Below are 456,154 nucleotides of genomic sequence, written 5' to 3'. Positions count from 1 at the left end.
TGCCTCATTAGAACAAAAGAAGCTTCTATTGCCCAGGAAATTCCAAGGGATTTGGGAGCTCTGTGTTAGACACCAGGGTCAAAGACCAAATATTAGAACAAAAGAGACTCCTAGCACCCCTGTCTATAAGAGTTTTAGAAATTGTCTCAGAAACTGGGGCCAGAGACCAAATGTATATTTCTTATTGTACCATAATATCACTAGAACAATGAAAGGCAGTAAGAAGAACAGAGGAACAAAGACAGGAGGCATGTACAAAATGATAATAAGGTGGAAAATGTAAATCTAACCATATCCATCATTCTATTAAATGTAGATGCTCAGACAGGGCAACAGTAATTGCGATAAAAATAGCTAACATGGACTGAGTGCTGACTATGTGCGGTACTATCCTGGGCACTTCACATGTCCACTCTTGTAATCTTCACAGTACCGCTATGGGGTATGTGCTATTCTTGTTTCTATTTTAGAAATGAGGAAACCAAAGAACACGAGGATTGAAGAACTTGCCAAGGGAATGCTTGGACAAGAAAATGAATTAGCTTCCCGGAATCCACGTGACTCAAACAATGTGAAGACCCTCAGCCCACCCTAATAAAGAAATGAGTCCTCCGTGCAGTTTTGGAAAACTCTGGAAAGGGCGAAGCAGTGTCAGCCACGGTCCTTCCATACTCTCCGTGAGCGAACCATGTGGTCTTCATAAGAACCCTTCCAGGCAGATGCATGTCATCTCTCTTTACAAGTGAAGAAACTGAGGCCCAGGGAAATTAACTTGCCCAAGGTGATGCCAAAAAACAAAAAAAAAATGAGGATTCAAACAGTAATCTAGCTGCAGCGCCTGTGTGAATATTATGTTGCCTCTCAGTAAGTCCTATACCCAGCCCCTCCCAATTCATCAGTTAAATCAGAGAAAATGGATAAAGGAAGCATGCAGGTAGCTCTAAAAGGGAAGAGAGTCCTGAAATGGAAACCTGGGGTGGGGGTGGACCAATTGTTCCTGCTTTACCTTCAGGATGAGGGAGAGGTTTTTAAGCTAACTATATAGTTTCAGATCACTCATTCTTCCATTCACTCATTCATTCATAAATAACCACTCTCAGGCGTCCTTATTCTCCCTCACAGGGAAGGAGTGGGGCCAGGCATTAGAAAATAGCAACTATGTTTAATGAGCATCTCAGTTAGTCCTCACCACCATCCTATGAATTAGGCGTCATTATTATTATTATTTTGAGATGGAGTCTCCCTCTGTCGCCCAGGCTGGAGTGCAGTGACCAGATCTCAGCTCACTGCAAGCTCCGCCTCCTGGGTTTACGCCATTCTCCTGCCTCAGCCTCCCGAGTGGCTGGCACTACAGGCGCCCGCCACCTCGCCCGGCTAGTTTTTTGTATTTTTTTTTTTTTACTTCTTTTTTTTTTTTAATTTTATTTTTTTTTATTATTATACTTTAAGTTCTAGGGTACATGTGCATAACGTGCATGTTTGTTACATATGTATACTTGTGTCATGTTGGTGTGCTGCACCCATCAACTCGTCAGCACCCATCAACTCATCATTTACATCAGGTATAACTCCCAATGCAATCCTTCCCCCCTCCCCCCTCCCCATGATAGGCCCCGGTGTGTGATGTTCCCCTTCCCAAGTCCAAGTGATCTCATTGTTCAGTTCCCACCTATGAGTGAAAACATGCGGTGTTTGGTTTTCTGTTCTTGTGATAGTTTGCTAAGAATGATGGTTTCCAGCTGCATCCATGTCCCTACAAAGGACACAAACTCATCCTTTTTTATGGCTGCATAGTATTCCATGGTGTATATGTGCCACATTTTCTTAATCCAGTCTGCCACTGATGGACATTTGGGTTGATTCCAAGTCTTTGCTATTGTGAATAGTGCCACAATAATTTCTCAAAAGAAGACATTCATACAGCCAACAGACACATGAAAAAATGCTCATCATCACTGGCCATCGGAGAAATGCAAATCAAAACCACAATGAGATACCATCTCACACCAGTTAGAATGGCAATCATTAAAAAGTCAGGAAACAACAGGTGCTGGAGAGGATGTGGAGAAATAGGAACACTTTTACACTGTTGGTGGGATTGTAAACTAGTTCAACCATTATGGAAAACAGTATGGCGATTCCTCAAGGATCTAGAACTAGATGTACCATATGACCCAGCCATCCCATTACTGGGTATATACCCAAGGGATTACAAATCATGCTGCTATAAAGACACATGCACACGTATGTTTATTGCGGCACTATTCACAATAGTTTTTTGTATTTTTTTAGTAGAGACGGGGTTTCACCATGTTAGTCAGGATGGTCTCGATCTCCTGACCTCGTGATCCGCCCATCTCGGCCTCCCAAAGTGCTGGGATTACAGGCTTGAGCCACCGCGCCTGGCCAGGCGTCATTATTTATCATCATATTGTTGATAAGGAAGTCGAAACTCTGAAAAATCAATTGCCAATGATCATAAAATTTGTAAAGGTGAAGCCAAGAATTGAGGCCAGGTCTGCCTGACCACAGTGTCCACACACTTCCTGATACACCTGAGGGTGTTGGGCAGAGGGAGTGAGGTGAGGAGAGGCCTTAGCATTCAGACTCGCTGTGTGTTACAGATTGTTTAACCACCTTGATTTTAGATGATCAGTGGCAAACTGCTAGCAAGAAGAGGAGCTTACAAAAAACAAACTTGTTGTCTTTAGTTTAATTCTTTATTTGAACATCAAATAGGTTGAGAAAATTGTTTACAGGTGCTCGAGCATCCCGCTGGATTCTTTTTCAAAGTGCAAAAGAGGTTTACAAGTGTGTTTCATTAAACAAAGCAAAGCTGCGACAAAACCGAGTCACGTCAGTAATAGTATGCATCAGCAAAAGGGCATATTAATCCATCAAACACAATTTGGCATTTGAGCCTTTTCCCATAAAACAAGAGCTCTACACTGAAGAGTATGAAGTGCACAAAAAGCATTGTTTATCACCTGTGAGAGAACAGAAACTGGCATAATGTCACTTATTAATTCAAGTCTCTATAACCAATGACCTCTCTGTGAATGCAAAGGGGTCTGTGTCTCAGGCACCTGCTCATGGGACAATATGTTGTTTCTAGGGTGCACAGCTCTAAACACACACACTGACGATGGGTTTGGAACATGGCAGCATTTACATATTTTAAAAGTTCAGGCACAATTGGATGCAAAAAAAGAATAGAAATTTTTCTTGAATCTCAAAAGACAGTGCAAAATTGAAGTGCCATAATAGAGGCAGCAATTACTTAGAAAACAATTTGAAATGACTAAAAACGAGGCCACACTTTAATTCAATTGGAAAGGAAATGCAGTTGGAAACAGAGCATAATAACGCTACTGAAAAGATGGATATTTGGGACCACAATTCATTTGCTCCAGTTGAGAGTAACTTTTCAGGGGATTAACCTGGGAATGGTGCAGAGTCATCTAGATCACGCTCCCAAGACCTGCACCAAACAGAATTATGGTTGCCTTTTGAGCTACTGTATGACTCTATTTGCCTTTCGCATAACTAGCTTCCCGAAGCAGATCTGCCTGTGAATTTTAGACATTACTATGGTGTTAGTGATCATTCCCAGTACCCACGGTCCATCTCATAATTGGAAAGTATGAATAGGAAAGGATTTGTAATCAGTGTCATGCAGGGGAAGGAGTACTCTAAGCCAATGGCCCAAATCAATGGCCATTTCAATGTATCAGGTTTCAAGGTGAGAACACCTTAATGTGATCAAAAGTAAATTATCAGTAAGTCCCTCATTTGTTCAGCCCCCAAAAAGCATGGGATATGGCGTGGTTAAACATATCTGCAAGGTTACTAGGGAAATCAAATCAAAGACTGCACTTCCTTAGGGGTTAGATTTTACAACCTACGTTGATAGGGTCTTCTCTTTGGATGACCTAGTCTCTCATAATTGCTGCATGATGGCATTACAGAATCATTACGGCAAGCTAGGCAATGGGGAAAAGAAACACAGACCACTAGCTATTCCATGGACTTTACTGCTGATGTTGTTCTTTCTTCTCTAGAACTGAAGCTGCCATTTTAGAAATGGCTATAAATGGAGCCAGTTGATGTGCGGTCTCCAGGGCAGAAGTGGACTACGGAACCCTGGTGCACACTCCAGGTGCCAGAATTAACAATTTTCCTCCAAATACTTTCAATACTTTTCTTCATATATTTGCCATTCCCCAAATTCCTGAATCTACTTCCCCACCATACCTGAGCCCCCAGATAAATCACATCTTTCAAATTTTAACTTGCCTCAGAGTGGGAGAAAGCAGAGGTAAGAGGTTTTTTTTGTCATGTCCCTACACCCAATACCAACATCAGCCAGAAAATATCTGCTGTCCATTAGTGGCACTTCAAGTAAGAATACAAAGAGATTTCCAAAGTTGCTGGAGACCCCTGGGCAAACATTTCAATCACTGATGTTCTCTGCCCATTTCAAATGTAGTAGTATCTTAACATGAATACAAACACATTGGATGAATAATGTAAAACCTTCCGCTGTATAATTGTTTGGCTTTAGCTGGTATTACATCATCTAGTCCTAGAAATTTTTTTTTGTTTTATTTTAATTTTTTTAAAAGAAAATCTAAGTATAAACATTAAAAAGAACCCACTGACCCATTAACTACTGTCCAAAAATATTACTACTGATATTTTGGTAAAAGCAAAATTAGCTGCCCTGAATAATTTTCCTTTTCAGGCATAATCTTTGCTACATAAGATTGTCTGTCATTCAATATCCAACAATAGGCATCTGGATTAGTGCTATTTTGTCTACTGTGGATACAAAAGTTGATATGAAATGTGATCTTCATTTAAATGAATAATCACCAGGCTTTAGGCATAAATGACTGTATACATGACAAGGTAGCTTGAAAAGTATACAAAAAAAAAAAAAAAACTAAATATTTTTCCTTGGTTTTTGCATGTTAACCCAGTCAAATTAAATCCAGAACAGAAGTACTACATTCAATTGTCTGATAAACAAGCAATGTAATTTCAAAAAAATATATATTATACTATATAAGGTGCTTCTTAAACAAACTAAGGTGCTTCTTAAACAAACAGCAACAAAAGAATTATGTTCTTCAACATATCCTTAACACAGATACATAAAATTGTCCCCAAATTTAAGTGCACATAAAAACTTTTTTTTTTTTTTTTATTCCCTCCCAGATTCTCAGTCCTTTGGTGATCACTTAACTGGACAATCAGAAATTAATGAAATCCACTTTTCCAAACAAGACATACCAAGGGAAGCCTGAGCAGCTCACCTGGGTCATTGGCTAACACAGACATCACCTCTCAGTAGGGTTTCAATTATAGACAATAAGGTCACCCAGAGGAAATCAAACATTCTTTTTTGTTAAGAAAAAGGAAGTAACCCATACTTGTGCTAGAGAAGCAAAGGCCCAGGGAAGGCTGCCCTGTGGCTGGAATGAGCCTTTCCTTTTTAGCCTATAAGTCAAAGGAAATTGAAGGAAATGAGCTGGCAGGAGTGGAGGCGGTGGGAGTGGGGGAGGAAGGGGGAGGATTTTCTTCCCCAAACCAAACCCTGATTTTGGATTAGCTCTAAACAACCAAGGGCATATGTAATCTGACCAGGCCCCAGTCGGCCTGAGTAGTGACAGCAACGGTCCCCACCCTCCTCTCGTGCCCCAGGGTGCTGGGCCAGTTGTAGGAACACAGCTGTCTACGGCAGCTGTGACAGCTGCTTCTTCCAGCCAGGGCCACGCTGGGAAATGAAGAAGAGCTGGACTACCCCAGGGATCCCAGGGCACCCCCAAAGGGCAATGCGGGGTCTGCAAGGAATGTTCCTAGGTAGCTGCAGCCTGTGGCAGGGCCACCCTGAGCAAGTCTGGCTGTGCCTCAGAACTGTATCCAGTTTCTGCCCTACTTTCCCTCTTGTTCTCTAGTAGCCACAATAATCCTGCACAAGCGCTGTTCAGCTCCATGCCCCAGGGCTAAATGCATCACTAGGGCCCCTGCTCCTTTCAACAACCCTTCACCCTCATCATGCATCACCACAGTGAACAGTTCACCCCTGTGTAAGGCACACACACGCCGGGAAGATCCAAGTACAGCACCCACCGAAACAGGTCCTGAAGCTGACCTAACTGCAAGTTCAGGGAGAGAGGGCTTTCTTTTGTAACACAAAAATAAAAACAAAAATCAAGAACTTATCCCTCATATAGGGAGACTTAACTAAGATCAACTTGCTGCTTTCCATAGGTCCATGGGAGGCACGAATGAACTGGAACCCATGACCGGAAAGCCAGAGGCAGAGCTCTCAGCACATCTGAAGCTGCAGTGTATCAAGTTAAAATAGTCTTGCCAACTAGAGGATCCACCTTCCTTGTGTGCCCCTTGTATTCCTATAGGGGAAATGAATTGACAGTCACCAGATACTCTGCTACAGTCATATAAAAGCTTTAAGGTATACCACTTTCATAAAAGGATGCATTGCCATAGGAATACAAGAGGGTGCTATAATAAACCCTTGACCTAGCTTTCTCCAAGTCCCCAATTAAAGGAGCCACTTTAAATTCTTTGCTGTGGCTTATTCTTAAAGCCATTTAAAAAGTGCTTATCAGAGGTGAAATGTTTACTCTCCAGGCCTGGGTCTCTACAAGTAGCTTAAATGCACAGAGTCGTCTGAGCCCCAACCCGTAGACTGAGTTCAGCTGTGAAGAGCTACAGGAATCCTCACGCTTAGTAACATAGCACAGGGGGAACGAGAGCTGTTACAAAGATTTCGCCCTGGAATCCCTTTGGCTGTTCCCAACAGAAGACAGAAGATGTGCCACTAAGAACTGAGCAAGCAAATGAATGGCCACTCATCTAGAAAGCCATTGGTGGTGGATGCATGCCGGAGTGTATGCAGGAGACAGAATTTGGCTAAAGTGGTGCATGATGAGGGTAAAATGCAGCAGGGATTATCTGAACCGTGGGGGAGCCGGGGAGCTCTCAGACTGTGGCGGGGAAACCCTCTGCGTCCCCCGTGATGTAATACTTTTGCAAGGAATGCGATGAAGTAGAGCCCGCGGTGGCCAAGTGGCTTTGGTCCGTCTCCTCCATGGGCGCCCCTCCACGGCTAGTGGGCGCATGTAGGCGGTGGGCGTCCAGCATCTCCAGCAGCAGGTCGTAGAGGGGCACCACATTCTTGCACTTCATGCTGTACAGATGCTCCATGCCTTTGTTACTGTGGGTGGGAAGACACAGAGAGGACCACTTTAGAGCCAGCCCGAGCCCCAGGAGTGCTGAAATCCCTAGAAGGGGAAGGAAGAGGAACTCCAAAGACACACGGCAGCCAATCTTTCTTGCTGTTTAAAGACCCACTTTAGGATGGGAGCTGGGAAAGCTGAGGGCTTTCAGAGGCCCTAATCTGGAACTCATGGCTGTGAGGTTTTCATTTTCCACCTCCTACGTGGGTGGTCCCACCCTCACACTCTCCCTGCAGCCACTTTCAGGGTATTTGCTATGCAGGTGACTTCCACGGCCCTCCGCGGCCTCAAATGAGATCCTATTCCCTTCCAATAGGATCTAAATGCATTCAAATAGGATCGCCAGTGCATCTAAAAAGAGAACAGGAGATATTCAGCCATGAAGGAGCCCGTATTTTAAATGCGTAAAGCAGTTCAAGACGCTCCACTGTTAAATCTCTCACGTCACTTCCCATTTAACTCAGAATACAATCTAAATGTCTTTCCATGCTCTACAAGGCCCAACTGGTCCAGCTTCCATCCACATCTCCAAGCTCTTCCTGCCTGTCTCCCCTAACCCACTCTCCCTAGCCACACTGATTTTTGTGCTGCCCTTAAAGGAACTAAGCTCCCCCCAAGACTTAGGGGACCCACACTTGCTGTTCCTACTTCCTGGGATGCACCTTCCTCCAGTCTTCAAATGCCGCCTGCTCGGAAAGGTCTACTGCTACCCAGTGGCAGCGGCCTCAAGCCTCTGCAGTCTCAGCCTTCCTCTTTCACACTGGTCTGTTTCTCTTAGCATACTTATCACTACCTGAAATTCTCCTTTTTATTTATTTGTGTTTATTCTCTCCGCCTCCAAACACACACATGCACACACTCACACACTCAGGGCGAATTCCTAGAGAAGCAGGCTTTATCCTGTCCCCTGCTAGGCCTAAAACAGTGCCCAGAGCTCAGTTCATGTTCAGGAAAACAAGGGGGGAAATGGGCAGAGGGAAATGTAGGCACATGGCATTCTCCTTTCCCTACTCTCCTCCTCTGCTCTCCTCCACCAGCCACAACTCTGCTGCCCCACCACACTACTGGTGGCGGGGGTAGGGAGGAGAACAACTATTATCTAGTTTGAAATTTCTTTTAAAAGAAATATGTATCATGAGTAGCAAGGCCAAGAGAATGTCTTAGAAAAATTTGCATTTTTAGTAGGGGAAAATTCAGCTCAAGTTGGAGACCTGCCATGAAAACACAACATCAAAGCTATTCAGGGCCTACAACATGGTCTAAATTACTTGTTTAAGTGTTACTTTTTTTTCCCTCCCCCTCATTTAAAATGCTATAAAAGTTAAATGCCCCCTGGATCTGCCACTGTGTTCCTCGTGCAACCTGATGATTCACATTTACAGTCAGATGAAATCTGATATTGAATTCTCTGAGTAGCAACATATGACTGGGGCCAAGCTTACTTAACAACATAGACTTCTGTGATTTAGATTGGCTGTAGTGAGGAACCAAAATATTATTATTATTACAATCGTGTGTGTGTGTGAGAGAGAGAGAGAGAGACAGGAGAGAGAGAGAGAAAGAGAAGCAACCTCTCTCCAGCTTTTCACACGATTCTAACAGAAACTACAGCACTTTCACCTTGCTGCTGCCCTCTGCCAGACGTGGCCAGTAAAATCAGCCAGGGTTGTATATTCAGTGCAAATTTACTTAGTATTAACTAATTAGGCTTGCTAATGCTGACAAGCAGTTAATGGATTTGAAAATTCAGCAATTCCTTTCAACAAATAGAAACACCCAACTGCAATGCATTGAATCTACAACATCACTGACATTCCCAGCTCAGAGTCAAAGCTAAGATGTTTTCCTCCAGGGTAAGGTTATTCTCTCAGCCAGGGATTTTGGCATCTAATCCACTCACGGCTTCCCTCTCTCTAATACTCATCAAAAGAAAAAGACAGGGAAGACTGGAAATGTATACTCTGAATGCAGTCACCTTCTCTACCTGACAGATGTGATTCCTCCGTCTGTTACACAGGGATCCTTGGGGAACCCTGAGAACAGAGACTGCAATCACCTTACCTACTGCAATTACCAAGTAGAAGCCGAATTCACAGGGCAGGGAAAAGCCTGCCATGAGTCATTTGTTCATTCATTCATTCCCTCATTTCTTCGTTCACTCACTCGGTAATAACGTTGTGGGCCTTTACCATATGTAAGTCTTCATATACGGCACTGTGAGGGATGCAAAGAAAATCAGATACATCTATTTTCCCAGGAGCTAATAATTTTTTAAGGTTGTCTCTGGAAAGGGTGGTGCCTGGGACTTTAATGAAGCAAACTTCTTGCCATTTGAATCATGGTCTCAGGATTTGAAGGTCCCTTAAAAATGATAGAATCCAACCTTCTTAAGACATCATAGGCCTTCCCTCACAGCCACTAAGAGAAGGAATCTCTTTCATTCCTAGGGGCCTGGTGTAAGCTCAAGGTCATGTAGGCTTCATCACCCATGAGTACCTGTCCTAGTGTCATCACTTTGAATCATCGCTGTGGTCCTGCTGGAGTCTGCAATACATAACCCGGCAGTCTCCCCATCTCTTCCCTGCAGATAAGGTCTGCTCATGAGAATGGTATCCACTAAGCTTTTGGCCAAATTGCAGGACGATGGAATGGAAATGAGGCCACTTTCACCTTTTGGCATAGAAAGACTCTATTTTCTCTGCTGATATCCTTCCTTAGCTCTTACAGAAAACATTTGTTGAGTACTTACTATGTGCTCTGCACCGTGCTAGGTGATATTGGGTAAGCAAGCCATGGCTCACAGAGTTGTCAATCTAAATGGGCAGAAAAATAGTAAAATGGGCAGTAACCATAGGGAAGAACAGAGTATAAGTTCCAACTAGGTCTTAAGGGTTAGGAGATGCTTCCTTCAAGGAGTGAGATCTGAGCTATGACAGGTTAGATTATTGCTCAGAAATATTCATGCCCCTGGCAACATGTCCATCTTTGACTCTGGACTCCTCACATGCTTGCTTGGCCAATGAAATGTCAGTGGACATGAGTGAAAGAAAATAGTAAAATGCACTTGCCCAAACAGGATCGCTTTCTCATGCCTCTGCAGTTGCTATGAGAACATGTCCCAGCTAACATGTGGGTACAAGGAGGATAGGAGACATGAGACACAGAGCAGAGTCACCCTGGCCTCAGGCAGCTGCCTCCCAGATGTGTGAGTGAGCCCAGCTGAGGTCAGGAGGGCTGCCCGCCAATCTGCAGCCTGAAGAAGAACCTCCCCCAGATGACTCATCCAACAGTCAGCTATTATGGCTAGAGCTCAGACATGAGGAAGTCCTCGTAAGCTAAGTAAGGGCTGAATCATAAGGAGTAATAAAAACAAAGTGAAATGGTTTATACTTTTATCTAAAAGCAATGAGAAGCCACTGAAGGGTTTTAAGCAGGAGGATGACATCAGATTTGCTTCTAGAATGATCACTCTGGACACATCATGGAGAATGATCTAGAAAGGATCTAGATTACAGGCAGGCATACATGTTCAGTGACTGGCCCAGAAGTCCAACAGAAAATGATGGTGGCTTAGACTAGGGTAATGGCAGTGGGGGTGACAAGAAGGGGTTCAACAGGTATGAAGGAATCAACATTGACTCTCTGTGAGGCATCTGGCCCCAGGGTCTCTCATTTAGGATATCCAGGTGTGCACAGGGACCATAACAGATGTGCCCAGTGTCTTCAGGGGATGTGTACACTCACAGGCTTCTCTTGATTGGCTCCCTCCTCCTATTTGCACACTGCACCCAATCTCTAAACCCCTGCCCCAAAGCACATGCTTTAAACGTAGCATAAGTATCGCTTCCTCTATGCCTTCTCTGACACTTGCCCTGTGACCCATGCAGATTTAAAACATCTCTCTCCTGTCCTCCCATAGCATTTATGCTTATTCTGTGCCAGGAACTCTCACAAGTGCGCTCTCCATATGCAGGCACCAGTCCTTCCTGGCCAGCTGTCACATAGGTTTGGGGGCGTGTTTTCTTTATGTCTCTCCTGTAGGAAGCCCACAGATGCCTCACCTCATGTGCCTGATGTGGGAGAGGATGAGGAGGAGCTGGGCCAGCCGCCGGTGCTGCTGCTGCAGGGTCAGGCCTGCCTTGGCCATCAGGTGGATCAAAGTGTCTGTGATCTTGTCCAGGACTCGGTGGATATGGTCCTTCTCTTCCAGAGACTTCAGGGTGCTGGACAGAAATGTGTACACTCCTGAATGTGCAGAGAGAGAGTGAGAGAGAGAAGCTCAAAGAGGATGAGGTCTAGGAGACCCAGAGTGTCCTTGGGATGTAATAACGAGCCAGTGGCCTTCCCCAGCACAGTAGTCTAGCATTGGGGATGCTCCAGACCCATTTGAAACCGAGTTACAATGTAAAATTCCTAAGGCATATGCAAGTTTCAGAGCACCAGCAAACCAGGGGGGGCCCCTTTATGTGAGCCATGACCCAGAAAGGGGCTGTTGGCCTTGGGGCCTGTCATGGTAACATGGGCCATCTTTTCTCAGACAGGTCTGACACCAACATGAATTGTCCATGTAATGTAATTGACCGTGTAATTGACAACCCTGTGAGCAGCCACTGTTGTTCCTTTTCACATCAAGAAACTAAAGGGCAGAGAAAGTCACTAAAGCCACTAACCTGCTAGGGAACTCGGATATAGGCGGCAGAGCTTAGATGAAACCCAATCTGCTGACTCCACAGGTGGTAATGATAAAGGAGACGCTCTCTCGGGAGATGTGTGAAACTCGTGGTGAGATTCAGAGACAGAGAGTGATGAGCGATTGGCTAAGTGATTGGAAGGTGATGTTTCCAAGTAGGATTTCTGTTTTAGATCAAGTCTGAAGCCTAAGCACTTTTAATCAAGTTTGCACTTTAGATCAAATTTGAAGTCTAAGCACTAAGCCTCAGCACAGAAGTTTAGGATGTGGATGGGTATAGGCCACCTTGAAAACCACTGGTTTTTTATGGCCACGTAAGTTTTTCCTCTCTTGCATATTTTCTGAAATAGATCCTGCTCTCTGGGCCCCACAGACAGATCCAGGACAGAAAGTGAGACCATCACGGCACCTGGTGTTTCTGGACAGCATTAGCCTCGAGCCAGAAAATAAGAGCCTATTTCTGAGATTGTATGTGAGGTTGTGAGACAAAAGTTCTTTCCTCTAGCATTGCTAAACTGGGAGGATGAGAATACAGGGCTCTGAATGGCCGTCTTCCCAGCACATGGAACTCCTGTCTGCAGAAAGGAAACTACTGACAACAAGCAGAGGTGATAGTGTGGGGGTGAAAGAGAGAAAGAAAGAGAGAGAGAGAGAGAGAGATCCAGGTAGTAGTCACAAGGTCTTAGTTTTTTCTTTTTCTTTTTTTTTTTTTTTTGAGACAGAGTCTCCACTTTGTCACCCAGGCTGGAGTGCAGTGGCACGATCTCGACTCACTGCAACCTCTGCCTCCAGGGTTTAAACAGTTCTCTGCCTCAGCCTCCCAAGTAGCTGGAATTACAGGTGCCCGCCACCACACCCAGCTAATTTTTGTATTTTTCGTAGAGACAGGGCTTCACCATCTTTGGCAGGCTGGTCTTGAACTCCTGACCTCGTGATCCACCCACCTTGGCCTCCCAAAGTGCTGGGATTGCAGGCGTGAGCCACTGCACCTGGCCAAGTTCTTAGTTCTTACATTTTTTTCACTTGACCTTTGAGCTTTCATATATCCTTCCTAACAGTGTATCAGTGAATCCCCTTTTAGCTTAAGATAGTCAGAGTTGGATTTTTGTCGCTTGTAACTGAAAAAATTCTATTACAAGAAGTTGAGACCTCAACCCAAGGACAGGAAGAAAATGAGTGACAGTGGACTGAGAAGTATTGAAAACAAGAGATGGGCAGGATGGAACAGGCTTTTTGGGGACTACAAGGATGCATTTTCTAACACTGCAGAAATAAGCTCCATCCTGCCTAATCACACCACTTTGCAGGGAGCAGATGACAGTGTTTTGGTTTTTTTTCCCAGATTATGTGTATTTATAGCAACACTTATCGGTCATCCCACTATTCAGCCCACTGACCATCTCACAAACATATTCCTTCTCCTCTCCTCTCCCCTTCCTCATCAGCACCTTCAAGAGCTAAAGGCTCCCAAGTTTATCCATCCCTGACTTTATGCGGAAAACATGGTGACAAGTTACTGCTCACGTAGCAGCTTGTAGGTTGGAAATGGGAGAAACATCTACACAGAGGAACTCATAGTAAACAGAGTTGTAATTGCCCAGAATGGAAAATGGCTAAGGTTTAAAACTAGCATAACAATAACAACAAAACCAGAATGGTCGGGATCTTGGTTTCCACGCAGTTGAATAGGATAATGTAGCTTTTGGTACCCTGGGGCACTTTGATCTAAAGCAAACAGCACAGAAGAAGTAAGCAGCAGAGAGACAGCAGGTTAAGAAGGAAATTGCTGAATTACTTCACTTATGTTCCATGTGGGCTGCTGGTAGAGAAAGAATGTGTCTATCAGAAAAATAGGCAAATGTCCCATGGCCGTGGTGTTGGCCTGGAGGCGGCAGATAACAGAGGGTGTGAGCTGGGGGATTAGGGCTAGGAGGGCCTCAGTTTACCTCCCCTTGTCTCCGCCTCTCACAGTCCTCTGTGACATCATACACAGTGCAGCCTCACATCCCCTAGAGCCCCTGCCTCCAGCTGGATATCCTAGGAACCCACCCAAGCCACAGAACTGAGTTAGACCAACTTGGATGATGTACTTTCTACCAATTTTCTTTTTTGTTCCCACCCAGGATGCCGGTCTCATTCTCCAATAATCCCTTTCTTGTTGAAGGAAACCACAGAATGGAGACTCAAACAGCTTGAATGTCCCTGCCTGGAAAGGTGACACGTGTGCATCACTTCTCTTGTTATTGTTTCCACGGCGAGAAAGCACGCTGTGCTGGGACCTCAGCAACCCCGAGAGCCAGCATTTCACCATGACCTTGTCAATGGAGGTCAAAGACACGGCACTCAGCCTCTGGGGAGTGACTTTTTTCTTGGGCTGCCAGTGTTCCATCCTCCTTAAGGTGCGTGTGGCTTCCTCATCCAGGACGCACTTATCGAGAACCTAGTATGTGCATGACTATGCTAAGGATTCCAAGCCTTACTTCCTTTCAAGTGTTAATGTTTTAAGAGCAGATATTGCCTGCAGAGAGAGAATGTTCTTAACACAGACTCTCAGGATGCAGGCCATTTGCAGAACAAGCCTGTTTTTCTAGTCCTGTTTTGGCATCAATACAGCTTATCATCTCATCCTTGTCAGCAGATGCTTCCTAGCTGTGCAAATATATTGAGAAATAAAAATAGGGTCCTGTTGAAATGCCAATAGTTGACAACAGAAGCCATCTTCTTTCTGGACTTCTCTGGCAAAATGTCGTCCATGTTTGCTGCCTGTTGCCCTTCAGGGGCCATTTGGGAGAAACAACAGAAATTCAGCTTCCCAGAATGCTTCATGTGCTTTGGCAACCACCGCCAATAAGCAAGAGCAAAACAGGGCTGCTGGTAGTTTCCATATCCCAGGTGGTCTCTCCCACCCTGCATGGCCACACCACTGTGCCCAGCAGCACAAAGCAACTGAGCAGACAGTGTGGACCCGCAGAAATATTCTTGCAACAAGGTAGGCTTTTGCAACTCTGGAGATTGCTCCAAATCCCAATGATGGAAACAAACAAACAAAATCTATATGTCATTATCCAGTCTTGAGATGCTGCCAGCAAATCTGAGCTTCTAGGCATCCTGAATCTTATAGCCAATAAGGAGATATCTAGGAAGAGTCTGGGGAAACTGAGTGGTACAAACGAAAGGGGAGCGAAGCCACGAGGATACCCCTATGTACAAGACATCGCAATTTAGTCTCTTGCTCTCTCCCTCACTCTCAATTCTGCTGTCCCTCACCTTCTCTCATTTTGCTAGGACATTCTCTCTTCCTTTTCCTCTTTCCATCTCCACCCCAGAGGAACCCCGTTCTCCATTTCTCAGCACTTTTCTAGATAACGGAGTCTTCCGAAAGCTGGAGGAGGTGTGTCGTACACTGCAGTACCCGTGCGGTGTGGCTGTGCCCAGAAGGAAGCTCTAGTACAACCAGGGGTCCCCTTGCCATGGCCTCCATGGAGATGGGGGGCACATCTAAATGTCCCTGGAGAAGTAAGAGACGCTGATGCCTATGGCTTACCAGATGCTTGAGGACAAACTCTTCAAGCCAGGCCAGATTTTCTTTCTGTTCCCAAAGGAAGGATGTGACAGCAGACCCTGAGAGAGTCCTTCATTCTATTGCAGCTTGATCAAAAACAGAATGACTCAAAGGAAAAAGTGAAGAAAATTCCTCAAGTCACAGTTTAAGTAGTCTGGACCAGAAAGCTGCCACTCAGCTTGGAGAAGGAGGAGCTTTCACACTCACAGAGAGGTCCTAGGGATGAGTCACACATCAGCCTTTCGGGTGCCCCGCTGGGGACTCATTCTACAACCAAATAGCGTGCTTGCTCAAAAGTGCCACCGAAGCTGACCGTCTGATAAACACGTTTGTTGTATGCTTCTCCTATGATTGTGGTTCATTTGTGGTTCTGGGAGTGGCACTGTCCCTAACAGGGTGTTTGGACAGCCTGAGGCTGCTGTTGCCACTTCTTGGAAGGGACTATACTGGATGTCCTACAATGTGCAAGACAGTCCCTAACAATGAAGGATTTGTTCCAGTTCCTATGCCTCTCAAATGCCCTACTGAACTAAATCTACTACAAATAAAAATCTAGAGTGGCTGGATGCAGTGGCTCATGCCTGTAACCCCAGCACTCTGGGAGGCCGAGGCAGGCGAATCACTTGAGGTGAGGGGTTCAAGACCAGCCCGGCCAACATGGTGAAATCCTTTCTCTACTAAAAATACAAAAGTTACTCACGCATGGTGTCAGGTGCCTGTAATCCCAACTACTCGGGAGGCTGAGGCAGGAGAATCGCTTGGACCCGGGAGGTGGAGGTTGCAGTGAGCCGAGATCGCACCACTGCACTCCAGCCTGGGTGACAGAGTGAGACTCCATCTCAAAAAAAAAAAAAAAAAAAAAAAACAAGTAGTGAAAAGTTTCGAAAAGCTTTCACATGGCTGTGCCCAAAAGTTCCAGTATATTAATTGGTTATAGAGAAGGAAGTTTAAATGGAATAAAATTTCCCCAAATTATTAAATAATTTATTCACTTTATTTAGTTTGGCAATTGAATATATTATGTCAGCTTTTCAACCATGCATTTAATTGAAATGATTTCAGCGCAGTTGAACAGGTACCACAAAAACAATACAAATGGATGTAAATATGTAGACAGGAGCTGTAAGACTCTACTAAATAAAATTAGAGCCAACAATTATAAAATAGTACACATCAATGAAATATTGTTATTGCCTCCTATATGTTTTAAAATAAATATGTAACATGATAAGAAATCCATTTTTGTGGGTACATATTAAAATCATTTTGAGGTTTGTATCTTTTTGTTTTACATTGACATCATCTCCAGAGTTTTTGTACACGCTTCCTGATAGCCTCTTACATGTTTTATTGTTCCTTTTTCCAATCCATCTTGTCTTCTCCACTGCTTATCCAAAGGATATAATCTCCAAGGCCTTGTTAAGTTCCAGAGACTGACTGAATATTTGCCTTGAATGTAGTGGGATATTAAGATAGGATAAATGTTTCTATCCACTTTGGCTCTTTTTCATCTTATAACAAAGGGAATCACTTTGACAATACACTTATAATAAAGCCAGACTCATTTGCAAAATTATTTCTTCATTTTTTATTCTTCTTTCACTTCCACAGTCTTTGAATTTTCTTGGCATGTGTTTTAGCCCATTTTCTGTTGTTTATAACAGAATACCTGAAACTGGGTAACTTACAAAGAAAAGGAATTCATTTCTTACAGTTGTGGAGGTTGGGAAGTCCTAGGCCAAGGGGACACCTTGGGTGAGGGCCTTCTTTCTGGTGGGGACTCTGCAGGATCCCGAGGTGGCTCCTATGGCAAGGGGGCTGAGTGTGCCAGTGCAGGTCTCTCTTCCTTCTCTTATAAAGCTACCAGTCCCACTTCTGGGATATTCCTTGATCCACCAGCGCGTTATTCGGTGAATGGTTTCAACCACTCATGAGTGTAGAACCTTCACGAACCAATCATCTCGTAAAGGTCCTACTTCTCAATACTGCCACATTGGGGATTAAATTTCAACATGAGTTTTGGAAGGGACGAATATTCAGACCACACAGTAGCATATTTTTACTAATCGATTTATTTTTTTTTTTTCTCCTTTTATCATACACAAATAGGTTGGTTAGTTTTTAGTTTTCTCAATCTGGTGTCCATCTCTTTTTCTGCTTTTTCATATGCCTGTACTTCTCGTATAAAAAGCCTCTGATCGTCTTCTCGTATCCAAATATTCATTATAAGTATATATAAGCATTTTATTACTGTATTATGTTTCCTACTTTAGTCAAGCTTGGGCATCTGCATTGAAATATATATCATTTTATTTTAGTATAGTTTAATATTATTTCTCCTTTATATGATGGTTATAAAATACACTAAATTTTTAATTATATGTACAGGTAAATTATTACCTAGTTGTTTCATTTAAGAGTAGTCAAAGGAATATGTATGTTTTATTAGACTGGTAGTTCGTTACTGGCAATTGAAGGAGATTTTTCTCTTAAGGTTTGTGAATCTCAAACTTGGCTGTCTCTCAGAATCTCCTGTGGAGTTTTACAAGATGCAGCTGTCAGGTTCCATCAAAACCTCATGATTGGAAGCTGAGGGTGGAGCCCTGATATCTGTGCTTTTAAAAAACTCTCCATTAACAGCCAGGATGACGAATCACGAGACTATCTTAGCTTCTTTGTATTGTGGCTACTGAAATGTAAAATCTTGAAAACATGGACTGAATCTTTGTTTTGTGAAAAGAGCCCTATCACGATGCTACGATGACTTTAAGAGGATGACTTATCCATGGATAGCCTTGCTCCTCCATGCCTGTTCTGCCTTTCTGCCTGGACTGGTTATAATGGAGATAACTCTTAGGATGACCTTGGAAGCCACCCATTCATGATGGCAGAGCCCTCAACAGCCTGACTCCCTGAGTGACCACATCAGAGAGGGTTATGATACTAACCTGTTCATGGACCCAGCATTGTTAAGTAAACAAGAAATAAACTTCTAGGTGTTTGAGCCATTATACATTTTGTAGCCTATTTGTTACAGTAGGTGTCCTACTCTGATGCAAGATGAGAAGTATTTTATGACTTACTGATGGGAAAGTGAATACATTTGTGAAAAGAGGAATAAAGCCAGAGGAATATTTTGTATGCCTCTTTTTGTTGCCATTTCCTACATTCTTAAGGCTTTAGGTTGCAAAGTTTACTTAGAAATCATTCTATTCCCTAATGCCAATACTGCCACACTTCGTTATGGAAACCACAGTCTAAATTCTAGAACCAGCTAGACATCCCCCATCATGCCATCCATTCATTCTGAATACTAACATACTTCATAGCAACCAATTTGTTCAAGGAACTAATGGGCAAGCCTAAGACACTTGAATGTCTAGTTTGTTATGATTTAAAGCCCTCAACATTACTAAAGACTTCAAAGAGATTGCTCTATGGCATAGAGGAACTAACTTCTCATTATGTGAATTGAATAAAGAGATTACTGCTTTGGGAAATATTTGTTCATAGATAGGAAACTTCCATCCTTCTACTGATGTGTAATGTTTACCTGAAAGGTGAAGAGCGTGCTCATAACCCAATCCTTGAGCAAATGTGTATTGTTAGACTAGTGTGTATAAGACCATACACTTATCGAAGTCCTCTCTAAGAGGTCTCAAAGGGAGATGACAGTGAAGATGAGTGTTTTTGCTGGAACCCAGCAAGGGAACATGGCAGTCCTGTTCATTTGGTATTGCTATATACCCACTTGGCACAGATACTACATAACCAACCATATGCTTCTGATTCAGTGACATTTTTCAACTTGTATAATTTTTTATTGAAATCTACTAGATGTTCTAGAAAGTAAATACTTGGTGTATCAACACATTCACAGTGAAACTGATGAACTGATTCAGTTGACATGAGAAAAAAAATCTTAAATGTGCACTTTTTAAAAAGAATTTAATATCTCACTTTTAAATATAAAGTCCTAGTTTTTAATTTTTATAAGAAACATTATATTTATTTAAATATTTAAGTATTAATTATTAATAATAAAATAAATATTAATTATTTAAATAAATAATTAATAATTAATAATAAATATTATAGCCTTTGTAATAAAATATTATAGCCTTATACCTTTTAGGACAAAGCCATTACGTATCTATATTTTCCGTAGGAGCCTTCTTTTCATTAGTTGTATCTGTAATGTATTTTTAAACAGCCAGGGTTCTGGATTTCGTACTCCACAGTCAGTTACTATCTTTCCAAGTTCAGAAAAGATGCCCTAAAGACACACTTGGAAAATGCACAGTCCATCTATTGCAGAGGAGTTTGCAGAAAGTTCCATGTGGAACTTCTAGTCCCACTGGGATGACCTGGTCTCAGAGGCTTTGAGGGTTTCCTTTTTTCCCAGAAAAGGCAGACCAAAACATCCTGGATATATTTGTTTCCCTGGATCCCACCCTTTCTTGCCTGGTATTTCAGTAATAACTAAGCCACAACGCAGAGCAGGAAGCCGCTCTTACACACTGGGGAAGATTGTGTTTTCCAAGGATGACCACACCAGTATCTCCTATCCACAAGTTTTTCTACAAGGTGTTCTTGGCACCCTTCCCATGGAGATATGGGATCTGGGCCCTCTCCCTTGAAACTGAGTGGACTCATGACTCACTTCTAATCAATAGAACGGGCTGGAAGTGACACATTACCACTTCTAAGTGCATGTCATAGAAGGCTATGAAACTTTTGTTTTGTCAGCTGGGACAGTTGCTTCTGGAGCCCTTGCCACTTTGTGAGAGGTCTAGTGTCCCATGCTGTGATATCAGACAGGTCTCCCATTTGACAGGTCCAGTTGATGTCCCAGCCAACAGCCAATATCAATTGCTAGCCTATGAATAAAGATACCTCAAGGTGGCTCCAGCCCGTAACTCTCAAATTACCCCTGGTTGACAACTCTCCCCATCTAAGACTTCAGACATTGTGAACATGAGACAAGCCATTCCCTCTGTGTCTTATCCAAATTTATGATCTATAGAGTCCAAACATTTTTTTTCTAGCTGTTAAATTTAGCAGTCAGCAGCAGTAACCAGAACATGCCTGGACACCTTTTTTTCTTTTTCTTTTTTATTTTTTCTAGAAAGAGAGACAGGGTCTTGCTCTGTCACCCAGGCTGGAGTGCAGTGGTGCGATCATGGCTCACTGCAGCCTCAAACTCCTGCCCTCAAGCAATCCTCCCGCCTCAGCCTCTGAAGTAACTGGGTCTATAGGCACACGCCACCATGCCCAGCTATACCTAGACATCTATGCCAGATGCTTCAGGAGGAAAGTGATCCAGAAGAGGAAGATAGGAGATTTCACTCCTGACCTGATACACTAAGAGGTGGAATAGAATTTCAATGCTTCCTGCCCCATGTTGTAAACTCTGCCTACCAATGCCCTGACCTAGCCCTCATCCATGCAGTGATAAGGGCTTCGGTGCATCCTATGAAGTGTGAAGTTAGTGGTTTTCATAGGAGAACTTTAGCCTAATCACCACCAAGGTGATTATCAAAACACATGGATCATCCCCTAACTGGTAACCCAAAAGATCTGTACTCCGGTTTCTCACCACGGAATAAATGACTTCGAGTTGTCAGTTGCACAGTCCTTGCCAAAGTCCTACTTGTGAGAAATAGGCTTTGTAGAACTTTGTCTGAAAAGGAATTTTTATGTTGAATAACTGGTCTATTTTTTTTTAATTAAAAGCCTGTGAACCTTATAATAAAATGTGTTCTTTTTGTTTTGGCCAGGCAAACGAAATTTACAGCCAAACTGTAAAGATATACTTCTGTGTGTGTGCATCATTTTCATGCTGCTGTTAAAGACATACCCAAGACTGGGAAGAAAAAGAGGTGTCATTGGACTTACAGTTCTAAGGCTAGGAATGCCTTAGAATCATGGCGGGAGGTGAAAGGCACTTTTTCTTTTTATTATACTTTAAGTTCTAGGGTACATGTGCACAATGTGCAGGTTTGTTACATAGGTACACATGTGCCATGCTGGTTTGCTGCACCCATCAACTTGTCATTTACATTAGGTATTTCTCCTAATGCTATCCCTCCCCCACTCCCCCAACCCCCTGACAAGCCCCAGTATGTGATATTCCTCGCCCTGTGTCCATGTGTTCTCACTGTTCAACGCCCACCTATGAGTGAGAACATGTGGTGTTTGGTTTCATGTCCTTGTGATAGTTTGCTTAGAATGATGGTTTCCAGCTTCATCCACATCCCTGCAAAGGACATGAACTCATCCTTTTTTATTGGCTGCATAGTATTCCATGGTGTATATGTGCCACATTTTCTTAATCCAGTCTATCATTGATGGACATTTGGGTTGGTTCCAAGTCTCTGCTATTGTAAATAGTGCTGCAATAAGCATACGTGTGCATGTGTCTTTATAGTAGCATGATTTATAATCCTTTGGGTATATACCCACTAATGAGATCGCTGGGTCAAATGGTATTTCTAGTTCTAGATCCTTGAGGAATTGCCACACTGTCTTCCACAATGGTTGAACTAATTTACACTCCCACCAACAGTGTAGAGGCATTCCTATTTCTCCACATCCTCTCCAGCATCTGTTGTTTGCTGACTTTTTAATGATTGCCATTCTAACTGGCATGAGATGGTATCTCATTGTGGTTTTGATTTGCATTTCTCTGATGACCAGTGATGATGAGTATTTTTTCATATGTCTGTTGGCTGCATAAATGTATTGAGAAGTGTCTGTTCATATCCTTTGCCCACTTTTTTGATGGATTTGTTTTTTTCCTGTAAATTTGTTTAAGTTTTTTGTAGATTCTACAAAGATATTACCCCTCTGTCAGATGGGTGGATTGCAAAAATTTTCTCCCATTCTGTAGGTTGCCTGTTCACTCTGATGATAGTTTCCTTTGCTGTGCAGAAGCTCTTTAGTTTAATTAGATCCAATTTGTCTATTTTGGCTTTTGTTGCCATTGCTTTTGGTGTTTTAGTCATGAAGTCTTTGCCCATGCCTATATCCAGAATGGTATTGTATAGGTTTTCTTCTATGTGTTAGGTCTTACATTTAAGCCTTTAGTCCTTCTTGAGTGAATTTTTGTATACAGTGTAAGGAAGGAATCCAGTTTCAGCTTTCTACATATGGCTAGCCAGTTTTCCCAGCACCATTTATTAAATAGGGAATCCTTTTCCCATTGCTTGTTTTTGTCAGGTTTGCCAAAGATCAGATGTGTGGTGTTATTTCTGAGGCCTCTGTTCTGTTCCATTGGTCTATATATCTGTTTTGGTACCAGTACCATGCTGTTTTCATTACTGTAGCCTTGTAGTATAGTTTGAAGTCAGGTAACATGATGCCTCCAGCTTTGTTCTTTTTGCTTAGGATTGTCTTGGCTTTGCAGGCTGTTTTTTGGTTTCATGTGAACTTTAGTTTTTTTCAAGTCTGTGGAGAAAGTCAGGGGTAGCTTGATGGGGATAGCATTGAATCTATAAATTACTTTGGGCAGTATGACCATTTTCACAATATTGATTCTTCCTATCCATGAGCATGGAATGTTTTTCCATTTGTTTGTGTCCTCTTTTATTTTGTTGAGCAGTGGTTTGTAGTTCTCCTTGAAGAGGTCCTTCACATCCCTTGTAAGTTGGATTCCTAGGTATTTTATTCTCTTTGTAGTAATTGTGAATGGGAGTTCACTCATGATTTGGCTCTCTGTTTGTCTATTATTGGTGTACAGGAATGCCTGTGATTTTTGCACATTGATTTTGTATCCTTAGACTTTGCTGAAGTTGCTTATCAACTTAAGGAGATTTTGGGCTGAGACGATGGGGTTTTCTAAATATACAATTGTGTCATCTGCAAACAGAGACAATTTGACTTCCTCTTTTCCTAATTGAATATCCTTTATTTCTTTCTCTTGCCTGATTGCCCTAGCCAGAACTTCCAACACTATGTTAAATCGGAGTGGTGAGAGAGGGCGTTCTTATCTTGTGCTGGTTTTCAAAGGGAATGTTTCCAATTTTTGCCCATTCAGTATGATATTGGCTGTGGGTTTGTCATAAATAGCTCTTACTGTTTTGAGTTACGTTCCATCAATACCTAGTTTATTGAGAGTTTTTAGCATGAAGGCTCTTGGATTTTGTCAAAGACCTTTTCTGCATCTATTGACATAATCATGTGTTTTGGTTCTGTTTATGTGATGGATTACGTTTATTTATTTGCATATGTTGAACCAGCCTTGCATCCCAGGGATGAAGCTGACTTGGTTTTGGTGGATAAGCTTTTTGATGTGCTGTTGGGTTTGGTTTGCCAGTATTTTATTGAGGATTTTCACATGGATGTTCCTTAGGGATATTAGCCTAAAATTCTCTTTTTTGTTGTGTGTCTGCCAGGTTTTGGTATCCGGATGATGCTGGCCTCATAAAATGAGTTGGGGAGGATTCCCTCTTTTTCTATTGATTGGAATAGTTTCAGAAGGAATGGTACCAGCTCCTCTTTGTACCTCTGGTAGAATTCGGCTGTGAATCTCTCTGGTCCTGGACATTTTTGGTTGGTAGGCTATTAATTATTGCCTCAATTTCAGAACCTGTTATTGGTCTATTCAGAGATTCAACTTCTTCCTGGTTGGGTCTTGGGAGGGTGTATGTGTCCAGGAATTTATCCATTTCTTCTAGATTTTCTAGTTTATTTGCATAGAGGAGTTTATAGTATTCTATGATGGTAGTTTGTATTTCTGTGGGATCGGTGGTGATATCCCCTTTATCATTTTTTATTGCGTCTATTTGATTCTTCTGTCTTTTCTTCTTTATTAGTCTTGCTAGCGGTCTATCAATTTTGTTGATCTTTTCAAAAAACCAGCTCCTTGATTCGTTGATTTTTTGAAGGGTTTTTTGTGTCTCTATTTCCTTCAGTTCTGCTCTGATCTTAGTTATTTCTTGCCTTCTGCTTGCTTTTGAATTTGTTTGCTCTTGCTTCTCTAGTTCTTTTAATTGTGATGTTAGGGTGTCAATTTTAGATCTTTCCTGCTTTCTCTTGTGAGCATTTAGTGCTATACGTTTCCCTCTACACACTGCTTTAAATGTGTCCCAGAAGTTCTGGTACATTGTGTCTTTGTTCTCATTGGTTTCAAAGAACATCTTTATTTCTGCCTTCATTTCATTATGTACCCAGTAGTCATTCAGGAGCAGGTTGCTCAGTTGCCGTGTAGTTGTGTGGATTTGAGTGAATTTCTTAATTCTGAGTTCTAATTTGATTGCCCTGTGGTTTGAGAGACAGTTTGTTGTGACTTCTGTTCTTTTACATTTGCTGACGACTGTTTTACTTTCAATTATGTAGTCAATTTTAAAATAAGTGTGATGTTGTCCTGAGAAGAATGTATATTCTGTTGATTAGGGTGTAGAGTTCTGTAGATGTCTATTAGGTCTACTTGGTCCAGAGCTGAGTTCAAGTCCTGGATATCCTTGTTAACCTTCTGTCTTGTTGATCTGTTTAATATTGACAGTGGGGTTTTGAAGTCTCCCATTATTATTATGTGGGAGTCTGTCTCTTTGTAGATCTCTAAGGACTTGCTGTATGAATCTGGGTGCTCCTGTACTGGGTGCATATATATTTAGGGTAGTTAGCTCTTCTTGTTGAATTGATTTCTTTACCATTATGTAGTGGCTGTCTTTGTCTCTTTTGATCTTTGTTGGTTTAAATGCTGTTTTATCAGAGACTAGGATTGCAACCCCTGCTTTTTTTTTTTTTTTCTTTTTGCTTTCCATTTGCTTGGCAGATCTTCCTTCATCCCTTTATTTTGATCCTATGTGCATGTGAGATGGGTCTCCCGAATACGGCGCACCAAAGGGTCTTGACTCTTTATCCAATTTGCCAGTCTGTGTCTTTTAATTGGAGCATTTAGCCCATTTACATTTAAGGTTAATATTGTTGTGTTTGAATCTGATCCTGTCATTATTATGTCAGCTGGTTATTTTGCCCATTAATTGATGCAGTTTCTTCATAGCATCGATGGTCTTTACAATTTGGCATGTTCTTGCAGTGGCTGGGTACCAGTTGTTCCTTTCCATGTTTAGTGCTTCCTTCAGAGCTCCTGTAAGGCAGGCCTGGTGGTGACAAAATCTCTCAGCATTTGCTTGTCTGTAAAGGGTTCTATTTCTCCTTCACTTATGACGCTTAGCTTGGCTGGATATAAGATTCTGGGTTGAAAATTCTTTTTTATAAGATTTTTTAAGAATGTTGAATATTGGCCCCCACTCTCTTCTGGCTTGTAGGGTTTCTGCTGAGAGATCCCCCTGTTAGTCTGATGGGCTTCCCTTTGTGGGTAACCTGACCCTTCTCTCTGGCTGCCCTTAACGTCTTTTTGCTTCATTTCAAACTTGTTTAATCTGAAAATTATGTGTCTTGGGGTTGCTCTTCTTGAGGAGTATCTTTGTGGTGTTCTCTGTATTTCCTGAATTTGAATGTTGGCCTGCCTTGCTAGGTTAGGGAAGTTATCCTGGATAATATCCTGAAGAGTGTTTTCTAACTTGGTTCCATTCTCCCCATCACTTTCCAGTACACCAATCAAACATGTATTTGGTTTCTTCACATAGTCCCATATTTCTTGGAGGCTTTGTTCATTTCTTTTCATTCCTTTTTTTCTCTCGTCTTGTCTTCTCACTTTATTTCATTAATTTGATTTTCAACCACTGATATCCTTTCTTCCACTTGATCAAATCAGCTATTGAAGTTTGTGCATATGTCACAAAGTTCTCATGCTGTGGTTTTCAGCTCCATCAAGTCATTTAAGGTCTTCTCTACACTGTTTATTCTAGTTAGACTTTCATCTAACCTTTTTTTCAAGGTTTTTAGCCTCCTTATGATGTGTTAGAACATGCTCCTTTAGCTTGGAGAAGTTCGTTATTACCGACCTTCTGAAGCCTACTTCTGTCAACTCACTAAAGTCATTCTCCATCCAGTTTTGTTCCCTTGCTGGTGAGGAGCTGCGATCCTTTGGAGGAGAAGAGGCACTCTGGTTTTTGGAATTTTCTGCTTTTCTGCTCTGGTTTCTCCCCATCTTTGTGGTTTTATCCACCTTTGATCTTTGATGTTGGTGACCTACAGATGGGGTTTTGGTGTGGATGTTCTTACTGTTGATGTTGATGCTCCTCCTTTCTGTTTATTAGTTTTCCTTCTAACAGTCAGGCCCCTCAGCTGCAGGTCTGTTGGAGTTTGCTGGAGGTCCACTCCAGACCCTGTTTGCCTGGGTATCACCCGTGGAGGCTGCAGAACAACAAATATTGCTGCCTGATCCTTCCTCTGGAAGCTTCGTCCCAGAGGGGCACCTGCCTGTTTGAGGTGTCTCCCAGGCTGCATGGGGGTCAGGGACCTGCTTGAGGAGGCAGTCTCTCAGTTCTCAAAGCTCGAGCACTGTGCTGAGAGAACTACTGCTCTTTTCAGAGCTGTCAGACAGGGATGTTTAAGTCTGCAGAAGCTGTCTGCTGCCTTTTGTTCTGCTATGTGCTGCCCCCAGAGGTGGAATCTAGAGAGGCAGTAGGCCTTGCTGAGCTGCGGTGGGCTCTGCCCAGTTCGAGCTTCCCCACTGCTTTGTTTACACGATGAGCTACTCAAACCTCAGCAATGACAGACGCCCCTTCCCCCATCAAGCAGTAGCATTGCAGGTTGATCTCAGACTGCTGCACTAGCAGTGAGCAAGGCTCCATGGGTGTGGGACCCACTGAGCCAAGCAAAGGAGGGTATCTCCTGGTCTTCCAGTTGCCAAGACTGTGGGGAAAAGTGCAGTATTTGGTCAGGAGTGTACTGTTTCTCCAGGTACAGTCTGTCATGGTTTCCCGTGGCTAAGAAAGGGAAATCCCCTGACCTCTTGCACTTTGTGGGTGAGGTGACACCCTGCCCTGCTTTGGCTCATCCTCTGTGGGCTGCACCACTTTCCAACCAGTCCCAGTGAGATGAACCAGGTGCCTCAGTTGGAAATGCAGAAATCACCTGCCCTCTGCTTCTATCTCACTGGGAGCTGCAGACTGGAGCTATTCCTATATGGCCATCTTGGAAGTGACAAAAAGATTGGTTTTTAAATGGAAAAAAATATGTTTTCCTGACAGAGTATAAAAGAGCATCTAACCCACTGCAAAGAGAGGTCTTATGAAATTCAAGGGGTGTACCACGGCTTTCTGTGAAAAGAAAGGCCGTCTTGGTCAAAGTAAACATAGGCACTTGCAGTCCATATTGTCAGAAGAAGGACAGCCTGCAGGTCCAGCAAGGATACTTCTTCCCTATGCTTGTGAAAGGCACTTCTTACATGGCAGCAGCAAGAGAAAATGAGGAAGATGCAAAAGTAGAAACTGATAAAACCATCAGATCTCATGAGACTTACTACCACAAGATAGGGAAAACTGGCCTCATGATTCAAATTGTTTCCCACCAGGTCCCTCTCACAACACTTAGGAATTATGAGAGTATAATTCAAGATGATATTTGGGTGGGGACACAGAGCCAAACCATAACATTCCACCCCTGGCCCCTCCAAATCTCATGTCCTCACATTTCAAAAGCAATCATGCCTTCCCAACAGTCCCCCAAAGTCTTCATTCATTTCAGAATTAATCAAAGTCCACAGTCCAAAGTCTCATCTGAGACAAGGCAAGTCCCTTCTGCCTATGAGCCTGTAAAATCAAAAGCAAGCTAGTTACTTCTTAGATACAATGGGGGTTTAGGCATTGGGTAAATACAGCGGTTCCAAACGGGAGGAACTGGCCAAAACAAAGGGGTTACAGGGCCCATGCAAGTCTAAAATCCACCAGGGCAGTCAAATTCTAAAGCTTCAAAATATCTCCTTTGACTGAATGTCTCACATCCAGGTCATGCTGATGCAAGAGGTAGGTTCCCATAGTCTTGGGCAGCTCCGAACCTGTGGCTTTATAGGGTATAGCCAACACCACCTCCAACCATGATGGCTTTCACAGGCTGGCATTGAGTGTCTGTGGCTTTTCCAGTCACATGGTGCAAGCTGTCAGTGGATCTACCATTCTGGGGTCTGGAGGACAGTGGTCCTCCTCTCACAACTCCACTAGGCAGTGCCCTAGTGGGGACTCTGTGTGGGGGTTCCAACCCCACATTTCCCTTCCTCATTGCCCTAGCAAAGGTTCTCCATGAGGGCCCCATCCCTGCAGCAAATGTTTGCCTGGGTATCCAGGCATTTCCATACATCTTCTGAAATCTAAGTGGAGGTTCCAAAACCTAAATTCTTGACCTCTGTGTACCCACAGGCTCAACACCACATGAAAACTGCCAAGGTTTTGGGCTTGCACCCTCTGAAACCATAGGCTGAGCTGTACCTTAGCCTCTTTTAGCAACAGCTGGAGTGGCTAAGATGCAGGACACCATGTTCCTAGGTGGCACACAGCATGGGGACCCTGGGACCAGCCAACAAAATTGTTTCTTTTCCTTGTAGGCTTCTGGGTCTGTGATGGGAGTGGCATCCATGAAGACCTATGACATGCTCTGGAGACATTTTCCCCACTGTCTTGGGGATTAACATTGGCTCCTTGTTACTTATGCAAATTTCTGCAGCCAGCTTGAATTTCTCCTCAAAAAAATGGGTTTTTCTTTTCTACTGCATCGTCAGTCTGCAAATTTTTTGAACTTTTATGCTGCTTCCCTTTTAAAACAGAATGCTTTTAACAACACCCAAGTCACCTTTTGAATGTTTTGCTGCTTAGAAATTTCTTTTGCCAGATACCCCAAATCATTTCTCTCAAGTTCAAAGTTCCACAAATCTCCAGGGGAGGGGCAAAATGCCATTAGTCTCTTTGCTAAGACATAACAAGAGTCACCTTTGCTCCACTTCCCAACAATTTCTTCATCTCCATCTGAGACCACCTCAGCCTGGACCTTATTGTTCGTATCATTATCAGCATTCTTCTCAAGGTCATTCAACAAGTCTCTAGGAGGTTCCAAACTTTCCCACATTTTCCTGTCTTCTTTTGAGCACTCCAAACTGCTCCAACCTCTCCTTGATATCCAGTTCCAAGATTGCTTCCACATTTTGGGGTATTTTTTTCAGCAACACCCCACTCCTGGAACCAATTTACTGTATTAGTCCATTTTCATGCTGCTGATAAAGACAGATCCGAGACTGGGAAGAAAAAGAGGTTTACTTGGATTTACAGTTCCCTATGGCTGGGGAGGGCTCCGAATCATGGTGGGAGGTAAAAGGCACTTTTTACATGGTGGTGGCAAGAGAAAAAATGAGGAAGATATAAAAGCGGAAACCCCTGATAAAACCATCAGATCTCATGAGACTTACTCACTACAGTGAGAACAGTCTGGAGGAAACCACTCCCATGATTCAAATTATCTTCCACTGGGTCCCTCCCACAATACATGGAAATTATGGGAGTACAATTCAAGATGAAATTTGGGTGGGGACACAGAGCCAAACCATATCAGTGTGCTAATCTGACTCCTGGATTTATTATTTTCTTCAGATTATCCTCAATTTATAATGATTGTGTCAAATATTGGTTTACCCCTTTACACTGCATAAAATTTGGTAAGGCATTTCAAATCTGCTGTGGAATAGTTAATATACAAATAAAACCATGAAAATGACACCCCTTCATTCCTTGACAAATCAATGAACAATGTTAATATGAACAGAAGTGTTTATAAAACATCACAAAACACCTATCTGACACTTAGACTAAAATGCAGAAAAAAATGACATACAATCTGAGCATATATGATTGGCCAATGTGTGCATGTCCATATCACCCTGAACTGAACCGCCTGCTTAATAGCCTGCAATGCTTTGCACTAGTCACTAATAAATGACGGTCATATCATCTTGGTTCCGGTCTGCAAATTTATGACATGAACCAGAAACCTTCAAATATATTTTCCCTCTGAGAGTTCTCTCTGATTATTGTGAAAAAGATACCTAGTGTTGAAAGTTCCTATTTTTGAGAGATGAGTGGGCATGTGAATGGTGCATATTCTTTAGGTGTATTGTTTCTATCTAAGTGAGCACTACGTGGATGAAAACTGTATTGAAAAAAATGTCACATGATTGTTTATAACAGGTTTATCTCATTTTTTTCTTAAGGAGAGGAAGGTTATATTACATTGCAAAAATAGAGCCACAGAATTCCAGAATCATAAATCTTAAAAGGGCCTTAAGATGATCATCAAGTTCAGTGCTATTTAAAACATTTTGAGAGTAAAAACCACATTTAAAACAAACAAAAAGGTGAACCTCATGTAAAGTCCTCAAATGCAATCTGGATGAAGTCAAACTTCTCTGATTAAAGCAAGAGAAATGTTGCGGGGTGGGGGCACCAGAGCCCATTCACTCCAACTTTCCCTCACTACCCTGTGCACCTATCCTCTGGTGACCCCATGGCTTCTTCCATAATATTTGGCTTCAGCAGAAGAAAGTGTAAAAACCACTGATCTCCAGAGAATGAGAAGACAAGCCACAGACTGGGAGAAAATATTTGCAAAAGACATACCTGCTAAATGACTGTTATCCAAAATATACAAAGAGCTTTTAAAACTCAACAATAAGAACACAAACAACCTGATTAAAAAATGGACCAAAGACTTTAACAGACACCTCACCACAGAAAATATGCAGATGGCAAATAAGCTTACTGAAAGATGCTCCGTGTGATATTATCTGAGAAATGCAAATTAAAACAAAATGAGATACCACAATACACCTGTCAGAATGGCCGAAATCCAGAATACTGACAACACCAAACACTGATGAGGATGTGGAGCAACAGGGACTCTCACTCATTGTTGGTGGAAATGGAAAATGGTACAGCCACTTGGGAAGATGGTTTGGCAGTTTCCTACAAAACTAAACATACTATACAATCCAGCAATTGTGCTCCTGAGTGTTTATTCAAAAGCATTAAAAACGTATATCTACACAATTACCTGCACATGGGTGTTTATAGCAACTTCATTCATAATTGCCAAAACTTGAATGCAACCAACACATCCTTCAGTAGGTGAATGTGTGTATAATAAAGTGTGTATAATCCAGACAATGGAGTAGTATTCAGTGATAAAAAGAAATGAGTTATCAAGCCATAAAAAGACATGGAGGAACCTTAAATGCATATCACTAAGTGAAAGAAGCCAATCTGAAAAGACTACAAACCTTATGATTCCAAGCATATGACATTCTGAAGAAGGCAAAACTACGGAGACAGTAAAAATATCAGTATTGCCAGGAGTGGGGTGGAGGGAGGAATGAGTAGGAGGAGCACGGAGGATTTTTAGGGCAATGAAATTATTCTGTATGATATTACAATGGTGCATACATGTGTCAAAAACCCTAAAATGCCCAACACCAATGCAAACTATGCACTTTGGGTGATAATGATGTATCAATGTAGGTTCATCGGCTGTAACCAATGTACCTCTCCGGTTGGGGATGCTGATAGTGAGGAAGACTGTGTATGTGTGGGGGCAGGGACTATATGGGAACTTTCTGTGCTTGCCATTCAGTTTCATTGCAAATCTAAATCTGTTATAAAAAATAAAGTCTTTAAAAACAAAGTAAAATTTAAAAATAAATAAATTTTAATGTAAAAAATGAAAAACACTGATTCAGTACAATTACTAGGAAATTATTGGGAAACTGAGGCAAAAGGAAGTGAAGGAAGTGGGGTTGCAGAGGTGACATCTGGAGGGGCTTGAGGCAGGGCCGCCAGCCTGGACTTGCCTGAGGTCGGCCAGTTGGTAAATAAGTGGTAGAGCTGGAACTAGAACCCAAATATCCCTCACTTCTGGCCCAGTGCTCAAAAGCTACACAAATAATTTCCTAACTTCAAGGTTTGTGAGAAACTAGAAATGACTGCCAATAGACTCGCCTCCAGAGATATTTGAGAAAACTAATAATTTTCCTGGAATGATTTAGAAACAATTCTGCATTTCAAAACAGGGTGCAGGATGGTGTGGAGAAAGGAAGAAGTGGCAGTGAACTGGCATCTTCTAAGAGTCTCTTTAATTAAGGATTTTCACCAAAATGTTGACAATGGTTACTTTTGTGTGGTGAAATTATGATTTCTTGGGAGATTATTTTGCTTGGTGGCTTTTCTGTATTTTCCAAGTTCTCTGCCTTGGTCATGCATTACTTTCGTAATTTGGTGGAGGAAAATGCTATTAAAAATACAAAATCAAAGTCCCTTTGATTCCTATTATTTCACGATCTTCGTCAACACCCGGACTGTTGAGAGGGAAAATATGGCTGATGAACAGATACTCCAAAGAAAAAGGAGTTTGCTGTACGGGTATGACTTATTACTATTTTCATAATATTTCTATCATCCTTAAGGCTGCTCCCATTTCTGAAACTCTTCAAGGCTGGTCGTTTTAGCAGGAAGTGGAGCTAACAAATTTGTAACCAAAGCGTCTGTGAATAACGTTCTTAGTTGGAAATACCTCTAGCGTGTCATCACTAGCCTGAGCTACACATGCAAGTACAAAAGATCAGCTTCAAAGATGAACAACACATCATCCTCAGAGGACTTGCAAGATGCTAAGAAAGCATGGCACTAAGATTTTTCTAGAAGGTGCTGAGTGTTTAGCTTTCACTGAATGTGAAGGCTACAATATCGAACTCAATGATTAATACTTGCTATTCCAGGAGAAAGGACAGAAGCGTTGCTTATCAAGATGAAAGTGAATTTTGCATTCTGGGTTTCATCCATCACTGTTGCTTCCAATTTTAAAGAATAAATAAATGTTCCCCTGCCAGTCCCCTCCTGACATTCATGCATAGCTGTCCTCAGAGCTAACTACCTGTTCCAACCTGGACCATGAAGCCCAAGTGTCTGCTTTCTGTTGCAGAGAATCTGGAGAGTAGACTGCACTTGGTCCTTCGGGCCTTAGTGGGATTAGACAGGGCACTGTCTGAACCAGCAGCTCCTTGATCACCAGAGAAAGGCACGGCTAGGTGATAGCACAGCCCCATGTTCAGTGCCGGGTCCAGCAGCTTCTTTCAAGCTCATTACTGACCAGGGACTGTCAATCATAGAAAGCAAAAGAAGTATTTGGAAGAGGTTATCCTTCCCTAGAAAAGTTTTTAAAGAGAGATACACTCACAACAAATCAACCCTCCTCTTTCTTAAAATATCACTTTAAAAAAAATCAGTGGCAAAGAGTCCAAAACAGAGGATAAGACATAAAATGCAAATGCTTGGGGAGCTTAGACTGCCTGAAATAAGCAGTTCATCAGCACTGTGTCCGTGCAAGTCACAAAATTTAAAATGAACATAGCAAGCAGCTATATAGATACTAAAATGAAGAAAATTCTCTGAGAGAAGATAATTTGTTTCACAAGGAGATGTTTATAATAGGATCTATGTAGAAATTCCTACTGTGGCTCTTTTAGAGCAGAGGGCAGTGGCTGAGCAGCGGGGAAGCTGTCTGCCCTCTGTAACTCTCCTCTGTCTCATGGCCCACATTGCATGATAAGGTTACACTCATGTGAATGCTTTCATACACTCTTGGTAAAAGAGAAATTGATAAAGTTTCCTGGGCTAGTAAGCAATATCTATCAAGAGCAGGCAGTATGTATCAAGAGCAGTAAAAATGTTTATACCCTTTTCACCAGCAAATCAATTTCTAGCAACATATACAAAGTAGCAATGAAAAGTGAGCAGAAAAGAATGCAAAACAAATGTTATTTATAATCCTGAAAGAGAAATCACTTATGTGTTTAACAGCATCAGATTTGTTGAATAAATCATGTTGTATCCTCATGACTGATTATATAGTTATTTAAAACCTTATTTTAAAAGAAAGTAGGGGTATATAATCCTAATTAGAATACATAAATATAAATATGAATATATGCATACACAGTATGGATGGAAAATAAAAGAGTACCTAATACAAATCGTTAGTTTAAGTAGGTATTGTTCTAAGAGCTAACTTGTATTAAAAATAGCCCTATGAGGTAGGCACTATTATAATCTCCATCTCATGGGCAAGCAAACAGAGGCACAATGGGTTTAAGCAACTTGTCCAAAGTCAGACAGCTAAGAAATAGCAGAAAGGGATTTGATCTTGGAATCAAAGTCCCTCGTTCTTAACCCTACACTCTTTGGCAGTAAGATAATCAGAACATCAACATGGTTGGCTAACGTCAGGTCGTTTTGTATTTCCTTAATTTATTATTTTCTTTCTATAAATTTGGTAAAAATCCAATTTAGTGAAAACTATTTTTATATCACAATTTTATATTTAAAAAGAACAATTTTCTTGTTATATCTGCCTTTATCATCAGATGATGAGGTCTCTGAGGTAGGAGCTGCCTTCCTAATTGTTACCACTATTGATATGAGCACAGGGTCACTATTATGGAGTTGTCCCTAGGTTCCAGGGAGCAGTCCCTATGCCTCACATAAACCACACCGTAGGAACTACTACTCTCTCTGTTTTACAGATGAAGCAAGTAAAGGTAACTTTGTATTTCTACCACTTAGCACAATGCCTGGAAAGTAGTAAACACTCAATAAATGGTGATCAGGCTAACAAACAACAGTTGACAAAGCCACAGACATCACTCAGTTCCATGGAATATTGCTGTCTTTCTTATATGCCAGAAGAAAAACACAACCTAAAAAGCACATCTAAAGTAAAAACTCAGAGGAAATGGAGCTGAATCCACCTCAATCAATTTCAATCTGCAAAAGCAGCCATGGGCCCTCTGGGAGAAAGTGCTGGAAGAGGTGGAAGCTGGTGGAGAGCTCAATGACCCCATGGGGCAGGCCATGCAGGGCAAGATGGAACTCAATGCAGGGAGTTTGCTTTTCCATCCTTCAGCCCAAGAGAAGCAGTTGGAGGGAGCAATGGGGCCATCAGTGGCAGATGCAGACGTACATATTCTCGCTTACTGCTGTGATTTTGGTCTAGACTCAAAACTTTACAGAACAGTTTGATGTTCCATTTCAATTTTTCAGGAAAGCATACATATTCTATTATGTATGAAAGCATACATATTCTGTTATGTATGCTTTGAATACCCATTGAACAATTCATAGTATCTTGCGGGGAAAGAAAAATTCATTAAAAAACAATTATTTTACTTTTGGGCTCAGGAAATAAGTGGAATTTTGTTGTTTCCTTAAGGTTTTCTTTAGTTCAAGTTTTAAAGTCTTTTAGACTATAGTTCAGTATGCTGGGAACAAGGACAGAGGGAGAGCATCTATGGCCTTTCCAAATATATGGCCTGATTGCAGCTCTAGTTCTTTGATTAGAGCAGGGAGGCCTTGACTTCAAAATTTTGGTAGGATATTAGACTGCTGAAGATTTTTTCCTTTGAAATAGAGAGTACAACAGAAATGATGATATTAACTTAGGTTTTTGCACTGTCTTATACATCACAACACTATCTCATACATCATAACTATAAGGTTGACAGTACTGCTTAGAAGTAGTTAGAGGTCCAGTGGCTTGATGAGACATTCACTAGTAGTTTAACGTTGTTGCCAGAAATTCCCTTGTGTCCTTCTGACTCCAGCTAATCCTACTCATCCTTGAAATCATCTTCATAAAATCAGTAAAACCAAATTACTAGGTTTTAAACAAAAACATAAGCTTTGAATAGAAACACAACTAAGCATTAACCAGCCTGCCCTATAGCCCAGAGGTCCTCAACCCCCTGGGTTGCAGACTGGTATCAGTCCGTGATCCATCAGGAACTGAGCCACACAGCAAGAGGTAAGTGGTGGGCAAGTCAGCATCACTACCGGAGCTCTGCTATCTGTCAGATCAGCAGTGGCATTAGATTCTCATAGGAGTGTGAACTGCCCATGTGAGGGATCTAGGCTGTGTGCCCCTCATGAGAATCCAGATGCCTGATGATCTGAGGTGGATCAGTTTCATCCTGAAGCTATCCCCCACCCCACCCCACCCCATCTGTGGAAAAATTTTCTTCCATGAAACTGGTCCCTGGTACCAAAAAGGTTGAGGACTGCTGCTATAGCTCACTTTCTTACAGCCACTCACCACTTCGAAGTCACGTAGCCCCATCACAAAGTCCTAACTTCTATAGATAACATCTTTGATGTTTAAAAAAAAAAAAAAAAAAAACCCTCAAGTTTGCCGTTTTGAGATATTTTTCAGATCCTGCATTCCAATGAGTTCACTGCTGCCAGCCAGAGTGAGGACTCCCTCAAAAGGAACTGACCCAGTGCAGGAACGGAGTTTCTATATCGTTATTATCTCCTCCCCTATGTCCTAACCAATCAGTTACCCCCAGCTCCTCAGCCTCCTTCTTGCCAGAACTGCCTTAAAAAGCCAAGTCCCAGGCTTTTTCGAGAGGTGGATTTGAGGTTTCCTTGACTCCTTATTTGGCGGCCACACAATTATTAAACTCTTTCTCTGCTGCAACTCCTGCTGTTTGCTGTATTGGTCTGTTACCGTGCAACATGCCATCAAGCCTTGTGGTCCGATAATGTCCTCGTCACTCAGCAAAGGATCAGTCCTTAGCTAAGGACTCCTTTGTTGGGTCTCTGCAGCACTCAATGCTTACTTTCATTACAACCCTGAACTCATAATATTAAAATAATTGTTTAACTATCTTTGCCTCCTACCCAATCCAGTCCAGGGAGGAAGTGGACCTTACTCATTTTTACACGGGCAGTGCCTGGCACAGTTCCAAGCATGATCAGTGGCTCCCCTGCAGTTTGCAGAATGGGTACTTTTCTAATATACTAGAGACTTATTTTATTTTATTGGAAATTCAATTATCTATGCCAGTAGTTTTCAAACTAGGTTCCACACGCTCCTGAGAATTAAAGATGGATTCTCATAGGTCTTTAAATTGTCTTTAAGAATTTTAAAATTGTATGCTTTTGTCTTAATGATATTCCAAAAGAGACGAAGACATTCATATCAGAGTGTTCTGCATCAGTTAAGACAATGGTTCTAAATCCTGGTCACAAATTTTAGTCTTGGGGGATGGTTTTAAACAAATGTTGATATTAAGGCACCACTCTGGGATAATTACATAGGAATCTCTGGGTGTGGGTGCTCATACAGAGATTTTTCACAGAGTTCCCCTCCCCCATGCCCCCATTTGAATTGTGTGGTCAGTCTTAAGACACACCAATCTAGATAATCCATGGAACCCTGAACTGTTTCCTAAGTAACACATTTTTCACAGGTGCTTATGAATGCCTTAGAATCTAGCAGTTATATTTTAAGTATCTCAAATAAATACAGAACAGAAGCAAACAAAATGCATAAATGATGTGTTGCTGCCAAATCCAAATGACGGACGTTGCAGCACACTGGGCGAGCAAAGGTTTTGGCACCGTTCTGAGTGCAAGCAAGTGCTGCGAGAGCCCAGTTGGGGCCACATGCTGTGCAGCCTCCAATGTCAGATGCAAAGAGGCCAGGAGTCTGCCCCAGGCATGTTGCAAACAGCAATTTAATTACACAAAACATTGTTAGTATCAGTTTTCCTTTTAGTCTATATTTAATTTATGAAGTTGTTTTGCTTTTATACTTACATAAGAGCTATAAACATTTGCAGTTTATATTTGGTGCAGTTGTCAATTTAAGTAGAAGATACAGTCATTCATATTTAAGCAACATTGGCATACTAAGAACATTTTAAGTCAGCACTGCGGGAATCAGGTGAGCATTTTTTCCTTTTGTCTTAAAATTTTTTTGAGATGGAGTTTTGCTCTTGTCACCCAGGCTGGAGCACAACGATCTTGGCTCACTGCAACCTCTGCCTCCCAGGTTCAGGTGATTTTCCTGCCTTAGTCTCCCGAGTAGCTGGTATTACAGGTGCCTACCACCATGCCCAGCTAACTTTTTGTATTTTCAGTAGAGATGGGGTTTCACTATGTTGGCCAGGCTGGTCTGGAACTCCTGACCTCAGGCGATGCACCTGCCTCAGCCTCCCAAAGCATTTTTTTCCTTTTAACTGGGTCCATACATTATTCAAACTTAATGCCAATTTACATAATGTCTGGACCCTAGAGAAGGTAGGACAAAATGGTCATCAAATCGAGTATCTGGGAGATGGCATTCCCCTTTGTTGGTTCTCTTGAGGACACAAAATGATAGGCAGCTTCTCCTCCTGAGGTTCTGAATGTGAATGGAAAATGGCTGCTAACATCCAGAACAGTGCAAGGATTTCCCGTCTTTCAACACCTGCTTTTTTCACCTCCCATGAATTCACGCTAAAACTCCCTACATTTGCCCCAGGCTGCAGGCATTTGGCTGGTTTTCCTGGGTTTCAGAAGCTCCAAGAGAGCTCTGCAGCAAGATGCAGGACCAAATCCACACCATTTGGGACCTGAGATGATTCTATTCACAAGAACATCTTCATCATAAGAATGCAATCTTTTAACCCATAAAGGCAGGAGTGAAATTCTCCCACAGAATTTCCACGCACGACTTGATGTATTACCTGCTAAGAAGAGCAGAGTAATTTATTTCATAGTGACAAAAACTAAGGCTTTGTATTTGGAGGGCATAACATAAAAAGCTCAGTTACACTCATGTGCATCTACTGTATGCTAGGCACAGTGCAAGATGCTTTACTAACTGGTCATTCTTTCAATTGTCACAACAATTCTGTGAGTTAAGTGTCATTATTTCTATTTTTTAATTAGGCTCAGGGAAGCAGCTCATCAAAGGACATCGGTCATCCCCCTTCTGCCAAGGAAGTGGCAGAGTTGCCTCTCTTGAATTCAGTCCTCTCTCATGACAAAGTCCATGCCATAGCATGTTGTCAGGAAACTAACAGGGGACATGAGGCTTGCTTAAGGCAACACCAAAAGTTAGTAGCAGAGAAAGGCTCCAAAGTTGAGTGGCTGCCTACAGAATACAGTCAGCCAGAGAAGAGACAATGAACCACTTAATACTATGAAGTGCCATTTCTCTCAAAATAATGACAATAGCCGGGCGCGGTGGCTCAAGCCTGTAATCCCAGCACTTTGGGAGGCCAAGGCGGGCGGATCACAAGGTCAGGAGATCGAGACCACAGTGAAACCCCGTCTCTACTAAAAATACAAAAAATTAGCCGGGCGCGGTGGCGGGCGCCTGTAGTCCTAGCTACTCAGGAGGCTGAGGCAGGAGAATGGCGTGAACCCAGGAGGCGGAGCTTGCAGTGAGCCGAGATCGCGCCACTGCACTCCAGCCTGGGCAACAGCGTGAGACTCCGTCTCAAAAAAAAAAAAAAAAAAAAAAATGACAATAAGCAAGCTCCCTGGAGAGGAAGCTTGGCATTACAAAGGACTCCAGAGAGAATAGAATCCAATCTCCAATGTGACAACAATGGGCATACCTGACAATGTGTCCATTTACAATTTCCAAGGGCTGTTCCTGTCAGAAACCTTCGACTGTTGAGAATTAATGATTTTCAATGTTTACAGTCAATGTGTTTAAAAAATGTTCTTTCATCTAAATACAGGGACTCTCTGAATCATTGTGTTATTTCTAAACTTAAAAACATAAACGCTCCGAGTAATTGTCTAATAATATAAAGTGAGTGCAAATAATCCAGATCTGGAGAGAGAAAATAATCTTTGTGATGAGAACTTGTTATAATTAACTATGAAACAAATACTTCCTTGACCAGAGAGTGGCTTCTGATCAAAGCAAACAGAATGGCATCGGCTTCAGCATCCTTCGTTTCACGAGGGCACCATCATGGCAAGACATGCCACGTTAACAAAGCATGACTAGAAGGCAGACAGCAGCTGGCACTGCTTCGTGTTTATGTTTAACATATATGTTCCTGTTTGACATTCCATAGTCCCATTTTTGCTAAACACTAAAGTATACATTTTAGAGATGTTGCCATAATTCTTTCTCCTATCTTGTTTTCCCTTAACTTTTCACGTGGGGTATTTAAATGTCTATGAATTTTGACCCGTATTCCCCTTTATTATTCCATCAATTGAAAGAGAAACGTTGTCTGAGGATCAGTTTTGGATGAACAGATGAGCAAGGCTACAGCACTTCAAGAGCATAAGACATACCCAGGGGAACAAGTGGCCCTGCTAACAGTGATGCAGAAGCTAGCAGCACACAGAGGGCACCTGGGTAACTGGAGGTTTGTGGAGTCGGGAGAGAAAAAGAGGAACTGCGGTTGAAGAGAGGACAGAGGGCTGGAATCACGGTCTGGCTGGTTCTCCAGGGAGAGAAATAGATAAAGTTACCAGGGCGAGATGTGCATGAGGCTCTTCAGAATTAAATATATAGAACTGTGGTCAAAGGGGTTCGGAAAAGAGGTAGAAATCATTATTAAATTGAATGTGAAGGCCAAACCAAATATTTATTAGAGAGTATTAGATTTTTACATATAAAGCTTTGACATATGAATTTTTCTGAGCCTTGAGGAACATTCACTGAAAGGGTGGTTTTCTGATAGAAGTGGGTTCTGAGGGGTTATGAGGTTAAGCAAAACCACAGCCCACTGATGAATGATGTGCCTGCCTCTGAGACGCCACAGCAGTTCACCAGAGAGTTTTCATCAAGGTCTCTCAACAGTAAGTTCCAATCACAATCAATTCTTTTCCACAAGATAAATGTTGCTCTCAATTTTCTCTAAATCTAATTACGTGGCATAATTAACAGTCTCAGGATAACAGCTATGGTGGTCTCTATTGTTGGTGTTACACTGGAGTCCCCACATTTTTGTATTGTAAGCCTTGCTAAAGGCCTTTAAGCTAAAACACTTCATTACACTGAAAAAAAAGGCATGAACCTACTCCATTTAAGCCAGAGATTCTCATCGGTGATGATGATAGCTGTTGTTGACTAAGGGCCTAATGTGGTCCATGAACTGCAACACACGCTTCATACACAATTTCCCCCTTATCCACAATAACCCAAGGAGATGGGTCTTGCTTTTTCCATTTAATAATTTGATATCATCTAGATCTGTGGAGCACTCTAGAGCATGATACATTTCAGAATGGTAAGAACAGATGGGAAAAATGAGGACTTTCCAGGTCCTCCTGGCCATGTCTAGCAAATAAGCATCTATTAAATGACTGAATGATGTAACATCTGTTGACAGTCCACAGGCTAAATAGACTGTGAGGAATCAAAAAAAATACAAATAGTTTATAGGGAGATTCGGAAATATGTGCATAAAGAGTGAGAGAAAAATCCAGGTTAACATAAAAAATGCAAAGAAAAAAATTCCACACAACAGTAACATTCTTTTTTGTGTATGTGGCACAAAGTCCATAGTAGGAACTCAATAAACATTGAATTATTTAATAAATGAATGAAATCAACCAACTAACCAAATGCTAGATTGTGTGGTAGTGACTCTAAGAATTGAAATAGTCTAGAGAGGAAATTTATTATGGACTGGAGTAGTGAGCTGGGCCTAGAAAAATGAGAAACATTTGAATGATATACAGGAGAACTGAATTCCCACTGGGTACAAGAGATACCGTGGGCAGGCCCAGACCCTGTACCATGGCCCGCTTTGCAGCTCCAGCTCCCATCCTTTCTCTACAGCTGCTGCTTTGTGGGCTTTTGCCTTGAGCCCATCGCTTCTGTTCCGATTTGCCCTACACTTGAGCTCTGCCCAGCTAGTTCTCAGAATGTCTTGAAGTTGGCATCTTTGGATTAACCAGGAATGCCTCTGTCCTTTGGTGTGGAGTGGAAAAATAAACAATGTGTGTCCTATGGATGATTCTGGGTTTTTGCAAGCAAAGTAATAAATTATTCTAAATGGGGCAGAAATGATGACGAATATCTCCCACTCCCAAGCAGCTGTGAAGATGGCTTCCCATGGAAATTTTGGCATTGGAGAGACCCTCTCCAAACTTCCAGAAAGACATTCCGAGCAGGTCCTCACAACAACCTTTCAATTCCCCTTGTGCCTCGGCCACAAAATCGGGGCCAATATAAACCCAGCCTACTCAGACCTTGGCGACTGGGGCTCAACACAAAACCTTGGGTTCCTCCATACACTGAGGTTTTGTTTCCCAGGCGTCAGAAAGGCATCTTCTAGCTCAGGTTTCCTGAACTGTTTCCAGCTTGGCTTCTGTCAGAGATTCCTGGAGTCAGAGCCACTTGGTAATTGGTCTCATGATAGGTAAAGCTGCCCCATATCAGAGCCATGAATTGGTTGGACTTTTAGAAAAATACTTATCTCCAGTTGTGGGGAAAAATTGTTGATTGTGGTATGACCACATGCTTCATATGACCCGTTGCTTTTTTTATTCGAAAAAGGCTCCTAATGCTACAGCATTGTGTGTCAGAGTCTTGCCCTCTTTGATGCTGTTTTTCAGGAACAATAGGAGACACAAGGAGCCCTGCTCAGCAGCAGATCCACTTTTCTGCGGCACAGCTCACTTTTATAGGGAAGAGAGTGGTTTCGCTTTGTACAGGGTTGAGAAACAGCTTCTGTTTGCTTACGGCTCTCCTGAGCCAGCAGTACCGTCCTTGATAGAAAAGAGGAGCTGCCAGCCGCTGTGTTATCTCATGAAAAAGACAACTGTAAACTATGTCAGCATACAGTGCCTTGTATTTCTACAACAGCGTTTCTGCCCTTCAAGAGCAAAGAAGTGCACAGAAGATCCTAAGAAATAAGTGAAGGAACAAGGACGGAGTATGAAACTTTAACTAGTCTGAGAAGGAGGCAGACAGGGGCCAAATCCTGCAGTGGGAAATACAGTCTTGAGGTTTGGGTGCCAGTCTTTAATAAAATACTTTCTTGTGAGGGCTGAAAGTTTTTCCCCCTGGGTTGTAAAAACCCTGGGTCTATGAATCCAATGTTTTGATGGCCAAAATCCTGATTTTTTTTGTATAATAGTTAAAAAAATTCACTCTGTCATAGGAGCAGAAACAAAACAATAATGCAGGAAAAGTCTATATGGATCTGGAGGAAATATTTTTTATTATCGAGATCAGAGCATCCATTATCTGGATCATACAACTCTGGCTAATTTTACTTCCTGTCTGGGGTACTTTTTCTTAGTAAAAGTGCGGGGTGGGGAGTCTTAACACTTAATAGGCCTGCCTTCCCTGAAGTTCCCAGATTGCCCACATGAAAGCTGTCAGCACGCGCCAGCCCTCCACCGAAGAAGGCACAGGTTCAGGACCTGGCACCATGTAGCCGAGTGGCACTGCTCCCAGAACTCTCATCCAATAAAGAGCCATTGTGGGATCTGGACCCTACAATGTACAGGACAAATGACCGAAATGAAAAGCACAATGCACTTGAGTGGAACCAGAAACTTGAATGGAGTGGTAATCACTTCCTTAGTGTGGATCACATCATTTATCATGGGACTTCATTCTGTAATTCAGTCCTTGCCTAGTGTAATAGTACAGATTTCCATTTATCAGTTGATAAGTGAGAATGATTACTGTGATAACCATTAAGCAACACAGGTTACTAGTGGTGGTGGGGAAGAGAAGTGGAAAATTGTCATGGGAGGTGGGAAGGGATCAGCACTCATCAGAAAGAGACAAAAACATCAGAAAAGAGAAGGAAGGGCTGATTCCATTAAGCAGCACCATTCCTAGCAGTGGTGGGGAAGAAAAATGAAAAATTGTTAGGGCAAGTGGGAAGGGATTGGCACTCATCAGAAAGAGACAAAAACACGTGCAAAGACAAGGAAGTGCTGATTCTCTATATATGTGATCAATACAAGCTGCAGTTGAGCTATTGAAGAATTTGAGACTATGTCTAATGGCATAAGAAACTAAGTCAGGCCCAGGGCTTCAAAATGGCTGTGATTTCTATGTGAGAATGAGGAATGAGGCACAAAGTGGAGTTAGAGCCAGGGGGAAAGGTGGAGCTTAAGGGGAGCTGCTGTACAGCTGATACCCAATGTGAGCTTTAGGTCCCAGAGGCTGTAGAGCTAGAGCTTAGATCCAAATACCAAGAGGCTGGGAGGAGTCAGTGCACTAAATCAGGCTGAACCATAGTTTCCATCTGGGTGACATAGAGTGACTCTTTCTTTATACAACAGCCAACCTCACTACATTAAAAAACAAAACAAACAAACAAAAAAAACCAGATGTTGCTCTTAGCTAAGCTTTCTCAAGTAAATAAATACGAAGGGGCAGTAGAATTAGACTTCATAGAGCAAATGGAAAATGCTCTGTCAGCTGGACAATTTATTGCATTCCACATTCTTCTGTTTTAGAAACAGGTTTTTCTATCTCTAAGCCAACTATATTTTTAGCTAATCAGTTTCAACCAGAAACATGGTCTGTCTCAAATAACCCTCTTTCTTTACTATCTGGAGCCTGGAATTGGTCACAATTTCTTGGCAGAGTTACTTGGTCTACTTATTTTCAGACATAATATAACTATCAACTAACATATGTCTATATACATGTACCATTTGAACAAAAACATCCTCATATCTGTGAAAGCATACAAAAATTTCAGCTCAAAGGCCATTTGATTTAATGCCAAATTACAATTTTTCATGCGTCTATTTGGCTAGCATGGTTCTACCTCTATAAGGAATCTGCAATGTTGGTAAGTTATTTTAAATGTGTGTCAGTAGTTTCTTTCTATTTATGACATTATGCCTTTGGAGTGGGTAGATTGTATCTGGTTGAAAAATACAAATAAATGTTTAATCCAGCATTGAGTTCTCTCATGTTATCAACTCACCAGAATTAAGCAAAATAATAGATTTGAGGCACACAAACTCCTCTCCCTGCAGATTCATCATGCGGAACCGAGATGATGTGGCCAGTAACATGTCGAAGATCTCCACCATGCCCTCTACACATTTTCCCTGGTTCCTGTGAAAACATAGCAAAAACAAATAAAAAGATTAAAAAATAGAAAATCTTCCACAAGACATGAAAGGGTTCACATTCATAAAAATCCACTGGTTCTAAATCTTTAACAAAAAACTATCAGCCATTGTCTTCATGGAGTATGGACATTCATTTGAATTCCAGAAGGCAAAACAAAAATATAATTTCCCATCAATAAAACATTCTCATTTCAACTTCTTAGAAGAGGTAGATAGTTCAGTCCTCAAGTCTGCCATGTTAAATATGGAATTCTTCAACCTATGGGTAATTGAAAATGATGAAGATTTGGATAAATGATTTATCTAATACACGTATATTGATCTGCTACTATATTCTAGACAATGTGGTAGTTCTGGGAATAAAAACACGGCCTCGGCTCAAGATGCTCATGGCCTTCAACTAATATAACAAGTCCTGATAGATGTGTTTCGTGGTACTTTTGAAGTACAAGAACAACTACAATAACTATGGGCTATGGTTGGGCTGAGTCCCTTGGTGTTGCAGGGGATGGTATGTAAGGATTCGCCTAGTAGGTGGCATTCGAGTGGACGCTTTAAGATAATGTAGGGTTTCATCAAGCAGAGGTGCGAATGCCTCCTTGGAAGAGGGTCCTAAACATGTGAGGAGGAGCATGAAAGAACATAGAGCAGTGTGTTGGAAGTCAGGAGGTGGCAGATTAATCTGGGAAAACAGAAAAATGTCAGATCATGACATTTTTAGAAGTCCAGGCTTTTAACCTTGGCATCAAGAATTTAACATTAGTAGTTGCAACTATTAAATAAGCAAACCAAAGGTTCATAACATGCAGTACTTAAAAACATGTGTCTATATCTTTTCCATAGGGTTGTTGAAGAATTTGAATGAGATACTACACACGAAAGGAATTCATTCATTTTTTTTTTTTTTAAATCACAGGTTGAATTTTGGCATGATGTGTTTGAGGGGGTTAGAAAGAAGTTAAAATATTTTATGCATGCACAGATATAGATTTGTGAAATATATAAACAATTAAAATAAATAAATTAAAACTAAACACATTGTTTAGCACCTTGTTTTGTTTCTAGTTAATAGATCTTGGAGTTCTCCATCAACTTTTTTTGACAGCTCAGTATGTTTTCACTGAACAGAATGCTAAACTTTCCTTAATCACTTCTTTCTTGGGTGACATTTCTTTCTTTTCAAGTATTTTGTCGTTAAAAACATTTCATTCAATGACTATCCTTGTGTTTATGTCTTTGGATACGTGTACAGATAGCTATAGAATAAATTCTTAGAAATAGAATTGCTAGATAAAAGGGCTTATGAATTTTAAATTTTGATAGTTCAAACATTGCTTTCAAATAGCTTATACAATAGACTGTTGATAAGAGAATATATTCGTATAGGCTTTCTCTAAACTGCCTGCTCTTGTCCTTTGCACATATTTTTCTGTTATATGTCATTGTCACATAGATTTTTAAGAGTTCTTTAAATACTATAGTAATAGGCCATTTGTCATATGTATTTTTAATTGTTTTTCTTAGGGTTTTTTTTTTTGTTTTTTCTTCTGTTTTTTTCTGGTATTTTCTTCTGCAAAACATTTAATAGAGAATTAAATTTACTGAATGTTTCATTTATGGCTCTAGAACATTACGTCTTGCTTTTAAAAGCAAAGACAAATAAAAAATTTACATATAAATATATATAACATAACATATAAAAATTATCTTATATTTCCTTCTAGTATACTTCCATGTTTTCATGTTTAAATTTTTGATCTTCTGGGGTTTATTCATTTGTATAACAATTTTATTGAAAGATAACCACATAACATATCATTTGCCCATTTAAAGAGTGTGAATCAATGAATTTCAGTATATTCACAATGTTGCGCAACCATTTTGGGGGATTTATTTTGGTGTAAGGTATGAGAAAAAGATCCAATTAATATTTTTTCAAGTAGCTCATTAGTTTTCCATCTTTTTCACAGATGTTCTTTTCTTTGACTTAAAAAATGTTGATTACTTCTGATATATTCATATACTTCTTACGAGTGACCTCTAAGATTAGCATTATTATTTCCATTTTCCAAATGAGGGGATTAGGACTCGAGATTGTTACGTCAAATCACATTGCTTACCAACCCAAAGAAAGAATTCCAACAAGAAGATCTTCTCTGTCTTTAATTCTTGCTCTACTTTAATTCATTCAACAAGATTTACTGAGAGCCTATTACATACTAGTCCTTATGCTCAACATTAGAGTACCGAGAAGAAAGCCATGGGCACTGTCAATAAAGAGATCTAGAATGGGAACAAGACAGACAAGGAGAAAGCCAGGTGCAAGACACAGGAAAAGGTCTAGAAAGAGAGCTTTTTGCATCTAACGTCAGTCTCCCCAGATTCAACCCATCTCAATATTGAAGCAATTGTCATCCTGTTCCCAAATAAAGTGAAATGAGGTTTTTTATGTAAAGTTCATGGAATGGAGTGTGGCACACAGTAAGGACCACCTTTAAGTATTACCTATAGATATACTGATAAATACATGGATATGTCAAGGGAGAGGCTGGCCTTTTAACTTGAAGGAGTCAGAAAAAACTGCCATGTGCATTTTGCTTTGACTATGAAAATCTGGATGCATGGAAGCTCCATAGAAGCAGAGCAGGAACTTCGAGAGGTATGCTGCCCAACGTGGGGCCGACAGAGTGCTCACACCAAAGGCTCCACTGGCATTGAGTGGGGAGAACATACTAGAAGTGGGTTCTTCTTGTCATGGAGTTGAATTTTTTTTAAAGTAGTTCATCTTCTTTCTAGTGAAAAAATAAACAAGGATAGGGGAAAATGTTTGGAGGATGAAGCTTTAAAAATAACAACTCATAGCCAAAATAGAGAAATGTTCCTTTCTCAGTATAAAGTCTCTGTTTACTTAACAGACTGCACACCGGCAGGGGAGGAAGTCTCAGTGTGGGAGGGAGCCTGTATTCACCTGCTGTGAGCAAAAGTTCAGTTCAGAAACTGAGAAAGTGGAGACTTAACAATTCTCCTTTCTTCTTGTCCTTTTTCAATCGTCTCCCATAGTTTCCCATGAAGAGCTCGTTCTTGACTCTTCCAGCAAGAGTGTATTTTTCTGAGCCTCTTCTCGTTGGATACCCTGTTATTCCTAACCAGCAATTATTACTTGTCAACAATATAACGCTTGCTCTACGGCACGCATTAGGAGCTGTAGACTGTACCCTCAGGGATGGTGTATACCCCAAACTCTCAATTCAGTTCTCACACGTGTGTGTGTGTGTGTGTGTATGTTCCTTTAGGGGATGTGGAGAGGGCATATGTTGACTATTAATCATAGACATATTATGATAGGAAGACCCCAGAGCCTACCTTCCATGCAAACACATGTGTTTCATGTTTTGGTGGTGTGCATCTGAACTGCGAGGACTTCTGGGAGGATATTCAAAGCAATGAAGCTGCACTTTTCTAAGCAGTGCTGTTTAGAGGCTACAAGAAGTTTATCTTGATATACTCTTACGAATAAAATCACTCTGTTTTTCAATGGGAGCAACTTAGTTGGTCTAAGCACTTTAGCGAATCCACTATTTGTATAATAAGTAAAAATTATGTACTTTGATGACTCTGATGATAGTTTTGTTAAATTATCCAAATGTTGCCTGAGTCTCAATGACTGGCCAATTATGTGGTAACTATGGGTCTCTCACTAGCATTTTTACAAGGTGAAAAGGCTTGCCACGTGAGCTAGTGAAAAAGTGATTTGTCAACCTACAATCTGGCACAAATCTATGTGGACTTTGAAAATGAGATAGATACTTGTCACCTGCCTGATGCAAAGAAACTCTTCAGTGTCTACTGAGGTCATTATGCATTGTGGTCAGGGCTTCATTTTCAAAGTCTAGCCAAAATACTCTATACTAACTTCAAGGAGCAAGTCAGACTAGAGCTCAGTTTCAGTGGGTATGGATGGATCGCTGGCATCAGAAATGGGGTGATTACTACAAATCTGGAGGTAACATGACTGTAAAAGACAAAATTAGTCTAAATCCATGAGGTGCTCCTGAGGCTGAGAAGCACGTGGGGTATGGAAAAACAAGATTTATTTTTAAAGGAAGCACACAGCTCCAGTTATAGATCAGGAGTAGTTTATCAAGCAGACCAGCCTATGACTCCCGCTGTGAGACGTGACAGCCTGCAGTGATGAACTTCTCTACGGATTATGTCAGTCTGGTTTTCAGAGCACCTCAAAATCCCCTTGTGGGGAGCCTTGTTCTGCTACTTATCCTCTTCAAATGTGGTCCATTTGCACTTAAGTAATGGGGGAAAGAACTAGACTTGACAGAGCATTTGCTCGTGGCATGTTCTGGAAGTTTCTTCTCTATAAAAATAAAAGCCTGTTTTTTCAGAAGCCCTAAGGCATCTCTTCCTCCACATGGAAAATAAAGAGCTCTAATCAGGGTGTGCAGACCAAACTCTCACTTGTATATCTTCAAAAATATGCCTTACAAAATGTAAGGTTACCCATTAGCATCTCTTCATATAAAAGGAAACTGATAAATGGAAACTGAGAAAACCCAGGGGATCAACATAAGACATTTAATTTAGCTGTCCTGAAAAAAAGTACAATATGGTTTTTAAAAGGTAACAAATTAAGATGCTATTCAAAATCAATAGTGGCAAGATTGGATGTATTTAAAGAGCTTCTTTGTCTTCAACAGTACAAAATCTCTCAGCATGTGCTCAAAATGCTGAGAATCCATAAATATTTATATGATCAAGAGGTTTACATATGCAGCTCTGAAGTATGGAAGAAAGTGATGAAGATGGAAACTGTAAGTGATATATCTTGAAAGATGCAAAATTTAAAATGAAAGTTGTTTAGACTCTTGAGTCCAGCTGCCTGGGTTCAAACCTTGATGCCACTATTTACTAACTTTGTGACCTTGAACCAATTACTTAAACTCTGTGTGTCTGAATGAGTATATAGACAGAAACACCACATTGTACTGTCAGTTGCAATTAAGCCATTGGGATTTGATGGTTGTTTGATACAGCAGTTAGCCCATGTAAATTAAAAAAGAAATTGGTACTGGAAGTGAATACTGCCATGAAAAATGTTTATTCCTAATGCCAGGTAGGAAGAAAACATAGCAAGCTAGGGAGCCCTGTTACAACATTGCAAACTATCTGCTCTGAAAGAACTTGGCAGGTAGACTACATGCCTGGGGAGGTGGTCAGAATGAGACCAATAGTGTGTAGTGGACACTCTGGCAGCCATTGGTAAGGTGTTGCAAGAAAGATGTGAGATTGGGCAAGAACTGAATGGTTCTCAAGCAAAAATGGAAGGGAATGGAGCAAGATCAAAGATAAATGGCCTTATAAGATTGGAAGAACCAACAGTTTTTGGCCATGAAATATTAAGAGATGAAATGTAAAAGGGTCTTGAGCATGGAAGACCAAGTAAAACTTCTTTGTTTACGAAGTGACTCCATCTTGTGGCAAAGGGTGACAGCAGAAGGGTATGTCCTCACCATCCCAACTAATTATTTCAAGTAGTCTCAAGCGAGTCACCATTAAGTCATGAGGGAAAAGCCGAAGCACTAAGAGGCAAATAAGAATATCAGGCTCGTTGGCGAGGACATGAGGAAAAGCAAACCCTGGCACATTGTTGTTGAATATGTAAATTACTAAAACCATTATGGAAGTACTACAGAGGACCCCGCCCAAAATTAGAAATATAATTATCATTTGATCCAATAATCCCACTACTGTGTATATATCCAAAGAAGATGAAATCAACATGTTGAAGAGATATCTGCACTCCCAAGTTCATTGTAGCATTATTCACAATAGCCAAGATATGGAATCAACCTGGGTGACCATCAACAGATGAGTAGAAAAAAGAAAATGTGGAATATATGTACAACGGAATGCTATTCACCCTTTAACAAGAAGGAAATCCTGTCATTTGCAACAACATGGATGAACTTGGAGGACATTATGTTAGACATTGCTCCCAAATGACCAAAGGGCTATAAGAAATGTAATTCTATAGCACCCTGCTTTACAGATTTGAATCATTTCCAACTGGCATGATTAGTAAAGGAACAAATAGTATGTAGCATTTAATGTGGGTCTCAAAACGTTGACTGAGTGAGAAGGAAAGAAATTTGAGGAATTTCCAGAAAGATTAAATGGTATCAGAAAGGCAAAGAGGTGGGAGAAGAGAAGCCCTGTTCAGGGAATCTTGAGTGATCTAGTTGGTAGAGTTCGCTATTTGTAAAGACAGAAACTGGCAAAGAGGGCTGAGTCAGACTGTGAAGAGTGGTTAATAAAAGGCTCCTGAGATGAAACGGGAGATAATGTGTAAGGGAAGACCATTAAGAGCTTACCAGTGGGTGAAACGATCATGTAAACACTTTTGTTGTGACTAATTTGGCATCAGTGCACAAAGGAGAGTGGGGGAGAGAGAAGAGTCTGGAAGAGACGGCAGGTAGGAGGAAGGGGAGAGAAGACATGAGACAGCACCCTGGTGATAAAGAGAAATCAGGGCTGTTCTGAAAATCCTTTGTTGATCTGAAGGAAAAATCAACAGATTTTGGTGAATGATCCTGGGTGTTGGCAATGAGGAAGGATTTAAAGACTCCTCTGGAACTGTATGTTAGGATGGATGAAAAGATGATAAAAGAAAGCGAGAAATTAGCAGAAAGAGGGAAATTCAGAGATTTGTCATTTGCTAGTAGAAGAAAACAACTTCCCTTAAAAATGATTGAGCTAAAATTTCACGAGACTAAGTCAAGACGACTACAGAAAATTGATAACGTGGGTCTGAAACTTGAGAGAGGGACAGTGCTAAATATATCAATTTGATGAGTTTTTTTTTTTTCCCCACTTACTAAGAGTGGGCATCTTTTCAAATAAATTTGTTAAAATATACCTCATCCTTTAAATGGGTGCCTGGTATTTCACTGTGTTCACATGTATTTAAGGACTCTTATTATAGGCATTTATATTATTTCTAATTTTCAGCTACAACAAACAATGTGCAATTATTCCTATACATATATTTTCTACACTTACAAAAGTATGCAGAAAAAAAATCCTTACACATACAATAGCAGAATCAAGGGGTATAAACATTTAACCATTTACTAAGTATTGCCAAAACGCCTTCCAAAAAGGTTATACCAATTTACACTGCCCACATGAAAGCATAAAATATCCAGAAATACAGATTTTGGAGATATCTGAATAGAAATCATTGAAACTGGAAAAGCGAGTGAGTTCACTAGGGAAGAAAGAGAGAGACAGAGACAGAGAGAAAGAAGGAGAGAGAAAGAGAGATGAGAGAAACAGATTGAGAGAGAGAAAGAGGGAGAGATTGAGAGAAAGAGAGGGTAAGAGAGAGAGGAAGAGAGATTAAGAGAAAGAGAATGGGAGAGAGACTGAGGAAGAGAAAGATTGAGAGAAGGGGAAAGAGAAAGAGAGATTGAGGGAGAGAAACATTGAAAGAGAGAGGGAGAGAGCAAAGGAGGAAGGGGTGAGAAACTGTCAGAGGGAGGCAATTTGGGAGCGACAGCATCTCCAGCATGAGAGGACGAGGTGAAATGGTCCAATCAAGAGGACAAATGGTTGAACGGTCAGAGGTGTGGCTGGACAGGAGCAACCAAGATGTTAAATGTCAGAAGGTCTAAAGGAATAGATGGTAGAATGAGACAGACTAAGGGAGGGACTGAGGGAGGGAGGGAAGGAGAGAGTAATGAAAACAGATGAATGCAGAATCAATATCATCACAGGACAGAAATACCTTTTTCTAACTCAAGGATATGAGAAGAAATAAATGTGAATGCAGAAATTCTGAGAGGTTAATTCTTTAGTAAACAAATGTGATATTATTTGCAGAGAATATGGGAAGGTAGCCTGAGGCTGGAGCCTCCAGGAACTCAGAAGCATCGGTGAAAGCTGCTAGGGCCCTGGATGGGCTAAGGCACAAACTCCTTAGCAATGCCCTTGGGTTTCCGGCCCTCGTCCAATCTCTTCAAGAGTCCATTTCTTACTGCCCACCTTGCAGTTTATACTGCAGGATACTTGTGAACAAAGGCAAGTTTTTCAGAACACCTGCCCGTGCTGTCTGCTTGGATCACCACTGCCCACCCCACCTCACCCACATCCTGCCCTTGGATGTGTCCTTCTCATCCTTCATGGCACAGACTGGGTCCAGGGAAACTTCTTTGCAGTTCCACTATGCTCTACTCTTCCCTCCTTTGGGTTATATGCTTTTTCTCTGTGCTGTGAGACTGTCCTTTATATCAGACTTTTTCTGTAAAAGACCACAGGACAACTATTTTAGGCTTTGTGGGGCCATTACAGTCTCTGTGGCATCTACTCAACTCTGATGTGTGTTTTTTTTTGTTTGTTTGTTTTTGTTTGTTTTGAGATGGAGTCTCGCTCTGATGTTTTCATGCAAAAGCAGCTGTGAACAAAATGTAACCAATGATTACGACTGTATTTATTTATTTATTTTGTAAATAAATAAAACTTTATTTACAAAAGCAGTAACAGGCCAAATTTGTCCTGTCGCCTACACTTGCCCCCCCGCCCGCCGCCTTCTATCACTGTTCTACATTCAGTGAGTTTATTGAGCACTGATAAAGTGTAGATGTGTGTTCCCTCCAAATCTCACATTGAAATTTGATGGCAGTGCTGGAGGTGGGGCCTGGTGGGAGGTGTTCGGGGTGGATCCCTCACAACTGGTTTGGTGCCATCTTTCCATAATGAGTGAGTTCTTCCTCTTTCAGTTCATGGGAGAGCAGGTTGTTTAAGGAGCCTGGCGTCTCTCTTGCTCTCTCCTTTGCCATGTGAAACGCCTGCTGTCTCTTTGCCTTCCACCATGAGTAAAAGCTTCCTCAGGCCTCACCAGAAGTAGATGCTGGCTCCACGCTTCTTGCACAGCTTGCAAAACCCTGAGCCAAATAAAACCTCTTTTCTTTATAAATTACCTGGTGTCAGGTATTCCTTTATAGCAGCACAAAATGGACTAACACAAGCCCCGACCACAGCCCCTACTAGTTGATAAGAATATAGTAATGACCAGGACAGCAATGTGTCTTTCTCAAAAGGAGCTTACAACATATGCGGGCAGAAGATACTTTTTAAAACACAAAATAAAAAAAAGAAACAAAGTTGTAATTAGGGTATGAAGGGAAATGCATGGTATTTTAATATGCTATGGTAGTGAAAACCAGGGACTCTCTGTGGAAGGGAAGTTTGAAATGGTGAGGGACATCCACATGGACCTTAGCGAATTGTGGACCTGGAGCTCAGAGAAACACTGGGGTCTGGAGAAGCAGCTTTGGGGGTTGACAAGGGAGCCTGCCTGAGTGCACAGAGGGAGAGGAGAGATGGCATCTTGGGGGAAGACAGCCTAAGAGAAAGATGAGCCTGTAAAAGACACACAGAGCAGGGGGAGGTAGAAGAAAGCACTGAGGAGGAGGGGTGTCCCAGGTCAAGAGGAGGCATCAATTGTGTTGATGTCTAAAGAAGTCAAGGAAGAGAAGCATGGATTTGAAGACCAGACTGAGATCGTATCCAGTTTTTTGTTTTTGTTTTTGTTTGTTTCTTTGTTTTTGTTTTGTTTTCAGCAGGGTTGGGCAGCCTGGGGATCAAAGTGAAGAAAGTAGACAGTGGATGTGGCTCAAGGTGGATGACTGACTCTCTAAGTATGGAGAAAACTTGAGGGCATAGAAATTCTAGAAGGTAGTCTTGCAGTGACTTATTATGGGGCTTAGGATGAAACCAGAGGAAAATGAAATCAGAAAACTGTTTATGATAAAAGAATAGAAAGTATTATAGTAAGTATCAAAGACCAAGTAGGCTCAGAAAGAACAAGGGGTGGGAGAAGTGGAGGTTACAGAAATTATAGTCCTAGAGAGGGAGCTTCTAATCTAAGATACTGCTGGTAGTAGAGTTCCTGGAGGTGGCATCTACTCTACTCTACATCTATTCTACTAATGTAGAGGTAAAACTAAATAATGGAAATGTAAAAGCTTAAGAACGCTGAGACCACAGTGCCTATCCTTATAACAAAGCACAATATTAAACAAACAGTTGACTAACAATTGACAAAAGGCCTATTTTGAAAAATTACCCAGGACTCATTTGTTTCTGACTCTTCAACGACCTCCCAACTTTGAGCTGTTTTCCTCTGCCGATGATTCTGAACAAATGCAATGATCTGAAGGTTACAAGAATGGGATTGATGATCTCACCAGAAGGACAGCATGTTTCTCTCATGCCCAACCTTCCTTCTGCCCACCTGTCAACATGCAAAGCCAATGGCCTTGGGCAAAACTCTACAATTATATGTTAGTGTTCTTTAACTGTTGCGAGCTATGGGTCAAGGCAAATGCGCTAAAAATATATCATGATAACCCGCAAAAATGTCATTCCTCTTAGAGAAGGCAGTGTTTAGATAGAAAATGAAAGAAAAAATGGAAGAAAATTAAAAAAAATAGGAGAAATTTTTAAGATATGGCCAGAGGATCATCATCTCAGAGTTATTCTGAAAAAATGGAGATAAAAACCAGGTTGGATGATTCATTTAGAGGGATTGTATTTCAAGTGGAAATGACTTTTGGTCCATTAACTTGAGAACGGTTGGTATGAGACTGAAAGCCAGTCTATCTTCCCTGAGAGTTTGAGGAATAAATGCACGGAGCAATTTAGCAGCAGTTTAGAAATGTAAAGTTCTTAGAAGGCATGTTCCCAGTCAAGCAGACCTTGCTGAAGAAGCTGGAAAGTATGATTGCAGGAAAAAAGTTTCAGTTCCCCGCTTTTCTTAGCTAAAATCCGTATTTCACTTTGTTGCTATTACTGTCTTTTTAAAATTTGGAACATAAAGGAATCTATGAAAGGAAGCCGACCAACAGTGGTGCCCAGTGGATAGACTTCCAGTGAAATGGGGGGACAAAAGCAAAAAGGATTCTTTTTGTGTAAAGAAGTCCATGCTTGTTGAACACAAAGAAAGGAGAGAGTATTTCTCTCAGGCAGTATCATCAGGGCTTTTTAAGATTGAGACAGAAAAGTCATTCTCCTTCAGAGACCTGCCTTGTGGAGGCATTAAATCCCTTACTACTACGGGGTGGAAGTGGCTGTTACACATCAGCAGGTCATCCATACACATCTATTTCCACTTCCAACCCCTCGCAGGATGAAGGCCCTCCCAGAGTCCTCTAATCACATCCCTGGCACAAAGCCAAGAGGAACCTCACTTTCTCTTCCTCCCTCTTTTTTTGCAGCCTCCACAGGTGAACCTCAGCTTTACAAGAGTCACCATGAGCCTGCCTCCAAATCCTGGTGACAGAGGACAGTTAATTGATACACCCTTTACTCACCCAGAAGAATTCACACCCTCTCCATTTATGCTGGTGCAAATGGTTATTGCGGAAATTACAGAGGAAATGTTAGATCGGCCTATGGAAAAGATGTGTCTGGACTTCAGTTTGAATCATGTAGTCATATTATGTCCAATTGTCTTTCTTAAGCTGTCTGTCACACAAGAGTAAGACTCCATGCTACCCCTTGCTATTTACTTTTTTCACATCAGGGAGCTGATAGCCAAAAGAGTTCTTAAGCCAAGGACTCTTTATATATTTTCTTTTATATATTTTCTAATAAATAGAACAAGCCTTAACATGTCCTCTTTTCATATACTTTTGGGTGCTAAAGTGGTAAGAAAGGAGGTTAGAGTTGGTTATTACAGATGCTTCTGTCAGAATGTGTAAAACACACTTCTGGGTTTGAATGGTTTGCCAAAGGGAGATGAAATTCTACACTTCTATAGATAATGATCCACTTAAGTTTGCTTGTTCAGTTTATACAGTTTAAGAGCTAAAGTAAGTCCCTAGAGGAAAATTCTCTAATGGTTGTGCCTACTCAAATATCCAGCTGAAAGGAGATTCGATCAATCTTTTAAAATGCCCACATCAAGTATATACCATTGGGAAGAATACCACAGTTATTCACTTTTTGTTTAAATGTTTTGGAATTACACAGACACAGTAATTACAAAGTTTGTCTCCGCTCTTCTTAGATGAACAGATTCTGTTAACTGAAATGAAGGCAAATGAATGAAGAGAGTTCCATGTTACATATCTGAGAGCAGAGTCTCTGTTTTTGATACACCGACCATTGTTTCTCTGTAAAAAAATACAATTAATACTTCATCTGCTCATTAACTCAGTTCTAGTTGAATACTATCTTTTAGTCCATTGTATATGGCAGACTTTATGTTAGGCACGAAGGACATAAAGATTCACTGATTCCTTCACGCAGTAAATATTGAGTTGGAATCTCCTATGTTCCAGGCACTGAGTTAAGTGCTGAAGGTTTAACAGTGAGCCACACAGACACAGTTTTGCCTTCCTGCAGGGGACAGTTTAGTCAGGAAGCAGATATTAAACACACATATACACTCACAATGATAAAATAAAATAAAGCTGTTAATTTGATAAATGCCGAGAAGAAAAAGAATGGGGCTTATGAGAGAGTACAACAAGGGGTGCAACTTAAACGAGGGGGCAGGAGGGTATCTGAGAAGCCCGCTGGGAGGGAGTGATTTTTTTTTTTTTTTTTTTTTTTTTTTGAGATGGAATCTCGCTCTGTCTCTAGACTGGAGTGCAGTGGCATGATCTCAGCTCACTGCAATATCCGCCTCCCCAGTTCAAGCGATTCCCCTGCCTCAGCCTCCCGAGTAATTGGTACCTCAGGCATATGCCATCATGCCTGGCTAATATTTTTTGTACTTTTAGTAGAGACAGGGTTTCACTATGTTGGCCAGGATGGTCTTGATCTCTTGACCACGTGATCCGCCCACCTCAGCCTCCCAAAGTGCTGGGATTATAGGTGTGAGCCACTGAGCCCAGCCGAGGGACTGACATTTAATCTCAAACTAAATAACTAGGAATTAGCCAGGAAAAAAGTTGAGGAGAGTGTGCCAAGAAGAGAGACATGCATGTGGGCCTTGGAAGCCAAAAATAATAATAATAATAATAACAACAACAATAATAATAATGCTTGAGGAGTCGGAGAAGCTGAAAGAAGGCTGACATCCTGGAACCCTGTGACCCCAGGCACAGTGGCCCTGGATGAGGCTGGAGAGCTGGGAGCACACAGTGGCCACAGGCCACAGCAAGAGGTCTTAATTCCCCCAGTCAAGTGACATCAGAGCAGTTTTCAGAGAGGAGTGACCAAGATTTGTGTTTCTCTTATTCTTTTCTTAAAATGTTTATAAATGTATAGGGTACAAATGCAGTGTTGTTACATGCATAGATTGCTTAGGGGTCAAATCAGGGCTTTCATGTATTCATGGATTTGTATTTTTCTCTGCCCTCAAGGAACTCACAGGGGAAATTTCCTTAAGTCTCTATAGCAGGATGAAAAGAAAATTCACATTTCTTAACCTGGCAAAGCCTTGTGCACACAAAACCAAAACAAAATGTGCCATACAATGTTTAGGGTCTATCATGGCCATTGAAATGCCTGAAGTAAAGACAATGCCTTTCTTTCCCTCTTCCTCTTATAAATAACCTTAATCCACTTACTATCCTTTCAGTGACACTTTTCCAATACAGAGTGTTGGAATTCCAATAACTAAACTAATGACCTAGGAATTTTCATGTTGACTTCTCACAGGAATTCCCATCATTCACTTGTTAGAACTGATCAAGTTCTTACTAGGTCCTAAACACTTTGCTACTTAGTGAAGGTCCCTTACTTTCCATGAGCTTTCAGTCAAGCAGAGGCAAATATGAGACAAGAGACATGGACAAGGTAATCTCCAATTGTAGTATGTTCTACTAGAAAATAGAGAGTAGCAAGTAGGGGGCAATTTTAGTTTCCTTGTGGTTAAGGGCGTAGCATTGAAATGAAGGCCTGAGTGACAAGATGCTTGGAGATACTCCAGACTTCATTTTTAAAAGAGAAAATTTTAAAGTGTTCTTCATGAGGGTAAGAGGTGGTTATTTTCATGGTTGGTTCCAAGGTTAGGAAAAAGTGTCCTAGTTTTGAAATCCAGTAAGGGAGACCAACAGATGCAAAGCATTGTGCCAAGCAATGCAAGAAACTTGCAATGAAAAAGTAGAATTAAAAGTGGCCTAAACACTCCCTTCCTCTTAGAATCACCAGCCTTTTCATGCTGAATTTGGAGTTGCAGCTGTTAGGAGAGTAATGCTACCCGTGGAAGCCAGTTCACAAACGAGGTCTGTGAGCAGAGTCAATGGAAGATGGCAGGACTTCTCAGCCCACATTCAAAACAATCAATCCTGTTTTATTAAATACACCCTTCTTTTAAGATTACAACTCACTGGCAGTTCTTTTGTCTCTTTCTTTCTTATTTTGTCTTCTTTTACTTGGACAGTCTTTACCTTGAGTTCACCATATAATTTCTACTTTCTAACATCATTTCATGCTTCTCAATCTCTTCTAACCTCACTCAATAAAATACGGTGAATATGTAACCACGAAGTTAAATACCAGTTTGTTTCTTGAAACTCTTACATATAAGTACTGATTTAGAAGTGCACTTTAATTTTTTTCTTTTGATTATGCTAAAATCTGAAAAGTGCAATGATTTGGCACTGTACAGCAATAGGTAGCATTCATTGTGTAACTAGTAACAGGCACTGGACCAGCAAGGAACAGGCTTTTGTTCCTGACCCCACTCTGTTAATATATGGTCTGCAACCTTGGAAAAATCACCTAACCTTTCCGTAATTCCATTTCCTCATATGCAAACAGAGAGGTTGGATCAAATCACTGGTTTTCAACCTATTTTTAGAAGTGGGATCCTCTTAATAAATGAAATTATATGTGATGCTGCAATTATAAAACAGAATCAATGTCCTCTGCTCTAGAAGAATTGGAAGGGTGTCCAAAGACCCACTCCCTTTGCCTTCTTTCAAGGCAACTCCTCAGCCGCTTCCACGAAAAGTCCCACAAGGCACAACTTGAAAACTACTGGCCTAAGTTTCAGATGTGATTCCAGTTCTAAAATAATGATTCAGTGACTTTTTAAGTGCAAATAGGACAATAAGAGCCTCCCAAATGAAATGCAGAATTAACATTTTGTAGACTTACTAACTTCAACAAGAAGGTAAAAGTGTTCACTCTTTTACTTTAATTACTAAGATCCGCTTCTGGTGACCAGACTTCTTAAAATACTGTTATTTTTTTCTTCATCTCAGCACCAACCTCATAGGTTAGGTGATTCAACTCCACCACCAACACTAAGAACAGTAATATAGTACCAATGAAAGCTAACCTTTATTGAGTTCTTACTCGGTGCTAACAAGCATAGTCTTGGTACTAGATATCTAATCACTACAACTCCATGAGAAAGGTACTGTTGTAATAGAAAAAAAAATTGAGGCCCAGAGAGATTACGTGACTATGCAAAATCACACTGTAATTGGTGGCAGACCTCCACACTTCTAATAGTGTGGAGAACACTGACAGTCTGGCTGCAGAGTCTCGTGTCTCCAGTCTCTGCTATGCCTGATTCCATGTTGCCCAACCCTCTAAGAGGCCTCTCTGGGACTCCCCTAACTCCAGTGGATATGAAGACAGTGTGGAGTACCATGCCCTGGTTGATTCTCACGTTGTTCCTACACTGAGCCTTTGAAAGTTGCTACAACTCTTTATTCCACAGGTTGCAAAGTCTTTTCAATGGCCAAGTGCATGGTACCAATCCTGGGATAAAGACTTGGCAGCTTGGTACCAGGTTCATCAATTAAAGACTCCACTGCTCTTGCATCTTCTTCCTATGCCCCTGTAGTGAGCCATTCATCTGCTCACAGTTAAGTATCCCTTCTGTTTCTCCATGTACCATTCCACACTGCCACTTCTTCTGAGATTAAGACGGGGTTAACATGCACCCACAGACAGCGCTTATTACCTCTACCTCTCTCACTTGGCAGTTATCTAATTTATACTGATATAAGCCTTACATGTTTATGTAACTGTTTTCCTTTCTTCCAATAGATTACATACTCTCAGATAACAGCACTGAGTCATGTTTTACCCTATATCCCTAAAGCCTAGGGCGATGGTTAATATTGAATGTCAACTTGATTGAATTGAAGGATGCAAAGTATTATTCCTGGGTGTGTCTGTGAGGGTGTTGTCAAAGGAGATTAACATTTGAGTCAATGGACTGGAAGATGGAGATCCATCCTCAATCTGGATGGGCACCATCTAATCAGCTGCCAGCATGGTTAGGACAAAAGCAGGCAGAGGAACATGGAAGGACTAGACTGGCTAAGTCTTCTGGCCTCCATCTTTCTCCTGTGCTGGATGCTTCCTGCCCTCGAACATTAGACTCCAAGTTCTTCAGTTTTTAGACTCATAGACCTACACCAGTGGTTTTCCAGGGGCTCTCAGGCCATCAGCCACAGACTGAAGGTTGCACTGTCAGCTTCCCTACTTTTGAGGTTTTTGCACTTGGACTGGCTTCCTTGCTCCTCAGCTTGCAGATGGCCTATTGTGGGACTTCACCTTGTGATAGTGTGAGTCAATTCTTAATAAACTGCCTTTTATATATACATCTCACTTATTAGTCCTGTCCCTCTAGAGAATCCTGACTAATACAGATTTTAGTACCAGGAGTGAAACAGAATTTTAAGGATGTATTTCTTTAGATGGTTTTGGGGTTTCTGGAGTTGCCTGCTTAATATGATTAGACCCCAAAATGCTAGGGACTCTACTTCTAAGAGTGTGGAGAACATTGATAGTCCTTGCCGTGAACTGCATACAGAGTTATGCAAAGTGAATGTATCTGATACTTCTGATTCACTGCTCATGAGAGGCAAGGAGTTTAGTGACTTTATGCCTAATACCTTTGACTATATGTGGAGAACCAAGGAATATAATGAAGCTAGTTGGTTGCTCCTAAGTTCACTAATCAAAGTGATGAAAAAAAATGATGAACTCAGGGATTCTATCTCCCAGCTCCAGAAGCACATTCTGAGCCTCAAATTTTCTAAGAGTGCCCTGAGTTCGAGTCTTATCTCCTGTATAGAAAGAGCTGAAATTGTGGAAAATCAGACACAAGCTCTTATCACGTGAGTGGCTGACCTGCAACAAAAGGTGCATGCACAGCCTCACCAGGTGTTTACTGTTAAAGTGAGGGCATTGATTGAAAAAGAATGGGATCCTGCAACTTGGAATGGGGATGTGTGGGAGGACCCTGATGAGGCTGGGGGCATTGAGCTTCTAAATTCTGATGACCTTTTTGCCAGAGGAAACAGGCAACAGAGGGAAGGCAACATCCCCTCCTCCACCTGTGCTGCCATCAGGCTTTTCACCTTTGTCTGAAGAGTTTAACCCTGCACTGCCTAAGGCATCAGTGATGACCTCCCTTGAGGCAGTTGCCAGGCAAGACAATGTTGATTCTCCTAAGGAACCACCCTCAACACCCCTGCTTCTAGTTCTATAACTAGACTAAAGTCCCGGCAGGCCCCTAGAGATGAGGTTCAGAGTGTGACCCACAAGGAGGTGTGCTACACTCCAAAAGAACTGCTTGAGTTTTCTAATTTATATAAGCAGAAATCTGGAGAACAGGCATGGGAATGGGTATTAAGGGTGTGGAATAATGGTGGAAGGAACATAAAGTTGGATCAGGCTGAATTTACTGATTTGGGCCCACTAAGCAGGAATTCTGCATTTAATATTGCAGCTCAGAGAGTTAAAAAGGGTTATAATAGTTTATTTGATTGGTTAGCTGAAATATGGATCAAAAGGTGGTCCACTGTGAGCAAGCTGGAAATGCCTGATCTCCCTTGGTTTAATGTAGAGGAAGGGATCCAAAGGCTTAGGGAGATTGGAATGGTGGAGTGGATTAGTCATTTTAGACCTACTCATCCCAGCTGGGAGAGTCCAGAAGATATACCTTTCGCCAATACTTTGTGAAATAGATTTGTGAGGGCAGCACCTGCATCCTTGAAGAGCTCTGTGATTGCTCTTCTCTGTATGCTAGATCCTATAGTGGGAACCACAGTCATTCAACTACAAAATTTAAATACAATGGGAATAACTGGATCCTGAGGTGGCACGGGCCAAGTGGTGGCACTCAACTATCAAAGGCAAGGTAGGTGCAATTACCATAATGGACAGCAGAGGCAAGGCAACCATCAGAATAGTCTGACTTGTGTAGAGCTCTGTCATTGGCTAAGTAATCCCAGTGTTCCTAAAAAGTGAAATTGACAAGAAGCCTACTGCATTCTTGCTTAATTTATATAAGCAGAAAACGTCCAGGACAAGTAGACAGAAGACCAATTTAAACTAAAAATTATAAAAACAGAGAATCATGGCCCCTCAATCAATTTCCAGACTTGAACCAGTTTATAGACCCAGAACCTCTTGAATAAAGGGGAGGCTGGGTCCCCTTGAATGAAAGGGAGGCTGGGTCCCCTTGAGGAAGGACCCCACTACATTACTGACAATTTATGCAGTGAATCTTTCTCTCATCCTTCCCCAAGGAGACCTCTGGTCTTTTACCAGAGTAACAGTGCATTGGGGAAAGGGAAATGATCAGATATTTCAGAGACAACTGGACACTGGCTCTAAGCTGACGTTGAGTCCAGGGGTCCCAAAACATCATGTGGTCCTCCAGTTAAAGTAGGGGCTTTTGGAGGTCAGGTAATTAATAGAATTTTAGCTCAGGTCCAACTTACAGTGGGTCCAGTGGGTCCCCAGACTCATCCTGTGGTCATTTCCCTAGTGCCAGAATACATAATTGGCATAGACATACTTAGCAGCTGGCAGAACCCCCATATTGGCTCCCTGACTGGTAGGGTGAGGGCTATTATGGTGGGAAAGGTCAAATGGAAGCCATTACAGCTGCCTCTACCTAGAAAAATAGTAAATCAAACACAATATTGCATCCCTGGAGGGATTGCAGAGGTTAGTGCCACCATCAAGGGCTTGAAAGAAGCGGGAGTGGTGATTCCCACCACATCCCCACTCAACTCTCCTGTTTGGCCTGCGCAGAAGACAGATGGATCTTGTAAAATGACAGTGGATTATTGTAAGCTTAACCGAGTGGTGATTCCAATTGCAGCTGCTGTACCAGATGTGGTTTCATTGCTTGAGTAAATTAACACATCTCCTGGTGCCTGGTGTGCAGTCATCGACTTGGCAAATGCCTTTTTCTCCATTCCTGTCCATAAGGCCCACTAGAAGCAATTTGCCTTCAGCTGGCAAGGCCAGCAATATACCTTTACTGTCCTACCTCAGGGCTATATCAATTCTCCGGCTTTGTGTCATAATCTTGTTGGAGAGATCTTGATCGTTTTTCCCTTCCACAAGATATCACACTGGTCCATTACATTGATGACATTATGCTGATTGGATCCAATGAGCAAGAAGTAGCAAACATACTGGATTTATTGGTGAGACATTTGTGTGCCAGAGGATGGGAAATAAAATCGACTAAAATTTAGGGAACTTCTACCTTAGTAAAACTTCTACGGGTCCAGTTGTTTGGGGCCTGTCAAGATATTCCTTCTAAGATGAAGGATAAGTTGCTGCCTTTGGCCCCTCCGACAACTAAGAAAGAGGCACAATGCCTAGTGGGCCTATTTGGATTCTGGAGGCAACACATTCCTCATCTGGGTGAGTTACTCCAGCCCATTTATCAAGTGACCTGAAAGGCTGCCAGTTTTGAGTGGGATCCAAAACAGGAGAAGGCTCTGCAACAGGTCCAGGCTGCTGTGCAAGCTGCTTTGCCATTTGGGCCATATGACCCAGGAGATCCAATGGTGCTTGAGATGTCAGTGGCAGAAAGGGATCTGTTTGGAGCCTTTGGCAGGCCCCCATAGGTCAATCACAGGGGAGACCTCTAAGAATTTGGAGCGAGGCCCTGCATCTCCTGCAGATAACTACTCTTCTTTTGAGAGACAACTCTTGGCCTGGGCCTGTTACTGTGCTTTGGTAGAAACTGAATGTTTGACTATGGGTCATCAAATCGCCAAGCAACCTGAACTGCCTATCATGAACTAGGTGCTTTCTGACCCATCTAGCCATAAAGTGGGTTGTGCACAGCAGCATTCCATCATCAAATGGAAGTGGTATATACGTGATCAGGCTCAAGCAGGTCCCAAGGGAACAAGTACTTTACATGAGGAAGTAGCTCAAATGCCCATGGTCCCCGCTCCTGCCTTCTCTCCCCCAGCCTGCACTGATGGCCTCATGAGGAGTTCCCTATGATCAACTGACTGACGAAGAGAAGATGAGCCTGGTTTACAGATGGCTCTGCATGATGCAGGCACCACCCAAAAGTGGACAGCTGCATCACTACAGCCCCTTTCTAGGACATCCCTGAAGGACAGTGTTGAAGGGAAATCTTCCCAATACACAGAACTTTGAGCAGTGCACCTGGCTGTGCACTTTGCTTGGAAGGAGAAATGTCCAGATGTGTGATTATATACTGATTCATGGGAGGTAGCCAATGGTTTGGCTGGATGGTCAGGGACTTGAAAGAAGCATGATTAGAAAATTGATGACAATGAAATTTGGGGAAGAGGTATGTGGTTGCATGGACCTCTCTGAGTGGTCAAAAACTGTGAAGATATTTGTATCTCATGTTAGTGCTCACCAAAGGATGACCTCAGTAGAGGAGGATTTTAATAATCAAGTGGATAGGATGACTCATTCTGTGGATACCACTCAGCCTCTTTCCCCAGCCACCACTATTATCGCCCAATAGGCCCATGAACAAAGTGGCTGTGGTGGCAGGGATGAAGGTTATGCATGGGCTCAGCAACATGGACTTCCATGTACCAAGGCTGACCTGGCTACAGCCACCACTGAGTGCCCAATTTGCCAGCAGCAGAGACAAACACTGAGGCCGCAATATGGCACCATTCCTTGGGGTGATCAGCCAGCTATTTGGTGACAGGTTGATTATATCGAACCTCTTCCATCATGGAAAGAACAGCGGTTTGTCCTCACTGGAACGGACATTCACTCTAGATATGGGTTCGCCTATCCTGTAGGCAATGCTTCTGCCAAGACTATCACCCATGGACTTATGGAATGCTTTATCCACTGTCATGGTATTCCACACAGCATTGCCTCTGACCAAGGCACTCACTTTACGGCTAAAGAAGTGCGGCAGTGGGCTCATGCTCTTGGAATTCACTGGTTTTACCATGTTCCCCATCATCCTGAAGCAGCTGGATTGACAGAACGGTGGAATGGCCTTTCGAAGTCACAATTACAATGCCACCTAGGTGACAATACTTTGCAGGGCTGGGGCAAAGTTCTCCAGCAAGGCCGTGTATGCTCCAAATCAGTGCCCAGTATACGGTGCTGTTTCTCCCGTAGCCAGGATTCATGGGTCCAGGAATAAAGGGGTGCAAATGGAAGTGGCACCACTCACCATCACCCCTAGTGACCCGCTAGTAAAGTTTTTGCTTCTTGTTCCACGGCATTATGTTCTGCTGGCCTAGAAGTCTCAGTTCCAGGGGACGAATGCTGCCACCAGGAGACACAACAATGATTTTATTAAACTGGAAATTAAGATTGCCATCTGGGGCTCCTCCTACCTCTAAGTCAACAGGCTAAGAAAGGAGTTACAGTATTGGCTGGGGGACTTACTCAGCCTATCAAGATGAAATCAGTCTACTACTCCATAATGAAGGTAAGGAAGAATATGTGTGGAACACAGGAAATTCCTTAGGGTGTCTCTTAGTATTACCATGCCCTGTGATTAAGGTCAATAAGAAACGACAACAACCCAATCCAGGCAGGTCTACAATTGGCCCAGACCCTTCAGGAATGAAGGTTTGGGTCACTCCACCAGGTAAAAAACCATGACCTGCTGAGGTACTTGCTAGAGGCAAAGGGAAAACAGAATGGGTTATAGAAGAAAGTAGTCATCAGTACCAGCTACGACCATGTGATGAGTTGCAGAAACCAGGTTACTCTAATTGTCATGAGTATTTCCTCCTTATTTTGTTAAGAACATGTTTCTGCATGTATACACTTGTACTAAGAAAATACCTTCATTGCCGGGCGCGGTGGCTCACGCCTGTAATCCCAGCACTTTGGGAGGCCGAGGCGGGCGGATCACAAGGTCAGGAGATCGAGACCACGGTGAAACCCCGTTTCTACTAAAAATACAAAAAATTAGCCGGGCGCGGTGGCGGGCGCCTGTAGTCCCAGCTACTCAGGAGGCTGAGGCAGGAGAATGGCGTGAACCTGGTAGGCGGAGCTTGCAGTGAGCCGAGATTGCGCCACTGCACTCCAGCCTGGGCAACAGAGAGAGACTCTGTCTAAAAAAAAAAAAAAAAAAAAAAAAAAAAGAAAATACCTTCATTTTACTTCCTTTCTTTCTCCTTTATCATGTGACATAAGATTTAGTGGCTCACACCTCGGAGGCTGAGGTGGGTGGATCACTTTGGGATCCACCACTTTGGGAGGCCGAGATGGGTGGATCACAAGGTCAGGAGTTCAAGACCAGCCTGGCCAAGATGGTGAAACCCCGTCTCTACTAAAAATACAAAAATTAGCCGGGTGTGGTGGTGGGTGCCTGTAATCCCAGCTACTCGGAAGGCTGAGGCAGAGAATTGCTTGAACTCGGGAGGCCGAGGTTGCAATAAGCCAAGATCGCACCACTGCACTCCAGCCTGGGTGACAGAGCAAGAATCCATCTTAAAAAAAAAAAAAAAATTATTGACTTCATATCAGCATTTAAGTGTTGTTAACTTTATGTAATAACATTTGGTTTGGGAATTGGTGCATTTCCGGTTGTATGGACGATAGTTGTATTATGTTCAGTGTAATTATGACATGATTGTCTTTATTTGGAGATTATGTATGATTTAAGGAGATGTGTATGGGTTCAAGTTGACAAGGTGTGGACTTGTGATGGTTATTATTGAGTGTCAACTTGATTGTATTGAAGGAGGCAAAGTACTGTTCTTGGGTGTATCTGTGAGGCTGCTGCCAAAGATTAACATTTGTGTCAGTGGACTGGAAGATGAGAGACCCATCCTCAATCTGGGCAGGCACCATGCCAGCATGGCTAGGATAAAAGCAGGCAGAGGAACATGGAAGGACTAGACTGGCTAAGTCTTCTGGCCTCCATCTTTCTCCCATGCTGGATGCTTCCTGCCCTCGAACATTGGACTCCAAGCCCTTCAGCTTTTGGACTCTTGGAACTAACTAGTGGTTTGCCAGGAGTTCTTGGGCCTTTGGCCACAGGCTGAAGGCTGTACTGTCAGCTTCCCTACTTTTGAGGTTTTGGGATTCATACTGGCTTCCTGGCTCCTCAGCTTGCAGAGGGCCTATTGTGGGACTTCACCTTGTGATGGTGTGAGTCAATTCTCCTTAATAAACTCCCTTTCATATATACATCTATCCTATTAGTCCTGTCCCTCTAGATGACCCTGACTAATACACCTAGGAAAGTGTTGATATTAATTATCAACAATAATTATTAATAGTGGAGTGAAAAAGCACTGAAATTAGAGTGAAGAGTCTTGATTCTGCCACTCTCTAGCCTTGTGATCGTAACCAGCTAAACTTAACCACTATAAACGTCATTTTTCCAGCAGAAAGATGTGCTTTGTAAGGTCTATCTTCATGTCCTTAAAAAGCTGTTCTAGGATAATTGAGAAAATGTGTAGGGTAACACATTATGAACCACAAGCATGACACATACTACCAAATTATCACCACTTAACACCTTTATTTTCTAGAAGGAATGCCTCTAAGGCTTTTTAAAAAACAATGCAATATAGGGAAGGGAAGGGTAATAGCTCATAAATGCTTAGTAGAAACTGAAATGAAAAATGCACCGAGCTTCATTAACAGCAAAGTGCAACATCATTCATGTGATTTCAGAGGCCTGGTGAACCCTTTCTACTCCATCCAGAGGATATTTTATCTTTGCAGGCATTTGTACTTGCATTTTCAAGAAATAAATAAGAGAATGATCTTGGTATCTTGTATGGCTAAATATGTTTTCCTCATCATTCTTACTATAAAGGGCAATGTCTTGGTTTTTGTTTTGTTATTTGTTTGTATCTCTCTCTTTTGCATGCTCACTCTCTCCCCCTCCCTTCCTTCATTAAATATTTCCCAGGCTTTAGGCCCGTCCATACAGGTGGAACTGATATCCTTAGTCCAACAGAACAACATGAAACTAAGTCGATGCTATTGCTCTAATTTACCAGAAGCTTCTTAAAGAAATAAACGTGAAGTAGGGACTGAAGTATAATCCTACCATCTCATCCACAATTGGCGCGCTGCAATACATTATCCTGGAAACAACTGGTAAACACAGTGAGCCCATATGTGGGCTTTTAGAAAAACATTGCTCTCTTTTCTTTTCCCACCCAGTGTATTCCCAAGGACTTAATGCTGCACTCTGACCTAGCCCTCAATGATGGTTAAAATTGATTCACAACCAAAGTAAACAGGTTTCCTCCCCACGGCTTGGAGAGCTCCAGTCTGCAGAAAGCTAATGAAGCCCTTGAAGCAGTATCTTGCCTTCCACCCACACTTTATTGAAATGTTTTTGAGTCTTATTGTGTTGTAATTACATACTATAGAAAACTCCACCAACCTCTATTTCAAGGATTGGGCCCATGACTCTCACTAAAACATTTCAATTCCATTTTCCAGAACATACCATTTCTAAATGCATCTGTGAGGGCCCTCCACAAGTATTTTCAGTCCACATTTCAGACCACTTGAAAGTGAGGCAGGTTCCTGACTTAGTTGATGGTGAGTAAAGGGAATGCCATTATGAGTGGTAGAGGTTGTTTTTTTTTTCTTGCCATATTCTCAGTGTAATATTTGAGTCTTACAAAAGAAGTTTGATAATATAAACTGCATATTTTTAAAAGCATAATAAAAATAAGTATTTTTCCAGCAACCCGTTTTTTTGTTTGTTTGTTTGTTTGTTTTTTTGAGATGAGTCTCACTCTGTCGCCCAGGCTGGAGTGCAGTGGTGCCCTCTCAGCTCACTGCAAGCTCCGCCTCCCAGGTTCACGCCATTCTCCTGCCTCAGCCTCCCCAGTAGCTGGGACTACAGGCGCCCGCCACCTCGCCCGGCTAGTTTTTTGTATTTTTAGTAGAGATGGGGTTTCACCGTGTTAGCCAGGATGGTCTCGATATCCTGACCTCGTGATCCGCCTGCCTCGGCCTCCCAAAGTGCTGGGATTACAGGCATGAGCCACCACGCCTGGCCCTGTTTTTTTATTTTTATTATTTATTTATTTATTTATTTTGAGACAGAGTCTTGCTCTATCGCCCAGGCTGGAGTGCAGTGGCCAGATCCCAGCTCACTGCAAGCTCCGCCTCCCGGGTTCACGCCATTCTCCTGCCTCAGCCTCCTGAGTAGCTGGGACTACAGGCGCCCGCCACCTCGCCCGGCTAGTTTTTTGTATTTTTTAGTAGAGACGGGGTTTCACCGTGTTAGCCAGGATGGTCTCGATCTCCTGACCTCGTGATCCGCCCGTCTCGGCCTCCCAAAGTGCTGGGATTACAGGCTTGAGCCACCGCGCCCGGCCTGGCCCTGTTTTTTTAATTAAAGTTGTTGATTTTAAAAAGGTTGACTTCATTAATATTTCTTTTGTGGTTAGTGCTTTTGGTGCCATATTTGAAGACCTAATTCCCGACCCTGAGATAGGTATTTTTCTATATTTTCCCATAAAAGTTTTAGTTTTGGCTCTCAATTAAGTCCTACATTCATCTGGAATTAATTGTTTTTACATAGAATAAAGAAGGATTAAGGTTTTTTTTCTATGTAGATATCAATTGTGTCAGCACCATTAACTTACTAGTTCCTTTGTTCTCTTGTAGTCTCAATGCTCGTTCTGATATTGGTCAGTTTTTCATAAATGTAGAGGTTGGTTTCTTAACTGTATTTTCCATTTATTTAGTCAATGTGCTTATTTCTATGCCAATGCCATACTGTATTAATTATTATAGCTTTATGACTTTAGAACTGAATTATAGTTTTTTTTTTTTTTTACCCCATCTCTCAACTTTAATTTTCATCTTCAAAGAGCATTTGATTATCTTTGGTACTTAGCCTTTTACATATACATTTTAAATGAGCTAAATATTTTGATTGGATATGCACTGAATTTATAGGCCAATTTGTCAAGAATTGATGTATTTTCAATAGTGAATCTCTCTAACCATAAACATGGTATAGGTTTCTTTTTAATGTTACATGATCTTACTGTCTTCCAATAGAGGTTCATACTTGTTTCTATAGAGGTCCTGCTATTTCTTTATTAAATTCATCCCAAAATGCATGATAGTTTTGATTGCTACTATAAAATGTATATAATTATAAATTAAATTATATAAAATTATATATGTATAATTATGTTTTGTATATAAATAGATTTGATCTTTGGTATATTGATTAACTACCCTTCTTGTAGACATTTGGTGGGATTGCGTATTAGCAAATTAACAGAGGAAGTTCTTATCTAAGAATGTTTTAAATAGGGTATATTAAATCTGACTAAATTGCTCATGGTTTAATAAAAACTGGAATTTTTAATTTTATGGGATGCAGCTGCTAAAAGAAGGGGAAGTAATCTCACAGGCTTTCTATCTCATGACTAACAAAATACAAAGTTGTGTAGCATCAAACCTAACATGGCTTCCTCTAAGCAAATTTTTGTCACGTGCATAGTTTGCAAACATCTATCACTCCAAAAATCAAAATACATGGCAGAAAAGAGGGAGAATCCTTCTGAAGTTCCATGTGATAGTTCAGAATCTTTCCAGTGATGGATGATGCTGTGTTTGTTTGTACCCATTTTTAGCTTGTATGCTTTGCTAGTCGTTAGTAAAAACTTGGTTAAGATCTACGATTCATGGGGGTCTGCTTTGACAATTCGGCTCTTTGTGGCACTTCTGTCCACAAAGCAGATGAAACTAGCCCAGTTATTTCAGAATGAATTAAAAAGACTGAAGAATATGGTCAATGCTTTGAAATAGTTAGTTGCATATTTCAGAAACAGAAAACTCAGAAATCATATGGTCAGGCAACAGAAAAAAAAAATACAAGAAAAGAAACATTTTAGAACTGAATTTCTAAAAAAGGAAAAACATTCAGAACATAGACTTAATTATACAGGACACACAGCAGACAGACTCCATGGACAGCACAGTGACAGAAATAAAGGATGTGAAGATAAAAAGTAAAACAAAAGAATGAAAGGATTTAAGAGAAAGTCATATAGAAGACAGGTAAAGGGTATCCTTTGTATGGATGAACAGGCCCCTAAAGAAGAAAATCAAAGCAATGCAGCCAAACAAATATTTAAAACTATAAATCAAGAGAATCAAGAAGTCTGATTCGAGTCTACATATTCAAAAGACATTCTATGGACTTAGGAAAACAAACCTAAAATGTTTAATGCTGTGACATACCTTAATAAAAGCATTGCAATTTAAGTTTATATTTAAAAGTTGGACATTCAGACAAAAAGTCCAAATCACTAATGAGGGAAAGGAAATCAGACTGGAATCCAGCTTCTTGACAGCAATATTTTATACTACAAAACAATGAAGCAATCACTTAAAAATACTTGAGAAAAAATATAAGCCAGAGATTTTGTATGCAGCCAAATTTCTCAGCATAAAGGTCAGAGAAAAATAATTATAAACATTTTTAAACCAAAGAAAGAAGAGTTCTCATGAGCTTTTCCTGAAAATAAACAGAAAAAAAGTTCCAGACAACCAAAAACGATTAGAGAATCATCAGCATATAATCTGAAGGTGGACATTAAATATATTTAATAACAGAGCTAATGTCAAAAAATGGGGTTAGGGACTAAAGAAATGAGCATATAAGTATTATAAGCTCTAACAATGTAAAAAAATATAAATAATAAAAATAAGATAAGAGGCTGGGCGCTGTGGTTTACACTCGTTAATTCCAGCACTTTGGGAAGCTGATGGGGGTGGATCACTTAGGTCAGGAGTTCGAGACCAGCTTGGCCAACATGGTGAAACTCTGTCTCTACTAAAAATACAAAATTAGCTGGGTGTGGTGGCTGGTGCCTGTAATCCCAGCTACTTGGGAGGCTGAGGCAGGAGAATTGCTTGAACCCAGGAGGCAGAGGTTGCAGTGAGCCAAGATCGTGCCACTGCACTCCAGCCTGGCAACAAGAGCGAAACTCCATCTCAAAAAAAAAAAAAAAAAAGAGAGAAAAGAATAGTCATGGAAGTTATTATTAGCTCACAATTGCCTCATAGGTATGTGCTGGAAGTAAATTGATATCATTTGATTCTGACAAACCAAGTAATAGAGGCTTAAGTATAATTAATATTACAAAGTTTAACACTGCATTATTACTAGTGACTAGGATTGAAGAGTGCTCAGGAATTGGTAAGTTACTAGCTAATTTTACTACTGCTCATAGTAGAAAATGAATGCTTTATAAAAGAAGAGTTGGCTAAGTATGCATAAACCTAACAACCAGAACAAAAATACAAAATACCTGAAAGCAAAAGAAATTCAATAAACCAATAGCAAATAAAGAAGACAATTTAATATATTATAAACATAAAATAGTAGAACAGATCTTGAATTAAACAGTGTTGGTATCAATAAATATGTATTTGTATAACTCATCTTTTAAAAGTATCCTTAGATTGATTAATAAGTAAAATCCAATTGTAGACTATGTAAAATAGAGACCTAAAGCAAAACTCTTCTTGTGTTTAAAATAAAGATAGAAGAAAGATATGTTAAGTAAGTGAAAATAAAAAGGAATCAAGAGTCATGATCTTGATATTAGATAGGGTAAAATTCAGTCCTCCCAAAATATTAAATAAACCAATAGCTTTTTATCACAAAAGCCATAAGGCATAATAAAGACAAAGCAAACATAAATATGTAGGTAGCAGAAATTAGTTTTCAATAAGCAAAAATTATAAGAAGATAAATAAACAGGGGCATAGCTAATATTTTACCTTCTATCTTTATAAGGGTAAATAAACTTTCATTTCAAGTACACATGGAACATTTTTAAAAGCTGAAATTATATTAGACTACAAAAATATTCAATAATAATTGTAATACAAGCAGTATTCTCTGATCCCAAGGCCAAAAGTATTTATAAACAGTAGAACAAGAAACAAACAAAAAATGCCCATCCAACCTGGAAATTAAACTGTCTATTAAACAACTATTGAATGACAGACAAAATAAAACGTGAAATTGCTGAATTTTTAGGGAATAATGATAATGAAAGTAAGATGTATTAGAATCTCTGGAGCCCAGCTAAAACAGTGCTTTGAGAAAATTCTGAGCATCAGTTACCTATATCATGAAACAAAAATAAATTCAGTATCAACTCAAAAAGCTAGAAAATGAACTAAAACATTAACCGACAGCAGAATGAAGGATTTAATAAAGCTAAAGGCATAACTTAATGAGTTAGAAAGCAGAAAACTAGTAGAACTAATAAAATAAACTCAAACTAGTTCTTTGAGGAAAAGAATCAAAATAGAGGAACCACTAGCTGACCTAAGTTTCTAAACGAAGCATAAATACACAAAATAAATTATAAGGTCAAAGTAACCATCAAACCAGAGAAAATTTTTAAACATCATCAGAAATCATTTTTCCAACTCAATAAGACAAATTAGAATACCCAGAAGAAATGGATAACCTTAACAGAAGATCTGCTATACAATATCTGACTCCAGAAGAAATAGAAAGTCTAAGGAGACCAATTACTACAGAAGAAATAAAGTTTCCAGAGAGCTCACCTATAAGAAGTCACCATGTCCAGGTGCTTCCAAAGGGGGAATTCCACCAATATTTTACATCTTAAAGATCAAATAATCCCAATGCTACTTACACCTTCCAGGACATAGAAAAAAAAAAAAGAAAGAAAAACTTTCAAACCATTTTTGTAATGAATGTTTAACACTGGTTTAAAAATAAAAACAAACAAACAAAATAAACAAACAAAAAAAAAACGTGATGAAGACTACACAAAGCACAAATTTGACACCAAACTTTCTTATGAATTTTGATGCAATAATGACAATAGCCTTCATTCCCATTAAAAGTACTTAGTAATTCAGAAATTCCTGTAAACTTTGTAACATGAATGAATATACAAGAATAAGAAAATGGTGCCTATGACTGCTACTATTTTTAGAAGATATTATAGGTGTCATCCAATGCCACCAGCTAAGAAAAAATCTTTTAGACACTTAGGGATAGAAAAGAAAAGGTACAACAATCTCTATTTGCAGACAATATGATTGTATACTAGGAAACCCCATGGACTTCCTAGTATATTTATATATGCATTTATATGTGTATAAACATACATATAATGTGTATATATGTATATATATACACATAGATGTATATTTATAGATACACATATAAATACATATATAAATACAAATAATACATGTATATATTATATAATATATTAAAATATATGTATAACTACTTATATCATATATATTTTATATACTTATATAATATATATCTATACAAAAAGGTATAATCATTTTTTAACACTGCACGTGGCATCCAATAGGCACAATTATAAACATTTGTGCAAAATATACATAAGGATACTTGAAAACACTTCTGAAAGACACAAAGAATATTTAACAAATGAAAAGGCACACTTTGGTCTTACATATGAAGACAGCATCATAAAGATGTCAGTACTTCCCAAGCCAATTTATATTTTATGTAATTTCAATAAAATTATCAATAAATTTCCTTATGGAATTAAACAAGTTAATTCTAAAGGTCACATAGAAAAAGAAACAAGGAAGAATCCGTGGTAAAACTCTGAAAAATCAAAGGGCAATACTTGGTGGGATAGTGTGGCCAGAATTAAAACAATGTGCACCTTCTATAAACAAAGCTACGTGATATTGATCCATTAACAGATAAACAAATCTTAGTAGAGAATTAACATATTAGAAAAAGACAAGACTATAGAGAAATTTAGTGTGTAATTAAGGATACATCTCAAATCACTTGAGAAATACTGACTTTTTAATAAATGGTGTTGAGACAACTGAATATCCATTTGAAAAAATATTTGAAAAATATACTTTTGAAAAAATATAAAAGCCATTCTTTATTGCATACTGCATATGAAGAGAAATTCCAAATGGACCCCTAATATGTAAGAGTAAAACTTACTAGAAGAAAACAAGTGAATGTAATTATAACTTGGGGACAGGGAAACTCTTTCTATGACCCCAATATACGTAACAGTATTCCAGTAAGATTTTATTTACAAAAATGTAAGGGAGCCATATTTGGTAAGCAGGCTAAAGTATGCCAACCCCTGCTATGAGGCTAACTTCCACTTGCAGAAACACTGAGGATAGAGGAACAAGTTAAATGACACCACAAGGAAGCAGTCAGATACATCTAGACAGCTACAAAACAACTGACCTAATCTCCACAGAAGCTGGAGAAAATAAATTAAGGGGAAATTTTTATAAATTCAAATAGACAGACATTAATGACCTAATGTCTAATATATGGAACTTGTTTGGACTCTGAATTGAATAAATCAACTATAAACAGGCATTTTTGATGTAGAAAAGAACTGGTTTTCAGATGGTATCAAGGAATTATTATAAGTTTATTTGGTATGAGAATGGCATTGTGATTATCAAGACATTTTTTTGTAAATGCATACTGATGTGTGATATTTAGGATTTGTCTTTAAAATGTTTTAGCCAAAAATAAAGAAAAAGGACAAAATGAGATTAATGAATTAAGCAATGGGGCAAAATTTTAATAACTACTGAATTTGGATTATGGGGAGATGAGATTTCTTTGTATTATTCTCTTATTATTTCAGTTTGAAAAATTCATATTTTGGTTTAAAAAGTTCCGTTTGATGCTGTTGCTATCAAAAACTAGAGCCCACTCTTTTCCTCACTGACAAATATCTCAAAGAGCTGGTTTACAATTCCTTTTTTCTAATATTCCACCCCCATTTTCTCTTTTATAAATTATACTTACATTTAACATATTATATGCATTCTATTCCTCCTTCATCTTTACTAAAAATGTTCCTTTTAGAAACAATGGGCTCCTTATGAGCAAATCTTTAGTCCTTTTCTTCTTACTCCTGTCCACCTCTCTGGTATTTGGCCTGATTCACCATCCTTTTTCTTTTTCTTTCTTTCTTTTCTTTTTTTTTTTTTGAGACAAATTTTCAGGTGCAATGGTGACAGCTCGGCTCACTGCAACCTCTGTCTCCCAGGTTCAAGTGATTCTCCTGCCTCAGTCTCCTGAGTAGCTGGGATTACAGGCATGCACCACCAAGCCTGGCTAATTCTGTATTTTTGAATTTGTAGTAGAGACAGCGTTTCTCCATGTTGGTCAGGCTGGTCTCGAATCCCTGACCTCAAGTGATTCATCAGCCTCGGCCTCCCAAAGTGCTGGGTTTACATGCCTGAGCCACCGCACCCGGCCCATCCTTTTTCTTTAGAAAGACACGCTTCCTTTGGAACAAGGAACTTTGTACCTCTACTTCTCAAAAACTGCCTTAACCCCAGGCTGGGACTCTTTTTCTACCTAAAACCCTGAAAAGCCAGTCTTTTAAGAGGTCTTTCCTCAGCCCTTTGGACACCTTTCTCTTATTATCTTGTCTAGTCATCACATTTGTTCCACACTTTTAACAATGGAGCTGGCTCTCAAATTTTTTATCTTCAGCTCTGATGTCTCTTCTGAGCTCCAACTTTCTGCCTGGAATAACATTCAGGATATCTTCCCTGCACTTTAAACCCAACATGTATAAGGAAAATCTCCTCGGAGTAGCTCAACATCTACCTCTCTCCTGTCTTCCTAATCTCCATCAATAGCATTGCCATCCTTTCAGTCGCCAATATTGCAAATCTGGAAATCTTCCTTTCCACACTCCAAGTCACACACACTCTGAATTAAGCACGCTCTCAGGTTCTGCTTTCCTCAGAGGCTAAGGTGGCTCAATCCACAGGCTCAACTGCACACAGCAGTGATGCTTGTCATGACCACACTTGGAGATACATAACCCTTTTCTCTCGGGGGTCCGAAGTAGAAATCTAGTTTCCAAAGTGCCTGAGTATCCTGAGCATGCAGTGTATTAGTCCGTTTTCATGCTGCTGATAAAGACATACATGAGACTGGGTAATTTACAAAGAAAAGAGGTTTAATGGACTTACAGTTCCATATGGCTGGGGAGGCCTCACAATCATGGCAGAAGATGAAGGAGGAGCAAAGGGATGTCCTGCGTGGCAGCAGGCAAGAGAGAATGAGAGCCAAGTGAACGGGAAAACCCCTTATAAAACCATCAGGTCTTGTGAGACTTATGCGCTACCAGGAGAACAGGATGGGAGAAATCACCCCCATGATTGAATCACCTCCCACCGGGTCCCTCCCACAACATGTGGGAAGTATGGGGGCTACAATTCAGGATGAGATTTGGGTGGGGACACAGCCAAACCATATCATGCGGTAAGCAGCCTTCCGGTAACATCTAATCATGTTTGTTGCATCCCCTTTTCCAATGAGAAAGTCATGATGGATCTTAGAATTGGCACCATTGGAGAATGGTAAATAAGGAAGCAGGTTAAGAAACTGAATCTCTGCTGTGGTGTAACAAAGACATGGACAATGTGTTTTCTATATCTCCTTTCTATTTGATAAAAGAACACACTGGGTATATTAGTCAGGGTTCTCTAGAGGGACAGAACTAATAGGATATATACAAAGGGGAGCTTATTAAGCATTAACTTACATGATCAGAAGGTCCCACAACAGACTGTCTGCAAGCTGAGCAGCAAGGAGAGCCAGTCTGAGTCCCAAAACTGAAGATCTTGGAGTCCAATGTTCAAGGGCAGGAAGCATCCAGCACGGGAGAAAGATGCAGGCTGGGAGGCTAGGCCAGTCTCCCCTTTCACGTTTTTCTGCCTGCCTTATATTCGCTGGCAGATAATTAGATCGAGCCCACCAGATTAACGGTGGGTGTGCCTTCCACAGCCCACTGACTCAAATGTTAATCTCCTTTGGCAACACCCTCACAGACACACCCAGGATTATTACTTTGTATCCTTCAGTCCAGTCAAGTTGACACTCAGTCTTAACCATCACACTGGGAAATAGCAAATAAGAATATTAAATGACTTAATGAAGGTCTCTAAAAGCATTAAAAGAAAAACTTCATCTCTCTTTTTACATTAGGAGCCCACAGGGAGAAATCAGTTATACCAGCGTACAGATTAGAACTTAATTCTAGATCATTAAAGGCACATACCATGACACTAAAAATAAAAATTGCAAATTTTAAAAGAAACAGATATTCACAGACTAACTCCATTTATTTGAAACCAAACCTCTATCCACTCATCAAATTAAGAACCGATGGGCCGGGTGCGGTGGCTCACACCTGTAATCCCAGCACTTTGGGAGGCCAAGGCAGGCAGATCACTTGTGGCCAGGAGTTCCAGACCAGCCTGGCCAACATGGCAAAACCCCGTCTCTACTAAAAATGCAAAAATTAGCCAGGTGTGATGGCGCATGCCTGTAATCCCAGCTACTCTGTAGGCTGAGGCACAAGAATTGCTTGAACCCAGGAGGCAGAAATTGCAGTGAGCCGGGATTATACCACTGCACTCCTGTCTAGGTGACAGAGCAAGATCCTGTCTCAAAAAACAAAAGAAAAAAAAAAGGAAAAAGGAAAAAATAAGAACTGTTGTCATAGGAAGGGATCCAAGCAGTACTAACACATTGGCATTGGTAATATTTCAAAGATGTACAAACTGAGCTCATCTACCTTGATAGACCCCTGCCAACATACTCTGATTTCCCCCTGCCAGTTCAAAAGGACCAACATATGGAATGATCTTGCTTTTAGAGTTGTGTATATTACAGTATGCTTCTAGGCAGGATAAATGTATAATGAGTCTAGTTATACTAAATACTCCGCATGGCAATGTCAAGAATGAATTCATATATGCATACATGTATAAACCAGGAATTGGTTTTCACTCAGAATCCATAGCCTTTAGAAGGTGATGGAGGAGGATACACTAGATGTGAATGATGAGAGAGGCTGGTGAGGGCCTGCTTAGAATGCCCTGCTTTTGAGAACATTCATTTGTTTATTCATATTACACTACCAGTCAATAGTAAACTCCTTGAGGGCAGGCGTGGCTCTTACACATCTTTTCTGTGTGTCCTCCAGTATCATACAGTGCCCTCTGGATATGCTGGGACTTAGTAAATACCTATTGAGCTGGGTTAAACTGAATCCTAACTAACACAAACCTGAAAGTGGCCAACCCTCCCCTTTAAAGCTGGATTTTAGGGGCACCCATTAAAACAAATGAGGATCTTTCTAATACCATCATGGAGAGGTGGCAGTAATAAATACAGATGTTGGAGTGGAATTACTTGACTGTCCCTGCATAGTATACGTAACTTAAATATTATAAGAATTTTTAAAACTGTCAAAAATATTATTTTGATTATACTTTAATAAATTCAGTTAATAATAAATGGTGAATAAAACATAATGTGGTGTATAAAAATGTTAAGAAGAGTCAAATTAACCTCCTACACAGGACTAATACTTTGGTTGGGCTCATGCCTTTCCCTCTGGAGTAACTTTACATTAAGTGGATCCTTACTGCTTACAGGCTTAAGTCTCTTAAGAATTTTGACTTGTGGCTTAGCACATTTTATAATATAGTGCTGCTTAATTGCTTTTGTTTTTAAGGAGAAACTTTACTTTGATTTTTTTTTACCTTTATTCCAACAGAACCCTTCCAGGCACTTTGAAGACTGATAATCTTGTTGATCAAAGTGACTTTTCCTGGAATTTCAATATGTGTGTGTATGTGTGTGCCTGTGTTTAACACCTTTTTTGAGATATAGTTCAGGTATTGGCCCATTTAAAGTGCGTAATTCAATTGATATCTAGTCGAATGGATATTTTGACTCATCTTCAATATGAAGTAGCAATCATAATGGCAGTTTGGCTCACTTCCCCTATCTTTTGGTCTCAGTTTTTCTCCTTTACAGCTTTACAGTTTCATATTGCCAGAATTGGGCAATAAACCAAAGACTTTTAATAGTCAGTCAAGTGGCATCTGCAGCTGAGCAATTAAAGGCTCAGAACCAGAAAGAATCAACGGATCCACGGTCAAAATATAAACTAGCAAAACTCTTTCTTATCTGCATTCTCACACATTGAATGAAATACAGTTTAGAAGACAACACTGAACAGGGTCCTATACATTAAAGCAGTTAAGTAAGTGTTGGCTTCCTTTTTTTTTTTTTTTTTCTTTTTTCACTCAATTCCATATGATAGAGTGAAAAACAAAAATACTGTGCACAAAGTTCTTGAGCTATGAATGGAACCAAGATGCATGCAAATCCTTCAAGGGCCCAGGGCCTAAGCAGTCCTGGAAAGCGATGGTGGAATCCAGTAAGGCTGACAGTATTCCTAAAACCATCTCCTGCCCAGGACTGACTTTACTGAAAGGATCACTCACCGCTCCTCCCACCTCCAAAACCTGCTCCTCCTACCCCCATAACCCACTCCCCCAGCTACTACAATGTGTGCAGTCCTCCTTTGAGTGTAGCACACATTTTTCAGAAGGGAGAATTTGAAGAGGGAACATAAAGGGAGGTCCTTCTCTTCATGCCCCAAAAACATATGTGGATGAATTCAACTCATTTCAGAACTTTTTTGTTTTATTTTTCCAAGTAAAAAATCTGCCAAGAGGGCGCCTGTAGTCCCAGCTACTCAGGAGGCTGAGGCAGGAGAATGGCGTGAACCCGGGAGGCGGAGCTTGCAGTGAGCTGAGATCTGGCCACTGCACTCCAGCCTGGGCGACAGAGCGAGACTCCGTCTCAAAAAAAAAAAAAAAAAAAAAAAAAAAAAATCTGCGAAGAATTTACCTTAAGTTTTACATGGAGAAAAAGATAGCTGACAAATATGTTACTGGAAGCATTTATTATATTTTGGGGGGCATATTTTTATTTGCATGTTTTTTTCTGAAATATTTACAATAAACAACCTAAAATGAAAACATTCTTGTTTGTAAAGAATGACTTTTTTTCTATTTAAAATGAGTTTATCATCAGAAAACAGTCTGCTATTTAGTAGAAGAGGCAAATGTTCTTTCTGATACAGCAACCTGTTTTTCTCTTAAGGAGGAGAATTTATTCCTATTTTATGCCTACAAGTAAAAGAACTTTCTGTTGTCCAATACTATTTCCTGCAGGCAGAGCCTCCTCATGCAGGAGTGATGGAAAGAACTAGAGCAACAACTCTCTGGCCAAAGGCTTAGTAGAGGGAATATTCTGCTTGTTGAATTGGTCCCTGCTTTTCAAATGGATGAATAGTTTTTTTCTCTGAGAGTAAATAGGAGTCAAAAGAGAGTGCTTTGGCTTCACTGAGAAATCCGCAAATATTTCTCAGAATTTGTTAGCATGGATGGCGCCAGTAAAACAGCTCCTTAGAAACTGAATCGTCTCACCAAACTGACAATTTGCATTGTTTCTTCTAACACCATTTACTAACATCTCTAACATCTCTTTGAAAGCAGAGACCCCACAAGGAATGAGTAGGATGAACACTTTTGCTCCTGTTTTCAGTCTATATTTTTCCATCATAAGCATTCAAGCAGGGCTAAATGAAGAGAGGCATTCCTAGTAGACACAGAGGACATATTTTGTGTTTTCTAGTGCCAAAACACACCAAAGGATTAGGTGCTAGAATGGAAAACAAGTTTTCTCCATTTCCTGATTACTTTCACAGGCATTCTTAGTATCTTTAACTTTCCTCTTGTAAAATATACACACACATGGACACACACACCCCAAGAGAAATCACTGGGTTCTTTATTTATACCTTATAATAACCTTTATTTCTTGGTTTTGACAGGAAGAGATGACTACATTAAGTGTTTGGAACTCAGTGCTGCAGGATACAGAGAAGAACTGGAAACTGTGAGTAGGCTAAGCATGGCAAGGATAAAATTGGCCTATAAGTATATGACTACTAGGAAAGTTACAAACTAACAGAATCAATGTATCATGGGTTGTCATCAGGAAGCCAATCAAGCAATCATACTTTTTAAATGGACACAAGACAGGAAATATATCCTCTGCTCACAAACGTGGGATGGCAGCAGGTTTTTTTTACTCCTATAATCACCAAATCCCATTTGCCAATACTAACATTTAAGCAATTACAAGGAAAGACTAGGGTAAATTCTAGCATCCTCATGGTATTGTAAGGGACTTACAAGATAGTCTTATAAATGCCTAGATTTGCAAAGATTTGAGAGAACAAGACATCATTACAACAACTGAAGATGAAATCCAGGCTCCAGTTAGCAACATTGGTAATCCATTGGTTGCAGGGCTCCTACTGACTTCAAGCTATCTTTCTCCCCTATTTCTACGCATATGAAAATAGCCTATGGAGGCAGTTGATCTTGCAGACCTTCCAGAGGTAGCATCACAATGACTGAGATATGAGAAAAATGATGAAATTACCATCATCTGCCTCTCAGCTGTCAATCACTTAGCTTTGAAAGTTACAAGTATCTACCATTTGTTACTAAAATGTTTACTATGTACAATGTGATGGGACAAGAGCAAAAGGAAGACCCATGTGTCATGTGCATCAGAGAGCTCTATTTTATTAAAGGGGTTAGGAACCTGTAGGGCAAAGACATAAATAGTGTTTTCAGCTGTCACTCAGAAGCTATCTTCTACATGTATAAAATCTCAGACGGGCTGTTGGTCACAATGTTTTACTGTTAATGCATCTATCAATGCCATCAAAAGTGGCTATCCTCAAACACCAAGATGGTAATTAAATAATATTGAAATTTAATAATATTTAGTGCATGTTAATGATTAGAAAAGTAGATAATTTTTAAAATTATAGATCATATTTTAATATCTTATGTTATTTGTAAATATTAATTATATTTAAATATAAATGTATATGTATTTATACACATTCCTTATCATTAACATATACCTAACGTATTAGTTTGTTCTCATGCTGCTAATAAAGCCATACTTGAGACTGGGTAATATATAAAAGAAAGAGGTTTAATTGACTCAGAGTTTCACATGGCTGGGGAGGCCTCATAATCATGGCAGAAGGCAAGGAGGAGCAAAGTCACATCTTACATGGCGGCAGGCAAAAGAGCTTGTGCAGGGGGACTCCCATTTATAAAACCATCAGATCTCATGAAACTTATTCACTACCACACTAACAGTATGGGGAAAACATGATTTAATTATCTCCACCTGGCCCCACCCTTGACACCTGGGGATTATTACAATTCAAGGTGAGATTTGGGTAGGAACACAACCAAATCATATCATCTAATTATTCTAACCTGTAGTGAGACCTTAAGGATTTTGCTTCATAAAGGGTTTGGTTATGGTAAAGATAAGTGTCTTTGCTTTTCCCCATTTCAAAGTTGCATAACAAGTCGGTGGCATATAAGCAGACATATAAGCACATGCCAAATGCACTTATAGATTAAGAAAATCTTTCCAAAACACATAGATATGTATTTCTGCAATGTTTTTAAAGGAATAAGCCAGAAATTGATGAGTAGCAATGCACAAGAAGTGAGTTGGATGGAAGTAACAGCTGCCATGACTATCAGAAGATGTAGATTATTTTGATTTGACCACAAGCCACCTGGGTGACCTTGACCTGTGCAATTAACAAACATTGGTATCGTGCAAGACTTTGTAAACTGGAGATCACATAAGATGAGCAAGATCTGGTTTTTGACCACAAGAAGTTTATGAGCTAGTAGGGAAGATAAGACATCCAATCATAACTAATATGGTGGAATGAAAATAATAAAGAGAAAAGAAAACCAACTACAATAGGAACTTGGAAAAGAAAGAAAAGTCTTTTATATATAAAGGCTGAAGAGGAGAAAGTTTGAAGGAAGATTTTATAAAAAGACGGCACGTGAAATGAGCCTTATAGGTAGATATGATTCTGATAAGGAACCGCAATGGTGGAGGGTCTCTAGGAAGCAATGGAAGAGAAATTCAAATGTGTGAAGTTCTGAATTCAGCCACCAGGTGTTTTTAGCCTGGACAAGAGCTCACTGGGTCACCTATAACTCTTCAGAAATTTGTGTTTGAGACACTGGTTATAGAGATTCATGATTATTAGGATAAGAAGTCTACACAGACAGTATTTTTTTTTTTCTTTTTTTCTTTTTTTTTTTTTTGAGATGGAGTTTCATCCAGGCTGGAGGGCAATGGCACAATTTCAGCTCACCACAACCTCCGCCTCCCAGGTTCAAGTGATTCTCCTGCCTCAGCCTCTCAAGCAGCTGGAATGACAGGCATGCACCACCATGACCGGCTAATTTTGTATTTTTAGTAGAGATGGGGTTTCTCTGTGTTAAGAATTGAGCCACTGAAAGGTGAGTCAGGAAGTATCATGATCACAGCTGTGCCTTAGAAAGCTGTGCCTTCTCCAGCAGCACTATGGGAAATGGACGGAAAGAAGGAGTAGCAGGACCAAGAAAGTGAGTCCGTGGTACAGAAGCAAGGAATCTGCAGCAGGGACAACCAGGACCTGTGCCATGCAGAGGAATGGGGATAGAGGGGAGGTCTGGATTTGGAAGCAGTTCATAGATAGTTAACTGGATAATTTGGTGAGGGAGAAGGTAGAATCCATGGGTAACTTAAAGCTTCTAGCTTTAGTGTCTAGGTGAGTGTTGATGTCACCAAGACAGAAAAGAAAAGAAAAGACAAAACAAACAGACTTGTTGCAGAAGATAGAGTGTTCAGTTTAGACTATAGTGTGTCTGAGGAGCCTATAGAACATTGAGTTGGGAAAGCATAGAGTGGTGATTCTCAACCAGGGACAATTTTACCTCTCCCACCCCTGACATAACAGAAGATAGTTAGAAATGATAGTTAGAAGATAGTTAGACATCGTTGGTTATTATAACTGGAGGAAGTGGATGTTGCTATTGGCAGCTAGCTGGTGAAGTCCAGGGATGCTGCTAAACATCCCAAAATGCACAATACAGCCTCTTGTATTAGTCTGTTCTCAAGCTGCTAATAAAGACATACCTGAGACTGGGTAATTTACAAAGAAAAAAGTTTAATGGACTCACAGTTCCTTGTGGCTGGGGAGGCCTCACAATCATGGTGGAAGGAGGAGCAAAGTCACATCTTACATGGCAACAGGCAAGAGAGAGAGCATGTGTAGGGGAACTCCCCTTTATAAAACCATCAGATATCATGAGAAATTCACTATCATGAGAACAGCAAGGGAAAGACCTTCCCTCATGTTTCAGTTACCTCCCACCAGGTCCCTCCCATGACACATGAAATTATGGGAGCTACAATTTGAGATTTGGATGAGAACACAGCCAAACAATATCAATGCCTCAACCAAGAAAGAATGAAAGAATGATCTGACCCAAAATGTCAATAGTAAAGAGATTGACAAATCCTGGTCTAGAGGGAATTAAAACTTCCAATCTGAAGTTTTAGAAAGTATGAATGAATAGAGATGAGAACTTTTAGTCAATCATACTTCTGTGAGAGATAGGAAAGAAAATTAGCTACCACTAGAGTGTAGAGAAAGGAAAGAGAAGGCTGTAGCTGATAAAATCCTAGGCCATATCACCTCATTGGGAATATGAGTGTGTTGGGTGCAGTAATGTCAAAAACCTTTACATATTCAAAATGCAATTATTTGATGACTGTCCTCAAGCAAGTGTGTACTTAAGAAGATAGATATGACCACCACATATTATATGCATCAAAACATCACTATATACCCTATGAATCTGCACAATTGTGTCAATGTTATAAAAATTGAATTAAATTTTAAAAAAGAAGATAGATACAGATGAGGATGGGAATCAAGGAGCAAATGAGTTATGAATGTCCAGAAACCTAAACATGGTAGACACACTCCGGGCAGTAGGCAGGGAAATATTATGTGTGGTCTAAGATTTTCATCTGCAAACTTGATATCACCTGGTTACAAAACCACACTGCTATAGGACAAAAAAACTAAGAGGATAGGAGAAAGAAGGAAAGAGGAAAGCAAAGGAAAAGAGAGGAGAAATGAGATAGGAAAAAATGGAAAGGAAAACAAGAAATGGAAAGATAGAACACGGTAAAGACATCTTCTAGAAGGCTGACAGAATACATTGTGAGTACAGTTCTAAGGAACAAGACTAGTGGCCATTCTTGATAATTTTGTGAAACTTTGATATCAAAATATATTCCACAGACAGCAAAATCTGCTTCTTGAACTGTATCACCACTGTTTTTCAAAAGCTATGTTAACACAAAATGACAAAACAATAACCAACACCTTGTACAATTCTCCAGTACTTAAATAAATTTTGCTGCAACTCTGCTCCAGGCGCTTGGCAGGTGTAGAAATATAGTGAAATGCTCTGAAGTAAAGGACCATGCAGAGATGCACTGTGGGCAGCCTGGCAGCCTTAGACTGCTCGGCACAGAGGCAAAATAGGATTGCAAGAAACAACAAAATGGTTCTTTCTCATCCAAAATGTTATGTAGCCCACAAAGACAAGATTTACCTGGAAAACAGAATGCTGTGGCAGCAGACCAAAGGAGGCATCACTGAACAGGAAAGAGTGGGAAGACCATGTGCCCAGGACAGGAGGTAATAGAGCATACCAGAGCCAGAAAGATCTTGAATTTCAACTCTGTCTCCACCATTGGCGAGCTTTCTCCTTTTTGCAAGTAGCAGGATGTCTCTGAGAGTTAGTTTCCTTTCTGGTAAAACATGGATGATGGCATTCCTGTCTCCTAGGAGTCCAGTGATGATTAAATGAGATGATGTATGTAAAGTGTTTAGCATAGCAGCTGGTGCAGGGTGGAGACTCTGTCAGTGGCAGATGCTATTGAGTAATATCTAAATTCTATTACTCTAAGCAATGACTGAAAAAAAAAAAAAAAAAAAAACAATGGGACCCACATTCCAAGGCAACCCCACAATGGTATGTTAAGGAAGGTAACATATTTGAAAATGAAAATGAATTTGTCAACCTGGACGTGACCTTCAGAACTCTGGTCAAATTTTTTCATTTTACTGATGGGAAAATTGGAGAAGAAAATGAACAGACTATTGTGGTTTGGATGTACAAGAAGCAAAAATAGATTTTAATTAAAGAGAGATTATTATAATTTTTATATGACACAAGTTGAAGATGGAGTTAGAAAATTACCATTCATAATGAGTGTGTGTGTGTGTGTGTGTGTGTATGTGTTAGAAATATTAGAGTTCTTCTGAGGTGATGTCTAGAAGAAAGTTATCCTTAGCTTTCTGTGAATTTGACTAGCCTTCTTCACCCCCAGTGCACCCATAATAAAGTTCTCTGAAGCTTCACAGAGAGATGAATAAAATAGTTTCATGAATGAACTATGATCATAAAGAACATGCTTCTCCTAAGCTACAGCCAGGTCACTTACCTGTCCAAGAGCAAGTTAGGAGCAAACAGGAGCTTCCCTGGGTGCTCCATGGAGCGCCAGACGAGACCAATCATCAGGATCTCTAGCCAGGCACATTCTAGAAGGTGGACCTGATCATGGAGGGTCAAATCCACAAAGCCTGAAAACAAGCAAGAAAAACCCTGCTGACTCAAATGAAAAAGACTCATTACTGGTGAAATTAATGCAACAGGGATTTGAACTGACAAGGTCTATTTTCTACTAGACAGAGTAAATGCAATACGAACATACTTTATAGTGAAGTCAAGTAATTATTTTTAAAATCTAGCTATCTCAGTGAGTTTCAATGTGGCATTAAGTTCTTAGTGCCATAGTGTCACATCTACATAAATGTACCAACTTGAGTAACACACTTAGCTTTCTATAAAGTTATACTCAATGTGAAAACTTGTGTGGATTCTACTTAGACTTATCATAGCACTCTGTGACTGTTCCTCATTTCTGTTTGAGTAGAAGATGCTAAGGTGCAAGAAATTTAAATTACTTGTCTTAGACCAAATAGGAATTGGAGCACAGGCAGAATGAAAGTCACCAAATTTCTATTTCTTTTCTACGTCCCTAAGTCACACTCATTTTTTGTAATATGTAAAAGAAAGACTCAGAAAACTCCACATTTAAATAAATCACTTGGGATAATGAGTCAGATGAAAAAAAAAAGGTGATACTATGATTACTTCAGGTAATAACCACCAAAATGTGTTCTTGTTTTCTAATGGTGAACTAGGAGATTAAAGCTTTTTCCAATCATTACTGATAGTATTGAGGTTACCTAATAATGTTAATGAGAAGGAGGAAGGAAGAAGGAAGGAGTAAAGGAAAAGGAAGAAGAGGAAGAGGAGGAGGAAGAAGAAGAAGGAGGAGGAGGAGGAGAAGAGGAAGAAGAAGAAGGAAGTTTGTTGAGCCCTTAGAAGCAATCCTAATGTTTCTTATACACAATTATTTATGAATGCAACAACCTGAAGAGGTAGGAACTGATATTCCCATTGTACAGATGAGAAGACAGATGCTCAGAGAGCTTATTTGTCTGTTGAAGCCAAAACCTGTGTCCTTGACCACAATGGACACTATCTCTTCTGAGCTACACTTAATTAGAGAATTTGGATCAAGTGACTAAATAAATCACATACCATGCACACTAAGATATGCAAGAGTGACAGGGACATTAAATAAATCAAGTATCCATAAAGTTTGCTGCCTTCCAAATCAGTCCCCTATTCTTTTGCCCTAAGATATCCCATCGTAGTCTATTTCCCTCCCTTCTCTCTTTGCCCTCAACCCTTCCTTCCCTCTTATCCATGGGAATGGCTCTAGGAATCCCGTTGAGTATGTGTGTGTGTGTTCTTTTCTTTTTCTCTCACGAATATTACACTTTTATTAGCTAGCTATACTTGTGTTGATAAAAAAGACAAAATTGAATTTTGTTTTCCTTTAACAATCAAGTATGAATGGTCTGCTTACAGGATGTTTCTTCTTGGGGTTCTTGGAGGTAACAAAAGCTCAGCATTAAACAGGTAGCTTATCGTTTCTTACATGCTTAAGTACCATCTTTCAGATAATTGTTATATACAAAGAGATAATGATCCACATAGGGAAACCAAAGCTAGAGACAGACCTCAGAGTCTATGGCCCCCTCTCTTACCATCATTTCATAATCAAAGCTCATCAATTCTATCTTGAGGTAGCTATAATTTTCTCCTTTTTCATTGCCACTTTTAACACACTAATTCAGCTCCTAACAGTCTCTTACCTTTTTGTCTGACTTCTTAACTCAGCATAATTAGTTTAAGACTTATCCATGTGGTTGCACGTATGATGAGGGGTTGATTCTTTTTATTGCCAAGTGGTATTCCATTGCATGGATATATCCCATAAATAAATACAATGTATGCTTTCATTGGACATTTGGGTTGTTTCTAGCTTTTGGCTATTACAAATAAAGCTACTACAAGCAATTTATATACAAGTTTTTGTATGTATATATGCTTTTATTCTCTTGATTAAATACATAAGAGTAGGATATCTGGATATAGTATGCCAGGTGGATGTTTTAACTTTTTAAGAAACTGTCAAACTGTTTTCAAAGTAGTTGTACCATTTACATTCTCACCAGCAATACATGAAAGCACGAGTTGGTCTACATCCTCACCAATGCTTGGTATGGTCAGTCTTTTTAGATTTTATACATTCTAATAGATGTACAGAGGCATCACTCAGGCATGGTGGTTTTATGTGCATTTTCCTAATGACTAATAATGTTGCACCTCTTCTCATGTGTTTTCTAACAGATCATTTTGCTACACTGTATTCAAATTAATCATGCATGTATCTGTAAATCCTGCTACAGCATATACTCATTGTAGGCACAAGATGCATGATTCCATCAAATATTGCTTTTTTAAAGTTTAAATTTATTGCACCTTCCACTACATCACTCAGCCATGCCAACGCTCATGACGGTGTAGCCTGTCTCAGAGCAGGTGTCTTTCCATTGAAAAGAGTGGATTCCACTCATGTAAAGAAGGACTTGGCATCAGGAAACATGAGAAAGTGGATGGCTTCGCTCATAAGAAAAAAGTAAAAGATGAAAAAGCAATGATTTGGTTTCAGATCCCCAGGAGGCTGGGGCAGGGAGGGAATAGGTATCTCCACAGTGTGCAGTGATTTACCTATGGGATGTTCTGGGTCAAAAGGAGCTGGCCTTGCTCTCGAGGAAACATCTCCTGATGCAGCAGTAAATGCTCCTCTTTCTCAAAACCCACGATCTAATCAGATAAGCCAAACCAGTTTTGGTTTAAGTCATCAGTACTTAAAATGAAAGCCCTCTGGGTTTCATTTCTTAATTTCATAATTCTTTAAGATTTCACCCCAATCTTTTAAGTCTCATAATAGTAATGTAAACTTATACTGTGAACTAAACTTACTTGCAGAAATGTTAACATTCAAAAGGGAGGCTTTTTCTCTCTTCTCATGACATTTGCTATATGTAGTATTGCCACCCATGATGAAACCTGCCCCAGATTATCTAACATCCTAAATAAACCTCAAAAAGAATCACACGGGATGAGATCTGGGGGTGTCTCATGAGTTAGAACTGCAGTTGACCATGTAACCAATCCATATGGAAAACCAAAGGCCCGCTTTCTGATGGCAACTTTACATGTTAAATGGAATTATAATTTTTAATTCCCACTTTACAATTCCAGTATTATTTAGGTCTGACAGTTTTAGTGGCCTTTTGGAAGCCAAAGAAGCTCCTCATAAGCACTTGTGCCACATACGTATGGTGATCATGGAATCTGTCTGAAGTATGTCTGTTGGTAATAGTTTTCAGTTGGAGGCCAGCAGGATTGCTCGATCCTTCTGTTGAAATGTTGTAGACCTCTCAAAAAGAGTCTATTTAATTATCTTTCCCAGCTGTGCATATTGCTTGCGGACAAGGGTTATTACATCTGTTGCACAGTGTGCTCTGCAAGTTCCTGGGTCAGGGTTGGGAGACAGTGTGCAAGAAAGGTTATCAACTAACCTTCTCAATGAATGTGAAGACTATGAAAGATTATTAGATGGAGTGTCTCTTTTCTTCCAATATACTGGTCTTGACTTTACCACACAACCTCTAACTACCTTTTCACCATTGAATAAATATACCATGAGATGCCTTCAGTTCATAGCCAACGGAGAAAAATAATGTAATAAATCCCAAGCAAAATTATATTGGGCCAACTATGGATAGACATTCAAGACCTTGGTTTATTTTCCTGATAAATAGGAAGAATGTTCTGATATGCAATTCCAAATGAACCTGCTATAATAACCTAGAGGCATTCAAAAAGTAAATCCCGTTCTCTCTTGAACACTAGAAATTGTTGCTAATAATAAAGTGGGAGTGTAGCAGCTGCTACGGGACATAAGGAGAGGTAACAGTGGTAGATATTCTCGCAAGTGGTAAGTGAGAGGTGACTCAGCCCCTCATCACTTGAGGACCTCCATCTTAATGACATGGGGGCAGGTGCCCTGTGGCCTTCACACAGGAGGGACAGAATGCATATTGAAAAAGTAGTAACAATAGTTTGATAAGACTAGGTGAAATCAGTTGCTCAGAAATCTCATTTAATAAAATAAAAATTTTTTAAAAGCAAACTCAGGTTTTAATCCCTAGTCTATATTCACAAGTCCCAGTAATAGTGAATCCAGAAAGGATATATTGAAAACAGAGAGAAATGCCTTAGAATCCTCACTCCTCACCCCCTGTATGGGAAGTAATCTAGCTAATAAAATTGAGGCATGTCTCTTTTATGGCAAAATTTATCCCTCCATCATAAACCAGCTCACTACTTCCAGCTTCATCACCAAGCACAGACATTCCTGCCTTCTGCCTTCCATTATACAGTAATAGTTTTTCCTCCAAGATATGTTAACTTTGTGTTGACTGTGAAAGGAGCTCATGGGATGTCCACCTCCCTGCCCCAGTCCTCACGAGATCCTGAGCCCTCTTCTCCACTCTGCTTTGCTAGGGACTTCTTACAAATTGCCTAATTTGCCTTGGTACGCCAAGAGATTCTTGAAGCCTCACCCTCCTTTACTGGGTGTGGCAAGGCTCCTAGAAACGATGTTGAAAAGTGTACAGAGATCTCCAAGCAAAATGACTAACATAATCTAAATCCTGGTAAAGTTCCACACTACCTTGGAGGAAAAGATAAATCAGGGTGGCTCTTCAGTAGAGACATGAAAAGAAGTAAGTGCTATAGTCATTATATTCCTGCTTCCGTGGGATACAGTCTATGAAGATTTAAAGCAGAAACACTACAAAAGAAAAAAGCAACATTTCCCTAAGGAGTGCTATTTACAAAAAGCTAGGTGGTTGGTTCCCTTCATAGATTCACTGGAGAAAATACTGGTTTCCTGACCTTCAAAAGAGATAATCATTTTCTCAGTCATATGATGACCCCAGTGTTCTCCAAAATGTCAGTCATGAAATTGCCTGTTGCATTTTTTTCTGTATTGGCTTTTTACTCAATAGAAGAAGAGTTGAATAATTCATCTCTTTCCTCTTCAATGCCAAAGACTCAGTGCAAGAGTACGGTATGGGAAAAAATAAATCATGGAAGGGAGACTGTGGCACAATGATGGCTATAAGCTAAATAAAACTTTGGATTTCTGGGAGAAAGCTTATAGAACATATAGTATCAGAAGAACTAGACTCCTATGTAAATACCAAGCAGTCTTCATGTCCTATATTTTGCAATTTATTCTCTTAAGAATAGTAACTTATTGCCACACCATGGATCATGGACCCTATCGTACCTATAGTACAGTTGAAATGACCTTCCTTTTCTCCAAAAAAAAAATGTTTGGACTCTTTTATATGCAGACTCATTAAAGCTAGGATTCCCATTCTGTAACACTTTAAGCTGTCTTCAATAACAGGACAAACATTTTAAAAATTTCAGAAAATGAGTTTAATCTATTTAAATAAAGAAAGTCACAAACAACTCTTACCAAATATGTACTACTGTTAGAAAATAAAATAAATGCAATATCCATCACCAAAATAAATTGTAATGGAATAAATAATCACTTGTTTTGAAATATTGTGAGTCTCAATGCTAGAAGAACATGAGCTTTCTCTTGAACCTGCCCTATATCACCATCACTGTGACTATTCTGGTTTTGCTCTGCTATAATAAGGGGGTGTGAGCAGCTCCCACCCTGACCCCCATCCCATATCATACCACCTGTCCAATGCTCTTATGCAGCTGCCATACTAAATAACCACCTTGCCAATACCAAGATGACTCTTTCTTTCTTGAAGCTACAATAGCCTTCGTCCTCTGGCCTGACGACTAGCTATTTCCAAATCACATCCCAACATGGGACTTTTTGATCATCTGAAGGGCACACTCCCACCCATCTCCCAACAGAATGAGGAGGGCAGAAGTAATGAAGTCATGAGCTGAAAAGTCAAGAAGACCTGACTTTCAATTCTTCTGTGGTCTACAGCCAACTAATTAATATCTCTGAAAGCATTTCCTGTCTGTAAAATGCAGATGGACTGACCTACCACTTAGGGTTACTGTAAAAATTAAGGGGTTAGCAGATGTCCCAGAATGCCACGGTAGTTACTCAATAAATATTAGTTCTATTCTCTACTTCATCCCAACAGGCTGCAATTTCTGCCCAATAGAAGAAAGCAATGCTTTTGCAAAACACCAAGAGAAATGTTTTGTTTTAAAATATTTTAGGTTTATAACTTCAAACTTAAATTGGGCAGTTTGTGCTTGCCCTCATTCATGATGTCATATTGTGTTTTCTGTTTATGTTTTTCTTTTCATTTATACATAAAAATAACCTAATAAAAAGGATAAAAAGGCTTCCTGGACCTCGAATAGCCCTAAAAAACAACACTTTTCATGATTTAAAAGGAGAGGGAACAAGAGCATGTGGATTGTATTTTGCCTAAAATACATGTGCAAAGAAATGAGAAAGGAAAGCACGTTTTGGGTTTTATTACACTCCAAGCATTTCAAGAGGTTTAGCATGTCCAGAATGCAGCTGTCTTCATACACCCCCAATTAGAAATAGTTGATGGTTTTCTACTGAGCACAGCAGCCCTCCACACTATGTTTGCTGCTGTCTATTTGCCTTGGGATAGACAGAACAAAACTTGCCTTGTAGTGACTACTTGCCTTAGGAAACAAAGTGGTGTTCTTCAGGCAAACGCTACGCAGTAAAAATCAGTGGGGGAAAAAAAAACCAAAAAACTGAATTCATTAGAGAAAAAAAATTGAAGAATTTAGTCCAGAAGTTTTACGATAAACAAAGGTACTGCTTCTTAAAATAAATGGTGTATGCCTCAAATAAATACCCCATATTAAGATGACCATTTCTTGAAAGAAGTATGGATGATGAAAGTCATGATATCTATGTAAATCTGCAAACTTGCCAACTTTGACTATGCAATCTGATAACAGCACCGTGTATTACTTTATGTAATGTAATGAAGACATTTCTGACATTACCCATTCCTTCAGAACAGTGCAACAGAACTTACATCTTACTCTGAGAAGTTTTTTTTTTTTTTACGTATACAGATTCAAAGATGATGTTTCTGTAGTATATCCCAACTAAAAGCTAATTGGATTGTTTGTGATAATTCTACTTCTTCCTCATTTTTATCTAAATGGAGGATAAAAACCAATAGAGGGCCTGCAGTATTTCCTGGACCTTTCTATTGTAATGCATACATGAGGTATAAACTACACGGTGAAGAAAGTCTCTCCTTTGCCAAGACCTTAAGTACAATGAGTGGCTAACTCATTGGAGACCAGTCGTTAAGAAAAGAAATCTAAAGACAAAACTGGTTTCAAGTCTGCTCAACCGTTGCTTGGTCTTTAACTCCAACCCAAGTAACCACACTCCTTATAATGCTCCTTTGAAAAATTATTGGTCTTAACCACAAAACTGTATTCTAACTTTACTTCAAAAATTCCTTAGCAGCTTTTCCCTGCTCTGGACATCAGCCCATGTGTACAGTTTAGTCATCCTGTGTGTTTGTGTGTGTAATATATTGTAGTTACATTCTACTCATCCACTAGTATTTGATTATTTTTACACATCAACATATAGGACAGAAAAGCAGTGTATGAACTTCTTCTCTATTTAGAAAGAAAAATGAAGCATAAGCTTCTCAAGAAATTAAGGTTTTAGAATTTTATATTGTAAAATTTTACACATCAACATATAGGACATAAAAGCAGTGTGTGAACTTCTTCTCTATTTAGAAATAAAAATGAAGCATAAGCCCCTCAAGAAATTAAGGTTTTAGAATTTTATATTGTAGCTTATACAGAATAACTATAATACAAAGAGAGAAATTATTCTTTACTTTAAATATAAATTTTATGAAATGTTTCCCATAACCTTTATTCATCAGTTTAGTTTACCACATACCTTTTAATGGCTAAATATATATATTTTTTCAAAAGCTGGATATATCTTAATTCTGATCATGATACATACAAACTTTTAAAATACCAGGTATATTCCTTTAAAAAGTTATGGGCCTCACTTTTTTGGAAGTTGATATGAGAAAATGTCACTTGTATCTTTGGCAAAGGGGAGTAAGAAGATATTAAGCAGTATCCCTCCTGTAAACATTCATTTCTTTGGCAAATTTCTCTCCAAATTTGGTAACAAGAAAAGGTCTTCCTCTCCTAAATAATTTACGCTCCTATTTGTTACCTAATAAGAATGATGAAACTACTTACAAGCTTCATGCAGCCCCACCATCAGGAAGCACAGGTGTTAATAAAATGTTCAAAAGCAATAACAATTGTACCTGTTTCATGGGAAAATGATCGCCTCACTCCTACTTGTTTCTGGATCTCATGCTTGACTGTATTATTGAATTACTAGGTACCTCACAGGAGACTTTGCAAAGTAGACAGATAAATAAATCATTAAAATATGTATATTTGTTTTCACACGCACACACGTAATTACCCTTTTTCCCCTCCATTTAACAACAAGTAAGTTATTTGATTACAGGTGAGGAAGTAGTTTGTCAGAAGAAAAGAATTAGTCTCACAGCTCTATCTGACTCCAGAAACAAAAATAAGTCAAGACTGTCAGACTTGAGGATGAGACTTGGGGATCACAAAAAAAAAGTCCCTTAGAGAAAACAAAGCAGATGGCAATCCTACCTTGTTACCAGCCCCATCTGTATTACACTCAGAGCCTTGGTTTACGAAGAGATGGTTGTCATGACAATAAGCATTTGAGAAGAGTTCTGGAGAAGCTGATGGATTTAAGAGTATCTTCCAGCTTCCCAATTTTCCAAACACACACAAAAAAACCCATCCCCACCCTCATCCCCAAATAAACAATTCTATTACTTCTCATATTTGCTACAATTATTCTATGTAGATATCATGAAATTTTGCACTCTCTCTTATCAAAATCTCCTGGGAGTGACAGAGCAGATCCTTACTCTGATACTGCACAGCTTGAAGGTAAACTAGTCTTTTATTTTTGTTCAGCAAAGGCAATTGTATTAACCACAGCTTCTTCTTTTTTTTTTTTTTCTTACACACTCAGAAAGAAATCAATTTCAGCCTAAATGAGAAAGAGGAAAATGGTAAAAGAAATTATTTTCCAGTTTCTGAGTAGATTGCAAACTAAAGAATGAAAAAAAATTAATAAACTATGAAGTAAAGTACTTAAGACTGCCCTTTTAAGTGCTTGTCAAATGGACAGGAAGGACAGCCTCTGTGGAGTGATTCTGAGTTACCTGACAAAGAGCACAGACTGGCTGCCTCCGAAAAGTCAACAAGCACTTGTACCTTGGAACATACATTCTTTCCATCAACCTAGAAGCAGACCTGCGAGCATTTCAAATACTATTGTCATCAGTCTGCATTTTCCAGATAACTGTATGCTCCTGGTAAACACTACAAATGTCATCAAAACAAAGACTAAAAGGAAAGTAGACAGTTTCTTTTTTAGAGCAAGTCTCCAAACCACATGGACAAGGATAGCTTCCTCCCATCTCCACTCAGCTCAAGACCCTCCATGAAGCCAAAATTGATGACAACACTGTCGTTTTAGTGAGATATTCCTCTCACACACACACACTCAATTTAAAATCTAGAGGAACACCTGTTGTTGCCAAGAACCCAGGGACTTATAGTTCTGGAATGGATTAAGAGCAAAAAAAGAGGCTTATATTTCCATTTTCTACTTAAGTTCAGAATGCCGAAATGGGAGTTTTATAAGGTAAAATTGCCATGAGGTCTCAGAAATGCTGAGCATCAAATCACATGACAATGCTTCAACTGGGAAGCCAGAGAAAAGCCCCACGGCTCCATGTACAGAAGGAGTGGGCCCAGCCAGTCAGGAGCCCTTTGGGGTCCAAGGGTCTCACAAGCACATGGGGTTTAATTTAGAAGAGACCTCTCCCTTCCTTCCAGTCTTTCTATAGTTCCCTATCTCCCACGTTCATTCCATTATTCTACACAAATTTCAGCAGCAAACAGAGAGAGCAACCAACCAAAGAAAGGAGAAAAATTTATTTCAGCCTCTTCCACCCCACCTTTGAAGTCGGTGATCACTGAACTTGTATATGCCATTCCAGAGAGAGGCCAAAAGGAGATTGGAAGCCAGAAACTATTTTTCTTTAACTCGTGGTGGATTCTTTTACAAGCACAGTGATCTTCCCAGGTCATTAAATAACCACTCTAAAAATAGAGTGGGTAGCTAGGTGCTACAGTTGGGATGTGGTTTGCCCCCACCAAAACTCATGCTGAAATTTAATTGCCTGTTACAATGTAACAGTGTACAGAGGTGAGGCCTTTAAGAAGTGATTCTGATGTTAAGATGTATTCATGTCTTTCTCATGAGAATAAATTAGTTCTCCAGGGAATGGATTAGTCTCGTCGTTACAAAGTGCATCAACCCCTTTTGTCCCCTCTCTTTCTCTTTGTGTGTGCCCATTTCTCCTTCCAATTCTCTGCTGTGTTCTGACACAGCATGGGGCCCTCATTAAAAGATGGCCAGATGTGGCTGTCTGATCTTGAACTTCCCAGCCTCTAGGATTGTGAGTCAAACAAATCCTTATAAGTTATACATTACCCGGTCTCAGGTGTTCTATTATAGCAACCGAAAATAGACTAAGACACCAGGCCACTCTATAAGAGAAACTCTCTAAATGCTAATTAGTTTGACAGTAAAAACTATCCTATTTCTTGCTAGCTCAACGTGGCCTCTAGCTTGGTACTGGGTCTCATCAACAATGTTGGCTCCCTAAGGATTACAACAGGAACTACAGCACTATCTCCTAATAAAGATAAAGAGTAACCGTACTAGTTTCCTAAGGTTGCCATAATCAAGCACTACAAATTGGGTGGCTCAAACCTGCCTTATATTTAGTAGTAAAAATGTATTCGGTCTTCAAGATTGCAAAGCCTCTTGTTCTAAGTATTTTAGGTCACAAATGAAAATAGTTTGGATTGGGGTTACTAAAAAAGACCAAAAAACAAACAAACAAACAAAAATAAACCCCTCCCACATACAAAACAATGGCACATACACCAAATTAAAGCAAAGTTTACAAATATTTAGCAAGGCAGAGAAGGAGGTATCTTTTCTTAGACACAAGGACATACAGGTGCCATCACTGAAATGACAGACTGTTGTTATTCCATCTCATGATGACAAGACTAGAGATTGTCCTAGAAGAGAATTTACTTATCTCAGGAAATCATTACCTGGGCTCTAATTTGCTAGAATTTTAAAAAGGCAGAATCACTCCTTTCCAGGAAAACCTAATTATATATCATATTTATATAAAGAGAAAAGTATCTGTTGACTACCTTCTTAGAGTTCCAAGTGTCTCAGCAGGACTGTTAAGTTTTTCTATATAGAATATGATATTATGAGGATGCAATGTGTGATAGAAAGGATAATGGGCTTTGTTAGGTTCAGCTTTGCCATTTATGAGTTAAGTGATTTGGGGTGAATTATTTAATTTCTGGTGCCTAGCAGAGTGCCTTCTCTTAGTGTATGCTCTATGGATATTTTTTGAATGAAAGAATGAATTGTTCTGGGTTTCAATTTCTTCATCTGCAAAATGAGAGTGGTAACACTATCCCTGCAGCATGTTATGGTGAAAACTAGAAAGAATATATAATTCCCTGGAAAACATGGGTGGTCAACAAATAAATGGTACCTATCATTGTATTATTTCCTTTTTCATTATAAAAAGTACCAAATATTATGCAGATAATAAGTTATCTACTTACCACCTAACCATGAGCTTCACATATAAAATTTATAGGTTGAAACACACACATAAGAGAGTTCTTAAATATTTTTATTCCATTTGGAAATCTGATATAGTCTACAGATGACTTCTCAGATTAAGGTTTTAAGTGCATAAAATAAACTATTTTTAAAAATCACAAAATGAAACAAGTTATACTGAAATCCAGTTCTTAAGAATGCCTGGGTATTTATGGACCCCAGGGTAAGAGCCCCTGATAGGATAAGGATCAAAGTCAATGACTTCCCAGATGATCAAAGGCTGCTGGAAGACTGTCTCATTACATCTTTTCAGAAGACTGTAGGAAACGTTCTGATTCATTACATAGTTTCTCTCGAACCCCAAACACAACAGACTAAATAAGAATTTCATGCATCCTACAGTGCAAACAGGAAACCCCTTTCCCGATCTCCTGCTTTTCTTGCAATGCTCTCATAAAATGATTGAAGAGTTAAGAAAGTATTATTAACTATTGGAAATGCTTGTTATATATAAGACAAACAGATTTTTTAAAAAAGGTTTTAGTACAGATCTAGTAAAACAACTGCTATTTAAGAGCAGGTACAAGAGTTGGCCTTAATGACTCACTTTCAATGATGACTCACTTCATAAGCTATTAAAGGAAGTCATTAATATCCTTAACTAACTAAAGTCTGTGAAAATGCATCAAGATTTGAAGATTAAATGTAAATGGCAAGCCTTGAAATAAATTAATTCTTTGATAAATTATAAAATGATTTTGAGATATCAAAAACATTTCATTTACTTTTAAGTATAGCAAAATCTGTTAGTATGAAGCTATACATGAAATAAACAGGTAAAACCTCCAAAATACATGTTTCTTGTCTTTCAAATCTCTTGTAAAGATTTGCCTGAGCTATGAAGCTTTCTCTGGCACCTGAACAGACATGGCCAGCTGAGGACTGGTCAGAAGAACCAGGACAGCCACTCAGACATTGAGGCTGATACCACCATTACGAGGGTGTTTGGAACAGATGATGTAACTCTGTTGGACTGTCCACTCAGCCCATTCATTTTGCACAACTTCTGTGGGTTCTGTCCATGACATCTTAAATACCAATAAAAGTCCAAATTTAAGACTAGGAATCCATGGCAAAAAACAAATCATTCCAATGGCATGTAGCTACATGAAAGGATGCTGTTTTGGACAGCCAATGGAGGGGAAGGATACCTAAACTTTGGAATGTAAGTTAAGAGGAAGAAAACAGATCCTAAACATAAATAATTGAAAGGCCACCAAACATATGAGAATTAACTCCAGTTGTTTAAGAAAACAACTGATATAGTGATATAGTCTCTATCTGGGGTCTGCAAGATCATACATGATTAATTAAATGCTTTCAGAAAAATGTAATTGGTTGAGTGAAAAAAGTTTCTGATCCTCTTCCTGAACCTTTCCCCAGTTCTAGAAGATACTCCTCCTCCAGTGCATGACTTCCTGAGTCATCTGTGTGCTGGACTCACTAGAAAGGAGGATGCATTTGTGCACTCGTCTTTACTTTTCCCAAAGAACCCAGCACGTTGCTTTTCACAAAATTAATATTCAAAAAGTATTCTGAGTGAATGTTTGCAAGAAGCTAAAAAAAGAACAGAAAAAAAAAAAAGAAATAATGCTGATTTTATTGGCAACTATAATATCCTCTTGGTATGGTCAGCTAGACTGCGCCTCATTATATTTGAAGATATGTGTAAATTGCATAATTACATGTAAATTTTACCTAACCATTGAATACCCCCACACTCCCACCCCGATTGGGATGCTTCAGAGAAATAATAAGGGTAAAGATTAAAAATTAAGAATAGTCCTAACTGCACTGAAAATCTAAAGCCATAACATATGAGAGCAAATAATTTTATTAATAAGCCCAAGAAAAATATTTAATTTGTTAAGTGGGATATGAAACCAATGAGCTGATGTGAAATTTTAAAACAGAGATAACAAGCAACATGAAAGATTAACCAAAAGCTAACGTACAGAGGAACAAAATGCCAAGAAGTAACAAGAAGAGCTGGGGTTTCCCTCATCACTTCTGAAAGCTTTGGTGACACCTCTAAGTGCTCTTTCCCTCCCCGTGGCTTTCCTGGGCTTGCTTTCGAATCTTTTCAGGATGGTAGCATCTTTAAAGATTTTCCATTCTCCATTACTGCTTTTCTTTTATTTCTGTTTTTTCTCTTCTGCCACTCCATCCAGTGGAGTTTTAGCAAAGTGAACATGATTTAAAGTTTGAACTCTATCAGAAATTTCAGATAACTTTTGTCCTGCTAAAAACACAGTCAATGTCAAGAAAGAGGTGAAAGTGGAACCACGATATGCTGAAAAATAACTTAGGTTCATGGATCTATCTGCCTTCGTCAATCATAGCTTTTCTGCACATTGCTTCTCAGGGCTTATTTTTCTCCCAATGCATCCATATTAACACTCATAATGTGTTATACTTGTCCATTTGAAGTACCTACAGCTACAATATTATCCTATGAGATACTTTGTATCTTCTGTCTCATTTTGCAACACTGGGGCTATGATCACAATTAAATGTTTATCAGAGTGTAGAAAGCATTCCAAGTTTCCTAAGGTTGCCACAAAAAGATTACAAGGGTTGGCTGGGTAATCCTAGCACTTTGGGAGGCTGAGGCGGGCGGATCACAAGGTCAGGAGATCGAGACCATCCCGGCTAACACGGTAAAACCCCGTCTCTACTAAAAACATAAAAAACTAGCTGGGCGTGGTGTAGTCCCAGCTACTCGGGAGGCTGAGGCAGGAGAATGGTGTGAACCCAGGAGGCGGAGCTTGCAGTGAGCCGAGATGCTGCCACTGCACTCCAGCCTGGGCAACAGAGCGAGACTCCATCTCAAAAAAAAAAAAAAAAAAAAAAAAAAAGATTACAAGGGTTGGGGTTTATAGTGACCTAATGTCTCAATTTCCATTTCTTGAAGGATCTACCATAGGGTCTTTCACTTATTTAGTAGTTGATTAGTAAATTTGGTGTTGATTGAATGGATTTAAAAATAAATAATTGTATTTTTGGAAAATTCAGAAGCCAGACATGTGCCAGTACCAACTTCCCACAAAGACTGATCAGATCCACTCCCATTAACTAGGTTTGCACACATCATCCAAAGCAATGAACGGTAAGATGCTCTTCACATTGTTTTTGTTTTGTGTTGCTTTGCGTTTTTGTTTTTGTTTTTGTTTTGGCCACGACTAGGAAGTCTACTTACATAGGGAGAGACAGTACCTGCTTTTTGGTGCTCATTGCCCCATTTTACTAGCTGGGATGAAGTAGTAGACTAACACCATTGGATGGTCTGGAACACATTTATCACTCAAATCTCTTTTGTTCTTAATAAATAGTGGATGGTCTCTACTTCTTTGAAATTACCCAAAAAATGGGATTCCCTGTACTTTAATCCAAGCATGGCACTTATGGATTTTCTCAGTCAAATCAATATATCAATAACAATTTCATTCCTCAAATAGTTACTGAAGACCTATTACATTCAATTTACTGTGTTAAGGATTGAAATTAGCATACTTTTACTTTTATTTTGTATATTGAGATGGACGAATCTCAAAGTTCTATTTTTACCCTGTACATGCATGCTTATCACTGTTTATTGCTAGAAAAGGAATGATATCTCAAGAGGCATATAACATGGTCTCATATTACTGGTATCAAAATAAGTCAGTGCAAGTCTTGGTACCCAATCCAGAGGCGCCATTTGCAAGCTAAGAAGAGCCCAGAGGAGAGGAGAATTGCTAGTGAATCAGTGGGGAGCCCACTAAGGCAGAGGGACTTTGGCACAGCCCAACAGACAGACAGAAATGAAGCTCTCAGGGCTCAAGAGGGGCTGCATTCCAGGCAGAAGAAGGATCATGGAAACCACACCAACAGGGACTTGCAGTCAGGGACAAACAGAACACATCTAGAGGACAGTGGGAAGTCCCCCTGGCTAAAGCACAGGGTGTATTGAGAGAAGGAAACCTTGCTCTCGATGGATCATAGGCAAACTGAGGAGGACTGTAACACCTTGCTGAGAAGTTGAATGTGATTCCTTGGTGACCACAGCAGGAGGTCCTGAAGTCCCTGTCCTTCGAGGCAAACAAGGAGGCTGTTCCATACAGACTATCAGGGAAAAAATGCACTGTTTATCAAAAGATATGAATGTTCTTGACAGGCAAAGCCCTCCTCAAATGAAATGGCAGTGCAGGGAGATGATATTCAGTGTGATGTAGCTGTAAGTACTTAAGAGTGTGGCCTGAACCCAGGACCTTGGATGAGATCCCAGCTCAGCTACTTCGTAGTGGAGACACTTTGAGAAAGATATGTAACTTCTCCGGGCCTTAGCTTCTTCATCTGAAAATGGAGCTTAACAAAAAAAGAGAGCACTTTCCTCATAGGGTTATCATGAAGAGGAAAGAAACCAGTAAGTATAAAGTGCTAGAACAGTGTCTGGTGCCTGGTCATTACTCATTAAGTGTTAGCGGCCTCTCTGGAGCAGTTGTTGTACTCATTGTGATTCAAGGTGATCCAATCAGTTGGTATAAATGCATTTTTAGGGCCCCACCTTCCTCTAAAATTCTTATCATTCTTGTGGAATAAATAAAATCAAGTAACAAAAATAATGATAACTCAAATGTTGAAGATTTGTAACTTCCAAAAAGTCTAACTAGAAAACAGAAATTAAGGACACGTTGTAGTTAGAATTTCAGTGTTGAATTTAAAAATACCTTTTTCAAACATCTGATGTATATCTTAAGTCATAATTTTACTTGAAGCAGGACTTCCCATATGGTATTTTTGCTAACCATTAGTTCTTGTCCCTACAAGAACTGTGTAGAATTTTCTTTTGTGTTTCATACTTTCTGTCATGTAAGTGCTCAGTAAATCTTGGATGGATGGATGGAAGGATGGATGGATGAATAGACAAATGGATAGAAGGATGGATGGATGAGTGGATGGACAGATAGACTGATGGACAGATGTATGGAAAGATGGATAGGAGAAGGAAGAAAGGCAAACAGGCAGGCAAGCATGCCAGATGTCAGTTGTTGTCCTGGAACAAGAAGTCAAAAGCCCTTTTATGGATTCAGGAGTTTTGGATCCAGGGCCACTACCCATGTTCCCAGGGGCTGCTTTTCATGCAGATTGTCAGCTTCCACAGGTAGCAAGGGGACTCATGACTTCACAGTGGCTGCTGAGTGTGTATTCCACATGGTCTCACCCTCCTTGTATCTTCCCTAAAACAGACTCCACAGCTGGGTTTAAGAAACACTAAAGACATGAGAAGGCATATGAAAGGCATTATGGTTTCCCCTTTGCATCTGGGAAAATGACATGATTTAATTATTATTTATAAAGATTGATTTATTAAGTCAAGATAAAATACCTGCCTTGGAAATTGATCTTTCCAATGATAATTTCTCAAATGAAAATACCCTAAGCACACATGTACAGGCTTGACTCTCTCCCTTGCTCATTCTTGCCCTCTTTATCAATGAGCATCTGTTTCTTGATATTTTTAAAATGAGATTTATAGGCACACTGCTAGCTAGCTGGAATGCGCTGTATTGCATTTTAGAGAAAAAGCAGCAAGGAAGACTCCTTACTTACTTTGATCCAGTTTCCTGGACTCACTTTTGATGAAGACACTCATTTGGGAGACTGCCCACTGTCACAGACGGAGCAACAAGTAGGACAGGGTTTGTCACCCACGGGTCCTAAGTCAGCAGCTGAGGAGCATATGAGGGCATCAGCTCACCCTTACAGTGTATCTGGAGGAATGTTTTACAATTTACTTCAGCAAGTTCTTAATGAGTATATATGTGCCTAGCATCGCTCATGCTCTGCGAGAGATACAAATGAGAGACCAGAGATTGTATTTGGACAGTTTACAGCAAATTTAGTAGAGGTTAGTTTTTTAAATGCCAAGCGTCAAGTCTTAAAGAGCCAGCATGAATGTCTTGCATATCATGTGGGCATAAAATACTCCCATCTTCAGGCTAGCAGGGACCTCAGAGTTGTATAGTGCTGTCCACTCATTTTATACATGAGGAAACTGAGGTCTAGAAAGGAGAAGGGATTTGGCATAAACCATATCCATAGAACGTCTAAAATTCAAACTGAGAACTCTCAAACTTTTTTCACCAACCTGGCTGCTCTGTGACCTTGGGCAACTTATTTACCATCTCTATAACTCAGTTTCCCCACTTAAAACTGGTGATAATATTAGTAACTATCTTCTAGGGTTGTTAGGAGAATTAGGCAAGTTACTATAGATAAAGCAAATAATGCCGGGCGTAGAGACTGTATTCTAGAAGTATTCATTGTTATCATTATCATGATTTTGCAGTTTAAAAAAAGAGAGAGAGAGAGAGATCCATGGTAGAATTCCTCGTACTGCTTCATCTAGAAAGAAAAACTAAGTACCTTATTAAGTGGCAGTGTGACTAATGGAAGACATCGGTGCAGATCCTGGCTTCTCCACTAAGTAGCCGTGTGGCCTTGGGCAAGACACTCAACCTTTCTGAACCTCAATTTCATTATCTGTGCAATGAGGACACTAACTAACACCCACTCTGCTTCCTGCCAGGTTGTTTAAAAGTTCTGTTGAGATATTGGATAATAAAGCAAGTTATAAATTGCCAGGTGCTGTACATGTCAGGAATAGTAGGGCAGAAAACTAGGATCAAAGCCAGAGAACTTGAAAAGAGTGGGATCTGCAAGGAACCAGAGCTGGAGCTGGTCCCAGGTTCTGGGAATATGGCATGGGCCCTCGTGCTTCTCTGGTCCTTTCCTTAGCTTGTCTCCTTTGTGGTTTGAGTTGTATAATTTGGTAAGAAAGCTGTGACTTTTTTTTTTTTTTTTTTTGAGATGGAGTCTCGCTCTGTCGGCCAGGCTGGAGTGCAGTGCCTGGATCTCAGCTCACTGCAAGCTCCGCCTCCCGGGTTTACATCATTCTCCTGCCTCAGCCTCCCGAGTAGCTGGGACTACAGGCGTCCACCACCTCGCCCGGCTAGTTTTTTGTATTTTTAGTAGAGACGGGGTTTCACCGTATTAGCCAGGATGGTCTCGATCTCCTGACCTCGTGATCCGCCCGCCTCGGCCTCCCAAAGTGCTGGGATTACAGGCTTGAGCCACCGCGCCCGGCCAAAGCTGTGACTTTTGAGAAGGGGATAGATAGGTCCTGTTCACTTGCTCTGGTCCAAGTCTGACCCAGAGAAGAGAAGTTAATATTAAGTAGATCAATACATCTAGCTCCACACCTTGCTGGCTGTAATGCAAAGGTGTTGGGTGTCCCATGGGACAGTAGGTCAGCAGCACTTTGGCAGCTGAATGTGGTTTTATTATCTCCACAGAGTTCAAGATGGTTTCTCTTTTATAGACTGGCAGTTGCCCAGGACAACTTTGTATTTTACGTATATATAAAAACCTTTAGATTACAGAAGAACCAGATGGCCTAATTTATAAATTAACCACTAAAACCACAACTCGTTTATTGTCATGAAGTATAGTTTACCAGAGAAAAAGATCCTTTTCCTCTTCATAATTTTATTTTTCAAACCTGTGAGTGGGGGAAGGTTGTCAGAGACTCCTCGTCTCCCTCATCAACATTTTGCAATTCAAGCCAAAATTATTGAAATTAGCGAGCTAGGTAGGCTTAACTAAACCAAAAAGCATGCTTCTGCACAGGCATTGTAAGTACTAGATAATATATGTTATAATAGACATATTTACAAAAAACTTGGCAGTCTCCGTTTCCTCAGGTTCAGACCCCTTTTTAATCTGCTTCTCCTATCTACCACTGGGGTAGGTAACTAAGACAGGTAACTAAGACACATGAGTCACACACAAAAAAAATCATTCTATTAATAGATAAGGGTGCCCAGTGGTCCACCACTGCTTATGGAAGCAAATCCACACACTTCAAGAAACATATCACTTTTCCATCCTTTCCCCACCTACCTTGCCAACCTCGTCTTCCAAATTCCAAGCGATAGTGTCTCTGTCCTCAAGAAAGTGTCTTGAGTGTCCCTAGAATATGACATCCTATTTCTTTCTGGTCCTATGTTTTCACTCACAAAAACATTCATTGTCTTCTATATATTGGGTACTATCAAAGACAGAGAGATATAAAAACGCATAAGAAAACATAAAAGAACCTTGAAAACATTATGCCAAGTGAAACAAGCCAGGCACAAAAGGAAAAATGTTGGATGATTCCATCTACATGAGTAGTCAAATGCGTAGAAAGAGAAAGTAGATGAGAGGTTTCCTGAGGCTGAGGGCAGGAGGAAATGGAGAGCTATTGTGTCATGGGTACAGAGTTTGCCTGGGATGATGAGAAAGTTCTGGAGATGAATGGTGATAATGGTTGTACAACAATGTGAATGTACTTAACACCACTGAGCTATACACTTCAAGAGGTTAAAATGGTAAATTGTATGTTACTTCTATATTACCACAATACATTTTTAGGGCATAACAAGAAAAATGAATAAGACACAATATCTGCCCTCAAAGAGCTCACTGTTGAGTTGGAATGAGCAGAAACCCTTAAATCAAAATGGCAGATGCAGTAATACAGAAACCTTCCCTGACACCAGGGAGACTCAGCCTGGTGTCGGGGAAGTTTCCTGGAAGAGGTGATGCCTGCTCATGTCAGTTAAAAAGATGGAAGGACAAGTCAACCAGGAGTATGGGGATGTCTGGGATGAGATCAGTGGCCGGATAAGATGAGGAAGAGGATCCCTTGAGAAGGCACTCCTGTCTGACTGATGGAGCAGCCTGGAGGGGAAGAAAGCTCAGGGTTTGTGTGGGGAACTACACTCAACTTAGCGCTGCAGAAACAAGGGGAGAGGCAGAGTCCCAGACGTGAAGCAGAACTACTTCTAAGCTTTCGCTCATGGAATCATTTCCACCACGATGTCGTTTCCCATCTGGCCCCTGCTCCTCATGCCATTGAGACCAATCTGAATCATCTCCCCCAAATCAGTGTGGGGGCCATTTTCTCTGTGAAATTTTCTCTTCCCAGTTAACTCATTATTATCTCTCCTTTCTCTAAACTCTCATTTCTCTGCCACCGTTTTGCTCCTAATCATATACTATTTCTGGGTCTAATTTTCCCTCAACTGTATGTGGAGCCCCTTGAGGGCTCAAAATGTATTTTTTTTTTCCTTGCGGCACTTAGCAGGTGAGATTAGAAATTCTTTATAATAAATTTTTTTTGGAGTCAAATTCTTCCTGAATTTCCAACTCCCAGTGTCTAAGAAAATAAAAATGAAATGCAAAACCAAATTCTACAGAAGAAATGTTTCTTCCTAAGAAGGAATTCATGTATGGTAAAGAAGTTCAGGAACATGAGGCTATTCAAGATCTTCAAATCTCAGAGTTACCCAAGTCAGGTCAGTATTTTCTCTGTCATCACAGAAAATCAAGAGTTATACATCCTGGAAATTAACTTACTATCATTATAGAGCCAAGTGAAATGGGCTTCTGGCTTAACATCCTCCTGTTAAACACCAGTCTCCTAAAGGATGTATTAGGCAAAAATTTAGTGCACTTAAGAAGTGTAGACCTGGATTTAGAAGGTATGGTTCCTAGACTTTCTCCTGGTGGTATTGTGTGGATTTGGGCAACTACATTCTTTCTTGTCATTTTTCTTTTTAGTATAGGAAACAAATTTATACATATGTTTATAGATAATCTCACCTATTCATATATGTATAATATGTGGCAGGTAAGCAAATTAAACTACAGAATTAAAAGTGGAAGGGAAAGGTGACCTAATTTTTCACTGACCTTTACTGATAATTATTCAAATACTTAAGTCGCAGGATGCTACATTGCCAAAGCTGAGAAGACGTCATTTCATTATCGTGTGGAGGATGGCTCTCACTGTCCACCAAAATTCAAGCTTCCCTTCCACAATGTACAGTAACCACTGGGAGGGGGCTTCTTATCCAGAGGCTACATTTCTCAGTCTCCCTTCTGCAACTATGGACCACCATGTCACTAGTTCTTCCCCATGGAATGGGAGCAAAAGAGATGTGTCAGGTCCAGGTCAAGGCAGTCAGGAGGGCTATATCCTCCACCTTCACTTTCCTCATCCTAAAGCTAGATGCAGAGGACTTCAAGGTTGCAAGGATTACACAGTCACAGAAGGAGGAAGACTGGTTCCCTGCATCACCATGTGGAATAGAGTCACCCATCAACAGGGAACACCAGCAATGGACTAAAAAATTTTTTTATGTACTGTGTTCAGCCAGTCAAATTTGAAGAATTTGGTAGGGTAGCTAACATTACTCTTTCTAACATAATATGCAGATATGTTTCTCTCCTTTCTCTTTGTACTACACACACACACACACACACACATTCATTCCACAAAGGGAATATCACTGAAAAAAATTAAACAAGCAAAAAATACTGTACTAGTTATGGCTAATCATAATTTCTACTACATTTCAGAAGATGTTTAAATTATTGAAGTTCAGTAAACATATTTATTAACATCATGTTATTATTTATTATAATTTACATTTATTAACATTACTAATCAACCACTCATCTAATACTCTACTGAGGACTCATGAAGTGTATTTATATCAAAACATTGGAAGTCTACATGTTTTGTAGATGTAGATGATAGATGATGCATTTTTGTACATGGAAAGAAACACAAATTGGAGGACAGAAAGCATGTCATGTCACAGAAACAGATATGCTAACACAGAAAAAAATGTACATCTACCCCCCCCTTAAGACATGTATACAAAGTATGGGTGAAAAACCAATTCTGATAGAAAGTTGATCCAATTACTAAGTGTCAGTGTCATACATTAACATAAAGGTATATTAAAACTCATATAGATACTGGGAAAATGCACAGAATAATCCCTTTACTTACTTGCCATGAGATCCCAATGATCTGAGGACAACAATGTCATAATATGTTAATCGATTGTAGATGGAAGGTAACAGGATTCAATGCTATTTAGACCCTAAGCCAGTCTACACATATTTCAATTGCAGAAAAATATTAGTGACCAAATCTGATTCTGTGTTTATTACTACATTTCCTTTCATTGCCCTGTATGAACCATTTAAACATGAAATGGTTTTAAATATAATGATTTTATAATACTTTTGAAGTTAACTTTTTAGGTTCAGAGGTAACTATAAATGCCATAACATAAACACTACAATTTTGGGGGGAATTATTGAGCAAGACAGCATAAGAAAACTGTAGTAATGAGACGTGAATGTGCGATATTCACAAAACATTTCTTAAACTTGTGCTGGATCATCTTGTTTTTGATTAAGACATGTTTTTGACATTTTTTTATCAACCAGACAATACTTACAAGAGAGAGAATATGTTGTTGATATTGGGTCTGCTTAACAGGCCTTAAATTTCATTTTTGAAGGCCTTAAGTGGTCAAGATCCAGATAAAACAGTAATCAAATAAAAATATTCCCACTTAATTTACATGGACTAAATAACTCTCTCCACATTGACTTAATACATGAAGGCATGCATTCTAATTCAAGAATCTCATCTTATGAATTTTTCTGGAGCTGAAGATCCAGCTAGGAGATGCATCAGAATATTCAGGAACACATAGATCATCTTTATAAAGGTATTATTCCCCATGCCACTGTGTAATCTTTTAAAAAGTGCCTTTATCATCCAAGTCCTCAGTTTTGTAAAAAGTATTGGTGTAATTCCTAACCAATGTGCCTGACTTTAATGTTTGGAAAATAAAATGAAAAAAAAGATATATTCATTGGAAACTCATATACAAATATATTTATATATACAAATATATACTTATATACAAATATAACTCCAATGCAAATATATCCTTCTTGGGGGGAAATTTTTAACATTTATTTTAAGTTCTGGAGTACATGTGCAGGTTTCTCACATGGGTAAACTTGTGTCATGGGGGTTTGTTGTATAGATTACTTCAACACCCAGATATTAAGCCTAGTACACATTAGTTATTAATATTTTTTCTGATCATCTCCCTCCTCCCACCCTCCACCTTCCGAAAGGCCTCAGTGCCTATTGTTTCCCTCTATCAGTCCACAAACATATTCTTTAAAGCAGGGGTCCCCAACCCTGGTTAGGAACTGGGCTGCCCAACAGGAGGTGAGCAGGGGCAAGTGAAATTTCATCTGTATTTACAGCCGCTCCCCATTGCTCGCATTACTGCCTGAGCTCCGCCTCCTGTCAGATCAGTGGCAGCATTAGATTCTCATAGGAGCACGAATCCTATTGTGAACTGTGCACACAAGGGATCTAGGTTGCGCGCTCCTTATGAGAATCTAATGCCTGATAATCTGTCAGTGTTTCCCATCACCCCCAGCTGGGACCATCTAGTTGCAGGAAAAGAAGCTCAGGGCTCCACTGATTCTACATTATGGTAAGCTGTATAATTATTTCATTACGTATTGCAATGTAATAATAATAAAGTGCACAATTCATGTAATGTACTTGAATCATCTGGAACTACCCCCCAGCGCCTACACTGGTCCATGGAAAAATTGTCTTCCACAAAACCAGTCCCTGGTGCCAAAAGGGTTGGGGACTGCTGCTTTAAAACTATCTTAAGTTTAGACTTTTAATTCCACTGAATCCTGAATTAAACCCAAACAACAGGCAAGGGAGGTCATTATTTACACTCTTTGTCTTACTGGGGGAAGGATATACATATATATAAAGTCCAAGTAACAAAGCAGTAGATGCTTAAAAGTTAAAAGATAGACATGGCATACTCTTTAACACTAATAATCCAAAAGCCTTCTAAAAATAATAACAGCATAAAAAAGGAAAAATTCTTACAAGTGCCATCAACCAGAGGGATATGACATCAATCACCCAAAGACTTCGGTGAGCCGGGTGCAGTGGCTTACATTTGTAATCCCAGCACTTTGGACCCAGGCTGCAGGATGAGAAATAATCTGTGAGGAAAGGTAAGTGATCTGCCTGGAAAAGACCCAGGTCTCAGAGGAGGAATCCTTCCCTGCAGGGGAGAGGGGTGGGGCAGCTGTTGTAACCAATCTTTCTAAAATAAAGTCTTCCATGCAAAATGGACCCCAGCAGATCACCTGAGGTCAGGAGTTCGAGATCAGCCTGACCAACATGGTGAAACCCTGTCTCTACTAAAAATACAAACATTATCTGGGTGTGGTGACACGTGCCTGTAGTCCCCACTACTCGGGAGGCTGAGGCAGGAGGATCACTTGAACCCGGGAGGTGGACGTTGCAGTGAGTCGAGACCGTGCCACTGCACTCCAGCCTGGGCGACAGAGCGAGATTCTGTCTCAAAAAAAAAAAAAAAAAAAAAAAAAAGACTTTGGTGAATTCCTGGAAGAGAAATGATTGCTGGGTGGGTGCAGTAGGAGGAGATGGAGCATCTCAACGAAACTCAGTCACAGCAAGCAGAGACCACAAGCCTGAGAGCCACTGTTCACAGTAAAGCCCATTTGGACCCAGGCTGCAGATGAGAAATAACCTGTGAGGAAATGTAAGTGATCCGCCTGGAAAAGACCCAAGTCTCAGAGAGGGAATCCTTCCCTGCAGAGGACATAGGTGGGGCAGCTGTCGTAACCAATTTTTCTAAAATAAAGACTGCCACGCAAAAATGGACCCATGGGCGCACACACGCACACACGCGCGCGCACACACACGCTCATACACACACGTGCACACACAGGCGTGCACACACACACGCTCACACACGTGCACACACATGCGCACACACGTTCACACACACATGCTCACACACGCGCGCGCGCACACACACACGCTCATATACATACTCCGTGGGCATACAACAAAAACTGAGAGGCAGAGAAAGAGGAAAGGAGAAGGGAGAGAGCAAATGATTCATATTCTTTAACTTTCATACCAAGATGTCAAGACATTCTGCGTGAAGTTGATAAAGCAAGAATTGGAGGCATCGGCAAATCATCAGAATTGTAAGAACTGGTCAAAAATTGTAAGAACTGGTCAAAAATGAAGACACAGAAGAGAATATGGGAGAAAGGGGACCTGACATTTTTTCATTTAATAGCCAACTGCACTTGAATTATTTTGCCTCATGCACATATCTAATGAGTTTTCAAAAATAGATCTAAAACGAGTTAGTCCACAAAATGTGCGTTATGCTCATTACATGTACAAACATGTACATTTCATTGCTCACTTTTATAATCTTACTAAGACAAATAAACTGCTTTCTCCATACCAAGGTACTCAGGGGATGCTCACAGGTGCAGGAGAACCAGAAGTTTAATTCAACATAAATGGTTATATTTGGGGAGGAGAAAAGTGAGAGCTTGTTTCTCCACTAAGTGATGGTGTGTTACCATACACCGAAAAAGAAAAGCAACAATGCCTTTATCTAACATTTTGACATTTTGCTCATCACAAATTTTTGCACTTAATTTTGATCTTTTTAAAATGTCATATTAAAATATTACCTCTTGAATTTGATTTTTCTTAAATTTTGTATCAAAACCAGTGCCTCATTCACCTCACAGACCTCACCCCAGTCCTGGTCCCGTTATGAGGATGAGGAAGGACCAGTTACATCCCTTCCGTACTATGCCTTCTCCACAGCAGCAGCACTGAGCCACTCACCGAGACCACACACATCAAAACACAACTGAAAATTAGGAAACGAAGAACCTTATCAACAGATTAACTGATTATGTCTAATGCCCGAGACAGTCATATACCCCACTTAAACAGCTACAACAATTGGGCCAGACACGGTGGCTCACGCCTGTAATCCCCGCCCTTTGGGAGGCTAAGGCAGATGGATCACCTGAGGTCAGGAGTTTGAGACCAGCCTGGACCAACATGGTGAAACTCTGTCTGTACTAAAAATACAAAAAATTAGTCAGTGATGGTGGTACACACCTGTAATCCCAGTTACTTGGGAGGCTGAGGCATGAGAATCGCTTGAACCCGGGAGGCAGTGGTTGCAGTGAGCCAAAAATGCACCACTGCACTCCAGCCTGGGGGACAGTGTGAGACACTGTCTCAAAACATAATTTTTTTAAAAAGTTATGACAATTGCCCTGTCCGACATAGTATAAGGCTGATACCTGACCTTACAACTTTTCACAAGATCCACTGACCTTGTCTATAGATCAGCCTTATTTTCTTTTTCTCTTTTTTTTTTTTTTTTTCTTGAGACGGAGTCTCACTCTGTTGCCCAGGCTAGAGTGCAGTGGCACAATCTCAGCTCACTATAATCTTCACCTCCTGGGTTCAAGTGATTCTCCTGCCTCAGCCTCCCAAGTAGCTGGGATTACAGGCACATGCCACCATGCCCAGCTAACTTTTTTTATTTTTAGTAGAGACGGGGTTTCACCATGTTGGCCAAGCTGGTCTCAAACTCCTGACCTCAGGTGATCCGCCCATCTCAGCCTCCCAAAGTGCTGGGATTACAGGCATAAGCCACCATGCCTGGCCAGATCAGGCTTATTTTCAAAGATTGGTGTCCCATGAAGTCCAGTAGCACAGCCATCTCACCAGCATGAAATCCCGCTGGAGTGCAATCCACTTGCAGGAAGCAGCACATACGTTATGCTGTGTGACACGTTTCATTTGTTTAGTACTCTGTGCGGGGGGACATTCATGCATACATTGATATGCTATTTCACTGCATATCAACTCCATGAAACAGGAATTGTTCTCTCCTATTTTAGTGATGATGAAATTAAGGATGAATGTGATTAAATTACTTGTGCAACATTAGAGAAAGGACTAGATCTTGAAATCAGGTTTCATGACCCCAGGATCAGTGCTGTTTCCTCCACAGTTGTCTCAAAATATCCAACTGTGGCAAACTAAAGTAGGGTAATATTTAGAATTCAAAGGAAAATTAAGTACTCTAAATATTTGTTAAAGCTGTCTGAGATTTCAGCATGAGTAGAGATTACGTTGTAAAAACAAGGGTCATAAAAGCATAGTCTGTCTATAAGAAATTGAAGCAGCTTATTTAAGAAAGAAAGGCATTTCTAACACTGAGACAAAAAGAATCATAGAAGCAATATGTACAAATAACAGCCCATCAGTGCTCAGATTACACAGCCCAGGGTGGACTGCAGGTAGTGGAGCTGGACTATCTACTCAGACACAGCTAGTGTATAATAATAGAGGGAAAAATCACTGTGTGTAAAAAGTTCTGCATTTGTACATACAAGTGCCTTTACTCTTGATTTTAGCCTAACTTTGAGTCCCAACATTGATTACCGAGTTAGTTGTTGCTAGTGTTTGGTTCTCCAGGAAATCCTGCTTACATTATTTCCACATAGTTGGGTTTAAATGGCCATCTTACCCTTTTATGAAAGTCTCTGATTTCAGCTTAAATCAGAGGTTACATCTCAGAAGGTTAAAAAGAATTAAGATTGATGGGGAAGCAGCCTTAACATTAACAGCTGATGAGACAACAGACGTATGGGTTAGATGACAGGAAAAGCCTCCGACAAATAGAAGGATGAGGAGATACTGAAAACACAACCAAGGATAACAACACAAATTTCCTTTACTGAATATTTTAAAAAGTAGACAATCATCTTGTAGCGAATTGTCTTGAGAATCTTTTGAGATGGGCCAGGCTGTTCTTGCCTGTGAGTTGTTCATTTGTGTGTGCACCTCATCTTCAGGGAGAGTTGGTGGAAACAAAGCAACAGGCAAAATCCATAGTCAACTGGATAGAAATCTGCAAATTGAGGAGTTTACTTGATCCTTACCAGGGACTTGAAATTTAAAAATAAGCGACCTGCTGAGGACTCTCTACAGGTCTTAACAGGCAGAGGAATCAAGTGCTCTGACTTTAAATTTTCTATTTGTCTCAAGGACACGACTAACATCCTGGAAAGGTGACAAATAGCAACCACTTCTGCCATTGCCCCAGGTATTCAAGTAAAAGAGCTAAAGACAGGAATGGCATTTGACAGAATCCTGGTTGACAGCTGAAATGCCAACAAGCAAATGACAATAGACCTCAGAAGCCATCAAAAACTTTCTGTATGGGCCATGTCTTCTTGGCCAATCATAGGCAATAAGATGAGATCTATTTTTTTTTAAAAAAAAAAAAAACCTTTCTTTCATTGGAAATAAATAGGCAAAGTAAATTTGTTTACAGCTCAAAAAAGTCCTATTCACAAGGTAACCTTGAAGGTGACAAGCTGGCAATCTAAGCTTCAGGAAGCCACAGCATTTGGCACACCCACGATCACACACATATCCATCCTTTCTGAAAAATGGGCCCATGAATATTTAGACAGTAAGCTACTGGAGCTCAGGAACTATGTCTAACCAGCAGCCAGACCCTGCATCTCCCAAAATTCATGTTCAATAAATTACTATTAAATAATCAAACAAGTCTACTGTTGCTCCTTCACGTGCTTTCAAAAGTTAGAATTGGAGCAGTCGCTCTCCTCCTCTCTACCTGGTGAATTTCTATTGGCTTTTCAAGACCCACTCCACTGATCCCATTCTTAACTTCCCGGAGCTCCCAGTTCATGTGTCTATTATAGCGCTCATTGCAGTGAACTGTCATTCTAAAGCTGTATTATCCAATATGACAGCCACTGGCCACCGGCGACTATTGCACACTGAAAATGTGGTCAGTGCAGCTCAGTAGCAGACTTTTTCCTTCACTGATGGTCATTAACTTACATTTTTAAATTGATAATTCAGTTATCAGAAACACTTTCAAGGATATCTGGAAGAACTTGGATATGTGAATTTACTTTTTCAACCCAAAAATATATGAAAGCTAAATAGAGATCAAATATCTCCAATGACAATTTAACATCAAAATTGAGATACACTGTCAGTATAAAATACAAATTGAAATTTAAAGATGATACAAAACAAAGAATGTGAAATAGGTGACTAATAATATATTCTATTGATGACATGTCAAAATGCTAATTTGTTTTATATAGGACTAAATGAATATATTATTAAATTAACGACCACACTGGCTAACATGGTGAAACCCCATCTCTACTAAAAATACAAAAAATTAGCCAGGCGTGGTGGTGGGCACCTGTAGTCCCAGCTACTCGGGAGGCTGAGGCAGGAGACAGGCTCGAACCTGGGAGGCGGAGCTTGCAGTGAGCCGAGATCACGCCACTGCACTCCAGCCTGGGCGACAGAGCGAGACTCCGTCTCAAAAAGAAAAGAAAAAAAAATTAACTTCGCCTGTTGCTTTTTACATTTTAATGTGGCTACTAGAAAATTTAAAATTACCTACATGACCTGAATTATACTTCTATTAGACAAGCACTGTTCTAGACATTCTATGAACACTTTCTAAAAGCTACTCACTGAAATAAGCATTTTGCATGTTAAACATACTTTATCAGTAAGGAAACGTAGGCGCCTTTAAAAAGTCATGGAATATACCCAGAAGCATATTAAAGTGAGCTTCGAGCCAGGTCGCCAGGGCTTCAGAGGCCCAGGTCTCATCCCTCTTTTTCCCTGGTGTTTAGGTGTGTCAGCCTGCCCTTTAGGCTGTGAGCTCCTTCAGCACAGACGCTTGCCTTAATCATTTTATATCTTCACCAACTTGCACACAGCAGGCAGCCAATATACATGTTTTTATTGAATGAATTAAACAGAGTGAATGAATAAAGTGAGATTGTCTATATAATTACATTGGTAACGTGTAAAGGAATCTGTGTGATCTTAAATTCAAGTTTAACACTACGTAGATGTTGATGAAATCGTAGGATGAAACGTAGGATGAAAATGAACCTTATTTGTCTAGACGCACAGCAGAACTCCTTAGCTTGATGTTTACATCTGACCCAAGAAATATGTCCCCTTTTGAGGAAAACATGTTTATGAACGTGAAGAGTTTAGCCTAATGACAGACAGACAAACTGCTGGAAGCCAGGGGGGACAAAGAACTATGTCTACCAATGGAGTAAGTTGTACTAAAAGATTGCACACATTTGAATTTCTAAAGTTCAATATAGTTCCAATTTGCTCAAATTACAGCAGCAATAATTTATGTAAACAGACAATCTTACAGTCTTAGGTTTAATTTCAAAACAGAGTTTTTAACAGGCATCCTACACGTATTTCTCAAATCCATTCTACTGAATGTGATAGGCCATCAAACAATGCCTTATGTTTAAACGTGGATTTGTTTTTTAAGGAGAAAAACTCAGCATCCATCAGAAGAAAAAGACTATAGCAACGTTAGCCTTGATATTTCCCTTGGGTTGAAAGTTTCCATAATACTATTCTCTCTATTGTCATTTACTCTAAGGACAAATTCAATTCAATTCCACAAAAATTTCCAAATATCTGCTGGGGCACCACTCGCCGTTCTAGATGCTCTTATTAAAAAGTGAATAAGACCATGAATGAGAAACTCCTCCAGATCTCTGGTTTTATCATTTGTTTCCTTTCTGATCCACCCTTGAAAATGAGTCATTACTTTAGAAATGGCAATATAGGGGGAAAATAAAGCAAGGTGGTAAAGAAGCAAGGCAAGATAGAATACCTCCAAACCTTAAAATGCAAGATGAACAAGACTAGGACCACTGCACAGATACAAATAGAAACTTCTCAGAATATCCTGCACAGGATATGAGATGAAACATAACCCTAGAGTTCTCGGTCTGGTCATTTTCTCTAATCACTGGAAAATAAAATTAGTCTCCTACTAAGATACCTGCAGCCATTTTAAAACTTCAGATGGGCCAGGCGCAGTGGCTCACGCCTGTAATCCCAGCACTTTGGGAGGCCAAGACGGATGGATCACAAGGTCAGGAGTTTGAGACCAAACTAGCCAATATGCTGAAACCCTCTCGCTACTAAAAAGACAAAAAGTATCTGGGTGTGGTGGCACGCGCCTGTAGTCCCAGCTGCTTGGGAGGCTGAGGCAAGAGAATCGCTTGAACCCAGGAGGCAGAGGTTGCAATGAGCCGAGATCTTGCCACTGCACTCCAGCCTGGGTGACAGAGTGAGACTCTGTCTCAAAAAGAAAAACAAACTTCAGATGGCTCTGGTTTGCAAACTTCATCTATCTGAACTTCTTTTGGGAAAGGTAACCTAGACATGCTACACGACACAGATGACTGATCTAATCCAGTCCTTAAGGGCTACTCCAAGCGAAAAGAATGCAGTGGTAGTTAACAACCAATGAGTCGTGTATCTTTTAGTCACCTATGCAGAAAAGAAAGTTTTAGATTTTTGTTTAAACAAACAAACAAGAAATGCCTCCTATTTAGGAAAAAACTTATGTTGTTTCCTTTATTGCTTCTCCCCCTCCTAAAATCCAGAAATTATCCTTGAACAGACGCCAGACACTGAAAATTACTCAAAGCATTATAGTGACACATCAAAGAGAGAAGAGACTAGGAAATTAATTGCAACAATTTTTTGGACACTCTAACAAGCGCTTTAACTGGTGTGTAGGAGTGTCAAAATCCAAGAATGCAAACAGGGAGGACTTTAAAGAAGAATACGAATTGGAATGTAGCTGACCATTTGAATTTATTTTCTTTTCTGGTAAAATTAGTAAGTAACATGTTCCAAGAAAACCCATCACTTACCAGCCAACGAAACGGCTAATTTTTCCCTAAGAACCTTTTTGAAAAAGTGACAGCTAGAAGTACACTGTTTGTCTAAATCTTTCAACGTCAGGCAAGCAAATATGTAATGAAATGTCTTGTCATTAAAAAAAAAAAAAAATACATGCAGATAGCTAGGCAATAGCATCATGCAATTTGGAAAATCTGTCCTGATTATTTTTAAGGTTCTTAATGACCACTCTGTAACAAAACAAAGTATTTCTTATTGAAAAACCATCAGCAAACAAAGACTCTGCTTGTTGAGATTACAGCAGTAAAAGCTCATTAAATTTTAATCTATGTGCAATTTGGTATTTACAAAGCAAACGTGTCTAAGATTTATGTTCCACTATCTAAGAAAAAGAGATTAATTTTTTTTAAAAAAAGCAACATTGCAAACATTTCTGAAAAGGAGGAATATTTACCCAGGTTAGAAGAGATTATTTTCAAGAACTTTAGAAGAATTATAGATAATTAATTTTTAATTGCCAATCATTCTTATCTATTCTTTAAAGCAGGTTCCACACTCTGCCTTCCTAATTTGAGTTACTGTACATTCTCAAAAGTAAATTAAAATATGATTTTATGTGATTGTATTTCTTCAGAGGTCACAGTTTTACAGCATTAAAATAAGGGCATAACTCGTACGGTTATGAGACTAGTCATTTATTTTACTGAGTTTTAAAAAAAACATATCAAGTCATCAATAAAGTAATAAAGGAGGAAATGTGTATTTAATGTTCATTTTCTCCTAAAATCATCTTAGGATAAATAGCCACTTTGAATCCTTTAAACCAATTTCGTTCTTAAAAAAAAAAAGTAACTTTGTTCTCTACCTGTTCTGGAAGACGGGCTTTTGCTACAAAAGTTGTATTTATAATTGCTATCAGCTGGAATGTGTTCCCCCCCAAATTTATCTGTTGAAACTCTAGCCCCAAGTGGCTCAAAATGGGACCGTATTTGGAGATAGAACCTTTAAGAGGTATACAAGTTAAGTTAAAATGAGGTCATTAGGTGGACTCTAATTCTAATCTAACTGATGTCCTTGAAAGAAGAAAACATTTGGACACAAAAAAGACACCAGAGATGCAAGATGCATACAGCACTTCATCCTCCTCCTCCCAACTTACATACTATTATTGCTTCGTATTTTAGTTCTGCCTAATCATTTAACCTTCAAATTAGATAGTATCATTGCTTCATTGGTTATTCTTGTTTTTATTTCCTCACATATTTCTCAATATTTGACTTACCATTCTTTCTTGCATATCAGACATTCTTTCTAGAAACCTAAACTACATCCTCCAAAAGTTTCTTTAGTGATATTTGTTAGAAGAGATGGTTTTCATTGGATGTCATATACCACCCTCTTTTTTGAAATGTGATTTTACAATGTACACTATTTTAAGTTGAAAATTATATTCTCCCAACATACTGAAGGTGCACCACTGGCTTCTCATTTTCAGCTGGCATTGAGAACTCAGTCATCTGCTTGCCTCTTTGACTGTGACAGACTTTTTCTCTCTGGCTGCATTTTCAAGATAAGCTCTTCATCTCTTACGCTCTGCCAGTGCACGAAGATGGATCTTGTTGTGAATTTCTTTTTACTTTTTCTTGCAAATTGTAGGTTTCTGAATCTGAGGATTGGTGTCTTTCAATACTTCTGGAAGATTCTCAGCCACTACATTTTTTGAATTTTGTGTTTTTTCTTTCTCTTAACTATCTCCTCTTTAACTCCAGTTAGAATTTATTACACCTTCATACACTGTTCTCCATGTCTCTTAATGTTCATATTGACCATCTCTTTATCTCCCTAAGCTTAATTCTGGACCTATTCTTTGGATATATTTTTCATTTGACTAAATCTTTCTTCTGCTATATCCATTCTAGTAATTAACCCACCTAATAATTTTTTCACTATAATTATTATACTTTTTTATTTCCAGAAGCCCTCTATTGGGTTTTATTTTCAAATCTGCTTGGTCATTTTTTCAGCTGTTGACTTTGTGCATTTCAAGCACCCTTCTACATCTTAAACATATTTCACATACAACTTTTGTATAATGTATTTAAATCAAACTATGAAGCCTATGAGTCTGATCCATTTTATTTAATTTTTAAGTTTGGTAGGTATGAGTCTGATTCTATTCTCCCTTTCTTTCCTTGTTTTTTTTTCTTTTTTCTCTTTTTTTTTTTTTTTCCTGCTGTCTCACTCATGGTGGTTATTTTCGGAAGGGTCAGATGTTTTGTGATTTCTAAGGGTTGGTGCATATACTTGAAATTCTATTCCCCAGTAAAGATTTGTGTTTCCTCTTCCCAGTCCTCCGCAGTCACTTTTTTTTTTTTTTTTTTTTCTCCCTGAGATGGAGTCTCACTCTGTTGCCCAGGCTAGAATGCAGTCGCGCAATTTTGGCTCACTGCAACCTCCGCCTCCTGGGTTCAAGCAATTCTTGTGCCTCAGCCTTCCAAGTAGCTGGGATTACAGGCACCCACCACCACTCTTGGCTAATTTTTATAGTTTTAGTAGATATAGGGTTTCACCATGTCGGCCAGGCTGGTCTCGAACTCCTGACCTCAGGTGATCCACCTGCCTCGGCCTCCCAAAGTACTGGGATTACAGGGGTGAGCCACTGCTTCTGGCTTTGCAGTCACTATTAGCCTGGGTCCACATTAAAGCACAAAATCTGGCTGTGGATTTTTTTTTTTTTTTTCCACAACACAGATAGCACCCATCCTAGCTGAAACCTCTCATGAGGGCTAGCTTGTGGTTAACATTTCTCTAGGAAACTGTTTTCCTTTCCTCTACCCAGAGCCAAAGTTGTACGAGACAAGTGTTGTTACCGTTCCTTTCCGCACAGAGTTCATTTCTCAGTCACCCCAATGTCGCCATGGGTTTACCATTCAGAACCTCAGATTTCTGTGGGAATCTTTGACTGGACTACGTGCCAGTCAAAATGGAAACTTAAGGCCATCCAGTGTCATCAATATCTTCAGGCTCGCTTACCTCCCAGGATTCTGCCTTCACTTATTTTAACTCCACAATGGCATACTTTCTTGCCAGCTCAGTAACACATTTCCAAAGATATGTTTCAACATATAACCTGGTACTTACAGTTGTTTTCAGTGGGTTTTCCAGGGCATCTAGCCACCATACGTCCAACAAAAGAAGTCTCTAAATAAATTCTTGAAGTCTTCAAAAACCTCAGTTTAAAACTCCCTTACTATATTTAGTGGTAGATTTATTTTTTTAACTATATATTTTTATATTTACATATATTTCACACATATAGATGTATAGCAAATCTGTGAGTGCTAAAAGGGAGAGCATTATCAAAACTCTTTACTGCTAAGGGCATACCCAAGTAGAGAGGAAAACATTGCATAAAAGGTTAAATATTTAAGACATTAGGTCTTAAATAAACATAATTTAATCTCTATCAGTGGTTAAAGTTTTTTGAATTCTTATTAATTCTATGTTCTGTTCGTCTAAATAAGACAAATAATAACAAACAGCAAGAGAATTACAACTCTTATGATATTTCTCCATTAACCCATATCAGAACATATGAAATATTAATACTATTCTGATGAGATACTTCAGTGTACTTTCCAGACACTTAGAACCTCTAAAACCAAAAAAGTTTTATAGGCATGGTGTGAAAGCAAGCAGTTAAGTCAATTTGCTGCAAAAAAAAAAAAAAAAAAGTGAAATATCTGGCTTAGTGTTGTGTTAAATGCTCCCTCCCCACCAAAAGGTAACCAGAAGATGGATTCATTATTTTATTATTCAGTTAATATGGATAGTAGCTGAACTCAGCCCAAATCTCACATAAACAGAATAGAATCTCAGAGTCTTGGGTGAAAACAAGCTAAGTCACGATGATATCAAATAACAATCACACTTTTGTAGGCTATCCTCTTCTTCCCTGTTCTTCCGAGATTTGTTTTTTAATGAAAGAATAAAGCTTATTTTATTGAGCATTAAAAAAAAAACGGTCGAGCACGGTGGCTCATGCCTGTAATCCCAGCACTTTGGGAGGCCGAGGCAGGTGGATCACGAGGTCAGGAGATCACAACCATCCTGGCTAACACGGTGAAACCCCGTCTCTACTAAAAATACAAAAAAATTAGCCGGGTGTGGTGGCGGGTGCCTGTAATCCCAGCTACTCGGGAGGCTGAGGCAGGAGAATGGTGTGAACCCGGGAGGTGGAGCTTGCAGTGAACCAAGATCACGCCACTGCACTCCAGCCTGGGTGACAGAGCAAGACTCCTTCTCAAAAAAAAAAAAAAAAAAAAAAAAAAATCTTGAAAGAGATGAGAACCACTTACAGTTCTGAGGCTGGTAAAAATAATATACACCATTACACCATCACCATCTCTATCCTTGGAAAACAATGCTCTTTGAAATTAGTCAATGTAATATTATATATATGAAGCCAAGCTGTAGGAACAGCGGCCAGTGGGTGAACAGTAAGGTCAAGCACACTGCAGATATTTCACACTGCCTACTGAGTTAAGGAGAGGCTCCTTGATCTCTGCATTCACAGGGAATTGTTCAGAATGACCAGCATTTCTCTAAACTGTAGGTTTATAGATAGCGTATAATGACAGAGTATGAATACCAAGTTTGCTGGCTAATTCTATATGCCAACCTGGCTAGACCATGGTGCCTAGTTGTTGGTCAAACACTAGTCTAAATGTTGCTGTGAAAGTACTTTTTAAATATAATTAATGTTTACAATCAGTAGACTTCAAGCAAAACAGATTATTCTCCATAATGTGTGTAGTCCTCATCCAATCAATCGAAAGCTTTAAGAATAAAGACTGAGGTTTCCCTAAGAAGAAGGAATTCTGCCTTGAGACTGTAGCACAGAAATCCTGCCTGAGCTTCTGGACAGTCAGCCTGCCCTACAGATTTCAGACTAGCCAATGACCACAATGGCATGGGTCAATTGCTTCCAAATAAATCTCTTTTTGTCTCGATAGATTGATTGATAGATCAATCAATTGATCCTACTGGTTCTGTTTCTCCAGAGAACCCTAACTACTACATCAAATTGATATAGAATTTTATTAGAAAAAAAATAAGCTAAGGGAAAAAAATAGTGAGGGGAGTTTACTAAGCACAATATTGTAAAGGGATTGCCTGAGTGAAAATGAGCAGTATTTAAAGTTGCCTCCATTCTTTTACTTTGTGTGAAGCACGGAGACAACCTTGTAGGAGATGTACGGCATTCCATCCTTAGAAGTAAGCTACTCATGTGTGGCCAGTGGTCAGGCCAAGGGGACTGAAGGGACTGAGAGAGAGGTGCCTCAAAACTGTGCCAGCCAGGTCAATCTTTAGCAAGATCTAGTTAAGTTCAGATCATAAATTTGAATTGTACAGTAACATCCCAGCCTCACGACTACCGCATTTCCACCCAGTCTCAGTGATCTAGGAATATTTCAGGTGAAAAGAGTTTCATCTTGCTCAGCAAAGCAAAGGAAAGAGAAAAAATAGCTGACTTCCGCTGTGTAGTAGGGATGGGCCAAAATGCAGGAACAACAGCTCAAGCACGTAGAAAAGACTAGTGCTGCTAGGCAGAGACAGAGCAAGTCAGAGAGGGAGCAAAATAGTGAAGATGGCTTTGGGGATCAACACCATCAAAAACCTGTTATAGTTTCAAGAATTTCACTGCTTGCCTTAAAATGTTTTATTTCACATAAGAAAAAAAAAAAAAGACTAAGATGTATCCAAATGGCAGACTTATAATAAACATTTGTATGGTGTTTATAGTTTATAAAGCACATTCATATAGGCTTTTATCCTCACAGCAATCTCTAAGGTTGGGAGGGCAAGTCCTAGTATTATTCCTCTGTCACAGGTTGGAAAGCTGAGGCCCAGTTTTAACGTAATTTGGCATGGAATGGAGTTGGAATGTGAACCCAGATTTCTGATTGTAAGTACTAGGCTCTTTCCTCTCAGGTCAATATCACTATGATCTGTATAGGAGATCACGGATCCTGTAATCAGACCACGTGTTTCAATATATTGGTGACATGTGACCTCTGGCAGCCTCTGTAAGCTGGCTGTGACTTCGTTCCTTCCTCAGCAATAAACGAAGATAATAACAATATTTGCTTGATAAATCATAGAAAACATGTAAAGTGCTTAGCCCAGTGCCTGACACACAATACTCGAGAAGAGTTAGCACCACTCTTAACTCAATGATTAAATTAGATCGTTGTATCATCAGTGTGGTCATTTCCTGTTCAGTATATTTCAGAAATATATAGAAAACACAGAATCAAATGTAGTAGCATCTAATAGGCATAGCACATTTTGTTTTTGCTTTAAATCAGGGGTTGAAAAACTACAGCCCTGGCTGACCCCTCATTTTTAAATAAAGTTTTATCAGAACACAGCCATGCACATTCATTTACATATCAAATATGGCTGCTTTTGTGAGACCAAATACTCATAAAGGCTAAAATACTAACTACCTGGCCTTTACAGAAAAAGTTTATCAACTTCTGCTCTAAATCAATGATGAAAACTGAAAAACAACCCTTTTAGGTACCTGACATGAAGTAATAGCAATAACAGGGGCAGAAAGGGCCTCTGAGTCTGAATTATGAAAGCTGGGAAGCTATATTTTGCCAATCCTGCATCTATTCAGGAAGCATTTACTGAATGTCCACAGGACACAAATCTTCACTTTCTATCAAGGTGGCATTCATACTCATCGGCCCTTCTGTGAAATTGTGTTCTGCTTCTGGAAGCATTTGGAAAGTCGCGGTAACTTCTACAATGACTTTCTCAGTGCCTGCTGGAACACAAGAGGACAGAAAATGGGTAGACAGAGGTCCTGCAGAGGCTGGTGCTGGGAGCATAGTAGGCTCTCAGGAAATAACATCACTTTATAGCAGTGACAGCTTTGTGTTTCCAAAACACTCAGCCTGAGGAATTACATGGAGGATTCCCTGGTATCTCCCAGAGTAAAATTGGTCACCTCTGCAGACTCTGTAGCACAGTTAGCCAAGTTATCAAAATAGGAGTAGACTGAACATCCAGTTGTATTCTTTAGCTTGTGTGCAATTCAGGAACAAATAAAGCAGCACACGCTTTGGAATGCAGACAGAACATAATGGCTCTACTATCTTCTACTATCTAGGTATTCTGGGCAAACTATTTAACCTGTCTAAGCCCACTTCCTCTTCACCAAAATGAAAATATATACCCACTACACAGAGCTGTTGTAAGGATTCAATGAGATAACCTTATGGTTGCTGTGATGATTAATATGGAATGTCAACTTGATTGGATTGAAGGATGCAAAGTATTGTTCCTGGGTGTATCTGTGAGGGTGTTGCCCAAGGAGATTAACATTTGAGTCAGTGAGCTGGGAGAGGCAGACCCACCCGCAATCTGGGTGGGCACCATCTAATCAGCTGCCAGCATGGCCAGGATAAAAGTCGGCAGAGGAACACGGAAGGATTAGATCGGTTTAGTCTTCTGGCCTCCATCTTTCTCCTGTGCTGGATGCTTCCTGCCCTCGAACTTCGGACTTGAAGTTCTTCAGCTTCGTGGACTCTTATACCACAGACTGAAGGCTGCACTGTCGGCTTCCCTACTTTCGAGGTTTCGGGACTCAGATTGGTTTCCTTGCTCTTCAGCTTGCAGATGGCCTATTGTGGGACCTCACCTTGTGATTCGTGTGAGTCAATACTTCTTAATAAACTCCCCTTTATATATATATATATATTATCCTATTAGAGAGAGAGATATATATATCCTATTAGTTCTGTCCCTCTAGAGAACCCTAACTAATACAGATGCCATTAACATCTACTTTTCCATGAAGACCATTCCACATATTTAAAAATTGTCATAATGGGATGCTGGATTTTGCCAAATGGCTTTTCTGCATCTATTGAGATGCTTATGTGATTTTTTAAAATTCTATTTATGTGGTGTATCACATTTATTGACTTGTGAAGGTTAAACCATCCCTGCATCCCTGGTACAAAACCCCCCGAATAATGGCTGATTATCTTTTTGATATGCCATTGGATTCAGTTAGCTAGTATTTTGTTAAGGATTTTTGCATCTATATTTATCAGGGATATTGGGCTGTAGTTTCCTTTTTTGGTTATGTCCTTTCCTGATTTTGGTATTAGGGTGATACTGGCTTCATAAAATGATTTAGGGAGTATTACCTCTTTCTCTATCTTGTGCAATAGTTTCAATAGGATTGGTATCAATTTTTCTTTGAATGTCTGATAGAATTTAGCTGTGAATCTGTGTGGTCCTGGACTTTTTTTGTTGACAATTTTTTTATTACCATTTCAATCTTGCTACTTGCTATTGGTCTGTTCAGAGTTTCTAATTCTTCCTGGTTTAACCTAGGAGGGTTGTATATTTCCAGGAATTTACCCATCTCCTCTAAGCTTTCTAGTTTATGCGTGTAAAGATGTTCATAGTAGCTTCCAATGATCTTTGTTATTTCTGTGGTATTGGTTATAATAGCTCCTGTTTCGTTTCTCATTGAGCTTATTTGGATCTTCTCTCTTCCTAGTTAATTTCACTAGTGTTCCATCGATTTTATTTATCTTTTCAAAAAACCAGCTTTTTGTTTCATTCATCTTTGTATGTTTTTGTTGTTTGTTTCAATTTCATTTAGTTCTGCTCTGATCTTGGTTATGTCTTTCCGTCTGCTGGGTTTGGGTTTGATTTGTTCTTGTTTCCCTAGTTCTTTGAGGTGTGACCTTAGATTGTCTATTTCTGCTCTTTCAGACTTTTCGATGTAGGTATTTAATGCTATGAACTTTCCTCTTAGAACTGCTTTTGCTGTATCCCAGAAGTTTAGGTAAGTTGTATCGCTATTATCATTCAGTTCAAAGAATTTTTGAATTTCCATCCTGATATCATTGTTGACTTAATGATCATTCAGGAGCAGGCTGCTTCGTTTCCATAGTGCATGGTTTTGAGGGTTCTGGATGGAATTGGAGACCACTATTCTAAGTGAAGTAACTCGGGAATGAAAAACCATACCATATGTTCTCACTCATAAGTGGGAGCTAAGCTATAAGTATGTAAAGGCATAAGAATGATACAATGGACTTTGGGGACTCAGGAGAAAGGGAGGGAAAGGAGTGAGGGACAAAAAACTACAAACTGGATACAGTGTACACTGCTCATGTGATGGATGCACCAAAATCTCAGAATCACCACTAAAGAACTTATTCATGTAACCAAACACCACCTGTTCCTCAAACATGTATGGGAATAAAAAATAAATAAATAAGTAAAAATCCATTATCATTATGTCCCCCCAAGTCTCTACTAGCCAGGACAAGTAAATGGTAAAAGTTTAATACAAATGCAGCCAACAAGCATCTATTTATTATCTGTGGTGTATGAGGTGCTATGCTAGGCACTCATGGAGTACAAAAATGAATCAAATATGCCTACAGCCTGAAGGAAATCAGGCATGTCCACAAACAACTCTGGTATGGGTGAAATATAACAGAGTAAAGATACAAACAGCAAGATGAAATCAAAGGTTTTTATTGGGATAGAAGTGGAGAATGTCATAGACAAAATAGCATTTAAGCTTGGCCTTGCGGGATTTGAAACACAGAAATGGGCACTCTGAAGGGGAGAGAATGAGGTGGGGAAAGGCACAGAAGAGGTAAATGAGTGAATTCAACAGAATTGGAAGTTGTCTTGAACAGGAGTTTGGAGAGAGTGAGGAGAACAAAAAGCACTGTGCTAAACCGAGAAGAGGCTGACTGCTCTGCTGAAAAGCACAGGCTTTGTTTCAAGCACAGGAGTCCTGGTCAGCTGTCTGGTGTTCCCCCATGTAATCTGTTATTAACAATGAAGTGTGAATAATTCCCTGCACAGCATAAATTAGAGGAGATTCAAGGTACTCTGTGCCATAGCATTTCTTTAGTTAACTGAGATCTGTCCTCAAATGGCGAAGTTCCATAAGCACTAGGGCCGTGACTACCCCATCACCAAGGTTACCTTCTGGAAGCAGAGAAAGACTCAACCTTGAAGGGATTTGCTTCCCTACCAATTTTTGTCTGTTCCCATAAAATTTGTATATGCTTGTGGGAGGGTTTCTCACCTGGAAGTTGCAACAGAAAGACAGAGATGCTGACTTGTATGCTACGACAGAAAGGCAGAGATGCTGAGGTCCTGGAGGAGAGGAACCTGTGACAGAAAGCACGCCTTCATTAACTGCTGTTTTCTACTAGCTGTACATCACTGGCCTTCCTTAACCTTATTTACTGAACGCTGAGCACTGTGCTAAGCAATTATGAGATCAAGGAATCATACGGGGATTCTATCTTGGAAAAGAGTCAGCTGCCATCATCATCAGAGCCACGGGAAGGGCCTTTCCAGGGCAGAGGGAAGAAAAAACGGGAAAGTGAAGCATCTAGAAGGCAGAATGCCAGCAAAGAGTCTTGTGCAAGAGTCCAGGACAGCTGGGAATGAACAACAGCAATATCACTAGAAAGGAGGGGACACACAAGGGAGGCAGTGAATAAGTTCATTTAAAATTAAAGAAAACAATTTGTTGTGTTTTAAAAGGAAAGCCAAGTGGAGAGAGAAACACACCACAAACAACAACAACAAAAGCATCGAATAGGATTGGAGATTTGGGGGAGACAATGAGTATAGTTGAATTTCATCAAGTTCCAGTATCCTGAAATGAAAAAATGTCTAAGGTGTTTATGGCTCACAATGGAAACAGGCTAAGCAAGCCAGCTGAAGCTGACCCCACTGCTGTCTGCTACAAGAAGACAGGTAAGTGGGAGGGAAAAGTGCTTCCTGCTGACTCCATATTCTCTTCCTACTGTTGCCAAGGTTGCCTCCTGTTCAGATCCCCACCACAGCCACAGCACTGCAAATGGAGAAGTTATGCCACCACCTGCCGCTGGCCCACTGTCTACTGGAATAATTGAAGGATGGGAGACATGGGGAAATGCCCTTGCATGTGTGTGCACACACACACATTCCCACAAAGGGGCACTTGCTTGCTCTACATCTCAATGACTTATTTAGAAAAACATTTTACAGCATTTCAAAACACAGAACTCCATTTTGGTCTGCTACTTCCTTCTACATGAAAATAAAGGCCAATTTTTGATTATAGGGTTATAAAAGTTTGACTCTGGACCCAAACACTAATATGGTATAATAATCAAGTTCATGAATCTATATAAATATACAATCTTTTTAAAAAATAAACCAGTGGTGGGAAACGGATGAGATGGATTGGCACAGAATTTAGAGCAGAGGGAACCACAACCCAACACATCAGAGATAACCAGGTTCTTCCTAGAAGCCAGAAGTTCACGAATGCAAAGAACCCTGGAGCAACTGTGAAGACAGTTTATTAATGCACTGCATTCAGAACAGCGTGGAGAACTGTGTCCTTCCCTACCGCCCAATACTCCTGCCCTCCACTCAAAACCGAAGCTCTGCTTGCTAAAAGTGTGGGTGATCTGAGTGAGGAAGTTTCCTGCTGTGGGTTTTGAGGCCAGAGAGAGCTTAAGAACCTCCAGATCTTCACCACAGACAGAAAGAGGGATACAAATAAATCAAGATGGCAGCTCTGACCAGGACCTGGCACAGAGGAAGTCTTCTCCATTGACATGGTTTCAGTCCATGGCCCACATTGCTCCCACCAGCCTGAAGGAGTGCCTGCAATAGGAAATGCTCCATCCACTGACCCGGAACCAGATCAGCTCGCCCAGTGTAGGGAGAGGCATGGCAAGGAAACTTATTCACATAACTGTAGTGGAGTCACCTTGACTCCCATTTGTAAATATGAACCCTACAAATAGACCACCATGGACCACTGGAAAATCGAGAGAAAGAAAGAGAGGACACAAGAGAACAAACATGATTAATATGTCATAAAAAATAAAATAGAGATCATTCTGGATATTAGCCATTTGTCAGATGGATAGATTGCAAAAATTTTCTCCCATTCTGTAGGTTGCCTGTTCACCCCAATGATAGTTTCTTTTGCTGTGCAGAAGCTCTTTAGTTTAATTAGATCCCATTTGTCAGTTTTGACTTTTGTTGCCATTACTTTTTGGTGTTTTAGTCATGAAGTGTCTGCCCATGCCTATGTCCTGAATTGTACTGCCTAGGTTTTCTTCTAGGGTTTTTACAGTTTTAGGTCTTACATTTAAGTCTTTAATCCATCTTGAGTTAATTTTTGTATAACGTGAAAGGAAGGGGTCCAGTTTCAGTTTTCTGCATATGGCCAGTCAGTTTTCTAAAAACCATTTATTAAATAGGGAATCCTTTCCCCATTGTTTGTTTTTGTCAAGTTTGTCAAAGATCAGATGGTTGTAGATGTGTGGCATTATTTCTGAGGCCTCTGTTCTGTTCCATCAGTCTATGTATCTGTTTTGGTACTTAAACAAATTTACAAGAAAAAACAAACAAACAACCCCATCAAAAAGTGGGTGAAGTATATGAACAGACACTTCTCAAAAGAAGACATTTTTGTGGCCAAAAACATGTGAAAAAAAGCTGATCATCCCTGGTCATTAGAGAAATGCAAATCAAAACCACAATGACAAGCCATCTTACGCCAGTTAGAATGGCAATCACTAAAAAGTCAGCAAACAACAGATGCTGAGAGGATGTGGAGAAATAGGAATGCCTTTACACTGTTGACGGGAGTGTAAATTAGTTCAACCATTGTGGAAGACAGTGTGGCGATTCCTCAAGGATCTAGAACCAGAGATACAATTTGACCCAGCAATTCAATTACTGGGTATATACCCAAATAATTATAAATCATTCTACTATAAAGACACATGCACACGCATGTTTATTGTGGCACTATTCACAATAGTAAAGACTTGGAACCAACCCAAATGCCCATCAATGATAGGCTGGATAAAGAAAATGTGGCACATATACACAATGGAATACTATGCAGCCATAAAAAATGATGAGTTCATGTCCTTTCCAGGGACATGGATGAAGCTGGAAACCATCATTCTCAGCAAACTAACTCAGGAACAGAAAACCAAACACCACATGTTCTCACTCATAAGTGGGAGTTGAATAGTGAGAACACATGGACACAGGGAGGGAAACATCACACACCGGGCCTGTCAAGGGGTGAGGGGCTAGGCGAGGGATAGCATTAGGAGAAATACCTAATGTAAATGATGGGTTTGTGGGTGCAGCAAACCACCATGGCACGTATATACCTATGTAACAAACCTGCATGTTCTGCACATGTATCCCAGAAGTTAAAGTATAATTTTAAAAAAAGAGATCATTCTGGCAGTAGAGTAGTTTTAAAATGTCCTTTTCCATCCTGAGCGATTGCAACAGCTTATTGCATCCATAAAACAGGAGAAAACCACAATGAAAAAGGAGGATGGTGGGAACAGATTCTTCCCCTTTCATAGCCTTTATTTTCCATCCCACTCTAAATAAGGGAATGTACAGCAGGATTGTCAATAGAGGTTTGAGCAATGATCACATGAAATAGGGATTTGCTTGTCTCACTACAGTGACAGCAAAGATGAAGCTAGAACTTCATTTAGAAGTGAGGCATAGAACAAAAGAGAAGAAGGGTTTCTGACGGAGGCAATAACTTCTGGGCATGGAGGCTTGAGGAGGACAGTAACAAAATGTTTGCCCATCGTGCCCTGCATTCAGAGTGTACTCCTAATCAGCTGTGGATAAGGGTGTGCTCTTTCTAAATATTGCAGAATATAAAAAGGTTTCAGGACAAAAGTACTATTAGCAAAATAGATTCTTAGAAATTAAAAATATGGTTGCAAAATTGAAAATTAAAAACTCACAGACTGAATAATAAAAAGGATATGACTGAAGATCTAGTAAGTGGTGTCTTATGTGTAAGAGAATTCTAAACATGGCAGAAAAAGAAAACAAAGAGAAAAATGTAGGATAATCTAAAAGACATGATAGATAATGGGAATTCTATATCTATCAGAAAGACATTCAAGGAGAAAACAGAGACAACAAAGGAGAAAAAGAAGCCAAAACATAACAAAAAATTTCACACAGCCCGAATAAAATGAGACTTTAATTAAAAAGCCTATTGAGGATCTACAGGATTCAATGAAAGAAGCCCTAACACCTAGAGACATGATAGGGAAGGTTCATCATTCGGAAGATAAGTAATATTTTCCCAGAAGAAAATGCCAAGCGATATGAAAGAAATAAGAGTGAGACTGACACCAGAATTTCTCACTAGCAGCAATAGATTTTAGAATATATAGTGGGGCAGTATCTTCAAAGCCATGAGGGGGAAAGAATTTGAAAGTAGAATTTGACACTCTGTCATACTATTAGCAAATGTGAAAGCAAATTTTTTGGGTACAAGAGAGTTCAGACAGTACATATTCATTCTGAAAAACTACTCAAGGATATACTGCAATCAAAAGAAAAGGAATCCAAGAAAGATGAGGTAAGGCATAGAAAAGGACTGCTGAGTTTGATCCAGAAGGAATGATCTGTATGCTTAGTAAATTCCTCCTTGAGCTTCACTGTGTGATAACAGTAACTAATATTTACATAATAATGTTGTGAATGCTAGTTGTATAATCAAATTTTACATAAATATGAAACAAATTTTATAACCACAGAACAGTAGCTATTATAAACCTTACCAACCTAAAAGCAATCATTTAACCAAAAAGGGGAGAATGGGTAGGGGAAAAGAACGGGAAAGAAAGGTAAATGTGCAAATTATTTCATCTCTCATCACAAGTCACCAATAGATATGTCTAAAGTTGGTAAGTCAAAAATATAGGTTTATTATAAATATAGGTATATTATAAATATAGGCATATTATTTAACAGTGGGTGAACTGAAAAACTATAATCAAAATCATTAAGTAGGTAGAGGGTAGGAAAGTGAAAGGGAAGCTGTATGTACTAAATTCCTTACTCACAATATTTGGAAGGCAATAAAATGATCTAAACTTCAGGGATGTATTATATAATGTTCTAAGGATAACCCTTTAGGTAATGAGACCGAGTGGATGAGAAGAGAGACTTGTACTTTTTCTATATATCCTTCCACATGAAATTTTTTTACCATTTGTACTCATTTATGTAATTCCAAAGCTAGACAAATATATTCAAAGAAATAAGCAAATAAGTAACTTATACACATATGTATATAACAATAAATATGTTTAAAAACTACAGCAGATTTGAAACATCCTTAGAGATATATACCATGGTTTGGAAAGACAGTCACTGCATATGAACTGAAAAATAGCGAGTTTTGGATCAGATGATACATGATCGCAACTGGGTAAAAACAAATTATGTGTATATGTGTATGAACATGCCTAGAAAATATCTGGAAGCAGATTCACAAAACTGTTTAACAATGTTCACCTACTAAGAAGTGGTTTTAGAGGAGTTGAGCATCATAGCTTTTGCCTCTTAATATATAAACTTCTTTATCATTTCCATGTTTTTCAACAAGCCCGTATATATCGCGTGATTAAGAAAATAGGGGCCGGGCGCGGTGGCTCACGCCTGTAATCCCAGCACTTTGCAAGGCTGAGGTGGGAGGATCAGGAGGTCAGGAGATCGAGATCATCCTGGCTAACATGGTGAAACCCTGTCTCTACTAAAAATACAAAAAAATTAGCCGGGCGTGGTGGGGAGGCGCCTGTAGTCAGTCCCAGCTACTCGGGAGGCTGAGGCAGGAGAATGGCGTGAACCCGGGAGGCGGAACTTGCAGTGAGCCAAGATCCGGTCACTGCACTCCAGCCTGGGCCACAGAGCCATCTCAAAAAACAAAAAACAAAAAAAAAAAAAAAGGAAAGAAAATAGGGAAGTGAAATTTTCTCTGTTTGCTGATGACATAATCATATATACAGAAAGCACCAAAAATTTCATCTAAAAACTGATAAACAAATGTGGTAAATTTGCAGGATACAAAATCAACATGCAAAAATCAGTAGCTTTTCTATATAATAATAAAGAATTATCCAAAAAGGAAATTGAGAAAACAATTCCATTTACAATACCAAAACAGCAAAATACTTGGGGTAAATATAACCAAGGAGGTGAAACACCTGACTACCAAAAACTACAGAACACAGATAAAAGAAATGGAGGAAAACACAAATAAATGAAAAAAGTATACCTCTTCATGGAGTGGAAAAATTAATATTGTTAAAAAATCTATGCTATCCAAAGTGATCTACAGATTCAAGGCACTGCCTATCAAAATTCCAATGCCATTTTTCACAGAAATAGAAAAAATAATCTTTAAATCTGTATGGAACCAAAAAGACCCCAATTAACCAAAACAATCTTGAGCAAAAAGAACAAAGCTAGAGGCATCAAACTCTCTGATTTCAAGATATATTATAAAGCTACTGTAATCAAAGCAGTATGATACAGGCATAAAAACAGACACATAAATTAATGGAACAGAATAGAAGGCCCAGAAATAAACCCACATATGTAAGATCAATTTATTTATAACAAAAGTGCCAAGAATACACAATAGGGAAAGGACAACCTCTTTAATAAATGGTGTTGGGAAAACTGGATATCCACGTATAAAAAAATGGAAGTGACACTTATGCCATATTAAAAATCCACTCAAAATGGATTAAAATTTTTAAAAAATAGCTGAAACTATGTAACTACTAGAAGAAAATATAGGAGAAATGCTCGATGACATTGGTTTGGGAAATGAGTTTTTTGGATACAATCTTGAATGCACAGGCAACAAAAGCAAAAATAGTTTGATAGCATGAAACCAAAAAGCTTTCTGCACAGCAAAGTAAACAATTGACAAAGTGAAAAGACAACCCACAGAGTGGGGGAAAATATTTGCAACCATAAATCTAATAAGGGGTTAATATTCAAAATATATAAGGAATTCAAACAATTCAAAAGGAAGAAAACAAATAAGCTAATCAAAAATGGCCAAAGGACATGAATATCTGGAGTTTGATTTTCTTGAGAAAGATAATCTAAGGAGTTTCACACTTTGGAATACCAGCTGTGGTGAGGGTGGGTGAAGTCCCAGGACTGAAAACAAGCGACTACTAAGCTACTAAGTCTGCATTCTGAATGGTGGGATCACTCTTACCCACATTGTAACTTTCATGAAACAGACAACCAGGCTTTTACCCCCTGGAAAGAGACTGAAAAATTATAGATCTGGAGAAATCAATCCATTACAGAGAAAACATTGCAATGAAGCTCATTAATCCAAACACTCTGTTCAAGGAGCACACAGGGCTCCAATTAACATTTTTAGTTCCTTATGTAGAAAACGAATGGATGGTCAAATATTTATGACAAGCCTTCAAAATCAAGAGCAAGAGCAAAGGAAGGCAGGGAGGGAGGAAGGAAGGCAGGAATGGAGGAAGTCTAGAGAGAAGAGATAATTCGGGGACCAGAAAAAGTGTTTTTTAAAAAGCCTATAATGAATATCCTCAGAGAAATAAGGGAGCACTGTAACAACGAACCCAAATCTATGCAAAAATATATATTTACATTATTCATTTTATATATATTTATAAGAAACATTTAGAGGACAAAAAATATCTCTTGAAAATTAAAAACAGGACGGGCACAATTTTTAAAAATTCATTAGAACAACTGGAAGACAAAGTTGAAGAAATCTTTAAAAATAGTCCTGCCTACCCCTATCCCATAAAAGAAAACCAACTTGAAAGGGTCCATTACGTATGTGCCCAGCATAATAAATGAAAAAGAGCACATGATTATGCAATTTCAGAACACCAAAATCAAAGAGCCACAAGGCTTGGGTGAGGTAGGGGGCTGTGGTAAGAAGCCACATACTTTTGTTTGTTTGGTTGGTTTGGTTTGGTTTTTCCCTTGGTCGTGGTTGTGGTTTGTAAGGGAAAGAAAACTCTATCACTATTTAATTTGTTGCCGGATTGCTGTAGTAAAAGATCCCATTTGAAAAGGAATGACATCAACCAGGGGCCCAACACTACATCCGGGATACATGTAGATGGCTGAGGTCAACACCCAAACAGGCAAGTGAGGGATGGCAGAGTGGAAACCCCATTTCAGGGTGCTGCCATGGTCCTCTCAGGGAACAGGGGGCAGAACTGGGATGGCTTAGGTAACCCACTTGGGTTTGAAGAAACCACAAAAATTCTTCCATCTGAGCCTCCTAAAGGGCCTCAGGATAAGAATAAAGGGAAAGCAGGTCTCTGGCAGTACTCCAAACACACCTAGGTGCATGTTTCAATACATCTATGCAGAACCCAACCTCAGAGACTCCCTTGAAGCAGCAGAATGCCTAGAAGATTCCAGAAGCTCTTGAGCCTAAATAAGAGACAAGCAGTATACTAGTGGATCCTACTCCCTTTTCACTGTCCCCTACCCACTCAACATCTGCTCCCTCCTCACCTCCATTGCTTTCCACGGTCATTCATTAGCATCACTGCCTCACACACAGTTTCCACTTCCTGGTCCCTTTCTTGACTCATCATACTCATTTTTCAGAACTGCTGCCCTGTCAGATTCAACTGTCTGCCAGCCGCCCATGCAGATGATCCGACTGAAGAAGAATCCACAACTACACCTCACAACCCAACACCAGGTAGGCTAGTAACACAGCTCAGCAGCCATGCTATTTACTTTCCCTCCCTATTCTATTTACTTTCCCTCTCTCCTAAAAGACTGCTGCACAACTACTCTTGCCACTTTGACCTCTCACACTGTCTGCCCCACATTCACTCTCAGCTGATGAACTTGCTCCGAATTCCCTGAAGAATCGAGGCTGTCAAAAGACAACATCCACAGAACCACATGTGCCCAGAGCAGCCCACTCTCCCTTTCTTCCTGTCCTCCTCTGTGAAGACATTCCCTCCTCCAGTGCACAGGGTTCCACCGTCCTATCTATGTGATGGCATCCCAGTAGCCATTCCCCATCTCCCTCCTTTGAAAGAGCTGCTTATACGGAAGGATGTTTCCAATACCTTCCGTCCCATTTTCTCATGAACTCATTCCAAGTATACCTCCACCCCCTCCCTCTATCACGGCTGCTGTTGACAAGATGGAAAATTATCAATTCTCATCCTACTTGACCCAATAGCAGCATTTGATACAGCTGATCACTTTTTCATTTTACACCATCTTCATTTGTCTTTCATGATGCCACAGTGAGATGGACTCCATTTCAATCTCCTTTGCTGGTTCCCTCTCTTCTTTCTGAGTGTTCCAAGGCTCAACCTTTGGTCTCCTTCCCTTTCCTTTTTACACTCACTACTGTGCTAATCTCATTCATCATCTCCATGCTGAGGACCCATAACATTATATCAAGTCCAGACTCTCTCCCAAACTCCAGACATCTCCACTCAGATGGTCTAAAAACATCTCAAATTCAACATAGCCAACACTGAACTGATTTCCCTCCTCAAAAACTTATTCCACCTGTAGACTTCCCCATATCAGTTGTTGACTCAACTTTATCATTGATCAGGACAAAATAATCATCCATAACTGAATTCCTTCTCTCACTTACTACACCCAGACCATTGGGAAAATCCTGTCAGTTCTACCTCAAGATATATTTGAAACATGATCACTCCTCACCATGTCTTCATTTCCACCCTTGTCAGAGTCACCATCGGTCTTCATTTCTCACCTAGATTGCTGGAACCTGTCCTACCTGCTCTCCCTGGCTCAATCTTTGGCTCCCTTTGGATGTCTTCTTAACCCAGCAGACAAAGAGAACACTTGTGACAAGTCAGATCGTGCTCTCAAAGTCCTGCAATGAGTTCTCATTTCCTTCAGAATAAAAGCCAAAATCTTAGTTGCCACAGGGACCCCCTTACTTTCCTGATCACATTTTCTCCCACTCCTGCTTCACTCTGCTCTAGCCACATTGGTCTTCTTCCTGTTTCTAGAATATTCCAGAACTGCTCTTGCTGTCAGGACTCTGCACTTGCTGGGTCATTTGCCTGGAATGCTGTTCCCTCCACATGGCTAACTTTCTCACCTCCTCCTTCAGGTGTTGCTCAAAGGATCTCTCAATGAGGCTTACTCTAACCTGACCCTCACCCTGCTCTGGCACTCCTAAACTGCTATCTCCAGCTCTTGTTTTCTTTTGTCCACAGTTCTTGTCAACTTTCAAAAATAGATAATTAAGTTGTCCACCATGTTTGCTTTCTTTCTGTCTCCCCCACTAGAACGTTAAGCACCAGTGAGGCAGGGCTTGGTGTATCCCAAAAACCAGAACACTGCTGGGCTCATAGCCTGTCCGGTGAAAAGTGCCGAATGAACAAAGTAATCAATGAACCTGGAGCTGCCATTTCCAACCAGACTATGGACACGTTAAAGCAGTTTTTCTCTAAGCTTTTTTAAGTGTGGAGATTCTATTTGATTAATAAAATCTGAAGACCTACCCCTAATACCAGTATGTTTCAGGTACTGTTCTAGGAACAAAATGGATTAAAATTTCTGCCCTCATAGAACTTACATTTTATTGGCTCCATGGATTTATAAACATTTGAACACATAGTACATACATGTGTAAAACATACTATTTAATGTTTGGTGATCATATAGAGTAGTGAACATCTTACTTTAATGCATGCATTCTCAACAGGAGCAATTATTGTCTTTGATAGGACAAATGTTAGTTCTGGAGGTCAAGAAATCTTAAATATTACAGTGGCTTGTAGTCTCCCAAAGCTCAACCAACCTCAGTTTATTTTTGCTCTCACCAAATGCAGTTTGATACAAATTTTCTAATTTAAAAAAAAAAGAATTGAGACACCACAATAATGTGTCAGGCTTCCTGGGTTCATAGATCTTAGCACCATCCATGCTCCAGAAAGACCCCCAGCTTGGCTGTGGAACCTCTAAGGTTTCAGGACTACAACCCCCTCAAAAGCTGATGGAGGTAGGAGCCTCCCACAGCACAGCGTTGGCACAGGGACGCTTCACTGAAATATAGGAATATAAAGATTAAGAAAAAGATGAGACTGGGGGCAAGGGAGAGACAAAGAAAAAGGCTGTGATTATTTATCCTAAGAAACTTTTTTAAAAAAGAAAAAATAAAAGCTCATGAGAAAATAAGCATTTGAGTTTGTTCATGGATAGAAAAAGATGTGTGCCGCACCAGTGATTCCTAACAATTAAGAACTTATGCTGTCACAAATGACTAAGTGATCTTTCACTAAGGTTGATTAATGACATGATTCAAACAAAGATGGAAGAGACAACCCAACCTCTACACCTGAGAAGGCAAGGGTTGAATAGGGGGCATTTCCTGCTAAATACTTAGTCTTGACATGGCCAGTTCACACATCAGGGAGTGTTTACACTTGCACACTTAGGTGGAGAGTTCTGGAGCTCGTCAGAGATGCCCATCCTGGCCTCCCAAGCCCTTCATCCCACTTTGCCCTCCTTGTTGATGGCAGCACCCCCTGCAGATGCATAGAACATCTCTCCGTAACCACACACACACACACACACACACACACACACACACACACACACGGGAAGTTTTTCTCTTCCAATGGAAGCGGTAGAACTCGACTTCAAATTTATCATCTTTGAATCCCAAAGACGGGCAAAAGAGAAGTGATGCAAAAACTTCAGGTCATCAAAGCTGTTGGCTCGCAACCGGCACTGAGGCTGGGTTCTGAGGTACAGGGGAGTGATGCTTTCTGAAAACAGCTATTCAGTGTCTGTTCACCACTTGTACTCAAAACCACATTGTTCTCTCACGTACAGGTAATTTCCCTTCAATATAAGAACTGTTCTTAGAGGTAAATGAGTGTGTGCATTTTGACCTATAACATACATTTTTAGAAACATGCACACAGTACAATGTTATGTGCACAGAATCTCAACAGTCAAATTGTTTGAATGGCCAGAACTTTTCACAAAGCCACAAGATAACAATGAAATTCACAATGACCAACTGCCACATCCTGGAACACCTTCTGAATTACAAGATGAAGCAGCATTGTGCAATGGCCTTATGGGCGCACAGGAACCACACTGCCCAGAGCTCCACCTCTCTTTAGTCAAGCTACTTATCATCTCGATGCCTCTGTTTCTTTATCTGCAAAATGCCCACAAAAATAGTCCCTAACTCATAGGGATGTTGTGAAGATAATAAACACTCGATAAATGGTAGAGATTTTTTTTACCCCAAAAGAGCCTTAGTGTGAATTTTATATTACTGTGTTCTAATTCCTTTTCAAATTTATAATCTATCTATGGTATAAGTTGACACTCACCAAGTCAAAATATTCATTAAACAGGATACCTCATTCTAAAATTATGAAGTTTATTATTGTAGCAGAGACTGCTCTTTGCCCACCAAATATCCATTCAACTCTTTTTATTAAAAGAACTCATTTATTCCAGGTACAATGTGCACAGCTTAAAGACTGTATTTCCAGCATTCCTTTTAGACAGATGTATCTAAAGTTCTGACCAGTGGATATAACAGGAAGCACAGAGTGTGATGGCTGAAGCTCCAGTAGCCCCATTAGGCCAGGAGTCCACCTTGAGAATGGAAGCCTGTGCCAGGATAAGGGAACCGAAGGTCAGATGGGCTTGGGTCCCTTTGACTGTGGAGTTGCCATGCCACTGGTAAAATATGTCTAGATTAATTTTATGTAAGGGAAAAAATAAACTGTGTCTTGGTTATGCCAAGGCTTTATCTTGAGGTTTTCTGTAATGTGTGGTTGATTCAAATCCTAAAACAGTCACATTTGAAATAGGATTTATTCTATAATAGATTCTATTTCTTACCTCTGTATTCTTGTACCTAATTCATTTAAGTATTTGCATGTATAAATACTTTAAGCTTGTAGGATAACTTAAAGCATTTAAATGTAGCCCCAAATCTAGTTAATATTAACTCCCAACACTGGCAGGGGTCAATAGCTAGAATTTTTTTTTCTTAATTGTAACAACATGTAAAAACAAAACAATCAAATTTTAATCACTTTTGGTTAGTTGTAATAAGATTGTTAGAAAATAAAGGCATGAAAGCATGAAGGCAGATCACAAAACACATGTAAAAAGAAATACACAAGCTGAATGTCTAAAATGCTTTTTAGAAACTGGTTTCTATCCCAGTTTTGCAAAATTCCAGGTTCTCTCATGATTTTCTGTTCAGCTACGTAACAGTCTTAAAAACTTAGGCTCAAATTAATTATATTGAAATCCTCAAAACCACCAACAATGATAATAGCGAATATTTTTGAATCTTACTAGGGGACTGGGTTGCCCTATGGCAAAAGCTGTGTCCTTCAATGGCTGTAATATACAGACATGTATTTGTCACATGGAAGACAGAGAAAAGAGAAAGGTTTTTTTTTTTTTTTTTTTTGGAAAAGAGCCAAATAATGATAAAAGGATACAACTCTTTAAACATGCACAGTCACTTCTTTAGCCTATGCTAAGAGTTTCAATAAAAATGTCCTAGAATTCAAATTGTTTCCCTAATACTAAACTATTCTGTTATTAACCTTTCTCTACCTCAGTGGTGTCATCCATAAGTTGGCAATAAAATGGGGAAAATAAAAGCACTCGGCTGAGTTAATAGGGGTAAAATGCTTGAAACAGCACCTGGCACACAATTAGCTGCTATCTGCAACAGATAAATTAGTAAACTCTGCTCCATTTCTGCTCCTTCATGTGTGAAATGGGCAGATATTAATAACAGTATTCATATTCCTCATGAAATAACTGGTGCAGTAGAATGAAAGTTCCATGAAGGCAGAGATTTGGTCAATTTTGCTCTCTGGTGTATTTTCACACACAGAACTCAAAGAACTAAAAACAGAAGTACCATTCAACCAAGGAATCCCACTACTGGGTACATACTCAAAGGATTATATATCATTCTACCATAAAGACACATGCACGTGTATGTTCATTACAGCACTATTCACAATAGTAATGACATGGAAGCAACGTAAATGTCCACCAATGGTAGACTGGAGGAAGAAAACGTGGTACATATACACCATGGAATACTCTGCAGCCATAAAAAGAAAGAAGAGATCATGTCCTTTGCAGAAACATGGATGGAATTGGAGACCATTATCCTTAGCAAACTAACACAGAAGCAGAAAACCTGATAATGCATATTCTCACTTAGAAGTGGGAGCTAAATAATGAGAACACATGGGCAAAAAGAGGGTAGCAACAGACCCTGGGGCCTATATCAGGGAGGGTGAGAGGAGGAGAGGTTCAGAAAAAAAATACTGTTGGGTACTACGCTTAGTACCTGGGTGACAAATAATCTGTACACCAAGCCCCAAGTCACGAGTTTGCCTATATAAAAAACTTGCACATGTACCCATGAATCTAAAATAAAAATTAAATATTTTTTTAAAATAACAGTTCCTAGCACACAGGAGTTCATCAAAGAACTGTTAAATGAAATGAAACTGTTTGTACTATTATTATCAGATGCTGTCAGAGCCGCAAGTATCACCTATTTCTATTTATTTATTCTACCTTACTTCATTGGCTTATTGATTTATCTTCTTGCAATGTGTTTATATTCTTATCCAAGAATCAAATCTAAAGTTTTAGATAAGAGAAATCCCCTATGAATTTAATATTATTTTTATTCTATTTTTGCTATGAAATGTCTGTTTCTTTTTTATATATGCTACGAAAAGTCATATAACTTCATTTTGGTAAAATGTATATAACATAAGATTTACCATTTCAACCCTTTTTATGTATACAGTTTAATGGTAGTAAGTACATTCACACTGTTGCACAACCAACACCACTGTCTAGCTCTAGAATATACCCTCTTTTTAAAAAATACCGCTTCTGTGATATGTGAAGTTTAGTTTATTAAAAGTAATCAAGGCAAAGCAAATCAAAAATTACTTAACTGGGCAATAATAACCATTTACCCATTTTGACAATCACTGTCATGCTAAAGATTCCGTCAAAGTGGTCTTGCTATTTGTTAGGCAAACAAATCTATTTAGGTAGATCTCTCTGATTTTACAAGATTGGGGCTACGTGTTTTGACATGTATATGTTAGATACCAATTGACTATTTGATTTTATTTGATTATACATCTACATATTTGTGAATCTTTTTAATTTGAAACCTCTCCTAACCAGGTTCAGTGGACCCTCCCACTTCCACAGACCCAGTGAAAAGGCAGCATTGGTCTGGATCGCGGTTCAGGGAGTTACAAGATCTACTTGAGAAGAGACAACATATTTTTCAGGCTATATCTCTGAATTGTAGACAGCAATAAAGAAAAAACCAAACCTGACTGTATTCCATTCTGCCTTACTGATGCAAAAAGAAAATCGCTGACAGATAGAACTTGAATGCATGTTTTGGAAGAAATTCTTCTATAGCTCAGGGCCTTGAATGAATTTTTATATTTAAACCATTCATCTACCTAGTTTTAAAACATGCATTTCAAATGCCATAAGCAAACATCTTGACCAGGTAAAAAGAACCAAATGTTATGATGTGCCATGTTATTCTATGAAGAGACACTTTTAACACCTCCAGAGAGGGAACTGCCCACCGTTTTATTGGGATCTGTATTTATGAAAGTCACATAATGAATACATGTAACACTACAAAAAGAAACTTTAATTCCCCCTAAGAAAAGGGTACTTCCATCGTTTTATTACATTTCCCCTTCATTTAGCAATCACACTTCTGCTTTTTCCTACTATTGTATTAGGGGCTCTGCTAGATGCAGCTAAGTGATGAATCCTAGACTAAAAGGACAAGGCCACTTGTTTTTAAAACTAAATCATGGTGAATTTGTCTCAAGAATTTTAAAACAGAACTTAGATTTTAACACGTCAAGCAATTTACTTACAAGGGAGAATGATCCTTAGAAGTACCCATTCGAAGTTGAGCAAACTGCATGGACCAGTTTAGTAACCAAGGCAACAGAATTGAAACCCTAAGATTCCCTGGAACTAGGGGTTCCCAATCAGGAATAGTTAATTTCGTCATGAATTAACATTCTATTTCAATGTGCAACCATGTTCTTGAGACAACCATGTTCTTGAGACAGGGGATTTAGTTCACGCTAGCAAGAAAAATGCCTAATGGGGGTAATTAAGAAAGGGCGGGGTAAGAGGAGAGAAGTAATAATTGTGCCAAAAATAAACAGTCAGTTTAGACTGTAGTCTAAAGTAAAGACAACCATGCAAATCTACAGGTTAGAGCTCTCTGGTTCCTGTGAAAGAAGGCAATAACATAAAAGTGGTATGAAACAAATTTCAAATATATTCAGTGAGCTTTCTCTAGGGAGTTATATAGGAAACAGGTGAATTCTTCTCTTTTAATTCTGCTCCACTGTAAGATTCCCTCCAAGGTCCTCACTGTATTATTATTATTATTATTATTTTTTAGGACGGAGTCTCACTCTGTCGCCCAGGCTGGAGTGCGGTGGCGCCATCTCAGCTCACTGCAAGCTCCGCCTCCCGGGTTCACGCCATTCTCCTGCCTCAGCCTCCCGAGTAGCTGGGACTACAGGCGCCTGCCACCACGCCTGGCTAATTTTTTGTATTTTTAGTAGAGACAGAGTTTCACCGTGTTGGCCAGGATGATCTTGATCTCTTGACCTTGTGATCCGCCCGCCTCTGCCTCCCAAAGTGCTGGGATTACAGGCGTGAGCCACCGCGCCGGGCCGGTCCTCACTGTTTTCTATTCTCTCACTCACTCAGCTCTAATTAGAGGCCACACCTATTTTCTCCCCTTTTTGCAGTTCTCTGGTCTTCAACTCCTAAAGAAAATTAACCTCTTTCATCACTAAGATGTAACCTCCCTTGTAGGCAGTAAAGTTGGAACTTTGGCTTAGCTATGTTGATACTTAGGGACAGAGAGAGGTTAGCACACAATGGGTCTAAATATACACCACTGTGGGGGATAAATGGCTTCCAGGGATCTGGATGCAGAATAAATTAAGCCAGAAGGATTCAATGCAGTCACCTCAGAAAGTCAGTCACATGTATCTTGGAGAAGCCACATGGTTTCAGGGTCATTCTAAGAACGCAGCTATACTATAGTCGGCCCAAGTGGCCATCACATTAAGGAATCTCAATTTGTGAAAAATAATATTTCAATAAAAAAGGAGAACACTTGTTTTGTTAAAGGAGTGGTAACTTCACGTGGTTATTTGTCATAGGTTTTATTTAAATGAATGCTACCCTGACTACATTAAAATATGATTTATTTAATTTAAATTTATTTTGCACATATACAACTTTTAAAGAACAAGTTCACGGCTTAAGCAAATTAAACTCAGATTGTAGAAATACTTCTCATTTGCAAAGTCTTCTGGATAAAAATAGATACCCAGCCAATAAAGACTATTCACCTTTTCATTTCAAAAAGGAAATTCAACCATAATATAAACTCATCATCCAGCAACAAATATATCATGAAAGAAAGAAGAAAATAATTAAGAGTTATTATTGTGTCTTAGACCCCAGTGGATTCAGTCCTACAAGATACTCTGGACCAAGGACTAGTTGTTCTGTAACAGCAAACTCAATTCAAAATTGTATTTGCTAAGCAGTTTGAAGTTTCAGAAAGGAGGCAGGAAGTCAGATGTCTCATTAGGGGAAAAAATGAGTAGAGAATCCGAATAGAGAGAAGGGAGTTCAGGGAATAAAACAAGGGAAAAATAAAATTAAGACATTATGTGAAGGGGAGAATGGCAGGGAAAAGGGTGGGCCAAAGAGATTGTCTGACTTAAGCAGATAATATTGGAAAGTAGAAATCAAATAAAATGGTCACCAGCCTTTTTACAAAGGTCTTTCCCAAGACTCTGTTGAAGAAAAGTTAACCTAGGGGTTAGGTACCCTGAGGCATAATCTGATTCTGCATTTTAAACTTTAGGGGATACTATTATTTACCTGTTAAAGCAATTACTAAGCTAAATAATAAAGTCCTAATGCCAAACTGTTAATTGAAGTGTTGTCTCTTCTAATATTCACGTCCACCTGAACCTTTACTTGTGATTGTATTTGGAGATCGGGTCTTTGCAGATGTAATCAAGTTAAGATGAAGTCATACTAGATTAGGGTGGGACCTAAATCCAAATGATAAAGTAGGATGTAGACCAAGCTGGTGACAGTGGAACAGGAAAGAAGCATAAATTTAGAGATGGTGAAGAGGAGGAGCCAGTGGTACACAGTAAAGAGGAGTCAGGCACAAAGATGATTCCACTGTCGAATAAGCAACAAGGATGGAGACCCTGGCAGAAGGGAGAGGAGTAGGAGAAGCAACTGAGTTTGATGGTAAAGGGACAAAGAGGGAAACAGCTAGTTTGTTTGCAGAGGCTAAAAGTTAACAGCTGAGGCTCTGAGTGGACTAACTTTTCAAGTTGGTTCAAAGCGGTAGGAAGAATGAAAGAATTTGGGAGGACAGATGGGAAAAGTGAGAATGGAACATCCTTTACTCTTGGGGAACAATTTTGATGTCCTATTACAAACAAATGGTACTTCACCGGATTACCTATCAGTACTGGTCTTATTTAAATGTCTCAAGTCTCATGGATTTCTATCTTTTATTTCTAAGATTAATTAAAAGTTACTAAATACGTCCAAGCAGGACACATGAATCACACTATCTATGCAGTTAATATAAATTAAGTGAAACTATAATTTTGAATAAATAAGTTTTTTTTAATTTTTGATTTCAGAATTGGAAAAAATAATCAAACAAGTAGGCCAATGGGTCATATCTTTCCCCCTACTTGAAAGCTCTTAACCAATAGTAAACTTGGAAGTCAAGTATAAAAGAAGTCTGAAAAATACTTCTGTAGGAGGCTGTTCAACAAATGAAATTGAAACAATGGTGGAGTCATCTGTATGAAAACCATGTTGGAGCCCCACCTCACATAGCATACCAGAATGAATTCAAATGCATCAAAGATGCAAAAAAAAGGATAAACTACTAAAGTACCAGAGGAAAACATTATTCTGAAGGTTAAAATCTTTTACAAGGTATTTATGAGGTAGATGCATGAAACTGTTACAATTATAAATCAACTTCTGATGCGTGAAACTCTTACAATTATAAATCAACTTCTAAGCCAGTTCAGTGAACCACTTGGGTGGCCAGAAAAGAAATACATGAGAGTAAATGATTAGCCAAGTCTCTACTAGATGAGCTAAACCTTCTTCCTTAAATCAATAGCTCCTTATTTCTTTTGCTTCAAAAATACAATAGAAGAAAATTCTATTTTTAATACACTTTGTATTAATTTCCAAGGGCTCCCATACGAAGTATCAAAAACTAGGTGGCTTCAAAAACAACAGAAATGTATGCCTCACAGTTCTGGAGGCTAGACATCTGAAATCAAGGCCATGCTCTCTCTCAAGGTTTCAGGGGAGATCCACTCTGGCCCCTTCTAGTTTCCAATGTTGGCCAGTAAACCTTGGCATTCCTCAGCTTGCAGGCCCAGCACTCCAGTCACATGACTGTCCTCTCCCTGTGTCTCTTCATGTCATCTTCCTCTGTGCATGTCTATTTCTGTGTCTAAATTTCCACTTTCATTAGAATGCCGGTCCTTACTGGATTAGGGCTGGTGCTAATGACCTCACTTGAACTTGATTACCTATATAAAGGCACTATTTCCAAAGAAGGTCGGATTCTGAGATACTGGGGGTTAGGGCTTTAACATGCCTTTTTGAGGAGATGCAATTCAGCCTGTAACACACTTCAATCATAATATATCTATTACTTAAAACACACATTCTCCATGTCAAACCCCCTGGAAGTAGCAAAGCCACAGGCCAACCTTCCCCACAGGGTGCCCTGGGGACACCAAGCACCACGAGTCCACCATGTTCAACATAAACACAACCTGACCGAGACTCACTGTATTAGCCTGTTTTCACATTGCTCATAAAGACATATCCCAGGCCAGGCAATTTACAAAAGAAAGAGGTTTAATGGACATACAGTTCCATGTGGCTGGGGAAGCCTCACAATCATGGCCGAAGGTGGAAGGCACATCTCACATGGAGGCAGCCAAGAGAAGAAGAGCTTGTGCAGAAAAACTCCCCTTTTTCAAACCATCAGATCTCTTGAGACTTACTCACTATCACAGGAACACAGGAAAGACCTGCCCCCACGATTCAATTACCTACCACAGATGCCTCCCACAACAGATGGGAATTCAAGATGAAATTTGGGTGGGGACACAGGAAAACCATATCACCCAATGACACAGAACCTGGAGGAGGGTGGGCAAAATGTCCCTGACATGTTTCTCAAATACTGTCAAGATGAAAAAAGGATTTTTTAAGGTTTAATAGCATCTAGGCCAATAAGCATCTATGAGGCTTCAAAGTTTCATGTGAAAGAAAAATCCAGTCAACAACAGCTGCTTTCCTTGAGTTTCACCAGAGCTTCCACAGGAGCAGTAGAAAGCTGGGTGGGGTGACTTGGACATGGAACACTTGCAAAAAAGCTGCATATTGCCAGTCCAGAGGGGTTGCTATCATGCCTGCTAGGGCGATTCCAGCCCAATCCTAAGTCTCTTATTATACAGTGGGTGCAAAATCTAAATGGCAAATCTTGTCCTTAAACAGAGGCTTCTGTCATCTCTCCAGGATGTCTCCCATACGTCCATGTCATGTTATCTTTCATTACCTTGCCAAAGCATGCTGCTGGACACCACAACAGCCTGACAGCAGGGTCTACTGGTCCAATGACAGGTTGGGAAGCAGAGTCCTGGGAAGCCCTCCTAAATCTCTGGAATCTACAGGGACCTCCCAGAATTGAGTGTGTGCCTTTGAAGATGCTCCCAATTCCCAGATTGAGGTGTTACATCCTCTCCCAGAACCCTCATCCCTACCCACTTTAAGTTTCCAATTTCATTCACGAAGTGAAACTCGCTTGTAAATAGACAGTTGAAGCCTGCTAAAGTCCTCAGAGTGCATGGCTCCATATTCCTCTAGCTATTTCTCTGTCCCTTACAAAAGAGAGGTTGGAAATGGAATGGAGTCTCACTAAGGTGACTGTCCGGGAGATATCAGAACAACAGGTAGATTTTGAGGAGAAGAAAAAGGAGAAATGTCACAGCCTTAGAGAGCAGCTCTAGTTTATGGGAAAATTGAGCTGTAACAGGGCTCAGAGACTTCTGAAACTCAAGACTTTCAAAAATCACCTGTCATTTGTTCATTTATTCATTGATTCAGGCATTTCCTGAGCTCAAATCTGCTAATTTTAATGATGAGGATGAGGATGAGAGGCAGAGAAGCAAATTCCTGGATTCCTGGGGAACACAGACACAGAACGGGCCTTGAGCCCTGGAATAACTCACACAACCATGCATCCTCCAGACAACATAGAAACTGCCAAGAAACCTGAACTTGGGGCTGCTGGGAGGCATGTCCAGAAAGAGTAGATTGTCTACCCCTGGGGCCAAAACGGAGCAAGGAGGCCACCTGAAGTCAATGACAGGGAGTCAGGAATGAGGAGGAAGAGGGGCCTTCTAGAGTGTTGAGTAGAGGGGGACTCGGCAGGAAAGAGGAAGGAGAAGGTCACCTAGTTTGCCACTAAAAGAATGAGGAAGTGGTTAAGGTGGCATGTTTCACACAAAGCCAAGCTGCCACTGAACTGCCCCTTGTCCTCTCTTCCTCTTCCTGGGCCAACACTCTCAGTGTACTCTCTCAGATCTGTGCCCAGCAGCAGCTCATGAGGCTGTCACACTTTTGGTTATAAGTATTTAACAGGCAATAAAAAACTCAGGGCTAGACATCTATCAAAATCTTCATAAAATATGTAGAATTATAACACAAACTTGAAGTATAACATTGCTTTTGAGACATGTAAAATTATGGTGAATTTTGGAAAAGGCTTAACTTTTAATAAATCAAAAGGACACTGTGGTGACACAATTCAAGCTTCTGGGGAAAAAAATCTCAGATGTATTTCATTAACACCAAAACTAAGAATGAACCACTGAATGATGCAATTGAGTGTGATGCTGAAATCAAAAATACAACCACTCTTTCAGTCAGTCATATTTTTTCCTTTTTAACCTTCAGCTCAATGATATTACAGTTATTGACTAGTTTTACCATGTGTAGAATAATAGCAAAGTAAGATTTAGTAATCTACTTTTTAAAAAACTGAATTTCTACCCAGGGATAAGGCTATAAAATTCCTATTAAAGATAAACAAATTTCAGCAAACAATAAGGAGAAAATCTTCTCTATAGATAAATATCAAAAAGTAGATTGTGTTATAAAAAAGCATCTTTTATCAGAGCTGGCTTTGTAGGTTTTATCATTCTTATTGCTACTGTTGTTTTTAAACTGCAAAGAGAAAAAAAAATCATTTCTTAAGGTCATCTTTATCCGGGTCTACTAGAAGTACTTTACAGATTGGAACTTGACTCTCACACTTTTATGATGCATTTTATCCTAAAGCTCTGCACATCTTAATTCTGAGTAGAGAAATGTATCAAGTCAAAAAATAAGCCCCAGGTATTAATGAAGAGGAAAATTCAATTTATAATCATCAACATTTGAAAAGTTTGATAATATTCTGTTAATTAAAAAGAAGAAGAAGAAAGCACTTCTAGAACTATTAAGATAGCCCAAAGTATGGACTATTTTTGTTAAAAATTCATCATTCAAAATGAAGTCAATTCATAGTTTTTGTTATATTGACAGATATTCTGAGGATTATCCAAATGATCCATGAGGGTTTTTGTATCATATAGCTAATTCTGGGTATTTCCAGAACTGAACTGTTTGCTATTCTTCTTACTAATGATGTTTACTATTTCCTTCTTTATTTATTTATTTAGAGACAGAGTCTCGTTGTTGCCCAGGCTGGAGTGCAGTTGTGGGATCTCGGCTCACTGCAGTCTCTGCCTCCCAGGTTCAAGCAATTCTCCCACCTCAACATCCCAAGTACCTGGGACTACAGATGTGTGCCACCAAGCCCACCTAATTTTTATATTTTTTTTGTAGAGACAGGGTTTTGCCATTTTAAAAGCCAGGCTGGTCTTGAACTCCTAACCTTAGGTAATTCACCCACCCACGCCTCCTGGGATTACAGGTGTGAGCCACTGTGCCCAGCCTATTTTCTCTTTTTAAAAATTACTATTATTATTGTCATTCTCAAGCTATTATCTCATAAATGTTATATTGTCTATATTAGATTTTCAGTGTGGGCTATATTTTTTAAATAACAGATGGTATTTGAATATATAAAAGATATAAATCCTTTTCAAAATGTTGCTTTGTGTATTTTTCTGAAAAGCTTGACAACCATCTGTAGAACTTTTGCAGAAGACTTTTTTCTTCCCTCATTTTTCATCTCTTTAAAATCAATGACAATTTTTATTCTGCTTGGTCAGACAAGTAGGCCTTTGATTTACAACAGCTGTATTCCCATGGAACACACACAAACACACACATATATAATTTCATTTTGCCTTTATAATTTTTTTTAATTATCCAGTAAGAAGACATAGTTTATTGGTCTAAGGATTTTGGAATCATGCAGGTCTTTTAAACTAACATGATGAAGTTATAGAGTGGTTTTATTACATATCTTATTGCCATAAGTTTGTCTAACTCTGGCTTTAATAATTATATTTTAACAATTGCTAGCCTGTGTATAATATTTTCCTTTCCTTGACTTCTCCATTTTATTCCTAAATTCAGAAGATTATTGATGTGAATTCTTCAACCGCTGGTAATGTATTTGAGCTTGATTCCAGTTGTTACTAATGCTCTTCGATAGTTTATTATTATAAAAATGCCATGACGAGAATCTACTGATATGTAAGAAAATGTCTATACTTCAGTTCAGCAGTACTCCAGAGCTAACATTACCAAGATTTCATGAGGGAAAATAAAACTGAATAGCAACCAAGAGTTGGCTCTCAAATATATGACCATTAGTTTCTTTGTTTGTTTCTCTTTCCCTAAAATATAAGAACAAGGCAATAACAAATATAAAGAAAAAACTTACAGCCACATTACATTTATATTCCAACAATTAACTTATAATGTATCTGCTTCATATAAAAATGCCAAAATATGTAGGTACTCAAGAAAACTTTTCATTCTGAAGATGATCAGGAATTTTTGTTTGCCAGTTCGACTGACATTGAAAACCTACATTTGCCTATTATTCTCCATGCTTCCATGTAACCTAATAACCACCCAAACCACCAAAATGGTGGCCTCTAACAAGGCTGGGTTCTGGTACTGCTGGCTTCTTATTCTACAGCCCACATGTTTATATGCTGATAGATGCAAATACATGTAAGATTCTCTAAGGCCAGACATAAGTTCACTTGGCCTGTAACACAGCAGTGACCCTTGAAATGCAAGTACAAACTCCACATTTTTTAGTTTCATATTAAACATTTCATGCTTCGTAGGAAACAATTAATTTCATCTATTAAAAGAAACCAAATGAGAAAAACCCCAACTAAATCTATCACTCATTGAGTCTATAAGCCCAGAAAAAAATTTAACTTCCTCTTGCCTTGGTTCATCTACATTAGCTCCTGAATGGATACACTGGGGCAGGGAGAAAGTCATTTTCTAGTCTTGTTTCCATACAGACTTGAGTTCTTCTCCCTGAACAACAGGAGTAACAGTCCAATTTTACTATAACACCAGTTCTGAGAGAATCAGCTGAAGGAACAAGATATCACTTCAGCCACTGCGTCTTTCTAAAAGTTTCTTTCAGGGATGATACCTTAATTTATTTTTCCACTGCCTTTCTCTTTCTGCTAAAATACTAAGCATACACCAGGTTGGATAAATAATTGGCATTCAGTAAGTAAACTTATTATTATCTCTTTAATCCATAAAGATCTTTCTTAACTTTTTTTTTTGGTGTTTATTTTTTGAGACATGGTCTTGCTCTGTCACCCAGGCTGGGGTGCAGTGGCACTCCACAGAAACACGGTTCACTGTAGCTCCAACCTCCTGGACTCAAGCCATCCTCTCACCTCAGCCTCCCCAGTAGCTGGGACCACAGGTGTCTGCCACTGCACCCAGGTAATTTTTAAAAATTTTTTGTAGAGACAGGGTTTCGCCACATTGCCCTGGCTGGCCTCAAGTTCCTGGGCTCAAGCAATCCTCCCACCTCAGCCCCAAAAAGTGCTAGGATTACAGGCATGAGCCACCACACCCAATCTTAACAATCTGTTTAAGATAACATTGTTTTATTAATAATTGAGATGTTTTGAACAAAGGTCATTAATATTAAGAACTTTTGTAGATCATTTAGTGTTACAAGTTTCTGCAAATGTGAACATATACTATCAAATAGTTTTATCATGTAGTGTCCACCCTAAATCTTTCTGGTAAATAAGATGGGTTAAAAATAAATTATGTCAATTTAAAAATTTTAGTCTTCTGGATTTTTATTTTAAAATATTATTTCCTAATCTCCAGAAAAATTACAGTGTATTGATACTGAAAATGAACACATCTCCTATAACCTTGAAACCTATTACATAACGTGTTATTGCTTCTTTTTTCCCCACTATTTCTCCCATGACATCACAACCAGTTCTTGAAAAGCTATTGACTCTTAAAAGTTGAGCTTCGCATTCTTACCTGGCACCCTCTTTGCCCAGTTGATCATGTGAACCAGCTCCCTGTCTGCCAGGTTGGTCAGTAAGCCCATCATCGAAGCTTCACTGAAGGGTCTGGTAGGATCATACTCGGAATAGAGTATAGGGGGCTCAGCATCCAGCAAGGCACTGACCATCTGGTCGGCCGTCAGGGACAAGGCCGGGCTGTTCTTCTTAGAGTGCTTGATCATGAGCGGGCTTGGCCAAAGGTTGGCAGCTCTCATGTCTCCAGCGGACCCCACTTCACCCCTGCCCTCCCCATCATCTCTCTGGCGCTTGTGTTTCAACATTCTCCCTCCTCTTCGGTCTTTTCGTATCCCTGAAAACACAGGGGGAAGAAAAAACAATTAGTTTATTTTTTTCCCATGTAAACTTTTATACAAAAAATTTTCAAAGCTAACCGTCTTTCATTTTATTTGAAGAAATACTTTCAAGCACAGGTGAGCTGGTAAGTGTTTAACAAGTGGCTCTCCAAGAGAAGAAGAAAAAGACTTCTATTTGTAGCAGTTGCCAATTTTCATGGTGTAAATACTGCCACCATAACAAACTTCAGGCCACTTGTCTGACATCAAATGGCTTACAAAACTCCTGAAAATTGAACAGTAGGCTTTGGTAAGCCCGTACAAACTGACTCTGACACACCAGGTAGGGGTGTGTGTAGGTAATGAGTGTTATAAAAAGAACAAAATTCTAATTTTAGTTATTCTTAAAATATGATTTAGCATCAAAGACTACTTCTGCTAGGAATATTCTTTTAATAGTAAATTAAAAGGGCATTTTTAAAAGCATTTAGTCCAAGTAGACTTCTTAATGGGCAAGACTAAATAAGAATGACTTGCTCGTAAGGTATATTACAGCCTCTGGCCCCCTGGGGTGCTAAGTCCTTCACTGCTGCTAACCTGCTCCTCATCACCCTAGGATTACCACAGGTCCCTCAAGTCGTTTACTGGATTTTAAGCTTTTCACAAATGTGTTTGTTTTTTCCTAACATAAAAGTTGTAAACTTCTAAAAAGAGTTTGTTTTATTTGATAATTTCCCCCCAAAGGTTTACCCAGCTGTGGTTCTCACTAACTAAATTATGAAATGGGGTGAAGAGGGGGGATCCAATCTTTTTGCAGTGATTCTTTGAGGTTTGGGCTCAGCACCTTAACCTGAAAAAGGCCATACTGTGCTGCCGAAATGTATTAACATCTGCCAAAAACAACTATTTTTAAAAGACAAAGAGCTTCTATATTTTCAAAAAAGTTAATCTCTCCAATATTTATCAGACAGCAATAATTCTTAGATTTAAATGAAGGAAGCAATCATTTTGATACAAAGTTAATGCAACTATTTTTAATACCAAAGACATGAGAAATAAATGCTCTTTATAACATATCACTTGTTCTATCACTTTATAACAAATAACTAGTGTGAGAACTTTGTCTTGTTTTGTTTTAATTTGTAAACGTATTTGGACAAATGTGTAACTGAAATATATATATATGTTTTATACATATAAATATATATATATAATATATTAAATGACACTTCAAAAACATAGAGAAGCCATGAACTCTTCCTATTTGCTCAGTATTAAGCATTTCTCATGAAATAGTAAACATTATAATAAAGATTATTATTAGTAATATGCATTCAGAACTTACTACATATTTTAAGCATTTACATACACTTTACATGGAAACACTTTAGAACTAACTTAGTTCTCACAATAATCTTGTAAGTTTGAGAAACCGTTACTTAAAGAGATGATCCAACTTGTACAAGATCATTCTCTATTAAGTATGATTCCAGATTCTGGCTCTGAAAAGAAGTTTGCTTTTGTTTTCAGTTAAGCAGAGATTTTGAATTTAATCTATTATGTAGGTACAAATTGAACAAGTTTCAGGACACTATGTAGGTACTAACTTAACAAACTGAGGGACATCTAAAAGTAAAAGATGAGAACAATGGCACCTGACCAGCCATTGTCCTTGGTCAGGCATTTCAACTTTTATTGCCAGATTTGCCAATGAGATCACAATATCTGAAGTAAGGGAGATGATATGTCCACTCTACTCTCAACTCATCAGAGCATACCTGATGTATCACACTCATTGCTGGATCCTGAAACTATAAGAAAAATAAGCCTACTCAAGTTAGAGTAACTAGAAGGGTAAGGAGACATGAAATCAGGTCATATAGTGAGCAAATGAGGAACAAAGAAGGGTTAGCCTAGAGAAAGGAAAACATGGAGGAAACCTGAGCATCTCCTGTACATGAGTTGTTCTGCAGAAGACGGGTTCAACTTGTTCTTTATGAGCCCAAAGGCTAAAACAGAAGCAGGGTGTGGAAACTTTTTAGTTAGTTACAGCTCAATGTAAGGAAGCAGTTTGAAATAGTCAGAGCTGATGACAAAGATAGAAGCTCCCATCATAGGAAATGATGAGGGGGATCACTGGGGATTTCCAAGAATAGGCTAGATGAAGACTTTCAAGGGATGTTCCCAAAGGATTCCATTATCCAGAAAGCATTTGCACTAGTTGACCTCCAGTAGCCTCTCCAATGCTGAGATTGTTCTATACGACTCTACCATCCTCTATTTGAAACACTAGAAAAAAAAATGTAAGAGCAAGAGACTTGCGGTGGAAACCAGGGAAAAAATGTCAAAAGCAAAGAATCTTTCTCGGTTCAGATTTCTCAGGAAATTCTGAGGTCAGAGTTTTGAGATGAGTTTTAACTTGTATTTCTCTACTTTGTGTGAGGGCTGGGGTAAAAAAATGCCTGGTTCTTCAGTATTAGTCAGTGTATTACCCAAGTACTATTTATACCCCTATTCTACAAGTTTACAAAGAAATTAATAATGTGATCAAGTCTTACAGGAAAGATGCAGCAGTGATTACAATCTTTCAATAGCAGATCTACAGAAAGAAATAAAAGCAAGTGATTTGACTAAAAAAGAAATGGTTAGAAGGTGATATTGTTTTTCCTAAGGTGAAATCAAGAGTTACCAAATTATAACTACACAAGCATTTTACCTTTTAAAAATAAAGTACTTTAAAAATAATATGCTTCTTTCATAAATGTAATTTATCTTCCTTTAAAAAGATTCCAAAGAAAAGCACTTAGGTTAATAAAGCAAACAAAATGTAGTGTTATCACCCACTTTAAAAGGCTTCAGCAGTCATACTAAAGCTAATCCACTTTCCAGCAGAAGAATTTTAGAATCAATTCAGAAACTGATATTGGCAGTTACCAAAAATATTTCATCAAAGTATTTCTTCATTTAGTAAAAATCCGTTCAATACTTACAATGTATATTCACGGAAGATGCAGTAGTAAACAAAGACAGATCATGTTACCCTCCATCAAGTTTTCAGCTTGGAGGGAGGAAGACATTGATCAAAAGTTATTCAATGTTCGTTGAATGAGTTAATGAACGAATGAACTGCCAAAAGCACAGTGGATGAGAGGAAGTGACTGGGGAAGAAGGAGACAAAGAAAACGTCTCTAAGAAAGGATGTCACATTTAAATCAAATCATGATATTTCCCTTCTTGGAGGAATTTAGGAGCAAACTACTTAGATGGCTTAGTTGTAGTACTATGTGAAGAAGTAAGTGGAACCACCACACCCATTTACATCTCACAACTGTATGATTCAGGTTGTTGAACACAAGACACACAGGTTTGGGCTTTAGAACAACAAAATGCAATTGGAAAGATGAGGAAAGAGATGACTATTTATAAAATCATCAAATAATCAAGTAGGTGAAAGTAGATTCACTTAGCACTAACAAATATTTTCTTTAATATACTGATATGCTTTGGCTGTGTCCCCATCCAAATCTCATCTGGAATTGTAGTTCCCATAGTCCCCACATGTTGTGGGAGGGGCTCAGTGGGAGGTAATTGAATCATGGGGGCACGTTTTTCCTGTGCTGTTCTCATGATAGTGAATAAGTCTCACGAGATCTGATGGTTTCATAAAGGGCAGTTCCCTTGCACATGCTCTCTTGCCTGCTGCCATATAAGACGTGCCTTTGCTTCCCCTTCACCTTCTGCCATGATTGTGAGGCCTCCCCAGCCATGTGGAACTGTGAGTTCATTATGCCTGTTTTTCTTTATAAATTACCCAGTCTCAGGTATTTCTTTATAGCAGTATGAAAATGGACTAATACATATACCCAAAATGTACTATATTTTCCAAATTCCAAAGTCCCTACAAAGTGTACAAACAAAAAAAAAATTAGAAAATTATACATAGTATATGATCAACTGCATGTGATAGGATCCCAAGGGTATGGTTGAATAAAGAATGGATACTCTTCTACATGGGAGTAGTAATTTTACACATTATTGGTGATAATATTGCACAGACATTTTATAGAAGTTCAAAAATATTTAACTAGAATTGAGTGGAAGAAGGTAAAAAAAAAAAAAAAAAATGACCTGACTTCTATTTCAGTTTTACCGCAGGTTAAGTGAAAACTGCAAATCAGAAACAACAGGTTGTGTCACTATGGAACATACAGCTTATTCTTAATTATATAGAATGGTGGACCACAGGAGTGGCATGGATAATTGAAATTCAAAGATCAAATTTAAAACTCATTCCTTGCTTCCTACCAAGACATTGTCTTGAATTGTTAGTAGACCAGTAACATAGAGTGATATGGATTTTACTTAAGTTCACCCCCCAACTGTCTAACTTTTGTTAACTCTCAGGGAAAAAGCCAAAAGGTCAAACTACCAGTTCATAAAGCAGAGGAAAAAACAAAAGAAACAATTCGTTTAGATCATGCAAATATTAAACAGGCAGCCTCTTGACGATCAAGAAGTTTACTTGCAGTGACCAACATGTTGGCTTGGAGTGCCATACACACAAGATACATTGTCATTCACACACGAGCATGCCATTTTCCAGAATGGTTGAGCAGTATATTCAATTGCACAACAGAGATATTGTGCCCTGGATAGCTAGTGTACACTGTCATTATCTCTCAAGTTACATAACTGACTAGACAATATTTGCATCAAAGCAAATTTCTTTGTACCTCTTTTCAAAATTTTAACCTTAAAAATGATTGAAGGATTTTTCTAACAAGACCCACCTGTTTTATATAAGGGATCAAGATACCAAGCTCTCTTTCATCCTGTAAGCCCACTGTAAGTGTGAAATGCCACCAGTTTGAATTTCATCTCCTTGGGTTAAAGCAACTGTAATATCCTCATCACATTGTTGTAAGGATTTAGAAAGGCTGAGTATAAAATTTCCACTTAGCAGAAATCAAGGTGGATTTGAATGATTCTAATCCACCTAGGAGGTATTAACTTAGGGGAATTTATTAAAGCAATAAACACTGGCAACAGGAATGAGGAGGAAAAGGAAAGAGATAGTACGGAGGGCACTCTCTAGGGGAGGTGAGCCCTAAGGAATCTCTTCAAAGTCTGCCTGGACTTGGAAGCTAGGTAGAAAGGCGGTATAGGGGACAACTTGTGACAAGGTGAAAGGAGCTGAAGACACATCAACTGCTTAAACAATTATGTCCTGGCCCTAAAATCAAAAGATCTGTCCTAATGAGTCAAATGCCTAATGAGGCATTTTCAAAGACTACCTCTAATTACTTCAGTTTGTTTAATCATCTGTTTTTTTCATTCTTTAAATTTTTTGGCTTGGCTATTGTATCTCAGAAAAAGTTAACATACTGCCTGAGTATTCATTAGGAATAGAATTCATTGGATTATGCTTCTAATGCACTCTAATTTTTACATTTTCTTTCGTTGAAATGAGCTTTTTTCTTAATATGCTATGCTTCCAGAAAAAAACTAGTATAATATCAGTAAAGTTATTTCTCTCCAGTTTCCCATGACTACTTTCATGTATTATTAGATATTTTGAACATTTGCATAATCACTTTCTTTTGTTTCTCAATAATTCATGAGGTATTAAGAGGCAAGACAAAGAAATACACTGAGCTTTTAAATTCAACATGTTAAAGAAAACAGGAGTGCTGATTAATTAAGAATTAAATAAAGACAATAACTAATAAAACTTTCTCTGGAGAGACTCCCCAGTATCAATTCTAACACTCTCCCTTCAAATACTATAAGGTAAGTACTGTCATTGTCCCCCATTTAACAGAAAAGAAAGAAGTTCAGATTAACTACCATGCTCAAGGTCATACCATGGGCAGTACAGAGGTTTGAATCAAGGTCTGTCTGCCTCCAAAGCCTCAGTACCACAATGTCATTGATTGTAAAGCATTGGTAAGACCATTATATCATGATGTATCATTACACTATGTAATTCATGCAATTACAGATTATTATTATTATTAGTGTTATCACAGCCTCTAAATGTTTCAGGTCAAGGAACTATAAATTATCTGGTTCACTTAAAGCTACTTAATGTTCTTTCCTTCTCTCCTTTCATATCTACAAACTCACCTTAACCCACTGAGCATTTCCTTACATGTCCCTGCCTATAGTCCCCTCCTTGCTGTCTTTAAGCCTCCCTCCTAGTTCATAGGTTGTTTCTTGCCTAGATCATTGCAGCAGTTCCTAATTTGTCTTCTTGCCTATCTTCAGTCTTCCCTCCAACCCAATTAACTGATCTCACCTATCTTCAATCTTCTCTGCAACAATGACTGCCTTAGCCATCAGCAGGAATTAACTATACTCTGAAAACTCTTGGCAGTTCTACGGTGCTACTAGAGGTGGTGCTGTTGAGGTTTCTGGTCATCTCGTACCCCGCATTTTGTCTAAAGCAGCTATGCTTTTATATGTATTTTTTATGCTGGGATTAGGGGAAGAACTTATTTTAGATAGAGTTTACTGGTTTTATTTTACATTTTAAAAGCTACTGATCTCCTGAATAAAATCAAACTCTAAGATTCATGAATTTCCACAAATAGTCTCAAAGTACTTTTCAAACCTATCTTTACAAATCCCCTCCAAAAGCCTTTGTTTTTTATAAAACAAGGATGAGCCTGTGCCTCTTTTTATAATACTTCCCAACACCACCTTGTTCTTTTTCTATGCCTCCTCTTGCATTGGCCTTGAAAACCCAATTAACACCCCGTTTCATCCATAGTGAATCTTAGACCCCACTCTAGTTTTATGGCTCTACTTCCCCTGTTCTTGTAGTTTTTCTTTCCTGTGCCATTCATTTGGCAACTATGATGTTCTACCCTATATATATACTTACACCTAGGTTCCTCCCAACTTGCTGTGGCCTGAAACTTCTCTCCAGGCTGGAAGCAATCAGAAGGCTCACCCCAATTTTTTTCCCTTTCTTATGAAATACCATCCTGCACTGATTGATGTCCAAGGTTTAAAGACAGCAGTGTCATGTCCAGTGTTTTGTCCAGGTTTTGTTTGCTTATTATATTTTCTGGTGGGAAGGTAAATGTAGCCTTTGTTACTCCACCTTGTCCAGAAGCAGAAGTTTCCAGTAATTATTTTGGTCATCTGTTTAACAAAATCCTTTAACCTCGTCTTTTCTCATGAACAAACTGCCAATTTGAAATTCTTAGTTTCTTCTTCTAGAGTTTTGCTGGCATGGACCTTATTAGGATTTCCCTTTCTTTTCCCATAAAGTGTAACAAGCAAAAACAATTTCAAGCCCAACTGAGAAAAATTGGAGGGTGGGAAAGTGAAGATTACATTTAGTAGATAAAGGATGCCCGATTTACCATCTCCCAAATTCTCCCACATGGCAAGTTTAGGGGCCCCATTTCCTCAAAGCTGCTCTCCCCAAGTCTTAGAATGAACTAGGTTTCATTGATTCGGAGGAGCAAGTCCTGCCTTCCCCACCTGCTGACCATGGGAACATTTCCGTCTTCATTCATCTAATGATGCACTCTGATACAGATTACAATGACTGGTAGAGGTAGACAAGGTTGTTGTCTATCCCTTTACAGTGCAGCTAGGGAGTACAGCACGGTCCCGATGACCTCAGATGAGGGGTCACAGTGCAAATATAACTCTTCCTTTATTAAATGGGATGACACACCCTGTTGTAGGAGCAGGTTCCCAAGGTAAGTTGGAAAGGTCTTTCTGTTTCATGTTACATAATGAAAAAGGGCACGGACTGATGTGACTGTCAGGATTTGAATACATCCCAAAGTAAGACTCTTCAGTTTCAGAATCTTCTAGAAGTTCAGAATCACTAAGAAATTCAGAATCACCTAAAGTTACAGAAATTTAGAAAAGCTGATGACCAAGGAGAGATTCATCATTTGTTGGAGTATATTAAAGTGAGCTGTTCTTTGTAGGATGTTTTTTGGAAAATATTGAAATCTGTAATGAATTAACTAATTGGCGTAACACTCACTTGTGAATTCTTGGTTTCCCAGCATCTTAGTTGCCTTCCTACATTTGGCGAATTCCCCAGTACCTGAGTTGGTGGTTGCCAGGACTTGCTTTCCATCACAAAAGCTATAAGGACAATTACTGTTGTCTGTGGCTCCGGACTCTAGGGTGAAGGTAGGTGACCTGGGCCCCACCTGCATGCAGCCTGTTCCCCTGCGACTGTGAAGTCTGGACACAGGACAATTCAGCCTGCTGTCCTGTGGTGGATCTGCAGTCCAGGAGTGAAGGCAGTGCCTCCTGCCAGGCTACCCCCAAGGCATCACACTGATGAAGTGCTGGCTGCTATGCCATGCTGACTGCCTCTTGGTTTCTACCTGTTTTCCGAGCCTGGTTATTCATCCTTCACATTAAATCTGTGATCAAACCAAAATTACTTCAATAATTTCTTTTTCTGCTGAAGTGAGAAGCAGTTTGTCTTGCTTGCAATCAGTAATAATAATAATTATTATTATGATAAACTAACATTTATTGAGCACTTGCCAGATCCCAATTGCTCATCTAAGCTCTTGACTAAGTTACACCATGTAATTTTCAAAGCCACAATGTAAGGTAGGTGCTATTAGTATTCCTTTCTATAGCCAAGGAAACTGACACATGAAGATGGGGTTTGAACCCAGGCAGGCTGATTTCAGAGCCCATAATTTTAATTACCATGGCACAACTGCCTTAGGAAACACTGACTGGCACGATCTGTAGAAACCTACATGCACTGTCAATCAATATAAATCTGTTCTGTGTTTACATATGGGGTTCTAGAATCCTTAGAGGGCAAATTATTATATAAGCCAGGGCCTCTATTGATCCAGTATGGATACAATCATGATTCTGTAATTGCTGGAATTATCAGCTATAACATTTCTTATTAGAGATTTCAAAAATGCACACATTTTTGAAAAATAATTTCAAAAATAATTTCCCTGTTTTCCTCCTGATGCTTTTATTTTTGGAAATTATTTACCTATTAATAGACTCTAGTGCTTAAATATCAGATGTAGTAAAATAGGTTATTATTCTGCACATGGAGCAGATAGACTAAAACTGCTATCTCCTGCCAAAATTAGTTCTCAAAATCATCTTCATGATGATTTTTTAAAGGTACTACAACTGGCTGAGAATGGTTAAGAGCCCCCAGGGAATGGAAGAATGTCATGTATCACTTATGTAAAATGTACACATGCTCATTCACTTTGAATCAGCTTTAATTTTATTCATTCACTTAATACAACAAAGTTATTGAGAGTCAGGCACTGCTCTGGGGCAAAAAGACAAATCCCTACCCTCACAACGTCATATTTTTATGAGGAAGATAGACAATAAACAAATAAACATATGATGTCTGATAATGGTAAGTGCTAGGAGAAAAAAACAAAGTGGAAAGCAGGGGAAGAGGATGTTTAGATCAGTGACTACCTCTCTGTGCTGTAGAAACCAGAATGAAGTGAGGAAGGTAAACGAGCAACACACAAATGCTGACACTGGGAAGGAAATGGGCTCGAAGGTTTCTAGCAAGAGCCAAAGACCAGGGAAGGTCACAGCAGCCTGAACAAGGGAAAAGTAAGACAAGGGAGGCCAATCCCACAGGGCCATGCCAGCTAAGGTGAGAGCTTGCATTGTACTCTAAAAGAGATGAGAAGCCACTGCTTTCCACAGAGCAGAGGAGTGCCAATGATAGAGTTTATAGTTTTGGAAGAACTCTTGGCTGTTGGAAGAACTCAAAGATCAAAAGTTACAAAATAAGTTAGGAAGTCATTGCAGTTGATGAGGTAACAGGGGTTTGTATTAGGGTTATTTCAAAAGTGGTGAGAAGTGCCTGAGTTTAATTTATTTTGAAAGTAAAGCCAATAAGACATGCTGATGGATTGGATGTGGAATGTCAGGAGAGAGATAAACAATTGTGATTAAGAGTTCAAGGGCTCTAATGGAAAAAGAAGACAACACACAATAAAAGATGGGTAATATGAGCAGAAAGATAGAAATTTTAAGAAAGAATCAAAAGCAAATGCTAGAAATGTAAAAATGGTATAATCAGTGAGCTGAAAGATAAGTCAACAGAAACGTCCCAAACTGAAATGTAAAGAATCAAAAGAATGAAAAAGCAAAAAGTATAACAAACATATGCATAATTGGAATACCATAAAGAAAAAAAAAGAAAGGAGAAGAGAAAATATTTGAGGTAATGTTGACTGATAACTTTTCAAAATTAATGACAGACACCAAACCACAGATCCAGGAAGCTCAGAGAATATCAAGAAGATAAATACATGCCACTCCTTACAAAAAACAAAAGAAACAACACCTAGGCATATTGTATTCAAACTGCAAAAAAAAAACCAAAGACAAGGAGAAAATCTTGAAAAAGCCAGAGTCAGGGCAGGGAAACACCTAACTATAGAGAACAGGATGAAATACAGCAGATTTCTCTTCAGAAACCACACATTAATAAAGAAAGTGAAGTAAAATATATAAAATGTTGAAAAAAGTGACCAATCTAGAATTCTAGATGCAGGGAAATTATCCTTCAAAAGTGAAGATTAAAAAAAAAATCACGCAAAAATTCAGAGAATTCATCACCAGCAGACTTGCCCTGCAGAGTATGTTAAAAAATGTTCTTCAAGCAAGAGGAAGGTGATGTAAGTCAGAAACTTGGATCTACATAAATCATGGAAGATAATCACAGAATGTGTAAATTAAGGTAAAATAAAAGGAAATTTATTTTAGAAAGGATTCTAAATTCTTTCCAAATTCTTAATTGATGTAAACAATAGGATTATAAGTCATGCTGCTATAAAGACATATGCACATGTATGTTTATTGCAGCACTATTCACAATAGCAAAGATTTGGAATCAACACAAATGTCCATCAGTGACAGACTGGATTAAGAAAATGTGGCACATATACACCATGGAATACTATGCAGCCATTAAAAAAGGATGAGTTTGTGTCCTTTGTAGGGACATGGATGCAGCTGGAAACCATCATTCTCATCAAACTATCACAAGAACAGAAAACCAAATACCGCATGTTCTCACTCATAGGTGGAAATTGAACAATGAGATCACTTGGACACAGGAAGGGGAACATCACACACCGGGTCCTATTGTGGGGAGTGGGGAAGGGGGAGGGATAGCATTAGGAGATATACCTAATGTAAATGACGAGTTAATGGGTGCAGCACACCAACATGGCACATGTATACATATGTAACAAATCTGCACATTGTGCACATGTACCCTAGAACTTAAAGTATAATAATAAAAAAATTCATTGAATATCAAACACATAGTATAAGAAAACATATCATACTTAATTAAAATTTTTCATATTGATTACATGTGGAAATGATATTTTAGATATACTTGACTAAATAAAATATAATCTTTAAAAAAACAATAACTGCCTGTTTAAAATCATAATAGTAACAATGTATAGGTGATTATAGTATATAGGTAAGCAAAATGAATGACAGCTACATCACAAGGGACAGTAGGGAGGAACTGAGAATACTATGTTATAATATTCTTATATTTCATGCAAAGAGAAATAGTGTTATTTGAAGGTGTATTTAAAATAGTTAAAAAAGTATACTGTGAACTTTAGGGGCACCAGTACAAAAATTCTTTAAAGAAGTATAGTTAGGCTGGGCGTGGTGGCTCACTCCTATAATCCCAGCACTTTGGGAGGCCAAGGCCGGTGGATCACCTGGGGTCAGGAGTTTGAGACCAGCCTTACCAACATGGAGAAACTCAGTCTCTACTAAAAATACAAAATTAGCCGGGCATGGTGGTACATGCCTGTAATTCCAGCTACTTGGGAGGCTGAGGCAGGAGAATCGCTTGAACCCAGGAGACAGAGTTTGCGGTGAGCCAAGATCACACCATTGCACTCCCACCTGAGCAACAAGAGCAAAACTCTGTCTCAAAAAAAAAAAGAAGTATAGTTAATACTCTAAGAGAAAAGATAAAATGGTATTACATACATTGCTCAAATAAAACTACGAAAGACCAAAAAGAAGCCTTTGACAACAAATATGAAACAGTTAACAAACATAGGTTTATTTTTATTCAAATATATCAATACTTGCTTTAAATATAAATTGTTTAAATATACCAATTAAAAGATGGAAGTTGTCAGATTGAATTTTAAGGAAGACCAAACTATACGTTGTCTACAACAAGCCCCATTTATTTATTTATTTATTTATTTATTTTAATTCTCCTGCCTCAGCCTCCTGAGTAGCTGGGACTACAGGTGGCTGCCTCCACACCCAGCTAATTTATTTTTAATTTTTTATTTATTTTTATTTATTTCTTTTTTATTTTACTTTAAGTTCCAGGATACCTGTGCAGAATGTGCAGTTTTGTTACATATGTATACAAGTGCCATGGTGGTTTGCTGCACCTATTAACATAGGTTTATTTTTAAACCTGTCATCTAGGTTTTAAGCCCAGCATGCAAAATACTTTATTTGGTATTTGTTCTAATAACAATGCCCACTTTAAATATAATAACTCTGATATGTTAAAAGTAAAGGAATGGAGAAAGATATACCATGCTAACATTCATAAAAATAAAGCTGAAGTGGTTATATTAATTTCATGCAAAGCAGACTACCAAAGAAGGAAAAGTATCAAGGATAAAGATTATGATAAAGGGGTCAACTGTTCAAGATGATATAACAATGGTAAATATGTGTATATATGTGTGTACCTAACAAAAGTGAATCAAAACACATGAAGCAAAATGGTTGAAACTAAAAGGGGAAATAGACAAGTCCAAACCATTATTATACTTAGAAACTTCACCATTCCCCTGTCAGTAATTGCTAGTGTGAGCAGGCAGAAAATTAATACAGATATAGTTGACCTAAACGGTATGATTAATCAACATGATCTAATTAATATTTACAGAATACTCCATCAAACCACAACTGAATACACATTCTTCTCAAGCTCTGATGGAATACACACCAAGATAGACCACATTCTGGGTCACAAAACATCCTTAACACATTTAAAAGAATAGAAATTGTACAAAGTAGGCCTCACACCAAAGTGGAAATAAATTAGAAATCAACAGAAAGATAGCTGGAAAATTTCAAAATATTTAGAGATTAAACAACACACTTTTAAAGAACGTATGAGTCAAAGAAAAAGCCTCAAAAGGAATTGTAAACTATTTTGAACTAAATGAAAATAAAAATAGAACATCGAAATTTGTGGGACGCAGGAAAAGCAGTGCTTAGAGAAAAATTCATAGCATTAAGTAAATATATTAGATAAGAAAATTATATAATATCAAAAACCAACCTAAGCCACCGCCTTGGAAAACTAGAGAAGAAAAAACTAGATAAGCTTAAAGCAAGCAGAAGAGAAAGAATAATACAGACAGTTCCCAACTTAAGATGGTTTCATTTATGATTATTTTGACTTCACAATGGTGCAAAAGCAATATGCATGCATTCAGTAGAAACTGTATTTTGAATTTGCAATTTAGATCTTCCCCTGTGCTAGCAATATGTGGGACAATACTCTCAATTAATGCTGGGCAGCAGCAGCAAGCCACAGCTCTCAGTCAGCTATGTGATCCTCAGGGTAAACCATCAATACTCCATAGTGTGTTTTGTTGCCAGATCATTTTGCTCAACTATAGGTTAATGTATGTGTTCTGAGCACATTTAAGGGAGGCTAGGCTAACCAATAATGTTCGGTAGGTCAGGTGCTTTACATGCATTTTTGATTTATGATATTTTCAAATTACAATGGATTTATTGGGACACAAGCCTATCATAAGTCAAGGAGCATCTGAAATTAGAGCAGAAGGCAATAAAATTGAAAACAGAAACATAATAAAGAAACTCAGTGAAACAAAAACTGGTTCTTTTAAAAGATCAGTAAAATTGATAAACTTCTATTCAGGCTAATTAAGAAAAAGAAGCCGGGCACGGTGGCTCACGCCTGTAATCCCAGCACTTCGGGAGGCCGAGGCAGGCAAAGCACTTGAGGCCGGGAGTTCAAAACCAACCTGGCCAAAATGGCGAAACCTCATCTCTACTAAAAATACAAAAAAAATTAGCCAAGTGTATTGGAGCATGCCTGTAATACCAGCTACTCGGGAGGCTGAGACATGAGAATCACTTGAACCCAAGAGGCAGAGGTTGCAGTGAGCAGAGATCACACCATTGCACTCCAGCCTGGGTGGCAGAGTAAGACACTGGCAAAAAAAAAGAGAGACAGAAAACATAAATTACCAATATCTTAAATGAAAAGAAGTCACCATGACACTGGTCTCTTGGAGATTAAAAGGATAATAAAGGAATATTATGAACAACTCTACGCTCACAAATTTGATAATTTGGAGGAAATGGACGAATTCCTTGAAATACACAAATTACCAAAACTCACACATGGAGAAATAAATAAACTAAATGTCTCCATATATATTAAATATATTGATTCAATTACTAATTACCTTCCAATAAAGAAATTATCTGGCTCAGATGGTGGCAAGATTATTTCTAACAAATTTTCAAGAAAGAAATTGTGCCAATTCTCTACAATCTCTTTTAGTAAACAGAGGCAGAGGAAACACATCCTAACTCATTCTGAGTCTAGAATTATCCTAATACCAAAATCAGATAAAGATATTACAAGAAAGTAAAACTAGAGACCAATATCTCTCCTGAGCACTGGCACAAAATCTCAACAAAATATTAGCAAGACAGAACAAACAATGCATCAAATAAATTATACATCATGAACAAATGGGATTTATTCCATGTTTGAAGGCAAATTCAACATTTGAAAATAAATCAGTATAATCTGTCACATTAAGAGTGAAAATGGGAAAAGTCATATGATCATAGTAATTGACACAGGAAAAGTATTTGACAAAATTCAACTGCTATTTATGATAAAAACTCAGCAAATTCAGAATAGACAAAAATTTCCTCAATTTCACAAAGGAAATTTTAAAAACCAATAGCTAACATTATCCTTAATGGTGAAAAACTAAACACTTTCCCCTGAAGATGAGGATAAGTCTAAGATATCTTATCTCATTCCTCCTATAATACATTATACTAGAAATACTAGCAAGTGCAATAAGGCAAAAAAATAAAAAATAAAAAAAATAAAAGATATATAGATTGGGAAGGAAGAAATAAAACATCTTTATTCACAGATGGCATGATTATCTATGCAGATAATTCCAACGAATTAACAACAACAAAAAACTCCACTGGAACTAATAAGTAATGATGCCAAGGTTAAAGGATCTAACGTCAATGTACAACAGTCAATTTCTTTCCTACATCTCATAATGAATAATAGGAATTCAAAGTTTAGAAAACAATACCATTTACCATGGTACATTCAATACAAAGATATATATTAACAAAGTATGTACAAGGCCTATATGTAAAAAACTATAAAACAATGAAAAATCAAAGAAGATCTTAAAAAGATGAAGAGATAATTAATAGTCAGAAATTGAAAGCTCAATATTGTTACATGTTCATATTATTCAATATTGATAAAATGTCAATTCTTCCCAACTTAACAGATTCAGAGTAATCTAAATCCAAATCCCAATCATCTATTTTGTAGAAATTGACAATTGATTCTAACATGTTTAAAGAAAGGCAAAAGACCTAGAATAGCCTTTAATACTGAAGAAGAACTAAAATTCTGAAGAAGGTGGAGCACTTGCACTATTTCATTTCAAGACTTACCATAAAGGCTATAGTAATAAAGGTAGTATGGTACAGGTTAAAGTATAGACAGATGGACCAGTGAAACAGAATAACAAGTCCAGAAATAGATCGACACAAATAAGGTCAACTGATCTTTGACAAAGAAGAAGAGCCAATTAAATGGGAAAAAGGTCATGTTTTCAGAAAATATTGCATTGATTATCCTTAAGATATACATAAAAAGAAAATGTTGCTGAAGCAATTGGACATCAATGTGGAAAAAGAAAAACTTATTCACAAACCTTACACCTTAAACAAAACTTAAAGCGAATCATTGATCTAAATATATAACGCAAAATTACAAAACTACTTCTTGAAGAAAACAGAAAAAATTCTATATGATATTGAATTTGGTGATAAGTTTGCATATACAACACCAATAGCACAATCTACAGAAGAAAAAAATTAATAAGTTGGACTTCATTAAAATTTAAATTTCTACTCTGAAAAAAACAATTAAGAGAATAAAAAGATAAGCCACAAACTGGGAGAAATTATTTGTGAAATACATGGCTGATAAAAGACTTGTCATCGAAATATACAAAGAAAAAACTCCTCAAACTCAACAAAAAGAAAACAAAAAGCCGATTTTATGTATGTATGTATTTTGAGACGGAGTTTCGTTCTTGTTGCCCAGGCTGAAGTGCAATGGTTCAGTGTCGGCTCACGGCAACCTCTGCCTCCCGGGTTCCAGTGATTCTCCTGCCTCCGCCTCCCAAGTAACTGGGATTACAAGTGTCCGACACCATGCCTGACTAATTTTTGTGTTTTTAGTAGAGACGGGGTTTCACCATGTTGGCCAGAATGGTCTCGAACTCCTGACCTCAGGTGATCTGCCTGCCTTGGCTTCTCAAAGTGCTGGGATTACAGGCGTGAGCCACTGTGCCCAGCCCAAAACCCCACTTTTAAAATGGGCAAAAAAATCTGACATACACCTCATTGAAGAATATATACAGTTGGCAACAAATGAAAAAATGCTAAGTATCACTAATCATTAGAGAAATGTAAATTAAAGCCATGATGAGATACCATCTCACACCAGTCAGAATGGCTACTATTAAAAATTCAAAAAAAAAAAAAAAAAAGAAGACAGATGCTGGGGAAGTTATGGAGAAAAGGGAACACTCATACACTGCTGGTGGGAGTGTGAATTAGTTCACCCATTGTGGAAAGCAGTGTGGAAATTCCTCAAAGACCTAAAAGGAGAAGTACCATTAAACCCAGTAATCCCATTACTGTGTATATGCCCAGTGGAATATAAATTGTTCTACCATAAAGACACATACACATGTATGTTCATTGCAACACCATTCACAATAGCAAAAACGTGGAACCAACCTAAATGCCCATCAATGGTAGGCAGGATTAAAAAAAAAAAATGAAGTACATAGACACCATGGAATACTATGCAGCCATTAAAAAACAAACAAACAACAAAAACAAAAAGAAAAACACGAGAGCATGTCCTGTACAGGAACAAGGATGGAGCTAGAGGACATTATCCTTAGCAAACTAATGCAGAAATGGAAAACCAAATACTGCATGTTCTCACTTTTAAGTGAGAGATAAATAATGAGAACCAATGGTCATAAAGAGGGGAACAAGAGACATTGGGGCCTATGTGAGGGAAGAGAGTGGAAGGAGCGAGAGGATCAGGAAAAAGAACTATCAAGAACTGTGCTTAGTACCTGGGTGAGAAGATGATCTGTACACCAAACACCTGTGACACAAATTTGCCTGTATTAACAAATGTACATACGTACCCCAAACCTAAAATAAAAGTTACAAAATAAAATAAAAAGAAAAATTAATTTTAAAAATATATAGTTGGCAAAAAAAACCTTGTGAAAATATCCTCAATATTTTTTGTCATTAAGAAATTGCAGGCCAGACTCGGTGGCTCATGCCGATAATCCCAGCACTTTGGGAGGCCGGGATGGGTAGATCACAAGGTCAGGTGTTCAAGACCAGCCTGGCCAGTATGGTGAAACCCCGTCTCTACTAAAAATACAAAAATTAGCCGGGCGCGGTGGCAGCCACCTGTAATCCCACCTACTCAGGAGGCTGAGGCAGAGAATTGCTTGAACCTGGGAGGCGGAGGTTGCCGTGAGCCAAGATCGCGGCACTGCACTCCAGCCTGGGCAATAGAGTGAGACTCCATCTCAAAAAAAAAAAAAAAAAAAAGAACTGCAAATTAAAACAATCAAATACTGCTACACATCTATTACAATAGTTAAAATCCAAAACACTGACAAAAATCAAATGCTGACAAGGATGTGGAGCATCAAGAACTCTCATTCATTGCTGGTGGGAATGCAAAATGGTACACCTATTTTGGAAGATAGGTTGGCAGTTTCTTAGGAAGCTAAACATGTTATTATCACAATGATGTAGAAATTGAATTGCTAGATATTTACCCAACTAATTCGAAAATACACGTGCACACGAAAACCTGCACAAAAATGTTTAGAGTAGTTTCATTCATAATTGCCATAAATTTAGAAGCAATCAAGAGGTCCTTCATCAGAGTGGATAAATAAAAGTATTATTCAGTGATGAAAAAGAAATGAGCTGTCAGTCCATGAAAATATAAGGATGAAACTTACATGAATATTGCTAAGTGAAAGTGGCCAGTCTGAAAAAGCTACGTATTGTATGATTTCAATTAGGTGAAATTCTAGAAGAGACAAAAGAAAGGTATTAAACAGACCAGGAGTTGTCAGGAGTTCAAGGTGCGAAGGAGGGGTTGAATTAGTGAAACACAGGATATTTTATAGAGTAGAGAAACTATTCTATGCTACAGCAATAGAAACTATTCTATTCCACAGGAATTGTATTACTATAATGGTGATATGACACATTAAATACTTGTCAAAATCCATAAAGCTTTACAGAACAACGAATAGACCACAATGTATCCAAACTTTAAAAGTTAATTTAGGAGGTCAGGGGAAACTGGGATGGAATGCAAAATATTACAAAAGAATTTAAATGTATGACAAATATATGAAACAAACTCACTAAAAGACTTAGAAAAATAAGGCGCTAACCTAAGTAACTTGGAAAATGAGTAAGTGGACTCTGTCAGAATAAAGGCAAAGGAACTGTATATAAACACTATACTCCAGTTGATAAAGTTGTTTCTTACCTGAGTACAGATTAACAATTCTGAAACTTCCATACAAGTATACTGGAATTAAATAATTAAGTAAACAAATAGCAGGTGGTAGGAGCCAGGTTTCTCACTGTTGGTGTAGGAAGTGACAGATGAGTAAGAGGAGAAGGCTAGAATGTTCCATGATGTTGCAGGTTAGAGTTGGAGACATCAGTAAGTACTTAGGTTTAGCCTAAGATAGATACAGATGGTTACAAGTTGAAGTATTTTTATATGTGTGTAGATATATAGGTTGGTACACACACATACATCTTTTTGCACTATCAGCTTAGTGGATCTAGAAGTAACAACACCCAATAACAACAAGTACACCAACTGCCCATATCTTGGTTTTCATTGAAGGAAATTATTGCTCCTTGGAGAAGTGGCTGATCGTAGAACTGGGGCAAGAAATACAGAAGATAAGTCTGAACTATCTTGTAGTGACAGAAAGTAAGAAAAGGCTTTTAAAAAAACCTACAATGATATGTAAGAAGCCAAAGAGATATAGGAGCCAACTGAAAAAGCTCCCAATGGCCAAAGCTGGAACAAGATGAGTTATAAAATAAAATAGTATTGGACTGTACCCAAAGCATAAATATTCATGAGTTCTAGATGACTGACACTACTTGTTGACTAAACAAGTTAATGGAGGAGAATAGACACTTCCAAATAATTTATAGAGCTACTCCACCCTTAAAGAGGTAGAGCATATCTTCTCACTCCTTAAATATGAGCTCCATTTAAGTCTTTAATCCATCTTGAGCTAATTTTTGTATAAGGTGTAAGGAAGGGGTCCAGTTTCAATTTTCTGTATATGACTAGCCAGTTCTCCCAGCACCATTTATTAAATAGGCAATCCTTTCCCCATTGCTTGTTTTGGTCAGGTTCCTCGAAGATCAAATGATTGTAGATGTGCGGTCTTATTTCTGAGTTCTCTATTCTGTTCCTTTGGTCTATGTGTCTGTATTTGTACCAGTACCATGCTGTTTTGGTTACTGAAGCCTTGTACTATAGTTTGAGCCCCTAGAAGAAAATCTAGGCAATAAATACCATTCAGGATATAGGCACAGGCAAAGATTTCATGACAAAACTGCCAAAAGCAATTGCAAAACAAGCCAAAATTGACAAATGAGATCTAATTAAACTAAAGATCTTCTGCACAGCAGAAGAAACTACCATCAGAGAAAACACGCAACCAAATAAGTGAGGGAAATTTTTTGCAATCTATCCATCTGACAAAGGTCCAATATCCAGAATATACAGGGAAATTAGACAAATTTGCAAGAAAAAACAAACAACCCTATTAAAAAGTGGGCAGAGGATATGAACAGACACTTCTCAAAAAAAGACTTTCATGAGGCCAACAAACATATGAAAAAAGTTCAACATCACTGATCATTAGAGAAACGCAAATCAAAACCACAATGAGATACCATCTCACACCAGTCAGAATGATGATTATTAAAAAGCCAAGAAACAACAGATGCTGACGAGATTGCAAAGAAATAGGAACACTTTTACACTGTTAGTTGGAACGTAAATTAATTAGTTCAACCATTGAGGAAGATGGTGTAGCGATTCCTCAAAGATCTAGCACTAGAAATACCATTCAATCTGGCAATCCCATTACTGGGTATATACCCAGTGAAATATAAATCACTCTATTACAAAGATACACGTATGCATATGTTCACTGCAGCACTATTCACAATAGCAAAGGCATGGAATCAAATCAAATGCCTACCAGTGATAGACCGGATAAAGAAAATGTGGTACATATATACCATGGAATACTATGCAGCTATAAAAGGGAAGGAGATCATGTCCTTTGCAGGGACATGGATGGAGCCGGAAGCCATTATCCTCAGCAATCTAATGCAGGAACAGAGAACCAAACACCACATGTTCTCACTTATAAGTGGGAGCTGAACAATGAGAACACATGGACACAGGGAGGGAAACAACACACACTGGGACCCATCAGGTTGGGGTGGGGGGAGGGAGAGCATTAGGAAAAATAACTAATGCATGTTGGGTTTAATACCTAGGTGATGGGTTGATAGGTGCAGCAAACCATCATGGCACACGTTTAACTATGTAACAAACCTACACGTGCTGCACATGTACCCCACAACTTAAAATAAAAAAAAATAAGCTGCACAAAATGGCTTCTTCCAAAAAGTACTGTATGGACAAGGAGAAGAAAAGAGTAACTGTATAATAAAGAAACCTAACAAATAGTATCTCAAGCCAGATGATCAAGGTTAACATCCACAGTGATAAGTCATAGGGACGGCATGTACCCTCGATACGATGTGATGACAATCACACTTAACCTCTGTGGTCTTCCTCCCCAAAACACATTAAACCCAGTCAAACCATGAGGAAAACATCAGACAAATTCAGACTGAGAGGCATTCTACAAAATGCCTAAACTACCTGGGTCATCAAAAACAGTGGAAGTCTCAGAAACTGTCACAACCATAGACAGCCTGGGAAGACAGGACAACTACGCATACCATATCCTGACGGGGTCCTGGGACAGAAAAAGAACATGAAATGAAAACTTAGAAAATCTGAATAAAGTATAGATTTAGTTACTAATAATGAAACAATATTGGTTCATTAGTTATGATAGATGTACCATACAATATAAGACATCAATAATAGAGGAAACTGGGTGAAGCATATATGAGAACTCTCTTACTATCCTTGCAATAATTCTGTAAATCTAAAACTAACTTTTAAAGTTTATTTTCTTTAAAAAAAAAAAAAAAGGCAGTCAAGGGCAAGAAGTACTTTTATATAATATTAAAATTAGTTTTATGTTGCCCCTTCACTGTTGGGAATGACTAGTCTCTGCCATTCATGCTGCTATGTTGATGGCGCACAGCTGAATCATCCTACCTGAGAGTTTGAGTCAAAATATAATTTTATAATAATGATTGCATTGTATGTGTAGAAGACCATGACGTTGGTAAAGAGGAAAAATCAAAGTTGTCAGAAGAACCAGCCTATACATAAAAACTACAAAGATTCTATCCTTGCTGCTTAAAAAGCCTTTATCTCCATCTTTATGGTGCAAAATAAGCTTTGGTAATTGGGTATATAAGTTCAATCATGTTGCAGCTGTCTTTTTTTTTTCTAAGGAAGACATATGCATATACATATACCTGTGTGTGTGTTTCTAGAACATTCTTCCTCCTTCATGTGTCCTCTTTTCCTCCTTGCCTACTTAACTCCTACTCATCTCTTTGAGTCCAGTCAAATGTTCCTTCCTCAAGTAAGTGTTCTCAGATCCTCTCTAATAATCAATCAACCAAATACTGCTTTCCCAACACCCACTGTTTTCTCCTTCAGAGTACTTATCAAAATTACAACTAAAATATCCACTGACACTTTAATGTTTAAATGACTGTGTAATGTCAAACAGATTATACTGATGGGGTCAACATGTTCAACATGGGGTCAACAATTTGTAACCTCAAATCTAACACAATGCTGTAATGGGCCTCAATTAACATTTATTGGATGATAGATGTATGTGTGAATATATTACAGTGTTATCATTTTCAGAGCTACCACCTCTGAAAAGTTCTAAGACCACTAAAAACCTATTGTAATAAAATTGGTTCCCAGGTCGTCAATTACTTGATTTCAAAAATTCTAGCCTATTTTGGGCACTAAATTTTTCCTTAAATGAAAAAGGAAAACCAAGAAGTGTTACTGAGTCTCAGAAATGCACATTACATTTTTGTTCCTTTACACTGAACATAACACAAATTTAAATTAAAAGATTCTCCAATTAAGTAACTAAAACAATCACAATAAAATGTCAAAGACCATTCATTTGCAAATTGCATGAATGCAGGGACTGCATCTGTCTTGTTTACCATTGCTCGTGTCCAGAATATCTGTTACACTTCAACAGGTATGCGTCTGTTGAATACATAAATAAGCCTGAGCAGGACTTCATATTAAGGGACACATTAATGTTAATGACACAACTTTGATATATTTAAAATATCTTGCCTACTATCAGTTATCAAAATTTTATTATAGTTGTCTTCAAAATAGTCCTTTCTAATAAGGCAACTCATTTTAAATAATCAATGTAAGTAACAAATCTTATTGCTAAATAAAAGAAAGAAGTTAGGATCAGTCTTTCTGCATTAAATCCTTTGATCCAGTGGTATATCTTAATTTGCCTGTGATGTAATTTATGGCTTTATCCCTCCATCCCTTCTCCATATTGCCAAGCTTTATTTCCACTGTCTCATATAAGTTTGGAACAAATCTGTTAATAGTGAGAAGGAGGCTATACACATAGCACAAGCAGGATTGGTTCATTAGTTCAGTTTTCTTAAAAGTTATTAATTGCCAATCTTTCCACCATGCTACTGTCACAACCACCAGTTAACCGAACTGTTGCAGATGCTGTTTACTAACTGCCTTTGTCCTTCCCTCTCATCCACTAGCATGTCTACCACCTTGTCAATAAACTAGCATATTTATGTGTAACCATAACACCCCATGATGTCATCTGTCAGCACCCAAATTCAAATACACTGGCAAGTTCTCATAACACTATAGTCCTTTGGGGTGATACACCATTGTGAACCAACTGCCTTTGATAAGTCTCCTTAGGCACAGATGAACACTGATTTCTCCTGGGGGTGCAAATTATCCCCTTTCCTCCTTAATTAGAACTCCCCCACACCCTCTCTCATTGCTACACTTGCATGAGATGAAACTAGGGCCTACCAGGGTGGCAGATCAAGTTCCCCAAGCCCAGTCTGGGTTCTCCTTCATCCCAGGCCCCAGAGTTAGGTTCCTACTTGCTGTGGCAGACTCAGCAGTGAGGGAAGGGAGCAGCTGCAACAGCATGACTGAAGAAAACTCAATTCGCATGCTGTCAGCCTTGCCTGCTTATGTCTGCCCCATCACTGGGCATCTGCCTACAAGTTTACAACAGCCCAAGCCTCTGCCCTGCTGAGCTGGAATGGACTGACCGAAAAGCACTTGACAAACACAAATTGCAGAATAATCACATGGATTCCCCTCTGCAATTAGCATGTGTTTGTATTTACAATTCATTTAAAAATGTATGTTATTATTTTTAAAATTAATTCTCCTGCAAAGCAAATACATGGGGAGTGTTAATCTTCATCTTTTTGCTCAATGATATTGGCAAATTATCATTTACTTTGATGACACTTTTTTCCAACTTAATTTTAAAAAGTGACCACAACGTTCTTTTCCCAACTTGTTGCTCAGCACTGTTTAACAGAAGCAACTAAGGAGGTAGCCCTCATAAAGGAATGAATTGTTTTGGAATTTTCCGAGAAGTCCAGGCAGGGAGCATCAAGAATGGGAAATCAATCACAGGTTACCACACCTTTAACCGCATGTTAAATCATGTGACCTTATTCAACAACAAACAAGCAAGAGTCAAGGCCCAGATCAAGTAACTGGCAAGTAACATCCACATGTGTTCTACATGATACTTCTTGTGACCTAAAACTATAATGTTCACTCTTAAAACTACTGTGTATTTTATTTTAATAAAAACATTTCTAGAGACAGCTGTGGCAGGCTGTTCTATAAGAATCTGATTTATTAATAACAAAATTTATGGGCTGAGAAGAAAGGGAATACATATTTTTCTTGCCTGGCTTCATTTCCCTGTAATATCTCAGTGATGAATCTCCTGCTGGCTGGCATTCTGTAGCCAAGAGGAATAACTAAGACACCAAGGTTCAGCCTGTGAAGTTCTCTATTCTGCCATTTCTTAGTAGTTTTGCAGCTCAGGAACTGCACTTTTCCTTCTCTAGCTTGTAAAAGAAACAGTAGTCTCCCCACTTTGCCATGGATCTCTTCTGTGTCTCATGCTGATTGGTGCAGAGCTGAGCACAAACCAAGTCCCTGTTGTCTTTAATTTGGTCATGGAGGAGTCTTCCCAGGATTGCTTGAGTCACCAACATCCAATTACATTCTCTTGGACAAGAAGTGCCTGCCAGTGGGATAGTCATCATACAACAATTCTACAATTGGGTCACAAACAAGTTCATGCTCGCTGGCGATTTAATAAAGCCTCAAGCGGGTGCACATCATACTTCTTGAGACTTAAAAACGGATATTCATTTTCATAAAGTCTCATTTGTGAACTCTGTCACCTTAAATATATTAGACATCTTTGACACACCCTAGATTATCAAGGCCAAGAGTACCAAAGTCCAGTGCTGGGCAAATTATGGACTCAATAAATACTTGTTACATGACAAAATTATGTCTTATCTAGTGGTTAATAGAAATCCCTGGGTTTAGCAAGCATGACTCTTTCCTAAAATATTGATCTGGGCAAGTCCTGGTATTAAATGATGATAAAATTAAGAATTATGAAGAGCCTGAATCATCAAAACGTTTTACCACTCAAATTTTAATAGAGAGGTCATCAAAATAAAATATCTCACTCTTCTCACTCATCTGCCACTCATCTGCCAGAAGCAATTCTTTCTCACCATGCTTATTCCAAAGGAGGTCCCTGTTGCCCCAAGTAGAGAATTTATCTCTGAAATATGCCACCTAAATTTAAAAATTTCTTAATAATAAGCACTGTGTCTAGTTCTCTGTATTTTCACTACGTAACTCTGAGTCTTGCCAATAGATTAGCTTTTCTAAATAATAATCAATGAATGTTTCATGTATTTAATTGAACCAGTGTCTTCAGAAAAGACAACATTCCACCAAGGACAGTAGCATTACCCCAGGGCCAGCCTCTCCTCTGTAGAATTTCCACGTTCCTTTTCTCTGACTATATTTCAGCATTAGCAACTCCCCATTAAAACCAAACAAAGTAGCAGATCTATTATACTGTGATTTGTTCCTGAATATCAAATATCTCACCCCATCTGATTTGAATTCCATTATTCATCCTCACAAGATCTTTTCCACTTTTCAGAAAAATTAACGCATCTTGATGCAGGCAGCATGTCCACATCTGTTCATTTCACCAATTACCAACTGGATCCTTTGCTTACAATTGCCAAAGCTGAAACTGTATTGAAAATATCTCAAACGAGCTTGTTTATCAAATGTCAAATGCTAAATATATGTTGCTCCAGAATACTTGTCCTTCAGTGGGAAGACACTAAGCAATCTGACATAACTACTGGTTTCCTATAAAGAGAGAGAGAGAGAGAGGAGCCTCCAGTCAAAATGCAAAGGCTGATGTCAGTGATATCTATAACAGGATAGCAGAAAAAATCCAAAATTAGTCATCCAGTCTTAAACCCAGATAAGATAGATATATAATATTTTCTTTAAATCTATAAAAACAGTTGTAGTCTTAGGTAACTTATCAGACATGGTTAATAGTCCAGTGATAAGTAGAACATACTAAAGCTAGCTCCATTTCATCATTTGATTTTTCGGAAGTCCTAGTACTTTGTAAAGATAATTAAGCAGTTCCCTGGCCCAATATGTATTGCATCTGTTTCCATTTCTAGAAGCCATTCATTCTGTTCATGGTTAGTAGAAGTCAGAAGTTACGATAAAGTCAGAAGTCAGAAGTTATGGTAAGAATCAGAATGAGAAGACTGTGGCCCAAATAAGGGGGAGATGCTCCTATTGCTATAATTTCAGAGAAAACTTAGACCTTATTCATAGCTTACAAAATTGAAAATAATTAGTATATTTCACAGAGAGACATAGATGGAGAAATTAATAAGCAGATTCCATGCATTCTTGTAATGAAAGGGCTTTCCCAACAGCATAAAGGGAGAATGTAGAGGAATTTCACCCTTTTTTATTTTGTTTTGTTTTTTGTTTTTCATTTCACTTTTGTTTTGTTTTGTTTTGTTTGAGACGGAATCTCACTCTGTCCCCAGGTTGGAGTGTAATGGCACGATCTCGGCTCACTGCAACCTCTGACTCCCTGGTTCAAGCGATTTTCCTGCCTCAGCCTCCTGAGTAGCTGGGATTACAGGCACACGCCACCATGCCCAGCTAATTTTTGTATTTTTAGTAGAGACAGCGGTTCACCATGTTAACCAGGATGGTCTTGAACTCCTGAACTTGTGATCCGCCCGCCTCAGCCTCCCAAAGTGCTGGGATTACAGGCGTCAGCCACTGCTCCTGGCCTCATCTCACTTTTAATTAACAAACAGTAATTATATATATTATATATTTATGGGGTACAACAGGATTTAACATTGTGGAATGATTAAATCAAGCTAATTAATAAATCCATCACCTCACATACTTCTCATTTTTTGTGGTAAAAACAATTAAAATCTACTCACTTAGCAATTTGGAAATACACAATGCATTATTATGTGTTGTAGTCACCATTCTGTGCAATACAACACTAAAGCTTATTCCTCCTATCTAACTAAAATTGTGTACTCTTTGATCAACATCTTCCTTTTCCCTACATACTCCCCTCCTTCAGCCTCTGTAACCACCATTCTGCATCTCTACTTCCATGAGTTCAACTGTTTTAGATTATACATATAAGATCATGCAGCATTTGTCTTTCTGTGCCTGCAATTGCTCCCTTTTTTCATGAGGGCTAGTGTCACACAGGCAGCTTCATCAAATTTTTTGGTACTTGACAATTGGTAAGTGTATACCTTTTGCAAGATTACTACATTTTCGGAAGTAGTTATGGTATATTAAGTATTCTTTCATTGTGACTCTAGGTCTCCCATAAGCAATCTGAAAATCTGCTGTTTAAATTGGCAGAACTTTGATTCAATAAGAAAGATGCTATTACAGTTGAACCCATGGATTTTCAGGTGTATTCCTGGGATACCTCAGTGTCTGAGGCCTCGAGCCTTCCAGAAAAGCCCATGTAATTGCATGAAGCTAACGAAAACAGCCTGAATGCTTCAATTCAATAAAAGGAGGTAGAAGAGACCATTTCAAGTCAGGTAATAGACCTGTTTAATAACTGAATTAGAAATATTTTAAAAGCCAGAAACAATAGCTAGTTGAGATTTAATCAGATGGGATATTCAATCTAATGCTTTCGTTAGATTTGTTACCAACCTTGCAGTTGGTATAGGAAGTGAAAGGCAAGTTAACTACTCATGTTGTACACTTATCAAAAATGATTAAAACCTTCTCTTAATACATGGTTACAACTACGTTACAGTTTACCTGTCCTGAACTCAAAAGTGTACACTTTTTAAAAGGACAAGAATTACCTTATGGAGTGCTTATGGTATTATGTACTATGGAGGACGCTTTATATGTTACAACACTGAAACATCTGAGATGTTTACCCCCATTTTATAAACAAACAGCTCAGGGAGATAACAATGACTCAACCCAAAAGCATGTCATTAGGGACTGACAAAAGATTAGCAAGGCAGCTAATCCCAATGTCCATGCCCCTTTTTTCTGCTACACTTCCTCCAGTACTAGTATGATTTGTTAAATCTCTAATAAAATGGTGATTTGCCTTTTGAACTTGTTAATCCAGTATATGATATACGCAGATTCTCATTATTATTATTTCTTGGTATTATGTCCATTATAAGCGATTTTTCTTCAACTTCATTGCTTACAATGCAGTCACCTGAATATGATAGAAAATTCTCTCACATTATGTGATGATTTTTAAGTCATTCAGAAGTTATACATTCAGTATGATGAAGTAAGGTGAAAAGTTTGGTTTAATCAATAAGCAGATGGGTTTTAAATATGGCAATTCAAAGATGATAAAGTCAAAATAAGACCAAAGTCTTTTTTTTTTTAATGAAAAAGCAGACCCAAGTACAAAGGATAATCTGAGAAGCTCAAAGAAATTGTGAGCCCTGAATTGCAGAGAATAGAGCAGAGTAAAAAGTTCCTTACAGTAGACAGAAGAAAAGGAAGAAAATTGGCTTGCAGAAAATGATGGGGGAATTGGAGACAGAGATAAGGAAATGATAGTTATTTTTCCTATGATTTTAAACTGAAGGAATAGAACACAGAGATCCTGAAACTAAAGATTTTATTTTGCAAGGAGAAAGCACATCAAGACCACGTACTGTAGAGGGAAGAAAAATCTAAGTTCTGATTAAATGGACTGAATGAAAACAAGAATAATTTTTTTAAATTTCTAAAATGATACTTTGAAAATTATAAGATTATCACAACTCTTTAACAGGAATCATTTTTAACTAAGAAGCAGAGTGTTAAAAGAATTTTCTAGTAATTTGATGGTGCTTATAATTGGTAGCCCAGTACTTAAAAAAAAATCTGATGCATGTTATTCTTCTTCATCATATTTTTGCAAAATCTGAAGTATCACACTGGACAAGACTCAGAGTTCTTTGGAAGAAGGAAATTAAAACTGAAGATGTATGGACTAAAATGGGAAAAAAGATCATTTTGGTAACCAAGTCCTATAGAATAAGTTGGCCTAATTAATCTCATAGGTATTCTAATAATCACAATTATGGACTACAATAACTGGCTTACCTGTCAAGGATATCAGTTAAATTGTCATTTTAATAATTCTTCCTTGCACCAGTGAATGCCACTATTCAAAATGGGGTGACACTTAACAGGATGAACTTGTTAAAAATAAAGTGTATGCATGTACAAAATCTTAATTATAATTACAGAGTCATTTGTGATCATTTTCAATAGTTCTTGGCAAAGACAGATGAGCATAATGAGGTCCATTCACAGACCTGTGTGTTCTGTTTACGTGTGGGGGAGGAACGTATTACAAGTGTCCTAAAGAGCAGAAGGCATGTGAAGTGACAAAGTAGGTGGAGGGGAAAATCGGCACGTGGCAAGAGTAAAGGCCGAGGGCCGTGAAGTTTCTAGTAATCTGAGAAAGTGATTTTCACCAAAAGTCAGTAAATACTCAACTGGTAAAATGGCTACTTTTGTTCTTTATTTTATTATTTTTTATTTCTTTTTTATTTTATTTTACTTTAAGTTCTGGGATGTATGTGCAGAACGCGTAGGTTTGTTACATAGGTATACATGTGCCATGGTGGTCTGCTGCACCTATCAGCCTGTCATCTAGGTTTTAAGCCCCGCATGCATTAGGTATTCGTCCTAATGCTCTCCCTCCCCTTGCCCCCACAACCCCGGACAGGCCCCGGTGTGTGATGTTCCCCTCCCTGTGTCCATGCGTTCTCATTGTTCAACTCCCACTTATGAGTGCGAACACGTGGTGTTTGGTTTTCTGTTCCTGTGTTAGTTTGCTGAGAATGATGGCTTCTGGCTTCATCCATGTCCCTGCAAAGGACATGAACTCATTCTGTGTTATGGCTGCCTTTTCACTTTTTAATAAGTGAAAAGAGTATTAAGGTCGATATTCTCCCACTCTTATTGTTCCTGATATCCTAAGACTCTTCTGTGGTGCCCTATTGAGATGTTTATACGGATGTATCATTAGAGCCTGAGATCCAGTCCTCTCTTGGATTTCACAAATATCATAGTACAAGGCAATTACTGACACCATATTTTCCTTTGGTGGGATTAGAAACCTTGAGGCTATTGTCACCAGCTGTTCACCTGTTCCACAAAACAATATGGATTGCAAAGGAGATAACCTCTATGATCAAATTGTTTTTAAATGGTCCATGCGCCAAAAAGAAGTTAGGGATTGAGTTAGATGCTGCTACGAACACTGTAACAAGGGAGACACATTAAACAAAGGTAAGCTATGCAAATTAAAGCAGGCATACTCCTTCACTTCAATGGACCAAAATCTGTTTCAACCGAATTTGAAAATTCAGAAATTCAAAAACTATGCTCCAAATATAATGTAACATAATGCTCCAAACATAATGTAAGCATTCAGCACCTGTCAGCCATGCTGAATGCTTCGGAGTTTCTCTTATATTCTGCCTTCTCTCCTTCACCTCTCCATTTCAGTGTTTCCAGTTGCTAGTACTATTATTCATCAGCACTCTCTGTGGTGATACAATATTGTGTAGTAGCACTGTCCAAAATGGTAGGCACCAACCTGTGGCTACTGAGCACTTGAATACAGAGAGTGCAACTGAGGAGTTGAACTTATAATACTATTTAATTTAAATTCACTTACATCTAAATGGCCGCATGTGGCTAGTGGCTACCTACTGGACCGTGCAGTAGACTAATGTGCAACAATCAAACAATATCCGACGCTGCTTTGCAGAGCTCGAGGATAACAAACAGCAGCCATGTCTGTGGTGCTCAACGCCCGGTGTGCGTCAGAATCACCTGGAGCTATGGGAACAATTCTGATCACTGGGAACTTCCTGCACAGAGTCTCAGCTAATTGGTTTTTTTTGGTGGGGTGGGCACTGGAAGTAGAATGGCCATTTCTAAAATCAGAACAATAAAGAAACTAAGTAAGGAAGAGGTTCCAAGGACCAGTCTTTCTGGCACTGTATTCATTTTACGTCATGCAGGAAGGCAGCTGTGAGTGGGGAGGGAGGCCTCCCAGAGACGAGTCAGAGCAGGTTATAAAGTGAGGCTGCCCAGTTTTGAAGTCTCTGATTGATTTGAGAGAATGTTCCAGGGAGCTATAAAGATTCAGGGAAACGAACCATAGTAAAGAAATGGGAAGAAACAGGAAGGAAACTAACCATAGGAAAGAAATGGGAAGACTCATTGAGCATAAAACAGAATTATAAAACTAGTAACAACTGAACCCATTAATATAGTTATTGAAAACACAGTAAAGAAAAGCCATCCAAAAACCATAACTTCCTGGTTATTATGTTATCAAAATATCTGAGACTAAAATGAACATTTAATCACATTGGTTAGCACAAAGGATAGCCTTTTCGATAAAATATGCTACTGACTAGAGAGTTCCATACTTCCTAAATTATATGTCTCTATTAGGAAAAAATATTTGAACAAACACTCTCAAGAAATGTACATATTTTAATTTTATTAATGCAGGGGTCCCCAACCCCCAGGCCACAGACTGGTATCACCAGTTCATGGCCTGTTAGGAACCAGGCCACACAGCAGGAGGTGAGCAGTGAGCAAGCATTACTGCCTGAGCCCCATCTCCTGTCAGATCAGCGGCAGCATTAAATTCTCATAAGTGCGCGGACCCTATTGTGAACTGCATTTGCAAGGGATCGAGGGTGTGTGCTCCTTATGAGAATCTAATAATGCCTGATGATCTGAGGTGGGTCAGTTTCATTCTGAAACCCTCCCCCCTGCAATCCATGGAAATACTGTCTTGCAGGAAACCAGTCCCTGGTGACAAAAAGTTTGGGGACCGCTGCATTAATATATTCATGTATTAATATATTATATGCATCTAAGACACACAGACTGAAATACAATTTTCATAATGAGACTTTAAAAAGTAAGAGATTCTATTATTTTCTTCCTGCACTTTAATAGATTGTGTTGCCAATGGCCTACTTCCAAAACCACTTTGAAAACAACGGCTATACAATTTGACAGGAATATTTAGAAACTGGCCCATTAACTACAGCTTGAGACAGATACTGATAAAATTTTCATCACCATTTTATAGATGGACAAACTGTGACACAATCCAAGTCTCAAAAATGAGTTCCTGGCTATCTCTGTGTTGAAACTCAACAATAACCTGATCACAAGCAAATGAGTTTGCATTTTATAAATTTCAAAATGAGTGCTATTTATGGTTGAATATATAGCCAACACTAAGAGTGCAGGCCCATTTGGGCTTTGTCCTGATAGTACGTTTATAATTGTTAATTTACATTGGATTTGCTGCTACCACCTACTCTAGTATCTAGATCTGTTCTGTTCAATCCAGTAACCACTAGCCACATGTTGCTACTTAAATTTAAATTAAAGTTAATTGGCCGGGCGCGGTGGCTCAAGCCTGTAATCCCAGCACTTTGGGAGGCCGAGGCGGGCGGATCACAAGGTCAGGAGATCGAGACCACAGTGAAACCCCGTCTCTACTAAAAAAAATACAAAAAATTAGCCGGGCGCGGTGGCGGGCGCCTGTAGTCCTAGCTACTCAGGAGGCTGAGGCAGGAGAATGGCATGAACCCAGGAGGCGGAGCTTGCAGTGAGCCGAGATCGCGCCACTGCACTCCAGCCTGGGCAACAGCATGAGACTCCGTCTCAAAAAAAAAAAAAAAAAAAAAAAAGAAAATTGTAAATTAAAGTTAATTTAAATTGAATTAAAAATTTAGTTCCTCAGTCACACCAACAACAAATCAAGTGCCCAGTAGCCACTTGTGGCTAGTGGCTATCAAAATGGGTAGCCACAGAACACTTCCGTCATTTCAGACAGTTCTAGCAGACAGTGTCACACTAGATACATAGTATATCCTTCTGGAACTATGTCAGACATAAAAAGGGTGGTACTGCCAATTGAATGTAATCTCTACACAGTTTTTCAATAATGATAATTGGTTACAGCATCCCTTGTTTGGTCCTTCTGTCTCCACGCTCGTAGATTCTTATGATTAGATTTGTTGGGGGTCCCCACCTACAGTTCAGTCCCTCCCTGACCCCAAGCCAGGTATGTCAACATTCCTAGCTTGGCGACCTGGTGAAGCTTATAATTCAGTCTGCCCACAGACACAGCAGACTCTACTTCCACAACCAAGGCCTGGGCAGACAGCTGGGTGGTTCACTACACATCTACTACTCCTCACCCACACCACTCCCTGATGGCTCAGTTGGTCAAGTTCCAGGGGTCATGCTTCTGCCCAAGCTTTCCCAGGTGCACCTCAGCCCTGAACGCAGTGGTGGCTGGGAGAACCTTTGATGACATTTACCCACGCTTCTTCCAGGAGCAGACCCCACCTCCAGCGCCCTCACCTGATGGAGGGTGTCCCATCCTTTATAGTCAGACATCCTGACACTGGTTTATGCAGCCACTGCCATCTGAAAACTTTCCTGGCGTCAGAAGCTCATTCTTTGCTATATGTATTGAATACAGTGCCTTAGGCTGACACCTACTTTCTGAAGCCAGTTCTGTTATTCTCATCCTCTGCTGTGCTGTGGCCTAAGGTGCTCTAGGGTCTCTCTACCCAGCCTCAGCGGATTCTCTTCCTTGGTCCCGCAACCAGATTCCAGGTGGAGACTCCCTAAGTCATGGCATAGTTCACTAAAACATCTCTACTCTTTTGCCTCGCTGTAAATGGCTAGCAGGCCAGGGAAGCTGAGCCAAAGAACAGGGTTTTTCCCTTGAGCTTGACTGCCCTGTAATGGGATAGAAACCATGACCTTGGTGTTATTAGCAGCAAGCTCTCACCGGCTAAGCTAACCGTCTCTAAGTTTCAGTGGAAGTTTAAGGTCACAGAGATTGAGTTGCCCTTTTCCATTTTACTCTCCAAAGATAGGGTGAATTACCTTGATTGCAAAGTTGCCCAAATAAAAATATTTCAACTTTGAGATTTTTCGGAACAGTATGAACTCGTAGTGAACGTGGAGCAAGCCGTCAGAGTGAGTTACCCCGTGTCAGTTACAGAATCTGTCTGAAAACAAACCCTGATGGCAGTGGGACGCTTTGCTATGAAAAAAAAAAAATTGCTTTAAACATAAATCATCAAATCTTTGCCAGTTGTGGCCTTAAGAAAACACATTCAAATAAAAGGATAGGGCACAAGTTTTTGTTTCAGAACAAGTTTTTTTCTCAATTGTTTAGAAAGATTTCACGACTCATAGAAACTCTGTTCCTTGGCCGGGCGCGGTGGCTCAAGCCTGTAATCCCAGCACTTTGGGAGGCCGAGACGGGTGGATCACGAGGTCAGGAGATCGAGACCATCCTGGATAACACGGTGAAACCCCGTCTCTACTAAGAAATACAAAAAATTAGCCGGGCGAGGCGGCGGGCGCCTGTAGTCCCAGCTACTCGGGAGGCTGAGGCCGGAGAATGGCGTGAACCCGGGAGGCGGAGGTTGCAGTGAGCTGAGATCCGGCCACTGCACTCCAGCCTGGGCGACAGAGCGAGACTCCGTCTCAAAAAAAAAAAAAAAAAAAAAAAAAAGAAACTCTGTTCCTTAAATAGTGTTTTCCCAGTTACCTTCAAAAGAAACTTTGATATAGGGATAGAAAAGTTAACTTATTTCTCTACCGCATCATGAATTAACTTTTTAGGGAATGCACACCAATTATTCGTGCTTCAATTTTAAGCAAGGAGTGAGAAGAATATGCAGTTAGAGGCTTAGCTGTATTCTTGCTGTTTGCCTCAGTGGCTTCCTTGCATCACCAAAAAACACAAATGTAACCAACAAGCATATTAACACCCAAGAAACAAGTCATCTGCTATTGAGATTTCAATATCATGATGATGACATAAAATGAACTCATTCAATAATATTTGTGAACTTGCCTAAAATAGAGTTAAGTATGAAATGGGGAATACAAAAATTAACAGTTGTGAATTTATCAGCAAGATACAATAATGATAATGCACACAGGTGTTAAAAGTAGCCAGTCAATCTCACTCCTCAAGGAGAGAAATAAACATTAAAAAAAAAAAAAAAAAAAAAAAAGAACTTCCAAGAAGAAAGATTTCTAAAAATGAAACAAATGAAAGAGAAATGTTATGCTACTAAACCTATATAAGAATATCAAAGATTTTTATTCGTAAACGATTCATGTACATTGTTAAGAATATAAGAGTCAGGGAAGAAAAAAAGAAGAAAATAAAAGTCATACATAATTCCCTTCCCACAAGAAGAAAGATTTCTAAAAATGAAAGAAATGAAGGAGAAATGTTATCCTACTAAACCTATACAAGAATACCAAAGTTTTTTATTTTATTCGTAAACGATTCATGTACATTGTTAAAAAATATAAGAGGCAGGGAAGAAAAAAAGAAGAAAATAAAAGTCACACAAAATTCCCTCCCCCAGGGCTAACCACTGTCAACCTTTTGTTACATACCCTTTCAGAATCACCTATTCATTCATTTATTCACCCTCTTTTTTATTGCTCAGTATAAGCCTATGTAACTTAAACTGCTGAAATACCATTTGTAATCACTTTCTTCATGATATATTTCATGTCAATAAACACATTTCTATATGTCATAGTTTGTGATGCTTGTAGAGTAATCTTTTTATATGATGTACCATGATTTCTGAACAAATCACCATTGGTTCCAATAAAAAGTCATGAAAAAGTACATACCTTTTGACCCAGTGAAATAATTACTGCGGTGTGCAAGGATTTAGCAAGAAAGCTGTTCCCAGTCATGTTTAAAACTGTGTAGTCAGAAACAAAAATATACAATTTGGGAAATAATTAAATAAATTATAGTATGTCCATGAATATTAATGCAGCTCCTCTAATAATTTTGGCTTGAAGGATCTCCGACAGCATGGGAAAATGTTGAATGAAGAGGCAATGTAATCCCAAATTTGTAAAACTTCAAAAAAATATGACATACCTGAAACAATTTAATAATATAATTTTTAAAAAGATATGTCTTTAAAATACCAGTAAGATGAGATAGCTATGAGTAAATATTAATATGTAAGATATTTCAGAGAAAATTGAAAGACTTTATTAAAAGTCATTAAAAAAGACCTAAAATAAATGGAGAGTTATATAATGTTAATGGGTAGGAAGACTAAATATCATGAAGATGTCAATCCTCCCCAAATTAATTTATAAGTTTAATACAATCTCATTAAACTTTGATTTAAAAACTCATTTGAAAGCAAAAGTAGCCATAAATAGCCCAAACAATTTTGAAGAGGAACAAAGTCCCTTTCAAGAAGGATTATAAAGTCAAAGTAATTATAGAGACACAGAAATTAAAACTGGTTTTAGTGTAGACATGGACAAATAAAGAAATAGAAAAGAGAGCTCAGAATCAGATTCCCTTTCTACAGGAGAACTTCATGCCTAACTGAGGTAGCTTCACAGTTCAACAGGGAAAGAATATAGTGCTTAATTGCTCTGGGAATATTTGGTTGTTCAAATGGAAAAAAATAAAGCTATCTTCCTACCTCACATAATACACAAAATTCTCTTTCGGGTGAAATTAGTAACACAATGTGAAAAAAAAGCAAAGCTTTATTCCTTTTAACAGAATACAGACAAATAACTTTATAGTATCCAGGCAAGGAAAGATTTATTAGACAGGCCTTAAAACACGAACTGTAAAGAAAAAATACCATAAATTCCACAACTTAAAATTTTCTGTGAAACAGATGATACCATAAAACAAAGTCAAGCTGCATACTAGATTACTACATTTATAATACATAAAATAAATTAAAAGTTAGAATTCAGAATATATAAATATCTCTAAAAAATTACTAAGAAGAGACTACCCAATGTTTCTGTGCATTTTTCTTGCCAGTATTTTGTTGCTATAGTATTTGGAAATAAAAATTCAGGCTGTTATATACGTCTCATTGAGGGATCATTTTTCTAAACCCAGGCAACTATTTTTTGATAATTGTTTAGTTCATTTTCATTAAATATTAAAAATGTTTTAAGAATCCTAGGTAAAATTCACTATCAACTTATTTTGAATGGTAATTACGTATTTTTCATTTCCATTTCAAGATTTTAAACTATTTCTTTCCTAACTAGGTCAAAATTAACCTTAACTAATACACTTTAAAAAAAAAAGTCTTCTGTTTTAACAAAAAAGGTATACTTTTAGTTTCCCGAATTGACTAAGTAAACTAATGTCATTTATAGGGTGGGGAGGAGATACAGTTGATTGTTAGAATTTGTCCTTCTCTACCTGTCCTACTACTTCTGTGGGTGGCTTTTTAAATATCTCATAGTTCTTAACCTCTTATAATTTAAAAAATATGGTGTGTCTTATTTAGTAGTTTATTTTACTTTCCAGCATTAACTTTTTGTTAACCCATTTATGCCGAGGTTGCAATTTTATGAATTTTCGCATGAGTGAAAACTCAGACCTTGGAGATGACCTTGAGCAGTAGGATATAAATAACTCCCACATGCTTAGCGTTCCAATAATGGAACATAAGGCATAAGTAGGCATAAGTAGGTTTAACGTATTAATCTATTGCCCTTGAACTGTCTCACATCTGTCTTCAATCATTATTTCGGGCATGGTTGTGGGACATGCCAGTGAAAACTGATTTAGGTTTTTACATGTTAAGATAGTATTTTTCTGCTTTCAAACAGAAAAGGTTGTCTTGCCTATAAACTATGCTTGTGATTCTCATGAAATCTTTCTTATAGTTCTATATTTTTCCTTAAATTCTAATATGCCCCAAATATGCAGAAATAAACTCTAAGAGTAGTTAAACATCTTACTTTTAATGAAAGGTTCCTTTTTTTTAATCAAAAAATACATTCTATTAGCCTGTCTTTCAGGATTATGCCCCAAATCTCAGACTTCTGTTAGAGGAATATTTCCTTTTAATAAGCAGCTTCGTTATTCTTTCTTAGATGACCTCTTCTCTGAGTTTAAATTGATTTTTTTTCTATTGTTAGGTCTACCAGTCCTGCCTCAGTTATCATCAGCTCTTCATGTAATTTACAATCAACCAAGTTTTAAGCCAAACATTTACTTGCATTTGCACACGGTCCTGATATTGTATCCTCTTCCAGTGTGTTTACTGCCTCTCGCATTCTGAGGACATTCTAAGCATAACGCACTACATCAGTAATCTACCACTTTCCTTTTGTCAGCCCATACCTCTTTTTGTCCTTTCTGTTTTTAAAAGCAGTGTCAGGTCACTCGCACCTCCTTCCTAGGTTGTTTCACATCTGGGCAGTTGCTGGCTTTCCTTCACCAGCTCTGCCTTCTGCTGTCTGAGTTCTCTTTAATAAAACTGAGTGGTTCATTGGAGTGTTTTCATTTTTTAAATATTCTCAATGTTTTAAAAATTAATCTCACTGGAGTTTGTGCTGCTGTTTGCTGTTCTGCTTTTGTTTCTGTTCTTAGTTCTTTGGCCTTGTATCAGACAACTCTCTAATTTTTTAATTGGGTTTAGCTCAAAGAAATCACCCCGTATTGTTGCTACTTTCCCATTGTCCCAGGGGATGCAAGTGCAAAATGCAATCAGTGAATAACAATAAATATAGATGAGCACTTTCCTGGCCCATTACCAGTACAAACTGCTAAAACCCAACATCTTCGGAGTAAATAATACATCCACATGAAACGAATCAATTCCACATGTACAATATTAAATTTGGGGGAGGACTTAACTGAATAAATGGTGAATTACAGCCCTAGAGTAAACATAATAACTTATTCCCAAATCCATTATTATTAAAATGCTTAGCGCATTTCAAATCTTTCATTTAATAAATTAAAACCATATTTATTGAGAGAGAAAGAATGTGCATGAACGTGTTAAAAACCGAAATCAGCTATTATCTGCTTGCACAAAAGAATACCTGGAAAATTCATGATGGAACTGTCATATTACAACTAATAATTTATAGGGAATCCCCAACTATGGCATAAAATGCCTATTTTTGAATCCCCCACAAAACAAAATAATAAACATAAAAGTATAATCTAAAGAAAGAAACACAGTAAAGATGTTATACCAAGAACTTCGCAGGATAAATATCTATATAGCAGTGTCATCTGCTAACAAAATAATTCATCTTACTTGTGATAGTGCATGTCATTAAAATATCTCAATAATAAGGGAATCTTACTTTGACTTAATTTTGGAAATGGCTTTACTACTCCCTAAAGGAGTGTACAGTTTTAGTTATTTGTTATAACAGTTGCAATATTTGGTATTATTACATTTTATGCTTCAGATTACGTAATAAATTGTCCACAGGTCTATGCACTATGCACAGACGAAAGCAAGAAAGTGACAGAGACAGCAAGAGAGATCATTATGATATGATGGTTGTGATATTACTTCAGCCAAGCTTATGTGACCTGAATAATAGACTTACGTCAAGGTAATAGTTTAGCCAAGCACTGACATAAATCACCACTTCTCCTTTTTCCTTTATAATTTAAACTCACCACCAATAATAACTATTGACAAAAATATTGCTGTGCTGGAATTAAATAACACTGTGACTGTCTCTACCTCTAGACATTAAAAATGTAATTGGACAAATAGGAGGTAAATATATTTTTTTCATACTGAGTTGTCAACTTGGCTCAACTTGATCTGGAACATGGAATATAATCCTATATCCCATTCAATTAAGTGTTCAATAAACAAACATACTTCACACACAGTGCCAAGCAGTCAGCTGGGTGCTGGTGGGACAGCATAATCCAAGGGCCAGGGGCTCACTAGCAGGGGTGCTCTACTCAGTGAGAGGCCAGCTTGGCATGAGCCTCAATGATGTATTGGGGTCAGAGCTGAGTGGCTGTCATATGCATGGATGATTAAGTCTAGCATTGAAAGAAAATAAGCAGTCAAGTAAATGACTTAAGTTCAAAATCAAAGCCTAGAGTAGATGGGGATCTCTGTCATGGCCAAGATTAGAACTGGAGGTGAGGTGGAGGGCAGAGGCTAAAATATATGTTAAAACCAGAATGAGGTCAAGCAGGTGTTTAGAACCAAAAGCTGTCACTTGTTGATGGAAACTGCTCTCTCACAGTTGCAAATCACTACACACCAACGCATCCAAGTTGTCCTCAAGCTGGCAGGGTACAAAGAGCTCGGTACCTGGATTAACACGGGAGCTGTGACGGCAGCTCACCTAACTTTCTGATTAGACACAGAGACAGAATATTATAGCAATTCAGAAGGAAAACGTGACAACTTCCAGGGAATTCTAAATGAGCTAAAGGGAAAGGCATTAGTAAATGCGGAAAGTCACTACTAATAAAAAAAATATTTAAAATGAGCTTCAGATGGAAGGGAGGCATACAGGACAAAATACATTCTGTAGTCAATGAAGACAACTGTTTCCTGGAGCCAAAGTCTTGCTAGGAAAGTGGGAGACAGTGCCTGAAAAAACAGGTGTAATTCAGAAGGTAGAGAACTTTGAATGCCAGGACTAGAGGGAGGCTAACTTGTGGGTTCCTCGGGGCAAGGTACTACATTTTATATATCACTAATTATCCAAATGGAACCAAAGTAATTAATTACTTAAGAATTATTGTTTCATTATAATGATGACAGTAAAGTGAAACTGCATTTTATTTGGAGATTAGATTAAATCCTTGTGGGAAAAATTGAACGTACTTTTCATTACCCATTGTAACCAATTTATATGAAGAACTCACTTTAAGCCAAATACAATAGAAACTTTACATGCCTCCTTATACATACTTATTAAGTTACTATTATTATTATCGTTATTTGACAAATAAAGAGACTAAGGTCTGAAGAGGTTAAGTATCTTGTTCAAGGTTACACACCTATCAAGAGAGCTAAAATTTGAATCCAAGTGGTCTGATTCCAACAGCTAAAACTTAAACCACAATGCTACATAACATATCAATGATATCTGACATCTGTATATCAATTTGTAATTATCAAAATATAGTTCATGTCTTTGAGTCTCAGAACAGCTTTATGGGGTAGTTGCTGTTTTCACACAGTTATGTTTTCTATGAGACTGTAACCCACAAAGAGAGAGAAATAGATCTAGGATGGGTACGACTTTAACCTGACAATGGAATATACCTCCAAGAACACGAGCCAGAAGTTGAAACCACAAATACCAAGGGCCAGCAACCTTGAGCTTCCTTGATCCCTGGGAGCAAGATCAAAACTGGGGGGTGAGGTGAAACAGCAGGAACTTTTAGGCCAACTCCAATCCTAGGTCCCTTGAGGAATGGAAGAAGTTTGGTCCTATTTTTTTGTGAATGGCCTCTTTTCACTTTTAGGTTGCCTGGATGTGGTGGTCAGTGATCACATCTTAAATTCCCTGTGTCAACAACACCTTCATGTAGTAAATGCTCAGTACAGGTTACCTGTAAACGATTTAGGCCAAGAAGTTTGGATTTGGCTCGGCATTTGTTACATCAAATTTTCAAAATAAAACCACCGAAACTTCAAACATAAAATAAATGTAATAGGTCAAGGCCTAAAAAATGGTAGATAGGAGGCAGGACTAGACTGCAGCTCTGACTCGGATGGACAGAGCAGTGTGTGGAAACTCATACCGTAAACTTCTGCTCCAGAACTACTGCAGGAATATACTAGGAAAGCCAAGATAATCCACAGACCCCGTGAAGAAAGCAGTTTGTTCCTGCAAGACCCAGGAGACACCCCAAATACTGTGAGTGTCCGAGCTGTGAAAGTAGGAAAGGCGGATTCCTCACTCCTGAACACACACCCTCACTGGAGAATCTGAAGCTCTAGATCACGGGAGAAGGATATGACCTTACCTGGAGCTGATTTAATTAGAGAGCTGAGTTAAATTAAGGGTAGAGAAAGCAAGGGGAAAAGCCCTGTGGGCTCTCTGGGTCCCCTAAGAAGCCATTTCTGCTCTGTCTCACAGGGATCCTTGGGGAGGGCTGCCAGAGGAACCGGGAAAAGACCACAGGGAGAAGGAAACCTCCAGATGAACTTTGTAACAATTCCAAACATGAAGCCGCCTGGCCAGAACTTGGGGGAGGGAGTGAATCTGGTGTACAGATTCAACAGGCAGGGAGGCATGAAAACCCTACTTGCTTTCTTTGCTGAGAGGCTGGTAGCCTGGGGCAAGTTCTCAGCCTTGCTTGTCCTCTGCCTGGAAACAAACTTGATGCTGTTGATGGGGCACAGTAGGAGTGAGACTGGTTTTGGGGGTTGCAAGGGAGCTGGGTGATGCCTGTAACTGCCGGCTTTCCCCTACATTCCTGACAGCCTGTATGACACAGCAGAGGCAGCCATAATCCTCTGGGAACATAACTCCATTAACATGGGAACCTCACCCCCCTGCCCCACAGAAGCCTCAGCAAGACTCACCCAAGGAGAGTCTGAGCTCAGACAGGCCTAGCCTTGCCCCCACTTGATGGTCCTTCCCTATCGACCCTGGTAGCTGAAGGCAAAGGTCATACACTCTTGGGCGTTCTAAGGCTCTGCCCACTGCCTGATCCTCCCTATACTGCCACAGTGACACTCTCTTGAAAGTGCCATCTACTGGCTGGATGCCAACCAGCACAAAAATAGTGCATTAAACAACAAAAGCTAAGGACCCCTGCAGAGTCCATTTCACTCCCCTGCCACCTCTATCCGATCAGGTGCTGGAATCCAAGGCTGTGAGACCTGAAGACAGTCCACAGCACAGGACTCTGAGCAGACAAACCCCAATACCAGCTTGGAACCTGGTAGCCCTGCTGAATGGCTAGATCCAGAACAGAAATAACAATCAATACAGCTCGGCTCCCAGGAAGCCACATGTCTAAGAAAAGGGGGAGAGTACAACATCAAGAAAACAACCCGTGAAACAAAAGAATCTGAACAGCAGCCTTGAGCCTAGTACCTCCCTCTGACATAGCCTACCCAAATGAGAAGGAACCAGAAAAACAATCCTGGTAATACGACAAAACAAGGTTCTTTAATACCCCCCAAAAAATCACACTAGCTCACCAGCAATGGATCCAAACCAAGAAGAAATCCCCGATTTACCTAAAAAAGAATTCAGAAGGTGGATTGTTAAGCTAATCAAGGAGGCATCAGAGAAAGGTGAAGTCCAATTTAAGGAAGTCAAAAAAGTGATACAAGAAATGAGGGGAGAAATCTTCAGTGAAATAGTTAGTATAAATAAAAAACAATCACAACTTCAGGAAATGAAGGACACACTTAGAGAAATGCAAAATGTTCTTGAAAGTCTCCACAATAGAATAAAACAAGCATAAGAAAGAACTTCAGAGCTTGAAGACAAGGTTTTCAAATTAACTCAATCCAACAAAGACAAAGAAAAAATAATTTAATAAATGAACAAAACCTCCAAGAAGTTTGGGATTGAATTAAACAACCAAACCTAAGAATAATTGTTGTTCCTGAGAAAGAAGAGAAATCTAAAAGTTTGGAAAAGATATTTGGGGGGATAACTGAGGAAAACTTCCTTAGCCTTGTTAGAGACCTAGATATCCAAAGACAAGAAGCTCAAATAACACCTGCAAAATTCATCACAAAGAGATCATTGCCTAGGCACATTGCCATAAGGTTATCTAAAGTTAAGATAAGAGAAAGAATCTGAAGAGCTGTGAGGCAAAAGCAGCAGGTAACCTATAAAGGAAAACCTATTCGGGTTAACAGATTTCTCAGCAGAAACCCTATAAACTAGAAGGGATTGGGGCCCTATCTTCAGCCTCCTTAAAGAAAACAATTAGCAGCCAAGAATTTTGTATCCAGCAAAACTAAGCTTCTTAAATGAAAGAGATAAAATCTGTTTCAGATTAAAAAAAAAAATGCTGAGAGAATTCACCACTACCAAGCCAGCACTACATGACTACACGAACTGCTAAAAGGAGCTCCAAATCTTTAAACAAATGCTGGAAACACATCAAAACAGAACCTCCTTAATGTGTAAATCTCATAGGAGGTATAAAGCAAAAATACAATTAAAAAAAAAAAAAAGCTAAGGTATACAGGCAACAACCAGCATGATGAATAGAATAGTACCTCACATCTCAATACTAATGTTGAATGTAAATAGCCTAAATGCTCTACTTAAAAGATACAGAATTGCAGAATGGATAAGAAATCACCAACCAAGTATCTGCCGCTTTCAACAGACTCACCTAACACATAAGGACTCACATAAAGTTAAGGTAAAGGTGTGGAAAAAGACATTCCATGCAATTGGACATCAAAAGCAAGTAGGAGTAGCTATTCTTATATCAGACGAAACAAACTTTAAAACAATAGCAATTAAAAAAGACAAATAAGAACATTATATAATGATGAAAGGCCTTGTCCAAAAGGAAAATATCATAATCCTAAATATATATGCACCTAACACTGGAACTCCCAAATATATAGAACAATTACTACTACACCTAAGTAATGAGACAGACAGCAATACAATAATAGTGGGGGACTTACATACTCCACTGACAATACTAGACAGGTCATCAAGACAAAAAATCAACAAAGAAACGATGGATTTAAATTATACCCTGGAACAAATGGACTTAACAGATCCTTACATAACATTCTACCCAACAATCACAGAATATACATTCTATTCATCAGCATATGCAAATTTCTCCAGGATAGACCCTATGATATGCCACAAACAAGTGTCAAAAAAATTAAGAAAATTAAAATTATGTCAACTACTCTCTCAGTCCACAGTGGAATAAAACTGGAAATCAACTCCAAAAGGAAACTTCAAAAACACGCAAATACATGGAAGTTAAATAACCTGCTCCTGAATGATCACTGGGTCAACAAGGAAATGAAGACAAAAATTTTAAAATTCTTCAAATTGAACAATAATAGTGACACAACCATCCAAACCTCTGGGCTAGAGCAAAGGCAATCAAGAGGAAAGTTCATAGCCTTAATTGCCTACTCAAAAACTCTGACAGAGCACAAATAGACAATCTAAGGACATACCTCAAGGAACTAGAGAAATAAGAACAAATGAAACCCAAACCCAGCAGAAGAAAGAAAATAACCAAGATCAGAGCAGAGATAAATGAAATTGAAAAAAAAAAATACAAAAGATAAATGAAACAAAAAGCTGGTTATTTGAAAAGATAAATGAAATTGATAGACCATTAGCAAGATTAACCAAGAAAAGAAGAGAGAAGATCCAAATAAGCTCAATTAGAAATAAACAGGAGATATTACAACCAACACCACAGAAATACAAAAGATCATTCAAGGCTACTATGAAAACCTGTACACCCACAAACTGGAAAACCTAGAAGAGATAGGTAAATTCCTGGAAAGATACAACCCTCCTAGCTTAAATCAGGAAGAATTAGAAATCCTGAACAGGCCAATAACAAGCAGCAAGATTAAAATGGTAATTTTAAAATTACCAATGCACAAAAGTCCAGGACCAGATGAATTCACAGCTGTATTCCACCAGACACTCAAAGAAGAATTGATATCAATCCTATTGACACTATTCCACAAGATGGAGAAAGAGGGAATCCTCCCTAAATCATTCTGTGAAGCCAGTATCACCCTTATAACAAAACCAAGAAAGAACATAACAAAGAAAGAAAACTACAGGCCAATATTCCTAATGAACATAGATGTAAAACTCTGGCCGGGCACTGTGGCTCACACCTGTAACCCCAACACTTTCGGAGGCCAAGGCGGGTAGATCACGAGGTCAGGAGTTTGAGACCAGCCTGGCCAACATGGTGAAACCCTGTCTCTACTAAAAATACAAAAATTAGCTGGGTGTGGTGGCGGGTGCCTGCAATCCTAGCTACTCAGGGAGCTGAGGCAGGAGAATTGCTTGAAACCAGAGTGGAGGTTGCAGTGCCACTGCACTCCAGCTTGGGCAACAAGAGCAAAACTCCACCTCAAAAAAAAAAAAAAAAATCCTTAACAAAACACTAGCTAACCAAATCCAACAGCATATCAAAAAGATAATCCACAATGATCAAGTGGGTTTCATATCAGGGATGCAGGGATGGTTTAACATATGCAAGTCAGTAAATGTGATACACCACCTAAACAAAATTAAAAACAAAAATTCCATGACCATCGCAATAATCGCAATAGATACAGAAAAAGCATTTGACAAAATCCAGCATCCCTTTATTATTGAAACCCTCAGCAAAATCAGTATACAAGGGACATACCTCATTGTAATAAAAGGCATTGACGATAAACCCACAGCCAACATAATATTGAATGGGGAAAAGTTGAAAGCATTTCCTCTGAGAATTGGAACAAAACAAAGATGCCCACTCTCACCACTTCTATTCAACATAGTACCAGAAGTCCTAGCTGGAGCAGACAAGAGAAAGAAATAAAGGGCATCCAAATCGGTAAAGAGGAAGTCAAACTGTTGCTGTTTCCTGATTATATGATTTTAAAACTAGAAAACCCGAAAGACTCCCCCAAAAAGCTCCTAGAACTGATTAATGAATTCAGCAGCGTTTCAGGATACAAAATTAATGTACACAAATCAGTAGTTCTGCTACACACCAACAGCAACCAAGGTACGAATCAAATCAAGAACTCACCCCCTTTTACAATAGCTGCAAAAAAAAAAAAAAAAACCTAACCAAGAAGGTGAAGGACCTCTACAAAGAAAACTACAAAACACCTCTCAAAGACAGAAACCATAGATGACACAAACAAATGGAAACACATCTCATGCTCATGGATGAGTAGAATCAGTATTATGAAAATGACTATACTGCCAAAAGCAGTCTACAAATTCAGTGCAATTCCCATCAAAATACCACCATCATTCTTCACAGAACTAGAAAAAACAATCCTAAAATTCATATGGAACCAAAAAAGAGCTCGCATAGCCAAAGCAAGACTAAGCAAACAGAACAAATCTGGAGGCATCACATTACCTGATTTCAAACTATACTATAAGGCCATAGTCACCAAAACAGCATGCTACTGATATAAAAATAGGCACGTAGACCAAAGGAACAGAGTAGAGAACCCAGAAATAAACCCACTTACAGCCAACTGCTCTTTGCCAAAGCCAACAAAAACATAAAGCAGGGAAAGGACACCCTATTCAACAAATGGTACTGGGATAATTGCCAAACCACATGTAGGAGAATACAACTGGATCTTTATATCTTACTTTACACAAAAATCAACTCAAGATGGATCAAGGACTTAAATCTAAGACCTGAAACTATAAAATTTTAGAAGTTAATGTCAGAAAAACCCTTCTAGACACGGGCTTAGGCAAAGATTTTATTACCAAAAACCCAAAAGCAAATGCAACAAAAACAAAATTAAATAAGCGGGACTTAGTTAAACTAAAGAGCTTTTGCACAAAGGAACAGCAGCAGAGTAAACAGACAACCCACAGAGATGGAAAAAATTTTCATAATCTATACATCTAACAAAGGATTAATATCCAGAATCTACAAGGAACTCAAATAAATTAGCAAGAAAAAAACAAACAATTCCATCAAAAAGTGGGCCAAGGACATGAACAGACAATTCTCAAAAGAAGATATACAAATGACCAACAAACATATGAAAAAATGCTCAACATCACTAATGATCAGGGAAATGCAAATCAAAACCACAATGCGATACCACCTTACTCCCACAAAGTGGCCATTTTCAAAAAATCAAAAAATAATAGACATTGGTGTGGATGTAGTGAAAAGTGAACATTTCTATTCTGCTGGTGGGAATGTAAACTAGTACAACTACTATGGAAAACAATGTGGAGCCAACTTCTTGCTTGATCCCTCACTCCTAAGTCTCTCTCCTCTAATCTGTGAGAACACCAGGATAGGTTCAAAATTAAGAAAGTCACTTCTCTGCTTAAGATCCTTTATGGCTCCCATATCCCTCAGGGATCTCAAACTCCTGGTTTGACAGATAAAGACTTCTATGTTGGTACTGCAGCCCAGCCTCAGCTCCAGCTGCCTCCTTAACCACAGCTCACATGGCCAAATGAGCATTGAAATATGGCTGGTCCAAATTGAGATGTAAGTGTGAAACACCTGGAGGATGTGGAAGTCTTAGTGAAAAAAAAAAAACCATGCATAATATATCAATAATTTTTAAATGTTGACTCCATATTGAAATACTATTTGGGGTATATTGGTTAAATGAAATATATCACAAAACTAAAAAAAAGTAATAATGATTAGTCTTGTAAAGCAAGCCTTTAAAAATACAATCACCTAAAATATAAAAAATATAAATTTTATATATAAAATATAAAAAATATAATCACCTAAATATAATTCTGTATGTTCTTCACCAATTTTTATTTGCTGAATCAAGCACAAACTAAACCAAGTATTATCTCCAGGCATAACTAGAACATTTCTTTACTTTTTTTGAGATGGAGTTTCACTCTGTTACCCAGGCTGGAGTGCAGTGGTGCCATCTTAACTCACTATAATCTCCACCTCCTGGGTTCAAGTGATTCCCTTGCCTCAGCCTCCCGAGTAGCTGGGATTACAGGCGCCCGCTGCCATGCCTGGCTAATTTTTTTTTTTTTTTTTTTTTTTTGAGACGGAGTCTTGCTCTGTCGCCCAGTCTGGAGTGCAGCGGCGTGATCTTGGCTCACTGCAAGCTCCGCCTCTCAGGTTCTTGCCATTCTCCTGCCTCAGCATCCCGAGTAGCTGGGACTACAGGTGCCCGTCACCACGCCCGGCTAATTTTTTAACATTTTTAGTAGAGATGGGGTTCACCGTGTTAGCCAGGCTGCTCTGGAACTTCTGACCTCAAATGATCCACCCAGCTCAGCCTCTCAAAGTGCTGGGATTACAGGCGTGAGCCATCACGCCCAGCCAACGAGAACATTTCTTTATAAATGACTCCCTCTGCTCTTCATCTTAGGATACCTCTTAAGGCTGGCATATATTCATGTAATTTCCAAAAAGACTGGCCTCAAGTGTGTTGGTTTATACCTACTGGATAAGTTTTCAAGCAAACATAACCAGACTAGCCTATGCGATATTTAATCAGGAACTTTCCAACATTCACTATCTTTTTTGGCCTCTTCCTTTCTCTTTCCACAAGGCAGAAACTAGAAAGTCTAACCAGCTCTTGGGATTCAAGTATGAGTCATGATTATTACATCTCTAACAGGAGGAAAAAAAAAAAAAAAAAAAAAAAAAGCTTAGTTATCTTTTCAGAGTCCTGCCTCAACAAACTTGATTCTTGAATTTTTTCTTTTATGTTGCTGGAGATTCGTAGCAATATATGACCATCTTCTCATTTCACTATCATGAAAGCATCAAACTCATTTTTGGGACTCTCTCCATTCAGAAGAGATTCACTTTCCACAATGCCTAGTGAAGAGAGTAACTTTGTCCATTCCTACCGGTTTTTACAGTTGCTAGCAGTTGTTCTAAATTGAGCTTGAAATGTAAATATGATAGCTGCAGCAGTTGCTTTCAACCACCAATATACACTTGCATATACTACCTTTAGCTTTGGATTCTAACCTTTCCATTATTAATCTGAACTTAGATCATAAAACATAAAATTTAAGATTTGAAAGATACTTTAGCTGGCATTTTTCAGAAGTAAAAACTGAGGGAAGAAAAATCATGTGATTTGCCCAAGGTTCCTAGGTAGTAGGTAGAGTCAAGCTTAATTGCATACTTGACCCTTAGCTGGGACTCCTATTTCACAAAATGATGTTTTTATATACCAGAATAGTCATTTTAAAACAAAATCAGACATTAAAAAATAGAATTATCTAAAAACAATGAAAACCTTGGCTGAAAGATAAAAATGCCCCTTTTAGATTATATTAAATATTAAATAATATTAGGTAATTAAATCTTAAGTAGGTCTTTTTAAAGTATCTGTGACACCATCCATAAAAATTTGTTTTGGTACTTCTGTTGTGCAACTAAGCCGAATTCATTGATAGATGTTTTTGTTGAAGAGGAGTAAAAGCCCGTGCCCACCATAATATTTCCTAAGTCACAGTTTTGGTTTATGGGATATTAATATCTTACTTATGCATGTGTCTATCTCTGATGACACTGTGTGTTACCAACAGGTCAGCCAGGCAGACGCGTAACAATGAAAGGAGCACTGAAGGAGACTTGATTTCCTGTCTGAGCACTTAACTTAGCTTAGTGATTTGGACAAGAACAACTCATCTGAAAAACAAAAAGGTCCACTAGATGATCTCTAAAAGTTCGTTTCAGCTCTAAAAACTACTCATTAGCCTGATCGCAGCCATGGAAACAAAAAAACAAAAAAGCATATGGAAAGTCCTAGGGACTTACAGAATTTTAAAGTAGCAATTCTTTCATGGAATTACTGCCCCCAAAGTTCTGCATTATATAGGTTCTATCTATGGAAAAAGTCCTTACATCACATCAAGAATCATTTATTTTTGCAAAAGAAAATTATAGGAACAAGATAAACCCTTTCTGAAATTTTTTTCCTGGCCTTGAATCACCGCCAGCATTTCTTCTAACATTCAAGGTGAGCTGAGTCATTCCTGAAAAGGTACACAAAGATGTACCTTTGGTCATTCCTGAAAAGGTACACAAAGATTCCTCATTTTTCTTCCAATAGAAATCAAAATGATCTCTTAATAAGCAATCAAATAAATTGAGTATTAAAAAATTAATCAAAGTTATGTTGTAAACAGTTGAACATAGCCTGGTATAACTATAAGATCTATTATGTAAGCCTTATGGCAATCACGAAGCAAAATCCTGTAGCAAATATACAAAAGGCAGAAAGTAAGAATTCAAAGCATACCACTATAGGAAATCACCTAATCACAAAGGAAGACAGCAAGATAGGAAGAAAGAGATACAGTGAGTAAATGGATTTAAAAATACAACACCCTGTTATATGATGTCTAGAAGAGATTCAATGCATGGTTAAGAAAACACAGAGAATGAAGGTGAACGGACCAAAAAAGACATTCTATGCAAATAGAAGCCAAAGGAAAGCAGAGGCAGCTATATTTATATCGGATAAAACAGGCTTTAAGTCACAAACTATAAAATAAGACAAAGAAGGCCATTAAATAATGAAAAGAGGGTCAATTCATTAAGAGGATATAACAGTTGAACATATATATGCACCCAACATCGGAGCACCTAAATGAATGAAGCAAATATTAATTGATATGAAAGGGAAGATAGACTGTAATACAATAATATTGGGGAAACTCAATACCACACTTTCAGCAATGGACAGATTATTCAGACAGAAAATCAATAAAAATGAAAGTTCAAACTTAAACTATACTTTAGCACAGATGGGCTTAACAGATATATACAGAATATTTCATCCAACAACAATAGAACACACATTCTTCTCAAATACACATGGAACATTATCCATTGAGTGTTAGGTAAAACAGTATAGATCATGGCTGGGTGCGATGGTTCACATCTGTAATCCCAGCACTTTGGGAGGTGAAGGTGGGTGAATCATTGAGGTCAGGAGTTGGAGACCAGCCTGACCAACATGGTGAAACCCTGTCTCCACTAAAAAATACAAAAAGTTAGCCAGGCATGGTGATGTGCTCCTGTATTCCCAGCTACTCAGGAGGCTGAGGCATAAGAATAGCTTGAACCCAGGAGGTGGAGGTTGCAATGAATCAAGATTGAGCCACGGCACTCCAGCCTGGGCAACACAGCGAAACCCTGTCCCAAAAAAATGAAAAACAAAAAACAAAACAAAAAAAACAGTATAGCTCATATGTTAGGACACAAAATAAGTCTTAACAAATTTAAGAACATTGAAATCATGTCAAGTATTTTTTCCAACCATAAATAATGTGAAACTATAAATCAACAAGAATAATTGTGGAAAATTCACAAATATGTGAAAATAAAACAACATACTCAGAACCAACAAGTGGGTCAAAGCAGAAATAAAAAGGAAAGTTGAAAAATATCTTGAAACAAATGAAAATGGACACACAACATACCAAAATTTGTGGGATGCAGCAAGAGTACTTTCAAGAGGGAAGTTTATAGCAATAAATGTCTGCATCAAAGAAGAAGATCTCAAACAACCTAATGTTATACCTCAAATAACTAGAAAAATAAAAACAAAACCCCAAGTTAGTAGAAGGAAGAAAATAATAAAGATCAGAGGAAAAATAAATGAAATGGAGACTAGAAAAACAAAACAAAAAAAATCAATGAAACTATGAATTGGTTTTTTAAAAAGATAAACAAAATTGATTAACCTTTAACTAGACTAAGAAAAAAAGCAAGAAGACACAAATAAACTGAATCTGAAATCAAAGAGGAGACATTACAACTGATAGCACAGAAATGCAAAAAAATTATGAGTACTAGGATGAATTACATACCAACAACTTGGATAATCTAGAATAAATGGATAAAGTCTCAGACACATAAACCTAGCAAGTCTGAATCATGAAGAAATAGAAAGTCTGACCAGACTGATAAGTAGAAAGAAGACTGAATCAGTAATAAAAAGTCCCCCATGGAAGAAAAGCCCAGGACCTAAAGGACTTTATTGCTGAACTCTGCCAAACATTTAAGGAACTAATACCAATCCTCAAACTCTTCCCAAAAATTGGAGAGGAGGAAATACTTCCAAACCTATTTTACAAGGCCAGCATCACTATGATACTAAAGCCAGACAAGAGTATTACAAGAAAATTAAATCTCATGCCAATATCCCTGATGAATATAGATGCAAAAATCCACAACAAAATACTAGCAAAATTGATTGTCACGACACATAAAAGAATCATTCACCATGATCAAGTGGGATTTACCCAGGGATGCAACGATGGTTCAACATATGCAAATCTATAAATGTAGTACACACATTAACAGAATGAAGAACGAAAACCATATAGTCATCTCAATAGAGGGAAAAAAACGCATTTGACACAATTCAAAATCCTTTCATACCAAAAACTCTCAACAAATTAAATATAGAAGGAATGTACCTCAACACAATAAAGATCATATATGACAAGCCTACAGCTAACATCATACTCAATGGTGAAAATTTGAAAAGTCTTCCCCTAAGATCAATAACAAGACAAGGATGCCCACTCTCACCACTTCTATTCAACGTAGTACTGAGAACTCCTGCCAGAGCAATTATGCAAGAAAAAAAATAAAGGCATGCCAATTGAAAAAGAAGAAGTTAAATTACCCCTGTTTGCTGATGACATGATCTTACATATAGAAAGCCCCAAAGACTTCACACAAAAAACTGTTAGAACTAATAAACAAATTCAGTAAAGTTTCAGAAGAGAAAATCAACATACAGAAATCAGTAGTGTTTCACAAATTATCCAAAAAAAGAAATCCCATTTGTAATAGCTATAAAAATAAAACAAAATATTTGGGAATAAATTTAACCAAGGAAGTAAAACAAGTGTATGCTGAAAGCTATAGACATCAATAAAAGAAACTGAAGAAGACACAAATAAATGGAAAGATATACCATGCATAGACTGGAAGAATTAATATTGTTGAAAATGTCCATATGACCCAAATCAATCTACAGATTCAATGCAATGCCTATCAAAATTGCAATGACATTTTTTACAGAAGTGGAAAAACAATCAAAAAAATTGTATGGAACCACAAAAAAACCCTGAATAACCAAAGCAATCTGGAGCAAGAAGAAGAAAGGTAAAGGCATAATACTACCGGACTCAAAATATACTACAAAGCTATAGTAATTAAAACAGCATGGCACTGACATAGAAACAGACGTATTGACCAATGAAACAGAATAGAGAACCCAGAAATAAATTCTTTCATTTAGAGTCAATCAATTTTTGACAAAGTTGCTAAAAGCACACAATGGAAAAAGGATACTCTCTTTGATACATGTTTCTAGAGAAACTGGATATCTGCACACCGAAGAATGAAATTAGACACTTACCTCATTCCATATACAAAAATCAACTCAACCTGGATGAAAGACTTAAATGTTAGACCTGAAACTGTAAAAACTACTAGGAAAAAAAAAAAAAAAAAACATAAGAAGAACATGGTCATTACAGGGATCATTGTGCTGCCTACACTCATGCTTCCTCCACCTGAACTGACAGTCACAGAGGCTGACCTGCCTTCATCCCTAATAGGTAACAGAGGACCTTGATTTTCTTACCTAGAGGATGAAGGAGTTAGATTAGATCAGTGGCTTGCCAACTGTGTTCCTTGGAGCCCTAGGGTTCTAAGAAGGTTTCTCATGAACATCATACTGAATAAAGAGAGGGTATGCCAAATCAACTTTTATCTGTTTCATAGATGACTATCTGCTTCTGCTTGTGGAAATAAGAGCTTGATTGCTTTAAAATATTGTGAAACACTGGATTCATTAGTCTTTAAGGTCCACATGTAATTCACTTACTTGATTCAGTATATTTCTTTGCAAATAAAAATTACAATATGGGAACTTTTGAATAAATATCTATGATATGAATTAATAAAATAATATTTTCAATATCATAAATATATAGATTGCTGCTTAAAACAACCAGTCTCTCTTTGGTAAAGAGCAGTTAGCTTTTCTTTAACATTTTTCTTAAATTCGATCCTAAATACGAGCACCCCAACCTACCTTTTGAGGAAACCTAGATTCACATGCAGCTACAAATCTTCCACAATTATTGGGCAATCCAAAGAAAGTAATTCACATCTACATTTTTAACTTATTAATTTGATTCTATCATCATATACATTAATAATTGGTTGTATACTCTTTTATTTTTATTTTTATTTTAGATGGAGTCTCGCTCTGTCACCCAAGCTGGAATGCAGTGGCAACCTCTATCTCCTGGGTTCAAGCAGTTCTCCTGCCTCAGGCTCCCAAATAGCTGGGATTACAGGTGGGCGCCGCTACACCCAACTAATTTTTTATTCTTAGTAGAGACAAGGTTCTGCCATGTTGTTCAGGCTGGTCTCAAACTCCTGACCTCAGGTGATCCACTTGCCTCGGCCTCCCAAAATGCTGTGATTACAGGTGTGAGCCACCACAGCCAGCCAATTGTTTACTTTTGATGAAGGATAGCCAATGTAGGATTAAAGAGGATTCCAAACACAGTCACCAGGCTGGAAGTTTATCCATCAACAAAGCAAATGACAATAACTCATGGTGATAAATATTAAATCCAAGCAACAAGAAAATATTTTATTTTCCGGTATTTCTTTGGGCTTCTGAATCATTCTGGACACATGTATATTTCCCTATCTATATTAGTAGTATGTTATTTTCTCACTTTAAAATTATCCCATTAATTTTTGGATTTATTTGTTATTTTGGAATATTTCTAAAAATTACACTGAAACATTTGTTATTAAAATAAATAAAGACTAGTTGACAATTACTACTTTATCTCAAATTTCTTCTTAATGTGTTATAAGGAAACACAACCAGAATGGTCAGTGCAAGAGTCCTGCACATCAATTAATTTCCATGTCCCAATTTCCTCACTGCACAATGAAAACCTTGCCTCAAACACACCTCTGAGTCTATGGTAAGAAAAAACCTTTCACAAATTTGTGTAAATCTCTCGCATCATAAAAAGATAAATAACACATCGCATTCTTCATTCAGCTATATTCAGCATATGAGATCAGAAAACAAAAAAAAGCTTAGGTGTTTAAGCCAAGTTTTTATTCTCCACAAAGAAATTAGAAACTTTTATCTTGTAGAAGTGATGAGATTGCCATTCTCTTTCTTTCAGCTGAAAAAAAACCCAGCAGTGCTCGTATATGATGAAATTTTCAACTAAGATAGTAATTATTTTAAGACAAAAAAAAGATATGTAATAACTAACACTTGTGTGGCTCTTTAGATTTATATATTCCCATGTTACGATTTGTCATCTTCATGACAAACTCATTAAGTAAAATTTATTTACTTATTTATTTATTTATTTATTTATTTATTTTTGAGACAGAGTCTCGCTTTGTTGCCCAGGCTGGAGTGCAGTGGTGCAATCTTGGCTCACTGCAACCTCTGCCTCCCGTGTTCAAGTGATTCTCCTGCCTCATCCTCCTGAGTAGCTGGGATTATAGGTGCCTGCCATCACACCTGGCTAATTTTGTAGAGACGAGATTTCACTTTGTTGACCAGACTGGTCTTGAACTCCTGACCTCAGGTGATCCACCCACCTTGGCCTCCCAAAGTGCTGGGATTACAGGCGTAAACCACCATGCTTGGACAGTAGAATTTATTTCTCTCCATTTCATATTCGAAATCAGTGAAGCTCATAAAAGTAACTAACAAGGTTGCTTAGCAAGTTTGAGGAGGAGCCAGCATTTGAACAGATTTATCTTGGGAAGAGTTCCTCTTTCTACCAAACTCAGCAAGAAGGCCAAATTCTTGAGTAATAGTATATGTCCTGGATGTCAGATGTCTGAGTAATATTCTGAGTTGGACTAAACCTGGGAGTGGCTGGTTAAAGCTCTAGACTCCTATTCTGATCATTCAATATTTGACATCTTGCAACCCTGTCTCCACTTGCTGTTGAGATTTTTATTTGCCACTTCCCATGCAAATGTTCTCTTTATACTGTGAGGACATTGAGGGAAGGGACTAGAATCTTATTCATATTTGCTTTATTCCCAAGGGTTTGCATATAAGAAGCCCTACACAAATAACTATTTAAATGAATTTAATCAATTTATTAATTAGTGCAAAAAAAGATACTTCTTGAACATCTGCCTTATGACTGATTTCATGTGAGATCAGTAAACGAGACACAGAGACCCCCCTGCCATCGTGGAGTTTATGGACCGTATATAAAGACAGACATTGAACGACTAATAATAATGGTGATGAGAGCTAAGAGAAGAGCTGTTTGCCATTAAAGCTAGAACATGAATTTTCCAGCATCTTCATTTTGAACTTCGAGCCTCAGGAACTGTCAGGGAACTGTGTAGGCCTTCCTGAAGAAGAGACATGTAATCTACAATCTAAAGTTCAAGGGGAAGGAGACAAATGAAGAGGAAAAAGCAATGCAGAGAAACCAGCACACGTACTAGGATAGAAAAGCACATTCCCGAAAGTGCAATTCAAATCCTGCATCTTATAGAACTACCAAGATTCGAACCAAATCTAATAATGATGCTGGGATTTTCAGAGGCAATAAGTATTGTAACAGATTAAAATTGTTACTTCATGGAGATAAATCATGCACTCTTTTGAATCTTTACGATAGATCTTCAGTAAATTTTTTCAGCCTTGCTATAAAAGTAGGGAGTAGGTCTGTGGTTCTCTTTTAACTGAAACTAAACTTTTTGTTTCATAGTTAGAGTTTCAGTATCCTAATTGGTAACCAGCCCAGTTAAAGTGGATTGTTGTGAATCCTAATGGTTGAAAACACGTTGTAAAGATTTATTCCATCACAGCTGGTCTTTGCCATGTGACTGCACATTTTATAGTTAGTTATCATTGTACTTCCAGTTGTAAATTAAGTCTTTATTCAACGGGATTTTTCAAGTTGTTGTTATAGAAGGTATCCTGTGGCCATGTGTGGTATTCCATGTAGTAGAAAATACAATATATTATATATTGCTTTATGGCAAGCACTTTATACATCTCATTAAAATAAGATGTTCTCACGGGCTATAATTTTATGAATTTAAAGCTTCACTTAAAACTAATGTACATATAAAAACTGCCAGAAAGATACATGTTTTCATTACAGGTAGAGAAATACTGAACAATCGCTGAGTAATCCCTATGGGATATTTCCACATATGTTGAAACCTTACCCCCCGGGCCTCAGAATGTGACTGTTGTATTTGGATATTGTACCTTAAGTGAGGTAATTAAGATTCAATGAGGTCTTGTGTGTGGGGTCCTAATCGGATATGACTGGTGTCTTTGTAAGAAGAGGAAGAAGCTGTGGACGCACGGAGAAAAGGCCGTGTGGGGACACAGAGAGAAGGCAGCCATCTGCAAGCCAAGGAGAGAGGCCTCAGGAAAAACCCAAACCTGCCAGCACCTTGGTCTCAGACTTCAGCCTCCAAAGCTGTGAGGCAATTGACTTCTGTTACTTAAGCCACCCAGTCTATGGTATTTTGGGAGGGCAGCCTGTTATGAACTGTGTCCCCAAAAAACTTGTATGTTGAAGCCCTAGCCCCTGGTATGACGATATTTGGAAATAGGGCCTTTTTGGAAGTAACTAAGGTTAAATGAGGTCATAAGGGTGGACCCCTAATCCAACAGGGCATATGAGAAGAGGAAGAGATGCCAAGAGTGCTTGGACACAGAGGAAAGGCCATGTGAGGACACAGGGAGAAGACAGCTAGCCACAAGCCTAGAAGAGAGGCCTCACAAGCCAGGCCTGGTGGCTCACGCCTGTAATCCCAGCACTTTGGGAGGCCAAGGCGGGCGGATCACCAGAGGTCAGGAGTTCAAGACCAGCCTGGCCAACATATAGTGAAACTCCATCTCTACAAAAAAATACAAAAATTAGTTGGGTATGGTGGCATGCACCTGTAGTCCCAGCTACTTGGGAAGCTGAGGCAGGAGAATCGCCTGAACCTGGGAGGCAGAGGTTTCAGTGAGCCGAGATTGCACCACTGCACTCCATCCTGGACAACAGAGCAAGACTCCGTCTCTCAAAAAAAAAAAAAAGAGGGGGCTTACTAGAAACCAAATATTCCAGCACTTTGATTTTGTATGTCCAGCTTCCAGAATTGGGAGAAAATTAATTTCCGTTGTTTAAGCCACCCAGCCTGTGGTATTTCATTATGGCAGCCCTAGAAAACTAATACGGATATATATATTTACAGTCATCAATATACATGTGCGAGTGTGTATGGATCTATCCACAGTCTGTCGTGTGCAGTCAAATTATCTAGATTTCTAGGTGAAAACAGTGGGGAGACTTTTATTATGTCTTTGCATATTCGAATTTTTGTTAGATTAAAAATGAGAAGGCATAATTTATATTCATGTAGCCAAACCATATCTGGATATTAATTACAATAAAAACAGAATTGGTTTTATGAAGTGGGGTCAATGCGTGGGTACCCTCACATTTTAAAAATTGTTTTGGACATATTCACAACTTGATTATTTCAGCTTTCCAGGAGAATGTATGTAAGAGCCTGTGCTTAACCTACCTATAATCGCCAAAGAAGAATATTAAACTTTGACTACACTGTTTCAAATTAAGCTTTTCTTATGCAGCTGTTATATTCCTGTCACTTATCAAGTTACCTTAAGAAGCATTTTGTGAGTTTAATTAAGCCTGACTAATTCTCCAACAGTACAAAGAAAGATGAATTCCTTAAATATTTAATCCATTTATGACTCAAGTATCATTTTCTGAATGTACCTGTTAAATTCTTGGAATTAATTAGCCTTTGAATTAAAGCTGCTTTTTCAGATGTTCAAGATGTATAGTCAGTCACAGCTCACAGAATCTGCAAATTCAACATCGCATCTCTTCACCAGAGAATTTATTCCAAATGCTGCATTCCAAACCTCAGCCTGTCCGGCTTGTTTATGAGCCCGGGACTAAGAAACCTGTCACTGTAAGCTTGTTAACCATCAAGCTTGCCTTCATCATAATCTCCATTCTTGGTCTTTCCTCTCCTTCCTCCTGCGTCCCAGTAAGAATGATTTAAAGGTTAGCTGCCCACTACTTGCAAAATCACTATTCCTTTTCATTGAAATTTTGTTCTCCTTAAATCACCCCAAGCTTCACCTCCTTCAGAAAAGAAATGGGCTTTTCCCTGTTATAATCAGCAGGTAGCACCATCATCAGCCCTGCCCTCCCCTCAGTATCCTTCTGAAACACTAAATGAATCCATGGCTGGCTTTATTTATTTATTTATTTATTTATTTATTTATTTATTTATTGAGACAGAGTCTCACTCTATCATCCAGGCTGGAGTGCAGTGGCACCATCTTGGTTCACTGCAACCTCCATCTCCCAGGTTCAAGCGATTCTCCTGCCTCTGCCTCCGGAGTAGCTGGGCCTACTGGCGCTCGTCACCATACCCAGCTAATTTTTGTATTTTCAGTAGAAATGGGGTTTCGCCATGTTGGCCAGGCTGGTCTCTAACTCCTGACCTCAGGTGATTTGCCCAACTCAGCCTTGTGACTTTATTTTAATTACACATTTTCTACGTGTTCTCTTCCACTACACTGAAGGCTATCGAAGACTAGAAGCAATATTCCTCAAGATGAGACTCCCAAGAATACAATGAGGTCGATCAGGCAACCACATTTATGGGGCTCCTAATATTCCCAGAACTGGGATTCAGTTTCCAGATTCCTGTATGAGAAAACTGGAGGACGGGATACATGAGAAGACAGAAAACCACACACACACACACACACACACACACACACACACACACACACACAGCAACAAAGACACAAGCCCATAGTCACAAACCCTGCGTGCTTTGGTACTCGTTAGTGTAGTGCTCAGTAATCAACTATGCCAGCACCATGCTAGACACTGAGGTTAAGAAAATGGCTGGTTGACTCAGGTTCTGAAGGAGAAAACTGCCTTTTGATTGAAATTCACATTCCTTAAGGGATGATAAGAGACTAGAAGGCTATAAATTAGTTAGTTAGCTTTCACATTTACAAGTCTCAATTTGGGGAAAGTTTATCCTCAGATATCATTTTCTAGCATTTGCAATATAAACAGTAACTGAAAAATATTTCTGGAATAATTCACTAAGCACTCTTCATTTCCTTCCATCACTGCCTCCCACACACCTTTGATTTAAAATATAATTATTTACATTGAAAATCCAAACCACAAAATGCCATGTTAGAATTTCCAGTTCCAGACACTTCCACCTTTTTAAAATCAAATGGGTTATGAAAATACTTTTGTTGCAAAGAAAAAATAAGAACAGAAAAAAAAATTAAAAGAAAAAAAACACAAAATTATCATGGTTGTATTCGAATGGGAAGAGCCAGCATTGGGCAGTGGCCAGGGCTGTCCCCAAGGGCCCCTGGGAGAGATGTACCTACCACCTTTCATCATTCCCACTTCGTAGCATTTGCGGAGCCGGCAGGCCTGGCAGCTCTTCCTCCTGTTCTTATCAATGGTGCACTGGTTGGTGGCTGGACACATATAGTCGTTATGTCCTGTTAAAAGCAAGAGGACAGAATTAATATTATTTCAGGAAACTTAGCCAGTCAGAATCCACAGGGAAACCTTTGGGAGGCTGTTTCCCTATCAATTCCTCAGCCTTACTATGGGGCTCCTCAGCCTGCCTGCCTTTTTCTGTCCTTCTTGAAGTGCAAACAAAACCCCTCATGGGCCAGGCACGCTGGCTCAAGCCTGTAATCCCAGCACTTTGGGAGGCCGAGGTGGGTGGATCACGAGGTCAGGAGTTCGAGACCAGCCTGACCAACATGGTGAAACTCCTGTCTCTACTAAAAATACAAAAATTATCTGGGTGTGGTGGTGCGCGCCTATAATCCCAGCTACTCAGGAAGCTGGGGCAGGAGAATCGCTTGAACTCAGGAGGCGGAGGTTGCAGTGAGCCAAATTGCGCCACTACACTCCAGCCTAGGCAACAGAGTGAGACTCCTGTCTCAAAAAAAAAAAAAAAAAAAATATCCTCTCGTGGACTTAATTTCTACAGCAGCTAATTGCTTCAGGAGTCCTTTGGGCAAGTCACCTTTAGTTCACACAGTCTGTATTTTGTAGCACCATATTTTATATGGTTATATTTTCTCAGCAGATAAGGTTTTTTGGGTTTGGTTTGGTTTGGTTTGGTTTGATCAAGGCTGCTTACCAAAATCGTTGTCAGGGTAGAGATATTAGAAATAGAATTTTCAGAGAGCGAGTTTCAAAGTAGCCCTTCTTAAAATATAATTTAATTAAGTCGGTAGTCACATGCAGCACAGAATACCCAAATTCAAGCCGGCTTGGTGGGCTGCGTGGTGACAAAGTTCAGTCCTTCAGTTCGTAAGTTAGTCCATCACTGACTGCCTGGAGAACTCTGAGCAAGCTACCTTATGTTTCTAAGTCTCTCTTTCCTCCTCACTAACCTAGAGACAATCATGGAATCCACCACATCCAAAGATTCTAAGAATTGAACGTGAGAATGCAGGTCAGGAGTTTACCATCATTCTCTGGATATGGAAAACACTCAAAAGATGTTTGTTGTTGTTACTGTTATTTTATGATTAACCTTCTTTGTTTTCTCTCTTGTTGATTGACTCTCTCTCCCTCAAATGCTCCTTACTCATTGGCTTTGATCACATGCAAGACTGTCCTGTAAAACAGTCACCCTTGCCCCACATGCTCTCTAACTTCCATCTTCTATCTTGCCCCTCGTTCCTAGCTGAACTCAGAAATGTCTGCACATGAAATCTCCTTTTCTTCACCTCTCTTGTGGGGTCAACCCACGCCAATCTGTTTTCCACCTTAGTTGCCCCAAAAAAGCAACTTCCCTAAGATTATCAATGAATCCTGTTGCCAAATTTTATAGATATTTTTCGGTCCACATCCTACATAACCTATCTGAAGCAGCCTACAATGTTGATACCTCCCCTTCCCCCTTGAAAGAGGCTTTTTCCCTAGGCTTCCATAATCCTAAACACCCCAGTTGCTTCTGCCTCCAGGCTGCAGCCTCCAGGTCTTGTCTACAGATTCAATTTCCTCCATCCACCATTAAGCCAGAGCTGCTCAGGGCTCAGTCTTAGGTCTTCTTCTTCTCTTACTACTCCATATTCTCCCACAAGAGAATCTAGTGCATGTCCATGGCTTCCATCATCACCAAATGCAGATCACTCAGAATGTATGCTTCCAACCCAACCTTCTTCTCTGAGCTCCTGGTATATATATCCAGCTGCCCACAGGAAGTTTCTGCTCTAAGATTTAGAAGTCACCTCCATCCCTTTATCCCTCAAAAGAAATCTGATTTATAGGGAGCAGAATATTAAAATTCACAAACTAATAAATATTGGCATGTTTTTATAAAGTCTGTTTGCATAAGTGTAAATTCTTACATATCTTGGGGAAATGTCCTGAATTTAGACTAAGGAAGTTATGTCTACTATGGTAAAACATGTTTCTCATTCTCCCACCCCAAATTTGAATATATATTTCACACTCTAATTCAGATTCTCTGCTTAAGTCTCTATTTTTTCCATTTACTAAGGGCAAGATGCAACAGGCAGTGAAATGTTTTAACTACAGAGCTCTTTGTTCTTTATTCAACTAAAGGGTCAGGCCCAATTAGAAGAGGGTGGAGTGAGGACTTGACCAGAAATGCTGCTCTCATAAAACTTGGCTTTCCATCTTTAAATATACATTATAAAAGTCACTGTATAAACGGGCTTCAGATCAAATTAACATTTGCACTCTTCTATTGCATAACAGAAACCAGCAAACTAGTCAGAGAGTTATAAACCGTAACTTCAGTAAAAGACCACACACTGACTCAGATATCCAGACATCGTTGTTATTTTTAGAATTGTCCTTATTAATAGGGTCAAACTGAAGAAGTAATAGAACCAGAAACAAAACTTATCTGTGCAGATGCTAACTGCAAGCAAAAAGAGTATTCTTCTGATACCCTAAAGAAACTTTCAGTGTTTAGTCTCCTGTGGTATTTATGCAGTATATGCTGATATATTTCAGTTTTTTAAAAAAATGAGTATATGGCCAGGTGTGGCAGCTCATGCCTATAATTCCAGTACTTCAGGAAGCTGAGGTGGGAGGACAGCTTGAGACCAAGAGTTTTAGACCAGCTTGGGCAACATAACAATATCTTGTCTCTACAAAAAAAAAAAAAAAATTAAATTAAATATTAGCCTGGCATGATGGCACATGCCTGTAGTCCTAGCTACTCGGGAGGCTGAGACAGGAGATCGCTTGAGCCCAGGAGGTCAAGGCTGCAGTGAGCTGTGATTGCACCACTACACTCCAGCATAGACAACAGAGCGAGACCCTATCTCTCAAAAAAAAAAAAAAAAAAAGAATAAAATAAAAAATAAATTAGTATACATTAAGTTTCAGAGGAAAATAGTCAATAACCATTCAAACCAAATATTACTTTGACTCACTGTCTCCCCAGAGTCAGTTACTTTGTAAGCCAGAAGAAGATAGGAGAACTGAATTGGGTCAGAGGCCAGTTGGCTGAGTCTCATGTTTGGATTGGCCATCCACAGTAGATAGGTTTCTTTGTAGAACCAAGTGAAATTCCTGAACTAACATGTTTAATGCATAAAATATACTAGATTTTTATAATTGAATTCATCTCTTAACAAAAATGGAAATAGATGTACAACAGAATCATGTTCATATTGCAAACCTTTTGTGACAAAGCTAGAATTGATAAACTGGCAAAAAGAAAAATTTAATAAATACATATTTGATATATGCAATTAAAACAAATTCTTCTTAAACAAACACCATTAACAACTATTTCTAAGTCTTCAGCTCATGTCAGAAGAAGAAAAACAACAAAGTAGTTTCTTTTCTTTTCTTTAACAAGTATAACTTGGTCAATATGTGTTATTAAAGCAATTGATTTAAGTTGCATTAAGAAGAAATTCTTTTTAAATTTTATTATCTGGTCTTCTCAAGATAATGCATGAGAAAATCTTACTGAAGTAGAGTTGATTTTCTAAAAAACAACTCACACCAATTGTCTTAGTGAAACAGCAGTGTGATTTTTTTTTTTTTTTAACTGAAAACACAGGACTTGATGTACGTGACCAGATTGGCCCCAAAGTCCTTCTGTGCAGGCCCAGATGAACCAAGCCCAAAGGCCCAAAGCCATGATGTTCAGGTGAAGGTTTGGAAAAATAATCAGCACTATTTCCTTGCCCGCCAAAAGATAAAAATAAAAAGCCTCTGGAGGAATCTAAGGTTTGACTGGTAGGAAGTGGAGGTGACAGGTGGTGAATGAGATGGAACCAGAAAGACAGGAACAAGAAGAGAAAATGCCTCTCAGTAGGAATCACCAGGCCCACCCCAGGCCCTGCAGCAACAGAAAGACCCACATTCAGCTTTTCCCCAAGCTTCCCTTTTTCTTTTTCTTTTTCCTTCTCTTCTTATTTTCCCTCCTTTGGTAGCAGCTGGTTTAGCTTTGTTGTCATTACATAGAAAGTCTATATTTGTTAATTATGAAAATAAATAATGGCCCATACATATGCAGAGATTCAAAAGGAATATGAAGACAGGCCAAGCAGTTGCCTGAGAGAAAGCCAATATAATATTGCAGGTCTCTCTTTTTTCACCACTATTCCCTCAGTATTTTCTGGCGGTCACTTCAGACCAAATCTCTTTCCTGAGCTTCTGAATGTCCACCTGCCCCCGTCCATCAGGACTTGACTCTCTCACACTCGTCAAGATGGATGTGCCCCAGACAGAATGGATGACTCTCTTCTTTCCTTGCCAGTGTGTTCCTACTCACTTCCCAGCTGAACCAAGAAATGTCTGCACGTGAAGCCTGAAACATGGGCATTATTCTAGATTCGACCTTCTTCCTCACTTGACCCTCCCTCCCCACCTCCCACCACAGGCACACAGATCAAAACAAATATTTTCTGGTGATTTTTCAAAGCAAAACCAATTTTGCCTCGGGCATCACCATAGTCCCTACCTTCTCCAGCCCAGATGGTTACTACAGCCCACTGTGGGACCCTCTGCCTCCAGCCTTCCCCCACCAATCCTTCCCCACAGTGTGGCCACAGCGATTTTCCTAAAATCATATGCCATCCGGCCACTATCCTGCCTCAATGTTCTGAGGCTCCTCCAAGCTCTAAAAATGAAATCTAAATGCAATGTCTTCACACAGTTTGCAAAGCTCTTAATGTTTTTCCTTTCCTTCTCTCCCCCACTCTAACTCCCATCCAAGTTCCAGCCATGTCTTTCTGTTGACACATGCCATGCTTCTCACCCCCAGGACTTTGCACATGCTCTTCTTCCTTGTGGAAACACACTTTTTCTCCTCTTAGCCCAGCTGACTCCTACTACGTCTAGGCATGGCAAGGGACGGACCATATCTGTCTCGTTTATTGCTATTGATCCTGAGCCCAGTGCATTCTCACACACATAGCGGAGCTCAACAAGTATCCAATATCTGAACAAAACTGAGATGCTAAAGCTCCCCTTACCCCCAACTTCATCTGTGGAGCACGGGCCTCTTGAGAGGAACGATTAGGGTTCTACAAAGGAAGTAATGAGTGGGAAGGTGAGGACCCTGAACAATATGATGGCCATTCTACCTCAGGACCCCAAAACTCAAATCCACAAGAACAAGGCTTGGTTCTAAGCAGGGGCAGTCTGCTCTTCAGCACTGGGGGGTGGGGGGGGGCGGCAGACATGCACATAAAACAGATATTCATAGATGAAGAGGGCCAGGAAGGGATCCATGAAGCCATGCATTGCCCATGAATTATCCTACTCTTTCCATTTTGAGGCCTTGCCGCTTTCCTAATATGAGTGTATTTCATGATTGCCCCAAAGAAAAATCAATATATTCTAATTATTCCAAAGCTTGTTCTATATAGAAATGTTCTTCTGAATTAAAATGCTATTTTCCCCACTATAATATGTTGGTTATGTAGATATTTTAATATGGTTCGTTTTACTAATAATGATTTGTTTTCATAGTGTGTTTTAACTTTTTAAAATTTCTATTCCAAGATTTTACTAAACTCTACAAGATTAGCAGTTTCCTTGAATCATCTCCCCATTCACCATCATCACCAGGAAACGCTTTAGCTTTAAATAAAGTAGGTCTATGGTATTATTTTCCTAGAAATAAAAATCCTTATAAATGAATTATTAACAAGACTGAAGAAAAAGCATATCTTGATCAAAGGGTTTCTTACATATAAACTACATAAACTGTCCTGTAACTGACTCATTTTATGAGAAGCTGAAGTTCAGAGTACTCCTCTCCTGGCTTCACAATTGAATAAGATACTAAAAATATTTGCTTCCATCATAGCCTACAAATTTGAAGATCCATTGTCCCAATAAGGCAATTCTATGCCATAAGTATGTGGTGTAGTTATTTCTCCTTTATCATAACTTCCTAACTTTATGGAGTCAGAAATCATACTTGAATGGTCCTTTCCCGCTATTTCCATCTTGAATTGATGCATTTCAAAGCGCTCCACAAACTTACAACACATCTAGGGATTTAATTTGTGACTAGAAAACTTCAAAACACAACACATCTATTCTTGCTTTATAATTTTTTAAATAAGTGCATTCCCTAAAGAGATACACAGTACTCTGAAAAAAAAAATTAAAGTCAAGGAGACTTTCATAAGGTTAGATTAAAAGTCAAGTTATGTAAACTGGGAAAACGTGTTGTCTCATTAAGGAATAAACACTTAGCATTTCTTATCAACATATAATAGCATTTAGCTAACTGTTCATATTTTAAGGCTCAGAAATGAAAATGAATTCTAAAAGAAAAATGAACTCTCCAATGTTTAAGCACTCACACATCAAATAAGAGCCAGTTTTAGCTAATCCTGTCAACAAGCCTCATTGGAGGAGTCCAACAAAATAATATTTTATTTTCAAAGTCCTATTTTTTATACCCGATTGCCCCATAAATTTAGCTAACATATGTAAAGCTTGGCTACCTTTACAGTCTCCTTATTAAAGGCACTCATCAAATATTTACATAAAATTAACGATGATTTATCACATTTTGAAGCATCCAGGAAGTATAAATAGTTTAAGCTGACAAATAAGATGTCAAAATCTGAATTCCTTTCTACTTGTAAGCATCAATATGTTTTCACAGAGTGTTAAATACAGCTTTAAATCTGATGTGAAATCACAAGTTTCTATACATATTTGGCCAAAGGAAAACCTATGATATTTTAGTTTTATCAGTGAAAGACTATATTATCCTTTCAGTGTTGAGGTACAGAGAACATAGTTTTGAGCTGTAACATTTGGGAAAATAGTAAGAATCTGCACATGAATTTTCAAAGCACTGTTATATAAACCAGCAACTGCCCAGGCCTGAGTAGGCACTTGTAGGAGCTGTTCCTGCTCTGGCTTGTTCATTTCACACTTGTGCTCACTTCCTATCCGGGGGTAATTCCATAGGCTTGTCTGGCCAAACATTCTCTCTACCAAGGAAACTGAGTCTTCTAGATACTGAACATCACATGCCAGGAAGTGTGTTATACATTGATTGTTTCATTTAACCCCCTAGCAACTTTATGAGGGAGGAATTATATTAATCCTATTATACAGATGCAAAATTATAATCAAAGTTTAAAAGCCTGATCCAAGCCAGACAGCAAGCAGGTGGCAGTGGGTTTTGAACCAAGGTCGCCTTTTATTCCAGAAGCTGAACTCTTACGCATTCTAACAACCTTCATATATGGAAAACCCAGCTTCTCCAAAGGGCAAGCTCTTCACTCAAGAATAGTATCTGCTTTCCAGATTGCAATCATGCAAGGAATCTCTGCAACTGTCTGACCACCAAGCGTTCTGCTTCCTAGGAAGCTCATGTATAAGAAAGAAAAAGTGAGGAACTGACACAGCCAACCCAATGTTACTGTCTTCTATTTAACATATCTACGAGACAAATACTTACTAAGACCACGCTAATATTAAATCATTTGGGCAATACGCTTTGACTTAATATGACAAGGATGAAATGCACAGTCCAACTCCCCAGCCACGATGATACAGAGAAACAGAAGTCTTTTCCTGCCTTACACTCTGAGAAAGATATTGACTTCCTGCAGTACCTAGTATCTGTATCTACCCCAACCCTTGACTCTTGAGTGATACTTTGCCTTGGTAGGGCCACCCACATTATCTACTGTAACCAAAGCAAAGAGGGGTTATGGGAATCGCAGCATAGAATTAGAAAACAGGTTCAAACAATGATATCGTTGGAACTCACTAGCAAAAAGGAAAGGAAGACTGGCAAGGAATTTGTTATAGAAAGAATTCAAAATGTTTTTACATGAAAGTGGGAATGTATGATTGTCATAAAACATGAAGGAGTAAAACTATTCACAGTTATGCCAAGGAAAAAAAATCATACCAAAACACCTACTAATCATCTTTGAGTAGTAAAATAGAAGAGGCAGAGAGAAGACATGAAGAAGTTTTCAACAGCTTTGCCAAATAGTTACTGCTAAAGGGAGGAGGAGGAGAAAGTCAAATATCCTAATAGTTTGTGCCAGGATGTTTTGAAAATTGTTCATACCATTAATCAAAAAAAAAGATCTGAATTGGGACAGAGGTGGCAATAAGTCGTATGGAACAATTTAAAACCTATTGATACGAGATTTCCATCATAAACTCAAAGCAACCGCCCAGCAGGCTACTGCAAATACAGTTCTGAAGCTTGGAAGTTGTGTCAAAATAAAGTGGGAGACCATGTTCCACTTGCAACAAGTGGAAGCGATACCACCTCCAACAATTCCGCTTTGGGGTGTAGATCCAAAATAATTGAAAACAGAAATTCAAATAGATATTTTTACACCCATGTTCACAGCAACATTACCCAGTATACCCACAGGGTGGAAATCATCCAAATGTCCATCGACAGACAAATGGATAAACAAAGTGTGGTCTATCCATACAGTGGATGATTATTCAGCCTTAAAAAGGAAGGAAACTGACACACGCTACAACATGAATGAATCATGAAGACATTATGCTAAGTGAAATAAGCCAGACACGAAAGGACAAATATCACCTAGGCGCACTTATATGACATACCTAGAATAGTTAAACTCACAGAGACAGAAAGTAGAAGAAGGGTTACCAGGAGGTGTGGGGAAGGGGAACTTGGAGTCATTGTTTAATGAGCACAGAGCTGGCTGGGCACAGTGGCTCACGCCTGTAATCTCAGCACTTTGGGAGGTGTAGGCAGGTGGATCACCTGATGTCAGGAGTTAGAGATCAGTCTGCCGAACACAGCAAAACCCCATCTCTACTAAAAATACAAAAACTTGGCTGGGTGTGGTGGCGGGCACCTGTAATCTCAGCTACTTGGGAGGCTGAGGCAGGAGAATCTCTTGAACACAGAAGATGAGGTTGCAGTGAGCCGAGATCGCACCACTGCACTCCAGGCTGGGAGACAAGAGTGAAACTCCGTCTCAAAAAATAAAATAAAATAAAAAATAAGTACAGAGCTTCAGTTTGGGAGGATGAAAAGTTCTGGTTGCACAAAAATGTGAATGTACTTAATGCCACTGAACCATACACTTAAAAATGATTAAAATAGTAAATTTCATATTACTTATATCTTATCACAATTTTATTTTTATTTTCAATATATATATTTTTAAATTTCAATAGCTTTTGGGGTACAAGTGGTTTCTGGTTACATGGATGAATTTTATAGTTTACCACAATTTTTTAAAATGGAGTTGAAGGCTGGGTGCGGAGGCCTATCATCCCAGCACTTTGGGAGGTTGAAGCGAGGGGATCACTTGAGTCCAGCAGTTTGAGAGCAGACAGGGCAACATAGTAAGACCCCAGCTCTACAAAAGTTTTTTAATTAGCCAGGCGTGGTAGTGTGAGCCTGTCATCCCAGTTACTCGGGAGGCTGAGGTGGGAGGATCACTTGAGCCTCGGAGGTTAAGGTTGCCCTGAGCTGCGGTTGTGCCACTGCACTTCAGCCTGGGGGACAGAGTGAGACCCTGTCGAGGAGGAGGAGGAGGAGGAGGAGGAGGAAGAAGAAGAAGAAGAAGAAGAAGAAGAAGAAGAAGAAGAAAGAAGAAAGAAGAAAGAAGAAAGAAGAAAGAAGAAAGAAGAAAGAAGAAAGAAGAAAGAAGAAAGAAGAAAGAAGAAAGAAGAAAGAAGAAAGAAGAAAGAAGAAAGAAGAAAGAAGAAAGAAGGAAGAAGGAAGAAGGAAGAAGGAAGAAGGAAGAAGGAAGAAGAAGGAAGAAGGAAGAAGGAAGAAGAAGGAGAAGGAGAAGGAGGGAGGGGGAGGGGGAGGGGGAGGGGGAAGAGGGTGTAGGAAGCATCTACATGGGGTGGGTCAAGAACAGGAAGAAAGTTGGCCTGTTCAGATTCCCTTCTGTGCAACATGCACTGGGCCAAGGACTGGGTAGTAGCAGACCCCATGTGCTTCCCATGAACTGGGCGCTGGGCTAGATGAACTCAGCATTTTGCCTCATCTAATCATCACAAGCAATGTGTTAGATTACCCCAGTTCCCATGTCACAGAAGCAGAAACTGAGACTCCAAGAGGTTGACTCACTTGTTCAAGTTCTCTTGGCTAGCAGGTGGCAAAGCCATGATTAAATCCAGGTCTGCCTCATTGACATCTTTCAGGAGTACCATGGTAGGGTTGGTGAGATAAAAAGAACTTGATGATGACTGAACAAGAACACCTAAATATTGTTATATTTTAAACTATAATAAAACTATTATTCCCTGATGGAATTACTATATGGTATCATTGGGAGGGCATTTCAGAAGCAGTAATAAAACTATTTCCAGAACCCATGATTCCTAACACTTCCACAGCTATATCTCCCAAAATATGGAAGAGTAACCACATAAAAAGTATTCATCCGTAAATTATGACATATGCAAATCTTTCTGGAAAACCTTTCCAATACTCCAGAATAAAATAAAGAAAAAAAAGAAAAAGTAGAAAGCAAAGTATTAAGGAAATAAATAAGAAATTTATATTCTGTGACAGAACAACTGCAGTATTATGTTTGGAAATAAATTGTGACTCACATATTAAAGCGAATATCTCCAATTTACAGCCGATGCAATGAGCCAAAGAAAATGAAATAGGATTTGGCTGTCTCAGTGAACACATTCCTAAAAATCCAGTGAGGACATTCAATGTGCCATGATTTGAACTATTTCACAACCACATCTGTACACAATGGCATGCAAATAAAAACGGCATGCTTTAATAATGCATCCCAAATTATATTTTTACAGCTAGTTAATTCTAGTTAATCTTGTCAGTGACAACCACCACCTTCCAGAGACATCTTACTTTTATTATTTAAGAGGAACAAAAATATATTATTTGCATCTAAGTAAATTTTCAAAGAAAAAAATATTTTTAAAAAGAAAATTCTAGAAAGAAAATTGTCCTGGAAAGTTTCTTTTTCTAAGTAATACAAAGTGAAGAGGAAAGCCTCTATCTATTTGCCCTCACTAGACCCCAGTCTGTTGAAATTTTGGCCAGGGCAGTGACATGATCCCTTTTTCCGTCCAGCCTCTAACTTACCATCTGCAAAACCACAATTGTTTTAAGCACCTGGCAAAGGATCAAACCAACAGCTGCAATAAAGGAAAACATAATGAAATCAGTGACCACCATCTTATTGTAATACCTCAGGGACAGTGAACCGCCTTCAGTAATGCTTCTCAGGGCTCAACAAATCAGCAAGTGCTATTCTACGGCCCAGGAAAGGACTTTCTGAAATTGTTCCCTCTGGGACAATAGATAACCATCAAAGAGGAGAGAATTGTGACGATTGGTGTGATTACTTCAATGCCATGCAGCATTCAGCTCACCTGTAGACCCCTCTCATTCATTCTGTTCAATTATTTCCAGAGAATTATCCAAGCTTTCCTCCCACTTGCACTTATTTGAAATCTAAACTCTGGTGTCCAAAGTAGTAGAAACAATTTCAAAACTGTTCTTGTCCTAAGCTGAAGAAGCAAGGAAGAGGAAAATGGTCTCGCAATCAGAGCAAGAGGGTAAAACTCAGAAACCCTGAACAGGATTGTGCTTACTGCCCTGGCTTCCCAGACTCGTAAAAAAGTCCATTCTCCATCTTCCAATTCTGGGCCATTTTGGTGCTTTGGGAGAAAATAGAAAAGATAGTTCACTAAGCTCTGGTAGGGGGTGGAATATACATGTCTCTCAAGCTGTCACACCTGAGCGTTCCCTTGTACACTTTTGACCCTCTAAGTGCTTAATAAGGGGTTTCACTCATCTTCAGGAGCCCCCCCAAATTAACTTCCTAGGAGAAGTTCCTCCCAAGTATCCTGGTAAGAGTAATGAAAATAAATTGTTCTATTGAAAAGACACCTGCACCCATATGGTCATCAGAGCACTACTCAAAATAACAAAGTCATGGAATCAACCCGATTGCCCATCAGTTATCCTAGATAAAGAATATATGGGCCGGGCATGGTGGCTCACACCTGTAATCCCAGCACTTTGGGAGGCCGAGGCGGGTGGATCACGAGGTCAGGAGCTCGAGACCATCCTGGCTAACACGGTGAAACCCCATCTCTACTAAAAGTACAAAAAATTAGCCGGGCATTGTGGCAGGTGCCTGTAGTCCCAGCTACTTGGGAGGCTGAGGCAGGAGAATGGCGGGAACGTGGGAGGCAGAGCCTGTAGTGAGCCGAGATCACGCCACCGCACTCCAGCCTGGGCGACAGAGCGAGAATCCATCTCAAAAAAAAAAAAAAAAAAAAAAAAAGAATATATGGTACATCTACACCATGGAATACTACACAGCCATAAAAAAAAAGAATGCAATCATGTCATTTGCAGCAACGAGGATGCAGTTGGAGGTCTATCTAAGCAAACTAGCATAGAAACAGAAAACCAAATACCACGTGTTCTCAATTATAAGTGGGAGCTAAACATTTAGTACATATGGACATAAAGACAGAAACAATAGACACTGGTGAGGATTAGAGGCAGGAAGGAGGAAGGGGCAAAGACTGCAAAACTATTATTGGGGGCCAGGCACGGTGGCTCACACCTGTAATCCCACCAATTTGGGAGGCGGAGGTGAGCAGATCATCTGAGGTCAGGAGTTCGAGACCAGCTTGGCCAATATGGTGAAACTCTGTCTCTACTAAAACTACAAAAATTAGAGAGGAATGGTGGTATGCGCCTGTAGTCCCAGCTACTTGGGAGGCTGAGGTAGGAGAATCGCTGGAATCCGGGAGGCGGAGGTTGCATTGAGCCGAGATCACACCACTGCACTCCAGCCTGGGTGACACAGCGAGACTCCAACTCAAAGAAAAAAAACAAAAAACAAAAAGCTGTCTATTAGGTACTATGCTCATTACCTGGGTGACAGATTCATCCACATTCCAAACCTCAGCATCACTCAATATACCTTTGTAACATACCTGCATATGTACCACTGATTTTTAAAATGAAAGTTGAAAAATAAATTTTAAAAAATGCAAAAATAAAAAAGGAGTAATGAATGAACATTTGGGTGCTTCTGAATCAATGTCAAAGGGTTCCTCTAGCGCACGATTAACACACAAGTTCAATCGTCCCTGTTTTTAAAATTGGTTTAAGTCCACTTCAGAAATAAGAAAACAAACTAAAAGATAGCCTGTCAGACCTAGAAATAACTACTAGTCATAGGTCCTTGAGGAATCGCCACACTGTCTTCCACAGTGGTTGAACTAATTTACACTCCCACCAACAGTATAAAAGCGCTCCTATTTCTCCACATCCTCTCCAGCATCTGTTGTTTCCTGACTTTTTAATGATCGCCATTCTAACTGGTGTGAGATAGTATGTCATTGTGGTTTTGATTTGCATTTCTCTTGACTAGTGATGATGAGCTTTTTTACATATGTTTGTTGGCAGCATATTTAGGTTGTTGGCAGCATAAATGTCTTCTTTTGAGAACTGTCTGTTCATATCCTTCACCCACTTTTTGATGGGGTTCTTTGTTTTTTTTTTCTTTTTTTTCATGTAAATTTGTTTAAGTTCCTTCTACATTCTGGATATTAACCCTTTGTTAGATGGATAGATTGCAAAAATTTTCTCCCATTCTATAGGTTGCCTGTTCACTCTGATGACAGTTTCTTTTGCTGTGCAGAAGTTCTTTAGTTTAATTCGATCCCATTTGTCAATTATAGCTTTTGTTGTCGTTGCTTTTGGTGTTTTAGTCATGAAGTCTTTGCCCATGCCTATGTTTTGAATTGTATTGCCTAGGTTTTCTTCTAGGGTTTTTATGGTTTTAGGTCTTACGTTTAAGTCTTTAATCCATCTTGAGTTAATTTTGTTACAAGGTGTAAGGAAGGGGTCCAGTTTCAGTTTTCTGCATATGGCTAGTCAGTTTTCCCAACACCCTTTATTAAATAGGGAATCCTTTCCTATTGCTTGTTTTGTCATGTTTGTCAAAGATCAGAGTGTTGTAGATGTTTGGCGTTATTTCTGAGCCCTCTGTTCTGTTCCAATGGTCTATATATCTGTTTTAGTACCAGTATCATGCTTTTTGGTTACTGTAGCCTTGTAGTATTTGACCCAGCAATCCCATTACTGGGTATATACCCAAAGGATTATAAATCATTCTACTCTAAAGACACATGCACATGTATGTTTATTGCAGCACTACTCACAATAGCAAAGACTTGGAACCAACCCAAATGCCCATCAAAGATAGACTGGATAAAGAAAATGTGGCTCATATACATGATGGAATACTATGCAACCATAAAAAAGGATGTAATCATGTTCTTTATAGGGACATGGATGAAGCTGGAAACCATCATTCTCAGCAAACTAACACAGGAACAGAAAACCAAACACTGCATGTTCTCACACATAAGTAGGAGCTGAACAATGAGAACACATGGCCACAGGGAGGGGAACATCACACACTGGGGCCTGTCAGGGGGTGGGGGACTGGGGAGGGATAGCGTTAGCAGAAATACCTAATTTAGATGACAGGTTGATGGGTGCAGCAAACCACCATGGCACGTGTATACCTATGTAACAAACCTGCACGTTCTGCACATGTATCCCAGAACTTAAAGTATAAAAAAAAAAAAAAAAAAAGAAATAACTACTAGTCTACTTTCTTAGCTTAAATAACAATTTCTCCTAACAAACCAAAATAAATGAATGAATAAAACCTTTACAGGTTTGTTTGATGAACAAATACAATCTATGCATAAGAAGAAATGCTCTATATATACTTGCATGGTAAATTTAACCCAAACTAGCATGGAAAATCTGGCGCACTTTATAGTTCTTCTGGTTGGGCACAGCTTCTTCGTTATTTGCTGTTTTGGCCTTGCACTCAGACAAAGAACTGAGTAAATATTAGATGTTCAGTAAACAAAAACAAGAGTAGTTTTAAGGTCTATACCACCTGGGCACCCAGACAGCTCGAGTCGCAGTGGTCATACTGCACTGGCAGGAGAGTTATCTCAGATGGGACGCATCCCACATCAGAAAGCAGAGTTCTCATTTCTCAAGGGTGTTTGGCTTCTCAAGCTGCATTCCATCCACATCCCACTCTAGCTGATGAGAAAAGAGAGCCCAGTAAATCTAGCATCTCCGTTTTCTCCCCTCTCCAGAGCTAGCCTCAGGAAAGAAAACGATCCAGCTGTGCGTCCTAAACATGCTACTTAAGGCCTGCAGGGCACACCCAGGTCCTCACTGGTGAAAGGAAAGAGATGTATCTGTTGTTCGTTAGTGACCATTCAGTTCTAAACTTCAATTATTCTCTTTTCTCACTCTCCTGAGGTCTATGTCTCCTTGTGGTCTGGCTTCTTGATGTTCCAGATTGGTGATCTTTTTACTGCTTTCAAAGAGTTTACCTAAATGTTGTGGTGGCTGCACCAAGTTGCAGGAATATGGGCCTGTTTAGGGAATGTTAGTTGTTGGATTCCCAAGCTCCATGGGATTCCTGATAAGTCCATTGATGACTGCTATACAACCCAATGAAACAACATATGCAAACCCTCTGTCAACTGCAAAACTTTGCACCAATAAAAGGTATTATTACTCCATACTATGGACTTACATACAGCCATTAAAAATGAATGAGACCAATATGTACTTATATGTGAAGATCTCTAATACACATCATTCGATGAGAAAAGCTAGGCACAGAATAATGTGTAGTGCATAAGGCAGTGTATATTAACAAAATATCTATGTGTGGGGTGTGTGTGTGCGTGTGTGTGTACATATGTAATTTTCAGAAGAAATTCTTAATAGTGTTTACCTATTGAGAAAGGGACTGTAGACTTTTGAATGAGACCAGAGAAAGACTTTAACCTTTCATCAAGTACAATGTTGTACTGCTTAACATTTAACCTTGTGTATTCATTTGCTGTTTTTGTTAATAATCCATAAAGAAGAACTGTATACTTAAAAAATTTCAAGCCAACACCAGCCCGGCATCTACAACCTTCTTTTATTTCCTCGTTCTGCTACCATCCCATCCTGTGGTTATTCCCCTACAATTCACAGACTAAGCAATGAACTTCACCACTAGAACCTTGTTAAGCAAGAGAAAGTTACCACAGTTCTTTCACACAGAATAGGAAAAAGGCTAAGTGTGAGCTGTGTTTTCAGTCTTCATACACCCCAGCAAAGAACAAGCAGCATGTACCCAAACTGCAGATGAACACTGCAGTCTCTGTTTGTGGTCTGATCAGTCACAAATGTATTTATGACTCTCCTCCCCAAGCTGGGCCAATTGCCCTTGGCTTTTAGCTCACCCAAACCTTTATTCCTACAGGGCCTTAGTCTCCTCTCCAAATAGAGGATGGAGTCATCCTTAACCTTCATCCTACACCTGGTAGGATATAAGGAGACATACAGGAGCATCCTAGCATCTATCCATTGCACGGTAACAGCCCCGTTTCCCCTTGGCAATCAGAACTAACCGCGGCCAACTCTGTGGCCCCCATCTGATGCCTGTTAACTTGGTGGGATGAGGAGCCAACTATGATGAGGTGACACTCCTCACTTCTAATGGCCTTTCTGGAAGCACTCCTTTCCCTTGGGGAAGGCAACAGAACACAATAGTTAAGAGTCAGGCTTTGCAGTCCGATTAGTCAGATTCAACACTGGTTTTGTTTCTTACACAACTTGGTTTCCTCATCTGAAAAGTGAGATTAATTACAATGCTGACTTCCTCAAATTTTATGGAGGATTAAATAAGATGATGCATCCAGGACACGTACCATAGAGTCCGGAGCAGGGCAAGTATTCATTAGACATTAACCATTATTATTACATACTAAATCTCCAAACCAACAGAGCTCAAATTCGTAAGGACAGCATCTAAACCACAATACTCTCAAACCAGTTTATAATAACATCATTTTCTCAGTAAAAAATCCATTTTTACCCTTAAGTAATTTTCTTCACATCATATAACTTGTTAGGCTACATTTATGCAGTCCATTGTAAATCATGCAAAACAGTTGGTCTTATGCAAAAAATCCACTCCAGTCAGCATAAGGCTAATTGTCAGGGCTGAAAACTATTCTAATGCTGGAAAAAGCAGGCAAAAAAAAAAAAAAAAAAAAAAGTAAGAATAACAGTCATTTACTCAAGCCTCTGGACAAAATACATTCAAACACCTTTTTAAACAACCAGGAATTACAGTCTAAACTGTCCAGGAATGTGGGAAAGTCATAATAGGCCTCTTCCTGAGACTCTAACCCAGATGAACAACTCACTTCTGGGCTTTACCGTGAACGTGGTTGCCTCTGCTGCCCAGGAAGTTAAAGGACAATGCTCATCTACAGTTTGAAGTGAGCCCAAAACAATTAAGCCAATCTGCAGAACAGAAAAGTACTCTGATTCACGATTCATGTTACCTGAATTGTCCTCATTGCTTACAAATGAGAACAGGGAAGAGGAACTCTATTTTATTTAACAGAATATATTTCAAGAAGTGTTCAATTTGATATAATTACCTTTTTGCAATCTATTCTCCTTCTACTGATTAATAATTTGGTGCCATTCCAAACTCCATTTTGAAGTAGCAATTATAAAGGTTATTATGAAATTTAGCTTTTTAAAATTTACTACAAAATGCTCGGCTTGTTTGGAAGCAGGGTTCCAGTCCTTGGGACTGTTCTCATGGAAAGAGACATGGCAGGCTGAACGGACGATGCAGACTTACACAGCCATAAGAGAAACGATATTTTAATAATTGATACATCCAACCAAATTTAACTTAAAGTTGTTTATCTTTAATTCCATATTGTGCAAATTAAACACCACATTTGTTATTTTTTAAAGTATATTTTAAGTCAGGGAAGGCCAGTGAAAAACACAAAAACAGGCAATGTGGTAATCAAAGATAATATAGAAAATTCATTCAAGGAATTTTCTAAATCTCCCTATAGCTCAGAAACTGTATATTTGAGCCCAAGGATACAGGACCTCTGCTATCTAAAGCTTGGTGTTCATAAGGTTTAAAAACAAAAAAAGAACAAAGCTTAGGTAAGAGGTAGAAATCCACAGGGAAGTTTTTAAATGTTCTGATCTCTTCTTTCGATTTTATAGCAGAAATGGTAACACAGCATATAACCGGCTATGCTACATTTATACAGTCAATTGCAAATCATGCAAAACACATGGCCCTATTAACAGGTGCTGGCTATGAGAAAGAAATTTGTGTCTAAGAAGTAAGGGACATGTTTATTTTGTGTCCAGCTTGTTTCACTTAATGTAATGTCATCCAGGTTCATCCATGTTGTTGCAAACGGCAAGATCTCCTTTTTCAAAGCTGAATAATACCCCCTTGTGTATGTGTGCATGTATATACATATGTACATGTGTGTATGTGTGTGTAGATATACATACATATATATCACACAATTTATATGTGTATATATCACACTATATATATATCACACACACTATATATCTCTATCACACAATTTCAGGCATGGCATAGTGGAGAAAATGGAGAGATATTGGTCAAAGGGTACAGACTTGCAGTTATGTAGCACGAACAAGTCTAGAAATCCAATGTACAACATGATGACTATGTTTAACAATACTGTATTCCACACTGGAAATTCGCTGAGAGAGATTTCAGGTGCTCTCACTCCATGCCCCCCAAAATGATAAGTATGTGAGGAGATTGGTAGGTTAATTAGCTTGATTGCAGTAATCATTTCACTACGTATATCAAAACATCTTGTATGCCTTAAATATATACAATTTTATTTTTTTAAATAATTAAAAGAATAAAAAGTAAAAAAGAAGAGGTAAGAGTGGATTTAGAAGCACGATAATTAAATGTGAAATTATTCTCTCTGCTTAGTCTCAGAGCAGAAAGATATCTACAGGGAATGGGATAGAGCCAACAGGAGGTAATGATGCCAATGACTCTTTATAGAGCACCTACTGTAGGTTAGGCATGAACTCTAATCACTACATCAATCCAGCAAGGTAGGAACCAGGGTGCCATTCACAAATGAGGAAACGGAAGTTCAGAGACATGAAACATAGTAGACATCAATGTTGGGGAGGGAGGTAGTGATTGGCTCACAATGATTTCACAGGGCGAGCCCCAGGGATCACCTCTGCACATGTTACTGCCTCCTGAGAACAACTCACTGGTCCAGAGGTGTGTCCCAAAGCTGGGCCAAGCAGAGTCCTTCCCTAATATTTGCTAACTGGAAGAATGTCACAGGAAGTAAATCCTGGCAGCTGTTGTCAACTCTGCTTCCCACCTCAGGGAAAACGCATATCTGCAGACAGAGAACGCGAAGCTGACACATGGAGAAGAATGGCGGTAAGGCTAAGGTCCTCACAGGGTCTGAGTCCCTGGGTCTGTGATCACTGAGGTCTGGTTGCACCCCACCATGTTTGCAATTAGCCAACACACCCAAGTAAACCTTTCACTGAAATCCACTCCTTTTCTTTTACCCCCACCTCTACCCAAAGCTAGTTTGAATTGGATGTTGCTCACTCAAAACTAAAAGCCCTAACTAATACATAAAATAATTTTTCTAAGACTAAACAGACAAATCATAACTATTTTTGTATAGTGATATAATAATTTGTATAAAAATGTGATCTGTAATTTGTAAAGCAAGCTCTCATGTAATAACCATTTTTATCAGCTACATTTTACAAATGGTGACAAAATACATTCTGGATTAAAAATTCAAAAATACATTGAAGGTAAAGAATAGGCATGCTGTCTTGCATATAAGACATGAAAGTTGAAAAAAATAGGTGAAAGAAAGGAAAAAGGAAAAGTTAAAGAACACGAAGGCCTGTTTTTCTGACCCTTCCATATCTACTGCCATAGTGGCAGGTACAAAGCAGATAGCTGCACAGTGACTACTCCTGTAGTTTTTCTTAGAAGAATACTACTGTAACCTTACCCATAGCCTTTTTATAACAGTTCACCCCACTTAACTGGTAACTGAAACAATGCCACTTATAAAGAAGGGAACAGCCTCTACTAAATCTTACAGAAGTAAATCGGCCTCCTCTGTTATTTCTTAGCATATGATTCAGTCTTTAATTTCTACACTTTTCATTTCAACTATACTATCAAGTATTTAAATAACTTCATACTGCACACTCTAAATCACAGTGATCCCTAATCCAGTTATAGTTTTAAGCAAAAGAGGAGTCCTAAACAAGATTGCACCAGACCAGTAATGATTGTGGTCTTGTTTCTAATTAAACAAAGCTAAACTCCTTAGGGAAAAAAAAAAATGAAGCAATGGAAAGTACTATTTTAATTCACACAAAAAAAACAGGAAAGGATCCAGAGGCAAGGTAGTGGGTCAGGACACACTGAAACAATGAAAATGAGGGGCAGGCACTGTTTCCAGGCTGATGAGTCAGTGGATCTAGTCTATGTGTGTAGCATGGTCTTCATATGTGTGTAGACCTGATGGCCAATATATGTGCAACTGCAATCAATGATCGATCACAACCCAAGAAGGCTAGCTCTTCCTCTCTGGAATATATAGCTAGGGTTAATAATCACTGGCTGCATGACTGAAACATTTTACCCTTGCCGGTGAGGCCAGCAGCTGTAAACACCTAGGTTCCTGGTGGTGCTCTATTATCAACACAGGCTTTCCTCTGCTATGATTTCTCAACAACCTAGAGGAATAATATTGTACTCGCCTCAGCTACCTAATGTCCACCTGACACAATTTCACTTGGGCTCATGGGTAATGAATGAAAGCTGAACTTCAGTGCAGATTTGATCTCTTATAAACAGACAGTAAAAATAATTTGCAAATAAAGTGTAAAGATTTGGTAAATACAGAATAATCTTTCTGTACTGAGGGAAGAGTAAAACAAATGTTAGTATACGATTAATCAATTTCAGCATGGATTTTTAAAATAAAGTTTTTATTACATAGGTAAAAGATGTTTACTATGGAAAAATAAAAATATAGATATGCAAAAAGAACAAAATTTATCCATAATCCTATCATTCAGAGATAGTCACTGCTAATATTTTGTAATACATATTTCAAAAGTCTATACACATTGTAACTGGGTGTGGTGGCTTACATCTGTAATCCCAGCAGTTTGGGAGACCCAGGTGGGCAGATCACTTGAGATCAGGAGTTCGAGACTAGCCTGGCCAACACGGTGAAACCCTGCCTCTACTAAAACTACAAAAATTAGCCAGGCATGGTGGCAGGCGCCTGTAATCCCAGCTACTTGGGAGGCTGAAGCAGGAGAATCACTTGAACCCAGAGGCGGACATGATGCTGAGCCAAGTTTGCGCCACTGCACTCCAGCCTGGGCGACAGAGTGAGACTTGGTCTCAAATTAAAAAAAAGAAAAAAAGTACATACACATTGGGGTGTGTGTGTGTGTGTGTGTGTGTGTGTGTGTGTGTGTATGAATATATATACAATGGCCCCTCAGGATCTGTGGGGGATTTGTTCCGAGACTCCCCAGATACCAAAATCCATAGATGCCACTTATATAAAATGGCATAACATTCACATATAACCTATGCACATCCTCCCATATAGTTTAAAACATGTCTAGGTTGCTAATAATACCTAATACAATGTCAATTCTATGTAAATAGTTGTTCTATTGCTTAGGGAATAACGACAAGGAAAAACTCTGTATATGTTCAGTACAGACACTACCATCCATTTTTTTCAAATATTTTTGATTCGCATTCGGTTGAATCCATGGGTATCGAACCCACAAACATGGGCAGTGGACTGTACTTATGTACAGACTTATGTACGTGTGCAGCTATATGTGAACACACACACACACAAAGTGTTTACAAGAAACTCTTGAATCAAACTTTTATCCTGCCTTATATTCAGAAACAAAGTAGCCACCAAAAAAGCACTTTATAAGTGATAAATGTTACTCAGAGCCCTTCAGAGTAGGGCCAAATATATCTTCAATCAGGAAGTCTGACACTGATGCCCTTACATGTTCAGTAAGGAGATATGGGAACAAAATCAGAAAAATAGAAGGGTACTTCATCCCCAAAGTTATGCTAGCACACACCTTACTCTTCCAGCTCCTCCCCGGGATTTACAGAAAGTCAGGAGAAATGTAGTCAGAACAGGTGGCAGAGTGAAAGAAGCCCATTGCTGGGACCTAGATTCATATTGTGCTATTATCTCATGTGTTTACAGCAAGTGCATCAATAGTACCAACCTTAAGAATATTATATAGGGAGAAAGAAGAGAGGAACTGAAATCTTTCAAACATGCTGTATATAATTGATAAAAGCTGGCCAAAGAATTTTCTTCCTTTTCTGAGATCAGTTTTACTGCCACAATTTTAAAAATTCAAGAGTGTATCTAAGTTTATTATCTACTAACTGTTCATGTTGTGGAAAAGTTTATGTCAACTCTTAGAAGCAAAAGTCTCTAAGCATTTTTAAAAACATCCTTTCATAAATATCTCATAGAAGTAAAGCCAGAGGAAGAAAATCAAGGAAGTTGGAAACATAAAAATTATGGCATATAAGCTAAGCCTACCTAAATAAATCGTAGCTTGGGACTAGTTGTCTTCCTTCATATCATAATTAAAAAATCAAATACACTTACCTCTATAATAGCTACATTATCTATTGCTGCTCCTTAGGAGCATCTTTAGATTTTATTAATATCACTCCCATGTCAAACTTCAGAAGTAAGTTAAAATAGTACATTACCCACATCCTAGAAGCAAAATATTATTCAATCTCTGGATACAAAACAGATTTACTGCTAATGATGATGAAACAGATACATATAAGAAATATGTTTGAATATATTACAAATAGTTTTTTTAAACCCACACTATTCTATTAGGTTGCTGCAAAAGTAATTGCGATTTGCCATAAAAATACACAGTTATTACACATGCAGAACTGGGCACACAATGACTAACGACAAATCACAGGCCACTTACAGTTAAGTAGAACCCTCTTCATGGTTCTGTGGAAAGGTATCTGTTTAAACCACCTCCTCCCTAAAGTCTTTGCGCTTAACCTAGAGCATTCTGTCTTCTCTTGCCTCTGAACTCACTCCATTTTTTTTTCTGAAATACCCCTTTGTCCCATTATGCTGCCTTGAGGCATCACTTGTAGTGAATTTAACTCTTCTGTGGTTTAATGTGCATTATCACAACCTTTCACCTTGTGTATGAGCAGAACCCTTAGTTGGATTTCAGGGTCTATGGATGATATATCTTGGCATTTCTCCTAGAGCTAAAATAAAATAGTCATTCAACACATATCTGCTACATTTTATTTTAAATGTAAGTCTCTGAGCTCAACAAGTTAACCCTCTCTAGGGAAGAGAATGTGACAAACTTCAAAGGGAGGTCTCTAGATATGTACAGAGTACAAATATGCTCTGAAGAGTGAAACGGGGAGAAATGAAAAATGAAGTGAAGAGGGCAAAAATGGAGCTGGCCTGCAGGCACTTGTAGAATAGGAAGAGTAATCAGCATGCTAGCAATCAGAAAACAAACAAAATAAAATAAAGAGAAAAACTGTCTCCATGGTGATTATAGTATACCATCATGGCTTAACTGGTTAATGGTGGTGGCAAAATATACTTTTAAATTATTTTAAAACAAGCCAGGCACAGTGGCTCATGCCTGTAATCCCAGCACTTTGGGAGGTCGAGGCGGGAGGACCATTTGAAGTCAGGAGTGCAAGACTAGTGTGGCCAACACAGTGAAACCTCATCCCCACTAAAAATACAAAAATTGGTCGGGTGTGGTGGCCCATGTCTGTGGTCCCAGCTACTCTGGAGGCTGAGGCAGGAGAAGCGCTTGAACCTGGGAGGCAGGGATTGCAATGAACCAAGATCACACCACTGCACTCCAACCTGGGCAACAGAGCAAGACTGCGCCTCTAAATCAATAAATAAATATCATTTTAAAATGAAATCCCTTATTAGTAACTCTGAGGTGTCAAACGCATAAAATAATTAGGAATTTATACTATTTTATGAACTATAATTTATCTTTTATGATGTATAAGGAAAAATATTGTGCACAGCACTTAATGAAATGCCCTAAAGTGATGCAGCCATTCTTTTCAATCATTGCACTTAATACAAAACTTCTTATTTATAAACATAATCTAGCCACCCACCATTGGCTGATAATTTAGAAATTCTCTACTCATTCACTCTGTACTTCCTAATACATGATTTTGAAACTGCCACACTAATCAGAGATAGATGATGCTTATTTGGATAAAATTGAAAATCCACATACTCTTTCTCAAGGAAAACAGAGAGAACAAGTGCTTATTACAGAAATAAATTGTAATTTAATAATTAAGCTGTTTTTTCTTTTGTTCCTTCATTTCTTAGCAACTGAAAAACTGAAATGTCTTTTTATTTCTGCTAAAGGAAAATGGAAACATGAGGAAAATAATAGGAGTGCTTTCCCCACTATATTCTTTTCTCAAGTAAGGCATATCTTTCACTTAAAAAAAAAAAAAATCAAATCTGCTCTCTAACCCACACATGAGTGGAAAATTAACAGAGTACCCAGAACAAGTTTTACAAAGCAAATGACAGATTTATGAAATAGATTTTCCTTACATGTTGTTATCTTTCAGCCAAAGAGCCAGGCAAGCAGGTTACAAGATAACCTATATAGTTCTGAAATAGTATAGTATATAGCTTATCATTAGCAACCTATATCTAAAATACTCATTCCTCTCAATGAGTATCAGAGATACAGGTCATTCTCTTTAAAAGGATATAAAGCTACTGACAGCAGTTCTCTATGGAGAAGAGAGAAGTTTGGTAGAATTAGGCCATGAACCACCATTGTAAGAACAGTGTCAGCACATAATTTTGAGGACTAGTTGATGCCTTTTGAAAATGTGCCCATTAAAACCTATCTATAATTTTTATGGGAAATTATTGCCACTGATAAACGAAGCTTTCTAATGGAACTGTTGATGAGCTTAACAACCATATGTGGGCACAAACTCTACTACTTTAATGGAAATAGTCAATGGCATGACCAGGACAGAACCACTTAGTAGGGAAATTGGAAATTTAATTTCAATCAGATGAACAAAAAATGAAGAAGAATGCTTGAAGTGGTAGCATAAAAAACACCAGCGATTAAAAACATTTGGAACCTTTGCTTACCCTTCAAAGGCATTTGTTGCCATGGTTTTTCAAGACCTCTGAAAGCTTCAGCTGTGTCCACAAAAGCTGCCAAGAAATAGGGGTTCTATACTGATTTTATTTGTCAGAGGCATTTTTGTCTTAATTATCTCCAAGATAAAGATTACTTTGGCCAAAGGGAAAGGAAAAAAGAAGAACTACCGTCATTTCACAGGTTGAAAGGCCATGATTTAACTCTTCTGAGCTCTTCTTCAAATGCATGCGTGCACGTGTGCACAAACACATCTAAGTTTCGCAGCATCACATTAACCACTAACAAGCACTTAACACTGGTAATGGGGATGTCATTCTTACATGGAATGAGGTTTTCAGGCCTTGACTTTCATGGTGTGTCCTTCTATTTCTCTGATGAGAAATAGGAGCCAAACACCAAGCAAATTTACCAATACCTGGAGTTAATGCCTTTCTTTCTTTCTTTCCTTCCTTCCTTCCTTCTCGCTCTCTCTCTCTCTCTTTTTTTTTTTTTTTTTTTTTTTTTTTTGAGACAAGTCTCACTCTGTTGCCAGGCTGGAGTGCACTGGTGCAATCTCGGCTCACTACAACCTCCACCTCCCAGGTTCAAGCGATTCTCCTGCCTCCGCCTCCTGAGTAGCTGGGACTACAGGTGTGCACCACCACGCCTAGCTAATTTTTGTATTTTTAGTAGAGACAGGGTTTCATCATGTTGGCCAGGATGGTCTCAGTCTCTTGACCTCGTGATCTGCCTGCCTCGGCCTCCCAAAGTGCCGGGATTACAGGCGTGAGCCACCGTGCCCAGCCATGCCTTTCTTTTAAAAAGTTTCATTGCAAAGGCTTTCACTTGAAAATTACATGAGAGTTCATATGTGTACACATAGTGTGTACTATGCTGCCCTCAGCCTCCATAGTCATTTCTGTTGCACAATATGTATGTTAACACATGATGGAGAGTAAAAAATGTAAGTAGAAATAAGGGAAGGATTAAGCAAGCTCTGGGTCAGAAAAGGAGGCTATGAACTCCCACAGTATAAATAATCTGCAAAAAAAAAAAAAAAAAAAAAAAACAACAAAAAAAAAAAAAAAAAAAAAACACCCACTTGGTTCTTGTTTGGACATCATAAAAATGCTTATATTTGTTTCTGCGGTTTACTATTTGTACAGCTTAATGTGCTGGTAGCAGCATGTTCTTTCTAAATTGTAGGCTCCCAGAGAGCAGCATTTGGCACTGTAGGACTAACTTATGATTTTCCTGTTTAGAAAGGGCCTTGCACATACACTTTTTATAATAAGAGTGTTTCCTACAAGGTTTGGTAAGATTCAGGGAATGCTTATATTATTATGAAAATCAAGAGGAAGGTTTTAGTTACTTCTCCATTATTAATAATGTGCAACCTTCAAGAAGTATTCAGACCATTCTTTTCATCAAGTTTCTTTAAAATTAATTGAGGAAATTAATTCAAATCCCCAACCCTGGAATATCTGCAGAGAGCTGATTCTGTTTCTGTGGCTGCTGGATAATTCCATCTGGACATCCAGCTATCGTCTCAAACGCAGCATGTCTAGAATTGAACTTATCCTACTCCCCGATGACTGGTCTTCCTCTTTGTGTCCAAGTCATTCATTTCTCAGTTCATTCAGTCTATGTCTGAACCTCTTTAACTCCTTTCTCTCCTGGATAACCCATATTTAATCATCTTCAAGCAATGTATACCCTTTCATTATAATATCCTTTATTCTATTCCCTTTTCCATTTCACAAATACCAAAAAGTCCAGATTTTTAGTACATCTAAACTAGTTGAATATCAGCCAAATTGGTCTTCATGCTTTGATTCCCTCCCTTCTCTGGTCCCTTCTATATGTCTCTGCCAGATTAATCTGCATTAAAGACTCTTTCATCATTCCTCTCCCACGTTGAAAAAGTATAATGTTTTCATGTTGCTAAAGCACACAAACTGATCCTAATTTCCATTTAGTCTTTTATTTATTTATTGAGTGACTCTGAGAATATTGGGCCCTTACCTTTAAGGAGTTTAGAGTCAGTATGGGACCGAACATGGACAATCAAATATATGCAATATGATGGAATAAAGTAATACTGAGGTCCCAGGAGAGAGAGAACTTCTGCATTATCTTCAGAGGTTTAACAGCAGTTGCTTTTGATTAGGATTAGAAGAATTTTCACAGGTAAATCTGGAAAGAAATTCCCAGCAAAGAAATGGAATCATCATATTTGTAGAAGAACAAGTAATTCAGTGTGTCTGGAGTGCCTATTTCAGAAGTAGAAACAGTGACTTTAAAATGACTAGAAAAATAGGCTAGAACAAGATTGTGGCAGTCCTTGAATGCTTGTTTAAGGATCATTCCACGGGCTATGGAGGTCATTAAACGATCTTGTACCGAGTATTGACATGATCAGTGATTTGCTTTATGACCACTAATAGAGTGGCAATGTGCAGAATGTCTCGCAAGAAGAAAAAAGAAATAAACAAACGGCTTAGATGAAGGAGAAGGCAAATGGAAACAATAAATTATTGCAAGCATCCTGGTGAAAGGTAACGCAGCTAACTCAGCAATGGTAAGTGGATGAAAATGCATTTAAGAGATAGACTCAACAGAGCTATGCAAGAGCTCTGGAAATGTCAGAGGCAGAGGCTGCAATAAGAAACGATGGAAATAACTAACTCCCTGGTTTGAAGTATGGATGCCGGAGGGAGTGGCGAGGGAACTGACACATACAGCAAGCAGAAGGAGGGGCTGGTGGCAGAGGGAAACACAGGGGAGTCACTGAGAAATCAGGCTGGGGCAGGAGTCAGGAGCAAGGTTTGGGAGATATTAGTGCAGCTCTAACACTTTAGGCCCCAAATATTATGTTATTATATTAGTTTCCTAGGCACAAGCAATCTTTAGTGTTTCTCTTCTCTCTCCTCTCTCTCTCTCCCTCCCGCTCTCTCTCTCTTCTCTCTCTCTCTCTCCCTCCTCTCTCTCCTATCTCTCTCTCTCTGTCATCATATGACATTCTCTTCTCTGTGTCTGTGTCCAAATTTTCTTATTATTCTAAGGATATCAGTCACATTAGATTAAGGGCCCATATACTGAAGTATATACTGGAAATATACTCTAGGTTACACCACAGTATAACTTCATCTTAATTAATTACACCTGCAATGATGTTATTTCCAAATAGGGTCACATTCTGAGGCACTGAGGGTTAGGACTTCCACATATCTTTCTGGGAGACACAATTCAGCCTGTATCAGACACATATATATATGTGTGTGTGTGTGTGTGTGTGTGTGTGTGTGTGTGTGTGTGTGTGTATATATATATATATATATATATATATATATATATATATGATTCCCTAGGAAACAAGGTGGAAAAAGAAGGATGAAGGTGGAAAAAGAAGGATCTCAGCTTGATTGAAGACAGGAACCTGGAAAATGCCCACTTTAGAGGGCTGAAGAGCGAAACAGAAGGAGAGGACAACAAGCCATGTGTTCTCTCAAGGCTGGCTTACTCAATTTCTCAATACTATTTCACATTTCTGGAATTCTCTTCCAAACTACTATTTATTTGCATGCTTATATCAGATGTACCACTTGCATTAACACTTCTCTTACCAGCCTAACCCACTGACATTTCTTCCTTCTCTGAGAGTCTCTAGCAGTTTTTATCTATTATTATTATTATTATTATTATTATTATTACTACTACTACTTTTGAGATGAAGTCAAGTCTCACTCTGTCGCCCAGGCTGGAGTGCAGTAGCGGAATCTCGGCTCACTGTAACCTCTGCCTCCCGGGTTCAAGCAATTCTCCTGCCTCAGCCTCCTGAGTGGCTGGGATTACAGGCGCACGCCATCACACCTGTCTAGTTTTTGTAGTTTTAGTAGAGACAGGGTTTCACCATGTTGGTCAGGCTGCTCTTGAATTCCTGACCTCGTAATCCACCCAGCTCGGCCTCCCAAAGTGTTGGGATTACAGGCATGAGCCAACACGCCTGGCCATCTATCATGATTTTGACCCTTTGCCATATTCTACTATTTAGCAGGGATGTGCCCAAAATGACTAAAAGCACTGGAACTATAGCAATAAACAATTCTGACCAGAAATCAGTTGTCACTGAGTTTACATCCAAGTTTGTGTGGTACCTAATGCAGACAGACAATAATCAAACAAATGAATAAATAGAAAAACTTCAAAAGATTTTGAGAGCCGTAAAGAGAAGTAAGAGTAGTATTACTCGTGGAAGGGTAATTGGAGAAGGCCTCTCTGAGAAAGTGACTTTGGGCAGAGTCTGAATGACAAGAAACCAGCCAAGTAAAGATCTGGGTATTCCAAGCAAAGAAAAAAAAAGCCAGTGTGCCTGGAATACAGTGAGTAGGGGAGAAGGAACAAGAGTGAGAATGTGTCAAATGTTTCCAGCTGCAGAAGGAAAATTTTTCTCTTGAGAGTAAGATTTACACTAAGAGCTGTAAACTCCAGACCATAGGATCGGATTAATATATCTAAAATATCTCCCCTGATGTTGTATGGAAACTGAATTGTAGAAGAGCAAGTGTGGAAATACAGAGGCCAAAGGGTTAGGATCCCAACTGTATCTCTGAAAAGATAAAACAGCTACGTGATGGAAGGGCAGCCTCCACTTCTACCCCGTTCTCTAACCTTTTCCAGACATAGGGGCACACATCAAGCCAGAAGGTGACCAGACACAAATGTGAAAATAAATGTAAGAACTAATCTACTTTGAGTGAACAAGAGTGAGTCCCCAAGCCCAAAAGAACTAAGATCTCTTTTAACAGAGCTCTACAAAGCAGATGAAGCCAGCCAAATGGGCGAGTTCTTTAGCAAATAAGTGCCTGCTTACCGGCCGCAGCTGTTAAAGGAGCTATCCAGGGTGCTGGACTGTCTCACCCTGAAGCTTTCTAAGGCCTGGTGGATCAGGCTCTCAGTTATACTTGTAGGACTTAAGGTCCCCGCTGCACTGACCCATAACCAGACTCTACCCTGATACCATGTCTTACTGGCCAAAGATCACCTGTAAGTCAACACCCGCCTGGGCCACGTCTGTCTGATCCGATGAGCAGCTTCTGTTGGCACCTTATAAAAATAATATAAAATGGCAACATAGCTAGTGGTATGTAGGTAGGCCTGAGCCCCCTCTGTGCCACACAACCTTCTGAAATAATAATGAAAGAGAAGCAGTGAGCTCAGTGGAGTCCTTTTTCCTTGAAATAATACTCAAAGGTAGTATCTGGCTGCTGAAGCTACAACCATATCTGCTTATATAACTCATCCCAGAGACTCTGTCTAAAGCACATCTTAAGGAACACTACTTCTCTGCCTGCAATGATTAATAAATTCATAAAATATCCAATTTCGCCGCTTCTGACTTAAATAGCATCCTTCACTTTGCTTTTTAAAAAGAATGCGTTTCACTGGAGGCCATTACTCAATCTCTTAAGTAATCAAGTTTGTACACTAAGTAGTGGATGAAAATTTGTATGCTTTCAAGCCAAACACTTTACCTCTTCAACCAAAACACTTAGAACACGAGAATAATCTGATGTACACTCATTTCTAGCTCTCTTCTTAAGTAACAAGGAAAACAGGGAGAGCTGCGGCATCTTCAGAACTTCCCACCTACGTGTCAGACCCTTCACCATCCTTAAATGTGTTTGAGGGGCAGTGTGATTTATAAAGAGTCACAGACAACTTCAGCAAAAACTTTTTAGATCCAAGTTATCAAGACTATGATGAGAAAGCAGAACTAGAAACCCTTAAACTCGCTCTGGTATTTCCCTTTTATACACACAAACAAATCAAATACATGGAAATGCTTTTAAAGTATAAAGGAAATCAATTACTTGGTTTTTACACAGTCTAGAATTAAATCCATGGCCCAGAAATGTCTTTGTTTAACAGTACATTAATTATGTTAATTTTTATGCAAAGAATTCCCCAGGCTCTGCCTTTCTTCCTGGTCTTCACTTATGGACTCATTCACATGGCTGAACATGCATTCCCTCCTTCTTCACCATGCTCCCTTGACTCACCCTCCAGATTTAATCAGGAAACCTCTGAGAGCCAGACTCAACAACCACCAGGACTGAGTGGAGTTTGGATCCTATAAGATGCTGCCTTCACCTCTATCTCCGCACCATCATCTAATTGCTGGTTCATTAGTCTGTATCCCCCTTTACCTCACTAGTTTTATGAGGGTAGGCCCAGGTTTTTCTATCATTGCATTTCCAGTGTCTTGCACAGGGCTTTGCTAGTAATGCTAGTCAATGAATAAATGAATGAATGAAGAACTGAATGGTTTTAAATTTCCTCCCTATATCTAAAAGTTAATAAGTCTGCCTTCTGTTTAGACTTCTTCCAGAACTTTGGACTCAACATTCATTCCATTTTAAAAACCTAAGATAAATGACTTCACACTATGACATAAGAAGTTTCTGAAACCAAGTGGGAATTGCATTTTTACATGCTAAAGTTTCAGTAAAATTCTACTAGCTGGTCTGTGTATACAAGACGGAGATAAGAGTTTGTTATTGTTGTTTTTGTTTTGTTTGTTTTTTGAGACGGAGTCTCACTCTGTCACCAGACTGGAGTGCAGTGGTGCGATCTTGGCTCACTGCAACCTCCGCCTCCCAGGTTCAAGCAATTATCCTGCCTCAACCTCCCAAGTAGCTGGGACTACAGGTGTGCACCACCACGCCTAGCTAATTTTTGTATTTTTAGTAGAGATGGGATTTCACCACATTGGCCAGGATGGTCTTGATCTCCTGACCTTGTGATCTGCTCACCGCAGCCTCACAAAGTGCTGGGATTACAAGCCTGAGCCACTAAGCCAGCCGAGATATTTGTTTTTAACTATGAAAGAGTAAGCAGAAATTTTTCAAAATATTTGAACTTGAGATAATGCCATACCAATGAAATATCTCACATTATATTCATTGATTTTTATAAATATATGCTGAATAAAAACAATGCAAAAAAATTGTGAGAGTATTGCCATTGTTTCTCGGAGGAAGATCATTTCCACTTTCAATCTTAATAATTTTAATTTATAACTGATATTTTCATTTCTTACATCCCTCTATTGTTTTCCTTATCTTTGTCATACAGGTAGGACTTTATCAATACTGACGTACTTTCTGATTGCATCATGAGAACAAGTACATTTACTTCCCCAAATAAATTTCCTAAATAAATTCTAAATTTTGTGGGATTATGGATTATGTCTTACACTTTTTTTATTATTTCTCTCAGAACATCTAATCAGGTGTAGAGTAAGTTCTCAGTAAAACGTGAATAATCAAAACTTTAGATTTAAAAATCCCCTATTCTCTTCCATAAATAAAGGTATTTAGATCAGAAAAATAAACATTAAAATCAGGGACCAGCCATGGGCCAGGGCTGGTCTGTTACCTATTTTGATAAATAAAGTTTTATTAGCACATAATCACTTCCATGTGTTTACAGGTTCCCTTACAGGCTATAATCCAGTTAAGTAGCTGCAACAGAGACTGTATGGCCCTTGTAAAGCCTAAAATAGTTATTATCTGGCTCTGTACAGAAAAACTTTGCCCACCACTGCTTCAAATCATTTTTACTGATGAGGAAACAGTCTCAGATCAATCCATCCAATTGTGCAGTTAGACCTATCTACTAACCATACCTCTGTCAGATGCTCTTTCACTGCCAAATTAAATGCTTGGTAAAAACAATGATAGTTTAGATTATATAAAATCAAATAAACAGTGAAACCACAAATTAAGAGCGTTGTCAAAAGACCTCTAAGGGCTTATACTAACCTAAATCAAAATATAAATGTCATTTTTTCTGAATTAAAATAGCATCATCTAATAGAAGTAAATAGACTGTGTGCATATATATATTTATTTATTTATGTTTAGAAAAATAGTAATAAATATATTAACTTACATTTAGAATTTATGTATATATACACACACAGACAAAGATTACTATTGAGAATATCATTAATTTTATAAAAATACCAACAAAAAAGTTCATGTGTCTTAGAGCAGAGTTCTAAAAGATGTTAAAAGCAATGTGTTGAAGAAAATGCTTTTAAAACAGACCATGCTGACCTCACATGCTACTCGATTAAGATATGAACAGCTTTTTAAAAAAAAAAAAAAAAAAAGAGTCCCACTGGCAATGGAAGGAAAAATAAATATTATGTACCATCCCCCAGCTTTCATCCCATATCAGGGCAGGAAAGAGCTATCACAGAAAGTCCATGAGAATAATTTCTTTGATCAATGCTTATTAACTTAGCGGACTCTGGTTTTCAACAAGTTACTTAAATCTGGGTTTTTATAGAAGGAATCACATGAAAACCCCAACAGAAATATTCTTAGTGTTTATATACTAACCTTCACTTAAGCTGAAAAGGTAAAGAATAAGAAGAGATAAAAATGGCCCACACTTAAGATAAAAAAATGAATTCGGTTAGCCTAAGCTGCTGTCAGATCTCTGTTCCTGTCAGATAAAAGATATTTAGCATAGGTATTTTAGGCAGTAAAAATGAGTAGTGTTTCCCCAGGGTATCCTATTATAATGCAATAATAGAGACACTTCTGGAGTAGAAATAATGTATAGCTGACAGTATATTAGCTACAATTGGTAAACTATAGACAAGAAAAGGATGGAGGCAGGCAGGAAAATGAAATGCTACAGGTAGATACTTAATAACTGTTTGGTAAAGATGATATCTCTCCCATTACAAGACACCAGGCACTGAGTCAGCTCATAGCAAAACATCCTGCCATCCATTGAGACAAGAAAGAGATGGAAGAGAGGAAGGGGAGAACAAGCCAAACTAGAACAAAACAGAATATTTGCCTGGACAAGGCCAGAGTAGAGAGATAATTATGCATGGACAACTAGCAGCATATACCAGATCATACAGGCCAGGTTGCCTACCAAACATGAATGTCCATCTGGCATTCCCCAATCAGGGCACAGACATTTCTTTTTTCCTCAGAGATCCAGCTAGTGGAATTCCTCTGTAGAGTTGCTCAAGACTGTTTGAGTTTTGCCAAAAGAAGGAAGCAGAATTACACAGCCTCAGCTGCCCTGGCATGTGTCAACTCCTTCTCCTGAGATCCTGTCTCTTCTCCACGTTTCCACCAAAGATAGTAGTGGACCTACTAGGGATTCGTGTTTTGTACAAATGGCTGACTCTATGTCTTCCTTCCTCAGTCGCTTTGGCTCTTAGGATCTGCTCATAGGATCAAAAATAGAAGTCGTTTTCAACACACTATTACCTTGAATACTTCTCTTGAAGAAGGCCTTGCAGCCCTCACAGGACCAGACTCCATAATGGTAGCCTGAAGCATAGTCATTGCACACTGCACAGTAGCGAGTCTCCTTGGCAGATTCCATAGCCATACTTCCCTTGTCATTGGTACTGGCCAATCTCTCTCTGCCACCCTGGCGTCGATTATCTGAATTTGGCCTGGGGGGGAAAAAAACAGTAAATCCATTAACATTAGAAAAGCAAAACATGCACTCTCTGGGAGATGCAGCAGATCCACTTTATCCTGACATTTTGAAATAATGAATCATAATGTAAGCTAATCTTTCATTACCTCTTGCCGTCTGTTGCAACAAAAGGTGTTGCCTATTATATTAACCTTGAGGGGAAATTGTTTATTGCAAACTTGCTTTAAAAACATACTACCTGCACCAGAATATGTTACCTAGAAAAATGACAAAATGAAATTAGCTGGTCTCTAATAGACTTAATGTTTTTGCAGGAATTTACAATTATTTCAGAACCATTAGGGACCAGTGCTCATTCCAACTCTAGACCACACTCAGGGTCTTTCGGAAACAGAGACAAAGCATAAAACGGCTGGGACATTTGGAACTCAGGTGAACTGATGAACAACACGGAACACGTGTCAAAAAAAAAAAAACAATTCAAATTTTTATGTCATTGCCACATAACCCTGGATATCAGTTTTTATAACTTGAATCTGTAATTTGAAAATACTGTTCTTCGATATTCAAAACTCCTCTTTAGGAACATGTAGAGACTGAGCATGGTGGTTCGTGCCTGGAATCCCAGCACTTTGGGAGGCCAAAGCAGGAGAATTGCTTAAGGCCTGGAGTTTGAGCCCAGCCTGCACGATATAGCAAGACTCCATCTCTATATAAATGCTTTTTAAAAAAATTAGCTGAGAATGGTGATGTGCGACTGTAATCCTAGGTACTTGGAAGGCTGAGGTGGGAGGATCACTTGAGCCCAGGATGTCGAGGCTGCAGTAGGCTATGATCGATCATGCCAACTTCAGCCTGCGTGACAATCAGAGGAACACAGAAAAAAAAATGTAGAAAGAGAGACAATCAGAGGAACACAGAAAGGAAACTGAAAATGAGCGGCAAGAAAATTCTAGGAAAACCAAGAAAATAAGGAAGTAAAATGCTTTAAGAAAGTAGAAAACTTTACGGAGAGGATGATCAAGGATGGCAAATAGGGCAGAGAAGTCCAACAAAGCAAAGACTGGTTAAGTGAATTCAGACCTGACAAAGCAGACTCTTAGCAGGGAGTTTCCTTAGACAGGTACAGGCACAAGCCAAACTCCAGCAGACGGAATGTAAGGAGATGAAAATGAGGGAAGGCATTCCTTTGAGAACTTGGAGAATAGGAAAGATACAGATAGGGTGGCAGCTGAAGAATATAAGACCCAAGAAAATGAATTGTTTAGAATGAAGAGACTTGAGAAGGCCTTGTGTAGACTGAAGGGCATGGGCCAGGAGAAAGGGAATGGTTGAAAGCACAAAGAAGAAGATAAAAGAATAAAGCCAAGAAGGAAACTAGAGCAATTGGGATTAAAAACACAGGTAAAAGAAACTGCCTCAATGAAGACAACTTGAAGAAGACCGGAAGGAAGGAGGTTAGGAAACTAGAGGAAGATGAGTTTGCATCTCTCACCTGACCAGGCATAGGAGTAGATGTTATATTGGCCCAGGACTTGGCAGGCATGTGCAATCAAATAAAGGTGGGATAAGAGCCTAGCACAGCGCCTGGTATGTAGTTGGCACTCCACAATATATTTAAATGAATGGAGAGAGTGTTCAAAGTTGTATAAGAAAGAAAGGTAAGCAGACATTGAAAGTATAGATGGAGTGGAGGTTCTTGTGAAAATTTTCAAAAACATGAAAATCCTAAGATGAGCTAAAGTCAATTGATGATAGCCCTTCCAGGGTCTCTTGGCAAAGGAAGCTCAAGCTTCCTGCTACCATCCCCCACCCAAATACCCAGACCACACTGACTTTCACTGGTCCTCTCTTCACAAGTCCTATCTTTCCTTTTAGCCCAAATAGTATAACCTCTCCCTGCCTTCTCGCTCATGATTATGGTTCACAATTTTGTGGTAGTGGTTCTCCAACTACATTTGCCATAATATTCACAAAATATTGGCTCCTTGGGCTGAGTACGTCTGACTTTGCCAATTTTTTTCCGTTCTAAATAACTTAGTTCTGAGGTTGGCAGCCTCAAATAGGAATTCTTTATTTTTTAATGTTCTTTAGAGAGCACTGGCTCACAGTTTTCAATTCTAGTTCGTATTCTGTTACCCATCTCTTTCCATTTCACCACCATGCTGTCGAACCCACCCTCATCAGCCTCAAATCTTTTTATTGTTTGTTTACTAATAACTTATGCATGATTCAAGTCAGTAGGAAGCAGCTATGAATATCTAACTGTAGAAGCTTAGTGCCTTTGGGGGTGGGAGTAGATATTTAGCAAGTATGAAACTGATGGATTCAATGTCTTATAAGCCTTATTAATTGTTGTATCTAGCTCAGTGCCCAGCACATAGCAAGCATTCAATACGTTTGTTGAAGGAATGAAGGAATGAGTGAGTCAACAGTATATGCATGGCCAGAAGTTCCAATGTGTCAAGTATCTTCCCACTCAGCCCTACATAATAAAATGCTATATTTTTTAAATCGTGGTAAGATATATATAACACAAAATTTACCATCATAACCACGTCTAAGTGTTCATCAATTCAATCGTGTTAGATATACTCACATCATCATGCAACCAATCTTCAGAACACTTTCATTTCACAAAACTGAAACTCCATACCCATTAAACAGTAATTCCCCATTTTCTCCTTCCCTTGTCTCCTTCTACTTTTGTTCTCTGTGAATCTGGCAATTCTAGATACCTCATTAAGTAGAACCCTACTTTTGCTTTTTGTGTCTGGCATATTTCAATTAGGATAATGTCCTGAAGGTCCATGAAGTGACTAATATGCCATTGTCTGTATATACTACACAGATTGTTTATCCGTTCATCCATCTAGAGGCATCTGGATTGTTTCTACTTTTTCGCTATTGTGAATAATGTTGCTATAACTATGGGTATAAAAATATTTCTTTAAGACCCAGATTTTTAATTCTTTTAGATATATATCCAGAAGTAGACTTACTGGATCATATGATAATTCTATTTTGATTTTTTGAGGAACCACCAGTGTTCCCACAGTGGCGGCACCATTTTACTTTCTCATCAACAAGGCATAAGGTTTCTATTTGCTCTATATCCTCTCCAATACTTACTCTCTTCTTGTTCTAATTTAGTAGCCTTCCTTATGAGTGTGAGGGGAATACTGCATTTTTATGTCACCTTTTGTCTGAAAACCTCTCTTACCAGCCACTCCTAATCCGCATAAACTTGAATTAACATCCCTGTTCTGAACTCTCTAGAAGGATTTTTTTACTTCTCTTCTGCTACTTACTATATTAATCTTCAATTGATTAATTCTCATTTCCATTACTACCTGCAAAGTTCCTTGTGTCTTATTCATCTTTAAAATGCCATATGCTTAGAGCATAGTGCCTCACTTGGAATAGGGACTGAACAATATTGATATCAAATAAATTAATCAATGACTGAATCATAAATTTATAGTTTTCACAATGGAGGTAGAATATGTAAATATTATTTTCATAAATATTGGCAAAAGATTTAACAGCGAGAGCCCATTTTCCTCAGAAATAGCAAAGATGTATGCTGTCAGCAAAATGCCATTCATCTACATTTTATCTCTAAGATGACCCCCAGCTTACTGAAAATCAACTGCAGACTTTGGGCATGGAAATAGAAGGCATCTAAAGAAGATGGGGAAACCACACGGGCTGCATTGACTACCCATAAAGCAACTTTTTTAGCCAACTTAGAAATCCATGTAAATAGTGTTGTCAATTATCATTTTGGCCCAGACTTACTCCATAAAGACTCTCAAAATGTTATTTAAAAAATATATATATATATATATAAACTAGATCAAGCTAAAAGGCAAGTGCCATCTTCCTCTGGGCTCCAAGACCCTGTGGCACGCTGAAATAATATTCACATTGAGTATCCATCAGACCAAGATACCATAACTTCCTCTAGACAGAGAGCTGTGTCCTCAGAATACAGACTAACACAGCCCAACCATGGACAGCAGGAAGGAACAGACTGGGAGGTGTCCATGTCTGGGCTCAAACCTGGCCATAAGAGTGGGTCAGCCACCAACCTGGGCTTCTCTGAGTACCTATGGCTAGATCAGTCCCAGCGGATAGGCCTAGGTACAGGTCCCCACCTTATCTCTTCCTGCTGCTCTCTACCTGGCCTTGGCCCACTGCACCTGTCATAGACCTGGCATTTTTAGCCTCACAGCTCTTTAGTAGAAAGTGCCTATACCATGACTAAGTCCATCCTTCTTCTGTTCCCTCAGCCTCAAAGGCCCTTTGTTTTTCTGTATTATCATAGAACCAAAATGAATGTCTCTCACTGGGCACATTGGCTCATGCCTGCAGTCCCAGCTACTCAGGAGGCTGGGACAGAAGGACCGCTTGAGCCCAGGCATTCAAGGCTGCAATGAGCTATGAATGCACCACTGCATTCCAGCCTGGGAGACAGAGTGAGAGTCTGTCTCTAAAAGATACATAAAATAAATTTTAAAAATTTATTTAAAAGACTCTTATTTTCCTGTTTTAAAAGACTCAAATGTTTCAGGGTCTGCCTTCCCAAGGGGAGACTTCACAAATCTTAACTGAGCCTTACCCCTTTATTATAAGTGAAGGTTTATCTACTTCTTTAGCAAAATCACTAAGCTACCTCCTTCCTTGTAAAATTCTTATCTTTTTCTCATTGACTTGTCACCAAACCTGTACCGTTTCTCATCTTGGGCACTTTCTCTTAAGACTCAGATAGGAAGCTGACTGGTTTACCAAGCTACACATTAAGACATTAGATGTCCTTCAGCCTAACAGATGCCTGTAAAGATTCTCTGGAAAGAAGTGGGGCTGAAGCTCGAATGAGAAATGAATGCATCTATGACAATGCATTATAGCCATGAAGCACCACGTGTAGCTAAGGAATGAAGAATAGCAGAAAAAAGGATGCCCAGAAGCATAAGAGATCATATAAAAAAGACACAAGACCACTGCATCTATGGAAATAGGAAGCTTAACTGCCTTGATCTAGTTCTGTTTTCATTACCGCAATTGACTACTAAATATTTTTAAATGAAAGCACCATTGATATTACATATTCAACATAATTAAGAGGGATGTCTGGGCTAGGCGTAGTGGCTCACGTCTGTAATCCCAGCACTTGGGGAGGCCGAAGCAGGTGAATCATGAGGTCAGGAGTTCAAGACCAGCCTGGCTGAGATGGTGAAGCCCTGTCTCTGGTAAAAATACAAAAATAAGCCAGGCATGGTGGCAGGTGCCTGTAATCCCAGCTACTCGAGAGGCTGAGGCAGAGAATTGCTTGGACTCAGGAGGCGGAGGTTGCAGTGAGCCTCGATCATGCCACTGCACTCCAGCCTGGGTGAAAAAAAAAAAGAGGGATGTCTGAAGGTATTCTTTTTTTTTTTTTTTTTTTTTTTTTTTTTTTTTTTTTTTTTGAGACGGAGTCTCGCTCTGTCACCCAGGCTGGAGTGCAGTGGCGCGATCTCGGCTCACTGCAAGCTCCGCCTCCCGGGTTCACGCCATTCTCCTGCCTCAGCCTCCTGAGTAGCTGGGACTACAGGCGCCCGCCACCGCGCCCGGCTAATTTTTTGTATTTTTAGTAGAGACGGGGTTTCACCGTGTTAGCCAGGATGGTCTCGATCTCCTGACCTTGTGATCCGCCCGCCTCGGCCTCCCAAAGTGCTGGGATTACAGGCGTGAGCCACCGCGCCCGGCCTTCTGAAGGTATTCATATTGGGTCCAGAGAATAGACCCTCTTGGACCAAGTAGAAACAGAGCATAATAAAAACTATTGGCCAATAAAATTTTCATTAATCAAAGGAAAAGTTTAAAGCTCAATGTAATCAAATACTGTTGTTTTTCCAACCACAAATAATGATACCAGCTATCCAAAAGCATTATTCCCCTGATTAGCCAAGCAGTTTTAAAAATTCAAGAAGCCTTGGTTTTTAAAGGAAATATTTTTGTAAAGCCAAATTTAAAGAACCAACAGATAGATGTCCACTCCCTAGAAACGTGGTTTAATTCAGTTCTAGTGCAACACTTCATAAGGCTCCCTCACCAAATCAAGTCCCCAAAGCTATGTACGCTCAAAATTCCCTATACTTGTTTTTCATGGCACATACTACAATTTCCAGTCCTGTATTTGGGTGATTATTAACAAACGTATGTTCCCCCAGTAAACAGTAAACTCCAAGAAGGCGAGAATCATGTCTCATTTGCTCCCAATTTTAACCATACACAGTAGATTCTTGATATAGTTTGGCTACGTCCCCACCTAAATCTTATCTTGAATTGCAGCTTCCATAATTCCCACATGTCCTGGGGGGACCTAGTGGGAGGTAACTAAATCATGGTGGCAGGTTTTTTCTGTGCTATTCTCACAATAGTGAATAACTCTCATGAGATCAAATGGTTTTATAAGGGCAGTTCCCTTGCACACACTCTCTTGCCTGCCACCATGTAAGACGTGACTTCGCTCCTCCTTTGCTTTATGCCATGATTGTGAGAGCTCCCCAGCCACGTGGAATTGTGAGTCCATTAAATCTCTTTTTCTTTATAATTTACCCAGTCTTGGGTATGTCTTTATTAGCAGCAGGAGAACAGATTAATACAGTCCTTAATAAATATTTGCTAAATACACCTCGTACATCTAACTCATTACCAAATTTCATCAAGTATTTCTTCAAAGCACTCTGCCTACCCTTCTTTGAATTCCTTGTTTTTTCATTTGTGTCTGAGAGACCAATAATACTCCATATTTGAATTACTAGAATTACTCTCTTGTCTCCAGTCATTCCTCAAACTCATCCTGCAAGCCACTGCCCAAAGAATTGTCACAAAGTACAACGTTCTCCTTTGAATACCTTGTCATTTCATGTATGTGTGACCACTGTCTTTTCTTTGGATCATAAACCTGTTTGAGAATGTAACAAAAACACTGAAACTATCTTTTCCAGAAAATACACATAAAACTCTCAAACTTCTGCCTATAGTCTGGGAGAGATAAACCGGGAGACTCAAGTTTTTTTAAAAAATCAACATTATACAGACTTAAGTCCAAATTCTTGAATTCCTTGCACCAACTAGCATTGGTCTCTTTGTAGTTCCCTAAGCAAAATGTTATGGAATTCACCTCTGAGAAACTGCTCACACTACACTTGCCCACATATTCATTGCTTCCTGTCACCTTCACACATTTCATCTCTCCTGGAAAACCAAGTTCTAGTTCCACACAATTTATACGACTTATCTTAAGTATTACAGTTCACAGGGCTTCGACTTCGCATTCTTAGATCACGTAACACCTTCCCCACATCTCATGACATCTAGTTAGACACTAGCTTCTATGTGTGGCAACCACTCCATTTCCGTTCCCTTTGCAGTATTATCTTTCCCCAGCAGGCTCCTAAAAGCCAGTGTTCCTCAGGGCTCTGTCTTCAGCCCTCTGCCATTCTCAGATGACATTTGCCCTTTGTGGAATCTCTGCCACACCCAACTCCTATCCCACACCCCTCCCCTGGACTTCAGACCTATGTGCTAAATACCCACTCTGCACCTCCACATGAAGAAACCAAAGAACCCTCAAACTCAATGCATGCAAAACTAAAATAAATATCTTTCCCAGAAAGCCCACTCCTACTCCTGCACTCCCATTATGCCCCTATGATGCAGCAGAGGCATTCCAGCATGCTGTTCCCTGTGCCTAGAACACCCCTCCTCTCCCCTGAAAAATTCCTGTTTATCCTCCCATTCTCAGCTTAAACTGCATTTCCTCCAGGGAGCTTTGCTGGCTCCTGGGGTTAAGGCACAGATCCCAAACTCTCCCTATTATAGTAGAGATCTTTTCACTCCCCTAACTCAAAGCCCTCAGCAGCTTCTCACCACAACAAGAGTAAAGCTCAAGTCCTTCCGTGACCTGGAAAGCCCCGCACGACTGCCTGCACCTTCACCCTCACCTGCCCACCCTCCTTCCCTTGCTCCCCAAGTTCCAGGTGCTACTACAGCTGTCCGGCTTTCTCACGCCCTGTCTGGCTTTCTCACACCATTCTAAACGAGTCTATTACTTTCCCTACTCTTACACTGGTTTGTTTTCTTTCTTTCTTTTTTTTTTTTAATTATACTTTAAGTTCTTGGATACCTGTGCAGAACGTACAGGTTTGTTACATAGGTGTATACATGTACCATGGTGGTTTGCTGCACCCATCAACCCGTCATCTACATTAGGTATTTCTCCTAATGCTATCACTCCCCTAGCCCTCAACCCCCCGACGGTCCCAGGTGTGTGATGTTCACCTCCCTGTGTCCATGTGTTCTCATTATTCAACTTCCACTTATGAGTGAGAACATGTGGTGTGTAGTTTTCTGTTCCTGTGTTAGTTTGCTGAGAATGATGGTTTCCAGCTTCACCCATGTCCCTGCAAAGGACATGAACTCATCCTTTTTTATGGCTACATAGTATTCCATGGTATTTATGTGCCACATTTTCGTTATCCAGTCTACCATTGATGGGTATTTGGGTTGGTTCCAAGTCTTTGCTATTGTGAACAATGCTGCAATAAACATACCATGCGCATGTGTCTTTTTAGTAGAATGATTTATAATCCTTTGGGTATATACCCAGTAATGGGATTGCTGGATCAAATGGTATGTCTGGTTCTAGATCCTTGAGGAATCGTCACACTGTCTTCCACAATGGTTGAACTAATTTACACTCCCGCCAACAGTGTAAAAGCGTTCCCATTTCTCCACATCCTCTCCAGCATCAGTTGTTTCCTGACTTTTTAATGATCGCCATTCTAACTGGCGTGAGATGGTATGTCACTGTGGTTTTGATTTGCATTTCTCTAATGACCAGTGATGATGAGCTTTTTTTCATATGTTTGTTGGCTGCATAAATGGTTTGTTTTCTTTACAGCACTCACCACTCCCCAACATCAAGCCAAGCCAGATTTTAATGTGTTTATTATTGTCCGTCTTGCCCAGTGAAATGTAGGCTTCATTTCCTCCAGCACCTTGAAGACAGCTTGGCATAGAAATAATTGTTGAATCAACATATGCATAAGTAAATGATTGATGCAATGGGCAAATCCTTTGCAGTGCTCTTCTCTGCCTTACCTATATACCATGACCTCCACTGTGGCAGGGACTGTGGTGACCTCACTTGTCATGGCCTCCCAGCTTATTCTTAGTGTCTGATACACAGTTCGATGATTAATAAATATTTGCCATCTAAGTGAGTGTGCGGACATGGTGAGTCCTCTGCCAATCCTCCCAACTCCATCCCTGCCACACCTCCACATTGCAAACCTCCCACACTGCAGCAAGAGCCAAGCAGGGTTCTACCATGAAAAATGGACCTTCGTGTCTCCTCCACGGCTACCCTAAGGCTTCAGAATCTTCTTTAGATGGTGGGCCCCAGAAAAGTAGCTTTAGCTTTGGTTATAGACTACAGATTTTGCTTATAATCTTAGGGCATTCACAGGTCTCTTGAAGTCCATGAATGTCCCACCCAAAAGACTTCAGAGTAAGACTCACTGGCCTACAGGATAAATGCAGTCTCCTTAGCATCAGCCCATTGTGACCTGGCCACGGTCTGCCTCTCCAGCCCTGCCCTTCCCTGTGATGGGTAATCTTATGTGTCACCCTGCCCTGACCAAGTTAGTACATCTCTAGCCTTCACTCATGCTCCTTTCTATATTGGTCGAAAGGCAAAAACCTCCTAAGTGACAATTACCCCTTCTCAGGTAGCAGCCAAAAAGAAAGTTAATTGTTTCTCATCAGAATCTGCATGTGGCCCCAGAGCATCATGCATAGAACTATTCTGGAGTCCTTATCATCATCATATAACTATGTGTCCACTGTGCATCTCCAGAAAAGAGATCCTATTGTAGCCATCTTTGCTTCTCAGTTTCCACCACGATACTAACAATAGCAGTCATTCAACAGATGGTTGTGGAATGACTAAAATTCTGTGTTCTGTATGCCTTGCCTTCCCAACTAAGCTTTTCAAGAGTAAGGATGCTGTATTATAAGTATTTATATAACACCCACACACAGAGATGCATAAAGCACCTGGAATCGCACTTTTCAGACAGAAAATACCCAATAAATACTTACCGAATAAATTAATCAATAGAGAATTAAGAACCATTTTGCAAGAAGCATAGCTGAGTCTGTTGCTCTGACAAAATAATGTATTCAGGTAATGAGAAGCCAGTTATCAATGCTTGTGTGTGTGCCAACATCTGAGTCAATCTACATGTTGTTTCCTGTGTACCTCTCTCTGCTTTAAATATCACTATGGATGGACAGAAGTTGGAGGCAATTTGTGTCTGTGACCAGAACATGCCTCCTGGATATTTCTAATTGCTATGCAATGTTGTATTTATTTCTTTTGTATCTATTTATTTTCCACAAAAGTAAATGTATGTTCTTAAAAAGAATTGACAAGAAGGACTCTATTTAAAATGATAGAGTCTGGAGAGGAAAATCTTGATCCTCCTTTTTACAAAAGTTCAAGGTAAATGAGCCTGGGCCAGGTCTGGGCAAACACTAACCATGAGGTAGCTACGTTCTGGGATAGGCAGGTCAAAAATTGTTTCCTGCACGAAAAAACAGATCCTCCCAACTTTTTGTGAATTACTCTAGCTCTTTTATATTGTTTATCTGAAAACTTAACATATCTATCTCTTATCTCATATTATCTACTTAGTAATACAATATTTATTTAATTTTCTTTGTAATCATTGTGTCTTTTAGTTAATAAGCCAAGGCAGGTAATGCTTGTCCCTCAAAAGTACAGAAGAAAATTTCTTCCAAAAAATGATTGGCGATACATGCGGTTCAAAGAAGCTCCAACAAATCATCTAGGGAGAAGTTATGGCTGCTATTTCAGCTTCTGCGCAAAGATTACACCACAACTTCGACTTCTGGAAAACCCGGCACGACCTTTGGTCTAATAAAGTAAAAGGGGCTGGCCAAGCAGGTGAGCAGGTTTTCATACTGAATTGATGGTTGTGGGAGGCACTATTTTAAGCGTTTTACATGGATTAATTCATTTAACCCTTGAAAGTATTCCACGCAGTACTATTACAACACCCGTTGTTTCAGAAATAGTAACCAAGGTAACCAAGGCACAGAGGAATTAGGCCACTCACCAAAGTTGTAAAATCAGAAAACAGGGAGTCAAGGATCCAGGCAGTCTGACCCCAGAGCCCAGGCTCCCAGAAGAGAGCAGCATCCTTGGGAGCTCACCCAAAGGGCTCACAAACCAAGGGCAAAGTATTTCACATCTGGAAACAAAGTCATTACCTCAGATCTCATCCTTAAACCCAGAAATACTAAATCCCATTAGAAATCATCTGCAATTATCCGGGCATGGTAGCTCACACCTGTAAGCTCACTGCTTTGGAAGGCTGAGGTGGGAGGAATGCTTCAGCCCAAGAGTTAGAGACCAGCCTGGGCAACATAGTGAGACCCCAACTCCACAAAAAAATTAAAAATTAGCCAGGTCTGGTGTGCACCTATAATTCTAGCTACTCAGGAGGTTGAGGTGGGAGGACTGCTTGAGCCCAGGAGGTCGAGGCTGCAGTGAGCTGTGACTGTGTCACTGCACTCCAGCCTGGGTGACAGAGAGAGAACCTGTCTCAAAAAAAAAAAAAAAAAAAAGAGAGAGAGAGAGATTGTCTGCAATTATTTATTGTAAGGACAGCAATACTTTTTTGAGGGAAAATGCTAATTTAACTTGTAATGCAAAGGTTGAGAACTCTGCTGAGTTCCATGAAAACAGAGTTAATGGAGCCGACAGTCATACAAGAGAATGGCTTGATGAAAGTTTGAATGTTTCCTAAAAATATGATTACAGATAATACCTAGTTTAACTCACAAATAGAAAATGATGCATCATTAATGCTCTTATATACAAGTTCTGAAATTCTTTATGCACAAAGAACATTAGCATTCACCATTCAAAATTTAAGGCTCTCTGTAAAATGTCAAGAGGCTTTCCCACTCACTTAAGAAAAATGTCTTCACCCCAAAATACAAGCAAGTGTTGATTTTTCATGCTAATGGGAAACAAGAATAGCCTGGCAAAAGTTCCCTAAAAACCCATTTAGTCTGTATCTTTTTATCTTTTGTCAGTTACTAATGTGTAACCAAATGACCTAAGCTGAGTTTCATCACCTCTCCTTTCTTTATTCTTACCAATCTGTTCCAAGTGCTAATGAATGGTGAGGTCTGGGAGCCCAAAGATACAAGAGAGAAGGTATATGGATGATAGAAAAAAGGTAAGTCAAGAGAGAGAGAGAGAGCTGCAGTTTGACACCACATCTTTTTTTAAAAGCCTGGCTTCCAGTCTGATTTCCACAGAAAGCATGCCACTGTATTAGGAGATAATAACTGGATTTACCTGCAGAATTACTAAGAAATTCATTCATTTATTCAACAGCATTGAGTGAGCATCTAACTGAGACCACCCAGGGAAAGTACTGGGAAAAGGGACAGATACAAACGGAGGAGAAGAAAAGGGGGAAGCCTAAAAGAAAGGAGCCCAGAAGGAAGAGAAGGCATCCAACCTCCGCCTTGGAAAGCTGACAGCTCAAGGCAGAAGAGTTTGGCCCTTGGGAAATGCACTACAAGAGTCGTAAACCGCTGACTAACACAAAGGCACAGAACTCCAAATATAAAAACACACCTGCTTGCACACTGGTCCCTGGCCTGCTTTTGAATGTGATCTATAAATCATTTCATTTATGATCTATCCAAAAGATAGGACCAATATGTCATCACATAAAATTCCACACACACATGTCCAGAATTGCAAATGGAAATTTTTACTACAAAAATTATTTGGGAATCTGTGTGTCATTAGGGATCACATTGCTGTCAATGTGATAAATTTCAGGAAAAAGTAAGAGGAGCAGAGTATTGTGATGAAAGATCTAGACTGAGTCATACTCTTAAGTTCTGAACAGAAAGCCACCAATAACAATTGCATGCTTTAAACAAGTCACTAAACCTCTCTGGACCTCAGTATCTTCATCCGTAAAATGAGAAATTACAACTATGTTTGCTACATTCCCCATCTGGCTCTACAACTGTGTGACCATGATTCTAGCCCTTGCCTCCAACCAACAATAACATCTGTAGCCAGCTAGAATTTCTTCACTGCATCCAAGAGGGCACAGCCCATTTTTCAAACTCTTTCCTTAGAGAAATAAAATGGATAAAAGACGAGATGGGAAGGGGTGGTAGCCCTGCATTTAAGTCTTCTTAGCACTCTCATGACCAAGTAATGATGACAAATGGCCATTTCATCAGAGGAAGCTGTCAGTGATAAAAATCACTTTTCTAAAACGAGGCATGAGAAAACAGACAGAGAAAGGAAACTAAAGGAAAGGAAGGAACAGAGAGACAAAGAAAAGGGGGGAAACACTTCTGTATACCTAACATATTTCTAAGTTCAATGAACTCTATCAATAATGATGGAGGTGGGAACTTGACTAGAAGAAAAAAGAGCTGAGATATCAAAGACAAAGTAAACATAATTCATCTATTATGACATCGCCCAGGTTAGCACACATGGTTGGAAAGAGTCCCATAGCAAATGAGTGATTCTGGAATAAAAGAGACGTTGGATATGATGTAAAATTAAGAGAGGTTCTTTTTTCCACAGAATAACTCCAACAGTGGCAAGGCCAAATTCTTCAACATAATCACCCACCAGAAATTGTGACACCTCTGATTAGGTGCTAAGGGATCTCTTTGATGTGAAAGTTCAAACTAAATCTTCTGGGTTACTCTTCCTTGACTTTCCTATCCACCCTACAGTGAGGTCAAAGAGCACCCTATCCTTTTGCTGCTCAAGTAACAAAGGAAAACAGTCTTGCTTACTTTTTTTTTTTTTTTTTTTTTTTTTTTTTGAGACGGAGTCTCGCTCTGTCCCCCTGACTGGAGCGCAGTGGTGCCATCTCAGCTCACTGCAAGCTCCGCCTCCCGGGTTCACGCCATTCTCCTGCCTCAGCCTCCTGAGTAGCTGGGACTACAGGCGCCCGCCACTGCGCCCGGCTAATTTTTTGTATTTTTAGTAGAGACGGGGTTTCACTGTGGTCTCGATCTCCTGACCTTGTGATCCGCCTGCCTCGGCCTCCCAAAGTGCTGGGATTACAGGTATAAGCCACCGCGCCTGGCCTTGCTTACTTTTTTTTTTTTTTTTTTTTTTTTTTTTTGAGACGGAGTCTCACGCTGTTGCCCAGGCTGGAGTGCAGTGGCGCGATCTCGGCTCACTGCAAGCTCCGCCTCCCGGGTTCTCGCCATTCTCCTGCCTCAGCCTCCTGAGTAGCTATAGCAGAGCCTGCTGCAGTGCAGTTTGCAGACAAAGTCATCTGGAGACTCCAGGAACACATGCTGGGAAATGTACAGAGTTGCAGTTACACGGATGTCATGGTGAGAGAAGATTGGGTTGATATGTGTGATATGCCTTACCAAGGCAGTGATTCTATGATTTGTTTGGAGTTTTGGAGTTTGGACATGCTATTACGACCTCTTTGACTTAGAGTAATACCTACAAATTGTTCTCTGGAACACTTTAACCTCTTCCTCCAGATTCATCTCCTTCTGCTCCTTCACCCTCCTTCCATGTACTTTGCAGTCCAGCAACGAATTACATGACATTCCCAAATCTACCATGCCTGTGCTTATCCTTAAGCCTTGGCTCATGTTTCTTTCCCTGCCAAGAATAACCTTTTCTAGCCCTTTCAAGTCTAGAGAAATCTTCATCACGTTGACTTAACTTTCATTCTGCTACCTCTCTTCTTTGTACCTCTACCTTCTCAGCCCTCATCACACTGCAATAAAACCTAAGTTACACAGGTTTTATACTTGTTAGACTATGCTGTTATACCTGTGAGCAGCATCTAATAAATAGGAGGCAGCCAATACATCATTTGAATGTACTTAAGTTGAATTTGATTCAAATGAATTATGTGGAACTCATTCCGTGATATCCCCGAAAATAATTAAAAATACCTTGAGAGGTCAGTAAATCAGTCCTAATATGTGCCCAGTTACCTGCACAAAGTTCCCATAGGCAACAAAAGACAATAGAGCAAAATGAATTTCAATTTTGGATAAGTCCCTTCCAGTTTACTAGGATTTTCTAAACCAGTATCTAAGGGACTTGAGACCAAGTTACATAATATGCAAATAATTCTGTGTCATTTTCCTCATTTGAAAATAAGAATAACAGCATTTTCTCTATCTGGAGAGATGATGACATTGTATAACATTTACGAAAAGAAGTTAAAACTCATGAAGCCAGACGCTTGATGTTAATCTTTAACACCGGCTTTGAAGTGCATCCATAGTAGTCTTTCAGTAAATGGACTATGCTGCAAAGGCTCTTAATTACCATGCAATACTTGACTCCTCTCTCATGTCACATCCAACCCATCAGGAAATCTCATCAGCTCAACCTTCAAAGTGCGAATCAATACAAACTCTTGATATTTAAAGACATAGTGTTAACTTTTAAAATATAATGGTATTATAGTTGGGCTTTTAAAAATAGTCCTCATCCTTTGGAAGTGTATACGGAAATATTTACAAATGAAACATCATAGTTGAAGCTGCGCGATGTGTACATGAAGGATCATCATGCTCTTCCACTTCTGTAAAAGTTTGAAAATGTTCACAATAGAATGTCAGATCAGGTCATTCCTCTTTCAAACCTTTAACTCGATTTTCGACTCACTCAGAGTAAAAGCCAGAGTCCTGAGGATGCTGTCCCCCACATTCGTCTTCTTAGCCATCTCCAACTTCTTTTTTTTCATTCTTTTTTCTTTCTTTCTTTTTTTGAGACAGGGTCTCACTCTGTCACCCTGATATGATCTCAGCTCACTGCAACCTCCAACTCCTGGACTCAAGTGATCCTCCCATCTCAGCCTCCCAAGTAATTGGGACTACAGATGCACACTACCACATCCGACTGATTTTCTTTGTATTTTTTTGGAGAGATGGGGTCTCACCATGTTGCCCAGGCTGGTCTCAAGCTCCTGGGCTCAGGTTATCCATCTGCCTCAGCCTCCCAAAGTGTTGGAATTACAGGTGTGAGTCACCACGCTCGGCACCTCCAACTTCTTACTCCGTTCCAGCCATGCTGGCCTCTGTACCTCAAAGACACCAGGGATGTTCCCACATCAGGGCCTTTTCCCTGCTATGCCCTCAGCCTAAAATGCTTTTCACCAGGATATCCTCATGGTACTATTCCCTCCCCTATTCAAGACTGCTTAAATGTCACCTGTGTAATGGAAACTTTCCTAAATTGTCCCATCAGACAAATTGATCAATTGTTCACTGATCTATTCCCAGTTCTGATAACAGTACCTGGCATAGAATAGATGGTCAATGAATCTGTATTGAATGAATAAATGAGCAAACTGGGTCAGCCACCCCATGAAGCTAGCTGGAGGTTTTACAACATCAACAGAGAGATGTAAGAGCACGGGAGACGAGCCACCGTGATCACTGTAAACCAGGCTGCCAAACTGATTTCAATTACTGCTTACAAGGAGGAAGGACAAGGACCCCATGTGGTGCCTAGGAAGTCAACAAAGTTAATACAGCAGAGTTTCCTAGAGCCTGAGGATCAAGTATCCGTAGGAAAGCTGCCCTTTTACTCTTCAGAAACGTCTATCCCAAGTCTCGCAGCACAGGCTGACACGTTCTAGCCTCTGCACTGGAAGAGCGTCCTCTCATTTCTAGACGCTATCCTCTCATGGTTTTGTCTAGACAGTGGAACCAGAAGCAACCTAAAATCTCTGAATACAAGGCTCAAATTCCCAGCCTGTACCTCATTCACTCTTATCTTCCTACAAGATTTGGCCTTGCACAGAAGAAAATCAACTATACATCTTTATTACCCTTATAGGTGGTATTTATAATTTTTTGTATTGAGCTCAGAAATCCACTTCCTGATGCTCCTGCTGTAGTCTAAGCATGCTATGTGAAGCAAGGTGTGAGCATGCCATGAAGCCAAAGACAAACCACACGACCAACTTTCAATTCCTTCCCTCCCCCATCCCAGGGCTCTCTGCTCAACCTGGCTCATGTCCAACTGGGGCAAAATCACTCAGCTGTTACCTAGTCACCTCGACTCCCACCTGCAAAAGCAAACAATTTCCTAAGTACCCCAGAACCCTGGAGAACACATTTCTTTCTTTCTTTCTTTTTCTTTTTCTTTTTCTTTTTTTTTTTTTTTTTAAGACGGAGTCTTGCTCTGTCACCCAGGCTGCAGTGCAGTGGCATGATCTCGGCTCACTGCAACCTCCACCTCCACCTCCTGGGTCCAAGTGATTCTCCTGTCTCAGCCTCCTGAAGAGCTGGGATAACAGGTGTGTGCCACCACACTCGGCTAACTTTTGTATTTTTGGTAGAGACGAGGTTCCTCCATTTTGGCCGGGCTGATCTCAAACCCTGACCTCAGGTGATCCACCCACCTTGGCCTCCCAAAGTGCCTGGGATTACAGGCATGAGCCACCGTACCTGGCCAATAACACATTTCTAACCCTCACTCTGGCGCTTACTCCCAAACATGCCTTCCATCATGACTCTGGGAATTCTTTAATGGCCTCAGGTTAGGACTGAGTAAAAGGAAATATTTTGAGGACCTGAGAATTCTCACTTCCATTCCTTTCCCAAAAAGACTTCGGAGAATTTTCCCCCAGAAAATGACACAAGTACAGTTAGTTATCTGACCTATATTCCAATAATTTCTGGAGCATTTCCTTGTCGCACTGTCTCTCATGCATATCCTTGTTCACACCATAGCCCTGATTTATTTACAAACCCAACCACATATTGGAGAACCCCAGTCCCACAAGCCCGGCTGTAGCCAGGAATCCCTCGTGCAGCACGCCATCTCCCAAGCCACCAGAGTCAAGGTCAAGCTCTACCAAGGCAGCCACCCCCAAAGTGTTGCAACCTGAATAGGTAGAGGAGGGGGAGTACAGATCTCTTTAATGTTTATCTAGATAGGAGGTTTGCTTTTGTCTTCTAAATGTTTCACACTTCAAAAAGCATTTCAGAGATTTATTTCTCTGAAATATTCTTCTCTGAAATCCAATTAGAAAATAGGATAATTTCCCCAAGACAACAAAGAAAGGTGTTATTTTTATAATACTTATGATCTTATGATCTTACTCATTCACAAAAGTTACCTAATCCATAGTTCTGAAAGCAAGAACTCTTTTTTTCTTTTTTTTTTTCGAGACAGAGTCTTGCTCTCTTGCCCAGGCTGGAGTGCAGTGGTGCGATCTCAGCTCACTGCAACCTATGCCTCCTGGGTTCAAGAGGTTCTCCTGCCTCAGCCTCCCAAGCAGCTGGGACTGCAGGCATGTGCCACCATGCCTGGCTAATTTTTTGTATTTTTAGTAGAGATGAGGTTTCATCATGTTAGCCAGGATGGTCTCAATCTCCTGACCTTGTGATCCACCCGCCTTGGCCTCTGAAAAGCAAGAACTCTTTTTACCAGATGCTATTTCTTGATGTTCCCTTCATACATTGTACCATTTTCCCTTATATTTTAATTATCCTTCTTTACAATTAGCAATAATTATAATTATCTGAATGATAGCAATGTCATTGTATGTTTAGTCTAAACCTATGTCTTCTATTATAATCAATAATAATGACAAAAATAGGCATGCAAATTCTACATGCCTCCTCTCCTGGTAGGAAAGCAGGTAGAAATGGGCACCATAACAGAAAACCTCCAGGCTTCAAAACATTAAGCCCATTAAGCAGAGAGGCAACATGGCTAGGGCTGCCAGATTTAACCCACAAAAACACAGGACATTCAATTAAATTTGAATTTCAGATAAACAACAAATAATATTTTAGTATAATATTGCATAGGACATGCTAAAATGTTATTTGCTGTTTAACTGAAATTCCAGTTTACCTGGGCATCCTATGTTTTATCTGACAACTCTACATATGGTTCTTCTAAGAAAAGGCAGCAGAGATGCACAAATCCGGCCACAATGACAGATCTGAGTTCAGGATGACAGAAAATCATCACACGTTTAACCATGCTTTTCTCATCAAGAGACAAAAGTCTGTTTTGGACATAATTAGGTGACTTTGAAGATGCACTAAATCTTGGGCCAGTGGGTATCACGTTAGGTTACTGTTCCTGTTTACTAAAATTATGTAGGAGTTTACGAAAAAGAAAAAGAAAAAAACTAATGACCCTTCTGATTCACGTAGCTTAGGTCACCAAAGAGAAACTCCCTCACCTTTAAGAACTCCCTGGCACAGCATCATGAGGCGTGCAGCTTTCATTTCTCTTTCTCACTTCCTCTCCACCTGCTGGAGCTCTCCTTCATGTAGATTCAAGTAGAAAGGGTTAGGCTGGACTTCGGGAAGATTTAAAATTATCATCTTCCAAGGAGAAGAAATACTGACTTAGAAAAAGTTCCCATTGACCTAATCTCCCTGTGTTTAGCATCATCTGTCTCCAAGGAATCGCCAGAATGCAGGATGCTGAGCAAAGCCTCTCAGAGTATCATGAGGGGAATGAGCTTTGTTTTCAGCTCCTTAGTGGAACTCATTTTGCTGCAAGGATCTTAATAGTACTTTCAAAACCAGAAGAAAATACATTTTGGCCTTCAGTTTTTCACAGAAAGGAAAAGAAATGTGAAGGACAATCTCAAGACATCCACACTACCTCAAATTGTTTTCCTACCTCAAATTGTTTTGCTTCTACATGTATAAAAGTCATAAACTATTGATATCAAGAACATATTAATTCCTACATTCTCTCTTTACAGCATTGTGAATTGTAAGATTTTTCATATCTCCTTTTAAAATTTTTTAACTGGCAATTCTAGCAGTTCTTTGATTCATTTAAAAAAAATCAACGTGAAAAAACTGCTATAGTTTTGTTTAGTTATAAATTCTATCCTGATAAATATATATCTCTAAAGAACAAGTTGTGGCAAATCATCTTGGTGTCGCACAGTTACAACCCACCAGCCATGCCTTTCTTTAACACATGTAACAGGGATATTAGTTATACTTCCGACATATGGGTCCATCAATTGCCATTCTTATTAAACTTTCATTTCATTTCCTGGAACAGTATTAAACTACAAGGGGAAAATTTAATAGTAAACAGTATATAACCAACATCAGGCTTAGTCATTAGTCTTAGAGAAGACACATGTTTTTCACCATGTGGACCAGGTAACTAAAAATGTCTATCGTAACCTGGCTGCTAGATCAAGCACAGATCAAATTATGTTTTAAATTCTGTCAATACTAAAGTGAAATATCTATAATGAAATAATGCAAGTTCCATTTTCACATTGGTGATAGTGGACTAAAAATAGCACCCAACTGCTTCAGAAATCTGAAAGGAGACAGCGTAAGTCTCCAGGGAAATCTGGCAAGGTCACGCCTAACCTTTAAGCCCTGGAAACAGAAAAAAAAAAAAAAAGAAAGAAAAACAAGGAAATCTCCAGTCCCAAAGTAAACAAGGTATAGTTATTAAATTGAGAGTAAATAATCGAAATAGAAGTATAGGAAATAAGTCATCACTAGAGAACTAACACTGACATGACAAACAGAGGTTAAAAATTCTCACATGAACCATATACCAATTAAACAGATGGCCTGTCTAGACAGGCATGGTTGGGGCATTCACTTTAGCCATCATTATAATGTTGTAGTGACCAGAATTAGGTATTCTGTGATCCTGCTTTGCTTGAGCTTCTACTATAAATGCTAGAACAGTAACAATGAGTATGGCATGGTCTGATGCCCTTGGTGAACAGGAACTGGCCATGCCTCCATCTATTAGGTGTGAGGTAGTGGTCAGGAGTCAGAATAGAGGATCTAGGACTACCTGGTTCTTTCTCTACCAGCTGGGAAACCTTGGGGGAAGTTCCTTCACCTTTCTGGACTTTGATTTCTTCACCTGGAAAATATAAAAGGTAGGATTCCATCATGTCTAAGGCCCCTCCTAGATGATAATACTGTGATTTTATGATTTTATTTATACAAAGAGAGGATTGCACCAAATTACACTATAATTTTATCCAGATTTTAAGTTCTCAGATGGGTTTCACATGCGAAGAAATTCCTAAGGTTGCTATCAGCAAGTCTTTGTAGAATTTCATTTATTGGCTCCTGATATTAGAAGGAAAAACATCCCCTTGCTTAATGGAAAATTGTTTAAACATGCTTTTAGCAAGGATCATAAAAATAGTCATTTCCCATAAAAATAAAAGCAGCAGCCTCGGGACACAGTCTAAGATGAAAGCATTGTGACAACTAAAATAAAGACAAGGAATTAACAAACCAACTGCCAAGTAAATTGATCAGCAACAGAAAAATCCTGTCAATTTCTCTGCATAATGGAGTGGGTTAAAAGTTTAAGCTCCAGAGTCCAAATTCTAGATCTAGAATCCCTAATTCTCCAGTACTGGTTGTATGACCTTGGACAAGTCACTTCCCCTCTCCAAGTCTTAGTTTCTACATCCCATAAAATGAGAATAACAATAATACCAGCCTCTTATGAGCAATGTAAGGTTTAAACAAGATGATCATTAAGGTTTTCGGCAAGGCGCCTGGTACATTGTGTTCAAAAACTACTAGCTATCTGTGTTCTTCAAGTTATTTCTCTGATTCTTAACAATTTACCCTTATTTTATTAATTCAATATTTGACTCTATAAGTTAGTAAGCATTTATTCTGTCCAAGGAACTGGGCTGGAGCTCTGAAGAGTACCACTCAGTTCCTCTTCACAACCTCGCCTGCCCTTCTTTGTCTGGCTAAATCCTCATTCTTAAAAAACTCAGTTGAAAGGGTCATTTGCTCTATTAAACCGTTTTGACCTCCATATCAATGGACCGAGATCCTCCATCTGGTTAAGTGCCTCTCCTCAATGCTCCTGGCTGTCTCTTTTCTATCACCTACTGTTTTTTCATTGTCTATCCACTTGTCATCTCTCTCACTCAACCATAAAATCCTTGATGACAATGTTCCCAATCTCTGTACCTACCACCAAAGCCAGTACACAATCAACATCCCGTAATGCTTGCTGAGTGAATGAATATGATAAATGAATTAGTAAATCTATGAAATTACTCTAATAGGCTTTATAAGAGTGGTCCCCAACCTTTTTGGCACCAGTTCCATGACCGGTTTCATGGAAGGCAATTTCTCCACAGACAGAACCAGGGATGGTTTTGGGATGATTCAAGTGCATCACATTTATTGTGTACTTTATTTCTATTAGTATTACATTGTAATATGTAATGAAATAATTATGCAACTCACCATAATGTAGAATCAGTGGGAACCCTGAGCTTGTTTTCCTGCCACTAGACAGTCCCATCTGGGGGTGATGGGACACGATGGCAGATCATCAAGAATTAGATTCTCCTAAGGAGAACCCGGATCCCTCACATGTGCAGTTCACAATAGGGTTCGCATTCCTATGAAAATCTAACGCTACCGCTGATCTGACAGGAGGCAGCGCTCAGGCAGTAATGAAAGCAATGGGGAGCAGCTGTAAATACAGAAGAAACTTTACTTGCATGCCCACTGCTCACCTCCTGCTGTGCGGCCCAGTTCCTAACAGGCCCCAAACCAGTACCAGTCCACGGTCCAGAGGTTGGGGACCGCTGCTCTATACATTAATAAAATCTATTCCATAGACAGGGGAGACAACTCTATTTACAACTAAAATGAAAGGAATTCTCTGGTGATTACAACAAAAGTACCGGGAAAAGGTGCTATATGCACACAATGCACACTGAACAAACACCAGGTGGAAAATTCACCTGATAGGGATAGCATTTGAGCTGAACCTTGACTTCTAGGTAGAATCAGTCTAACAGAGATGGAACAAGAAGAAAGAAGGGTACATGGTACAGATGAAGATCACTATCAAGAACAGAAGTAGGAACATGCCATTTAAACATGGCTCTTTCAACAAGAGCTTCTTGGAGTAATAGCAGGAGATTGATTGGAATCAAAGTACAAGGGCTTGATTGCCACACCATGGAATATGCATGTTTTCTCTGACTAGCCTGAGGTCTTCTACACAGAGGAAGAACCAGATATATATATATATATATATATATATATATATATATATATATATATATATATATATATATATATATATCTGTGTGTGTGTGTGTGTATACACACACTTCAGGTAGTACACTCTAGTAGCTTACGATTAATTACAGTTTGAAAGTTCAAAAGCTGAAAAACCAGTGAGGAACTCCTAACAGCGATAATAGAAAACTGACCCTGTGTAGAGAAAGGCGAGAATGACATGACAGACATATGAGAGGAAATTTCTCATCAGTGTTTTTAAGATGTCCTAGAAAATGACCGGTACTGCACTGTTGTCAACTACAGTCATTCCATATAAGAACTCTAGCAACAGAATGTTTCTACAAGTTACTTGATAACTTTGCTAGCTATTCCCTTATATCAAACACAGACTTCTTAGAAAAGGGTTGGACTCTTGATAGAAAAGCAACATTGGTTTCATTGATCATAATTGCTGAGCATCAAAAACAAAGAACCAAGACCCAGAGAGCCCTGGGCCAGGGGTTGATAATCCCTCATTGTGTGGAGCCCAGAACCTGATAGTCAAGTAGGGTGGGCACTAGAGGAGACCCACGTTCACTTCTCACCCAAACACTTGCATTTATCCATATTTCTGAGATTTCAAAGACTTGCTTTCAGCTGCTTATTCTGAGTTCACATGAGGAAAGGAGCAGGCTTGAGGACTGAGGACCAGACAACCATGGGCTTCTATACCAAGCTGGAGTGCCTGAATGCCACTTCCCTCATCCATAAATTCATCTTCTACAATGCAGAAATTGGACTGGGGAAGCATTAAAAACCGCAGTCTATTTGTGGAAAGGATTTTGCAAATACATCAGAGGGAGGACACGAGGAGAGCTTTAGTTGAGTCCTCTTCCACATTTAAGACTGGTTCAAGGATTCAAACTTATAGAACTTTCCAACCATGCAACTGGAAATCTTATGCAATCAATAACTGTACTGATATTTGGGATTTTATAGTTGTATCAACAATGCTAGAGGTTATGTGTACCACTAATAGCCTGAATTGGTGGCAACTCTCTGATGAACCACAAGGAAAAAGAACCCTATGGAGGGAAGATATGAGGGCTTAAATTACCTTCAGTTATCTAAACACTTAACAAAAATCGAATTATGCAGGCTAACTGGCACAGGTGTGCATTTGTGTCCACATTTTAGATTGCTTCCTAATTTTATCTTCATACCTGGTATCAAAAATCTGCATCTTCATACTCTTCAGTCTACCTTCTTTGTATTTATTCCATATCAAATGCAACAGCGAGTCTTGAAACTTCTTTTGGAAAGCTGAGGAGTAGATTGAAAGCTACTGTGTTGGTTCTCCTCAGCACTCCTTTTACCCTCTGCTTCTGAAATCCAAGAGGCCCAAGGAAATGAAGACTTGGAAATCGAGGAGACCTGGGTTTGAATAGTGCTTCTCATGGTTAGAACACAGCAAAACCATGAGGCACATCGCTAGTCTCACTTCCCTCCATGTCTCCATCCTGAAGACTTAGATGGAAACATCCTCCGTCTAAAGTCGTAGGAAGAATAAATGAGCTACCACCTAGAGATATGCTGAGAAAATGCAAATCAGTGAGAAAAGCCCCCAAAGTTCTTTTGTTTGTTGTTTTTCTTAACTACTGACTCAAGCTTCAACCCAGAGCAATCGTCAGAACTGCTGAAATATGGCCTGGGTCTCGGGAGTTTTTTAATCATCTGGGTGATTCTGAAATCATCTTTGATTTGGATGTTCCAACAAAGGTGAAAACGACATCCTTGTAGATGCTCTCTAAGCACAAGCTTCCAACTCTTTCTTTCTCCCAGTTCCCGTTTTTCCAAATCACAGAAAAACTCTCTCCTTGCCCTCTGTACATCACAGCTTCTCCGTAAGCTGCTTACCTCAGCTTCAACTACTTCCCTCTCTGGGATTGCTTCAGTCCACAATACTTCATGCCCCTCACTCTTTTTATTGATTGATTAATTTTTACTGATTTGGAGTCTTTGGTTTTTTTGTAGAGATAGGGTCTCATTGTGTTGCCCAGGCTGGTCTGGAACTCCTGGGCTCAAGCAATCCTCCCTTCAGCTCCTCAAAGTGCTGGGATTACAGGCATGAGCAGCTGCACACAGCCAAATTTGAAGGTTTTTTTACAGTTGTTTTGTTTTGTTTTTCTAGCACAGTACCTGGCATGTAATAAGCACTGCAAGAAATACTAGCTTCCTGCTTCCTTTTGGTTGCAGAAGTTTAACTTCTAATCACAATAGGGTATTAAAGTTAGTCACTTGAAGGCAAAATAAACAAATATAGGGACATTCCAGACTCATAGAAAATTCCCATACTCACCTTCTTCAGGGTACAGTTCTCAATTCCCTTCTGAAGCAGTAATAAAAAATAATGGCTTGCTATGTGCCAGGAATGTTATAAGCCCTAGACATCTATGAATTTGTTTAATCCTCACATCATCCAAACAATGTAGCATTTACAGATGAGAAAACTGAGGCACACAGTTAAGCAATTTGCCAGCAATGACAACTACACAGGAGTCATGCCAGAATAGAAATGTAGCTGCTGGCTCCCAGACCTGTGCTTTCATCACTCTATTATATAGAATCGATTCTCATTATTCATGGTACTCATATTCTATAAAGTCGCCTCAAACACTGAATGAGCAAATACCGAACCACTGCATTGAGGGGAAAACAGGGTAGGTTCCTGGCAGCCCATGGTCACAGCTTTTTTGCCAAATCATTAATACATACCCTTGTTGTCTATGTTTTTCTGTTCAAAAACTCTTTATTAAATATATACTGTTGATTCTCTATCATTGAACTCATGGCCAACAGCATTGTAACTCATGCCTAAGCAAAGCTTATCAAACACATATTTTCTCTTAAGACACGTCAGAGCCTTGTTGCACTTAGAGTCCCTAGACAGTACTTCAGGACTATGCTTAGGGGCCATTTTAAACAGCAAAATCATCAACCGGAATTATGAAAATGCAAAAATCATGACGCTAAGTAGATCGCAAAAGGGACACTTGTTTATAGTCTGGGAGCTGCAAGAAGTCAGCCTTGCTCAGCCTCAGCTGGGAACGTATACGTCAGATAACTCAAATTTTTTTGCCATTGCGCACATGTCTGCAAAGGACTGAGAAAGCACCATGAGTATTGACTCGAAGGTTACAAATAAAATGTCAGTAAGTCAGCGAATTTGCAAATACAGAATCCAGGAATAATGAGGGCCGACTGTACTTGGAATGCTGTGTGGAGTCCTTTTTCTACTTTTGTTCCTGAGAAAGAGAGATTCACAGACTTCCCACATTCTTCCAGTGGCATCTAAGGATCCCTTCCTAAATGGCCTTTCTCCCAGCCAATAGACTGAAGCAAACCATGTCCCTGATGCTTCCTGCCCACCACCATCCATTCATTCAACCAACAGCTTCTCCCGGCTTTCACGTGGCATGCACTTCGCTAAGAGCTTGAGGGAAATACAGCAATGTAGAAGACATGGTATCTGTTTGGGCCAGCACTCAGGGATTCCTCCTATTAGAAATCAAAGAGGCTTCCGAAAGCCCTACAATTTTTTTTCCCTGTAACTAAAGAAAATAGCTTCTCAATGTAACTAAATTGTATCTCATATGCAAATTGGAATGTACGTCCTTTCACTCTGAATTGCTTGAAATATTCCAGGAGAAATAAATACAACTGTGTGTAAGGTCTTCCAAAAAAGCAGAAGTCAAAGTCACCAGAAAGAACCTTTAAAATCAACTATGTTTCTGACAATGTTACTTTCGAAACTGTTACCCTCCCCCAGCAAAATCACCTTTGAAAACCACCTTTGTGATGTAAGTAAGATTAATCATGAATGCACTGAATGTTCAGAAATGAGTGTTTTTGTTGATTAAGTGGGAAATTACAGTTAGCAAAAATGCCTTGTACACTTTCACATGGATCTAAAACTCCTGACACCAAGTATACTGGGAGACAACAGTCAAGACTACACTATTAGTTTACACATGCAGGAGATTCTCATATTAGAATCAATCTCACCCATTCATGCTATAAGACTTCCCAGCTGCTAGGTGCAATGCTGTTGCATGAACTGCTGGGAATGCAAAATCACATTTTATATAGTCTAAGCCCTCAGTGAATGACTCAATTTGGAATAAGGTAGCCAAATGAATGAATGAACAAACTTTCAAAGAAATTCTACTAATTGAAAATTTCTTCTTTATGTTGTTGAAGTTTCTATCCTCAGAGACAAGAAAAACATCACTTTCTGAAACTTTTAATCTAGTTAATACCATTCTGAGTTATTAAGGCATATTCTTATATGGCTGAGGTAGGAACTCTGTTTAGCCCTGTTCCAAATTGCATTAAAATAACAGATGAGACAGGTCAATAAAGAAATAAACCAGAAAAGGTGAAAGAAAAATATCTGAGAATACACAGATGGAACAACTAAAACAGAAAAGAAAAAAGAAAGCTTAATAGGGTAAAATAGGCCAAAAACTCTTTAAATGCAGTTTAAACTTCTGTGTATTAGAAAATAAAGCAAATGAAACAAGAAAATATGAGAATGGACTCAAAATTCTAAAAGACCTGCAGGAGAAAGAAGAAGTATGCCAATGCAAAGATGACTATTTCTAACATCATTTAATTGCAGGAAACTAAAAGAGAACATTGTCTTTTGCTTTCAGGGCCATAAAAGAAATCCCAAGCCGCCCAACAAGTCAAGGAGCCAAGAAAACTGCCCAGGAAGTAGTGCCAGGTATGCACAAGTTGGCTGCTGGGGCCCCTCACTTGCCACTGTTTAGGAACAGGCAGAATGAGCCCGGGACGGAAGGATGGAAGATGGAACTGGAACCAAGGATGGTGGACCTTAGGGCCTGGCCAGTTCTACGGCTTCGGAGCTGGAGATGAGAATCTGAATGATAAAACTGCAGAGGTCTTCACTCCTCCTGGGGTTGACAACATTTGGGGAGCTCTCAAAAATAACCCACCTGAGCTTTTCAAGGGCTCATTAGGAAACGTCTACTTCTGAACATTACTTAACGGATTTTATTAACTTTAAGTGAACTTTTAAAATGTTCGCAAGTGTAACTCATAGGATCTCCAAAAAATAGAACATTACCAAAGAAGTCTACTATCTTATTAAAGATGACACGTTTATTTAAAGTGGATGTTATAAGAACAAACTAATTTGTCCCTCTAAATAGTTCAGAGGAGAGACAAAAAATTTGCAGTCTTGCTTGGAATTTTGGGTTCTTTTAAATTTTTTTGTAGCAATTATAGGTACTTAAGTTTATAATATTATTGTAATATTATTGATAATATCATTTTTAAAATTTTCAGACTATCAAATTAGAATTATACAACAATGAGCCAAGTAGATTTAAAGGATTGGATTTCTGCATAGGATGAACATCTCCAGGGTCCACAGGAGGCATCCAGAAATACTACCTACCCAAACTGATACGAAAACTTCATTTCCATCATCATCGTCATCATCAAAATCGTGGATCATTACCACTACCATATCACTTACAAGTGGGTTGTAAGAAAGTCATACTCTTTCTTATTTGCCCACGTTTCTTGAAATTATTACTTTATTAAACTACATAAAATTTCGTCAGTTGAGACCAGAATAGTTGTCTTTCTATGCTTCCCATTTTTAATAGGGTCTAAAAATATACACATAATTTAAAACATTGTTGATTAATGCAAAACTTTCTTTAGAGTCCCTCATGATATTATCCAAGGCAGAGAACTGAGCAATTATGGTTTCTTCCCTCATAAGATTAAGGATACTATAAAGGTGCTTCCCGTAACCTCCAGCCCACTTAAGTCCTGGGATTTCAGAGATCACTGTGAGGATATTTTAGAGACGAAGTAGGAAACAGCTCAGACATACTTTTTTTTTTTTTTAAGTGACATTACACATCAAGTCATTGGCAGAGTTTAAAATATAAAACCCCTCAATAACTTTGATGAACTGCCTCCTTTCCATCAAATCCCTTACACTTTCGCTTTGGCTGGTTTGCATTCAAGTGGCTGTATTTTTTGGATTAATATAGCATCTTTCTCTGGAGTACGCATTTGGTTCGAAACAATTGTAGCCACTCTGTTTTCCTTTTTTTTAGATAAGCAAACTGAGACAGAATTAAACCAAAAGACTAATTTGCTCCTCTCCATTCAAAGTTGTCTGGAAAAGAAAGAAACGCACTTAGCACGCTGCTCTCTCTACTGGGTTCTTCTAAAGTTACATTAAAAATAATAATGAAGTCACAGGGAGGGGGTAAGATGTATTAACTTCATGCTGAGTATGGATTTTAGAAAAATTTAATTAAAATTCATATATTTCCTTATGTAAAATTGTTTACACATAATCAGGGTTTTGACATTTTTTAAATATATCTGTAAAATCAATGTTCTTTATGATAACCCAGTAAGCCAGGCTGCAGAAAAATGTTGCAGATGGTGATAAAGATTTTACTTAAATTTGACTTTCACAGGAAAAGATTTCATATAATCATCATTCTATATTTATAACAAAATTACTGACCACTTAAATCTGTTTTTTCCTTGCTTTTTAGCCTGTGAAAGCACCAAAACAAATATTAACATGTGAGTAAAATAATAAAAACACCTAATGTTTGTTTAGTTTCTGTACCACTTTAACATATACAATCTCACTTAACAAAGTTACTATTGTCTCACCATTAATGGTAAGTCTGGCATCTTTTCTAGTTTTTCCTGATATCTATGGTTCCTCCCCTTGGCAGTTTCTTACACCTGTCTTGCATATCCTTAAAACTACAAGAAACCAAAATTCTCAAACCTGAGAATTTTCCCAAATTATGAATGTCATAGCCTAAATATATTCACAAAGTAAATAACAACTATAGCCAGGGATCCAAATTAAATGAGTGTGAGAAAGAAGATTAGAATAAGTGGCAATTATCCTTCAGGAGCTTTCTTCCAAACAGGTACAAGCCACATGGAGGAGGTGAAAATGAAATGGAGATTGAAGATGTGATTCCATTTTCATCCGAAAATACGCTCATTCACGAGGGAATATGTAACTCTTTGGACTATTCTTAGACCAGCACAAAGTGTCAGGTAATCAGTAACAATTTAAATTAATAAAAAAGTAAGATCAGAAAGGAAGGGGGCTGAAATGTTATCTAAGTAAAAGGAAAAATGTATGGGAAACTTGAAAGTTAGTCACTTAAATCTCACTTTGGAGATCAGTCTCTATTCAAACTTGAGAAAGAGTTTTAAATGATCACCAGTGGACAAATGAGTTGCCCAAAATATGCAGATGGCCAGGATAATAAATTAGCAGGGCATTGATTTTGATGCAAAAGGTTTACACATTTGCCAAGTTTTCTGGAGAAGTGAGTGATGTCTAACTTTTAAGAATACTGAGTAATAAAACTGAAATAAGCATGCAGCATTAAATTCCTAATTTGAACTTTAAAAAGGATAGTTGATATAATTAAGCTTCATCTTTAGTTTTATTCAGAGTTCCTAAATTGTTTGAAACCTAAAAAGGAACCCAGGATAAGATGACTCCCCGTTTCCTTCATCATGAAATTTTGAGTAACATCTTGCAAAATCTCAGCTTGCCAAGTAACAAATTTATATTAATAACAATTTGCTGGGACATGTGACAATCTTTCTCACATTATTATGTGCCCAGAGAAATTTTATCTAATACATTTCTTCACACATAGATGTGGCTGCATATTATGGAAGAAATGGAAGAAAGTAATCACAGTGTCTCAATGCTAAATGATATGACCTTCACATAAATTCTCTGAACATCCAGTGGGACACTCATGAGGACAGTCCACATGACAGCACCATTCTATAACAGAAAAGTTAAGAATCAGACAGTAAAACTTAGCCTGACTAAAGACACCAACCTAATTTATAAGGGAAAAATGAAGACAATCAAAATAGCATTTTGATTTGTATAGGTAAAAACAACCAGCCACTTGTCTGAATTTTTTGTTTTCTACTGAACATATAATATTTTAGGCCATTAGCTTTCTAATTTTTTCTTTGAGTTCAATCCACAGTAAGAAATACATTTTACATCACAATCAGCACACAGAAGCATGTATAATTAAAACAGATTTTCAGGAAACAAAACTTATCCTTACTAAATGCCATGCACTCTGATATTTTCTATTATATTCCTTTCTGTTTTATTCCTTTTTAAAAATATTCTAGACTCATTAAACTGATTTCACGACCTTCTGGGTCACAACAAGCAGTTTGAAAACACTGCTTTCAGCCCTAAAACCTTTTGAGAACTACTTAAGAAACTTGAAGTTTCCTAAAAGAGTCCAATCAATCCTTTCCTTTATACCCAGAGTTATTTAAGCAGAAAAACTGAGAGGGCAAAAATACTAAATAGCATCTGTCCATATGAAGAACTTGCATAGATGCTTCTCTTCCTTGCTGGGTAATAAGAGGCAGAATTCTAACAAAAGAGGAAAGATAATCCAGGAAATAAAACACAGGAAAAATCATTCTAAAACTGAATTTCCAAACAGAGTCCCATTTGTGCAAGTTTTTTTTTTAATTTTTAAGTTCTTTGTATCTTTTTTTATTATTCTAAGTATTTGAATATCATTTAATGCAAAAAGCGTAAGATAGGGCACATGACACTGATACTACTTATCGCTGGGATGATGAACAATTTTGAATAAGATGCGATCCCCTCTGTATTTGACCAGGTTCACTTTGTAATTATTAGCAAGGCAGTAAATAATCTACCAAGGAGCAGTCTCATTAGTGCCCATTGAAATTCAGTGGCATTAATTTGCAATAAAAGAACTGAAAATTAAATAGGAAGGAAAATGGTTTCTGGAGTCCATCATAAGGTTATGGAATTCACATCATACCAATGCCTTCCTTCACATCAAGGAGTTTTTAATGTTGTGTGGAATTAGACTTAATCGCTGTATTTTGTTCTTCCATTAAAAAAAAAAAAAAAGTGGGCAGAAGAAATCCTTTTTCTCTGTTTTAACCCTAAATTAAAACAAGTAAAATTAATTTGAAATATGCCAACTTTTAAAAGTTTTGTTCATTGTTTGTCTTTTAAGTAAAGACAGCTTGGACCTGCGTGGCTGTGGGATGCTGTAAATTTCTCTAAGGCGGCTGAAGAGGCACGCTGGATACCCCCAGAATCTGCCCTTCCGTATCCTCTGGGGCCAAACTGCACCTTATTCCCTTCCTTCTGCTATAAATGTCCCTGGAAACAGAATACTTAACAGAAACTGGTCCACGGCTTACAAGGCAGAAAGATAATGGAGACACCAGTCCAGATACCAGTGTACAGTTAGGAAATGCCTAATTCAGCACCCAGCCATGTGGCGCCCTGAAGCTCCCAAACCCAGTCCAGAGTACACCTGTCCTGTGGCCACCTAGGCAGGCGTTCACCAGAAGCGCCCACCTAATCCCTCTGCAGGCCCATCAGGAAAAAAAAAAAAGGGGGAGGGGGGAGAAACTGGGCAAGGGAAAATGGGAGGAAAGGGAGAGGGAGAAAGAATAAATCTTGTCGGAAAAAAAATAAAAATGAGGACACACAACCTTCGCCATTGAAGTCACGAAGTGGTCTCCTGTGTCTTGGACCGGCCGCGCTCGTTCCACAGTGGCTGCGAGGCGCAGACCCCGGCGGACCCGCACGCCACTCCGGGGCATTCTCCCCGGGTGGGACAGGCTCGCCACTGGGCTGGCGGGAGATTATTTTTAAGCACTCGTGCTTCCATATGGCTTGTTTTAAACTCGCGGGACACCTACAAATTTCCGGCTGTCAGAAGTCACATGCCAGCAATCCGCTCCAGCGCGGACTCAGCCAGCTAACTCCGAAATCAGACCCATTCAACTCCCAATCGCTCTCTAAAGCCCCAGGACGTGGGGTGGGGAGGAGGGGAAAAAGGGTGACAGGAATCGCTTCCCAGAAAGTCATCATCATAGCCGACATATTTCCAATCAAATAGTCTAGATGAAAGGAAATTTGGGGAGCACATTAAACAAAAACATTGAAAGGATAAATAAAATTCTGCCGAGCTCCGCTAACTCCAAACACCCCCAACTTTAAATGCCAAGAGCGGGACCTTCTCGAGTGACTCAAAGCGCTTCGTGTTTATTTGCCTGGAGGTGTTTCCCCCCGCAAATAACTGCTGCTTTGTCTGGTTTTCCAACGTGTGTTTAGTTAGGAAGCCCCGGGCTTTCGGGTCTGCCTGTCGCACGGACCCTAAGTGGGTGGAGAGCACGTTTTTCTCAGCTGCCCGGCAAGAGAACTTGACTCTGAACGCAACGCGGGCTGCACGCAGAACCCCCGGGCTGGGCCGCGCGCACTGAGCTCCCTGCGCGCACCCTCGGGTCGCGCGTCCCGCGGCTCCCGCGGCTCCCGCGGCTCCCTCGGCTCCCCCTTCTCCCTCCCTCCCTTCCTCCCTTCCTCCCTCTCGCCGGGCGCGGCGGCCACCCCGACGGGCGGCGCGGGCGCGGGTACCTGTAGAATGCCGGAGGGCCGGCCTCGCGCACCGTGTAGCCACTGGGCTCGTTCTCCAGGTAGTAGGGCACCTGCTGGCCGTGGGGCTGCAGGAAAGGCGACAGCTGCGGCGGCGGGTGCAGCAGCATCAGCGGGCTCGGAGACACGCTGTTGAGTGGGGGGAAACCCCCCAGGCCGTTGGAGCCGAACGCCGCAGCCTCAGACCCGGGGCCGTACGGGAGGCCAGTCTGGCCGTAGACCTGCGCGTTGGCGGCGGCCGCGGCGTTGAACTCGTAGGCGGCGCCCTCGGGGTAGTTGTACACGGCGGGCTTGCTGCTGTCCACGTACACCTCGCCCAGGGGCCGCTCCAGGGGGATCTTGAGCTGCGGACGGTTCAGGGGCTCCAGCTCGTTCCCTTGGATCTGATGCAGTAGGGCCATCCCGGATGCTTTGGTGTGGAGGGTCATGGTCATGGTCCGTGGCCGTGGGCAGGGCGCAGACCGTGTCCCCGCAGGGCAGAAGGCTCAGAAGCCGGCGGGCCACCTGGAAAAAGAGCACAGCCCGAGGTTAGAGGCGACGCAGCGCATGTCCCGCCGAGACGCGAGCTCTGGCCCCGGCCCTGACCCGGGAGCCTGCGGGTCCGGTGAAGCCTGGCGACCCGACGGGAGCAAGTGCAGTCCCGGGACGAACGCCCTCCGCCAGCTCCCGGGCTCCCGGGCCTCCAACTTTAAGTACTGGTCTCCCGAGCTCATATGCATTACAAAGGTGCTGGAGGAAGGCCAGGGACTGTTGCCTTGCCCTGACATTGGCTTAAACATCACTCCAGGCACAACTCGATTTGGAGCGATCCCAAAGAGCAGCTTCCCTGAACTTTACTTTACTTGTCGTCGCTGCTGGATAGAGGCTGAGTTTCACGGCCAGGGGGCGGGGGCGCACGAGGATCTGCTAAAGGTGGCCCAGGGAAGACCGGGCTTAAAATAAACGCGAAAGACGAATCCAGGGGCCGGCTTTCTCTAATGTGCTGCCTTATGTGCCCCGTGCCAGACTCCAATATATCTCTGTTTATCTCTCTTTCTGTTTGATTCCCCCTCCTCGTTGGCTAGAAATACGTAGTGTGTACATAGGATGACCCTGGGGAGGACTACACTGTAACCGAGATAGGGCAGATAGAATGGGGTGTGTGGTTGCATACGCAGCCAGCCACAGACAGCTATATTTAGCAGCTGGGGGAACTGACAGGGGGCATCTGAGGGGAAGGGGGGCGGAGATTCAGGGTATACATATAGGAAGAGCTGCATTTTGCCATCAGGAGAATGCAACCTGCCAGGACCTCAGTTTCTTCCTCTGCAAAATGCTCCCAAAGTGGACCCCTTCCACAACCTTCTGAGATTCTCTCAGCTGGACTTGTGTGTTTATGTTGGACCACAGTACTGTACTTGGTCCCATTAGGAATTCTCATGTGAAGGATGATTCAGAAAAACCTTTGGTTAGGGCGCACATGGGTGTTCATGCCTTCCACAGGTTAGTTATGCAACCAAAACTTCAGAAAACTGAATATAAAATGTGACCTTTTCATACCCAACATAACCTCAGGTCATGAACCAAAGCTTTGGCAATTATGTGACATTGTCGGTCTGGTTCAGCTAACAGATTTTTTAAATGCATTTCTGCATGTCTATTTTTTAGTCCTACAACTCGATCTTCTCGGTTCACTTGGGCTAGGATATGCAGAATCAAATATCCAGATGAAAAACAAATAGAAAAAAGTTTTTAACTGAATTAAAAGTTAAGCATGCACACACACATACGCACACACACACATACATATACATATTAAGGACACAAAAAATACGGAAAGTATGTCATGCATCTATAATCTTGGAGAGTTTATACTTTTTAATAAACTTCCTTTGCTGCAGCCTAATAGACTCTGGTACAACTATCAATACTTTATTTTAATTGCTATCCCAAACACCCAACAGAGTACCTGACAAAGTGTTCATGGTATATCTAAATGCCAAGCTTACTGTTACTAATAGTTACATTTTTGAATATTTTATCTCAAGTATACATTTTATCTAATTCCTACAAAAACAGACCATTGTCGGACAATATACAGATTAGCTGATTTAATATGAAGCCAAAATCGAGTTTAGCATTAATGACTATAGATTGTCAGCAACTAAAGGGTTAAAAACACATTAGGTACATCACAGATATTTCCCTTTATGGCCAGCAATCATTACTTTCCAAAGCAATTTTTCACAGATGATTTAGTTTCCATAAATCACACTTTCAATTTTCAAATGCCTTTTTAAAACACACGCAAAAAGCACTTCATAGGGCTCTTAAAAAATCTGAACCTGCCAAATTATATGCAAATGGCACAAAGAATCCTACAAGTCATGAAAGAAAAAGGAGACACACACGTACCCCCATGGAGAACAGCAATCCTCATCTCCCTGCTAGGATACAGACACTAGCCAGAAAGGTAAGTTGCTTTCTCAAAATGCTAAAGCTACAGAGAGAGAAATCAAAACAAGCCTACCCTGCTGGATCAAGAACGTCTTTCCAGAAATGTTCCATGGGCTTGTAGAAGTCAAGGGCCGAGACAGTGAGAAGGAAGGAAGGAATGTGCTCGCATGTGCGAGTGGCTCAGTGTGTGAACTAGGCAGAGAGCGTGTGTGGATGTGTTTGTGCGTGGAATGGCAGGGATTCGGGAAGCAGCCAGTAGGCAGGGCACTTGGCAGCCCCTCCCGGCAGACACGCAGCTGGGCTACTGCTCGGCGCTGGATGAATGGCAGTGGGGAGTGAGGGGAGACTTGCTGTCTGCTCACAGGGAGCAGCGTGGCACAGCCAGAGAAAGCTGTACTGGGGAGGAGAAACCCCAGCCCCTTTGCCCCTTACCCTTGGAGGCTGGAAAGTACCCTATGCTTTCCGCTGCCACCCCAAGCAAGAGGAAAAACAGGCTTGCTGTGAATCATACTCTTACGGCTAAAATAGAATGCCAGTCAAAAGTGTATGGATATCAAGTTTACAAAATAGGACATGGGTGGTTTTTCCGAAAGAATATAATTTAACAATAAAAGCCTTCTGGGATACATGTGGATCAAATGCCTTACTGGCCCTAGACCCCAGTCTCTGAACAGAGGCATTGCCATGCCTCCGATTGCACCAGGAAACCAGACTTTGGAATAAATGTTTTGGCATTCTAGGGATGTGTTTCCAGCTGAAATGTAATACTCCTCCACTTCGTTAACCAAACCCACAAACCTTTCCACGAATAGCTCAGTTGACTGCTTTCTGTAAACATGTGAAAAATACATATTATCAAAAGCCTAGGATATGAACATAAGATAAAGGTAGATACCTTTGTTTTCAACTGATTTTAGGCTTTCGAGTTGCACTGACAGTGATCGGGAAAGAGGTCTCTCGTTTTCCAGTGGCGTTCACATGGATCCACCTCTTGACCACTTTCTCAACGTTTCTCTTGGCCATAGTACTAACATGCAATAATGAGGTGCTCCTAGAGTGCCCACGCTCAGGGCCCCAGGACACATGACACCCAATGGAGCCTCTGTTGCCAGACATTAGTCACCACCTTGGATATTAAATGACTCTAATCACAATGCCAGGAGTGGCCGGTCTCTGGCCCTGGGACACTATGCAGTTACTGAGAGATTTATGAGTGGCTCTTGAGACCAGTACAAAGAAAGAAGTAGAAAGTCATAAAAATGTTAATGATGCCAGATGCAAATATATATCTTGGTGCTTTGAAAGACCCCCAATATTGCAGTGTTGGAGCACAGGAGAGCTCTCTCCATAGTCAGTATTGAAAATAAATATTGGATATAAATAAATATTGAAAAGAAAGATTGTTACCCTTTGTTGGTGACAGTGGTCCCTCCTGTAGGTCAACAATGGCCACCCATGTTCTAGACCAGTCCAAAAAAAAACCAAGAGCATTCAGGGAGGGAGGAGAGAGGAAGAGGGGAAAGGAGAAAAAAAGGAAAGGAGATCTGCAATTGTTCACTATTGACATAGGAAGAATAAGAAGGTTGGCTGTCTCCTCATAGGCTTTGATTGTTCAGAGATTTACAATCAAAGTTAGTCCAAGAAGTTCAATAAAGTCAGTTTTCTTTCCAGCATTCTCTTCCAGACTCATCTTGGTGAGCCTTGTCCCTGAGCAGGTGAGCTTGGGTGGGAAAGTATACTGTGCTACGCCGACTTTTCTCTCATGCCTTTGGCAAAAACTTCACTCTTAGGTTCCCAGCTCTCTTTGCTTCCCTCCCCAACCTCTCTTGCTGGATACACACACTCCAGCCATGACTTACTGGTTCTCCCAGGTGAAGAAGGATAAAGATTGCTCTGGCTCCGCCATTGAATATATCTTCAGCCCCACTTTTCCAGCAGTCTGCTGGGCATTGCTGGATTGTTCAAATATGAGTCACCATTCTCAAACATGGTGTTCCTCTCAACTTCCCTCTGTCTGTGCCCAGCATTACTGTCTCTCCAGTCATCCAGATTAAAATCTCACTGTCTTCTTCGAGGGCTGATTTTCCCTTGCCTTCCACACCTAATCAAGAGGCAGTTCCTGGGCCTTCTAGCTTTACAATCTCTCTTTTTCCATTTCATTTCTGCCACTCCCTTTGAGACCTATTACCTTACCTGTCCTAAGAGCCTCCTAAGGATCTCTCTGCCCTTTCCTCCCAGACTTCATCCTAAACCCTGCGACCGGTTTACTTTCTTGGACTTTTTTACTGCTTCAGGATCCATCTTGACATGACCCAGCTCTGCCTTGAACCCAAATCATAGCTTCCCCCATGAGTTCAGGGCTTCCTCTCCGCCCGTAATGATCCTTCCTAGTCCATCTCCTCTGACTGTAACCTATGCTTCAGCCAAGCAAAATTTTAATACTCAAAGAACTCAGAGCTTTTCTTTCCTTCTACCTTGAATCCCCACTTTCTTGGCTTGTCAGGGGAGAGCATGACTCTTGCAATAGGTCCAGCCCAAATGCTACCACATTCATTATTCCTTCCTTTAGTCTCTATTCAAAGAAAATTTCCTCTCCTCGGAATTCTAGTGGTAGTTATCATGCATTTATCACATTCTTCCTGAATTAGAGTTATTTATCTGGTTTTTATCCCTTCACCCTGCTCATAAGCTCCTTGAGGACAAGGTCTGGCTAGAATTATTCGGGAATTATGAGCACCCAGCCCTGTCCCTGGCCATGTTAGGTCATCAAATGTTGGTTAATTTATTGATATAGATACTTAAAAGGACAACATAATATTATAGGTGTCTGGATTACTATCTTTAAAAGTTAACTTTCCATGTGACATTCTACCTTTTTTTTTTTTTTTTTTTGAGAGAGAGTTTCACTTTTGTCACCCAGGCTGGAGTGTACTGGTGCAATCTCGGCTCACTGCAACATCTGCCTCCCGGGTTCAAGCAATTCTCCTGCCTCTGCCTCCTGAAGTAGCTGGGATTACAGGTGTCTGCCACCATGCTCAGCTAATTTTTTTGTATGTTTAGTTGAGATGGAATTTTACCATGTTGACCAGGCTGGTCTTGAACTCCTGACCTCAGGTGATCCACCTGCCTCAGCCTCCCAAAGTGCTGGGATTATAGGCATGAGCCGTCGCGCCCGGCCCATTCCAACATTTTCAAAACTGTTTTTGATGGAAGATTATCTTTGTATCTTTATGCTGACTGAGGTCATAAAGTCAAAATTTAAATTCGTACAATCTCGAGGCTTAAGTCTGCAATTCTTGGCAGCATGATTCACAAGAGAGCTCTGAATTTTTAGTTCGTAAGCAGATAATACTATGACCAAACATAGCTTCTTCTCTAGCTCCTTTAAAAGCTTTTTACATTTACAACAACATTATTCCTCCAAAAGAAACATGAAAGAAAATAAATGTGGAACTATCTCCATAATAGCTTATACCATAAAAGAAATGGTTCCTTTACTCTGAGACATGAAGGTTTGGCTGTGTTCAAACTTATTATTGTACTGATTATAAATGCTCTGTTTGGAAGTTTATTTTTGAGCATTTATCTGATACCATCAATTTTCCTCTAATGTGGAAAAATAACGAAGAATTTCCCTTTAAGTTTCTGCTCATTTTCACAAATAGTTTGGTCACTTATTTTAAGGGTTTTTGATTAGTTCCTAGACTTTTTTCACCTGACCTTGAGTTTTTGTTTTTTGAGGCAAAATTTATATACAATGAAATACATGTATCTAAAGCATACCATTTGATGAATGTGACAGATGGATATGTCCATGTAACAACTATCCCAATGAAAGTATAGAGTATTTCCATCACCGCAGAAATTTCCCTTTGTGTCCCATTCCAATAAACTCCCAACCCCTATAGGCAACCATTGTCCGAAGTTCTATCACCCTCTGGGCCAGGTGGCAAAATAAATCTATGATCTCTTTAGACCATGATCTCTTACAAATTGAAGTGTATATACTGCATTTCCTACCAATGGTACAGCCAGCAAGGTGCTGGGCATGCAGGTTACTGGGCATCAAAGGACAGAGCTATCCTCTTCTCAGTCAGACTCCTCTTGCTGCAATGGGACCCTCAAGGCCACAGAATTGTCCTAACACTCTAGTCATGAATCTTTTTAAGTACAATGACTTTTAACAGGATCAGGTTTTACCCAAGTCTGCAAGGGCACACGTTAACAAGAAGCCAAGTGGAATCAGTATTCTTTAACATGTTTTGAAACAGCCTTTTCTTTCCCACTATCTCTCCAAGGAAAAAAAGGCATGATTTGTGACCAAGAGTCAAGCCAAAGACCCTGACTCTCACAAAGCCTGTGATCTCAGATCCCATTTCCTGGCTTCCCACCCAGGACTTGATGAAGACAGTTTGAATTTTTTGGTTGTCAGGCAGCAAGACTGTTCTTGATTATGAGTCAATGAATGATTTGGAGTTAACTTGCAAGCTTAATAGAATTTAGTTAACTTTTATCTTACATTTTCTGGGAAAATTTCTTTTTAACAATATTTTAGGATCTTTTTATATAATGTACCTATGTTGCATGTAATAGAAGACAATTTAAAAAGTACTTTCACTGTAAGTGCCATGAGTGATACAAGAATTCCAATTATTTCAATTATTATTACACTGTGTCCCTCTCCTTCCCTTTATCTGTTGTTTACTTGAGGAATTTCATTGCCAGCTTAGAGTATTATTTCTCTATGAAGAGCAATATCTAGATTGTGCCTAAATTCACTTAGATTCCGATAGTCCTATCTAATGTTAAGAAGGGCCTTTACACACACACACACACACACACACACACACACACACACACTACATAATCAACCAAGAACCATCCCCAATTTCAGAGCCAGCCTAGCCAAATTATTTAAAAAAGAGAGAGAGAGAGAGAGAGGAGATTTGAGCAGTTTAGCATTTTCAATCTTTTCAGCCTTTTCAGCTCTTTCTTCCAATTTTGTGTCCACAGCACCCTCCCATTCTCCCTAAGCACCCAGGACTTCCATGCTTGCAAGAGCTCCTCCCTTCTCCCAACCTGCTCAATGACAATCACACTGCGGAGGGAGGAATGCATTCATAAGCATGCCAATGAATGACTCATTCATTCAATTCACTCAAAAAAAATATTGATTAGCTGTATTTACCAGGACCATTCCTAAGTGTCGAGAACTGTTTTGGTCAGCTCAGGCTACTATAGCAAAACCCCATACTGGGTGACTTAAACAACAGTGATTTATTTTCTCGGTGTGGGGTGGGGGTGGACCCTGGAGGGGGTAGAAGGAGGAGGACAGAAAAAGAGAGGCGCTTCTTATAAGGCCACAGTCCTATCAGTGTAGGGTCCCACCCTTATAACCTCGTTTAACCGTAATTACCTCCCAAAGACCCTGTCTCCAGATACAGTTACATTGAGGGTTAGGGCTTCAATATGTGAATGTGGGTGGGTCTGGGGGCATAAACTGGTCAACAGCAGGCATCCCAAAATAAACAAAACAAAAACCTCTGCCCCCAGAGAGCTGACTTCTAGGGCTTTAGTGTTTAGTCCTATTACAATGGCCCTTCCTGCTCAGGCTCTTCTGAGAGCCCCTCTTCCTCTTCCTCTTCTCAGGTGTGGGTGCCCCAGGATTCAGCCCCTAGACCCTCTTTTCTCCTCTGCATACCTTCTCCTGGATGATCACAACCACTCCTTGTGTTTTTACTTTCATATATACGTTGAAAACTTCAAAATAGAAATCTCCATCCAACCTCTCTTTCCTGACTAGGAAGTCCACATTTCCAGGTACCTATTAGACATTTTACTTACATGTTCATTCATTCAATAAATATTTATTAAGCTCCTACTATGTACTAGCTACCTGAAGCTCAACTTGTCCCAAAGTAACTCAAGAGCCAAAGAACTTGAATTATTATCCTGCTTTATCCAGAGTCCCCACCCTCCCCAACAGGTACTATACTCCTCCCATACTGGATTTCTTTTAAGTTCCTCAGTCCCTCTGGACTGTCTCTGGGTCTAAATGTTCATGTATGCAAGTTACTCTACCTGAAATCTTCCTCCCCTTCCTTTTCATCTGACACACTCCTACTCATGCTTCAAGTCTCCCTTGAGACATCACAGCCACCAGGAAACCTTCCTCGATATCCTGTTGAGTGCTCATGTCTCCCTAAACGTTCCCATTGTACTACTTATCATGCTGTTGGATTTCCTATTTGTCTCTCTGCTTCCCGAAGTTGGCCTGTAAATTCAAAAAGGACACACAAGGACTGTGTTTTCCAAAGACACTAGTCCAATGTGAGCACAATCCCTGATGTGTAGTTTTAGTTGGCCCCCAACAAATACTATTTGAACAACAAACTTGTAAACTCCTTCCAGACATCATCTCTGCATTAACTGACTTCCTCAATGATTGACCTCAAAAGAAGTAACTACAATAACTGAAATTTAGAACCAGAGCTTGGAGTACAATCGGGGAGCAGATTCATATTTTCTAGAACAACTCACATTCTTTTCACATAATAGACCATTAGAATGAATATTTCTTTATAAGTTGTTGAGTCCAAACTCTTCATTGCACTTATAAAGAAACTGTGGCCCCGAACAACATGGGAGACTTGCTGAAGGTCATGCAGCTTAAGGAACTGGACTAGAATCTGTGTCTCCAAACTTGGAGTGCCTCCTTCTTTCTATCCCACCCTCAGCCTCTCTGGGTAGATGCTGCATTCTTCTGACTTGAAAGAAGTCAGATGGGCCTTGCTCAGCTTAAATAAAATTAAGGGACAAATTGGTGGCTCAAGAAACTATTCTTAGAGTCTCAAAAATGCCTAAATCTTTGGAAACTACAACAAGACTGCCTCCACATTTCCCAAGTCACTGATAAAGAAATGGGAAGAGTTTGAGACTGTAAGTTAAAAACATTGAAACAACTGTGTTCAGAGACATAATTTGTCTTTTGAACATGAAGAAATGAGTAATCTACCTTCCATTCATTAGTCCTCAGAAGAGAGTTCATTTAGGTCTCAGGCTTATATCTGTATAATTTGAACTGAACATTCTAGCTAAAGAAACAATTTAAACCCTTCCTGTATCTGCTAAATTGTACAAACCTGCAAATATAATAATACCTTTAACAACAACAACAAAAAAACCCTACATGTTTTATTTTATTTGATATAGTTCAATTTCCAAAAGAATCTAATTTGAAAGATATTGAAGCTATCATACTTATCGGGGAAACTATTTTGTGATCAAAAAGTGCTAGCCTTCCTAAAAATCAGCCTTTTAAAAGAATTGGAAAGATTATTGGGAATAATATAAACATTCAAAGATTCAAAAGAATTTAGTGTAAAACTTTTGGTTGACAATTGAATAAAAACATCACTTTTGGTGACACTAGCCAGTAGGTTTTTGTACCTTAAATCCAGACGGAAACAGTAAGTCCACAAATTCTTATACCAAATTCTAATAAATGGCTAATGGCACAAATTGTAAATTTGTTCCCTTTTCTCACCCTGTCCTTCTCCATTTCCTGTCCTGAATTCACATCTACTTGCTTATCATACTGTCGAGCTCATCTCTTCACTGAGGGCTTTCCAAGCCAGCTCTACCCAACCTCTATTCAACATGGGTCACTTAATGAGACCCAAAATTCTAATCGAAACTCACAGCAGAAAAAAAACACCTGACCAATCAATGTGTTCTCCCTTACATATGTGTCCTCAACTCTCTCAGCCTCCGTTTCCAACAGGCTCAGTCACTGACACTCCTTCCTCAACACAACCTTCTCAGGCCTCGCTTTCGGCAGTGTACCCAGAGTTCAAATGTACAACTGTCCCACCCGCTGAATCCTCATCTCATCAAAATGCCAGCTTGCTCAAGGACTTAATTTGAGTCTGCAGGTTATAGGAATGCTTCTGATTAATTTCCACTCCCACCTCATATGTAGGTATTTGAATTTTAAAAATGGAAATTATATTAAACTAAGAAAATCCCTACTTAGAGAACTGACAAAATACAAAAAAGAAAACATAGGACCTGGGAGGACATAGCACCATGCAAAGCATTTTCTGCTCCTTTCTTTCTCAAGAGGCATGAAAATTCAAAACAAGAATGAGCTGTATCAAACCATCCCTTGTTAGCACCTGGAATGCCTAAGTAAGCTGTTCTTCACATCCCTCCTCCCCTCTGCAGGGTTCATCATTGTTCTTATGCAAGCAATTAATCATATGTAATACACAAGCACATGCAATGCCTGAAGGTAGACTTATGGATGTCATGGAATATATTCAATAGCAGTCAAATCAGATAGGCTAATGATTTTCCCAAAGGAAAAATGAGGAGAGAGTATTCCAAATACCAAAAATTCACCTTCTTGCTACTTGCAATGCTAGAGACAGAAAATACAAAAAGGAATAAAGTCATTTCTAAGTCCTAGTGTAAAATACCCAAAAGTTTAAGTCTAACAGTCCCAGTTCCATTGGCCTTTCTTTCATGCAAAACGTGATCTTTGACCCCTTCTGGCATGCTGGTTTAGCTTTCTCAAAATGGACATAAGAACGACTGAACTAAATATAACTCTTGCTCAATCAGTCTGGACATGCTTATTCTTGGAAATAAATGCTACATTCATTCAAACAAATGTTTTCCAATCAGCCCAGATTCGTCCTTCACTATGTGCTTAACAGATTTTCCCACCTCTGCCCATGAGACTTGGTTACTTTTTTGGGTAATCTAGCACTAGCTAAGTGGTCGGTAACACTTGTAACCCCAGTGGTGTACTCTTCACTTTGTTGAAAGGAATTTCAGTAGAAACTCTGAACTATAACCTCATGAGTCCTAGCCTATGCTCCCTTCAGATCTCACTCACAATGACTGTAGTAGCATTGTGTATATTCGTGAGAGCTTTGTAGTGGATCACCCCAACGTATAGATTGGGAGGAAGGTGGTTGGCGAAGGGAACCAGATTGGCTTGGCCTCTTTCGGAGCTAGGTTGATGGTGAAGATGATTTCTGTTCACTCCAAACTACTGCTATATGAACATAATCATCAGTTCTGGAGACTTTTCATTTAGACTGGTTTGACAACCACCAGTTTTAAAAAGGGAAATAATATTAAACATCCTTTCTAGTGTTCTTTACTCGTGATCTCTCTTCTGAGAGATGCCCTCACCAGAAGCATAAGGTATTTGGTTGGTGCACAAGTAATTGTGGTTTTTGTCATTAAAACTAATGGCAAAACCATTACTTTTAAAATTACTTTTAATGACAAAAACCACAATTACTAATAAATCCTGATGGCTGTTAACTGAACATCTATCAAGTGTTTTACAGATGTCATTTCATTTTAAAATTTTATTTTGTTTACTTTCGATATATAATGCAGTTGGTGCTTTAAACTTGAAAAGATATTTTCAAAGCCATAGTGGGAAAATCTTTCACCTCTGCCTGCAACCCACCAATTTTCCCTCTCTGGAGACAACTGAGGTCACCAGTTTTTAAATTTCCTTCTAGAGATATTCTACGCATATTGAAGAAAATACACACACACACATTCTTCCACACCCCCTTTTTAAAAGACCCAGATAGTAACATGCACCTTATTTGTGCCACGTTTTTTGTTTTCATTAGCAATATATCTTGGATATCTTTCTATTTCACTACATAAATATCTTCCTCATTTTTGATGACTGCATAGTATTCCATGACACAGAGGACTTCTACTTTATTTTACCAGTTCCTCATTAATGGCAATTAGGTGTGTTCCTAATCTTTTACGATTATCAACAATGCTACAATTAGTGAATTTGTACATAAGTCAATTTACACGTGAGTAAATATGTGCAATGTTAATTTTGGTAGATGTAGCCAAATGCCTTCATAATGCCTGTACAATTTAAACTCCCATATCCTTACAAATATGATGGATCTTTGAACTTTTTGACACTTTTCAAAATAGTATCTCTCCATGCATTTTTAACTGACACTTTTTTACTATGAGTGAGGCCAAGTAATCTATCTTTTCAGATTTTTTTTTTTTTTTTTTTTTTTTGAGATGGAGTCTCACTCTGCCACCCACGCTGGAGTGCAGCGATGTGATCTCAGCTCACTGCAACCTCTGCCTCACAGGGTTCAAGTGATTCTCATGCCTCAGTCTCCCGAGTAGCTGAGATTACAGGCATGCACCACCACACCCAGCTAATTTTTCTATTTTTAGTAGAGACAGGGTTTCACCATGTTGCCCAAGCTGGTTTCAAACTCCTGACCTCAGGTGATCCGCCCATCTCGGCCTCCCAATGTGATGGGATTACAGGCGTGAGCCACCACACCCAGTCTTTTTCAGACATTTTTGTTTGAACATTATACCTCCTAGTGGTTGTGTGATCTTGGACAAATCAAGGTCTTTAAGCTGAATCTATAAAATTGGGACAATTTCCACATCAAAGAGTTGGTGCAAAGATTAAATGCAATGATGTAGGAACTGCAGGTTCTTCTTGCTATTTTGCTCCATTATTTTGTCAGTAGTTGACAGTTCCTGGGGCTCCAGGAGCACAAGCTGATAATGAATGACAGGTACTGAAAGTGTGATAAAGATCAGAATCGTGCGGCCCAAAGGTTTTGGACGAAATAAAGCGCTGTTGTTGAAGGAGTGCTTACTGTCATTCCAAAATGACAGTTTGCTTGACACATCATTGAAATTTGGTACAAATCAGCAATGTTTCTCTGGGGACGAAGAGTAGCCATGCATGTTGGCACCTTAGGTGTGGAGAACATTAACACCAGAAGCAAGCTATATAAACTTAAAAACCAAAACTCACGAGTCTAGTGTGTTTTTGGAAATGAATTGCTGCAATGCCAGTTTTGACTATTTCGCAACATTTTCAGACCCATTGTAAACCACTATTGCTCCCACTGAGACATTGTATAGTGCAGGTAAATATCTATTATCAGATTTTAAACCTTTGTAAATAAGTGGTAGATTGTTGACAAAATTGTGACTGTCATGTTGAGAAAAGGACTTTGGCTTTCACAAAAATAAAAAGAAATATTTGGAAGTAATCTGTCAACTATCAGGCATTAAGATCTTTTGATCTATTGCTAAAATGATTGGAACTCAAATGGCAAATGTGTATACAGTCTAATTTAGAATCCCTTTATATAAAAAATTATCAGTAGAGTTGAAACCATAAACCACTGAATTTTTCTTAACTTTATCTTTTAGTCTTTCCATTTATGTCATCAATAAATACAACTACTAGATCTGAAGATTATGGAAACCCATTTGGACTCCAATAAGAGGAAAAGAATGATTGTGCCCTAGTTTTAGTGGAAAGAAGAAGTTTTATATTTTTGATTAACTTTTCACATTTGCAAAAGAAGCCAAATAGTTGTTTTCATATTAGGAGAAAATCCAATTGTTGACATATTTATGAGTTTTCTGATCCACAGCATAGACATCAAAGAAGAGTTTACGCTAACCCTCCCTTCCCCATTTTGTTACACTCTATCCCAATTTTTTAGAACTCAATGAAGAGAACATTAAATAGCCTATCACTACAGATAACATCCTATACTCCTAATATGTTTTAAAGTATGTTTTTATACTGCAAGTACATGAATATAAAATTAATAAGTTAAGCAAGCAGGTTTAATTTCTCTCTGGGGAGTAGGTAGGCAACCAGCTATTACAGGACACGTCACTTTGAATCACACATATTGTTTTAGTGTTGTGGTTTTTTTACTAGACTTTGAGGTCCCTTCCAGTCCCTAGCACACTGCCTGGGCACATATTTGGTGCTCAGTAAATATGGTCATGCACCACGTAATGATGTTTTATACTGCACATATGACGGTGGTCCTGTAAGGTTATAATGGAGCTGGAAAATTCCTATCACCTACTGACATTGTAGCTGCCCTAATGTCACAGCACAACACATTCCTCACGTGTGTGGTGATGCTGGCGTAAGCAAACCTATCGTGCCACCAGTTGTAGAAAAGTCTAGCACATACAATTATGTACAGTACCTAATCATTGATTATGATAATAAATGACTATATGACTGGTTTATAGATTTACTTTACTACAGTTTTTATCATTGTTTTAGTGTACTCCTTCTACTATAAAAAAATATTAGCTGTAAAACAGCATTAGGCAGGAGGCAGGTCCTTCTGGAGTCTTCCAGAAGCCCATATTGTTATCAGAGGAGATGACAGCTCCATGGGTGTTACTGCCTCTGAGGACCTTCCCGTAGGACAAGATGTGGAAGCGGAAGACAGTGACACTGATGAGCCCGACCCTCGGTAGGCCTAGGCTAATGCATGTGTTTGTGACTTTGATTTTTAAAAAAAGTTTAAAACTTTTTTTTTTTTTTTTTTTTTTTTGAGACGGAGTCTCGCTCTGTTGCCCAGGCTGGAGTGCAGTGGCGCGATCTCGGCTCACTGCAAGCTCCGCCTCCTGGGTTCACGCCATTCTCTTGCCTCAGTCTCCCGAGTAGCTGGGACTACAGGTGCCTGCCACCACATCCGGCTAATTTTTTAATATTTTTAGTAGAGACGGGGTTTCACCGTGTTAGCCAAGATGGTCTTGATCTCCTGACCTCGTGATCCGCCTGCCTCGGCCCCCCAAAGTGCTGGGATTATAGGCGTGAGCCACCGCGCTCGGCCTAAAATGTTTTTAAAAACCTAAACAGAAAAAAAGCGTGTAGAATAAGTATGTAAAGAAAGAAAACATTTTTTTACAGCTGTACAATGTGTTTGTGTTTTAAACTAAGTGTTATTATAAAACAGTCAAGAAGATTTTAAAAATTAAAGTTTAGGCCAAGTGCAGTAGCTCACACCTATAATCCCAGCACTCTGGGAGGCCGAGGCAGGAGGATTGCTTGAGTCAGGAGTTCAAGACCAGCCCGGTCAATATAGCAGAACCCAGTCACTACAAAAAATTTTAAAACTAGCTGGGTGCAGTAGTGTGCATCTGCAGTACTAGCTACTCAGGAGGCTGAGGTGTGAGGATTGATTAAGCCTAGGAGTTCAATGTTGTAGTGAACTATGATTGTGTCACTGCACTCCAGCCTGACCAACAGAGCAAGACCCTATCTCTAAAAAAAAATTAAAGTTTATAAAGTTAAAAAAAATACAGTAAGCTAATGTTAATTTATTATTGATTGAAGAAAGAAGAATTTTTAATAAATTTAGTGTATCCTAAGTGCACAGTGTTTATAAAGCTTACAGTAGCATATAATAATGCCCTAGGCCTTCACATGCACTCATCACCCATTCGCTGACTCACCCAGAGCAACTTCCAGTCCTGCAAGCTCCATTCCGGCAAGTGCCTTGTACAGGTGGACCATTTCTTATCTCTCATACCATATTTTCACTGTGCCTTTTCTATGTTGAAGTATGTTTAGATACACAAATACTTACCATTATATTATAGTCGCCTGCAGTATTCAGGATAGTAACATGCTGTGCAGGTTTATAGTCTAGGAACAATAGGCTGTATATACAAGCCTAGATGTGTAGTAGGCTATACCACTGAGGTTGGCATAAGTATACTTGAGGATGTTTGCACCATGACAAAATCTCCTAACAACTCCTTCCTCCGAACTCATCCCCATCATTAAATGATACATGATTGTATTGGAAGAGAATGAATAAATGGATAAGATTATTTGAACTTGTTGTCTAACTTCGTGTAGATAAAAGGGTTTTTTGACATTTTACCTGTTGTTTGGGGTCATATAGTATTTTCCAGGTGCTTATTATTATACTATCTGAAAATAGAACAATATCCATTCCTCAAGAATTATAGGAGGAAAACACAAGTGCTCACTGGATTACCTGAAAGTCACATGTCTCCATAAGACCCAGCCCTGCCCTGCCTTAGGAGCTCAAGATGGGCCCTTCGTGATGATTGCACTGAGTTGCCTTTGAGATTCTTGAGTCCCAGCTCAGCCCACGGCATGGACTTCTCCTCTTAATGACCTTCAGAAACTCTATAACAATGTGGTTCACATATTAACCCATTCTCACGCTGCTAATAAAGGCATATCCAAGACTGGGTAATTTATAAAGCAAAGAGGTTTAATGGACTCACAGTTCCACATGGCTGGCAAGGCCTCACAATCATGGCAGAAGACAAAGGAAGAGCAAAGGATCCTCTTACATGGCAGCAGGCAAGAGAGCTTGTGAAGGAGAATTCCCATTTATAAAACCATCGGATCTCGTGAGATTTATTCATCACCACAAGAACAGCACAGGAGAGACCCACCCCCATGATTCAATTACCCCCCATTGGGTATCTCCCATGACACGTGGGAATTATGGGAGCTACAATTCAAGATGAGATTTGAGTGAGGTCACAGCCAAACCACATCAGCCTGTAACCACAGATATACCACACAGCTGATAAAGTCAAGAGATGTGAATAGAATGGGTCTGGGGACCCCTAAAGCTGCACTCCTGGCAGCAGACCAGCTGTCTGGGAGGTGCTTTTTCTATTCATGACCAGATGCAATGATTCTACTCAATCACTGTAAACAATTCATGATCAGTTACAGCATTTACTGCTTATACTGGTACTTTTGGGAAAACTCATGCTATCCAACATTATATAGTTAGGATAAACAAAATAACAACTCACGCCAATATTCCTTAGTTTTCTCCCCACCTCCTGACCCACCCGCTTCAACCTTGTAGGGAGCAGAAATTCAGGCTGGCTTTAAGATGTACAAAGACAAATAAATGGGAGGGAAGGAAAAAGAAACCATCTTCCTCCATCCTACTGCAGGCAGCGGGCTTGTATGGGGCCAGAACTGGGAAAGGGGAGGAGTTGTGAGATGAAATGAAACTCACACATTTGGTATTGACATTGGGCTGGTTATATAAATTAGTCGCCCTTTATGACTTGGAAATGACCAGAAAGTCTTGAGACTTGTTTTACATTTCCTCCAGGGAAACAAATGTAAAGGCACAGTGAATACTCTATTTATATTCCATGGGGCCTGCTTTTTAGCATAGTAGTCACATTTCTATTCCTTCAAGGAATTCAAGTCTATCATTCACCCTCCTCACCCCCCGCAACAGTGCCTTCAATATTTAGAACAAATGGATCCCATAACTGATAGTTTAGACTAACTGGGGTCAGCCAGGAAAGTGAACATATCTTATTTTTCCCATATTTGTTTACTTATAAAATTCATAGTGTGCTATTGTATTGATACGTGTTCATTATGAAACTCAAAATCAGAAAGTAAAAAGATGAGGTTTGAAAATGTAAAGAGAACTTCTGCTATTCAGGACACCCCACTTTGGAAGCTATTGCTGTAAGGTAGCATCATCTGACTCAATAAAACATTTTCCTTGGCTATTTTCCAAAATGGCTGTACTAATTTACATTCCCATATCCTCACCAACACTTCACCTTTTGGGTTTTTTTTTTAACTTTTATTTTAAGTTCAGGGGTACATGTGCAGGTTTGTTACACAGGTAAACTTGTGTCGTGGCGGTTTGTTGTACAGATTATTTCATCACCCAGGTATTAAGCCTAGCACCCATTAGTTATTTTTCCTGATCCTCTCCCTCCTCCTACCCTCCACCCTCTGATAGGCCCCAGTGCCTGTTATTCCTCTCTATGTGTCCATGAATTCTAATCATTTAGCTCTCACTTACAAGTAAGAACATGCAGTATTAGGTTTTCTGTTCCTGCATTAGTTTGCTAAGGATAATGGCTTCCAGCACCATCCATGTTCCTGAAAAGGACATTATCTCATTCTTTTTGGTGGCTGCATAGTATTCTATCATGTATATGTACCACATTTTCTTTATCCAGTCTACCATCAATGGGCATTTAGATTGATTCCATGTCTTTGCTATTGTGAATAGTGCTGCAATGAACATACGCAGGTATGTGTCCTTATGACAGAACAATTTATATCCATTTGGGTATATACCCAGTCATGGAATTGCTGGGTTGAATGGTAGTTCTGTTTTTAGGTCTTTGAGGAATCATCACACTGTTTCTCACAATGATTGAACTAGTTTACACTCCCACCAACAGTATATAAGTGTTCCTATTTTTCTGCAACTTCACCAGTACCTATTATATTTTAACTTTTTAATAACAACCATTCTGATTAGTGTGAGATGGTATCTCATTGTGGTTTTGATTTGCATTTCTCTAGTGATCAGTGATGTTAGGCTTTTTTCATATGCTTGTTGGTCACATGTACGTCTTCTGTTGAAAAGTGTCTGTTTATGCCCTTTGCCTGCTTTTTAATGAGGTTGTTTTTTCTTGTAAATTTAAGTTCCTTATAGATGCTGGATAGTAGACCTTGGTTAGATGCATAATTTGGAAAAATTTTCTCCCATTCTGTAGGTTGTCTGTTTACTCTGTTGATAGTTTTATTTGCTATGCAGAAGCTCTTTAGTATAATTAGATCCATTTCTCAATTTTTGCTTTTGTTGCAACTGCTTTTAGCATCTTCATTGTGAAATTTTTGCCCATTCCTATGTCTAAGATGGTATTGCCCAGGCAGTCTTCCAGGGTTCTTGGAGTTTTACACTTTTCGTTTATGTCTTTAATCCATCTTGAGTTAATTTTTATATATGAAGTAAGGAGGGGGTCCAGTTACAAAACAAAGATGCCCTCTCTCACCACTCCTATTCAACATAGAGTTAGAAGTCCTGGCCAGAGCAATCAGGCAAGAGAAAGAAATAAAGGGCATCCAAATAGAAAGAGAGGTAGTCAAACTGTCCCTGTTTGCAGATGACATGTTCCTATACTTGGAAAACCCCATAGTCTTGGCCCAAAAGCTCCTTCAGCTGATAAACAACTTCAGCAAAGTCTCAGGACACAAAATTAATGTTCAAAAATCACTTAGCCTTCCTACACACAAAAAATAGTCAAGCAAAGAGCCAAATCAGGAACACAATCCCATTCACAATTGCCACAAAAGGAATAAAATACCTGGGAATACAGCTAATCAGGGAGGTGAAAGTTCTCTACAAGGAGAACTACAAAACACTGCTCAAAGAAATCAGAGATGACACAAACAAATGGAAAAAAATTCCATGCTCATGAATAGAAAGAATCAGTATCATTAAAAGAGCCATAATGCTCAAAGCAACTTATAGATTCAATGCTATTCCTATGAAACTACCAAAGACATACTTCATAGAAGTAGAAAAAAACTATTTTAAAATTCATATGGAACCAAAAAAAAGATCCCAAATAGCCAAGACAATACTAAGCAAAAAGAACAAAGCTGGAAGCATCCTGTTACCCAACTTCAAACCATACTACAGTGCTACAATAACCAAAACAACATGGCACTGATAAACACACCGACACATAGACCAATGGAACAGAATAGAGAGCCCAGAAATAAGACCACACACCTACAACTATCTGATCTTTGCAAAGCTGACAAAAATAAGCAATGAAGCCGGGCATGGTGGCTCATGCCTGTAATCCCAGTACTTTGGGAGGCCAAGTGGGGTGGATCAACTGAGGTCAGGAGTTCACGACCAGCCTGGCCAACATGGTGAAACCCTGTCTCTATCAAAATACAAAAATTAGCCAGGTGTGGTGGTGCACATGCGTAATCCGAGCTACTTGGGAGACTGAGGCAGGGGAATCACTTGAAGCTGGGAGGCAGAGGTTGCAGTAAGCCAAAATCATGCCACTGCACTCCAGCCTGGGTGACAGAGCAAGACCCCGTCTCAAAAAGTAAAATAAAATAGGCAATGGGGAAAGGATTCCCTATTCAATAACTAGGGCTGGGATAACTGGCTACCCATAGACAGAAGATTGAAACTGAACATATCTTTTTACTTTTCAAGGACACATTCAATGCCTACCAAAAAAAAGTAGTCTTAATAATTCTTCGTATGTCAAATTACAGATTTTTAAATAAATCAACCAAAGTCACACTAAGAGGTTCAGTTTTTATCCTTGTCTAAAGCCAAAAGTTTCCTTCAGCAACATTTGTGTATATAAATGTTTGTTTGTTGTTGACATTTAAAAGTGCAAAATTGGAAGAAAATGGCATGTTTGTTTCATCAATGACTCTCTAGATTAAGTACAGGGAGGATGAAATTAAAAAGGGTCAGTTAAAAAATCTTTAGGCTATGCCAGGTCTCCAGCTCACCTTTGCCAGCACAGTGAGTTCCTGCCCTGCAGCACGCTTGGAACTGGGGTGGGGCAGGAGAGCAGCCTCTCGCTAGAGGCTAGAGGTGCCAGGAGGCTCGCAGCAGTTTCAAAGACCTCTTATTTTGGAGGTTGATCCTGGCCCCACTAGAATCAGAAAAAGTCTCTTGGGAAACAAACTCCACTACCATCTCTTCTCCAGCAGTTGTGATCCAGGGTATCCTTGTGACTTCAATGTTAAAATTATGTCAAAGTCAGGAATACTGTGAGCACCCTGTGCAGACAAACCAGGCAGCCCTCAGATGTTGGGGCAGGGAGGGCCTTGGAGGTCATCTGGTTTAATGGGGTTCAGTCTCTTCCCCACTCACCTGAACGGTGACGCTTACCAAGCTTGGCACACTCCTCTGTCTGACCCCAGGGTGGCTGTGATCTTTACCTTACCAAGATTTTCCTCCCATGTAAGAAACTTTGAGAATAGAGAGGACATGAATAGAGGAATAATAAACCCCTCCTTCACACTCAACACACAGGTCTCAGATAACGAAGTGCCTGTACTTGAATCACACCTCCTTCCTGACAAATATCATTGCTTGATGGCACTACCACAATGCAGTCCAGGATTGCTTATCCGTTATCACCTCGTTTTGAACAGATGGGAAAACGGAGGTTCTAATGAGTTCAGTGGCTTGCCCAGAGTGAGGACCCAGAGTCATGGCCTCATGTCTCATAAAATGGATGGGATTTGTGTTTTGAGCCACCTCCAAGTAAACCTAGACTTTACCTGTGGTAGTATGTTGTCTTCACTTTGTCCTGGAATCATTCGAAGCCTCCCTCTTGAGATTTTACCTTCCCAAAAAAGCTGCCAGCCCCTCAGAGCATGTGAGGTAGGAATTTTGAGAAAAAATGGTCACACAGCGATATTAATGGGCTTTCTCAGGATTCATTGGATAATAACAGAGGTGTACCCTTACTCTGTGGTTTTCAGAGTATAGGCTTCAGGGCAACAGCATTAATATCATCTGGGAAATTGTAGAAGTGCAAATTCTTGGCAGAACTGGTTCCTTCCCTTCTTTTATATCTTTTCACATCTCGGCTCAAATACCACCTCTCTTGACCATTCCATCTAAATTACTCTTCCCACTCCCCATCTCCAGGCTCGTCTTTCACTGTCCTGTCACTGGGGTGCTTTCCTGCTCATTACACTTTCTGTCTTGGTCACTGTGATGGTGAATTTCAGGTGTCAACTTGGCAAGGTTATGGCACCCAGTTATTTAATCAAACATGAGTCTAGATGTTGTTGTGAAGCTATTCTGAAGATATGGTTGACACCAACAATTAGTTGACTGATTGGGTTAAATGTCAACTGATTGTACAGTTCCCCTTCATAAGATGGGTGGGTCTTGCCCAATCAGTTGAAAAGCTTGTCAGTAAAAACTGAAGTTTCCAGAGAAGAAAAAATTACCCCCAGAATGTAGCATTAACTCCTGCCTGAGTTTCCAGCCCACTGGCCTGCCCTACAAATTTGAGACTTGCCAACCTCTGCAATTGCACTAGCCAACCAATAAATATTATAAAGACATGAATAAAAGGCACAAGTTGGGGTGGGGGGAGCACTCATGGGGAAATTGTTCAAAAAACTTCTCTTTGGTGGGAAGGATATGTTAAAAGAACTAAAATAAGTCCTGGCAACGGGAACACAGGAGGGGAAGTTACACCGGTCTCTTGTGTAACTGTAACACTGGTTACAATGCAGGAATGGGAAGGGTGTTCCTCATAACTCTGAGTTACATGTTGTCTAACTCAGTCTGGGAAACTTGTGACTTTCTTTCTGATCTTAGCGCTTAAAATACAAACACTAATTTTTAGATTTCAGACAATCAGAATGTTATTTGATGGAAACATGGTACAAAGAATACCCATTAAGGAAAATTTAAAAATATTTTATCCTGTTGACTTAGTTTTTTTTAAGTGTTTTTATATTTAAAAACAAATTTTCTCGATAAAAATATAACTTCTAGAAGCTGGAACAATTTGAACAATAAAATAAAGTAGTATTTTTTTTTAACCTAAAGTCTAAAATAAATATCCATGAAGCTATACTGATATAAATAATTCAATAAATAAATAAAGGGGGGAGAAGAGACAAATCTCCCATGCAAAAGAATTCCAAATAATTTGTGTACATGCACAACCCTCGAAGAGGAGAAGCATAGCTCCCCACTCCTTCATTGTGAGCTGTGCAGAGTGACTTCCTTCAAAGAGCACCATGTGGAAAGGGGGTAAAGAAGGACTTCACAAAGGAGAAACTAGACAAATACTACCCCAGCCAGTTGGCCAAAGTCAACGTTAGTTGTCATCAATCATATTGTTAGAATATACGTCTGATATGATGTAATAAGAATGGCATTTCATCTCTGTGGTCTTCCTCTTGAAACACGTGTAATACCAAGCTAATCATGAGAAAAACATGAGGCAAACCTCAATTGAGGTACATTCCACAAAACGCTTGACCAGTATTCCTCAAAACTGTCAGGGTCATCAAAAACGTGGAAAATCTGAGAAACTCAAGACAACAAAATGTAATGTGGCATCCTGGATGGGATACTGGAATAGAAAATGGACATTGGGTAGAAACTAAGGGAATTGGAATAAAGCATGAATTTAGTTAATAATAAAATATCAGTATTGGTTCATTAATTGTAATATACCATACTAATGCAAGATGTTACTAATATGGGAGCTGGGTGTGGGTTAGACAGGAAATCTCTACTGTCTTCCCAATTTAAATCTAAAATCTAAAACTGTTCTAAAATAAAAGGTGTATTTAATACACATATCTTTTATGTAAAGTGAAGAATTAAATATGAAGTTATTTTCTAAATAGGCACATAGAGAGATTCTAGCACCACTCTGTATTAGACTACTATGAAATCAACCCATTTCAATTATCGTCTACACCAGGGCTTATGACGTGCCTGTAGTCATGAGAGATTCCCTCTGCCTATCTTGCCCGACACTTACCAATGGCACTTAAGAACCCGTCTCCTGACAACAAACTGCATGCCCTTCTCCAGCTGGCAAAATAGCCAACATCTCCCCAGGAGAAGAAGAGATAGACATAGGGCTGGTGCTAATCCCTCATGGGGATCAATCTCCCCAAAGTAAACCACCTTTACACATAGACACCGTGTAAAGGTGGTTTGGTTTGGGGAGCTGACTGGGGCTGGATTTCAGCCACCACTTGCCCCTCAACCCAGCACAAGTCACTGTGAAAGTCACTGCAGTGTCCGTGGGGGACACAGAATGACACGCGGCTGCTGAAAGTATGGAAGTATGTATCAAGAATATTACATATACCATACCTTTAAATATTTATCTTGAGGAATTAATCTAAGATACATACATGAAGGTGATGGTGTTAGAGTGGTGGGGTCAGTCAGTGTTTCAATAAAACTCACCTAAACACACTAGTAAGTCAGACATTTCTGGTTCATTACAGTTTATTTCCAATATTAGTGAGCAGATGTGGAGTATGGGAAAGAGCATGGATGTAGCGGAGGAATGGAAGGTGTATTTAACGTTTCAGTTGCCTTTGATTTACACTTAACATTTTTCCACATTTGGCCAGCACTTAATTGTTCATTCACACATTCACTTCCTGTGTTTAAATGATTAGATTGCTGAAGGAGAGCCGTAATACCAGGGTAACTTGATTTATAGAAGGCAGCCAGAATAATGAGGAGTGCTAAAATGTGCACCTCCACACATATTTAAATAGGTGCACACATTTCTGGAGGGAAATATGGAAGTATGTATCAAGAATATTACATATACCATACCTTTAAATATTTATCTTGAGGAATTAATCTAAGATACATACTAAGATAACAAACAGAGATATCCGTTGAAGCATCATTTACCAAAAACTTGAAAACAAACTTAAAAAATCCAAACACTTATTAAAGGGGACAGGGTTAAATACATCTTTATCTAACATTGAATTATAATGCTATTCTTAAAAATAATTAATTCCAAAATAGACTTACCATCTTATGTAAAGTAAGAAAATGAGGTTATGAAAACACATACAATTCTTATTTCTTTATAATTTTTAACACTTTCTATTTCATATTTTTACATGACGATACATTAGTTTCACAAGTAAAAAAAAAAAAAAAAAAAAAAAAACCTCATAACTTTCTTCCTTTTTTTCATATCCCAAACAAGGATGGAGAATCAGATTCAAATTTCCAACTCCAACAGGTTGTTGATTGATCTGTAGTCAATCAAAATTTGAAGTCTTCAATTTTAAAACTAAGGGTTTGAACTCAACAATCCAAGATCCCAACTTTTTCTAATTCTATGATTGACCTGTCTAGAACATACATTTCTCCACCACATTACAGTTAATGAAGAACTTTGCCAATGTGCATCTCATCCTTAGTATTTTAGTTATTATTTCCTCAGTACTACTCACCTCTGCTTCATACACTTCTTTTTCAAAAAAGCAGAGTAACAATAAAATCAGTTATACCAGACACTCTAAATAGCTCTGTGGTTCCCACTGTAAATTTATTTTGTAAAATATAGCCTATGCTGAAAGCAGTTTGTTTTTTTTTTTTTTTTTTTTGCACAATACTTTTCTTTAAAACAAACACTTGTCACTGTTTAGTAGAAAGATATTTTATTCTGCTCCATTAAATAAAGTGTTAGAGTCATTCTGACCTGCCTGGTATACAATTTGGGTGTGTAGCAGTTAGCAAATATCTTGCCCTCTTGGTGAAAATAGATGAAAACAGGAGAAAGGAATGGAAACAGCAAAGCGGTGGGATTTAGGGGATCAAACATTCTGGATTGGGAGTCAAAACATCAGGGTTTCAGTCTCAGGTTCTCTCTTCTTAACTAGTTGTGTAACTTCAGTGCTATGGTTTGAATTTTTGTCTCCTCCAAAGGTCTTGTTGAAATGTAATTGCCATTGTAACAGTATTAAGAGGTGGGGCCTGTAAGAAATGATTAGGCCTGGCTGGGTGCAGTGGCTCACGCCTGTAATCCCAGCACTTTGGGAGGCCGAGGTGGGTGGATCACAAGGTCAGGAGATCGAGACCATTCTGGCTAACATGGTGAAACCCCGCCTCTACTAAAAATGCAAAAAAAATTAGCCGCACATGGTGGTGGGCGCCTGTAGTCCCAGCTACTCCGGAGGCTGAGGCAGGAGAATAGCGTGAACCCCGGGAGGTGGAGCTTACAGTGAGCTGAGATCGTGCTACTGCACTCCAGCCCGGGTGACAGAGGGAGACTCCATCTCAAAAAAAAAAAAAAAAAAAGAAGAAATGATTAGGCCATGAGGCCTCCACCTTCATGGATGGGATTCATGCCATAATAGAAGCACAAATTCAGCCACATTTTACCTCTTGGCCCTTCCGCCTTCCACCATGTAGACACATCCAGAAGGCCCTTGCCAGATGACAGCACCTTGATATCAGACTTTCCAACCTCCAGAATCGTGAGCCAATAAATTTCTGTTCAATATAAATTACCCTGTCTCAAGTATGCTCTCATAGCAGCACAAAATGGACTAAGACATTTAGATAAATTAATTAATATAGGGGTCTCAGTTTCCTCATCTGTAAAATTAAGGAATTCTATTAAAATAATCTTCAAGGATTCTTCCACTTATAAAATTCTACCTTGAAAGAAGTTTAAGAAGAAATGTATAGTTTGAAAGCAAACAAAAAATTTAGTTTCATTAGTACTTGCATCCTACATAAAACATGACCAAAATCTCAATGTCTTAAAGCCCATTATATTTAATAATTTTGTACTATATTTTGATTTAAAATTAGGTATAAAAAGTTTGAGACAATGTTTAGCTGGAAATTTCTACAACACTATGATTATATGGACAGGGTGACCAAAACAGTTTTAGGACTGAAGAGAGTTAGATGCTGAACTAGGGTAGCGGTTTTGGTGTGTGATTTTGACACCAAATGCTCTCCTGAGAATGAGGAGAATCAATGGACTGAACTTTAGGAATCAGTGACATCAAACATAAGCCTAACTCTCATTTGAATTCTTCCCAAGTCAGGGCTTCACCTTTTTGGAAGAAAAGAAAGAAAAAACTTGAACATCCAGCATTTTTCAACCCTGGCTACCTAGAATCATGAGAGGAGTTTTAAAATCATATTCATGCCCAGGCCCTACCCCATACCAAGGAAATCAGAATCTTAGGGGAGTCAGCCATAGGTGTTTTTTGAACTCTTCTAAGTAATTCTCGTGCTGTCAACTGAGTTAAATAAGAAAACATGAGAAGATGGAAGGAATGAGGACTGCCAAAGCAAAAGGCAGGTTTTTTGGGTTTTTGTTTGTTTGCTTGTTTGTTTTTTAATACATTAAGTTCCAGGATACATATGCAGAATGTGCAGGTTTGTTACATAGGTATACATGTGTCATGGTGGTTTGCTGCACCCATCAACTTGTCATCTACATTAGGTATTTCTCTTAATGCTATCCTTCCCCTTGACCCCCAACCCCTAGACAGGCCCCGGTGTGTGATGTTCCCCTCCCTGTGCATATATGTTCTCATTATAGAACTCCCACTTGTGAGTGAGAACATGCAGTGTTCAGTTTTCTGTTCCTGTGTTAGTTTGCTGAGAATGATGGTTTCCAGCTTCATCCATGTCCCTGCAAAGGATATAAACTCATTCTTTTTTATGGCTGCATAGTATTCCATGCTGTATATGTGCCACATTTTCTTTATTCAGTCTAACATTGATGGACATTTGGGGTGGTTCCAAGTATTTGCTATTGTGAATAGTGCTGCAATAAACATAGTGTGCATGAGTCTTTATAGTTGAATGATTTATAATCCTTTGGGTATATACCCAGTAATGGGATTGCTGGGTCAAACAGTATTTCTAGTACTAGATCCTTGAAGAATCGCCACACTGTCTTCCACAATAGTTGAACTAATTTACACTCCCACCAACAGTGTATGTGTTTCTATTTCTCTGCAACTTCACCAGTACCTGTTATATTTTACTTTTTTAATAACAACCATTCTGACTAGTGTGTGATGGTATCTCATTGTGGTTTTGATTTGCATTTCTCTAATGACCAGTGATGATGAGCTTTTATTCATGTTTGTTGGCTGCATAAATGTCTTCTTTTGAAAAGTGTCTGTTTATATCCTTATGGGGAAAGGATTCCCTATTTTTAAAATGGTGTTGGGAAAACTGGCTAGCCATATGCAGAAAACTGAAACTGGACCCCTTCCTTACACCTTATACAGAAATTAACTCAAGATGGATTAAGGATTTAAATGTTAAGACCCAAAACCATAAAAACCCTAGAAGAAAACCTAGGCAATACCATTCAGGACATAGGCATGGGCAAAGACTTCATGACTAAAACACCAAAAGCAAGGGCAACAAAACCAAACTTGGCAAAGGGATCTAATTAAACTAAAGAGTTTCTGCACAGCAAAAGAAACTAGCATCAAAGTGAACAGGCAACCTATAGAATGGGAGAAAAATTTTGCAATCCATCGATCTGACAAAGGGTCAATATCCAGAATCCACAAGGAACTTAAAGAAATTTACAAGAAAAAAATAGACTTTCTTTAGCAATATACGATTGCTGCTCTGTACACTGTGCACAAAACAAGACTGAAGGTGCTTACCCAGGAGAACTTGCATGACAATAAAAACAGGTTTTTTTGCAAAAAAGTTATCTTCTTTAATCACATAAAGAAATTTCCACAAATCATAATCTCACAGTTGTCAAAGCATTAGTGGTTTCTTTCTTATTATTTAAAAGTTGTAAATATGGCAGGGCACGGTGGCTCATACCTGTAATCCCAGCACTTTGGGAGGCTGAGGTGGGCAGATCACTTGAGGTTAGGAGTTCAAGACCAGCCTGGCCAACATGGAGAAACCCCGTCTCTACCCAAAACACAAAAATTAGCTGGGCATGGTGGCTCACACCTGTAATCCCAGCTACCTGGGAAGCTGAGGCAGGAGAATTGCTAGAACCTGGGAGGTGGAGGTTGCAATGAGCCAAGATCATACTGCCGCACTCCAGGCTGGGTGACAGAGCAAGACGCTGTCTCAAAAAAAGAAAAAAATGTTGTAAATATACATAACATAAAATGCATGATTTTTAGCCATTTTTAAGTATATGATTTACTGGCATTAAGCACATTCCCAGTGCTGTTCAGCCATCACCACTGTCCATTTCCAGAACTTCCTCATCCCAAACAGAAATGTTGTACCCGTTGAACAATCCTCCTTCCTTTCCACCTTTGGTCACCTCCATTCCACTTTTCTATCCTTGTGAATTTACCTATTCTTGGTAGTTTATATAAGTGAAATCATACAACATTTCTCTTCTTAAAAACAAAGAAATTGAGAACAAGGACTGTCGTGATTTTCTGAGGAAAGTGGAAACTTCTTTTAAAAATCAGACGAGGAACCAATTGCGTTTTGGGTAGTTAAGTGTCAAGATGTACATTTCCTGGTTTTGCACAGCCTATTTTACATTTTATTTTTTTGTTTATTTATTTATTTATTCATTTATTTATTTTTGAGATGGAGTTTCGCTCTTGTTCCCCAGGCTGGAGTTCAGTGGTGCAATCTCGGCTCACCGCAACCTCTGCCTCCCGGGTTCAAGTGATTCTCCTGCCTCAGCCTCCCAAGTAGCTGGGATTAGAGGCATGTACCACCATGCCCAGCTAATTTTGTATTTTTAGTAGAGACAGGGTTTCCCCATGTTGGCTAGGCTGGTCTAAAACTCCTGACCTCACGTGATCCAACTGCCTCAGTCCCCCAAAGTGCTAGGATTACAGGCATGAGCCACCATGCTCAGCCCTATTGTACATTTTATTCACTCATGGTCACCCACTTCCTATGAGTTCAGCATTCTGGCCTCTGTTTCCCTATTGTGATTTCCAGTCCCCACATGACCCTTCTTACATTAACCTTTTTAACCACAACTCCCTCTGCATTAAATCACCAGCATTCTCCATATGTGTCCAGTGAAATACCTAACTCACCGTTTCTTTCACATTTCCATTGCCTCAACCCTAACCAATACTCTTACTTGGTACTGGTTAAAAAACAGAAAATAGGCCAGGTGCGGTGGCTCACCCCTGTAATCTCAGCACTTTGGGAGGCTGAGGTGGGCAGATCACTTGAGGTCAGGAGTTCAAGACCAGCCTGGGCAACATGGTGAAACCCCATCTTTACTAAAAATACAAAAAATTAGCTGGGTGTGGTGGCGGGCACCTGTAATCCCAGCTAATCAGGAGGGTGGGCAGGAGAATCGCTTGAACCAGGGAGGCAGAGTTTGCAGTGAGCCGAGATCACACTACTGCACTCTAGCATGGGCAAGAGCAAGACTCCGTCTCAAAAAAAAAAAAAGGAAGAAAAGAAAGAAAGAAAGAAAGAAAGAAAGAAAGAAAGAAAGAAAGAAAGAAAGAAAGAAAGAAAGAAAGAAAGAAAGAAAGAAAGAAAGAAAGAGAAAGATGAAAGAAAGAGAGGAAAGAAAGAGAGAAAAGAAAGGAAAGAAAGAGAGAAAGAAAGAAAGAAAGAAGGAAGGAAGGAAAAAGAAAGAAAGATGAAAGAAAGAGAGGAAAGAAAGAAAGAAAGAAAGAGAAAGAAAGATGAAAGAAAGAAAAGAAAGGAAAGAAAGAGAGAGAAAAGAAAGGAAAGAAAGAGAGAAAGAAAGAAAAAGAAAGAAAGAAAGAAAGAAAGAAAGAGAGAGAAAGAAAGAAAGAAAGAGGAGAGAGAGAGAGAAAGGAAGGAAGGAGAGAGAGAGAGAGAGAAAGGAAGGAAGGGAAAAGACTTCAGAGTTATACAAGCCTTTCTCTGGCATTTTATGCTCAGAGCCAGCTTCCACACAAGCCTGGATCAACCTTTCTCAGATGCCATGCACATCCCCCAAAATACCATTCTGTACCTTTTTGCCTATCCCATAAAACCTGAATGTCTGCCTGTTAGCCCATCCCGTCAAACCCACTTATGTCTCCCTGTAAAAAATGCTTTCTCCAACCAAACTAATCTGTGGCCAGTCTTCTTTTCTTTTCTTCTTCTTTTTTTTTTTTTTTTTTTTGAGACAGAGTTTCACTCTTTGTTGCCCAGGCTGGAGGAGTACAGTGGTGTGATCTCAGCTCTCTGCAACCTCTGCCTCCGGGGTTCAAGCAATTCTCCTGTCTCATCCTCTCGAGTAGCTGGGATTACAGGCACCTGCCACCAAGCCTGGCTAATTTTTGTATTTTTAGTAGAGGCGAGGTTTCACCATGTTGACCAGGCTGATCTTGAACTCCTGACCTCAGATGATCCTCCTGCCTTGGTCTCCCAAAGTGCTGGGATTACAGGCATGAGCCACCCCACCAGGCCTCCATGGCCAGTCTTCTGAATGCAACATTCTATCTCTGCCGCTGCCTGAGGACTCATTCAGCAGTGCTAATTCCCCGGTAGTTAATAGCCGCTAGCACCCACAGCTCCTTAACTGCCTTGAGCTGCCAAGCACTCCTGTCAGCCCTTTTCTTCTCACACCGAGGGCAGAGAACAGACAGCCTCTGCTTTCATATCTCTGAGAAAATGTCTGGAAGAACCACTGGTCTTGCCTCACAAATCCCTCCTATACTGAATTCCTGGGTCTCCTTTTCCTAATATTTCAGCCTGTGGTTTCGGACTCGAGCCAGCTTCTTTCCACCCAGGCACTATTTCTCCAGTCTATTCACTGCCCATTTATGTTCTCCAGGCCTCCAGTGGATGTTTCCGACTCCTGCTTTCAGATCCCCTCTGATCCAGCCTCTTTCCTCGAATTTGCTTTACCTGCTCTTCCTGCCTCCGAAGTCCTGAACATTTTTACTCGCAACAAAAACTGTCCACCCATTTTCTATATTCTTCTCTCTGCCTCCTTTCAGGGATTTAAGATCCACTCACATTCATTCTTATATGAAACTGACTTCCTGACCACAACCCTTGCTTTCAGATCCTAAAATTCAGCACCTCTTCTGGTTAAACCAGACCCCCGGGCCTGACTTTTCTTGCCCTGCCCAGTTCTGGTGCTCTCTGAGACCTAGCACAGCAGGCCTTGAACAACATCTTCTGTAGATTTTGCACCTCTTTGCCCACTGCTCTAGGCTGTAGCCTCTAGGGCTGTTTTAACATGCTAGTACAGGTTGAGTATCACTAATCCAAAAATCCAGAATTCAAAATGCTCCAAAATCCAAAACTTTTTGAGGGCCAACATGACACTGAAAGGAAATACTCATTGAAGCATTTCAGATTTTGGATTTTCAGATTAGGGATGCTGAGCGGGTATAATGAAAATATTCCAAAATCTGAAATCATCCCAAAGCCAAGATAATCTGGTCACGAGCATTTTGGATAAGGGATACTCAACTTGTATTGTGCTCCATTGTGGAGCTCTTCTGTTCCTTTGGGTACTTCCTCTCCATGGGACAGACTGTTTTCCTTTTAGCATCTACTTTTTGTCCTGATTCCTTCTTTCACCTCTCCTGCCACTTCAGTCCTTGCCCAGAGAGGAGTCATGCAGATAAATTTTGAAGTTTGATCTTTCCCCAAATCAAAGGGCTACATTGGACTAGACATTGGCTCAAGATCCACCTCAACTCATTATCTTCTTAAGGTAAGATGAGGGATAAGTCAACTAAAATTATATTAAAAATGAAATCCGACAAATGCAGTGAAAAGCAGTTTGAATGTATAGTTCTTTATTTACAATTAGTTATTTATATAACAGTGTTATAGTTATTGATTTAAAGTATGGTTATGTATAGTTATTTATTTAATGGTAACTTTAAGTCCCAAGCTTTTTCTACATACCTAATCAGCTAATTCTGTTAATGTACCAATAAAGATCTATAAAGGTTTTGGCTTCTTTCATTTTAATCCTACAAATGTTCAACACCATAGATGAAGGATACTTTTCCTAAATATGAGCTATCTAAATTGATCATCTCTAACTACTGTGATCATCCTAGACTTCTAAGTTGGAAGTTGGTGGACAAAAGCAACAATAACCCAGCCCTACCAATACTGTGCGAGGACCAAGGTAAGAATTTGTCACAAGCTGCTTACAGCTTTCAGTATTGAAGGAAGACCACAATGTAGTGCCACTAACCATCCATAACTAATGAGTCCCCAGTGATCCAGAAACGGTTACCTGTTCTTGGCATATGATGCCTTGTTCAGGGACAGAAAAGTTCAAACAACATAACTTAACTTCAAACAAAATGTCAAAGTTATTCATTATCACAAAACCACCATTTGTTCCCCCACTTCCAAACTCCATTGTTTTCTGTGATATGCTATACTTCAGCAAATGGAAACTTTCAATGTGACCAAAGCAAGTTTTTGAAAGTAGAACAAGTGAGATTGAGTGGCATTCCCCATCTTTGGTTGCTAGTACCTTTTACAAACTAGTGAAATGGTTATTATAGTCCAAATGTATTGCAAGGTAAGTCAAAACTGACCAAAGCCTTCCAGAAGCCCTCTCTAATTCCCTAATGATAATGTTACGTACAATAGCCCTGTTTAATCTAACTTCTTCCAACTCTACAAGTATTTATTGCACACCTACTTCATGCAAAGCATCATGTCCCAGTCTGTCCCTCACTCTTATTTTAGAAAGCTTTCTCTTGACGAAGGATGTTAGGTGTGTTTATTTCTTTAAAAGCCACCGAACACCATAACATTATTGATAACAATTCAAAGAGAAATTCACCCTAGGGATCAATTTTCCAACTATAACCGCCACATCCCAATCCTTCGCCACCAGAGGAGATGAGAGATTATTCTTTTAAGGTAATCAGATTCCATTCTTAAGTTCTGCCATTTACTCTACAACAAACAGGGTCTCATAATCAAGTGAAAAAGAGAAGATGCCAGGGTTCCTACTTGCACAGAGATCCTCGGAGTAAGCAAACAACCTGAGTCACTGGGTTACCAGCCAAGAAGGTTCCCTGCCTCCACCTATAGACTTCCTCTCCACTAGGACCAGGGTAAAGTCTCCAGTTGCCTCCCAGCAGCTGCCTTCAAACATATGCATTAGCCAAGGCAATTATCCTTGTCCATAGGCTTTCAGCTTTCTATAGAAGGAATGAGTGAAGATTGTGGCAAGGCCTGACTGTGATCACAGATGAGAAAGTGGAATCATTTCCCAAGGTTACCGGAACAAAGCACTGCGAAGTGGGTGGCTTAAACATCAAAAATGAATTGTCTCACAGTTCCGGAGGGTAAAAGTCCAAAATCAAAGCATTGCCTGGGTTGGTTCTGTTTGAGGGCTGTGATAGAAAATCTGTTGCATGCTTCTCTGTAGCTTCTGGGACTTTGCTGCAATCTTTGGGGTTCGTTGGCTTATAGAAGCATCACCTCCACTCTGCCTCCATCATCACATGTCTTTCTCCCTATGTGTGTGACTCTGTCCAAATTTTCCCTTTTTATAAGGACATCAGTCATACTGGAGTCCTTATAAAAAGGACTGGCCAACACTAATGGCCTCATTTTAACTCCATTACCCCTGTAAAGACCCCACCTCCAAATAAGGCCACATTCTAGGATACTGGGGTTTAAGACCTCAACATATCATTTTTGAGGGGGACACAATTCAACTTATAACATAGAGATTTTAAAATCCTGGAGGAAAAGAGTGTTTAGTAATCTAAGAAGCAGTAGATTTGAGGCGTAGTCAAATGAAGAGGAGGACTTTTTTATGAGCCGAGAGGAAGGGTAAGCCTACTAGTAAGGCTTTACAATTTGTCCACTTTACAACCACCCAGAGCTTTTCTCTTTGCAGCCTCCCTGTGGAGCAGCCCATTAGCATTTACGAATATGTTATAAAGGCTGCACATCTGATAAGAACATAAAGTCTGTGATAGTTGATTTGCTAACCTGGATTTTCCAGTCAGCAGAATCCAGCTTTGAATTGCTCACTAGCACACAGCTGCTCCCATCCTTCTTGGCCCTTCTGCCTCTCTGGCCTCACTGCACTCAAAGCTCCACTCAAAAAGGGCCTCAATCATAAATCTCCAGAAAAGTAGACAATGTCTGTTTGACAAATAGTACAAGAATCTGCCATAGCTTTTGCTAAATTTTGCCTTAAAATCTAAAGGAGGACTGAGTCTAGCCACCACCCCCTTCTTTTGGACATGCCCATGACCACACAAAGTGCCACCCACCAACCTTTGTAATATGATGCAAAAGTTATTACTAAAGTTATTGGCAATGCTGTTCTCTTCATTGTTTTATGGTGGAATCAAGAAAGTTTGGAGAGATTCAGATTGGTGCATATGTTGGAAGGGCCACTCTTGCATGACATTTGGGTGCCATGTCACAGTGCCCAGGACAATTGAGACCCCTACAGGTACCTCACTTCCTGTTGTTCCAAATCTCCGTTCCTGCTCCAATTCGATAAGTCCACCATTACTAAAGCACAGTTTCCCAGCAACTACGGGTGTGTACTGCCCTGTTAGAAACCCACATGGCTTGCTTTACCATAAAACCTTGCGTGTAGCATTTGTTAGTAACAAAACCAAAATGAGGCATTTAGGCAGGAGGTGGGAAGGTTGAGCTGTTCATTTCATTAGAAACATTTACCCTTCTTTTCAAAACAACCTCCTGAGAAAAGCAGGGGAGTTTTGATTTAGCAAAAGAAATAATAGTCAAGCAGTGTATCAACAAATTAATTATTTAAACATATTCCATTCCAAGTAATTTCTTACTCCCCATAGTTATTTGTCAGTTGTTTTTTTTTTTTTTTAATTACAAAATAACACTTGCTCATTTTAAAGATTCAAACAATACAGAAGTGGGTAAAGTAAAAAGTATAATGTAAAAAGTGAAAATCTCACTTTACTTTTCCTAACCTCACTCCCCAGAGGTAACTGCTGCTCATAATTAAGCAAATATCTAAACATATATATTTAAATGATAGATATGCAGTTGCTTATTTTTAAAAAATCTGATCCATTTGACGTTTGCTTGGTAACTTGCTTTTTTCCACTCCATGATATATTAAGGACTTTCTTCATGTCATTCCATGTTTCTTTTGGAAAAATACAATTTTATTTTTTGATCAGTGGTGAAATAACAACAAAAGGTGTAACTACATGAACACCGGCGGCCAGCCTGCCACAAGAAATTCCAGCCGTATTTCTCGTGCAGGACTAAATTTTCAACAGGTTACACTGGGAAAAGTAGAAACTTTAGAACAAAGCAGACTGAAGAGTATTTCCTGTGCTGTGGACAAAGGTGGGGGATTTTCATTACCTCCAAGTGCCCAATTTTTCTACTAAGAGAGGATAAACGCTTTCAATTACATGAATTCCCATCAGGCAGACAACAATAGGCATGGAGACAATTCTATAGCTCTTGAGCAATAAAAAGTATATCACAGGCTGGAGAACGGGACAAAGAGAAACAGCTCTGCCTCCATAATAAGGGGAGAGTGAGAGTCGTTGTCTACAGAATGCTGCTGGAGCACATTAACTGAAAATTTTAAGCAAATAAGTTGGACACTATTTTCCAGTGATTTACAATACTTCTGTAGAAAACTCTACTGTAATCCACCATGCCGCTGGTGCATAGCTGTGGCGTCTCACTGGTTTAGGTACTTTCTTTATATTTCTGCTGTTTCCTTTTTCTTTTTGTTCTTCTTTCTCTCCTCTTCAAACTTTTTTCTCTCTCATCTGAACACTTTTAGTGTCTTATTTTTTTGCTCAGAGACAACTGAAATTGTCAAACTAATTTGATAGATTAGATAGATTTCTAGAAAGAGTCTTCATCTGTCTAAACTTCTTTTGCCTCCCATTGTGACAAAATCTTTGAAAAAAATAGACTCAGCCATATTTATAACAGTAAAATTACATATGTAACCATTTAACGATACCATAAACACTTTTTGCCTAAAATTCTAAATCTTGGCTTAGTTCTCCTTTGCTTTGTATGTATAGACCAAATCACATATCCCCTTTACCTCTTGGAAAGAAGTGGCCGATTTTAAGATTCTTCTTCATCATTTAACCAGCTTCAGATGGTTAAGCATTGAATTAGGGTTATATTAAATTACATATTAGTTACAGTTATAAATCAATTATATATAATAACTGATGTGTTATGAAATAGTTGGAATTATGCCTGCCTTTATTAGTGATGACAGCATTTTAAATTCTATATAATAAATATTTCTAGAGCCTTTTCATTTAAGAAATGTTTATAACAAAATATCTTCTAAGCAAAATAGCTTTTCCATTTTAATTTCATTAACATTCAGCTTTTAGAAAGTATGGCAAGTATTGCATAATATTTTCTTATTTATAAATGAAAAATTAAGAGTACATAATGTTGAAGTGAATTATCCCAGACGTCCTAGAATGTCAACACATGATTTAGATTCACAAAGCATCTGAGTTGGTTGCTGAGGCAAAGAATTTCCTTCTTAACTCACCTATCACGCCTCTCTCTCCACTCCTCTATTCCATTCAGGCTAATATAACTGGAGTTTTCCTCATCCCTCTTCATCCCTTTTTTTTTTTTTTTTTATGAGATGGAGTCTCACTCTGTCGCCCAGGCTGTAATGCAGTGGTGCGATCTTGGCTCACTGCAGCCTCCACCTCCCGGGTTCAAGCGATTCTCCTGCCTCAGTTTCCTGAGTAGCTGGGACTACAGGCGCATGCCACCATGCCCAACTAACTTTTATTTAAAACTCTTCCATATACCATTATGCCATCATATCTTACTACAGTCTTCCTTTCCTGTTGTTCAAAAAAAATCTTATAATCTTATTTCCTCTAAAACTTATTGATTGATGGGAATGGAAACATAAATAAATATCCAACTCAAAATTGGACATCTTCACGTGGACATTTTATAGAAACCTCAAACTTAGTATATTCCAGACCGAACACATGATCTAGCCCCTGCATAGCCCAGTCTATCCTCCTGCTAGTGTTATCTATCTCACTACATCATCCACATTTAATTACTTTAGCCTAGAAATTCAGTGTTCATTCAGTCAATCACCAACCCTGTCAGTTACAGACCCTAAATGCTCTCTGCCATTCCACTACTCACCATTCACCCCGCTTCAACTTTCCCCTTGCCATAATCACACTTACGGGATTGGGAGAGGGTGTGTGTGCATGTGATTAGAGGCTACTGAGAATCAGAATAAGTTTAACACCAAGTCATCACTTCGAACTGGTATAAGAAGACTATAATAGTTGCTCCTTGGTCAGAAATAAAAGTGAACATTTTCTTAGATTCCTGGAAGCTCCTATTCAATATTATAAGTCTTTGTTAATAAATGAGTTTGATTAGATCTTTTCTTCTGTGGGCCCAGAAGCCAGCGTGGAGAGATGCCTGGCAGAAGTAGACTTCCAAGTCCAGATTTCCCAATGAGGTCTTGGTGAAACCACTGACAATTCTGCTATTCAGATCTACCTAAAGACGTAAGTCAATATCAAGATAATAAAATGTTCCAGAATCTGCAGGACTGGTGTGCACATTACTAGGCAGCATGCATACATAAAAGCACAGAAACGTGCTGTCAGGAAAATGAATTAATATATGAAGAGCTATATTTTTCCACATAGCCCAGGAAGTTATATTCTGAATTTACTAGAACATCAGTGACCAACTCAGATTGTCAATACCAAAGGTTCTTTGACCAACAGGAAAACACAAGGCATAGGAAGGGATGGACCATTTTCCTTAGTTTTATAAGAGCCAGGGTTATTATTTTTCTTTTAAATAATTTACAACTTAAAGGAAAGGTTGAGAAAATGGTACAAGACATTCCCGTATACTTTTACCCACATTCCCCAAATGCTACATTTTATCACACTTGCTTATTATCCTGTCATCCAGCTCTCTATCTAGGAACCTATCTATTTTTCTTCTGAGATGTTTGAGAGTAAGTTGCATATATCAGCATGTATTTCCAAAAACAAGGTCTTATATTTTACCTTAATCCCAGTGCTTTGATCAAAATCAGGAAATTCACACAGGTAGTATTATTTTCAAATGCATTGACCTTATTCAAATTTTGCCAATTGTCTTACTAAGGCCGACTATCTGACCCAAGACCCAATTCAGGATTGTACTTGCATGGAAGCATCATGTCTCTTTAGCCTCCTTTGGTCTGGAACAGTTCATGACCTTGACAATTTTGAAGAGTTCTAGCCAGCTCTTTTGTGGAATGCCCCTCAATTGGGGATTTTGTGATGTCTCGTTCAGGTTATGGATTTTTGGCAGGAACATCACAAGAATGAGGTTGTTTCTCCTTTGTGCATCATATCAGAAGCACATGATGTTAATGTGTCCCACTACTGATGTCACCTTTGATCACTTGGATATGGTAGTGTCTGCCAGATTGCTTCCTCTCTGTAAAGTTACTATTTGCCCTTTGCAATTAATAAGTATCCTATGTGGAGGAACTTTGAGACTTTCAAAATACCCTGTTTCTGGTCCTGTTTTCCCTCAGTAATTTTAGCATCCACTGATGATTCTTGCTTCAAACAATTATTGCTCCGCATTCCCCATACCTTACCTTCTTCCTGGACACACAGCTGAAGTACAGTTCCTAGTCCCCTCATATCTAGGAGGGATGATATAACTTATTCTAGTGCACAGAGCTATAATTGTAAGGGGTATATGCCCCTTCTAGGTTTGCTCCCCCAACCCAACAAATGTATCCTATTATTCTGCAAGTTCTTTGCTGGTCACAATTGGATGCACAAGCTCCAGCAGAGAACGCTAAGAAGGCTTTGGTAGTTGTGGAGCCACTAGACCTTAGCGTCTGTACCATTCAGGAAGTCCTATGAACTTGGATGAAGAAATCTTTCTTTTAACTGGAATTTGACATCTCCCTTTGTGAATACAGACGGCAGCTATAATAGTGTTAGCAATATCAATGTCTTTGTCACCAAGATAAATCGCATGCATTACATATCACGTTGTATTCAGTGCAGACATCTTGAAATATATTTACCTATCGCTAATTTGAAATTAACTTTGAATTTTAATTATTAGATCTATCACTATATCTGTTTTTTCTTTTATCACATTTAGAAACTGTCCTGAGAGGAGATTTATTGGCTTCACCAGACTGCTAAAGGGGTCTAAGACCTAAAATAGGTTAAGATAGAAGGATTAGTTCCCTGAGTCACTGCATTGTGAGGACCACCTGGGGAAGGAGGTAGGGAATATCCGCAATAGAATTTGCATGAGAGAGAAATAAACTTTTACTCTCTTAAGCTGAGATATATGCTGTTATTTGTTCAGCAATTATCCTATCCTGACTAATCAAGAGAATAAAGCTGTAAATGTGGAAATTATATGCATGGGAAGATGGTTGAGGCCATGGGATTGGATGTGATTGTTAAGAAGGGAGACAAGTACTGAATCTGGGGCAATTGCTACATTTTGGAAAAGAAGACAAAAGAAACAGATGAAAGAATGGTCTGAATAGAAGAAAGAGAACCAGAAATACATGGTGTAAAAGATTCTATGAACCTGAAACCATATTTTCATTTATCAGATGTCTTCATATAGAATAAGTCCTTATATGTTGTCTGGCAAGATAAGAAGCGAAACCATTTCAGTAGATTTTCTCAACTATATCTGTCATTTACAAGATGACAGGTATTATACTTCTCTAAGTCTAGGTTTCCTTGTCTATGAAAAAATTGCAATGCAGATTAGAGAAGGTAATGTAAGTAAACACATGCAAAAGAACCTACTACAGCTTCTGACATGTACCTATCGCTAGATAAGTTAGCTCTCTTTCTCCCCAGTCTTTCCCCTTCCTACCCTTATTAGCAATGCATTTCATGTATTAGAGTTTAAAAGAACTAAAGAGTATATTAAGAAAACTGTAAATTTTTTTCTTAAGTCAAAATCACAGCATTTTAGACATTATACTTGCTATAGTATTCAAGCTATAAAACTAAGCAAAATCATTATTAAAATTCAAATAGAACCTTGATTTTTTATTTGGAAAACAGATTGAGTAAAAAAAGAGGTGGGTGATGTTTATTTTTTTTTAATTTTTTATTTTTTTGTTTTGTTTTGAGACGGGGTCTCACTGGGTCACCAAGGTTGGAGTGCAATGGTGCTATCTTGGCTCACTGCAACCTCTGCCTCCCAGGCTCAAGCAATCCTCCCACCTCAGTCTCCTGGGTAGCTGAGATTTCGAGTGTCTATCACCATGCCTGGCTAACTTTCGTATTTTTAGTAGAGACAGGTTTCACCGTGTTGGCCAGGCTGGTCTCGAACTCCTAAGTTCAGGCAATCTGTGAGGCCTGGGCCTCCCAAAGTATTGGGATTATAGGCACCAGCCATAGTGCCTGGCCCAGCTGTAATTTTTTTTTTTTTTTTGAGACGGAGTCTGGCTCTGTCGCCCAGGCTGGAGTGCAGTGGCGTGATCTTGGCTCACTGCAAGCTCCGCCTCTCAGGTTCACGCCATTCTCCTGCCTCAGCCTCCCAAGTAACTGGGACTAAAGGCACCTGCCACCACGCCTGGCTAATTTTTTGTATATTTAGGAGAGACGGGGTTTCACCGTGTTAGCCAGGATGGTCTCGATCTCCTGACCTTGTGATCTGCCCGCCTCGGCCTCCCAAAGTGCTGGGATTACAGGCCTGAGCCACCGCGCCCAGCCTCCCACCTATAATTTTTAAATGTCAATCAAAAGCAATCAAGACATCAAACCACCATTTATTAGAGTTGAGTATCAAAGAGTCCTCATGAGCTACGCCAAAATGTACGTTGGTCCTCAGGAAATCCACCTCTGAATCGCTCCTTCTTTGTCCTTAGTACCTTGTTCCTTATCTCATGTTTTCCTACCACAAACGCAGTGCGAAGGGGAAGAGAGGGGTGCTTCAAAAATCACAAATTTTATACAGGTAAATATTTTTATTGTTAATTTCTTCAACACTGGATATGGATATCTTATATATAAATATGAAGCCATATATGCATTCCTTAAAATTCAATTACAAAGTCCAGTGGAAAATGAAAACATAGATTAATATTGCCACAGCATGCGAGGGAAAAACTGTCTCTCATCTACTTTGAAAAGTTTTACTAAGTGTCTCTTGGAGTCACCATTTCCAAAACATGGATATGCATAAACCAATGCATATTGATAACAGTTCTGTAATTGAACCCCTTTCTCCTGTCATTCTAGAGTTTCTTGAACTGAGGAATGAGTAATATCCTGGACTAGAGGCTGAGAGATTGTTTTCATAATCAACAGCCATCTGTGCAGAATAACAATAGAGCTGAAAAGATTCTGACCTATGCTACCAAAGAATTTTCCAGATAATTCAGACTCTTTCTATGAAAAGTGCCAGAATCTGAGTGACAAGCCCAGGCAACTCCTCCTCCTTGTAGTTTTAGGAAGAAAGTGCTGCCATCTACAGGGAGGACACGGAACTAATGCTTTAAAAAAAGGTGGAGAACCTACTGGATCCTAAGGTTGTAATTAGCTATAGGAAAAAAAAAAGCAATAGCATGGCTAACGAGAGTAACACAATGTGTCCACTTTTAAATTTTTACTCCAAATATATTCTACTTCTTTGCTGTCCAATACAGCTGCCACCAGCCACATGTGGCTATGAAGCACCTGAAATGTAGCTAGTGTGACTGAGGAATAGAGTTTCTAAATTTTCATTTCATTTTAATTAATTTCATTGATTTAAATTTTAAAACTGACACTCAAGTCAGTCATTGAAAACTTTTAAGTATGCTTGTAACAACTTACGTGTCCGAATCTATTTTTCAAATGTAAATTTTAAGATATCTATCTACAGATTAAATATTCCTAATAAAAATGTAACATTTGAATTGCATATGCTATAAGTGAAAAACGTACACCACATTTCAAATGTTTAGTACAAAGCCAAAAGAATGTAATATTTTTCATTAATAACTATTATATTTAGACCATGTTGAAATCGATATTTGGATATATTATGTCAAACAAAATATATTATTAAAATTACTTTTATTGGCTTCTTTTTACTATTTTAATATGATTACTAGAAAATTTTAAATGACACGTGTGACTGACAGATTTCTATTGTACAGCACTGTTTTAATTGATTCAAAGGCACAAAAAAAAGAAGTAAATATGTTTAGTTGTTTAGTGCTTATAGAATCACATGAAGTGCTAGTTTTACAAATGTCGTATTTGACCTCAAAATTAAAGCAAACATGTAACAGACACTGATGCCAGTATGGGTTAATGTAACATAATTTTTAGAGGAAATGATCTCTTCGGTCTTCAGTGATCATCATTGTGACTGCCAGACATCTTAAAATGGTAGATAATTTGGATCTTGATGAATATAACAACATAACTGTTTTTATCGTGGTTAATGAACTGGTGACAGGAAGCACACATTGTAAAGAAACTCCACTAAATTTGTGTCCTGTTCCACTTCTTCCATCGATTTCCGGCATTATCTCCCCCAGACTATATCTTCATTGTGAGGACTGACTCCCTGGGCTCAGCAGTCCCCCACTGGCCGTCCTCACAAGCGCAGTGCAGACTTCTCCCTGTGGTGCCACCCCTTGGCTTTCGCGGCTGAAGCAGTCTTTCTCCAAAGTAAAAACACCTCCTTCATCAAGGGTGTCTTCTTCCAATCTATAACATAAAAATCCTATCTCCTCTCTTTCTATTTTTCCATATGCCATATGTTTAACATATTCTTCTGTTACTCAGGCAGAAAAATAAATAAATAAATAAACCAGACAGGCCCATGACTCAGTTGGCAGATGCCCACACAAAGATAGGGTGGCCAACCGTCCTGATTTGTTTGCCCAGGACTGTCCCAGTTTTAGTATTGAAAGTCCCACCTTCCAGGAAACCCCAATCCTGAGCAAACCAGGCCGGTTGGTCGCCCTACTTGCCAATCTCGCCTGTTGACAGCAAAGCCAGAGACAGGAGAGCCACACCCCCGCGCTTTGCTCCAGCAACAGGGACTGTTTCCCTGCTGAGTTTAGCCTCCTTCCCTTTACCCACATGGCCGCCCTTTCCCTTCCTGGCCCCCTAACTTACCTGTCGCCCTGCCATCCTCCAGGCATCACTCCCATCAAAGGCCTTCCGTCACTCCTCTGGCACAGGTAAGTTGTACCTAACCACGTTGTATTTTAATTCTCTGTCCAGTCCCCAAGCTTCCCATCAGCTGTAAGCTCAAGTCAGGAGTTTTGTTCATTCTTGTGTTTCTGTCACATATTAGCTGAACTTGTGAGTGAATGTTGGTTCGTCTTAGAAAGGCACCTGGGCTCTGGGTATATTTTGTGGGATTTCTTCCGAGAATACACTCCTCTTCTGACATAAGGACCAACCACAAACTGTTTTTCAAGACTGGACGTCTGCATTTCCCAGCGTTGGAGAATCTTTCCCAGTCTTAGTCTCTCCACCACAGTAGGGAACACTGTTCTGTCAGTAACCCCTGACTAACGCCACCCCCATTTCACCCCTAGAGGGGGAAAAAAAAAAAAAGACGCACATATGTACGCACGTCAAAAAGTTACAGCAGCAATAACCAAAAACTTCCTTGCTTTCACTTTCTACACTGGCTAGTGATTTTTGCCTTTAGGGGTTGGAATGGCTCAATATGCATATTTCTTTCCAACGTGGGAGAAAAGAATGCACAGAAGAATGCAGCCAAGTGGAGAGAATGCGCAGAAATAATGAAAGAAGTGTACCTAGAGGTGATTACATACAGAAAGACAACAAGTGATCTCAGAGTGACAGGTAGTGACGAAGATGCAAAAAAAAAAAATCAGATATAGTCCTGCTTGTCCAGGAGCCACGGTGGTTATAATTTGGGAATTACATAGGCATGCTTTCTAGATATTACATCACACAGAAGGCAATAAATTGCTCTTAGTAATACAGAGAAAAATGTAAACATTCAGTGAACATTTTAACATTAATTTTATGTATTTACTTTATGTATTTCAAACTTATCTATTTTAATATATTTAAAATAAAAATTACGTATCTTTATATATTGAAATACGTTCAAAGTGTTTAAACTATTAATTTTTGTTTGTTTGTTTGTTTGTTTCTGAGATAGAGTCTCACTCTGTCACCCTGGCTAGAGTGCAGTGGCGTGATCTCGGCGCACTGCAACCTCCGCCTCCTGGGTTCAAGCGATTTTCCTGCCTCAGCCTCCTGAATAGCTGGGACTACAGACACACACCACCATGCCCGGCTAGTTTTAGTAGAGACGGGGTTTAGCCATGTTGGCCAGGCTGGTTTTGAACTCCTGACCTCAAGTGATCCACCCACTTCAGTCTCCCAAAGTGCTAGAATTACAGGTGTGAGCCACTGCATCTAGCCTATTCATATATTTTAAAACGTTAGATTATTAATGGTCACTTTTGAGTGCTAATTATGTAAAATAACTTTACCTGTATGATTCTCAAAGTTCTACGAAGTAGGTTCTATAATTATCTCCATTTTACTGAGAACTTGTGGCACAGAAAAGTGAAGAAACTCATCCAAGGTCATAGAATTTGTAAATGAAAGAGCTGGGATTTAAAGAGGCCCGTTAAAGGTGATAGCAACCCCCTGGGATGCATAGAAACATGTTCACACCACTCTCCAATAATCAAACAGCACACCATCAAAACTAATTTATAAAAAATAACCTGCAAAGTCTCTAACAGTTTCAGCATGCACCATGCTGTTTTACTACAAGCTGTACAACATGCTTCCCAATGGATGCTCTACAAACATGCATACACCTTAGTAAATGTTTATTTCTCATGGGATAAGCCCATGCATGAACGAGTAGATAATGGTGTCAGAATCACGAATTCATTTTCTCCTTCATTTAAGTTAGAATGATAGTTCTTTTTCACCTGAAAGCGGTCTCGGAAGTGTTGTCAACCTCAGCTGCTCAATGGAAGCACCTGGAGAACTTTAAAAGCCACTGAGATCTGGTTACCATCTGCAGAGGTTGTGATTTCATTGGGACTTTTAACCTCCCCAGAGGGTTCTGACGTGTGCTCAAGATAAAGAAGCACTGTTTTGTTTAGAGTAAGCAGAGGAATTTCAAGGTGTGTCTCCAGGTCAGCCATCAACTTCACCTGGGAGCTTTTAGGAAATGCAAAATATTGCGCTCCCTCCTGGATCTACTGAGTAAGAAATTCTGAGGGTGGGGCCCAGCCTTCAGCGTCATAACACAGCTTCCAGGTGATTGTGATACTCACTTGAGTTTGAGAACCACTGATGGAGCCTAACTCCTTCATTAGAGATAACTGAAATCCAGAGAATTTAAATTTGCTTCAGGTCACATGACCCATCCATGGTGGGGCTGGCTATGAAATGACAATGATAGCTAGCATTTATGGAGGGCTTACTGTTTTGCATCTACTAATTCGTGTGATCACTGCAACGTTAGAGGCATGTGTTCTATTATTATCCTATTTTACAGATGAGGAAAGTGAGCCACAGAAATTGCTCAGGGTCACAGGGCTGAGGAGTAGAAAAGCAGGGATTTGAACACCTCCTCAGTCAGGAATGCAATGGGAATATGCCCAAAAACCTGTGAATCTTATTTTAAGAAAGAGAGGTGGGTGAATCTAAATTTCCTATGTAAATGGTTAGGAATAAGAATGACAGAGTCTAGGGTAATATAGGCCTAATCTTCAATTCTATTCATGATTGTTTCTACTATTTTAAAGTAGTCCATGAAAATGATTATTATTTTCTTTAGTTAAATAGTTAATTAATATGAAATTAATTAATATGAAATTAATTATATGAAAAGAAATTATATGAAAATTATATGATAAAAAATTTTTTTAAATTTTTTTATAATAAAAAATTATATGAAAATTAATATGAAAAAGAAGTATTAAAAAATAAGGCTAAAACATAAATATTTTAAATGAACATCTGACAACCACCAACGTATTGCTGTTCTAGTTTTTTTTTTAATGCTTTGACCTACATTTCCATGTGTTAAATAATTAGCAGTGGGAAAATGGTATTAGATGAGATATTAAGAAACGTTCGCATACCCTTTGTCCAGCCACTATTTCTCAAGAACAGAACAGCGTGCTAGTATAGAGTGATGTATAGTTATCTTCTTGAAAGTAACATCCTTAACCACAAATCCATGAAATGTGTACTGAAACATATCAGTATGCTAATAAGCATACATAAATATTTTCCAGTATTCCATAAAGGTCTCAGTCATAGAGTTTTATATCATTTAATAGATAAGTGAAACTTTAATCGATCCATTATTTTCTGAACATCTTATCATAATAACAGTGTCTACCAGTTTCTCTAGCACTTTACCAAGAGCTTGTAGCTTTGCACATAGCCTCCATCTAGTTCTCACAGCAGTCTGTGGAATAAGTATGTGCAGTGTGTTTACTGTTATGGGGAAGAGCAAGTGCTGGGGGGCAGCAACTCGCCTCAGAGAACTCAAAGAAGTGTCTCACCAGAGAGCATTAAGGGAGCAGGCTGGGGAATGCAAAAGCCTATTTGCAAATTCCACATTTACCATAACAGGTCCAGGAAGGAGAGAACAAAACAAAGGATAAGCCAAAATATTCTTCATAAGACAACAAAGACAGGACACAGAGAATAGGACTGCTCTCAAGATGGAAATACAGAGAAAAGAAGACAGGAGAATACATTATGCTGAAGTCTGAATTGGACAATGGATTTTTAAGAGGAGGGATATTTAATATTCTATTTCTAGATGCTTGTTTGTTGCAATATAGACCCTTTCTTCAGTGGAGTTTTCCACCAACTACAATGCCTTGTTGGGTGGTCTTGTGTGGGATTCAAAGAAAGGCAATGAGTTCTATCTCTGGACCCACCCAGTGTGGAACAGGATTGTGACCCAAGGGAGGTTAAAATGACCCACCAGTTACTAATTCAGAAAGGAAGAGCTGAGAGTCAAAGAGAGCCCTGAAGAAACAAGTCTCCTGCGAATATGTATATATGGACGCGGTAGGGGAATTGGTCTTCACAAATTGAAACTTGAGCTAACCTTCCCTAGATTTTCCATGGTAAGGTGATCCCTGATGTCAGCTTACTCACACATATGCATGTGTGTTTCAGTTAAGCTGTTTAATACTATGCATAGACTAATCTGTAGGATATAGACAAATTTGATTAAGCTTTTACTGATTTTACAATATTCTGAATTTTACCAACCCTTCCAGGTGCTAACAAAGAAAGGTATTAGGTTGACGCAAAAGTAACTGCGGTTTTTGCCATTCAAAGTAATTCAAAGTAATGGCAAAAACCGTGTTTACTTTTGCACCAACCTAATACCTGAAGGATCCAATTCTGATGATCAGAGAAGCAAAGCTCCACTTTCCTAAGAATGACCCCTGAGGAAGTTCTGTTCCTTCTTAGGTGTGCCACCTGATATACATCAGCAAAAATATTTGTAAAATGTAACCATAGTGCCATGTCATTTTATCAAAAATGAAAATGTGTCCAAGATTTCCATTATCTAAATATCAGCCACCAACCGGTGTTCTGCAGCATTAAAGCTGCCGGGCATGGTGGGGAAGGCCAAGGAGATATTAACCTACCTTCATTTGTTTGAGCACCTTAAATACAGTAAAGAGCCTCTAATTTATAAACCTAATTTTAATAGATCAGCAGGACCATATTGTCCTATGTAATGGAACTCACAAGAATGTTCTGCTTTTATGTTTGGTTTTATTTTTTTTTGAAATGGAGTTTTGCTCTGTTGCCAGGCTGGAGTGCAGTGGCATAATCTTGGCTCACTGCAACCTCTGCCTCCTGTGTTCAAGCAATTCTCCTGCCTCAGCCTCTCGAGTAGCTGGGACTACAGGCGCCCACCACCACACCCAGCTAATTTTTGTATTTTTAGTAGAGACGGAGTTTCACCATGTTGGCCAGGATGGTCTCGATCTCTTGACCTCCTGATCCGCCCTCCTCGGCCTCCCAAAGTGCTGGGATTACAGGCGTGAGCCACTGCACCCGGCCTTATGTTTGGTTTTCTAGACCATGTAGTAGATTTTGAGAAGTTTATCATTATTACTCCCAAGTTGCTAGTAATTTTTATTTTAACGCATTGTGATGACAAGAACACTGGAAAGAGATTAGAAAAGGCACCTTTTAATGCTTAACTCTGCCAGCAAATCAGTGTGAGACCCTGGGTGAGTCACTGCCTGTCTTCACCGCCATCTTCCTCTTTTTTTTTTTTTTTTTTTTTTTTCTGAGACAGAGTCTCACTCTGCTGCCTAGGTTGGAGTGCAGTGGCACAATCTTGGCTCACTGCAAGCTCTGCCAGGTTCAAGCAATTCTCCTGCCTCAGCTTCCTGAGTAGCTGGGATTACGCCCACCACCAGGCCTAGCAAATGTTTGTAGTTTTAGTGGAGATGGGGTTTCACCATGTTGGCCAGGCTGGTCTCGAACTCCTGACCCTCAGGTGAGCCGCCCACTTCAGCCTCCCAAAGTGCTGGGATTACAGGCATGAGCCACCATGCCTGGCCTTCCTCTTCTATAAAATGAAAGGCTGGGTTAGATATTCTCTAAAGTCTAAAGGAACTCACACATGCTATATTTTTCTGATCCTAAATGCATCATTATCATGGCTTCTCTTGAAGTATTATAGAACAGCTAATGAAGAACAAATTGGTTGAAGACTATTAAATAAATACATAAAAAGGAACTGAGGAGACGAGAATATTTTAAGTTGCATTATGACAGTATGTCCTCTGAGGCATCTAAAATAGTAAAAGTAATTTGCTTCTTAGCATCCATTTTGCTACCTATGTTTGGGAAAACAAACAAACCAGCCCATAAGTACCCAAATTCCTACTAAATTTCTACCATGCTGGTGACTCTAAAGAATGCTGAACAGCAAGACATGAAACTACAAAGACTTCATACGGCCTGCACATTTACAACTCCCAGGGATTTTGGAGACTTTGCCAAACTTTACATTCCTAAAGTTGTATAAGCCACTTTACAGTTTATAAAATACCTTGCTTCAGAAAACAGTCAAAGGTAAACACTCCCCTACATTCAGCCTCGAAATGGCCTCTGTTTAGAAGCACACTCTAATAGGTTCCTCAAGGTCAGACCGTCGCCTTATTACAGGAAATGGATGAAGTCATTCCTGGCTCTCAGTTTTTCTGAAAAACTACCTGCTTTCTCAGTTTCACACACCACACCCCTCTATAGCTCTTGTTTTGTCTCCACAGTCGTGGCACCTGTTCTGAGAACTGAAGCTTTCGTCTTGGTTCTAGTAGCACATGAGAAAACACATTTACAAAAGCACAAACAAGCAAAGGGGTCCAAGCGAGAATTTCAACTTTTGGGTGAAACAACAGCTAAATTTGTTCACAGTAATAATAAACATGCATGAGCTCACTCTTTCAGAGAGCAGTAATTTGAGCAGCAATTCTGAGGTCAGGATCCAAGGTTCTAGGCCAGCTCCAGCTCAGTCTGCTCTGACCAGAATATATTTCTTCCAGACTCTCAGGGTCTTGCTTTCAGCCATTTGGGGTACAAGAAAGGAAGATGAGAAGAAAGGCAAGAGACAAGAGTGATGGAAACTTTTTAATATGTCCTTAAAAGCCTCTTTATAGAGATGAGTAATAAAAAGATTGGGGCCAGCAAACATTTCCACATTTTCTCTAAACAGTTATAAAACTGAGAGTCTTCTAAGGTCAGAGTTAAAGTAGTACAGCCTTGTTTTTGTATTTTAAATGTTTTCTTTTTTTTTTTTAATGGAACGTTAAAATAGCCTCAGTACCAGTAAAAGGTGTGCACAAGAGTATTCAGGAGAGAGGTAACGGGACCCAGCAAGTAGGGAGGCGAGACAGTTCTGATGTGAACCCTCACTAATGCAAAGGGTATCTCTCTGTCCCCTCACACATACACATTTTTCTCTCCTCCTCCAATCAAAAAATGATATCCTGTGAGATCATTTATTTTCTTTTTTATTTTTATTTTATTTATTTATTTTGAGACAGAGTCTTGCTCTGTCACCCAGGCTGGAGTGCAGTGGCACGATGCCGGCTCACTGCAACCTTCGCCTCCAGGGTTCAAGCGATTCTCGTGCCTCAGCCTCCCGAGTAGCTGGGATTACAGGCGTGCACCACCACACCCAACTAATTTTTGTATTTTTAGTAGAGGCAGGGGTTTCGCCATGTTGGCCAGGCTGGTCTCGAACTCTTGACCTCAAGTGATCCACCCGCCTCGGCCTCCCAAAGTGCTGGGATTACAGGCGCCAGCCACCATGCCTGGCCCATTTAATTTATTTTCACCAGTTAGAATTTGTTACTCTCAATTTATTCAAAAACCATTAATTGACAGTACCTACTGGCCAGTACTGTTGTAAATATTGGAAATACAGCATTGGACAAAACAAAGAAGTCTACCCTCATAGAGCTTATATTCTAGTGTAGAGAGACAGACAAATAAATAGGTAGCATATACACGAGCTTAGGAGCAGGGAAACCAGCTCTGTGACTGCTCCAACACTCCAGGGAACTCTGGCGATAACTAAGAGCAGGTGGGTAGAGATGGCAGTGGTAGCAAGTGGTTACATTCCAGATAGCCAACAGGATACTCTGATGTTTAGATGAGCCTATGGAAGAGAGGAGTCAAGAATGACCTCATGGTGTTTGGCTTGAGAACTGGAAGGAAGGAGCTGCCATAAATCAAGACAGGACTCATTGTAAGAAGAGGAGGTTTAAAGGGGAGATTTGGAATCTGTTTTTTGGGTTTTGCTTTTATTTATTTATTTATTTATTTTTGAGACAGGGTCTCACTCTGTCAACCAGGCTGGAGTATAGTGGTATAATCATAGCTAACTACAGCCTCAACTTCTCAGGCTCAAGCAATCCTCCCGCCTCAGCCTCGCCAGTAACTGGGACTACAAGCGTGCACCATCATGTCCGGCTAAGTTTTGTATTTTTTGTGGAGACAGGGTTTCTCTATTGCCCAGACTGGTCTCGAACTCCTGGGCTCAAGTAATCTGCCTGCCTCAGCCTCCTAAAGTGCTGAGATTACAGGCATGAGCCACCACCCCCAGCCCAGAATTTGGTTTTAGACATGTTAAGTTTGGGAAAGTTCTTAGAAATCCCAGTGGAGATGTCAAGTAGCAGCTGGATGGACCCGTCTAGAGTTCAAGGAGAACGGGAGTGATAGGTGGTGTTTAAAGCCATGACTCCAGATGTCAATCTGAGAAAGGAGAGAAGTCCAAGGACTGAATCTGAGGAGCTCCAGTTTTGAGAGATTGTAGGAAAATGGAGCAACCAGCAGGAGACTGAGAAGGTGAGCCAATAGAAAAGGAGAAAAACCAGGAGGGCAAAGTATGTCGGAAGCCGGGTCGAGGGAGGTTTCAAGATGGAAGGAATGATCAACCAGGTGAAATGCGGCTAAATGGTCACCTAATATAAAAACTGAAAAGTGACATCGGATTTAGCAATGGTCCCAGGTAAGATAAACGAAGGCTGACTGCTACTGTAATATGGACACTAGCCTGAGAGAAATCAATCAAGGTTTTGCTAAATAATTAGAAATTAGGAAAAAACCTTATCATTTCCGGTTGTCCTTTGTTTCATAAATCTTACTTTATAGGCCAAAGGCTAAATAAAATAAACACTCTTTTATCTATCCCTTATGCAAAAAAAATAAATAAATAACAATAGATAGAGATTTTTATGTTCTCTCCAGTGACAAACTTATAATAATAGACACTTCTTAGCTAATAACAAGAGGTTTAACTGTTTTTCACTTTTCTAGACTTCAGGAAATTATAAGTGACTTTTTTCTTAATTTAAAACAAATTTTTGTTTCTTTTCCAAATTATAACTGGAATTCGAAAGTGTTTCTTTCTATTGACTATTTTGACTTGAGTTTTTGTTCTCCATTTACTCTCTCCTTCCTGCTGCTTCTGAAGTTTTTCTCTGTGGGAGCATCTCTGATTTCTCTCTTTTGATCCCCTGCAATCTCTGACTCCTCTCCAGGTCCTCATTCTGCATCATCATAGTCGATTTTACCTTGGGCACCATAAAATTCTACTTCTTCCCACAGTAGCAGGCTGATGTCACCCACAGAACATAATGGATTCTAGGAACAGGTCCACAAGAGGAAAAGTGGGCAAGTACAAAGATAGGTAAGAGGAAGAGAGAAGCTGGAGGCTGGGGGACTTAACCATGTGTTTCCATTCGTTTCCACATAAACCAGTTAAACCAGAAACTGGAGGATATAGAAATTCCATGTCAACAAAGTTGAGCCAAACTTTTACCTAAATAATTTGACACGTTGAATAGAAACACTCTGACAATATCTGTACACCCAGACTGTTGCTACTGGTTGGGAGCCAATACATTAAAATGCAATCAGGCTGGGCACAGTGGCTCACGCCTGTAATCCCAGCACTTCGGGAGGCCAAGGCGGGTGGATCACTTGAGGCCAGGAGTTTGAGACCACCCTGGTCAACACGGTGAAACCCTGTCTCTACTAAAAATACAAAAATTAGCCAGGAGTGGTGGCATGCACCTGTACTCCCAGCTACTTGGGAGACTGAGGCAGGAGAATCGCTTAAACTAGCGAGGTGAAGGTTGCAGTGAGCCAAGATCACGCCACTGCACTCCAGGCTGGGTGAGAGTGAGACCTTGTCTCACAAAAAAAAATGCAATCAACCCATTTTGAGAATAACTTCCTATTTGCATAAATTTTCCAAACTGGTTTGTGTATATAGAAATTGTCTACTTCTCAATGGCTGGCAGGACAAACCAAAATAGTGATAGTTTGTAGGATCTTTCTGGCAGGATACCATAATCCTAACTTTAAAGCACGTCAACAGTTGAAGAAGCTGTGTAGTTGGTGACTGTGTTACTATGCTAGCAGTGTAGTGGGTATGTTAAAAAGTTGAAATTTTAATACTTATGATTTATTCATTATGGTGAATCTCAGAGTATGATCAGCAAATAAAAGTTACTACATGTTCAACATTAGATTTGATGATTTGGTGTTCTTGGCTCTTTTAAAAAATTATGACTGAGAATAAAGGAAAAGTACACTCTCCAGTTGCAATGAAATGAATTATTGTATTAGTCTATTGGTCTTGTTAGAACCTAGTAGCTCCGGAAATTGCTTAACAAATGTTTTTCTCCTATAATATCCTCTAAAAGAGAAAAAGCAGTGAAGCACAGAAAGAAACATCATACTGCTCAGAACCCTCATAAATAGTTTCTGAATGTAAGCATTTTTAGAAAAGAATATTAAATATTTTTAAATGCTGGGCACACGTTAAAATAAGTACTATCTGTTGAAAATAACATTTTAATGCTATAGTGTAGTCCTTTCCATTGTGGTGAATTTGACACATTGGAAATAAATCAAAGAGAATATTTTTTCTACAGTTTTGCAATTTTAAACTATAATTTTTTTTATTCTGGTGAAAACCTTTTGCAGAAAATTATGGAAACATACATAGGGAGCCTGCAGCAATATTATAGATGTCTAAAAAACAAAACAGTTGCAATATAGATATGAAAATTGAATTCAAAATTAGGAAGTAAACTGATAAAACAGTATTTTTAAATTATGCCAATTAAATGTGTCATTGACTCTACATTTCCCCCATATTCTAAATCAATATTAATAATACATTTCAGAGTGCGTCCATTTTGCCATTGCTAATTTTTCTTTATTATCTCAGAGTATGAGTAAGATTTTTGCTATTTTTTTTAAAAGGCTACATTAAGATTCAGCCTCAAAAGAGGTTCAATTCCTAGTAACTGCAGGTGCATGGCACTTACTGCTAATTGGACATGGCTGCTTTTAGCAAATCTGGTAGCTGCTAAAAGCCACTATTGCTATGGGGCTGCCTCACCAGCACGCAGGGCATGGTACTATTACCTCTCCACTACCAAAGCTACACATCTGCAAAATTTGCCAACTAAAATACCCAACCAACTCCTTCACTTAAATGCACAGAGACAGAAATCTCAAAGAGCTACCTACAAGGTCTCTGCAAGAAAATGCGGATCTCTCAATGCATACTAAATATTCTCATTAAAATATTTTGGTAATGTATCTTCCTGTTAGAATATGTTGTTTTGAGCCCTGTAACCATGTAGAGTGGTTTCAGAATAAAATGCTGCTATTAGCACATTAATAATGATCTTCTCTCCTGTGTGCTGAACCAACTGGCTGGTACACTATAGTTTTGGAAAATATTGTGAACCAAGTTATATCTATGCCTCATATCATCTTTTGTGTTTATGTAGGATGTTTGTTCTGAGAAAACTAAAAATACTTTGTTTAAATTGGATCACATTTTACCAGTTAAGTGAACCTTACCAGGTAAGTCTCCAGGTTTGGATATTAACTCTTTCTATTTGGGTTTTTTTCCTCACTAAATTTCTACCTGCAGTAGAAGGTGTTCACTTTTATCAACAGTGATTTCATAAAACATTCAAAGTCTGACAAAACTGCCATCGGAGCACCATTGCTGTCATTCGTTTTCCAAGACCCTGTGTCTGATTCTCGGCATTACATGCATTCTATGATGATAATCTGGGTTATCAGAAAGGAGTCACTGGGAACATGTGAGAAGAGAAAAAACCAGAAGTAGTAACATTAAAATAATCAAACTTTTACTCTCAAACAGATGATGAATGAATTGCCTAGCTATACAATTATGGACCAAATATATGTAAAAATTATACAAATGAGCATGTGTTTCTTCCTGTTTTATAGCTTGACCCCACAAATCATAGGCCTCAAAAAACTCCCAGTACAGAGCCTTTCCCTAAAGAGGTTAATATCACCAATTTTAGGCAAATTTGTCCAGGATCATATGGCAAAGTCAGGCTCAGCCAAAAATTGAAGCCACTAATGCTGATGCCAAGCTGATTAATGTTTCCTTAAGTATCTAAATTGTCTATCAAATGCTGTTTTAAGTGTCTGAAGACTAGTACTCAGACTCTTACACTATTTAAGCTTCAGTTCTCCAAGGCTGTCTGCTTTTGATGCATTTCACATAAAAGGCATTTTTTCCCTCTATTTGAGTTAATTTTCCATGTTCTCCGCAAATAATTCTTGGGTTTCTGGAACAAAAGCTTACAGAAACAGGATAAACAGTTTGAACTCTGACTTTTGTTTTCCATTTGTGAGAACGTGATTTTTTTTCAACTTTCTAATCACAGTCATAAAATTAAGCCTGATTTTCAGAACGAAGTTTACCTGATTGTCAATAACTTCCCAAGTCCCCTATCTTCAAAAATTGCACATTTGATGGCAAAATACAAAATCTGTCTGAAAAGGTCTTGTTTTACTGTTAGCATTTGAGAAGAGACTTCTACTTCAAGAAAATCAAAGGATTGTTTCTCACCCTAAAGGAAAACCAGGTTGGAAAGCTTGGCAAAATTATACCTGGTCATTTATAATTTTTCATTAGACACCTGGGAAATGTTCTTCACTAAAAGAAACCTTTTAAAATTCCTAAAGAATTAGGCTCCTTGCTCACCAGGATTGTGAGAACATTGACCCAAATCTGGGACTGAGGAACCAAATACCACTTCTCCCCCTCGCCCACCGTCCCACTAAACATACTCTATAAACTCCCAGTCACCAACTCTCCATCACTGTCCAAACTGCCATTGCTAAGAGCGATTTATGACACAGTATCGGTTACCAGGGACAGTAACACAGATAACTTTTGGTTTCTGGAAAACGTTTGCCATAGGAAAAAATATACTCACAAGTGTACAAAAAGAAAAATTCAATTCCTGTAAATGTGGATGTACATAATCAGAGCTGAATTTTTTTTGCATGAAGAGTTTGAATATATAAAACTCTTGAATCTACCTTAAAAACTAAACCATGAATATCCCAAGAAGTAGGTATTAGTTTACATGACACAATATGAAATGTATCTAAGTGTCTTTCTCTGATAACACCCGTCTATATTCATGTCTCCCTCCCTCGTTCCTTTTGTATTTAAAACCTGACATGTCAATTAGCATCTTACATAAATCATATTTCATAGCATTTATTAGCTGAGTGTTGAAATCATATTGATTATGTCACCATAAGATGTTCTATAGAATAATCTTATTTACTAATCACTTGAGGTCTCTGTAACTTGTTTCTTTTTTTTTTTTTTTGAGATGGAGTCTTGCTGTCTCCCAGCCTGGAGTGCAGTGGCGCAATCTTGGCTCACTGCAAGCTCCACCTCCTGGGTTCACGCCATTCTCCTACCTCAGCCTCTTGAGTAGTTGGGACTACAGGTGCCCGCCACCACGCCGGCTAATTTTTTTTTTTTGTATTTTTAGTAGAGACGGGGTTTCACCGTGTTAGCCAGGATGGTCTCGATCTCCTGACCTCAGCCTCCCAAAGTGCTGGGATTACAGGCGTGAGCCACCACCACACCCGGTCTGTAACTTGTTTCTGAATGAGATTGTCAGATCTGTGTTGACAGAGCTCTATCTAGTAGTTCTTTTCCCCCCAAGGAGCTAAAAATATCACAGTGGCACAGCAAGCTGCCTCTCTACCTGCCTCCCAGACTGGGGACCCTAGCTCCATGGTCCCCTTCCTCCAGAATAATATGGAGGCACAGAGTCACCCAGCTAGACTTCATTTTCCAAGTCTACCCTGCAACTAGAAGTGGCTTGCCAATGTATTTTGAGAAGTAATGTGTACAATTTCCATGTTTCTTGCTGAAGAGGAAATGGCTATGGGGAAAGGTTGATCAACAGGTACAAAGTTGCAGTTAGATGGGAGGAATCAGTTCCGGTGTTCCATTGCACAGCAGGGTGACTGTGGCTAACAATAATGCACTGTATATTTCAAACTAACTAGAAGAGAGGATTTTGAATGCTTTACTACAAAGAAATGATAAATGTTTGAGATGATGGATTTACTAATTACTCTGATTTCATCATTACACAATGCACATGTGTCAAAACCTCTCATTTTATCCCATGAATATGTGCACTTACTATGTCAATTAAAGTTAAAATAAAATTTTATTTTAAAAATGGCTTACCCTCCTTACTCTCATGTCCACTGTCACCCTCTTCCACAAGCTTTTTTTTTTTTTTTTTTTTTTTGTCTTTTCCCAAGTAATTGAGGGTCCTTTTTTTTCCCCACAGTATCTTAGTCTATGGCCTAATATACACACCGCTTATTGGATAATACTTGCCTCTATTTCATGTCCATTATGCTTATTGATTTATATATGTGTCCCCCCATTAGACCATATATTACTTGTGAGCAATGTGTGTGTCTTATTCATCCTTCTTCTTTCTAGCACTTAAAGTTCACCTAGCATACGATAAATGCTGAATAAATGCCAGCTGAATAAATAAACGAACCAATCACCTTCTTTAGTTAGCAAATGGACATGCTATGTATGAAGGCAAATTTAGACACAATCTCTATGCCTGCATATTTCTCAGAAATTTGAAAGCTTTAACCATATCATCTGGAGTTCAACTTCAACGTTGAACTGCAAGCTTTATAACATAAACTCGATTTGTCCCTTATAGGTCAAGTCGACTTTTACTGAGCTATTTTTTACCTACCACATTGGCCAAGATGGGAAAGGCTGATAACACACAGTGTTAAGTTGGAAAGACTGTGGGCTAATAGCCACTCTCATCCCCTGTTAGTGGTAGTATATAGCAGTATAACTTATTTTTTCCTGTGAATATCTTCACAAATGTACTCAAGAACAATTGTATGTGGATGTTGATGGCATTACTTATAGGAGCAAAACCAACCAAAATGCCCTTCATTAGAAAAGCTGTTTATGCGAATGATGGTACATCCTCACAAAAAGACTCTGCTAAGAGTAAAAAGAATGAGGCAGGTCAACCTGTTCTATAGCAATTGCTCTTAGGTATATTATTAAGTGAGAAAGAATGATACAAAATAACATACTCCTACATGGGTTTTTAAAAATGCATATCTAGGGATACATCATATGTGCATAGACAATTTTCAGGGACTCTAGAAAAAAATTGTAATTCTGGGAGACTGTCTGGGCCTGGAGAATACTTTCTGCATATTTCAATTTTACTTTTACTCTATGAATATATTACTTTTTTCAGTAGTTTTACCACTTCATACCCATTATGACAAAAGAGATAATAACAAGTGTACATGACAATGTAGAGAAATTGGAGCCCTCACACATTGCTGGTTGGAATGTAAAATCGTACAGCCATTTGGCAGTTCCTGGAAGTGCTAAATACAGGGTTACCATATGACTCAGAAATTTCTCTAATAGGCATATACTCAAGAGAATCAAAGACGTGTATCCACATACAACTTGCACACAAACGTTCATAGCAATTTTATTTGTAATAGCCAAAAAGTGGAAACCCAAATGTTCATCAACTCATGAATGAGAAAATAAAATGTAGTATACACCCATACAATAAAGTCTTATTTGGCAATAAAAAGAATGAGGTACTGATACATGCGGCAACATAACTGACCCTTGAAAACACTATATGGCCGGGCGCGGTGGCTCAAGCCTGTAATCCCAGCACTTTGGGAGGCCGAGAGGGGCGGATCACGAGGTCAGGAGATCGAGACCATCCTGGCTAACACAGTGAAACCCCGTCTCTACTAAAAAATACAAAAAACTAGCCGGGCAAGGTGGCGGGCGCCTGTAGTTCCAGCTACTTGGGAGGCTGAGGCAGGAGAATGGCGTGAACCCGGGAGGCGGAGGTCACAGTGAGCTGAGATCTGGCCACTGCACTCCAGCCTGCGCGACAGCGCGAGACTCCTTGTCAAAAAAAAAAAAAAAAAGAAAAGAAAACACTATACTACATGAAATAACCCAGACACAAAAGACCACATATTGTATTGTTCCATTTATATAAAATGTCCAAAATTAGATTCCATGGAGACAGAAAGGAATTAATTGTGGCAATGATTGCACGACTCTGTGAATGTACTGAAAACCACTGAGCTTTGTACTTTAAATGGGTGGATTTTATATTTTTATGCAAAATATATCTCAATAAAACTGTAAGAAAAATAGTTTTAGAAGCATTATCACATACGTGGTTGCACCTGATCTTCATACCCATTCTGAGAGGGAATGTTTGCAAAGAGCAGATGAGACTGTGTAGGCAACGAAACCCAGAAAAAAAAAAATAGCATGACTTTAACATTAAAGAAAGTCTATCATCATAAACCTGGGTATTTACCTTTTGGAAATATTTCTGTAGTAAAAGAAAAAATTTACTCATGGTTTGCCTCCCACAACCCATCTGCCTATTCAGTGATTCATTCATTAGAAACTCTTCCAGTCACCTAGAATGTATCTGTGCTGCACTCACTGAATCTCCCAGTGTTTTCTCAGCAGTACAACCTAAGAGCTTTCTGGGTACAAAGTGATCCCATCACACTTTCAATTTATGAGCTACTAATTGACTAAAAGGAAAGGGGATTTTAGATCGTCGATTAGTCCTCATTTTAAAACCATTCAGTTAAAAGAGACATACTTGTGTACTTTTTGCAGATGACAATATTGATGTGTGGGACAACACAAGGAAGATAGAAGAACCTAAGAATGGATAGCTTGTGCTAGAAAATCAGTTACAAAATCTTATATGGCTTTTCCTCCCTGCCAGGCGTCATTCCAGCATGTTGCATATATTAATTCATGTAATGCCACCACAATCCATTATTAACCATATTTTACAGATGAGAAATCTGGGACTGTGAGGAGCTTGCCCAGTGGCACTCATCCAGCTAGCAATGGCCAGAGCCAGCACTGGCACCAAACACTTGACTCCAGAATCCCTGCTCTTGACCACTATTCTACCCACTCCATACCTAAACCCCAGTTCATTATGTAAAAGAGTTGTGACATAGTATGTTTTCTCTCATAATACTTTAAAGTTAAATCAAAGTCATATTGTCACCCTAATTAGTGCCCTTTTTTCACCTCAATCAGACTCAGTTAAGATAATCTTTATATTACAAATAGCATTTCAGTCTCAACTACCATATCACATGTAATCACAATCGTATTAGCTGTTAAGCAGCTTTGATTGATGCCTTTTCTCTGTTTTGTGATGTAAAATACACCTGAGGTGTTAAAAAGGTTTGACTTTTGTGTTCAGATGCATAGGGTTGGTTATAAAACACAAAAGTAATCATGACTCATTTACGACAATCACTGAAGCCCATCATCGTTGTTGCAGGGACAATGTAAAGTTATCTTCTTCATGAGCTATATCTAAAATGACACAAACCCCACAAATTTAATTTAGTGTTCTCATTAGAGAAGATAAGTTGAAAAATTAAAACAATAATTATCATCTGATCCTGCAATCCTAATCCCACTTCTGTGTATATATCCAAAAGAACTGAAAGCAGAGTCCTCAAAGAGATTTGCACACCTGCATTCACAGCAGCATTATTTACAATAGCCAAGAAGTGGAAACAACACAAATGTCTACCAACAGATGAATGGATAAACAAAAAAAAATTGATATAGACATAAAATGGAGTATTATTCAGCCCTGAAAAGGAAGAAAAGGAAGAAAACCCTGTCACGTGCTGCAACATGGATGAACCTTGAGGACATTGTGCTAAATGAAATTAGCCAGTTGCAAAAAGACAAATACCGTATGACTCCATTTATATGAGGTATCTAAAGTAGTAAAATTAACAGAAACAGAAAGAATAATGGTGGTTGCCAGGCTTTGGAAGGAGAGGGAAATGGGGAGGGAGTTGTTGGTAAATGGGTTACAGTTTCAGTTTTACAAGATGAAAAAGCTCTGGCGATCTGTTGAATATACTTAATGCTAGTAAACTGCTTAACAAAATCAAGATGGTAAAACTTATATTCTATGTTTTTACTATAAACTTATATTCTATGTTTTTACCACAACTAAAATTAATATAATTTTTAAAATAATAACTTCTAGTTTTATCTCAATGATGAAAGTCTCTGGTAAAGTTTAAGGCCTTGAATGTAGGTGTCAGAATGTGAAAAATATGAACCTGTGACATACAAAACTTACTAACAAAGTCTTAGAGTTTGGGATGATGGATGGTTGATTATTTAAAATATAACAATGATTATGATTATATGATATATGTCATAGTTTGTTTATGTTAGTCTACCCATAAAATGAAGGTTTGTTTTCTTCCAAATTATTCTAAAATAGATTGCTAGTCCTGAAAACCGGTTCCTCAAGTCATTTCAATAGGATAAATGTGCTGATAACACCCCATTAATTAAAGTCAGTGGATATCCCATAAGCACCAATGCCACAGTAAGCAACCAAAGCCATACCATGTATATATATCCAGGCCAAATGTCTCCCTCGGACCAGAAAGAGACCAGCTGAGAAGGCAGGGATGGCTGGGATGGGGTAGCAAGTGGGAGGGGAGAAGGAATACAATAAAATTAGAAGGTAGATTGAGGTCGGGCTAGATAGGATCTGAAATTTTATGTTGAACATCTGAACTCTTTTATAGAAACTAAGGAAAGAATAAAGTTTTCTTTATTAAGGAAAGGACATAATCATATCTGTGTATAAGACGAATAACTGGTAGTATGGTGGGAGGTGAACTCTGGTAGAGAAGAGCTAAGAGCAGGGAGAGCTGTGAGGAGGCTACTTCAACAGCCTGGACAAGAAAAAATGGAAGGATGAAAATGGACTAAACATTTAGTGCTCAGACAACTGGATAGCCACACATAAAAGAATGAATTTGAACCTCTACCTCACACTGTATACAAACCATTAATTCTAAATGAATCAGACCTAAATATAAGAGCTGAAACTATAAACCTCTTAGAAGAAAACATAGGTGTAAGTCTCCTGACCCAGGATTAGAAACAGTTTCTTAGATATCCACATAAAGCACAAGTAATCAAAGGAAAAGATACACAAATTGTTCTTCAACACAACTAAAAACTTTTGTGCATCCAAGGACACTACCAAGAAAGGGAAAAGATTCACAAAATGGGAGAAAATATTTGCAAATCATGTATTTGATAAGGGTCTACTATCCAGAATATATAAAGAATCCTTACAACTCAACAATAAAATTTAAAATCATCAAATTTTTAAATGGAAAAAAATTGAACATACGTTTTCTCAAGGAAAATATGCAAATGGCCAATATGCCTGAAAAGATGCTTAACGTCATTCATCATTAGGGAAATGCAAATCAAAACTATAGCGAGATACTACTTCGCACACACTGGGATGACTATAATCAAAGACAATAACAAATGTCAGTGAGGATGTGGAGAAATTGAACCCTCATGCATTGCTGGTAGGCATATAAAATAGTGCAGCCTCTTTGGGAACTATTTTGAAGGTTTCTCAAAAAGTTAGATAAATACAGTTACCCACATGTCCCAGGAATTTCAGTCCTAAGTAGGTACCCAAGAGAAATGAGAACATAGATGCATACAGAAACTTTGTACATGGCCAAAAAGTGGAAATCCAGTTGTGTACAAGCTAATGAATGGATAAAGAAAATGAAGTATATTTATACAGTAGAAGAGTATTCAGCCACAAAAAGAAATGAGGTGCTGACACATGCTGCAATACAGATGAACCTCCATAACATATGCTAAGTAAAAGAAGCCAGTCACAAAAGGCCACATGTTGTATTGTTCCATTTATATGAAATTTCCAGAATAGCACTCCATAGAGACAGAAAGTAGATGAGTGATTGTCAGGGGCCAGGCAAATGGGAAGTGACTAAAGGTAGGGATGGGTGGCTCTGGGGTGATGAAAATATTCTACAATTAATTTGTGGTGAAAGCTGCAGAATTCTGAATATATTAAAAACTACCAGACTGTGTATTTTAGATGGGTGATTTTGTGGTATATTAATTGTATATCAAATCTGTTTGCTTATTTTAATAAATGACACATTGGGAGAGTCTTTGTGTGGAACTATTTGGTGACTACCTGTTCTAATGAGAGATGCCACCATTGAGAAGTTAGGAATTCTGGAGATACGGTAAACTGTTACTGAGATCTCTGTAACATCAGAGACCAAGTTCTATGAAGTACATAAAACCTGAAAATAAAATGTGATGTTTGAGCTCATTTTTAGGACACTAATTACTGAGTCAGAGGGCCAAGTTCAGGATGCTATGAGTGGTATTTCTGCTCCATATCCACACACTTGTTTATTTGCTTGATAATTTGTTTCAGATTTATAAGTGCAAGTAAAGCACTCAGTAAATAGAGTAATTTAGGTACTTTCCAACAAATTGCTCTTGTGTACTTTGCACATGAATTTGCTGGGGCACATCAGGAGACAGAAGGAGCTGATGGGTGGGCAAATGTGACCAGAATGTCTCTACTGCAGTCTAATCCCCCACGATCAAGTCAACCCCATGCTGGTTCCCATGCCCAAGCCCTACATCCCTTGCAGGTATCTCCTCTCCCACCAGGCCTTTCCAACAGCTTCCGCCCCCAGAGCTCTCCCTCGTCTCATCTCCTGTATCATTTACTGCCTGGCCTGCGATCCCAATCCTGGCTGTTCTTGGGAATTCATTGGAAGCCCCTGGGGAGCTTTTTGGCAATGTAGATTTTTGGACCCACGTCCAGATCTATGGAACTGAGATCGATGAAGGTTTGGCTAGAAAATCTGCAATTTTAATAAGCCTCCTAAATGATTCTGAAAGAGGCAGCCTTGAAGTGCTTTATATTAAGCACCATTCAATTTTCGTCTTATCTCCATCTTGTATTCTCAACCATCTGTGAGACCTGAAGGAAAGAAATTAGACATGTTTCTTTGTATATATAACATCTAGCCCATTCATTAATTCAGTCCCTCAAAAACATTGATTGAATGCCTCTTATATCCCCAGCCTTATTCTAAGTGTAATGACGATCAATGAATAAAACACACACCGTCACTCAATAAATCGCCGGTGATCCTGATGATGATTCTATTAAACTGAATTCAACACATAATAGCAAACACTTAATAGCACTTTTTATATGGCAGTAACTGTTCTAAGTATTATTTTTATCATCTCCAAGTAACAAAGGAAGGCACAGAGAGGCAACTTGCCCAAGGTTCCACAGTTAGGAACTGGTAGGGACAAGAGATGAACATGAGTGAGCCAGTTCCAGAGTTAGCGCTGGTAACTGCTCTGCTGTGTTTGTTCAGCACATGTAACAATGTCCTGCCCTTCTATTACCAAAAAGACAAGAAATAACAAGTGCTGGTGAGCACGTGGGGAGAAGGGAGTCCTGTACACTGTTGGTGGCAGTGTAGACTGCTGCAGCCATTATGGAAACAGTATGAAATTTTCTCAAAAAATTAAAAATAGAATTACCCTGTGATCCAGCAAACCCTCTTCTGAATATATATCCAAAGGAATGAAATCACCTCGTAAAGATATCTGCACCCCCATGTTCATTGCAGCACTATTCACAGCAGCCAAGATACAGAAACAACCCAAGTGACAACATGTGGACAAATGCACAAATGCAGTATTATTCAGCCTTAAAAACGAATGAGATCTTGCCATTTGCCACAACATGGATGAGCCTGGTGGAGGTTATTATGCTAAGCGAAACAAACAAAGACACAGAAAAAAAATGGCATAATCTCATTTATATATGGAATCTTTTATTAAGTCAAATATACAGAGATAGAACATAACACAGTGGTTATGGGGAGGGTTGGGGGAAGGGAAGAAAATGAGGAGATGTAGATCAAAGGCTATAAAGTAGCAGATATAGGATGAACAAGTCTGGAGATGTAATCTACAACATGAGGACTATAGTTAATCATATTGTACTGTATTCCGCAATTTTGCTCCTTGCATAGATTTTAGCGTTGGATGACGACGTGAGATGATGGATACATTAGTTTGCCTCACTGTAGTAATAATTTTGTTATCTATATGTATCTCTTCACAGCATGTTGTACACCTTAAGTATACACAATAAAATTTACTTCAAAAAAATAATTAATTTTGAAAAAATCAAGTTGTACATCTTAAACATATACAATGTTATTTGTAAGTTATACCTCAATAAAGCTGGAAAAAAATACACCAAAAAACAGGGGTGTGCCTCTCACACCCCAGTGAGAAGCAGAAGCATTTCTTTCCTATAAAGGAAGCTGGCTGGCCAGGAGGCAGACACACCCACCACCAGGAGCCACGTCTCTGCTGACGGCAGCCACAGTGGGATGTCACAGGTGCCCACAGCAAGCAGAATATAGAAACGGCTGCTGCTGCTTAAACACTAGTGGTCTTTGAACCATGTTCACCAATCTGAAGAACAGAACATCAGTCCCAACACTTTTGAAAGAAAATCCTAGGGTTTAAGGAGAAGAGGTAGAAATGCTAAACCAATGACTAAAAATAAATTTTCAGAATCAACAGAATCAAATAGAATATTGGGCATCAGATTCAAAGAACGGTTAACATAGACATAGGCAGATAGACGAGACAGACACACGCATGCCAGAAACAAGTTCTGAAAGTATTTTGCTCAGTTACAAAAAACTATGTAAAAAATATTGATCAAAAAATAACTAAAGAAGCTCCAAGAAAGTAAGAGGACTATTCCTAGAGAACAAAAGAAAAGCTCAAGACAGAGGAAAAAATGCTGAGGTGAGAGTTTCCTGGAGGTGAGAGCCATTTTGTCAGCTGTGGGATGGCACAGTGGCCCAGGACACCTCAGATACACAGCCCAATCAGAAGAGGCAGAAAATGGCCAGGTGTGGTGGCTCACGCCTGTAATCCTAGAACTTTAGGAGGCAGAGGCAGGTTGATCACTTGAGGTCAGGAGTTTGGGACCAGCCTGGTCAACATGAGGAAAACCTGTATATACTAAAAATAAAAAATTAAAAGATTAAAAAAGCAGCCAGGCATGGTGGTGCACTCCTGTAATCCCAGCTACTCAGGAGGCTGAGGCAGGAGAATCGCTTGAACCCAGGAAGCACAGGTTGCAGTGAGTAGAGTTCGCACCACTGCACTCCAGGCTGGGTGACAGAGCTAGTAAGACTCTGTCTCAAAAAAAAAAAAAAAAAAAGAAAGAAAAGAAAAGAAAAGAAAAAAATCAGTGGCAGAAAACGGAAAGATCCCCAGAGAACGTTTGTTTCAATATACATAGGGGAACCCTGGCGATAATACAGGCATAAATCTAAAGTGATCCATTAAATTTGCAGTGACAGAGCAAGCCAAGACAATGTCCAGTGTGCTGGTAGGTTCTCACATGGTAGGTTCTCAATAAATATTGCTAGATGAATAATGGAAAAAAAGGGATGGAGAGAGGAAGAAAGGGAAGAGATGGCAAATGAGGACCATGTGGTAGAAGACTGTGGCCAGAATGCTAAGAAATGCAACTAAAAGGTATGAAGGAAGGGGCTTCTGTCAGAAAGAAATAGAAATTGCTATTGGTAAAGACAGAAGTCCAAAATGAACTTAGAGCATACACAATGGGGCCAACAAGATGAAATAAAACCATCTGCCTTCATCTATGGCATGGCCATATTTTGGAAATGGGATCAAAGGGGTTTGGGGTTATGATCTACAAACCCTCACTTGTCATTTGAGAGTCGAGGAGAATGGCTTAGTGAAAAACCAATCCTTGAGGTTTATTACACACAGGACTTTGAAGATGGTTATAGTCATAGCTCTGCTGGCCACAGCTGTTTTTCACTTTGACAATACACAGTCAGAACTGGACTTGGAATCCCTTGGTGTCAATGAGAAGAAATGAGGAAAAGCCATCCACTCGGAAGATAAACAGAAAATACCTGGTGCTAGAAAAATTCCCCAGAAAAGAACATGATATAAATCTGATTGACTGAGATTATTACAATGGTTACAAGACATAACATAAAGAAACACCATGCTTATTTAGCATGTACTTGTCAGGGACCTTGCTAAATGCTTTTCATGCCTTAGCTCATTTGGTCCTTGCAACTCTATGACATAGGTACTCCATGACATTATCCCTACTTTAAAGACTAGAAATCTGAAAATTACCAAGATTAAGAAACTTAACCTTGATCCCCTAGTGGTCAAGACAGGACAGTCCTACTTAGTGAAGCCCCTTCCTACGAATAAGATAAAGCATGAAATATTAGAAGGGACTCAAGATAGAGAAGTCTTCACCAATCATCCCTATTCCATGGTTTGAAAATGGCTGCAAGTATGCTGCTGCCTTCAGATACTAGAAATTCCTGCTGGATGCTGAATGCAGTACTAATATTTTAAGCTAACACAAGTAGGAACAGAGGTAAACAAAGTCTCAACATTGTCCCAATTCCTTCCTTAGGGGACTAGCCATCAAAAACTCCCAAGTCAATATAAAGCCAATTAGTCCTTTCATTTTAATAAACTCCAATTCGAAATTAAGCCTACTTTGACCACAGGCATTGAATTTCAGCTCATGCACATTTGAAATCATTTTACAAACGAGGCATGTGTCAAATGTAACTAACCCACAGAAAACAAACGTCTTCCAACTACAAGTTCTCATAGACGGCTTCTAATCTATGATATTGCTCTTATAGAATATGTGGAGCTGGAGGGATGTCATTTTGGAAACTTTTTTAAAATCCTGACAGAAATGTTATATTCAGAACAATTGATCCTCATGCCTATTAGGATGGGCTACTGTCAAAAATAACACCCAAAAAATATCGAGCATTGGTGAGGGTGTGGAGCAATTGGATTCCTTCTGCACTGTTGGTAGGATTGTGAAATGGTGCAGCTGTTATGAGAAAGAGTATGGCAGTTTCCAAGAAAATTAAAAATAGAACTACCATATGATCCAACAATTCCACTTCTGGATATATACCCAAAATAATTGAAAGCAGGGTCTCGAAGAGATATTTGCACACCCATGTTCATAGTAGCACTATTCACAATAGCCAAAGTCCTCGTCAAAAGAATCTAAGTAAACAAAGAGACAACAGTAGCCTCTGATCATCCAGGAAAACCATTCACAAATCAAATCAAAAGATTGATAGATTTGATTACCCAAAAAGACTTTTCCATATCCACACCAAAACAAAACAAACAACAACCAAAAAATAAGCCTACCAGCTGGGTGCAATGGCTCACACCTATAATCCCAGCACTTTGGGAGGCCAAGGTGGGTAGATCACGAGGTCAGGAGATCGAGACCATCCTGGCTAACACGGTGAAACCCCATCTCTACTAAAAAAAAAAAATACAAAAAATTAGCCAGGTGTGGTGGCGGGCGCTTGTAGTCCCAGCTATTCAGGAGGCTGAGGCAGGAGAATGGCGTGAACCCAGGAAGCAGAGCTTGCAGTGAGCCAAGATCACGCCACTGCACTCCAGCCTGGGTGACAGAGCAAGACTCTGTCTCAAAAAAATAAAAAAATAAAAAATAAGCCTACCACCATAAAACAAAATTGAAAAGCCAACAATGAAATGTGAAATAAAATTTACATAATTTAATACAAATGGTCGGTCATCTTATTTCACAGCAAAGACTTACAATTCATCATCAATAACAAAGCATTAAAACCACAATTTTAAGAATGCTCAAAGAACACTGGCAAGCATTTGCAAAAGAAGAAATATCCAAAGCTAATTAACAGATGTTAATATTTGCAACCCTTCCCTTATAATTCCCTTATAATACAATAGTAGGTAGGCATAAAAAAAAAAATCTCATTCTTTGATTATTGGTATGGAATCATTTCCAAAATATATTGTTGGGTGAAAAAAGCAAGGGCCAAAACAATATATACAGTATGCTTCTTTTTGTGTGTGCCCTTATACCCTTCTTTGCTTGTATATGCATAATTATTTTAGGAAGGCTAGTTAAGGAAATCGTAACAGTGGTCACCTCCTGAAAGGGTTACTGACGGATGTCTGGGAGGCAGGTGCTGAAGGCGCTCTCCTTTTCCACTGCACAATACTTTGTATCTTTGACATCTTGAACCACGCACATTTACTCAAGGAATAGATAAATTTTGTTAATTTTTGAACTTTTTGCAAATCACAAAAAATGCATATTGAAATGAGAAACTTGTCATTTTGTTTTGTCTATTAAAGAAACAGAATAGAAAGAAAAATAAGCCAGAGGCATCCAGTATCCAGAGAAATAAAAACTTTTGTTCATTGCTTGCATTAGTGGAACTTGAAACAATCTTTCTTGAGGACAATTGGCAAGATGAATAAAGAGACTTCAAATGTGCATCTCCTTTGCCTCAGCCAGTGATTCTAGGAATCTATCGTAAAGAAATAACCAAACATATGTCTAAAAATAACACGCACATTTGTTGCAGATTTGCAAATAATATGTCTCAATAAGAAATTTAATTATGGAAATTACGTACTTCCATAAAATAGAACATTATGTAGCCAAAAAAAATAATGGTGAAGAATAATAATTTTTGACCTGGGAAAGTACCAAATGGAGGCTACCAAACAGTATGTATGAAAAAAAACTAGCATTTTAATTTTTATAAGTTTATACGTACATACAAATTCAGAAAGTATATATAGCTAAGTTTTTAATTTTTCCTTTTAACAGATATCTTTGAATGAAGGGAAAATGAGTGTTATTCTTCTCTTATTTTTTATCGCATGTTTTTGAAATTCTCTGCATTAAATAGAGCACAATTTTTAGGAGAATGGACTCAAGAGCCAGGGTGCTGAAATTCAAATGCCTACGATGCTACTTGCACAAAGTCACAGAGCCTCTCTCTGCCCCAGTCACTGTGCCTCTTTCCTATCTGTAAAGTGAGGATAATAATAGTTACTACAACAAGGGTTATTGTGAGTTCCGTGAATTAATGGAAGCATGACCCTTAGAACACTACCTGGGCCAGGCACGGTGCCTCACGCCTATAATCCCAGCATTTTAGGAGGCTGAGGTGGGTGCATCGCCTGAGCTCAGGAGTTCAAGATCACCCTGGGCAACATGGGGAAACCCCATCTCTACTAAAATACAAAACAATTAGCCGGGCTTGGTGGCATGTGCCTGTAGTCCCAGCAACTCATGAGGCTGAGTCAGGAGAATCACTTGAGCCTGGGAGGCAGAAGTTGCAGTGAGCCAAAATCATGCTACCACACTACAGCTTGGGCTACAGAGTGAAACTCTGTCTCAAAAAACAAAAAAACAAAAAAACAAAAAAACAAAAACTATCTGGAATTCAGTAAGTATTTATTGTTTTTATTACTTTTAAAATTAGGAGAAAAATCTTTTTAAAACTCAAGTTTATGATCCATAATACAACTTCAATGTTTACTTTATACATGTAACTAAGAGTAAAAAAGCAAATGTCTGGGGGATAATGAATGAAAAAATATTTAATCTGCAAATTCTTATAATGGTAAGGACAGTATTAATTTGGTCTTCCAAATTTAAAAAGGTAAAAAGCCTTCTATTATATGCTAGTCTGTTTTCACACTGCTATAAAGAAATACCTGAGACTGGGTAATTTATAAAGGAAAGAGGTTTAATTGACTCACAGTTCCACATGGCTGGGGAGGCCTGAGGAAACTTACAATCCTGGCACAAGGGGAAGAGGCATGTCTTACATGGCGGGAGGTGAGAGTGACAGCGTGCGAAGGTGGAATTGTCAAACACTTATAAAAACATCAGATGTCATGAGAACTCATTCACTATTATGACAACAGCATGGGGGAAACTGCCCCCATGATCCAATCACCTCCCACCAGGTCCCTCCCTTGACGTGTGGGGATTATGGCGATTACAATTTGAGATAAGATTTGGGTGGGGACACAGAGCCAAACCATATCATATTATTCTTATCTTAACATAAAAGCAAACAAAAACAAGCCCATAAAATCCAAGGACCCTGGGTACAGTGTACACTACTGGAGTGATGGGCACACTAAAATCCCGGACTTCACCACTATACAATTCATCCATGTAACCAAAAGCCACTTATACCCCTAAAGCTATTGAAATGAAAAAAAAAAAAAAGACAAACAACCAAGTACCTCCCACTGAGGTGAGACTTCTGAAATATTATCTTCTAGGAGGGGACCATCTTATTTGGATACCTGATTGTGTATTCACAAGCAAGGTGCATTTTTCTACTAAACTTACGGGTGAGCAGGCACAACAAAAAATGTTCCAGGGATGTTCTGTGGGTGATAAGAAGCACAAAACTTTTTACCCACTCTCTGTGGGAGACTGGTGATCAGGACCATCCTACTTAAATGAGAAATCTGTTGCTAGGATTCCAATGCTTCAGAAATCTGCAGGACAACAGGGGATTGATGAAACAAGGTTGGCAAGAGAGAATCACAGACCATGAGGACCACAACAACGCATTATGCTAAGAAACCTAATCCAGAACTATAAAAAAAATCTGGGGATGTTAGATTGGTTCTGTGAGCTACCAGCCATCCCCAAAATAACACAGCCATGAAAGATAGCATTCTTGTCTAATGAAGAAATGGCCAAAGAATATAATTTATTTACTTATAGTCTGCTTTATTAATGTTTGATTTTAATAGATTTTTGTTAAGTCAAAATGACTTAAGGAAGTCATAATGAGTCCAATGACTCATTAGTATCTAGTCTTCATTTCAGTTTACACGTTTTTTTATCTTTTGAAGGTTGGAGGTGGGGTGGTGTCTCATGCCAGTAATCCCAGCACTTTGGAAGGCCAAGGCAGGCAGATTCCTTGAGGTCAGGAGTTCAAGACCAGCCTGGCCAACATGATGAAACCCCATCTCTACTAAAATATACAAATTAACCTGGAATTACGCCTGTAATCCCAGCTACTCAGGAGGCTGAGGCAGGAGAATCAATTGAACCCTGGAGGCAGAGGCTGCAGTGAGCCTAGATCGCACCACAGCATTCCAGCCTGGGTGACAGAGTGAGACTGTCTCAATAAAAAGAAAAAAGAAGGTTAGTTTTACCCTTATACAGGGAGCAGCAAGATGCCAAAAAGTGCAGCAAGAGGCCCTAATCTTGTCAGCCAGGTGGTGAGTCCCTCTCCCCATGGAGGGCAGGAGCAATGAAGTGGGGCTGAGCAAGGCACAGGTGGGGCCTTGTCAGCTAGATGCTGGGAAGCGGCTCTGAAGCACTCGTAACCATAGTTTATAGCAACTGAGGTGGCCAAGACCCGGCATTTGAAGCCAGTGGCACAGGCTCCAAAAACAACTCAGGGAAAAATGCCCTTTGGTGACCTTCAGAATCATGGCTGCCACAAAGAAGATGGAACTTGACTCAGATTGTGTCCACTTCTTTGGCAGCCTCTTCTTGTACTTGATCACCCTTCTCATTTTCTCACAAGCAGCCAGGCCTCTGGCAGGGCCCACTGGCTAACCTAAAAAACCCAGGAAGAGAGTATTCATCATTTAAATAAAACTTTGCCTTTCTTAAAATACCACCATGCACCAAACCAACCCTTCAATCCTATAGCCAATTAAAGCCTCCATTTCTGCACTGGTGTGAGCTGAGGTGTCACGAGCAAAACAATCTGACTCAAGAGCTTCATACGCAGTTGGAAATTGAGTGAACTCTCTCACAGTTTCAGAGTAGGAGGGACAACCCAGTTATCACAAGTGAGTATGTAATCAACCAAATCTGTAAAGGAAAATAATTGTGTAAGATAGAGGCATCTGGTGGAGGGCAGAAGTATATCTGTGACTCCAGGAAAATCAGGGTGAACAGTGACCCTTCCCTTCGGAGAGAAGCTCCACAGGATCTGGGCCCTCTAGAGCCTAGCAAGAAGAAGAAAAAAAAATCCTAATACCAGGGGCAGCAAAATTCATCACATCATTGTTTTTTCTCACCTATTCGTTTCTTTTTTTCTTAATTTATTAAGCATATAGTGTACAGTGGTTAGGAGGAAGGATTCTGGAACCAAATGGCAGGGTCGCAAATTCCCATTTTACCACTTCCTAAATGCAAGTTCTTTTCACCTATAAACTGGGGACAATGCAAACTTCATAAGATTGTTGCGAGAATTAAATCTAATTTATGTGAAGTGTGCCTGACCCCCAAATTAGCCTTATATGTAGTAGATTATGATGAGGAGGAAGAGGAAGATAAGAATGACGATGACAATGATGACAGTTATAGGGGCACCTGCTATGTGTGACCCCAGGCATTGGAGATGGCTTATGTTCCTCATCACAAGAAACATACAATTAAGCAGAGGGGATGGACATGACACTGATTTATTTTACTATGTGATGGTGCTGTGTATATTTGATCTGGGTTTGAGGTGCTATAGAGTATGGTGGCCAATAACACGGGTTCTTGAGTTAGACAGTCTGGGTCCAAATACTAGCTCAACTATTTACTCTGTGGTCCCAGACAAGTCATTTCACTCCTTAGTGCCTCAGTTTCCTCAACTGTAAAATGGGAGTATGAGAAGAACCTATTTCGTTGTGTAATTGCAAAGATTAAAGGAATCAATATGGTTAAAGTACTTAGAAAATGACACTGTCTACAGTAAATGTTCCATAAATAAACATCACCTGTTACTGTTATCTGGGCTTTTCACAGGTTCATAGTTGATAACTTCAGGATAAAGGAGCAAGCGAAACAAAGAGTGGCGGCGGTGAGAGAAACCATGAGAGGGACTGGAGCACAGGGTATGTGGACAGCAGCCCTGGGGGATGCAGCTGGAGAGGTTAGATTCACAAAGTTAAAAACCTCTAGTTCTCTTCCTGTCCAAAAGGCAGCCATCTCTCTCAATTTCAATATCATGATTTGTACTACCCTTCATGGGGCATGGTCACAGTACTCACAGTCTGCAAGATGAGACCTGATGACTGGTAAAAAGATTCCTTGCCTGTATAACCCCTATTAGCCTCTCTGACAACCCAAAAAGTCTTTTTATCATAGAAGTTAATTCTGGGTTAAGGGACTATATCCAAAAATGCTCTTAAAAAGCAATAGGTCAACTGAAAAGGCAATCCAACTAATCAACACTCACCAGCATAGAAGAATGAGACAGATCTCATAAAATCACACACACACACACACACACACACACACACACACATATATAAGGAACCCTATTTACCGATATGTAAGTCCTTTCTGGTTTTAATCAAAGAAATAATGTTGCTTGCTCATAAACAGAATAACTTCAATTAGCAATAATCACTAAGTCCTTAGTTCTTTGGAATTATATTGGCAAGGTTATGAAATCACTTTTTACCATGGAAGTAAAAGGGATCACATACAGTATGTGACCACAGATACTGGTTGCTTTTTTAGTTTAGTTAAATAACTCATACTTTTTTATATAATGTAAATTAACTGCCTGATGAGACTCATCCCCTTTGAACTTGACTGGCTATTTATAGTGGCAATTTTATAATTGAAATAAAAATGTTCTCCTAGAAGAGAAAAGAAGCATGGCTTTCTAAAACTCTATTATAAAAATTACCATTTCTAACTTGAAGAAACTGCATTTTCAGATTTTATCTCTCAAAAAATGACAGATTTTCAAAGTAAACAGCAGGCAGTTAATGAGGGTGATCTAAGGTGCAGGGTGCCAAGGGCAATTCTGGGCATTCTCTCATTGCTCCCAATTCCACATCCTGCTCTGTTTCTTGTCTTCTACTTCACAGTGGACCCATATCATTATGGCTAGCACTTTCTTTCTCTGATTAGTGGGAAAACAGCACTTTCTACTGATGCAGAAATCTGCCGCAGTCTATCAAGACATAACTGTAGATTTAACCTCGATCTTATTCCTGCAAAATGAAGGTAGTCATAATGTAAACACCTTATTCTGTCTCCCTGATGAGGGAGAAAATTATGAAGGTTATTAGAAACCAAAGACCCTGCAACTCAAATCTCAAAGTGATTACATGTCTATTATTCCATGTGGCCAGGATAAAATATGATCCGTATTCCATCGTGAGTAAGCCACGGCCAAGACACCGGGTTAGCATAAACTCTCTGAGGGTTTATATGTGTCTTGTACAAAGGCTTATGTTGGGAACTGACCTGGCACGAGGCAGCGAGAACCTGGCACCATTTCTAACTATCCCTCTTGTGACTCTGTCCCTGGCATCCCTGGGACAAGCAGCTGCCCATGTCCACATTGCTCAAGGTGCCCAGCCAGCCAAGCTCAGTCCTTCCAAAGAATTAAAAGCAAACCCCCCCAAAAAACTTATCTGCACTCAAGTTTCTTTTTCCTTTCTTTTTTTTTTTTTTTTTGTTTTTATTTCTTGAGAGACGGAGTCTTACTCTGTCACCCAGGCTAGTGTACAGTGGCGCGATCTCGGCTCACTGCAACCTCCACCTCCCGGGTTCAAGCGATTCTCCTGCCTCAGCTTCCCAAGTAGCTGGGACTACAGGCATGCGCCACCGCACCTGGCTAATTTTATGTTTTTAGTAGAGACAGGGGTTTCACTATATGTTGGCCAAGCTGGTCTTGAACTCCTGACCTCAAGTGATCCACCGTCTCAGCCTCCCAAACTGCTGGGATTACAGGCATGAGGCACTGCGCCCAGCCTGCACCCACATTTCTATCTGCTAATCAATAATCCCCTGAGCAGATGAACAAGGCACAAAAGAATGAGTGTGCCCCTCACTCTTGAGTGACACAGACTCTTTCCAGAGAAAAGAGGCAAGAAGAATGTCTTTTTTATGATTAGTTTTATGCAAAGATTCTTCTAACAGCAGTTTGGCTAGACAGAGAAAATTATGTCTATTTAATTTAATGACATATTAAAAATTATGCAACAGTGGTCTCAGAGCTAAAAGGAAAACTTAGGATGAATGTTTCACCAGGGAAGACTGGTAAGAATGTCTTCAGGGATACTCTTTATTCTTGCGACCTCAGCATGCCCAGGAAGCACAAGCAGTCTAATTTCTAGTGATGTCAAGACATTCAATACAAGATGTTGTTCCCTCTCCATCCTCCGGGACTACAGCGAACACCAAATGGAAACAATTAATTGTGAAGACACATACTTACGTGTTAATGATTCATGCAGCAAGGCCAAAGTTAGACCCCAAAAAAGAAAGAACTGTCAAAAAGGAGCTAGTGAGGAACTCGAATGGGAGAGATAAGACAGGTGTTGGCCATGGCACCAGCCAGACCTGGAAAAGCTGGAACTCAAGACCCTCTGAGAAGCAGGACACACATGGAGACAGATCAGCTCTGGAAAATGGGAGGCCAGACCAGGGTACAGGATGGTCAGAAAGGGCAGGACCCATGAAGGGACAAGACCAGTCCAACAGGTAGAGGCAGGGAGTTCCCCTCAAGAGTAAAGGGCAAGCAGAGCTTGAGACAGGGGATGTGAAAGCTCGCAGGATGCAGGGATAGAACAGCAGATGGTCAGCCCCAGGGAGTCAAAGGCAGCAGGAAGAGAAGCCCCAGTGCCAGGGCAAGGACTAGGATGCCTGGCCCTGGGAAGACAAACAGGGACTAAGCGGAAGCCCACCCTCTAGGATCTCAGAAATCCAGGGATTGATGTGCATAACAGGAACAGGAACCCCAGAACTGGGCCAGTGGGAGAGGCAGAGACTTGCAGCAGAAACCAAGAAGGAAGCAATGACTAGGGTTAGGGCACAATTCAGAGTGGAGGCAGACCAAGACTAAGGTGATGCTGAGTCACAGGAGGAACAATCCCAAGCTCTTTTTTTTTTTTTTCTTTTTTTCTGCAGAGACGAGGTCTCACTATGTTGTCCAGGCTGATCTCAAACTCCTGGGCTCAACTGATCCTCCCACCTCAGCCTCCCAAAATGCTGGGATTACAGATGTGAGCCACTGCACCCACGCTCTCTTAATTCCTCCTGACTAGAAAGAGCCCTTTGCCACTTTCAGCTTTGTTGCTGATAATTCTATAACCTTGGGCAAGTTACTTAACCTCTCTGAGCTTCAATTTCCCCATCTGTAAATAGGTGAATAGGATCCACCGCACAGGTTTGCCGTGAGGTTCAAATAAGATAATGCGGGTAAACACTTTAGCACAGTCTCTAACACGTGGCAGGGCTCAACAAAAGTCACTTACTTTTCTTTACCCTACTACTTCCAGTTGATTACTACTAAACTCTAGGTGTTTTAAAGATAGGCCCAAGCATTATTAATTCCCCTGTGTACTCTGCTCAGTTCCTGCCACAGTGCCAGGGACACATAGGCCACATATGCTCCATGGTGAATAGAACTCACAATAAATAATGCCTTAGTCCATTCGGACTGATAAAACAAAACACACTATAGACTAGGTGGCTTATAAACAACAGAAATTTACTTCTCATGGTTCTGGAGGCAGGGAAGTCCAAGGCCAAGGCATTGGCAAATTTGGTATCCGGTGAGGGCCTGCTTTCTAGTTCACAGACAGCACCCTCTTGCTGTGTCCCTACGTGCTGGGAAGAGCAAACTAGCTCTCCTAGGCCTCTTTGCTGAGGGCACTAATCTTTTTCTTGAGGGTTCCACTCTCATGGACTAATCACCTCTCAACAGCCCCACCTCCTAATACCATCATCTTGAGAGTTAGCATTTCAACATACAAATTTGGAAGGGACATAAACATTCCATTTATTGCAAATGAACACCAAAAGGAGAGCACAGTGGTTGTGGAATATAAAAGTGTTCATGTGTCATGGCATCCTAATAATTTTTCATTTTGGTGTCTGAAAAACAAATAAGTTTTTATCTGCATGCACTTTTAGCATCACCTTTTCTAGATCAAATCCTGTATTTTAGTACTGGTTTATGTGGTTCACACTAATCTATGTCCATTAAAATCAAGCAGAACTCCAGAGTGGGAAAGCACTTTTGCTGTCTTTTTCTATGGTGTTTTCTAGACAGAGTGGACCCAGGGCACCATCAGACATTCTTTTTGGTAGACAGCGAGGGGTGGAAGGTAGGAAAGAGAATTTTAAAAGGAGGCATATCAAATGTGTGGGTGGGGGGCAGGTATGTTCCTTATGTTATTGTGGTAGTGGTTTAATGATTGTATACATATATCAAAACTTACAAAACTGTACATTTTGAACATCTGCGATTCCTTGTATGTCAACTATACCTCAATAAAGCTGCTAAAAAATCAAAGGTTATAAGTCATTGTACATTTAAGATATCATAAATGAGTTTTGAAAATTATTCAAGGTTTTGGATCAAGCTAAAACACCAAACTACTCAGTGTTTTCTTTTGATGAAAAACTTTCTGATAGACAGATTTAAACATTTTTCAATGTTCAGTTGAACTTTCCATTTACAGGATGTCAGAGTGAACTTTCTTCTTTCTCATATTCACAAATAACAATAATAATAGCTGGAATTATCATTACTTCTATGGGCTGAGAGTGATCTGACCTGTGCACTTTAATGTATTGGATCATTTAATCCTTAGAATCGTACTGTGTAAATAGAACATCATCCTCATTTATAGAGAAGGACACTCAGAGCTAAGGTCCCATGCCACATAAGAGGGAGGACTGGCACTTCAAACCAGGCAGCCTGAGTCCAGAGCCCAAGATTTTAAACACAAAGCTGTAAGAGTGTCCTGATTTGGCTGTGGGAAAAAATCTCCTCTCCCATTGGATACACCCAGTCAAGGTGCTCAGCTTTCCCCCGCCATGGTTGCTGTATTAGTTAGTTTTCACACTGCTATAAAGAACTGCCCAAGACTGGGTAATTTATAAAGAAAAGAGGTTTAATTGACTCACAGTTTCAAATGGCTGGGGAGGTCTCAGACAATTATGGTGGATGGCGAAGGAATAGCCAAGGCACATCTTACGTGGTGGCAGGTGAGAGACAGAGTGAGTAGCGAAGGGGGACGAGCCCCTTATAAAACTATCAGATCTCATGAGAATTCACTCACTATCACAAGAACAGCAAGGGGGGAACTGCCACCATGATCCCATCACCTCCCACCAGATGTCTCCCTAGATAGGTGGGGATTATGGAGATTATAATTCAAGATGAGATTTGGGTGGGGATATAGACAAACCATATCAGTTGCTATTCTGGCTCCTCTTTTTCTTGAGTCTGATTCATCTACTTTTCCCTTTAAAAAAGATACTATATTATAATCAAGTTGGATTTAGTTCAGAAAGTTGCTATTCTGGCTCCTCTTTTTCTTGAGTCTGATTCATCTACTTTTCCCTTTAAAAAAGATACTATATTATAATTAAGTTGGATTTAGTTCAGAAATTTTAAATGCATTTGAAAATTAATGAATCCAGCCGGGCATAGTGGCTCACACCTATAATCCCAGCACTTTGGGAGGCTGAGGCAGGCAGATAACCTGAAGTCAGGAGTTCGAGACCAGCCTGGCCAACATGGGGAAACCCCCTCTACTAAAAATACAAAAATTAGCTGGGCATGGTGGTGTGCACCTGTAATCCCAGCTACTCGGGAGACTGAGGCAGGAGAATCACTTGGACCCAGGAGGTGAACGTTGCAGTGAACTGAGACTGCACCACTGCACTCCAGTCTGGGTGACAGAGCAAGACTCCATCTCAAAAAAAAAACAAAGAAAATTAATGAATGCAATTCACCATATTAAATAAGGGACAATATTCATATGATCATCTCAATAGATATAGAAAAACTGATATATTTACGTAACTTAACTATATATCATTAGCAGCATGTTAATTTCTTAATTTTTATATTACTTCATTTTTCAAAAATTGCTGTTAGCCAAGTTAGGATTAACTACCTGAATCTGATAAATGGTTCTACAAAAATCTGTAGAGCAAACATCATTCATAATGGTGAAAAGTTGAATGTTGCCCTGCGATCAGAAACGAGAAAAGAATACCCACCATCACTTTCTCCTCCCACTGTAGTAAAGGATCCCAGTCAATGCAATAGGTCAAGAAAAAGGAATAAAGTTATGGAGCTGGGAAGAAGAAATAAAAATGTCACTACTCATACATGGCATGTTGTATATTTGGAAAATCCAAAAGAATCCATAGATAAAATTATTATAATTAATAAGTTAAATTAGCAAGTTTGCCAGATACATGGACAATATGCAAAAATCTATTGTATTTCTATGTAGCATCGACAGTTACTGGGCATGGTGGCTGGCGCCTGTAATCCCAGCACTTTGGGAGGCCGAGGCGGTCAGATCATGAGGTCAGGAGATCAAGACCATCCTGACTAACATGATGAAACCCCGTCTCTACTAAAAACACACACAAAAAATTAGCCGGGCGTAGTGGTGGGCACCTGTAGTCCCAGCGACGCGGGAGGCTGAGGCAGGAGAATGGCGTGAACCCGAGAGGCGGAGCTTGCAGTGAGCTGAGATGGCGCCACTGCACTCCAGCCTGGGCGACAGAGAGAGACTCCGTCTCAAAAAAAAAAAAAAAAATTTAATAATAACATAAAAGTGTCAAATACTTAAGAACAAATGTAACCAAAGATTTGCAAGTCCTCTGCATAGAAAACTACACAAACTATAAAAAATAAAGAAAAGTTAAAGGGGGATTAAATAGATGGCGGGATATATTGTAGTCATGGATTGTATGTTCTTTCTCTGCCTAAGTGAGCCAGAATTGGTTTCAGCTCCTTACCACTCAAGCACCCTAACTGGTACAGAGGTTTTAAGTTGAAGGTACCCCCCCACCATACAGCTGATTTCCTTGCCCTCCATTTATCAAACACCCCTGTGGTTTTCCACCTCTTTATTTTTGCTCCAGTCTTTCTTTATCTGCCCAAATCCACTCATCCAGCACAAGCTCACCTTTTTATGAGTTCTTCCTGTGCCACTCAGTTTAAATTCACTTCTTTTGCCTTGAACTCAATAGCAATTTTTCACATGCAATTAATCTTAATAATATTTGCAAGCGCCTATGTTGATCGTCTGTAAATATTTGTTATTTAACCTTTCTCAATTCATCTCTCCCAGTAGAATGTTCCCTCCAAGAGGACAAAATTCAGACCTTATATTTCTGTTTCACTCTCTGGTAATGCCTTTCATGTGGGAAATCCTCAATATGCATTTACAAATGTGATTTGTTTTGGAAGCAATATGTTGCTGCAATTACTGGATTAAAAATTAGATGACACTTTGGCTCAAGCCAAGTAGATGCAATAGTCCCAGATCTAAGACATCTAAGATTTATATGCTTTTTTCCTATTAATTAGAACAGGGTGACAAACAATGATCCTGGGAGCCTCACCAATTCTCAAGAATTTACTCAGAAAACCAATAATTGGAGACTTTACCAAGAAACTCTATAGGCTCAAATCAAAGAACATAGACTTAAGATTTCCTAGAAAAACAAACAAAAAGATTTAAGATTTTTAAAAATAAATCCTATGTCCTTGAAGTATTACAATACTAGAGGGACACTATTACATTTACAACCACCCTCCACCCCCCACAACCACATGACCTCAAAACACATCAATGATGTTTGGCAAACACAAAAGCTAAGCTCCAATCAACAAATATCACTAAAAGTAGATCAACCACTGTGGGAGGAATAATGGGTTTAATGAGTTGTCATAGAGAATACTCTGCAATTCCTTAATCAGAGGCCAGAGGTGGGAGAATGTTAACAAATGTATAGTAGAAAGGCTTCCATGGGATCACACACAAAATGAAAGATCTTATCTTTTTAAATACTTGACTCTGACTTTGAAATACAAAGGAAAATACATAGAATGTCAACGAATGTGTTCCCTAATTTAATGTGCTGACAATACAGGATAAAATACCTGAAATGCAGAAACTTAACTCTTAAAATGACCAAATAAAAGCATATTTTATAGGTTACCTGAGATTCCTAGCAGGTGAATTATGAAAAAGATCCATAAATTGGCATTGGATGTTACCATCTGTAATAACTCTGGATTTAAATCTGAAAATAAAAAAGCAGGAATACAGACCAGGATGGACCCAGGACAACCACTAACACTACTAATGCTGGGCGGATTTTCCCCACCTCACAAAAATCTGTCTTCAGGATGGAGTTGGCTTAGCCAAGAGCACATGCAACCATTCGTTTCACAGACAGTGGCCCAAAAGAGATACAAGAGGTTCTTCATCTTGTAAATTCCTCCAGCAGAAGCAGAAGTGAAGTAAGAGTGTGTGTGCGCGTGTGTGTGTGTGTGTGTGTGTGTGTGTGTGTGTGTGATTGTTTGGGTGTGTGACTGTTTGGGTGTCTATTGTTCAGGTTACAAGCATCATACAGTGATCCTTGACTGTCCAATCACATTTCTGTGTGTGTATCTCTAGGGTAATCAGGTGGGGACCTAATCCTTTAAATGCCAGTTTCTGAAGGTCCTTTCTCTTGGACTTACTAGTTTCCTCAGATAACACCCCTCCAACCCCTCCAAACTCCTTCATGGGTTGTATGAACTTTCCTGTCAGTCTGGAGGAAGGAGTGGCTAGGGTTTGTCCCAACTAAACATGATAGCCTTCACTTCATTTCTGTTTTCAGGGAGCCATTTACCCCTCTCTCCTAAATAGTAGAGGAATTAGAAACTAGGAAGGTATTTGTGGATCTAATTGCTCCTTTTAAAGACTTTACACCAATTCTGCTTTCAGCCCCAGCCTACCCCCAGCCTTTAGAGGCATCTGTCGCTTCTAGATCCCAAGCCTATCTGGAGACCCGTCGTTAGATGGGCTCGCTGCTCATGCCCTTGCTCCACAGGCGTGGGTTCCACCGGAACTGCTCTGCTAAGCCTTCCACTTTCTAGAATTCCAGTGTTACTCCAGCTTGCTTTTGTCTCCTATCCCATCTGCTTTGTGCCTATGCCTTTTTCATTCCTTTACTGTCATTTTATTTTTTAGAAAATTTTATAGATTTAGGGGGTACCAGGGCTGTTTTTTTTTTTTTGTTTTTTGGTTGGTTTTCCCCAGATGCAGTCTTGCTCTGTCACCCAGGCTGGAGTGCAGTGGCACGATCTCGGCTCACTGCAACCTCTGCCTCCCAGATTCAAGCAATTCTCCTGCCTCAGCCTCCCGAGTAGCTGGAATTACAGGAATGCACCACCACGCCCGGCTAATTTTTGTATATTTATTAGAGACGGGGTTTCACTATCTTGGCCAGGCTGGTCTCGAACTCCTAACCTCAGGTGATCCGTCTACCTTGGCCTCCCAAATTGCTGGGATTATAGGTGTGAGCCACGGTAACCCAGCCACAAGCGCTGTTTTGTTACATGGATATATAGTAGAGTGGTGAAGGAGCCATTAGATCCATAGATACCGTCCTAGTTTCCAAGTCTTTTACCGTTTAGTGGAGAGGGGTAAATGTCTCCCTGAGAAGACAGAAATGAAATGAAGGCTATCAGGTTCAATGGGGGAAATTCCCTGACCCCTCCTGCCTCAAGACGACAGCAAGGCTTGTACCACCCACGCAGGAGTTTGGAGGAGTGGCAACTGAGGAAACTAAATTTCCTCTCAGTTTCCGAAGAGGAAGCAGAGCGAAATTAATCACAGGAATAATGTACATTGTACCCATCAACTAATTTGTCATCCCTCACCTCCCTCTTCCCTTCCCACCCCTCAGAGTCTCCAGTGTTTATTATTCCACCGTCTATGTCCATGTGTACACACTATTGATTAATAGCTCCCACTTGTGAGGACAGGTCTTTGTGGTCATTTTAGTAATGTTTTCAAAGAAGTAGATTTTAGAAGTCTAAACAGGAGCTTCTGGTTATATTTTATAGTAATGTAAAGGGCATCTCTCTAATTAAACAATTCCATATGCTCAATGCCCACCACACCATTATCCCCTTCCAAATACGTAGATCAAAACATATGATACGTTGCTTTTATGTACATTGAAAACAAAACAATATCTTTCAGATGAATAATGAAGTTCTTTATAAACCCTGAACCTCTCTAACCTTTCAGGTATTATACATTGTTTCCACTTCAGTACGATGACCTGTAGCCTACATTACAGCCACATTTATAGGAGTTTTCTGGAAGTAGAGAAAGGCTTCTAATAAATATTATGACATTTAGTTAGCTTACAAGTTCTGATCATCTGCCTCCCAAAACTCCTTTACATCACATTATCATGCACTGGCTCAGAAAATGAATTAGCTTTAAATAGGATTTTGCCCCAGTGGCTATATGCAAAGCTGTAAGCCACTTGTGATCATTACTGTTTTAAGGAAAGACAGTGGTTTTGGAGACTCTCAGCCATGTCGGTGCACATGTTCTTGCTTCCTCTTTCACGCCAGCAGCACCAGTTTTCCCACACAAGAACAAAGCTTTGGGCAGTTTTTCCTCTTCTTCCACTATCTTTGCCCCTATCTACCTTTTTCTGATTGTCACTGCTCCCTCCCTAAGCCAGGCTCTTTCCAATCTAATCCTCTTCTTCCATGAGGGACTTCTCAATGAAATCCTTGCTTTCACCATGTTTCTTCCTTGTTCAAGGACTTCTAATGACTGTCTCTCACCTACAGAGAGAAGCCAAAGCTTCTGAGCAGGCAGGTATGTTCCCCCATCGGTGCACACAATCAGTGCTGAAGCACAAGCCTTCTCTCCTCCCAGGCACCTGAATACTCCGTGCTCACTCCAAAAGGACTGATCCCGCGCTCAGGGGCTGTCTCCATCCACCTAGGTATACCCTTCCTGACCTCAATTATTCCCAACAATGTTCCAAGGTCCTGACTATAATCTGCCTCCGTAACAAGACTTTCCCAGTACCTCTGGGGCAGATCAATCTCTTAGGAAATTAATCTGTCACCATCTGTTGGAAAGCAAATCACACTTTGCCTGGTATCACTTGACTAGTTTACTTGTCTGTGGACTTGCTTCAAATAAAATGAAACAAATTGGCAGGTACATCCAGCTCCCTGAGGAACCACTACAATGCAATGTACATTTGTTTAACAAATATTTGGTGGACGAATGAATTGTTTTTGAAAAAGAATGAAATCTTGTTGAATGGCTATGCCAAAAGCCCATGGTTGCAACTGTAAATCAATTTGTCTGATACACTGAATTTCTGGAAAGGAGAGGTGGGGATCTTCCCAGCATCTCTTACAGTATCTTATTCTCCCAGCTTTGGGCACACTGCCTAGGCTCAAGAGGACACTCAACATAGGTGATAAACAGATGAATGAAAATCTTTAGCATCTTCCTTTCCAAACATTCTAGTCCCATGATTTGCAAAGACTTGGAGGGTCTGTTCTGCTTTTGCTACCAAAAATTTCTTTTTCTAATTTTAAAATACCAGCAGATGTACTTACAAGGCCCTATCCTCTTCTATCTCCCCAGGAATCTCGCTCCATCAATTATCCATCATGTTCTGTATCACAGCCAAAATGCTCTTTCTAAACCCACATCTGATTTTTGTTATTTCTGTCTTGGTAGCCTGACAGGTCATTCCAAACCCTTGAGTGATCTGTGTACTCCCAGTCTCTCCAGAGAGCCCTGGATTCTAGCCATAACGAACCACTTACAATGCCCCAAACTTGCCAAGTCCTATCTTGTTACCCAAATGGTTCTTGTTGCCTCTTTCCTGAAGACTCACCTCCAACATGTTGCATTAGTCCTTCAAATAAACATCTATGAATCCTTTAAAATTCAGCTCCAATATCACCTCCTCCTGAAAGACTTCGTTGGACAGAGTTAAATTCTTGTGCCTTTGTTTCCATAGTACTTTAATGATGTGGCAAATGTAAGACTTATTTCAATCCTATAAATTATTTGTTTGTGTCTCTCACTATACTGTAAGCCCATACTAGGAGATATGTTGCATTGATGTTTACATGTTCTCTTTATATTACCAGCACCTACCATAGTGTCTGACACTTAATAAATGGTTTCATTGATTAAATAATTACCTTTATAAAGTAACATGAAATTCAAAAGAAAGCAAAGAATGCAAACCGCTAAAAGTTCATTATGTCCTTACAAGGACAAAAGTAAATTATGTCCTCACGTCCTTCATGTCTTGGCTCAAATGTATGTTAAACAGCCTAAAAACAAAATTGGTGTTTTATTCCAAAAACTTATTAAAGAATTCTTCCTATATTTAAATTTATCCAATTATATCTTTTCATGTAACACTTCTCCAAGTGTATCCCAAAGAATACTATAAAAGCAATCATACTAGTTGTTTTTTAAAGGGTTGCATGATCAAAAAGCTTGGAAAAAATTGGGGTAAATAAGTTAATAAAGGTTTTTCTAATACAAACTTCCCAAAGGCTTTAATGTGCTAATCTGCACTGTAAATCTCTTAAGAAGCACAAAATTTGCAGCATTTTTCTAAACTTATTTGAACTTTTGCAATAGAGCATCTTGTGGAATTCATTTAGAAAATACTACTTGCTATATACCTGTTTAAACATAAGTCCTTTGCTCATTTAAACATAGAGTGACAGCAAAGCATGAAGGCAAAAGAGGGAATATTAAAGTATAGTACTTACTGGCTATGCAGATGATCCTAAACTTATTTAACCTCTCTGGGCCTCAATTTTCTTACCTTAGGAAATGAAGTTCATGATACTTGTTTCAGCAGGCAGATTGCACAGTTTGAATAAAATGCTAGAGGTAGAAAACTCAGCATATTGCCAGACACATGATAAGGGAAAAGTAAATGGTAGATATAGAAAATTAGCAACTTAATTTATCACCTTGTAACCTTACACTGACAAAAAAAAAAAAAAAAAAAAAAGAGCCAATAGATTACCCAGATCATAAAATTTCGTAATATTCTGCCCTTTCTTTATTATTATCAAGCACTAAGTTTTGACCTTGCATTCTGTCTGAAAGCTGCTAGTTTAGTCATGTAGCTAGTTGAATCATGTTTCTAAACAGACTAGTATCCTAAGTCAAATATTCCTGCCCTTTCAAACCTTAAAGGAAAATACATAAATATACTCAGTTGCTAATGTGAACATCTTCCTATCTCAGTAGCTCAGTAGTAGGGAGAAATCTATAATTTTCTGTGGCTCCTTTACAACTCTTTTCTCTACTGGTTAATGAAAAGGGAAGAAAAGTTCATAAAACAAAATTTTCCTAGTGATCTAAGGGAAGATCACCATATTAATCTGCTCGCCAATTAAGTTTTCACATGAAAGTGAATTGTAGAGATAGTATGAAAACAATTCTGAGAAAGTTTTCAGTTGCATTCATCCGAAGCATTACCCTTTGAACTCCCCAGTCAAAAAGCAGTTTACCTGCCCCAGCACCTCCTGAGTCCTCCAATCTTTTCTCCCTTGCTGGGCTCCAAGCACAATGGACTCCAGTGATTCTCCATTCTCTCAGAAATGCTCCCACCTTAAGGCTTAGCACTGGCTCTTTCTTCTGCCTGGAAATTCCTTCCCTGGATAGCGACTGTCTCACTTCCTCATGTCCTTCATGTCCTGGCTCAAATGTTCTCAGGAAGGCTTATCTTGACAGTACTCTTGCACCCTTCCTCCACACCCACACAGCCAATCTGCCTTGCCTGGCTCGACCTTTGCTCTTTCCTGTAGCATTTACCACCTTTTGACACCTAGACCTACTTAAGTTTATTGTTAATCATCTGCCTGCCTCCACAACAAGATGTAAATTCTAGACCACAAGGTGTAAACTCTACACGGCAAGATGTAAACAATGGCAAGATGTTGGTCTAGGTTGTTTACTGATGGAGCTGAGCATCCAGAACACTACTTTGACATAGTAAAAGCTCAGTATTTTTTTGGTTGAATGGATACTATAAATTGGATTGTATCTAGATTGCAGGTGAAGGCAGAGCTTGATGAAAGGGACGTGATGAAGGGAAGAATGAGGAACTACCAAGATTGGGGTGCTTTTCTTCTTTCCTCACCTCCAACTGATTTAGGGTGTTTCTCCCACTCCCTAAGAAGTGGAGGAAGAAAAGAACAGCTAAGATAAGAGAGAAGAGGGGAGTGTAATGGTAAGAGGAGAAAGAGAAAAGGTACAGCCACAAATGGGCACTCATCTGAAAACAGGGAGAACAAAGTTGAAGGTTTCCAACCGGACTCTGAGCAGCATTCCACTCTGCCCTGCTCTCCTTTTCTCTTGTTGAAATTGAAACTAACTAAAAGATATTTTTAAGGCCTAATAAAACTGCATGATTTAAACAGACATCACTAATTGTCAGCAAACAACAAGGATTTTCTGGGGCACCATAACCTATTTTTCAGTCATTTAGATAGTAAAACCACTCCTTCACCTCTACATTCAGCCCATTGTCAAGGACAGATGTGATTTCTTTTTATCTCAGTCCTTGTATAATTTTTCACACTAATATAATATTTTAGTAAAAGGTGGAAAGGGAAAAATCTCATGCGTGGTTTCAAAATGAGAAGCCCAACTCCTTGGTCACCAAAAATAATTCATTATTTAATTAACTTGCCAAGACTTCTTATTTGCTTAGTAAATGTTAGTCTCTGTGCCTGTGCTGAAGCATTAAAATGGTAAGTTGTGACTCTTGGTTATAATTTAGTGCAGTGTTTTTCACTTATGTTCCTTCTCCAGAGAGAACCTTCCAGATGTGGTTGACTTCCTCAAGACAATTTCTTATTACTAATTCATAGACAAGAAGGTATATCTTTTGTATATTCTCACCAAACAAGATTTTTAATTGAATTTTATTTTCCCATTTTATATTTTGAATAGACTTTCGTATATTTTTCAAATACAAAGCGTTATACCATTTTGTCACAATGTTTTCGTTCACTTATTCATTCATGCATCAGATGTCTATTGAGTGCTACTAGATGCTGGCTAGGTGATATGGTTAAAATGGTGAGGAATAAGGAAAATGTTGTCTTAAATTGTATGTGCAACACCAACAAAGAGCTCCTCCACACTCCCCAGCACCTTTGCTCCTTGAGAATTACTAATTTAGTATAACATATAAATTTAGTATTGAATTCCATCTAAAACTCTTGTGTATATGATTTTTCAAAACACAGTTATTCCTATTCTCATTCTTAAATTTTATTAATTCAATCAGTTATCCAATTCAATTATCTAATTCTTAAATTTAATTTCTTATTATTATAAAAATCATACATGATTAATATGGAAAATTTGGAAAATGTAAAAAAGTAGAAGAAGCAAAGATGTTTCATTCATAACCCTACCACCAGGGTCAACCAATAATAATGGTTTAAGACATTTTTTCCTTCCGGTTTTATTCCTTTTGCTGGATTAGCTTTACACTAAAAAGAAACATAGCAAGAAAGCCAATATGAAGAAAATTAATCCTATGGAAAAACCTAACACAAGATCTAAATAATGTAGAAATATATCATGTACTTGGATTACAAGATACTATTGCAAAACTGTCAAATCATTAGGACATACCTATAACTTCATTACAACCATAAACCAACTATGCTTTACTCTTACTTGTTTATAGTCTTTTTTAATAAAGCTGAAGAAAATTAATTTAAAATAAATATGGAAGACTGAAGGTTGAAAACCAGACCAAGGGGCAAGATGACCAAATAGGAACAGCTCCAGTCTGCAGCTCCCAGTGAGATCAATGCAGAAGACAGGTGATTTCTGCATTTCCAACTGAGGTACTCAGCTCATCTCACTGGGACTGGTTAGACAGTGGGTGCAGCCCACGGAGGGCGAGCCGAAGCAGGGTGTGGCATTGCCTTACCCAGGAAGCCCAAGGAGTCAGGGAACTCCCTCCCCTAACCAAGGGAAGCCCGTGAGGGACTGTGCCCTAAGGAACAGTGCACTCTGGCCCAGATACTACTCTTTTCCCATGGTCTTTGCAACCCACAAACCAGGAGATTCCCTTGGGTGCCTACACCTCCAAGGTCTTGGGTTTCAAGCAAAAACTGGGCAGGCATTTGGTCAGACACTGAGCTAGCTGCAGGATTTTTTGTTTTTCATACCCCAGGGGCTCCTGGAATGCCAGCGAGAGAGAACCATTCACTCCCCAGGAAAGGGGGCTGAAGCCAGGGAGCCAAATGGTCTAGCTCAGTGGATCCCACCCCCACAGAGCTCAGCAAGCTAAGATACATGAGCGTGAAATTCTTGTTGCCAGCACAGCAGTCTGAACTTGACCTGGGACACTCAAGCTTTGTCGGGGGAGGGGCATCCACCATTACTGAGGCTTGAGTAGGCAGTTTTCCCCTCAGGGTGTAAACAAAGCCACCAGGAAGTTCGAACTCAGCAAAACCACTGTAGCCAGACTGTCTCTCTAGATTCCTGCTCACTGGGAAGGGCATCTCGAAAGAAAGGCAGCAGTCCCAGTCAGGGGCTTATAGATAAAACTCCCATCTCCCTGGGACAGGGCACCTGGGGGAAGGGACAGCTGTGAGCACAACTTCACCAGATTTAAACATTCCTGCCTGCTGGCTCTGAAGAGAGCAATGGATCCCCCAGCACAACATTTGAGCTCTGCTAAGGGACAGACTACCTGCTCAAGTGGGTCCCAGACTCCCATGCCTCCTGACTGGGAGACACCTTCCAGCAGGGGTGGACAGACACCTCATACTGGAGAGCTCTGGCTGGCATCTGGCAGGTGCCCCTCTGGGACAAAGCTTCCAGGGGAAGGAATAGGCAGCAATCTTTGCTGTTTTGCAGTCTCCGTTAGTGATACCCAGGCAAACGGGGTCTGGAGTAGACCTCCAGCAAACTCCAGCAGACCTGCAGTAGAGGGGCCTGACTGTTAGAAGAAAAACTAACAAACAGAAAGGAATAGCATTAACATCAACAAAAAGGACATACACACAGAAACCCCATCCAAAGGTCACCAACATCAAAGACCAAAGGTAGATAAATCCACAAAGATGAGGAAAAACCAGTGTAAAAAGGCTGACAATTCCAAAAACCAGAACACCTCTTCTCCTCCAAAGGATGACAACTCCTCGCCAGCAAGGGAACAAAACTGGATGGAGAATAAGTTTGATGAGTTGACAGAAGTAGGCTTCAGAAGGTGGGTAATAACAAACTCCTCTGAGCTGAAGAAGCATGTTCTAACCCAAGGCAAGGAAGCTAAGAACCTTGAAAAAAGGATAGAGGAATTGCTAACTACAATAACAAGTTTAGAGAAGAACATAAATGACCTGAAATGATGGAACTGAAAAACACAGCACAAGAACTTTATGAAGCATACACAAGTATCAATAACTGAATCAATTAATCAGAAGAAAGGATATCAGAGATTGAAGATCAACTTAATGAAATAAAGCATGAAGACAAGGTTAGAGAAAAAAGAGTGAAAAGGAATGAACAAAGCCTCCAAGAAATATGGGACTATGTGAAAAGACCAAACCTACATTTGATTGATGTACCTGAAAGTGACAGAGAGAATGGAACCAAGCTGGAAAACACTCTTCAGGATATCATCCAGGAGAATTTCCCCAACCCAAGACAGGCCAACATTCAAATTCAGGAAATACAGAGAACATCACAAAGATACTCCTCGAGAAGAGCAACCCCAAGACACATAATCATCAGATTCACCAAGGTTGAAATGAAGGAAAAAATGTTAAGTGCAGCCAGAGAGAAAGGTCGTGTTACCCACAAAAGGAAATCCATCAGACTAACAGCAGATCTCTCTGCAGAAACCTTGCAAGCCAGAAGAGAGTGGGAGTCAATATTCAACATTCTTAAAGAAGAGAATTTTTAACCCAGAATTTCATATCCAGCCAAACTAAGCTTCATAAGTGAAAGAGAAATAAGATCCTTTACAGACAAGCAAATGCTGAGAGATTTTGTCACCACCAGGCCTGCCTTACAAGAACTCCTAAAAGAAGCACTAAATATGGAAAGGTAAAACCGGTACCAGCCACTGCAAAAACATACCAAATTGTAAAGACTATCAACACTCTGAAGAAACTGCACCAACTAACGGGCAAAATAACCAGCTAGCATCATAATGGCAGGATCAAATTCACCCATAACAATATTAATCTTAAATGTAAACGGATTAAATGCCCCAATTAAAAGACACAGACTGGCAAACTGGATAGAGTCAAGACCCATTGGTGTGCTGTATTCAAGAGACCCATATCACATGCAAAGACACACATAGGCTCAAAATAAAGGAATGGAGGAAGATTTACCAAGCAAATGGAAAGCAAAAAAAAAAAAAGCAGGGGTTGCAATCCTAGTCTCCGATAAAATAGACTTTAAACCAACAAAGATCAAGAAAGACAAAGAAGGGGATTACATAATGGTAAAGGAATCAATGCAACAAGAAGAGCTAACTATCCTAAATATATATGCACCCAATATAGCAGCACCCAGATTCATAAAGCAATTTCTTAGAGACGTACAAAGAGACTTAGACTCCCACACAATAATAGTGGGAGACTTTAACACCCCACTGTCAATATTAGACAGATCAATGAGACAGAAAATTAACAAGGATATTCAGGTCTTGTACTCACCTCTGGACCAAGCAGACCTAATAGACATCTACAGAACTCTCCACTCTAAATCAACAGAATATACATTCTTCTTAGCACCACATCACACTTATTCTAAAACTGACCACATAATTGGAAGTAAAACACTCCTCAGCAAATGCAAAAAAACCAGAAATCATAACAAACCGTCTGTCAGACCACACTGCAATCAAATTAGAACTCAGGATTAAGAAACTCACCCAAAACCACACAACTACGTGGAAACTAAACAACCTTCTCCTGAATGACTACTGGGTAAACAACAAAATTAAGGCAGAAATAAATAAGTTATTTGAAACCAATAAGAACAAAGACACAATATACCAGAATCTCTGGGACACAGCTAAAGCAGTGTTTAGAGGGAAATTTATAGCACTAAATGCCCACAAGAGAAAGTAGGAAAGATCTCAAATTGACACTCTAACATCACAATGAGAAGAACTAGAGAAGCAAGAGGAAACAAATTCAAAAGCTAGCCGAAGATAAGAAATAACTAAGATCAGAGCAGAACTGAAGAAGATACAGACACAAAAAAACTTCAAAAAAATCAGTGAACCTAGGAGCTGGTTTTTTGAAAAGATTAACAAAACAAACAGACAAACAGAGAGCTAAATCATGAGTGAACTTCCATTCACAATTGCTACAAAGAGAATAAAATACGTAGGAATACAACTTACAAGGGAAGTGAAGGACCTCTTCAAGGAGAACTATAAACCACTGTTCAAGGAAATAAGAGAAGACACAAAGAAATGGAAAAACATTCCATGCTCTTGGATAGGAAGAATCAATATCATGAAAATGGCCATACTACCCAAAGTAATTAATAGATTCAATGTTATCCCCATCAAGCTACCATTGACTTTCTTCACAGAATTAGAAAAAACTACTTTAAATTTCATATGGAACCAAAAAGAACCAAATTTCACATAGAACCAAAAAAGAGCCCATATAGCCAAGAAAATCCTAAGCAAAAAGAAAGCTGGAGGGATGATGCTACCTAACTTCAAACTATACTACAAGACTACAGTAACAAAAACAGCATAGTACTGGTACCAAAACAGATATATAGACCAATGGAACAGAACAGAGGCCTCAGAAATAATGCCACACATTACAACCATCTGATCTTTGGCAAATCTGACAAAAACAAGCAATGGTGAAAGGATTCCCTATTTAATAAATGGTGTTGGGAAAACTGGCTAACCATATGCAGAAAACTGAAACTGGATCCCTTCCTTACACCTTATACAAGAATTAACTCAAGATTAAAAACTTAAATGTAAGAACCAAAACCATAAAAACCCTAGAAGAAAACCAAGGCAATACCATTTAGGACACAAGCACGGACAAAGACTTAATGACTAAAACATCAAAAGCAATGGCAACAAAAGGCAAAATTGACAAATGCGATCTAATTAAACTAAAGAGCTCCTGCACAGTAAAAGAAATTATCATCAGCATGAACAGGCAACCTACAGAATGGGAGAAAATTTTTGTAACCTTTCCATCTGACAAAGGGCTAATATCCAGAGTCTACAAGGAACTTAAACAAATTTACAAGAACACAAAAAAACAATCCCATCAAAAAGTGGGTGAAGGATATGAACAGACACTTCTCACAGGAAGACATTTGTGCGGCCAACAAACATATGAAAAAAAGCTCATCATCACTGGTCATTAGAGAAAGGCAAATCAAAACCACAAATAGATACCATCTCATGCCAGTTAGAATGGTGATCATTAAAAAGTCGGGAAACAACAGATGCTGGGGAGGATGTGGAGAAATAGGAATGCTCTTACACTGTTGGTGGGAGTGTAAATTAGTTCAACCATTGTGGAAGACAGTGTGGTGATTCCTCAAGGATCTAGAACTAGAAATACCATTTGACCCAGCAATCCCATTAGTAGGTATATACCCAAAGGATTATAAACCATTCTACTCTAAAGACACATGCACATGTATGTTTATTGCAGCACTATTCACAATAGCAAAGACTTGGAACCAACCCAAATGTCCATCAATGATAGACTGGATAAAGAAAATGTGGCACATATACACCATGGAATACTATGCAGCCATAAAAAACGATGAGTTCATGTCCTTTGTAGGAACATGGATGCAGCTGGAAACCATCATTCTCAGCAAACTAACATAGGAACATCAAACCACACACCACACTCATAAGTGGGAGTTGAACAATGAGAACATATGGACACAGGGAGGGGAACATCACACACCAGGGCCTGTCAGGGGGTGGGGAGCTAGGGGAGGGATAGCATTACGAGAAATACCTAATGTAGATGACGGGTTGATGGGTGCAGCAAACCACCATAGCATGTTTATACCTATACTGTAACAAACCTGAACGTTCTGCACATGTATCACAGAACTCCAAGTGTAATAATTTTTTTAAAAATTCAATTTACCATAATTTTATTGACCTTTTCTTTACAGAAATTTTTGCTTTTGTGGTCAAAAAGTGGTCAACTCTTGGCAATTTCATATGGTTCAAGCTAATATTTTGCAGCTATGTTGCTGATGGTTGTTGGTTCAGGTTTGTTACGTTTTTCTGATATATTGTGTGATAAACATTTTTTACTTTAAAGTCTATTTCACCTGCCATTTATATGGTTAGAGCATCTTTATTTTGATCAGTATTTTTAAAATGTAATCCATATATCTTTCTTCCGATTAAATCCTATTTGGACTGAAAAAAAAAAGGAAAACCAGGTCAGTATTATAAATAATATTAATGAGTGGGGAGCATCAAACTTGCCAAATGTTAAAATGGACTATACAGCTATTATAATCAAAGCAATATGTCTCAGGCCTGGCAACAAATAAATAGATTAGTGGATTAGAGAAAAGAATTTTTAAAATTGATGCTAATGTAATTTAATTTATTGGAGAAAAGATTATTTAACATGTGATGTTCAAACAATTGGTCCTTTATATAAAAAGAGATGCAGTTGAGCCTTCCACTTTTATATAAAAAAATTCCAGATGTAAAAAACACTAAATGTTAAAAATAATAAAATAAAAAATAGAAATTTTTAGAAGAAAATTTTAGAAAATAGGAGGTGGGAAGACTTTTTGAAGTAAGATAGGAAATTCAGAATATGTATAGGAAGAAAAATTTTATTTCATACAATTATTTTTTAATTTTGTAGCAGAAAATTACAAAAGTAAAATCAAAGGAGAAATTATTGATGGGGTAAGATTTAGCAATTCACTGACCAAAAAAAAAAAAAAACTACAGAAAAAATGCTCAGCATCACTATAATCATCAGAAAATGGAAATTAAAACCGCAATGAGATATCATCTCATATCTGTTAGAATGGCTGTTATGAAAATGACAAAAGATTAAAAGTGTTAGCAAGGATGGGGAGTAAAGAGAACCTTTGCACACTCTTGGTGGGAAGGTATGTTAGTACAGCCGCTATGGAAAACAGTATGGAGTAATCACACAATTACCGAATGATTCAGCAATCCCACTACTGGGTATATGCCCAAAGGGAATGTCTTCAGTATATCAAAGCCATATCTGCACTCCCATATTTATTACAGCATTATGCATAATAGTTAAGAAGCAGAATCAATCTAAGTATCCATCAACAGATGAATGGATAAAGAAAATATCGTATATGTTCACAGTGGAATACCATTCAGACTTAAAAATAGAGAAAAATATTGTCATTTGCAACAACATGGATGAACCTAGAGCACATTATGAGCACATTATATTAAGCGAAATAAGCCAGGCACAGAAAGACAAATACCAAATGACCTCATTATATGTAGAATCTAAAAAAGTTGATCTCATAGATGTAGAGAGTAGAATGGTGGTTACCAGGGCTGGGGCAGTCGGGGGCAGATGGGTGGGAGGCAAGGGTTGGAAAGACGTTGGCCAAAGGATGCAAAACTTCAGTTAAATAGGAAGAGTAAGTGTAAGGATCCATTGTACAACATGGTGACTATAGTTAATAACAATATATTATAGTCTTGAAAAATGCTGAGAGGTTTTAAGTGTTCTCACCACAAAAATGATAACTTCATGAGGTAATGCATATGTTAATTAGCTATATTTAGCCATTCCACAATGTGTGTGTATATATATCTCGATATGATATATTGAGATATACGTATACCTCAAAACATCATATTATACACAATAAATACATACAACTTTATCTGCCAAGTTTTAAAATCTATAATATTCAAAGAACTTTTACAAATTTTTGATAAGAGAAAAGCAACTATATAAGGGAGAAATAGGTCAAGGATATCCATTGGTAATTGACAGATAAGAAAATCCAAAGGAACAACAATAATGTGAAAAGATGCTTAAGCTCATTAGAAGTCAAGAAAATGAAAAAAAAATTAACAATGCTTACTCATTAGATCAGCAAGGATTAGAAAGCAGGGAAATAGGAGTACTAGTGAGGAAAATGATGCTCTCAAACATCACTAGTGGGACTGTGATTTGCTATATTATTTTTAGAAAATAATATGAAAAAACCATAAAAATGTAAAGATACACATGCCTTTTAAACCAGCAATTCTACTCCTGGGACTTAAACACCATAAAAATAAAACCCCCAATTACTAAGAATATGTATCTAAGAATATTTGTAATGACAGCATTTTTTTATATGTTGAAAACTTTTCACAACAGAGTATCAGTTGAAAGCAGATTACTTGAATAAATTATAGTAAATTCATGCTGCACGCAACTACTGAAAAGAATGAGATAGAGCTATAAGATTTATCAGAATCTTTAAGATATATTGCAAAGTGAGAAAACCAAGATACAGAGTAATACACACACACGTATATATTATGTATATAACCTTATCCCACAATTTATGATAAAGAGGGACCATTGCCCTGAAAATCAGTGCATGTGTAAATATTGGGTTGAGTGAGCATGGAGCAAAGAATAGAGGATACACATCAACCTGTATTTATTGGTTTCTCTGAAGGGGTACAGAACAAGAAAAGAGAAAGGAAAAAGGGAGGGAAAAAAAAACCCAAAATCTCTGTAACATAATAGAAAATATGCATTGCACAATAACAAGAGAAAATGTAAAAAATAAAATTCTATCTGTTAAATTAATGGAAATTACCTATTATATTTAATAATAGAATAAGTTCATAGACAAGGACTATAAGGGGCATAGCCAAATAAAATCATGATTTGATTTCTAGACGTGATTTTGAAAATTTTTGCTTGGAATTTTTAAATAGAACTTCTACAATATAATCATGTTTTAAAAGGAAGTAAAAAAAAAAATCTGGCAATACTTCTTAAGGACTTTATAAAGAACTTTTCCCCTTGACATTCTATTTCCACTTTTTGGAATTACTCTTAAGGAAATAAACAGATGTGGACCACAATCCTTGTTAAAACACCTAAGTAGTGTAAATAAATTCTAATGTTAAATAAAATCTACAACATACAACAATATTTCAATTTGCAAAATATATACCTGTGTGTGTATCTATTTTATGCATATATTTTATGTATAAATATAATGTGTATATATACATATATATAATAGATATTACAAACAGAAATTGTGTGGTATCTTGGATTTTTATTAATTATATTGTGGGAATATTTTCTGTTTTTTAATTTTCATATATACTCAAATATGTATACCTATACACATACATATTGCTAACAAAAAGATGAAAAGAAAATGTACTAAAATATTGTTAGTGATTATCTATAGCTGATGAGAATAAGTGATTTATGTATGTCTTAATCCTTATCTCTTTTCTAAACTTGCTGAAATTAATATGCATTCAACAATATGCAAAATGCAATAATCATTTTAAATGGAAGCATAAGAAAGCTAGTGATTTCATTTTGAAATGAACATTGGCATTTCTAGTCAATTCTACATGTTCAGAAGCATAGCCTGCCTCCAGTGCTCCTTCAACATTAGAGCTTTGTGCTAGATGCTCAGTAACCTCAACACACAGCTTACATCCCTTGGATAAAGTTCGAAGCACAGCCCTCTAGATTAGCAAACTATCCTGCCAGTATCATATAAACCCTGGAACACTACAAATCCTCACGTTTTGAGGACAAATCCTTCCAGTAGGCAGCTCTCAGAGAGGCTACACAGAAAGCCTTCCTATGACTCCTAACCAGTAAAGCTGTTTTTTTTATTTTACCTCTACTGAATAGCAGTCATGATTGATTTCTTCAGGTTTCCAGGTAGAACAGATTTCTATAGTTTGGTCTAAAGTCTTAACACTGGAAACACTTCCTCCATGTTTTCTCTGGTTTCTCCTCCTGAGTGGAAAGGATATCAGCCGAAACCCCAGGCAAGGGCAGGCTGTGGGAAGGCAAGCGAGGCTGCTGGGGTGACCTGGTGTGCTCTCATGGCACAGCAAGGAAAACCAATAAGCTTTGCTCTTATCCCAGAAAACCCACCCTGAGAGGACCTGACTGGCCAACAAGGTAAACAATGGCCCTGTGGAGCATGCTTCTTCCCTCCCACCTCCCTCCTGCCCCGCCCTGGGATGGCCTTGTGCTTCCTGGTTGAGGCAAATAAGAATGCCTGCTACCTCTTCTTCCCATGGCCCAGTAGGATTGAAGAAAGATAAACAGAAACAGCAGTGGATCACTTTGAAGCACATTAGTCAATCTCTCCTGTTGCCAAAGTAAGTTGAAGAAATGGGTCTTTCATGTTGGAGCTGAGTCAAACTCACAAAACTATGAAGAGCGTTTCAATACTCAACTAGTAACAGAACATTATTTCCACTTTGATGAGCAGTAATATATTATTGAAATAGTTGCCAAAGCAATGGCTGAATGTTGCAATAGGAAGAAAATGCAAACATCTGTATGTGCATGCAGGGTCTTAGGTCTTAGCTGATTCCAGCTCCTGGTGTCTGGCTTTCTCTGGCATCATGGAACCCAAAAGTCCAAATAATTAAGATTTTTCACTTGTCGTTGTACACACACAGCTTCAGACTGCACAGAAAATTCTGGTACCTCTTATTTGATATTATGTGTCAGGCCAACAATATGACACACAGAAAACTGCTATAATCAACTATGTGACCTTGTTATGCAGACAGACCAAAATAAATGGAAGAAACCAGCTGAATCTTTTAGACCCAATCTATCATAATCAAAGCGTGTACTAAGGCTCTTCTTAGCACACACCCAGACTGATAAACTAATAAAACAAGTCCCTTCCTTTTGCCACCTGACATAAAGGCAGGAATTACAATAAACAATACTGGAACATATTTACTGGGTTGCAATTTACTTAGAGACAAGATTAAAGCAACAAGATAAAGTCAAAACTGAGAAAAATCACAGCAGATAGGTACCTGTAAGAATGGAAATACAGCAGAGAAGTAATTTGTCCCAAATAGAGAATGAGGAGACATAATGGCAGCTTATTCATTAGTGGAAATGAACACATATTATTATATTGTAGTCAGTTCTTGATTATTCATGTGTGATTTACCAATTTTTTGGCTTATCCTTCTCTCTGCAAGCCTTTGTACATCTGAGTCATCTCTTTCCATCTTTTCCATCATCTTTTCCGTCTTTAGTTCATATGTGTTTAGAAACCCCCAAAATAATGATGTAGATCATTAATCCATATCAAACTTAACTAGGAAAGCAAAACTGATGGCATGGCTATTATACTGGTCAAAGGATCCTTTCACCTCTCCAGTTTGGTACCAAGTCTGATGACACATTTTCACTAGTGGAAGAGAAGTCAGCATGGGAATTGAGCTTGATAAATAAAATTACTAGTCAGCTAATCCTAGCCTGTTGTCTTTCTGCTAAGTAAAAGTGTTCCAGATACATATAATCTGTCAGCTCTATTAAGCATCATTTATAGGCAGGAAAAATGTGCTTTTATGATGATCAGAGTCCCCATATCTCTCACACAATGGGGATACAAATATCATTTCACAGTGGAAATCTGAGTTCCTCATTCAATGGATGACAAGCTTCCTATGGGAAGAGATCCTTCCTTTTTATACTGCTTCTGTATTTCCTTCAGGATCTAAGCCCTCTGCCTGCATACATAACCTGGAAACCCATATTTACAGGGACCAAGATCTTGAGTTATTGTCCTAAGTTCAACTCCTGTCATATCATTACCAGCTGGGTAGTCTTTAGCAAATTACTTGATTTTTCTAAGCCTTAGTTCGCTTTCCTAGAAAGTGGGTTTAATGAAACCCGCTCCTAGAGCTATTGTAATGACTGAATAAACTGTTTTCTATAAAGCACCATGGAGAGCAGAAAATAATCTGGTGGATAAACGAATAGGTATCACAACTGTCATTCTACAAACCACTTGACTGAGCTCACTGACTCCAGACATGACTAAGTAGACCATAAAAGAAATGGAACTTTTATGTTTTAAGTTAAGAATTGACTTTTGTGGCCAGGGGCATTGGCTCATGCCTGTAATCCCAACAGTTTGGGAGGCCGAGGCAGGTGGATCACCTGAGGTCAGGAGTTCAAGAGCAGCCTGGTCAACGTGGTGAAATCCCATCTCTACTGAAAATACAAAAATTAGCCGGACATGGTGGCGGGCGCCTGTAATCCCAGCTACTCAGGAGGCTGAGGCAGGAGAATCGCTTGAACCCGGGAGGCAGAGGTTGCAGTGAGCTGAGATTGCACCACTGCACTTCACCCTGGGTGACAGAGTGAGACTCAGTCTCCAAAAAAAAAAAAAATAGACTTTTGTAATTTGAGTGTTGGATCTTAAAAAAAATGAAAGAGTGGGAGTGGAGAAAACCCCGTGTGTGGCTTCTACACTAACCTATCAACATACATTTTACATCTTTTACTTTTTAGCCCTTAGAATCTTTCTACTCAAGACCAAATTTTAATATTAATAGAGCCAAATATATTTGATTATGGGAGAACCACTGATGTTCAGTGTTGTTTATGAATTGGAAGGGCAGCAAAAATGAAGGAGAATTATTCTGGTGACCAACCTAAGTGACACAGTTACTCAGGCAGATGCACAATGGCATCTAGAATCCAAACAGTTTGCTTCAGGTCTCTTTCAAAGTCTCAGCAATGGCACCTTAGACCCTTCTGGAATCATCGGTTTTGAATCTAAGACTTCAAAGTGGGAAAAGCAATGCAAGACTACTCAGGGACTGACATGTGTAGAAACAAAAAGGGAGAAAGGGAGGTGCATGCTGAAAATGGTATGAGATCCATACCCCCAGTGACTTGCACTGGTTCTCCTACTTTGTTCAACCTCAGCTAGATGCAAGACTCATTTATATATTAAAATCTTTTTTTCCCCTCCTTCTTCACTATCTCTCCCTGCTGCCCAAAAGATGAATCGAACTCACTGCATCAAGCTGGCAAAGAGTTACAAGGCACCTTCTACTTGGAAGTAAGAAGCTAGAGCAGCTCACCCATGAACATTTCCGTGATTCACAGGAGAGCTCATTGACAGCTGCTCAGACTCTGAGCAGAGAGATTAGAACTAGAACTGTTTAAAATTCCTAAGCCAGAGGAGTTTCACAGGGCAGGGTGCTTCTAAACAGCCTGCAGTCAGCCATGCCCTTGCAGACAAGGCTCTGGGGGTTCCACATGCACCTCCAGCCTCAGAAGACTGGCCTGACCAGTCTTGCAGCACTTTTGAGGACAGTAGCTAAGCCTGGAACTGGTGACTTTATTTACCATTTTTGGTTAGTCACTAAGTAAAGTCTTTGCCTAGAAACCTTCATTTCCTATGCAGTAGGGTAGAAAAGGTCCAGTTAAAAATTTTCCTGAAATACTTCACCAAACAGGCCAGTTCTACAATTAGGAAATTACCACGCTGAGTAATAGTTGCCAGTCTGGTTTTTAGTGAAGTCAGGTTTAGTCCACTGGCATCTCAAGCTGATTGGCAGACAGACCTAGGTCCTACACCCAACCCCTCCCTTGCAATTTGGGCAGGTTATATTTTTAAAAGTCCAGACTTCCTGTGCTTTTGAACATTTTGAAGGCTAGGGTAGTATTCACAAATCAGGGGTGCATTTAATCTTTCCTATCACGTGGCTGCTACTGGATTTGCAAAATGCTACATAGATACACAGCCCCTCAAGTAGACTTCTAGGCAATGGTGACAATTTGCACTTTCATTGTAATAGAGACATGACTTTTCAAGAGGTTTGTGAACTAGTTTTAAAATGTTCTATGGAGAAAATGAGAAATGGACTTGACAGTAAGTTATTTTATCTTAATTTTAAATAAAAAATAATGTCATTACTTGGTGACCACAAATACAAGTGGTAAGGCTTTTCTTTTCCCTTGTGAAACTGCTACCTGTTGCTTTGAATAATTAAATTCAATAGAAATGTTTCTTAATGATTGAGAAGGTTAGAATTATGTCTCTATTTTCAGGTAGGTCACTGAATATATAAAGTCTGTATTCTGAAGATGTTCTCCTATTTTAGGGTTAAATTAAATGCACACTCACATTATGCTTCCTATTAGCACCACACAACTGGCAAGAGGAGAAGGAGGTTGTGAAATTCAAATCAAGAAATGTTTTCACTTGCTGGAAACTATGGTAAAGCTCTGAGGGAAAAAGAATGAATTAAAAACTCCTTCTTAAGAAAAAAAAAAAAAAAAAAAAAAACTTGGGTTTTCCATACTTAGAGTGGACTACGGAGTATGTAAATAAATTGGTTAACCTCTCTGATAATATGCAAAGAAACCTCACCCACACAGTAGACGTCGGGGATTTTTTTAAACGGTGGTAGTGCATAGATTGTATCCTTAATTTCAACCTAAGCAACACACGTAGAGTGCACATCAGATAGTAGGTGTACTGCTAAGCGCCTGACAATACATACTTGATCATGAAAGAAATTAAATGAAAAATCGTTCTCCAAACTGATGACCAAATTAGATCCTATGAGTTCATGGACAAAGTCGGGAGAGAGAAAGAGGAAACTAGTATGTTCACACATACCTCAATGACGGTTCAAAGTTCAGATTAAAATCTACATCCTTTTTCAAGAAGCGCCGTGCTGCTATTTGCTACTGCAGTTCCGGAGAACGTGAAGAGATCTTTGCGCTTACTCCTTCCTAGTTTTCTTCTCCCTTTTGTTTTTTTTAACAGAGAAGGAAAGGGAGAGGTGAATGATTTCTACAGATTTCCTTAATTAAAGCTAGTTTGATTCCCCACTTAAGTGAAATGAGGCTGTAAAAAGAAAAGTAGTCTCACTTATCAATAGGCACTGAAGAATCAATGTTTGGCTTACCTGTTCAGATCAAATTCCTTGATTACATTATTTCACAAAGCTGAGTAGGGCTTAAGCTAGTTACTGTTGACGCCACTGGCAAGCATTTCTTTATTTATGTACAGGCCATAATCCACTACACCAACTCAGGCCCATGGGATGACTTCCATTTCTTCTATTTTTTTTGAGACGTAGTTTCGCTCTTGCTACCCAGACTGGAGTGCAAGGCAATGGTGCAGTCTCAGCTCACTGCAACCTCCGCCTCCTGGGTTCAAGCAATTCTTCTGCCTCAGCCTCCCAAGTACCTGGGACTACAGGCACACACCACCACGCCTGCCAGCTAATTTTTTATCTTTTTAGTAGAGACGGAGTTTCACCATGTTGGCAGGGTTGGTCTCGAACTCCTGACTTCAGGTGATCCACCCACCTCAGCCTCTCAAAGTGCTGGGATTACAGATGACTTCCATTTCTATAGATCCATTTTACCATTAGAAATTTAAAAAAAAAAAAATCTCCCAACCCACAGTATCTCAAATCACATGTGCAGCAGCAGAACAAAACCTGCTGTGGCTGTGGTAGGTATGATTTCACCACGAAGATTCAGACGTTGTTACATGGTCAAAAAAGTAGTCACTGCACAGAGCAAGTGAGAAATTGAGCAATGCAACTTAATACAGCTTTTCCCTATTGCTTATAAAACAACGTTCTTAATTTTTACTTGTATGTAAAATTCTTCTGAATTTTTCCTTTATTGTAAATTATTTCAGTAGACTCCCTTGGGGTGCTTTAAGAATATTCCATGGGGCATGTTTTTACTGTGGGTCATCAGCTAAGCTATTGGAAAAAGGCCCTGGGTTTTTTTGGTTTGTTTTTAAAATGTTGTATAACAGCTTTAAATGTACAAGACATGATAGAGTGAGGGGGAAAAACTTGTTAAATTCGTAGCTTTGCTTTTCCATCTGAAATATTAGTATGCCTGGGTTTTCATTTTTGTTTTTTTCCTAATTCCAAGCAACAGTGAACCTAATTTACAATTTCTTTCCTCAAAAAAAAAAAAGAAAAGGAAAGTTTAACATTGTATTAGGGAGGCTTCAGAATTAGCAGGTGCACTCCGACAGATTTACAGGGGACAGTGGACAGATAGCTATGTTTTAGGAGTGGGAAACGTCTGCTCAAAGTAGGTAGTTTATGGTTTCCATATCAAATAGAAGAAAAAAGTACCACACTGGTCCTGAGACTTTGGTAGTTGTGTTTTTAGAAAATCAAAATTCACCCAAATTCTATTCTAGGGGACTTGTATATTTCATTGCTACGTTCTACTAAAGTTAAGGAGATACAGAAATTGCTCCATGAGGAAATGATAAAGGTCAGAGGTTCAGAATTTTAAGGGGAAAATTCATAAGCATGCGTTATGGAGGGAAAAGAAGGCTAATTAAATATAACACTGAACTAAACTATAAAAAAGACCTGTTTTCTCCATGTAAGTCAGATTATATGGGCTTCCCCCACCACTTCAACCCACTAATCTAAAGTAATGAAATGCAATCCCTGGAAGTACTCAGAATTAGACATGTAACAGATAATAATAGAGATTTGAAGAAATTTTGCACAAACATGCAACAACCTTAGTAATGAACTCTTTTTTTTTTTTTTTTTTTCACTCTAGTCTTTTAGTCTTGCTCTAAATAACCACATGAAGTAAGGAATTGGCTGTTATTCAGTAAATCTGGACTGTGGACACTGACCAAATGGCTTGACATTCTACCTCCACCCCTTATCCTATTTTCAGTCCACATTTTCCCTCCATGGTGACTTTCTGGTTATATATTATCTGGTTTGGCCGTCTCCACTGCCCACTTCAGATAATTGCTCAATTCTCAACTTGGCTTCTTGCTGGGTAGGCCTGACCTAAGAGAATGGATGAAGAAAGAGCCAGCATTTTCCTTTGATCTCTCAGAACTCAGGATTCCATTATATAATCTACCATAAATCTTGGTAGTCAAGATTGACACCAACATTGAAACTTGCCATAATATGACACTCCTCATTGATTCATTATGTATTCTGACATTTCCTAATTAACACGAACTCAATACTGCAGTCTGTCAGTGATAAGAAATTTTTCTTAGTTGCCTTCTCAGTATTTTTAAGGGTTGCCTTGATTAATTTTTCTCTTCTGCTATCTAAGCTTCATATGCCAAATGTTCTAACTGGCTATCTGCCTCTAAGGTTTAAGCTCACAGATGTTTCCTTGTGACCACAGAAAATACTACTCCACTGAGAACAGGTTTGATAAATAAAATTGGCAATAAATTTAGAACCAAAGAGCTGGATAAAGAAGTCAAGTGCAACCCATGCTTTCCACACTTTTGTAAATCTACAAACTTGTCTAGTGTACCCAGTGGTAGTAGATTCTAGGAATCCCATCAACAAAATAAAGCCTTAAATAATCGCAAAACCTCCTTCCATGTAGCAGTACAAATCTTTTCCCCTACTAAACATTACCATGGCTTCTAACAAGTAGAGAATTGGCACAACAAATTTCGCTTCCATTCCAAGTGCAGAGGGAGGAGTAAAATGGACAGAATCCAAATGGCGAGAAAGAAGTGAAGAAAGGACCCTGCAGAGCCCAGATAGGAATAATACGTGAACTCTTCTAAGTGATTAATACCCCACTACATTAATACTGCTTGTGCAACACGGATGCTGTAGCAAGCAGGAGACCTTTCCTTTCTGCTTTTTTCCCTTTCCTAGAAAACATTTTCCTAGGAGTCTTTCCCTCCACAAATGACATGTGAAGGAGCTATGTGCTTGATTGGTGAAGACTGAGTGATCTGGAGGAATAGGACCGTCAAACAGACAAGAGCAGTGTTCTTCCTGCTGAATGTTATCATGTCACCCTCTCCTGGTACTTCTCTGCTCAAACTTCAAAGCCCAGGCATTTCCACCATGGAGCATTCTCAGGAGTGTAGCATCATCATTTGAGATTTACTGTAACTGAAGTGAAATTGTTTAGTGGGTTTGGCCTTTTTCCCTCCCAACTCTGCCCCTAGTAGCTCCTTGCCTTTTCTTTTTAAATTGTTGCCCTAGCCTTTTAGTTCCCCTTGGAAGAGAAGGAAAAAGAGGAAATCAGAAAGGACACTCGTCCTCCTTCCCTCTACCCACAAATCACAGAGTTCAGCTTTTCCATTCCCATAACTATAAAGCATTTTAGGCAACTGCGGGAGAGATCTCAGTTTTCCTTTCCAACCAGAGTTCTAAATCAGTGCAATGAAAACACGTCTGTCTTTTATTCCCAGCACAGATGCCCATGGGTTTGGTTGTACTTATACTGTCAGTATCTTAAGTCACTATTTTTTTTTTTTTAGACAAAGTCTTGCTGTGTTGCCCAGTCTGGAATGCAGTGTGCAGTGGCACTATGTCAGCTCACTGCAGCCTGGATCTCCTGGGCTCAAGTCATCCTCTCACCTCAGCCTCTCAAGTAGCTGGGACTACAGACGTGCACCACCACAACCAGCTAATTTTTGTATTTTTTATAGAGATGGGGTTTCGCCAGGTTGCCCAGACTGGTCTCAAAATCCTGAGCAAAAGCAATTCACCCACCTCAGCCTCTCAAAGTGCTAGCATTACAGGTGTGAGCCACCGGGCTTAAATGCTCTGTCGCCCAGGCTGGAGTGCGGTGGTACAATCTCAGCTCACTGCAACATCCACCTCCCAGGTTCAAGTGATTCTCTTGCCTCAGCCTCCCTAGTAGCTGGGACTACAGGTGCATGCCACCACACTGGGCTAATTTTTTATTTTTAGTAGAGACGGGGTTTCACCATGTTGGCCAGGCTGGTCTCAAATGCCTGATCTCAGGTGATCTGCTCTCCTCGGCCTCCCAAAGTGCTGGGATTACAGGTGTGAGCCACCACGCCCAGCCCTTAAATCACGATTCTAAGAGAAGGTTGCTGAAGGCAAAAGCTATAGAATCATAAAATACTACAGCTGCAGGGACCATACATTTCCCCTAGTCCAAAGATTCCATCCATTTTGTAAGGGAAATGAGGTGTTAAAAATAAGACTTATTCAGTACCCAACATAAAGTAGCTATTTAATAAATATAAAAAGTTCTGCCAGGCAAGGTGGCAAAAGCCTGTAATCCCATCACTTTGGGAGGCCGAGACGGGCGGATCACGAGGTCAGGAGATCGAGACCATCCTGGCTAACACAGTGAAACCCCGTCTCTACTAAAAAAAATACAAAAAACTAGCCGGGCGAGGTGGCGGGCGCCTGTAGTCCCAGCTACTTGGGAGGCTGAGGCAGGAGAATGGCGTGAACCCGGGAGGCGGAGCTTGCAGTGAGCTGAGATCCGGCCACTGCACTCCAACCTGGGCGACACAGCAAGACTCTGTCTCAAAAAAAAAAAAAAGTTCTAATGGTCTGAATCCTAATCTCATAGAAATATGATCATTTTCTTCTGAATCTATATCTTGTCCAAAGAAAATAATTTTACTACAAAAATATTCCAAGTAAATAGCATTTTACACATATGAGGCATGCTGCCTTTTAAAGTTCTATCACTTAGTCTTCATCGTATCGCTAGCGTAATGTTTTGATGGAAGTCTGGTAGTTGTTATGCCCATTTTACAGTTGGGAAGACGGGGCACCGTCTTGCAGCTTTTCGCTGTGTCCATCAGTGGCATAGTCCCATCTTTTGACTCTCAATACACTTCTTTCTCCACCAGTCATTTCTGAAACAAAATCTTTACAACCATAAACAATCATGATTTCAAAAAGCAAGTCCTAAAAGATTTTTTAAATGGTGTGACACCTCTCTTGAACTATTTCTATCACCTAAAATTGATGTACCCACTCTTCATCTGAAAACTTCAATCCACACAGTATTTTTCTAAGATTAAGTCATTATTTCATTCCAATCCTACACCAACATCTTTAATGCCTACAAGACAAAGTCCAAGCTCCTTAATAGGACATCTGACTCTCTACTTCCAAATTACCTCCTACCACCACCCTGCACTTTTCTTAACTATGTTTCTGTCAGACTGATGGTTTCCCAAAACCTTCTCCCCTATGCCTTTCATTATGCGCCTCCTTTTCCTTGTATCCTCCCGTGTAAACATTACCTATCCTTTAAGGTCATGATCAAGAGTCATTTCCTACCCAAAGCTATCCCTAACCATCCTGCACCAACCCAGAAATACCTTCTTCTCTTTATGCTTTCTCACCACGGTGCTCATCACTCTGCAAGCGCTCTTCACATTCTACTCTGCTGAATTATATTAGTTGACGTTATGGCTTTAGGCACATGTTATAGTGCACTACTATGTAATAGTCCTATATCATATTATGTGCCTTACTGATCATACCTGATAGAGATTGTCTAGGGATCAAGGAACATGTCAGGCTCAATCTCACACTACAATTATGTGCCAAACACCAGTGTGTACCAGGCACTTCCCAAGGCACAGGGTGCAATCCTAAAGAACCCCATCTATGCACCTGAGGCACTTTTTATTTTTATTTATTTATTATTTATTTATTTATTATTTATTTATTTGAGATGGTGTCTCTCTGTGTCACCCAGGCTGCAATGCAGTGGTGTTATCTCAGCTCACTGCAACCTCCACCTCCCAGGTTCAAGTAAATCTCCTGCCTCAGCCTCCCAAGTAGCTGGGATTACAGGCATGCACCGCCATGTCCGGCTAATTTTTTGTATTTTTAGTAGAGACAGGGTTTCACCATGTTGGCCAGCTGGTCTCAATCTCCTGGCCTCAAATGATTCACTGGCCTCAGCCTCCCAAAATGCTGGGATTACAGGCATGAGCCACCACGCCCAGCCCTGAGGCACTTTTAATCTAGCTGGGAATAGAGACTCCAGGACAGGCCGTAATAAACCACAGCAAGGCCCTTGTCAATATTACTCATTTCTTAAATAAAATTAGAAAAAGAATTTAACAATATGAGTTGAATTAAACTATTCATATATTGGATTCTAAGTAACATTAATCTTTAAATGTTCTTTCGGAAAACTTGACGCAGGTAGGTACAAAATCTTAAATTTTGTAAATTTTCTAAAATTTGGAATTTCACAATAAGGAATTTCCAAAATTGCTTATTGGAAAGGAAGAGCAATTTGTGTCTTTATTTGTCACATAGTTTTAAGGAGATACTAAAACGGATACTATATGTGATGCGATTATCTTTATTAAGCAGCTTTCTTTACATGGTTTTAAGCAAATAAATTCTGACCAGTTATTACATCTAATAAATAATTATTAGAGTACAAAAGCCAAATTTCTTCTGTCAGATACACTCAAATTTTCTTGTGGATTTCTTGGTGTCCTTAGTAATATTCCGAAAGGGACTATTCCAATGAGACCATTTCTATGAACAGCAGAGGAAAGAAGGATCTCAAAACTGCAGATCATCCATTTGCAAAAGGACCTTGATGGCTTCCTCTGAACCAATCTAGGGAAGGACGTATGTTTAGGGAGCTGAGTTGCTGGTCATTTTGACAAGGAAACAGTTGAGAAAAGAAATGTCTAGAAGCCAGTGGTACTCTTCTATTCCGGCAAAAGTCAGGAACCTCAGCAAGTCTACTCACACTAAGCTCTCTAGGACTGTCAACTTGTTGGGGCCTGTCTCTTCCTCCTTGTGATTGGCCTGTGTGTTGTCTTCCAGGCAGCAAGAAAGGAGAACTGAAAGACTGCCCATGTTATACTCATTCTTAGCAGGAAAACCCACAAAATTGAGAGTGGGTGGCAGCTTTAAATAGGAGACTAAAGCCAGATGAAGTTCTTAAAGGCTGCGCTTAGGGAAACCAAGCTCCAGGTATGCATTCAACAAGGATCTTGATGGTTTTTACAACAGAAAGGCTAGGGAAGCTCCTAACCACTTGTCTTCTCAAAAGAAATCAGAGAACATCCCTGAATACTGGAGGGGTGACCCCCAAAACAGGATTACCACCATACCCCCAAAACCCCATCCATCCTGCTGCCATACTCTCTTACATTCCAGCTTTGCCACATGCCAGGAAGGCCCAGACTCCCCACCCACACTTCCACCCCTGCACATTTTCTGTTTTTGAGAAGCATAAACCAATCTGCCCCCATATCTATCTCATAATACTACAGCCAGGTGAACCCTCATTCACTTGGTGGGAAGATTTTACACGTAACTAAGTAATAATTTATGCATTGCATATAACAACTTGCTTTATTTTCTTTCTTTTTTTTTTTTTTTAGATGCAGTTTCATCTTGTTGCCCAGGTGGGAGTGCAATGGCGCAATCTTGGCTCACTGCAACCTCCACTTCCCAGGTTCAAGCGATTCTCCTGCCTCAGCCTCCCAAGTAGCTGAGATTACAGGCCCATGCCAACATACCCAGCTAATTTTTGTATTTTTAGTAGAGACAGGTTTCACCATATTGGCCAGGTTGATCACGAACTCCTGACCTCAGGTTATCCACCCACCTCAGCCCCCCAAAGTGCTGGGATTACAGGCCTGAGCCACGGAGCCTGGCCACAACTTGCATTTTATAAAAGTGAGCTTTGTACAAAACTCTCTTACACGCATTACTTTATGTAATCCTCATGAAGAGCCACAAAACTTCTGTGACTCAGATGTAATTATTCCCATTTTACAGATGAAGATACTGAGGCTAAGAGAGGGTGTAATATTATCTCCCATCAGCCCCAGATGCTCAACTTGCTTTCCCAATGCCAAATTCTTATTGATTACAAACTTTAAAAGTTAATACTGTCTCAAGTAATGGCTAAAAGCATGAGCTTTGGAATTCGATGAGTTTGTCTTCAAGTCCTAGGGCTGTCGCCTTTGAAGCTGTGTAATATTGGCCATGTTACCTAGCTTTGCAAAGCCTTGGTTTCCTCATTTGTACAACAGGAATCATAACATTGTTCACTACCTGGGGTTGCTGTGAGAATTGCACGTGATAATACTATAAAAAGCATTGCACAAAGTAAGAGCCCCCCTCCAACCTTAGGTGCTACTATAGTTGTTATTATTACCACCTCATGGGCATGTATTATGGGGCCAGTGAGGGAGAGACTATCTCAGGTCTTTGGTATCACACTGAATTAGAACATCAGCATGCAGCCGGGTGTGGTGGCTCACATCTGTAATCCTAGCATTTTAGGAGGCCAAGGCGAGTGGATCACTTGAGGTCAGGAGTTTGAGACCAGCCTCACCAACATGGTAAAACCCCGTCTCTACTAAAAATATGAAAATTAGCCGGGCATGGTGGCACATGCCTGTAATCCCAGCTACTCTGGAGGCTGAGGCAGGAGAATTGCTTGAACCTGGGAGGTAGAAGTTGCAGTGAGCTGAGATCACGCCACTGCACTCCAGCCTGGGCGAAAGAATGAGACTCCGCCTCAAAAAAAAAAAATCAGCATACAGCTCTATGTGTGCATAGACTAAGACATTGCCCAACAATGAAGCAACATGCTTCTGTTGATGTGAAAGGGAATGTGAAGCATTTGTAACACATTTTTGACATGCTCATCTCAGCAAGATTTTTTTGCTACCCTTCTCATCACAAAGATACTCACAAAGGAGAGGAATGATGAAGAAAGGATGATGGAGGTTTCTGGACTTTCTCTTCTAACACTTTATTTTCATTACGGAAGCAGCAGCATTTCAACAGATGGCATGCTCAGTTGATTGGATTGACTGCCCTTTGTTTTTTAGATCAAGTTTCCAGTTATGATCAGATGTTCATAAACTCCTAGCAGCTTTGGTGCTGTCCTTGAATTATTTCATTGATTCAACCAACATCTGTTGAGTACCAGGCACTGTGCTAGGCTTAGAATAGAAATAACTTCTTCATACTGAGTTTCTAATGCTTGGAAACTGCAAGGAGTTTAATGAGTGGCTTAATCTCATTTATTCCATATAATCATAGCTGGTAGCTACTTTTAGTACTCCCACTTTGCAGATGAGAAATTCAAGGCAGGAGGCGAAATAATCTGCCTCTAATTGCACAGCTAGAGAGTGGTGGGAGCTATGGCTGATACTCAGTCATTTTCCATGGATTTGAATTACACTACTTAATATCAGAATTCTTACTGAAGAGTGATGTGCTGTGGAAAACCTGAGCAGACGTATCAGCTTTCTAGCAGAATATTTTTAGGGGCGGATGGATAGGGTAAGCTCCTTTATTCTCTGAAGGAATCACAGACTCTCAGAGAGAAAAATGTTATACACCTTAGATAGAACCATAAAACTCAATGATGTGTACGTTTTTGCTGTTGTGTCCAGTGGGAATGATTCAGAGGAAGTCTAACGAGATGTTGCCCAGAAGGCAGGCACACCACTCTTACCTGTACAGTGTATGCCTTTGAAAATAGCACTTCATTAGACAATATGCAGTAGGTTTCACAGATGGCACCTCTTTCTCAGAAATTAACAATGGAAACCCTCTCCTGATAGAGGCGGGTGGACAGGACCATCAATATCTCCACTGCCATAGGTGAAGACTATGCTATGAGTTTTTTTTACAAAGAGTGTGGATGGTCTACCCAGAGTCACTCTCTTCCTTGCTCTTTTTTTCCAAATAGCCAATCTGCCGTCACGGAGCACAGCTGTTCCCTATTCAAAGCAAAGTAAACTCAACCACCAGGCCCTCAGCCCAAGTGATTGTTCTGACCAGCTAGGATAAATGAATGCAGATAGACTCAGAGAAGACCGCAGATAACCATGTGAAAATATTTAGCAGATGCCTGATGTAAACACTTATACTGTGTGGAGGTGTAGAGTGCGTGTTTGAAGGGAAGGTAGATGGTAGCTAGCTCTAAACCCAATATTGAACAAAAAGACACAGAGTTCTCAGAAACGAAAGATAGTTGGACTTTGTTCTTCCTGCAAGTTTAAGACACAAGAGCTTTATTCCTTTCCTTGATTGTCACAAGCAATAGAACAAAACAAGTATCTCCAAGTGTCTAAGAAAAATCTTCTGCTCGTAAATACGACCCTCGTATTCTTAAGGAAAATTTTGCTTTTTTCCTACATGTCATATCTTTTACCTACATTGTGTTTATTTCTAATTTCCTTGAAAATCTGACATTCTAGAGTATTTTATCCAACTGCTACAGCATTATCTGCATGCATTCCAAGGCCTACTGGGCAGTCATCACAGGATATTAACAAAATCAAATAAAACATTTGCATTTGAGAAATAGGAAGGGATTTTATGGTACACAAATGGACCCTGAACCATCCATGGTTCTCCAACATTCTCATCCAATTTAAGTTCTCTGTACATTTCAGAATTCAATTCAAATACTTCTATCTGGTCTTCCTAAGTTTACTCTCAACATTAAAATATGTATATACCACATTCAAAACCAGATGAGTTTCCCAGCAACCTCATATACATGGAGTTGCTCTGTAAGCCTATTAGATCTGGCACATAAAGGCATTAAAAATCTGGCATCTTTAAGCAGGAATCGTTGTCATGATCACAAGTCCTCATAAAGTCCAACCCTTCTATCGAGTAAACTGCTTTAAAATCTTTTAATCATGTTGGCTCCTACGGACTTGTTTGAGAGAATACTGCCTATCTTGACAAAGCATGAAACTTACAGTTCAACGAGCGTTTCCTAAGACATGTGGCATTCCTCTAACCAAAATGAAAGTATTCTGCCCTGCCTTGTGACTGCCACATCATTACCCGAGTAGCCCACTGCTATATGTGGTGGAATCATTATGTATGTGCCATCGTGAGGCAAAAAGGAACTGAGAAAATGGGACACCAGGACTCAAAAGACCTTGCTTAAAATCAGAGGCCAGTTTCAAGACAGAGGGGCTCGTTCTTGTGCTGCTAAATGTGTAGCTTTTCAGAAAACTTGACTGCCTTTAGGAAACAAATAATGGCTTATTCACATCGCTTAGTTCAAACTCACATAAGTTATGGCTCCAAAGATTAAGAAAACAGGTAGTGTGTTCATGCTAGTCTGAGATTTGTCCAATTAAGAACTTTTAAAATTCTAACACGGTTCAACAATACAGTGTCTCCTAGCTAGTGCTAGATTCGATAAATACATGTTATCTGGAACAGACAGGCAGCCTGTGTGTGCTGGACTAAGAAAAGGGTAGACGGATTGCCCTCTGCCTCAGCCAAATATTATTCTAGAAGTGAATTTCCACGGTACCAAGTTTAGATTTCACATTATATCATCCCAGGAATACTTGCCAGTAACTTTGCAAAATATCCTTGGAGCAGAAAGACAAAAAAATGCACATTTTTTTAAAGATGAGAGGTAAGCTCTGAAGTTACAATATGCTTGTAAACAGTAGCACATTATATCAAAAAGGAAAAAATAAATTGAGAAGAAATAGGAGTACCTACTTGAAGAGAAGATTATCACTCAGAGACTGTCTTCTTATGCTATAGAATGGGCAGGAGAAAGGAGCATGGACCTTTCGAGCCTGTTAAAGAGCTTCTGAGCATGGAGCCTGCATTTTCAGTTTTGGTAAAATCCGTTCTGAGTCGGTAGACAGGAGGCTGTTATGACCATGAAATTAGGAAATGCAGTAACTCAAAAATAAAGAACTAGCACCACCATTTGACTAGGATTGGAAAATCTCATTGAAAAAATAGAGGAGGGGGTGGCCTTGCTTTTGCCAAGCCAGGCCCGAATCTAACTTTCTTAGCACTTCCATTAAGATGGATGTTCAAGAAGAGGTAAATCGTGTGTTAATCTGCCTGAAAATTTTTTTATGCCATCCAGCCGATTTTCTCTTTATTCATAATAAAGCTTGAAGTCTAGACAGGCATGTGGAGTTGGAAAAAAAAATAAAACATTCATTCAGCACATAAATTTTGTTAATCCAAAGTTAGCTACAGCTAAACTAAAAGCAGGGGCAAGGAAATGTCCTTCTGCGAGTGTTTTTTGGGACTTTCTTACTCAGGCATGGACTCAAAAGCCCACTCTGCGCTTCTTGTTACTGATTAATGAGGTTCTTGACTTCGGTAACCTGCAGAGGTCTAGCTTCTCACACTCTTCAGCCTTTCCTTCTGTCATATGATCCTTCCATAAACTGTCCGGTATTTCCTGCAGCAATTTTTAAGTTTATGAGGTTATTGATTGTTTGTCTAACACTAAGATAAACATTTTCAAGTAGAAAAGGGGCTGTAAAATCATATTAAAAATTTTTAATAATATTGACAGTTTAATATCTCATTATGTCTGCTGTGGTTTATGCAGTAGGTACTTTAAATGACTTTTTAAAAATATTTTCGCTTTTTCTTCTCTACAAGCCTTGAAAAAGGCTGGTTTTCTGGCAGTGAGAATGGTAGAACGGGGCGGAGGAGGGATCTCTCTCTCGCTACTGTATTTCTCTCTGTCCCAGCACCCAGTACAGAGGGACACCTGCCAAGTAAGAGGTGCATCTCAAAACCAGCATGGGAAAGAAAGAAAACCAAAATAAATAATCAATGCTTTCAAACATTTTGAAATAAATGATCTTAACTGTCTTCAATCTTCTCTATACTTGTCAGTTAAGCCCATAAAATAATTTGAATATGTAAATTTGTCTGAGAGTAACTTCTCCAGAATACATAGAGCAGGACACATTTTAGTTAATATGTAAAGTATTTCATTTCAAGTGACTGAACATAAAATCTCAACAAGATTCTCTTACCCAAGGAATAATCATGTATACTAACGCAGTGTGGGGGTTCTGTAAGCATTTTTATTGTTTTTATTATGATTTCTGGTGAAAGGTACATTATTGAATAACATGCTCTGAACAGTCTAAGTGTTTTGAAAGTGAAATATTTTTTTCAAAATTAATTAAATCCTTCAATTATTTTATTTGCTAGAATGGGTGAAGTATGCTTTTCAAACAGCATTTAGCTACCTGTTAAAACCAGTTTTACACATCAATACAGAGATGAAAATTACATAGAGCAACAGTTCTCAAAATAGGACAGCTAATGAATTCTGAAATGAAGGTTATAGATTATTTCCTTTCCATTAGAAAATATAAATGTACAATGTAAATTGTATGTAAATTATAAATTAGATTAATTATCCTTTAAAAAACTATTATTGATATTCACTTGCATTCCAATATGTGCTTTCTTGAGTGCAAGAGAATAAAAATAACAGCAAATGTCTTCCGAGCATATATAGTCATCCCTTGGTATTAGAGTTGGGGTATTGGTTCCAGGACAAGTACCCGATATAAAATCACGTAGTATTTACATATATCCTATGCACATCCTCCTGTATACTTTAAATAACCCATAGATTATTTATAATACCTAAACCAATGTAAATGTGAGGTAAATACATGTTATACTATATTGTTTAGAGAATGTAAAGAGCAAAGTCTGTACATGTTCAGTACAGGCACAACTTTTTTTTCCTGGATATTTTTTTCTTTTTTTTTTTTTTTCCTGGTATGCAGCTATTCTCCTGGATATTTTTTTATCCAACCAGAGGTTGACTGAATCCTCAGATGTGGAACCCATAGATATGGAGGGTCGGCTGTACTAGATGTCAGGTACTATTTTAAGCACGTTTGCAGCAACCCAGTGAGGTAGGTACTACTAAAAACCCATTTTACAGTTGAAGAAACCGCAGGATACTGAGATTAAGTACCTATACCAGCTGGGGCCAGGGTTCAAACTCACATGGACCAACTCAAGCCCCCATGCTTTTAACGCTCCATTTCAGAATCTGAACCAGCACAAGGGATTACACACAAGGACACACTATGGGAACACACGTGCTTTGTATGTGTCATGAGAGGAAACTGTTGACAGGTTTATCAGTGAATGAGTAAAAACAGTTCCATCAAATCGATTCAGAAAGGTTGTTATGAATCATTTTGAAGTTTATCGTTCTAATGAAATCACTAAAAATAAAAATGTGTGCTTGGACTGATTTTTTTTAACTATTCTGTGCTTTCTTATAGGGAAAATATATATATATCCTTTGAGGAAAAGTGTCTAATTAAATTGCATTAATCACTACTAGACAGGTTGAACAATAAAAAAATAAGAAAACAACAATTTAAATGAAGCAGTATAATAGTGTAATTGAAACACAGGACAAATTTAATCTCATAAGTATAAGTCAAAGAGCAGTATCATGCCATTACACCTGACACCTGATTCCCTCACACACATTTTTCAAATGAAAAATAAAGCCTGACATTTCATCAAAATCATGCTATCCACTACATCTTTATTTTTTAAAAAAAGAGGGTCAACACACATTCCTTGATAGTGTCACATTGTTTATTAAGAAGCACAGAACAATGAAATTCTAGAAATTTTTCAGGTTCCAACCTTTTTTTGATTCATTCTCCCATTCCAGAAGAAACCGCTAACAGCCTAGTTTCCACCAGCAAAGTAAAGCAGAAAATGGATGCAATCTGTCTGGGCTGTTCAAGCAGCGTCCTGCTGTGATCTGGGTGATTCAGACTAAAATTAAAAATCAGGTTTTTTATTTGGACTATGTGTTTTTATCTGCCACCCCAGATGATAGCAGAGTCTGGAACTCAGTTACACAGTGAATTGCCAAAATTCTTCATTCGTTCTTCTCAGCAAAGATGTTCCCATTGAGCACTGCTGAAAACAGTCTCAGCTCTATCGCTCTAGCAAAATAGCGCTGGGCTTCGGACTTCCCTCATGAAGAATAACCAAAATTGAAACTCCGCTTATCTGGAGATATCAATCAGTACCTGACTACTCACTCGCTATTGTTCTAAGGAAAATTGCCATGCTCTCAGCTCTTGTTACTGGAACAACCAACTCAAGTTCACACAACCTCCCCACCCTAAGCCCACTTCAGATCACAGCTAACTGGACCATGGTGAGACACCCAACCAAACAACAGCCAAACTATAGACTGGCCAGTGACCTAGGACACGACCAAATGTGAAAAAGATCAACTGGACCAATCATTCAAGCTCTGAGGGTATGAATTTGGAAACCTGCACTGAGGTCATAAGTGCAAAAGAAAACGGTGTGTCTCAGGGTGGCATGGAGGCCAAAGTAAGGCAAGGCTCCTAGCAAGTGAAGTTATGCAGGAACAGAGAAAGCCAATGAGCTGAGATGAACACACATGGGGCTCTGGCTAGAGCTGCATGGGTCACTGACAGGGTCGCAGAATTTCCATAATTTCTTCTATAGCCCTTATTACCAGGTATCCAAGGGCACCTCTGGTGGTCTTTCCCATCAGAACAGCGTAACCCAAGAGTGTTTAGCTACCTAAACACTCATCCGGGGCCTAGGTGCTGGTTTATTTGTTTGTTTTGAGACGGAGTCTCACTCTGTCGCCCAGGCTGGAGTGCAGTGGCTCAATCTCGGCTCACTGCAAGCTCCGCCTCCCCGGTTCACGCCATTCTCCTGCCTCAGACTCCCGAGTAGCTGGGACTACAGGTGTCCGCCACTAGGTCCGGCTAATTTTTTTTGTATTTTTAGTAGAGACGGGGTTTCACCATGTTAGCCAGGATGGTCTCCATCTCCTGACCTCGTGATCCTCCCACCTCGGCCTCCCAAAATGCTGGGATTACAGGTGTGAGCCACTGCGTCCAGCCCCAGGTGCTGGTTTTTACAGCAGAGGCACAAAATCCATCAGTAGTCCAGTTTTCAGTGTCCAGATCTAGAGTATTTGACAACAGAGCCATAATATGACCCATCCTCGATGACACTGTATACTGTCTTTTACTCAATATGAAAGCCCTAGTCCAAACTTATAGGGATAAAAAATAGTCTCCTTATTTAAATTTTTTTAAGCTGTCTTTCTTCAAATAACAATGTCAAGCAGAAAATGCTTTTGGAAGAAATCAAGAAATTTGAGCCTAGAATTCAAGACTAGCCTGAGCAACATAGAAAGACCCCATCTCTACAAAAAAAATCGTTTTTAATTAGCTGGATGTGATGGCACATGTCTGTGGTCCCAGCTACTCTGGAGGCTGTGGTGGGAGAATTGTTTGGGGCTGCAGTGAGCCATGTTCGTGCCACTGCACTTTAGCCTGGGTGACAGAGTAAGACCCATCTCCAAAAGAAAAAATGCAATTGAACCTTACATTTCATCTGTAGAAAGGCTTTTAAAATCTGCTTTCATAAATTACATGCCTCCTCTTTATATACACACATATATATAAAGCCATAAACATCTCATGTGAGGAAATAATTATGAAAAATTTTCTATTAGAAGAATAAATGGGGCTTTCATATTTACAGGAGTGACAAAGGAAGCAACATTGAAGAAGACAATGATTTAAAACAAAAACATTACTGATACTGCTGAACCAAAATAGCTTTCTGACCCTTGTTGCTCCCCACCTGGCCCTCAGTCTTTCTTCTCCCCACTCTCCCAGCCATCTCGGTCCCCAGATACACAAATGCACACACTTCTCAGTGGGAAGCAAGGTCTCAAGTAGGATCCAGAGAAGTCTGGCCCTTCAGGTAGTTTACGTTTGTCAACTATTAAGTTGTACTTCTGAGCAGAAAGGAGAAATTCACATATTTCCTCTAAGGACAAGAGGCCAGTGTCAGACAAAAATGATATTTAAATACAGCAGAGACTCCGTTGCTAAGTTTAACTTCCCAACTTGCACAAACACCGGAATTTTAGTGAAAGGAGCGGTTGCTTTACAGAAGAAAAATCTCTGTAAACCACTGAGAACAAACAAAGGGAAGCCTTGATTCCTGTACCACGTACCGATTAGCAGAGGAAAGCACCCGCCTTGAGGCTTCCCATTTGCAATGAAGCTTAGTGGAAGAGGGTCCTGCCTATGGGTGCCTTTGATTGGCACCAGCAGCCGCAGCCTTGACCCCCCAACGCTGGGGGCTTCTGTGAGCCCAGCAGTGATACTCAGCATCTGCCTATTCACCTGGCCCCACAGGAAGGAAGAACCGGAAAGGATTGCAGGTGGCAAACAGTTGATAGAAAGCAGAGATAAAATATTATTGTGTTCTTGTTGTTTTCATCCTATTTTTATTCCTGGGCTGAGACACTCTGGGGAAGTTTGGATTACAAGAACTTCAGGCTGTATCTCCAAAATTCCTCCAGCCTCCATCCCTTCTTTTTCCTACTCCCTATCACAAGTCAGATCCTCTTCAGCTCTCAGCTGGACTTTTGCAATGGTGTCCTAATTGGTCTGATTGCCTACAGCCGCTACCATTTCTAATCCATCCAACACACCTTCACCAGATTATGTTCCTGCTTAATCATCCTCATTGTGTCACTACAAGATTAAATTAAGCACAAACCACTCACCATGTCCCTGATCACCAGGCCCCAGCCAACCTCTCCAGCCTTCGACTTCAGTCAGCGTCTCTTTCCCTGCTCCCAGCATCCTATGCTTGGGTTTCAGCCCCTTCTCTATCTAGGTCAGGTGTGATCCCACCACTTCCTCAGTGTTCATCTCAAAGAACACCTTCTCCATGGAGACCTTCCTGATGGCCCAACATCATCCTATTCTCACCCTCCTCTGAATCTCTACCACATGCCACTTGTACTTTTCTCCTCTAGCAATAAGCACTGCTGAAGCATCTCCTCTGTGCCAGCAAAGAACAGACATGACCCTGAGGAGCTTGTGCCTAGGAAGGGAGACAGAAGAATTGTATTACACCCAGCCGGTTGTAGTGGCTCACGCCTATAATCCCAGAACTTTGGGAGGCAGAGGTGCCCTGATCACTTGATGTCAGGAGTTCAAGACCAGCCTGGCCACATGGTGAAACCCCATCTCTACTAAAATTACAAAAAAATAAATAAATAAATAGACGGATGTGGTGGTGCATGCTTGTAACCCCAGCTACTTAGGAGGCTGAGGTGAGAGAATTGCTTGAACCTGGGAGGTGGAGGTTGCAGTGAACTGAGATCATGCCTCTGTACTCCAGCCTGGACGATAGAGCGAGACTCAAAAAAAAAAAGAAAAAAAAGTATGACAACCTGATAACTGATCAGAATTTACACATTTACAGAACACTTGATAACACTCTTAGATAAGTGGCCAGTTCAATCTAGTCCTGAGTTATTTCTGGATCTCCCATGCCTCCTACCACCAATGGATTGCAGTTGATTGCAGGCTACCTGGGAATACGGCTTACTCCACCTACATCCAAGGTGGTAATTCACACAGGGCCTGGTGAATATACATGTTTTGTTTTGTTTTGTCGATCAAATGAATCTCCATTTAAATTGAAGGGGCAAGAAGTCCTGTTCCTCTACAATCCACATCCCTCTATCATCCCCAATATCCAAGGAGACCTGCATTCACCTTGCTCTCCAAGTAATAGAAACAGCAGGCTCTGACCATTTACAGGGCTACTGAGTAGCCTCAGTCCCCAAGTACACCCACCTGGGTGTGTAAAGCTCTCTCTACAATACCAAAATCTTTACTGGAAAGGACATGTCCCCAAGTCCCAATACCTTCAAAGTCTTTGAAATAGGAACAAGAAGTAAAAGATAAAACATAGAAAACAAAGAACAAAACTAGCTAATAACATTGGAGACAGGACTTATTTAAGCTGCACAGTATTGGCATAAGGAAGATAAGAGGATAAGAACAAAGAGCAGGCATTTGGATCGCTAGGTCACCATAAGCATAAAACATGCTTCAACCGGATAGTAATATGAGTCCAATTTTGTGTCGTCATTTAGAAAATAAATGCATTTAACGTCATTTTCCTCACAACTAAACTTTGGCTGGGTACCATATGTTCATGTTTCTATTTCATAAAATTTTTGTAGCCTTTCCTGTTTTTCTTACCCCATTCTGCATCACAAACATCCACATGGAGGGGGGGGCCCAGGGGATTTGGAATCCCCTGAGATCATATCCAAACATTTAGGTACATAAACACATGTGCATTTTTCTGAAGGAAGGTTCTGGAAACTTCATCAGATTCTTAAGGAAGTCTAAACAAGATTCAGAACCAAACGAATGGGTTTACCACTGCAAACGGAATGTCTAATACTCTTCCACGTATACTATTCTGGTATTTTTCACAATTTGTAAATATTGCCTATTAGTTTTCCTTTTCAAATTAGCCCCCTTTTACCAAATTCATGAAAGTTTACAAGCTGCACCTTTCTTCTAAAATAAATTGGGACAGTCATTTCTTATTTTTGAAATTTTACTTGTAAAACTCCAAAGAGATCTTTAATTTCAAAACTTTAGGTCTACTCAGCAATTATCAAGTTGTGCTGTGAACCAGCTCCCGGCAGCTCAGAATAAGAAACACATGAACCTCCCTCCAGGGAGATCCAATTCTGTCCTTCCCTTTATACCAATAAATCTTCCTACAGAAGGAAACCAAAGATGGGAAGGCCAACCTGAGCACCTGGAATAGCGTCAGCCTCTACCATGCAATTGAAGGGTGCCATTTATTTTTCTCATATAGGAAAGCAAAGGAAATAAAGACAAAGGTGTAACCAAATTAAACAACAGGCTATGAAAAGAGTGACTTGGGCATGGGAAGGTAATCAAACACTCCATGTGAAAATTAAAAACCTGTGCTAGGAAATAAAGGGTTGAATACTGAAGCATCCGATAAACAGTTTTCCTATGGGGACGCAGACAGCTGATACGCCTGTGAGTGTTTGTAACTCCAGATGTTTTGACTTTTCAGTTTCTCCGCGCCTTGTGTGGTGATTCTGCACTTAGGAGATTTATTTAAACTGCAGCCACCGGAGATTGCCAGCTGCAAACGACCCCAGCACCTCGTGGTGAGCAGGTCTTCCGGAATCACTGCAACTGTCGCAGGTGGGGCCTTGTTTGCTACTTGTTGAGACGTTTAAAAGACATTTTGGCAGAAAGCACGCCCCCACCAAGAAGGAAGTCCTGGCCCCGCGTCCAGCTGTGGGCCACCACGAAACCCACAAAGCGGCCGGATCCCTTGGAAGCGGCGGCCTGGAGGAAGCAGCCTGTCCCGAAGAATCTGTGCATTATTTATTCAGGCAAAGAGAGGATATTCATTTCAACCAGCACGGGAAATGTTCGATTATGTAACATTGGGGACGAAGAGAATGAGCCTTTTTTTTCCTTTTTCCTGGAGAAAAGTGTTGCGAAATAGTCCAAGAACAGCTTCCAGTTTCCACAGTCCCTGTGCTTCCAGAGGCTTCTAAATGACAAGATCAAGGCGCCTGGGAAGCTAGAGAATTGACTAGCACGGGACCCACAACAGCTCCCCCTGCGCCTCCCCCACCCCTGCGCACCGCCCTCCCCTGCCGCCATCAGGAGCGTGGAAAGCTCCTGCTGTAGGTTTCATCAGTCATCTCAAGAGTGTCCTGGTCTAATCGTCCGGAGGCATTTTCCCCACCTTCTCACACTCCAGCGCAACCCCAGAAACAATCATTATTTCTATAGTCTACTGCGCAGAGCCAGCCCGAAATATAATTAAGAATCATGCAAAGGGATGTGCAAACGAGACTGGGCTAGACCAATGCGTCCAAATTTCAGAAGCCGAGCTGGGGGCCACGGAGTGCTTCTTGAAGGGGAAAGTGAGAGGTGGGTTCACAGAAGAATGAGTGAAGGGTCCAAACCACGGCCCCACCTGGCTGACTGAGCAGGAACAAGGACGTGCCCGGCAGCCGTCCCAGGCAGCTGGCAGGGCTCTGAGTGGGCAGAACAGGTAAGGAGGCCAACCAGCCGGCCAGGAGAGCCTCGCGTCCTCCCAGAGACGGGAAGTCTACCCCTGGGAGACAAGGACGCCAAGCCAGGGCTTGATCCCAGTGGAGCAAGGCAAACCCGGCGACTCGAACAGGATTTCAGGGGTTAAGGAGGAGACCCGTTCATTTTTTTTCATCCAGTAATTATCTCCTGAGCACCTACAATGTGCCAGGCACTGTTCTAGGTGTTAGGAACATAGCTGTAAACAAAATAGACAAAGATCCCTGACCTCGGGAAGCTTATATTCTAGTGGAACGAGGGAGAAGCCAACTATGACTGTTATGGACTGAAAGATTTGTGTCCCCCCAAAATCTATGCGGAAATCCAAACCCCCAATATGATGGCAATAGGAAGTGGGGCCTTTGGAAGGCGATTAGGTCGTGAGGTCAGGGCCTTGTGATGGGATTAGTGCTCTTATAAAAGAAACAAAAGAGTTCTTTGATCTCTTTCTGCTACCTGAGGACACAGAAGGTGGCCATCTGGCCGGGTGTGGTGGCTCACGACCTCCCAGCACTTTGGGAGGTCGAGGCAGGTGGATCACTTGAGGTCAGGAGTTCAAGACCAGCCTGGCCAATGTGGCAAAACCCTGTCTGTACTAAAAATATAAAAATTAGCTGGGCGTGGTGGTGTGCAACTGTAGTCCCAGCTACTCAGGAGGCTGAGGCAGGAGAATCGCTTGAACCCGGAAGGTGGAGGTTGCAGTGAGTCGAGATGGCGCCACTGCACTCCAGCCTGGGTGACAGAGCGAGACTCTGTCTCAAAAAAAAAAAAAAAAAAAAAAAAGAGAAAAGAAAAAAAGCAACGTGGCTGTCTGCACCTGGAAGAGGCCCTCACCAGAACCAGACCATGCTGGCACCCTGATCTTAGATCTCCACCCTCCAGAACTGTGGGAAATAAATGTCTGACTTTAAGCCACCCAGTTTATGGTATTTATTGAAGCAACTGAGCTAACCAATAAATATATATAGAAAGAAAGTCAAATGGTGACAGTGCTAAGGTGATGATTAAGCAGCGATTAGAGATGGGAGTACAAGGGTAAGGACTGGACTTATAAGCCAGGTGATCAGACAGGGTGACTGAGAAGCTGATACTGAGCAGCTACCTGAAGACTCAGAGGAGACAAGTAGCTAACTGCTGGAAGAGCATTCTGGACAATAACAGCTCAGAACAATAGCAAGTGCAAATACTGGAGTGTCCCAGGCACAGCTGCCGTCACAAAAAGGACACTAGTGCAGCCAAATTGGCACCAGCGAAGGGCAGAGCTAGGAGAGAAGGTGGAAGAGGTAACAGGAATGCTAAGGTGTGTGGGGCCTCGTGGGCCAGCCAAAGGGGGTTGGCTTTTACTTTCAAAGCTAACGGGAGTTCTTGGGAGGCTGAGGCAGGCAAATCACCTGAGGTCAGGAGTTCGAGACCAGCCTGGCCAACATGGTGAAACCCTGTCTCTACTAAAAATACGAAAATTAGCTGGGTGTGGTGGAAGGCACCTGTAGTCCCAGCTACTTGAGGGGCTGAAGCAGGAGATTTGCTCCAACCTGGGAGACAGAGGTTGTAGTGAGCCGAGACTGCGCCACTCCACACCAGCCTGGGTGACAGAGCAAGGGTTCATCTCAAAAATAAATAAAGCTAACGGGAGTTCAGTAAGGGACTTTTAGGCCATGTTAAGAGAAGGAAGCAGGCCACATGTGGGACACGTGGCATCCTTTGAATCACACAGAGGAGCTGGCTCTGAGGCATAGCCTTGGAGATATGAAACAGATGTGTCACCCACATTCAAGAACCAATTTTTCCACAACTGGGTCAGGACCTTTGGTAAGAAAAAGATCACTGCAATTTTAATGAAGGCAACTCATACTTCTGTTTAATGCCCCTTCTCAACATTTTCTTAGTATCCTACACGTTCCTGGAGTTCAACTAAACAAAAATACTTTTTTTTGAATGTCAAGAAGGGTCAGATAGCATGGGACCAGGCCAGAAGAAGAGGCCTACTGAGAGTTTATAAAACCCAGTGGTGGCTGGGTGCGGTGGCTCATGCCTATAATCCCAGCACTTTAGGAGGCCGAGGCGGGTGAATCACGAGGTAAGGAGATCAAGACCATCCTGGCCAACAGGGTGAAACCCTGTCTCTACCAAAAATGCAAAAATTAGCCCGCTGTGGTACATGCGCCTGTGGTCCCAGCTGCTCTGGAGGCTGAGGCAGGGGAATCACTTGAACCCAGGAGGTGGAGATTGCAGTGAGCCGAGATCGCGCCACTGCACTCCAGCCTTGGTGACGGAGTGAGATTCCATCTCAAAAAGCAAAAAAACCCAGTGGTGTGTATTGAACCCAGACAGGTGTCTGATCCTAGGCTAGGACTCCTTCCCTGGAGATACTTCTAGAAGCATTTTTCTGTTGGTTGTCAGTGGTTCCTAACTCTGGCTTTGCAGCTAAGGAGATTTTACAAATGTCCATGCCGAACTCATACCCACAGATGTTCTGATTTCTGGGGAGAGACTCAGGCATCAACTTTTTTTTTTTTTTTTAATACGGAGGCTCGCTTTGTTGCCCAGGCTGCAGTGCAGTGGTGTGATCTCAGTTCAGTGCAACCTCTGTCTCCCGGGTTCAAGAGATTCTCCTGCCTCAGCCTCCCAAGTAGCTGGGATTACAGGTGTGTGCCACCACACCTGGCTAATTTTTGTATTTTTAGTACAGACAGGGTTTCACCATGTTGGCCAGGCTGGTCTCATACTCCTGTTCTCAAGTGATCCACCTACCTCAGCTTCCCAAAGTGCTGGGATTATAGGCGTGAGCCACCATGCCCAGCCAGCATCAATATATTTTTTTTAATTCTCCAGGTGATTCTCATGTGCAAGGAGAATTGAAAAGCACTAGGTTGGATTCATCTTTTTTTTTTTTTTTTTTTTTTTTTTTTTTACCATTTCTATCCATCTGTTCCATGCAACACCATGCATATGCCTCACACACCTATAATCAAACCAAACCATGACAGCCAATTGCTCAGGCCACCATGTGTATACGCTTGCTTCCTGCTTCTTTCATTCCATTTGTTTAACATTTTTTTAGTAATTTTTTTACAGATTTAACATGTTTAACAGTACCACCTGAGAGAATGTGTGAGTTTTCATGAGTAAAGAAGAATAAACCCTGAGAAGTAGTTTCAGCATTTGAGAAAATAAATCTGAAACAATACAATCTTCCAAATTTATACCAAACCCTCCTCCCTTTGCAAACTCTGCTTCCCAGGGCGACTCTAGTATTGACAATGTGGGCAAAGGGGTAAACAGGAAAAAAAAACCATGTTCATTTCAAGCCACCAAGAAGCACAGGCCAAAGGAAAAATAAAATCAATCAACTTTTGCCAAGTGGAAAAGAACAAACCAGTGGGGACCGGAGTCCTATAGTCAGTTTTTTAAAGAGTATTATGAACAATAGGGAACAAATGCTGTGTAATCACTCAAAAGATTTACAAACAGTGTGACAGAACAATGCAAACTGAGTGAATACTATTGGGTGGATGTTTACTCCTCCAAGAAGAACCAGACACCCTGAGCTTCATTAATAAAAGGCTCTGTGTGCATATTAATTCACAGTGATCCTCTCACCCAGAGAACCACAGGCCTGTCAGTAACATTCTCTCTTCTTGCCTTAAAAATCATTTGGAGATATTGTCATCAAGCACGTGAATTCCCATTTTACAGAAAGGGAAATAAAGGCAGGAAGAGGTAAATTAATGTGATCAACAAAGTGGCGGTCAAGCTGCCCCAGACATAGCTAAGAGTAGAAACCAGCTGTTCCTGGTGTCATCTCTAACCACAAATTTTCTATCCACTTTCTCAAGAAAATCCGAGACTTAGTTTGACGTTCTAAAGCCTAACTCAAATTTTTCTTCTTGCTCGGCTTGGTACCTGTAGTTGCAGCTACTGGAGAGGCTGAAGCAGGAAGATTCCTTCAGTTCCGGGGTTCGAGATCAGCCTGGGCAACATAGTGAGACCCCCCATCTTTATAGATATATATGTATAAAGAACACATTTTTCTTCTTTTCCAAATACTCTTTTGGGTATTCTCCCTTTGATTTCTTTCTCCATACTCTGTCTCCATCTCCAAATTGCCTTACACAGTTTGAACATGTTATAATTAACTCTAAGGGACCATCCAAACACAGCTTTTTCTTCTGCTAGTATTTTGGTGAATATACGTGTCTTGAGATAAGCAGCCATCTGCTAGGACTTGTTGATGTTCTTTATCAGACAGCAGTTTCCCTGGTGAGGCAGCTTCCACGAGTGGGAAGGAGTAGATGGAGAGAGGGTGCAGAAAAGGGATCTCCAGGATGCCTTCCCACAAGGGGTGCTAAATGCAGCGAGCAAGGGTGCCAAGTCTGGCGAAGGAGGGCTGCCCATGTGTTGGGTCTGCTAATTAGCACCATTTGAAAATAATTTTGACAAGACCACACAGGGAGAGCATGATGTTTCAAGTGTAGCCGGCCGTTAAATAAACAGGAGCACTGAACTATATTTCCTTGTGAAAAATTGCCCAAAAGATGGACAGAGGCTGCTGAGGACCTTAGTCCTTTGCAGGAACCAGAAGGAAAAGCCCAGGCAACCTTCACTACCACACCCTGATTGCTACCAAATTCTTGAGTGTTCTCCATTCATTTCGGTATTTTTCATAGAGGAGGAAATTTCATTATTAATATCTCAGCTCAGGAGAGAGAGATGGCTGGTGTCTCTCACATCCCTGTCCCTTCATAGCCACTGCCCTTGGAAGACCAAACAGGACCAAGTATGGACCTGGCTCACCGAGTTGGGAAGGTACTGGAAGGTGCGTTAGTGAAGCAGGCTGGCCCCCTTCGGGCACTTCCTGTCTGCCCTCCCTGTGTCCAACCTGGCCTCCCTGTGTCCCCTGCACCTTTGCTCTTTGACTTACACCAGTTCTGTGTCCTACTTCCCTTCTAGCTTCCTCTGCAGTCTGATCTTTATGGTGTTTCTAACTGTCTTGCTTTCCTCCCTTCTCAGATGCAGTCCAAACCTTGACCTACCTCGTAACTCATTACCACCTCCACCTGTGCTTTGGAATCTACAGGCAGGTGCTGGTCTTCCCTTCTGGAGACCACAGCCAGCTCTCTGCTGCCCCCACCTGGTCCATAGCAGAACCTGCAGATGGTAACCTGGCAAACTGGTCCTTAAATCTATCGCGGCTTCACCAGTTTCCGGCATCAACTCGAATTTTGCTAATTTTGTTTCACCATAGCCTAGCTTGACTTTCATTAACAATGTTTAATGTTTAATGACAAAATTATGCTAACAAGTAAATGATCAAACTTAGGGGAAGGACTTTATTTTCTAAGGTAAGTGCAAAACAGTGGTAGCATTGTGACCATTCTGAAAAATCTAGCCTAAAATGATGGCTTTTTTTTTTTTTCTAATCACTAGAACACACTGTGTAAGTGTAGAGCTATTCCAAAAAGCGACCACTTTTGTAACACTGATTTTTTTTTTTCATTTCAGTTCAAATTTCCTATAATAGTAGTAACAGACGGTGGGGAGGAGGGGAAGAAGGAGGAAGAGGAAGAGGAGGAAAAGGAGATGACTCAGCTATAGTTCCCCTAACCCTCTTGGTTTGTGAAGCAGCTCAGAAACTTATTAGAATAAATTTCAGCATCCAAGACCACTGAGCCTACCATCCAACCACTCACACCCAAAGAAATAGTAGGAACATAAGTTTGGACCTGATTCCTGCTCAGCTCTCCACCACAAGCCTCTGGCTAGACTCAGGTACACAGCAGACCCTCAGTGAGTGCTTAGTGAATAGATCAATGAATACGCATGTAATTAGTAGTGTTTGCTAAACCATACATTCATTCAGTGCACTATAAACACTTGTTATTTTATATAGTCTGGCAATATAACAGCACTTGCTTCTAATATGCAGATACTCAATAGTACAAGTGTTGTTCTCTCTCCTCCTTAGTTATTTCTATTAATAACTTCAACTCCATATTATACATTTAAAAGTAACCTAGGAGTGAGAAAAACATCTGTTTTCATAAACCATCAAAGAATTTCAGTGCTATGATTAAAAAATAAAAAGTCTGAAAATACATATCTACATTTTTTCACCTTTTGAAAACGAAGCATTTCTCAACAGAAATCCAATGAGGTTTTACAAATATTCTCTTGTCCATGAACTTGCACTGACATCCAGAAGGTATAATAATGGGGCAGTTGAGTTTGGTGGTCTTAGGCAGAATGGAACTGCAACTTAGGCTCAGTGGAAAATGATGCAATTTCCTTGCAAATCGAAACCACAATGAAATACCATCTCACACCAGTTAGAATGGCAATCACTAAAAAGTCAGGAAACAACAGATGCTGGAGAGGATGTGGAGAAATAGGAACACTTTTATACTGTTGGTGGGAGTGTAAACTAGTTCAACCATTATGGAAAACAGTATGGCGATTCCTCAAGGATCTAGAACTAGATGTACCATATGACCCAGCCATCCCAATACTGGGTATATACTCAAAGGATTATAAATTATTCTATAAATAATTTAAAGGATTATAAATTATTCTATAAATAATTTAAAGGATTATAAATTATAAAGACACATGCACACGTATGTTTACTGCAGCACTATTTACAATGGCAAAGACTTGGAACCAACCCAAATACCCATCAATGATAGACTCGATAAAGAAAACGTGGCACATATACACCATGGAATACTATGCAACCATAAAAAAGAGTGAGTTCATATCATTTGCAGGGACATGAATGAAGCTGGAAACCATCATTCTGAGCAAACTAACACAAGAACAGAAAACCAACCACCGCATGTTCTCACTCATAAATGGGAGTTGAACAATGAAAACACATGGACACAGGGAGGGGAACATCACACACTGGGGCCTGTTGGGGGGTAGGGGATAAGGGGAGGGAGAGCATTAGGACAAATACCTAATGCATGTGGGGCTTAAAACCTAGATGACAGGTTGATGGGTGCAGCAAACCACCATGGCACATGTATACCTATGTAACACACCTGCACGTTCTGCACATGTATCCCAGAACTTAAAGTAAAATTTAAAAAAAAAGAAAGAAAGTGATGCAATTTCTTTTATAATGGAGGAAAATCACTTGGTTGTAAATTCCAAATTAAGTACAATGTGAATAGATGTGTAAACACATACAAAATGGCAAAAAGTGATATGGAATGTCCTTTTATTTAATGACAAGCTCTCTCTCTATCACCCAACCTGGAGTACAATGCCATAATCATGGCTCACTGCAACCTCAATTTCCTGGGCTCAAGTGATCCTCCCACCTCAGCCTCCCGAGTAGCTGGCAATACATTTGCACACTACCACATCCAGTAGTTTTTTAATTTGTTGTTGAGTTAGGGTCTCGCTATGTCGCCCAAGCTGGTCTCAAACTTCTGGCCTCAAGTGGTTCTCCCACCTCGGCCTCCCAAAGTGCTGGAATTACAGGCATGAGCCACCATGCCTGGCTTCATTTGGAATTTTTTATAGATTATATTGATAAACTCAGGATTGAGGTCTACACTCTTAGAAAGATAAAACCCAAAGACCCAGGACTACATGATGAGAGCAAAATTGTCCACGCTACTTTGAAAAAGAGTCACATTAATACCAAGGCATTTTGATTAGTTGTGGAAAAATTGACCAAACAAGATAGAGATATTATGTACTACGAATGGTACACTCTTACAAAGGAGGTACAATAATTAATAATGTGAAGGGTCCAAACATGAAAGCAGCCAAATATATAAAGCAAAAACTATTTAGAAGTTCAAGAACTTGATTTAAATTTAATTATAGTGGGAGACATCAACATATTTCTTTTAGAAGTGAATCAATATTATATTCATGTATCTACATTTGCTGATCATATACTGATCCTTATGTCTTTCAGTTAGAGAATTTTCTCATCTATCAATCAACCATTTACAAAATTTGATCATGAAGCCAGGCACGGTGGCTCATGTCTGTAATCCCAGCACTTTGGGAGGCTAAGGCAGGCGGATCACGAGGTCAGGAGATCGAGACCATCCTGGCTAACATGTTGAAACCCCATCTCTACTAAAAACACACAAAAAATTAGCCGGGCGTGGTGGCGGGCGCTTGTAGTCCCAGCTACTCAGGAGGCTGAGGTAGGAGAATGGCATGAACCCGGGAGGCGGAGCTTGCAGTGAGCCGAGATCGCGCCAGTGGACTCCAGCCTGGGCAACAGAGCGAGACTCTGTCTCAAAAAAAAAAAAAAAAAAAAAAAAATTTGATCATGAATTTGAGCACAAAGAATGTTAAGACATATTTTTTTAAAAGGTTTAGGGCTGGGCATGGCAGCTCACGCCTGTAATCCCAGCACTTTGGAAGGCCAAGGCGGGTGGATCACCTGAGGTCAGGAGTTCGAGACCAGGCTGGCCAGCATAGTGAAACCTCGTCTCTATTAAAAATACAAAAAAACGGCCAGGCGTAGTGGCTCACACCTGTTATCCCAGCACTTTGGGAGGCCGAGGCAGGCAAATCACCTGAGGTGAAGAGTTTGAGACCAGCTTGGCCAACATGGCGAAACCCAGACTCTGCTAACAATACAAAAATTAGCTGGGCATGGTGGCGTGTGCCTGTAATCCCAGCTACCCAGGAGTCTGAGGCAGGAGAATCGCTGGAACCTGGAAGGCAGAGGCTACAGTGAACCAAGATGGTGCCACTGCACTCCAGCCTGGGCAACAGAGCAAGACTCTGTCTCAAAAAAATAAATAAATAAATACAAATACAAAAAAATTAGCCTGGCATGGTGGTGCATGCCTATAGTCCCCTCTCTTTTTTCTAATTGATAAATAAAAACTGCATCTATTTTTGGGTACAAGGTGGCATTTTGATACATACACACAATGTGAAATGATTAAATCAAGCTAATTAACATATCTACCACCTCACATACTTATCATTTTTTTGTGGTAAGAACTTTGAAGTTGTCCAGGTGCAGTGGCTCACGCCTGCAATCCCAGTGCTTTGGGAGGCCAAGGCGGGAGGATCGCTTGAGCCCAGGAGTCTGAGACCAGCCTGGGCAACATAGGGAGAACCTGTCTTTATTTATAAAAATTAAAATAATTTTTATTTTTGAGAGTCTCACTCTGTCACCCAGGCTGGAGTGCAGTGCCACAATCTAGGCTCACTGCAACCTCCACCTCCTGGGTTCAAGCAATTCTCCTGTCTCAGCCTCCTATGTAGCTGGGATTACAGGCACCCACCACCATGCCTGGCTAATTTTTGTATTTTTAGTAGAGACAAGGTTTCACTGTGTTGGCCAGGCTGATCTTGAATTTCTGATCTCAGGTGATCTGCCCACCTCGGCCCCCAAAGTGCTGGGATTATAGGCATGAACCACCACACCCAGCCTAAAATAAAAATTTTAAAAAGAACTTTTAAGTTCTACTCTCTCAGCAGTTTTTAGGTATACCGTACGTCATTATTAACTACAGTCACCACGCTGCACAATAGGTCTCCAGAACTTACTCCTCCTATCTAACTAAAACCTTGTGCCCTTTGACGAATATCTCCTCTTTCTGCCCCATTCCATTTCCTCCCCAGCAACCCACCATTCTCCTCTCTGTGTCTATGAGTTCAACTTTTTTGGATTCCACATATAAGTGAGATCATGCACGATTTGTCTTTCTGTGCCTGGCTCATTTCACTTAACACAATGTCCTCCAGGTTCATCTACGTTGTCACAAATGATAGAATTTTCTTCTTGTTTAAGGCTAAATAGTATTCCACAGTGTAGACATACCACATTTGCTTTATCCATTCATCTGTTGATGGACACTCAGGTCGATTCCGTATCTTGACTATTGTGCATAATGCTACAGTGAACATGGGGGTGCAGAGATCTCTTTGACACTGATTTTATTTCCATTGAATACATACACCCAGAAGTTCACCCCCTGACTTTCTACATATTATTTTACTTCACGATTTTTCGATAAAATTAAGTATGACTCAATTTCCTCTAACTCCTTTCCACTTCAAAACCTCTCTTCTGGCCAGATTCAGTGGCTCATGCCTATAATCCCAGCACTTTTGGAGGCTGAGGCAGGCAGATCACTTGAGGCCGGGAGTTCGAGACCAGCCTGGCCAACATGGTGAGACCCCATCTCTATTAAAACTACAAAATTAGCCAGGTATGGTGGTGCATGCCTGTAATCCCAGCTACTCGGGGGGCTGAGGCAGGAGAATTGCTTGAACCTGGGCAGCGGATTTTGCAGGTGAGTAGAGATAGCACGACTGCACTCCAGCCTGGGCAACAAGAGTGAAACTCCATCTAAAAAAAAAAAAAAAACTTAGCCAGGTGTGATGGTGCATGCCTGTAATCCCAGCTACTCAGGAGACTGAGACATGAGAATCACTTGAATCCGGGAGGTGGAGACTTCAGTGAGCCGAGATCGCGCCACTGCACTCCAGTCTGGGTGACAGAGCAAGACTCTGTCTCAAAAAAAAATTTTTTTAAGTGCCTTCTTCACCTAGACTTGCCTCCCACTTTTCTCACATATTACAGAAAGATGTATTCATTTATTTATTCAACAAACATTTAACTGGGCCTCTACCGTGTTCCAGGAGCCAAGGATACTGTGATGACCAGGCAAAAGGTCTCTGCTGTAATGAAGGTTATATGCTGGTGAAGAGAGACAGGCAGCACACAATTAAATAAATGAACAAGAATTCACCAAGTGATGACCAATGCAATGTAATGATGGAAAAACAGGTATTGTAATGAATGTTGAATGGCTACTTTGGACCGGATGGTTAGGGAAGGACTTCGGAATTTAAAGTGAGAGCTGGGTAAGACAACAGATTCAGCCAAGTAAGAAGCTGAGGGAAGGGCTCTGCAGGAAGACGGGCTAGTTAGAGGAAGGCCAGCCACACGACCATCTTAACAGCTCTGAGAAAATGCAAGATGTGCAAACGGCAGTGGGGGAGAATGGAGGAGTTACGGCAGAAGAAACAGGCCATAGGCTGGCCCTGGAGGGCTTTAGAGTACAAGGTAAAGAAAGTAGATGCTATTCCAAGTGCAAAGTGAGGCCATTTTTCCTCCCTCCAGTACTGAGTTTCCCCCACTTTTGTCCTGGATCTAAATTTGCCTCCAACAAATCTTCTGTGTCTTCCATTTCTTCCCTCTCCCATCTGGCCTTCTCCCCAATGCAAATATGTTTTACAATCTCTCATCCATTACAAGAACAACCTTGCGTTGATTCTGCTACTCACTCCACATCTCATTTATACTCATCTGCACTAAAGTTCTTAAAAAGTACCCTCGTGATAGCAAACACATAGACTGCTTATTACAGGCCAGGCTCTGTGCTGGCAGCTTTCTGTTTCTGAACTCCTTCCATCCTTCCAACAGCCCTACCAAGTGGTTATCATCATGATCTCCATTTTACAGAAACTAAGGCCACATAGTAACTTGTCCAAGGTCACCCAGCAAGCAAGTGCCGACCCCAAGATCCACATTGAAACACTCCAGCACCTGAGTCCCTGCCCTTCCCCTTTGGTTTGGACTTGATACCCCACCTCCCCGGGGCATGCTGTTGCCCTCACACTTTGGAATCAGGCTTTTGCCTCCTCAGGTTTCTTGAGCAAGTTTCTTGAGTACATGATTGTCCTTTACTTCTGCACCTTCCTCAACTTCTCTATAGACTTGTTATTGAATGCCTTCTCCATGGTGAAATTCACCCCTCCTGTACTTCCTCAGAAGCTCACATTTAACCCCTCTCCCCACTCCCCCAACACTATCCCCTTTCCAGAAACCAGCAACCCCAGCCTGGGCCTCAGTGCAGCTGCTTTCTCACTTGCTGTGTTCTCCCCTGGATTCCCAGCTCCCAAAGAGCTTCCCTACCACGGTTGTGAATCGCCCTGAAGCCCAGCTCTGGCCAGCAGCCTGCTCAGAAATCTGCAATGGTTTCACATTTCCTCTAGAGCAAAGTCCAGGTGCCTTTAGCCTGGTCACAACCTGCCTTTCCAAATTAATTTGTCATGAGTCAGCTTCATGTAACCTGACATGAACCCTCACTATTCTCATAAATGTCAAGTGTTCTCCATTCTCCTTGCTCTTCTCTCCACCTGGAATGCCATCCCCAATCTCTAAGTGGCCAAATACTGCCATGTTCAAAGGCCAAGTTCAAATACCCTTTCTCTAATGATGCAGCAGAAAGTAGTATTTCTGTTCTTTTAAATCTTTAACTAGGAAAACTAAATGGGGAGGACCCATAGGAAACCTGAGTGTCTGGCTTATCCCACTGCTATGGTTTGAATGTGTACCCTCCAAAACTCAGGAGTTGCCAGTGAGATAGTACTAAGAGGCAGGGCTTCAAGAGGTGATTAGGCGTGAGGGCCCTTCCTTCATGAATGAAATTAGGTGCCCTTATAAAGGGAATTGATAAATAGAGCTTTTCCGGCCGGGCGTGGTGACTCATGCCTATAATCCCAGCACTTTGGGAGGCCGAGGCGGGTGGATCACCAGGTCAGGAGACCGAGACTATCCTAGCTAACACGGTGAAACCCCGTCTGTACTAAAAAATACAAAAAAATTAGCTGGGCATGGTGGCGGGTGCCTGTAGTCCCAGCTACTTAGGAGACTGAGGCAGGAGAATGGCATGAACCTAGGAGACTGGAGCTTGCAGTGAGCCAAGATTGTGCCACTGCACTCCAGCCTGGGAGACAGAGCGAGACTCTGTCTCAAAAAAAAAAAAAAAGGAGAGTTTTTCCTCTTTTGCCCTTCTACCTTCTGCCGTAGGAGGACACAGTGTTCCTCTCCTCTGGAGGCACCATGCATGAAGCAGAAACTGAAGTTTCATCTGACAACCAAATTGCTGGTGTCTTGATCTTGGACTTCCCAGTCACCAGAACCATGAGAAATAAATTGTTTTGTAAATTACCCAGTTTCAGGTAATTTTACTAGCAGCACAGAACAGACTAAGACACTCACTTAACATCTTTGCTACATTTTCATGATGAATATGCCTTTCTTCCACAATCAGATTATATGATCCTTGAAGTCTGATTTTTCTCTTCATCCCTTTGGCATTTTGCCCAAGAATGCACTTAATATTTGCTGACTGATTAAGATGTACATGCAGCAATATATGAAATGAACATAATTTCTCTCTTTCCTGAATGATTCTTCCTCCTCACTCTGAAGGAGCAGGCTTGTATCTGAAATCCCTTTGAAATGAACTTGCAATGGCTCATCAGCATATTTTGATGTCCACAGTAGATTTATGGGCAACTCCTTCTTTCCATAGAAATGATGTTGCTGCTTTCCTCTCCCTGCAAATGAGGACTGGGACTGCCGTCCATTGCACTCTCCTAGCCCAATTCAAGATCCTGTATAAACAGTCTCCAGGCAGTCACAGTTTGGATTACAAGATCTTCAGGGTCTTTACAGGCAACATTCCTGTCTTCTTGAGTTAAATCTTAAGTTCCTGGCATCAGACAGGAAGCCATGTAGATACAAAATTATAGAAGACCAGTGCTGGAAGGGAGTCTTAGGTATCAAATAGCCCAGCTCCCTCACAAATGGGGATCCTGAAATCTGGAAAATTGAAATTATTTGCCCAGAGCTTTAGGCTTTCAACAAATATTTAGCAATGTATTATTGGCAACTTTCACTGTGCTAGGTGAGAGGGCTACTGTGATGAAAAAGATAGACCCTACAGTCCTGCATCCATGATGTTGACTGTCTAGTGGGAAAAGAAACTAATAAAAAACAATTTTTAATAAAATGACAAGTGTTCTGATATGTAAAGTATTGGTGTCTATGGGAAAACACAAACTGCATGTGGAAGTAAAAGATGGTCTACATAAAGAATGAGTAAAGACCATTCAACCCAAAGGAAGAAGGAAGGCTCTAGTTATCTAATGAGATCTGGGCCAGACAGAAAATCTATGAATTTCTGTCTCTCTCACTCTGTTTTTGACTCTAGCTCTGTTTTCTACTAACTCTCCTCTTCTAACTCTAATTTTCTATGACATTCCAACTACCCTTCCATTTTCCCCACCTCTCTCCTCTCCTGCCTTCCCTTTCTCCTTTCTTCTCCTTCTAGCCCTTCCCACTCAGCTTGCCTTATGACCTCCATCTACTCACTTGAGCACTTAAGAACCCTTCCACTATTTAACTCTGCTGGGTTTTGGTGCACTGAGAGTAAAAACAGAACCTTCATCCTCCAACATGCGCATTCATGCTTGCCTTCATTCATTCTGCAACACTTGCTGCCAGCTATATGTTCGGGGCGGGGGAGGGGGAAAGGAAGGGGAGGGGGAGGGGGAAGAGGTACCAATAGGGTGAGTAAGAACACAGCCAAGTAGGCCGGGCGTGGTGGCTCAAGCCTGTAATCCCAGCACTTTGGGAGGCCGAGACGGGTGGATCACAAGGTCAGGAGATCAAGACCATCCTGGCTAACCCGGTGAAACACCGTCTCTACTAAAAAATACAAAAAACTAGCCGGGCGAGGTGGCGGGTGCCTGTAGTCCCAGCTACTCAGGAGGCTGAGGCAGGAGAATGGCCTAAACCCGGGAGGCGGAGCTTGCAGTGAGCTGAGATCTGGCCACTGCACTCCAGCCTGGGCGACAGAGCAAGACTCCGTCTCAAAAAAAAAAAAAAAAAAAAAAGAACACAACCAAGTAGAGGTCAGCTTCTCAGTGAAGGTGCTCTGGCTGCAGAAACAGATATACTAAGGCCAGAAGCTCCAGTACTTTGAAGGAACAGAGAGCTCATAGAGTTAAGTCAAGAAAACTGCAGTGGACCCAGCAAGGTCAGTGGAGGCTGGATGGAGGAGACCAGTGGCCCAGGAGCTGTGGGTACTTCTGTCATTCTTATTCACCAGGAACCTAATTTCCTTGGGTGGCCCTTCTACCAGAGAACAGGAACATGCACTTTTCCCTATAGAAATAGTTGGGATTATTAACAAGAAAATGTGCTGTAAAGGCCTTAGTAGGATGATGGCTAAAGGAAGTGTGTGTGTCTCTCTCTCCACACCAACCACACAACTTTTTCTCCCTCACCTCTAATAGCTGAAAAAGAGGGTCAGTGTCTGGACTCCTCTGGGCATGGAACTTGTTGAGTTTTTTAAAATATCTCCAAACCTAAGATTTAATTTTTTCAATTCCCCTCTACAGCTTTAAATCAATTTCAGAATGCCAGTTACTTATGGAAGACACATTTCAACAATTTTCTATGAAGAGCCCAAAGAAAAGACACTGAAATTAGCCAATTTCTTCTGATCATGATAGTTGTGCTAAGGGAATTTTTTTCCCAATAATTTCTTAGTTTTTCAATGTCATTCTTTAGGCCCTGCCCAAGTAAAATGTAATTTTTAAGTGATAGGAGGAAATAACTGTCTAAGAGATTTAGGCAAAATGAAATAAAATACCTAAAATGATTTGAGAACTAGAATCGTGCAAAATTCTTGTCTCTGTCTCTTTGAAGTAATAATTTGAGATAATGTCTCTATATTCCTAAGAGAAAATGTAGATGAAAATAAAATCATTTCCTAATATGCCATTCTGCTTTGGGAAAATGTAATAAAACATTATATGTAAGTCATCTTGAGGTGATTTAGAAATCATTTATTTTTGAAGTATTTGAAACCTTTTAAATCTTGGCATGGGAAAGGCAGGGATGATGAATTCGGCGAAAAAAAAAAAGAAACAGAAGCTGTGGAGTGGAGTGGTGGAGAGAAAAGGGCTTGCCCAGATGGGAGGCTGTGCACACACGGTCAAAATGTGCGGCTCCAGATTGACAAGAGCTTCTCTTGCTGGGGTCTGGTGGCTTCCAGCTCCGGAGTTCTGGGCTTCTGAGTTCAGAGATCACAGTCCTCTAACTGCATTGTCTCTTTAAAACAAAATCTCTCTAAGGCCAGTTTAACGATGAAATTAACAATGATTTAGAGGTCGTGACAAACACTTCTAAAAAACAAACCACTTAAAAAATCTGCGGACTGCATGAAGCTCAGGTTCGGGTCCAATTCCCCGTTACCCTGTGAATTCTCTGATCTTTCCCACCTCATTTTCTTGTTTAATGGAAGTCTCTCAAGCCAGGAAAATTAGAGCAGTCCCAGGGCTTGAAGGCGAACATGCTAGGTGCAGCCGTTTGCAAAGAATATTAATTCTACTAATCCTAAACCACCCTCCACACACAGGCAAATGGAATTTTGGTGTTCACAAACCTTGATTTGATTTTTATCACTGCTATTTCTGTTCAGGATACTGATAGTAATACTACAAAAAACATTTTAAGGATTACAGTTAAAGGACTGCAGTTAAAGTTGGCATGTTATCTACCTATTTAACATTTGGAGGCAGTAATTGGGAAAATACTTACTTCATAAACCCAAACTTGTCATAATAATAAAATGATGATGAGAGTTACCATTTCAGTCTTTCATTCCTACCTCGTTCTCAATTCAGGAAGCGGAAAAAGTTCTTTTAGAGGTGTTTAAAAGAAAGCAAGAAAAACACAGACACAATACATTTTTCTCAATTGACTTTCAGCTAAAACATGGATCGCTGTTTAGTGTGAAAAAGAAAAAAGCAAAACTTTACTCATGGAATAGGGAAATTTAGATTATTGTTTTTAAAACTTTAAGAAAACAGTGCACTCCGGGTTGAGAAACACACTGCTAACTGTTTTCATCAGGCAGGTGCTGTGTGTATCAACGTGTTTGGGTGTTCAATCATTGACCTTTATCAGATGGGCTGGAAAGTAGGGACTCTGGCAGGTCACTCTGTCAAAGATATATCTGTGCCTGCTATTTTTCAGTCTAAATAGAAATTGCCTTTTTGTGTTATCTAAAGCTTCGTCCTCATTATATCCTGATTTATTTTAAATAGTTATTTCTTAGTTATTTCTTTCGTGATCGTTTTTCAATAAGCTACTGGGTTCTGTCACAGATAATAAACTAGAAATCATGTCAGTATCAATGTTCAGTTCTTAATGTGTATTGCTTGAAACTATGGTAATGGTATCCTTGTTTATTTGCTTTTACAGAAGGGCTGACCTTCTCCTAGTAACCTGTAAAAGCAGAGTTCACTTCCAACAGGTGGTAATGTGAGTTTTCAGCATGTCTTGTGATTTAAATACAGTTTTCTCCATGGAATCTATAATTTCTCAAGTCTAAGTAACCACTTCTGTCTTTTCGTTTTGACTTCTAAGTATGCTTACCTTTACTCACCTAGCAAGAATGTGATGTACCTGGAATGGCATCAAAGTCTATATAACAAAGGGCAGTGGAAATGCTGCTAAAATGCATCCAAGATCCCTCATAGAAAGAATATCTTTAAACAACAAGGTCCGGGGCAGAGGGAATCAAAAACCACCACCACCAAAGGAAGCCGATACTGAATAATAGCACTTCAATAGAAAAATGACATGCTCAATGTTCCCTTTCGGATTAACTCATTTCGCCTTTGTGTAATTATGATCCTATCCCTTCCCTCTCAGGAACGGCAGGTGCTTTGTTTCATAGCGCAGCCATAAAATAGGGACAACCAAAACTTGCGATGTGTGTTTCCCTTGCATTGTTCCCTATTTGTTCTGTGTGTAAGGTTTTTCCTCCAACAAGATTGTCATCTCCTTGAATATAAAGCTGTACTTTGTGGGGCCACTGTTAGGCACCAACCACAGTTCTGGGGACACAGTGAAAGCTCAAACCAAAAAATGCATGGAATTGAACGAAGCAAGAGAACACACCTAATTCCCATGTCTGTGATTGATTTGTTTCATAATCCAAAGAAAGTGCATTCATGCTTCAATTATTATGGGCAGTTAATGGTTAAAAAAATTGAAACAAAAGGTGCCAGCGCTTCTGAGAGAACTGTTTGAGTCAATGCTAGTCAAGTTCTTATTAAATGCACTGGGCAAAGTGCTGACAATAGGACTACTTTCTAGAAATCTCAGTTGATCTCAGCAGAAAAAGAGATTGTGAAATAAAAGTGATGAATAGATAAATATGAACATGATCAATATGAACGGGACTTTGAAGTACCAACCTACACGAAGATCTATAGGCCATTAATTAATAAATTAGCTAATTTCTAAACCATCTCCTTACTGTAGTGGAGACAATCTCAGTGCCATTCCAGGCATTATATGAAATGCCCTATTTTTGTTTTCACATGCAATTAAATAATCACCAAAAAGAAAGCTGAGGTTCAAAGAGGCGAGCAATGTATCCAAGAGCATTTAGCCAAATCCCACCTTACCAAGAAACCAGCCCAAGCCCTCCACGTAATAGACTAGAATAATGACACAGATAACTTAAGTAGCTTACAGTGAACTCGGGCTTAACTATTCCTAGAATCAGGTCTCCTGAGTTAGAGTTTAAGCATGCTTTCCACTACATAGAATAAACAGTGACTTAATTTACTAGCTGCACAAAAGTTTAACAAGAGTTTTCCAGACGAGCATGGGAACGATCCACAATTTTTTTGTAAACAAAATTCTTCGTTTAATACATGCTAAAGTCTTCTAAAACTCTTCTTTGCCACTAATTCTGAAGAGAAACTAAGAAGCTAAGAAGCAGTGCAGTTGTAACTCAGCTCTGTCTCTCCCCCATTCTCAGAAAGAGGGGCAGAACCTCCCAGAACTTCCTCATGGTACATCTTCTGTTGCTGCTGCCACTTTCTCGCCTGTGGGCCTCTCTTCTCTTCATCTCACCGTGTGGATTTGCTGGTGCAGGGTAGAGGGATGACGAGGTAGAAAGAATTGGCAGCAGGAGTCCCAGGCAGTAGAGCACAGATGTTGAGCTGGGCCCAAGACCCAGACAGACCTGGCTTTGTATCCTGATTCTTTCATTTCCCCACTACTGATTGGAGGCATGTTATTTAACCTCTGTTTCCTCCCCATTTAATAATGGTACTACCCCAAGGGTTGGTATAAAGAGAAAAGGAAATGATCAGTTCTTGGTCAGTATTAACCATGATTATTTTCCGGAACTGGAAAATAAATCTATATCATTGCACATAAACCAAATACAGGAAAAGAAATGATGAAACTTCGACTTCTGTGATAGGTGGCAAGAGAGTTTATAATCACCCGGTTTATACCAGCAAGGCCATATTGATTGTGAAAATATCTAAATATTTTCACCAGTTGATAGAGTCACTAAGTTGAGTCTCTTGAGTGCCCTCCTGTGTCATCCCAGTGGCGGTGGCCCCTCTGCAGGACTGCCTCCTTTCACCTCACTCCAGCAATAGTTAATACATTCACACCTGGCCAAGTGGTGGCTGAATGGTGGGGGAGACACCAGGACCCTGCTGTGTGCCACTGGCCAGCATCCCTTCTCATTGGTTTTGGCGCCTGATACTTGGTAATTTATAAAGAAGAGGTTTAATTGACCCATACTTCCACATGGCTGGGAAGGCCTCAGGAAACTTAATCATGGCAGAAGGCAAAGGGGAAACAAGGCATGTCTTATACAGCAGCAGGAGAGAGAGAGGGAGAGAAAGGGGAACTGCCAAAGACTTTTAAACCATTAGCTCTCGTGAGAACTCACTCAGTATCACAAGAACAGCATGGGGGAAACCACGCCCATGATCCAAACCCTTCCCATCAGGTCCCTCCCTGGACACATGGGGATTACAATCTGAGATAAGATTTGGGTAGGGACACAGAGCCAAACCATATCAGTGCCCAAACAGGCCATAGAGCCAAAACATATCACTGCTCAAATAGGTTGTGCACATAACTATTGTGAATATTTGTTTGTGCTGGGAATAATTATTTTGTGACATTCAGCAGTCTTAAGCACCAAAATAAAAGCTATGCTCTTGGGAACAAAGTGAGGGCTTGTGGAACCTGTGTGTGCATTAGGAAACAGGACATAGGACTTCTTCCTCTGATTAGAAGCCACCCCTCACCAGGAGATGTACCTTGGGGAATAGAATGCAGGCTAAACTCTACCCTCCACTTGCCTCTCATCTGGACACCCCAGTGCAAAGCATGGCCTTATAGGCAATTGTCCACTTCCCACCTGCATCTCCTGAATAAAATACTGCAAAATGGAGACGATACCAAACTGCAAATCTAACAAAGTTCTGGTTTTCCCCATGATATCCACATGGTGCTTTCAAAACACAAAATTGTAAGAATTTTCTAAATAATTGTATTACATTTTTTTAATTGTATTATAATTTTTAAAACAATTTTACCGTTTTTGAGACACATCGCCTCCTATTTTGTTTAGTGACTATTGCACTCGCTCTTTTAAAGTCATCCCAGTATTGGTCAATTTTAAGTTCACATTAGAATCATCTGGGAAGCTTTTATTTAAAAATACTGATGCCTGAGCCGAACCCCTAATCAATTAAATCAGAATGTCTACATTCTTGCTTATCTATGCCTACATCAGCATATATTTTCAAGCTCCCCAGAGTATCTAATGAGGGCCAAAGGTTTAAAACCACTGTCCTACAAATGTTAGAGTCATTTAGAAATGAGGCAGTGTATTGGGGCTTACCACTGTGTATGCATATGTATGTCATATCTTTCTTTGTATTTATAAATATTTATTGTGAGTTAAATATACATACTGAAGAGTCTACATAACATATATGTATGCTTTAAAAAAAAAATAAGAAAAAGAACACCTATATGTTGTCCACCCAACCAAAGATCTAGAAAATGCAAGTACTTCTAAACAAAATATTTTTGCTTCTGCCTGTTTCGAATTTTAATGGCTGGACTCCTACTATACGTATTGTGCTGAGACTTGGTATTTTGTGCTTAAAATTTTGATGAGTTTTACATATTTTTCATTTAACCCTCACAACATGAATAAAGTTTTGCAGATGGGGAAACTGAGGTTTGAAAGGGCCAATAGTTTGACAAGAGTCACTTTCTAACAAGTGGTAGAAGTTGAGTTAGAACATAGAACTGTACCTCTCAAAAGCTTAGCCACTGAACTGTACTGAAACTAACCGCTGTACTGAACTCACTGCAAAATCATGAAGAAGAAATAAAGTCACTGCCTCGCAAAGTTAAAAGTTTAGGAACACAATTGTACCCTTTCCCATTGCCCAAACTCTGCTGTATTCACTGAAGTTGCCAGCCCAAGTCATACAGTCCTGTGGAGTTATTAGGAATTTTACGTTTTCCTATAGAAAGGATTTGTTCAATTCTCCTGCCAGATGAGCACATGTAAAGAATGTCCATTCTGATTTCTCTGAAACTATTGAATTCTAAAGTGCTAATCTGATGACTATACCAGCATATCTATTTTAAGATGGACATAAAATGGACATACAGTAAGTGCCAGCAATTCCTGTGTTCTTTTTACCATATTAAATAAAGATATCTTTCACACAAGCAACTGTCAGTAGTAATGTTTTACTTTAAAGACTATTATGCCTGATAGTTCCTTTTGTTTTATACCTTTTGCCTCCTTAATTTGGCTTTAATGATCAGTCATAATCTGCTATGAATTTTAGGGATAAGAAGTTGAATGAATGTGTACATCACATACATTCATTTTCTATTCTTTTTTCAGTTTAGTTGAAAGTCACACTGTAGACCTTTAGATTGTTGTTTTGAATAGAAAGTTCTCAGTGAGACTGGAGTGTTATTACAGAAGACATTGCTTGGTGAATTACTCCTATTAAGGGTCTAATTCCCAGACAGTACCCACAGTGAGGGAGTGGAACCTTCTTTTAGAGGCTGACTCATGGAATCCTATAGATAAATGGGAACACCAATTCAATAGCATTCATTAGCCATGAGAAACTCAACGGTAAAAGGCCATAAGAAACTCAATGCTATAAAGGACTGGAGATTTGCATCATTGGACAATCAAATGGGAAACCACTTTATCAATGGAACTTTGCAGGAGGAACAACGGAACCAGAAAAGTGGGGAGCTCTTGGCTGACTCCCAGTAGGAAAGACCTGTCACTGGGACTAGTCATCTCCTCTAATGGTCAATACTTACCTTAGCAGGCCAGGCGCAGTGGCTCATGCCTGTAATCCCAGCACTTTGGGAGGCTGAGGTGGGCGGATCAGCTGAGGTCAGGAGTTCGACACCAGCCTGGCCAACATAGTGAAACACCGTTTCTACTAAAAATACAAAATTAGCTGGGCATGGTGGTGCATGCCTATAATCCCAGCTACTCGGGAGGCTGAGGCAGGAGAATCACTTGAACCCAGGAGGCGGAGGTTGTGGTGAGCCAACATCATGCTACTACACTCCAGCCTGGGCAACAAGATCGAAACTCGGTCTCAAAAACAAACAAGCAAACAAAAAAACTTGCCTTAGCATATCTTGGTTTAGTCTCCTTGAGCTTCCTTCTTCTAAGCCTTAGCCTGGCCATCTTCAGGAAAACCTGTTCTTGCTTATCTATGCCTACATGTAATATGATATTTAAAACCTGGATTTAGACTCAAACTTGGCTGATTTACCAGCTCTGTGATCTTAGTTAGACATATGAATCTTCTAAGCCTCAGCTTCCTTATCTGTAAAGCAAGACAAATACTCTCTTCCCACAGGTGTGTGGGAGGATTAAATGAGATAACTTTGATACATTTAGAACAGTTATGCACCAAACTCTATTCTAAAGACTGCTGTTTATCTTATGGAGTCAATATCATCATTTTGTTTTCCATCCCACATAACAGTTGGATGCCAATATGAAGTGTATATTTATAACTGAGAATCAACTATTTTTACTGAATGAGGAATATTAATGAGAATGATTTTAACCAAAACAGCAAACGATGGCACTGGTGTGCTGTGTGTGAGTGAGAATAGCTCAGGAATACCAGAGGGGAAAAGGATTTCAGAATCAATAAGTACTTTTGTGAGCTATTTCACAAAAATGACATGAAAGAAAATATTTAGAGATACGGAAAAGGTCAAACTAACCTGAAACTCAGTTTTATTGACAAAAGTTTAAGTTACCTTTAGCATATTTCATCATCCCATAATCAGGACCATCAATAAATATTTACTGAGTGCCTACTGCAGTCAAGACACTGCAGTGTGGGCTGCAGTTAATGTCCAGGTGATGGGAGAATTGCTTAGAAGTACAAGCAATTGTACTTTCCTGGATGACTAAAATCTAATTGGAGAGTCAGGCATAGCATAAAAATAAATCTATAGAAGAAAAATCAGTAAACAAAAGTAGCCTACAAAATTTTCCCATGTTTTTTGGGATGCACTTATATGGCTTTAAATTTTAAAAATATTTTGAAATATAAAGCTTAAAAGAGTGAACAACTCGGGTCATCATACTTTTTTTTTTTTTTTTTTTTTTTTGCCAGAACCTCACTAGAGGAAGATATTAGATTGGATGATATGAAAATGTCAATATTTAACCTTTTTTACATCCAAAAAAACCCCAAAATTTCATGTGGTTCAACCTTGATTTCAGTAAGCTATTTCTGAAAGCTGGATACATGTTGAAATATGAGTAACATTTGCAGTCCATCTACTCTGGACTCATGCTAATTCCTTCTGGGGCCTTTTCAGATTCAAGATAGATTCGCAGGAAAAAATGCATAATATTTAAACTGACGGACTGGAAAATTAGCATGAAAAGTTCACCAGTGTTATGGAAAATTTCACCCAACACATTTCGTAAAGAACAAAAACCTAAACACACATGGTAGATCCACTTCAGCAAATCATGTTAGTGCAGCAACATTATCCAACAATAAAATTTTAGAACAATTTTCTCCCCAAGGGACTCATTTTCCTTAGAAAATTATGCAAAGTGTGAACAACTGTGAAATACAATTGTCACCCAAAATATTTAACTTGACAACAGATTGAAAACTGTTACAATGTAATATAATTTACAATGACTAAAATTTTAATTTTAATGGGTAGTACCCATAAAAGTTGTCTAGTTTAATTAATTTCCCTTTTTCATTGGTGCTGTGGGTCTTAAATTTATATTTTGCTACATCTTTATAAAACAACTTTAAATTCCCACACATTAAATTTCTCTACAACTGTCTATCTAAATCAGAGTTTTTAATGATAAAGACATGTGATGCCCCTGTATGAATAGACAGAGAAAAAATTAAAATGAACAAAAAATGTATTCCCCCTGTGTAAGATATAGACGTTTTTTATCATTGAAGACTTGTTTGGCTAACTTTACAGTCCAAAAATTCTCCTAATTTGAAAGATTGTCATTATAAATTAAAATCTCTGAAAACCTCCAGACTATGTATCAAGTCTTTGAAGATATCAACATTGTGCCCATATATATCCCATAGCCTTGCCTTGGTATCACCTTGTGAGACACAAATGTTCTTTCTATGGCATGTGCTTTTATCCTGATGTGTGAGGCCTTGGTCTGATAACCTCCTTACATAGTCATCTTAATATTCAGTTGCCCAAGGGAAAGTTAATAGAGTAGAAAAAATTAAAACTTACCTTCTTTGGTAGCTACAGAATATAATTCACAATCAAAGGGATTGGTATCAGATTTTGGAGATATTTGAGGCTCTGCGATTATTTCTCTGACTGCTTAGAACCTTAGAATCTACCAGAATAAAATCTATTAATCAAATATTTTTTTTGGACTAAGCTTACACAGTTTGTTCAGGCATTGTTAGCATGTCTGGAAGAGTCATCTCTGCTTTCGGGAAAATTACGTTGACTGAAAGAAAGCACAAAACAATCGTCTCAAAACCGTCAGTAATTTTTCTAAAGGATGTCAAATGTGCACTTCACAGCGAGGGAAAATGTTGACCAATATTGTTGTTTGTGATAAATACATCACATCCTAGTGAAAATGTGGTATAGCAGGTAACAAGTTTCCATTCTGTGCACTAGAACTGAAAAACTGTACCTAGAAAGGATATTCTGAAAAATACTAATTATAGGGACAAAGCCTTAATATTCTTAATACAAACAGCTCTTAAAAGTCTATTTTAAAAATGGAACATGTGAACAGAAAAACTAATAAAAATTTACAAAGGACAAAATAATGGAGACCAGTAAACCTAATTTTTAAAGGTCACTGTTAATTGGAGAATTTCAAATTTTTAAAACTGTGTGCTATCAGGTTTTAAATATTTATGGTGGTTATCATGTAGGAAGTAAGCATTCTCAAACACTGCTGGCGAAGTATAAAATATTACAACCTTCCTAGAGCACTATGACTTTATTCAAAATCTTAAAATACTCAAAGGAAAAAAAAGAGCTTTCTTTCATCTACAGTTCAAAATAACATAACTTAAAACTATATTATTCCTAGGCCTATATATAACAAGACATCTTCAAAATGTTGCCTTCTTATGCATGAATATGATATGATAATTCTACTTATTTAGATCTTCTTTAATATTTCTCAAGAAAATTTTTCCTCTAATAAGTTTTTCTACATCTTATGTTAGATTTATTTTCTAATGTTATTGTCTTTTTTCTGGTATAGTGAAATGACATTGACTTTTGTATATTAATTTTATATCCTGCCTTCTTGCTGAGCTCTCCTACAATTTCTAATAATTTATCTGAAGATTCTTTGGAGTTTTTTATGTAAATGTATATATCATCTGAAAATAATTAGTTTCATTTCTTCCTTTTCAATCCTTATATCTGACTCTACAATTCTCTAAATTTTTGTCATATATATTTTGAGGCAGCTTAATTGGGTATATATACATGTTTAGAATGGATATTTCTTGGTGAATTGAAACTTTAACCTTATGACTTCCTCTATTACTATAATGTTTTTTATCTAAACATGAGCTTTATCTGATACTAATACAAATGCACCAGCTTTCCTTTGTCACTCTCTGCAGATTTTTCCATCTTTTAATTTTCTGGTTACGTGTATATGCTTTAGGTATGTTCACACGAAAAGCATATATCCAAATTTTTTAAATCTCATTTAATAGTTCCTTTCTTTCAACTGGCAAATTTAACCTATTTATAGTTATTGTGATAGTGATACATTTACACATCTTTCTACTATTTTATTTTACTGTTTCAATTTGATTCAGGATTTCTATTTCTTTTTAATGCCTTCTAATTCTTAAAAGTTCTGTGTTGATACCTTCCCCCAGCAAGTCAAGAATTGAGCCCAATCTCACATCCCTTGGCCTTCTCCCATGTTTTCATCAACCCCCTTACTGTTGATACAATCTAGAATTTTAAGTTTGAATAATATTAATGAAGTTTTCCTTTCTATATTCTTTGGTATTTCCCATATTTTTATGTCAACGAACTTTACTAAGTCATTTGACTATCTTTATTTCAAAGCATCTCGTGTGTGTGTGAAGGTGGAAAGTCTTGGGTACCAAAAAAATTGCAGTTGATCATTCCCTTCCCCATTAAATACCCACTCCTGTTAGTGCTTCATTTCCAGCTCCCTGCAGCCTGGCAGCATTAGTGGAAGATTTTTTTTTTTTTCCCCAGATCATTTTTTTTTTTCTTCAACTGCCTACTGGCAGACAGCTCCTCACTGCCTGGACTTCGCCTCTGAGGACAACCTTCTGGGCTGCAGCTCTGGGGACAGACACCAAATGTCCTGGGACAAAAGCCAAACTCCAAAAACTCTATTCAATCACTCCACAGCCACATCTGAGGCCTCTGCCCCAAGCTGCAGCCACCACCCCAACACACACACCTACACACTAATGCAAAACAATTCTCGCAGATTTTTCCAAATCTTGATGTTTTCCTTCTATAATTTTTCCAGATGTGACAGGTGAGAACCAGTAGTCTCAGCTAGTTCAGCATCTTGTAAGAACTCAAACCTTAAAAATGTGTATATATAAGAATATACCTCACTGGATCTTTATAATATTAAAACATCATTTTTATTTTTTTAAATTCCTGAGTAGGGTTTTCAAGAAATAGTTTGATATATTCATAGGATAGGAAAAAAATGTAGCCATTAAATTACACTGTAGAAAAAAATGTCAAATGATGTCGGAAAATAATCTTGATATACTGATAAAGGAAAAAAGTTAGTTTACAAAATAGGATTACAATATGACTTGAGTTCTCATTATAAATATACACAAACACATGTTCACACAAAAATCAATATTATAGAGCATGTATTTAAAAATGCCAAAACCAGGCCGGGCATGGTGGCTCACACCTGTAATCCTAGCACTTTGGGAGGCAGAGGTGGGTGGATCACTTGAGGTCAGGAGTTTGAGACCAGCCTGGCCAACATGGTGAAGCCCCATCTCTACTAAAAATACAGAAATCAGCCAGGCGTGGTGGTGGGCGCCTGTAATCCCAGCTACATGGGAAGCTGAGACAGGAGAATTGCTTGAACCCAGGAGGTAGAGGTTGAAATGGCGGGACTGCACTCCAACTTGGGTGACAGAGCAAGATTCTGTCTCAAAACATAAAAATAAAATAAAATAAAAAGCCAAAAGTGTGTGGTTCTGTTAATAGTATTTTACCAATATCAGTGTCCTTATTTTAATAATGTACTAGAGTTACATAAGATGGTGTCATTACAGGGAGCTGGGTAAAAGTTACAGGGCAATTCTCTATCGTTTTTGTAACTTCTTGTGAGTCTAATTTTATTTTAAAATAAAATGTTTAAAAGTATACATGGTAACAGACTTTCTTTGAGGAGAGGAGAGAGTTCTGCTTACCACACATTTCTCCTTTATGACACCACTTGATTCCTTCTGGAGAGGAAGAGAATAAAAATTGTCCCACTGTGAACAGAGACTTGAGGGGATTCGTATTTCCAAGCCAAATGCATCCACAGGGTCTATCGCAGACGACTTCAGCAAGGATACTCCTCTCATAGCCAAGGTATAGGGACCAGACTCAAGCTGGTCCAAACAGACCCTCTCTCCAGGGACTTTCTATCTTGATAAGAGATGCAATGAAGGAAAGATGCTGGGAGGCGATTTGTTCCCACCTGGGCAGATAGCTTTTGTTGCCCCAATTCCATGGTATTTTTAATTGACAAATAAAAATGTATTTATGTATCAGGTACAACATGATTTTGGACTACATATACGTTGTGGAATGGCTAAATAGAGCTAACTAACATATGCATTATCTCACATACTGATTTTTTTAAGTGAGAACACTTAAAATCTACTCTCAGCAATTTTCAAGAATTCAATACAGTCACAAGGTTATTAACTATAGTCACCATGTTGTACAATAGATCTCTTGAACTTCTTCCTCCTGCCTAACTGAAATTTTGTGTGCTTTGACCAACGAGATATCTCCTCAACTTCTCCTTCCCCAGCCTCTGGTGACCACCGTTCCACTCTCTGCTTCTGTAAGTTCAACTTTTTTAGATTCCACGTGTAAGTGAGAATTTGCAGTATTTGTCTTTCTGTGCCCGGCTTATTTCACTTAATGTCCTCCAAGTTCATTTTAACCTGATCTTCCAATTGTTTGTCATTCTATGATTTACTAAGCACCAGTCTGAAATATTCCCTTTTTGTTTGAGTTAACCAAAGCCAGAAACTAAAAACTATAACTGAATAAATGATGTCTTATCCATCCCAATTCCAAAACAAAGATTTAAGTGAACTTGTCCTACTGTGAACTCCCTTCAAGTAGGGAAAATGGGTGAATAGTTGGAATACATGTCCCCTCCAAATCTCATGTTGACATGTCATTCCTAGTGTTGGAGGTGGGCCTGGTGGGAGGTGTTTGGGTCATGGGGGCGGATCTCTCATGAAAGGGTTGGTGTCCTCCTCATGGTAATGATTCAGTTCTCACTCTATTAGTTCATGCAAGACCTGGTTGCTTAAAGGAGCCCGGCACCTCCTCCCCTCTCTCTTGCTCCCTCTCATGTGACATACCTGCTCCATCTTCGCCTCTGCCATGAGCAAAGCCTTCCTGAAGTCTCCCCAGAAGCCAAGCAGATGCTGGTGCCATGCTTGTACAGCCCTCAGAACTCTGAGCCAAATACTCCTCTTTTCTTTATAAACTACCCAGCCTCAGGCATTCCTTTATAGCAACACAAAACACACTAATTGGTCACAGAGTCTTATCTCTTAGCGTGAAAGCTCAAATTAAAAAATTTCTCAACTCCGCCAAAATATAGTAGCAGATTCTTCTTATTTGTTTCTCTTGGGTCTCTATAATGATAACTTTACCAAGAAGTTTTGACTACCAGATCAATTTTGGTAGCCAGACAAGCTTTATGATTATCAGTTTTGCCTCAAGAAAATTCTCTATCAACACTGAAAATTTCTGCTGAAAATTCCCTAGAATTTTACCTAAGCAAATGAAGCTTTTTTTTTTTTTTTTTTTTTTTATAACAAATCAGGAAAGCTAATCACAGGTGAGACTATAGACTTTGGAATCAGAGAGACCAGACTGGAAGCCCATCTTCACTGTGTGCTGGGATTCAGAGCTTGTACAACTTACCTGATCTCTTTGAACTTCTCTTTCCTCCTTCAAGGTGCTCCAATTATCTTGTGGATTATTTGGAGTACAAAATAGGAGTTTCTTTACTGCTCCTGAGACTGTCAGCACAGAGCAGACAGTTATCAAACCCTTGGCTATGCATCAGACAGAAGAAGGATAAGGAGGAAAGAAAGAAGGGAAGGAGACAGAGAAAAGAAGGAAGAAGAAGATGAAGACGAAGATGAACAAGAAGAAGAAGAGGAGGAGAAGGAGGAAGAAGAAGAGGAAGAAAAGAACTGGGTGTGGTGGCTCACACCTGTAATCCCAGTACTTTGGGAGGCCGAGTCAGGTGGATCACTTGAAGTCAGGAGTTCAAGACCAGCCTGGCCAACATGGTGAAAGCCTGTCTCTACTAAAAATACAAAATTATCCAGGCATGGTGGTGCACGCCTGTAATCCCAGCTACTCAGGAGGCTGAGGCGGGGGAATTGCTTGAATCTGAGAGGTGGAGGTTGCATTGAGCCAAGATTGCACCACTGCACTCCAGCGTGGGTGACAAGAGTGAAACAGCATCTCAAAAAAAAAAAAAAAATATATATATATATATATATACACACACACACACACATATATATATATACACACACACACACATATATATATATACACAAAAATTAGCCAGGTGTGGTGGTGCACACCTGTAATCTCAGCTACGAGGGAGGCTGAGGCATGAGAATCACTTGAATCTGGGAAGTGGAGGCTGCAGTGAGCCAAGATCATGCCACTGCACTCCAGCCTGGGTAACAGAGCAAGATTCCATCTCAAAAAAAAAAAAGGAAGAAGAAGGAGGCATGGATGAAGGAGGAGGAGAAGGAGAATGAAGGAGAAGGAGAAAAGAAGGAAGAAGAAGGAGAAGGGAAGAAGGGAGAAGAAGGAGAAGGATGGAGGAGGAAGAAGAAGGAGGAGAGGGAGGAGGAGAAAGAGAAGGAGAAAAAGAAGGAATGACAAAAAGAGGAGGAAAGGGGGAGGAGAAGAAGAAAAAGAAAAAGGAGAAAGAAATGATGGTCCTCCCTCTCCCATAAAGACAAAAGAACTTAAAATGCTTTAAGTTTTAAATTGTCTCATATACATTATCTTTGTTATCATCACAGCAGACACATGACATAAAGCAAGTATTATTTTTCCTGATGTAGTAGGAAGAAACTGAACCTTCACGCCAAGTTAGGGGCAGAGTCAGGCCCAGAACCAAAGTTTCCACCCAGCCTCTGTAATTCTCTCTGCCTGGTTCACATTTTTTAGAACATTGGTAGGTGACACTACAACTGTCCAGTTTAGAAACATCTCCCTCCCATGCCAAAAAAGCAGGATGACTGCAACTCGTACTATAACCTGAACAAACCTTTCACTATGTCTGCAAAAAAGTTAGGATGTTTTATTGATACACAATAGTTTTACATATTTTTGGAATACAATCAAATGTATAATACAAAATAGCCAGATCAGAAAAGAATTGGAGTGTTTCCAACATAAAAAATTAGCAGTTTTTAAAATATGTGCATGAAAGTAATCAATATTAAAATCATCTCCTTGTTTAGTCATAAAATAATGGCAGCTATACATAAAATATTTTCAGATTACTGTGGCTTTACCTAATGAACATAAGCTGCAATGTGCTCAATGGAGACTGCATATTATATGACACTTCTGAGCTACACAAGCTTTCTAATCAGCACAGTCATTTGCTGGTGTGACAGTAATGTGCCAGGATGAAATCTGACTTCTTAGTGCTCTTCTGTTAGAGAAAATATGGCCTTGTAAAAAATTACCTCTCCAAGGTTCTGGTGCAGTGGTTCATGCCTATAATCCCAGCACTTTGGGAGGCCAAGGTGGGCAGATTGCTTGAGCCCAGGAGTTCGAGACCAGCCTGGCAAAATTGTGAAACCCTCTCACTATTAAAAACAATTTTAAACATTAGCTGGTGTGGTGGTGCACACCTGTAGTGGTGGTGCGCACCTGTAGTCCCAGCTGGGAATCTAAGGGGGTAGGATCATTTGAGCCCAGGAGGTCAAGGCCGCAGTGAGCTGTGATTGTCCCACTGCACTCAGCCTGGGCAACAGAACAAGACCCTGTCTCAAAAAACAAAGAAATTACCTCCCCATATTTGGGGTTTTTTTTTGTATTTCAGTTATATCCCGTTTGAGGTACGGAGAACAAATATTTCTTTTATTTTTATTTATTTATTTATTTTGAGATGGAGTCTCGCTCTGTGGCCCAGGCTGGAGTGCAGTGGCGCCATCTCGGCTCACTGCAAGCTCCGCCTCCCGGGTTCACGCCATTCTCCTGCCTCAGCCTCCCAAGTAACTGGGACTACAGGTGCCCGCCACCACTCCTGGCTAATTTTTTGTATTTTTAGTAGAGACGGGGTTTCACCGTGTTAGCCAGGATGGTCTGGATCCCCTGACCTCATGATCCACTCTCCTCGGCCTTCCAAAGTGCTGGGATTACAGGCGTGAGCCACCGCGCCCAGTCAGAGAGAACCAATATTTCTAGCAAATGTATCCTTGTAGAGATCATAGATCATCATCACCAATGAGAGGCAAAACTAGATTGCAGCTTCAACTCGGACAGGCAGAGCAGCGTGCAGAGGCTCACACTGTGAATTTCAGCTCCGGAACAATGGCAGGAATAAATCAGGAATCCCAGGAGGACCCATAGACCCTCTGAAGGAAGCGGACTGCTCCTGCAGGACCCAGGAGACACCCCAAATTCTGTGAGTGTCCAAACTGCGGGGAAAGGGAGATCCTCTGCCCTCCAACACACACCCGCCCTGGGGAAACTGAAGTACTAGTTTGCAGGAGAAGGTTCTGACCTTATCCGGAGCTGAGTCAATTTAGAGAGACAAGCAAAATACAGGGATAGAGGAAGCAGCAGGAAAGGCCCGGGGAGCTCGCTGGGTCCCCAAGCAGGTCACTCCTGCCTGGCATCACAAGGTTCCTTCAGGAGGGTGGCCAGAGGCACGGGGGAAACGCCACAGGAAGAAGGAAGTCTCCAGCTGAACTTTGTAACAATTTGATCCGGTCGAGAAGCCTCCTGGCCATAACATGGGGGAGGGTGTGAATCCTGTGTGCAGACTCCACAGGCTGGGGAAGAACTAAAGCCCTTTTCTTGTGCCACTGGGAGGTGGGTAGACTGGGGCAAGTTCTCAGCCGTGCTTGCCCCCTGCCTGGAAACAGACTCAGAGTTGTTAGCGGTGAGCGTGAGACCAGCCCTTTGGATTGCATAGGACCTGGGTGAGGCTGGTGACTGTCGTCTTTCTCCCACTTGCCTAACAACCTGCATGACTCCACAGAGGCAGCCATGATCCTCCTAGGTACACAACTCCATTGACCTGGGAACCTCATTCCCATCCCCTCACAGCAGCCACAGCAAGACCTGCCCAAGGAGAGTCTGAGCTCAGACAGGCCTAGCCCTGCCCCCACCTGATGGTCCTTCCCTACCCGCCCTGGTAGCTGAAGACAAAGGGCATATATTCTTGGGAGCTCTAGGACCCCACCCACTGCCAGTCCCTCTCCACACTACCATAGTCGATGCTGTCTGGAAAGTGCCACCTCCCTGCAGAAGGCCAAGCAGCACAAAAATAGAGCATTAAACCACCAAAGGTAAGAACCAGGGGTCCATTTCACCACCCTGACACCTCCCCCATAACAGGTGCAAGTATCCACAGCTGAGAGACACACAGACAGTTCATATCACAGGACTCTGTGCCAACAACCCCCAGTACCAGCTCAGAGCCTGATGGACTTGCTGGGTGGCTAGACCGAGAAGAGAGATAACAATTACTACAGCTCGGCTCTTAGGAAGCCACATCCATAGGAAAAGGGAAAGAGTACTGCATCAAGGGAACACCTCGTGGGACAAAAGAATATGAACAACAGCCTTCAGCCATAGACCTTCCCTCTGGCAGAGTCAATCCAAATGAGAAGGAACCAGAAAACCAAACCTGGTAATACGACAAAACAAGTCTCTTTAACACCTCCAAAAAAATCATACCAGCTCACCAGCAATGGATCCAAACTGAGAAGAAATCCCCGATTTACCTGAAAAAAGAATTCAGAAGGCTAGTTATTGAGCTAATCGGAGGCACCAGAGAAAGGGAAACCCCAGTGCAAGGAAATCCGAGAAACAATAGAAGAAGTGAAGAGAGAAATAGTCAAGGAAACGGATAGCATAAAGAAAAAACAATCAAAACTGCAGGAAACATTGGATACACTTATAGAAATGTAAAATGCTCTGGAAAGTCTCAGCAATAGAATTGAACAAGTAGAAGAAAGAAATTCAGAGCTCAAAGACAAGGTCTTCAAATTAACCCAATCCAACAAAGACAAAGGAAGGAGAATAAGAAAATATTAACAAAGCCTCCAAGAAGTCTGAGATTATGTTGAATGACCAAACCTAAGAAGAAGAGAATTCTAAAAGTTGGGAAAACATATTTGGGGGAATAATCGAGGAAAACTTCCCCAGCCTTGCTACAGACCTAGACATTCAAAAACAAGAAGCACAAAGAACAACTGGGAAATTCATTGCAAAAAGATCATCACCTAGGCACACATTGTCATCAGGTTATCTAAAGTTAAGACAAAGGAAAGAATCTTAGGAGCTGTGAAACAAAAGCACCAGGTAATCTATACAGGAAAACCTATCAGATTAACAGCAGATATCTCTCTCAGCAGAAATCTTACAAACTAGAAGGGATTTGGGGCCCTATCTTTAGCTTCCTCAAACAAAACAATTATCAGTCAAGAATTTTGTATCCAGTGAAATCAAGCATCATATATGAAGGAAAGATACAGTCTTTCTCAAACAAAAAAATGATGAGAGAATTTGCCACTACCAAGCCACTACTACAAAAACTACTAAAAGGAGCTCTAAATCTTGAAACAATTACTGGAAACACATCAAAACAGAAACTCTTTAAAGCATAACACAGGACCTATGAAATAAAAATACAATTTTAAAAGCAAAAACAAAAACCAAGGTACACAGTCAACAAATAGCATGATCAATGCAATGGTACCTCACATTTCAATACTAACATTGAATGTAAATGGCCTAAATGCTCCACTTAAAAGATACAGAACTGCAGAATGGATAGGAATTCACCAACCAACTGTTACCTTCAAGAGAATCACCTAACGCATAAGGACTCACATAAACTTAAAGTAAGGGGTGGAAAAAGGCATTTCATGCAAATGGACACCAAAAGTGAGCCGGGGTAGTTATTTTTATATCAGACAAAACAAACTTTAAAGCAACAACAGTTAAAAAAGACAAAGAGGGACATTATATAATGGTAAAAGACCTTGTCCATCAGGAAAATATCACAATCTTAAACATATATGCATCTAACACTGGAGCTCCCAAATGTATATAACAATTACTAATAGACCTAAGAAATGAGATATATAGCAACACAATAATAGTGGAGGGCTGCAATATTCCACTGACAGCACCAGACAGGTCATCAAGATGGAAAGTCAACAAAGAAGCAATGGATTTAAACTATACCTTGGAACAAATGAACTTAACGGATATATACAGAACATTCCATCCAACAACCACAAAATACACATTCTATTCAACAGTGCATGGAACTTTCTTCAAGATAGACCACATGATATGTCACAAAACAAGCCTCAATAAATTTAACAAAATTGAAATTATATCAAGTACTCTGTCAGGCCAGAGTGGAATAAAACTGGAAATCGACTCTAAAGGAACCTTTAAAACCATGCAAAGACATGGAAATTAAATAACCTGCTCCTGAATGATCACTGGGTCAAAAACGAAATCAAGATGGAAATTAAAAAATTATTTGAACAGAATGACAATAGTGACACAACCTATCAAAACCTCTGGGATACAGCAAAGGCGGTGCTAAGAGGAAAGTTCATATCCTTAAACATCCACATCAAAAAGACTGAAAGAACACAAACTGACATTCTAAGGTCACACTTCAAGGAACTAGAGTAACAAGAACAAACCAAACCCAACCCCAGCAGAAGAAAGGAAATAACAAAGATTAGAGCAGAACTAAATGAAATTGAAACAACATCAACAAAAAAAATAAATACAAAAGATAAGTGAAACAAAAAGCTGACTCCTTGAAAAGGTAAATAAAATTGATAGACGCTTAGCAAGATTAACCAAGAAAAGAAGAGAGAAAATCCAAACAACCTCAATAAGAAATGAAATGGGAGATATTACAACTGACACCACAGAAATACAAAAGATCATTCAAGGCTACTATGAACACCTTTATGCACATAAAGTAGAAAACCTAGAAGAGATGGATAAATTCCTGGAAAGATACAACCCTCCTAGCTTAAATCAGGAAGAATTAGGTACCCCGAACAGACCAATAACAAGCAGTGAGATTGAAATGGGAATTTAAAAATTACCAACAAAATCAAGTCCAGGACCAGACAGATTCACAGCAGAATTCTACCAGACATTCAAAGAAAAATTGGTAGCAATCCTATTGACAGTATTCCACAAGATAGAGAAAAAAGAACCATCCCTAATTCATTCTATGAAGCCAGCATCACTTTAATACCAAAACCAAGAAAGGACATAACCAGAAAACTACAGACCAATATCCCTGATGAACATAGATGCTAAAATCCTTAACAAAATACTAGCTAACTGAATTCAACAACATATCAGAAAGATAATTCACCATGATCAAGTGGGTTTCATACCAGGGATGCAGGGATGGTTTAACATACACGAGTCAATAAATGTGATACACAACATAAACAGAATTAAAAAAAAAAATCATATGATCATCTCAACAGATGCAGAAAAAACATTTGACAAAATCCAGTATCCTTTTATGATTAAAACTCTCAGTAAAATCATCATACAAGAGACATATCTCAATACAATAAAAGCCATCTATGACAAACCCACAGCCAACATAATACTGAATGGGGAAAAGTTGAAAGGATTCCCTCTGAGAACTGAAACAAGACAAGGATGGCCATTCTCACCACTCCTCTTCAGCATAGTAGTGGAAATCCTAGCCAGAGCAAACAGACAAGAGAAAGAAATAAAGGGCATCCAAATTGATAAAGCGGAAGTGAAATTGTCACTGTTTACTGACAATATGATTGTTTACCTCAAAAACCCTAACAACTCCTCCAGAAAGCTCCTAGAACTGATAAAAGAATTTACCAAAGTTTCGGATACAAGATTAATGTAAACAAATCAGTAGCTCTTCTATACACCAACAGTGACCAAGCTGAGAATCAAATCAAGAATTCAACCTCTTTTACAAAAGTTGCAAAAGATAAAATAAAATACTTAGGAATATACCTAACTAAGGAGTTGAAAGAATCTCTACAAGGAAAACTACAAAACACTGCTGAAAGAAACCATAGATGACACAAATGGAAACACATACCATGCTCATGCATGGGTAGATTCAATATTGTGAAAATGACCATACTGCCAAAAGCAATCTACAAATTCAATGCAATCCCCATTAAAGTACCACCATCATTCTTCACAGAACTTGAAGGAAATAATTCTAAAATTATTATGGAACCCCCAAAAAAAAGCCTGCATAGCCAAATCAAGACTAAGCAAAAAGAACAAATCTGGAGGCATCACACTACCAGATTTCACACTGTATTACAAGGCCATAGTCACCAAAACAGCATGGTACTGGTATAAAAATAGGCACATAGACGAATGGAATAGAATAGAAAAGCCAGAAACAAACCCAAATACTTACAGTCAACTGATCTTCAACAAAGCAAACGAAAACATAAAGAGGGGAAAGGACACCCTTTTCAACAAATGGTGCTGGGATAATTGGCTAGCCCCATGTAGGAGAATGAAACTGGATCCTCATTTCTCACCTTATACAAAAATCAACTCAAGACAGATTAAGGACTTTCAGACCTGAAACTCTGAAAATTCTGGAGGATAACATTTTCCATGGAAAAACCCTCTAGACATTGACTTAGGCAAGGATTTCATGACCAAGAACTCAAAAACAAATGCAATGAAAACAAAGATAAATAGCTGGGACCTAATTAAACTAAAGAGCTTTTGCACTGAGAAAAGAACAGTCAGCAGAGTAAACAGACAACCCACAGAGTGGGAGAAAATCCTCACAATCTATACATCTGACAAAAGACTAATATCCAAAATACATAATTAATTCAAACAAATCAACAATAAAAAAAATCCCATCAGAAAGTGGGCTAAGGACATGAATAGACAATTCTTAAAAGAAGATACACAAATGACCAACAAACATACAAAAAAAAAATCTCAACATCACTAATGATCAGGGTAATGAAAATCACAACCACAATGCCATACCACCTTACTCCTGCAAAAATGGCCATAATCAAAAAATCAAAACACAGTAGATGTTGACATGGATGTGGTGATCAGGGAACAGTTCTACATTGCTGGTGGGAATGTAAAATAGTACAACCACTATGGAAAACAGTGTGGAGAGTCCTTAAAGAACTAAAAGTAGAACTACCATTTGATCCAGCAATCTGTATCTACCCAGAGAAAAAGAAGTCATTACACAAAAAAGATACTTGCACACACATGTTTATAGCAGCACAATTTGCAATTGCAAAATCGTGGAACCAACCCAAATGCCCATCAATCAATAAGTGGATAAAGATTCTGTAGTATATATATATGAGGGATTACTACTCAACCATAAAAAATAAAAAAGAAGTAACGGCACTCGCAGTGACCTGGATGAGCTTGGAGACTATTATTCTAAGTGAAGTAAGTCAAGAATAGAAAACCAAACATATGTTCCTACTGATGTATGGCAGCTAAGCTATGAGGATGCAAAGGCATAAGAGTGATACAAAGGAGTTGGGGATTTGGAGGGAAGGGTGGGAGAGGGCAAGGAATAAAAGACTACAAATAGGGTGCAGTGTATACTGCTCGGGTGATGGGTGCACCAAAATCTCACAAATCACCACTAAGGAACTTACTCATTTAACCAAACACTACCTGTACCCTAATAACCTATGGAAAAAGAAAAGAGGGGGAAAAAAGTATCCTTTTAGTAAAGAATGGCAATGAAAAGTGATATTTATGTTCTACTATAAAATAATAGCTGGTTGTCACCACAATTTTAATAATGTAATTAAGAGCCCATAGTGAATTTATCAAAACATTTAATCTATAAATGAAGATGAAATTCAAGGAAGGCTCATAACATGTTGAGTTTGAAGACACATTCGAAATGATCACTTAACCACGCCCCCACAACCCTCCATTTTTAGATCATGAGTCCAAAGATCAAAGAGGTTGAGTAACTCTAAGCTAACATGACACAGAGCAGTAAGATAGCGGGAAGATATCAAGATCTGGAACCTAGAATTTGAGTTGTGTCTCTACTTCCCGTCATTTCTGTCATCTTTCTTGTGTCATTATTTTTTTGAAATGGAATCTCTCACTGTCACCCAGGCTGGAGTGCAGTGGCATGATCTCAGCTCACGGCAATCTCTGCCTCCCAGGTTCAAGCGATTCTGCTGCCTCAGCCTCCCAAGTAGCTGGGATTACAGGTGCCCACCACCAGGCCTGGTGAATTTTTGTATTTTTAGTAGAAACAGGGTTTCACCATGTTGGCCAGGCTGGTCTCGAACTCCTGACCTCAAGTGATCCACCCACCTTGGCCTCCCACAGTGCTAGGATTACAGGCATGAGTCACTGCGCCCAGCTGCAGTATTTCTCTCTTACAAGTTTATCTCGTAACATCTGCTTGGCATGTCAGGGGTTTCTCTTATTTCTTGGACTGTCAAGGGTACCCCTTCTATTCTAGTGTGGTTATTGATTTTTTTTATTTCCTTTTTAGACCAGATCCAAAAATTCTAATATTTGAAAATATGAGTGCCTGGAGGAAAGAATAGAATGGAAGAAAGGCAGTACTCAAGGCAATAATAAAGAAATACTCCAGAACAAACAAAAATCCTCAGACTGAAAGCAAAAATATGAATAAAAAACGAATCACACAAAATAGCAATGTAAAAATTTCAGAACACTAAATATAAAGAGAAAATCTGAAAGTCTTGCAGAGAAAGAGATAAAATAAAAACCGATGATCAACTAAGAAAACAGAATGAGATCATCAGACTTTTCTTCGGTAACTCTGAAGCAAAGATGACAGTGAAACAGACATCTCAAAGGTTGTATTAGGCCATTCTTCCATTGCTATAAAACATATCTGAGGCTGGGTAATTTATCAAGAAAAGAAGTTTAATTGGCTTACAGTTCTGCAGGCTATATAGGAATCATGGCACCCGCATCTGCTAAAGTTTCTGGTGAGGCCTCAGGGAGCTTTTACTCATCATGGAAGGTGAAGCAGAAGCAGGCACATCACTTGGCAAGAGCAGGAGCAAGAGAGAGAGGAAGGAGGTACCACTCACTTTTAAACAACCAGATCTCAAGAGAACTCATTCACTATTGCAAGGACAGCACCACACCATGAGGGATCCGGCCCCATGACCCAAATACCTCCCATTAGGCCCACCCTCTAACATTAGTGATTACATTTCAACATGAGATTTGGAGGGGACAAACATCCAAACCATATCAAAGGTCAAAATACAAATATTTCTAAGCTCAGCCAAAGTGTAAGAGCAAATAAACACATTATCACACTATAGCATCACTAATCACAAACTTACGTAAAACATTACTGGAGATGTTCTACAGGGGGAAAAGTCTGAGACACAGAAAGAAGATCAAAACAATGGTGACTACTAGAATAAGGATAAACTTAGATCAATGGAATGGAATTGAGAATTCAGAAATAAACTCAGGAATTTATAGTCAACTGATATTGACAAGGGCAACAAGAAAATTCAATGGAGAAAAAGAGAGTCTTTTCAACAAATGGTGCTGGAGCAACTGGATAGCCACATGCAAAAGAAAGAAGTTGGACCTCACACTATACAAATGTTAACTCAAAACAGATCAAAGACCTAAGTGCAAAAGCTAAAATTATAAAACTCTTAATCCAGGCACAGTGTCATATGCCTGTAGTCCCAGCTACTCAGGAGGCTGAGATGAAAGGATCACTTGAGCCCAGGAGTTTATGACCCACCTGGGCAACAAAATAAGACCTTAACTAAAAAGAGAGAGAGAGAGGTAGAAGAAAGAAAGAGAGAGAGAGAAAGAAGAAAGAAAGTGAGAGAGAAAGAAGAAAGAGAGATGAAAGAAAAAGAAAGCAAAAGAAAGAAAGAGAAAGAAAGAAAAAGGAAAGAAGAAAAAGAGGAAAGAAGGAAGGAAGGAAGGAAGGAAGGAAGGAAGGAAGGAAGGAAGGAAGGAAGGAAGGAAGGAGGGAGGGAGGGAGGGAGGGAGGGAGGGAGGGAGGGAAGGAAGGAAGAAAGAAAGAAAGAAAGAAAGAAAGAAAGAAAGAAAGAAAGAAAGAAAGAAAGAAAGAAAGAAAGAAAGAAAGAAAGAAAGAAAGAAAGAAAGAATTGAAGGAAGGAAGGGAGAAAGGGACATAAATCTTCATGACATTGGATTAGGCAATTGTTTCTTAGCTATGACACCAAAAGTACAAACAACAAAACAAAGAATAATGATAATTTAGACTTCATCAAAATTAAAACTTCTGGCTTCACAAAATATTATTTAAAAAATGAAAGATAACACACAGAACCGTAGAAAATATTTGCAAAACATATATCTGATAAAAGATTTGCATCTAGAAGATATAAAGAGCTCTTACAATGCTATAATAAAAAGAAAAATAATACAACATTTAAAATGGGCAAAAGGGGTGAACAGATATATTTCCAAAGAAGATGTACAAATGGCCAGTGAGCACATGAAAGTACACTCAACATTATTAGTCATTAGAGACATGCAAATCAGAACTACAGTGAAATACCACTTTACACCCACTAGGCTGGCTCCAGACTGTAAGAAATGTTGACAGCGATGTGGAGAAAATGAATCCTCATGCATTGCTGGTGGGAATTTATAATGGTGCAGCTGCTTTGGAAAAAAGTTTTGTAATGTCTCAAAAGGTAAACATAGCATTACTATGTGACCTAACAATTCCACTCCTAGGTATATAAACAAGATAAATAAAAGCATACATTCACACAAGAACTTGTATACAATGTTTTTAGCAGCATTACTCATAATAACCAAAAAGTAGAAACAGCTCTAATGTTTACCGATAACAAATAGATTTTTTTAAATATAGTATATCCATACAATGGAATTTTATTCCCCCATAACAAGGACTGAAGCACTACAATATGGATGAACTTCAAAAAATTATGCTAAGTGAAAGCAGCCAGTCACAAAAGGTGACATATTGTATGATTCCATTTATACAAAAATTCTAGAATAGGCAAATACATAAAGGTAGGGAAAGTTGTGGGAGGAAAAGGATGGGTTTCTTTTAGAGAGGACAAAAGCATTCTAAAATGAAATTGTGTTGATGGTTACAAACTTTTTTAATATACTTTTAAGAACATGAAAATGCACACTTTTAATTAATGAGTTGTAAGCAGTGTAAATTGTATCTCCATAATGATGTTGTTTTAAATTAGTTTTCAGCCAGGTATGGTAGCTGACACCTATAATACCAGCACTTTGGGAGGATGGCTTAAGCACAGGAGTTCAAGATCAGCATGGGCAACATGGTGAAACCTCATCTCTACAACAACAGTAACAACAAAAATACAAAAAAATATAAAAATTAGCCAGGCAAAGTGGCACATTTCTGTAGTCCCAGCTACTCTGGAGGCTGAGATGGGAGAATCACCTGAGGCCAGGGAATCAAGGCTGCAGTGAGCCATGATCACACCACTGCACTCCAGCCTGGGCAACGGAGCAAGACCCTGTCTCAAAAATAAACAAACAAAAAAAAGAAATTAGTTTTTAAAAAACTAATCTTCAAAACCATTTTAAAAACAATATGTAGACAGTGTTATAAGCATTGAATTATGTTGAAAAGGCTGTTGATAAACCAAAAACAAGGGGGTTTAAAAAAAAACTAGTGCAACACCACTAAAGCAGTATCCAGAGAAAAAATTCAGAGCCTTAAATATATTCATTAAAAACCACAAAGACTATAAATAAATGAGATAAACTTTCAACTCAAGAAATTAAAGAACCACAAAATAAGCCTCCCCCAAAAAGTGTAACAAAGGAACGAATAAATAGAAATGCAGAAACCAATAAATTTGAAAACACAACTAAAGAAAAATTCAAAAATTGTTGATCAATTAAACTTGAAGCTTTTCTTCGAAAAGGACAGTAAAATAGGCATAAACATAGCAGGAGGCACTCTTGACGACTTGCTTTTGTTTTCCATCCACTAACTACAACACTCTCCCCAAGTATTATGTTCATTCGAGATGCCCCTCCCTCAACTCTACAAAACTGATCTGAGAGAGGAGCCTCCCCTGTCTGCTTTTGCCACCAGGCTCGGTGGAGACCAATTCAGCCATTGTGAGAATTCTCCAACACTACGGTATCTTTTGTTTGTTTGTTTTCTCTTAACGTAGTAAGAACATTTAACATGAGATCTATCCACTTAATAAAGTTTTAAGTGCACCGTACATTGTCACCTCTAAGTAGAATGTTGTATACCAAACCTCTGAGTTTATTCATCTTGTTTAACTGGAACATTATGCCCATTTCTTAGTAACTCCCTGTTTCCCTTTGCCTCCAGCCCCTGGAAACCACCATTTCTCTCTTTGATTCTATGAATGTGACTATTTCAGGTATCTTATGTAAGTGGAATCATGCAGTATTTGTCTTTCTTTGACTGGCTTATTTCATTTAGCATAATGTCCTAAAGGTCCATCAACGTCATGCCATATTGCAGAATTCCTTTCTTTTTCAAGGCTGCATAATACTCCATTGTATGTATATACCACATTTCATATCCTGGCCACTGTGAATAGTGCTGCTATAAACATGGAAGTGCAGATATCCCTTACTACCCTGTAACCCAGCCTTCCCACTTCAGGATATGTATCCACAAGAATTGAAATCAAGATCACAATATCTTGATGATTGTAAAAGGACACAAAGAGATGGAGCCAAAGATGGTCACTGGGACAGTGGGTGTCATGGATGATTCCCTCATTGTTCAGCCTGCTTCTCCCAAGATTCTGAGGGTGAAGCAACAGATATCACAGTAATCTCTGGTGTTGACACAGTCAAGAACCATCATTTTCTGAATTTCACAAAAGAATCTTACAAAAAGTAAAGTGATTATATAAAATTCGTCAGACAGACTCAAGGAAACCAAAGCACAAAGAGTAAAACCTTTACAACCAGAGCTACAGAACAAATCAAGCACATAAGCAAGTGACACTAAGAATACTTACACTAACAATTGGTAGCACTTACGTGCACTAGACACTATTGTAAGTTCTTCACTTAAATTAACTCATTTAATTGTCATAATATTGCACAGTAGGTACTATTATTGGCTCCATTTTCCGAATAAGGACATGGGGCAGAGCAGTTAGTTAATTTACTCTAGTTTACAATGCTAGTGTGTGTAGGATTTAAGATTGACATACAAGCCCTCTAGCTCCGGAATCTAGGTGCTTAGCCACTATTAGCAACCCCAGTAATCTAAACAACAACAAACATGAATCCAGATGGCAGAAGGATATTTTGACTCAGTAAATGACTTATTTATGTATGGCTTTTAAAAAGAAAAATATTCACAAATATGACTAACTATTGTAAACTGATCACATGTCATCATAGCTGGCATTGCTTTTCC

At 39.5% G+C, this 456,154-nt stretch overlaps 1 protein-coding gene and 1 long non-coding RNA gene across 17 annotated transcripts; one reads left to right on the top strand and one right to left on the bottom strand.

Moving 5' to 3' along the window:
• Positions 1-4,155: 4,155 nt before the first annotated feature.
• On the bottom strand, positions 4,156-436,898 carry LOC105489041 (estrogen receptor 1). Of its 16 annotated transcripts, XM_011753633.3 has the most exons (11): positions 436,420-436,889; positions 391,044-391,174; positions 287,146-287,667; positions 253,265-253,461; positions 218,677-218,793; positions 156,972-157,307; positions 88,865-89,003; positions 45,165-45,298; positions 11,330-11,513; positions 10,018-10,081; positions 7,123-7,246 (listed from the first exon to the last, which is right to left on the bottom strand). In XM_011753633.3, exons 3-10 carry the CDS (start codon positions 287,595-287,597, stop codon positions 10,066-10,068), a joined length of 1,575 nt encoding a protein of 524 aa, XP_011751935.1. In that variant the 5' UTR covers positions 287,598-287,667; positions 391,044-391,174; positions 436,420-436,889; the 3' UTR covers positions 7,123-7,246; positions 10,018-10,065. The 16 variants fall into 16 exon arrangements, with proteins under 16 accessions (XP_011751924.1, XP_070952059.1, XP_011751932.1 ...); XM_011753622.3 differs by lacking the exon at positions 10,018-10,081 and having other exon boundaries at positions 4,156-7,246; positions 436,420-436,883; XM_071095958.1 differs by lacking the exons at positions 10,018-10,081; positions 391,044-391,174 and adding an exon at positions 374,864-378,305 and having other exon boundaries at positions 4,156-7,246; positions 436,420-436,883.
• Positions 12,679-16,388, top strand: LOC139363064 (uncharacterized). The gene is made up of 2 exons (XR_011622948.1): positions 12,679-14,357; positions 15,607-16,388. It is a non-coding gene; the product is annotated as an uncharacterized lncRNA (long non-coding RNA).
• Positions 436,899-456,154: the final 19,256 nt, after the last annotated feature.

Source organism: Macaca nemestrina, chromosome 5 (genome assembly GCF_043159975.1).
Source record: "Macaca nemestrina isolate mMacNem1 chromosome 5, mMacNem.hap1, whole genome shotgun sequence".
In the NCBI taxonomy this organism is placed as follows: domain Eukaryota; kingdom Metazoa; phylum Chordata; class Mammalia; order Primates; family Cercopithecidae; genus Macaca; species Macaca nemestrina.
This window is presented reverse-complemented; position numbering and strand designations above follow the sequence as displayed.

What these genes read in the sequence shown, in the direction of transcription:
- LOC105489041 (XM_011753622.3), bottom strand. Translation starts at nt 287,597, where the DNA reads ATGACCATGACCCTCCACACCAAAGCATCCGGGATGGCCCTACTGCAT. An exon ending in GGCCCTCCGGCATTCTACAG is followed by an intron (nt 253,462 to 287,145) that starts GTACCCGCGCCC and finishes TTTCCCCCCCAG; the next exon opens with GCCAAATTCAGATAATCGAC. An exon ending in TCCCACATCAGGCACATGAG is followed by an intron (nt 7,247 to 11,329) that starts GTGAGGCATCTG and finishes TCCCACCCACAG; the next exon opens with TAACAAAGGCATGGAGCATC.